This window comes from Erpetoichthys calabaricus, chromosome 8, assembly GCF_900747795.2.
Source record: "Erpetoichthys calabaricus chromosome 8, fErpCal1.3, whole genome shotgun sequence".
NCBI classification, from domain to species: Eukaryota; Metazoa; Chordata; class Cladistia; order Polypteriformes; family Polypteridae; genus Erpetoichthys; species Erpetoichthys calabaricus.
In genome coordinates this window covers 73,638,371-74,181,828 of record NC_041401.2, presented here as the reverse complement: position 1 = coordinate 74,181,828, position 543,458 = coordinate 73,638,371, and the positions used below count along the sequence as shown (strand labels likewise).

The 543,458-nt window shown below is 38.9% G+C and overlaps 7 protein-coding genes and 1 long non-coding RNA gene across 12 annotated transcripts; all 8 read right to left on the bottom strand.

Moving 5' to 3' along the window:
• Positions 1–104,021: 104,021 nt before the first annotated feature.
• On the bottom strand, positions 104,022–351,979 carry LOC114656546 (dynein axonemal heavy chain 9-like). Of its 3 annotated transcripts, XM_051930717.1 has the most exons (47): positions 351,808–351,979; positions 347,825–347,953; positions 346,912–347,072; positions 346,083–346,209; positions 342,740–342,948; positions 342,336–342,405; positions 335,383–335,522; positions 332,192–332,363; positions 331,347–331,580; positions 330,352–330,585; positions 317,426–317,572; positions 316,294–316,478; positions 306,662–307,218; positions 305,803–305,975; positions 301,854–302,012; positions 264,151–264,366; positions 257,898–258,117; positions 255,109–255,222; positions 250,689–250,871; positions 249,187–249,346; positions 248,542–248,690; positions 245,821–246,038; positions 240,705–240,833; positions 236,706–236,903; positions 226,509–226,596; positions 203,710–203,908; positions 201,144–201,253; positions 195,940–196,082; positions 195,454–195,526; positions 179,483–179,671; positions 176,874–177,001; positions 175,445–175,625; positions 174,623–174,711; positions 173,280–173,376; positions 167,512–167,696; positions 161,227–161,404; positions 160,079–160,235; positions 150,486–150,642; positions 148,935–149,012; positions 131,853–132,054; positions 129,691–129,866; positions 118,255–118,394; positions 117,286–117,403; positions 113,214–113,356; positions 109,407–109,489; positions 105,939–106,105; positions 104,022–105,767 (listed from the first exon to the last, which is right to left on the bottom strand). In XM_051930717.1, exons 1-47 carry the CDS (start codon positions 351,937–351,939, stop codon positions 105,372–105,374), a joined length of 7,893 nt encoding a protein of 2,630 aa, XP_051786677.1. In that variant the 5' UTR covers positions 351,940–351,979; the 3' UTR covers positions 104,022–105,371. The 3 variants fall into 3 exon arrangements, with proteins under 3 accessions (XP_051786677.1, XP_051786675.1, XP_051786676.1); XM_051930715.1 differs by having other exon boundaries at positions 104,022–106,105; XM_051930716.1 differs by having other exon boundaries at positions 104,022–106,105; positions 179,483–179,668.
• Positions 351,980–352,100: 121 nt separating this feature from the next.
• On the bottom strand, positions 352,101–391,175 carry LOC127529008 (dynein axonemal heavy chain 9-like). The gene is made up of 8 exons (XM_051931239.1): positions 391,130–391,175; positions 390,799–390,995; positions 388,157–388,314; positions 386,903–387,011; positions 386,156–386,204; positions 385,372–385,436; positions 372,856–373,018; positions 352,101–352,297 (listed from the first exon to the last, which is right to left on the bottom strand). The coding sequence occupies exons 1-8, from the start codon at positions 391,173–391,175 to the stop codon at positions 352,101–352,103; spliced, it is 984 nt and encodes a 327-aa protein (XP_051787199.1).
• A 22,440-nt stretch (positions 391,176–413,615) lies between these two features.
• LOC127529007 (dynein axonemal heavy chain 3-like) lies at positions 413,616–425,615 on the bottom strand. The gene is made up of 8 exons (XM_051931238.1): positions 425,460–425,615; positions 425,029–425,169; positions 423,937–424,080; positions 420,544–420,673; positions 418,356–418,530; positions 416,649–416,800; positions 415,189–415,293; positions 413,616–413,656 (listed from the first exon to the last, which is right to left on the bottom strand). The coding sequence occupies exons 1-8, from the start codon at positions 425,613–425,615 to the stop codon at positions 413,616–413,618; spliced, it is 1,044 nt and encodes a 347-aa protein (XP_051787198.1).
• A 5,404-nt stretch (positions 425,616–431,019) lies between these two features.
• LOC127529006 (uncharacterized) lies at positions 431,020–440,646 on the bottom strand. Its single transcript, XM_051931237.1, has 6 exons — positions 440,623–440,646; positions 439,881–440,016; positions 436,988–437,131; positions 436,344–436,498; positions 431,092–431,284; positions 431,020–431,024 (listed from the first exon to the last, which is right to left on the bottom strand). The coding sequence occupies exons 1-6, from the start codon at positions 440,644–440,646 to the stop codon at positions 431,020–431,022; spliced, it is 657 nt and encodes a 218-aa protein (XP_051787197.1).
• Positions 440,647–440,990: 344 nt separating this feature from the next.
• LOC127529005 (dynein axonemal heavy chain 11-like) lies at positions 440,991–452,590 on the bottom strand. Its single transcript, XM_051931236.1, has 9 exons — positions 452,585–452,590; positions 452,129–452,269; positions 450,786–450,908; positions 448,682–448,747; positions 446,345–446,556; positions 444,708–444,927; positions 443,541–443,694; positions 441,394–441,536; positions 440,991–441,209 (listed from the first exon to the last, which is right to left on the bottom strand). The coding sequence occupies exons 1-9, from the start codon at positions 452,588–452,590 to the stop codon at positions 440,991–440,993; spliced, it is 1,284 nt and encodes a 427-aa protein (XP_051787196.1).
• Positions 452,591–458,280: 5,690 nt separating this feature from the next.
• LOC114656544 (uncharacterized) lies at positions 458,281–487,264 on the bottom strand. Its single transcript, XM_051931235.1, has 17 exons — positions 487,013–487,264; positions 484,818–484,966; positions 482,879–482,990; positions 481,923–482,044; positions 476,411–476,596; positions 475,849–476,080; positions 473,838–473,957; positions 469,965–470,132; positions 469,675–469,778; positions 469,505–469,583; positions 465,851–465,976; positions 465,327–465,491; positions 464,766–465,001; positions 463,547–463,760; positions 459,590–459,757; positions 459,040–459,135; positions 458,281–458,319 (listed from the first exon to the last, which is right to left on the bottom strand). Exons 1-17 carry the CDS (start codon positions 487,262–487,264, stop codon positions 458,281–458,283), a joined length of 2,568 nt encoding a protein of 855 aa, XP_051787195.1.
• Positions 487,265–493,313: 6,049 nt separating this feature from the next.
• Positions 493,314–504,906, bottom strand: LOC127528909 (uncharacterized). The gene is made up of 3 exons (XR_007935526.1): positions 504,832–504,906; positions 503,384–503,490; positions 493,314–493,484 (listed from the first exon to the last, which is right to left on the bottom strand). It is a non-coding gene; the product is annotated as an uncharacterized LOC127528909 (long non-coding RNA).
• A 4,108-nt stretch (positions 504,907–509,014) lies between these two features.
• c8h11orf54 (chromosome 8 C11orf54 homolog) lies at positions 509,015–533,505 on the bottom strand. 3 transcript variants are annotated; one of them, XM_028806814.2, is made up of 8 exons: positions 533,365–533,505; positions 523,646–523,744; positions 522,807–522,880; positions 522,520–522,621; positions 520,559–520,735; positions 519,618–519,764; positions 511,431–511,547; positions 509,015–510,187 (listed from the first exon to the last, which is right to left on the bottom strand). In XM_028806814.2, exons 1-8 carry the CDS (start codon positions 533,417–533,419, stop codon positions 510,014–510,016), a joined length of 945 nt encoding a protein of 314 aa, XP_028662647.2. In that variant the 5' UTR covers positions 533,420–533,505; the 3' UTR covers positions 509,015–510,013. The 3 variants fall into 3 exon arrangements, with proteins under 3 accessions (XP_028662647.2, XP_028662648.2, XP_051786294.1); XM_028806815.2 differs by lacking the exon at positions 522,520–522,621; XM_051930334.1 differs by lacking the exons at positions 523,646–523,744; positions 533,365–533,505 and having other exon boundaries at positions 522,520–522,624; positions 522,807–522,878.
• Between the last annotated feature and the right edge of the window lie 9,953 nt (positions 533,506–543,458).

Sequence of the window (543,458 nt, the reverse complement as noted above, 5' to 3'; positions counted from 1 at the left end):
CGTTAAAGTCAGTAATCTGTGACAATATACCATAACAACAGCCAAAACACGCTTAGTGACGGGTATCTATACTGCTAAAAAAAAAGGAACATTTTTTAATCAGAGTGTAGCATCAAGTCAATGAAACTTCTGGGCTATTGATCTGGTCAGTTAAGTGGCAGAGGGGGTTACTAATGAGTTTCAGCTGATTTGGTGTTAATGAAATTAACAACAGATGCACTAGAGGGGCAACAACGAGACGACCCCAAAACAGGAATGGTTTAACAGGTCGAGGCCACGGACATTTTTCCCTCCTCATCTTTTCTGACTAGTTTTGCATTTGGCTATGCTCCGTGTCACTACTGGTAGCATGAGGCGATACCTGGACCCTACAAAGGTTGCACAGGTAGTCCAACTTCTCCAGGATGGCACATCAATATGTACCATTGCCAGAAGGTTTGCTGTGTCCCCCAGCACAGTCTCAAGGGCATGGAGAAGATTCCAGGAGACAGGCAGTTACTATAGGAGAGCTGGACAGGGTTGTAGAAGGTCCTTAACCCATCAGCAGGACCGGTATCTGCTCCTTTGGGCAAGGAGGAACAGGATGAGCACTGCCAGGGCCCTACAAAATGACCTCCAGCAGGACACTGGTGTGAATGTCTCTGACCAAACAATCAGAAACAGACTTCATGAGTGTGGCCTGAAGGCCCAACGTCTGCTAGTGGGCCCTGTGCTCACTGCTAGCACCATGGACCTCAAATGGCATTTGCCATAGAACACCAGAATTGGCAGGTCCACCACTGGCGCCAGATGAGAGCAGGTTCATCCTGAGCACATGTGACAGACGTGAAGGGGTCTGGAGAAGTCGTTATGCTGCCTGTAATATCATTCAGAAGGACCGATTTGGTAGTGGGTCAGAGATGGTCTGGGGTGGCATATCCATGGAGGGACACACAGACCACTACAGGCTAGACAATGGCACCTTGAGTGCCATTAGGTATCTGGATAAAATCCTTGGACCCATTGTCACACCCTATGCTGGTGCTGTGGGTCCTGGGTTTCTCCTGGTGCACGACAATGCCTGGCCTCATGCGGAGAGAGTATACATGTAGTTCCCTGAGGATGAAGTAATTGACACCATTGACTGGCCCCCATGCTTGCCTGACCTAAATCCAGTAGAACACCTCTAGGACATTATGTTTCGGTCCATCCAACGCCACCAGGTTGCACCTCAGACTGTCCAGGAGCTCAGTGATGCCCTGGTCTAGATCTAGGAGGAGATCCCCCAGGACACCATCCATTGTCTCATTAGGAGCATGCCTTAATATTGTCGGGCATGCATACAAGCACGTGGGGGCCATTTAAACTATTAAGTACAATTTTGAGTTGCTGCATTGAAATTTCAGGAAAATGGACTAGCCTGCTGCATCATTTTTTCACTTTGATTTTCGGGGAGTCTTTGAATTCAGCCCCCTGTAGGTTGATCATTTTCATTTCCATCAAATGATGTGGCATCCTTTTGTTTCTAACACATTACCCAGTCCATATCAGTATAGATATCCAGCAGGATTTTTTCCCATTGAGATCTGATGTGTTTTCAAAGTGTTCCTTTAATTCTTTTGAGCAGTTTATATTTTTGAAATCTCTTCGTCTCAACATCTTAAGAGGCCGCAGTCTTAACATGTGAACAACATAACATGTCAACAACACATGCGGACACCAGGCTTTGGTTAGAGCTGTAACAATTGCAGCATTAAAGTACATCCTCTGCTTCACTTGTCTTCTCTTAGAATACTGCAAATGGCTTCTTCCACCAGGCTTCATTATCAATAAAAATATAGATAACACAAAATTGCACACCTACTTTATTAAGCCCCACAACAGAGGAGGTTGCCAAATTGCTAACTTAAATGTTGTTCTGCTTACAAAGCATTTAAAGTTCCTAGTATAAGTGCACTGTGTTTACAGCCTAACTGTATACAATTGTAATACATGCCCAGTGTAAACGGGGCATTCAAGGACATATTTAATAACTTAGTTCAAATCATCAGCTTAGGAACATCCATCAGTAATGAAAGTAATCAAGAATCCATTGCTGAGGATATTGCCTATCAGAACATGCATAGCACGCACATCTCCTGGGCCCTCATTTATTCAATTTGCTTAGGCTCAGAAATGTACATAAGCCATTTCTTATCCAAATGTCATGATTTGTAATACAAGAATTTGCCATGGAAGTTGGCTTATAGTTATGGAATGTTTTGACCACTCATAAGTCCTACACAGACTTTTAGATGTAGACATCTTAGTGACTCTAGGCAGAAGGGCAATGAAGTGAAGAGAAAATTTAATTTCATTGTACATTTTAATGATGACAGTCTCATTCTGATGCCCATCCATCCATTCATTTCTTAAACCTGCTTTATCCTGTGAAGAGTCATACTACGGTTAACTGATATTCTCTCAATAGAGTTGTTTTCAGTGCCAGTAATAACACCTAAAGCACTGATAAAGGACCACGGGAATCATAGGGTAGAAGTGCCCTTTCATCAGATTGACTGGCCCAGCACTGACTCAGCTGTGGAATGGCCAGCAGAGGGGAGGTGGCTTGTTGGCTGAGGTCTCTAGAACTGTGACTGTGTCTGGCTTCTTTGACTCCTTTTCTGTAATCTGGCCGTGGTTCTTCAACTAGCTGTTGGACAGATACAATATGGTTGTTTTTCATCTAAGTTAGTTTCTACTTTGTTTTTTTATGTATTTGAACAAATCTATATCCTCATATGTTCTGTATTTTGTGAGTGGTAAAATCTGTTCTTGAATTTTGCCTTGTAGTTTGTACTATTATGTTGTATTTCGCAGGTAGCAATGATAGATTGGCTGTCTAGCTCTGTGAAGAGGATTACTTGTTTTCTGTTTTGTGTATTTGCCCCATTTTTTTTTTACTTTAATTGCATCACATATCATCGTCTAAATATTCAATTTTATTTGTTTTATGCTTTAATGCTTTCCTTAATTTTTATTTTCTTTTATTATTGGACATTGCCATTCAGGGACCTTAGCATATCCCATCACTATAGTAATTCTTCCCAAAGGACTGTGGGAGTACATGATTACTGATGTTGTCTTGCATGGTGGTATAAAGGATGTCAAGTTAATTTCTAGCATATACGATATTGAATTCAAAAACAGCAATAACTTGTGACTTTTTTTTTGACTCCATGATTGACTTCTGCAAGTAATTGTTTTGATTACAGTTTTTGGTCAGCGTTAGTGACCCTGGCAAATGGTTTCTTGAGTCCTGCTTATAACATTTTCTTGTTTTCTGCCTATATGTTTTCTCCCGCTCCTTTTCATAAAAACTCTACTGATTATCCTACTAGCAAATACATGGATACACAACAGCAAGTAATATCTGTAATAACATAACACCCATGTATGGTAGTTACACTACATCTTGCAGTTTTCCTTATTTCCATTGTCTAAATAACAGGAAACACAGCTGGGCTCAGGCTACAGCATCTCTTTTACATTTCCATTGAGTTGAATTCTTAAAGTGGGATTTAAGGACCCCAAACTCGCATTATATTTAGCTGCCTGCTTCCCTTGCTGAGACTTTGAGTTAGAACATCACTAGCTCTAATTCACCACCTCTTTGATTTTTAGGGCTAACATCCCTTTGAGAACAGAATGGCTCATAAGGAGTTAATGGTGCTTAAAGGAGCAAGAATATCAAACAACTATGTTAAGGTTACATTCAGCTTGGTGATTCCCACAGCTGCTGGATGATGTGCCATTGTCAGTAAAAGGACTAAACGTCAAAAGCTATAGAAATACACTTTATTGAAGCAGGCAAAAATGTCCTCAGGAATACAGACCAAAGTCTAGAATCCATAAGAGGTCAAAATCAAAAATGTAGATTTAGACATGACTAATAATTGGGAAACATGGTTTTTCCTGCAGGGGGCGTACAGCTTCCCAAACCCGACACAGGCAGACGCAGGACACAAGTTCAGCTACACACATTTTTTATTTTTTCATGGTAAGCACTTTCCCTCATTTCCCACCTGCTCAACACAGCTACAGCACAATACACAGCAATCATTTTGCCTTTTCTTCTTTCTTTTTCCTTCTCTTTCTCTGTCTGACTCAGTCGGCCTCCACTACTCCCAGCAAGCTTCGTCTTCCCCTAATGACTCTGGCTCTCTAAATGGAGGGAAACAGCTCCTTTTATAGAGCATCTGGTGTGCCGTAGTCTCCTTCCAGCAGTAATAATAAAAATAATTCATTACATTTATATAGAGCTTTTCTCAGTACTCAAAGCGCTATCCACACAGGGAGGAACCGGGAAGCGAACCCACAATCTTCCACAGTCTCCTTACTGCAAAGCAACAGCACTACCACTGCACCACTTCAGGGTGTGGCGGTAGTGCTGCAATAAACTGCTCCACATTTCCTAAAGCATCCCCTGGCGGCACCCACGGGACCCAACAGGGATGTACCAAACTCCAATTTCCATGAAGTCCTGTGGAAATGTCCGTGGTGCCACAGTAACCCGGGGGTCTGCCCTCTAAAATTCCAGGGCAGATAATGCTCTCTCCCACGATCCTTTCATTATAACAACAACAACAACAATATTTATTTATATAGCACGTTTTCATACAAATGATGTAGCTCAAAGTGCTTTACATGATGAAGAAAGAAAAAATATAAAAATAGAATTAGGCAATACTGATTAACAAAGAATAAACTATGGTCTGATGGACAGGGAGGACAGAAAAAAAAAAACTCCAGAGGGCTAGAGAAAAAAAACAAAATCTGCAGGGGTTTCGAGGCCATGAGACCACTCAGCTTCCACTGGGCATTTTACCCAACATAAATGATTTAAATCAGTCCTCATGGTTTTCAGGCTTCACGTGGCAGAATTAGACGATTGACAGTCATGTGACCTTCAATCCATCAATGTAGGGACAGCACAAAAAACCAGAAAAAGAACAGCAGAGAAAGTAGGGGTTAGTATGGATTTCGGAGCCAATTATAGAGGTGTCCTGGCTGGGTAAGGACCCCAACCAACCACCACACTGCTCAAAACTAAGCTGAGCTGAAAAGCTAGAGAAAATGGCACTGAGACTTGGAGGAATCAATAACTGGACACTAATTGGAGCTCAGTAACATGTTTAATAACCCTACTGCATGAATTACATGAATGCTCAAAAGTTGCATTTGCCAAGCAGTTGAGAAAGGGAGGTAGGGCTAAGGGTAAATTTTACAGGAACCGAGTGGAAAAAGGTATAAAGTATGTTAGTGGTGGACAAAAGCATTCAGAAAGTGGGAGACCTGAAAATGGCTCTGCCCAAATACATGGTATGAGAACATAAATCACAGTGACAAAGGCTGAAGGAACATCAGGCTGCTCATGCATTCACTGTGCCAGTAGTATGTTTGCTAAAAGTGCTCTTAGACTGGTAAGAGAGTAACATAAAAAAATTCAAGGAACCCATAAAAATGAAAATGAAGCTCTGCCCTTAAATGAAATGTCTTTTTTATGACAGTTATTACTTTTTTTCTTTAAGAAAACCATTATCCTTCATGTTTCAAAAGCAGCTATTCAAATGCAATGTGAAAGATTTTTTTATTTTATTCCCATGTCTAAGAAATGATTGATAACAGTTATGAAAAAATAGGCAGCTTCTGAAACAAAGCCATTTGTGCTGTGGATTATGCATGCTCAGTTTATGATATGTGTAACTATTTCATTCAGAGAGCTATAAAACACGGGGAGAGAATTATTGTCAAATTTAAATTATACTAATATAGAGGTACCCGTATACTGTCTTTAATGTACTTTGTGCTGAATTGTTTTCTGACTTTCATGTTAGCACATTTATTCACAAATGTAAGCACTTGTCCAGTTCAGACCTGTCCACTTAAAACTATCCCAGCTTCAGCATTTTCAGTGATGGTATAAGTACTGGACCAGATGCCAGCCCATCAGACCTGGCTAGTGTATTGTGACACTCTGGTTAACACCACAGCATTTCTTTGAACTGTCAGATGAAGCTGCTGAAACCCTACAACTTCCATTTGTTCTGAATTCGCTACACTAGATTCTGATACAGCGCTAACCTCAATTAAAATCGTTTTAAGAAAAGTGTACTAACCAGCCATGAAAAGCAATGATCTCTGCCTTACCACCCTTCTCAAGTGGTCATGCCAACCATTACATAAAGTACGAGGAATTTACCAGTTGAGAATGGCAAAACAAGCAATACAGTTTAACTTTACAAGACACGTCTCAGCTGTACCATTGGAGGGAGACCACAAGTATTCCCACACACAGGCATCTTTAAGAAATAATTAATACTCTTTGTCATAAGGATTGTTCCCAGACAACATAATAAAAATAAAGACAGCCTTATGCCAATCCACAGGCAGATCTTTGTATCTAAACAGTTCTTTCTTCTGGTACTCATCTAACTTGCATGTTCTAACGACATCAGAAGGTTTTTCTTCAGTTTGGACTAGTTCACTATAATATATAATTGCTGTTTCTGCAAACCCCAACAAATTAGTAGCTTTCCTGCACACAAACTGAATATGCCTCAACCTATCTGTTAGAAATTCATCAGAGCTTTATTTGTGACATAATCACAAACCCATTTTGTTTAAATCATGCTTCCATTTTGTGCTTTGTTCTTTCATAGGCATGGTCATATTATTTATGACAATTGCAGCTGGTACTAGTGTCAAAGGTAAATTCAACAAGCCATTCTTCGGATGGAAGGAGAGCCTTTATTTCATGCATGGAGCCATACAGTACAAAGAAAGTATTCACTGACTTTACAGCTGCTGATTACACTTCTTAAATTTACAGTTAATTACTGAAGTTTGCTTACTGTTCTTGTGGGTTACCGCTAAACAATGCCCTGAAGCCAAAATGTTTCCTTTCCTGCTAGAACAAGAATTCATTAGGTTAGTCTTGTGCATGACAGCTGAGCAGAGCGCTGGGTAGAACTAGGTCAAAGATAAAAGTCCGAATGAAATGATAGATATATAGATAGGTACTTTATTGATCCCAAGGGAAATTCAAGTACCAGTAGCCAATGCTTGCTTATAGTAAAATCATACAGTTTACAACTCCCCCTTTTGTTCTTTAGGACAATAACAACTATTACCTCAAGCAATAAATTTAAGTATGTCTGAATTAGCTTAAGGATGCTATACTGATAGAGCAACATAACCTGAATAAGGAGGGAGAGTGAAGGTAGTCAATATTATATTAAGCCAATGTCACATGACATAACTTTCTGTTGTGGGGTATATCAGATTTGCTGATTGCTGATGCTAATCTCATGACTGCACCAAGTCAAATTACATAACTGAAAATTGCATGTCACATTTACCAACCGAGTTTTGTAGCATAGAAGAACTTGGCCCCTTTTTCTGACAGTCAATAGTGTGCTACTGGATGGATCAGGTACTGTACGAAGGATTAATAGCTGCACAGAATCCAACAGAAATCTCTCCCCTATTTCTTTTTCATTCTGTTTTTGAACATAAAACATGAGACATTAGTCATTCAAGTTTCTCTTTTATTTGTGAGATACAAAACATGTCTTTTCCTTATTCCTTGTCACTACATTGTACTTCTAGCTGAATGCTCAATGGTTATCAACTCTCGTACACAAAGAGCCCACCCCTCCGACCAAAAAGAAAATCAAACATGTTTGAGTATGTCCTAGCCAGTCGCAGACTAGTTGGTCTCAGTTATTAAGTATGTCAGATTACATGATCGGCTTCACTGAATACACTGCTGAGTACCTCTGACTGGCTAAAGAATGTGTGAATGAAGGCTAAGACTAAAAATTACTTGAAAAATCATCTAATGTGACAACCTTTAGATACAGAGGGCAAAAATGCTTACATAGCATTTTAAAAATAAAGTAACATAACAAGATAATAATAGCAATGGCTATTAAAACAACAAATACTGCTGTTAAACAGGTTGGACAAAAGAAAAGAGATTGGTAAACCAGACAGTATTTAGTCCTGATGTCCAGTCTGGGGAAATACTGGATCAACTGCATTAAGCATTTCATAGGCTAAGTTGGAGATGTTATAAGAAGGATTTGGAATGTCAGAGCAACATTAAATCATTTATGCATCCTATAGTGGGTCATGGTTCTTAAACACATATTTCATGTAAAACAAAATGGTCTGGTTATGTAAAAATGTCTGAATATATGCAAATTGTCATCCTTGTAGCTGACTTTGTAAGTAAGTAGTCAGGAAATAACATGTTTTTTTACAACATTGACTTTCTGCCTCTTTTTAGAAAATTCACTGACAAATTCATCCATGTCCAGTGCATGGATTACAGAATTTTCATGAGATAGAATTACAAAATTCTTTTGTAAAATCCATGGCTGGGTCGCCTGAGTGAGAGTTTGTGATGTCATATAAAGAGACCCGAAACACCCAGTGACCACAGGATACAAGATGAATCCCAGGGCATCTGCAGGATGTATTTCGACATAACCCCACATATCAATGATGCTCCATCATAATACTGGCTCAGTATATTATCTGCACCGAATTCTGTCTGAGTGAATGAGCCGCTTCAGCATGTCCTTGGCAATGCACTCTACATCCAAACGTTCTAACTCTAGTAAGCCATTACACATAACATGGTCGACAACAGACAGATTTTCAATGTTGCATTTGTCCCTTCTGATATTATTCTTCAGACAGAATGTAGCACAATCAGTAGTCTTACACTTTTGTTTTATATCTCTCAGAACAATGGAGGCTAAGGTTTTAATTATTTCATCCTGAATGATTTTGGAAGTGTATTTGCATTTTGAGGGAGAGCTGATAATAATGTCAGCAAGGTATTGATCTCTTTCAGTTATGCATTGAAACATCTTAACAAAAAAGCCCTCCCGCTAGCCATCCCTTCTCAGGCTCACTGTTAAGTGTTTCCTGATCCTAGTGAAGAGGAAGCTCAAAAATTTGCTTATTGATTATTTTGATTCTGTTGAGGATGAAGCAGAGATATCAAGGTGTCTCTTGACACCTGTTATTTGCAACACTCACTCCATGCAGTTGCAGCTTATAAATGATTTTGACTTCAAGCATCATTTTGGAGACACCTGCCTTGTTCTATAGCTATTTTCCAGTTTTTAAAACCAGTAAAACAAATGTGTACTTTTTGTAGAAAGAAACATTGAACGCCTTACAAGAAAAGCAAAAGCAAGTATCAAGCTCGACAAACTACTCATGGCATGGCCCTTCTATCAATAAGTGTCCTGGGATACGTTTAAATTTGAAATTGCCGCTTACCACAAATGAGAATGTTTGCTCTTTTTCTCTTGGGTGTGTGTGTGTGCTTTTTTAGGAACAGGAAATTAATAAATGGCTTTTATTTTTTAGTATTTCTCTTAATGCTACTAATTTAATAGCTTAGTAAAATGCAATACACCCTACTGTATTCCACTGTCTTATTTGATATAAGGAAAGCTTGATTTATGCACACAGCAACTTTACTATGCAAAAGCGGAAGAAAAACTAAGCTTGCTATCAACATTACTGCTCAGGTCTTGCTAGACCATACCTTAACAGAAAATGTGCTAAATTGAACTTTATCAAGAATAATTTTAGCATCCTATACTAACAGTGAAAAAGGGCAACATTTGTTAAATACCTTTGTACAAAAATGTAGCAACAAGATAGTTTAGTTGAACAGTCTAAGGCAGGAATCCAACTTAGTTTATCGAATGTGTATGTGAACAAGTGAATACGCAGTGCTTTAATGATCTTAATTTAAAGAAAATTAGAAAAATATTTTAGTACAACAAGTCCATTTTGGGAGATTATTTCTGTGAGTGGCTTTGTGATTTTTTAGCCGGACCTGGCTGTGCCCACAGAGAAGTGTGTGAACTTTGACACACCATCAAAGAAAACACCTAGTATAGCAGAGGATAAAAGGCACTTCTGAAAACCAAAGTTTTATAGTATAGTAATTTTGGTTTGGACTTACTTTTTTGTTTTGCTTTTGGGGTCTTGGTATTTCTGAGAGACTGCTCCTTGCTTGTTTGACAATTCTAAAAGTTTTTCCTAGCAACTTGTTAGTATCTCTGATATTCGACAAATAACAAAATCTGGAGAAATGTATAAGTACTAAGTTTACTACAGCCTTTACAGAATTACTAGAATAATTGAGGAAAAAGGACAGAAAAATATGGGTAAGTTAGAGAGTAAAATTAGGGTACATGCTGCTCAGCTTAAGGATGTTAAACAAACGTTTATGACTCTTATTGAAATAACTGAACAATTGACACCCTTAGCTGATGAAAAAGTAATGGCTGCAAAATCAGTATGCAAAATGCTCAGGGTCAAACTAGCTGTGTTGGAAGATCAATATAGCAGGAACAACATCAGAATTGAAGGTCTCCCTGAAAAACGTGAAAGTCCAATTAACTGGAGAGGACTTCAACTCACACATCGAGATCTCAGCAGTCTAACATATACATGGATCGAATGCTTCAAAACTGAGAAGCCCAATTGTCTGTCTGTTTCGACAAACTACAGTTTAATGAAAACTTGATGTCTCTAATCAGACTGAAAGAGGAAAATATATTTGAAAATAACTGCATTCGTATTTTCTCAGATTTCTCCCCTTCAACAGCTGGTAAACGTGCAGCATTCTACAGCATTAAACGGCACCTACACAGCTGAAAAATCAGATACAGCCTCTTGTATACTACCAACTTGAAAGTGGTTATTGAAGATCAGTTTTACATTTTGAGCTCCGTGGATGAAGCAGAAAAAAGTTAAGAAGACTTATCCTGACATCCTTTTTAAATGTGGTCATGTGTCATATTGTGTCCTTTTCGGCCACTTTTTTTTTTAAGCCTCAATTGTTATATAGAATTTTCTTCCATTCAATATATGTCCATTTTGGCAACCACAAAGTCACTTGAGTATTAACACAAACATCTCTTCCCAAGCTAAGAGCCTGGGCGTTATTCTTGACAGTACTCTCTCTTTTTCTTCCCATGTACTGTAAGTAACATTTCTCAGACTTCCTTCTTCCATCTCCGAAACATTTCTAGACTTCGTCCTGTTCTTACGTAACACAGTACTGAAGTATTGGTTAATGCCCTAGTCACCTCACGTATACTGTAGATTACTGTAACGTTATTCTATCTGGCATCCCACAAAAACTTATCCATCACTTACAACTTGTTCAAAATTCTGCTGCCAGAATAATAACCTGTTCTAAATCCACTGAACATATTACACCTATTCTCTCTCAACTTCACTGGCTCCCTGTTAACTACAGAATACAATACAAAATACCGCTCTTAACATTTAAAGCTCTCCACAACCTCGCTGATCTCACCCAGACTTACGCTCCTGCTCGCTCACTCACATCCTCATCAGCAGCTCTACTTTCTGTACCACACGTCAAACTCTGTTCTATGGGAGCTCCAGCGTCTCTCATAGTGTTTCTCTCTGAAAAAGAGGAATATGATGTGGAGATGCTGCTCTAACGCCACCTCCAGGCCTCCTCCGCAACCCGATGTGAACAGCTTCTCCACGTATAGTTAATCCTGTGGCATTTGTAACACCGACGTGCTCTTTTAACCCGCATCCTCGAGTCATAGAAACAATCAGGGTTTCTCTGCTCCACCTTGTCCGTGGTCCCCATACAATACAGGGTGGCTGCCCTCTTACATTCCAGGGAAGACACTGCCCTTCTCCTGGTCCTTCCCTTCTTGCGGCGTCCCGGTGGGGCCCTGGACATCTGTCACACAATGTACTACTGAGGATCAGTGAAGATCAGTGAATTTCTTTTCACCAACTGATGCCTCAAAGCTGCTGGACCCCACAACTCTGTCCAACACCTAGTCCATGCAAGCATTGAACAGAGTAGAAGCAAGAATACGCCCATGATAAACCCCAGATTGAACTAGGAAAAGCGCAGAGGTTTTGCTATATTCTGCATAGCATTCACAGTACCAGTGTACAGGCCGGCCATGATATCCAGCTACTTTTGAGGATCCCACAATGTCTAAGGATGTCCCACGGGGCAGCTCGATCACAAGCTGTATCATAAAATTTGACAAAGGCTGCAAAGAAACTCTGCTGATATTTGCATTTACACCCAATGAGAATCCTCAGTTCAAGGATGCAGTTGATGGTAGACGTCTTAGGCATAAAATTGGACTGTGCTCGTCTCTGGTAGGTGAGCAGGTGATCATGAATCCTATTGAAGATGACCCTACCAAGGACCTTACCAGGCACCAAGAGCAGTATTATCCCCTTGTAGTTGCTGCAATCCCCCTTCCATAACCAGATAGGGCAGACAAGTCCCATTTTCCAGTCAGTTGGGATGACGCCCATCTCCCTAATGGAAACAAAGACTGCTTGCAATGCCAGGAGGACAGCCTTACCACCAGAGTGGATATGTTTTACTCAGGATACTACAGATCCCTGAAGCCTTCCCTACCCTCAGCTAATTCATCATCTGTGCAATCTCAGTGGGATTGGGTGATTCACAGTTATTTGGAGGATCAGCCTCAAGAACCATGGACCAAGATATATCCAGTGTCCTAGACGGAGGATCAGGTTGACACATTTGCTCAAAGTAGTCATGCAAATGGTGAAGAACCATTCCATCACCCACCCCGACTGCATTTTTCCGAGGAACATAATGCGTAATGCTTCACTTTCTCTGTAAGCAGGACATGAGTCACTAGACCACTGATGCTGTGTCACTTTCTCACAGATTCCTCTAACAAACACCTCCTTATCTGACTTTCGAGACCTTGCAAACATCCTTCTCAGTTCCTGTGCAGACTCTATTTGCCATCAAGCCATGCGCTGCGACTCTTCTCAGTGATATCCAGTGTGCCCTATGAGATGAAATATCTCCTTTTAGGAACACTGGCAACACCAACACAACCCTCAGCAACCTTCAGGGTCTTGTCATGGAAGGTCTAACCCCTGTCATTAGCTGATGAGAATTGTACAGAATTCATATCCAAGCAAATTGATTATTTTCTTGAGACAAATGCATCCTCAGGGTTAACTTCAGGAATACTCTGGGAAACTCTGAAGGCATTTTTAAGAGGACAGATTATTTCATATCTTTCTCACAAAAATAAATTGGAAACCAAGAAGGTGTCTGAGTTAATTAGTGCTCTATTACCATAATAGATCTAGAATATGCCAGGTTTCCAAATGAGGCACTTTATAGAAAAAGACAGGTTTTGCAATCCGAATTTAACCTCTTGACAACTAAAGAAACAGAACATCTCATGTTTAAATTGCGACATCATTATTATGAACACTGAGAGAAGGCCAATAAGATCTTAGCCCAGCAAATTCATTATCAGGTAGCCCACAATGCAGTAACAATAATTACCAACACCGACAAAGATAAAATCATTGACCATAAAAATATAACCCACACATTTACAGAGTACTATAAGTCCTTATATTCTACCCAGTTTAAAGAAGATAAGACACAATCTAATGAGTTTTTCTATTCATTACAGATACCACAGTTAGATGCTCTTAATGTAATGGAAATGGATAAGCCTCTGACACTCTCAGAATTGTTAGATGCTTTAAACTCACTTCAAACTAATAATTAATAATCAAATTTGGGAAAGCAGCAGGCCCTTATGGCTACCCAGTGGAATTTTATAAAAAAACTTTCAAATAAGTTAGCTCCACTATTATTAGAAACATTTATAGATGCTAGAAACAACAAAATTCTACCTCATACTTTTCGCCAAACATTAATGATCATCTTTCCTAATGAAAATAAGGACTTACTACAATGTGCATCATATAGACCAATCTCACTCCTGAAAAATGGTGATAAGATACTCTCCAAAGTTCTAGCCAGAATGATTGAGAAAGTGCTTCCTTTTCTAATATCACAAGACCAACCCGGATTTATTAAAGTCAGACACTTAGCTTCTAGTCTTAAATTTTTTGTTTTTCATATAATATATTCACACTTTAAATCTAACATCCCAGAGATCTTATTATCTTTGGATGCATAAAAAGCATTTGACATGGTTGAATGGGACTACCTATTTACCACATTGCACAAATCCGGGTTCGGCCCAAACATATATGCATGGATCAAAATACTCTATACTAATCCAGAAGTCACAGTTTGCATTAACAGCATTATTTCAGACTACTTCAAACTGGAACATGGTACTCGACAAGGGTGCCCCCTAACAGCATTGCTCTTTGCCATCGCCATTGAGCTGTTTACTTTTGAAATGCATCAGGGATAAGGGGGATTTTCAGAGTAGAACCTGAGAACAGAAAATATCACTAGATGCAGATGATATGGTACTGCATATATTTGACCCACAAAATTTCATATCAGCAGTCCTAAAAGCACTAGCAGATTTTCAAAAGATATCTGGTCTCAAAATCAATTTGAATAAAAGTATGCTTTTTCCAGTGGACTCTCTAGCACATACAATACTAGTACTAGACTGGACACCTTCCTATTTATCTTACTAGATCATTTTAAATATATAAGGGTAAATATCATAAGTAAATATAAATCTCTTTTTCATCAAAATTTTGCTGTCTGTATAGAAAATATTAAACAAGATGTGCATAGATGGTGTACCCTCCATCTCACATTAGCAGGGAGAATCAACACTGTCAAGATGAACATCCTTCCCAAGCTTTTGTTTCTATTTCAAAGCTTCCCCATATACAGTACATTATCAAACATTTTTAAAGGAATTAGATTCAATCATAACCTTATTTATTTAGAATTCGAAATATCCACACATCCAAAGGGTGACTCTACAATGACCTAAAGCAGAAGGGGTCATGGCTCTACCTAACTTTTCAATTTTATTACTGGGAGGCAAATATACAGGTGAAAAAGACCTGGGCATCAACACAAATCAATGAATATACAAAAGCCTGGTCTGCAATAGAATTAAAACCTTGCAGAACTTCTTTATATTTCCTGCTTTGTGCCCCAGTAAATACAAATTATTGTCAATACACTAATAATCCAATTGCCCTTCATTCACTCAGAATATGGAACCAATGTAGGAAGCACTTTAAGCCAGTGAAGCTTTTATCTATTGCATGTCTTCATGACAACCACCTTTTTCCACCCTCTTAAACATACACAGTGTTTAATGTTTGGAAAATGTCCGGGATTAAAACACTTAAGAGATTTGTACAAAGATAATATCTTTGCATCCTAGGAACAATTAAGCTTCAAATTTAACTTCTCAGCTCACTACTTTCAAATTGGAAACTTTGCTGAACAGAACCTGCCCAATTTTCCTCACCTCCCACCTATTTCTATTTCAGAAGAAATATTTATCAGTCCTGAAGGCTCAGACAGCATCTATATATAGATATATAAACATTTTAAAGTCCCTTCCTTTCAAAGGTCCCAGACTACAAAGAGAAAAGGATCTTTCACTTTCACCATGCATAGAACACATTCTGCCTCCATATGCACAAAGCATTCAATCATTCAACTTAAAATATTTTATCAAGCACATTTATCTCATTTAAAATTGTCCAAAATGTATCCAAGGCAAGACATGTTCAACCTGTGAATGTTGCAATCGAGCTGCAGCCTCACTGGGCCACATGTTTTGGGCATGCAGCAAATTAACAATATTCTGCACAAAAATCTGTGAATACTTAACAGACAGCCTTGGTGTCACAATAATAATAATAATAATATATTTTTTATATAGTGCCCACAATCACCCTTTACAGCTGTGTTTGGTGTACTCCCAGGTGGGACTAAAGTGGAGTCGGGCAAACAAACTGTAATTGCCTTTGCCTCGCTACTAGCATGTAGACGTATCTTGCTCAACTGAAAGAATCCCACCCCACCACTTGTAAGACAGTGGGTAACAGAAGTTCTATACTATTTGAAATTGGAAACAATCAAATTCTCACTGAGAGGATCTTTTCAAAACTTTTTAAAAATGTGGCAGGATCTAATCAATATCATTTTAAAATAAGGTTCTGTATTGGGGAAAAGAATACTCGTTCTTCCTTGCTGCTTTTAAAGATTTGCTCTAGTTGTTGACTCTCCTCTCTTTCTCTTGGGTGGGGTTTGAATTTTGTTTTGTAAAGTTTGACTTGACTGTATGGAATGTTATTTATTTCTAAATAAAATCAATCAACAAAAAATCTTAACAATCCCATATTCAGACAACTGTACTGTAAAAGCAGCTTATTACTAAACAATGCACGGAACCATCACACTCTTCATGCCATTACAAATGACAGTTGTAAAGACCAATGCCACATCTTCCTTCTTCTCATCCAGCCTTTATTATTGCTTTTGACTGTGGTGCCTTTTATTCAGAGATTTCAGGCCCTCTGATTCTTCCTTCGTTTCCCTTTTGCATGTGTCTAAGTGACGTCTCGGCACAAACAGCTGTTTGTACCGTTCAAAGAGTGGCAATGATTGAGGGAGGCTTGTTTACTTGAGAAAAACTTGACAATGTGACATTCGGCTGAGTCGGCGGCCTGGTAGGAGGGATTGTTAACGTCTTCAGACAGTGACAAGGCAGGCTGACAATTTTTCCTTCTCTTTATTGTGTCATTTACGTGCCTGAAAGGCTTCTGTGTGCCTCACAGCTTGTTATTTCACAAGGGAAGGCAGGCAGGAGCTCAAGCGATGCTTTCAGTCCCCAGAACAACTGGTTTGAAGCATCCCTGTGGTTTTTTGAGGCAAAGATAAATGCACTAAATGCTGCAGTAAATAAACCTGTGTAAGATCTACAAGTAGTTTCTCTAATGCTAGCGGCTTTTATTAGACTTTCTTTGACACCAATAATATATCAATTTATCCAGAAAGCACTGATTTCATAGTAGGCTGGTGCCAATCCTACCAACAGTCAGTGCCCATGTGTCTTCAGGGCCTAATTGGCTGACTGGCAACTTGAAAACCTGGACAGAAAAACAACAGGGATAGCAGACACATAAACTCCAGACATGAGGCGTACATATACCATTCTTTAGGAGCATCTTATTTGTTCTTCTCTAGATTTGGTGTGTAAGAGTCTGCATGTGTTTCGATTATAGCACAGTCAGTCCATAAAATGTGCACTTTATTTGCAAATGGCAGAGACTAATTCTGAGAATACTTGCCAAAATCATTGAAAAAATGTAAACAAAAGTCTGACACCAAAGTTGCAATATGCTCCTCAGTTTGTATGGACAAAACTTACTCCAACTACAGTAGCTGGATGGTCCAAAATTTATTTAACATTGACCCTGAGTGTGACTCAGGCTCGGAATTCTATGTAACTACGGTTATTCCTGAGTCAAACTCGAGGTGATTTGTAATAATCTGCTTTACAGTGTTAAGCATGAATAACTCTTGGGACAGCATTCCATGACAAGTAGTGGATGAAATAACTTACAGCAAAAAAATTATGAATATTTCTATGCATTCTGCCACTTTATGGTAACTCAATGATATTTTGGGGCAAACTTTCAACCAAAACGTATTAACAAACAAAAAGCCATAAAGCCAGTTTTAGAACAAACTAAAACTGAACGAGCCTGAGTCACACTCAGGGTCAATGTTATGTAAATTTTGGACCATCCAACTACTGTAGTTGGAGTAAGTTTTGTCCCTACAAACTGAGGCGCATATTGCAACTTTGGTGTCAGACCTTTGTTTACATTTTTTCAATGATTTTGGCAAGCATTCTCAGAATTAGTCTCTGTCATTTGCAAATAAAGTGCACATTTTATGGACTGACTGTGCTATAATCGAAACACATGCAGACTCTTGCACACTAAATCTAGAGAAGAACAAATAAGATGCTCCTAAAGAATAATGAGAAGGCCTGGTATACAGGGAAGGATTCAAAAGTAATGAGCCTTTGTTCAAAAAGACAAATTTATTGAGCAAATCGGTACAACTAATTAATAGTCTTCAAAATAGGCACCTCCTGCATCAATACACTTTTGTAGGCGGCTTTTCCATGACTCGAAGGCGTCCACGTAGGCCTGTTCAGGGATGGCTGCAAGGGCTGCCTTGACATTTGCTTGGATGTCCTCGATCGAGTCGAAGCGTTTTCCTTTCAGCGCTGATTTTAAGCGCGGAAACAAGAAGAAGTCAGAAGGCGACACGTCCGGACTGTAGGGATGCTGGGGGACCACCGGAACGTTCACCCGGGCCAGGTAGGTGCTCACGATAAAGGCGGTGTGGCTGGGCGCGTTATCGTGGTGAAGCTTCCAACTGTCCTTGATGTCCCTTCGCTTGCGCGCGACGCTTCTTTTCAGCCTTTTCAGGACTTCCAAGTAGTAAGCAGCATTCACGGTCTGTCCTTGCAGGACAAACTCGTAGTGGATGATCCCCTTCACTCCGAAGAAGGCAATGAGCATGGTCTCAGTCTTCAACGCGTACTGTTGCTCTAACGAACTTTCCATTCCGCCGTGGAACGCACTACCGCACAGGGGTTCCCATCAAGGCCGATCCTACCGCTCCGAAAGCTCGGAGCAGAAGGAGCTCCGTTGCGTTGTGAAGCCAACACCCACCTTCGCCGTCGCTGGCAAGTGGGGCGTGCAGCGAGGTACGTTCGCATCAGAACAAAATGAGGCTCATTACTTTTGAATCCTACCCTGTATGTACACCTCATGTCTGGAGTTTATGTGTCTGGTATCCCTTTTGTTTTTCTCTCCAGGTATTGATGAGGATGTGAACAGGTCCTCAGATGTTTACATGGACAGTGAAACTGACGAGTAACCTGATAAGTTTAAGTGATGTTTGTGTTTGGTGTCAGCCTACTACTCCTGATAATACTGCACCTCCTCATTACTCATTTATGGGTAACCCAAGTCTGAAGATACCTGCTGATAATGATTATCTGGACCAGTGACGATTTTTTGATGATAGCCTGGTAGAGAAAATAGTTGTTGAAATAAACCATTATGCTGAGCAGTGTCAGAAAAGTCATAGCAAACCATTTGTTTGTTACAGTTTTAGGTCAGACTGTCTCTGCAGACAACATGTGGGTGTTTTTCAGATTCCTGATACTGCAGAGCATGGTGGTACACCAGTCCAGCAATGGTACATGTCCACAAACTGGTTATTCCAGACACCCATTTTCTGTGAAGTTAAGAATGAGTGTCATTTTTCACTCATTAAGAAATAACTGCATTTCACTAGTAACAATGATTCTAATGTAGTCAATTACCCAGCACCAAAACTGTCCAAACTGTGGGATGTGTATCAAGCAACTGTCAAAAATATGCAGAAGATCTAACTAGATTCCCAATCATGACAAAAGTATTCACTAATGTCTCATGTGTTATAAGGGAATGCTGTTGTGGTAACAGTACAGCACATCCAAACAAGCACAATTCAGTATCAAGTTCTACATGCTGTGTGAAGCAAGCTCTGGATACATCTGGATCTTGATACTTTACACTGGTGGGATGGCAAGTAAATGGGATAGCAAGTACAGTCAATACAGCGTCACTACATCATCTGTACTGCTTTACCAAGGTTATGGTAAAATGGACAGTTTCCCTACCTCACTGGAACTGTCTGTGATTTTACAGAAAGGAAAAGTGATGCAAAAGGCACTGTACAGCTAAACAGACATGATACGACTGATGACTCTAATCGAATAAACACATCAAGCAACCGTGCCATCGGCAAGGGCTGTGACAGAATAGAAATCTGTGAAGTCATAGACATGCAGCTCTCACAAAATGTGAATAACAGAACAAAAGCAGTTATTTTTACAGTATATACTGTAAGTAGGTAGCAACAAATAATGGAGAATAACATAAAAAAGAGTTTTACTGTGACCATAACTGAAAACATGTTTCTTGTCTAAATAATCAGCTAAAATAGATTCCTGTCTTTTCCTCACATATTGAATTAATTTCATGAGGGTTTCAGAGACTTGAATTCCCTTTAAACTTAATCAGAAGCTTCAGCAGTTTACCACACAGACAGCCAAAGTAATTTATTGGCGCTGATGTGGATGACTTGATAAGCACGTGCCAGAGGGCAATGTTGAAAAAACTGCAAATCATCTCAGCTAATGACAGACACCTATTACATGCAGCCTTGACCTTCAGTAAATCATAAACTATAGCTGCCTTGAAGACCACACTCAATGAATACCTTTGGTGGTAAGCCATCCCCCTGCGCCCCCCCCCCCCCCCCCCAGCTCCCATGCAGACCAGGGCGGCTGCCCTCTCGTGTCCCAGGGGAGTTATTGGCCCTCTCCCGGTTTATCCAAGCGTCCCGGCTGGGTAGGATCCCCAGCTGTCCACCACACTTTCTCCCCAGTGTCATAGAAAACATCAAAGGTAGCCAAGAACTTGGAAAATAGAGTGTCTTAATATGGTGCATATATCAAAATAAAACATTTTTAAATGCTAGAAGGAGGTATCAAAGGTTTGTGTTTAAATAATGTAAATGTTTCTGAAATTTGTGAATTCGTAATATATTCTGATCAAACATGTCATTCAATACAAATATGCATTTCTGATCTTATTTTTCAATTGGCAACTAAAAACTAAAACCAAAAGACAAGTAGGGAACAATCAACCGAGCAACCTTTTGTTAAGTGGTCTATAATGAGAAGTCAAGTGAAATGGCACCTTTTATGGATTAATTGGACAGATTACAATATGCAAGCTTTCGTAGGAGCTAAGGCCCCTTCTTCAGGCAAGTTGTAGAAATAGAACAACTTGCCTGAAGAAGGGGTCTGTGTTGCCTTGAAAGCTTGCATATTGTAATCTGTTCAGTTAACCAATAAAAGGTGCCATTTCACTTGACTTCTCATTTCACCCCTAATGGCTAAGATGGTACATCACCCTACTACTTAAGTGGGATACAAAAATAATTGCTACAGTCATGGCCAAAAAATTATCGGCACCCCTGGAATTTTCCCAGAAAATGCATCATTTCTCCCAGAAAATTATTGCAATTACAAATGTTTTGGTATACACATGTTTATTTCCTTTATGTGCATTGGAACAACACAAAAAAACAGAGAAAAAAAGCCAAATCTGACATCATGTCACACAGAACTCCAAAAATGGGCCGGTCAAAATTATTGGCACCCTTTCAAAATTGTGGGTAAATCGTTTTATTTCAAGCGTATAATGCTTGTTTGAACTCACCTGTGGCAAGAAACAGGTGCTGGCAATATAGCAATCACACCTGAAGCCAGTTAAAATGGAGAAAAGTTGACTCAACCTTTCTGTTGTGTGTCTGAGTGTGCCACGCTAAGCATGGAGAACAGAAAGAAGAGCAGAGAATTGTCTGAGGACTTGAGAACAAAAATTGTTGAATAATATCAACAATCTCAAGGCTACAAGTCCATCTCCATAGATCTTCATGTTCCTTTGTCCACTGTGCGCAACATAATCAAGAAGTTCACAACACATGGCACTGTAGCTAATCTCCCTGAACATGGACGGAAGAGAAAAATTGATAAAAGACTGCAACGAAGGATAGTCCGAATGGTGGATAAACAACCCCAATCAACTTCAAAACATATTCAAGCTGTTCTGCAGACTCAGGGTGCAACAGTGTCAGCTCGAACTATCGGTCGACATCTGAATGAAATGAAATGCTATGGCAGGAGAGCCAGGAGGACCCCACTGCTGACACAGAAACATAAAAAAGCCAGACTGGAGTTTGCCAAAATGTACTTGAGGAAGCCAAAATCCTTCTGGGCGAACGTCTTGTGGACAGATGAGACCAAAGTAAAGCTTTTTGGTAAAGCTCATCATTCTACTGTTTACAGAAAACAGAATGAGGCCTACGAAGAAAAGAACACAGTACCTACAGTCAAACATGGTGGAGGTTCTAAGATGTTTTGGGGATGTTTTGCTGCCTCTGGCACTGGATGCCTTGACTGTGTGCAAGGCATCATGAAATCTGAAGACTACCAAATGATATTGGGGCGCAATGTAGGGCCCAGTGTCAGAAAGCTGGGTCTGCATCAGAGGTCATGGGTGTTCCAGCAGGACAATGACCCCAAACAAACCTCTAAAAGCAATCAGAAATGGTTGAAGAGAGTTACATTGCTGGAGAGTTCTGAAGTGACCAGCAATGAGTCCGGATCTAAATCCGATTGAACACTTATGGAGAGATCTCAAAATTGCTGTTGGGAGAAGGCGGCCTTCAAATCTGAGAAACCTTGAGCAGTCTGCAAAAGAAGAGTGGTCGGAAATTCCAGTTGAGAGGTGTAACAAGCTTGTTGATGGTTATAGGAAGCGCTTGATTTCAGTTATTTTTTCCAAAGGGCGTGCAACCAAATATTAACTTGTGGGTGCCAATGATTTTGTCCAGCCGGTTTTTGAGTTTTGTGTGAAATGATGTCAGATTTGGCTTTTTTTCTCTGTTATTTTGTGTTGTTCCAATGCACATAAAGGAAATAAACGTGTATACCAAAACATTTGTAATTGCAACAATTTTCTGGGAGAAATGGTGCATTTTCAAGGAAAATTCCAGGGGTACAGATAATTTCGGCCATGACTGTATGTGATCAATAGTCAGGTTTCTAAAGGTCTAAAACTATTACTTTTAAGTCCTTTGTGAGAGGGAGAGTCTTTCCTTTAGTTTATTTAAATTTCTGGTAAGAAACACAATGTCTTTATATAAAATAGCATTCACTCTAAAATCTGACCAATATGCAAATTCACTTTGAACCTCATGTGACAACCCTGAAGAATTTTAAAAAAACAAATACACAAATATTTATTTTTTAGGGACAACAAAAGCAAAAATTACGGAAGCAAGAAAAGCACCAGAAAACCTGAGCATAACATGACAGTAAACTCTATGTGTTTTTTTGTTCATATCTCTGAAGATACAGCTGAAAAGACAAAGTTCATGTGTAAACAGAGAGATTCATAGTGAATGGTAAATTTAACCAGAGAGATAATACTATGTGAATAAATAGCAAATCTGAGGCTAAGTAATGTTTTACTGTAGATATATGTTTGTGTTAACAAGCATTATCAAATGTGTGTGCATGCCAAACACTAGTAAAGACAATTCAGACTTCTCCATGTGTCTTTAAAAAACTCAATTGGTTTTTTTTTTCTTTTCTTTTCCTGTGTTAAAAAGAAAAGCCCATTTGCAGCAATGCACTTCTCTGCCCATTTTTCCCTTGTTGTGCTGTAAAGTCCATAAGTATTTGGACAGTGGCACAATTTTCAATATTTTGGCCCTATATGCCACTACAATGAAATGAAGAAATAATTATATGATTGAAGTGTAGGTTTTCAGCATTAATCCAGTGGTTTAACAAAAATATCATATGAGCCATTTAGGAATGGCTTATATTTTATACATGGTCCCCCCATTTTCAGGGGCTCAAAAGTATTTGGACAATTGACTGACAACCTGTTCCATAGCCGGGTGTGAGCAGGTCCCTCATTATTTCATTAACTATTAAGCATGTAGAAGGTCTAGAGTTGGTTCCAAGTATGAAATTTGTATTTGGAAGCTGTCACTGTAAACTTTAAATATGAGGTCCAAAAAGCTGTCTATCCAAGTAAAAACAGGCCATCATTAAGCAGAGAAAACAAAACAAACCCATCTGAGAGATAGCAGAAACATCAGAAGTGGTCAAATCAACCAATTGGTATATTAGTAAAGAGAAGGAATGATGATCTGGTGAGCTCAGCAATACCAAAAGGCCTGGAGAACCATGGAAGACAACTGTGCTAGATGATCGCAGAATTCTTTCCTTGGTGAAGAAAAAAAATTCACGACATTTAGCCAAACCAAGAATACTCAGTGCAAGGTAGGCCTATCATTGCCAAAGTCTATAATCAAGAGAAGACTTCACAAAATTAATATAGAGGGTTTACTTCAAGGTACAAATCATTGGAAATTCTTACACATAGGAAGGACAGATTAGACTGTGCAAAAAAATATTTATAAAAGCCAGTCCAGTTTTGAAACAGTTTAAGAATATGGAGAAGAGCCGAAACAGCTCATGATCTGATGAATACCCCATCATCTGTGAACCATGGTGGAGGTAGTGTTATGGCATGGGTATGCATGACTGCCAATGGAAGTGGGTCACTAGTGTTTACTGATGATATGACTACTGGTAGAAGTAGCAGAATGAATTCTGAAGTGTAGAAGGCTACACTGTCTGCTCAGATTCAGACAAATTTTGCACAATTGATAGGATGACGCTTCACAGTACAGATGGACAATGAGGCAACATATACTGTGACAGTAAACCAAATGCTTTTCAAGGTAAAAAAATGGAATATTCTTCAATGACCAAGTTAATCAACTGGCCTCAACCCAATTAGACATGCAAATCACTTGCAGAAGACAAAACTGAAGGCAGAAAGTCCAACAAACACACAGCAGCAGTAAAGGCCTGATAAAGCATCAGTTGGGTGGAAACCCAGCAGTTGGAGATGGCCGTGGGTTCCAGACTTCATGCAGTCATTGACTATAAAGTATTTACAACCAAGTACTGAAAATGATAATTATATTCATGATTATGTTAGTGTGATCAGATACTTTTGAGCTCCTAAAAATGTGTAAATATTTGGCTGTCTTTTCTAAATAGCTCATACAATGTTTTTGTTAAATGCCTTAAATTTAAACTGTGAGTCTGCAATTCAATCACATCTTTATTTCTTCATTTCACTTCAATTGTGATTGCACACACAGACAGAATTATGAAAATTGTATCACTGTCCAGATACTTATGGACCTAACTGTTGTGGTATATGGCAAGCAGTTCATCCTGGCCAATACCCCCACGCTGCCAGGTGGAGCCCTTCTTGCAACATGGAGGTGCCCCAAGTTCCAGCAGGGCATCATGGACAGTGGAGTATTACATCACAGCCTTGCTGGATACCATGGGAGCCTCCAGGGGACACTGCAGGAAGGCACGAGGATTTTTATTGTAGCCCGGAAGTACTTTCTAATCACGGGAATGGAATTGACGAAGTACTTCCAGGATGAAGAAAAGGAGTTTTCACCTGACCCGGAAGTGTTATGAAATCACGTGGACTGAGAGAAAGAAGCACTTCCGGGTCAAGGACTATAAAGGACTCTGGGAAAACCCAGCAAGTTGAGCCGAGTTGGGAGGAAGGGTGACTGAGCTGCTAGGAGTGGAGGAATAGTGTATTATTGGATGATTATTGATTGCTTATTGTGGATTATTGTGGAGTGGGGGTGCTTTGTGCACTTATTTATAATAATAAATATCATATTGGACTTTTATCTGGTGTCTGACGCATTGTCTGAGGGTTCAAGGGGACGACTGTGTCCCAATTTGTCACACTGTATTACTCAAATAATCCTGGAGATTTCTGTAATTCTCTGCTAGAAGTGAACTGAGAACAGAAAAGAAAGGGTTCTCAAACTTTCTGGCAACAATACAGATTAGAATGGACTTTTTTGAAGTTGCCCACCATATACATTGCCTAAGAGGATATCAAATTAAAGAAGTGACTGGGAAATATTAATGAATGTATCTACCTGTAGTTGTTTGCCATCTTAAAGAAGTGAACATATTTTTTCTAAGTACAAGTTTCAGGGTCCACTCATGAGAACAGAACACATCTGATGAGACTGATACTATTTGAATAACAAGACTGCGTAACTTTAAATGTATAAAAAACCCTAAATGTTATGGTCACATGTTTAAAGTGTTTCCTTTTATCTTGTTAGTTCTTTTTTATTACTGTTTATGATGATATTGTTCTGTTCTTTTATTAATTGTCTAATTACATATTTTCTGTTAATTTTATTCTATTTAGTTATGATTTAGTTTTTATGTATGTTGTCCAATTCTATCATGTTCCTTATATTTTATGGCTGGAACCCCAAGAGGCGGGCCCACCAATCCATCATTCTTAAGGGACAGTCCTGAGCCCTACAGGTTATGTATGGATGTGTATTTTTGTGTTTTATTGTCCATCCGTCCATTATCCAACCCGCTGAATCCGAACACAGGGTCACGGGGATCCGCTGGAGCCAATCCCAGCCAACACAGGGCACAAGGCAGGAACCAATCCTGGGCAGGGTGCCAACCCACCGCAGGACACACACAAACACACCCACACACCAAGCACACACTAGGGCCAATTTAGAATCGCCAATCCACCTAACCTGCATGTCTTTGGACTGTGGGAGGAAACCGGAGCGCCCGGAGGAAACCCATGCAGACACGGGGAGAACATGCAAACTCCACACAGAGAGGACCCGGGAAGCGAACGCAGGTGCCCAGGTCTCCCAACTGCGAGGCAGCAGCGCTACGCACTGCGCCACCGTGCCACCCGTATTTTATTGTTATTTCTGAATTATTATTTTTGCATTTTAATATATCTTATATTATATTTGTATTTATGCACTGTGTTTTTAAATATGAGGCCATTCCAAGGACAAGGTGAGTGGAGCCATAAGAGGCGGAGCCACTCTTACATCTCTGCTGCTAGCTCCTCCCTCAGCCTTTATCTGAAGGTCTGATCAAGAGATCCAGCCAGTAGATCATTGTGAGCTGTTGTGTGAAGAATTTGTAATTTGTATTGTTTTCTCTTAATATTTTCTGGTTCTGAATTTTCCTTGTGGATTTCAAATTGGCACTTCTTTACCTTGGATTGCATTTGTTGGCAAATCCTTTTTGTCTCTTTCTGCTCTGTTGAGCATTTTCTTATATTTTGTTCTATGTTTGGCAGTAAATAACTTCCTTTATAAAGATTCTTTGTGGGACTTGTCTCTTCTCTGCGGTGGGCTGGTGCCCTGCCTGGGATTTGTTCCTGCCTTGCGCCCTGTGCTAGCTGAGATTGGCTCCTTGCAGACCCCTGTGACCCTGTGTTAGGATATAGCGAGTTGGAAAATGGATGGATGGACGGACTTGTCTCTTCTAGTCAGAATTTTGACAGCTTCTCATTCTAGTGAGGCATTTTTTGATTTTCTGGGACTTTTATATTCTTTTCGAACTTTCTAAGCCAGCTGTCCATTTTGGGCCCTACTAAGCCTAAAGCTAGCAGGTAGTTTTCTGGGTCAAGCTGGTCTGAAGTAAGTCTCTTCTGGGCTGGCCTGGAAAGGTTCCTTGTCTGCTTTATGGTAATAAAGGCCTCAACCCGATTTTCTCATGTGTGTGTCTCCATTTCACAACACTACAAAGGCACAATTTGGAATTTTTGAGAATTCTGATTATTGGCTTTCAAAGTTTCTCCTCTGGATTTTGGATTCTTTTACAGATTCTAAAAATCTTTTTGATGCTTGATTCTGTGATCACTTATTCTCTCAGATTAGTTTCTTTTGGGTTTCGACTATTGACTGTGATTTTTAAATTTTTTTTCTTTCATTTTTGCTTCTTATTTTGGCTTTGATAAGTTGTGGTAGATCTTTCAATTATGAGACTGACAATGCCTCCTCTTCTGGTTTTCTTATAAAATACCTTAAACTTCTTCTTGTTATCAGTACACTAAATCTTTGTGTGACTGTGAGAAAAGCTGTACACACCTCGGGAAAACAACTTGTTGATCTTTCTTGTTACTTCCCTGGATATCTGTTTTTTATTGAGGCTCTCAAGCTTGTGAGTGTCTGTTCTCCTCACCTCTAGGAGAGTCTGTTGGGACACTGAGCATGCAACCATGGCAGACTGAACCCCTTCAGGTTAGTGATGTATGCTATGATCTTAAATAATGATCTCTGATATCTAGTCACACAGCTAGCAACCAGATGTTGCTGCTGTCCACAGTGCTCAATACTGGTGCCTGTAAAACAAAATGGGTTTGGGTAATTTCACAAACGCTTGAACTAAAATTAATAAAAATACTAAAATGGACATAACATATTCCATGTAATGTGAATGGATTGTCACCAACATTATTAATTGCAATCACTAAATGAAAAAAACATGAACCGTAAACCTTTATTAGTCATCTTTCATTCTAATTTTTGCATTTAGGAATGCAGAAATATCTCAGAGTGAATTGTACTGTTTTAATCCCCCAGAAAAGAATTCTTCTTTTTCTTTAAAGGCATTCAGTTTCAAATGTGTCAAGACTCTCTGTCATATCCTTACACCAGAATTGCATATACTCAGTTGTGATTTATTTCTTTTCATAGGCTAAGTTGTATCCTGATTCCTTTTGACTGGCTAGTATTTTGTCATTTGTATTATGAAGACATTGATTTTTTTTTCTTGAACTATGGGGTAAAATATTTGTTCAGATTCGATGAGAGATATTGGTCAATTAACTTTCCCAACTAGCTTGGGGTGACAGAAGGTATCAGTGGTTGTTAAAGGCTTTACAATTTCTTGCATTTCGGTCATGTCAATATTTCATAGCCTTGCTTCTGGTGTACTTCAAGTCTTTGATGGTTTACACTTCAGCTATACTTATAATGCCGCCTGGAAAAAAAAAGTGACAGGTCACAAGGAACAAGCACCTTTCTCATCTTCCAATACAGACTATTTCAGTTTCTTTCAGCAGTTTCATGAAATTATGCTGCAGGTTCTCATACTGTAAAGTTAAGTAAAAAATTATTATGTACACTTCACTTGGCAGACTTTAGAAATCTCAGGAAAATGTGACAATCTATTCAAGAAACATTTCATCTTCCATATACTGTAAATGAAGCTACCTTTAAATTGCACATAAAGACTACCAAATGCACAGGCCCAACTAAATACCTTGTGGCGGACGCGCCTTTGTCACTAGATCTGGGAGAGCAGCCTTGGGAGCCACGCTATGTCCCTCAGAACCTTTGTTGGCAGCCCCCCTGGGTTGCGTTGGGGCCACTTTCATGGAACACCGAAGCTCATCTTGGATGGGCTCGGTGGGCTCCGCCAGGGGGAGCTGCATAGAGCACCATGGCTTAACAAGCCGTCTGGGTGGGACCGTAGCCACACCCAGAAGTGCAGCCAGAAGTAGGTCAACGAGCACCTGCAGCACTTCCGGGTGGGCTATAAGAGGAGCCTGCAGCCACTACTCAGAGCGCCAGAGTCGAGAGGAGGAGGAGGAGGAGGAGGAAGAGGAAGAGGAAGAGGAAAAGGAAAAGGAAAGAAGAGTGTGATTTGGGGAGATTTTTCTTTGTATTTTGGGATTGTGTTGTGCCTGTGGGGTTCACTGGGAAGACGTGCCCCACAGGTAAAGAAAAAATAAATCTTTTTGTTTTACACGTGCCTCCATTGTCAGTCTGTGTCGGGTCCGCGCCAACCAAGCGCCAATATCACCCCCTATTATACACTGAAGAGATCAATGGAAAACACTTTTATAAAAGCCTTAATGAATCAGTACCCAGATGCTTTCCAGCATTACTGCTATAAATCTTGCACTTTGCTGCCGCTTGCTACTGTAATTGGTATTAGTTATGTTAGAGTGTATCCTTACCGTGAAGATCTTAAAAAATTTTTACCTATTTTTCTAGTTTATTTGAATGTGGACAAATGAAGTTGCAACAAAAGTAACTAAGATAAAATATAACCAAATATGTAAATGCACACATTATTCAAAAGAAAAACAGACAAAAAACAGCTATTCATTTACTTCACGGGCTATATATTCTCTTGCCAGACAGTGGATGAAATAATTCCTAAATATGTCCTGTCTATTCCTATTACAACTCCAATGCAATGTCCTCATTGTAAGAATAAAACTCACATAGAGTGAGAATGCCATGCTGAGAAATACTCCCCTGTTCATTTAAAGACAACGTGGACGAAAAAGATTAGAGATTCCTTTTTTTTAAAAGCAGACTAGAGTTGGTGAGTCTTTTGTTTGTTTGTTTGTTTGTTTGTTTTTGATGTCTGTAGTCTTGATAAGTCTTCATGTAGTTTATACTCCTTCATCCACAATGTTTGCCTTTTCTTTTAGTGACTAGGGGGCTCCGCCCCCTGCTCGCTTCGCTCGCCAACCCCTGGTGTTGGGAATGACAAAGAGCGTGATGTATGAATGAGATATAGAATAGTGTGACGGTGTAGATGATGCAAATAGAAAGCAAACAATAAAGTGTGTGGCACAGTGTAAAGGTTTATTTTAAAATTTCTTTGTACACGTCGTTTAAGTGTAAAAGGTAATTCCAGCTCAGAACTTGTAAGGTCAATGAAGATGGTTATTGTTGTGATCAGAGTCAAGTTTGTCAGAGCTTAGAAAGAGTTGTGTCTCTCCAGGAAGTAATGGAATGACTTGGGTATTTATGTTTTGCACATTAATATTTTTTGTTGACCTAATATAGTGCGTTGTGTTAAAAGGGGCATTTGGTCTAATGAGATTGCTGTTCTAAATCTCTCTGTAACTAAGTTGTCGCAGATAAAGGCTTGAGGAATTGTAATAATATGTGGCTGAAGTCCATCTGTATTGGTGAGTGTACCATCTCTCAGTTGTAATAAGTAATTGTTATGATTTGGTTCTGGACATCGTATCTTTTTTACTAACTGTATCTTTTGAAAGCAATGCCAATTGTCTGCGTATTTTAAGGTGCACTGAACAATAGCTGAGTGCATGGCATCTGGAAGAATAGCTAAGCACTGTCTAAAATCTCCTCCTCATAAAAGTACCTTTCATCCAAATCGAATATTATTATTCATAAACGTTTGTAGAAGTTTATGAATGGTGTTGAGTAAGTGACTTAATGCCATTGTACATTCATCAATAATTTACATTTTTTCAAGACGGATGTCACGTGCAGTGCCACCGTTAATGTTCATAGTGGATACCGATTTGTAGGATCTAATGCAGTTGATAAAGATTTCACTTTCAGGTACATCGTTAGTTAGAAGCTTTTGTAGATATTCAGTATATGAATGTAAAGAAGGCAGTCTAATTTGACCCTTTTGACAACAACGTGTAAATGTATTACTTGTATTGCCAGTTGTTTCTTCAGGGAAGTGAACTGAATGACAATAATTGCAAATGACATTCATTAATCCGAATGAATTTTCCTGGTGTATGTTTTGCTTGTGCCGTTTGAGAGGCGCGTTGTTGCATGTGTAGTATTTGGGACGTGTTGTTTTGGAGCTGTAATCGATTTGCCTGTGCTGTGTGAGAAGCCTGTTGTAGCTGTCCTTGCCGTTAACGTATGTCTGAGACGGGAGGTGTTTCGTTTTGAATCCGTGACTGTTGCGATGCAGCACTTTGATTGCTAGCTTGCGTCATGTGGATCTAGGATGTAGATTTGTGCATATTTGCGTTGTTGATTTGTTTCAGGTTGTAATTTTCCAATGCGATGCAGTGCAAATGAACTATTTTAGGATCTAATGCAGTTCATAAAGTTTTTACTTTTAGGTACATCGTTAGTTAGAAGCTTTAGTTGAGCTTTGCGTTTTTGGAGTCGAGACATTTTTTCTTTTCGAAATATGGATAAGTAATAAGGAGTATTGCACTCACTGTTAATATGGAGCCTTTTCTGCGGTTGAACGGTTAATAGTGCCTTATTGTAATGAGATCCACCTATGCTGCATAGCCGTCTATTTTGTTGTTTCTTTCGTGTTCGTGTGTTTGTTCCTGTTATCCTTTCCTTTTCGTTTTGTACCCGTGACCGTGTATTCATGACTTGTTTCTTTCTCAGCATGCGAAATATGGATAAGTAATAAGGAGGATCGCAGTCACTGTTAATATGTTTCCTTTTCTGCAGTTGAACGGTTAATAGTGCTTTATTGTAAGGAGATCCACCTATGCTGACACCTATGCTGTCTAGTGTGAAGGTGTTGACGTTCACTTTAGAATATGTGGCTTTGGGTGTCACTTCTTATGGATGTGTGTGTGTTTGTGGGGGGGGGGGGGGGGTGAGGATTGTTGTTGCGCGAGCGTCTTCTTTCTTTTTGTGTTCCTGAGTCTTGTTGAATCCCCCTCTTTGTGTGTGTCCCGTCCCTTGCTTGTAGGGTCTGTGGGGTGGTTTTGTGTTCTTTTTTTTTTGTTCCATGGGCTTGTTGAATCCCCCTCTTGGTGTGTGTCCCGTCCGGTGCCTGTAGGGGGGGGGGTTGCCTTGCTGTTGTGCGCGAGCCTCTTTTTTTTTTTTTTTTGGGTCTAGTTTCGTGTGCAATGTGTTTCGTGCTTTGCCTGCATTTGACTACTTTTTTATGTGCCTTTTCCTTTTTTCGGTGCTCGTTGCGCGTCATTTCTCCTTTTTTGTCTTTTTTCTGTGGTCTTGTCCGTCTCTCGCGGCCCCTCATCCGCCTCTCGCGGCCTCTTTTGTCCCCCTCTCGCGGCTCCTCATCCGCCTCTCGCGGACTCTTTTTGCGTCTGCACAGTACGTCTTTTTGCAGCTACGGCCCATGGCCGGATGTGCCTGCGTCCATCATCCGGTTTAGCATTCTCGGTTAGTAATATGGATTATGGTTTTAAAGTTTCAGATGTTCCCTAGCACATAGTTTATTTTGACCTTTAAATTCTTTCTTTTATCCCTTTTGTCTTTGTTCACATTTGGACCTGGCTGGTCCTCCCTGACTCCGTCTTTTAAGATGACAGCCTACCAGTTTAGTCTTCCACCCTTTGTCTCTGGCTTTCTTGCTTATGTCTTTCTTCTCTTCCTACTCAGTTCACAGTCAATAATTACATGTATTGTTGTCCATTAAGTCAAGCTAAAATAAATATATACAATATGAAGTTGTGATCATAAGAATAACTTATGAATGCTTTAAAATCACTTCAGATGTTTCTGTTTGATGCCTTTTGAGAAATCCCCCATATATGATATACCAATAGATTCGTTTTGATGTCTAGTTATACAAGATGCCAAGCTTTTTGTAGTTCTTCACTCTTTTGATCCCCTAGACCCAAAAAATGTACATTTTACATTATATTTGAACCATATTTTATTCATGATATTACACACTAACGCTTAAGAATAAACCAATAGGTGTCCTCAGCAAAAATCATCAGAACGAATTGAAGTTGTGCATGCAACATCAACTGACCCCAGGGGTTTCACCTCCTAATGTGATATAAGATTTCAAAATTAGTCAAAAAATGAGGATCTGTAATATAGGCTTGTGGAGTGTTGTTTTATGCTATTTCAAGATTGCTGATCACAAATAACATAATATTTTTGATAATTGATTCTTTACCAGTGGTTGTAGTCCTCTAAGAACCACTCCCAGAAGGTTAAAAATGACATTCAAACATAAGCTTGTTGGATATCATTTTAGACTATTTCAAAGTTAGTGATTATGATATTTTTGATCCTTTGCTAGGAATGTAGTCATCTGTGCACCTCTATCAAAGGAGGAAATGATAAATGTCTATTATAATTGATAATATTTAGACTTTAAACGTTTAAACCAGGGGTGGGCAATGTCGGTCCTGGAGAGCCGCAGTGACTGCAGGTTTTTGTTCCAACCCATTTTCTTAATGAGAAGTCAATTATTGCTGATGAAGCACTTATTGCTTAAGTGATAGTTTGATGCTTCATTTTAGTGGTCTCGCTTGTTAAGGTTCCCCACCCTAAATTGCTTATTTCAATTTTAAATATCTGCATTCACTGTTTTAATGGCTCATTATTAGCAATAAGATGCAAATGACAGAGCAGCCAGCAGTTCTCCATCTAGCTTGTTTTCATTTACATCTGTGTGTGTTCATCATGCACAATCTGATACAATAAAACGGTTAAGAGAAAATGTAACAATGAAAATGATCCATTTTAGGCTTCATATCATTTGGATGATATTCTTGGAAAGGAAAAAATATACAAAATAAGAACCTAACATTGTAGACTAACAAGCCATTAAATTAAATAAGGCCTGAGACTGGCAAGGATTGGTTTCTAATGAAGCAATTGGGTTGGAATGAAAACCTGCAGCCACTGCAGCCTTCCAGGACCAACATTGCCTACCCCTGGTTTAAACTAAAGCACACATTTTAATAATTTAAATATTTGACACATCTATTCTTGAGTATTACTGTATATAGTCTTACCTCATGAAGTAAATCATTACATTTCTTCTGAACACCCCAAACTACGGTGGCTTACGCTAATTCAGACTTTTTCATGTAAATATTTGTGATTAAGTACAACCTTATTTATTACAGTCTGGGCATGAAGGTGCTGTTAAGTTTAACACATCTCATTGGTTTCCACCTTACAGATCATTTGAACGCAGCGATACTTGATCTCCTTTTCTTCTCCTATTGTGATCACGGAGAATGTGATCATTCAGTTGACTTTGCAGGACCAACACTTAGGACAAGCCAGTGTGGTGTGATTTTTTTTTTTTTTGGGTGTATCAGAGCAGTTGTTCTCAAGTTCATTCCAGAAGGCTCCATGTGGCTGCAGGTTTTAATCCCAACCAACGTCTTATTGGATCGCTACATTAATTAAGCAAGCTGTCACTTGTGGTGTGTGTTTTTTTTTTTGTGTGTCAATCCAGAATTTACAAATTGATTATTTCTAACATTTTCGTGAATGAAGAAGGAATTCACATGTGTGTTAGTATTCTTTTTTGCTTTGTAGGGCAACATTAAAATAGCTTCCCTTTATCATTCAGCGTTGTGTGACCTGATGTCTGCTATGTTTGACAGTTTTCAAAATTAATTAAGAGATTAAACTCCACAGAAAAATGCAAATGAAAAAGTTAAGCATCTGCTAATATAGTAAAAAATTGTAAAAGATTTCTGAATATCTTACAAATGTAAGTCTTACCTAAAGGCACCTTTCTGAATGTAAAACAAGAGAAGAAAGAAAAACTGCAGCTAATTAGACATTAAGGTCACTTAAAGGAAAAAAGGAAACTGGTTGGGTCAAATATCCACAGCCACAGGGATCCCCAGGGAGAACATGAGAACCACTGGATTACAAATGATCTGCTTGTTCCCTTGGCAGTTGAGAAGTTGCTGATGCAGAAGAAGAGCTCTGATCCCAGCCTGACTCTACCTACCAGCTCACCTGACCACATAAAGAGCATCTGTAGATGCCATCGCCAGCTTTGTGCTAACATACTACCAACCCCTCCCACTCTTTTAACAAAGAGTCCAAACAAACAGGGACTCCTAGCCCTATTTATGTTTCTCTTCTGCTCTTCTTATATGATCTTCAACTCTCCTTCCTACAATTCTTCCTCATTAAGAAGTTGGTTTAACTTATTTCTATAATGTATCCAAGCACAGATATTATCCAGATTTTCAGCAATTTTGTCATTCATTAGGACTCACTCAGCAGAGTCACATCTTTGCTTGTTGCTATGATGTGTGTATCATTAACACCTCTAACTCAGCACTTCTCTGGAAACCATCTGTTTGAATCTTTACAATCTGGGCTTGGGCCACACCCTGCCGATAAGACACTATGTATGTTATTCTTCTTACTGCTGATGCTGGGTCTGCCTTTGTGATGCTTTTTTTGACCTCACTACTGCCTTTGAAGCTGTCGAGACAACACCATCCTAAAGTACTTGATGCCCTATGCTAAACTGAGAGCTATGTGCTATGTGCTTGTGCCCCTATGGCCACTTGACTTCAACTGTCTCTAGAGGAGAACTGAGGTCCCTACAGCCCCTTTATATGGTGACCTTGAAGGGTTGGTGACAACTGATTCACCAGCATGACCTCGTGCTGTACATGTAGATGGCTCCCAGCTCTAGATGAAGGTAACTCCTACATGGGTATAAGCTCTGTCCAGTAATATATCACAGCTGAACACTGACAGAACTGAATTGCTTTTTGTAGGATCTCCAGCTCAACTCAAGAAGCATGACTACTTGTAGCTTTCAATTTCAGGTGTTCCCATTGTCTACTGTCTCCAACATTAGTACTGAAAATCTGCAACAGTTATAACATCCTGCTTTGCTAATTTACTGTCATTATTCCGCTTTACTGCATGTCTTTGGACTTATGGAGGACAGTGGAAATCCTGAAATAAACATCTATAAATATAGTAGCATGAGAAGAATCAAAAGTCTTTACCTACAGTACATGACGGTATAGAGGGGATGATGGAAAAGAGAGATCTAATAACAAAGCCTGATATTGTATTTCTGAGGTAAAGAATGCACTGTCTAGCTTTGTCTAGCTCAAGGACAAATCATGGCTGTTAGGACTGGGAGTTAGAAAAAATGGATTTCAACCATGTAGAGGAATGTGGAGAAAGATATGAAAAGATAGTCATAGCTAAACACTACATGCAATCCTGACCTGGTAGCTTCAGGGCACCAAGGTAGACACACCCTTATAAAAATCTCACATACCTTGAATTACCCATTTTCCTAACAGACATGTATTTAGGATGTGAGTGGAAAACCAAAGTAGCAGAGGAAACTCTGTGAGGCATCAGAATTAACCAACGCAGTATTTTTTTGCCCAGGATGCTAGATTTAAAATATCCTTTTTATGTACCTTATTTAAAGCAATTGTAACAATGCAAGGAAAAAGACTCTATTCCCAGTCCTAAGGCATTGGGTGCAAAGCAGGAACAAAACCTGGATTTCATGCAGTTTATCACAAGACGTGCTCATACAGACACACTCATTCTCATAGGGTTAACTTAGCATGTAAGTCTCTCAGAATTGTAAGGAACTCCGAAAAACCCATCCAATCAGAGGTAGGACAATGGCCCAGAATTGGGACCCAGTCTAGTAAAGTTGTGAATCAAACACACTAATCATAGCAGTATAATACTAGCAATATATTTTTTATATTTTTGTTGGTTTAGAAACAGTTCATTTCTCCAGTAGACTTTGACATGATTTAGCTGAACCATTTATATCAGATATACACACATTTTTTGATGAATCACATGTTCAGCCATGACAGCCTCAAGTCTCACATTTACAACACTGGCAGCTGCACCACATTGAGCTCAGAATAGGATCACGTCCAGAAATGCTCTTGGTTATTGTTCCACATTCACAACTAAAACTTTTACTCTCAATTATATATTTAATATTTTATCTTCTGTTCCTATCATATAATTCAGATTTTGTGATGCTGATCCAATATATCTCATGGATGCTGCCAAAAGAGTATGGTGTGCTGCGCCACTCCTACTTGTCATCTTACCTATACTTGAGGAGCAAAAGCCATGGTCACATGCTTACCATTAAGTCAATCCCATTCAAAGTGGATGTGGAGCTCCTTGTCTACTTTCCATTTGGTGACTATCAAGGATGAGTTAACAAGGGGCAACTGAGGCCTAGCAAGTATCCAGCTGAGATACCCGAGTATCACATCTTGGCTGTTTAATGAGGCCAATAGAAAAATTTCATCCACAGTCTAAGCTCTCTAGCACACTCTAGGCCACTTTGATATCTGAGCTACAGGAAGAGTGGCTTGCTCTCTGTAGATTATGGAGCTAAAGTTAAAGTACCTTGGGGTTTGATTGCAGAGGTGATAGTAAAAATGACCAACACATTGGAGCAGGAGTAGTGAAGTGGAAGCAAATCCTCGTATGAAGTTTTTAATTTACAAGACAATCTACATTCCCATTCCTAAACTATGATCATAAGCACTGGATAGAGGTCATGAGTACAGGTGACTAAAATGGCGTTCCTTTATTATGTTGCCAGGCTGATGTGAGGAATTTAATGATATGTAAGAACTGCAGATTTGAACCACTATTTCCCACACTGATTGGAGCCATTTGAAGTGCTTTAAGATTCCAGCTAGGACACCCCCTGTCTGTTATTTAAAGCCCACTATTATAAACTAAGGTCATGATGGAGAGATTATAGGCTCACCTCCTCTTTTACCATCCTGATTCTATCCATAACAGGCAGATGTGGAGGGAAGTAGCAAGGAGCCTTTTTTCAACTTTATCATTATATTATAACTAGCTTCTTTGCCCTAAGGCACTCTGTGAGATCTTTGTGTTGTCTGATTTGCTCTAGGACACATCAGCTCATCTTCTTTTCTAGAGGACTTATAAAACACTTGCCAGTCTCTTAATAACTCTTTCTTTACCCCAGGTGAGCCTTTTCATTCACTAACTTTCCTTACTTCACTGCCTTCCCTTTAGTATGTACCGCCTGCTGTATATCTGATGTGCTTCAGTTGTTTCTATGGATACCCAATGGGCTGTTTACTTCAGTTCACTCTGGTATTCATTTGCTATAACCATATTATCGCAAATGGGGTCAGAGAAGGGGCAGCAAAGGGTGTAATGCATGAATCCTTCAGGATGTTATAATCACACATACACACAATACAATGGCTATCATGAAAAAGAAAGAAAATGTGAGCTGCATGGAGCAGTCTAGATATTTGAGGTTTTTTTTCCTTTAGTAGAGATAAAAAATGTAGCGACTATGAAAGGCATTTACTCCATCCCCCAGCAAAAGATGCAAAGGTTCCTCCAGACCAACAGATGGCAGAAAAGGTTCTCATGGGGAATGGATAGAAACAGCAGGATGGCCAGAGGATACCAAACATCCTAGGCACTTTAAAAGAGAGAGCAAAAGTTCTAGAACTCCTACTTTCACCAAAGAAAGCAGTAAGATGGCACCAGGGCTTCTTCAGCACAAGTCGAGCTCACCTACTAGGGAACCAGAGTGTTTTTCGAGCCATCCTTGCCGGCAGAAGTGATTCTGGGATAATCTAGAACTTTAATCCTGAGTGATATTTAAGGGGACCTTAACATAGCAGAAGCTAAATTTGAAAGGAAAGGAGGCTGGAAGGTCACAGAAAGTGATGTGAAAAAGAGTGTTTTGTGCTTTTCTGTAAATGACCAAGCCACCACCTAAGTCATCTGGGACACAGGTGGTGTGGCAAGGCCCCATGCTACTGAAACTTAATCATTCCACTATGACAAAAGGAAATATTGTATGTCTGGTGGCTTCTGCATGCACACAAAGTCACCCTGGAGAGATTCCACTTTAATATAGAGTGATCCCGCCTGATTGCTCTGTTCTGTACAGCTGCTCTGCCTAGGTCTAGCTTTTCTCCAAATGCTTCATTACCACCACTTGTGAAGCAAGGTCATCTCTTTTCAAGAAAAATGAAAAGCAAAAAGCAAGATGGCACGTAGGTTATAATCACTGAACCTGTTCTGCATACTCATCTTAACTCATTAAAGCAGCGGCGATAAGTTAAGGGCTTCTGCTCTTTAAATCATTACACAGACAGATTATTTCTTTAGAAGCTTCACAGCTGGATTCTTTATTCCGGGCAAGCCCTATGTAATTTTGCTTGAGAATAAAATACTCCTGACTTCATTGTGCGTAATTGCAGCTCTAATTATTTTCCGGATGTTTAGTGCTTGACAATTTGGAATCAAATCACAATCCATTTCTGTCGCTCATTTAAGTTATTCTTGTGTATGGGGAACTGGCTTGAATAATCAAGATAAGCAAAACCAGGGCCTTTAGACCAGATTATATTTAAAATTAGTGATTAGCAATAAAATAGGCTGTCTGACGGAGGAGCTACTGAGGCACCCATCCTGCTGAGGAATGTAATCAATCTATACCACTTGAAAGTGCATTCTTTACACAGCATACTCGTAGTGGGCTCCGACACCCCGAATGAAGTGCAGAAAGCAACTGCCATGCAAGCCAAAGGGGAACTCCATTGGCTCAAGTGACTAACTGCCTAATACTGGGAAGATCTGTCTTTCGTTGCAGTAGCTTCATTCTGTACAGACTATTCATCTATTTTCTAACTCACTTAGGGCCTATCCCATTGGCCATTGGCACCAGGCAGGAAGCAATTCTGCACAAGATTCCATTGTATCACAAACTCTCACATAACAAGCTAATTTTATGTCTTCATAGCTTAACCCAATGTGACATTTTCAAATCAACTTAATAAAATTCAGGGTCAGGTAGGACTGACACTATCCTGGCAAGAACCTAAATTGGATGGGAATTCCCTTTAGTGGATAAGCTCAAACTGAGTTATTTTGAGTCATTGATCAACATGAAATGCATATATGTCTGCGATGCTGATGAAAACCAGAGCACACAGACACTCACAGACTGTATCCAAGCTGGCAATTGGAGCTATGAAGCTACAACCTTAATAATTCCACCACCAAGCTGACTGTTGTCAGTTCCATCACTGTGCAACTACTGTAAATACAGTACATTCCAGGTCATCAATATGACTGATATTTTATCTACATCTGACAATTCATCTAGTAATAGTTCTCCTTCATTGAACAGTGAATATCCCCTTCTTACTGCCCTGCTCATCTAAACATGAATCAAAGACCACCTTCCACCCAAAGTGTCAGCTTTGAACTCACTTTATGGTGGATACAGTGATCCAAACTAAAGTCATGATGGTAGCATGAGAAATCTAGCTGAGAAGGAAAAATTTTAAAAAGACAGAAGAAGATGAAATACGTGTTAGCCAATTAACAGAAACCAATGGCAAAATGGAAAAACAATAAATTCCCTTTAGCAGTGAGCATTTTATACCTTAGCATTCAGAGCAGAACAAAATAAATCAGTGCTGGCATAGCAGACAGAAGACAACTAGGGAAAAGAGAGAACAAGTGGCCTCTAAAATAGAAGTAGGAGCATCGGATCTTCATGGACATAATCTTACTAGCATTAATTGTCGAAATCTGCAACAAAGATGCTGTGTTTCATGGGCGACCTTATTTGATGAATATTCTCCCTGGAAATTCACTGCGTGGCTCTCTTCAACAAACTATTTTTTTCCCAGCTCCCCATGATACTTTGTGAGGATTGCATTAAATCACATAGCTGTAGCAGCCAATTTTGGATGGTACCACCTCCTGAGTATACAATGCTGATCCTACCAGTGAACTAAAAATTAGCGAAAAACTTGCTAATATATTTAAACACAAAACACACACATAGAAGGAAACTGGAAATTAGTGTATTCATGTCTTAAAGGTAATGTCTTATTGTGTGAACTTGTATGTGACCTGTGTGTAATATGTCAGCTTCTGCATTTAATAGTATTACCCAGTGCTGTACAGTTGGTGCAAACAAAAATTAATAAAGAATCTATGTGCTTCAGTGTTGTGCTTGCATTGCAGCAGCAGCAGCAGTAGTAAATGAGCAAAAGCAGCAGGGAAAAAATAACAAGGTGTTATTTTTTTGGCTCTAGATATGTGTGTACCTGCTGTGGGGGGCAAGCCCTAGTGAATTCATGCTTCCTGTCTTCAAGAAATGTTACTGTTTTGATATTTAACTCTATTCATTTTATCTCAGGGATACACTGTGGCATAGGGTTAGCCCTGCTTCCTCACAGCTCAGGTAATTTTTGGCCACAATAATCAGTTCAGCATAGTTGGCAGATGTTTCCCCAGCCATCAGGGGCATTTAAAAGGCCATTACACCATTATAATGCACTCAAAACTAGATCAGTTTATCCTACTCCATTGATTTCAATCCATTTTGCTGAGATCGGCGAAGTTCCTGAACATTTCTGCAGTTTCAACGATTCTGAGTTGAAGCGACTTCAGAGGGGGTTCACGTATCATTAAAACTCACCTTTACATTGTTGCATGAATTATTTAATCTGACGCTTTCATTTTACCCCCATGTCCCAGCCTTGAAAATGCAGCAATGGATTGTCACTTTACAGTCAAAAGTCAAGCAAAATGACACCTTTTATTGGCTAACTAAAAAGATTACAATATGTAAGCTTTCGAGGCAACTCAGGCCCCAGCTTCAGGCATAAATTTAAACTATGGTGTTTTCCATATTTGCACAATAGGTTTTCCCTTAACAGGGTCTCTGTAGGTAGGTAGGTGAACACGGACAAAATATCCTCTTCAGGTTTGTTGGCCTTTATTTTTCTTCAGTGTCTGAGCACAAGATGAATGGCTTTGTATGCTCAAATGACACATTCTGTTTTCACGAGACCATGTTGTCTTTTTTTGCAGGTATAATTTATATTTTAAATTTCCTGGCAGTCACTCAGTTTGTTTGCTTTTTTATGCTTACTGTTTTAATTTATGTATTCTGGAACACCTGGACATTGTTATGATGGAACAGATGGCTAATCATAAAAATGCAATGAATGCAAATGATGAGAGGAAGACTTAAGCACTTGATGTGTCAACTCTTTTGCTTTTACAACACCAACCTACGGATGTATTAGAAAAAAGTCATTAGGCGAGGCGATAATAAAAATAAAGGAAGCATGTAGCTTCGTTAGCTGCCATTGGAAACAAGAAACAACAAGGTAAAAAAAGCAACACAGCAAAACTGAAAAATCCTCAAACAAAGCAGCACATACAAGCCTGAGAAAAGCGTGAGGTGTTCACTACAGCCACTAATTTGGAGTGGGGATTTCTTTTCATTTTCAAACCTGCTTTGTCCTGAGCAGGGGCGCAGGGGGTGCTGAAGCCTAACCCAGCCGGCATGGGGAGTAAGGTAGGAACAAATCCTGCACAGGATGCCAGTCCATCGCAGGGCAAACACATACATTCCAAGCACATGCTAGGGCCAATATAATATTGCCAATCCGCCTAACCTTCAGGTCTTTGAACTGTGGGAGGAAACCAAAGCACTCTGAAGAAAGCCCACGCAGACATGGAAAGAACATGCAGACTCCACGCAGGGAGGACCCGCGACACAAACCCTGGTCTCCTTATTGCAAGTCAGCAGCGCTACCACTGGGGCACCGTACCACCCTGGAGTGGAGATGCCATGATTAAATATGTTAGCAGGTAGTGCTGGGTTTGGGTGTCTTTACTAAAGATGTTATCTTATATGCATGGGTGCCATACTTCCCCTCTAACTCAGGTTCTTATTGTCCCTCAGAGAGGGATAAGCAAGTTTTCCAGCCACTCATGTGAAAGCAGCATCCCTCTTATTCAAGTGACTTCTGGGGCTTTTGACTGTGTTTTCTGTATTACTTGGAGATCGTTGACACACATACTCTTATTATTACACTCTTATTGGACCTTCGTATTCAGTCATGGAAGGTCTGGCATCTCCCAGCAACCTACTGTAGCTGGTGTCTTTTAGCCAATCAATGAGGAGCTGGCATAATCACATGTATCTTATTTGTGGGATTTACTCTCTTGTGGTTTTTGCCATGGAAGTGTGTGAATGATAAGGTTGGCACTTAAGAATGGTGGGATTATATGACACCTAATTTAAATGTACCCTATAGAACATGCCTGACTGCTACGTGGGAGACACAAAATCTTAAAAGGATTTGCAAGTTGCTGTGCGGTAGCTAAGCCTTCTGATCTAAGAAACCATGCCAGTGTCATGGTAGCAGCACTGGGTAAAAGGCAGGGATCAACACTTAATGGTGCATCAATCCATTGCTATGCATTATAACATTAGGACTGTTTAGTGTAACCAAGTAATTTAAACTTTGTTTGGGAGGACAACCCGCACAGACACTTGGAAGAGTCCAAAAAATCCAGGATTCGAATTCAGTAACACTAACCAGGCAGCAACACTAACCACTGTGTCATTGTTTTGGTCAAATCTTAATGTTAGAAACAGAAATGTGAAAGGGAGCAACAGAAGTAGTAGAACCCAACAGGGACAAGCAAAGCGGATTTACTTGTGTGTCAGAGCACTAGTCATTCAGTCATGTGATGAAGGGTCTGTTTGAGACGAGAGATTACCAAACACAAAACAAGAGTCAGACCACTGGGAATTTCTAGCAGTTGGGCCTTGGCAGTTGTAAGATACAGTAAGTTCTATAAGCTTGCCGGTATTTACTAACAGGGGTTTCTGTGCCTCCCAGTGGCAGATGGTGAAAAAAATTTGGACAAGGCATAGTTTTTGGGGGGACAAACTGAAGTAGCACTTATCTATTATGTAGTGCTTTTCACATCTGTCTATCTATCTATCTACTTATCTGTCTATTATATACTGACTTTCACATTTATTTATTATATAGTGCCTTTCATATCTATTTATCTATCTGATCATTCCAAATGCTTTCATAGTCCACACCATAGTGTCAATGCACCACTTGGCCTATCCAGTACCAGACCCATAGGACAAATCCAGTCTAAATGTATTACATCCTTTCCAAAATGCTGCCCAATCTGATGCCAGCTTTCCCATTTTATCATTTACCCCACCCTAATTTTATTCAACATTTATTGCCAGTTTGTTCAGTCCTATGTAGGTTTGCCAGGCTTACCTCATCTGGGCACAAATTCACATTGTAAAATCCAAAGACCCCCACGTCTTTAAACATAACTTACCCCACAACCTGTCTTGTACTACATCCACTGGACAAGTCCAACCTAAATCTTATTCTTCCTTTATGATCAGTATACTGTACCTATATTTCCTTGAACATATATTTTTGCACTCCTTTCCTTCAGGCCTGGAAATTTCTGAATTACTTTACAATAAATTGAGTCATTTCATTGCTAAAAATTTAGCCACATACTATTGTCTAGATCAGTGCTTCCCAACCTTTTTGTCTGTAGTTGCACACTTTTTGTAACCAAAATCGTCCCAAGGCACACCACTATTTTACTAATAGCGAACACAGATATATTATATCTCATACATATGCTCAACTGCCCAAAGGGCCAGGACCACTGGAGGAGCCAGTAAAAAAGGAACTCCGAGACCAGCATTCACAAATATGTCACTTAGTGAGCACTTTGGTGGCATCTACAAGGTGCTTCGTCCCTTTGCCTACCCCTCTCTGCCTCAGAGGCAACTCATATGTCCACTATCCACCAGCCCACTGGTGACCGCACACACAGAGCAGATGGACTCTAGCATCCAGGAGACATGTCTGAAGTGCTCTAACATTGTGATCATGGAGCTGCTTTTATGCCAGCTTCTCCAGGTAGACCTATCCTCCTCAGACAAGTCTCGACCACCTGCGGAGCTTGTGTGGGAAAAAGTCTGTGTGTAAGCTTGTCCTCGCTCACTTGACTGCTGTTGAATTCTTAAGTCAGGTTGATCCATTTCAAGCTTCTTTATCTTCTTCGATTTATGAAGGGGTGTTTCATTAAAGAAATAATCTAATTTTCTTTGATTTCTGAAGTTCTACTTGAAGTTGCTATCTCCCTGAAGTCATGTTCTCTCTCATCTGTAGTTACGTTAATGGCAGATGTGAACTGTGAACCTTTGACGTGAACATGACATAGTAAAACAATACGAATTTGTGGGAGTGTCCAGGGTGCAGAAATTCTACCAAACACATGTTGCGAATGGCTGTGTACAAGTATTGCATGCTATGTATACTATCTTCATGAGTTGTAACAAGAAATTATTATTGTTATTATTAATAGTAATAATAATAATTATTTACATTTGTATGGTGCTTTTCTCACTTCAAGCAATAATTTCATTGTAGATATGACAATTAACTTAAACTTGAAGCACCTATTGCAGGCAGCAGGTTATGTATTTTCACCTATTTATTGACATTTTTCAGGTAATTCATGATTCCATCCATCCATCCATTATCCAACCCGCTATATCCTAACTACAGGGTCACGGGTGTCAGCTTGAGTCAATTAATTCATGATTCCTTTTATTGTAATTTGTTTTTGGGGCAGTTCAAGATCACTTCCTAGTGTTCAGACTGTTGATTAACTCCTTGGTTCACTGCCTTTATTTTCAACACTTCTGATTTCAAAATGACTTGACCATGCCATTTAATATTTTAAAGGTGTTTTACAGCAACTCTGTACAGGTTTCTGTTGTGTTACTCCATCATAATGTGTTGAGTCTTGTCATTTAGTTTTCTCTGCAAAGTAGACAGACACAAGTGTGAATGTCACAGTTTCGCCTACAGTGCTTCAGCACATAACAATAAATATACTGTAAATAATATCCTCAAACCCACATAATCCAGTTCAGGGTTAAAAAGGGTTAGAATCTGCCCTAGCAGCAGTGGACATGGTGCCAGAGCATCACAGGGCTGACTCGTGCACACATACAAACTAATAATAATAATAATAATAATAATAATAATAATACATTTTATTTATATAGCTCCTTTCCCATGCTCAAGGCACTTCACAGAGTTTAAGAAAGAATGGCAGGGTATACAGTATATATTGTATTGTACTAAACCAGATAAATAAATAAAGAAGATTAAGACAGTAAATTCAGAGAAAAAGCCTAATAGACAACATATGATGGTCTAGCACACACACATACAGGTTACATGAGCGTCTTGACATAGAGGTAAACTGAAAGAAGGGTAATAAAGTCAAGTAGAGCTAAAAGCCTTCCTGAACAGATGAGTTTGAGTTGTTTTTTAAAAGAATCCATGGAGTCAGCTGACCTGATTAATTTCGGTAGGTCATTCCAGAGTCTGGGCGCTATACAGCTGAAGGCCCTGTCACCCATGGAGTGTAGATTAGTGTGGGGTACAACAAGATTATCAGAATCAGAGGACCTTAGTGGGTGGACAGGCACATAGTGATGGAGAAGGTCATTAATGTAGTTTGACACGAGGTTATTTATAGCTTTGTAGGTTATTAGTAGAATTTTATATTCCATTCTGTAAGACACAGGGAGCCAGTGAAGGCGAAGCAGGATGGGTGTGATGTGTTTGCTGCTCGTTCTCTTACAGCTGAGTTTTTAATATGCTGGAGCTCTGATATAAGATTAGAAGGGGCACCTGCCAGTAGGGAATTACAATAATCGATGTGGGATGTGATAAAAGCATGGAGAAGTTTCTCAGCGTTAGAAAAGGAGAGGAAGGAGTGAACATGTGATACGTTATGGAGGTGAAAGTAAGAATGTTTCTTAATGTGATTTATGTGGGCCGAATAAGAAAGGGATGAATCAAAAATGACACCAAGATTCTGTGCAGTAGGTCTGATGAGATCATCGCCAAGATTGACTGGGAAGGAGCTCATTTTATTAAGTTGCACTTTAGTCCCAGTTTACAGGAGTTCAGTTTTGTTGCAATTTAATTTTAAAGAGTTCTGCTCCATCCAGGTTTTAATTTCACTGAGCTGTGAGCTGAGAAAGCTCTGATGAAGTTCCACTTTTAACATTGAAATATAGTTGAGTATCGTCTGCATAAAAATGATACAAAGGTTATTTGGAACCACTGGTTAACCTAATCTCTAAAGCATGTGAGAGGAACATCGGAGCACCTGTAGGAAAACCAATGCTGACATGGAGTGAATGAGCAAACTCCACACAGACAGTGAATGGATGAAGGATTTAAACCCAGAACACTGGAACTTACAGTATAATGGACAGGCAACTTTACCTGCTGCCCACTATAACAAATGTCATTAGTTCAATTTAAAAATCTGCAAATGCCCTTTTACATTGCCAATCATGCACGTAAGCAAGGAGATCAGCCAAATCAGTAAGGAGACCACTGACCTGCAGGAGCCAACAACCATTTGGACTCATAACTAAGATGAGCGGGGGGCTCCTTTTGGTTTGGCCTTTCAGAGAAAAATGATGTTGTCAGGTGGAATGTCTCCTCAGTGGTGTGAAGTTTTAGATGGCGCCAGGATGACATTAGCAGCTAAGAAAGGAGGGGTGAGGGGGAGAGAAGCGGCATCATTGCTGATGAGCGTTAATAAACACTCTATAAATCGTTCTGCTCAGTGCTCGCTTATTTATGTGGCTGTGACAATTTTAGGATGATAAATTGACAGCACCTACTTGGCTGAGGCTGTAAATCTGTCTCAGATTAAAAATGGGATGCAGACACTGGGCTCTTTGTGCTGCTGCTGCAGCCTCAGCTTAATGTTCCCTTTTTCCACTGGGCAGCAGACGAGCTACGGGCAGTATTAGAGCTGTCTGGAGTCTATGCCTGGGTGAAACGAGACAACAGTGCCCCAGGATGCATCCCTTAAGCAGACCCTACATGTACCATGTGCAGAGGTCTACAGAGCCTTGATAATCTCATCTCATAGTCTCAAGCCTGACCAGTCAGCAGGGGACAGGTGTTCAGCGGGCAACCCTCCTGTCTCATCCACTGACAGACAGCTGTAGGACCTTCCAAAGCTTGGCAAAGCCAGCAAGACTGTTTGTGCTGTCAGGCGATGTTACCAGCAGCCACGATGAAATCCTGTCACAGAATCCCAGGCGACCGTACCGGCTCCTCATTAGCATCTGTTATGGCTATCCAATCGATTTGCACAGTGAATTTACAAACAGAATGTCACTCCTAATCATTTTGGCTTCCCTGTTCAGCAGTTAAACTCGACTACCTGCTTGCTGCAGTTTGGTCTTTAAAGATGTGCTCATTAAAATGTGGGGTCAGGAGTTATGTCAGCAGTGCTTTACAAATATTAAGTGTTCACTGAAAGGGTGGTCTGAGCACAGAGTTACCAAGCAGTAAACCAGGACAGGCAGATAGATGCAATGTGAACAGTGATGGTGTTTTACAAGCTTGTTTTGGGGGGTGTCACGATGCTCTTCTTCACACAAAATAAGCATTGAGGGTCTGACTGAATGACACAGAGTCGGACATTTGGCTGACACTCATGGGGAGCTCTGTGTGTGTGTGTGTGTTGGAACTAATGTGTTGTGCAAAAGGTCTGCCATCATTCACATATCAATCATTGGTCTCATCTAAAAGAAAATTACTTCTGCATTCCCTCTGTTTTTACAATCTTAAAGACAAAATTCATTTTTTGCTCTTATATCCAAAAATAAATAAATAAATAAACAAATAAGTGATAAAAAGTTAGTGACTTATGACCACTTAGCTACATATTCACAGAGCACCATAGTGACAGCAGGAAGGACAATGTTATCAAAGGATAATTTTCTCTCTTTAGCGTTGATGTGTTATGCTTTCATCCCAAAGGGAAGGCCAAAACCTCTCAAAAACTCTTGATATATAATTGAATGCATTTAATTAAATAAGTGAAATTCAAAAACAACAAATGTTTAAAAAAATGTAAGAAGATACAAATCTCCAAAAATGTCAAATAAAACGAGGAACCCAAAAAAGGTTTGGGGAAGCTACCCCAAAAATACAGTGGTGCCTTGGTTTGCTAGCATAATTCATTCCAGAAATGTGCTTGTAATCCAAAGCACTTGTATATCAAAGTGAATTTCCCCATAAGAAATAATGCAAACAGATGACTCATTCTACAAACCAAAAATATTCATATAAAAATGATTAATACAAAATATAAAGTAAAAATACATAAAACAAATTAACCTGCACTTTACCCTTGAAAAGAATTATGGCTGGTGTGAGGGAGAGGAGAGAGAGGAGAGGAGGAGGAGGGTTATTGTGTATGACGACTTTTACTATAACTAATGGAATCACTGCTCTCTGTTGGCTCACTGGAATCTTTTTCTTTTTTTGCTAGTTTAACAAGGAACCAATCCAATGACAGTTGCTTTTGCTTGAAGAATCACTACACTTGGATACAAAATAAAAAAATTGATTTACGCACTGTAATTTTTCTAAACTGTTTTGGGATTCCCCCCAATGGGACGACATGAGGAAGAGCGTCCTGAAGCAACCACGGGCTCCCAATGCTGTAGCAGTTCACCATAAAACTGTATGTGAAAAGATCTTGGTCATGCTATAGGCAGCTGTTGTCGATAGATGATGCAAGGAACATTATAAATGCAAGGGCACAGTATTACTTGGCCATTAACCTGGCCCCGACCCGGCCTGATTGCCTTGTCTGTGTATAGGAGAATGGCAGATCCTGCTACAATAAATAACCATGCTGTTCCTGTTTCAAGCTGAATAAAAGCTGGTTTTGCTAAAGGACTGAGACTCAGCTTCGTGTTTTGGGGTGCAAGACAGGGGCTCACACGTTACAGCACATACACATGTGGTCACAATGCTATAGTAAGCAGTATACGCTCATACGGATGTTGACTATATGAGTGAGGCACGCTAACTGAGACTGAGCATGGGAGATGATTACCCACAATCCCGCAGAGAGAAAAGAACCATCAGCTCAGTTGTGATCACGTGACGCTCAGCAGACAAAGCGTATACGTACTATTCCTATTGCAAGACCTCGTTCATTTATCAAGTTGAAATTTATTTAAAATTTCAGCTTGTCTTGCAAAACAAAACTGTTACTGGCAATCCAAGGTTTTTCTGTACTTGAACATCCATCCATCCATTTTCCAACCCGCTGAATCCGAACACAGGGTCACGGGGGTCTGCTGGAGCCAATCCCAGCCAACACAGGGCACAAGGCAGGGAACCAAACCCGGGCAGGGTGCCAACCCACCGCAGGACACACACAAACACACCCACACACCAAGCACACACTAGGGCCAATTTAGTATCACCAATCCACCTAACCTGCATGTCTTTGGACTGTGGGAGGAAACCGGAGCGCCCGGAGGAAACCCACGCAGACACGGGGAGAACATGCAAACTCCACGCAGGGTGGACCCGGGAAGCGAACCCGGGTCTCCTAACTGCGAGGCAGCAGCGCTACCACTGCGCAACCGTGCCGCCCGTACTTGAACATTGGGTCAAAAAAAAAAAATCAACAATATCTCTTTACAGTATTGATTCCAAAACAGAACTGATGTTGGGCTAACAAAATGAGGTTTTTAAAGCTGGGTGAAGGAAGTAATCTCATTGGGCCTGGAACTGGAAGTGATGTCATCTGCCCTGAACTGGCAGTGATGTCATTTGGCCTACGCAGAATTTCTCTTGGTTGGTTTGCAGAAGAAAGAGAGAAAGGGTTAGTACACACTGCTACCCCCTGGTCCAGCATGGAATTACCCTCTTTCAAGCCCTTTAGCTGCCTCCCAAGCGCATATGTGTGAGAATATATGTAACTAAATACAAAGTACATATCTAAATGCTAAAATATTCAAAAGAAGGTAAAATGCAAGTAAAAGACAAAAAAGAAAAGAAAATCAAACAAAACATGAGATTGCTAAACAAAATGAAAAAGTAGAGAACAGAAGCTAAATCAAAAACCAGAAGAACAGACAACAATGGCCAAAAAGACCAATAAACCGGTCCCTTAAAGGAATTTTCCACCCAAAACTATTATTTTTAAATGTCATTTACCCCATTTTTGTGTAGTGATGGCCAAGTAAATTTTTAATCTTATGTTTCATGTAGAATGAAAGTCACAAAGTTTCTGCTTGTATAGGCATCAATGGCGACCAACACAGATACACAACAAACAATATCAAAAACACCCATGAAAAAATTTGTTGTCATGCCAGATAATTGTCTTGCCAAATCACCCAGTCATATGCTCACAACATTCAAAACACGTGTACTTTTACTAAAATGTTAAATTAACAACTTTCCAGAAAGATGATCCCGTGAATGAAAAAGGAATACACTCAATTGTGGAGAAACATGCAAATTGAAGACCCACTACCCCACATTCAATGGTCAGGAGTCCAGCTTAGTAACAGCTTATTGATTGGCTAATATTGGGCTTCATATCATATCAACATAGAAAGGCATGTACTGAGAGGTCAGAAAGACGAAAGATTAACATTAAAGAAAAGCAAATGAAAACATTATCATGAAGACAACACACTTCATTTTTTTGTATATCCAAGATGCTTCAACAAAGAGAAGGTCACTCTACCTGGGCACTTTCACAGCATTCTGTTATACAATTGTGAGGCACAGTGAACATTTATCGACGAGAATCAACACAATTGAAATTTATAGTTGTATCTGTCATTTTTCTGCGATGCAACATCAGTGCAAGTGAAAGGCTGGCTAACTGACTGTTTTGCACTAAGTTAGTGTCTTTGCATCTAGACAGTTAGTAACATTAGATCAGCATACAGCCATATATGCTGTCAGTACATAGAAGGGCCCTATACAGTCATATGAAAAAGTTTGGGAACCCCTCTTAATTCTGTAGATTTTTGTTTATCATTGGCTGAGCTTTCAAAGTAGCAACTTCCTTTTAATATATGACATGCCTTATGGAAACAGTAGTATTTCAGCAGTGACATTAAGTTTATTGGATTAACAGAAAATATGCAATATGCATCATAATAAAATTAGACAGGTGCATAAATGTGGGCACCCCAAAAGAGATATTACATCAATACTTAGTTGAGCCTCCTCTTGCAAATATAACAGCCTCTAGACACCTCCTATAGCCTTTGATGAGTGTCTGGATTGTGGATGGAGGTATTTGTGACCATTCTTCCATACAAAATAATAATAATAATAATTCTCTCCAGTTCAGTTAAATTTGATGGCTGCAGAGCATGGACAGCCTGCTTCAAATCATCCCATAGATTTTCAGGTGACTGCGACGGCCATTCCAGAACATTGTACTTCTCCCTCTGCATGAATGCCATTGTAGATTTCAAACTGTGTTTTGGGTCATTGTCTTGTTGGAATATCCAACCCCTGCGTAACTTCAACTTTGTGACTGATACTTGAACATTGTCCTGAAGAATTTGTTGATATTGGGTTGAATTCATACGACCCTCGACTTTAACAAGGGCCCCAGTCCCTGAACTAGCCACACAGCCCCACAGCATGATGGAACCTCCACTAAATTTGACAGTAGGTAGCAGGTGTTTTTCTTGGAATGCGGTGTTCTTCTTCCACCATGCAAAGCGCTTTTTGTTATAACCAAATAACTCAATTTTTGTCTCATCAGCACAAAGCACTGCGTTCCAAAATGAATCTGGCTTGTCTAAATGAGCATTTGCATACAACAAGCGACTCTGTTTGTGGCGTGAGTGCAGAAAGGGCTTCTTTCTCATCACCCTGCCATACAGATGTTCTTTGTGCAAATTGTGCTGAATTGTAGAACGATGTACAGATACACCATCTGCAGCATAATGTTTTTGCAGGTCTTTGGAGGTGATCTGTGGGTTGTCTGTAACCATTCTCACAATCCTGCGCATATGCCGCTCCTGTGTTTTTCTTGGCCTGCCAGACCTGGGTTTAACAGCAACTGTGCCTGTGGCCTTCCATTTCCTGATTACATTGCTTACAGTTGAAACTGACAGTTTAAACCTCTGAGATAACATTTTGTAGCCTTCCCCTAAACCATGTTACTGAACAATCTTTGTTTTCAGATCTTTTTGAGAGTTGCTTTTCGGATCCCATGCTGTTACTCTTCAGAGGAGAGTCAAAGGGAAGCACAACTTGCAATTGACCACTTAAATACCTTTTCTCATGATTGGACACACCTGTCTATGAAGTTCAAGGCTTAACGAGCTAATCCAACCAATTTGTAATCAGTATTGAGCAGTTCCATGCATTCAAATCAGCAAAATTACAAGGGGACCCACATTTTTGCACAGCCATTTTTTCACATTTAATTTAATTTCATACAACTAAATACTGCTTCATTAAAAATCTTTGTTCGGAAAACACCCCAGTACTCCGATGTTCCTAGGAAATGAAAGACATACCACTGTTATCTTTTTTGTTGAAAGTAAATTATTATGCAGGCTTAGAGGGGTTCCCAAACTTTTTCATATGACTGTATGATAATCCTCTTATGTAAAATGTGCACCGCACCTGTGAATTACCCCATGGTTTAGACTTTTGGTCACATTTATATTCATACCAGTAAGTCACAACTGGAGAATTATTTAACTGTAGTCTGTGAAACTGCACGGGTGAGTTGATCTTCTGCTTCTTGAAGCATCTTGGATATTCACAAGTACAAGGCATATTCTCTTTCTAATAACTTCTTCACCTTCTTTAACTTGTAATCTTTAGTTGCACTCGTTTCTCAGCGAACTTTTCACTGTTAATACCAAATGAAGCACAATTTTAGCCTATGAATAAGCTATTACTGGGATGACCAATGAAGAAGGGGGAAGTGGGTCTTTAGCTTGAATGCGGATTCATATCTCAACGCATTGCTTTTTTATTGACAAAAGTGTCTTTCTGGAAAGCAGTTTATTTAATAATATTTTAGCAAAAATACTTGCGTTTGGGATGTTTTGGGTGTACAACTGGATGGCTTGGCATGTGGATTATGTGACATGAATGTTTTTGGTATTGTTTGGTGACGTCCTACATTGGTTGCTTAAATTTGTGACCTCATTTCCCTATGTAAACATAAGATGAAATCTTCTCTGCCATTTCTACAAATCACTTGGGTTAAGTAATGTTTTTAAAAAAAACATTTTTGAATGGAGTTTTCCTATAAATAAACAGGTGTAAGTGCCCACGAGGAAGGACAAACATCATGGCTGGGATGGAGGATAATTTCTTGCTTGGGCAGGAGGCCAGAATGGAAGGACAGATGAACTTGCTGGCTAGTTGAGGAAACAACTTCCTGCCCGGTTTGAGTAAGATAATTGATGGACCAGTGGAGCCAGAGAGTAGTTTCATCTGCCATACTACAAGTGGCAGTGGACTTCTTGTGGTGTCCCAGATTGGACGCTCGCAGAGGTGCTTGGGTGTTGGAGTTTGGGAGTGCAACCTGTCAGTGTTACTAGGTGGCACTGTTGTTGAAGGACCTCTCTGCATTCCATGTGAAACAGAAGTGCTTCCAAGAGCACTGGAAGCATTCCTGGGTCCGGCATGAAATGTAACCTGCCACCTCACATCAGGAAGTCAGAGTCAGGAGGCAGTAGGTGACACTTTCTGGAGGTGAAAGGTGGAAGAAATGTATTTGTCTTGGAAGTGTATTGCTGAATTTTTGTGTCCAGTAGAGTTGGTGAAAATAAAAATCATTTTGTTTGAACCCAGAATTGTGTTGGGTAGCATTGTGTCTGAGATTTGGGGCTCAGTGGTGCCCCCCTGTGTGGTTACATAGGTAATTATAGAGATATACCCTGGGAAATTACACTTAACACAAAAAATACTAGAGCCAGGATAAATGATGAAAATCACAAAAACCAGAGACCACAGAACAGGAAATTCCTGAGATTTAAAAGCCCAGCATAGGTATTGTGTTCAAATAATCTGGCCAACTTGGCACACACCCATGTCTCAGCACAATGGCTGACAAGCCTGATTTTAAAGAGCTGAATCACTTTGAGCCACTTTGTGTCTGACACACATTCACTTCGAATTCACCATTTTCATTGATCAGAGAATATTATTCCATTTAGTTTGGAGTAAATCTACTAGGCCCACCATTGAAGAGATTGGTTAATTCTGAGATAACCTTACTTGAAAGTAAAGGGAAAAAAAACTTCCATGCTTTCTTTTCTGCTTGCTAGTTGGAGAGTCCTGTTGGATGGTATAATGCAAGACCCTTTTTACTATAATGCTGTCACAGTTTTGATTTTATGTTTAACCCTTAAACTAACATGTCCGCCTGTCCACTTATTGAAATAGTGGGTCATCAAGTGTATCCCTTCAACAGAAAGCTGAACACTTGACCAAATGTCTGCTTTAAGTAAACTTTTGACAGTTCAACTTTAATTATACTCTTTTTTAATTGTTTTTAATCTGAAAAATGAAATTCTGAGAGGTTTGAAGGTATGCAGCAGATCTCAAACATTTCCAAAACTGAAGGAAAGAAAGCACTTAAACAGCATGACTAAGTAGGGATGAGATTTTAGCTTGTCAGATCTGACACTAAAAAAACTCTAAATGAAGGTCTAACTAAAAAAAAAGTCCAAGTTAAAATGTCAATTTATAGTACAAAAATAACCAACTACTGCAAGAGGGATTCTTTATAGATAAAAAAAATCTTAGACAAGAGCTCTCCCATTGCAGGTGGTATCTATAGATATTGCAAATGGCTGGGTAAAATAGAACACAATGAAAATATTCAAACTAAGGAGAAAATCATCCATGGTGCACTGTGAGGTTGAAGTGTAAGGTGGATTCTACATACCCATGGGATAGGTAAGAAGGCAAATTAACAAATTATCATACAGATGACCACAGGAAGCGGGCATCCAATTCAGGGTGGACATCCTAAAGGAGCTAAGGATGCTTAAACTGATCAAGCCAGAAGAGAATTGAAGAAGCCAGTCTATCTCAAGCCGGTGAGCTGCATTAGTTTCTTGTAATATTTCAAGTCAGCTTAATTGACTTTTCATCATTCCCATTGTAATTGTGTAAATGAAGTGTTATGTATTTAATCTATAACGTGATGTTGATTAACAAATTGACATTAAAGAACTCAAACATTTGAATTTTTGTAAACAGCATTTACAGTGAGGGGTCATTCCTAGTTGGTTAAGTCTGAAACTGTATGTAGTCAACAGTTGTTTTGATAGTTTCATTTTTACTTTGACACATCTCTGCCTCATATGCTATGCCAACCTGATAATTAATAAATTGGCCTAGTTTTCTTATTGCCTTCTTTTCAACGTACCCTTTAGGAAGGCATTCATATTCAGGTTGTACTTGCTCAAGTAGTATTTTGTTAAAAGTTCAGGTTTTAAGGTTATTGTTTAAGTTTAAACTATGCCATTATATTTTTTAATTCCTTTGAGTTCATTCTACATAAAATTTATGACTCAGTGTGTTTTTATTTCATGATTTATGTATTAATTTTATAATTACATGTTTTAGTGTTAGATGTGATTAATCTTAATTAATTTCATACATTCATTCAATTACTTAGTTAATTTTTTAACCAATTCCCAGTCCTAATAATAACATTACTGGGCAGCAAGGTGGCACAGTGGTGGCGTTGCTTTCATTCAGTGAAGAAGACTAGGGTTCACATGTGCTTGGAATTTGCACGTTCCCTATGGATGATCTGGTTGCCTCCCACAGTCCAAGCACATGCAGGTTAGTTGGATTGGCGTTGCTAAAATGGCCCATGTGTGTCTGTGTGTTAAACCTGTGATGGACTTGTGCCCCGTAAGGATTGTTCCTACCTTGCATCTGATGCTTACTAAGCTGCTCCGCCACCCTGCCCTGAACAAGCAGGTTAAGAAGATGGATGGATGAATGGATGCCTACCTCTTCAGTTCTTGACACCTGATTACATACTACATGCCTGCTCTGTATTCTTGCTTACTGAAGCACACATGTGCATTACTAATCTGGCAGCAGTAGGCAATCTTTGAGACAATAGTGAAAGAATAAAAGCAACTGTGTTTCTTTTTCAGTTATTACTGTCTAGTTTACTAAAGAACAGAGCAAGCAATTCACTTGTGCATATCATCATTCAATAATGTCAATAGCGGGTGTTTGGCAATGACTTTCTGAGGTGAATCCGTATGGAGGAAAAAGAAAGGGGTAGCTGGCAAAGTGACATGCACAGCCGGCCTCCTTTCAGAATGGCTGAATCACAATAAAATGTTTTGCTTTTTGCTTTTTTACCTTCATAAAAACATAAAAATGAACAGGAGGCAAGCATTCTGTCTCGAAATCACAGAATCTGAGAAGCAGGCTTTACAGGAGCGTGCTCGATGGAGGGGGTGCCGGTCAAGAGAGGTTCAGACACACAAGCATACTGAGGAAAGAGACTGAAGGTACACGGAGGACAAGAGATATCAAACATCATTGAATTCATTCTATTACCTCTCTTTAACATGGCCAGTCATATATAAAATATGGCCACAGGGATAACAGAAACACATCCCTGCTCCTTGCAAGTTAGCTCAAGCTATACTATGTTGGAAATTTTATACTTTAGTGACTTTATTGGAAAAGAAGAATTTGATAAAAAGGTCTGTACTCCATATTACTCCTTATTACTGTAAAAAACTAAAATCTTTAGCTCTTTTTTGGAGAAATACAGCTCCTTTTCAGAAGGGAAGTTGGGAGCATGTGCTGACACTGCATTGCCGCACCCACCACACAATGAACCACCAGGACTGGGACCGGAGTGCAGCAGGTGACGCCTCAGCACCTCTCTGGAACAGTGTGAGGTTTTTTATGGTGGTTGGAGGACCTCCTTGCTGGGCTGACTACAGATTAACGGCATACACAGGACAAAGCAATTGCAGGTTAACACTAGAATTAACAGAGCCTACGAAAAAACTCATAGATCCGGCCCACCTTAAATCCGTTCGCACCTCTCCATCAGCGTCTTTTGTCCTGTAAATGTGCCGATAAAGACAAGCAGCAGGCAGCCTACTATTCCATCCCCCAACCGCCGCAGAACATGCACAAAGTTCTCCCAGCTCATGCCTTGATTGATTATCTGGGAGTGAAGTGCTGGAGTTTTAGAGTGGAAATAATAGATCGTTATTTGGAACACATGCATTTCATGTGTGTTCTGTTTCTACAGTAATCTGTGTAAACACATTGTTAAAACAGAAACTTTTTCATATTTTAGTAGTAAATGACAAAATGTTGGCATAAACTACTGTATATAATGTGTGAAGCCTGAAGTCCAAAGATCAAATAAACACTTTTATAAAAGGTTCAAGGACAATACAACAGCTTCTGTGGCGTGGCGGTAAGATTAGCTGACTTGTAATAAAGAGTTCCCGGTTTGATCCCAACTGCCTCCTGTATTTGCCATTTTCAGTAGTGAGCTCCTCTTATTGTTAATATTATACAGTACACACATACATTTAGTTTGCGTCTGTAACAGACGGTGGACATTTATAGTACTTGTAAAAGTTACCATTTTTTTTTCACTTTTATCTCTCAGTCACGATCACAATACATACTAAACCCACGCTGATAGTTTTTATTTGAAATTGGGAATAACTGTAGATGTGAGTGGTGTTTTGAGGCAATAGAACTGGACATTCTCTGATCTGGATGGATAAAAGCTGACACATAGACACTGGTGAATCTGCCTTCTTTGTATCTCACCGTCACTTGATTTTTTTTTATTCAGTTTTATTGAGTGTTCCTGCTCATGCTGAATTTGTATGCACCTTATGGTCTATGGAAAACAGAGACATAGATATATATGATATTTGGAATTATTCATTTTATGACCTGTATAGTACATTTCAGAAAACACTGTGGCACGGATGCAACATTATTCATATTATTCATATTCATTCACATAACATCTTGTGCTTGTAATCTGTGACCGTGTGTCATGAAATGTATGTGTTCCAAAAAACTCTAAAACTCCAGCACTTCACTCCCAGATAATCAAGGCATGTGCACGTTCTGCGGTGGTGGGGGGATGGAAAAGTAGGCTGCTTGCTGCTTGTCTTTATTGGCACATTTACAGGACAAAAGACACTGATGGAGAGTTGCGATGGGATTTAAGGTGGGCCGGATCTATGACTTTTTTCGTAGGCTCTGGTAATTCTAGTGTTAAGGGTCCAATGGTGTGTAGTCACTTCTGGCGTTTATGGGATTCAAGCCGGGAACCTTCTGATTACTGGCGCAGATCGCTAGCCTCAGAGCCACCTTTGAAGAAATGATTTTTCAAATAACCATAATGTGAAGTAAGCTTTCTTAATTTCAAATTTTTTTTTTAATATAGTCTCTCTACGAAGAAAATGCCGACCTTGTTGAGAGGTTTACTTATCTCGGCAGTGACATTCATATCTCTGGTGACTCTTCCTATAAAGTTAGTAGACAGATTAGGAGAGCATGAGGGATCATGAGGTTGCTGGAAGAGTGTGTGGCTCTCCCGATATCTATGCAAAAGGACGAAGGTCCAAGTCTTCAGAGTCCTGGTGCCTCCTGTCTTGCTATATGGTTATGAGACATGGATGCTATCCAGCAACCTGAGACGCAGACTGGACTTGTTCAGTACTGTGTCTCTTCAGAGAATCCCAGGGTACCGCTGGTTTGACTTTGTGTCGAATGAGCGGTTGCTCACGTAATCCCGAATGAAGCACATTACCTGCTTTATGAGGGAGCATTAGTTATGGCACTACGGCCACATGGCGCAATTCCACAAGGGTGATCCGGCTCTCAGGGTCCCCATTGTTAAAGATCCAAGTGGCTGGACCAGGCCAAAGAGACACCCATGTAACACGTGGCTGCAACAGATAGATGGTCATTTCCGGAGTGTGGGACTGGACTATGTATCTACCTGGGGGGTTGCCAACCGGGATCCACAGCATCGTGTGGTGGATGTGGCAACACACGGTACCAGTGCATGCTCCCCAACCTGACCTGACCGGAGCTGATCTGTATAAAAACAGCTTCAGATCTCACGACACCACAGTGTGAAATGACAGACACTGTACAATAACCTTTTTTCCAGACATTGGGTAGATAAAAGTATGTGCATAAATGCAGTATTACTTACTCATTACTAATGAAAATGACTTACGTTTGAATCATTTCATGTGGAGGAATACTTCTAACTGGTCTGATAATCTTCTCCAGTTATGACTCCGTTGATCATAGGGTCTTGGCGTACCCTCAGATTGCTGACTTTTTTTTAATGTTTTTCACTCCTTTCTAGACAGATAGGCCGACAATGCAAGTGTAAACTATTCTTCAGAAGGGTGAGGATTTCCCATTCTAGAAAAAAAGTTGATTTTTGCATGAATATTTGTTTCCCCCTGCCACCCAAAGTTAAGGGAGTAAATTTTATATCCATAAATGAAAGATACCCCTGATGCAACTCTAACTTGGGTAGGTAGCAATTTAGTTGTTTTATCTCAAGGAAAATTAAAAACTTGATCATCATTTATTTGTTGGTATTACATTAGATCAGATTTAAACTGTGGCTTATTCTAACATAAAATTTCCCACATTTTTATATAACTGTTTTAAATTTGGACTGACTGGTGCTGATATAAATGCTGAATTTCTATGTGATAATCTAATTATTTTAGATTAATATTTTATTTGAAAATAATTCTTCATCATTTACTACTTCTGAGATGAAGTTATCTTTATTTAAATTTACATTTATTTGCTTGGCAGACACTTTTATACAAAGCGACTTTCAAAAGAGACAAACATAATTGAGTAATACTAGGCTAGGACCTTTGTTAACTTCTTAAAGCTGATAAATTATAAACACAACCTCCTGCTGTATAAATAGATAATACATTTGGATTATAACACAACCTTTATGTAGTTGGCATTTCTTTTCTCTCTTACATCACCAATTATTTCAATGTGATCAACTGCTTTGTCTGCTTGTTGTTTGTAATTTATTTAGATGGGATTATTATGATACATCCATTAATTTGTAATTTTTTGTGAAGTGTTAAAATTGAGCTGCAGTAGATCCAGTATTATATACGACATTGCCTCAACTTGTATGATTACTGCAGTTCATCAGTCTCAGCAAGGCTTATGAAAGGCCGTCGTGACATTCTTTCTGATTAACCACTCATAAGTATAGCCAAGAGATTTCCAAAATTACTTCTATTTTAACTCTGACTTTGAACCCACTGGTCCTAAGACAGAGTCTTTTAGAAAGTGTTGTATAAAACAGGGATGAACTATAAATTATTGTAAATTATTTAGAAAATACAAGTTCTCTAATGGCTGATACAAAATCAAAAGCGTAAAAACCTGCTAATATAATCTGCATTACATTATTGTAATAAACATAATACATATTTCCTTGACATTTGATTGCTGCAAGAATTACAGTATATTTACAGCACCTTATACAATAACTGAAGTGTTCACACAAACCACAGCAGCACGCCATACATTTCTCTGCAGTCACAGCAGTTGACAAATGTGGTCACTTACTCATGGAGTGGAAAATCAATCAGGCCTGTACTGAAGGCCTAAGTAAAAATTATATTCAGGAAATTTAGAAAGTCACAGCAAATTTTATTTAAACTCATACCTGGGGAGTGATCATGTGTTAAAACTTTATAATTACTTTCATAAATAAATCTTTTCCAACTTTTACAATGCAAAAATAGCTTTAACTATAGATTAGGTACTGCAGAATTTCACCCTATGAAAATGTAAATATTAATGAATGACATTTACTACAGTTTGAATGTACTGTACATGATCTAATAATCTGTTAAACATTACATAAAGTTTGATAATGATTTATTAATGAAACGTATTAGAAAATGTTACCAATAGTGTTTTAAATCTCAAGACTAATTTTGAAAAATGAGGGCTGATTAATTAAGAAGGATTAGAGATTCAAACATTTTCTTTTTCCATATCTGGTCATAAAGATCAATATACTGCAATGCTGATTCTACTTACTTGGGCCTTCATTAGATGAATGGGCGGCTTCAGGTGGCTGAGTACTTGTTGTGTTATGTGTGTTGTCATTTCCGGGCCTCACATTCAGGTAGGGATTTCAAGATGGCAGCAGAAAGCTTGTGCTGTGAATCACAACTTGGAACTAACTTTACTTTTTATAAGCACTGATATTTTAAGGATGTTTGATGTTATTTTACTGGAAGCAAAAAAAAGTCAATATATCAAAAAAAAGAAAAAACTTCAAACAAAATATTGTAGCAATATACCATAATGGATGCTGCAGCAACAGAAATGCTGATGCCATATCTATATGCCTTCTGGTGTGTTGCACTTCTATCACGAAAAAGGACATCAAAAACTGCAATTCCTGTCGTCTAGGCTGAGGAATGTAACTAAAATGATAAAATAATGGGCTGTCTTCCCATTCTCTTGTCATACTTCTACTTGTTGCTCCTATATTCTACTATTTTTTTTGGCTAGTCTCAATAATGCCGTCAGTGCTCCTCTCACAATCACCTTGAAGTTCAAATTTATTGTCATGTGCATTCAGTACAATGAAATTCTTGCTTGTACATTTCTTTGGAACAAAGACATACATACAGAAACATAAGAATATGTAGCATGCAACATGTTTACAGTATATGTACAGTGTCTGTACAATAGATTGCAATCTGCTGGGGGTGTCACTGAGCCCCCAAACCCTCAAATACACCAATGAGTTCAAGCAAATGAATTTTATTTTCACAATACCATGTCAACCTCTTTCTATTAGAAAGAATAAAAGCAACTGTGTTTCTTTTTCAGTTATTACTGTCTAGTTTACTAAAGAACAGAGCAAGCAATTCACTTGTGCATATCATCATTCAATAATGTCAATAGCGGGTGTTTGGCAATGACTTTCTGAGGTGAATCCGTATGGAGGAAAAAGAAAGGGGTAGCTGGCAAAGTGACATGCACAGCCGGCCTCCTTTCAGAATGGCTGAATCACAATAAAATGTTTTGCTTTTTGTACACCCACCACACAATGAACCACCAGGACTGGGACCGGAGTGCAGCAGGTGACGCCTCAGCACCTCTCTGGAACAGTGTGAGGTTTTTTATGGTGGTTGGAGGACCTCCTTGCTGGGCTGACTACAGATTAACGGCATACACAGGACAAAGCAATTGCAGGTTAACACTAGAATTAACAGAGCCTACGAAAAAACTCATAGATCCGGCCCACCTTAAATCCGTTCGCACCTCTCCATCAGCGTCTTTTGTCCTGTAAATGTGCCGATAAAGACAAGCAGCAGGCAGCCTACTATTCCATCCCCCAACCGCCGCAGAACATGCACAAAGTTCTCCCAGCTCATGCCTTGATTGATTATCTGGGAGTGAAGTGCTGGAGTTTTAGAGTGGAAATAATAGATCGTTATTTGGAACACATGCATTTCATGTGTGTTCTGTTTCTACAGTAATCTGTGTAAACACATTGTTAAAACAGAAACTTTTTCATATTTTAGTAGTAAATGACAAAATGTTGGCATAAACTACTGTATATAATGTGTGAAGCCTGAAGTCCAAAGATCAAATAAACACTTTTATAAAAGGTTCAAGGACAATACAACAGCTTCTGTGGCGTGGCGGTAAGATTAGCTGACTTGTAATAAAGAGTTCCCGGTTTGATCCCAACTGCCTCCTGTATTTGCCATTTTCAGTAGTGAGCTCCTCTTATTGTTAATATTATACAGTACACACATACATTTAGTTTGCGTCTGTAACAGACGGTGGACATTTATAGTACTTGTAAAAGTTACCATTTTTTTTTCACTTTTATCTCTCAGTCACGATCACAATACATACTAAACCCACGCTGATAGTTTTTATTTGAAATTGGGAATAACTGTAGATGTGAGTGGTGTTTTGAGGCAATAGAACTGGACATTCTCTGATCTGGATGGATAAAAGCTGACACATAGACACTGGTGACTCTGCCTTCTTTGTATCTCACCGTCACTTGATTTTTTTTTATTCAGTTTTATTGCGTGTTCCTGCTCATGCTGAATTTGTATGCACCTTATGGTCTATGGAAAACAGAGACATAGATATATATGATATTTGGAATTATTCATTTTATGACCTGTATAGTACATTTCAGAAAACACTGTGGCACGGATGCAACATTATTCATATTATTCATATTCATTCACATAACATCTTGTGCTTGTAATCTGTGACCGTGTGTCATGAAATGTATGTGTTCCAAAAAACTCTAAAACTCCAGCACTTCACTCCCAGATAATCAAGGCATGTGCACGTTCTGCGGTGGTGGGGGGATGGAAAAGTAGGCTGCTTGCTGCTTGTCTTTATTGGCACATTTACAGGACAAAAGACACTGATGGAGAGTTGCGATGGGATTTAAGGTGGGCCGGATCTATGACTTTTTTCGTAGGCTCTGGTAATTCTAGTGTTAAGGGTCCAATGGTGTGTAGTCACTTCTGGCGTTTATGGGATTCAAGCCGGGAACCTTCTGATTACTGGCGCAGATCGCTAGCCTCAGAGCCACCTTTGAAGAAATGATTTTTCAAATAACCATAATGTGAAGTAAGCTTTCTTAATTTCAAATTTTTTTTTTAATATAGTCTCTCTACGAAGAAAATGCCGACCTTGTTGAGAGGTTTACTTATCTCGGCAGTGACATTCATATCTCTGGTGACTCTTCCTATAAAGTTAGTAGACAGATTAGGAGAGCATGAGGGATCATGAGGTTGCTGGAAGAGTGTGTGGCTCTCCCGATATCTATGCAAAAGGACGAAGGTCCAAGTCTTCAGAGTCCTGGTGCCTCCTGTCTTGCTATATGGTTATGAGACATGGATGCTATCCAGCAACCTGAGACGCAGACTGGACTTGTTCAGTACTGTGTCTCTTCAGAGAATCCCAGGGTACCGCTGGTTTGACTTTGTGTCGAATGAGCGGTTGCTCACGTAATCCCGAATGAAGCACATTACCTGCTTTATGAGGGAGCATTAGTTATGGCACTACGGCCACATGGCGCAATTCCACAAGGGTGATCCGGCTCTCAGGGTCCCCATTGTTAAAGATCCAAGTGGCTGGACCAGGCCAAAGAGACACCCATGTAACACGTGGCTGCAACAGATAGATGGTCATTTCCGGAGTGTGGGACTGGACTATGTATCTACCTGGGGGGTTGCCAACCGGGATCCACAGCATCGTGTGGTGGATGTGGCAACACACGGTACCAGTGCATGCTCCCCAACCTGACCTGACCGGAGCTGATCTGTATAAAAACAGCTTCAGATCTCACGACACCACAGTGTGAAATGACAGACACTGTACAATAACCTTTTTTCCAGACATTGGGTAGATAAAAGTATGTGCATAAATGCAGTATTACTTACTCATTACTAATGAAAATGACTTACGTTTGAATCATTTCATGTGGAGGAATACTTCTAACTGGTCTGATAATCTTCTCCAGTTATGACTCCGTTGATCATAGGGTCTTGGCGTACCCTCAGATTGCTGACTTTTTTTTAATGTTTTTCACTCCTTTCTAGACAGATAGGCCGACAATGCAAGTGTAAACTATTCTTCAGAAGGGTGAGGATTTCCCATTCTAGAAAAAAAGTTGATTTTTGCATGAATATTTGTTTCCCCCTGCCACCCAAAGTTAAGGGAGTAAATTTTATATCCATAAATGAAAGATACCCCTGATGCAACTCTAACTTGGGTAGGTAGCAATTTAGTTGTTTTATCTCAAGGAAAATTAAAAACTTGATCATCATTTATTTGTTGGTATTACATTAGATCAGATTTAAACTGTGGCTTATTCTAACATAAAATTTCCCACATTTTTATATAACTGTTTTAAATTTGGACTGACTGGTGCTGATATAAATGCTGAATTTCTATGTGATAATCTAATTATTTTAGATTAATATTTTATTTGAAAATAATTCTTCATCATTTACTACTTCTGAGATGAAGTTATCTTTATTTAAATTTACATTTATTTGCTTGGCAGACACTTTTATACAAAGCGACTTTCAAAAGAGACAAACATAATTGAGTAATACTAGGCTAGGACCTTTGTTAACTTCTTAAAGCTGATAAATTATAAACACAACCTCCTGCTGTATAAATAGATAATACATTTGGATTATAACACAACCTTTATGTAGTTGGCATTTCTTTTCTCTCTTACATCACCAATTATTTCAATGTGATCAACTGCTTTGTCTGCTTGTTGTTTGTAATTTATTTAGATGGGATTATTATGATACATCCATTAATTTGTAATTTTTTGTGAAGTGTTAAAATTGAGCTGCAGTAGATCCAGTATTATATACGACATTGCCTCAACTTGTATGATTACTGCAGTTCATCAGTCTCAGCAAGGCTTATGAAAGGCCGTCGTGACATTCTTTCTGATTAACCACTCATAAGTATAGCCAAGAGATTTCCAAAATTACTTCTATTTTAACTCTGACTTTGAACCCACTGGTCCTAAGACAGAGTCTTTTAGAAAGTGTTGTATAAAACAGGGATGAACTATAAATTATTGTAAATTATTTAGAAAATACAAGTTCTCTAATGGCTGATACAAAATCAAAAGCGTAAAAACCTGCTAATATAATCTGCATTACATTATTGTAATAAACATAATACATATTTCCTTGACATTTGATTGCTGCAAGAATTACAGTATATTTACAGCACCTTATACAATAACTGAAGTGTTCACACAAACCACAGCAGCACGCCATACATTTCTCTGCAGTCACAGCAGTTGACAAATGTGGTCACTTACTCATGGAGTGGAAAATCAATCAGGCCTGTACTGAAGGCCTAAGTAAAAATTATATTCAGGAAATTTAGAAAGTCACAGCAAATTTTATTTAAACTCATACCTGGGGAGTGATCATGTGTTAAAACTTTATAATTACTTTCATAAATAAATCTTTTCCAACTTTTACAATGCAAAAATAGCTTTAACTATAGATTAGGTACTGCAGAATTTCACCCTATGAAAATGTAAATATTAATGAATGACATTTACTACAGTTTGAATGTACTGTACATGATCTAATAATCTGTTAAACATTACATAAAGTTTGATAATGATTTATTAATGAAACGTATTAGAAAATGTTACCAATAGTGTTTTAAATCTCAAGACTAATTTTGAAAAATGAGGGCTGATTAATTAAGAAGGATTAGAGATTCAAACATTTTCTTTTTCCATATCTGGTCATAAAGATCAATATACTGCAATGCTGATTCTACTTACTTGGGCCTTCATTAGATGAATGGGCGGCTTCAGGTGGCTGAGTACTTGTTGTGTTATGTGTGTTGTCATTTCCGGGCCTCACATTCAGGTAGGGATTTCAAGATGGCAGCAGAAAGCTTGTGCTGTGAATCACAACTTGGAACTAACTTTACTTTTTATAAGCACTGATATTTTAAGGATGTTTGATGTTATTTTACTGGAAGCAAAAAAAAGTCAATATATCAAAAAAAAGAAAAAACTTCAAACAAAATATTGTAGCAATATACCATAATGGATGCTGCAGCAACAGAAATGCTGATGCCATATCTATATGCCTTCTGGTGTGTTGCACTTCTATCACGAAAAAGGACATCAAAAACTGCAATTCCTGTCGTCTAGGCTGAGGAATGTAACTAAAATGATAAAATAATGGGCTGTCTTCCCATTCTCTTGTCATACTTCTACTTGTTGCTCCTATATTCTACTATTTTTTTTGGCTAGTCTCAATAATGCCGTCAGTGCTCCTCTCACAATCACCTTGAAGTTCAAATTTATTGTCATGTGCATTCAGTACAATGAAATTCTTGCTTGTACATTTCTTTGGAACAAAGACATACATACAGAAACATAAGAATATGTAGCATGCAACATGTTTACAGTATATGTACAGTGTCTGTACAATAGATTGCAATCTGCTGGGGGTGTCACTGAGCCCCCAAACCCTCAAATACACCAATGAGTTCAAGCAAATGAATTTTATTTTCACAATACCATGTCAACCTCTTTCTATTAGAAAGAATAAAAGCAACTGTGTTTCTTTTTCAGTTATTACTGTCTAGTTTACTAAAGAACAGAGCAAGCAATTCACTTGTGCATATCATCATTCAATAATGTCAATAGCGGGTGTTTGGCAATGACTTTCTGAGGTGAATCCGTATGGAGGAAAAAGAAAGGGGTAGCTGGCAAAGTGACATGCACAGCCGGCCTCCTTTCAGAATGGCTGAATCACAATAAAATGTTTTGCTTTTTGTACACCCACCACACAATGAACCACCAGGACTGGGACCGGAGTGCAGCAGGTGACGCCTCAGCACCTCTCTGGAACAGTGTGAGGTTTTTTATGGTGGTTGGAGGACCTCCTTGCTGGGCTGACTACAGATTAACGGCATACACAGGACAAAGCAATTGCAGGTTAACACTAGAATTAACAGAGCCTACGAAAAAACTCATAGATCCGGCCCACCTTAAATCCGTTCGCACCTCTCCATCAGCGTCTTTTGTCCTGTAAATGTGCCGATAAAGACAAGCAGCAGGCAGCCTACTATTCCATCCCCCAACCGCCGCAGAACATGCACAAAGTTCTCCCAGCTCATGCCTTGATTGATTATCTGGGAGTGAAGTGCTGGAGTTTTAGAGTGGAAATAATAGATCGTTATTTGGAACACATGCATTTCATGTGTGTTCTGTTTCTACAGTAATCTGTGTAAACACATTGTTAAAACAGAAACTTTTTCATATTTTAGTAGTAAATGACAAAATGTTGGCATAAACTACTGTATATAATGTGTGAAGCCTGAAGTCCAAAGATCAAATAAACACTTTTATAAAAGGTTCAAGGACAATACAACAGCTTCTGTGGCGTGGCGGTAAGATTAGCTGACTTGTAATAAAGAGTTCCCGGTTTGATCCCAACTGCCTCCTGTATTTGCCATTTTCAGTAGTGAGCTCCTCTTATTGTTAATATTATACAGTACACACATACATTTAGTTTGCGTCTGTAACAGACGGTGGACATTTATAGTACTTGTAAAAGTTACCATTTTTTTTTCACTTTTATCTCTCAGTCACGATCACAATACATACTAAACCCACGCTGATAGTTTTTATTTGAAATTGGGAATAACTGTAGATGTGAGTGGTGTTTTGAGGCAATAGAACTGGACATTCTCTGATCTGGATGGATAAAAGCTGACACATAGACACTGGTGAATCTGCCTTCTTTGTATCTCACCGTCACTTGATTTTTTTTTATTCAGTTTTATTGAGTGTTCCTGCTCATGCTGAATTTGTATGCACCTTATGGTCTATGGAAAACAGAGACATAGATATATATGATATTTGGAATTATTCATTTTATGACCTGTATAGTACATTTCAGAAAACACTGTGGCACGGATGCAACATTATTCATATTATTCATATTCATTCACATAACATCTTGTGCTTGTAATCTGTGACCGTGTGTCATGAAATGTATGTGTTCCAAAAAACTCTAAAACTCCAGCACTTCACTCCCAGATAATCAAGGCATGTGCACGTTCTGCGGTGGTGGGGGGATGGAAAAGTAGGCTGCTTGCTGCTTGTCTTTATTGGCACATTTACAGGACAAAAGACACTGATGGAGAGTTGCGATGGGATTTAAGGTGGGCCGGATCTATGACTTTTTTCGTAGGCTCTGGTAATTCTAGTGTTAAGGGTCCAATGGTGTGTAGTCACTTCTGGCGTTTATGGGATTCAAGCCGGGAACCTTCTGATTACTGGCGCAGATCGCTAGCCTCAGAGCCACCTTTGAAGAAATGATTTTTCAAATAACCATAATGTGAAGTAAGCTTTCTTAATTTCAAATTTTTTTTTTAATATAGTCTCTCTACGAAGAAAATGCCGACCTTGTTGAGAGGTTTACTTATCTCGGCAGTGACATTCATATCTCTGGTGACTCTTCCTATAAAGTTAGTAGACAGATTAGGAGAGCATGAGGGATCATGAGGTTGCTGGAAGAGTGTGTGGCTCTCCCGATATCTATGCAAAAGGACGAAGGTCCAAGTCTTCAGAGTCCTGGTGCCTCCTGTCTTGCTATATGGTTATGAGACATGGATGCTATCCAGCAACCTGAGACGCAGACTGGACTTGTTCAGTACTGTGTCTCTTCAGAGAATCCCAGGGTACCGCTGGTTTGACTTTGTGTCGAATGAGCGGTTGCTCACGTAATCCCGAATGAAGCACATTACCTGCTTTATGAGGGAGCATTAGTTATGGCACTACGGCCACATGGCGCAATTCCACAAGGGTGATCCGGCTCTCAGGGTCCCCATTGTTAAAGATCCAAGTGGCTGGACCAGGCCAAAGAGACACCCATGTAACACGTGGCTGCAACAGATAGATGGTCATTTCCGGAGTGTGGGACTGGACTATGTATCTACCTGGGGGGTTGCCAACCGGGATCCACAGCATCGTGTGGTGGATGTGGCAACACACGGTACCAGTGCATGCTCCCCAACCTGACCTGACCGGAGCTGATCTGTATAAAAACAGCTTCAGATCTCACGACACCACAGTGTGAAATGACAGACACTGTACAATAACCTTTTTTCCAGACATTGGGTAGATAAAAGTATGTGCATAAATGCAGTATTACTTACTCATTACTAATGAAAATGACTTACGTTTGAATCATTTCATGTGGAGGAATACTTCTAACTGGTCTGATAATCTTCTCCAGTTATGACTCCGTTGATCATAGGGTCTTGGCGTACCCTCAGATTGCTGACTTTTTTTTAATGTTTTTCACTCCTTTCTAGACAGATAGGCCGACAATGCAAGTGTAAACTATTCTTCAGAAGGGTGAGGATTTCCCATTCTAGAAAAAAAGTTGATTTTTGCATGAATATTTGTTTCCCCCTGCCACCCAAAGTTAAGGGAGTAAATTTTATATCCATAAATGAAAGATACCCCTGATGCAACTCTAACTTGGGTAGGTAGCAATTTAGTTGTTTTATCTCAAGGAAAATTAAAAACTTGATCATCATTTATTTGTTGGTATTACATTAGATCAGATTTAAACTGTGGCTTATTCTAACATAAAATTTCCCACATTTTTATATAACTGTTTTAAATTTGGACTGACTGGTGCTGATATAAATGCTGAATTTCTATGTGATAATCTAATTATTTTAGATTAATATTTTATTTGAAAATAATTCTTCATCATTTACTACTTCTGAGATGAAGTTATCTTTATTTAAATTTACATTTATTTGCTTGGCAGACACTTTTATACAAAGCGACTTTCAAAAGAGACAAACATAATTGAGTAATACTAGGCTAGGACCTTTGTTAACTTCTTAAAGCTGATAAATTATAAACACAACCTCCTGCTGTATAAATAGATAATACATTTGGATTATAACACAACCTTTATGTAGTTGGCATTTCTTTTCTCTCTTACATCACCAATTATTTCAATGTGATCAACTGCTTTGTCTGCTTGTTGTTTGTAATTTATTTAGATGGGATTATTATGATACATCCATTAATTTGTAATTTTTTGTGAAGTGTTAAAATTGAGCTGCAGTAGATCCAGTATTATATACGACATTGCCTCAACTTGTATGATTACTGCAGTTCATCAGTCTCAGCAAGGCTTATGAAAGGCCGTCGTGACATTCTTTCTGATTAACCACTCATAAGTATAGCCAAGAGATTTCCAAAATTACTTCTATTTTAACTCTGACTTTGAACCCACTGGTCCTAAGACAGAGTCTTTTAGAAAGTGTTGTATAAAACAGGGATGAACTATAAATTATTGTAAATTATTTAGAAAATACAAGTTCTCTAATGGCTGATACAAAATCAAAAGCGTAAAAACCTGCTAATATAATCTGCATTACATTATTGTAATAAACATAATACATATTTCCTTGACATTTGATTGCTGCAAGAATTACAGTATATTTACAGCACCTTATACAATAACTGAAGTGTTCACACAAACCACAGCAGCACGCCATACATTTCTCTGCAGTCACAGCAGTTGACAAATGTGGTCACTTACTCATGGAGTGGAAAATCAATCAGGCCTGTACTGAAGGCCTAAGTAAAAATTATATTCAGGAAATTTAGAAAGTCACAGCAAATTTTATTTAAACTCATACCTGGGGAGTGATCATGTGTTAAAACTTTATAATTACTTTCATAAATAAATCTTTTCCAACTTTTACAATGCAAAAATAGCTTTAACTATAGATTAGGTACTGCAGAATTTCACCCTATGAAAATGTAAATATTAATGAATGACATTTACTACAGTTTGAATGTACTGTACATGATCTAATAATCTGTTAAACATTACATAAAGTTTGATAATGATTTATTAATGAAACGTATTAGAAAATGTTACCAATAGTGTTTTAAATCTCAAGACTAATTTTGAAAAATGAGGGCTGATTAATTAAGAAGGATTAGAGATTCAAACATTTTCTTTTTCCATATCTGGTCATAAAGATCAATATACTGCAATGCTGATTCTACTTACTTGGGCCTTCATTAGATGAATGGGCGGCTTCAGGTGGCTGAGTACTTGTTGTGTTATGTGTGTTGTCATTTCCGGGCCTCACATTCAGGTAGGGATTTCAAGATGGCAGCAGAAAGCTTGTGCTGTGAATCACAACTTGGAACTAACTTTACTTTTTATAAGCACTGATATTTTAAGGATGTTTGATGTTATTTTACTGGAAGCAAAAAAAAGTCAATATATCAAAAAAAAGAAAAAACTTCAAACAAAATATTGTAGCAATATACCATAATGGATGCTGCAGCAACAGAAATGCTGATGCCATATCTATATGCCTTCTGGTGTGTTGCACTTCTATCACGAAAAAGGACATCAAAAACTGCAATTCCTGTCGTCTAGGCTGAGGAATGTAACTAAAATGATAAAATAATGGGCTGTCTTCCCATTCTCTTGTCATACTTCTACTTGTTGCTCCTATATTCTACTATTTTTTTTGGCTAGTCTCAATAATGCCGTCAGTGCTCCTCTCACAATCACCTTGAAGTTCAAATTTATTGTCATGTGCATTCAGTACAATGAAATTCTTGCTTGTACATTTCTTTGGAACAAAGACATACATACAGAAACATAAGAATATGTAGCATGCAACATGTTTACAGTATATGTACAGTGTCTGTACAATAGATTGCAATCTGCTGGGGGTGTCACTGAGCCCCCAAACCCTCAAATACACCAATGAGTTCAAGCAAATGAATTTTATTTTCACAATACCATGTCAACCTCTTTCTATTAGAAAGAATAAAAGCAACTGTGTTTCTTTTTCAGTTATTACTGTCTAGTTTACTAAAGAACAGAGCAAGCAATTCACTTGTGCATATCATCATTCAATAATGTCAATAGCGGGTGTTTGGCAATGACTTTCTGAGGTGAATCCGTATGGAGGAAAAAGAAAGGGGTAGCTGGCAAAGTGACATGCACAGCCGGCCTCCTTTCAGAATGGCTGAATCACAATAAAATGTTTTGCTTTTTGTACACCCACCACACAATGAACCACCAGGACTGGGACCGGAGTGCAGCAGGTGACGCCTCAGCACCTCTCTGGAACAGTGTGAGGTTTTTTATGGTGGTTGGAGGACCTCCTTGCTGGGCTGACTACAGATTAACGGCATACACAGGACAAAGCAATTGCAGGTTAACACTAGAATTAACAGAGCCTACGAAAAAACTCATAGATCCGGCCCACCTTAAATCCGTTCGCACCTCTCCATCAGCGTCTTTTGTCCTGTAAATGTGCCGATAAAGACAAGCAGCAGGCAGCCTACTATTCCATCCCCCAACCGCCGCAGAACATGCACAAAGTTCTCCCAGCTCATGCCTTGATTGATTATCTGGGAGTGAAGTGCTGGAGTTTTAGAGTGGAAATAATAGATCGTTATTTGGAACACATGCATTTCATGTGTGTTCTGTTTCTACAGTAATCTGTGTAAACACATTGTTAAAACAGAAACTTTTTCATATTTTAGTAGTAAATGACAAAATGTTGGCATAAACTACTGTATATAATGTGTGAAGCCTGAAGTCCAAAGATCAAATAAACACTTTTATAAAAGGTTCAAGGACAATACAACAGCTTCTGTGGCGTGGCGGTAAGATTAGCTGACTTGTAATAAAGAGTTCCCGGTTTGATCCCAACTGCCTCCTGTATTTGCCATTTTCAGTAGTGAGCTCCTCTTATTGTTAATATTATACAGTACACACATACATTTAGTTTGCGTCTGTAACAGACGGTGGACATTTATAGTACTTGTAAAAGTTACCATTTTTTTTTCACTTTTATCTCTCAGTCACGATCACAATACATACTAAACCCACGCTGATAGTTTTTATTTGAAATTGGGAATAACTGTAGATGTGAGTGGTGTTTTGAGGCAATAGAACTGGACATTCTCTGATCTGGATGGATAAAAGCTGACACATAGACACTGGTGAATCTGCCTTCTTTGTATCTCACCGTCACTTGATTTTTTTTTATTCAGTTTTATTGAGTGTTCCTGCTCATGCTGAATTTGTATGCACCTTATGGTCTATGGAAAACAGAGACATAGATATATATGATATTTGGAATTATTCATTTTATGACCTGTATAGTACATTTCAGAAAACACTGTGGCACGGATGCAACATTATTCATATTATTCATATTCATTCACATAACATCTTGTGCTTGTAATCTGTGACCGTGTGTCATGAAATGTATGTGTTCCAAAAAACTCTAAAACTCCAGCACTTCACTCCCAGATAATCAAGGCATGTGCACGTTCTGCGGTGGTGGGGGGATGGAAAAGTAGGCTGCTTGCTGCTTGTCTTTATTGGCACATTTACAGGACAAAAGACACTGATGGAGAGTTGCGATGGGATTTAAGGTGGGCCGGATCTATGACTTTTTTCGTAGGCTCTGGTAATTCTAGTGTTAAGGGTCCAATGGTGTGTAGTCACTTCTGGCGTTTATGGGATTCAAGCCGGGAACCTTCTGATTACTGGCGCAGATCGCTAGCCTCAGAGCCACCTTTGAAGAAATGATTTTTCAAATAACCATAATGTGAAGTAAGCTTTCTTAATTTCAAATTTTTTTTTTAATATAGTCTCTCTACGAAGAAAATGCCGACCTTGTTGAGAGGTTTACTTATCTCGGCAGTGACATTCATATCTCTGGTGACTCTTCCTATAAAGTTAGTAGACAGATTAGGAGAGCATGAGGGATCATGAGGTTGCTGGAAGAGTGTGTGGCTCTCCCGATATCTATGCAAAAGGACGAAGGTCCAAGTCTTCAGAGTCCTGGTGCCTCCTGTCTTGCTATATGGTTATGAGACATGGATGCTATCCAGCAACCTGAGACGCAGACTGGACTTGTTCAGTACTGTGTCTCTTCAGAGAATCCCAGGGTACCGCTGGTTTGACTTTGTGTCGAATGAGCGGTTGCTCACGTAATCCCGAATGAAGCACATTACCTGCTTTATGAGGGAGCATTAGTTATGGCACTACGGCCACATGGCGCAATTCCACAAGGGTGATCCGGCTCTCAGGGTCCCCATTGTTAAAGATCCAAGTGGCTGGACCAGGCCAAAGAGACACCCATGTAACACGTGGCTGCAACAGATAGATGGTCATTTCCGGAGTGTGGGACTGGACTATGTATCTACCTGGGGGGTTGCCAACCGGGATCCACAGCATCGTGTGGTGGATGTGGCAACACACGGTACCAGTGCATGCTCCCCAACCTGACCTGACCGGAGCTGATCTGTATAAAAACAGCTTCAGATCTCACGACACCACAGTGTGAAATGACAGACACTGTACAATGACCTTTTTTCCAGACATTGGGTAGATAAAAGTATGTGCATAAATGCAGTATTACTTACTCATTACTAATGAAAATGACTTACGTTTGAATCATTTCATGTGGAGGAATACTTCTAACTGGTCTGATAATCTTCTCCAGTTATGACTCCGTTGATCATAGGGTCTTGGCGTACCCTCAGATTGCTGACTTTTTTTTAATGTTTTTCACTCCTTTCTAGACAGATAGGCCGACAATGCAAGTGTAAACTATTCTTCAGAAGGGTGAGGATTTCCCATTCTAGAAAAAAAGTTGATTTTTGCATGAATATTTGTTTCCCCCTGCCACCCAAAGTTAAGGGAGTAAATTTTATATCCATAAATGAAAGATACCCCTGATGCAACGCTAACTTGGGTAGGTAGCAATTTAGTTGTTTTATCTCAAGGAAAATTAAAAACTTGATCATCATTTATTTGTTGGTATTACATTAGATCAGATTTAAACTGTGGCTTATTCTAAAATAAAATTTCCCACATTTTTATATAACTGTTTTAAATTTGGACTGACTGGTGCTGATATAAATGCTGAATTTCTATGTGATAATCTAATTATTTTAGATTAATATTTTATTTGAAAATAATTCTTCATCATTTACTACTTCTGAGATGAAGTTATCTTTATTTAAATTTACATTTATTTGCTTGGCAGACACTTTTATACAAAGCGACTTTCAAAAGAGACAAACATAATTGAGTAATACTAGGCTAGGACCTTTGTTAACTTCTTAAAGCTGATAAATTATAAACACAACCTCCTGCTGTATAAATAGATAATACATTTGGATTATAACACAACCTTTATGTAGTTGGCATTTCTTTTCTCTCTTACATCACCAATTATTTCAATGTGATCAACTGCTTTGTCTGCTTGTTGTTTGTAATTTATTTAGATGGGATTATTATGATACATCCATTAATTTGTAATTTTTTGTGAAGTGTTAAAATTGAGCTGCAGTAGATCCAGTATTATATACGACATTGCCTCAACTTGTATGATTACTGCAGTTCATCAGTCTCAGCAAGGCTTATGAAAGGCCGTCGTGACATTCTTTCTGATTAACCACTCATAAGTATAGCCAAGAGATTTCCAAAATTACTTCTATTTTAACTCTGACTTTGAACCCACTGGTCCTAAGACAGAGTCTTTTAGAAAGTGTTGTATAAAACAGGGATGAACTATAAATTATTGTAAATTATTTAGAAAATACAAGTTCTCTAATGGCTGATACAAAATCAAAAGCGTAAAAACCTGCTAATATAATCTGCATTACATTATTGTAATAAACATAATACATATTTCCTTGACATTTGATTGCTGCAAGAATTACAGTATATTTACAGCACCTCATACAATAACTGAAGTGTTCACACAAACCACAGCAGCACGCCATACATTTCTCTGCAGTCACAGCAGTTGACAAATGTGGTCACTTACTCATGGAGTGGAAAATCAATCAGGCCTGTACTGAAGGCCTAAGTAAAAATTATATTCAGGAAATTTAGAAAGTCACAGCAAATTTTATTTAAACTCATACCTGGGGAGTGATCATGTGTTAAAACTTTATAATTACTTTCATAAATAAATCTTTTCCAACTTTTACAATGAAAAAATAGCTTTAACTATAGATTAGGTACTGCAGAATTTCACCCTATGAAAATGTAAATATTAATGAATGACATTTACTACAGTTTGAATGTACTGTACATGATCTAATAATCTGTTAAACATTACATAAAGTTTGATAATGATTTATTAATGAAACGTATTAGAAAATGTTACCAATAGTGTTTTAAATCTCAAGACTAATTTTGAAAAATGAGGGCTGATTAATTAAGAAGGATTAGAGATTCAAACATTTTCTTTTTCCATATCTGGTCATAAAGATCAATATACTGCAATGCTGATTCTACTTACTTGGGCCTTCATTAGATGAATGGGCGGCTTCAGGTGGCTGAGTACTTGTTGTGTTATGTGTGTTGTCATTTCCGGGCCTCACATTCAGGTAGGGATTTCAAGATGGCAGCAGAAAGCTTGTGCTGTGAATCACAACTTGGAACTAACTTTACTTTTTATAAGCACTGATATTTTAAGGATGTTTGATGTTATTTTACTGGAAGCAAAAAAAAGTCAATACATCAAAAAAAAGAAAAAACTTCAAACAAAATATTGTAGCAATATACCATAATGGATGCTGCAGCAACAGAAATGCTGATGCCATATCTATATGCCTTCTGGTGTGTTGCACTTCTATCACGAAAAAGGACATCAAAAACTGCAATTCCTGTCGTCTAGGCTGAGGAATGTAACTAAAATGATAAAATAATGGGCTGTCTTCCCATTCTCTTGTCATACTTCTACTTGTTGCTCCTATATTCTACTATTTTTTTTGGCTAGTCTCAATAATGCCGTCAGTGCTCCTCTCACAATCACCTTGAAGTTCAAATTTATTGTCATGTGCATTCAGTACAATGAAATTCTTGCTTGTACATTTCTTTGGAACAAAGACATACATACAGAAACATAAGAATATGTAGCATGCAACATGTTTACAGTATATGTACAGTGTCTGTACAATAGATTGCAATCTGCTGGGGGTGTCACTGAGCCCCCAAACCCTCAAATACACCAATGAGTTCAAGCAAATGAATTTTATTTTCACAATACCATGTCAACCTCTTTCTATTAGTCTTAGAATCACACAAATAAAATTCTCTTCTCTTCTTTTTTTGTGCTGACCATTCCACTCCTCCAGATGAGCTTTGTCCTCTGTCTCCTGACTCTGACTCCCTGAAGCAAGGTGAAAGAGCCCTTTTATGCGGGACCAAGGAATATAGCACCACACATCGGAAGTACTTCCAAGTCAGACGGAAGTTCCTTAAAAGAGATAGACAGTCTGTCTCTGAAGCGCCCCCTGGTGGCATGAAACCCAACAGAGGTGTTTAATGGGATTGCAGGTATCCAGTGCAGGCACTGTAGCCCAGGGAGGCATCTACCTACTGCATCAGGGGTCAAATAGTCCATATGAATGGTCTCCCCTTGTCTTTCTGTTAATCTAGCCTCCCAGTTAGGTAAGGACCCTTGAAGCACCCCGGCCAGATTGCCAGCCCATGCTTGGTGCCCATGACAAGATATTTGGTAGTATTTGTTTATATATACAGTATATACACATACTATTTATACAGGGTGAGTCAAAATTATGTTAACATTTGAATGGTGGAAACAATTTATTCATTAAACATACTTCATATGTGCAAGATGATTTACAGGAATGTCTCAACCTGTTCGCAATCATGTTGAACACATGTACCATATGTGGCACATAAATTGTCCATAAAAATTGTATATACATAGCAGTACCATTAGTGTTAACATAATTTTGACTCACAATGTGTATGTATGTGTGTGTATATATATATATATATATATATATATATATATATATATATATATATATATATATATATATCTTGTCACTAACATGTGCATGGGAGGCAGCTAAAGGGTCTAAATGAGAGTAATTCCACGGCAGACCGGAGGGTGGCAGAGTGCACTAACCTTTTTTCTCAAGTTTCCTACAGACCGTTCACGGGAAATTCCACCTGGCCCTAATGATGTCACTTCCAGTTCCGGACTCATGAATGATGTCACTTCCGGTGAACAACCCATGACCGAAGAGACTTCCTGTTCCAGCCCTTTTGTTGACGTCACGTCCTGGTCCAAACCTATGGAAGAGAACCCTTCTGCTTCTGCCCTTGATGACTTCACTTCCTTTTCTGGCCTTTAAAGCTGCCATATTTGACAAACCTAATCAGTTCTGTTTTGGTCTCCACTCTGAGCACATCAGTGCTAGCAATTTATCCATTTGCAGCCAGGGAATATTATACGAGTGGCAGTCCCAAACCTTTTTATGACTCTTGTGTCTGCTTTTTGTGACAATATATATACAGTATGTATATATATATCTCCAGCTGCATATATATATATATATATATATATATATATATATATATATATATATATATATATATGCAGCTGGAGATCCACAAAGGGAGAAAAAATTAATCACGCATCATAAAATAGCTTTTATTCCTGAGCTTTCAACCCCTGCCAGGGGTCTTCATCAGAGGATAATGCTTAGACTTACAAGAATCAAAGGCAATATATAGCAAAACATTATATGGAGGGGGTGGGGGGGGGTGGCTAAGTCAGTGTAATGGAGGGGGGTTATTGGGTGTACAGTTTATTTATTATGAACATGTTCTTCTTAAGTGTGCATATGCTGGATTTATGTCCAAGTGTCTGTTGATGCCGTTCTCATTTGATAGCCAAGATTCGGCAAGCTCTCTGGCACTTTTAGTACTGGCCTTAAATTTTACTTGTACATTGACCCAGTTAAATGTATGTCCTGTTGATTTAGTATGCGTGTAGATCAATGAAAGTGAGTCCTTTCTTCTGACGGCATTGCGATGTTCCTGTATACATGTTGCGATTCTTTTTGAAGTTTGTCCTATGTATATCGCTGAGCAAGAACTGCATGGAATGCTATAAACTGCGTTTCGTATTTCTGCTGTCGATTTCTTGTTTTTAGCATTAAACAGGACCGTGCGCAGATTGTTCGTGGTTTTGTGTGCTATTCTGACGCCTGATTTGGCCAGGATGCGCGCTGTACCTTCAGACACCTTGTGGTGATAAGGGAGTGAGTGCCAGGTGGGGTGGGGGTTCTGATTCAATTCAATTGTTTGCTGAGTTTTTGGCGTCTTCTGTGTAAGCTCCGATTAATAAATGTTTTTGAGTATCTGTTTGAAGTGAAAAGATGGAAGAGATAGCGTCTCTCATTCATTTTTGTTTCCTTTCTATTACAATGGGTGTGGACTCTTCTGAATAGAGTTTTTAACACAGCTCCGTTTATGAGATACCGGGTGGTAATGCAGCGATTTGAAAACATGGCTCTATCCCAGTTCACACCCAAAATTTGGATATGCTATGTAGACGACACATTCGTCATACTAAAAAATAACCAGCTGAATGGATTCTACAACCACATCAACACAATATTCCCTGCAATCCAATTCACAATGGAAAAAGAAATTAACCGACACATCAGCTTCCTGGACATCTACATCAAAAGAAATAATGACGCCACCCTGACCACAAGTGTTTAACGGAAAGAATGCTACGCAGAAAAGATATTACACTTCACCAGCAACCACCCGGTATCTCATAAACGGAGCTGTGTTAAAATTCTATTCAGAAGAGTCCACACCCATTGTAATACGATCTGGACCAGGGCATCACTGAGTTCCTGGATAGTTTGAGATACAACCTGGCGGTGTCGGATGGACCGAAACGTAATGTCCTAGAGGTGTTCTATTGGATTTAAGTCAGGTGAGCATGGAGGCCAGTCAATGGTATCAATTCCTTTATCCTCCAGGAACTGCCTGCATACTTTCGCCACATGAGGCCGGGTATTGTTGTGCACCAGGAGGAACCCAGGACCCACTGCACCAGCATAGGGTCTGACAATGGGTCCAAGGATTTCATCCCAATACCTAATGGCAGTGAAGTTGCCGTTTTCTATCTTGTAGAGGTCTATGCGTCCCTCCATGATATGCGTCCCCAGACCATCACTGACCCACCACGTTCTCCAGACCCTTTCACGTCTGTCACATGTGCTCAGGGTGAACCTATGTATATATATAAAATACCACTATGAGGTGTTGTTCAGGTAAACAAAGACAGGTTTGTAAATTTGTTTCAGATAATATACAGTACATCTCTTCAGAGATATACATTTCTTCAGATACATACATCAATTTATATAGGTCTGTTCTGATAGATATAAACTGATTTTGATACACTGGTTTGAGGTACTTTATATACTAGTTTGAACACATCTTTTCAGTTATATACATTGGTTGAGATATATACTGTATATGCACTGTACATGCAGTGGATTCAATAAGTATTTAGACCCTTTCATTTTCTGCAAACTATATTGTGTTGTAGATTTAATTTCAAATGGATACATTTGCACCCTCAATAATACACAGTAATAATAATAATACATTTTATTTATATAGCACCTTTCCCATGCTCAAGGCACTTACAGAATATAATAAAGAACGGCAGAAAATACAGTATATAGCATTGTACAAACCAGATAAATAAATAAAGAAGATTAAGACAGTAAATTCTGAAAAAAAACAGACAACATAATTGATGGTCTAGCACACACACATACAGGTTACATTGGCATCTTGACAGAGAAGTAAACTGAGAGAAGGGTAATAAAGTCAAGTAGAGCTAAAAGCCTTCCTGAACAGATGAGTTTTGAGTTGTTTTTTAAAAGAATTCATGGAGTCAGCTGACCTGATTAATTTTGGTAGGTCATTCCAGAGTCTGGGCGCTATACAGCTGAAGGCCCTGTCACCCATAGAGTGTAGATTAGTGAGGGGCACAACAAGATTACCAGAATCAGAGGACCTTAGTGGGCGGGCAGGCACATAGTGATGGAGGAGGTCACTGATGTAGTTTGGTGCGAGGTTATTTAAAGCTTTGTAGGTTATTAGTAGGATTTTATATTCGATTCTGTAGGACACAGGGAGCCAGTGAAGACGGCGCAGGATGGGTGTGATGTGCTCGCTGCTGCTGGTTCGAGTAAGGACTCTTGCAGCTGAGTTTTGAATAAGCTGGAGCTGTGATATAAGATTAGAAGGGGCACCTGCCAGTAGGGAATTACAATAATCGATGCGGGATGTGATAAAAGCATGGACAAGTTTCTCAGCATTAGAGAAGGAGAGGAAGGAGCGAACACGGGATATGTTACGGAGGTGAAAGTAAGAAAGTTTCTTAATGTGATTTATGTGGGCGGAATAAGAGAGGGAGGAATCAAAAATGACACCAAGATTTTTTACAGTAGAGGCAGGTCTGATGAGATCACTGCCAAGATGGACTGGGAAGGAGCTCATTTTATTAAGTTGCATTTTAGTCCCAATTTGCAGGAGTTCAGTTTTATTGCAATTTAATTTTAAAGAGTTCTGCTCCATCCAGGTTTTAATTTCACTAAGGCAGGTTGTGAGCTGAGAAAGCTCTGATGAAGTTCCACTTTTAACATTGAAGTAGAGTTGAGTATCATCTGCATAAAAATGATAACTCAGTCCATAACTACGGATAATATGGCCAAGGGGAAGCATATAAATACAGAAAAGCAGAGGACCAAGGACAGAGCCCTGAGGGACTCCTTGTGTGACTGGCACGGAGTTGGATCTGCTGTTGCCAAGACTAACAAACTCTTGCCTATCAGTCAGATAGGACTTGAACCACTGGAGGGCAGTGCCAGAGATACCCAGCATGTTCTCCATTCTGGACAGTAGGATGTCATGTCTGACAGTGTCAAATGCTGCACTGAGGTCTAACAGAATTAATATGCTAGTTTGTCCAGAGTCTGCTGCCATAAGCAAATCATTGGTTACCCGTAGCAGAGCAGTTTCACAGCTGTGCCGCGCCCTGAAACCAGACTGAAAGGGTTCCATCAAATTATTAGAGGTTAGGTAATTGGTGAGTTGGGAAGCTACAACACGCTCAAGAACTTTTGACAGGAAAGGTAAGTGGGAAATAGGCCGGAAATTGTTAAGATTGTCAGCATCAAGGCCAGACTTTTTTAATATTGGGGTTACAGAAGCAATTTTAAAAGTGAGCGGCACAGAGCCAGTGTCAAGGGATGAGTTTATTATTGTTGTAACAGTCTGGATTATGGCATGAAGGCAGGATTTAAGTAGTGTGGTGGGGATGGGGTCCAGTACACAAGTAGTCGGCCTCATCTTACAAAGCAGGTTATTAACAAATGCAGAAGTGACTGGTGAGAACTTAGAGAAGGAGCTGGATGGAGTGGGAAAACAGGGAGAGATATAAACAGATGATATATTTATGTTAGTTGAATTATTTAGATCTTTAATTTTGTTACAGAAAAAGTGGAGGAATTCCTCACAGACGTCAGTAGAAGAGGTAGTTGGACCAGATGCGGGTTCGAGTAGTTTATTAACTACAGAGAACAAAACCCTTGGGTTATCATGGCCACTTTCTATTATTCTGCCATAATGGGTGTTCTTGGCAGAAGTTAGTGCTTCTCTGTAAGCTCTTTGGTGACAATGACAAAGCGCAAACATTTAGAAAGGTTTGCACATTTATTAAAAATCAAAAACTGATTTCTCGCTCTTATAGAAATGTTCAGAAGCTTTGCTGTGGCAAAGTATGCGCAAAATGTGGAGGTGTGAATACTTTCTGAGTATATTGGTTTAAATATATTGGTTTACATATAATACATCTGTTCAGAAATGTATTGGTTGGCCATGTATATTTTTAATTCTTGGTATATAAACATATATGAATATGTATTTACATTGTTTTTGTTTATGTTACAATAATCGTTTCTTAATGACTGTGGAAAGGTCCCTGAATCTGCTGGTGTGAGTGCCAATGGGTCCAAAAGGGACTGTGTAGGATGGCTGGAGGCTTCATTAGGCCAGATTTCCTTTCAAAGTGTGTGTTGTGCATATCCTGAACAGAAGGCAGTTAGGTGCCAGCATTATTTTATTAAATCTTTCTGTTTTATTCATGTTCCTATTGCACTGCTTATACAGGTTTCTCCCAGCTCAAAATAGCATCTTCACACTCAGATTATCTCTTACAAGTTTTCTGCCAACGTCACCCAAAAGGGCAAGCCCTGCAGCAGTAAAGAAGGGGAGAGTCCACCTAGGTGGGAGTTCTTCTTTCCTCTTTCCCATCCATGCCACCTACCATCTGGCCGTCATCACAATATGATGAGGTATTCTGTTTGCAGGAGTGATGTCCAGTGTCCACCATCTGTGCTGACAGGAGCTTTCTGTCAAGTGGCCCTATAATAATAATTCATTACATTTATATAGCGCTTTTCTCAGTACTCAAAGCGCTATCCACACAGGGAGGAACCGAACCCACAATCTTCCACAGTCTCCTTACTGCAAAGCAGCAGCACTACCACTGCGCCACCTGTGAGGACATATATATGGCCAAAGCATAGCAAGGCAGACTTTAAAGTGACTGACATGTCTTTTGATTTGTCAGTTTCTCTTTATTTCCTCATTCCTGCCAGTTTCAGGGGCTTGTAGAGTTTTTTTTTTTAATATCAATACACTGGATTACTGAGTTTCAGAGCTTTGCTTTATTTCTGTTTGAATGATGTCTACAGTAGTTGTCAGCCTCATAGTAATGAGACAAAAGGCTGAATATTCATCTGACGAGTTTAATTTTGTTTTAATATTGCTACAAGCTGTTGACTGTTAACTACATCTTTGAGAATTTTAATTTCTGTCAGCAATGTTTTGTGTTCAGCATAATTAATGACATTGATTTTTTTATGTAATGGTAACAAATCTGTGATGGTTTATATATTGAAATTGCACATTGGTGCATCTACAGGAGAAAGACCATATTTAAAAATAATGGAGCAAGACTGGCACAAAGGTTTCTTACCCCCAAAGCTCCATCCCTTTGTACAACCCCCAAGTTAAGAACCAGTAATCAGCAAATTGTTCCGAAATGGTTGATAGTGTGTGTGACATTCTTTGATTGTGTGCATTCTGTGAGCATGAAAGCTGACGACATGAGAAATAAGGAACATGGGTGTTTTGGACCTTACAAACAGAGGAGAGGCTCGTCTGTCTGATGTCTCTTGTTTTATGTACCACAGTAGAATGGAACAAAGAAGAAAACATGACAGAGATTGTGGATTAACTCGCCATACCTGTAAATCCTTCAAATAGCACCGGCTCCATCAGGAAGTACAGTATTGGCTGTTAGAAAAACAAGTGAGCACATGATTCTTTAGAAGAGTGAAACTGTGCTGGAAAGTCGTCACGGTAATTTGACATCGACAGTGATTTCTAGTCGTATACAATGACATACTGGGATGACAAGACTAGCAACTGCAGTGGTTAAGTCTGACACCCCTCTGACTAAAAGTTGTGTAATGTGACATCTGCTTTATTCATTTCAGTACAGAACTATGCCAAATAGGAGGATGCTGTTGGGGTAATAACTTGGGTAAGAGTTGTAGGAAAGAGCACAAGGGCAGGGTTGATAGATTCATGTCAGAATTAGCCCTGTCTGATAAGTAGACATTGAGTGGCTCTTGCTAGGACATTTTTAGGACATTTTTGAAAATGTTATTTATGAAATAAGTCTAAGAGTGGTGCCATTTTGCTTTTATGATCATGTTTTTGCTGCTTGTGATAGTTGTAAGGCTGTTGCTGGCAGGATGACTCGGAGTGTGCAGCCCATGATGGCCATTATGGCATTACTGTGATGACATAAAGGTTATACACTTCTTGGTTGTCCAAGTTTGTCAAAATAATTCAGACTTGGGGTTCACTAGTAGTTCTGTTAAATTCCCAATTTCAAATTGCTTTCTGTTTCCTGACTATGATTCAAGTATTTTGATTTGCCCCATTTCTTGATAATTATTGCTTTTGACTCTTGCTACATTCTCTGATTATTGACTTTGATTTCACATTTCTAAACTTCCAATCTCTGACTAGTTCCCAATTATGCTTTACTTATTTAAAAATTCATCCCCCGATTCCACCAACTTTATCCCTGCAATTTCCTATTGTGGTGTTGGGAGGCACCATGGTGAAGCTTTAGACAGAAGTAACAGACAGACGTCCAAATTATAAAAGTCATTTTAGAATTTACTCCGAAAGTTGTTCTAGTGGTGAACATTTAACTTGCAGGTGGAGACAAATGTAGGAAAGAGCAGGACACTTGGGTCAAGGTACTAAATAGGTAGGTACGTAGGTAACATGTACCCAATAAACAGAAACGGAACCAACATTGGGAGCTGTTAGGTTCTTGTGAATTTGTCTTACTTTGTGTTTTGTATGCTTTTGTCCCAAATAACCCGTGCCCCCCACCAACATTCATCATTATTGTTAGAATAAATTTCATTTTACATATTTGTGGCCTCCATGACATTATTTACACTCGAGGACAGCTAAGAGCTCCCCATTAGTGTAATTTTTTTTTATAATGAAGGATTAATATACTATCATTATAAATAATATTCAGCTATTAGAACAAGGTTCATGGTAGTGGAACTCGAAATAGTACCCCTGTACTGCAGTATGAGAGGCGCATTGGCACAGTGGTCTCTGTCTGTGTCGGATTGTTGGATTTTCCCAGTGCCCTCGAGTTGCCTCCCACATCCCAAAGGCACACATGATAGGTTAATTATGGACTCTCGACTGGCCCGGCATGAGTGGCTGTGCTGAGCGATGAACTGTAATTGAAAGGCAGGGAGAGAAAATGAAGGGGTGAGTGAGAGGATTTATTTCAGTATGGAAGGGCATATAATTATTAGAATTAGTATGCCAGTATTAAATTGAGTATAATGAGGATCGACTAATAGAATTGGGATTCACTTTAGAAGCAGCATTCACTGTTCACCAATAAAATTATCAAGTAGTTATGACAATTAGCACTCCACTAATGCAATTAGAAAGTAAATTAATTAATTAATCAATTAATTATAAATGATCTGTAATTATTAGAATAATAATAAAAATGCATTTTACTCCTTTACCAGGATTAGCAGTTAAGGGATTTGGCATTTAGTGTGGGAACTATGTCTTGTCATTAGAATTAGTGTTAAGTTATTAGAAGTATACTTATAGAATTAAAATCCATTTTGAACAGCTGGAATGCATTCATTAAAATGTACGTGCAAGTAGAGTGTTAGAACAAAGCTTAGTGCCCAAATATTAGATTTACTTCAGGACTCTCCTTTAAGAATGGGAATCAGCATTCCATCATTAGAAATTAAATTTGAACTGAGCTTTCAGATTAACGTGAGATTTTCAAAATCCATGTCAGACTGCAGTATTAGAAGTAGATGCTGCGGACGACTGCCATATGTGAATTCTAAAACAAGCATTGTGCAGAACTCCTAATGCAACGCTTGAGACGTCATTTGCAATCCATTATCAAATATTGAACATGTCCTGTGACTTAGTTTCATCCCTTCCAAGATATCCATCCATTCATCCTGTACTTGGAACTTCAAACTATCCATTCATTACTAAAGTCACTTATTCCATTAATCAAAGACATGCACATGTTTGGATGGATTGGCTTGACACAAACACATGCAGAACATGTAAACTTCACACTGTTAAGCTCCAGGCTGTAATCTGAACCTTGGACCCTGAACCTGTGAGGCAGCAAAACTAATCGCTAGGCCACTGTTGCATTGTCTACTTATGCCATTCATACATTCATTCATTTTCTGAACCCACTTACTTAAATTTCACTTTAGTATATGGGTTGAAGCTGGAAGATCTCTGGATTCTGGCACTATAGGACAGCAGCCTTAACCCCTATGCCACTAGTGAAACTTTATTTAGAATTTAACACATGCAGTATAGAATGTACCCAACCTACTGTAACTGGGTGTAGCCTACATTTGCAGATCGGTGGCTCTTGCCAGTCTAACACCCCATTCACAGCAGCATACAGAGAGCTCCTACAGGTGGGTTTGGGAAGCAGCCACTCCACATCTCGAGGGCTAAAATTCTCAGGCAGACAGCCGAGGGAGCTGCTGCAGCATAAAGAATCTACAGAATCGCCTGGCTCTCCAGACTAAATGCTGATGGGGAAGATTTACAGTAATTCCCTTCATTTCCCTCCTAATTAAACATCTCCTGAAGAATCTGCGCTTGTCAGGGTGATCTAAGGCCTAAAGCCCGGAGTGTAAAACGAGGCAAATTGCACAACTTACTTTCAATGATGGAGTCATTCTGAAGCGAGATTGGAAATCAATACCTGTCATCCCTTAATCAGAGATGCTGTCTGTAAAAGTAGTCGGTGTCAACATGAGGGGATTGCTGGCCATTCTGAATCCTGCGGGATCATCTCAGTTTGTACAGGATGGCCTCACATAACTACTTTTTATGGTTGGCATGCTAAAATATCCCAATATTATTAACATAAACAATCCATTCGTCTTGCCATCCAACCATTCCTAACAACAGCATCAAAGCCCTGGCCAAGCTCCCCAACCATCTGACACAAAGGCTTGGATACAAGTACTAAGCACAATGAGTTTTTATTTTGTGTGAAATGCTTCCCAGTAAGCATTTCCCACAGCACCAATCACAGTAACAGCTCCTAAGCACAGTAACACACAATTGCTCTCTGTTGTCTTCTTTCTCTTTCAGCCTCTTCTGCTCCCCTCAGCAAACTTCTTCCTCCTTCTGTTGACTCTGGCTCCCGGAGTTGAGGCAGGCGGCTTCTTTTATTTAAAATCTGGGAGAACTTTTGGTATCCCATAATCATGGCCCAGGTGCACTTCCTGGTTAGGTTGGACCTTGACAAAACAGAGCTCACAAGTTCTCTCTACAACCCCAGGCGGGTTCACAAGTTCTCTCTACAACCCCAGGCAGAACCCACAGCCAACAGGGCTGAGCCAAAGAATTCCAATTCCCATGATGCCCAGTAGGAATCCGGAGTGCTGACACAATCTTCTAGTGATCTAATGGAGACAATGCCCTATGCATGCTATCTCATCCGGTCTTTCCAAGATGTGGGCACCCCATCCGGGTAAGGCTCCTGGACGGTGTCCCACACAAAGCATAACCATATTTATAAGGCTAATTGCAATTTAGTGGCATTGCATTCATGGTTGGTTCCCACCTTGTAAGCTATTGAAACTTCACATCAATTCCCTTCTGAGTTATTGGAAGTCTGGCCACTAGGAACATCATATAATTATTCCTACATACAGCATATGCTGTATGTAACAAGACAGAGTCTCCAGGGATTATTGTGAAAAAAATGAAGTAAAATTAAAAAATGAATTCAAAAATGTCAAATGAACCTACAGTATATAAGAAGAACCTAACTATCACTAAAGAATTTTGTTTATTTTTGTTTTCTAACCAAAGAATGTTTACAACTGGAATCAAAATCATATTTATACTAGAAGAAATGTGACAACCACAATCAGGTGACATGCCAATCCCATCACATAAATAAATAGCCTTCAAACATAAAAATAAAATTTCAAACAGTTGAAAAACTTAAGAAACACATAAAGAAATTAACAATAACCCCAACATAGCCACCAAAAGTGTGTATTTATAACACATGCAGTCTGGCTTGGCCTCCTTCTGCCATTTCTCTGACTCTGCCTTGTCCAGTATGAGTCTGTGGCAGACCAGAGCATCAACTGTGGCCTGCAATGGGGTGCCAGTTATCCTCAGTTACTGGGGCTCCTTTGTACCCAAAGACAATACACCTTTATAATGCCACACTGGAACTGTGACAGCCAAGCCAGAACTTCTTTCCTTTTAATTTTCTTCCATTTTAGTCTTAATAGTGTGAGTTCAGACCATTGTGTGTGTGTGTGTGTGTGTGTGCATGTGTGAGCATCTGTTTATTTATTTAAAGCATTTCTGTAAAAAACAAATATCCTTCTTCGGACAGGTAAACTTTGTTTATTCTATCTATCTATCTATCTATCTATCTATCTATCTATCTATCTATCTATCTATCTATCTATCTATCTATCTATCTATCTATCTATCTATCTATCTATCTATCTATCTGTCTATCTATCTATCTATCTATCTATCTATCTATCTATCTATCTATCTATCTATCCTTCCCAGTATCATCTATGATACTCTTTTCCAGTCACCCAGTGCCCAATGCCTGTGTTTTCTAGTCCATTTTCATCCTTTGCTTTGTATTTGCCACTTTCAGATATGACTTTGTCTTTGAAGTTCTGTCTCTAAGGCCATCATCTCAGAGTCATCTTTTCCGTGTTGCAGATGACACTGTTACTGGGCATTTATTTAAAGGTGGAGCCAACTGATGATCTGGAAGGCATTTGTTTTTCACACTACAGACTCTAATGTCCTTATCCTCTTACACAGTTGAGTATCTTGGCCTTATACGTATTCTTCTGTCCTGGTTAGGTCCACATTGTCCTCTTCTCTCAAGACTCTCTAAATGTAACCATGTGTGTTTAATTATTTCTGTGTGAATCTGTGAATGTTCTGGGTGTGTCTTTGCTGTGAATTCAAGATATTCTGGGTCCATCGTGTCTTGATTATGTAACCACGGTAACAATGAGATTGTTAAATAATAAATTAAGAATTTATAAATAATGTTCCTCTTTAGAGATAAATATGTGTGTCCAAGACTTTTAAAATGTTAACTATTTTGGGACCCCGAGATTGTGTACTAGTGCCATTAGGATATACAACTTATCTGTGTGCTGATTGGTTTACATTTAAATAATTACGATGATATGCAAAGGAATGTATTTCAGATTCTGTTTCTGTCATTATAGTCAGTTGGTTGAATTGAACTGGCAATGTACACTGAAACCAATCCGTTCAAGCTTGGAGTAATAAAGATGTCCATTTTGAATTACATTTGAGAAGGTGACTCAAAACATTTCTTTAAATACCAACTGTTTTTCACAACAACATCTTTGTATGAAGTCTTCAGTTTCTTGGCTTTCTGACACATAGAATAACTTTAATTCTGTAAAACAGAAATTTGTCTTCCTGGCTCAACGCTGAACAGATAACTAATTTGTTTAGGTGAACCAGGAGATGTGGGCAAAAGGCAAAACAAAAAAAATGAAATATAAATGAAGTGACCAAAACTCACATGAGAAGGAAGGATCAGATTCAAAAATCAGGGAGGACATGAATATCATTAACAAAGTGAGGGTTTCTTTTTGTATTTAAAGGATTTATTCACAGACCGGATAAAGCTTGGTAAAAAACACGACCTTTGATCCCGTCATTCCATTGAATTCGATGTCACAACCCCAGAAGCCATGCCCTTAATGACGGCTATGCAAAATGGCATCTAATATAGAAAGGCCATAAGACCCTAAAAGTAGTGATAGTTGTTTCATTTTGGCCATTTCTGAATACAGAATTGTACTTTAAGAATGCCAGAACTTTGCAACGCAAGGAAAAGATTTATTAATTTATTGAAAAGAGTAACAGGTTTCAGCTGTGCTAACAGAATTAAAAAGTTTCTCTAACAACCACTCTGCATTTATTCATGATTAAATAAGGATAAGCTAAGAGAGTTTATCAGTAGGATACAAGAGCAATGGCTGCTGAAAACTAGGAGTTTGCAGTCAGTTATGTGCATAATAAATTCTAAATCAGTCATTTCAAGCACTAGTAGCCATTTGCAATGCTAATAATGTCTTGACTGTATTTTTAAATCAATTGTGCAGTACTTTGATGAAAATGTATATATTTCTATCACAAACATGAACATTTCTGGATGATTCCAAACTTTTCAATGCTAGTATAACATTCTGAAACCCAGTTCAAGGTTGGAATGGCCAGAGAATATCCTGGACAGATTGCCAGTCCACCACAGACCTCACATATCCACACAGGCCCAGTTAAGAATTACCACTTAACCTAGTACATATATCTTTGGGAATGTGGGAGTAAATGGTGGTACCCATGGGAAAAACAACAGAGACTCGACAACCCAAATAAAGACATGTAAACTTGTTCATAAAAAGCATCTGTCCATGTGCATTTGATCTGTCTGAGGACTATTCACACTATTCAAGTTTACATCAGGAATTTATTTTGATGACGACCACTTCATTATTATGCACTTGTTTTCAGGGGACCTCAAGCAATTCAGAAAGTGATTAGTTACCTCATAGATCTCTGCAAATAATAGGGTAACTAAGCCATGGAATATTGGAATCTGTAGCTGTCTATTCAGACTTTGTGACCGGCGTTTAGTTCTAAAAAAAACCCTTTAGCCCTGAATGATTCCTCCAGTTAAGAGCACACAATTTATTCTTGTCTGGATAACCTCTGGCTGCTCTTACGCAGGGAAGAGAAGTGCTAGCCTGAAATAAGCTCAATTACTACCGTAAGAAAAATGGTTTGACATGTCAGGATCTGGTTAGCAGTTCAAATGGCTGCCATGAAAATAATTACCGCTTTTATGTTCCAGCACATCCCGCTGCCCTGGAGCTGTGTTTAACGTGTCTTCTTGACTGTGATAAGATGTAATCATGATATTTAAATATGAAAGGAAAAAGTGGCGGAAGGCTCTGTAGCGAGGTGTGAAAGCACAAAAGTCCTGACCGTTGGGCTGCAATGAGTCCGTGACAGGAGATCTTAGCAACTCTGCTAAGAAGTGTGTGTTTCTTATGGAAAAGGGGGATTTTGTACAAATGCACTCATGCAAGCTATTGACAGGTTGGTATTCATACAGCACAGCAGTGTGACATATCAGCCGATAACAAGGACACTGATTCAAACACATTTCATGGCTTATATCTCCCATTTGAGAGCAAACTTTTGCAGAATTGCCATGCCACTCCCTAAGAGATGCCACCCAATGCTCAGTCGCTTGATAACTTGGCAGCCCCACAAAGTCACTCTGTGTGTGCTCTGTTGTTTATGTCTCTCTTCTTCTTCTTTGTTTTACTGTGTTGTATTCCTGCATTTCAGCCTGTGTAGCATTCTTCGTCTGCTCTTTGCCTCATGATTTTGCTGTGCTTAAATTGAACTTTTTTGGATGTTGACCATGATGCTTGTGCAGTCCTTCTGGTTTCTTCTGTTCCTCTTTATTCTTCAGTTATTGTCCATTTTAAATTTTGACTTGCTCTTATTGGCCTCTGGTTGTCAGTCTGACTAATCTGACAGTTGCTCTCTCCTTCTCAAGCACAGCCAAGTTCTTTAAGCTCATAAATTGAGTTTAAACGGGAGTCCCGAACAGAGCTGATGTGAAGAGATGTGACAAATTGAATGAGCTATAACATTCACAAATCTGGTTGACTCCTTTAGGAACCTCAGAGTTTATTACTCTCTTTCAGAATCTTCACACACTAGTCTTGTTAATTGTATCCAGTCAGCTATTCCAGCTGTGTTTGCTTTTATTCTCCAGTATATGATACACCAGCCTCCTGTTCCAACCCCAAGAAAGTATTTCCACAGATATTTTTCATATGGGTCAGGTTTTATGATGGGTCTATGTAAAGAATAAAGTAAAAATACATAAGAAGTATTGGGGTACCAAGGGGTATCCCTGTTAATAAATAATCATTTGGCTACTGGAAGGTTTGGAAAATTGCAGATGTTAACACCACCAACATGCTTCTGTCCATTGCTGGGGTATAACTGACACCATTCTTGCCTACTCAGGAGCTTTTCAAGCATGAGACTGGAAGAGGCAGGTGTAGGTTTAGGGTCAGTGTTCACTTCTGTGACATGGTCAATGCTAGGGTTGCCAGACATCCCTTATATATGGGACATGTCCCATATTTGATAATTTTGTCCCCTGCCCTGTACTGACCTTTCAGGGACACCCAAATGTCCCATGTTTAGTTCATTTTCAAATTTCGTAATAAAAATATATTTTTACTACCTTCTTACGGTACTTAGTTGTAACTTCATAAGTAATTATACTTTCTTTTCTCAGATTCTCTTGATGAAAATAACCCAAATATAACAGGGAAACTAGTGTTTGCTGCCTGTTTGCAACTTGTTCAGTTGCTAATGTTGGCTGAGGACAGTGACACTGTTACTGGTTTGCTCTCTAGCCACGTTGCTGTGCAGTTCTGCATCAGCATTGCAACATACAGTGTCTACAAAGTGCATTGTTACTACTTGCCACGGCCCACTTTTTTTCTAACTGACTGTATTAAATAATAATAATATTTCTCTGTTGTCTGTATTAAATAAATATCTTCAAATGATTTCACTTTTACAGAATTTTTTTAGCTTGTATTAAATCATTTTCAAATGATTTTACTTTTGTTTTCCTCATAACCCATTAAAATCCTTGGTTTATGTTTTTAACTTATGTTTCTGCTTTTATATAATATATTGGTCTGGGTGTGTATGTGGCATGTATTCATTTCTATATATAGTAATATAGAGAGAGATTTTAAGAGTGTCCCATATTTCTAATTTTCTAATCTGGCAACCCTAGTCGAGGAAAATGTGTAAGTGACCGTGTCATAGTCCCCACAAAAGGCACACTGCAACCACAAGTGTGATATCTAGTTAACTCTGCTTAAAACATTAAATACAACATCATTTTAAAGCTCCTTCCATGATTGGTTCCTGCCTTATATCCTCTACTGCCAGGACAGGCCTTGGTCTTTTGATCCTATACTGGATTAAGGAATGGATGGATGGATAATTTGAAAATTCTTAGCAAGACAGGAAAGAAACAGAAAAGCAGAAAATAACAAATGAACTCAATAAATATCCTTGCCAAGGTTTCATTAAAGAAGAAATAAAGCTAATATTCCAGATACAATTAAAAACAAACTGTGTTTAAGGGTTTCAAAACAGAATAATCAAAAATAATGCAGGCATTATAACGACTGGCAAGTGGTCCTTAGGGGATTCTGAATAAATACGTTCCATCATTTGGAAAGGGAACACAGGAAACACCACTGGAATGAAAGACCACACAAAGAGAAAGAAAATGAACGGCAATACCAATAGACCTGCCTCTGGTGCAGATATCATGAAAAAAGTTTATTCACAAAGTTTATCTAAAAAAGAAAAACTAAAATGGTAAACATTGTAGCTCTAGACAGGAAGAATGCGCCAGACAAACTTCTTCTGCTGTGTTGTAGAGGTAACTAGAGTTATACATGCAAGTAAAGAATACAACTCAGTGGATGAATATCTTGAATAAGCCTTTGTCATGGTTTTGCATCAATAATTAATCCTGAATTTATAACCTATTGGCATTGGTGGTTTAACTTACAAAAATGTGATTTATGAGTGGGAAATAAAAGCTAAAATAAGAGCAGAATACTCTACATGATCATCAAAGTGCCCCTCAGAGATCTGCTCTAAAACAATATGCCTTCTAACTGACAGTGATGACATTGATTCAGATATAGTTGACAAACTTGTGATGTTTACAGAAAACAACAAAATTGCCACAACAGTGAAAGCCAAGAAGGCAGCAAGCAGACTTACAAAGATTATTTTTTGAACTGGGCAAAGTACTTTGTAATGGGGGAAAGTATGGACTGCAGCTCAAGCTTCCATTATAAATGCAAAATAGGAAAAACCAACTTACAAACAGCCAATACTTAAACCGATTTGGGAGTTTATCAAAAAAGTAAATAAAAGGGTAGGATGCATTATAAAAAGTTGAATACAAATTAAACCCTGTAATGGGCTATTTAGGTTGTAGCTGGTATATTATGTATAATTCTGGTCACAGCACATTCAAACCGCCCAAGACTAGAAGTTGAACAGACAAGTGCAATCCTTAAGTACCACTCTAACAATAAAATCTATGTAAGGGCCTCATCTAAGCTTTCAGAGTCCTCTGAGGCATCAAAAAGTTGATCTAGTAGTTAGGAAGTAAACCACATGTATAGGGACACCAGTGCAACACCATTGCCTGTCTGACTCCTTGCTTTTGATGACAAATGATGACAAAATATTGTTGTGATCAGCGTCATTCCCTCCAACAATTAACATCTCTGTTTTATCTGTATTTAAAGACAAGTAGTTCTCATTCATCCACTCCTTTAATTTGCTGACACAACTAATTAAAGACAACATCGGAGAAACTTCATCTGATTTAAATGAAAGGTATAACTGGGTGTCATCTGCATACGAGTGAAAATTAACATTATGTTTCCTAATGAGAGATCCCAGTGGAAGCATGTAAAGTGAAAACAGTAAAGGTCCCAGTACAGAGCCCTGCGGGACACCATATTGAACTTCTGTGTATAACAATGGAGTACTGTCAGCACATTTCTGTACATATTGGAATCGATTTGATAAATAAGAACTAAACCAAGCAAGCACGGTGCCTGTAAGCCCAACATCATTTTCTAGCCTGTGCAGTAAAATAGAATGGTCGATGGTGTCAAATGCTGCACTTAAGTACAACTACATAATTACAGTGGAGTTTCCTTCATCAGAGGATATCAGAATATCATTAACAACCCACGTTAGTGCCGTTTCTGTACTATAACCAGTGCAGAAACCAGACTGGAATTTCTCAAATAAATTGTAATGCGTAAGGTGTGACTGAAGCTGACTGGCGACTACTTTTTCTAGTATTTTAGAGAGAAATGGTAAATTTGAAATAGGCCTATAATTATTTAGTATGTGTGGGTCTAGGTCTGACTTTTTAAGTAATGGTTTAATGACTGACACTTTTAGTGTATCAGGTACTGTACCATGCAATAATGAACTATTGATAATGTTTAGAATATTTGCTGCAAGAACATCCATTGCACGTTTTACTAGTTTTGTTGGCACTGGATCTAGGAAACAAGTACTGGGCTTCATTTTAGAAATTAAAGTTAAGACTTCCTGCTCAGTTACAGGATTAAAATTACTAAAGTGCTGAATGCAATGTGAGACAGGGTCTGCTAAGCTAGTATTTGGTTTGTACTGTGATGCAGAGATCTGGGTTCTTATATTTTTAATTTTCTCATTGAAGAAGTTCATAAAGTCTGTACTGCTAATATCTGTTGGTATTTTGCACTGTTGATCTGAATTTCCATTTGTTAATTTAGCCACTGTTCAGTACCCGAGGATTTTTATTATTGCTATCTATTATTGTAGAATAGTATTCTGAGCGAGCTTTAAAGAGGGCTTTTTTATATTTATTAACACTCTCTGAGAATGAGAAAACAAGTCAGCAATGTAGCAAGAGGTGAGCAAGGCAGAAAAATGAGAAGAGAGCCCGCTGCTGCTCAATGTAACATTTACATTCACTCATCAAGCAGATGATTTATTCTAAGGGAGTGAGGCTGTGTCTCACACATGACAAAAAGAGGCTGAGGCCTCCAAAATGAAAAGCAGGCTAGGACCCTCACTTCAGAGTTCACTTCAGAGTAGCTTGCCCCAAAATGGGAAATTGGCTTGGAAAATTCAGAAAGAAATGTACAAAAATCCCTTAAAATGCAGATAAAACCATGAATACTCTGGCTTGAAAGACTATCTCAAACTGCAATCTTTTTAAACTTAGAGATTTAGTGACAAAAATGCAAAATAAGGCAAAAATGCACAACAGAGCAAAAAATGCAAAAGGATTTGCCTGTAAGGCCAATCCACAATAAAACAAGTCCCAGTAAACAATCTGTAGATAAAATACAATAAAACAAAGCAAGATCACCAAAAACAGTAAATTCAAAGATATAAAAATACTCGCAACTATGCTCTGCTGCTGAGTCTTTTCTTTTTGCCTGAATATAAAGCCAGGAGGAGGACCAGGCAGCAGTGATGTCAGAAAGGCCCTGCCTCTTGGGGTTCCACCCACAAAGTACATGGAATGGCCACACATTTAAAGTTACAGGATACAATTAGTAAATAATAGACAGAAATTACATAAAAACTTGAAAAAAATAATTTAAAATGACAATGAAACAACAAATAAATACAAGCCGGGAAGAAAAAAAAAAACCCTGGCTGTGATATAACAATCAACAAAGATGTCAATGTATTCAAATAATAGTCAGTCTGGAGTGTTCCAGAACAAGGTGACAAAACTGAACAACACGAGTGAAGATCCAATCAGACACATTAAGACTAGTTACTCTTTGCTTAGCTATAAAGAACCACATATGAAAACCTTTATCAAACAGACATGTATTCACACGACTCTTGGAAATGGTTCTCAGCTAGAGAGGTTTGAATGGGATGGACAGCTCATTCCACCAGGAAAGAGTTTCACAACACTGGACTGACATTTGATGCCATGCAGAGGTGTTATCACCAGATTCCAATCATTAGCAGACCAGAGTGGGTGGGAAAGAGCACAGGACCTTATTAGTGTCCCTATATACAAAGGTGCTGAGGATTTGAACTTAATGCTTGCAGCTAAGGGAGCCAGTGTAGCAACCTGTGAAAAGGGAGTAACGTGTCTATCGCATATGAACACAAGATGTGCTCACTCTTACAGTTGTGATACAGAAGTCAGAAGCCTGCTTGCTCAGATGTATGGAGGGAGCAGCCTGTGGTGATATATACTTTATCTATAATTTAGATTCTTTGTGTTATGCATTAATTGTGTTGTTACGTCCATCTAGGCCTTCCTCTCACACCCTAAAGACTTACAGGCCAGGACAGAAAGAGGCACAAAATTGGACATTGAGCATAATTGTGCCCTGGAATGGTCTGAAACTCTGCCCTTCCTGTCTTGATCCTTGAACATGATGCAAGGATAGACAATGCAGCCCTGTGACTCTGAACTGAAATAAGCAGATCTGGAATGTGACTGAATGAATGAAGGTAAAAAAACAAACATCTGACATAGAAGCCACTGGCATTATTGGATGGATTATTTATTGGTAACTTTGTTTCAAGTAGCCCCAGGAAGCCCGGAATCAACATACTATACTGTACATACACACCGGATGCCTGCACAAAATAAACAAGCAGTCAGCACTGAATGGTAAGAGAAACCTGCAACATCTAGGGATCATGTGCAGGAATGGCTTAATAGTATTCACTAATGGATATAAGGGAGGTGAGTAGATGTGAGTTTGGGAAGATATGCAAACTGGGTCCCTTAATCTGCAGCCTGTAAGACACTGATTGCACACTATGGTTATTTACCAATGCCACCCTTACAATGATAGGCTATCATTCGGATATTTCATAATGTTGTTCTTAAGGTAATGAACATCATTCTTCCAGATCATGCATCATTCTCATTTATGCTAGTTACAGTTTTTACTTTCTCATATACAAAGTATAGGGAAAGTATTGTAATTGTCCAGATTCGATGTCGAGATTTTGATGAATCTTGACATTTTAGACCTCCCTGACTTTCTCGTATACAGAGTATAGTGAAAATATTAGAATCCTCCAAAAAATCCATTTTGCCGAATCTCGATATTTCAGACCTCCAAGTCCAAAAATACCATATTTGGAATTATGTCTGTGTGTCTGTCTGTGTGTGTGCATGTAAACACAATAACATGAGTAAGCTTTCACTTAGGTCAACCAAATTTTGCATACAAGTATTAGGTTGTTTTATTATTGCAGCTGCAGAGTCCGATTTATTCTTTAACTTTACACTTATAATAATTGTTCAATATATTATTCATTTGATTTGATTTGTTGTTGATGGTTCTTTAATGTACATAATATAAAAATACAATCACTGTTTTGTGGTTTATTCCTCAAATATCCATCCCCAGATCTGGTCTAGGGCAGACCACTCCCGATTTTTTATACACAAAACCTGACCAGCCTTTCAGCGAGGACCCATTGCCTTTCTAGATGTTATATTTCTTTATCCTTCAAACCCCATTGCATAGCAATACAAGAACATGAAAAAGCTGGAGTAGTTCTGTTTTAAAAATGAGTTTTAAATTAAGCAGCAAGATCAATGCCAAGACTACACTAAGTGTCTACACTCTGTTCCTTCTTTCACTATTACGCTCTGTCTTGATGAAGTTTGTTGAACTTTTTCTGCTTTTTTTTACAGCAGTAATCATTTAGGTTTTGCTTGTCCTTCAAGCTGCTAAGCTTGCAGTTCAATTTGTCCTAATTCAGAATTTAATTGTGCTGGGCTACCAGCTAATTAAATGTTCAGAGAAGTGATAAATTAGTCGGGTCGATCGTTACAACTGGAGTAATTAATCAGCTGTGCTAAATCCAGACCCTACACCCAACGCATATAAATTCTTGATAGCAGGGGCAGTATGCTGAATATATAACTGTTCCTGTCTACCTCCAGGTCAAGCAGCCAGCCTGCACCCCTCATTCCTTTCATCAGTGAAGTACACAGCCTGCCATGCCTTCACCATTTAATCTGTCCCATGCAGAATTTAAGTAAGATGGAGAGCATCAAGGCAGGGCAAGGCAAGGGATGGGAGACACAAACATTAATCTGGTCAAAACAAGTCTTTGGTGTGCTGCTTCATGCTATGAAGTAAATAAAAGGTAAGAAATATGATAGACAAGCAAGACATAAGGCAGTGTTTGGCATGGGGAGTAACTTCAGTGGGTGGAAGGGGACTTTCATAGGCTGGGCCAACACAAATCATTTTATAAAGCAATAAGCTACAAAATAGAAGAAAAGTCATGCTTTAATTTAGCTCATTTTCTGTTCTACTAGGTCCTGGTGAGGTGGCACTGGCAACAAAGTGGGATGATCTGACTTCCTTATCTCAAGTGCCAGACTCCAAATCTTTGTGAGGAATATGGACATATATGCCAGCTGAAAGAGATAATCCAAAGAGAAGGTTAGAGATTTTATTTTATATAGCACATTTCATAATAAGCACAATCCCAGAATGACTTAGAAAATGTTACAAATACAAATGCTCTTCATTTTAGAAGGTGTCCTTCATTTTCAACTTCATCCCAAGATGCTTAAGATTGTATAAGCTGTCATACACATGTATGGAATATGGTTTACAGGCTCAAATATATGTTTTTCTCAGCCGTGCCACAAGTTGGTGTTGTCCTGTGATATTTTTCCTGTTTACCCTCTGCGACCATCAGAAGAACCCACTTCCTAATGATATCACTTCTACTTTTCAAGACATTCCAGCCTGATGAAGTCACTTCCAGTTCTGGTCCCACAAGATCCCTTCTCTTCCTGTTTCTTACCTATAAATTTGCCACCTTTAGATAGATACTTTATTAATCCCAAGGGAAAATTCACATACTCCAGCAGCACCTTACTGATACAAAAAACAATATTAAATAAAAGATTGATAATAATGCAGGTAAAAACAGACAATAACTTTGTATAATGTTAATGTTTACACCCCCAGGTGGAATTGAAGAGTCGCATAGTTTGGGGGGGAATGATCTCCTCAGTCTGTCAGTGGACCAGGACAGTGACAGCAGTCTGTCGCTGAAGCTGCTCCTCTGTCTGGAGATGACACTGTTTAGTGGATGCAGTCGATTCTCCATAATTGATAGGAGCCTGCTGAGCGCCCGTCGCTCTGCCACAGATGTCAAACTATCCAGCTCCATGCCTACAATAGAGCCTGCCTTCCTCACCAGTTTGTCCAAGCGTGAGGCGTCTTTCTTCTTAATGCTGCCTCCCCAGCCCACCACCGTGTAGAAGAGGGCACTCGCCACAATCGTCTGATAGAACATCTGCAGCATCTTATTGCAGATGTTGAAGGACGCCAGCCTTCTAAGGAAGTATAACTGGCTCTGTCCTTTCTTACACAGAGCATCAGTATTGGCAGTCCAGTCTAATTTATCATCCAGCTGCACTCCCAGGTATTTATAGGTCTGCACCATCTGCACACAGTCACCTCTGATGATCACGGGGTCCATGAGGGGTCTGGGCCTCCTAAAATCCACCACCAGCTCCTTGGTTTTGCTGGTGTTCAGGTGTAGGTGGTTTGAGTCGCACCATTTAACAAAGTCCTTGATTAGGACCCTATACTCCTCCTCCTGCCCACTCCTGATGCAGCCCACGATAGCAGTGTCGTCAGCGAACTTTTGCACGTGGCAGGACTCCAAGTTGTATTGGAAGTCTAATGTATATAGGCTGAATAGGACCGGAGAAAGTACAGTCCCTTGTGGCGCTCCTGTGTTGCTGACCACAATGTCAGACATGCAGTTCCCAAGATGCACATACTGAGGTCTGTCTTTAAGATAGTCCACGATCCATAGTCCCATATTGAACGCAAGTCAAGTCAAGTCAAGTCAATTGTAAAGACCTTTAGCATTTTGAACCAGAAAGCCCCAAACCACAGACACAGTAAAATACCACACGTTGATAGGGTAAAATAAAGGATTTATATTCTTTTCTCAGGCACCTCTCCTCCCACAATCCTCCCAATAACAAGCCACAAATATACAATAAATGAATACAAATCACACAATTCTTCCTCCTTCAGTCCTCCACTGAGTGTTGCCTGCTGCTTCCCAACTCTGCCTCGTCCATGTGTTAGCAGCAGGCTTCCTTCTATGCAAGACCTGGGAATTCTTCCAGGGCCATGCCACATTCTCCTGGGAAGCACTGCCAGGCCATAATGAAAGTGGGGAGGTCTTCCCCTGATAGCACCCTCTATCGATTGCAAGGGACCACTACAAGGCTGCACTTCCAGACTCCATCTCCCAAGCACCCCTGCAGGTGGCCCAACTTGGTTTTCATATGAGGACCATTGCTACTTACTGTAGCTATTTGGAACCATTCCCAAGTTCCAGCTTCCGCTGGTCCATCCATTATTTTATACCAGCTGGGCACAGAGTTCTCTTTCTGCCCAGCCAGTCAATCTGTCCATTGTTCCTCACGGGCCTCCCTGGCTGGGATGCCTGTTCTTATCCCACAAAGTATACAGGGTAAAACTCCCCAAACATTTATGAGTGTTTGAAATCATTTAACAAAGCATACATCAACTTTTTATATTCAGAATCACAAAGTCGGTCTCGGATTTGAACAAGGCAATCCTTGGTCAGATGCTGCAATCACAATTTAAAAAGTAAAAGCCAAAACTGTCTATCACATTAGCTTCATGCTACACAACAGAAAAAAGATTTGGTCTTCAGTCACAGTTATGGACTACATAAGCTTTACAGATCACTTACTGAGAAAGCTTATAAGAGAGAAGGGAGGAAATATCTACACAATGTCTGCGTAATCCTAGACACTAGTACAGTCCAGATGAACGAAGATGCTGCTGCAGCAGATTCCAGAAGGCTCCAGTGTCATCAGGATGAGGAATTAGTGCATTCTAATGGGTAAATAAACCCTACTGCCCTGCAGTTGACTGCAGGCTGCTCTGTAACGCACATCATGAGTTGAGAGACTCAAACTGCCCATTGTGATCCTACAGTGGAAAACGGTTCCATTTCCATAAATGTCACACTTTTCGCAAGAGTGAAAAGACAAAGAATAAAGCTACATAAATTAAAGAGGAAGTCCCTTTTTCCCAATGTCTAAGGCAGAGCTTTAATAGTTTGATGAATGTAAGAGAACATATCATCATCTGCATGCAATATCAGCACGACCTGTCTAACATTTAGGTGTCTTCAGAGATTGACTTGGCATTGTGAACTACTTCTTTCTTCTGAGCTTTTTTATCCAGAAATTTGAAATGAAAATTTGACAGCAAGGGAACAGTGCTTTCTGGGGATAAAGAAATTTTATTAGACTTGCTATGAAAGATATATACTGTAAATGGCAATGAAGATCACATTTTTATAAAATGTGGACATTAATGCTGGTGACCACATTTGTTGTTAAAACCAGAACACCTGTACACATTAATTTCATTTTCTTTTTGCTTGTTGTGCTGAAAATCCATGAAGTAGTCTACAGGGTCAACAAAAACATACAAAGAAAATTACAAGCCATAAGTTAATTATCAAGTACAAAATTGGCTGACATTGTGTGTAAGTGAATGTGCACTGCAGTGCATTTGCACTCCAATCATCACTATAGCATATCAGAAAGCACGTAACAAAGAGCGGAAAGGTCATTGTCTTTGGTCTTCATGGGAAGGTTTTGAGTGCAGGCCACTGAAGATCAACAACACAAAGGTCCTGAAGCAGCTAACGATATTTACAGATTGATACCAATCTGTGTGACTCTCAGGAATCCACATAATCCCACTACTTCCACCAGTGATGATCGAGATGTACAAAGCAATCCAAACACTTGGGCACAACTGAAGCGGGAAGAGTGTCTGCCTTCTTGTCGGGATTGTTACAGCTTGTGAGCAAATAAGACCTGAACAGAATTCAATGGCAGAGCGCCATTCCTTTTTTTTATCTTTGCAGTGGACAGCAGCAAAGTCCAATGCTCACAAGCAGACACTCTTCTGAAATGCCCTTCCCAGGACAGGATGTCTATTTATTGCACCTTTTTCATAATCAAGTGTAAATCTCAATAATGAGATGTAAAGACCCTAGCAGCTGGTAAGCAACACAAATATAATAAGTTATAAATAAGTAAAGGAATTGGGAACCAGCTTATTATAAAAACAATACATACATAAGTGGTGGAATAAGCTATCTTTTCTACTAAAGCAAAGCAATAAAGTCCAGGGGAGAGAAGAAGGAAAAAAACATCATGACCGGAGATGACACACAAGGTAAAAATAACAGCTATATTGGGCACTGGTCTTTACCTGTCAAGTATTCATACAAGTTTCTAGTCTAAAGTTCTGACTTTCTTTCAATTTCAGTTGTATTTACTGACAATATGAACACCCTGATGCGAATGACAAAGCAAGGGTGACAATGAGTCTACGCTTATCATACACACTTTTAAGAGGTTTCTCTACAATATGAACTCCTTATTCTATCCTTGAGGCTAATGGCAGCTGCTCAAGTCCTATACTGCAGCTGAAATCAGAGGATAGTCTTAAAATTAGGAACTTTAAACCACTGTGATCTTTCCATTAGAGGGGTTCACCCTTCATTTTTAATACTCGACACTAAGAGTGGAAATCCTGATTAAGCAGCAGGACCATCTCATTGCTGCTTACCTCAATTCTGTGAACATTTTTCACTGCATCAGTCCATAAACCTCTGCCTGACACATCAAGCTTCATTTCACCCAATGTTTACTAAATGCACATTCAAATTAGCAAAGAGTTGTTTGTTTAGAGCCAATGTTGTGAAAGCCTAGAAGTCAGAGTCATCATCACTGTAATTAGCTCTGTCTAACTGCTCGTGGATCTCCTCGGGATCTTGAATGTTACTTTCCTGAGCATCGGGTAGCATGATGGACTCTTGTGCTGCATCCCACTCATTTCCAGTATCTTCATCTGTTTCTTGTTTGTCACCTTGGTAATGACCTTCCTCTTCATACATGCGATTCTCTGCCAGTTCCTCAGAGCCAAAAGTGAAATCTTCATTCTCTCCAGCCACGCTGCCATGCTTGGCCATGTTTGTCTCTCCCTCCTCCACCTCCTCCTCCAGCCTCACCTTATTCTCAGTGCTGACAACTTCACTTGTATTACGGTCTGGCCTTCTGGTTGTTAGATCTTCATTTACCTTGTAGTTTTCAGTTGCATTAAGGTCTGGCATTGTGGCTGTCAGATCCTCATTCACCTTGTAGTTTTCAGTTGCATTAAGGTCTGGCATTGTGGCTGTCAGATCCTCATTCACCTTGTAGTTTTCAGTTGCATTAAGGTCTGGCATTGTGGCTGTCAGATCCTCATTCACCTTGTAGTTTTCAGTTGCATTAAGGTCTGGCATTGTGGTTGTCAGATCTTCATTCACCTTGCAGTCTTCCTGAATAGACTGAGGTAACTCAGTATTGTTTTGGTCAGCCACCTTTGGAGACCACATGTCAGAAGAAAGGTGGTCTGGACTTGTCCACTGGCTTGCAGGATGGTCAGATATTACTCCGGATCCTGGCATGGGGGAAAAGCAAAGATACATCAGTAAGGCAAAGTTTGAAAAGCCACAATATTGTCTGTCGTTCTTTACAATTGTTACCTTACAAATTCTTGCAATATTAATGGAAACATGGTTGGATATTCCAAAGCTTTTGTTCCTCACCTTGACAATGAGGTACATACAGTAGCTGGGATTTCTAGAAAGAACATTTTCAAGAGGAAAAGCATAATATAACATGGTAGAGAGTACTGTTACGAGTCACAGCTAGCGAGAGTTAGGCAAAACCAGGTAATAAGTGGACAGTGGGAAAGAACAGAATCTTTAATATACTGTACCTGTTCCAAATTAGAGCAGACCTTCAAGTGCAGGATCTAGTAACAAAAGCTTTAAGATTAATTAAGAATGTCTCTCCTCTTGACAAAGGAACACAACACGATCACCTGTGCTCCTGTTAGAATGTGATGTTTCAGCCTTTTTTTTCACCAGTGTAGACTTGAGCACATGTTACTCATTCATTAGGCTTCATACCTTTCGAAAGAACTGCATTTGAATTGCTAAAAAGCTTGCACCTGCATCACTTTCTGGACCTCTCGTGAGTAGAGACCCACAAATGAGCTTTCACACATTTAATTAGATTCTAGTTTTAAATGGAAAGTGTTCACATTTCAAAACTCAGAACATGGTGCTGCACATTTTCCTTTTCTAAGCAACATCATAGCATGATGTTTAGGCCCACAGCCTCGTAGATCTATAGTCTCAGGTTCAAATCCTGATGCTTCAGTGTTGCACAGGTTAATGCCTACTGGCAACTCTAAATTAACCTTTCCAAAAACAGATGAGTATTCCTTCAAGGGTGGGTTCCAGTCTTCCTGCTCCCTGCATTGTTTTATTGATATAACTGAGGGTGGAAAAATAAATCATGAATGAAAATGCTGGCTTGTCTGGGAAAGTAGCAGTTGGTCATAACTGAATATTCTATATAAGAATCAAACCTCAAGCAGTAAGATCTGATCGAGTCCCAAGCACTTCTTAAAGCTTCTCCATATCAAAAAGTGAATCTTCATTTGCCCTTCATTTGTCCAAGGTTTTAAAAGCATTCACAATGTATAGGACAGGATGGCCACCAAAAGGTGTGCTCTTCTAGCCCTGATGCATATAAGATGCAGATAATCACAGGCAGATATCCATCTTGGTCAATGTCTTTCACACATTGTCATAAACGCCAAAACAAAGACTGTCCCAAATATTAATCGGGCACAAAAGTATTGTCATCTATGCCTGTGTCATTCTGGAATCAGCCTGAAGTTGGACAATGCAGTGTATAACACTTAAGCAGATGTCACATTACGCGACTTCTAGGTGTAGAATATGTCAGATGTACCAACTGTGTTGCTGATCTTGTCACAAGACCAAGTTAATTTACATGACTCAAAATCATGCCTGCCCATTTTTCTGACAGCCAATAGCATGTTGCCTGGCAGAGCCAGTGCTGTACGAAGGGTTAACAGGTACAGCGAGTTTAGTCATAGTCTCTACCCTTGGTTTTTTTTTCTCTCTATTTTGTCATAGTATATAAAAAAGCAAGGCATTAGATAGACACATTTTTCTTCTGTTTGTGAGGTCTAGAACACCTGCGTCACTTATTCCTTGTTGATACATTAAATACATTATACTTTCAGAAGAGCACTCATTCGTTGTCAGCTCTCACGCACACACAGCCTGCCACTACTTCTAAAGACAAAATTAAGGCTGTTTTTGATTTTGTTGGTGTGAGTGTAGTTGGAATGAGCCACTTTGCATGCCTTACTACGTCTCATGGGAGCGTGCCACTGACTGTCCTGGTAAGATTATGTTAATGAAGGGTACAACTAAAAATTACTAATAAAAGTCATCTAATTTGACATGGCCCTAACTAAGACTGTCGGCCTAGTGTGTATAAAGAACAATGAATCCATGGATCACAGGAATTAGACCTTGTGTCAGCTGTATATGGTCAGTCGAAACAGTGGGAGTCAGTCTACCACTCTCTGCTGCCATTTCACACACTACAGAAGGCATAATATACGAAAGGAACATTTATTAATAAGTTTGCTACCGGGATCAATGTCTTGTAGTAGAATGTGAGGATTGCTACAAGTGTTTAGCGCTCTGCAGGCAAGCAGACGGCACTGTGCCACCCGCTCCTATTTATGTCCCGCTGAAGCCAGCTGCTGGCAGTCGTTAGTATGCAAAAGCGAGCGTGTTTCTGTGGTAGGTTATAAAAAATGAAGTACAACAAAGCCTTGCCATCCACAGAGAAAAGCTTTACTCATTCTTAATTGAGTTAATCACTTTATTAACGTACACAGGCAAAAGATGAATAAGCTCTTATCTGTTAAGAGCCAAATAATGAATGTTCTGCCAAATGCAGCAAAGACCGTTTGTTCACGAAAAAAGAAATCTGCACTGATAAAGGTCTTCTGGGATATTTTCTTCAAATGCACTCAGTATCAAAGTTAATCTAACAGAAAATATGTCATAATGGCCAATAAGGCTTTTCATATATTACTGCTGCTGACAAGTGTCGTCTTTTATCAAAGACAAGGCCTTAAAACAGGCTGTTTGTGATCTGTAAGAAACTCTAATTATATTAAGAAAGTAAGAACTGTGAAGAGCGTACATTATGTGGAAGGAGCCTAGGTACGATGCAGCATTGTGCCTTTGTTGCAAATTCCAAAAAAGCTGGCAGCTGGGTATTTTAATCATGCCCTTTAACTCCAACTATTTGATGCTGCTGGTGTTCATGCCCTCATATTCCTATACCTTGCTTAATCAGAACCTGATGACCACTTATCAAACTAGGCAGTGGTCTGCATCCTGCTACACATATGATGAAATCCCCAACAGTAAAATTGACAATAGCTGTAATGCTACATGATAGTGCTTGCCTTCATAAAACAATTGAACTAAGGGCTAACTTGACATTACAGTATCTACAGACATATATCTGTATACTGAACAAAAGGAATGTCCAATCCTGGGCCTATTTACTCATCATTGACCACCCAAAGATTTGCCCGAAGGTTTGTTTTTCATTCCTTTATGGAAAGATTTTGCACATCTATCCATCTTCCTTTAATTTTATTCCTCTGCCATTCTTGGGCCCAGTGCCCACTAAATGAAGAGGTTTGCATGCCTGAGATGTTTGAGTGAGGGATGTAGCACCTAACCCTATCCCTTGTGTTCACAATCAGAAACAGTATAAAACTGAAGCCTGTTTATTCGGTAAGTGGGTATTTGACGAACAGTGTCACACCTTTATTTGCAGACACTTACCTTTGACTGCTGGCTCTGCCAGGATTAATCTTGAAAATGTATTTTCCTTGTGAGGCTCAGTGAGATGTGATGCTGGTAATGACCTGAAAAGAAGAAGATATTTTCCAAGATCAACAACTGCAGCAGATGGTGGTCTTTACCATTTTCAGAAAGATGCACCAACCATTTAGCAAAATGTCAAGCATGTGCCTCGTTATGCTTAGTGGCAGGGTCCCATAAGAAGCATAAAATCTGAGCACAGTGGGATTCGCAAGTCTGTTTCTTAAATATGCAGTGCCTAACAAATACATGTGAGGGTGGGTAGAATATGACGGATACAAGAGATGAGCACAAATTGGTCAGGTAAAGTGAGCGGACCTCTTCTATCAACATGACTTTCAGCTCCACATCCTTCAGCCAGTTCTCTTCTCTTCTCATTCAATGTCATGATGAATCAAATAACATAGAAAAAGCAAATATTAAAAATCAAACAAGGGCAACATATTGATGCAGTGCATGTAGCTCTGCTGTCTCTCTATTATCTTACAATTGCAGAGACATGGGTTTGAATCCCAACTTGGTCACAGTCTGCAGTCTCTTTTATACCAGGAATTAAAATGCATTTTATATTGACATATAATTTGGCCAGATTATATTTCAATCTAGCAGGCCTGTGTCCTTTTCTCTTTACTCTGCACACTTCCGCTTACAAATATAACAGCAGGTCATGTCACTTGCAGAAATTCTTAGATGATTCTGCACTTATGAGGTGTACTGATAAAGAAGATGGGACAAGAGTATAAGAGTCACGTGGAGAAGTGTGTTTCTTGGTGCAAAGAGAATTGTCTGCATCTTAACATCAGCAAAAATAAGGAACTGGTTATTGACTTTCGCCGCACCAAAGAGCCTCTATGTCTGGTTGCTATTCAGTGACTGAATGTAGAGGTGGTCCACTTCTACAAGTACTTGGCGGTCCACATTAATTACAGGTTAGACTTGTCTCGGAACATAGAAGAACTATATAAAAATGTGCAGTGCAGGCTGTTTATCCTAGAAGGCTGTGTTCCTTTAACGTAGTGACAATGTTAACATCTTCGATAACTCTGTGATGACCAGTGTGATTTTCTATGCTTTAATGTGCTCTGCTGGTAACATCACTTCAAGAGACACCCACCGAATCAACAGGCTAATTAAAAGAGCAAGCTCAGTTAAGAAACACACTCTGGATCCCCTGGAGGTAGTAGCAAAGGAGAGTATTAAAACAAAACTGAGTGCCACTATGAACAATGCTGCACATCCTGTATCTGACACACTAACACTGAGTGCTTTCAGCCAACAAATTATTCAGCAGAAGTGTGTCAAGAAACGCTACTGGGGCTCCTTTATACAAAGGAACAAAAAGGAAATATCTAACTGTGACAGTGACAGCCAAGTCTGAACTTTTGTTTCTTTTTAATTTTCATCTATCTATCTATCTATCTATCTATCTATCTATCTATCTATCTATCTATCTATCTATCTATCTATCTATCTATCTATCTATCTATCTATCTATCTATCTATCTATCCTGTATTTTTACATTTATACTGCTATTATATTTGGTAGTTATGCATTGCTGACCACCTCCAAATGTGGTCTAACTGATCCAACAACAACTGCATCTGTTCCTGGTTTTATGAGCCTAAGTACTATCCAATTATGACTGAATTACTGAAAACACATAGATTTTGAACAGGGGGCCTACATAGCATTGGCAAGTGTGTGTGTGTTTCTCTCATTATTCTGCTTTTTTCCTCCTACATCCAAATGATGGTGTATACATACATTCATCGGTGGATTAGTGAACTGTCACGTTAGTAGGAAAAATCCAGCTCTCCAACCCTGAGTTGAATAAAGAGGATACTATAATTGGATGGAGACCAAATAAGCAATGACAATTGTAGAGGGTGTTGCAGGGAAATGGGAAATTTTGGAACTAGGTGTTGGTGACCCTGGGGCTTCGACAGTTGTTTGGAACCAATGCAACCTCGTTTAGAACCCCTTGCCATTAGTTATAATGGAGTAGAGGAGTGGTGCGCAACGAGCATTCACTGTGAAATCCTTTTAATAATAAATAATAATAATAATTCATTACATTTACTGTATATAGCGCTTTTCTCAGTACTCAAAGCACTATCCACACAGGGAGGAACCAGGAAGCGAACCCACAATCTTCCACAGTCTCCTTACTGCAAAGCAGCAGCACTACCACTGCGAAGAATGGTGATAGTGTGATTGCTGTGCAAAAGGAATTTTGGCGTCATTACCAATAAGGTTGTCATGATCGTGTCCCATCTGCTCATGCGATTACAGTATGGGTGTGTAATTTCGAAGAAACAGGTTCAGCCTTACAAAAAGTCCCCAGGTGGAGCCACTTTGCATACTGCCTGACAATTGATGGCAGCTATTTGACGATTGTTTGGAAGGTGTGTCACTTCACGCAATGGTGACATTTAATGGTCTCCGAGATCCCCAGATCTTACTGTTTGTGATTTTTTTTTCTGTGGGGCCATCTTAAAAGCCAAGTGTACCGCACACGTCCTGCAAGCACTGCTGAACAAAAAGAAGGACTAAAGAGGAAATCGCTGACATTCCTCTTGTCATGTTATGTCGAGCAATGCAGAATTTCCACAACAGGTTGTCAGAAAGTGTATGGAGAAATAGACAACACCTTCCTGATGTTTTCTTCAAAACATGAAATGAATACTTAGTGAATATTGATTACCATCATTAATTACATATCCTGTACCATACATTTCATTTTTAAATGTATTCTGTAATGTGTTTATTCGTGCATTGAACATCAGTTGAAAATTTCCTGTTTCCCTGCACCACCCCGTATTAAAATATAGATTCAAATAATACCAACAAGAATAAAAATTCACAATTAACTGGTTCCATGTGTCTCTCACTCATTTCATTGCTCATCTTTTCATATCTTCTTCATTTCACTATTCCTTCACCTTTATGAACTCCAGCATCTCCTGTACAATTAACTGCAGTACATGGATGGGGGGATTTTTTGGTCCGTCATAACGTTGATATCTCTGGCTTTGAATCACACCTCTATGCCATTCATATCTTGACAGTTGACGTGTTTATCTTAAATAGATAATGCCTATTCCAAACAGCACTGTAGTATGTAACAAAACACAACTCTTGTGTCACTAGCAGCATTGATAGAAATTGAATCAAAAGGCTAAAATATGCAGTCCTCTATCTAGCCATCTGGCTCTGTCCATTCAGAGTCACAGGGGTGACATGATTCCAGCAGTAAGACATGAGTACACACAATTGCTGGATGGAGGTCTAATTAGTTAAAGCAGAGAAGCTTGTTTACTGATGAGCTTGACCTTACATTGCTGGGCAATGGGGTAGAAAGGTACATATTTGGGCAAGACAAATTACCCACAGCAGAAATGTATCCCATGAGATCTGTGGCTCAGCACCTAGTTGAGCTGTAACATGCACAGATGGCTGTGGACAGATTCAGGCGTGAAGACATGCTTTTCTCTTTAGTTTATTCTTCACACATAATATATAACAATCCACTGGGAATGTCTTAGCTTTTAAAATCATATAAAGAAAATATAAAAATAAGATATAGACCAAACCTAGAAATGTAATGTACTGCCTGCATTCTGTCACTGCATTGTGTCCAGTGCTCTTAAATTCAATTATTCACCTACATTTAGGAGGAAAGGCAAGTTAAAATAATTTCCATTGTAACTTGTGTTGCAATTCATCTGACTCATCTCAAGTTATATCCGGTCTTTGTTACAACTTACCCACTGGGCGAAGTTCTCTTCCCAGTCCTTGATCTTTGAGTCAAGCAAGAGTCAGATCTAGAGGATAGCAAAATTGCAGTTCTCCTTAACTGCCAGTGTTGTGCTGACTTCAGACTTGGAAGGGGAAGCTTTAGGACACAGCACTGTAAACCAGACAAAGAAGTAAAGTGAAAAGCCTTTAGTAATATGGTAATATAGGGAAGAAGAAAACCAGACTGCTGCAAAAACTGTATACAAACGACAAAGCCATGATCTGGATACTGTGGCTTCCAAAAACAAGGTGCCAACAGAATCCAGGTCTGGATTGAAGTAGCCAGCATGGAATGGCCTGTTATGTTCAGACATCTGCACTTTTACTCACATCAGGCTTCATGTATCCAAAGGTGTTTATACTACCAGGTCTTGAAGAAGGTGCCCTTACTTGTTACAACATAAATGAGATTTATTTTAAAATGTTTTTTAGGGTATTCAGATATGCAGGAGGCCTTCCAGCTGTCACATTTTTAATGTTAAAAAATAATTTTAATTTGATGGCATGCTTGGAACAGATAAGTGTCACCTGAATCTCTTGTATGATTTCTAATAGTGATGCTATAACCAACTGAAATCAAAAGTATACTTGCCACACACCATAACTGTACACAGCTATGCAGCCTGTGTTCTAATATAAAATGAAAATGGGATCAGGGAAGAGCTGACATCAAAAGGAAAGCCATCTGAAACCCCCCCCAAAAGTTTTATAAGTCTTAAGCAAGGGATCTTAGGGACCTCTTTGCCAAGTCTTTGATGCCATGGCACCTATGGCTCTGCAATGTTCGTGTTACTGAGGCTAGGCCTGCTAGTTCAATAAGCTACCATTGACAGATCTTCTTCACTGCAAGGAACAGTGGAGCTTGGTCATACCAACTCTGATCTTCAACCCAAGTGAAAAAGCTTGGGCACACTAAGCTTATCACAAATGTTCACCCCAAGGAATAGAGGAGTCATATCAGCGGTACACATCTTCTTCCCAAGAAGTGGAGAATCATGATCACACCATCTAAATATCTACACCTCTAGCTTTAATGAATGAGAACATTAAACCTCTCCATTGGAGGTCAGTGCTCACAGGTTTAACACGTTCTTAACTGTGCAGAATTCAAGAGTATTATAAGCAGTTACATAGCATTAGGACAAGAATTGGTGGCTTTTGAGTGTAGTCTAATCAGAAAGTCAACAAGGCTTAGTGGCTAAGGAACTGAATTACATGCTCTTTCCCTTACCCACTTGCTGTGTACTACTGAGCAGGTCATTTAAGCTGCTTGTGCTCCAATTTCAAAAAACATATAGAAGCTATAGGACAACAGTGCAATACTTTCAAAGCACCTTAGGAGGGTGATCACTACAGGATGCCCTTAAACTACATAAATAATGTGTTTTATTTTGGTGGTCACCAGACTAACCTTGCCCAAAGTGTAAACTCACGTCTCAGCATGTGGATGGGATGTATTGATCTAAGTATCTAGAATGGTTAAGTGAATAAATGGTTAATTCTAGCGCTCTTTTTGGCATTGAGACAGATGTATTTCGGCTGCCTAAAGGCAGTTGTTGGCTCAGTAAATTTGATCCCCGAGAACAGAAAGCAAACTCTCTCCGGGGTATCAAGGCTGCTTTCAGACATGCCAGACCATAAACCCATTTACTGTCTCGGTAAAGCTTTAGATCTTTTTCCTGAATGACCTACTTTGCCCTGGATTTTGATGTCACATTCATTTCCTCAGGGCATCTTTCTCAGCGACATGAAAAACACACAGGTACTGAATACAAAGCATAAAGTCTCGCCTGCAGCTGACAGCGTGAGCGAGGTGCAGGGGGACTGATATTGACACATCGTACTTAATACAGCCGGAATACAATTATTTTCATTTTTGGTGCCCCAGAGGTGCCATAATTACTTATTTTCCCCAGCTACTTTATTTCTAATGGAAGCGGAAGTGTGGGAGAAGATTGTCTAGCTGCTTCACAGCATCAGGCAGTTTGCCTCTTCAGGCCCTCAGTAACGTGCCCAGGCTGCCAATCCAGTTTTTATGAGTGCATCCAGATTTACTGTTGCCATGCAATCAGCTGCCACTAGATTTATGTTAGGATGATTGTACTGAGTGAGGATGTTATATATAATGTAGCAGTGTCTAAACAGCATTGGTATTACCCATCTGAAGAAGAACGAGACAGAATACCATGATATTCAAAAATCCACTTGATGGTCACAGAAAATGTTTAGAAAGAGGAATCAGAATTATGATAATTCCTAAAGAATTCAGCAGATCTAGTCATAACTGATCACAGGGTGCCATATCTGTTAATGAGATGATCCACTAATCATTTGATACTACCAGCACAACAGCAAAAGCTCATGTCACTCCAGTTTCACAAACAGGTAGAAGGAGCTTTCACATGACGTGAATAACAAACAATCATTTCTTATCTAAACCAACATTTTCAAACTCAGGGTTGCAGGAGGCAAAACGTTGTACCAAAGATGCTTGCAAGTAGCAACTTAGTTTGACTGAGCAGCTGTCCATGTTGAAACAATAGTCCATGTTTTGGAGCTCCCCACATGCAAATGAGTATTTTAACTCTGTGTCACTCACCCAGCTGTTCACCAGCACTCTGCTGGTGTCTGCAGATGCTGGGAACAGTTACTGAATGATAAATCATTAAGATGTGTAAGATGGTTCAAATACAGGATTATAGAAAAGGTCAGACCTATGATTGTCCAAACAATATACAAGCCCCTTCTGACATGAAAATGCAATCATGATACTTTCACACTTCTAAACTTTTCTTATGTAACTAGTGACGTTTTACAAGGCTCCTTTTTCTTACAGAATAGACATTTGTCATAAGAAAGGTCTACTGGTAGACATCATGTCAGATTTGCACCTTCATGAATACCAAGTTGAAGTAACCTGTGAAAGAATTTCCTTCCTTGGAAAACTAGTTGAACACTAAGGACTAAACCATGATTGTTGGACCATTCACCAGGGTATCCACTAGATTATTGAACTAAGCAGTTACATCTCCAGAACCACCACTGAGCATGCTGCCTGCAAGCTTTTGGAACACAGCTGGAGCTCTGCTCAAATCAAATGGGAGAACATTATAGTAACATACACCAGTTGGTATGAAGGCATGAAGGCAATGTATTCCTGATAGGTTAGATGGAATGACATTCGCCAATATCCCTTAGACAATTCAATTCAGGTTAAGTACTAGATCTCCCTCAACTTCTCCAACAGGTCATCAATCCTTAACATGACACAGCATTTAACTTCCTGAAGTCTGTGCAAAAGCAAATGCTTTCATAACCTTATTAAAACAGGACAATAAGACTAGATCATTAAATTTTAGAATGTTCCATAATTTCCATACTGAACAAGGCCTTAACATAGTTTTCTTTAGCTTGGACCACATTCATTGGAATCCAGCAAGACTAGAGGCCTAAGAGGGATGATTCCTTAAAGATGACATTATATAAGTACTGCAAGTTGCTAATTTGTACAACCACAACTAAATCTCAAATCAGTTTTCTTTGTTTTCTTTCAGTTATTAACTAAAACCTTTAAACTTTCTAGTAACATCACTGGTGAGATGAAACAGTGTGGTATAAACCTGGAAACTATAAGCTATGGAAGAGTAGATAGATGGTAGTGTCTTTCCTTCACATGTTCTATATCAAAATGCAATATTACTCAAAGAGGAGTGAGCACCACCTGGCCTATTGTGAACTTTTGTCATCACTGCTATAAAGAAAACATCTTACTGGTACAACATCTTTGAAAATGGTATGTGACTACTAAACCGCCAGATGTGGGCATTCTTGTAAAATGTTATTGACAAGTGTAGGAGTGATACAATTTTCTACGTACCCTATGTACAAATATAAAGCTTGTATAAAGCTGTACCACAATACAGTAAACTGAAATATTCCTTGTGAAAGGCACTAGATATGAGTGGAGGCCGTCTTAACATGGTGTATAATGCCAGATGCATGTGAACTGCAGCTGGTAAAACAGCAGTCACTTCAACTTACCTGCCAAGTCTTGTTCATATAGACGGGACATTCAAAGAACTGGTCTCTCCCTTCAAGCGTCCCCGTTGTTTTCAAAAATGGCTTTACAGTGACATATGGTAGAGGTGTATTTTCATTCCTAACGTGAAAATAATAGAAGTGGATCATATAAATACTGTAATTACCTGAGCAAATCACCGATATATATATACTATATATTTTCAAATCACATGCTCACATTTCCTAACTCCCAAGATGCCATTTACCTGTGCTTAATAGAAACTTGATTTGAGCTGTCTTAAGATCAGACACACGTTCAACATAGGCTAATACCCCAAGAGTATGAATTGATTACATTGCCCTGTAATGGACTGGTGTCACATCTCGGGCTTGGTTATGCTTTAAGCTTGATGCTTCTGGGTAATGTTTCAGTTCCCCACTACCCTGAATGCATCATTTACGTTCCTGATCTGAACATCCTATTTATAAGTTTTAGGCTTTTTCCACAAAATTGAACAAAATTGCCAAAAAGAAAAAATATTCAAAAAAATTACTCGCATTTTCCAAAATCCTTATTCCCCTCCAAAAAATTAGCTGCCTTTTGCAGCACTTGCAGCCATGTGCATAAATAACCTCTAAACTTAGCCCAACAGTTTGAAAAGAACTGTGGCCTGCATTCAACATCTGCACAGTCTAGAATGGGAATACGGCATGTCTGCTCAGCACTGGTTACCATGGTAGAAGTGGATGACTATTTTTAGCATTTTGCAACTATTAAATGTGCTAGCATAATATTTTTGCATGCCTTCCAGTCTTCTAATGCTTGGCAACCCCATAAATGATAAAATAGCATTGCTGGTTTAAAGACAGAAGTCTATTGCTGGTTATGAAATGTTATTAGTTTGAAACACTTTTGCTTGACTCACACCTGTGAACATCTACTATGTAATACACAGAGTTTAATATAAATGATGCAATGTGTTACTGTACCTTGCCTCTCCAAGACAGCTGGTTTCAAAATCCCATGAAGCTCCATGCAGGACCAGGTCTGTCAGGGTCACTTGATGTTGAGCAGATGGACTCTGCATTTCATGCTTGAAGTGTTCAGAAATCACACACTTTAGAGATACCTTTGAAGATAGGAAGTTTAACCATGGGTCACAAGGCCCTTTAAAATTAAACCGTAAGATCATCAGTTCAATTCTCCCCTCCGGCTCATTTAATCTGCCTGAGTTCCAATTGTACAAAAGGTATAGAAGCAAATTTGATTTCTTCCGGTTCTTGTATGTTACATTGGATGAAGGTGTCAGCCAGGTATATTATAATAATAAAAGCATATGCTTCCTCTAATTTTAATTCCAAGAAGACACAGTCCTAGATAGAGTAATGAAAATTGCTGTATATATACAATGATCTTTTCAGTAATAATAATAATAATAATAATATGATTTTAGAGGCAAAAATGTCACTTTTGATTTTCATATAATTTCCTAGGGCTAAGAAAGAAGGTGTGAAAGTTAATTCCATACCAAATGGAAACAAAAAGTGTATACTGTTAAGGTGTACTTTTGTACATAAATAACATATAAAGAAGTTACGGGATATTTTTCCTTGATTTCATTATTTGTATATTATTCTTTTCTATTATCTTTACTATCATGCTTACTTTACTGTACCATCTCATATTGTCAAAATTCAATTGACTTTAAAATACCGCATATATTTAAGATGGCTGATAGGTATGTGCCTATGAATTGGGGAAAAAATAAGAAATGTGCTTCCACGTTTAAAAACAAACAAATAAATCAATACATGTTTTTGCTACCCTTCCATGAATCCATATTCCAAGAGTGCTTCTCCTACTTCATAATCACAAAGAGCCACAGTCACCCTCCACAGAAATCTGCCCTCAATGGGTGCCCACACATGTTCACTCATATAAGACCAGTTTGGGGTCATCAACAAAACTACCTTACATGTCTGTAGGATGTTAGGCAGTATTCAGTATTAAACAGAATCAGACTGTTTTGGTATGTTATCTCCTCATATAACAAAAGGAACAGATTTTCTTAATTGTGTTTACTCCTCCAATGTTTTGTTCCTTATTTCTTAACAGAAAAAAGCAAATATACAAAGCTGAAACTTATCTGTCTATTGGTTCCTTGTGACGCATTTTTACAAATGCTTTCCTACAGTAATTAATTTTAACCTCAAAAGATTCCGATGAACAGTTCTGTATAGTAGAGAGAGAGAGAGGGTTTAGGAGCACACGAAGATACAGCGCATTCCTCACAGGTGGCGCAGTGGTAGTGCTGCTGCTTTGCAGTAAGGAGACTGTGGAAGATTGTGGGTTCGCTTCCCAGTTCCTCCCTGTGTGGATAGCGCTTTGAGTACTAAGAAAAGCGCTATATAAATGTAATGAATTATTATTATTATTATTATTATTGTCACACCCACCACACGACAAACCAACTTAGGATCCAGATTAGGAGCCGAGTGCAGCTATGTGGCGGGTGACACCTTAGCACCACACTAGTTCAGATGGAGTGGAACAATGTGAGTTTTTTTATGGTGGCTGGAGTGTATAGTAGGACAGCTTTTAAATTAGCCAAAGCAAGACGCACCTTTATGCAAGCCTCAATAGGCTTAAGATGCACATCTCTCATGAACTGTGCAACACAGAGATGACACAAATCCAGAATTGTATGCCAAGGCACAGAATAACACGTTTTTGCCATCTTTGTCGGTAGATGAACAGAAATGCTTTGAATTAGTTTATCATGATGATGAATCTCTGCCTGGGGACCTGGGTTCGCTTCCCGGGTCCTCCCTGCGTGGAGTTTGCATGTTCTCCCCGTGTCTGCGTGGGTTTCCTCCGGGCGCTCCGGTTTCCTCCCACAGTCCAAAGACATGCAGGTTAGGTGGACTGGCGATTCTAAATTGGCCCTAGTGTGTGCTTGGTGTGTGGGTGTGTTTGTGTGTGTCCTGCGGTGGGCTGGCACCCTGCCCAGGATTGGTTCCCTGCCTTGTGCCCTGTGTTGGCTGGGATTGGCTCCAGCAGACCCCCGTGACCCTGTGTTCGGATTCAGCGGGTTGGAAAATGGATGGATGAATCTCTGCATAACATACCAGTTTTGTAACATGTTTGGTATTAGTGTTGCACTTCTACTACATAACCATTGGCACATAAAACAATTTTTAGAATTTAGAAGCTCAGTTTGAAAACAAAATCTGATTTGGCTGTAAAAGGCAAGATTTAATTGTAAACACTTGTTTGTGCATGAATCTGCCATGCTGTGGCGGTGGTTGTATTTCTTTTTGTGAGGAGATTGTTGACATGATCTACCAATTGTCATTAATTAGTTAAGTCAGAGAGATGGGGCTAAAAAATAACTACTAAAGACTTATAGGACTGCTAAAAGCACATGGTACAGAAACTCCAGTCAACCTTACATACATTGTTTTGGTAGAAAAAAAAATGATAAATTCTACACTGGATGTTTATCAGATTGAAATTTGAAAGTAGGACAGCAACATCCCTTTATTAAGGGTATGCACAAACACTTGAAGATTCTTGTGAGCCATAAAGAAAGAGTGGGAAATATTTACCAATACAAAATTAAAGGGTAGCCATGAGGAAGCAGGGTAGTTAACAGGATAAAACACAAAAATCAGATCATCAATGATTTTAAGGGCAAAACCAAGAGGAATAGCCTTCTAATAAAGCCAAAGTCTGTAATTCAAAACACCACCTTTAGTAAGTTTTTTGAAGGCTAACCTAAACTAAAGTTTTATTTGCACAGAGATTTATCCACCGAGACAGAATTGTCCCATTGTCGCCATGTTTATACTGGAGGACCTGATGATATCACAAGTAGTGGTGATCACTGTTTCATGACATTGAACAAAAGACAGTAAAATAAACCAGTGTAATTAAAATGACACCAAAAAGTAATTATTTATTTGAATTACAGATATTAAAATGTTATAGAGAAAAAATAAATAACACAACACTCTTGTTGAGGCTGCCATCAATAAATTCTTAGCTTTACTGAATTGTGATGTCCCCTTGTATGTCATTAGTCAAATTATTCTGCATTAGAAATAACCAATATATTACTTGTGCAGAGGAATAATAAATCTAAACTTATCTTTTGGCTACTAGCCTTATTCTGTAGTGAGAACGAAGTAGAGCATTTGTGCCATCGCCCTGACTGTCAATCAGCCCAGGCTGACTCAACAAAATTGTTTGTGTGTTCTGTTTATGCCTGCTGTCAATTTGAATGCAATCATAAAGCATTATACGGTACGTTGCTCCCTTTATCTACTATTCATATTGTCATGATTTGGCACATCTTAGCTGTGGGTAATTAGACAAATATTTATGTCTGGAAGCCTTTATTAAATGACAGTCAAAAGTCAGCGGAACTCATCATCTAAAAGAACAGAAGTGGAGCTGATGCTGTCATAAATGATGATGCTCTAGCAGAATGTGCAGCACACTACGCTAACATGTCCATGATGTAAGCTTAAAAACAATCAAGGAACTCTTCCAGAAACTGCTATGGCAACCAAGATGACTGTATCATAAGAGTAGAGCAGAGAAACCAGATGAGAATGGCCTTCACTGCATTACCATATAACCTTTCCTCTAACATGGTGTTTAAATTTAGATTTAAGGCAATGGTGTAAACTGTTCTTGACTAATGAAGTTGCCATTAGAGAAGCTGGTCTAACTCCCTAATCACTTGGACTAGCTATATTACGTATATTAACAATGCGTACATCATCATTTGCTCTATCTAATATAAGGAAGGTCCAAAGACAGGAAGCTTTAAAGAAAAAAGGCATGCAAATGTGTTAAAAGTGTGTTTAAGAAAAGTGAGAATAACTGTAAATAATGCTGGAAAACAGGAATGCTATAAAAAGAATTGACTTTATAAAGAGCATAAGAACAGGCCTTTGCCAAAACCCTAAAAACTTAATTTCTGCAAAATATAATCACAACAACTATGTCGTATGTCAAAGGTAAATATCTTTGAACATTCATTTTCAGTTGAAGGATTGTACACAACTTGTTTAAATCCCTCACTTTCCATTAACTTTTGTATAAAGGCTAATTGACAGATAGTCTTTCTTAATTACCACTTCTGCCTGGATGTTCCCTTTCTTCTTTTATTAAATATAGTAATTTAGGTTGAAATGAGTTTTAATCCAGTTGAGACAGCTCTTGCGTTTTAAATGATAAGTATACATAAACATATTCTCTCAGTGCAGCATCATAAATTTTGTTCACGGAAAGGTTTTTATTAATAGTTCACCCAGTCAGATGTAGTTCAAATAATAAGCAGTTCTAGTTAAGTCTATGCCGGTGTAGAAGTGGCACTCAGTAAATCATAGAGGCTGAGACAGGTTGACTTGATAGAACAAATAAACAGTAGCCACAGTTTCTTGGGAAAAATGTCTTTCAGCTTCAGGGAGAATCGCATGCTGATGGACATCACTGGATATGAAGGGGAAGTGCAATTAAAACTGAGGCTAGAAAGCACTTCTTTACACAAAGACTTGTGGGACTCTAGAACAAACTGCAGGGACATGTAGTTGCAGCAGAAACCTTGACAAACATTAAGACAAATCTGAACGAGATATTGAGACAGCTTAGCTTTTAGCTAAACAAACAGGCTTGATGGACGGAATGGTCTCCTCTCGTTTGTCAAATTTCTTGTGTTCTTATGTTCTAACCCTTTTTTCAAATTATCCATACATGTCCAGAGAATAAAATTTGGACTTTGAAGGATCGCACAAGAAAAGTCTCTCCACATGATCCAAATGTAGTAACACTATAAATGCCTTTTATATTTCAATTCTACATCCTATAGCATTGGGCTCAAGGCAGGAAATGACCATGAAAAGGGTGTCAATCCATCATTGGGCTCCTTTGCACACAACCACACTCACACAAGGCCTGTTCAGAACTACAGTTTAACATTACCATTCACGGCTTCAGGATGTGAAAAGAAAAATTGGTAGGGGGAATGGCTCTTGGTTAAACTGCAATCTCTTTGGGGAACATTTTGGTCAAGAGATGCACAATTTTCAAACAGATAATATGTAGCAGGCAACAGATCATGTCACACCACTCCATCATGATAAGTTACCCAAAAGGCCACAGAAAATACTGACAGTAAATCATTCCTTTGGCTAGCGTGGTTACTTGTACCAAGAACAGAAAGCAAACATGAAGTTTAGCAGTAGAAATTACTAGACCTTAGCCTATCAAATAGTGTATATGAACTCCATGATTTAATTTTGATAGTTGTTGACAAATTCCATTGTAACATCACCTCTCTGACTTAGTAGGATGCATTCAGCTGGAGCAGGGTGTCCTGCTTAAGGACTCAGTTGGACTAACCTATTTGTCCATGGCATTCATTCTTTAGGCTGAGAAACACTAAAAACTGACCCACTTATTTTTCATTAATAAGGTGATATGTATTTAGTGACAAACCCAGAAAGAAATGTTACAAGCATTCTCATAATTGATCCTCAGATGCTCTTGTAGGCTACTGTTTTTCATTCCACACAGTTGCCATTCAGAGGGAATGACTGTTCTAGTACTTGGTCTACTTGAAAATGTTTATTAATTGAGTGATTTTTGTGTGTGTTTTACCTTCTTAGAAATTGCTTAATTTCATTGTTTAAATGAATTTACACTCCTGGCATTATTTCTGCAGCTGTACTCTTCAAAGCTGTCATTAAATGATAAGATGATGTTCTTTTGTGAAATGCATTATTTCCACTTGTGCCTGCACATTGTCATCTGTTAAGATGAATAGACAGGCATCTGGCCAAATAAAGTAAACACATCAGTAAATGAAGGCCCCAAAGTTCATTGAAAGCTTCTGTACTGGTTTGCTTCCAGAAATAACTAAAAAATTAAAGGAACACTCCACCCAAAAATTATATTTTTAAATGTTACTTACGTGCTGTTTGTAGTGTTGGCCAGGGAAGATTTTTAATCTTATGTTTTCATGCGAAATGAACATAGAAACATTTATGCTATACTGTAATACAAGTCAACAGTGAAAAATTCTGTACAATGGCAAACAATATGAAAAATGCCTATGGAGAAAAGCAAAAACAAATCTCACATCACGTGGCAAATAATGCAATACACATGCATTTTTTTTTTGCTAATACTAGGGAGCTTTGCCCCCTGCTCGCTTTGCTCACCAACCAACAAACATTGAAAAAAGCAAAAACTTATGATGGCCACAAATTCATTCCAGATAGAAAACACAACATTTGACCATCTGACAGCAATGGAATTAGAAAGTTTCTTCATATGAACACACTTTGATACTTGTATGGAGCTGCAATGCATTTATCTTTAATATACCTTCAACTTAAATTTTGTGGGTAAAGAACATGGAGCAGAGAAGAAACTGCTCAAGTGGTGGAGGACAGGTGTGGTGTACACCAGTGGTTCTCAAATTCAGCCCTGGGGTCTCCCTGTGGCCGCCGACTGATTCTGCTTTTAATTGTAGTCCTGCCTTTATTAAACAATTATTTTCCGGTTTCTAAGCTTGAGTGTCAATTAAAAAAAACTGCAGAACTGGTTTACTAAATTTTTATAGGAATTTAAGATGCATTAATGTATGCTAGCAAGGGGCATCTGCAAAGAAAAACTAAAAGGTTAGTCAGACACTGAAAAGAAAAGATGGCAAGAGTAGTTAAGAAGGTAAGTTGACGGTAGCCTTCATCAAATATGTCTGTTAATTAATTAATGAATGTTAATGAATGCATGTTACAAGAGTATAATTTAGTGTTTTTATCTTGGGTTTTAAGATTTTCATAATTGTCATCATACTTTTTATTTTGCTTTTCCTGGTGTCCTCATTATTTGAAGGTTAATACTAATAAGCACACTAGCAGTTCTGACAAAAAAGTAACTTCAGGCTTTCATCATTCAGTGTTGTTTGACCTAATGTCTACTCCTCTTGTTGTTAATTGTCATTATCAGGATACAATAAAGGGAGCAGAAAAATATGAATTAATAGGAAAAGAACAAAAGAAAGTTAAGCATTTAAAGCAATAATAAAAATGCAAATATTTCTAAATACAATTCTAATACTAGTGCACTTTACTGTAGGCAAAACATACAGAAGAAAAACAAATATGAAATTAATTGATGTTAAAATGATTTACTGACTGTGGAAGTAGTTGAAACAAAAGCCTGGAGCCACAAGGGTCCCTCAGGACTGAACTCGAGAAGCACTGGTGTACACCACAGCATCTTAGCTGGCCTGAATGCTTGTTTCTCACAGGCCAGTGCTCTGATGGTTCTGTTGTGGTTTCCTGTCATGATTTACTCCACGGATTCCTTCTCAGGTCAAAATAAATGATATTAAATAAAATGGAATTTTGAGATCAATTTAGCTTTGTTTTTGTATAATGCTCTTTACTGAGTACAAGTTCAAAACTCTTGCAACTGTAATGTTTTAAATGTAAACTATTAAACCATTTATACAGTGTCATACATGTGTGCATGGGAAGCAGCTAAATGGCTCGAGTACTGACAATTCCATGTCTGACCAGGGCATGGCGAGGTGTGCTGACTTTTTCTATCAATGTTCTGAAGACCATTCATGGGAAATTCCACAGGGTTCCGGCACCAGTAATGATGTCACTTCTGGTTCCGGCACCCATGATAATCGCTTCCTGCCCAGATGACATCACTTCCTGCCCAGACCTTTAAAGGCGCCATCTTTGTCACATGTCATCAGTTCTGTTTTGGACATTGAACAAGACACAACTCCTCAATAATTAACCCTCAAGGATATTTATGACTTAATAGATCTGATAACAATTTCTGTTAAGTGCTCTGCTTTAGCTATCTGTGACAAGGAGAGAAGCAGAGTTGACCAGAAGGGGCCAAGTGTGCCACGACACCTTACTTTGTCTGAGCCAACCCCCAAGAAGTAAATGTATTACTCAGAGAGAGAAGCAGGTTTCAGAAGGCAGTTTATGACTTAATTACCTGTATAGCCTTTCTTTTTTGTTTATTTGAAACTGCACTTGTGGATCCTTTCAAACTGGAGAAAATACAGATGGCTAGGACATGAACAGGCCTCAGTAGGACTGGGCTAAAATAGAGGATGTGTTTCAAGACCGCCACATTAGAAGCCACAGGATTCCTTTAAATTATGGGCTGAGAGAAAGGCAAATAGTCTCTTTGTCATTTTCAATCCTTAAGACTGAAAATTTCTGCTGGCCTTATGGGGATGGCTTGTTGGATCAAGGGCCATGCCAGACCAAGTCAAACCAGAGACTAAAATAGACAGCCACCTTGTAATCTAAGCATATTGGATGCTTAACATCAACCAGGTCATTATTATTATATTACCAACATTTGTACTCTGCTTGCTTATATTTTGGGCATATTATATATAAAATATTGTGACGCGTGAGTCATTGTCTTGTACCCCAAAACACGAGGCTGAGTATCAGTACTTTAGTAAAACCAGCTTTATTCAACTTGAAACAGGAACAGCAGAGATATTATTGCAGTGGGATCTACCACTCTCCTATACTTAGACACAGCAAACGGGCATACTTGGGGCCAGATCAGTGGCCAAGTTATACTGTTCTCTGTATCTCTCATAGGCAACATGCACTTGTAGCGCAATCTCAATTGGCTCATAGATGTTTCTGTGGCACTATGGTTCTGCATTGCGAACCTACGGTTGCCTCTGCGACGGACAAGCAGTCCTCCACAAATGTGATAGTCGTGCTCCCATTGGGGGAGGATCCTAAAAGAGTTTTGAAACCTCACAACATGAATAAGTTTATAATATTTTCTCCTGCCTGTTCTGGTACTCTGTCTAATTCCCTGGGGTTATAGAATGTAAAGGAAAGGGGGAAGTATTAAACTAAATCAGCAGTTAATCCTGATATTTGGGGCATTCTGTTACAGCCTGTATAATAAAGAGAATAAAGGGGAACAGGATCACCTTAGTACCCTTCCACAACAAAACAAGGAGTGCAGAAGACTGTTCTGGTGACTCAATGTTCTACTAAAACAAATTACTTCAAAATATACCATACACAATTCTTTACAATGTTATGACTAGGAGCTCAAAAACATATAAATCCCAAAAAGTTGCAATGTACCTCCAATACTATCAAACCCTGGCTAGACAGACTGGCAAACAAAGAAATTTTATAAAAATAAGAGATTTTATACTTCACAAAAATACTCTGTAATATGGTGACGCTCTAAAGAGCCAAATGCCAAAATGGAGCTGCCTAAAAATGTAAAGCACCATGAGCAAACAAAGTCCAAAAACTGAATACCAAGGTGAAGTCAAAAAACAGAGCAGAAAGTTAAAAAATCCAATGAATCTCAGTAAGCACAAGGCACAGCAAAAACACAGAACTCACCCAAACTCCCTAGGGCATGAACCGCCAGGAACTATGGGAGACCCTCCAGATTTACAGGGCAGATGGTAATTCCTGGCAGTGATTAGCAGGTGGCCCTAACATCTTGTGGGGACCACCCATAAAAAACATAGAACCTAACCTAGGCAGCTTACATACATAGACAAAATCAAAAACAAAGAATAATGCAAGTAATCAACACAAGTAACATGAACGTAATTAAAAGATTTAAAAATGAACAAAACACCTAAAATATGAACTTGATCCCCAGTCAAGGTAGAACACTGGCTGAAACACAACATAAGAAGGTAAATATGTATCCCTCATATTCAGATTATCTAAGGAACTTACTTTATTCAGTGTCTACAAAGTACTTGGAATATAAAACTTCTCTAAAAACTGTTTCATGTGAGCAGTGTTTTCATGGGGTTGCTTATTTCCATCATCTAATAAATTCCATATACTGTCTACAGGAATTTCATTCACCAAATATGTTTTGGACAAGGTAGTGCAACTTCATGTGACAAACCAGAATGAGAATGCACATAAACCCTGGAATAGATCCTAATCAGTCACACTGTTGACTATCACATATCCAAACATACGTTGTCAATTTTGAGTTGCCAATTATGAGATCTGTGAGTGATCTGAATACCATGGGAAAATCCATTTAAACACTAAGAGAGTGTGCAAATGCACACAAACCCAGTGCCAGGAGCTGTGAAATGGATGGGCTAATCTCTGTGACATAACGTCATGCTGCTTTATTTAAAAAGCAATGGCATAAATTGAAGAATGTAAATGGAAGAAAGTAAATGAGCTTAATTACTGTATTTATATTACAATACTGGTACACCTCTACATAATTTTCTTAGAAAGCAAACCACATCTGTTGCACTTTTATTGCTTTATTGTTTATCCTGTTAGTCATTTCTTTCAGGGAGCAGTTAAGGAAACTCTCCTCAAACAGTTGCCCTCCACTAGGACCTCTAAAGTTATAGCCTGGGGTGGGTGAACACTGGGCACATTCCATTCTGGGAAACAGACAAGATCCCTTTCAGCATCTGCTCCAGAGCACTCAGCTAAATGATGCTATTCGCTCTCTCACTCTCTCTGTATTTCTTTGCAGACAATAAACCTCCTTTTTATTGTCTTGTAACCATCGACTAGTCTTCTCCTCCCCTCAGGCTTTGTGACTTGAACAGCTAAATTTAACACATTTTACTGCTGATCGTACCTAAATTTAACCACCTAGATTATTTTATTCTGACACTTAATTTCATTGTTCTTATCCTTAAATAAAAAAAGGAGCATATATTTTCCTCTGGAAAGAATATACTGAACCATAAAACTATGTTTCTGAATTACAAAACTATAATCACAGAAGTCTATGGTGGAGTTACATCTAAACATGTGTTGCTTTCTTAAGGATTATCAGTCTTCATTTTAGCACAGGTGTATTGTCGGGGCAGCACAGTGCTTTCATATGCTCAAATATGGGCTTGGATGTGGAGTCTGCTTATTCTCTTAACATCTACTGTACGTGGCCTTCTCACAGAATCTTCAGACAAGCTTCTGTGTTAACAACTGGAGATGCTAAAAATGACTTGTGTGCATGCATGAGCCTTTGTGTTTGAGGTATTCGGCATTAGATTGCACAAGTCATAAATAATTCAGATTATATTGTATACGGGATAAACCATAAATGTGATCAACCCTGTTGGTTAAAACTATTACACGATCAGCGTCTCAAATATGAGGCAAATGAAATGAAAGGACTGCACCCCATTCAGGCATTGTTAAATCAATGCCCTTGGAAATGGTGCTGGTCCCCTACTACCTTAATAATGGACTAGTGAGTTCAAAAAATGATTGGAGGGATGGATTACAACGTCTTTAAGACAAGGTCTGAATTCACTTGTATAGTTCATGAAGAAGAAATTTCTTAGATGAACAAGCATAAATAAATGCAATGGCAGTACGCACCTCATCAAGTAAATGGCCATTGGCTGCTGCAAAGTCCTGTCTCATGGACAAGATCAGAGCACTTGGATTGACCAGTCCACCCAGCCACAGTGGAGCTCTTGGACTTCTCCACTTTTTATCAGTCAGCACAATTTCATTTGTCCATTCTTCCAGCTGGTTTCGGCTCCTCTTCAAATCTGCATTTAGGTAACAAGAAAAAAAATGAGTCTCCACCGGTATCTGAACACAGGGATACTGAAGGGAAAAAAGCTCTTACACGTAATAAAATCAACTGTGGAAAGTGCAATATGAAAAATGCAAGGGGAGTTTCATATCAAAAGCCTACAGTGTATTTAATAAACCTGTGTCACATGAAGTTACAACTCCCAAGTGGGTTATGTTTAAAAATTAGGCCCAATCAACCAATAATTGACTTAAGGAGTGAATTTTACAAAGTGCATCTTTAAAAGCAAACACACAGAAAAAGACATTTGAAAAGAATGTCACATATGCAATGTGAGAAATGTCTCACAGGTCTGTGTCAAGAAAAACAAAGGGGGGAGATTATTAAAGTGACACCAGCACTAACCTCAGGATGAGCTCTGGCATCACTTCCAGGAAAATGAATGTAGCCCCACCCCTTGCAATGGAATTGCTATTTAACACTAGAATTACCAAAGCCTACGACAGTGGTTCTCAATCTGTGGGGCGGGCCCCCCTAGGGGGGCACGAAGTAACAAAAGGGGGGCGCGAAGATGTGAAAAAAAGAAAACAAGAATCGAAAATATGAAAAATAAATCTATTGAAACCAAAACAAATCAACTTAAACTACATTCTGATACTAGAAAAATATAGAGTTAGATAAATGTCGATAAAAGTTAAGTAGGTATAATAAAATATGCATCTATGATATATCATTAATTAAAAAAGAACAAATTGGTATTAGTGGGCTCCTTTCAAAAAAATGTTAGGGGGGCACGATTAAAACTGTTATGAAAACTCAGGTCGCAAATACTTAAAGGCTGAGAAACGCTGGCCTACGAAAAAACTTAAATCTGTTCGCACCTCTCTGTCAGCGTCTTTTGTTTTGTAAATGTGTCGATAAGCGCAAGTAGCCTACTATCCCATACTTGTACCTTTTGTGAAAGTGCTTATTTGATATTTGGACTTCAGTCTTCACACATTGTACACTTTATGTCAAAATTTTGTCGTTAGTACTAAAACATGAAAAAAGTTTGTCTTTTAGGTATGTGTTCAATATTTTTGTCATGCTACACTTACATAGATCTTTGTAGACACGGAACACACATGAAATGAATTTGTTACAAATAACGATATATTATTTACACTATACAGCTCTAGGTACTACCTCACTCCCTGATACACAAAGCTTGAGCTGGGAGAGCAATTTTTGCCGTTTCTGCGGTGGTGGGAGGATGGGATAGTAGTCTGATTGTGCTTATCAACACATTTACAAAACAAAAGACACTGACAGACAGATGTGAACGGATTTAAGGTGGGCCAGGTTTACAAGTTTTTCATAGGCTTTGGTAATTCTAGTGTTAAAGGACTCTGACTGGAAGTCAGCATTCAATTTGAGACCAGCTGCCAACAAGGTTGGACTTCAACATAGCAGCTAACTTTGTTCCTAAAAAATGTATCCAGCATTTTATTTTTCTTCCCTTTTTGGACATTAAAATGGGGCCTTCCAGAGGACCTCAGTCCTTTATGATTTGTCACACTCTATTTTACAAGAAACAACCATAGCCATGCTTAGAAAGCATGAGAATGCCAATGTCGATGTCTCAGGTGAACAGGGTTCACAGTCTGGTCTGAGGCACTCTCAATGTTGCTAAGCTCTGTGATCCTATTCAAGGGTTTATGTGGGTCAAGCATGACTAGAGGCAGAATCCGTCTCAGTGGTTTCTGAAAACAAAGCCAACTTAATGCAGGTAAAGTATGTCACACATGCACCACAATCTATAGACACAAGCACTGCTACTCATTAATACACGAACCTGCAAAAACAAACATTCTTTATAACAAACACATTGACACAACAACATTTACAAAGACATTTCTGCTTGCATTAAGATGACCTCATAAAACTCTTACTCTGGGACCAATCTCCCAATATCGTTTTCAGAAATTCAAGGAGATCCATTAAATGAAAGCCTATGTACCTTCAATCCAGGACTGAAGACTACTAGTGTCTGGTTGGCAGTTTGGATGGAGCCAAGATTCTGGAACTTGTCCTCTGAGGAGAGCCTCTGTGACCTCTGAGAGATGACCTGGAAGTGCTTGCAAGCCTCCACACAAAGCTGTGGAGAGCCGTGTAAGCTGCAGCCGAATATCCTGCAGGGAACGGTTCATCCACTTGCATTCCTTTAATCACAAGCACAGGAGGATGTCAGAGCCATCATTCTTTAATCTATCAGCTGTTCTCATTTATTATAACTATAATGAGACAGAACATTACAGACCAAAGTGGTCACCTTACATTCAGATTGTATTTGTGCTGAAGTCACAGCTAAGCCACACAATGTAGCATCCTCTACTGTACACCATAGTTTAATAAGAAGGCTATGTAGTATAATGAAGAAGCACCAGGCAAAATAAAATCATTATAAAGAGTTATTATCACTTTCCATTTTTACTGTTTTATAACTATAATGTGGCTATTTAATGTAACTGAGTGTCACATACACTTGACTTTGCCCTTGCTCTCATGAATTTCTATATCATACAATATTTTTTCTTTATTCTTTATCTTCCTTCTTCATTTCTATATTTCTTTTGCAATGGATTGTCTTGCTATAATGTATGCCTTGTTCTCTTTAACACACAATTTAAAAAAAACTCTTTCCCTTACAGAGAACGTTTTATCTCATTCCCAGCATCCATATGTGATCTTGGTTTATTATAAACCCAGTTATTTTTCTACATTTCCTTCCATTTAACCTAACTGTCTTTGGGAAAGAGGAGTACATGGAGAAAAATTATCACAGACACAAGGAGCCCTGAGTTAACTGATAATTCTAATATTGTCCTAGGGTAGTGACTCTGTGTGTGTGTTGTCACACATGCATGTCAGAGAATTTTCTTATGGGCTCCTGTGGGCGCTATTGTTAACATTCTCTTTTCCTTTTCTCCCCACAGTGCCAAGAAACTGCCCAGTGAGGGTACTTAACCCCATCCCTTCCAGTTCATCAGCTATAAGAAACCCAGATGACTGGAAGGAAGCGTCTTTTGCGACCAGAGCGACACAATGGATGACACTCCTATCTGATAAACCCTAAGATCTGTGGCTAGACCCAGATGTCTATTGTTTTGTGTTGAGCCTAATGGCAAGAAGCATAATGCCAGGAGGTGTTCTTTTTGTTGAACAGTTCAGTTAATTAGACATGATGACCCAGTTGGCATCTAAACTTTTACCTTTGTGTGACCTGTTATTTCTGCACCACAGTGAATGTGTATGAGTGTGTGACCAACTGCATGCCCAGTGACTTATTCATGCTTTACTCCCAATGCTGTAGGGAAAGCCCCCTGCTACCATGTATTGTGGTATTTGGAAATGAATGAATCAACATGCCTTCACTATATTTAAACATATACACCATGTATATATTATATTGCTAGAAATTGTACTTTCATGGTTTATTTTACTATTTTATTTATTTTTTTTAATAAAGTGCTTTCTCATTATTATCTTATTCAAGTTTATTGTAACATGTACAAAGTAGAACAAAGATTTATTTGCATGTCTGGCCAATATACAACACATCGATTCTTGTGATGTACTGTATGTAACTTCAGTCAGTCTGATAAGAAGAAAATAATATGAAATAAAACAGCTAATTTGAATTTGATGCAGTGTTGTGCAATGGGTTCAGATCTCAGGCTGGTGGGTTTTGCGTGCTCTTTCTATGTGTGTGTGGGTTTTGCTCCAGGCACTCCAGGTTTTTCCTCTTCTACAACCTAAAGATTTGTGTTACAGCAGGTTATACGGCAAGGTTTAAACTGTCCTGGTGTGCCCTGTGATGGACCGACTTCCTGAAGAGCATTTTTTTACGATGCTGCTAGGAAAGACCCAGCTTCCTGAGACCCTACAATTGGATTACACAAGTGGAATGGAAGAATATATGATATGAATCTGATAGATGCTTAAGTTACCATTATTTGTGATATCCCTTCCACAGCTTCTCATTTCTGTGGCTATTCACCCTGTACCCAAAATTATCTCTGTCGCTTTCACAAATGTTTGTTTTTCTATCAGTTCATGATCTCTTTATGTGGCTGGTTATCTCATAAAACAATTTACTGCTTCATTCCCTCGAATTTTTATTTCATTCTCAGAGTTCATTACCTTCTTCCCAGGGTCTAACTAAATCATTCCACAGCTAACTACCTCATTCCAACAACTCTGCATCCCATTCACACAATTTAATATCTTGTATAAATGTGGAGTTTATTGTCTTAGATAATCATCCTACTCCCTTGACTGTCTGTCCCCATTTCTTAACCTAACTGCTACATTCTCAACTTATTTTATGATGTCCCTACTCCCTTTAGTTTACTGTCTCCCTAGTATCATTCAGCGATCTATGCTGCCTCATGTGCACAAAAAGATTGTCCTTATTTCTTTATGGGATCCATAAAATGAAACCTATGAACGGGAAACATTTTAAAATTTGAGCATATTACATTTGGCTTTGTTTATGTTTGATATACACTTACTGGCCACGTATTAAGTACACCTTTCTAGTACTGGGTTGGACCCCTTTTGCACTCAGAACTGCCATAATTCTTCATGCCATTGATTCAACAAGGTGCTGGAAACATTCCTCAGGGATTTTGGTCCATATTGACATGATGGAATCACACAATTGCTACAGATTTATTGGCACATCCATGATGCAAATCTCTTATTCCAGCACATCCTAAATTGCTCTATTGGACTGAGATCTGGTGACTGTGGAGGCCATTTGAGTGCAGTAAACTCATTCTCATGTTCAAGAAATCAGTTTGATGAGATATGAGCTTTGTGACATGCTGGAAGTATCCATTAGATGATAGGTGTACTGTGGTCATAAAGGGATGGACGTGGTCAGAAACTATACTCAAGTAGGTTGTGCATTAAACAATGCTCATTTGGTACAAAAGGGCCCAAAGTGTGTCAAGAAAATATCCCCCACACCATTACTACACCACTACCAACACAGTCCTGAACTGTTGATATAAGGCAGGATGGATCAATGCTTTCATGTTGTTGATTCCAAATTCTGACCTTACCATCTGAATGTCGCAGCAGAAATCAAGACTCATCAGACCAGGCAATATTTTTCCAATCTTCTATTGTCCAATTTTGGTGAGCCTGTGCAAATTATAGCCTCAGTTGCCTGTTCTTAGCTGACAGGAGTGGCACCCCGTGTGGTCTTTAAGGTTTGAAGTGTTGTGCGTCAGATGTAATGAGTGATTATTTGAGTTACTGTTGCTTTTCAATCAGCTCAAAAAAATTCTGGCCATTCTCTTCTGACGTCAACAAGGCATTTTCACCCGGACAACTGTCACTCACTGGATAATTTCCCTTTTTCTGACCATTCTCTGTAAACCCTAGAGATGGTGCATGAAAATCCCAGTAAATCAGCACATTTCTGAATTACTCAAACCATCCCGTCTGGCACCATCAACCATGCCATGTTCAAAGTCACTTAAATCACCTTTCTTCAACATTCTAGTGTTCACTTTAAGCTTCAGCAGGTCATCTTGACGATGCCTGTATGTTGAAATAAATTGAGTTGCTGCCATGTCATTGGCTGTTTAGATATTTGCATTAACAAGCAGTTGCACAGGTGCACCTAATAAAGTGGAAGGTGAGTATATATCCTTGTTTATTTTGTTATTTCAGTTAGTTTTTATTTTGTTTTGTATGTAATAATTAAAAACAGAGTACTATAGAAGCACAATAAAACAGCCCTTGATGGCACTATTTTATGGTCTTTAAATGGTAATTATTTTTGAAGTTATCATGGTAGACATTGTAACTATTTCTAACAGCACGCCAACTATTATGCTAAAAGCCATACATTAACTGACCAACTTTTTACAGAATCAATACCTGTAATAAAGTCATTAGAGAGGAAATCCTTCTTTACTGTAAAGACCTGAAGCAAAGAAAATGTTTTACAATTATTTTCATGGAGTCTGCACCCAGCAGGGATCTTTCTAAATTTGCTCGCCTAGGGCAAAGAAGTACGTCCTTTCTTCATATTTTTTGATTCTACCTTTACAAGAAGCAGCAGTGGAGCTTGCAGTGGAGGGCAGAAGCTGCTTTTTCTCCGGTAATTAATAGAATGGCAGTTAATATTGTGGCATTATAGTGCAAAGTGACAAGTGATGTTTCAGTAAGGGCATAAATTAAAGTCTGCTCAAATTAATTCTCTGGCAAAGAGCTGGCATATTAAGGACAATAATTACAAAACATGCTTTAAAATTAATTAAAAGCCATAGAGAAAACACAAGCTGCTGAGTTGATGGAAGAGAGAGAATGCATCATCTTTGACAGTCACTCATGTTACTCTGAGACTCAGATACCCCAATCATACATTGGTGACTATATTTTGGGTCATTTCAGGTTTTTTGGGAAGGCAGAATATCTTCTGTGATATACTGTTTTAAAAAAAGACTGAAAGTGGACATTTTTAATTGCTGTCTTTCAAGTAGAAGTAGAAATCCTTTTATTAAGTACTGGTCAGCAATAGAATAGGAGATCAGTTACAGTACTTGGCTGTGACTCAAAAATGTGTTGGTGTTCTTTATTAATTGATAAAAGACACATTCTTTTGGGTGGTATGGTGGTGCAGTGGTTAGCACCATAGTTCATATCCCGGCCACATGTGCAGTTTGCATGTCCTCTGTCTGTGGATTTTTCTCCATATTGGGGAAAAATAAATTTCTGTCTATCAATCTATCTATCTATACTCCAGTTTTTCTGGTCTGGTATGTGTCAGTGTGTTCTTCAATTTAACTTTCACTCAATCCAAGCTTTCCTACTGCTGTGTACTTGATTTTGTGGGGTAGTTTGAAACCCTCACACACCCATAACGAAATTAGGGAGGCTTTAAAATGGACAAAGCAAGGTATATATTGTTAGTGGTTTTATTTGATAGCAGTGTCTCTTCCAAATCTACGTTTAAGCTTCTCAGAAGGTGTCTGTAGAATCTGTTTCAATAGCATCATCCACAAAGCAGGCACTTTGTTAGAGAGACAGAACTTTATTTGTCCCCAGGGGAAAATCTGACTTTTTGCAGAAGCTGTGTAAATAAATAAACAAATATACAGACACACACAATGGTCTGAACACACAGTAGAATGACTTAAAAGGAAGATAATTTAAAAACAAAGAATACTGACTTGGCTGTCACAGTGAGGCATTATACAGACTTATTGCTGTTGGCATTAAGGAACCCCAGTAGCATTTCTTGACACACTTTTGCTGAATAATTTGTTGCCTGAAAGCACTCAATGTTAGTGTGTCAGTGAGAGGATGTGCAGCATTGTTCATAATGGCACTCATTTTGTTTTAATTCTCTCCTTCACTATGACCTCCAGGGAGTCCAGTGTGCATCCAATAACTGAGCTTGCCCTTTCAATTAGTTTGTTGATTCACTCTCTTGAAGTGATATTACCAGCCCAGCACACCACAGCATAGAAAATTATACTCATATACCCATCACAGAGTTGTAGAAGATGTGAAGGATGTCTGCCCTTTCTTATATATACTGCTCAAAAAAATTAAAGGAACACTTTTTAATCAGAGTACAGCGTCAAGTAAATGAAACTTCTGGGATATTGATCTGGTCAGTTAAGTAGCAGAGGGAGTTGCAGTTTCAGCTGCTTTGGTGTTAATGAAATTGACAACAGGTGCACTAGAGGGGCAAAACAGGTTGACCCCCAAAACAGGAATGGTTAAACAAGTGGAGGCCACTGACATTTTTCCCTCCTCATCTGTTTTTTCACTAGTTTTGTATTTGGCCACGCTCAGTGTCACTACTGGTAGCATAAGGCGATACCTGGACCATACAGGGGTTGCACAGGTAGTCCAACTTCTCCAGGATGGCACATCAATACATGCCATTGCCAGAAAGTTTGCTGTGTCTCCCAGCACAGTCTCAAGGGCATGGAGGAGATTCAAGGAGACAGGCAGTTACTCTAGGAGAGCTGGACAGGGCCGCAAAAGGTCCTTAACCCATCAGCAGGACCGGTATCTGCTCCTTTGGGCAAGGAGGAACAGGATGAGCACTGCCAGAGCCCTACAAAATGACCTCCAGCAGAACACTGGTGTGAATGTCTCTGACCAAACAATCAGAAACAGACTTCATGAGGGTGGCCTGAGTGCCTAGCGTCTTCTAGTGGGCCCTGTGCTCGCTGCCAGGCACTTTGGAGCTCGATTGGCATTTGCCACAGAATACCAGAATTGGCATTTACACCACTGGTGCCCTGTGCTTTTCACAGACGAGAGCAAGTTCATCCTGAGCACATGTGACAGACATGAAAGGGTTTGGAGAAGACATGGAAAACGTTATGCTGCCTGTAACATTGTTCAGCATGACGAGTTTGGTGGTGGATCAGTGATGGTCTGGGGAGGCATATCCATGGAGGGATGCACAGACCTCTACAGCCTAGACGATGATACCTTGACTGCCATTAGGTATTGGGATGAAATCCTTGGACCCATTGTCAGACCCTGGTGCAGTGAGTCCTGAGTTCCTCCTGGTGCACGACAATGCCTGGCCTCACGTGGCAAGAGTATGCAGGCAGTTTCTAGAGGATGAAGGAATTGATACCATTGACTGGCCCCCACGCTCGCCTGACCTAAATCTAAATCCAATAGAACACCTCTGGGACATTATGTTTTGATCCATCCAACACCGCCAGGTTGCACCTCAGACACTCCAGGATCTCAGTGATGCCCTGATCCAGATCTGGGAGTAGATCCCCCAGGACACTATCCGTTGTCTCATTAGGAGCATGCCTCAATGTTGTCAAGTATGTATACAAGTACGTGGGGGCCATACAAACTACTGAGTACGATTTTGAGTTGCTGCAATGAAATTTCAGCAAAATGGACTAGCCTGCCGCATCATTTTTTCACTTTGATTTTTGGGGTGTCTTTGAATTCAGCCCATTGTAGATTGATAATTTTAATTTCCATCAAACAATGTGGCATCCTTTTGTTTCTAACACATTACCCAGTCCATATCAGTATAGATATCCAGCAGGTTTTTTCCCCATTGAGATCTGATGTGTTTTCAAAGTGTTCCTTTAATTTTTTGAGCAGTTTAGTTCTTCTGTCTTATGGAACCAGTCCAACCTGTCATTAATGTGGACCCCCAAGTACTTGTAGGAGAGCACTACCTCTACATCCACTTCCTGAATAGTGACCAGGTGTAGAGGGTCTATCAGTCAAGTCACTAATCACTTGTTTGGTTTTGCTGATATTAAGATGCTGAAACTTCTTTCTGCACAAATAAATAAAATTCTCCACCTGACTCCTATCCTCTGTCTCACTGATCAGTGCAGAATCATCTGACACATGCCCTGGTATTCTTGAAAATGCAATGATATTTTAGGCTGTATGCCATATCATGCAGTTTTTCAGATTGTTCCAACTTCATTTCAAAGAAAAATAAAATACATATTATTGTACAAAACAGCTGAGTTGCTGTTTCCTGGAGAAGGGTAATTTGATGAAAGGGGCAGTTCATTATTGTAGAAATTGATCATTTTTTGATATGTTTATTCATTATTTTTATTGTTGCCATGTTTTAAAAAGTCTTGTTTTGCACTAGAACTCATTTAACTAATCCAGGTTCCTTGGATGTGCCAAATTATTAAAAACATAAATAATTAAGGCCACGCATTATATTAGGTTTGCGTTATTTACTAACCCAAATTAACACTTCCTTCTTGATTAGATTTATGAAATGACAGAAATTACAATAAACTGATACAGTTTAGTTGAATACATTCAGCAATGCCATGTTTTAAATCAAATTCTTTTTCGACATCATTCCCATCCCTTCGGAGAGCTATGAAATTGCATAGCCTAATACATAGTTGTTACTTAAAGATACTGTCGCTTCTAAAAGGCTACCTAAGATTCAGCATAATTACTTAAGGAGAACTTTAATAATTTTGTATCCCATTCTAAAGAAGTCTTGGACAGTTCCTCAAATGGAAAATGTTTTTTTTGTTTTTTCTAATTTCAAACAGAATAGGACATCCTTTCTCTACTGCACCATTATCCCAATTAGGTAAGAATAAGGGATTGCATGGGCAATGTAGTATAATATACCACAACAGGCAATGTTATCCTGTCCAGACAATCTCAAATACTGTTGTTGGTGGATTAGGTCTAATGAAACTGATACTGTCAAAAAGGACAAACATTTTTTCCAGGATGATCCTAGTATGAGACAATCCCAAAACATATGAACTAGTGAGGTGGATGTTTGAATTAGGGTCTAGGCCTGAGTGCATCTTAGATAACCTAAGCTGAGATACCCAAGTGTGGTGTATAATTTTCTTTTGCATGAATTAAATCATGCTCTGGTCACATGTGTATCTTATTCATTTTAAACAAGACAAATCCAAACCCTAACTCCCAATTCAGGCCTTTATTAACACTGAAACAGATGAAGAGTTTAGAACATTTATTTCCACATAAATTTACTTCTTTTTAAAAAATATTTCTGCAGAGGCATTTGCTGGAACACTTTGGGAAACACTGAAAGCTTACTTAAGTGGACAAATAGTCTGCTATGATTCACTCAAAAATAAATTACATTCCAGAAAGTAATCAGAATTAATATATCTACTGATATGGCTAAAACCAATGAAGAATATGAAAAATTGCCCTCATCTGAGGTTGTTAAAAAGACTTTCACAGAAAACAGAATTCAACTTACTGACTAGAAAAGAAAAAGAGCAACTGATACTGAATGAACACAGGGAAAAGGCAAAGAAGATGCTGGCCCAGCAACTACACAAGTAGGAAGTCTGCAATGCCATTATAGAGATCAATAATGTGGATGGATTTAAAGTCACTGAACATAAAGAAATAAGTAATATAGGCATACTATAAGATTCTATATACAGTACCACTAAATATATTGAAAGTGAGGCTCTTATAAAAGACTTGCTTGAAAAAATACAAAATGCTGCAGTCTGAAGTATCACGTATAGAGGAGCTGGATAGACCTCTTAAACTCCCTGAGATCAAGAAGCAATTGTATTGTTACAGAGTGGAATGGCTATCCTGCAGAATTTTATAAAATAAAAAAAAACTACCTATTAAATAATGTCAATTATTGTTGGCAATATTTGAGAAAACTGAAAAAGAAATTAGTTTCATTTAAAAGTATGTCAGGTGTCAATAAGAATTTTTCATAGGAAGAAAAAAATTAGAATGTGTATATCTTACATACCACTTTCAGTACTAAACAATGATACTAAAGGTGTTTTCACACTCTTGGTTCATTTGCTTTGTTCCGAATCAGGGGTCATTCACTACTTTGTTTCAATTTCCAGTTCGTTTGGTTGTGTTTCACACTGCAAACTTACACGTAAACTATATATATCAATAAACACCCTGTAGACATGCCATGGAGTTTTGTCTTTGGCCAGCAACATTTTCTCCCAGGAAAAAATATTAAAGATCTCGGTCCAGTTGTCTTGGTGTGCTCACATCTATCTAAATGAAACCCACAAAATGAATTGCATGCGAAAATGCCACATGGTCTTGAATAAGGCAATAACAAAAGAATGCAAAATGTCTCTCCAACTATAATTTTGCAAGATACAACTAGATCTGGTAAAATAAGTCAAATATAAGCATACCTTTGAGGAATGTTTGAATATCTCTGCAGTCTTTAAGCCTCCTGAGGTCCTACTATCCTTGGTTGCAGATAAAGTCTTTGATGCAGTAGAACAGACATACTTATTAATTGTACTACTGTACTTAAATTTGGAATTGGGCCCAACTTTAACTTCCCGAGTTTATTTTATATTAAAACAATTTATGATGTATGCCTCATATTTAATTTTTGAAATGTATTTTTGACTCCATGTTAAAATTCCAATGCACCACCATTTTGTTGCTCTCTTGTTTATTGTTGCTAGGGCTGTTGCTAGACACATGACCTATCTTTTTGTGGTGTCTGATGCCATGTCGATGCCATTATAAAATATACCAGCACTGTTCAGTTGGCATTCAAGTATATGGATAATTTTATAAATGTCTCCCTCACAATAATTGTGAATTTAGCTGTTTTTGACTTCTGATGTCAATCTCATGCATTGCTTTTTTATTTTAACTTAGCCTTTTGATTTTTGTTTCACAATCACCAGATTAATGTTTTTTTGTTTTTCTTTTGTACTTTCCCTTAGGTCATTTCCTAGTCTGTTTTAATGGTCCTTTTCAGGACAAATCCACCTTTTTTTAAACCATTTTATGGAGTACAGGATTAAAATATTCCGGCCTATTCCAGAAGGATCTATTTCTTTGAATAACATAACTTGAACATTTTACTTTTCAACAAAGATCCACATAGGATTGACCTTTGTCTACAACGCTATTTTAAAATGGCTTTTGATCCCTTCACTATCCACAATCCTAAACAAGGAAATATTCTGGGATGGACTGACTAATGAAAGGAGTAGTCAGCATACATTTTAATGAGGAAGACTGGGAAAAAAAGACATGGTCAAAATTCAAAACTGTGTCAAAAACCAGGAGATCAAAGGAAACAAGATTGTCAAAAGCATTAATGCTAACCAAAAATCATAATCAAAGAAAAAAAAACAAGCAAACATAGAATCAAAAAGAAAGTTTCATGTCGTCACTATTTCAGTATCCAAGTCTCAGGCTGAACATTTATGTGGCAACCTTTATACTGTCACACATGGTGATGTCAGTAATCACACACTCCTATGGGATTATGGGAAGAATTACCATAGTAACAAAATTTGCTAGGCAGTGCCCAAAAATAAAACAAAATGGCATTTAAATTGACAGTAAACATGAACAACTTTTAAAGGAAGCACACTGACAAAAAAAACAAATCCCCAAAATAATATGAATATGAATTCTACCCAGCAGTAAAAATCCAGAAAAAGTTGAAGAATGTTACAACTCCAAACAGGAATTATAAGGGATGGACCTGAACAGAAAGTATATCTTTTTACAAATTACCTTTTTATATTACTAATCCATATTCCCCAATGCCAAGTGTATTAGGTATATTTTGAAGAATTACATAGAATGTATGGATTTAACAATGTAAATAACCTGAATATTTCAATTCAACGTTCTTGCGCTTCAGTCTTCTCTGTCTCACTACAGTTTCTATATCTACTAAGAGACAAAAAATGAATATCTAGTTCACTTTCATTTTTTCAGTATTTTTGGAAAGTTAGGGTTCAAAACTTGGTCATCTCTTCATTTTACAGTTAACAGAAGAATGAATATTGTCAACATGAACCTTCTCCTTAAGGTTTTTGTATCTTTTTTTAAGTATTCAAATATGTATTAACACATTCTTTATTAAAATGTTAGGTGGAATTGTAATATATGGATCCCACTTTTGGAAAGTAAAGGGCCCACAGATTTAAAAAAATATATATTACAACGATCTAAATCAGTAGGGATATGGCACTACCTAACTTCTAATACTAGTAATGGACCATGAACATACATATTCTTAAGACGGTGGAGAAAAGGAGAAAGAAATCAAACTATACCAACTTGGATAGCTATTGAAAAGAAATCCTGGTCAAACTCTTCTTGACATGTCTTGCTCTGTGAATCTTCTACTACTTAGCATCAATTAAGCAGGGATATGGTGGTTCAGCAGTTATTCAAAATATGGTACCAGTGTGGATGATATTTAAAGCCTGAGATGCTATAGTCATTTTATAAGGTGAATAAAAATCATCTCTACCTACCTTTATTAACTTACGTATTTAACAAATGGAAGATTCTTGCAATCAGAGATTTATAAACTGACTAGTGACATACGCTGACCTATGATCCTCAATGCTACAAAAGGCTAGGTATAAACAACAGTAAACTCTTTTCTCATTGTTTACAAATGTAAGAACTTACACTTGATTATGAATTCTGAACGTGTATGTAGCATCAGCCAAATAAGCAAATGTAAAATGTAAATGTTTAAGGTACTAGTACATAACAAGCAAACCCAACTGAAAGGGCTTTTCCAATGGTGTTTTGATTGTTTTCCTTCTTTCATTTTTTTGAATCTCCTTGGAGCATTTGTGGTCATTTAGGTATCTAATCTGGGTTTTTTAGACCCAAGGAATCCATTTCTGAAAATCTCCTGGAAGAGATCAAATTTTTTATGGTAATTTTTCTCATGAGCGCCACAATTTTCTGTCATTTGCATTAGTGGTAAGCATGACAAAGTTTCCCAGAATTCACAGGGGGTGGCAATGTATTACAAGTTCATTTTCGAGATGATTATCTAAGACTAGCTAGCTAACCTGCTTAAGACAGATAATAGAATACATTTTAAAATATTTGATATCTCTTGCATTAAGTGTTCCCCTCAATATTTATCCTATGCCTTTCTTTGATATCCTTGTTTGTCTCAATCTGTCCTAACCAACGTTTCCTTTCTCCACTGCATTCTCGTAAAGCCTGCTGCTCAGATGCTATCATTTCTTGCCTTGTTGCTCACCTCACCTCCTGTCTGCTTTTCCACTACCACCAATGGTAGCCGGGAGCCCATTGCCTGCTTTGAAAACATCATTTGTATTTCTTGCGTGTTTGAATATGACTTTCCATGTTCCTACTATAATTTTCCTCTGAATCCTTGTGCATGTCACCCTCTCCTGCCTCTCTTGGCCAGTGTCTTCTTTACTGAGCTACTAAAATGAAACTGGCCAATCAAACTAAAGCCAAATTGACCAATCAGATTGCTCAGAGGAACTGGATACACAGACAAACATTAGCATTTTATTATACAGTAACTTGGTTAAAAACTGTGCATTCTTTGGCAATCATTCCTCTAGTGCATTTCTGGTTTAAAAGAACTTTTTTTCTGACTTCTAAGCTACGATTCTTGTTTAGTTCCTTAGTTTTACTAAAGATAGTCTTGATTAATGGTTCATAAACTTTGAGTGACTCTAGATAAGTCTCCTCTCACAGTCCTTTTCTAAAAATGTTTTACTGTCTTCTGAACTAGAACAAGAACAGAACAGAACAAATGATGTTTTCAAAATGATATGTGAGTAGCTTTATTGCTGAACCAGCTTAGCTCATAAAACTGTGTCTTAATGAAAGTGGAGCCCATGAAATTAAACAGCAGAAATGTTGTGGAGGTAAATGCAGTGTCAGGCTTTAGCATATATTTTGTATCAGGCTCCAAAAAAAGAGGCTGTAACTACACCAACATCTTTAGGTGGCTAATGGTTAATTACTGCATAAAAATGAAAAGCTGTTCAGCACAGTCAGGCTCAGCACTCTACCATTAAAGAAAAAGCCTGAGAACAAGCAAGAGAGAGAAGGAAAAACAGAGGATCCACTGTGACTTGAGAGGTAAATTGCTGAACAAGAGGGTGATGAGTCACTGATTGGTTTACATGCTGGATACTCAAAGCTATCAACACACATTGGCAACTGGTACTGTGCTTGCTCTTTTTTTTAATTATTATTACCTGGTTGATGTGTGCCTGCTAAAGAGTAGTCTGACAATACCCTAATCTGGAAAAATGAAATACACAAATGTGAAGGTTTGCTACTTAATTGATGAATGAACAGACTTATAGGTGGACATTGTTCACCAGATAGTGAAACTTCTTCTCTATTTAAGGCAGAAAACTACCTGAAACTGTATTGTCATTGTGAGTTTTTTTTTTTTTTTTTTTTTTTAGATTTTATTATATTTCAGCCAGGTTTCCTTTTGTTCATCTTTGATTCTTTTCTTTGTATCCGTTTTATTTCTGTTTATTTGCATTATTCGTGGTATTTGACTTTGTCTATGTATGCATGCCTCAATTTAATTCCTTGTGTATTGTGGGTGGTTCCCAAAGAGGTGGAGGGGGGTGGCATCTACCCATCACCACAAGAGATTGCCTTCAGCCCTATAAAGGCGGGGTCAGCCCACAGTTCCTTGCGGTTCATTTGAATGTGCTTGGGAAAAGGTGAGTGTTATTGTCATTATTGTGCTTTGTGATTTATTTGGATATTTTGACCATTTTGCTCTCTTTTTGACCTTGCCTTGGATTTTGTCCTGGGACTTGGTTTGCTTTGGACTGCCTTTATTGTGTCAGGCAACACCTTTTGTCTTTTGGTGCTCCTCGGAGCTTACTTTTTGTTCAGGGGTATTTTTGATAAAAAAAAAATCTTTTTATTTATAAAGATTCTGTGTTGGCCCTTGTTACTAACCAGGTTTAATGGTTTTCCCCTCTACTGCATTTTTTTGCAAACTTTTTGGAACATTCTCCATGTGAACTTTCAAGAATCTTAACCATTTTGGGCTGTGGTTCATGTTTGCCATTGTCAGTATACAATACAGTTAGCATGCATTGGATTTTAAGCTACAAACCTCTGACTCATAGTGTAACTCTTAACAAGTCAGTCAACTTATCATTACTGAAATTAGAAGAAAAAAAAATGAATACAAGCAATTGTAAAGTACCCTTAGCTTGTGTAAGTGACTAAATTTCAATGAGCAACATCCGTATTTATAAAGCCAAGCTTGTTTTGCATTTTGCTGTACCCTCTCTGAGATGTCACCCAGACGTTCTACCAATTTGGAGGTTGCCAGTGGAGGATTTAGGTGTTACACATACTGAAGCTCTATAATACTCCAGTTGTTTAGCACATTTTTCTGCTTGTGTTAAAATCACTCTATCCATAGAAACAGGAGAATGTCCAAGAAGGAAGTAAGTCTTAAAATTTATGAAATCTACCAATTATATTGTGTGTAATATGTTGACCTTTTGAAAGATCTTAGCGTTGGCCTTTGGCAAATGTAGAACACCACCCACACCAGCCCTGACAGCTCCAAAACCTTATGGATCAGACGGTTAACCAAACAGCGCTGCATGCCGTTTAAAACCTCTTATCTAAATAGAGACATACATGCATGGCAGTTCCCTTTTATTTTATTTTATTTTTAACCACAGCAATCTACCGCTGATACTGATTCAATTTGTGCCATACAAAGAGTGTTGGCCTGTTTTGTCCTCTGTGTTCAATGATTAATGGTCTGAGGGCTCGCGAGAGTCCACAAAGAAAACTGCCAAAGGAAAGCAGAGGCGGCCAGTTTTACATTATCCCGTCTGCAGCAAACTAATTCCGCGGTGTCAGCGCAACCGCGACGCTCCTGATTATGAAATATGATGCGTGTTGAATTTAATGGCTTTCCCCCTGCCCTTCGAGCAAGTTCATTGCTTTCCAATGTCGTTGCCTCTTCTTGTCTGAGTGGTAATAAGAAGGAATCATTTGGTGTTCCATTGACTGTATTGGCTTTATAACCAGCGTATGTTTTACAATAAATTGCGTTACAAGACCTCCTTCCCCAAGAGAGTGCTAGGGGGTGCCAGGAAGGCACTCATATTTTTATTATCTAAATCCTTTTGGCGCAAAAAGAAAAAAGAAAAACAAGACAGCAAAATTATGCATGGCTCACACAAATAATCATTCGTCTTGCAAAGCAGTCTTTCTCATTTTCCTTGTGACAGATGAATTGCCTTGAAGGGACTCAGGGGAATGTTTGCGGGTGCATTTGTCGTGGGGCACAGGAGCCAGGATTAAAGATAACAGAGTGCACCTTTGGGGTTCTACACTTGAGACTCAACTTTTCATTTTGACTCACTGATTTGTTAATATTTAAAGATTTATAATCTTTAAATATTAACTCAATTCAACTTTTCATTTTGACGTACTGGTTTGTTAATATTTAAAATCTACAACTATTGAAAGGACATGAAAATCTGGGATTTTCTTTCATTTAGATTTCACTGGCACATCTCCCCAGGTCTGTTTTCACAGAGTCAGAAGTTTGAGGTCATTAAGAGTCTTTTGGCTCCTAATTACGTGAGTATGAAGCCTCATGTTCAAAGATTGCCACTGTCACGTCAAACCTATATACACCTTTAACTTCTGTTTTTCAGTTAAGACGTAGCCTTATGGGTACAGTGTTATAGCCAGGCCAATATGGTGCATGGATTTCTACACATAACTGCTTTCATTTTCAAAATAAAACTAGGGGCTTCAATGTGCAACTATAAAACTTCATTGTCTTTGAGAACTGATACTCTAGTGTTACATTTTTTTGACAAATCACTTCTGTGACAGGCACTTGCCTATAATTCTGCTCTACTGTCATCTTTAAGATAAAAATTGAACTTCACCAAAAGGTTGGCCTGATCTTTCTTGTATTCTGCCCCAGTGCTCTGCTTTATTTCTCCCATCTCTGTCTTTTCGGCTTCTCCCACCACATACCACTACAGTCACCAGCCATTATACAGTGGGATCAGATCAAATTGGAAAAATATTTCATTTTTACAGCGTTTTGACTAGAAGGCTGTATTGAAAGTGTCAATCTGCAGTTTGTTCCAACTCAGTGCCTTTAACATAAATGGGTTAAGTAAACCTTTGTGAATGTTGTGCCAAGGACAGGAGACAACTGGAAGAGAAGATGAGAAAAACTGGGCAAATAAAGGAAAATCTTAGTCATGGAACAGTTGAGACATCAAAATAATGGGAAGCAGTAAAAGAAATCAAATGATGAAATGATGCAAGAACAGGTAAGAAAAACAAACAAAGCAAAAACTTTCATGAGAGTGCCTTTCAATTCCTACTACACTAAGCAAAGGAAACAAAAATAAGGTTAAGGATCTGAAGAGAGAATGCTGAAGTTGTGCACTCAACTCCTACAGAGGCGAGAAACGATGACAAAAAGTGTCACATAACCAGCAACTGGCATAAACAATAAGGCAGTGGCCATAATATAAGCAAAAAATACCTGCTAAATAAAACCTTCTAACAAAACAGTTCTGTACTTATATCATGAAACATACAAAGTAAATAATAATTTCCATAAAACAAAATGAAATTCCAAAAGATTCACGTGACAAAGCAGAATATGACACAAGAATAAGAGAACAACTTAATGACTGGATTTAGATAGAGGAAAGTGACTGTTGTTGGTAATCTCTACTGTACACTCCCTTACCTGTAGCATTGCATGTGTGACAGCAGCCAGCCTTCCATTGTCTTCTGTTCCTTCGATGGTAGCTGTGAAATTTGGTAACTAGAAGCAAAGTAACAGCAGGTTAGAGAAAGCAGGCTGAAAAAGAAATGAGTGTCTTTCTGATCGGCCTCTGCCTGTGAGATACAATGAGGTAAGTGTCTGGCTATCCTTTTAAAATGCAAATACTGTAATCCAAATGTCTTCTGCACCATGAAAATTACTTCTATTGCTTACAATTTCAAAATGTCTTTCATTCATTGATATTAAACAAATGATAAAGATATATCTGCCATTGACATGTGTAACTGATATCATGTAGCTCATACATGGCCTCTTTTTGAAGTGCTGGACATATGTTTTGACAGGATAATTAAGATCTCACTAACAGTGATTTTGGCTGAAAGATTCATTGGCTACCAACTGAAAAGTGAGTAACGGCGCAGCAAGTGTTTAGCCGATAGTTCACAGCCTAAAATGTAACAGCTAACCCCATCAATTATTGGGTCATCAAAAAATAAATGCTGATCACACCATGCTCAACCATCTTGTTTGGGCATCTGCTTGGAAGATCATTACCTTGTTTATAAAGTTGGCAGCATTCTTTTAAGTTCTATGAATTTAATAAAGATTTGAAACTTCTGTTGCAGTTTATTTACCTTCCACATCCATCCATTTATCATGCCTATGTAGTCCAATTTTTGAGTGTCTATTTTGGCCATAACCAGTCCTAGACAGGACACCAGTTCATTGCAGGTCATGATAACAAACAGAACCAAAAGTCACTCATGCCATGACAATTTTAAATTGCCCATTACCTTAGTACAGTGGCTGGTAAATTTTAAACTTTTCCATCAATAGAAGAATCTTTGCAACTGCAACTGTTCATTTTTCCCTATTCTTTTCAGAAATCTAAATGTGACATAATAACTAGATATGATGACCCCTGTCCACCTAATCATCAAGAGACAGTCTGCCTGTGGTCATCTTGGATCCCCTAGATATAGGTATGGTTTTGTTGCAGTCTATGCATTTTTAACATGCTACTTTCTCACTTAAAGATTTCTTTAGAGAAGACTCAAAAGTATTTCCACATGACAAACAGGCAACAATGTCCTGATGAAACCAGAAACAGAAAAGCTAAAATTGTGTACTATATATGAAAACAAAAACAGAAGTCCAGCGTGGGCCGCCCTTCAGCTTCTTTGCCCTTTGACAGCCCTTCCCTGGAGCAGCATCATCATTTTTCTACCAGGGGAGTATAAAGCTGCCAGTTAATGTAGCTCTCCTGGCATCTTACACCAGGTCTATACTCTGTTGCTCAGTTAGAGGTGATCATCCATCCATCCATCCATTATCCAACCCGCTGAATCCGAACACAGGGTCACGGGGGTCTGCTGGAGCCAATCCCAGCCAACACAGGGCACAAGGCAGGAAACAATCCTGGGCAGGGTGCCAACCCACCACAGTAGAGGTGATCAGTTCACCTTATTTAAAATTTTCTTTCTGGCAGCAATTTATTATACTCTTACTTACCTCCAGGAGCGGTGGGAGGTGTTCTGAAAGCAGATCCAAAGAGCTGCGGAGCACAAACTCTCTGCTTGGATTCCCTTCAGCTCCTCGGTCTGTAGAAGGCAGGTCACACTGCAGGGCTTCATAAACAGCAGAGAGACTGTGGAGCAGGTTCTCTGTACTTCAAAGGAGAGAGAAAAGAGACTCAAAGTAAAAGGAAAATATAACATACGGATCAATCTATTTTATGAACCAGCCTTTTCCATTTCATCCAAGCAGCATCAGGCACAAGGCAAAGAACCAACACTGGACATTAGAGCAGGCCATTACATGTCACAAAGGCCACATTAGGCTAATTAATCTTGCATGTTCATCTTTGGAATGTGGGACAAAAACTCAGAATTACACCCACACAGAAGGTGTAAGAATACGTGGACAATGGCTGGGCCAAGAACTGAAGTCCATATAGGCCCATGTAATGGAACTACTCAAAAGAAATAAAAAAAGTAATGCACTGTTTGTAATGCATTGCATTTTATTATAAGTATCTATATAACATATTTACTTACTTTTTGTAAGTAAAGAGTAATATAAATAAGTTAATTTTAAAAATAATCTTCCCAACACTGCTTGGGAGACACAAGTTCCAATCTTGTTTTCTGAGTCGCAGAACCCAATGAGGATGTACAGCATCATGATGGTGCACCTTATAAAGGGTGTCATGACTGTGCGTCAGAGGATCTCCTTGCTGGTTCATTTGAAGTAGGTGATAATCTGCCAGGACGAGAGGGGGCGCTGTTGCTAACTGCGTTGTCTCCTTTTCTACCTGAAGCTCCAAGAAACCACCCAGTGAGGAAAATTAGCTCCACCCCTTCCTGTCCTCCTGTTATAAATAGCCTGACTACCTCCATTGAGCTATCCTTTTTTGGGACAGACTCCTGACAAGTCAGAGCTCTGCGGGAGACCTCTTATTTGTTGTGATGGCTAAACCTGAGCCCTTAATTTCTTTTGTGTTTTGCACTATGGGTTTATGTTAGTTGTTTTTTAAGTTTGAAGAAGAAAAGCAGGGAATTAAATGGGACGACCTTGCTGGTGTCCCAAATATTCTTCGTTTGTCCCATTTCTGTTTTGATCTGTGCTTGGCCACCTCACATGAGTTATGTATACAGTATAAAATGAAGACTGAGTGATTTATTGACAGCCTTTACCATCTCTTCATAGCCCTACTTCATTTAATAAAACTTTGGTAGTTTTGAAAGGAAAGGACTAATGGACAAAGATTGAAAGAGCAGGTAATTATGCACGCCTTGAATCCCCCTAACAATAAGGATAAAAATCTTTTTTTTTTCTATACTACAGTAGGCAGATCTGCTCCTGGATATTACTATGGAGAAATAAACATACAACTATAAATCCCTAGGGGAAAGGGGGTCACCAGGTGGGCCATGGCTGTTCCTTTAGAAATCCACTCCGTTTTCTGCAGTTCACAAAAGCATTAATAAGTCAGTTCCAGTAGAGGGAAAAATCAATTGAGTAAGCAGCACAACATGTTTGCATCTGTCACAGCTAAGGGGACAAGAGGTCGAAACCTGACTTTTACAAGAAAGAATAACGATAAGGAGGAAATTGTAAAACTGTCCCAGGAAGTAGATGGTAAGGGATGGTACTGTTGTTTGGTTTGTGTTGTCACTATTACTGTTTCTCCAGCGTCAAACTCTGATCCTGGGGAGCTGTGGTGGCTGCAGGTTTTCTCTCCTGATTCTCTTTTAATTAGCAATCAATTACTGTTGCTAACGGAACAGACTTATTCTGCCTTTATTTTAATTGACTTGCATTTTTAAGACTCAGACTGCTCCATTGTTTATTTTTCTTTAGCCTGAAGCTAAACAATAATTCAATTTTCTATTAAATTCAGTTTATTTTTGTATAGTGTTCTTTACTTTCTTTCTCTTGAATGTTAGGCTTTAACTAATTCACAGGTAAAATGCAATTACAACTTTATAAATTACTAATTATGTAGCACATACACATAAAAATACAGATTTGTTTAAACACATTGTAAAATAATGCAGTTCCAAACAGAGTAACACAAATTTTCCTACCGATAAATGTTCATTATGGTTGAGCTGTAATGAGATGCAAAGTGAGCCAAGTGATGACCATCTAACCTTAAGGGTCTCAACATTTGTTCCTGAAATTCCACCATTTCACTCTGACTAATTTCATAATTAGTAGCCAATTGAAATACATTGCTTAGTACAAGGCCTGTCTGTCTATGCTCTCATTCGGTCACACCAGACATTTGTGGACTAGAACTGATCATTATTTTTCAACACCTTCACGTTTTCTTTTCAAATGTTTTAGTGAAAGAGAAATTGTATGATGACACATGAGTGCAAATGGGATCAAATTAGTTGGTTACCTTTTGGGGGGCTTTGCATGATTTATTGTTTGGCTGCTGGTTAAGGTAAATAACAAACAATGAGGAATTCTGAGTTTTACAAAGTAAGCCAGTTAAAGCTGGGTTTATTAGACACCGTCAATAGTTACTAATGAAGAGAGTGGATGGAATGAAAACCTGCAACCACTGTGGCTCTTTGGGATCTGAGCTTGGAACCCCTGCTCAAAATGTTTATTGATGGCTTGGAATATGTTATGATTTTTTTAATCTGAATCAATCATTTAAATTAAGGTACAGAAAGTGAATTTCAGCTTCGTGCCCAATGCTTGCTAGAATGTACAAATCCCTGGATTGATGGATTTAATCATTAAACATCCTTTTCAGAGATATTGCAGTAAGGTGTCATCTGAATTTAATGGGTGTTCCAGGCAATTCACAACACAACGAAGCCAAACCTGTTCTCAACGTGATGATATCTCGCACTGCCACCTGGTGGATTCCTCCAGATTTCCATAAAGTACGTGTGCAAGTATAAACAGTAAAATGCTTGCGTAGCAGGAGCGTCCGCTGCAGCATGCATCGCTTGAAGTATAAACCCGGCCTAAGGAGTCACTCCCTATGTGGAGTTTCCGTATGGGTCAGTATGAGTTTGTTCCTGTTTCCTCCCAAAATCCATGTAATTGCAGGTAATATGAATTATCAATGCCAAGCTGTACTCTGAAATGTGTGGGTGGGTGTGATCACCCCACAATGGGCTGGCGCTCTGTCCAGGGGCTGTTCCTGCCTGCTCCTATTGCTTGCTGGGATAGACTCCTACTGCTCCCTGCCCTGGATAAGCAGGTGTAGAGAATGGATGGATCAATGAATACCATAATCTATCCTGCCCAATGCAATTCTCTCTTGCATGTCACATATCCTTAAAACTGATAAAGAAATACTCCGGACAATTTTAATTAAATATTTGTTTGTTGTTTCAGATTTGTCAACTTGTAAGTTTTGTCTACAGTATGTTTCTTTTTCACATGTCTGATAGGTGCTCCTGTCAGCAAACAGATCCTCAGTAATCCAAGTAACTGAAATCATAGTGCGTGCATGCCACGTGTTTATGCCTGACTGTGCAGACAATGATGTGGCACTCTGAGCAAATCTCTATCACACATTATACATACCACTGAGACAAAAATATTTAAAAAACAAAGATGTGATATCTGTCTCTTTGATGAAGCGAACAAATAACAGAGAGCATTCCAACTTTCAAATTGGCTAACTAAGTTGCACTGTATGTTACACTGTGTACATTTTCTAACTTGTTAAATTAAGAAAATGCTTATTTTTCCCCAATTAAAATATGCAGAAGAACAAACTTCTAAAAGCAACATTTTCTGGATTTAAAATATTAATAGGTGTGTACTTTTTCAAAATTTTGAAGTTTTAAGTATGTTCATGTAAGTGAGGCTTATTTCATAATGTAAATTTATATTACAAACAATTTACAATACTTGACCTAGGATGCGATGTAAAAATGTAGCAGTACAGCGAAGACTCTTAAAAAATGCAATTATTTTTATGGTTCGCCTGTTCCCCACAAGCCTAAATGTCAAACTTCGCCCATGGCGCCAGGTCATCATAGGGCATAGTCACACGTACAGTCAGATCCGGCCAGTTCTGTGTCATCAGTTAACCTAATCTGCTTGTTTTGTATTACTAGCAGAAACCAGAGCACAAAGAGAAGGATGGAGTGATGGTGCAAACACCATGGACAATGGCTGGGCCAGGACTCTGCAACTATGAAAAAGCAGAACTAATCACTGCACCTCTGTCTCTTACGGCCCTAAGCACATTCATTAAGTCATTTGATGATTTTTTTTAGCCCACTTAGTGCTGTCAATACTTTATATCACCAGCTTCAGAAAGCAAGGCCAGAAACAAATCTGGACAGAGCGGACACCCTCTGCACTAAATAACACCAAGACAATTCAAAGTCACCAATTTACCAAACATGTATGTCTTTTACAGGGATATGGGAGTAAACTGGTGCAAGTGAAGGTTACCCACTGAGTGAGAGCATGCCGTGTCTATGAAGACAGTGACCATGCCAGGAAATGAACCCAAGGCCCACAAACTGTGACAACACAGTACTAACCTCTGTGCCATAGCATCATAAGTCCATTAACAGAGCTTTATTCAGCAAATTGCATTATAGTTCATTATTACAGTTCCAAAAAGAAAGTGAATGATGCAGACAGAGATAAACAATCAAAAAGCTAAGACAGAGCAAAGAATAATAAATATAAAGAAAGAAATCCTTCTTATTATTCTCACCATCAATGTTATTATTTCCTTTCATGTCATAATATCAGAGTAACAATAAATGCAATATTGCCACCTCTTCATATTGTGATGTGACAGCCTTGGCAGTATGGCAGGTACTTGCCTTATTTTCCATATAATACATATATTTTTTGAATTTATAGTTTCATTTGTCATAATGAATTCTGATATAGATCAGTGCTACTGACAGTGAACACAGCTGCTGACAGCCAAGCCACAATAGCACATTTTTCAGGGAAGGGACAGCTCTACCATTCAGGCTAACTAGGTGGTAGCCTAGGGTGGCAAAATCTGGGAGGGTAGTTTTTTTTTATTTTTTAAATAATGCTAACCATGACTTTCGAACACTTTGGCTCAATAAGGTTGACCATTTACTGTTAACCATATTATATTGTATTTGTGTAATAGCTATGGCTGGCAGTTTTCATGCTTTACATTACTACAACAGTATATAATTCATATTTTTATTATTGTAGCAGCCAGTAGACTACACACTTATTAATTTTGTAGGGCCAAGTATCTGCAGTGTTATCACATGACTGACAGCTAGCGCTCTCTAGAAGCATCCTGTCTGTTCCACAGCTTCAGTGGCTCAGGTTATTTAAATGGGTTGAGGGGGTCTGGAGTTTCATGGGGCAGGATGTGATGGAGAGGAGCCCTGATGATTCACATAAGGGAAAAAAGGAATGCAAAGAAGCACCCACAAGTTGGCAAGGGTGCTACAGATAATGACAGGTAATCATCTCAAAAAAGTGTGCAGTAGGGACAATGCAAAATGAGAATCGACTTGTCCTAATGTACAGCAGCACATTTGATATTTTGGTGGAGTTCCTCATGGCCACTAACAGCTGTGAAGGTGAAGATGAAGTAGATATTTGACCCCACACGATTAAAAAGTGCATCATCTACTGGCTGCTACAATAATAATAATTATACAGAATTGTTTGCATAGTCATACTTGATTAGTATGAATGTGAATCCACATACTGTATCTACCTATCTATATACACACATTCACCCATCTTTAGGGCAGCTGGAGCCTCTCCCAGCAAGTTGCAGGTTGCCAGCCCATTGCAACGTGAACACACACACTCACTCTTTAAAATCTAGCTTCACCAATCCACCAAACTTGCCTTTCTTTGGACTATGGGGGGTGGGAAACCAGAGAAACCAAACACACACACACAGAGAAAAAATAAATACTCCACATTGGGAGCATCTTCTTACTTGAACGTGCAGTGCATCATCACTCTGCAGGGCCATGATTAGTGAGTATAGCAAATTTCCCTCAAAACTTCTGTCTTCCTTATTTGAAATAATTATCTTAAGAAAGTGTGCTTTTAGAAAGAGGGAAATGTCCTATTGTAGACACTAATAATAATAATAATAATAATAATAATAATAATAATAATAATAATAATGATGATGATGATGATGTGTGTGTAATACCTTATGATTTATAGAATTCTCAGCAAACTTATCCGTGGAAAGTGAGTTAGCAGAAATGGTAAATTTGAAAGAATGTTTTTCTAAGATTGCAAAGAAGACGTCAACAAAAAAGCAGTCTTGAATTTCAGGGATTTGTATTTTTATAATTGTAAAGGACCTTAAACATATTATTTACTTTTTAAAACTGGTATTCTCTTTGTATAAAAAAACAAACATCAAGCAATGAACCCATTTATTAGTATGTTAAAATGTGTTAAATTTATCTATAGTGCAAAGTCAACAATACGGATGGAGGTGGGCAGTATATTCCACCAACTAGCAGCTACACAGGAAAAGTGTCAAGATTGAGATTTGATGCCATGTAGAGGTGGCACCACCACCAGATGCTGTTCCCCAGCAGACCTGAGTGGATGAGAAGAAGTATAGCACCTCACCAGTGTCTCCATATACTCAGGTGCTGACCCACTGACTACTCCGTAGACAAGCATCAGGGATTTGAACTTAATGCATCCTGCTACAGGGAGCCAATGTAGCAACCTGAAGAGAGGAGTGGCATGTTCCAGTCTCGGCTAGTTAAATACAAGACGGGCAACTGCGTTCTGGACCATCTGCAGCAGCTTGATAGCCCATGCAGGTATTCCTGCTAGATGCAAGTTGCAGTAGTCCAGATACGACAAGACCAAAGCCTACACCAGAAGTTGTGCTGCATGCTCTGTCATTCTCCTGGGTGAGTGAAAGTGGCTGGCTGGTGTAACACCGGCCTCCAAATACTTCCAGTTCATTTTGTCAGGTGGGAAGCATCATGTCTAGCACATGAAACTCTTTTCTCTATGCTGACCTTTGTGCCTTCCTGTTCTTTCTAAAGCTTTACAACAGCCAGTGATTTGAAGAAAGGCTGCATTGTGTCACTCAGTGTCTCCCAGCTATCATTTGACTAATACAAATGACAGGTGTTATGCTCACAGGTTTAATGCTGTTCTAAGCCTCCTTAAATAGGTGAGACGCTGTAAGACATGCAGATGTAATGTAAATAAATCTGTCTGTCGTAAGACTTTGTAAACATTTTATCAACCGTTAAACTGGAGCCATTATCAGCTCACTGGAGGGGGTTACAATCGCATTAATTCATTGCAGCTTGCAGTCCCCAGGGTCAAGAGCTGCATAAGCGCTCAGCTCTTGAACATGAGTCTCCCAGCTTGCAGTTAATGGATTCCGTAACACGGTGAAGGGATTTACAGGTTGGCTTTCCAGATTGGGCTGTCTGCCAAGACTGATTCTACGGCAATAAAAAAACATACATATTAGGGGATCTCATGTGGAAAATTTATTCCACTGCTACAAAAGCCAAATGAATGGTAATTACTTTATGTGCAATGTAGTGGCAATCAAGCAAGATCAGATCACGCCTTTAAACATATTGTTGTATTTTAAGAGCTATTATTATTATGTTCTGCCAAAGCCGTATTGACATTACTTGTTTATAAAATCAGTCAGTCAATCAAATAATCAATCAATCAATCAATAAGTAAATAACTACAGCAGAATCAAGCTTTACATGATGACATTGAATAAGGACAAAAGATGTAGATTTAAGCATTTTTCTTTACAGTCCACAATTTCACATTATAGGGCTTGTAGGCCACAAAATGTGATTTTTCAAGCTTTATCGGGCTTATGCCTTGTTCAAAGAAAGCTACCAATACAACATTTAAAGACACTCTACATTAGGAAATATAAGAATGAGAAGCAGGTACTAAAGGGATAAAATGAAAGACAGGCAGACTCAGAGTGTTCCCCATTGTGTTTCAGCCAATCAGTTAAAGTGTACTAATTGTACTAAGAACCATCGCAAAGTACTTTAAACTTTACAGTACACAAGCAACTAGCAAAGGAGGCACCTGCAGTCAAAATGAGCCTCTTCAGAAAGAATAAAATAATATAAATAAATATAAAAAATATTAAACCTCCCCAAGGAAAGGCTGGTAAGGGAAAACTCATGGTCACGTAGGGATAAAACACCCATATAATGCCTTAGCCACTCAACAGTATGGCATAGTAGCTAAAGCCACTGGAATTAAACCACAAAGCTGTAGTACAGTACTAGGGTGTTGTACCGTGTTAGCCATTATGATTGTAGAGAAAAGCCAAGCAAAATGACACCTTTTATTGGCTAACTAAAAAGATTACAATATGCAAGCTTTCAAGGCAACTCAGGCCCCTTCTTCAGGCAATCTTGTCTGAAGAAGGGGCCTGAGTTGCCTCGAAAGCTTGCATATTGTAATCTTTTTAGTTAGCCAATAAAAGGTGTCATTTTGCTTGGTTTTTCTCTACCACAAAGCTGTTAATTCTGTCTTCAACACTGATTTTCTGAGTAACTTTAATCAAATAACCAAATCTTTTAATACTCTAAAAGAACACACAACCAATTACACCTGTACACTCTTAAAATACTGGTTCTTTAAATGGCATTTTATGGTTCTTTACTGGATTGTGTGGTTTCTCGTAGTACCATTGATTGACAAAGCACCATTAAATTCTGGGAAAGGTTCACTGTATATAAAGTTGGTTCTTTGTGCTTCGAAAAAACTTCATAATATGTTCCAACAAATGAAATCTTTATTGTATGGTAGGCTAAGACTTAGGACACTGACAAATTAAGAAAAACTGGACTTATCCTGTGTTATTGTAAGCAAAAGTCCTTTTAAATGCATGACTAACTGGTGTTTCACAAATGTGTTCACATCTATGTACGGTTATTTACTACATGAAGCCTGGAAACTTCATGAGGATGGGTCCTTTGGGAACCAAAAATGGTTCCCCTGTGTCATCACTCTGAAGAACCACTTTGGTCCCTTTATTTTTAAGAGTGTATACTTCAAGAGGAACCTGATGTTGTGTTTTCTATTGAAAGGTGCTATATAGAGGTTTTTGCTATCCCCTGGAAGAGGCTACCCCCAAGGGAGAAGCTAACAAAATGCCATGTTAAAGATGCCACGAATAAAGAAGAGAGACAGCTCTCTTGGCCAGACTCCAACCATACCCCGATAAGACAGCAATGTAAGGGGAAAAGTATGGTACATGCAACTCCTTTATAGCACAAATTAGATGTTCTCAACTGGAGGATTTATGTGTAAGAAGCAGCTCATACAATTGTAAATTATTAATGACATATAGTAGATATTCTAAAGTGCATAGTGCTTTCTCAGTTGTGATGTTGTCATATTCATATTAACCCTCCCACTTCCTCCCAGTTTCACAATATATTCCAGGAGGAAGACACCTTCCACTCCTAACATGACTGACACCACATGATCACTTTTGACAGTGCCAGGATATTGTCGTACTTAATAAAAACTGCTAGAAACCAAGTTTGAGAACCAGTACTCCAGTATCACTGAATACAGGAATAATTTTCATAAAAGTCTACAAAGGTTACCTCATGTGACTGCATGCTTGCTCATTGCCATGGTGCAGGGATGTGCCCAAGTTCATGGTCATCTGAGGTAGTTTTTCAATAAGCCAAAGGGGGTATTGAACAGGATCCATGTTGACTGGTGGCAGAGGAATTACAGTGTCACCAACTCTAATTTCACCTTGAAGGGAACAACAGGTAACAGTCAATGACAAGGAAATTAGGTGCCTTGCTACAAACAAGCCCCTGCTATCACCTACAGTTCTCTGTGCTCTCACACAACTGCACTGGCCCTCCGTTGGCTGTTTACAAGTAATTAAAACTGAGGAAGCTCACAAAATATAAATAAATGTGTCTATTTATTTCTTCCTGCATTGGTGTTACCTGAAAAAAAAATAGAACAAATGGTGTCCCCAGCTGTAATCTGATTGAGAAAAATCTCTCTTAAGGGGTGACCCAGATTTACTTATTAAAGACCTGCACGCAAATAGTAATTGCAGGAAATTGGCTCTTGTGACCTCAGAAGCACAGCACTGACTGCAGCACTTAAAAAGCAGCCCAGTGTGTAAGCTACACCTTCATTTTATCAGCTAATTAGTCCAATGCACAGAGGAGGATTTTTAATTATCCAAACAAAGCAGTCATGTATTCTGAGCTTTTCAGCCTTTTCAGCTTATCACTGACAACTAAAGATTAAATTTATGTCATTATTTTTCCAGTTTGGACTGTGCCCAATGCAGAACTGCATAGATAAATTAGGATCCAATAAGTCCACCATCAGCATGACAGACTGTCAATCAGATACAAGCTGATCACAGAGAACCAGAAACCCCAAAACATAACACACCCCCTTAACAGCACTGATAGGACGTTCATAGGTAATTTTCATTGCCCTGTACTGGAGTGTCTCTGCTGTCCTACGCAGTTAACAAGGGAAAGGCATCAACGCTGGCCATTTCAAATTGCTCACTGAATGTCTCCAGGCCAAAATGACCTATGGGACAAACAGAGCTGGGAGTTATCCAGCAGACTTTCTTTGAAAGGGAATCTATATTGCACATTATTTACCAGCTCAGGGAGAAGTTTAGATTAAAGGGAATGACAGCAGTGCCTAGAGAAGAAAGTAAATGTCTCCTGTTAAAACTCATAAGGTGACATCCTAATATCTGTACCTTGGGACTCCATGCACTGAAGAAATATTTCCTCAGCAAGTGCTCGAATATATTTAGTGTCCTCTGGTTCCATAATATGTTGAGCATAGACCAAAGAGATGTTTTCAATGACTGAGTGAACATAGGCTTCTTCAGCACCCTTTTGGAAATTTCCTCCTCCAAGAAGAATATCAAAAGCCTAAAAAGAGGGGGAAAACCTGATTATTAGACAAGCACCAAGTTGTGCACAATTAATTGGTATTTTGACCTTTCATTAAGAAATGTCATAAGGTTAGAATGAAGTAGAATACTTGTGTGGCCTGTGCTTAGTGTTCAAGGAAATTCTCACTTAATTTTTCAGAGGGTACAAGCGTTCATCTAGATGTTTGCACTAACCACAAAACCCTAAGTGGTTACAGTGGCCTATATCTGGCATAAAGATGTTAGCACATATAAACTAAATAGATATACTGGTGACTGGGGGATTCCCAGTTTACTAACCTTTTTTTTTAAATGGACCAGTGTCTCTCATAGGTTCTCTCACTTTCTCAATTATCTCTTCTCAATGATGAGCATACAGAAAACTGTACATCTGAAGGATTTATCTTCCCTACCCATGTTATTTCACTACAGTGTTCTACATTAAAGTCCACTTCCCCAAGTGGTGCATGCTCTGGAAATTGGTCATGAGGTACATGATTTGGAGGCATTGGCAGCAGATCCATCAAGTTAGAAAGTACAGTAGACTGGAAATACATTTTTAATACAAAATGCATTATTCGTTATGTCCCTACACACAGCTGTGAAAAAGTTTAGCCAGAAGAAGCCACTGAATTGGCTCAAGTATTAGACACTAAGCCTTTAAGAAATACTAGGAATGGTCCTAGTGGACTTTGCAGATAGGGTGGTCATCAGCTTACATGCAACAATCTGTAACTTAGCAAGACTTGCAGCCAATGGAATTTTTGTTTTATTGTCCTACTCTACAATGTGACATGGAGAACATGATGCACGTGACATGTTATTTGGGGACATGTACTGCTAGCTTAGTCATCTATTTCCTTATGTACCTTTTAACATTATCGTTTTCCTTTTTTCTTTGTCACCTACAGTTCAGTTAACTACACATCCAGGCTTGTTGAGTTATTCTATTCAGACGTGTTGGTTAAGCTATGCCATGTGTATTATGTAAATATTCTTGAGAGAAGTATGGCAAGTGATAAGCTTGGCTTACTGTACCCATTTAGTTATGGCATCCTAAAGCCTCATACCTTTTCTGAGTCGTGCCTTTTGAAATTGACGACTATGATAGGCTGTGTGTATTAAGAAAATGGTGATAAGGGAAATCTGTTATGGATAAAATGCGAGTCTTTCTTACACCACTTTGTACAATGAGCAACTTTACCGAAGTGATGGCAATCATTAGTGCAGATATCTGGGCTTTAAATGCCCTCTTCAATAAATAAAGGTACACTAAAAATAGTGAGGCAGAAACTAAATGCATGAGTGTATTCATTTGTATTTTAGGCTGAGGAACAGTCTCTGCTTTCCATGTTATTTGAAAGCAACTCTTCAGATTCAGTTTGAAGATAAAGGATTTATTTTCCTATACTTCTTGAGGTTGTTGGTATCTGTTATCTGTTTGAGCCTTCAGACCATCCTGAACATCTTCAAAGATTCACAGTCGTTGATAAGCAGCATTTGTACCTACTGTAGTATCAGGTCAGAAATCTAAAACCCCTTATACATGCACAATAAAACTCTTATTTGTCCTGACGTGCACAGTATGCAGTGTTGTGTTGATGGCCTTCCTATTCGCTGTCAGCCATTGCTCTTTGTAGCATTCAGTAATTGATTTATCCCTTTTCATTCTGATGGTGTTTTAAGAGTCACTCCAAACATGGATCTCTTTATTTTTCCACCTGATATAAACTGATTAGCATTCTTTTTTCCAAGTTACTGTGTTTGCCTCCTGGGCTGTTAAACAGGGTGGATTGTTAATTTCTGCACTGCCAACAAATATTTCTAGCTGAAATGAAACATTAATTAAACACAAAATTAACTTAGTCAAGCTCCTCACTTGTACTGTATTTCAAAATCAAATAAATACCTTTTGTTTCCTCCATGAGCTTTCATGCTCAGGAAAATGGTGCCATCAGTGAATAATCAGTCCTTCAGTTGTGTTGCTCTGCAGTTTTGCTTGCAAGTGCATTATGTTTTGCCATGTTAATGTACAGTGCATCTGGAAAGTATTCACAGCACATCACTTTCTCCACATTTTGTTATGTTACAGCCTTATTCGAAAATGGATTAAATTCATTTTTTTCCTCAGAATTCTACACAAAACACCCAATAATGACAATGCGAAAAAAGTTTACTTGAGGTTTTTGCAAATTTATCAAAAATAAAAAAACTGAGAAATCACATGTACATAAGTATTCACAGCCTTTGCTCAATATTTTGTCGATGCACCTTTGGTAGCAATTACAGCCTCAAGTTTTTTTGAATATGATGCCACAAGCTTGGCACACCTATCCTTGGCGAGTTTCGCCCATTCCTCTTTGCAGCACCTCTCAAGCTCCATCAGGTTGGATGGGAAGCGTTGGTGCACAACCATTTTAAGATCTCTCCAGAGATGTTCAATCGGATTCAAGTCTGGGCTCTGGTTGGGCCACTCAAGGACATTCACAGAGTTGTCCTGAAGCCACTCCTTTGATATCTTGGCTGTGTGCTTAGGGTTGTTGTCCTGCTGAAAGATGAACCGTCGCCCCAGTCTGAGGTCAAGAGCGCTTTGGAGCAGATTTTCATCCAGGATGTCTCTGTACATTGCTGCAGTCATCTTTCCCTTTATCCTGACTAGTCTCCCAGTCCCTGCCGCTGAAAAACATCCCCACAGCATGATGCTGCCACCACCATGCTTCACTGTAGGGATGGTATTGGCCTAGTGATGAGCGGTGCCTGGTTTCCTCCAAACGTGACGCCAGGCATTCACACCAAAGAGTTCAATCTTTGTCTCATCAGACCAGAGAATTTTCTTTCTCATGGTCTGAGAGTCCTTCAGGTGCCTTTTGGCAAACTCCAGGTGGGCTGCCATGTGCCTTTTACTAAGGAGTGGCTTCCGTCTGGCCACTCTACCATACAGGCCTGATTGGTGGATTGCTGCAGAGATGAACTGTCAACTGTGGGACATTATATAGACAGGTGTGTGCCTTTCCAAATCATGTCCAATCAACTGAATTTACCACAGGTGGACTCCAATTAAGCTGCAGAAACATCTCAAGGATGATCAGGGGAAACAGGATGCACCTGAGCTCAATTTTGAGCTTCATGGCAAAGGCTGTGAATACTTATGTACATGTGCTTTCTCAGTTTTTTTATTTTTGTTAAATTTGCAAAAACCTCAAGTAAACATTTTTCACGTTGTCATTATGGGGTGTTGTGTGTAGAATTCTGAGAAAAAAAATGAATTTAATCCATTTTGGAATAAGGCTGTAACATAACAAAATGTGGAAAAAGTGATGCGCTGTGAATACTTTCCGGATGCACTGTATATAAAATAAAATAATTTTGAGTCAAACGTAGGAGCTTAGTAAATGCATTCAGTGGGCATTTCAGTAGTTTACGTGATGTGGTAGCATGGTCTGGTGATTATTTCAATTTCGAATCACAGCAGCCTATTGTTCTGCCATAAGAATTAAAGCATGGAGAGGGCACTAGTCCACTGCAAAGTATATTCACACACACATTCGGGATCAATTTAGAGTGTCCAACTAAGCCAGCACACAATTCTGCAAAAGGACAAACACAAAACCCAGAGAAAAGCCTATGCAGACATGTTGAGAACTCCACAACAACAGGTCAGTCCAGGATTCAAATCCAGTCATCTGGAGATGTAAAGCAGCAGGACTAACTACGGCAGTGCCCACATTATACCCAAAGTGTTTTTGCTTTAGAGTGTTCTTCACCTCACCTTGTGTTCATATGAAGAGATGTGAAGTTACGATGTTGCCAGATTCAGCGTTTATGCTAACCATCACTATATCAAACAACAAAAACTAATGGTTAAGCAAGTACGAAAAAAGGTAGGGTGTTCAGGATGTTTGAATTATACATATAAAATACATAAACATTGTTATGTATGTATTCCAAAGATATGTATTGTCTTCAACATAAAGACAAACATGTTTATTGTCAAAGCTGATCGGTTATCTGTATGTAAGCATATATTTACATAGATGGCACATAAAATGAACTACTACAGGTGACAGGTCTGCTAAGATACGGATGGCAGGCAGAAACCTTAGTATGCAAAAATAAAAAAAAAGTGAGCAAGTTATATTTACAAATACAATACTAATAAACTCTATGTATAGAAAAAAAATGCATCATTTGTGTTAATAAAATGTGTCATTCTTTTGCTTGTTTCCTTTTTTTAAATGCTAACATTTTGTCAGTATGTTGACATCTCATATTACTCGTATTGATTGTTTCAGAAGATGTGTTGCTTATTCTGATATTTAATGTTTCATTCAAGGTTATGCTCCACTTTACATGATCTCCTACAACTGCTGGAATCTTTGTTAGGGCTGTTAGGATTTTGTGTCCTATTCCTTTTCTTTCAGTTATTTTTTCAGTGTTTTGCCATTCCTGCTTAGTAAGTGTTTTATAGAAAAATCTGTTGTAAGAATTTAATGTTGTATTTCCTTTCCTGTGATGCAGTAACAGCTCTGACACTGCTGAAATAGTGCAGTGCATGATACTGCTTCCTTTTAACTTGCCTTTGAAGGCATAATTACACCGATGCAATGTGAAATAATAAAGGACTGGTCAGTCAAAGACAAAATAAAATGTGTGTTGAGATGAATTTGACTTTGCTCCATGAGAGGGCCAATGAACTTCCATGCTGTGCATTGCCCTGTGTTTGGTAAAATGGATAACGAGATGACTGAAGGAAATGCTGTGTGTGAGTTTAGCTGTCTGTCTAACCTTGATTACACTACTATATGCACTCTAATATCATTTGTGAAGAATACTTAAGAGATGACAGACCAAGGGCAGAAGACAGCAACACAGATGCAGAACTGAAGATTCTCCTCAGTTCTTAGCCTGAAACCAAGAGGCACAAATTTGACAAAAGCTCATGGCCATCAGTCTAAGGAGAAATTAAAGGTAATAAAGAGATGGAGGGAAACACATCATAGAAAAATTGAAGGAAAATCAATAAGAGACAAATGTGATCTAGAAGTCATTTGGCAACATTTCTAAACCTGACTCAAAACTGTTTTTTTTGCCAACATGTTGATATTGTGGCCTGCAGGGGGTGCACCAGCTCCTCAAACCTGACACAGATAGACATGAGGCACAGGTCCAGCACAACAAATGGCTTTATGATTCCCAAATCGTTCCCCACAGCAACCGTCACAGGACAAAGCACAAGAATAAAACAACACACAACAAAGCTTCACCTGCTCCCTCCTAACTCTGGCTCCTGGAACAGTGGTGGCTGGATCTTTTTTATGTTACACCTTGGAGTACTTCCGATGGCCCATTAGAGTGTTCTGGAAGCACTTCCTGGTGAGGTGGGAGTCCAACGAGGAAGGGCTTTGCAGCCCCTACAACATCTCGTAGCGGTACCCATGGAACCCAACAGAGCTGTACTGAACTCCAGTTCCCATGGAGCCCTGTGGGAATCCACTGTGCTCTAGCAACCCAAGTAGGCTGCCATCTAGTGCTCCAGGGAAGGTAATGCCCTGTGCTTGTTCTCACCCCTGGTCCTTCCAATATAAGGGCGTCCCAGGTAAGTAAGGGACCTGGCCACAACATAAATTCAATTAGTTACCTTTCGGAAAAAATGTGCACAAAATTTCAAGGGTTTTTGTAGCTCTGTATGTAGGGCATTAGCTGCAGATTGGATGATGGCTGAATCACAAAGTTTCTATGTGATGCAAGGTTAATTTTTTTTAAGGTGCAAGCCTATGTGTCTTTTAAAATACCCCACAACTACTAATGTAAACCAACAATCAATGCAACACTAGTATAAAAACTAAGAATTTGTACAAGTTCTGATAGATTTGTACATGCCTTGAATTTATGGACTAAGCATTAAATTCCTTATAAACTGACATACACATATCTGTTGGTAATGTGGATGTTTGACAGATCATTCACATTTTTCACACCACGAGCACATTTTGCAACATTCTTGGTTGATGTTAATTTTGCAGTTCACTAATTCTTTACTATCAAAAATGATTTGAGTTTGACAAAAATGTCTACAAATAGGGAAAAACATGACAAGAGGCACACCTGCTGCAGAAGTAAGGGACTCATAGCATACACCAGGCTCAACCCAGGGACTGGCAGAAACGGAAGAGCACCTATGATGCCGTGATAAATGCACACAGCAAAGCACAGGGTGTGTGTTAATGCAGGGAGTTGGTGAACCTTCATCCATGTTTCATGTTCCACCTGACTTAAAGCAGACACAAGAGCTGGAGAGATAAAAAAAAAGATAACAGTTGAGATGAAACATTTAAAATGCAAAACACTGGACAAAGCATTAAGGAAGTAAAAAATAAACTGAAGTAAAAAGGAGGCCCACATTAGGTGCTTTAATTCTCATGTGTCATCAACAGAAGGGAATGAAATTAAATTAATTATTTTACTTGTGCAGAAAAAAACAACATTATAACAATGCTGAAGTTGTCATGAATATAATTACACATCAGTCATCACATTGGGAGCCTAAAGTGAATGAACTGAAGATTAAATTGGGTCAAGTGCACAATCTGAGCACCTGAGTTAACAGAGAAACCAACCAAGCAAGTTGACATAAAAGACAGATGGACAAGAAAGAACAATCAAGAATGCAGACAAAGCAAAGGTGACAGGAGCACACAACTGACCAAGTAAAGCAGGCAAGAAAGAAAGATTGGTCAATTCATGATGACAGGTGGAAAAGACCGATCGAGCCAAGGTAGCAAGAATAGAAGACAGATTAAACAAACACGAAAGGAGATGGAGGAGCAAGGTGGCAGCCTAAATGAAAACGACTCATTATGTCGTAAACAAAGAAACTGGATAGCTGGACATTACTATAAGTGAATGGAATGCAAGTAGAAGTGAAGGAAATTCAGAAAACCAGGGTATGTCCTGAAGCATAACTAGAATATGAAGGGAATTGAAAGGTATAATCACCTAATCAACCCTAGAAGAAAGAGTAAGACACATCTACATATTGTTCAACAATTTAGTTTAATTTCATTGTATATACTCTTGTATAGTGCTCTTCAGTACATTCAGGCACAGACAACTTACACAGCAGAATGAAAAGAGAGAAAATGACACTGCAAAAAGTCACAAGTTGGCTAAATACATCATATTAAGCAGTGAAAGTGAGATGTATCCTCTGTGGTATGATCACTGCTGAATAACCTCATCTTCTTAATCAGAGTGAAATTAAATGTCTACTGTCCTTTACATTCTGCCTTTTTTATTTTGCAGTATTGGACTATTTTATATATTTGCTTATATTTTCAGCATCAATTATTGAGCGCTGTGATGTTATCAGAGGTTTATCTCTGCATTTACCACCATTGATTTTGTGCATGTTACTGTTGTGCACACGTGCATCACACTATGCGACGTCAAGTCGACTTCAAAGTCAATTCAAGTTTTTTATGAATACATTGTACAATGAAATTCTTACTTACATGTCTTCTGAACAACAATTACAAAAATAAATACATCAATCAAATGAAACAAATAAACTATATACATATATATATATATATACTGTGCATACACACACATATACACCCCTGGAGTATAGCGGCGCCCCAGATTACCGCCGGGCATCCTGGGACTTGGAGTTTGGTACTTTCCTTATAGCCCGGAAGTTCTAATGGATCACGTGGACAGGAGCCCCGAAGTATTTCTGGGCAGACTAAAGAATTTGAGTTCTCCATCTGACCTGGAAATGCTGGCAAGTCACGTGGAAGGAAGAACAGAAGCACTTCTGGGTCGGGCACTATATAAAGGACTGCTGAAGACCCAGCAGGCGAGCCTGAGTCAGGAGGAGGTGGACAACTCTTGCTGGGAGGTGTGGAGGAGAAGAATATTTTGCTTTATTGCTGAACTTATTGTGGCTGTGGTGTTTTGGAGGCACTGTGTGGGAAGAAGAAATAATAAAAAACATCTTGGTGCTTTTAACCTGTGTCCAGAATGTCTGGCTGTTGGTTTTAAAAGGGACAATAGTGCCACCTAGCGTCCATCCATTTACAATATATACTGCATTTTTATACTTAATGTTACACACATAAGCATGGGACAGACAACTTCAGGGCATGTCGTATTGTAATTACACTCCGGGTCAGGTTTTGGCGCTGTCACTTGATGTCTCTTCTCTTCCACAATTTGAAGAGCGGATGACTGACAGACAGAACATCAATGACGTCACTTCCAACTTCCGGCTTCCTCAGTCTGCCTTTTCCACCTCTCAACCCAAAAAAACAACTCCACCATTATTTTGATTTCAGTCAATTCATTACTTGTGTCCGAAAAGATGTTTCCGCAATTTTTCCAAATCCTTCAGTTATACAGGGATCACCTTTGGGTGACAAGCATCATGCCACATTTATATTTTGTAGTTCACTGTATAATTTAAATACTCCAGATATAAAAGCATATTTCACAAGTGGAAAGAATAACTGCACTTCTACATTTATCTTAAATACCTAAAATATGAATCTGGTGCACCAGATCAGGTGCAAATAATTAATGGTGATCTTAAAGGAATCTTTTCTTTAAACCTCAGAAATTTAGTTTTCGTTTGCTCTTTGCTGTTGAAGGGTGTGCAATCACCACATCAAGATTGAAAGAACTCTTTGAGGCCTTCAGAGAGAAGGACATAGATGCCAATGAGCCTGAAAAGGGATTTAATAAAGATCACCAACAACTGGAAATCAACCATTCTACCATCTGGAAGGGGCTAGAAGAGATTTCAAGCAACTGACAACTTATCCTGGCCATGCCACCCCAGCAAGTTCACCCTAAGAGAAGAATTGCAGATGCTGAAAAGAAGTTTCTAAAAACCCCAGAATCTCATCACAGGACCTCCAATTATCTGTTGCCACTGTTGATGTCAAAGTGCATAAGTCTACCATTAGAAAGAGCCTGTACAACTTAAATTAATGCAGAAGATGTGCTAGGAGGAAATTTTTGTTGTGAAGATAGAACATCAGGGCATAAAGTTTACCCATTAACGCTTAGGTAAAGACTAGCATTTCTGGAACAATGTGTCCTGGACAGAAAAGACAAAGACAGTATTAGACCAGAACAACTTGATACCGGCTATAGAGTATGGTGGTGGAAATGATACGGTTTGGGACTGTTTTGGTGCATCAGGACCTGGACAGCTCACCGTCACAGAATTCACTATGAATTTTTTATTGTGCCGAAGGGTGTCTAAGGATAATGTGAAACCATCTGTCTGAAGATTGAAGCTCAGCTGAAAGTGGACTTTGCAACAAGAAAATGACTCTAAACACTCCAGTAAATCCACCCAGGAATGGCTGAAAAGAAAGAACTAGAGGTTCCTGGAATGGGCAATTCAAAGTTTGAAACTTGATGACTTGAATTCCATCGAGATGCTGTGTGAGGATCTGAAATGGGCTGTGCACACAAGACACCCCAGTAACATCATACAGCTGAAACAATTCTGAATGGAGGAATGGGAAAAACGTTCTCCCGGTGAATGTGAGAGACAGGTAGACAGTTGTGGCAAATGATTACTTAAGGTTGTTTCTTCCAAAGGGGGCAACAACAGCCATTCGTGCCAAGGGTCATTTTACTGTCTCCATAGACAGAAATGGCATATCTGTTTATTTTTGTTGAATAAATTATTGCTAAGAAAAGCTGTCATTTTTTTCCAATTACATGAAGATCAAATCTTGATTTGTCAACACATGTTAAAATAGAAACCAACAGCAATCTTAGAACTTGTGGGCAGACACTGTCCCTGAATCACCAAGGATCTGGTACTGTTTGCTAGAAGGGAGGAGTGCAGAAATTGGCCAAGGTTTTTAATAACGCTGTTTGCTTTTCTAAGGCACTGTATGTTGTACTGTATATGTACTATAACTGTGAGAGCAGCATGACCCTAATTTCATTAAACAAATTGAAGTGAATGAATAAGTTATTGGTGAGTGAGGACATTGGAAAAGGAGCATTTGGTATGGCAGAACTGGTGCTGGTTGATCATCCTACGTTTAGAAAAGATGCTGAAAGGCAATTCAAATATATTTGGAGCTAAAACTGTCTTTGAAGATTGGTTTTGCCATTTGAAGATTTTGTTACTTTAATATTTTTGTTAAAGATTCTGTGTGTTCTGGAAACACAATTTGCTTTTTGTATAATACATCAAGATGTTGTAATAAATTCATATTTACAGCTGCCTTTGCTAATTAGCCTTTAACATTCTGTAAAGTATGTGCTTGTAATTTAATTACTCTTAACTTCTCTTAATAAATGGAAATTGATTAGCAGTTTGTGTGCTACATAAATAAAATGCAGTGAAGGATATGCGGGAGTGAAGGATGTATTCACCTTTGAGTTGTGATCTCTCTGTGGATAACATTATCTATCTAAATGACATCAAAGTAATTGACAAGATCCTTTACTGCATCTGCCTAGATGAATCAGGAGCTGGGCAAAAAGATGGCCACTCCAACTAACAGGCGCAAGATGCCATAGCTGCTCCAAAACGAAGATGAGTCTGCAAGTGTTAGAAAAGAACAGAGAAAGGCAGAGAATGACAGAGGTCCTCTGATAGTGCCCTAGTCAAGGGGGTCCGATGGCAGTGCTTTGCATTACACTAGTGTGTGTCTGGAATAGAGTTTGTGAAAATGATAAGCCGTCTCTGTCACTGTGTGCTTGGTAATGTAACAGCCTAGGGATTCTGATGCAGAAGAGGTACAAGGTGACCATAAAGTTATTGGTTTAATCCAAAAAACTGACCTACTATGTTAACTTGAGAAAATGTTAGAACCTGTGAGTGTTTCAATGATAAAAGTATGAAACTCTTTTTTTCTAATTGTCGTTGTAATGTTGGACAAAAGTGTCCCCAAAATAATTTTCAGAATATAATGTTTGTTTTATTAAAAAATAAAAACTGTAATGTTTTTTGATGCAAAAGACACTATTTATAAGTACAGCATAGGGGAACAGGTTTTTGTGTACTTGGCTGGTTTATGTTGATATGAATATTTATATTTTTGCACCTCTGTTCAACACATTTCTGTTTTTCTTTTGTGTATTTATTCTGTTCCTCAAGGTGTTATCATTTTTAATCCTACTTTCATGATGTCCTTGTGCCATCATTTTGTTCTTCATTTTTCAAGCATGTGTGGCTATTTTGGATTTTGCAGTGTGGCCAAGGCTGTTTGAGTGTTAGTGATGCTGCACCATTGGATTACATGTTCACGGGGCATGTGACATATGATCACCATGTGCATGATACATAATGTTATCACCACATGCGATTTAAATTGATGCCATGCTAATCCTGGCATCCAAGATTTTAAGATTAAAAACAAAACAATTCATGTGTGTGTTACTAGTGTTCTGCTAGCTTTATAACTTAGACTTTTGCGTGATAAAGATGAAGAATTATGTTCAACACTTTGACCTGGACTATCCCATAGTATTTTGACAGTGCTTAGTTTTAGACACAATTTTGTTTTTCATATTTGGGCTTTGGATTGGCTCCAGCAAACCCCCGTGACCCTGTAGATAGGATATAGCGGGTTGGATAATGGATGGACGGATGGATGGGCTTTGGCATTTCTGGTATTTGATGGCCTCCTGGTTTGGGCCATTGCCAACATTTGGTTCCCTTCTCTGACACATTTCTAATGGTTTCCGTCCAAACATATACATCTTGCTTTCACACAACAGACATTATTCAATATGTCAACATTTGCATATATTTTCATAAGATAGCACATTTTGCACTGAACAAAGTATATAACACCACAGACAAAAAAAAATTAGTAAACTGCAAATGTTTCACTTACATAATGGTAGCAAAGCACCTGAACCACTTTCATCCACTAGGTTGCTTAATTCAGGTCTCCTTAGCAAATGGCCAAAGCTTAAGATGTGCCACGACACCTGAAAAATAAATCAATCAAAAGAAGATGGTAGAATGTGTTTTAAAATATTTCAGTCCATCATATCCTACACTTATTAGCATGTCTGTCATTAATCAACACACACCACACATCCTCTACTGCTGACTCTTTTGAGTACAAGTGAAAAAAGTGATCGCCTAACAGAACTGGTCTTCACTTACATTATTTAGTAATGTAATGAATTATTATTATTATTATTATTATTATTATTATTATTTAAATATACCACAAATACCAAAGTCACATATTAACTATAGAATATGGTTATGAAGCACTATGGTACTTTGTAAACCATTAGGTTGGATGGTTCTATGGCCATCACAGAGTATTTAAAGTTAGGCTTATTGTCTGAGATAGATAGAAATATCAGTTACAGTATAATGGTTAAAAAATCCTCTCTTATGTGTACTTCCAGTGAGGACTTCTTGACTGTTGGTTGGAATCGATTAGGTTGCTTTAGAAAAGTGGAGACCATTGTTAGAAAGAGCAGTACAAAACAGTTGTTTTAGTTCTAGAGAGCTAAAAGGTTAAATCTTTGGTAGGCTACTCGTATGCCTGCTATTTCCTGTGGAATCTTCTCAACCTGGTTCAAAGAACATAAAGGTAATGAAGATGCACTGCAAAGTAACTAATTATGTGGATTAAAATCAAATTAATGATCATGTTCAACAGAAAGCAGTAATCACACAAACTTTCCAATGTGGCTTCCTCCATCATAAAATCTAAGTGCCATCAAGAAGAAGGGGGCCTCTACCAACTAACTGGCATGTATCACAATAGAGTTTGCACAGGCCGGCATTCCTTCACCATAATTTAAACAGCTTATGGAGTCCGTGCCCCGGCAATTCAGGTTGTTCAGATGTTAGATTGGGGATCAAGCCACTTTTGGAAAGTGTGATTAATATTATCTACCAAGAATGATGTTTTTAGAATCGATCCTGGTGAAGCCTGCACTAAGGCATAGACAGCACCACTTTTAACAGAGAAAGATTTCCAACATTAATATATGTAACCCACGTGTAAAGTGTGCCAGGGGGTTAAGGCAGGTACCGAGTGACTTTTTAAGTTTCCATTATAGACACTCTGGCATATGAGTGTATTAAGAATTTCTTCAGATAAACATCTTAAATCTCATATGTTAAACTTGTTCCTGCTGAAGCCCACCGCAGAAAATGCATGCTAATGAATGCCTAAAACGAGAAGAAAGAGCAAAGAGCCAACTTTACTTTATGAAGACCAGCAATCAACTGTTCAGGTAAGGCAGCTCCAGGTTCTGATGTGAGCCACACACAAAATTGCCTTTGTCCTTCAGCACCTGAGGGGAAAAAAAACACACATGGCCACTTAAAGTAAATAAAAACCTATTTTGTTCTTGTGCACAATAGACAAGAGCTCATGTTTTATGATACCATTGATCTTATGTCATCACAATGTTATGTTTCAATAAACAGTTGCAATTGAAAAACATTAATGGCACCGACAAATGAGTTTCTTCTGCTTCCTTTTTGGTAAAATTGGTAAAAGGTAAATAGCAGGACAGACATCTTTCCAGGTGAAGGCACCAGGTCTACATTCTCATTTTCTAATGGCAACTGCATAAAACAAAGATATACCCATGTTCCACTAAGATATACATGGGCCTGAAAGCTGAAATGTCAAAACAATAGGCTGTAGACTGGAAATTACTCAACTTGGAAAGTGTTTAACCATTTTTTACTGGTTTAGATATACCAAGATAAATGCTGTACTGCTCATCAATGTATTCACCATGACACTTCATTCAAACCCCCATCCACAATTCCCTGTCCATACAGCACAGTTATTGACACCAGATAATGCTGGACCAATGGCTCACTTTCACACAACAAAAGTGAACAAGAAAAGTTACTTGAGCTGCACTCCCTGAGTTCAGGTCAACATAAAACACGTCAGACATAAAGTGACAACATTTTCAGTCTTCATCACCAGTTCTGTATCATCTCATACTTATTTGAGTAGCATGGAGGAGTGGTGACAATTTATAACAGGAGAAGTACGGCTAGTCACACCTGGTGTACTCTGCAGAGATATCAGTTTGTGATGAAGGATCTCTAGGAAGTTTTGGGAAGCTAAGTGAAGGTTCTCTATTACGAGCCAACCATCTTTCTTCAGCATCTCCTCCAGTGATGATTCAATGAATGATTCGCATCCTTCTCTGAGAGCAATGACTGAAACAGGAATTGCCTTGTCCTTTAAAAAAAATCAAAAGTGCTTGTATTAATCCACTGGAATTTTAAAAAATAAATCAACAAGCATTCTTTTCAAATACTGCTAAATGCAACTACATAGAGAAATTCATTCAAAGATATCCTTGGTTGCTCTTTCATGCCAAGATCACAGTGTCTAAATGGCTGGCAAAGTGCTTAGAGTGCTCAGCTGCCAAAACCAGAAGTGTTCCGGTACTCCGACTAAACAGCTGTGAAAAGGTCTTGAGCCATTGTTTTCTAATACCAGCATCAAATTAGTTGGAGGGCTTTGCTTTCAAAAGGGTCCTTATCTTCAGCTCTCACATGTTGTGCCTCTTTAAAATGAATATGAAGTTATTTATTCAAAATGTTTGATTTTACGATTGAGCAGCAACAGGACCATTTTTCCTGGGTAACAAAGCACACAAGGCCAATCTTTTAATTTGCCAGCTGCCCAAAGATGATCCCAAACAACTGATTTCTTTATTTTTTTAATTCATTTACAGCAGGGTCTTTATGATCAGGAATAATGAAGGACCAATTCATCCAAATCGACATTATTCACAGCTTATCGGGTTGGAACACATCTCTTCAGCCAACAACTCCATGTACCAAACATCCCATATTTTGTACTTTAATCCTTGAATGAAGGTCTTACAATGTGTGATGCACACTCTTTGAGTGCCAAGTGGCTTGAATGCACACAGTCACACAAAAGCCCTATTTACAGCAAATTTGAAGACTCAACATAAGAAAAATAATTTTAATAGCCATACCTAAGATCTTACTCAACAGATAAAGAATGCTAATGTTAGCACATCACTTTCCTGATTTTGAACTGAACTTGCCTGCCATGGCTGTGCAGTAGCTAAGCTGCTGCTTTACAGGTCCAGGTGACAGGATTTAAATTATGGCCCAGTCACTATTTGTAGTTTGCATGTTCTTTCCTTTATGTTGGAATTTATCCAAGGTCTTCCTCCCATGTCTCAAAGATAAACAAGTTTTTATTGACTTTGTAAATAAAAACTGGTCTGGTATGAGTACCTGTGTCCTACAAAGGACAGTGTCACATTCAGAGCTGGTTTATGATTTGCAACCAGTGTTGCCCCCATGACCCAGAACTTCATATTAACAGTGCTAGGACAGAGCTGATGGAAGAAAATTTTAAAATTTTCCATTTCATTCAAAAAGGAGACAAGCAAAAATATTCCATACAATTTCACAGGTTGATTCCCACAACAGTATTGTTTACCATTGCTGCTTTGCAGATGACACTTGTTGGCTGGAGGCTAACAGTAAGAGGAATATCAGAGCAACCATTTGCATGTGATACTCCAGCTGGGAGGAGGACCAAAATCCCAAGTGAGTTCTCTGCAAGACCTATGACAAAAGAAAAATAATAATAAATGTACAGACTAAGAAGTACCTGCAATGGTGCACATAGCCACTTTGAGTCAATGCAGTATTTATAATTTTGCCTATTTTCTTTTACCTGTAGATCCTACAGTTTCCTTTTCTGTATTGCTTATCCTCAATATTATTTTACATTGTGTTATATTAAAGCACTACATTATCTCAATTGTTTCAACATTCAGAGCTTTTTATCTTTTCTATGTGTTTTACAATTATAAATAATAATTTCCTCATGCTGGAATGGGTAATGTTTTCTGTCAGTCCAATGTTTACTTTACTGCATGGATTTTCCCAGATAACTCCTATTCTACTCCCACATCTCAAACACATGCATGTTAATAATAATAATTTTATTTATATAGCACCTTATCATACTTTTACATGCAACTCAAGGTGCTTTCCATGGATTAATCAACAAAAACAAAGATATATCACATTTACTTGGATTGTTATCATTAATTAATACTATGATCATTTCTAATAAATGTAAGTATACTTAATACAAAATCAAGCATGTATTGTTAAGCAAAATTTAACCACTAAAGTGCAAAACAAACCTTCACTCTTCACTCAAAGGTTTTCTAATTAAAATATGTATACATTAAGGTTGACAACCGGGTCTAATTAATATACTGTATATAAAAATAAATATATCTAGTATCTACATTTTACCTAGATAACTCATTTAACAGAAACAGTTTGATGTTATTGAAGTTAACGAAAACATACAAAAGCAAATAAAACAGTCCATAGCAGTTTCAGTTGACATAGGATGCTAAAGGAATATTTCTCCCAAAAACAACCTGTTTTTATATGTTACTTACCCCAGGTAGCTCATAGTGATGGCTACATGAAGCATCTTGGGTTACGCACAAGGCATATTCTCTTCCTGATGTTTTCACTCACTGTTCTTTAACTTATAATTTTATAAGTCTGTCAAGTGTGTGTTTTTGTTGATTTGACATGAAACACACTGTTAGCCAATGAATAAGCAGTTACTGAGGTGGACTCCTGACCAATGAATGGTCTTCATTTCAAATATTCAGAAGCATCTGAGCACGTTCCATTCTCCTTTCATAAAAAACTTCCAGGAGTGGTTTACATAACAATATTGTAGTAAATACTTGTGATTGGATTGTTGTGAACATACGACAGATGACTTTAAACACGGATTATGTGATACAAGCGACATCAGATATTTTCATAAACTTTTTGATATTGTTTGCCATTTTTCAGTGTTGATCACCATTGACCACTATTATATCAGAAACTTTGCTATCTCTGCTCTGCATGAAAACATGAGATTCAAAGTTTTAATTGGCCATCACTATAAACTACATGTGGTAACATCTATTTGGGTTACATATTTATTTAAGTTGATTGATGACCTTAAATTGGTCCCAAAGGTGTAAGTGAGGGTGAGGGTAGGAGGGGTAATTGGTAGGGATGGTTTTCACTGCCAACACAAGCTCTGGGACTGAATTAGATACAGCAGGTCGGATAGTAGATGGATATATCGCTGCTTTATTTATTATGTATTTATGTATTGATTTATTGTGTTCTTATCTTCATATCGTTGGAATCTTTAGCTTTGGTCTAGTTTTAGAATCTACTGTTGATGCTTCATGTGTAACATTTAATTTTTTCCTGCAATTCAGATATTTAAATATTTACAATTCTCAACTTACAGTATGTAAAGAATTACCATTTGTGTCTATTTAATCCTGTTTAGATATTGAAACTTACCATTTTTTACTTTTTCAGATATTCATTATTATCATTGCCTCAGTCTATTTATAAAATTGTCTGATTCATTAAGACTTTACCTAGGAAACAGCAGATTTTATTATTACTGTTATTTTATAGTTTGAACTCCAGAAATTGGTATCTGCAGCAGACAAGGAGCAATTAGCCCCAAGATGATGCCTTGTTAAGTAGCCGTACGAATACGAGACAGAGTGAAGACTCAACAGGGGCTTATCTAATAAAAGCACTACATCCAAACAGAAGCATTGTAAAGATCTTTTAAACATATAACAGCTATCATGACTCAATATAGTGCAGGTGGGAAGGACTGCAAAGAGCTGCAAAGCCCTGTACGATTTTTCATTTTATTGTGTATGGCTTACAGCTTAGGAAAATTGATGTTAGCTGTCTAATCCTGTCACTGGTGATTGTCTGCTGTCAAAGAATAGGTGATCTATCGCATTACTCATTTCATTATTTTGAGTTATTCAGCGCCTCTGGGTCTTCTCTCTCATTCTCATTTCCACGTGGTAACAGATTCTTTTCTCGTCTTGTTTTATTTATCTATGAATTAGCAGGTCAAACAGCATGAATGGCACCATTACTTCACCATGTCTATATTTCTTCTTGTGCTTTTCTCTTTTCATTGAGACATTTTGGAAATTATTTTTTAGAAACCTTTGTTTCAAAATGTTGACCTACGTTGAATGTCACCAATTTCCCAGTATGAGCCAGCCTGCAGGGTGCTGTAGCCATGTTTCCTGATGTAGAGTGACAGCGCGACTGCAAAGCGATCTGGCCTGAGAGCTCTCAGAATCAGCAGGTGATGAATCTCCGAAGCAAGGTCATCGCTCCCCTGGGGGTCATCCTTTACAGCCTTGTCTTTTTCTGCTTAAGAGAGGAGAACACCACATAAAACAGTTTTGTTTATTTATACATACAACAAATACATTGATAACCAACATGAGTGAATTATACCTGATGATTCTCCCACTAGGAGGCATTAATTAAATACAGCTTTATTTATTAAAAATTGAAAAACTCTCCCTCAGGCACATTGGATAGCAGGCAAGGGATGCTTCAACACCTGCCACTTTGCCTCTGAGCCAAAGAATTTGATATTATCTTTACATAAAAAATAAATCATTGCATTCACAGTTATCATTACAGCTTGACCAATGATCTGATTGCAATTCCCCAAGGCTATTGTTACGAATCTACTTGACAGCAGAATAATATCAAAAGCATGTTTGTTTTGTTTAAATAAAAACAGGAACAACATGCAGTGCCGCCACCTCACAAGCCCAACTCATATTGTTCAAAACCTGTACCAGGTTGTTTTCCGTATAAATTGTGCACATTCTCCCAGTGTCAACGTGGGCTTGTCTCTAGGACTTACTTACTATATACAGTAGCTAAAGATATTGAAACCACAAGGTCATCAATGAGCCCTAAACTACTGACAAAATGTCACCCAACACAACTCTGGGATCAAATACAGGGTTTTTATTTGTTACCAACACGTTCCATATAAGCACCAGCCAAAATCGACACAAGAATGTGAAAAACAATCAATTTCTTCTCTCCTTCCTTCCTACAAATTAGTGTTGCCTGCTGTCTCCTGACTCTGACTTTCCGAGGTGAGACTGAGGTCTTCTTTTAAACTGAACTGCTTCTGGTATCATGACATAGGTTATCCAAAGCATTTCCAGGTCATGTGGAAACCAGAGCAGTCCTTCTCTGGCAGCACCCAAGGACCCCGACAGGGCAACATTCCCTGAATCCAATTCCCATGCCACCCAGCGGCGGTCCTAACTTGGTTCAGCCCAGAGGAACAATGCCACCTGCTGTGTTGGGGAATGCTCTACTCCCGGAATCCACAATCTTTTGTCTGGCATTCCGGTCGGATTAAGTCTCCACTCCTGCTGTCCTTCCATTATGGCCTCATGGCTGGGCAAGAAATCATCCTTCATCCAGGCCAAGATGCCTGTCTTTCATCCACGGCGCTTACAATATGTAGAGTATGATCACTGGCAATTCTAAATTGACCCTGTGGGTGTGTTCAGAAGTAGAACTACCTATACTTTTAAAAAGGACAACATAGTCCCTCTTTACCCATTCACACTCCTAGCAGTCCTACAGAGGTTCTCGTCCATACCTTTGACCACACACAGCATTCTCAGCATCTATACATCCACACTGGTGTACGCAGAAGCCAATAAACATTCATTTATCTCTCCATGTACCTTGGAGGCCCCCTGCATGTTCTGTACCAACTTAATACAATTACTATTCTTGCCAACTCCTTGCCAGCCAGGAGACACTCCACTAAATATATGCCAATGTACTATAACCCTTTCCATTTCAAATCTACTGCTGTTAATATACATGCAGCTCCTCTGTATTTCTGTATTTGATATTACAGTATGTCAGGATGGCATCTAACTTTGAAGCTGACATATAATGGCATAACTAGTTTGTCACTGAGAAAGTGACAATAATATCCTAATAGGTATCTGCAATAAATGGCATTGTGACACTGGCTTCACTCCCATCTAAGTAACAAATGTTTTTTGTTTTACTTCAAAATGAAAATAAAGAAGATCAAATTTTCCAACATTATGCCAAGTTTTCAGTCCTTTTTATTTACCTGAAAATAAAAACTTTTTGTAGATGTATGCAGGGGGCAAAAATCAAAGACCTCCATGAAGGGATGCATAGACCTCAACATGCTAGGCAACAGTACCCTGACTGCTGTTAGGTACTGGGATGAAATCCTCAGAGCCATGGTCAGATCTTACGCTAGTGCAGTAGGCCCTGGGTTTCTCCTGGTGCAGGGCAATGCCTGGACTCATGTGGCCAGAGTCTGTTGGCTGTACATGAATGATAAAGGCATTGATGTCATTGACTGGCCTGCATATCCCCCAGCTCTCCTCATATAACAACCTATTTCCTACTATTTCCTCCATGCTCTTGAGGCTGTGCTGAGAGACACAGCAAACCTTCTTGTGACAGCAGATATGGATGTGCCATCCTGGAGAAGCTGGGCTACCTGTGCAACCTGAATCTGCTGCAGGTACCACCTGATGCTACCAGTAGTGACAAGGACTCAAGCATAACTCAAAAATAGAGAAGAATCAGTCAGGAAGGATAAGGAGAGAGCAATTGACTATGGCCATCACCTGAAAAACTATACCCTTTTTGAGGGTTGTCTTGCTGTTGCCTCTCCAGTGCACCTGTTTTCATTTCATTTGCACCAACACAGTTGAAGTTGATTCACAATCACTTATGCTTCCTAACTGGACAGACTGACATCCCTGAAGTTTAACTGACTTGGTGTTAGACTGTGATGATTAAGTGTTCCTTTAATTTTTTTGAACAGTGTATTTGCATATGCCAACTCTAAATAAACAAAGTTTATTTTATATAGAGCTGCTCTTCTATGGTGAACATCATACCAAGGGACTTTCCTCGTTCATTATAGCAGGAATGCTAGCAAGTGAAGTGTACTGCTCAGGGTCACATAATGAGTCTGGAATTCAATTGGTTACCTTGTGGCTTTACAGTCCAAAGTCTTAGTTAGTAAACTACATTTTCAGGCCACTACAGTTTTTGTATTTTTTAATTTATGATTTTCCAAAAAAAGAGTATATACTGTATACTTCATAGTTGATTATTACATATCTGTGTTATCCAGTAATCTCATTTTACTTCTCATAATAAATACAAGTAAATACAGTGTAACTGTTTAGAAGTAAATCAATCTGACACCTAGCCTTTCACACATTGGATATAATCTTTGCGTTAAAAACTGAGTTAAATTATCTAAAGGGCTCTAACTGCCAGGCTTTTCAAGCTCCATTGTAAGAGATGTAAATGTAATTGTCACACATCCTGTCTATTTATCAGGAACACGTACAAATTAATAGAAGTAAGAAGTTGTTTCAGGGAAAAAACGTCGCTCTTCTTGCTTTGATCTTTCAAGTCTGGTATTCATAGCTGATAATAGAGCCCTTGTTTTAATTGAATTATTTAAAGTGTGCAGTATAAAGGATTGTCCCAGAATGACTCATTTACAGGGTATAAAATATGCACATATAAAGCTCCACTTGAAAAATGGACCTATTACAGAGTTCCTTGCTGAGAGGGAATACGAAGTCTCTGTTCATAAAAGACACAATACATTTGCTCTTGCTCGAAATCACAAGCACTATGCAGCCACACTTACTGTGAGTGTATGATCCTGAGAAATCCTTTTCATTTATTTAAACATACTGTATGGTAAGCATGAGATTAACTCGACAATTTTCAAAAGAGCAACAGTGGGGTTGTTGTGACGTGTTTGGGGACAGACATTCATTCTCAAACAAAGCAGACACGTCTGTGTCACATCATGGCTCACCCTGGCCTACTCTGTTCCAGACTTTCATAAGAAAAGAATAAACCTGATTGGTTAATTGTTCATTAATAATAAATAAATGCTCTTTGACTGCAGGCTGGCAAAGATGGTAATTACCTTTATAACCATAACTACTGTACAGACACAAGGGCAGCTTGATGAATGTTCAGTTACCAGGCAGAGGCACACAGAGCAGGCACTTTCATTTTGTCACTTTCAGACTTATTTTAATTTCTCCTGTAAGAGCAATGCATAGGAATCATATCAGTGATCCAGCAGCCATAAGAGAGGTGTTGTTTTGCAAAAGGTGTATGCTCATAAGGGAAGTTTAGATTTAAGTTGTTGTGCTTCAGAAATAATACAGACACACAGACACAGAGGCAGGGTGCATATTTTGTGTCTGTGATGGAGTATAACCTTTTTCTAATAATCAACATTTCAGATTAGTCACTTTTACCCAGTCAACCTACGCCTGATGTGAGGCTGAGCTCTGTGCAAGGGAAGCAATAATTTTTACATCACACCTCCCGATGGCACACAGGTAAGTATGTATAGATTCTTCCCATGTTCTTGACAGTTTCTTCTGCAGACTTTGCTTTCGTACCAGTGCAAGAACAAGCAGTTACATTAACTGACAAATCTAAACTGGCCAAGTGTAATCGAAAGTGGTTGCATATTGCCTTCATGAAAACAGAAAAAATAAGACATAAATTTCTTTTTTGGGTAGGGATGGGTATCCTTCTATCCATTTTATGAATCAAAACAGTATCTGACACAAGGTAGGAATGATCCATGAATGTGTCGTCAGCCAGTCACAACTCACACACACACACATACTCACCAAGAAAATATAGAAGTGCCAATTAACTTAACACACATGCCTTTTGGATGTGGGGAGAAAGCCAACAGTACACTGAGAGAAACCCCCACAGTCACGAGGAGAATGTGCCATCAAAGGTAGGTTGTGCAATTTCACATACGTTGAACAAAGGAGAGGAGAGCCTTTTGTTAGTCTGTCAAATTAAATGGGTCAGCCACTTTCTAATTTGTTCCTTTTTCTCATACAGTCAGTTTTAAAAAATTATTAGAGGTTTTTATTATATCACTATGTAGTTTTTCCCAAATTCTAATGACCCTTTCTTTGAAGAACTCCATTTTAAATACACTTCCACTTATGTCATCATGTGCATGATTCACAATTTATCTATGAGAATTCTGCTTGTTAAAAATTGTTGATATCATTGTCAATATAGTGATAGACATCTGCTACTAAGTCCAAGCTCTAATCAAGTACGAGTGCATAGCGGACATCTTCAGGGCTCTCAGATAATAATCGATACCACCCTGAGTAAAGCGGAGGAGCTGTCAGTAACCACTTCTCCCTTTTCCTCCCACAGTTCAGAGGCTTGCAAGCTGGAGGACGTGTGACCCAGTTCAGCTTCTGCAAATAAACCCCACTCCTTCTGGGTCGACGATACATAAACCAAGAAGTCACCTGATGTAGGATTCATTCTGGAACCAATGCACAAAGGGGACATTTAACTTTCTGTTGTGACTTAATGTGTTGAGTGCTTCTTATTTTCTCTTTTTTCCATCACCTACCTGTTTGCCTAACCTTTCTTCCTTTTGAACCACTACACTACATTACACCGGAGGACTCATCGGCAGAAGATAAAAGCTGACCTTTCATAGGAAGCCAGAAACACCACATCAGAGAGGAGGTTCAGCCTGCACATGCTGACCAGGTATTACTGGCTATCGTGGAATGGAGTTTGGGCAGGGTTGTTTTCACAACACTGTATTGATCATTATCCTCAACAGACTCTTAGTCTGTTTTGATTTTATCTTCAAATTAGAATGTCTCCTTCTTACAATACATAGGAAGATATCTTATGTATTAATATAATCATAGAATAAGAACTAAACCACACTGCTATTAGACTATAACACCCAGGAGCTATTATCTACACACACAACAAACAGGGCTACGTAACCTGAGTGGCTATCCCGTGTACTCCCTGTCTTCTTGCCACAATAAAGTTATGGCTTCCTTCTCGTCAAGATGTAAACAGTCACCTTTATTTCAGCTCCAAACACAGATTTCATGTAATAGCCAGGAACCTTTATATCAGTAACACCAAAGTACAGACAAAGTCTCCTCAATTACATGTTTTAACCAGGACAACAGAAGAAGGAAAGGTTAGGAACAATTCCCTAAATTTCTCATCTTCCCTTCGCTTATTGTCCCATACACAAATTCCTCAACACCACATCTACAGTAGGCCCTCTCTAAGCAGCACACACCTTCTCTAGAATGCATGGACCATGAAGCTGAACAGTTCCATCTTAGCAGAGAACACACACATAATCCAGCAGCACAGAGAAGCACAAAACAATAAAATGTTCACTTGGCCAAGATAAGTTTGTTTATTGTCAGGAAGGCTGTGTTCCAGTACTTTACAGTTACATCAAGAACAAACAAAATGACAACACTTCTGTCCTGCTTTCCCCTAATATTGATAATGAAACAGATCATCCCCATTTCAATTTCAGGAGCCACCTGCCTTACATGAAACTGGAATAAACTGCCAGGGGGCTACAGAAAACCCTGAGGCCAGTTGGCCCCAATCCCACCTTAATGACTTAACACAGGGGACTTTTTGAAACACATAAAAGGCAAAATATAATAATAATAATAAAATTTTAAAAAACAGAGAAGACATTATAGGCAGGGGGCTTTCCAAAGGCTTCAGCTCAGCAGAACCCCATTCTCCACACAGCTGGTTTGTGCCTTTTAGTTTCAAAAAGTTAGATAAATGAGACATCCACATGGCGCCGCACCTCACAAATTTCTCATGTAAGGGTTATCAAAATGATTTATCACCTGCGGGGCTGTTAAACACTCTTCTATAAATACTGGGCATTGCAGTGTTAAATCTTTCTTCTTTTTTTGCAATTCCCCTTTTGCATTTGATTTATGGATTTATTCTAGTTGTTTTCAAAAAGAAAAATAGAGTTGTAAAATAAGAGGGATATTCCTAAAGGAGATTCAGCTTGGCACTTGTAGTGCAAGCTAAGAAAGCAACCTGAAAGACTTTCTTTTTGCAGATAGGGACAGAGGGTGAGGAAGATGCAGAATTTATAATACAGCAAATCTCAAGGCGATCAGCGGATCACAGACAGTCTCTCATGAGGTCAGCCCTTAAGGCCCTTCAAGAAAAGTCATGAACACACCATGGATCACCAGATCAGCTACCTACCAATCATGCTTTCATTTTTAGTTTTTCTGAGAAGTCTAAACAAAAGTTAAGTCTCTTTACTACTAAAGAACAGAGGAACTGGAAGAAATACATTTTACAAATACAACGGCTGAAGCCAATATTCTTGTGAAATAAAGAAACTTGCTTTACGTGATACCATATGGTGCTCACGCTTCAGCCCCAGAGTACAGATTATTCTGAGAAGTAAAGTAATTGTTTCCTTAATAATATGTGACAGGAGAGAAATGTACAACTGAGTCACTGATAAAAGTCAAAGCCTTGGCAGAATGGCATTACTTCATAAATTCAACACTTTTTAAAACAATATACAGTACACATAGCCTTAGGACATATAAAATGGACAGAAAGTAAGACTACAGACTCTGACCCTCATGAAAAGGAAGGATCAATGTTCACAATGAATGGATGGATGAGATGATAGACAGTCAGCTGGCACTATATATGCATTGGTACTGTCGGAGTTGTAAATAACTACTTTGTTATATTACTTTAGTAATGTCATGTCATTTACTAACCTGCTTAATCCAGACCAGGGTTGTGGGAGGAGATAGAGCCTGTCTCAACTAGCATAGGGCACATAGCAGGAACAAACCCTGGACATGGTGCAGTTCATCAGAGGGCGACCCCCACACTCAGACACACACTAGGGCCCATTTAGAATTGCCAGTTCACCTAACTTGCATGTCCTTGGACAACAGTAGGAAACCTAAACACCCAGAGAAAAGTCTAGACACGGAGAGAACATACAAACTCCACACAGGTAGGACCTGGGATTCAGCAGCCCTACCACTACACCACTGTACTGCCTTACTTCAGTATATTTTTCAGTAATTTGTACTTTACTTGAGTAAATTTCATTCAGGGCTACTTTTATTTTTAACTCTACTACACTTTTAGGTCAAATAGCATACTTTTTACTGCATTAAATTTTCCAGCATTCCTCGTTACTTGTTACACAACCCAAACTTTTATAAATTCACAAAAGAGACCTATTAGGTGTGTTGTCATCTTAGGTTATAGTTCAGAGCTGCTCAGATGCAGCCAACAGAATGCCGTGGATCATTAAAAAAATAAAAGCACAATAGCGTGCTTTGCACTGCTTGTTTGGTAAGTTGTTCCTGTGCTTCCCACTCACTGTCGAGACATGGAAGCTGAATGTGCACTTTCCCAGTGGTTACATTTGAAAACAGCATCTAAAAAATTGCTGGTTCAAGAGCTCACCTTCAAATTTAAATAAGAATTCTGAAGTAAGCATTTTTTTCCTTTTCTTAAGCTATCTTAAATGGAACCCCTGAAGTTCCAAAAAATGGTATCTTATTAATCTTGTGCAAAAAAAGATTTTATGGGCACAAATCATATCTTGAGACTATGAGTTATATATTGTCAGAACAAAATTTGTGTGTTGTACGCCCAAAATATCACAGTGGATTCTTATGAACCCAATTACTGAAACACGAGAGTGAGTCCAGCAGTAAAAGTCACTGGTTAACTGGACAAGACAGACTCAAGGGTCCAGCAAGATCTAATGGCCTGTAAAGGGTGAAGGGAGTGATGCCAGGGTCTTGGTGTACATTTTTACATGAAAGCTAATAAAAGGGGTGTCAGCTTTCTTCAAGAAGAGAGAAGTATTTTTGTTGCTACCTTATGGAATTTGAGCTCAGGGAATGCTGCCCTGCCGACAACAATGTAAAGCAACAACGACAAAGGAAAATATTGGTGGCTCATTAAGTGAATATTCTAGTTTTGTGAACAAGAGTAAACTTTGAGCACTGATATATTTTGTATTAGTAAATTAATGGATAATTACTGCACATCTGTTATTCTGTCTACCACTGAATTGCAAAGTGTTTGACTTTCATTTTCTCTATTTTTTATTAGTCCTTTACGTGATTCATAAGAATGTATTTAAATTTAACAGAATTGACCCTGTGTCCACAGAATTCTTCAGTAGAGCATTGACTTTCAGATTTGTAATTGCCATTTGATTATCTCTTATTGAAGCTGGATTATTGTAGTGTAATACTAATGCAAGTTGATTTAGAGCTTATATGTATGGGAAAATGTTATTTGGCAGAATTTAAATTTTCTATAGAAGTTCATTAAAAAATATAAATATACAGTATATCACAAGATAACCAACTGGTATACATCTGTTTATTCTAGAGAGCTAATAAAATGCCTTGAGTTTAATTAGGGTTAATTCCATAGTTTACATGAGTTCACAAGTGAGTAATTTAGTGCCAAATTTGAGCAAAGGAAACCTCAGCTTTTTAAGAAAATTTTTGTAAACAACAGTTCTGAAATTGTATTACTATTTACTGTGGTCTTCTAAAATCCACCTTTACTTTAGTGAATAAACTCAATCTGTGTTGATTTTCACTCAGTTTTTATGTTGTATATCTATTCAAGTGATACAGTTGTGAGATGCTCTCTTAATTTTTTATTCTTATTTTTATTTCATTCTTCTTCTCCTCTTAAAGTAGGGATGCCTATAGATGCCGGGTATCCCAATAGGGGAGGCACAGTGTAAGTCATATCCACACTGACTGGTACCACACTTTCGATAATCACAGTGACAATGACTGCAGTTATGTGCTGATCAAAGGCAGGATTGCATTTGCACAATTCTTTGTTGTGTATTCCATTTCTCTAGCCAAAAAATGTGTGAGTGTTGTTTGAAAATAAAATAAAATAAAAAAAATGTATTCTGTTCTCTAGACAAAGCCTTGCATCTTCTCGGTATTATAAGAAGCACTTTTACTTTTGGTACTTGAGTACCTTTGAAAGCAGATACATTTTTACATTTATTCAAGCATTTTTTTAACTGAACTACTTCTTATTTCAGGGAAAGTAAATATGTGATAAAGTATTTTGACTTTTATCATTTCCAAGTATTTTTTACAACTCTGGGTACCATGGATCGGTGGCATGCTGCAGTCAGTGGCCAACGGTGGATAACATCATTGGTGCTCATGTACAACTGCCAAGGAATGCAATGGGAATCTGGTTTAGCAGATTTCTAATAAAAATTAAAAAACAGGATCCTTAGGGAAGCCATGCATGTCCAATTCAGCAGCACTAGATTTAGAGTGTGAGGAACAATAGAAGCAAAGTTCAATGGGTAGAGAAGGACCCCCATGATTACAGGCTGTAGCTTAATATACAATGTGGAATTTGCCCAGCTGGAAACACTGACCTTTTCAGGTCCAAGCTGAAATTCATGTTTTGCTAAATTAGCAAAGGTATCATATTGAAACATAGAAATTGATTAGTATGACTGTTCTGTTCTCATTGCTTCAGTTTCACCAAGGAATCTGCTTTAATATGAAATACATATCAAGAAAGATTTCATTCATGCTCCCCTAATTGGGAAGATAAAACATAATGCCACAATCATACAACAATTCTGACAGTTAATGGATATTACCCGCTGAGCACTGGGAACTGTCAGAGCATTTAAACTTAATGTAAATCAGAAAAGCCAGTCTGGGTAAAAAGTAAGTGGAATCTTTTAGCATTAATACTCTATTGATTAACTAGGGATTTCTAGTAGTGATGAGGCAGTGTGAGGATCTTTATTTAACCACAGAAAGCAGAACAGCAGCACGTCTGTCTCAAAAGCACCCATTGTACACTGTAGAGGTAAAAAAAAAAATTAAATCCATCACAAATGAGATAAAAAGAAAACAGGGTTTAAAGTGGTCTGCCTCAGAATAAGAATGTTTTGTGCAATTTTTCTGTCATTATGGAATTTTTTCAGGTTTCTCTTTTGTACCCATATACCCACAGCTTTGATGACTGATTGATGACTCCGAATTGGTGGGTTCAGGATAAGGATGAGTAGACAGAAGGATGAAGAGATTTAGAATTGGGATAGAATTGACTTGTTTAGAACCTAGTTTTGTTAAACTCAACTTGCTTGTATGGAATGTTATTTGATTTTAATATAATCAATAAAATGTTAAAAAAAGAAGGAGAATTGTGCTAGAATTAGATTTTCAGCAGCTTCAATTCTGATTTGATTTAAATCTGAAATCCAGATTTCGACTGAAGTGGCATCTTTTTTTAACAAATCTTGTTATGTACCATTTTCTCTGCTACAGCTGCATAATTGAACAAACTGGTTAGTCTGCCTTATCGGTTGTCTCGAAGGGAAACTTGACATGATAATTAGATTCCACAATATCAATAAGCATACTTCGACCATCTTAAAGAGTCACCTTGATACTCCTATTCAAAGGAGTATCGTGAGGGACTATGAGACACTTTGCCCAGTGGATAAGTGGTGTGCAGGCTACATAAGATAGCACATTGCACGGTCAGATGCCCTAAGACAGAGGAGAAAAAAAATGCACTAGCACTGATAAAACATACCACCATGCCAGTGCCTAAGAGAGAGCACTTGGGGGAATCTATTTAAATGTACTAGGGAGCTCTCATAAAAAATAAGCAACTTTCTAGTGGGACACTAGGGGGCAGGCAACTCAGCAAACATAAGAAGAAGCTAACTCTTAAAATGAAGAAAGAGTGAAGCTATGGAGGACTTAGGAAAGTTTAAAAGACATTTTGGTCTGCAGATTGTGAACTTAGTTGCAATTTTTGTTAAAATTCAATTTCTGTCTTCTTGTAGTCTTTTTCATTTTTTGTCTTTTTCATAATTTACTTGCACTACCTTGACTGTCTGTGTTTTTGTGATATTTGTGTCTTTTGCCCCAGTCTTTTTCCCAGAACTTGTCACTTTTGACTCCCAACTGTTAAATAAGCAATTACCTGAAAGCTCCTTTTAAGGTATCTGCTGTCTTTGCCATCTCTGTGACATTACCATTCAGTAGCTGTGTACCTCAGCTCTCCTGGGGCTTCATGTATAAATGGTGCGTATGCACAGAAATGTTGCGTAAGAACGTTTCCACATTCAAATTGCGATGTATAAAACCTACACTTGGCGTAAAGCCACGCACTTTTCCACAGTACCTCATACCCTGTCGTACGCAAGTTCTCCGCTCGGTTTTGCAGACTGGCGGCACCCAGCGTCAAAGCAGTGCTACTGTTCCTGTGTGGTTACCCTTTCTTAGATCCACATCCACGACGGCGGCTTTATCAAATACACTGAAATTAACCGCATATCGTTCATAAATTTAATGCACCTGATTGTAATTAACCTGTAACAATATAATGGTCCACAGAATGGTCAAGCTATTCTAAATACCATAACTGCTTTAGCGTTGTTACTCTCACTGCACCTTCTTCTTCTGTCAGCTGCTCCCATTAGGGGTTGCCACAGGGGATCATCTTTTTCCATATTACTCGCACTGCACCACTTGGAGTATTTATATCACTGTATCTGAGTGTGAATCACAGATCTACAGCGATTGGAAAGAGAATTATCGGTATACAGTTTCAAGCTCTCGCTGTCTCAGCCATTCACTATTTGAACTGCTCTCATCCGACCAACGCTTCACAGCCTTTCCTGTTCAGACCTCGCGGTTCACAGTTTCATCCCAAGAACTATACACGCACTCAATCAGTCCATCAAGTGCTCCTTGTAGAACTGTCTGTACTTGCAAGTTACCGTGAGGTAATTGTACTTATGATACAGTTATAATATTGCACAACCTGAGCCACTTTATAAAGCGCGTATTTACATATGATGATGATATCATTTTTAAGATGAAATGCAGCAAAATATGTTGATTATATTATACAGATAAAACTTTAACTTTAACTACATGGTGCCGCAGCGCTAGCGAGCTTGAGCTTCGTTCACAGATTGTTCCTGCCTTGCGCTGTTTTCATGCTGTGGCTGGCGCAACACTGGGAGGATAGATGGATAGAATAATTAAACATTACGAAGATATTTTGATGTTCCTTAAAAGTTTTGAAGAATCGCCGTTCTAAGCTTACAGATGGCTTAACGTCTATTACAGAGCTGATTGTGTGGCGATTGGGTATTTGGAGAAAGAAAAGTAAGGACAGGAATTGGGGGTTAGTACGTTTGAAAAAGACAGTACTTCTGTAATAAAGCATTTCACTGAAGGTCGCGCACGGCGCAGCAAGCATCTTGCTGTAAGACATGAACAATCACTGCGCCACCGTGTTCCCATGTTTAATAACATGCTTTAACTCATATCATGCAAAATGATATCACGTATACTTCTCAGTATTTTAATTACTCAGAGAGCTGTAATATTACGAAAGTAATGGATTCTGTGTCCTGTTGGAGGAAGAGCACGTAGTGATCCGGGCACATAGAGCACATATAAGATTAAATACAAAACAAAGCATTTAATGTGCTACTTTAGTTACGATGGGATTTGAGAAACTAGTAAATTAGTTTTACTATTTTGCTATTAGATTTACAGAGAGGTAAGACAGGGCAAAGATTCATCTTTTGGGAGGACAGACACAAGAGAAGAGAATCCTTAGTGCTACTTTTTTCTACCTGGGTAAACCACACCAGGCAGACTGAGTTGAAAATTTGTATATGTAGGTTAAGACCAAGAGCGGCGTTTAGGGGGGGCAAATAGGGCAACTGCCCCAGGCCTCGCGCCTAAGGGGGCCCTGCTTATGAGGTCCGCATGTCTCGTTCGAGCAGAATCGTCAAGTTATATTCTCCAGTATACAGTATATATATATTTGAATATGCTTCTAAGAGGAATCCTTTTAAAATCCCTCTTCAAGGTCAAATTCCGTACATGTACGTCTAGTGGAACACTTTAAAAAACTGCTGAAAACAAATTATTTTAACATGGCTTTCTCATAACTTCACTTTAATTTAATCCTGATACTCTGTATATTCCATTCATTATAATAACTATTCACGGTGACTCTAAACTCCGTACTAACCCCTACTCTCTCTTCTGTTTCTTTTTCCGGTTTCTTTGTGGTGGCGGCCTGCGCCACCACCATCTACTCAAAGCACCGTGATGTTCCAACATTGATGGATTAAAAGCCAGAAGTCTGCATGACCATCATCATCAAGTCCTTCCATGAGAACCTTAAATACAAAGAGGACTATTTCATTTATGTTAGGTAGAATGCCCAGAGGGGGCTGGGCGGTCTCGTGGCCTGGAACCCCTACAGATTTTATTTTTTTCTCCAGTTGTCTGGAGTTTTTTTTTGTTTTTTCTGTCCTCCCTGGCCATCGGACCTTACTTTTATTCTATGTTAATTAATGTTGTCTTATTTTAATTTCTTACTTTGTCTTTTATTTTTCTTTTCTTCATTATGTAAAGCACTTTGAGCTACATTTTTGTATGAAAATGTGCTATATAAATAAATGTTGTTGTTGTTGTTGTCTTTGAAAACATTCCATTGTCCGAAAATTAATGGACAAAAACATGTATCACTAATGATAATAGGCTGACATGACATCATCGAGAGTTATGCGAGACTCAGTATACTTGCAATTTGGGTACGTCTTCTAAAAGAGGCCCTGTTAATTTCCGCATGACACCGCATCGCCTTTCGCAATGTCGTGGTATTGTCATGAATTATGAATTGCACTTTTTAAATAGATTTATATCGTTATATTTTGATAAAGTCCGCGTGTTATCTTGCAAAAATTTAGCTGAATACTGTAATGAGAAAATTTGGTGTATGTTAACATTATTTTTATTAAATTTGCACGCAAGTTTATACAGTCCACATATACAGGTAACAGCATTTGATGTAACCAGCCCCGCATGGGGTTGGTCAGCCCTAGGCCCCGCACACCCCTAAAGCCGCCTCTGGTTAAGACAATCTGTGGGTTTCTTGTTTTTACTTTTTTATGCATTTTTTTTTGGTTGGCATTGATTTTCTTAGTTATTCTGGGTATGGAAGAAGGTAGAAGAGGCCTTCTAAAACAAATTAAGAAGAAAAAAGAGGTACAATTTTAACATAATATGTGAGGGACATTAGATAGAAAAATATAGAGATGCAAACTGCTAGAGTAGAGTAGCATCTGACTTAAACGTAAAAACGATTAAAACAAATCAGTTGGTGCTTACAACAGGAGAAGGAGCTTTGCCTTATAAGCTCCTGGTCCCCAACAGTGATATCGGCTTGAGCATGTTTGCTTTAACTTGGGTACTCAATGCCCCGGTCCTGGCTAGTTAGGTCTAATTAGGTCTGTGTACTAATTAATGTCCTGGGAGAGCACAGTGTAGCCAACTGGCCTGTTTAGGTGTGCTACAGTTTTACTTTATGCCAAGGTGTCCTAAGGGATTTATTTTTCTTTAATATTAGTGTTAAGCTGGAGTGTTTTGTTAGTTCCTTTTCCTACCACCAAGAATGTGCTGCATGTTTCTTAACTTTTTTTCTGATTGAATTTTTATATTGAAATATGTTTTTTGAATTTGTCAATCTGTGTTGTGCTCTGAAGCAGTCCTCTGTAAAGAAGAACACTACACAAAAAAAAAATTGTGGTTGTATCAGACCATCACTTAATACAGATCGAAGTAGTTCTGAAGCTAACCTAAACCAAAAGAGACAAAGAAGAGAACGCAATACTTCAAAATAATCCATTGTAGATCATTAAGACAAGTGAGCACAAAGTGAAACCAACACAGACAGAAAAGTGAAATGAGCTGAGAAATATGATACTATTTCTGGAAGGAGGAATTAATTGTTGTGTATAACCATCATAATAAAGAAACCAACTTATGTTCATCTGACCTCTTCAGTTACAGTGAAAACTAAGCACTAACGGAAGATATCAGACTATTTGTGGCCATCAACTGAATACTGTTCTGTAACTTTGGCTGTCCTATATGGCATAACATCCTGCTTTGATCCTATTGATCAACTCTAGTTAACCTTGTGACACCATCTAATGTAACTAATTAAAAACAGGCGCTTACATGGATTTTTCCTTTAGAACATTGTGCTGCTAAAAAATCAGCTATCTGTGTCCTACACTGGTACAGCTGGCATCTGCAAATTTGAATTTGCCATTCTTCATTACACTTTAGCACAAACTATGCTGGATAACAACAGCAGCTTTATAGACTTACTGAGGTCCATCTTCGAGATTTCGGGACGCTCTGAAGCAAACCACATTTCCCATTCTGTTGAATGTTCAGCAACCTTTTAAGGAAAAATGAAAAGAGTGTTTACTGCTAATGAAAGTACAAACTGAAGAAAGTACAGATTTACTTTTATATTACTTTCATTTATCCAAACAAGATAGTTTCTCTTCCCTCACGTCTTCCGACTTCTCAATTTATTGGTAGGATTTTTCTCTTCATCCTCCACATTTTGTGCAGGTGTTGAATTCCTGATGTCTTATAAGCTCTTCCCCCTGCTATGTATTACACTGGGTGCCTTGTAATTTCATGCTGCGGTGATATTTTTGATAAACGCAGAGGTAATGAAAGCAATCTGCTTTCCAGGTCATGCTGGACATTGTTACATTCCTCATTTTGACAAGAAGAATTGAAGAAAATATGGACATGGAATTACGCAGGTGCCTTTATTATGGGGAGCATAGCAGAAATTACCTTCACACAAAGGCCCTCTAGACGGCCGGGCAGGAGAGATAAAGCTGCCAGTGACTGCCATTGTTCTACAGAAAGCCATGCTGGTAGCGCTGCATCACATCCAAAGTCCTTTAAAGTCAGGGAGACACCAGAGTGTGAAAAGCCTAGAAGGAAGATGAAACACAAAGTGAAGGTCACCATAAAAAAATCAGTTTTAAACAAATGCCCCTGAACTCAAAGCTGTCCATGTGGATTTTTGCTTGAAAGGCAAACACATTGAATTTCCTCACATAGTCCTACACCCTTCATTGTTCACTTTACTCAGAGGCCAGAAGCTTTTTTCTTAATGTAACTATCTCTCATTAAGCCTTACATGCTTTCTGTGCCAACAGAAATCTTTTGAGAGAAGTCAATATTTTTGTGATCCTACCAGGGTGAAAATAGTAGAAAACAAGTGACTCATTTTGCAATCACTTCTGACAAAGGTCATTAATGTCAAGAAACAACTAGATTTCACCCTAGAGGATTTTACTGTGAATCAGGCAGATGAAAACAAAAAGACAGCCAAATTAAAACCTGATAGTCCACACAAGTTGGACTTAGATGGCATATAACCACATAAGAAATTGGCTGCAGCTCTGAGAACAGAGGCTCCACCAACAAGATACGTTGTCTAAATGGGTGGGATGCTGTTTTCACCCTGTGTACTTTGTATAGCACATCAAATTCTTCCTCTAATGGAGGGTTAGAGATGGAGTAGGGACTCCCATGAGTCAGGACATGACACATCTCATTCTCTCTCCCCGATTTCTTATAAAAGGGTCTCCCTCATAAAAGCAAGGCAGACAGTGTGAGTCTAGAGTGGGATATCAATTTTATTGAATATACCAGCATGCACTTGGGAATATATGAGAATGACAGCTCTTTTTAATTGGCAGCAAAGTGGTGTAACACATTGGTACCAAGGCAGCATTGTTTGGGAAGACACTTTCATTCCTGAGTATTATACCTGCAGCTCAGAAGATTCACTGTCCTTCTGGGAATGACAGACAAAGAGGAGCTAAGTAAACATGCAGTGTGGATGTCTGCAACATTCTAACCATCCATTTATCTGTGTGTAAACCACCTTATGTCAGTCAAGGCTGTGGTGAGCTGTAAACTAACCCGACAGCAAGGGAGTAAGGCAAGAATTTACCATAGATGAGACACTGGTCAATTGCTTTTTAGTGGTCATTTCTTTATAATTCATACAGCAAACTTTTAAGACAATTAAAGAAGTTAATCATTTGGACAGCAAGCACACGAGAGCATGTGTCATATTAGGAGGATGTAATTGTGCACTGTGCCATTGGGGATCTGCATGATAAAGGCTGTGCATGGCTCCAAAAGACATTTATGTTCCTGTACAGAGAAAAATGAAAGAAAAGGCTTTGGTAGATGGCTCACAAGTGTTTGTGAGTATATACAGTATATGAACAGCTCCAATGTTCTCTCACTTTCCAAAAATGTGAATATTCTGCAAATTGGTGAGTTTAAATTGGTACTGCATGAACGAATGCATGCTGCAATGAACTTGTGTCTGGTCCAGGGATGGTTTCTCCCTTGCACTGATGCTGCCAGGATGAGAACTTGCTTTTATTTGATTCTGTAACAGAAAAAATAGAAAACAAATAGATGAATAAATGCTGAAGCTTTACTCCCAGTGAGAGGTTACCACAAGAAATGTCAAATCTAGTTGGCAATCTGTAGGGGGTAATCAATCACCTCAAATCAGGTTGAAGAGATGAGACAAGAACTGGAGTAAACATTGACTGGTGGGAGGAAAAAGACAAGAAAGAGTCAAGGGGAAGAAAGGGAGGGATAGAAAGATGTGAGTTGAGAATGTTAGCATGTTACCCGAGAGCTACCTAATTTGACAGAGAAGGACTACCTATACAGGAAAGCCCAGGGTGGCAGCAGAGCTTGGTCTGTTTAACCTTTGTACTTTCCTTTCCTCCTATCTATCACTCCATTGCATGTGTATAAAATAAAAACATTAGACCTTGAACTGGATAAAGTAAATACATACTTGTGACTGTCTTGGTATTATTCCAGGTGTGTAGAGGTACCACAAAGGGATCTTTTAAAGTTATTATATGTAGTATACATATATATATATATGTGTGTGTGTGTGTGTGTGTGTGTGTGTGTGTGTGTGTGTGTGCGTGTGTGTGTGTGTGTATATGTGCATGTGTCTGTCTGTGTGTATGTGATCATTGATTCATTCATCTTCTAGCCCACTTATCCAATCCAAGGTTGCAGGAAGCAAATAACAATTCTGACAGAACTGGGCCCAGGAGGAAATGTCCTCCAGAAAGTGTGCACGGCCACTGCAGATAAAAAATATGAGGCCTGTACAGCTCATCACTGCACGTTTTTGTGAAGCCGTTCTTAATATCTTCATAAAGTAGCTATGATGAGTGTGTCTGACAAGGTTTCAGCAAGCGCTTGCATCACCTTTAACCCTGAAAATTCAATCAAAGACACTTAGCATTTAATGGGCACTAAAAATGTGATGATCCAGAAACCTAGCCATTTAATGGAAGTGTTGTATGTTTAAAAAGATTTAACGTTTGCCATTGATTTCACAAAATGAAAATGATGGGTGAAGCAGCAGCTGCAAATAAATGCAATTGACTCATTTAACCTGACAATAGTGGTAACTGCCCATTTATTTCAGTCAAGCATAAAACTGGATCAATTGGGTTCAGTGAATGGATGGATGGCTAAAACAGGCCCAGCTTTCATGGTGGCAAAAGACTGCTTGATCCATCTGTTGTGCTAAAAATTAATGTGGGTTACTGGCGATTGAACCAAAAGTTGAACTAGTTACCTAGACTGTGAAAACAGCTTTAATCACGTTTGGGCTGCAGGGCTTATAAATGGTACATGTTGCTTCTTACAGAAAGAACAACACAAAGGCATTCAACATTTCTTGAACGCATTCTTTCAAAAAGACAGAATCAGGACTCAGAGGGTAGCTTTTCCATTTATACATTTGATATATGGTTGATAGATATCCTGTTCTGACTCAGTAGTCCCAAATTAATGTTTCATTGATGGATGACATTGTTTTTCTTTTCATAATTTACTTTCCCATTTTATTTTGCTTTAAAATTTCTGCAACAAAAATCAAACTGAAATGTGCCTATGCTGAGCACTGACTAAGTGGCATGTTCTGAACAAAGATACTGACATTTTTATTGTAAAAAAGAGCTTGTTATCCTTTATTTTACCAGAAGTTATAGTGAATACTAGCTCCTTCTTTGGCAGTAATGTGTATTAAAAATATGCACAAAATAACAAATTTTATTTCAGATATCAAAACAGAGACATTATAAACAGACATGGAAATAACCACTTAAAGTATTATTATCATCTTTCAGCATTGTAAAAATGACAAAACTGAATTTGTTGGATTGTATTCAGTCAGATTCACCATGACTCATGTCATGTCCAAAAATCACTTTGGTCAAAGGCAGCCAGTAAGGTTTCTGTCTTATAGTCCTTTGATTTACTGTGCCATCACATCACACCTTTACAGCATGGCATGACCAGAACACACACAGAAACATCACATATTAGTGCTAACTCTTGTGAAATACCCAGTCAGTGTCAGCATCAAACAGTCTAGCCAGACTGTATCAATAGATCCCGTATGAAGGAGTAATTCAAAGACTGAATGGGCAAGACTAAAGAGGCTTTGAATGTGCTATGGTAATGTGTGTCAACTGTGCTGCAACAGCATCCATTATGGGGGTTTCACACAGTAGTGTCATAGAAATATTCAGAATGTGACAGCACCCAAAAAGCATTCAGTCAGTGGCAGTTCTGTGGTTTAATACACACTGTTGATGAAAATTAACATGACCTGTATGGAGTAAAAGACAATTTGCAGTCACACAAGTAACAATAAAATACACAACTAATGCTGAATGAGGCATATCAGAATGCACCATGTTCTATGTCTTGCTGGGATACACCAACTGACAAGCCAGTTTGTCTCCTGTCACAGAAAAAACAAGAAGATATGGTCTTATGAATCCCAGTTCTGGCTTATCGACACTGAAAGGATTACTTGTATAAGACAATTCTCCCAAGAGTTCGTTACACCAACAAACCATGAGTCAACCATGCATGGACAAGCTTTGACTATGAGCCAAACATTGGAAATGCTGGTTCTATTATAACAACCTTTGACTAACAGAAGGCAATTGAAGATCATTATTGCACAGAATTACTGAACAGATGCATCTCTACATGGCAGCAATGCTTGCATCTACAAATGATAATACTCTTTATTATGAGCAGAAAAGTGGTGTGCATCTTGTTACAAAATGCTGTGTGTGTCTAGTTACAGAGTCCTGTGATAGGAGTGCTCCCACTTCTGTTTTCTCATAGAGGTTTTGGGTCACCCAGGGAGTGACAGTCATTACTACAACACTACTGAAGTCTTATTATGGTCACAGAAACATAAGAGTGAGTTTCAATAAATTCAGTGATCTTTCCAATCCGAAATGTTGGTCTAACTGAGCTTTTATGGGATGAGATGGAGCAAGCTATTTGTAGTTGACATGTACACGTACAGCCAGCTAAGTATGAGGTACATACAGGCAATATGGCCTTCCTGTGCTACACTATTCAAAAATATCTAAGGCCCTACCCTAATGGATTCATGCTCTTCAAAAGGTAATTATGTGACCATCTTGCTGCTGAGTGGACATGCCTCACAAAATGGACAGTCACTGTATAGATTCAAAAAAACTGTGTGCCAGTAGTAGTAAGACAGCAGCTTATAGTTTTATTCATCCAAATCCTTGTTTTGCTTATTTTGTCATTTTAATTGTACACCTCTTCTGTACAATGTGAATGTGCCTGAGTTACAATATGTTATGGGATTTATTCTCAGTCTACAATGAAGTAGATATTGGTAAATCCACAAAGTAGCATAAAAAAGTGTAGTAACTTTTAATATGGTTAAATATTGATGTAGATTCTTTTTCTGAGTAAGGGTCAGGGTATAAGAACTAAGCCTGTTGTTTTCTCTCATATGGAAAAAATTCTCTGAGTTAACCGGGTTTAATTTTGGGTGATGTTTCCTAGAAAGTGATATCTATGTAAATAATACAACAATGCCAGCTCCCTGCATTCAGATTCACTGATTTAAGTAAGCCATGCACTTTTACCTTGCAATAGACAAGACAGCTCTTCCTCAGTGAGGATGTCCCCTCTTTCCAGCTGCATATACAAAATCAGCATGCAGGAGAAGATAAAGCTGTGCTCTGGGCGGAGGCTTCTGTAACGAAAAGGCAAGTATTAGCTCTGGAAGTCCCTTCTGAGCTACTGCTTGAGAGCAAGAGGATTGTGCCCAGACAGTTGTATTGAGTGACTTGTAATGGTTTCAACAATAATGTGTCACTGAGCCACCAAGGATTGCTTGAAGAGTCTAAATTGTTGTATTCTGGCGCTGTGCCCTGCAGCCAGAAGCCAACGGGCCGTAATACCTCAGAAAAGTGAACAAATTCGAGTATTGAACGGACTGTGTCTGGAATGAATCTCTGCACTGATTCACAGCACACTGTTCAGTAAACATTCCTTATGGGCTTATTTAGCTTTAAGCTGTCAGCCACCTCTAAGTTTCACAGCAAGCGGCAAATTGAGTGAGACGCAAAATATGGTGGTAGCTTTTGCCAAGACAGTAGGCCCATCTCACCACTTGATAGGCATTTTTTGCATAATTTTGTGAAGCTTGGCTCATTTATATCACAATGAAGAAAACTTTCCAATTATTTTTTTTCTGTCACCAACTACTTAAAACATGAGTCCTCAGGTACTGTATATTTAAAACAACATGGCTTTTAAAAATTGCAGGGTTTGAATGATCTTAATGTGTCTCCTGCTATTCCGGCTTGGTGTGGACAGAGGCATCATACTCAAGGTGAGGGAAGGATGAAGAGTTTATATTGTTAGCTCCCAGAAGACAGCAAAAGTTGCAAAACATACAACATTCTGAACAGTGGGTGGTAGCCTGGGAAGGCTGCTTGACTAGAGAAAAGGTCAAAGAATAATATCTGGCCTGAGTTTAGGGAAAGAAATATAACTACCATAACCACCTCACTGGTACCCACACCTATTATAAAATGAATCCATTTGCCCACACTATTTCAGCTTTCTTACTCTAGGGTAGGATCAGGCAGATAGACTTACAGTTAAATAGATTAAAATGAAATATAAGATTAACAGCAAGTAGCACATAATTTCATCATCACCATTTTCACTCTGCTCATCCTGACGAGGGTTGCTGTAGCAACACGCTGAGCTTGGCTTACCAGGCCACCCTATGTTCATCAATTTCTTTTAATGATTCCTGTGGATTACCCAGATGCTCCCAGGCTATCTGAGAGATATAATCCCCCAGCATGTCTTGGGTCTGCTGCTCGCTCTTTTTCCAGTGATTAGTGTCTTGTACACCTCCCTTTGAAGGCACTAAGGGCGAATTTAACTATATTACAAAGCTACTTCAACTGGCTCATCCCGATCTGAAGAAGCAGCTGTTCTATCGAGCCAGGAGTACAGAATGAATAAAGTGATCACAGCAATCCTACACAGCAACCATTTTTTGGCTCCTTGCTCTTATAACCTCATTTTTAGGCTCACTACTCAGAGCTCAGCACCAAAGGACAGGATAGGACAGTAGACTGTCATGTAAATTAAAAGCTTCCTACAAGAACCTTTCCACTACAGTCCAGTCAGTACATTTGCAAAACTGCTACCACGGCACTGGTGTGCTGGTCATTCCCACATGCAACTATTTTCTCACACGCATTTGAACTCCTCCATTTGTGTCAGGTGCACATTCCTTACTTGCAAAATACAAGACATTCTTTTCTAGAAAAAGTCCATAACTTTAGATAAAGAGGTGCTGATTAACATATAGTAACAAACACATCACACCTCTCTTGAGGTAAAGAGGGAACTCTTCCAGACATGAGAGTTCAACCCCATCTATCCAAGTGAACCCGGTACACTTATGGGTATTCTTGGGTTTTAAAATACTGCTCATTATGGACACTCCATAGCTAGCACAGGAATCAAATAACACATTACAATTCCAGTTCAGTTCAAGATAGCCAATCATTTTAAACACATTCCTTCAAATGTTTCCATGATTCCAAACCTAAAAGTTGAAGTCTTCCAGTAGAACTGTGATGTCAGTAGATGGTACACTTTTTCAAGGTCAGAATTCAATGTTTCTACATAAGGAAAATATTCTGAATAATTGTTTGGTCTATACACACAAACAACAGTCAAAGTCCTCCTCTCTGCAACTTGAAGTCAAATTGAATCAATCCTCTCACTCACTGGATCAAACTCCAATTATAATGAAAAGCCAGGGCCTTATGGATATCTCCTCACGCACCCAGGATCTCTCCAGAGAAGGAGACAGACTAGCCTTAATAAAGCAGTTTAATTTCCAAACTAATGCTGCATGCCGAGGTGAGTTCTGCTGAATCTAGTTGGTAATTTTAAACCTTCTGCACAAGGCAGGGCTCTCTTCCTGCCATAAAAATTATGCTTCATTTCCCTAGAGCCAGTTTCCATTGCCAAGGTCTAGTACACCTGGATCCATCCTGCTATTGCCATTTGCCCATCTGGTATTGCAACCAAATGAGATCCACCCTGGAAAGTTCAGAACAGTTAGAAAGCTACCAACACACATTCTCTGTTTTTATGAATGTATTCAATACTTACTTGTTAATTCCATGATAAACAGTTTTGGTTAAATGATCCAACAACTGCATGCTCTGAATCAATGACAAATTTTCATCTTCTTTTTGAAGATCAGAGTGAGCTGCTTGCTGGGGTGCAACATTACCCCCTGCTGATGGTTCTAGTGGCCTTGGGGTTTCAGTTGTGGGTAAATCATCATTTTGTACTTGATCTGGTGACTCTGTTGTAAAAGAAATGGATTTAATATTTTAAAAGCTTCCCATCCAGCATGCATTTATTCAAAAAAATGAAAGGTGCCACTAGCAGCACCAAAAAGTCATGTTCCACAAGGAGACAATTCTTTAAAGGACCTGCAGCCGAGCATACATTGAGTTAATATTATCATTTGGAAAAGTTTATGAGTTTAATTTTTTATGATATAATTGCTAAAATTGAAATCTTATCAAATTACAGAAAAGCACCACCAGACTGAATGCAAATGAAACCTTTTGTTGCTAACATCATAGAACACAGTCAAGAACAGCCTGACTGTGCAGCATTAAGTCAGAAACAGATTAATTGCAAATGAGTAATCTCTCCTAATATTAATCTTGAGGTATAGCAGCAAGAAAAATGGCCCTCCTGTCAGAAATTATTCTGCTCTGTTGCCGTTTAACATATTACACATGGCTAGTAACTGCAAATCTCACACATTTCACTTTAAATGCATCTGTAATTCAAGGTTTTCATTCATCATTCACACGCTTCATCAGAACTTTGAATCATAACTAACTGACTGACGGCAGTTTAAAGGAGAGTGAAAAAAACAACAACACAATCAAATGTGACCACAAGCTGAAAAGCAGCATGAAACAGGAGCCTCCCTGCACAGGCACTGACTAATGGTGTCTTCCTACCTCACTTCATCTCACCAGTTAGACACAATGTGTGAAAAACAAGAATCCATCTATTGCAGACAATGGGTAATGGATAATGAAATCTGGAAGCTCCATGTTCTAATCCGAATATGTTACTGAATTACCTAAATTGTAATTGTTTTGGGACCTGATGAGCCAGAGCCAACTATTTTTTTTTATAAATAGTTAATTTCCCCCCTCTAAAAAAAAGCTTTTAGTTTGCTTGACTAGATGATTTCCATCTAATTCTTACTGTGTCCTTAGGCCAAAGATTTCCACCTTCTAGTGACCTTGAAAGAAGGTAATGTGGACCACTGGTCAAAGAAGATTCCAGATTTGGAATTCTCACTCAACTAAGGCATCTTTATTTCAAAAATGAAAGATGACATATACCAAAAGTGTGAAGCAGTCGAAATGATTAAGAAAAGCAGCTCTGTAGCATAACAAATACAAATGAAAATATAAGGTGAAGAAGAATATTACTGATCATGCAACCCTAAATTCACATGAAAAGGTTTTGCCAATATGTCAGTAGTAAGAGAATGTTCACGGAGGTGAAGGAGATGAGCCTTGAGACCATCCATCCATCAATCCTGAAACCTCCTTGTTTCATCACAGAGATGTGGTGATTGACCTGGAAGCCAAACAGTCATAAGGAGCAGTCAAGTGGTGATTAGAGGAGACATAACAGATGTGTACCAGATAGTGAAAGAAGTGAGGTTGGTTTCTAATGTAAATTTAATAAAGTTCCTTAATGAATGCAATAGAGCTGCTTCACAGTAAAATATGCTCAAATCTCTTGGTGCACTGGAGCAAGTTACCCAGCAGTGTAGTTGAAAGTAGCACCTTGGATCCATCCAAATCTCTATCTGGCAATAATCTACACACATTTCACAGACGGGAATTGGCAATTTATGTGGGGCTACATGGAATATTCTTGTCAAAAGCTCTTATAAAGTGCCTTACTCAGAGCCATCTTAAAAGCATCATAGGCCCCAGGGCAAAGTAGTGCACAGGAGCCCCTGTTTTGATAGCAAAACAGAAAAATACACAGGCATCCTGGGCCATACTATCTGCTTCCTTGCTTAAAACATACCTTTTTACATATGCTGGCCATCTTCGAAATGTATTGGAAAGTCCACAGGTCAGGGGCATGTATAAATTAAGATAAAAAATTTGGGAAACATGATCCAGCCCTTACACAGATCAAGATTTTAAACTGGTTAGCCCAAAGGCTAGTGCTGCCACCTCACAGATCCACCATTCAAGGTTTGAATCTCATGTCTTTGAGAAGTTTGCTTGTTCTCTGCATGAGTTGTCCTTCCACATTCCCAAAGTTATGATGTTTCTTAACTGGTGCCAGTGTGAGTATACATACGTGTGTGTGTGCCCTATGATGGACTGACATTCACTCCAGTGTTGCGTCCCATATAAACACCAGTAGCCTAGAACCCTGAATTGAATTAGGCAAGCTTGAGAATTTACATGAGCATGTATATAAGATCTAATATAATTCCAACTGATTTCCTAGGTCCACATATACATAACATTATCAGGATTTTTAACTTGTAAAATGTCATGGCAGTTACATGTACTGTAACACATGCTGATGTTAATATGAGTGAACCAACACAAAAATGAATGAAAGTCTGACTGATTACAAGTATGTTGCTCAGGATTGAAAAAAAACCTGTTGCACGTTGGTGTTTGAAAATTGTTCTTTTTGCTTTTGTGGCGCATCATTTTATGTTATGCTTTAACTGTGCTATATTTGTGTGTGTTGTACAGATCGCTGAGCTTATCAATGGCAGTGCACTTTGTAACAATAAACTGAATTTAATTTCTACATTTCAAGCCCTAGCAGAGTATAGGACTTACTCACGGTCAGAGTGAATTAGTGGTGAAGACTGACCAGCACTCCATTTTGCAGCTAGTTCCTTAGCCATGAGGTGTTTTCTCTAATAACAAAGTTTGAAGCAATGAGAAGTCAACCATCCTTGCATTGAATCAGAATTGCTTTTGGCATTGTATTAAATCCTAAATGTAAAGTCCTTAACCTAACTAGGATTATACTGCCTCAGAGTGGTCTTCAGACAGCACTGCTTTTGGAACTGTTTATTAACATCGCCTTAGAAGAACTCTTTTTTCCCCCTCAGCTATAATAATAATAATACTAGTTGACTCAACTCATAGTCTCCTTTAAGAGAAGAGAACAGAAAGAGATGACCTTTGTGCAACTCATTATTGCCCTCATGTGGTGCTTTAAAGAAAAGACCAACATAGATGCTGAAATTGAAGCTCAGTTATTTGTCTCTATTTTCATGAATAGAAAACGGTACAAATTAAAAAAAAAAGGGCTATTTTTACACATTCACACAAAAACACACACACTTATGAGTACTACACTTTCTTTTAACCCGTCACTTAATCAATGAAGGTCCGTCATCAACCAAATCAGATTTTATCAAATGAACTACACCATAAATCAAAAGCTTACATCATTATTTTTACAGAACCTACAAATCCTCCATGTGTTCAGTAAAGGTTTGAGCTACAAACTATATATGTATATATGTATGTATGTATGTATGTATGTATAAATATAGGCCATTAAAAAGACCAGTCTTACAGGAATAAAGTTCCCTTTATTATTCTGCAATGGAGACACTTCACTTGCCAGCTTGTCAAAGGCATCTTTTTCATACCTACCTGCCTGCTTGTTTACTGTAGGCTTCTTTTCTGTTTTAACAACCTCCAGTGGGATTTTACACAGCTCATTATGCAGAAACACCACTAATGCATTCACACCTGCACTTTCACTGCTAATATACATAATATGTATTTTTCAGCTAGCCGTAGTAACTCCTCCATATCTGTGCCTTCAGAATGTATAAGTGCTTAACATTAATGTCAATGACTAAAAGACAACAGATTCTGAAATCTAAAAGGCATTTTATCTGGTTTTGCTGAACACAAGTACTTAGTATGCAGCAACACGAGAGGTGGCCAACAGTTAAGCATTCGCTACAGTTGGGAAGGTGCTTCACAAAAGCAGACCAGACTGAAGCCCATGAGACAGGTGTCACCTGATCATGAGATTATAAGAGTAAAGATAACTGAACTGCATGGTAAGGATCACATTAAAAAAATAGAGTAAGAAATTCCAACTTGGCAAATGATCCGACTGAGCAAGGCAGCTGACCTCAAAGTCAGCCATATCTGGAAGGATCAAACGTCAATGTGATTGAGCGGAGGGACACAGGCATAGGAGCAGATTAAAAGGTGACATATCTGAAGGACAGTAAGATATGAAAGGAACAGAATACAAGGTGATCATTTTGACGGACAATGAGATTTTACCGGATCGGATTATAAGGCAGCAGAGCTGATGGAGGTTGAGTTGGATAGGAAAAGACTTCAGGCTGGTAGAGCTCAGTGTGCCCTGAAAGAATCAAGTAGACATTGTTTATTAAAAGGACGTCTGAACAAGGTCTGATGGACTGGGAGATTTCAAAGGAACAAAATTGCAACACACAAGAGCTGGTGGTTAATGACATCTGATAGGCTCAGACAACAATGTGGTTCGAGCAAAAGATACTGAGAAATGAGAGGTAAAGTTTGGATATGTCACATTTTTCTTTTAATTGTTAGGAGCTTTGGAAACATTGTGGTGTGAAATTATGCAGTCATTTTTGTAAATAATCAGGAGAAAGCAGCAGACCAATCACTAGTCTAGTACTAAGTTGGTGGAAGAATTCAAATCCCAAGAATCAATATGGCATCATGATGATGTGCCAACCACTTCAACCATTCATGCAAGTGGTGCCATTGATACTGTATACACATAGATGCAGTTATGTAACGCTGTTCTTGTTGCCAGTGGTACAGCCATGTGTCTGCCAAATTGGAATGGACCAGATGAACTTGTAACTATATACACAGTGTAAAAGATGGCTGAGGCATCTGCGTAGCCGGGATGCCTGGAAGGTGGAACCGAGAGGGCAACCGCCCTGGTTCGCAGGTGGGCCACACGTTTGGAGCTGGGAAGCGGCACCCAGTTGGGGCACGTGGCCACCACCAGGGTCCACCCAGACGTTCCCAGAGATGTGGATGGCAGCACTTCTGCCACAACAGAGAGTGCTGCTAGGCCAAGAGGCAAATACACCCGGTGTGGTTCCGGGTGCTCAGGCAGCACTTCTGCCACACCTGGAAGTGCTGCAGGAAGATCGTCAAGAAGCACCTGGAGCAAATCCGGGTACTGCATAAAAGGGGCCACCTCACTCCAGTCGGGGAGCTGAAGTTGGGAGGCAGCAAGATGAAGCTTACGAGAGAGGAGTGGAGGCAGCCAGAAAAGACTAAAAGAACGAAGGACTGTGAGTGATTGGTGCACTGTAATTGGAAAATAAAACCATGTGTGTTTAGGACATAAGCTGTCTTGGTGTCTGTCCCCGTCGAGGCTGGTTTTCTCAACAGTTATTGAGATATGCTGGGTTCTCATGTTGAAATCAACTGTAACTTTATTATTTCTCATCTGATTTTTCACAAGTTTTGGTTTGTTATAATCTTTAGCCTGCAAACCAGTTTCCAATAAGCATTATTTTTAAAATGTTTGGTAATTATAGCTGCAGGAAGGAGTGATGGTAATAGCCACAATAAGTAAATAATATAGAAGTACAGTATGTAATATGTACACTTTTATCTAAAAAAAATGTAAAGGGAAAAATGAGACACCTCATCGGCATAAATAATGGAGGAGAGCTAATACATCTCAAATTTCTAAGAACAGTGTCAAGTAAGTAGGACCCATTTATGCATGTTTTTTATCAATTAAATACATAATCATAAAAATTTGGTATATACCTAAACATTAAGACGCCAAAATATCAGAAACAATCTGTTTAGAGAGGCAAAATTAAATTTTCAGCAATAAAGGTATGGGCTATCGCTAGGGCTGAGAACTGTACCCCTAACATGGGTGCAATACTTACAATAGCATACAGCTTTATTAAGGGTACAAATATTGTACCAAATCCAGGGGTACACTCCCCCTCTACACCCCCTGACAGGGCACAGAGTAAGATAAGAGGAAAGCAGCCTGGTGAGGGTAACAAGTCTCACCAGAGGATGCATAGATGGGCACCTTTCCTGTTTAGCTTACACAGAAGAGGAAAGGATTCAGTAAGTAAATCTTCACATATCTTTGGAGGAACCCTTAGGTCAAATACTGCAGGCATCTTGGAATATCATACCTGTCTCCCTACAATCCAAGTCATAACTTTAGATCTTCTAATAGCATCCTGCTTACTATTACAAGAGCCAAGCATAAATGAAGTGGTGAGGTTATGCAAAAACAAATCTGGCATATGTTACCAACAGAGATACACCAGACTAACACTGTAGGTCATTAAAAATAAAAAAACTCGTAAAACCCCACTTTTTTCTTTGACTTTTTCATAGCCACATTGTAGTTCTACCTTTAAAAACTAGATATACATAGAATTATTATATTCTTCAATCAAACTGCAGTCATTATTAATCATATCTTTTCTTTCTTTTTTTTTTTTTCCCAGCTCTTCTGTGGTGACACTCTGCACCAGCACCACCTGGTCAAAGTTCTGTGCAGCTGCCTGTGATGTTTGAATGAAAGCAAATACCCCAATGTGCCATGAGACACACTGTGTCAATTCCTCTAAAAAGTAAACTACTTAAGAACATTTATGTTAGAAAGAAATCCCAGTGAAGACTAGGCAGTCTTTTGGCCTTGAAACCCCTGCAGATTTTGTTTTTTTTTCTCTAGCTTACCTGGAGTTTTTTCTATTTTTTTCTGTCCACCCTGGCCATCTGACCTTAACCTTTTTTAAGGACTCTACCTCTCTTAATTATATATCTATCTTGTGTAAACATACATTATTTATTTTTTGTATAATATGTATTCATTGTTTATAGTATTCACCATTGTAATCATAATTGCATTGTTTTTCTTTGCATGTAACTACTTCTTTGACATCTTGTAAAGCACTTTCAGTTATATCCTTTGTTTGAAAGTGTGCGACAGAAATAAATGTTCATCTTGTTGTAAAATGTTTGTATTTGCAAACAAGTGAGAAAAACATCATCAACTAACTTGACCCTTAAATACTTGAAACATCAAATGCCAAAAAGTGCTCAAGATGTTATATGTAATTTCCATCCATCCATCATCCAACCCGTTATATCCTAACTACAGGGTCATGGGGGTCTGCTGGAGCCAATCCCAGCCAACACAGGGCACAAGACAGGAAACAAACCCCGGACAGGGAGCCAGCCCACCGCAGGACACACACACACACACACATACACTAGGGACAATTTAGGATCGCCAATGCACCTAACTTGCATGTCATTTAATTTGTTTTATTTAAATGTACAGAACATTGCATTTGCTTTTATTGAATGAAATAACAATGATCAATATGATAATTGACTCCAAAAGCCAATAATTCGCAGATCGGTGAATTGCCTCCCTCTCATGGTTCCTTGGAGAAGATTTCACATCGGCTGATCTTTGAGAAGGAAAGCAGTAAGTCTGTATCAAGTTCACTCTTCATTTAGGATGGCAGCACTAAGATGAACTCTTTCTGGTATTTGCAGAGGATAAGTAAATGTTACATTTTAGCCATGTTTTTTTTCCCCAAGGATGTATTTATTTATTGTTTTATTGTAATTTTTGGGTTATTACTTTTCATATGTTATACTATTTCTATATTTGCTTATTGTTTGCTATTTGTATTTTGTCCCTTTAAATGTGAGTCTATTTCTTGAGTGTTGTGGGTGGCATGCCAGAAGGGGGCCAGCCTGATGTCCTCATTCCTGAGACTTCCATCTGACTAGGAAGAGGATCCCAGGAGTGATGCGTTCAAGTTTACTGGAGTCATTTGTAAGTATTGTTCTTTCATGTAAAGTCACTGCTTTTGTGTCTTTTTAGTTCTGCTTCTTGGATTTTGGCTTTGGATTGTGTATTGGGACTTGCCTTTTAGGTAACTCCATTTTGCACTTTTTGAACCCTTTTTTATATGTTTCTATTTTTTGGCATAAATATTCTCACTTAGAAAGTTTCCTTTTTTTTGAACTGTCTCTTCAAGCCAAAGTTTTTATTTCTACGGTTTCCTTTCTCTTGAGTGGCATTTTGAACTTTAAAAGCCAATTTCCCCATTTCTGTGCCTGGTTAGTAGCATGGGAGTTGGCCGGGCTGTGGTGAGGCTATTTTGGACAGGCCAGTGCATATCCTGGCATGCTTTGGTGGCCTCACACCCTTTTCACTATGGCCATAACTCCAAATCACGATAACAAAAAGACATTTACGCTTCAAATGATTGCATCTACATTTACTTATTTGTCTGACACCTTTGTCCAAGGCAACATTTATGATACAATTGGTTACATTTCCTTTGGTTTTCCAGTTTGAGCACAGGCAGGTCAAGTGACTTGCTTGTGGTCATACCGTATCAGTAACACGATTTGATACTCACAACCTCAGGGTTTGAAATCCATAGCCTTAATCACTACACCTCACTACCTGCTAAGAAACAATTCTCAGCTTCAGATGCCAGGCACTGGCACTGGGCAACTTTGGATGGGGTGCCAGCTGAGCAAAGAGCACACTGACAGGCACACCTGCACTCAGCCACACAAGGCCAATTTATAATCGTCTATTAAAGTAGCAAGCAAACTCCACACAGAATGCTACCTGGTTGGAAATGAGCCTCTGAAGCTGTTAAGCAGCATTGCTAAGCACTGCTCCATTAGCAGCATAATAATTAAAGGAAATGTTTCAGGAAAAAATGGAAAACAGCTTGAAATGGAAAATGGATGAAATTTATTTTTGCACACTCCATTATGTGGAATGATTTGACCTTTTCCCGTCATGTTACTGCCATTTCAAAAAGGGCAGGATGCTGTTGCAAAGATTTCTGTGAAAAGCTACAAGGCGTGAATGAAGAATTAATTAGATTTGTCCTTCTTAGTCTAAATGGGATTGAGGTTCTTTGTATAATGTGCACACCAGAAAACTTACTCTCTGTTAAGGTTTTTTTTTATTTTTTTAAACCTCATTTTTCTGGTAAATTACTTTGAAATGAGTCATGCTGTGTCAAATATAAATGCAAGCAAATAAAGATACTGTAGCCATCAAGAGCTGACGGGACTATTGTGCAGCGCCGCATAGGGGGTGATTTGCAGACTTGTTATCGACAAGAGCTCAATTTGCTGCTACAAGATTCATGGTATCCGCTCTGACATGTGTTTAATCCTTCATTGTATAAAATTGCTATGTTAAGGCTAACGACTTTGAGCTACAGTGCTATTTTTCAACAATGATGGAATAACCTTTTCTTTTTTGTTCACTTACCCTTCGATTTCAAACGTCGTACAATAATTCAGGATATCTGACAGACAGGAAGCAGACATCGTTTTAAGAGATACAGTGAACTAAGATGACCACATGGGAACTATTACATGGCAAACAAGTAGACAACAAACATACATTTTATTAAACTCTACTCAATATAAAATGCTTTTCAAGAGGGGAACACAGAGGATAACACTGCTACTGCAATATCCCAGTATTGCCAATGTCTGTGTGGAGCTAGGATTTGTTCTCTAGAGAATGCCAGTCTTGCCCCCACGTCCTAAAGGTGTTTTAGGTAAACTGGTGACTTTAAACTGGCCAAGTGTGAGTGAATGTGAGTCCAGTAATGAGCAGAGGCCTTGTCCAGGGCAGGTGCTGCTGAGAATGGCGTGACCACAAACCAGATTAATGGGCCAAGGACATAGAAAATGGATGTACTTTTAAATATAATCATCGCATTGCTTTGTTACTGATTCAGGGTTGGCCTGTGTTTGTCATGATAGGGGTAAGTTTCTAAATCATGTTGCAATGTCTGTACCTGAGACACAGAACCAGACTGTAAAATTGTCAAGTTATGGTTCAACATAGGGGTGGAGAGGTCATGCAGATGCTGTAATGTCCTGCAGCTCTAGTGATCTATAAAATCAAAGGTATTTTAATGGGAAAATATTGAAATTTCTCGAACCTGCTGCCACAGGGCTGCACATTGAGAGAATAATAGTCAAAATGGAGCTAGACCTGCACATATTTAATTATTTACTTATAAAGGGCCTTACAAGTGGATGAACATGGAATTCCACACTGCTTGATGAAAGAGTATGTGATACTCCAATGGTTCAGGTAAATAAATGCTTTCACAACTTACTCCATAAAAGAATCATTTATGATACAAAATGCTCAAGACAAACAACACCACTCAATAAAAATGGAAGTGAGCTAAAACCAACAACCTCATATGCACCAATATTCTGCATTGGGGTGCACTCTTTAAAGCTGCTGCTTTACAACCGAAGAGACTTGGATTTGATTTTTGGCCTGGCCACTGTCTGTGTGATCAAGGACAAGTCCCAGGTCTAGGGGTATAGCTGCACTCAGGTCATGGATTCCTCCTGCTTTCTTCCCCATGCTGTCAAGACAGAGACTAGCCCCTGCAAACCTGAACTGTGTTAAGTGAATAGATGAACTAAACTGAATAACTTACCTATAATGCCTGTCTTATATTATTGAGTTGCTTACTCAGTTAGGAATCACAAGGACTGGAATCAGGCACAAGGCAGAAATCACTTCTAGACAAAAAACCAGTCCATCACAAGACACATTCATACATAGTTCAACACTCATTCACTCCAGGCCACTTCTATAGCTGTCAGTTTACCTAAGCAGCCCATCTATAGGATGAGACAGAAAACCAGAATATCTGGAGTACTATCAGAGTAGCATACTGACAATGGCTGAGCAAGGTGCCTTTTACAATGCCCAGCAAGGTAATGGCCTTCAAGTAAAGCATCTGTCTAAGACAAGCATGTTCCAATTCCACCACTCTGTTCTAGAAAATGAAGCTGATGTTAATGACAATGAATATGAAAAGCAACCACCCAACTAATTCACTGATGTGTTTTTGGTGGGTGCACCCTACTTTTTATACAAAAGTTACCTGCTTCTCATAACTGAGCCTGCCCTTTTAATTAGATTGCTAAATCGGTCAGCCACTCTTAAAGTGACAGTACCAGGCCCAGCACATCACAGTGCAGAAAATCACACTGGCCATCAAAAAGTTATAGAAGATGTGAAGGATGTCACTTCCCACACTAAAGAAACAAAGCCTGCACTGCCATTTATTATATAGTTCCTCTGTGTTTTGACTAGTTCAGCCTGTCATTAATGTGGACCCCCAAGGACTTGTAGGAGTGCACCACCTCTACATCCACTCCAGTGACCAGGAGCTGTTTGGTGCATTAAAAGTCAATAACCTGTTCCTTAGTATTGCAGATGTTAAGATGCAGACAATTCTCTTTGCACCAAGAGACAAAGTTCTCCATCTGACTCCTCTATCTCATCTCCTTTATCAATACGCCTCTTAAGTGCAGAGTCACCTGATAATTTCTGTAAGTGTCATGACCTGGTGTGATATTTATAGTCTGATAAAGAGAAAAGGACACAGGCCTGTTCCTTGTGGTGCTCCAGTGTTGCTGACATCCACTTCAGAGACACAGTCCTTGAGTCTCACAAACTTCAGTCTGCCTGACAGAGAGTCCACTATCTGGGACACCACAGGCTCATCCACCTGTATATCTCTGAGTTTACTTCTTAACAGGGATGGCTGGATGGTATTGAATGCTCTGGATAAATCAAAGAACATAAATCCTTACAGTGCTGCCAGTTTTGTCCAGGTGAGAGTAAGCCTTATAAAGCAGATAGATACAGTAATTGCATTCTCCATTCCAGTCTTTGTCTGATAGGCAAACTCCAGTGGTTCCAGGTGGTCTACCATAAGAAGACTCATATAATCCAGAACCAGCCTCTCAAAGGTCTTCATGATGTGAGACGTAAGGGCCACTGGCCTGTAGTCATTAGGTGAAGAGGTGTCTGCCTTCTTTGGAACAGGAACAATGTAGAATGTTTTCCACAACAGCAGCACTTTCAAAAGCCTTAGGGGCATACTGAACAGGTGACAGAGGACACCACAAAGTTGGTCAGCACAGGCCTTAAGGACTCGAGAACTGACTCCATCTGGTCTCATTTGTGTGTAGCTTCCTCAGTTGTCTCCTCGCTTGGTCTTCAGTTATGGACAGCCCATAATGATGGTCAAAGGTGGACTCATCCTCACTAGATGTTCTAATACAGATATGTGACTAATCAACTTATATCCTCTACTTACATTTCCCAGTCATTTGGCACATCAGGTATCATCTAAACTTGTATCAAAGTAATTTTTAGTATGCATCTCTCAGGTGTCTTCTAACATATTATACTTTCTGTCATATTTCACTCAAACCTCTGTCACACAGTTCTCATTCCTTTTTGTATCATCTTTTACAGTTTTTCTCAATTGCTTTGATGAAGTTCTCACATCAGGAACGCCATTCTTCTTACTCTTAATGAGGTTCTCAAAGCAGTACAGCATTTCTCTACCCACTTTACCATGTCTCATTGTGTTTGTACACACGGCTATTGTTTCTACACATACTTGACTACTAAAGACCTTTCATTTGTGTTGATGCATTTCTCATCTGACTCTGACAACTCATTAAAACAGTTTGTACCTCTGTCAGTCAGAACTATAGATCCCTCACAAACCTTAATACTGCCCAGCATTGCATTAGTGTTTTCAATCAAATCACTTTAAACTTTTTTCAAATATGTATGAAACAGCAAGGCCAATTGCACACTGCTAGTGTTAGTAGTAAATTTCCCTTCAATTGAAAGCAAATAGAAACACATGTCCTCAGAAGATGTTTAATTGAAACAAACAGAAACACATGCTTTCAGTCTTGGCTCTGTAGTAATTACATGCAAGCATATATGATGTATATGTTTCACCTAGTGAGCAGTGCTGAAAATGGAGATGGAAGAAGGTGGCATGCAGGTACAAGAACCAGGCTTTGTGAGAGGACGTGGTGTCCAAATGCATGGTATGGCAAGGGGGAGAGGGGCATACAGAGGACAAGTGCGAGTCCAGGGCAGGGGTAGAGGGAGAGGAGTGAGTAGGTTCCATAGGGTGTCTAATGAAACAAGGGCAACAACTGTGGACCATTTTATCAACCATGGCCTATTTTTGGCTGAAGCTGGTCGGTGAGTGCAGCCTCAGTAGGCATGGCCTACAGTGGCTTCTGTAATATGGAAATTCAGGAATGAGAATGGATATCTGATCCCATATTTACTGTTTTTCTGTATCATATTCAAAATCACATTTCTGCAGTTTTCTGTAAACTGATGACCTTTGTAGAATCAGAACAGTACCACTGCCTCATTCTGGTTGGAGAAGGCCAATTTTGATAAGTGAGCAGCAAATGGCAATTGTGTATCTGGTGAGAGAAACAGTGTCATTAGGCTAAATAAGATCCAGTGAGCTGTTGTGGAAGACAATGGAATTTTTCAAAGCACTGCCTCTGTGTGTCTATCCACCTTAGACAGGGTCCTGAAAAGACATGCTGTTTCTACAAAATAACTGTACAAGGGTCCATTTGAGAGGAACAGTGAGAGAGTAAAAGAGCTTAGACACAGGTAAGGATATAGAGATGTTTTCTCTTTTTTCTAAGATATACTGCAACACAGACCGGCTTCCTCAGTTCTTAGATGGGCTCTACAACACTCTTATTTCAGAAAATGAAAGGGTGATTATGAGAGCCAACAAGCCACTTAATGTGGTCATTTGAAACGATGTATGTTTTCATCACTCCAACTGTGTGAGGGAATGGTTTGAAACCCTCCAAGAAATGATAATGGTGTTCCTGCCACCACAATCACCATTCCACAACCAACTGAGGAATTATTCTCTGCTTTGAGCTGGAAAGTTTACGATCAACAGCATCATCATCCAATTTCCCTACTGGAAGCAATGGATGCTGGTTGTGAGGGCATCACACCTGAGGCTTGTCGAAGCTGGGAATGGCATGCAAAAAAGTTTACCCTCTGTGTAAAGGGAAGGGAAGACATCAGGTGTGATTAGACAGAATGATGTGGCCCAATAGACATGAGAAACAGGATGCATCTTAAAACATTTAAAATTTTGCACTTTATAGCAATTTTACATTTATTTATGCATATATAAATATATGTAGTGTGACTTTACTGTGTTATGCAGTATTGGTGCTATGTTCTACTATAAGTTTGTATATCTATTCTTTGTCTGTTTTTTGATCCATATAGTTTCACATGTATCATTTTACTTTTCTCAGTCTCAGCAATTATATTGAGTAAAGTTTCAAATAACTCCTTCACATTTCATTTTTGTGTCCGAAACATTTTTTTTACTCTACATTAGCTCTACATTGTTTGCAGTTCTCTTTTCAAAGTCAGTAAGATTTTGATAAAAGCATAAAATCATTTTTTGTCTAAGTCTTAAAACAGTGCTTAAGGTTTTTAATCATTGGTCACAGTGTTGAAGTGATTGACTGAAATTGTATGTTTTGACACATGTGAAAAAGGATTTGATTGTTTTAGTGTCTTTTGCACAGGTGAGTCTGTGTTATGAGAAAAACTTGTGATACATGCTTTAAACAGAAAATGAAAAGACTATGTTAGAGCCATACCCAATTCAAACTGTCCGTGTGTTATTTTTTCAAAAGTAATTTAAAGTTAAGACTTCATGCTTTGTTCTAAGCATACTGAGTGTCCCTGGGGCAATGGGTGGACCAACCCACCAAGTACACCCATTAAAGTGGCCACTCAGGAAATATTAGTAGGGAATGAAGCCATCTAAACTTGAAGAGACTCAGGTCAAATCATTTACACATTTGGATGTCTAACAGTTCATTTTCAAGGTAAATAACAAGATTACAGCATAGTATACAGTGTGCTCGAAGGTTTTATTTCTCATATCAGCAAAATTCTGGACTTCGTTTGGAAAGTTTAATGTGACAGCAGGGAGCAGGTGTTTATGGCAGTAGTGGACTGAACTGATTGAACAACACTATGTGCACATTATTATTGTAAAGAACCAATGTTATCAACCTGCACTTAAATGGGATTTGAACTTAAGTACACATGAAAGGTGCAGCTGCCCTAAGTGATATAAACTTAGGACAGGTTTAAAAATGGACAGTGGCGTTGGGTGATGCAAAGCTTCAGTGGCTTAAGTCCTTGATCTCAGGTGCCCAGCCCCTGATCTTTCAGTCCCAGATATACACGAACAATTGCAGCAAGCCCCTGATCTTCTTGTCCATTATGTACCGCTCACATTCTTGTTATACAATAAATCAGTTCCTTCCCAAATTCTTACTTTATCTTTTTTAATAATTTTAATTAATTACTGTGTTTTAACTAATATTAATGGCTAGAACTTAATTCAGTTCCTATTCTCCTTTAATTCGGAAATATTGAAACTGACTTTATACTAGTATTGGTCATTTTTATTATTATAAATTTTTCAGTTGTTACTCTATTGGGCATACTTTCAAAAAGGTTGTTTAAGAAAACTGAACAACAATTGGACGGACGGACAAACAGACAGACAGACAGTGGAGTGGTGGCTCTGAGGCTAGGGATATGCACTGGCAATCGGAAGGTTGCCGGTTCGAATCCTGTAAATGCCAATAGGGACTCTGCTCTGTTGGGCCCTTGAGCAAGGTCCTTAACCTGCAATTGCTGAGCGCTTTGAGTAGTGACAAAAGCGCTATATAAATGCAAAGAATTATTATAGAGATAGATACATCTTTGCCAATTAGCATAAGAAAATTGCCTGAAATTAAATAAAATTATTGTGTTTGAAAAATCAATGACAAAATATATATATGTATATATATATGTCAATGTATGTGTGTGTGTATGTACAGTATGTATGTTCCAGCATCACTTCTGAACATGCCAGAGTGATTTTAATGAAACTTGGTACACATGTTTCTCATTTGTCGACTAAAAATACTGTAGGGTGAAATCAACCCTTACCCACCCCCTTCTGGGTAGGGTGGGGGGTGATCTTGCGGTTTTGTATGCATGTTATCATCCAGTTAACACTCAGAATGACCACCAGAGGGCGAACTGGAGGTGACTGCCAGCATTCTTTAAGTTTGAGCACCACCGCGCCCCTGTTGCTTTTCAAATTAAATAGAGTTGGCCGGTTCCGAGCGTCAACTTGATGATAACATACATACAAGACCACAAGACAAGCGCATTAGTGAGTCTTCATTGTTTGTTAAGTTATTTCATTTTTAAAGTTGTTTTTTTTTTTTTATTATATTTTTCTCAAACAATTAAAAATAAAACCACTTTATTTTCCTTCTGGGCAACGCTGGGTATTTCAGCCAATATATTCTAAAAATGTTCTAACATGGAGAGCCCCCATCCAGAATCTCTGCACTCCTGAAGTAACTCCTAAGAAAAGTTAAAACATCTCAAAGTAGTATGTTTATCTTTTATAAACACAAGTGATAGATAAATGTATGGAGAACAAAAATTGTCAAAACACAGACAAACTGAAGCAGACTCTGCTGCAGCACTTGGTCTTCCAGATATATCTTGACACTGTATATGCTTGAAATTATGCCTGTCTGTAAGACCACCCATTAGGTTCTATTAAAAGACACTAATTTGCACCTCAGAATCAGAAATGCAATTGAGAGGCAAAACATTTAAATCAATCACAGAACTTCAAGGGGTTACTCAAAGTCAAGGAGTACAGCTAAACCAAGACCGGGATTTACACCTACATTTTATTATTCCTTGATGACAAGTCTCTCGCAAGGTCTTCCCTTCATCTGCACATAGCAAGACTAAGATGTTATCACACATCATAAAGTGAGACACGCACAGTGTCCAAAAAAGCTTGAGATCCAAAATGGTAGCAAAAAAAACACAAAGATGTAAAATGGTGATAAAAAGACATTAGGGTTAGGCTTAGGGTTAAGATGTCACTGCAAAAATATTAATTGGTGAAGTGGCTGATAACAAAGTTTTTAAGAGTGAGTCCTTGCATATACTTTCCTGTCAGTAATTTGAATTGAATCAAAAGACTTGTTCTCACTCTTGAAAAAGTAAAATACAAAGGATATACAGTAAATGAAAATAATAAAATGTAAAGGATATATACAAAATGGCTGGCCTCTCCTCATTTGACAAACATATGACTTTTAATGTTCTTAAGTACTTTAACTTTTAATACTTTAGTTCTCTCACGACTTAAAGTTTTGCTCTTTCCAAAAAGTTTGTACTTTAGCTGGACCCTCACTTGTCCTATGGTTTATGATTCAGTCTAACATTTTCAACATCTGCCACTTGAAGTAAATAACAAATTAACAACCAGCATTTAAGTCATGTTGAGGTGTTTTTGTTGTTCACACTCTGCCGGTGTTTCTGTATTTCTCTAATAACCCCAGCCTCTCCTTGTTCTGCTACTGAACCCTCACTTCCGCTCTCTTCCTAGCTTTATGCTTATTAATCTCAAGCCAGTTGGTCTGGCTTTAACAGCCTCTTTAAGGTCACTTCTCAGGTTAGGCAAAGTCCTGCTTGTCTACTAGGTCATGGGTGGGCAATGTCGGTCCTGGAGAGCCACAGTGGCTACAGGTTTTCATTCTAACCCAATTGTTTAATTAGAAACCAATCCTTTCCAATCTCAGACCTTTTTTAATTTTATGGCTTGTTAGTCTGCAATGTAAGGTTCTTATATCGTAGATTTTTTACTCTCCAAGGATATTGTCTAAATGATTTGAAGCCTAAAACAGATCATTTTCAGTCTGTTACATTTTCTGTTACATGTTTTATTAAATCAAACAGTGCACGACGAACACACAGATGTAAATGAAAACAAACTGGATGGAGAACTGCTGGCTGCTTTCTCATTTACTTTTAATTGCTAATAAGGAGCCATTAAAACAATGAATGCAGCTGTTTAAGATTGAAATAATCAATCAAGGGTGGGGAACCATAACAAGCGAGACCACTAAAATGAAGCATTAAAATGTCACTTAAGCAATAAGTGTTTTATCAGCAATAATTGTTTTCTCAATAAGAAACTGGGTTGGAACAAAAACCTGCAGCCACTGCGGCTCTCCAGGACCACCATTGCCCACCCCTGTACTAGGTCATCAGGCTAGAGCACCCTATACTGTACATTCTTCAGTATCTCTAACCTGATGACCTGGCATCCTAGGGATCCTCCAAGTTGCATACATTAAATTAACAACTTGGTCTCCCTAATCTGAGTGAGGGTCTGAAAAGGATGATACTCAGTGAGGTAAACACCCAGCATGAACCCAGCTTCTCCTACACCCTCTTCTTGGCCTGGTCATCTGCAAACCCTCTATAGTCTCACTTTGTCTCTTGTTTAAAGAGGTTTTACTTCTGTTGGCAGCTCTCTTATGTTCAGGGTCTAGTACAGTACTACTTGGCAGCTCTTGCCAGTCTAACTGATGATGGGTTCAGTAGATGCTCTCCTAGAGAAAGTGTGGGGGACTCCTTTAGTGGAGCTCTTGCACTGGCATCTCCTCACACTGTAAATAAAATAACTATAAATACTATTACTAATAATATTCATAATCATAAGATGCTTATCTGTCATGGATAGCGCACAAACATTTTTTGACAATTGTCTTTTTATTCACATTTAATTGAAGCAATGGAAACGTATTATAAAAACCTCCCGACTGAGAACTCATCTGAGACTTGATGGAAAATTGAGTGAAGAATGAGAAATGAGACGTGACAACGATGTGAATGAAAGCTGACAGAAAAAAGTAACGATCCATGAAATGATCAAATGAAATGTGATCCAAGATAAAAGAACTAGTTTGAGACTTGAGAAGTGATTCAAGTGATGCCTGATCAAAAAATAAGCCTGATACCTAAGAAGCAATTTGAATGATGGGTGATAAAAGGAAAAAAAAGGAAAAAAGGAAAAAACATTTGTTACCTGAGATGGCGTCTGGGTTATGTCTCATAAAAAATGACTCTTATGCATGATAAGTGATTCTTGACAATGCTTTCAGGTGATACCCAGTTTCAGAATCAAAGGAGTGGTGATGAATAACCCAAAAATCAAATCAAAGATGAGAAAGAAGGAAGGTGAAAAGTGACAGCTGACAAGTAGAAATGCTAAGAATTATTCATAATGGCCAACACTCATCATACATATACCACACACTATGGGAGAACGTACTGCCATGTGTGAGAAAAAGGATCAGATAAAAATGCAAAAATCTGTTGTATGAGTATAATAGTATAGAAATGCTTGAAGTCTACAAAATGTTACTTGTTTTCTCCCCACAATGGGGGTGGGGGGGGGGGGGGGGGTGGGTAGTATATCTTCCTGTTTGGTCTTTGATGGTTAAACATTTCTAGACTTCATTCTGATTAAGCACCATGAGTAAAGAGATGAGATAAATGAAGGCCTGATACTCTTCATTACCCATTCATTGTTGACACAGCTGAGTGATAACACCGTATATGACTAGATACATGCTACTAATTAAATATTTGTGTTAATATTTGTGTAATAAATAATCATTTTTCTCTGCTGCTTTATATTGGACAGCCTATACAGGATTCTAAACCAACCTACTGTGAAAACTGCTATACATTAATAATCTGAATATAATCCTCTTTAGCTGTAAATAATTTCCTTTTTATAAATGTTTTATAAACTTGCTTCCTTCGCCAACACCTCCCCAGCCTGTGCTATGCACCAGCCACTTCACATCTCTGCCGCTTGTGTATGTGGATTTCACTTTCACCAAGCAACAAATCTTTCAATTCTCACGGATATGCCTCTTCATTGGGTAGAAACACTACTTCTCCCTGATGGCAACATGATTTAGACGATCTACAAGTTTCCGACTTAAAGTTTAAATCTGGAGAATATTTTCGATCTCTTTTTGCTGTTCCATTATTTCACAAAGAAATAATTTCCGTTTGTTTGCGCTAATGTGATCTTTACCATCATTTTTTTGAGACTTTTGAATTTTAGTACTTTCTTTATCTCTAACCTGCTCTGCATGTGTATCGTGCCAACATTTTTGCATTCTTTATGACGTTATACTTTGTCATCTAACTCTTTGTCTTTTATTTCCACCCCTGGGCGTGGTTAAATCTCTTGGCACAAAGTCTCGTCTCGCAGGACATGAAAGTATCTTTCAGAAAAAGTCACATTTCGTCCCAGGCTAAAAAGTCTCATCTTGTCTCAGGATTTTTTTTTATCATAATAGAGAGATTTCTAAACACTGATGATGATCATGTCACAAGATGAATTCTTCTTTTACAGACATTTTTCTGAGTTCATATTAGTTGTGCATATTCTCGTACAATATGTTCATCACCATTTTATAAAGTTCATCTAATAATGAAGATTGATAATGACAGGCTACTGTGACGATGTGGGTTGGCTCCACTCTCCTGTTGCACCTGGGAGCCTCTTGAACCTGCCACCGTCGATAGTCATGAAACCAAGATGAGCCAGGCAGATGAGGACACATACATACCAATGATAGGTGCATAAGTGTTCAGTGCCTTTATTATTTAAAAGTAAAATCAACAGTGATACAATTAAACAGTACAGTGCAAAATCTTCAATAAATAAATAACCCATAAAAGTTAGAGAACATGTGGAGGTTAAAAACAATCCCATTAATAACCCATTAAAATCGAGGCTAAAAGCCTAAGGCAAGGAACTGTCCTTTAACATCACATCCCCAGTGCATCACTTGAACCCTGGCGTCTCCTCCCATTCTCCTGATCGGACCTTGCAGAATGAAGTGACACTCACTGACAAGACACAGCCATCCTTCTCCATGTTCAGATCCCTACTGCTCCATGGCTCCAAGTAGGGCGCGCCATCCAAACTTCTTCTTACCAAGTTTCGGGACCCTGTGGTCATCTGTGGCACCGATAGGGCTCCCCATCCCAGCCTCCTTGACTCCCACTGCCTCCCTAGACTTACACGGTAGTGAGTCACATGTCACACCCCACTCTACCAAAATGCTCATTGGGAGTGACTCTCTACAGCCCCAAGCGTGAGCCTCGTGCTCTCCCAAGAGCTTTCATCTTGGCTGCCTGCCTTCTCTGGTCTCTGTCTCTGTCTCTGTGTTTCTCTCTCTCATTCGCCCTTGCACTGTCTCCCCTGCATTCTTGTCTTCTTCTCTCCTGTCTTTTAACCTCTGTTCATCCTTTCCTTTTGTTTTTTTCACCTCCCCTCTGCCATGAAGGCTCCTTCCTATATGCTTCCATGGGTGCAACTCCTGAATCATGAACCAACAAAAACCAATGGAGCAATCAAGACACACCACCAACCTCACACAGCCGCGTGAGCATGCACACCCACAGAGACTGAGCCAGCTATTTTATTTTATTTATTTAGAAATGAACCCCTTGCTACTTAGCCGTGGACCCATTATTCCGCAGCCACATAATATTACTAAGCATTCTCAAACCAGCCGAATCCAATTCAAGGTTGTGTTGGGAGAAGGAGGTTATCGTAACAGTGCTAGAACACAATGCAGGAAATAGCTGTAAAAGGACTCCAATCCTTTGCTGGGCCTAGTCTCTCCAATATTGTCACTTCAGAATTGTCAATTAACCTTTTCTATCCATCTCTGGGAATGATGGGAAAGACCCCATACAGACGCAGGTAGATAGAGCAAAATCCACACACTATGTATTGAATGTAGGATATGAACCCAGCATACTGGATACATGCGGCAGCAATGCTAACTGCTATGCAATCATACTAACCACAAACAATCAAAATAATAAAGCAAAACACTGCAATCTGAAATTGGCAAATAAGCTACTTTATGAATCCATTATTTCAAATAATAAGAAAGTAATGATTTCTTTCTACCACTATATGTTAAAGCATAATGTTCCCAGGACAAGTCACTAGAGCAGGACTAGACAGTCCAATCTATAAAGAGACACAACATCTTCAGATATTAATAGCAACCAATATCTTGAGGGGTTTGATCCTTGTAATATCAGAACTAATTCTTCAGATTTACTAATTACGAAGGTTAATTCACAATTAGCCTGTACTGTGAAACCTGGCAAAGCTGTGCTACATACTGTGAAATAAGAGTTCATTCACTGTCTTCTGGATGCATCACTGTTTTGTTACAATTTACTTTCTAAACTGCAGGGAGTTTGCACAGAACAGATCTAAATGTAAGTGTCATGAATGCGCAGCTTCCCTGCAGGGCTTGTTGTAACATCTACATATGTCGGTTTATTGAAACTGAAATCCCCCACTTTTAGAAAAGAGTGTCCATTATGGGTATATAAAAGAAACAGAATGCTGTGAACTGAATGTCTTATGTAGAACTCAGGATAATCAAAAATTGAAAAAAAAATCACATTCTGTGTAATCATTACAATTCCTCAAGCTGAGTTAATAAACTGGGAAACGGTCAAAATTAGATGAGTTCAATAAAAAACACAAATTAGCTTCTCATTAAAAGACTGGTTACAATGAAAGCTACTTGCTGCTCTGCATTAGAAGTGTACTGTTTAATCTTGTTTGGTTCTCACTTAGGGTTAATGGTCTTTATTTATCAACTAAGTAATGAGTGAAAAAACACACGGACTATGACAGGGAAATGATGCTCTCATATAGTATATGCAAATAGTGACGGGTCGACACCTACTGCAGCAGAAGGCTTCATGTGTAACGCTTTCTTCTTTGTTGAATTTAACACTAATTCTCACTTATTCCTTAGCCTTGTCTTTTTGATGTAATGTCTCAGCTCTCCCATTTATTCACTTCAATATTTAATTACTCTCTCACAGTAATACTCTTAGCTCTTTTATAATGTACATTCTGATGGTATTCACAAAGAAATACAGTATCCTACATGAATAACAATACATAATTACACGTTGTCAAGTTTTCTACTTACTTTTGTCAGAAGGTTCAGTTTCAAATGGCTCATCACTTTCATCACCAGAACTGGACAGGCTGAATGATTTTCCCTCTTCCACCTTTTCCTTAAAAAAAGCATACGAACAACTTGTAACTGTATTTGATCCAGAAGACAAAAGTAACAAGAACAGATCTATGAGAGGTAAATGGTGGGACTAGTTGGGAAACACTGAAGTGAGTTCGGACTGCAGGCAGGCCCTGCTCATCTTTCACTGTTTCAGTGTCAGCTGAATATCTGCTGACAACACCTAAGTAGCACAGCTTTGAAGAAAAAGGCTTTGAAAAAAAAAACACACTACAACTCTGACAAATCTTTACATTTGAAAAAGCTTTACATTGAGCTTCCAAGAATATTACATAAAACTACAAGATGGGAGGCACTGTGCGACAGGAAGGAAACTTTGTATAAATATTAACTGTGTGGGTTAACATAGTGTTCTAAGCTGTCAGGAAATGAACAGAAGCAAGATAATTAAATGTTAGGCTCTGTTATAAAAACTGTACAATTTATTAATCACGAGTTGCTCAGATCACACACTACAATACACTAGTGACAGCAACTTAGAAGCATATATCCTGAAATTCTGGTCACCACAGATAAACCTGCATTAGCATTTGCAAACTGATGAGCACCAAGGCACTTGTCCTACTTCAGTCAATTAAAGGAACTGCTTCAGGGATGACTTCATGGAAGCCTTTCCAGGTCTTCACAGGTAATGACGGGATCTTGCAGTTCATTTGAAAGAACACAAAGAATACTCATGTTCATAGTGAAAGGACCCCCATAATGGGTAAAAGTGTGAACATCTATGAAGGCCACAGTCATTTTATCAGCAATGTGGTGATGAGGAGTTGCCACTAGAGCAGTCAGGAACACAATCATTAGTGTACACCACCACAAAATATTGATACATATCTCAAGTATGCAGTCTTCTAACAGGTTAAATAAAATGCTGGGAAATTAGTTATCTGCTTCTTCTTATAATTATCATTAGGTTGATGCCATTAGTAATACATTAGAACCTTTTATATACATTTAACAATTGGAGTGTGAGCAGATTAAGGGACTTGCTGCAAGTTACACAGTGTGTTCTACAGGTAGATGGAGATTAAACTATCACCTTTATGATCTAAAGCCCAACACCTTGGCCAACAGACCACAGGGACCTTAATTATTCTGTTTAGAGTTGATAAATATGGCAGATGGTCCTGTAAAGGACAGTTAAAAAGTTGGAAGATGGGCCACGTGAGTAGCCAACTCAGAAGTCAACAAGGAATGACATAATTGGCATCGCCCATGAAAATTTAGAATGGCATTGCATAACATAAAAATAAAAAAATCACAAAATTAATACAGTTTTCTTGGAGAACATTAGCTTGCCAAATCAACGAGTTGTACTTTGAAGTTTACAACTAAAACCATATACAGAATAAGATGGTTACTCAAACTTGGAGAAAATGTTTTGGTGTTGCCACAGAACTAACTAATATTTCAGCTGATGCTGAAACAGGTTTGCCTCATATGCAGGTTTATAAACCCCAACACAGGTCTAGATTAAGAAAGCCTATTTCACCTTAAACATGATATTGCACTGAATCCTGACCTAGCAAATATTGGGAATGAGGTACAGCAGTAATCTGTAAGGCATAAAAACAAATCTAACAGAACAATCTGCAAAAAGAATTTGACAGCATGCAAGACTTTGGGAGAAAAAAATCGATAAGAAAACCCATTAAAATCCAAAAGCAACATGTCTAAGAAAATATAGTAGTGAAAGCTGTACACTAAATACACATGGACAGTACCTCGGGCCTACTTTGTGTTTGCCTCGACCTCTTTGAAGAAATCAAAATGCGTTGCCCTCATGTTCTCCTGTTTGATTTGATTAACTTTTTGTTTTATTTTTTTATTCAACACCAGGAAGAAGACTTTGCAATAGCTGTCTCAAGCTTAACTGGCAAAAGAGGAAATCTCCACTAAATTCTAATGAGTATCTTTACATAAAGGGAATTTTGTTTTAAGGAGAACATGCACTCAAGCAAGTTAAACCTGGCAATCATTTTAAATGAGGAGTAGAGTTAATACACTAATCTCAATTATAATAATGCAATTGCACAAAAACGTTCTAGAAGATCAAACAATGTTATGTTACCAACTGTATAAATAATTGCCAAAAGCCTACATGTATAAAGTAAGCATATGACCAGGCTGATCACACCTAAATAAATAGCTTATTTCTCCAAGACTTTCTCTAAGCTGCCCGAGACAATATGGCCATCGATTCTCAGCCTATTTAAAAGAGAGAGTGATCCAGTTTGCTCTGACAGTTCAGGGGACTAACAGCCATGGGGCTGCTTTATGTCCAATGTGGGCATCTCTCTATTGACTTTATGGGAAAGAAGTGGAAGAATGGTATAATACTAAAGCCCATTTCCCATAGACAGGTGTTGGGACCTTTTTAGCCCAACTGCACCTTTGCAGTGTACTTAAATCTGTGATGACTGAACTAACAAAGTTAGTCAACCAGCACATTCTCCATTTCTGAAACCTTAACAAAACCACACAGAAATTCAAAACACAGGGCCCGAAAACAAGAAAAAGCTAGGGGGCTCCATTCTAACACAAATGAAAGACAAGGAGATAGGAGGAGGCAGTACATCCTTAACATTTCAAAACCAAAAGAAATATGAGTAACAGAGTCACACTGCATAGACTCTGCATAGATCTTCTTCAACATTTTATGTCTGAATTGGATAGGTGCCAGAAATTTAATTCCCATTTAAATCAGAAGGAATGATCTAGATTAGGTTAGCAGCTATTCATTCTTGGGAGCCCAAAGGACCACAAGGCATCACACATGGTGAGTGAAAGTGGCACAGGATATTATTGCAATCCATAGTTCTCTTCCATCTAGTATATATATAATACATGCTGCTTTAGAAACTTTAACATTAGAATTGAAGACCACAGACATAATGTCACTTTAAACAGCACAAGACCATTAACACTCACACGACTAGACGCAGGGACAGTTTTTATAAGGCTATTCACTAACTAGGCATATAGCATTTATTGCAGTATACCATCTGGTGTTGCACTTAATGTATGATGTTGAATTCACTGCCTGTGTTGGATGCATGTTCTACTTATTGAATACTACTGATCTTATCGCCCATTAACCTGTGGGAGAAATGTGAGCAACAATTTAATTATACGATGTATGCTTGACAATAGATTTGAACTTGGCTTTGGTCCCACTACCATAATAGCTACACCTACCTGGACCTACCTGTGAATGTCACATTAAATGAAATCAGACCAGAATCAAGAATTACAATATACATTAAACACTGAGGCACTTTTGACAATCCAGCTGACTTAATGACAGAGTTCACAAACTTTGACAGACATCCCCTAGAGTTATGTGAATATATTATGTAAGGAAAGGGGTGGGTCATCATGTGTTACTGTATGGATGCACATTGTGATGGAAAGGTGTTCCTCACAATATGGTGGCAAATGACTATATATTGGCCTCTGCACTTATCCAAGAAATGTTCTTCTTAAATCTTCAAAATTTAACTAGGCAAACATCCTGTGGCAATGCAATTCCATAAAGGCAACTAATGAGGACTGGAGCTTGGTACAGTTACAGAGGAGTGAAGGAAAGTACATTTGAACATGGAAGCGTGTTACCAGTTCCTGCCTTCACCTTATACAATATGTACAGAGGTCTTCTCCATTCTGTCCTGTGTTGTTCTCCACAAGAATGACCTTACCTGCATTTCTCCTGGTGCACAAACGGCAGATCGACACTCTGTAAGTCAACTCCAGAGCTTAGCAGCCTCTGACTAGGCTGAGCTGTTATGGTGTGGGAGGTGTTAAATAATAGGAAATGTAATGGAGTCTCCACAAATAAGGAAGCAAAAACAGGGAAGAAAAAAAAAACGTTTAACATGCTAACCTCTGCCGGGTTTGATTTAAGATATTTTGAGTAGAACTAGTATGGACATTTCCCAGGCAGGTTTAAGCTAAAATCAGTCAGACAGATCTTTTCATCATTTTATACTGGGAGCAAAAGGCTTTATTACTGCAGACACTGCCATTGTCTTTCTTTGTTTCCTGTGAAGCACTCATCAGCTTTGTAGTGTTCAGAGATGGCGAGGCTCCTTGAAGCAAGCCTTCTGATCCGTAGCGAGATGCTGATGCACAGAGAGGTGCCTGACAGCAGTGCTGATTTGCTCTTGCTTTGTGGTTTTGGGAGACTATTAACGTTTTTCCCTCATGTTCCCTAGTACAATATCATTTGAGTGTTACTAAAATTCCCTCAGCGCATAAGAAGGCTGCATCAATTATTTCTCTCATTAGCACATTCCGCTTATATTGCAAGGTGTCCACTTTTTCATACAGCATCACAGAACTATCTCTCTTTCACTTTTAATTAAGGATGGAAACATGTAACACTTTATGCTTCTCGTACAAGGCCCTTACTCGCTTAGCCTCGGGCCCTTTTAAATAAATTGAACAAGTCCTCCCTTATCAACATGCACATCGACCATTCATACTGCATCTGAAGACCATACAGTAATGAATGATTCACCACATTCAGTAAAAGTGCCGGAGCTGCAGCCCTTAGCCTGTGACAAAGGCTGCAACACAAATATAACCATTCTTTCCTGAAAATCATTGAAAACATCGATTCTGGGTCAGCAGTGCATCCAATCAATCAAATTTATGCTTGTTGACCAGAAGATTATTACATAATTTTTCATTGACCTTGAAAATAATTTCTTTTAAATTATATTATATCTCTTCATCTTTTCTCACTTTTAAGTTAACAGTGGCTAAGACATTGTAAATTCATAGCTGATAAGCTCATAATTAATTGGCTGACTGCACTGTTAGCCCTGAATCAATATTTTCCTACATCATTCCATAAACAACACTAAATACAATTAAATCAGGTTGTGTGAAAGCTGACAGCCTAAATCTGTATACACACTGCCACAGGAAATGAAGCATGAGTTTTAGTTACCAAATACATTAGTGGCTCTTTTTGCGGACCACATGACCTTCAATCAAGCAGGCAAACCATGTTTTACGTAGTGTCTTTCACTGTTATTACCACAAGCGAGGTAATTCAAGACGCAGACACTGTTGTCATGTTTAAGGTATGTTTTTTCCCCAGTGCTAACAGTTGATGGAAGAGTACAGCATAAATGTTAGAAATTTCCAAAGTGTGTTTGATGAAACTGACATGTTAAGTACCTATTTAGGCAGGTTGTTACGTAAGTGCAATTCCGAGAGACAGCGAGTTATAGCTAAAAAGCATTTAGGCAGCTCCAACTCATTTTACATCATGTCTTTTACTGCCCAGTGAAATCAGTTTTCTTTATACTCCTGACAAGCCCATAGTTTCACTTGGGGCATGTCTCTAATATACAGTATGCAATCCGACTAGAGTTTCACGTTCTGAAATTATGAAAACTTCCCATTCAAGCCATTTCTTAAGTTGATGATGTAAAGCTGGTTGCTTTTCAGTGTATTGCCCACCCAGTAGGAAGTATGCCTTCAATACTGCTTTAGCCCCCTGTTATCAATCTGCACTATGAGGCAAAGTGGGATACTGCTTCCAGCCCTTACTTTATCTGTATTTTAATCCTTTGTGACATTTCTGTGTCATTGCTTCTGACAGCTGTCGTATGCTCTTTCTTGAATAATCTATTAAAGCACTTTATTATTATTTCCATGTAATGGACCCTGCAGAGGATGATGTAGTCTTTCCTCTTTATCAGCTTATTTGTTCCACTTGGTATAATCTCACTGGACACACAAACACATTTTATTTATCAATTATTGTGGCAAGTGCAATTTTCTATGTTGTGTGCTGGGCAGGTAGCATCATTTCATGACAGGCCCACCGAATCAACAAGCTAACTAAAAGGGCAAACCCAGTTATAGGACTCACTCTGGACCCCATGGAGGTCATAGCAAAGGAGAGAATGAAAACAAAACTGCATGTCATTATGAGCAAAGTTGTACATCCTCTCTCTGACACACTAACACTGAGGATTTCAGCCAATGAATTGTTTGGCAGAAGTGTGTCAGGAAACGCTACTGGGGCTACTTTACTGTGTACCAAAAGAAATATATCCATATAATGCCTCAGTGGAACTGTGACAGCCAAGTCAGATGTTTTCTTTCTTTTTAATTTTCTTCCTTTAAGTCATTCTGATGTGTGATCAGACTACAGTATATATAAACATGTATATAAACATGTATGTTTCTCCATGGGGACAAATAAAGTTTTGTCTATCTACCAATCCTTCCAGGACTGGTTCTATCTATGATTATTTTCCATGGGTGCTTCTTTAGCAATACACACTACCAATGCTGGACACATTCAGGCTGGACACTGGTGGCTTGCTCAGTAACTCTGCTATGATGCCTAGGGACAGCTGGGTAGAGGTGATATATTCAGGTCATTGTGAAGCTGCAGAATGGAATCTCTTTTAATCACAAAAGGTAAATTTTATTTTAATTTCTATCTGTCACATTAAAGGAGGTAAATCTCTTCAGTAGTGTCCCCACTCTGGGAGTAGGGTTAAAGAACACACAAATACATATAAAGCTCAGTTTCATTCACTTAGAAGTGACATGTCAGCAAGAAATTGTAATTTCTCACTTTTTGCATATGTGGGGCAAGTGGATTCATTATATTCAGTCCTTTTAATAAACACTTTCATTTAATTTCTTATTGAAAAAAATGGTTGCCATGACAAAAGCCTGTACAGTAATATGACTGGTCTCGCCAGATACGTTAGGATAGATAGATAGATAGATAGATAGATAGATAGATAGATAGATAGATAGATAGATAGATAGATAGATCCTGCATTACGTACTTTGTAATTATTCATACTGTACATATTATACTAGCATTTTAAATAATATCTGCTCCTAAGTCCTTGATGGTCATTAAGTTAAAAAGTTGTAGGTTTTTTCTGAGTGTCAATTAAGGTGTCCCATACCTTATATATTTGAAATTTGTATGGCACCATGGTACACATACTAGTTGTAATCAATGTACACCATATAAACTACAAACCTATACACCAATTCAAGTGCACTGGTGGTTCATATAATCTAGCTCTATTACTAAAAATATATAAATGCACATTCACTAGTAAGCAATGTGTACATAAAATTTGTAGTTTAAAGGTTGTTTTCACAGTAATCGTAATAACAGTTAATTCCAACATCAGCTACTTCTTGCTCTGTATATTACCATATGTTGAGACCCATGAAACTTTGACTGATAACATTAGTGGGACAGGTGCCCTTAAATGTTTCCAAAGGGGGCTACAAGAATGAGACGGTGAAAGCTAAAGTGAGATCCTGCACATGGTTGCTGTGCTCCCTCTTTCTCTGTGAAGGTAACCAGAACAGAAACATCTACTGCAGGATCCCCTGCCTCCCATCATCAAGAGGAACCAGTGAGTTTGCTTTAGGCATGTAATGCAGTTGGGATGTGACATTGGCAGAGTGTATTTCTCTCCTGGCCTGGCAGCATCTGGGAATTACCTGTAGGGGTTGTAAGTTGTAGCAAAGAAAAAAGGTTGTTTTTGTCTGTTTATTATAGCTGTTCCCTTGACACATTTTTAAAACAGAAACGTTTTTCATATTTTAGTAGTAAATGACAAAATGTAGGCATAAACTATACAATGTATGAAGCCTGAAGTCCAAAGATCAAGTAAACACTTTCACAAAAGGTTCAAGGATGATACAACAGCTTCCGTAGCGTAGCAGTAAGATTTGCTGACTTGTAATCAAGAGTCCCCGGTTCGATGCCCACTCACTCCTATATTTGCCGTTTTCAGTAGTGAGCTGCTCCTTTGTTAATATTATACAGTACACACATACATTTGGTTTGCGTCTATAACACACGGTGTGCATTTATAGGACTTGTAAAAGTTACCGTTATTTTTACTTCTCTCTAAATCACGATCACAATACATACTACCTCCCCCCCAACCCAGGGATCTGACGCTGTTATTTTTTATTTGAAAAGGAATAACTGGAGATGTGAGTGGTGTTTTGAGACAATGGAACTGGACATTCTTTCATCTGGAGGGATAAAAGCTGACACGCAAATGCTGGCGAATCTGCCTTCTTTGTATCTCACCGTCACTTGATTTTTTTTTTATTGAGTGTTCCTGCTTATTCTGAATTAGTGTGCACTTTATGGTGTATGATGTCAAAAAAAACACAGACGTAGGTATATATGATATTTGGAATTATTTGTTTAATGACCTTTATAGTACATTTAGGAAAACTTTGTGGCACGGGTGCAACATTATTCATATTCATTCACATAGCATCGTGCGGTTTGTAATCAGTGACTACGTGTTTTTTTTCCTGATCTTGCCAGTCCCCACATGTTGCTGTATGCTGTTTCTTTTGTACTCCAGGACATGCAGAGGATAGAATAGTACAGAGCAGTAAGTTCAGCGCTATATGCAATCATCAGATTCAAATGTTAACTGTTTATACACACGCAAGGATAGTCTTTCCTACATTTACAACGTGTGTACCTGTTACAATGTACACGCTTCTCTCTATGCTGTGGTTCCTATTACACACCTGAAAGAAAGAGACAATATATGTGAAAACATCATCACACTAATGCAATATTATTTGAAAACGAACAGCGTCAGATCGGGTGTGGATTTATGTTGGCGCTATTACTGAAAGAAAAAAAGATCAACATGTGCGTTGATCCTGCAGCACTGAATAAGCTCACGCGCTCTAACAACCCCCCCAAAAAGAGCAGCTTACTACTGAAAACGGCAAATATAGGAGTGAGTGGGGATCGAACCAGCGACTCTTCATTACAAGTCAGCAAATCTTACCGCTATGCCACGGAAGCTGTTGTATTATCCTTAAACCTTTTGTGAAAGTGTTTACTTGATCTTTGGACTTCAGGCTTCATACATTATATAGTTTATGCCTACATTTTGCCATTTACTACTAAAATACGAAAAACGTTTGTTTTAAATCTGTGTTTACACAGATTACTGTAGAAACGGAACACACATGAACTGCGTGTGTTCCAAATAGCGATCTATTATTTCCACTCTAAAACTCCAGCACTTCAGTCACTCCTAGATAATCAAACAAGGCATGAGCTGGGAAAACTTAGTGAATGTTCTGCGGTAGTGGGGGATGGAATAGCCGGCTGCTTGCTGCTCCTGTTAATCGGCACATTTAGAAGACAAAAGAGAGCTGAGAACGGTTTTAAGGTGGGCCGGATCTACAAGTTTTTTCATAGACTCTGGTAATTCTAGTGTTAATGTATGCAAAGTTAAAGTAAACTTATGCAATTATAGTTTCCTCACATTATGAGAGTAGAGGTCCTTTAGTTTTGAGCAGTGAAACTAGCTAAGCTTAGTGCCTCAGTAGTTAGTGTGGGGATGATAATTCTCAGTGTGGAGAAAATATTTTTTAACCCCCTGTGTTTTTGTGGGTTTTCTAGCTTATCATCTGACCTCATAAATATTTGCACGTTAGGATGTCTGGCACTTCTGAATTGCCTAAGTATGAGTGAGTATGCGTGGGTCTGCCCCATAATGTAGTGCCAAAATACTCAGGGTTGGCTCATACCCTGAATTTGATACTCAGGCATGTTGCCTGCAACTCTGCAGTGGAATAAGAAGGTTCAGAGAATGGCTAAATGCCTAAACTGAATTCAACATCCATTTGAATTCCCTGCTATTAATCTAGTTTTGTTTTCAGTGTGGGAAGCCAAGGCCCAAATGGTTGGGTGAGTTAAGTAGCGCATATTCCTTTAGACTATAATTAAGGAAACTTCTGTCTTGAAACAATCTACATATCTGCATGGAAACTCAAAATAAAATCTGGAAACCCATGAAATATACTGGGTTTTTTTTTTCTCTCTAGCAAACTGAAAAACATGTAGATGTCCACACTTGTTAAAGGTTGAAGTACTATATTAACTGGCAAAGCTCCATTGGAATTTTGATCATTATAAAAAATATGCTTGAGACTTTAGCTCAAACAAACTCTTAAGAAAAATGTGTAAGAAAAATCTAAAAACTGTGGCATTAAGTAATTCTGAGTTACAATATATGGGGAAAAATTAAAAATACCAACCTGTCGACATACAGCTCCTGCAGCATCAAACATCTGGAGGAAGTCCTTCAGGGTGAAGTAATATTCTCGTGCCAAGCTCCTCAGTGCCTGCAGGATAGAATAAAGCAGAGCTCCTCGCTGAGCCACCGGAAGTAGGCTGTTCCTTAGTTCTGCCAGTTTTTCCCGTTGAGAAGCCACTTTCTGAAGCCTGTCAGATAGCTGCACCAGATGGTAGGACACAGAAAGACAGCAGTGAGCATCCCTGTATTTTTTATTCTATAAATCAACTCGGTTGATTTTCTAATTTACTATCATTTTGATATGCTAATTAAGGGCACAGTATTAGTGAACTCTGCACCATTTGCCTAAAACAAAGACATACAAAAAGTACAATCAGCTACTAAGAATGAAGGATGGGTGACAGCACAGCAGTTATCTCATAGGAAGAACTCCACACTGTGCAGTAACCAGCACAACATGCTAGAAGGCCAGTGTCCTGCTTTCAGCTGTCATTGAACAGGTATGGCTCAGGAATTAAGTATTTAAATTTTTTGTTTTTTTAATTGGCAGAATCAAGAGATTTATTTCAAAAATCAAATTTGTAGTTAAAAGCAAGCTTGTAGAAACCCAATCTTTCCTAAAGCCAAATTAAAAACTGCACAACAATACCTTAATATGATGCATCTACAGAATCTAACATTTTTTGTCATGATTTCCTCTAAAGCTTTTAGTAGTTTTTTTTTTTACTATGATGAAACACTTCTTAATTACAACTACAAAATTAAATGGAATAGCCACAGTTTTCAAAATGGCTTTTGTCAGCCACTTCACTTATGGGATGTGCGGATGCACATAAACACGTGTCAATGTCAGTAACGCATTGGGGCATACCCAACTGGCAGCAAACAAACAAAACAAAACACAAATAAAACAATGTTGTAAAATTCATTCAGTAGGCACAGTGCTATTCTAATACGTCTCTTGATCCTGACATCTAGCAAAGGTTTGAGCAGGATGAATGAACACAAAAACATTTAGAAGGACAAATGATGTGGAGCTTTAGTGCATATACACACAATAAAACATGTGAAATATTAGCCCCCCAACACCATTCCCCATTCCCACCACTGCAACGCTGCAAAAAATGCATGTGCAAAAAGCTAGACAAGAAAACTTTAAATGGGAGCTGTTTTGCTTTTATTTAGCAAAAAAATCTCCCAATAGAGTAAATAAAATGTACTTTTATTTGACAAGATTTCTTAAATTAAGATACATAATTGTAAACACAATTTTTTTGATAAGTCATTAATTCTTACAATAAGGGAAACAAGATTTAATGTCATGATATAAAAACTTTTCACTTGCTTAGATTTCAATTTTTGCAGTGAAGTCAATCAGAAGACATTTTTAGAATTAAAGGAGCATACAGGACCACAGCATTGTTCACAGATGTCTTGTCTTTGTTACACAACCCTAAGGAAGCAGCAGGTCAGTGGGGTCACTGATTCTAGTGGCTCTTAATACATGCAAACATAAAATAGCATTCTCAAACCAAGTTCAGGGAACCCAACTCAACGGTAATGGACGCAAAGCAGGATGGAGTGCCAGCCTACCAATTGTCAATTCACCTAACATGCACACCCTTGGGATATGGAGAGGCTACTAGAATACCCAGAGAATCCTTCACAAAGACACAGGGAGAACACGCAAACTCCAAACAGACAACAAACAGGCATAGGATTTTAATGCATAACAATGGATCTGTTAGACAGCATTGCTAATAACTGCACCACTATGCAATCACACATAGAATACTCATATACACTAATATTAAAATTTAACTTTGGCTTTGTTCTGTACAAGTGCAAGTTAGATATTCAGTCAACTTACACCATGTGCTCCATAGCTGGTACCTCCTGCTCAGTTTAATGCTGTGTATTTAAAAGTGTGCATCCATTTTTTTTAACAAACATCATTTCACAAATTCATATGTAATCAAAATTCAAAGTGCTTCCCAACAGAGTGCAGTTAGCAGCTACTAATGTTTCTCAGATGGTTGCTTCTTTACAGTCTTCAGTTAATGTGGGTAACTGTGCCTGAGTACAAAGCATAAAAAGCACTGCACAAGAGGTAATCCACCTGAAGCTAAGAACATTTAGGTCTGGCCAGTACTTGGATGGGAGACCATCTAGGAAAAACCTTGGGTTGCTGCTGGAAGAGATGTTGGTAAGATAATCAGGGGGCACTTACCCTCTGGTCTGTGTGTGGATCCCATTGCCCCAGTGCAGTAACAAGGACACTGTGCTGTAAAAATTGGTGCCATCTTTCAGATGGGACAAAAGAAACAAGGTCCCGACTCCTGATGTGATCATGAAAGATCCCTGAGCAAGGAGTAGGTTGTTTCCTGATGTCCTGGCTAAACTGCCCACCACGGCCTGGTCATAATGGCCCCCTAATCATTCTCTGTCCCAAACTGGCTAACTATCTCTCTCACCCCTTCACCACCAAACAGCTAAAGGGTGCAGTGCAAGTGGCAAGAACGGCTGCCATCACATCCTCCAGGTAGATGCTACACATTGGTGGTAGTTGAAGTGGCTCCCCACTGTCTATGGAAAGTGCTTTGAGTAGGGTTAGAAAAGTGGTATATAAATGCAATTAATTAATTATTATTAATTATAGATGGGGGCGGCACAGTGGCACAGTGGTAGCGCTGCTGCCTCACAGTTAGGAGACCTGGGTTCACTTCCCGGGTCCTCCCTGCGTAGAGTTTGCATGTTCTCACCGTGTCTGCATGGGTTTCCTCCCACAGTCCAAAGACATGCAGGTTAGGTGGATTGGCGATTCTAAATTGGCCCTAGTGTGTGCTTGGTGTTTGTGTGTGTCCTGCGGTGGGTTGGCACCCTGCCCGGGATTGGTTCCTGCCCTGTGTTGGCTGGGATTGGCTCCAGCAGACCCCCACGACCCTGTGTTCAGATTCAGTGGGTTGGAAAATGGATGGATGGATGGAATTATAGATGGTTAATATTCTTTGCATAACCCAGATTTCTAAATTTTGGGGGGCGTACACATTGCATTGTTAGTTCATTGTTATTATGAATTACATTTTCCCCAAATGTATACATGAAATACACGTGCTCTACAAATAAAATGCACTTTTATTAAATGCTGTACCGTAGTATATTTTTGCTGGCCTTGCATCAGTCTAAATAACAGAATTAAGTGGATAAAAATTGCAAGCAGGCACTTATGGGCTCAGGCTATTACTGCAGACTTAAATGGGTTCTATTGGAGCTCCAGAATTGCTTATATCATTACATCATAGGTGGCCTAAAAGTCTTGTTTAGCTAAACCCAATGGAACTGTACACATGATCTGGGGGCAGTACAATGTCCAAGGTGAGACTTCATGTGTCACTTGTTACATTAAATGTGTGTTGCATTTCCTATTTTACTAACTTCATCATATAGTATGTGTATATGCATGCAGTAACCAGTTTTGACCATTTTGCCTTATTGTTATTTTGAGTAAAGTGTAAGCTGCAGGAACAGGCAAATGAATTAAAGTCAAAATTAATTAAAACAGCAAGCAAAACAATTAAATTACATTATTACAGACCTTTCCTTTGCTACATACAACAACAGAATACAATACAATACTCTAGATACTAGTGCTGCTTCTGTTGTTGTCTTTAGAAACCCTTGTAAATCAGCACTAGTCTTATCCAGGCTTATCCTCGGTACACTAATTTAGCTCGTTAGGAACTTTCAGGCTTTAATTGACATGCACTCAGGATCACTGGTAAATATAATTGTTCGGTTTCTACTTTAATTAGCAGCATTATCAAGGGACACAGTCACACCTGTCTTGTGTGACATCACATGCCAAGGTACAGAAAGATATGTAACGAGATTAATTAAGTAATTAGGGTCCACATGTAAAAATGTGTATTAATTAATAGCCCTTAGCGAGAGCTCAAAAGAATAAAAATAAACTCTCATTTGATAGGGCTGCACTACTTACCAGCCTCTGTTTTCGATAGATGCTGGCCAGCTTTTCTGTATTCAAAGGTGAAGATTCAAAGCACTCACTGAACTTGTGCTCCAACTCCTCCAGTGCATTCTGGTCACGAAGAATTGTTTTGGACACTTTCTGTATAACAAAAGGAAAAGACATGATATAGGATTGGGATGTCTTGTGGACAGCAGAAGAAAGACTATGCTAACACAGTCCTGACACTTATTTAATTGTCATTGATACAAGTAACTGAAAAGAATGTATCAGTATTGTTTGTTCATCATACAAAGTTTCAGATAAACTGTGTTATAATCACTACTCAAACAAATACATTGCAGATTAACAGTCATCCAATATATGTCCTGTTTTAGGGGGCTTACTTGACTTTTTCGGCAAAAAAACATATGCTGCAAATGTTTTAACACAATTTTAAGTGACAAAGTATATTTTTGTGAACGAAAATGACAATTTATACATACATTGTACCACACAAGCAATTGGGAGGCAGGTAGAGGGCCTGAATAATAATAGTACCACACCAGACCAGGGGGTGGCGAGCTGCACTAACTCTTTCTCTCAATCTTCTGCAGACCACCCATGGGAAATCCCACTAGGTACCAGCACCATTGATGACATCATTTCCGGTACTGGGCCCATTGATGACATCACTTCCATAACCGGCGCCATTAAAGATGTCACTTTCATGCCCGGCGCTATTGAAGACATCATTTCCGGTCCCGATGACATCACTTCCAGTTCCGGTCCCAAAGATGTCACTTCCTGTGCTGAACTTTAAAGCCACCATGTTCTCACTAACAAATCAGTTCTGTTTTGGACATTGAACCAATCACAACTCAACAAAATTACCCAATTTTGCAGCCAAGGCATAATATACAGGTGGCTGCCCCAAACCTTTGATGTTTCCTGAGTCTTTTTGTGACAAACATATATATCTATATTGTCACAGGTGGCTGGGGGTGGTACCCAGCCAGGACACCCCAGAGGACCAGGGGAGGGCTTACGCCTCCCCCAGACCACGTGGAGGCGACCGCCCTGGTGGCTTTGGGGACCATGGGTACAGTGCTTTGAAGCTCAGCCCTGGGGGGGCCCGTGGTCACCGTCAGGGGGCGCCCCGATGCATACGGAGCCCTGGACCTCAGCACTTCTGGGGGGAAGAGGACCGGGGACACCCGGAGTGCTTCCAGGTGCGCTGCCGGCACTTCCGCCACACTGGGGAGTGCCAGCAGAAGATTGTCTGGAGGTACCTGGGAGGCACATCCGGGTGGTCATAAAAGGGGCCGCCTCCCTCCATTCGGGGGCTGGAGTCGGGAGGTCGAGTGACGAGGTCTTGGAGGAGGAAAGGAGGCGAACCAAAGAGTGAAAGAGGCATTGTGTTGTTGGCCAGGACTTTTGGGGAAGTTTGGGGTTGTGTGTGCACCTGTAAATAATAGTTGTGTAAATAAACGTGTGTTGGGTTGTACAGAACAATGTCTGCCTGTCTGTGTCCGGGCCGAGCTCCACAATATATATATATAGTGACCACAAGGGGGCACCAGAGAGCACTAGAGGTACAGCAATGTGCCACATGTTACTAGAATAAAATATGACAATTTATACATACATAAATTATACATACATACACCAATATTTATTCCTTGGTGGACCTTCACAGACCTCCTCCTCGTAATGTGCCACAATGATATAATAAATTAATACAATAAATCACCAAGTCTTCCTCCTCTCCTCTGCTGAGTGTTGCCTACTGCTTCCCGATTCTAACTTGCCCATGTGTGGCAGCAGATTTCATTTTATGCCAGACCTGGGACTTCCATTCTGTCTCCTCTAGGAAGCACTTCTGGGCCATAGACAAAGTACGGTGGTCCTCCCCCAGCAGTGCCCTCTACCAATCCCCAGGGATGCACTTCTGGACTCCATTTAATAATAATAATAATAATAATACATTTTTTTCATATAGCGTCTTTCCCATGCTCAAGGCGCTTTCCTAGCAGCCCTGCAGGGGTCCTGACATTGTTCTCATTTGAGGACCACTACCACCTAGCACATAGGGAATGGACTCATTCCCAAGTTCTGACTTCCATTGTTCCATCCATTATATTACACCAGCTGGGCACAAAGTCATCCCTTCATATATAATTGTCACACACATGTCTATGGGAGACGGTTTACAGGCTCAAATACTGTAGTTTTTAAGTGAAACCCGGGGTATGCGCTGTCATCTGATCATTTCTCCTTTTGTCCCTCTGTAGCCCAGCTTAAGACCATGCCTCTCAGTGACATCACTACCATTTCACCCACTGATAATGACACTTCCGTCACCATGTGATGGCATCACTTCCAGCACATAGAATCCATCTACCTGTCTTATCAGTTCCTGTTCCGGCCTCCTTGACTCCACCACTTCTTGTATTCCACTGTATTTATAGTCCAGTTTCATCATGTTAGTCAGTCTTGTCTTGAACTTGTGTGTGTGAAAACGTATTTTTCATTTTTGCCTGCCTTTTTTTCAAGTATACAGGGTGGTCATCCTATGAACCTTTTTCTGTCTATTTTATTACTATATTTATATATATACTAGGGGGGTTGGGCTCCGAAGGCACAGTTGCAGCCAGTCTGCTGCTCATGCTGTGAAGAGGTGGGCTGAATGCACCCCAAGGAGATGCAGTCACTCCTCCAAAACCCCCTCTTAAATGGGGATACAATAGGAAACAAATACAGTTTTTTTTTTACCTCCTCTTTGCTCGATCAGCTGCTGCTGCTGCTGCTGTGCCACATGATATGCATCTCACGCAGCGCTTCGAACATTTAAAAGCCTGTACAGCAGCTTTCCTACTCTTTACCTTTTATTTGGAGCCCTGGGTTTGGTTAAATCTCTTGGCACTCTTGGTTAAGTCTCATCTCGCGGGATTTTTAGTTTATAATTTAAAAACGGAATAAGAATCTGAAAATCTAACAACATCACATTAAAGTTCGATACATTCTGAAAAGAATGATACCAAACATATATATGTAGGTTTTAAAATAAGCCCAATTTAAAGTGTGACAAAAAACTTGACATAAAAAGTCACATAAAATTGTTACACAAAATCATTTCACTTTTAGGCTTAGGATTTTATATATATATAGAGTAGATATATATATATATATATATATATATATATATATATATATATATATATATATAAATATATATATATATATATATATATATATATATATATATATATATATATATATATATAGTAATAGTACAGTATAGTATATGTATATAGTAATAGTACAGTATAGTATAGTATATATATATATATATATATATATATATATATATATATATATATATATATATACAGTATATATATATATATATATATATATATATATATATATATATATATATATATATAGTTATAGTATAGTATATGTATATATATTTAGTAACCTCCTGGAGGTACTGCAACTCCTCAAACCCAAGTCACAGTAATCTTCAGCATGTTCTTGTGATAAAATAAAGGATTTTTATTCACAAAAGCCCTTTCTTTACAACCAGGTCTCCAAAATAAGCCACAATAATACAAAACAAATTAATTCTTCATCCTATTCCACCTCCTGTTGAGTGTTGCCTACTGCCTCTTGACTCTGACTCCCCCATATTGGGGAGCGGGCTCTCTTTAATGCCAGACCTGGGAATGTTTCTGGTACCACATCATATCTACCGGGAAACAGTTCTGGGCCATTAGAAAAGTAGGGAGCTCCTCCTTGACAGCATCTCCTATTGGCATATAGGACCCCAACAGGGGTGGACTTCTGGAATCCATATCCCAACCACCCCTGTGGCCATCCTAACTGGGATGCCATGTGAGGACCACTGCCATCTGTCATATGGGGAATGAAACTTCTCCCAATTCCCAGCTATTGCTGGTCTATCCATTAATTTATACCTACCAGGTACAAAGTTTTTTTCTTGTCCAGTTGGCCAGTTCATATTTGTGAAACAAACGTCTACATATATTATTTTTTAACTTCCTGGTAAGATAGTTTGGAGGGGAGGGAGGTGTGACAGGGGACTGGGTTAGTGAGCATGGGACAGGAGTAACATAACAATTTTAAACCCACTTCAGGGTCTCAGGGGTCCAGGCATGTAGCAGCAGTCAGCCTTGACTCACATTGACTCACACATCCACAATAGACTTGCCAATTAAGCTAATCAACGATGTGAAGGACAGTCCAAAGCTTGTCTAAATAAAGTATTGGTGCTTCTACATTAAGGTTCAGTGGGGCACAATCCCACAAGATGCTCACCAGATGTTGCTGTTGTGTAAAATAAGGTGTAAGCTTTCCTTAGTAACTTAATTTATTATTTAAATGTTTATAATAGACCTCAATTGTATCTTTGTTTTTCAATTTTTTTACACTTTTTCATCATTAGCTCCATGTAATTTCCTTTCTAGAAAAATATTGCTTTTTTAGTATGTGAATTTACAAATCAAGTAATGGTGCTGCAAGGCGGTTCCAGCCCCTGAGGCCTGTGTTCCAGTGATATTCTAGGTTTACCCCCAGGTGTTTGCGCACAGGTGCAATGTAAACTCCCAGTTTGGCATCAGTAGCGTTGGGACTTACCCTTCATTCTCCTCTTTAAAATAATGGCTACTTTTTTTTGTTGTTGTTGTCTGTTCACAATTTCGAGTTGAACTTTTCCCACTCAGGGCTATACGGCTCAAGCCAGCAAAGAGCTATGAAAAATCCACTATTTGTCCCTTGAAGGAATAAACCCTCTAAAAATAATATTTTTGATATGTTACTTTGTAGTAGTGCCAGAGAGAAAAAAATTCATCTTGTGTTCTTGTGAAGAAATGACATATTGAAGATTCCACATATACATATTGAACTCCACAGATCCCTGCAGTGACCAGGGGCCTCATGTATAAAAGGTGTGTACACACAAAACTTTACTCTTACTTATTCAAGTTAAACACAGAGAGCTGGAGCTTCACCTAGGCCAAAAATGGCTATTCTCTGCAGTGCGCCACTGCAGCCTCAAGGACAGGCTGCCTGCCATATACCAGTGTAGCTGGACACATCTAAGATTTAGCGGGACCCACTTTACCTTAAACTCTTCGTACTGAGTGGGATGGAGAGCTGCAAATATCCTGTGCAGTAGAACATCTTTCAGAGTTTCTTCCACTTCTGTGTAGTTCAGGAGGATTGTCTGGCAACTTACGTCAGGACTGATTTGTTCTTGTGTTTGGGCAACACTAAGGTAGAGTTTAAAATGACTGGAACACATCACTCTGCGGCCTTCTAGAGTTACTACAGATGAGGAGCCTATAAGGAAAAGAAAACAGAAAGGTTTACACCATGTTCAGTTTTGGTCAAACACAATCACATTAAATGGTAACAAATCCATCAATTCCGAGAAAGCCCATTGGCTGCTCATGTGCACTGACGTTATGTTTACTGTAATATTTTGCTTTGTAGAAAAGCTTTGAAACAGAGCACTGGTTGGGTCAAAATAATTAAACTTAACTCTGTTTGACAAAATCTTATATACCTGACCCAGGACCGATGGAATTTGATAATGTGGTAGACAAATTTGACTTCAACTTTTTCATTAATTTAAATTAATGCTAATACTTAAACAAGTGTCTCTGATTAGGTGCTACACTGTGCACATGTAACAGGGTACATTTTCACTGACACTCCTGTCTCAAGTTGTTTCCCCACTTCTAAATGAACAGAAGCCCTGCTACCTCCTCAGAATGAAAATTAGATGTCGTCAACAGGCGCTAGAAAAAATATTTTTTCTCTGTGCTGTCTGTTCAGACTTCAACTACTTACTCTTAACAAGCACTCTAAAATCTGTGGACACTGGAGGGCACTTCAGTTCCTCAAACCCAACACAGACAGGCACAGGTCACAAGTTTAAAACACAAAATGTTTCTTATGGGAAACTCTTCCCAAAGCGTTTCCCACCACAGCTACAAGTATGTAAAAGCACAACAGCATGCCAATGGTGTAGCTAGGGGTGGGCAGAGGGGGCAGTCCACCCCGGGCGGCACATTTTTGGGGGTGGCATTATTGGCCAAAAGGCTCAGTACGATTCGTGAGTAAACAGCAGGGTTCAGAAAAATATCCCTCATGAATGAAAAAAGTTAAATTCTTTGATTTTTATCCACAAATGCTTCAAAAATAATTTTCAGACTGTCCTTCTGTGACAGCATTAGACACAGAAGTTGAAATTTATGAGGCAATAACAAAATAAACATAAACATTACACAATAATAATTTCTAGGAAGATAAACAACTAATTTACAATTTATAATTTTGTTTCGTTTTCAATCCAAATGCGTTCTTACTCTGCACAGAAAACATCCCCACCTATCACTTGTACACTACACTGGTTCTGGTTTTCGCAGTGTAATTATATTAAACTAACAATCAGAACACAGCTTATCAGTGTGTCTATACTATATTCTTGTCTAGTTGATGCTTATAAATAATTATATGTGAAAAATGATTGCTGTTTCTCTATATATGAATGGATCTATGCAAAATTTATCTTAATGTTTCTCTATACGTCATTTTAAGTTTTCTATTTAAATAGGTAACATATTCAGATATGTTGGAGGGCGGCAAATTGAAGCACCGCCCCGCCCCAAGCAGCACGAATTCTAGCTATGCCACTGCAGCACACAATTATTCTTCTTTCTCTCTCTTTGTCACTGCCTTCTCCGCTCCTCCCAGCAAGCTTTGTCCACCTTCCACCTGACTTCGGCTCTCAGAATGAAGTGAGCCGGCTCTTTTCATACTGCTCCTGGGAGTTCTCCAGGTGGATTATTAGCCAGATTTTGAATCACTCCCAGGTGAGGTGGAAGTCCAATGTAGGGCTCTGCAGAGTGCAGCTAAAGGAGAAGTCCATCTTCTCTAGTGGCCAATCAGATTTCTGACTGAGATGGCATCTTCTCTTTGCAGTGAGCTCACTCCATTTCAGTCTCACTACATTTGCTCCTCTCACTATACAAGCTAACATTTGTATTCATGTAACTGAATAAAAGTCATCAACTGCCCGAGACAGCACAATTTTGCACAAGGTTACCCTTAGCTGCACTAACACAGTTTTAATAAAAAAAAAAATCATAACATGTAATTTAAAATCTGTTTATGCACTTTTTTATATTCAGTAATTGTTGTTGCTAGCTGAACAAAATTTTCCAAAGCTTTCCTCTGAAAGATTAGAAGTAATGCTGCTCCTCATAAATTATTTCCACCCACCTGTATATCTTTCAGATGTTAAACACTATAAATTGATCAGCTTTGTTATTTTGGATGATATACCATAAATGTGTGCTGCCACAGAATGATCATTGCAGTTTGCACAGACAGTCAGTGCTGTCTCAGGATGAAATAGGTTCCAGTATCTGGGGGATATCAATGCAGTATTCTCAGAATGTCTGTTACTAATGTAAGGGCAAAGTACAATGACTACTGAAGGATGTACGTATACTGCATACTGTGCTCAGCACATTGCACTTCTATGCTTGATATTCTGAGCTTGATGTTCCAGTTGATCGTTTTCTCTTCCTTAAATAGGGAACATGACTCTTGCATCCACTAATCAAAGTATATTTTAGTTTAAAGTAATAATAAAGCTATCTCCGGCTGCATAAAAGGGCAAAGTATCCTAATCAAATATGAAGATGGCCAATTGATCTGAACCTCTGATTAAAACAAGTAGCTCATAAGCCAGGAAGTGTGGGTGTATTTTACCTACTGCTAATATGAAAAGATTCCTTATGCCTATTATGACATAAAGTGCTTTCCTACTAACCCTGCTGGCGTTCCTCCTCGGTGACTTGATTGCAGTGTTCAATGAGCGGCTGAATGACATCCTCCCAGGGCTTAGTGTAGCTACTCAGAAACAAACAGCATCCTGACTGCATTGCTTTCTCAATGGAGAGAATGGTATCTGCATCTGGCCTAATGGTAGGTAAAAAGAAAGCATAATGGTGAATTTTAATCAGAAGAAAATTCCAAATTAATAAAACAGAGTGGACCAGCTCCATCTATATTTACTTATATTTTAAGGTATTGTTAAATTAATGATATGCTGACTTGACAAAAACTATCTCTGAGATGGCTGCATCTATTCTGTGTGACAGCTGGATGACTCCATGATGCCAGATGGCTACAAAATAAAATTTGACTGCAAGAAGGTGTTAGCATCAAAGTGACACACTCCTTATCATTGGACCTATGATCACTTTAACAGGGGACTATTTCCCATAACTGATTGGGAATATATAAAACTCTGCCATTCAGACATTTCTCATATTAACCACAATTTATTATGAAACTCTCATCATGATCAACAGACAGCCTTATTCTGGCCTCCATAACTACAATTGAGAGACTTGTGACAGTGAAGATCTAGAGCACACATAAAATGCAAACACATCTTGAAGAACACCCTCACCCTCCACTGAGCCTGAGGCTGATGTCTGATGCATCTCCTAATGTCCTCTTGAGCTCCATAAACCATTTATCTGCTTCGTCGCTAGGATCTATAAGTAACGGAGGCATCTGCCAGGATGAGAAAAGAATAGCAGCGTTTTGCATCTGATGGAGTGTCCAATCTAAGGGGGGAGAAAAAAGGAAGAAATCCAATTATATATGATGGTAGTATATCTCAGCAGACTCCCCAGAGGTGCGCTTGCCAAATAGCGTTCAGGTTAACTAAAAGTAATACACTGTCAGATGAAGAGGTGGGATGAATCCCACACATCTCCCAAAATCTAATTATCAACGGCCAGTGTTCCTTCAAATTTAATATGAGCAGGCTGCAGGCCTGGTAAACAGCCATCACGGTGTCATGAAACTAGAAGCAATTTTGAAAATGCAGAGAAGAAAATGTTGTGCCTTTATTAATCCTGTCATTGGAAAACTGACCTCTGGGAGTGTGGAAAAACAATAGTATTGCCCTCTAGTAATTATCTTCAGCACATGGCATGTTTGGTGGCTTCTTTTATCGCCCAACTCCTCTTCTTCCTTATTTCATTGGTCTCCAGATTCCGCTTTTCCTTGTGTCTCCCTGCAATCCGTCTATCTTCATTTCACATACCGCCACCCTCAGCACAGACCTCTTTATGGTATTAAATAACCCCCATCCCAAATCATCCATATTCAGTACTGACTCATTTTGTCATATAATTGTTTTCTCCCACCATTCACTATACAGTATGTTATAAATATATTTTATTATTTTGCATTCATTTTAGCATGATTGTTTAGTTTATGGCCACTTTAAGAGAAAGAGCTGTCTGTGTGCTGTAAGTAATAAAACCCATCACTTCATGACACCTAAAAATATTTGTTTTAGGATGAGAAGGCAGTTATTTAGCCGAGAAATCAATACCCAGATAGGGAGAATATATATCCATCAATCCATTTTAAGAAACTCTTTAATGCCATTACAGGATAGGAGAGGACTCCAACTTGGCAACACTGGAAGTAGGACATGAACCTCCAACACTGGAAGTACTTGGAGAAGAACTATGTAGACACAAGAGACCAGGAAAACCACTCAGACAGTAACCAGAGTAGGGATTGAATCCAGGCCTCTTGAGATGTGAGGCATAAGCAGTAACTTCTAGATGGCATAGTATTAGCAGTGAAAATCTATTGCCAAAAATCTTTGAAAATCCTTTATATTTCAGTCAGTCAGTCATTGTCCAACCCGCTATATCCTAACACAGGCTCACGGGGCCTGCCAACACAGGGCGCAAGGCAGGAACAAATCCCAGGCAGGGCGCCAGCCCACCGCAGTCCTTTACATTTCAGGACATTCAATTTACCCCATCTTCTTAGTCTAAATATAAATAATAAAAAACAACATTTTATGCAACCATTTACCATGCATATACCAACCTCTGGCTTGTGCATGTATGCTAATGTGAAAAAGAAGTTTGCAGTGCTCACCTTTTGCCAGCCACTTCTGAACCTGTTGTCGACCCACAAGCACCTTAAGCAGATTGTTGCTATAGTCTTCATACTGCTCTTCAGTGATGAGAGGTATAGGTGGGTCCTGAGAAAGTGAGCTAAGTTCACTGCTCTCACCATCATCTGGATCTGGGTCTCCTGACTCTACTGCTTGATTAGATTCTTAAAAAAATGGAGAAGAGTAGGCTTTAGTCTCTGACAATGACCTCCAGCTGGCCACTTTCATATTGGAAAGTTTAGGTTCTTTACAGCTCAGGTGACACCGTTCATCTTAAACATTGAGATAAGTTTGACTTTATTTTGCATTCACAAAAGTATAAAAAATACATAGCACAATTAGATGTTCAAAATAACAAAAACTAAAGTATGATATCTCCTAAGCTTTGTAAGTGACCATGCTAAACCAAACTTTGTGCACTGGATAGCACAAGTGATAATGTTCAACTTTACCACTTACTATGTGTTGTAAATTAATAAACTGGGAGATGTAGTTTAAAATTGTAAACCATGGTCAAAATTTCATTTGGCATGAGTTATCATACCAATTTTATATAAATACAGTACCTCCTTAATTTACATGACAGCAGAATGGTATCCCTATCTTAGGTCCGGTTTGGACACCCCTGGCAGTGCTGGGTAGTTTCATTCAAGCTCTAGCTGCTATTGCTCTTTTACTATTTTCAGCCACCAGTGGAAGTGCCAGTCTTTCTTCATCTGTTTTAGTTCTTAACTCCTTTGTAATTTACAACTGTTTCAGACACTTAAAAGCCCACTCTCAAGCACAACAAAGGTTACTGTTTTTATAAAGCCAGTGGAGGACAAAGTGAAAAATTCAAAATGCTGGCAGCTACTGTGACTTAGTTACTTAAGGCATAGGACATTAATAACAAGGCAGCAAGTCCAGTCCCCAAAAAAAGAGTAAATCACTTAGCCTGTCCGTGCTACAATTGTAAAAGTATACAGTATGCATTGTAAACATCTGCAGCTTTGTACTTAAAAAGGACTTTAAATGGGAGTTTAATACAGAAATATGCCATGCAAAATTTACACTGTTTGTTAAAAAAGCCCCAAGTTTAATGTGGTTCTTAAAAGATGTCCAAACTGTTGGCACAGGTTTGAAAAACTGTGTCTATAACAATACTGTAGATTCCGGAATATAAGCCGAAAATTTTGTCCTAGATTTTTGGCTTGGAGTTTGGGGGTTGGCTTATGCAACAAGTATCGTTTCAGATTCAAGATTTCCAGCTCAATGCCGGTTTTGCCGATGAATACGGAAGTAATTAATGATAAAACCACAGCGCCATCTTTCAGATGAAGAAGTAACTTTGCATGCCTGTACTTTAAATTAAATAAAGAATTTATTCAAAAAAGTGTTTTAGTTGTTGATTTTATTAATAAAATTTATAATAAATTATCGGGAAGTTTAAAATAAAATACCGACTGTAAATGTCACTATAAAAAATCCTTGAATGAAGAAATCGCCAATCCTCTTACCGCTGCCGTACAGTAATTAAGATGAATGAGTATCGTAATTGAATTTAAAGATTAGGATTAGTAAGATTTGATGAATAATTAGTTACTGTTCAGCATAGTAAGGTTCGATCCATTATGAAACAAAAAAAAATAAGATTTTATATTTAATATGTAATTATAATTTTATTTACAATGATCCCGGGTAAATTATTATACAATAGCACAGAGCAATTTAATACTGTTCACAAATAACTTCATAACAATACATAATTAGTAAACTAATTGATATGAATTATTAATCATCAGTTGAATAACAATTATATTGTCTTTGAGACACAATTACCGCAGGTATATACACAATCGCTGACTAATTGTCATGGTTCAATCACTATGTAAACACTGAAACACTCGTATACACTAATATATATGAATTTAATACTTACTACGCACTAAAATCCATTGAATTCCTCATCATCACTATCCTCCCCACCGAATAACACATTCCAGTCCTCTGGACAAATCATATCATCATACAAGTTGTACTCCTCGGTATCGTCGATAAGTTGGGCGAGAGGCACATCATCATCATCCTCCCATAACACATCATCTTCCGTACCGTCCATGGCATTACTGATGGAACACTTTTTGAATGATTTTATCACAATCTCCGGTTTGATCTCAGCCCACACCTCGACAATCCACTCGCACACAGTTGCCAAAGGTGCAGCACGCATGTTACCAGCAGCGGTAAATGTCTGCAACCCAGACAGCATCCAATTGTTCCACTTTTTGCGCATTAAGTCCTTGAACGGTTTGTTCAGGCACACATCCAAAGGCTGAAGTACAGAAGTTAATCCACCAGGAATAACTGCTATGTCTGTGTTAACTTTATTTAACTCCGACTTAACATCGTCAGCTAAATGTGACTTAAACATATCCCACACAAGAAGAGCACGTTCACGTAACATCCCACCAGGATGACGACTCCACACTTCTTTAATCCACTTTTTACAGCCATCCTCATCCATCCACCCTTTCTCTTGAACATGAACAACCACTCCACGGGGAAATTTCTCCTTCTTTGGCAACATTTTTCTTTTGAAGATCACCATTGGTGGTAACTTTGTCCCATCAGCAAGGCAACATAACACAACAGTAAAATGCTGTTTTTCATGACCAGTTGTCTTGACGAACACAGTCTTCTCTCCTTTCTGGTTAACTGTCTTGTTACTAACAACATCAAAAAACATAGGCGTTTCATCCATATTTGCGATCTTTGTGAGCGGGTATTCATGTTTCTTTTGGTGCTTAATGACGAAGCTTTGGAAGGCAGTAATTTTATCATCTAAATCTCGAGGAAGCCGTTGAGCCATCTTCGTTTTTGTTCGTAGGACAAGACTGTGGCGATTCATGAAACGAGTGCACCAGGATCTCGACGCCTTGAAGTCTACAGCATCACCTTTATTCTTCTCAGCCCATTTTAAAGCATGCAGACGTATCAGGTCATGAGTGACGATGTAACCAGATGCACGATGTTCGTTAACCCAAGTGACCAGTTCTTCTTCCAGTTTCTGCCATTTACAGGATCGACCATGGTTGGCGCATTTAGTTCTCGGCATGGCTTTTAAAGATGTTTCAGCCTTCTTCCATTCTCGTACTTGTTTCTTGTTGATGCCAAAGTGGCGAGCTGCTGCACTGTTATTTGATTCATTAGCAAACTTTACAACTTTCAACTTAAATGTGCTGTCATATTTCATACGTTTTTTCATAGGTGTAGTCATCTTTTTTTTTAACAAAAAATTTTATGTATTACCATGTATATTTTTATTCACCAATAATGTTTTTAAAAATATAATACTGGTATACATAAACATTTATTGCGTATTTAAGTTAATCAAATTTATAACGAGTCTCCAGGAATCCACCCGCCGATGTACCGTATTTGCGTATATAGTTTCAACACAAAGTTTTCATTTTACCAAACTTCTCCGCAATCACTTCCTGGTTTACTTCAAAAATGCCGGCAGTCTCAAATTCTCGCCGATAAACATGATAAATATACCTGAAAAGACACTTTTAAGGAAATTTAGAAAATTTTGCTTGGAGAAGGGGGTCGGCTTATATACCAGTCATCGGCAAATACATGTAATTTAGTAGGTAGAAAAGGGGGTCGGCTTATATACCAAGTCGGCTTATATTCCGGGATCTACGGTATTTATGTTTTCTAAACCTACTTATACAAAGCAGGGTCTTAGGGCAGCTGGAGCCTATCCCAGCAAGCAATGGGCACAAGGCTGGAGCAACCCCTAAATAGTGTGCCAGCCCACTGCAGGATGAAAACACACACACACACACATACATACTGTATGTGTATACATACATGCAGCTAAAGGGCTCAAATGAAGGCAATTATACACCAGACCAAGGAATGGCAGAGTGCACTGATCTTTTCTCTTTTTCATCAGTAGACCAACCACGGGAAATTTTGCTTGGATTTGATGACGTCACTTCCAGTTTCACCCCGAGGATGTCACTTCCCCTGCCTGACTTTAAAACCGACATGTTTGCCTCTCTGTTTGTTCGTTTTTGGACTGAGATCTGTTAAGACCAGTTTAATGTGAACCAAACCTTCATCTTTGGCAACCATACTTCAAGTATATATATCAAGGATTAATTTAATATCACCAATTCACCTAACTTGCATGTCTTTGGACTGTGAGAGGAAACGCATGCAGACATGTAGCATGAGCCCTAGCTTCCTTGTTGTAAGGCAGCAATGCTACCAATGTGCCACCATGCTGCTCTCTCTCTCTCTTGCTTTATTCAATCTAACCCTAAACCAGCTATAAAAAGATCAAATGTTTGCCATGTTAAAGAAAAAAAAAAACAAATGTAAGTGCCACCCGCCCCCAGGAAATTTCAATACCTTGCTGAGATTGTTCTATCAGGCTTTTGCTGCTATCAGTTGTCACATCTGTTTCCTTTTCAGCTTTGCCATCATCTCCCTTGAAGAATTCTATCGAGAAATCAATTATTCTCCCTAGAACCAAGAAGAAGACAGAAGGAGGTGGAAAAAAAGGTTGTGTATGATTTAATCACCTCCATCAATACCTCTCTGAAAACATCAGCAATTGCAGCTTTGAATATTGATTGGGACATTAAATTAATATCTGCAATCCTGCCGCCTACACAAAAGTGACAGGCTTCCCCACTTTAATCTAGTATGAAATCTAGTTCTGTGGCATGGTTGTAAAGATTAATGATAACATGTCAGACTGATGTAAACAGAGATAAAAATCAATGCGGAGCTTCCCATCACGGCAATGCTTATTTATTTATTTTTTTTTTACCTACACTACTGTGAAAAATATCACTTTAATAGGCTTATTACCGATTACCCAGAGAAGACGTTTGCAAATTTGAATAAAACTCCCTTCACAGGCCATCACTCAGTCAGTCCACTGGCACCCTACCATGTCGTTGATGTAATTCCAACAAGAACAGCTGTCAGGTTTTAAATGCTATTGTGAAATTTGTAATTTACACCACTCCATATAGTAGATGAGTTTTACAGTCACCTCAGCTTCTCAGTTTGGCACACGTAATGTCTGATGGGTGGCTGTCTAGGTTTTCGTATCGCAGGAGTGTAGCTATCAAAGATAAATACAAAAGTGCTCTCATTAAACTGTTTGCTTGCCGGGATAATGAGAAATCATTAATTCAGATCTTGTGGAAGCAGAAAAGATATACTGTGGAATGGTGTGCCTTTACTTATCTTTCAATCTTAATGCAGGCTGATATTTTGTCAGTAAACAGTGTTAATCGAAGCAGGAATGCTCTTGAAGCCAGAAGACATGCCCTTATAGCCGTATCAGTAGTCAAACGGTGGAATGCATCTATCTATGAAGTGCAATGTTCTCCTTCAGCTCACTTTCATTATTTTTTTCCCCATCTACTACATATATATATATTTTTTTTTTTGCAGACACAGGCCTAGCAGAAGAAAATAGCACAGATAATTAACAGTGACTGGCTGATCACAATCTCACACACACCAAAAATATTACTAGGAAATGCTGCGAAATGATGCAACTTCTGCCAGGTGGGAAAAGCGACTTATGGGCAAATATGGAATTCAAATTTAAATTATTTTCTTTTATATAATGTCCATATGCAACAATCTTTTTGTCATATCCAACTTCACTTTACAGACCTGTGTGAGCACTAAATGAGCACATAACGCAGTGTTCTCTCTTTGGTTCCTGCAACAACAGGGCTGTCCAGATCCACATTCTGTGTCTCTCCCTTTTAGCTTCATGTGCACTTGCTCTGTCACTCATTCTCATTTCCTCTGTCACTTGCCCTCCTTATAAGAAGAATGTGTATGCACACTTGAGCTTACTAATTGCCGCTGAATACCAATGCTCTTTCTGTATATTATAGTCAGTCAGTCAGGCAATTGCTAACCTGCTTAGTCCAGAACAGGGTCACAGCAAGCATAGGGAGCAAGGCAGAAACAGACCCTGGGCAGGACACCAGTCCATCACAGGGCAAACACACACACACCAGGATTAATTTAAGATCACCAATTCACCTATCCTGCATATCTTTGGACTGTGAGAGGAAACTGGATCACCTAGAAGAAATCCATACAGACATGGGGAGAACATGCAAACTCCATGTAGGAAGGACCTGAATGTGAACCCTGGTGTCCTTAATGCGAGGCAGCAGGGCTAGCACTGCACTACCATGCCACAATGTGTGTGATAGCTTTCCAAAGTAAATAAATAAAACACTTGACAGACAGACAGACAGACAGACAGACAGACAGACAGACAGACAGACAGACAGACAGACAGACAGATAGATAGATAGATAGATAGATAGATAGATAGATAGATAGATAGATAGATAGATAGATAGATAGATAGATAGATAGATAGATAGATAGATGGGGGGAATAAATATTGTATATCAACATTTTTCTCATTCAACATATTTCCAATGCAGATGTGCAAAAAATTTAGACCAGACATTGGTATTAACTCAACAGAACAACACAGCCAAAGACACTGTAACATTTCAATCCATAAAAATGTTATTTGCAGTAAAGTGGAAAAAAGCAATGAACACAATGAGAAAAATCACTAAACCAGCTGATTCCACTAATTAGTTCTCCTACCCGTGCTAGCAGGAATTGGCTAGGTTAGTGCCTGTCACTCACCTCTAAATGCAAGTTAACAAATCTTTTATTACCAGGCTGTCACACAAGGAATATGATGGTTAGAGGCAAAAAGCTTTCCTAACACCTTCTCAACAAGACTGTTAAGCAACATAGCAATGTCACTGGCTACTGACAGATTTCTCAACTCCTAAATGTTCCTATAAGCAGCATTGGGACCATTATCTGCAAGTGGAAGGAACATCAATCCATCATCTATCAACCACGACATATATATATATATATATGCATAAGTGAGCATTGTATTGTGATATGACAAGCAGTATGATAAAATTGCAAATTAATCCAACCATAGAGGAAAAATGAAGAATCCAGAGTAAGAACACACACTGTAACTTGGAGAACATGTAAACTCCACACACGCAGTTTCTAATCCTATTTCTTAGAGCTCTGAGGCAGCAATGCTAACCACTGCACCACCACTCTGTGCCACAGAAATTATGAAAAGAGATGAAAAGCATCTGATGCAGTACCTTGAATGGGATCCACGGAGTCAAAGAGAAGCGGAAGCCCCCTCTCTTTCAAACACTGAGGCCATTCTACACTTAACATAAGGCGGCGGAATAAATAATCATATGGCCCCAGATAGATCAAGAGCCCTGCAGCCAAAGCAGCACTTCCCATTAAACCCAGGATGCGATCCATACAAGACACTGAAGTCTCTGCGTATTTGTTCTTCTCAAAATGCAATATCTGTAAGAGTAAGATGAAAGAAAAGTCAGTGAAATGGCACCATCGCCTAGATTATTAGTCTCCAGATACGGAATACTGATTTGTTACAGTTTTTATTCAGTTGAGAATGTTCCTCAATAGAGTAGAAGATTAGAACCTTCAGAAGGGAATAATTGCTTAACCTTGTCATCCAAAAAATTAATTTTTTCATGGCTACACATACTTTACAGTACATTTATTCACAATCCAATAGTCTAAGAGAGTACTGTGCATATACAGTATCCATCCATCTGACCCATTTTTGAAATCCCTTTGCCCATAACATGATCATGCAGAGCCAGATCTTATCCTGAGAATACTGGCCATAAGGCGGGACCAACCTTGAACTGGACATGTGGTATATGCTGTATATGATTTCCAAAAAACTAAGAGATATTACAGCGTCTAATAATTACAGTGAATTTTCTACAACTGGATATCAGCCAGTTTAAGTGAGCTCACAGTCACTCAGCATGTCAGAGACCAGGACTGAAGTAAAATCTTTGGGGCTTAGCCATGAGATTACATCACCTGCAAGAAACAAGGGTAGCTTCTAGGGAATAAAAGAATTAAAATGCTGATTTTTTTTGTTTTGTTTTGATGAAGTAAATAGTGACTGTACATCCAATGTTTCAAACTCATATTCAGGCGTTATATTATCTTCTGTACCATGCTTCCTGATGCAGATCAGTATATTAAGAAACCCTCCCCATAATCCCACAGTAATAGTCTGTGTTCAAAACATTTCACCCCCTACCAAACTGAACTCACAAAGAGCTTCCTGTTCCATAAATGATAGAAGTCCTACTTCAGCTACACATTGGTAGACACTGAACAGTACTAAAGATGAATGACTTTCAAAGATTATTTGTAATCTCCCCTCAAATTGGGAATGGCTACAGATGTGGTTTATGTTCGCAATCTCCCTCCTGGAACTCAAGTGCACCCTTTTAAGTAAATGAAAAGCACCATCATGCCTCATCACTGCCACTAAGCTAACAGATTTCTAGATGGACACCTGAGCATAACAAGTCTTAATTGACAGTAACCTGAAATCTGGCTCTGCCTGCATTATTACACAGCTTGGCTCAGCTTGCTGCAGAAGTACCACATGCCCCTCCGGCTTACTCCACAACTTTATCGTATTGCGGCAACATTCATTAAGTGTACAAAAGATTAAGCAAATCAGATTTTCCTGAAGTCAGATCCCACAATATCAGATTTGTGAGATAATGTACTGTCTCAATATATATTTCGTAGCATCCATTCCCGTGCATTACTGACGTTGATTCATTTAGCTGCTAATGCACATCTCAATGGACTTAATGCTCTCCTGTAGCGACACTACAGACAGAAGTGGAGAGAACTGCAGGGCTCAATCAAGGCTTTTTTGTTGTAGGTAGGCTAGAGCAGTTATGCTACTAATGTCACCTTCAGTGCACACCCTACTGAAGCTGGCACAGTAAATGTGAGTAAAGCACAGAAGATAAGCCTTTATTCAAAAGCTCTGTAGTTGATAGCATTGTCCCAACAAAGTTCATTCAGGGAGCAAATCGATCGAGGTAAATGTTAAACACTTGTAGAGCTAAGCACAGAATCAAAAGGACATGGATGCTGATGCATTCTACACACAGTCAAATGGCCACAGCAAAAAATAAATATATGTGATATCTGATAACCATTTTTCATGTGATTTTCAAGATTTATAACTAAAACATTAGAACATTAGAAAAACTGTGACAAAAACTGGCCATTCAGTCCAACAAGCTCATCCATCCTATTCACTTAGATTGTCTAAAATAATATCAGGTTGAAATCTGAAGGTTGAATCCCTAAAGTCCTACTCTCTACTGCACTACTTGGTAATTTACTCCTTACAGTATGTCTATGATTCTTTATGTGAAGAAAAATTCCTTAGCATTTGTAAAAATTCTGCACTTAACAAGTTTGCAACTGTGCCTCTATGTTCTGGTTGCAAAATTTATTTAAAAGTAAAAATTTGCATCTACTGTAAAAAATTCCTTTCACAAATTTAAACACTTTGATCATGTCACTTCTTAACCTCCTTTCAACTCATAGCTAATATCTCTCAGTCCTGAAATCATCCTAGTTGCTCTCCTCTGGAGTTTCTCTAGTGCTGCTATGTCTTTTTTGTTATATGGAGACCAAATCTAAACACAGTACTCCAGGTGAGGCCTCACTATTGTGTTATATAAACTAAGCATAACTGTCTGAATGTAGATAGCCTTGAGTCCATTCGATGCCTAAGTCCTTTTTATAAGGTATACTTTAACCGCCACCTTATCGTGGTGGAGGGGTTTGCGTGTCCCAATGATCCTAGGAGCTCTGTTGTCCGGGGCTTTATGCCCCTGGTAGGGCCACCCAAGGCAAACTGGTCCTAGGTGAGGGATGAGACAAAGAGCGGTTAAACAAACCTCCTATGAAGAAAAACAATTTTGGACGGCGTTTTCCCTTGCCCGGACGCGGGTCACCGGGGGCCCCACTCTGGAGCCAGGCCTGGAGGTGGGGCTCGATGGCGAGCGCCTGGTGGCCGGGCCTGCACCCATGGGGCTCGGCCGGGCACAGCCCGAAGAGGCAACGTGGGTCCCCCTTCCCATGGGCTCACCACCTATGGGAGGGGCCAAGGAGGTCGGGTGCAGTGTGAGTTGGGTGGTAGCCGAAGGCGGGGGACCTTGGCGGTCCGATCCTCGGCTACAGAAGCTGGCTCTTGGGACGTGGAATGTCACCTCTCTGAAGGGGAAGGAGCCTGAGCTAGTGCGCGAAGTTGAGAGGTTCCGGCTAGATATAGTCGGACTCACCTCGACGCACAGATTGGACTCTGGAACCAATCTCCTTGAGAGGGGCTGGACTCTGTACCACTCTGGAGTTGCCCCCGGTGAGAGGCGCCGAGCAGGTGTGGGTATACTTATTGCCCCCCCAACTTGGAGCCTGTACATTGGGGTTTACCCCAGTAGACGAGAGGGTAGCCTCCCTTCGCCTTCGGGTGGGGGGACGGGTCCTAACTGTTGTTTGTGTGTATGCGCCGAACAGCAGTTCGGAGTACCCACCCTTTTTGGAGTCCCTGAAGGGGGTGCTAGAGGGCATACCTTCTGGGGACTCCCTCATTCTGCTGGGAGACTTCAATGCTCATGTGGGCAATGACAGTGAGACCTGGAAGGGCGTGATTGGGAGGAATGGCCCCCCCGATCTGAACCCGAGCGGTGTTTTGTTATTGGACTTCTGTGCTCGTCACGGATTGTCCATAACGAACACCATGTTCAAGCATAGGGGTGTTCATATGTGCACTTGGCACCAGGACACCCTAGGCCTCAGTTCGATGATCGACTTTGTGGTCATGTCGTCGGACCTGCGGCCACATGTCTTGGACACTCGGGTGAAGAGAGGGGCGGAGCTGTCAACTGATCACCACCTGGTGGTGAGTTGGCTTCGATGGTGGGGGAGGATGCCGGTCAGGCGTGGTAGGCCCAAACGTGTTGTGAGGGTCTGCTGGGAACGTCTGGCAGAGCCCCCTGTCAGAAGTAGCTTCAACTCCCGCCTCCGGCAGAACTTCGACCACATCCCGAGGGAGGTGGGGAACATTGAGTCCGAATGGGCCATGTTCCGTGCCTCTATTGTTGAGGCAGCTGACCGGAGCTGTGGCCGTAAGGTGGTCGGTGCCTGTCGTAGCGGCAATCACTGAACCCGTTGGTGGACACCGGCGGTGAAGGATGCCGTCAAGCTGAAGAAGGAGTCCTACAGGACCCTTTTGTCCTGTGGGACCCTGGAGGCAGCTGATAGGTACCAGCAGGCCAAGCGGAATGCGGCTTTGGTGGTTGCTGAGGAGTTTGGGGAGGCCATGGAGAACAACTTTCGGACGGCTTCGAGGAGATTCTGGTCCACCATCTGGCGTCTCAGGAAGGGGAAGCAGTGCAGTGTCAACACTGTATATGGTGGGGATGGTGCGCTGCTAACCTCGACTCGGGACGTTGTGGGTCGGTGGGGGGAGTACTTTGAAGACCTCCTCAATCCCATTAGCATGCCTTCCAATGAGGAAGCAGAGCCTGGGGACTCAGAGGTGGGCTCCCCCATCTCTGGGACTGAGGTCACCGAGGTGGTCAAAAAACTCCTTGGTGGCAGGGCCCCGGGGGTGGATGAGATACACCCGGAGTTCCTCAAGGCTCTGGATGTTGTAGGACTGTCTTGGCTGACACGCCTCTGCAACATCGCATGGACATCAGGGACAGTGCCTCTGGATTGGCAGACCGGGTTGGTGGTCCCCCTCTTTAAGAAGGGGGATCGGAGGGTGTGTTCCAACTACAGAGGGATCACACTCCTCAGCCTCCCTGGAAAAGTCTATTCAGGGGTCCTGGAGAGGAGGGTCCGTCGGATAGTTGAGCCTCGGATTCAGGAGGAACAGTGTGGTTTTCGTCCTGGTCGCGGAACAGTGGACCAGCTCTATACCCTTAGCAGGGTCCTGGAGGGTGCATGGGAGTTTGCCCAACCAGTCTACATGTGTTTTGTGGACTTGGAAAAGGCATTCGACCGTGTCCCTCGGGGAATCCTGTGGGGGGTACTCCGAGAGTATGGGGTACCAGACCCCCTGATAAGGGCTGTTCAGTCCCTGTACGATCGGTGCCAGAGCTTGGTCCGCATTGCCGGCAGTAAGTCGAACCCGTTTCCAGTGAGAGTTGGACTCTGCCAGGGCTGCCCTTTGTCACCGATTCTGTTCATAACTTTTATGGACAGAATTTCTAGGCGCAGCCAGGGCGTTGAGGGGGTCCGGTTTGGTGGGCTCAGGACTGAGTCACTGCTTTTTGCAGATGATGTTGTACTGTTTGCTTCATCAGGCCGTGATCTTCAGCTCTCTCTGGATCGGTTCACAGCCGAGTGTGAAGCGGCTGGGATGAGAATCAGCACCTCCAAATCCGAGACCATGGTCCTCAGCCGGAAAAGGGTGGAGTGCCCTCTCAGGGTTGGTAGCGAGATCCTGCCCCAAGTGGAGGAGTTCAAGTATCTCGGGGTTTTGTTCACGAGTGAGGGAAGAATGGAGCGTGAGATCGACAGGCGGATCGGTGCGGCATCCGCAGTAATGCGGGCGCTGCATCGGTCTGTCGTGGTGAAAAAGGAGCTGAGCCGCAAGGCGAAGCTCTCAATTTACCAGTCGATCTATGTTCCTACCCTCACCTATGGTCATGAGCTATGGGTAGTGACCGAAAGAACGAGATCACGAATACAAGCGGCTGAAATGAGTTTCCTCCGCAGGGTGTCTGGGCTTTCCCTTAAAGATAGGGTGAGAAGCTCAGTCATCCGGGAGGGGCTCAGAGTAGAGCCGCTGCTCCTCCGCATCGAGAGGAGTCAGATGAGGTGGCTCGGGCATCTGATCAGGATGCCTCCTGGACGCCTCCCTGGTGAGGTGTTCCAGGCACGTCTAACCGGGAGGAGGCCCCGGGGAAGACCCAGGACACGTTGGAGGGACTATGTCACTCGACTGGCCTGGGAACGCCTTGGGATTCTCCCGGAAGAGCTAGAAGAAGTGGCCGGGGAGAGGGAAGTCTGGGCATCTCTGCTCAAGCTGCTGCCCCCACGACCCGACCTCGGATAAGCGGGAGACAATGGATGGATGGATGGATGGATGGATACTTTAGAGTTTCAGATCTCTCATTGTATATTCAAATCTATAATTTTTACTTCCGACATGTAATACCTTATATTAAATTTCATTTGCCATAAATCTAAAGGGACATCAAAATAAAGGGACATCACTTTTAGCATCACCTAATTCTGAATATCCCCTCATCATAACAGTGTTTTAGCTAATGTTGTACCCATCTACAGACTGTGCCCTGCTTCTTTGACCATTTACTGTATAATCATTTGAATGATTATACAGAATGACCATTTACTGTATAATCATTTGAAATTTCTCACTTCAAACACAGAGTAGCTTCATTCACATTGAGTAGTGGAAAATCACTCCGGGAAAAAAAAATAGCTAAGAAATTACATTTTGCTGACCTCAGTCACAGAGGAGACGCTCTCCAGCCTCTTCTCAATCTCAATCGTTGCTGTTTGCTGGTCATTTTTGTCGATGGATGCTCCTTCAAATCCTTTCTCGAGGTCTTCTAACCTGCTCAAAAGTGCTTTCTTTTTGCTCTGTAAAGTTTTCATCTTCTGAAGGGCCTGCTCCAAAGCCACTGTCATTTCTGATACTTTTTTAGCTAAAGGCCCAACCTAGTGAGAACAACAGGACATTCATTTTGAGAAAACATTTTGAAATAATTTTGAGGAACTGTGGTAAAAAATACAATGATACGCTTAGATGAAGAGGGGAACAGCATGTTTTGCTAGGTGCTGACACCATTCTGAAGCTGTGGCCATTTGTTTAGCAGTGTAGTGTATCAATAATGGTTCCTTTCATCTTTGGCATTTCCTCATAAAATTTGATCTTTTGATTTCAGCTATGAAGCCTGTTTAGAGTGGGTAAAAATGTATGCTTTTTACAGTTTATTACGTAAGGCTCAAAATGTTTAAATTGTGTGAATATTAGATTATTATAGGATTATATAGACAAAATGCAACTTTTAAGTGAATAAACTGGTAAAGCTATCATTTTTTTATAGTATGTAATTCAACAATAGTTTAACATGTAGGTGCCCTTTTAAACAGAAGGTATCTCATGACAATGATTCATAGGATGTTTTTCAACAGAGGGAAAATATTGGGACTCATGCAAATGCTATAAGAATACTGGGAGATATGCAAATGCAATTGTAAATACTAATATAGGTCAATAACAATTAGATTATATAAGATTTAGGCTCAGATAAACTAACCAGTGTGTGTATGCTTGTTGCATGGGACCATGTAGTCAATATGTTATCATATTTAGCTAAAAGTAACTTCATTGGCAAGTAACAAGACCATTGAAAATGATGATCAGTTGTCTGACATTAGTTGATGAAATTCTTGCTTAATCAGCCACCAAGGCAATCTGTAGAAGAAAGGATTTGAAAAGCATTGTTACAGATACAACAAGAGGAGAAGAGAGAACTAATATCACATCTGGCCTAAGAAGATAAAGACTATAGCAACTAAAGGTCTATCAACCATGAAGCTTGCTATGTGATTCTGATTTGAATCATTCAGGTTGTATATTTTCATCATTATTCTATAAAACATTTAATGTATGCCTGGTTTTTCTGCAACTAAACATAAGTTTACATTCAAATAAGATTCGGGTATTATGTCACTGAAACTGCCTTGTTGGTTACTGACACACTAGCAATTGTCAGAAAGTCTCTACAGGATGAAGGACTGAACTTGCCCAGGTTCTATCGAATCCTTACCTAGGATATAAGGTTCAGTAATATGATATGCTGTGTTAATTCAGGTTAAACCTTGTCAGAGGGAGCATATGGTGGTCTGTGATGGTCTGTGATCCTGGCTGTAGTGACCTCTTGGCCTTTGCTAGGGGTTTCAGCCATTTGTAAGGTATTTCAGAAGTCTAGTGTTGAATCCTAATAAGGCAGTCCATCCACAGGTAAGTATTTGAGGGGATACATGTAAAATCAGGCTGATATTTAGTCATTTCCATGATTAAATTGTTCACCAATACAAAAAGAACCATTGGAGACTAAATGGCCTTATATGGATACATTCATGATAAAGCTTGTTGAGCTTTTCACCACTCTTTCATTACAGGATATTACTTTTGCTGCCTTTGTTTCCTTGTGCACAGGAGCAAAACTTACAAACAAGTCATGAGTGTTGATTTGTCAGGTTATTGGATCAGTACATAACTGACAGGCTGTGAGAGATTTTTTGAGATTAATTCATTGTACAAACAAGAATGACATGGGTGACAGCAGGGTTAAAAGGTCAAAGAAAATGTAATTTGCTAGATAAAAGTACATAGCAAGATGTTCTAGGGCAAAGCCAGGGCCTCAAGTCACACAAGGATTTTACTCACACTGGAATAACCAACAAACAAGAGCTATTTTGAGCAGAAATGTAGTTGAATAACGGCTGAAAACACTAACAGGAGCAGAGGTTTCAGCCTTGTAACTGTTGAAAGCACCAGATTGATGAGCTCCTGGGATAAACTCAGAGGTGTGCAAAGTAAAAAAAAAAAGTAATCAGCAAAGCCAGAAGGATGATAAGAAAGATTCTTTGATTTTTACTTGAAGTTATAATAAAAAAGAAATAAACTTTATAATAAGGACTTTTACAATATCAGAGTTATTGGGTGCTTGTATTTGTAGAAGGATCATTCCAGGAAGTCATTCCAGTGAAGATGGTTAGAATAAAACAGTACTGTAATAACCTTTATAGTATATCAAAAATGACAGTTTAAATCGAGGTATCTGACTAATTACCCAAATTTCTACTGTGAATATCTGATAAATATTGGAACAAGGCCTTCTCATTTATTTTTAAACTCACCGTTCCACCTCTTTTGATATCAGGGCTGGAGGTGAGCCAAGAGCAGTCAGTTGAAATTAGCAAGTAGGAAGTATTAAAGGATGAATTTATATGAATCTGGTAGCCAGAAGACGATGTCATGCAGTACCACATTATGAAATACAGATATCAAAATCAAAATTTATGGGACTTAAGCAGAACCAACACAGTAATGCAAACCGTATGTGGGGAAAACTACATTTCAAAATACAAACTAATACTGAGACCATGCAAAATACTGACAAGCTACAAAAAATTAGAGATTCCATGACAAATGGAAGTTTAAAGTCTATTAGCCTCTTTAATTATACCAGATAACATGCAAAATAGATGACTGTTAGATAACAGCAGTTTCTATGCACCTAAAAGTGCGAGGCATTACTGGAGACAAACTGCATGTGGGAGTCATTGACATACATGTGACAAGCTAAATATTAAAGGGAATGTCATGGCACACAAAAACATTAATGTTTGTTTTTAACCCATATGTCTCAGTTACCAATCAAAAAGTAAGACTGTCCTCACATGATGCTCTGTAATAGACAGGACAGAATTCCAAACAAAGAGTTTTTAGAATATTAGGAGCTGGTGACCACTGTATAACACTGATGTCACACTATTCTAGTCATTGTGTCTGTCAAACTTGCTGACTATAGTTGTTTATCTTATCATTGGGTCATGTCAATATACACAGCATAAAAGCACTGAAGATGTAAATTTACCTACTGCTTGCTACTATTCCAGACCATATATATTTTTTACAGATAATAATATGCTGCATGGCAGTTAGTGCTGTATGAAGGGTTAACAAAAACAGTGAATTCAGGCATGATTTTGGCCTTTTTTCCATTCTGGCATGGTACATAAAATTCAAGACATCAGACAGATGAGTTTCTCCTTTGTTTGTGTGGTCCAAAACACTTGTGTTCCTTATTAATAATAATAATAATAATAATAATAATACATTTTATTTATATAGCACCTTTCCCATGCTCAAGGCACTTACAGAATATAAGAAAGAACGGCAGGGTATACAGTATATAGCATTGTACAAACCAGATAAATAAATAAAGAAGATTACGACAGTGAATTCAGAGAAAAAGCCTAACAGACAACATAATTGATGGTCTAGCACACACACATACAGGTTACATGAGCATCTTGACAGAGAGGTAAACTGAGAGAAGGGTAATAAAGTCAAGTAGAGCTAAAAGCCTTCCTGAACAGTTGAGTTTTGAGTTGTTTTTTAAAAGAATTCATGGAGTCAGCTGATCTAATTAATTTTGGTAGGTCATTCCAGAGTCTGGGCGCTATACAGCCATGGAGTGTAGATTAGTGTGGGGCACATCAAGATTGCCAGAATCAGAGGACCTTAGTGGGCGGGCAGGCACATAGTGATGGAGAAGGTCAGTGATGTAGTTTGGCGCGAGGTTATTTAAGGCTTTGTAGGTTATTAGTAGGATTTTATATTCGATTCTGTAGGACACAGGGAGCCAGTGAAGACGGAGCAGGATGGGTGTGATGTGCTCGCTGCTGCTGGTTCGAGTAAGGACTCTTGCAGCTGAGTTTTGAATAAGCTGGAGCTGTGATATAAGATTGGAAGGGGCACCTGCCAGTAGGGAATTACAATAATCGATGCGGGATGTGATAAAAGCATGGACAAGTTTCTCAGCATTAGAGAAGGAGAGGAAGGAGCGAACATGGGATATGTTATGGAGGTGAAAGTAAGAAAGTTTCTTAATGTCATTTATGTGGGCGGAATAAGAGAGGGAGGAATCAAAAATGACACCAAGATTCTTTGCAGTAGAGGCAGGTCTAATGAGATCACTGCCAAGATGGACTGGGAAGGAGCTCATTTTATTAAGTTGCATTTTAGTCCCAATTTGCAGGAGTTCAGTTTTGTTGCCATTTAATTTTAAAGAGTTCTGCTCCATCCAGGTTTTAATTTTACTAAGGCAGGTTGTAAGCTGAGAAAGCTCTGATGAAGTTCCAGTTTTAACATTGAAATAGAGTTGAGTATCGTCTGCATAAAAATGATAACCCAGTCCATAGCTACAGATAATATGACCAAGGGGAAGCATGTAAATACAGAAGAGAAGAGGGCAGAGGACAGAGCCCTATTATTAATCATTACTCCATTATATGCACTGTACCTCCGGATGAGCATTCATTGGTCATCATGCATTAAGACTGAATCATTTTGTGGAAGTGAGTTATGGACTAGTTGGTCTGAATCACTGAGTATTACACATTACATAACTAGTTTAACAGTAACGGGCTGCCGACTGCCTCCAACTCACTAAAATTATGGAATAGTGGTGTAATGAGACTTGGCCTTAAGGGGTTTCACAGATGTCTGGGGCACTGAAGTACCACTTCAAAAAAAGGAGAAGAAAAGCCTTAAAGAAACAAACTGGTATAAACTTTTACAATTATGAATGATTAAGGAACAATAGAGTTGATATAAAAGAATTCTTCACAAAAGTAACAAATATTTAAATCAAAACCAGAACAATTATTTGTCTTTAGTGATTAGATAAATTAGGAGAGAAGAAAAATACCAAAAGTAATGGCAACTTTGTAATATTTTTAAGAAAAAAGGTAAACAAGTTAACTACAGGCCTATTAGTGTCAGGAGAATTTCTTGACCCCAGCCTTTATCCTTCCTGTCCCATGTCCACTGTATACTTTCTATTTTTACTCCTTAAAACCTTTACAACAGCATTTTCCATGTTCTCAACTTATCTATGATCAAAGGAAGAGCACAGTACTGATAATGACGCTCTGTGCTAGCACCATGTCCTGTTAAATACTGGTGATGATCCTTTTGTCCCTGCTAATTTTGTTCTGTCTTTCAGTTTTCAGAATTGAATTGTGGACATTTTTGTTCGCTTGTTTTTTATTCCTAATGTTGCTGGAACTTCTTACTTGATTTCTTACCTGAACTTCAATGATGATTTTGTCTCTTGCATATAAACCTTGCACTGTTTTACTGATTTCCTGTCCTATGAGTATTGCTTTTGAGGAATGTCTGGTTTTTATTGCTTATAAAATTATACCTTTGAACAGGACCTTAGCATTGACATGTGTGTCATTTAACTTGTATTGCCTATGTGAAGATGTCAATAAATATAAGAGGGCAACAGGAAAAAAGGAAATAGAAATGGCAAAAGGTAACTAAGAAGAATGCTTACAATAATGCAAAGGTCAGCCTTAACAGGCTTTTTCATTAGTATCAGGAAAAAGAAAGACATAGTAAATGAATTTAATTGATGTGAACCATGGCCTCATCCCTGTACACACACCCTGCAGGTTTTTCTTGTGTCTGAAAGAGTTTTCTATGCACTCTGCTTTCCTTACACAATTTCAATCTTTTCTGCATACACCAATGGACTTTAAGCAGTGGCATGACAACAGAAGGTAAAAATTGCAAAAGTGATTGGTGAGTTCAGCAGCAGCTGGTATTTTAAAATTGAAAACAACAGATGGAGCATACAGAATTGATTGAAATGTTAGGAAGTGTTTTTCACAATGATAACTTCATACACATGAAACAAGATATAAAGTGTCAGAGGTAAAAGGTCAAGAAAATTGCTGCCTCACAGCTTCAGAATTCTGGGTCGGTCCTGAGGCAATTTCTGTATGGAATTGTCTTATTTATACTGTATGTCTATAAAGGATTTTTTTTTCTGGGGTTCTTTGTTTCCTTCCACATCTCTAAGCCGTGCCAGTTAGGCTGACTGGAAACTTTAAACTGGAGCAAGAGCTGGCAGTGGACTGGAAGGTAGGCTTTTGACTAACACTTGATGCGGCCAGAATAAGCATATCAAGCATATGTAAAAAAACAAGTAAATAAATACTCCCAGAACACCCTCAGTACAAAAGTGCACACACTCTTCAAGGCAGACCATGATCATCAGAAACAGCACATCCAGACACAAAATCAGCATGTATAAGCCAGCTGTGTACATTTTTTAAGGTTTCACCCTGGTGTCACTTAAAAGATATAAAAATCGAACTTGGTGAGTCTAAAATATCATCAAGGCTAATGTAAGAGCCAATCTTAGAAAGTTTTGAGTTAAACTCATATTATTGTTTGCTTAATTTGAATAGAATATAAATTTCTTCCATAGTCATAGACAATGGTATAGTCTTTTCCCCCTATAAGTTAGTAAGAGATAGAACTTTCTTGCTATAACTGAGAAATAGTGTGATAATTGAGGCAGTTGTGTTTAGAACAGGTCCCAATAAACAGGGACTTGAAAACCAATTTTCAACTCAGAAATGGGAGAGGCATACAGTTTTCTGACCGTCGTTGTTTAGAAATGGTTCAGAAATGTTAAGTGATTAGTAACAATTTGAAATGCAACAAGATTTAAGCTTTGAACAGAACTTTTCTTAACAAGAATTTTTCCCCTTTTTTTTTGCTATTTTAATTTTCTTTTTTGTGTGAACTGTTTTACCTTGAATTTTAACTAAAACTTTTAAAAACGAAGATATTTTGTCTGTGGAATCATCTTGGCGCGTCAGGCTTTTGCTGAATCCCATTTTCAAGTTAGAGCTGCTGAACTTTTATGAATTAATGGATTGCAAAGTTTCCAAGGATTCTGAAAAGCGAAATGTTTACCAATATCTTCTTATATAATACGCTACCGTGGCTGTTCGTTTGTCTGTCCAGGATTTTAAATCACCTGTAGCTCACAAACCGTTTGAACTATTGACCTGAAATTTGGTCCACATATACTATGTGACATCTACTATCTGCTTTCGGTGTGATAATTGACCTCCAAGGTTATTCCTCTTTAAATTTAATTTTATTTTATTGCAGAATCAACTCTCGGCAGCATGCAGCAGGGTGGCCGTGTGGCGCATTCGTATGAGCGCCGTTCCCATCCCTGCCACCTTCGGCATCACTTCCTCTACCTCTTCATATCTTAAATCATTCGTGAAGCAGATTGAAGACTTAACTGCCAGCTTAAGTGATAGATTAAAGAAAACGTACTAAGTAACTGCAACACAAACTCTGACTTAATCAGTTTTAATGCAAAAAGATGCTGACAAAAGAAAGAGAAGAAGCGGGTCACTAGGGTGGAGAAAAGAAGAGCTGCTCAGGAAGCAACAAGCTGATCAATCTCTGAGCAAATGAATGCTAAACATACAGAGAAAGAGGATGATATCTAGGAATGCTCAAGTCAAGTGGATTCACAGCACGTTATTGTGCAGTGCGCCGTTACTGGTATTGTATAAATGAAGTAGCCGGACCCTGCCACCATACATACCTTTTCACCTGGCTATTGTGGTTGCAGCATTCCACATAAAAAACACCACTGAATGCCTCCGCATATTCAGAAACATTACAAAAGACACATTTTTTTATGAATAAATGGTGGATATATCTTCTAGCAGCCATAAGATGGGGTGTGAAATAGTGGAGTGTGACTTACATTAGCCTGCCATTTCATTTATTGTCAATTATCACCTTGTGCCACCTATTGGCTTCAGCTTTCCTATTGTCTCAAATGGAAAAACATGCATGGGTGGAGATACAATAGAAAACACAGTGAAGAAGCACAAAATAATCAATTCCATGGTTGTTTACAGCATATTCAATAATTGTGAATGGTTTAAATCTATAATAAATGTAATAAACGCCCCAAGGCGAATATTATTAATGCAATTTAAATTCTGAGGTCATGGGTTAATAAACTAAAGGCTCAGTAGCATATTGGAAAAAACAGTGACAACCATCTGCAACCTGAAAGCTCAATAGTAATCACTGATAGTGGCATGCATGAAGACGAAGGTCAGCAAGAAAATGAATGTGCAGGGCAACTTATATGGTTTGTAGTTTGCAAGAAGAAACTCTAAAGCTGAAAGACATGGCGGAGCATGAAGAGGGCAGCTAAAAGTAAAATATACTGGATCACTATCAAGGTTGAGGATACAATTAACATTTCAGGATACAATTAACATTTCTGAACTTGGCGTCACCTCTGAACCAAAGCCCGGCAACGCTGTTCAATGAATTGGCTTTCAGGCAGCAGTTTAACACCACAGGCAGATACATGCAGACAGCAGTCTGGTCACTACACTCCATGTCTCACTTTACTAAAGTGAATTTTGTATTCGGATAAACTAAACTCCAAGCCTGACCTGTAGCTTTTCTCAAGCAATTTGGCACAACTACTGCTCTCAGTATGACTCTTGCTCACATGCTGTCCTCACCATACCACAACAAAATGAGCTGATTGCTGCCATTAATGTCCCATCGTCATTTCCTTTGCTGGCATCCTGCACAAAGGAATGCAAGAAACAGTCAAGAGATGAAACACATTCTGGAAGGGAAACAGAAAATCTAAAAATCAAAGTAACTCTACTGATTCTTTCAGAAAATCTGCTTTAACAAGTTAGACCAACCTGTTACATGTAGATAACATCTGAAAATTCAAAGCTTTTTATCTTTCAGTTAAGTGCCTCTTAGGATCAGCATAGCTAGGATCAAAAATCCCTGACATCGCACATCTTGACAAGTCGTCAGCTCTGTTACAAATATCTTCCTGTGAAGCCAGGCACCCTACAGAATCAAATCTGCTGCACAAATCCAACTTCTAAAATGAGCTGAATTTGTCTTAAATCAAACCAGAGCCTGTAGCTGCTATCTCCTAGATTACACTTTCAGAAATGAATCCCAAGAAAAGTAGCTGAGTAAAGTAAGAAAAGTGGCACAGCACAGCAGGCCTGCTGATTCAGAAAGGGAAGTAAATATGGTGGTGTAAAACACATGGCACAAACACATATTCAAGGAGTTCTGGAGAGCCAAAGGTAGAATTATGATGTGGAGGGGTAATGTCGAGAGGTGGAGAAGCACATATGTCCAGTGCCAGCTCTGGCATTTTTGCTACCCTAGGCATAGCTGTAAATGGTGCTTCCAAACACCATATACCTGCATATCTCAGGGAATTTTGAGGGGAACTGTTATATGTATATTATATTGTACATTGTAGAAAAGAGTGGGGGGGGGGGTCTCCTTTGGTGTTTCAAATGTGCTGAGAAATGTATACAGTATTACATCATGAAACAGGGTCCCCCATGCTGTTTCAAGCATGCTGATAAAAGAATATTATAGTGAAGAGTGGAGAGGGGGTCCCCCTTAGTGTATATAATAATAGCACAGAAATTGTCCCACTGCAACACCTACAATATGTCTGCTGTGTGGAAGTGTGTCAAAGCAGTGGATCTCAACTGCAGCATCCTTCCAGGGGAGCCACAAGATGACAGAAAATAATTAAACCACTCAAAATCAAGCTACAGCAGGGGTGTCAAACTAAAGCCTGTGGGAGATCCAATCCAGGAATCTTTTTAAAGCAGCCTGCTTCATTAGTATTCAAATGATGATGCTACATGTGGCCCGCAGTGGCTACTATTTTACTCAAAGAATCCCAAAAAGAATCTGTTTCATATACAGATTGATTTCCATATGTAGTTTAGCTCAACTACATTTACGCCTGGCATTAAAATGCATCTCCAGTGGTCGTCGTGTGCACATTAAAATGCATCTCCAGTGGTCGTCGTGTGCACTTCAGGCTTGAAAGTGCCTCATCTGTAGATAGGCTCTTTTAGATCAGGTGGTCTCCACACATACACAGAGCAGTTTGGGCTTTAGAAGTCGCTCCCATTTTTCTGTGCAGCACAGTGCATTGCAGCTACTAACCTGTAGTTACAATAGGAGTGGGCTGCTCATAATGACCTGACAAGAAAAAGTGAAAAGAAGGTGGTTTGCCTTACTGCCAAAAAGAATTTTGGTGTTTTAGCATGATGGTAAAGACAAACTTCATGAAGGAGATAGTAGGGCGGCACTACATGTGCCGCTGGTGCCATTCCGCTCACTTTTTAAAGCTGCATTGGTGTCAGGGCTAGCCGCCCTTCCTCTGCTTACCTGACTGTTGCCTCCACCCTACACAATAATATTGCTTTTTACGCAGACTTGATTGTTGTGTGTGAATAGAAAAATCATTTGCATTTCGACTCTTCCACTTATTTAACTGTGGCTATCGTTGACGGTTCACTGCTGAATCCAAAGAATAATAATACAGATTCTGTAATTATGTTCTGACAAAGTGTCTGTAGCAAGTAATTTTGAATTTTAAAAAATACTTTACATTTTTTAATTTTCAGAAATCCATTCTATGCTTAACTTAAAAAAAATAATACTTTATCACAGTTGCATACAAAATTATTCAACTCCCATTGCAAATTAGGGGGTTGACAAAATTTACAAACTTTCAGGTGTTTGCAATAAATAAATCAAACAAGAACAACTTAAATATCTCAACACATCTAATATTACAAAAAGGTTTCTCCACATTCAACACAAAATGCCACTTTTAATGACTACTGCAGTCTCAAAATTATTCAACTCCTTCATGACAAGCACCTTTAGTTCTTAGTAGAGCACCCTTTTGCTGTTTTGACCTGCTGAAAAGGAGATGCGTAGCCCAGACACCAACTTCTGGCAAAGCTCCTGAGGAGTCTTAGTGCCTCCAGCTCACTAATATTCTTGGGATTGTGTGCTGCAACCACCTTCTTCAAATCCTACCAGAGATTTTCTATGGGGTTCAAGTCAGATGACTGTGAAGGCTACTCTTTAATCTTCCAGGACATTTTCTGAAACCAAGCCACGGTGGATTTTGAAGTATGCTTCAGATCATTGTCCTGTTGGAAAGTCCAGTGACGCCCAAGCTTCAGCTTCCTCACAGATGGCATGATGTTTTCTACTAGGATTTCTTGATATTTGACTGAATCCATCTTGCCTTCAACAGCTGGAGGTTTCCAGTACCAGAGGAACCAAAGCAGCCCCAGAGCATCACAGAGCCACCACCATGCTTCACTGTAGGCAGAGTGTTCTTTTCAGCATATGCTTCATTGTTCCTCCTCCAGACATACTGCTGATCCATAGCCCCGAAAAGTTCCAGTTTTGTTTCATCAGTCCACAGAACAGAACTTCAAAACTTCTATGGCTTATTTATATTTGTCTTTGAGCATATCTGAGTGCCTTTCTTTTGCTTTTGAATCAGCTAGCGCTGCCATTAAGGTGACTTAGGTCATGTGGGGAGCCCAGCCACACAGCTTAGCTACTGAACAGTCAGTTGGTGCATTAATAGGCTTGGCCCAGGGGAGCAAAATAACCTAACACTGGCACTGCATCTTGGAGTTCGAACATGGAGACCGCCAGCATTTAGTATGTGCCTTACTGTGGAAACTGAAACCTCAGTGTCTGCTGCTACCAACTATTGCTGCATGTCATTTGCAGTCACTCGAGGGTTTTTGGCCACCTGCCACCTTAGAAATCTGGTGGCAGCTGTTGATAAGGTAGTGCAGCCAGTGTTCCGTTAACTTTGAACTTTCAAAATATGCTTGGAAATGTTATCTCTAGAAACATTCAGTGCCTTTGATATGTTTTTGTATGCTTTTCCTTGTTTGTGCAAGGCAATGATCTCTTCTCATAACTTTTTGGGCAATTCTCTTGACTTGCCCACATTTCTAACATGCAATCAAACGTCACTGTGAACACACCCCACCCCTAACTAGCCCAGGTATTTGATGTGTTCTACTTCAAGCATACCTGATGCAGCTAATGAGGTCCTTGATTAGTTGCATCAGGTTTGCTTGGGACAACACCTGAGGTGCAAATGTGTGCTCCTGTGGGGGATTCTATTCAGAAGGTTGAATAATTTTCAGATGGCAGTAGTCATTAAAAGTGGCATTTTGTACTGAATGTGGAGAAATCAATTGTAATATTAGTTATGTTGATCTGTTTTAATTGTTCTTACTTGAACTGTTTATTGCAAACAGCTAAAAGTTTGTAAATTTTGCCAATAAGCTTAATTTGCATTGGGGGTTGAATAGTTTGGGGTGTAACTGTAGGCTGTTTTTGAAATAGCTTATTAATTGTGCTTTACATTATAAAGACACAGACAGTATAAATGCACTGTAAATTATGTTCAGAAACAAGCACCTTTGTCAAAACTACAGCAACAGGACAGGAGGGTAAACATCACAGCCGGTGTTGGGGGACCCTCACACATTCTCGTAACACACTGGGTAACCTTGGAGGAATTAAGGCTGGGAACCACAGCATTAAAATGTATGAAGATTAAAGTTGCACCAGGAAAAAAAACTCAAACCTGGTGGAACTAAAGCAAAGACTATTGGTGCTATAATTCTGATAAGACATTTAAGATTAAATCACACAACAGAATATGCTGACTTTCAATGACTTTCATTACATACAAATAAGAACTTTTGACACATTTGTTCGCTTCTTTTGGATTGGTTCTTCAAAGTTCAGCAATATTGATACATTTCATTAAACACCAATATATTTGACTAAAAATGATTATCTTATTTTTTTTAATTAAATATACTAGGCTGGATATTTTAGAAGTGTAGTAAACAAGTAAGAGAAATATTCCTGAATATTTTAGAAAAAAATACATAAAACAGAAGGTAAGTGGGCAGAGATGACACACACAAGTGCTGTTGGAGTAAATGTCTCCAAGTCCTCTGTTTGTTTTTCATTCCAAAATACTAGAGGAGAGTTTAGAGGAGTTTCACACTCAGAACAGTTCTGTAGCATCACAATCTCAAACCAGTGACATGTGGTGAGGTTCATGGCTGGTGAGGCACTGACTCCTTCAGAGTCAGATTTACAAATATATGAACCCAAAAGAGTAGCTTATTCACTATTCAATTGGCAGCCGGCATGCGCATTGACTATTGGTTATGTTTCATATCTCATCAGCATTTTTTACACACATATTTGGCTAAGACAGAACATTACATTTATAGCGGCGAGAGGGAGCGCATTTGCTCTGCACCCTCCATGTGTTCTAAATTTGCCGTTGCAATTCCACAGTTCATACTCATACAATACAAATGAAAGTATTGAGTGGTGTACAATAAAAACGGATTTCAATTCTGACCTAATTGAAATACTTAGTTTTTAAAAGCTTTTAATTCTGATGCTTTAATCAATTTTAATACGGACTGATCAACAGAAGGATAACAAGAAAAAACAAAAGTATATTTTATTTAAGGTCAAAATTTAGTTTATAAATATTGGATTGTTTTTTTTTTTGTTAGTCTGATCCCATTTTTTATAAAATTGAAAACCGTTTATGGTCTTCCCTTTATTTGTAAATGAAGTCCATGCGTCTATCCTTCTCCACAAACATCTCTGTCAGTTTTGTTGTAAAAGTCCTCCTTATTTTCCTTTAGTTTTAAAAGTCTTAATCTTCCATTTTGAGAGTCAGTTGGAACAAAAAAAATAAAAATAAATGGACCGCTGCAGTGCACTTGACTTTCTGATATCGCTAACTTATTGGCACAGAGAGCCTCTGCATAGAAGAACAGCAGTAACATGCACCTGTTGGGTTTACATCCAGTGCTGCTCGGTACTGTCTGCCTCACCTTGTGCCTTTTCACTGCGGTTTTATGTCCGATCAGACATGTCACACACATTCATTAAAGATATTAGCCAGACTGTGGAAAGTCACGGTGTACAATAAACATGTTTGCAAACATTATATTGGCGACATACAGAGAGACAGCAACAGGCACGTGCAGTCCCAGGTGAGGTAAGCCTCGTCACTACCGCACCTCGCGTTTCTCCCCTGTATTTGAACAGGAAATGCACAAATTCAGCAATTTTGACTATTATAATGATCAAAATTATTGGAATCATACAGAAAACCAATTTATAGCACAGACCAGTGGGCTTATTTATTTTATGTTATCATTATTAGATTTTTTTACTTTTCATGATGAAAGGTGAGGCTCTGCCTCCCCTGACCGCATGTCCCTGCCTCAAACCTACCTATCAGAAGCATCGTTACCTAGAAATGATCAACCCCCATGAACTGATAGACCAATAAGATGTATTTCTTCACTTTTGTGGAAGCAGTACAAGCATATTTTTTTCCCCCAGTCAAGAGTGTAAAGAGCAAAAAAAACATTAGTGCAGCTTTTAATTTACTTGATGAAAAAAGAAAGAAAATAACAGGTGACAAATCTGAAATGCTTCTTTTTGAAGGATCTGTTCTAACAGCTCAGCCAAGTGGAAGCACATGCAAATTTGCAAAGCAGGGCCACCGAATACTAAAACAAACAGTTTTATTATATTTCAGCCAGTGTCTAGTTGGTGGTCCCTTAAAGCAGGGCCACCTGTCCATCACTATGAAGGGACTGCCTTCAGCCATATAAAGACTGAGAAAAACCAACAGTCCTTTACAGTTCATTGAATGTGGAGTTGAAGAGTTTCCATTGTGATTTTTCTGTGCAAGAACTGTTCGTCAGGAGCTTCATGAAATGAGTTTCCATGGCCGAGCAGCTGCACACAAGCTTAAGATTACAATGCCAAGAGTTGGCTGGAGTAGTGTAAAGAACGCCAGCAATTGTCTCTGCATCAGTGGAAATGAGTTCTGTGTATGGCAGTCTGACGGACAAGTCTGGGTTTGGCGGACGTCAGTAGAAAGCTACCTACTAGGCTTCATAGTGCCAACAGAACAGTTTGGTGGAGGAGGGGTAATGGTCTGGGGCTGTTTATTAGGGTTTGAGCCAGGCCTCTTGGTTCCAGTGAAGAGAATTGTTAATGCCACAACATGTAAAGACATTTTAAACAATTGTGCACTTCCACCTTTGTGGCAACAGTTTAGGGAAAAGCCCTTTTCTGTTCCACCATGGCTATACCCCTTTACATAAAGATAGGTCCATAAAGACATGTTTTGATGAGTGTGATGTGGAAAAACACAAGTGACCTGCACATAACCCTAATCTCAGGTATACTGAACACATTTAGTGAATAGGAAAGCCGACAGTGAGCCATGTCTCCTAGTCCAACATCGATAACTGACCTCACAAATGCTCCTTTGGCCGAATGGTCACAAGTTCCCCCAGTCACACTCCAAAATCTTGGTGAAAGACTATCTCAGTTGTTGTAACTGCAAAGCTGGTGATGCCAGAAAGCAACTCCCTATTAATGTGCATGATGTTGGAATGGGAGGTCCACAACTTTTGGCCATGTAGTGTATCCCTAGTGTCCAGGGATATCTGACATCATTAATGCAGATTTACAACTCATAGGCTACAGCAATCAGGTTACTTTGAAGCAACTCCAAGTTTTCAGTATATTCAATATTTAATTTTATTTTAAACCAGAGCAACAGGAGGTAATTAGAAAGATTCCTCAAGTCTGGGATGCTACAGCCATGAATGAAAAGAAAAGCAAAGGTCGATCTCAGCCAATTACTTTTCAACTGAAAATGCCAGCAAATTGAAGCAGGAAACTGAGAGCCGAGGGTCCTGGGAGAAGGCAGAATGGAGGAGGAGGTGATGGCTCAGTTCCCACCACAAGCTGTCCTCCTTGTAGATTCATAAGCACCTTGACTGCTGCTCACTTAATTTCCTTGCGCTTCCACAGCTGCACACTGAGAACCACTTGAATTCCCAATGAAAAGGGCGATTTCACCAATGTCTGAGACTAATCTCTGAGCGCTGATTAATCTGAGCACCGCTGATTCATATACAGAACCCTTTGCTTTTCAAGAACACTCCTTTGATCTGAGTCTCTGTTGTTACGCAAACACTGATATTTTATTCATCAGAAGCACAGTAAGATGCCTCAAAAACACACACCCACAAAAAGGTGCTCATCTGGCATTTTCTTAACTCCCAACTTCAGCATAAATTGTTCAATGACTTCAAGCATTCAAGTGGACAGGCAGGTCTTTATTTATATAAAAATGTATTTCTGAGTAGCACCTGACACTTGACAGCAGATACAAGTATCACAAAGGAATTAGCATGGTGGCACTGCAATGGCGCTCTAGAGGTAAAAAACAAATCTGAGTATATACAAAAATAAGGAGCAAAGATCAAGGTATACAAGCAAAGCTGATTGGTAGAAAGACTTGTCAGTCATTTCACAGTTGATGTTTGTTATGACTATCATACATTAGCAATGTGTATACAGTAGTAAGTAAAACACAGTCTGCTGAGTCCACCCACAAGAACATGCACAATCACATTCAACTCTAAACAGAAGGAAATGAAATATACAAGCAAGGCAGGGTGGCACCGAGTGGCGTAGCAACACTTAAGGAAAGAGAAGGACAGGAATGATGGATGTCATGGCAGTGCATATGTATGTCCACTAGATGCCCTTGCACCATCAGAGTGCAAGAGAGCAGGCAACTGAAGCTACCATAATAAGCACAGGTCCTCAGCTACTATGCCGTTTAACCAATGAACATTCTTATTTTTTGTCTTTCATTGTTACTTGCCCATCCTTTCTTAACTATGCTGACTGACAACCCAACCAGAATTGGATCCATTATGTCTATTAGGGCTAATATTGGCTTAGGGCAGAGGTCACCAACTCCGGTCCTGGAGAACTACCACAGCTGCAGGTTTTCATTCCAACCCTTTTCTTAATGAGTGACCTGTTTTTGCTGCTAAGTAACATCTTTTGAACTAATTTTAATTAACCTGCTCTTGAAGACTCAGACCCCTTAATTGTTTCTTTTTCCTTAATTAGCAGCCAAACAATAATGAGATACAATATGAGCCAAAACAACTGTGTCCATCATACAATATCTGAAAATAAAGAACAATCAAGGTCTCAGGAATGTTGGTCAGCTCAAGTCCCCAAAACATTTTAACAGTGCTCTTAGAAAAAGAAAATCAACAATTTTAGAAATGTCTGCTAATGCACCATGAAAGCAACAACAAGCCAAAGAATTAAAGAACTGGCTTAATTAACAACAAGAATTGGCACCTCATTAAGCAGCTAGTAGGCATGAAATTGGTTGGAGTTTGAGGCCCTGACATAGTTGGTCTTCTGTTGGATCCCTCATTTCTATTTGTGGGCTATTTAAGGAAATAAACTAAGCAATTCAGAGGAATGATGAAGAAATCCAGGGCAACAAATCTTAAAAAGGCAATTCAATTAAAATGAATTCACAAACAGGGCACTCATTAAAAAAAGGGTTAGAATGAAAACCTGCAGCCACAGTGGTCCTCCAGGACCGAAGTTGGTAACCCCTGACTTAGGGTATACACACACTAGGCACGTTTGTTCAGTATGGTGCCTGAACACAATTGTGCCCTCGCCACTCCACCGCTAGTCTGCACTCACACTGCGCTTTCACATTTTGGGCCGGGCACATTTTCATCATCACCATGCGTCTTTGTGTAAAGGCAAAACAAGATCCAAACACAGAGTGACAACATGCGTGGCAAAATGATTTTCCTTATTTTGTGTTTTTTTTGGAGTCATGTAGGGAAAGTTAATTCTCTTCCCTCTTACAGATTTATTGAGTGTGCAGTGCAGCATTCTCGTTGTTAATCGTGCTGCACATACAAGAAGATTTTAATGGAGACAAATGATGTTAAGGGATGAATTTGCAGCTTTTCTTGGCAACTACAATTCACGTTCATCTTTAGGGTGAGAATACAAAATTGTTTTTAACTCAAACGGTATCAAATGAAATGATGTTACATCACTGATGTCATGTCTGTGTTCCTTGATTGGGCAGTGATCACAATGTTCCTGAATCCTACTGAACCATGTGGACCAAGGCACAGTACAGTTGGCCCAGCACACAGCAATCACACGAGTCAAATGATCGAGACTTTGGGGGGTTACATGCAGACAGACGTGTTCAGGCAAGGAACAAATTGCAAGTGTGAGTACAACTTTAAAGGCTACAGTAGGTCCAGACCTAAGCATAAATCTGGAAATTGCCACTATGTGCCACTACTCTAGGGGCCACAATACAAAGAGTGGTGTTTCCTTAATTCAGAGGCAGTAAATCACCAGTCGTTCAATCTCAATTAGCTGCTGGGAAATTGATTTAGAAGAATGACAGGAATTATGCAGGGGGATTAATGATTGCTGATTTATGAACACTGAGTAGCATATCAATAAAGCCACGGAGATTAATCACTTGATGATGGAGCCAGCGCTCACGACCGTTACATTTCAAAGTAATCACTCAAAAGGTCATTAACTGATTCTGATTGATGACCTTCACCTAAGGGACCTGAAATATTTGCCAGCATGCAATGTACATGTGAGAAAACCCCCTCCGCGGGAGAATTTCCAATCAGCATTCTGTGCAGAGAGATTTTGCCTTTATTTAACCTATTAAAACTGCAGGCAGCATCTTGCAAAGAAAAAAAAAATTTCCCTTGTTTCCTTTCATACTGAACTCATAACTTGAAGAGGAGTTTAGATTCTATTAATGCTTCAATACGACTGCCTTATGAATTATTGATGAACGGCTTGAGCACCAGAAACAGTTGTCCATTTGGATTTATTGTTTACTTGTGAAGAAGCGAGAAGCAAGTGACCTTTGACAACTGTCAGCTGAGGCACAAATGCTAATAAACAACCCCTAGCCCATTCCTCTCCACAAATTTGTAAAAATTGATTATTTATTCTCAAAATACCACATATTGGCTATTATTAATAATATCACTAATGACTAAATCAAATCTTTTTCAAAATAACCTGCCAGACACTTATTTTGTTACAATCAATTATTATTGTCAATTATTCAATTCAGTTTCCTTCACTTCATGTATGTACAAATTGTTTGCATCAATAATCACTTTATGACAGCTAGAACTGGGCACATAGTTTAGCAAAAGTATTTTACGTGCAACACTGGGTAATTAATCACAGATTGTATAATTATTACTCTAACACTATATCAAGAAAGACAAATGTATTAAAATACTGGAATGAAAAGGAAATTAACAGGAAAGTAAAAAAACAATAAAGAATGTTAAAACAATCCCAGCTGTCAAAAAAGATTGCAAAAAGATTAACACTGTTTTCTAAATAACTCCAAACTCTCCACAGATGGCTTGGCATCTAGATAATCTATTCATTCCTTTTCTGGATTCAATACAGGAACCAAAATCTATCCCATGAAGTGCCCACAAAGTAGGAGCCAATCATGTATGGGCTTTATCCACTACAGGGGTCTTCTATGCATAGTAGCAACCATTCATACAGTCTTTTGACACCCTTAATCTAAATCAGGGGAGCACATATCTGGGGTATGCTGGCAGTACTTGGCACAATGAAGGAATTAACCCTTGAATGGGTGCCAATCCACTGAGGGCTCACTCGTGTACACAAAGTCAATTCAAACATCACCAATAAGCCAAACATGTACCATTTGTCTTTGAGATATGGAAGGAAAAGCAACTCATACATACAAAGGAAGAACATGCAAACTCCAGGCAGAGAGTGACTGGGAAGACATTGGAACTTAGAATGTAGGGTCCACGCAGCAGCAGCAATAATATCAAATACATACAGACAGTACAGTAAATGATACAAGAATATCAAGCAAAAAACACAGCTCATGAAACAAATCAAGTGCAATAAGCACCACAAACATAAAACAGCATAAGGTTATTAACATACAGATACAACGTGAAGATTTATAGCATTTACTAGATAGAAAAGGTAGCAACCAGAAAACATAATTATCTAAGTTACAGAATGGACAGTAATTCTGAATCAGATATTCAAACCTGAGTGCGGGGGGCTTAGAAAACAGTGACAAATTCTAATCTTGGCCAGGCAGACAAACATATTTAAATTAACAGTATTAAGTATCTTAAAAATAAATGCTTAAACTGACAGCATATACAAGAAATTAAAAGGGTGACTATGATGTTGGATTATGTAGCACATTCTGTTGAGTACAAGTCTGGAGAGTGCATCCATATCTTCTTATATATTTTGTTCTTTGCAAATTATTTAATTTTCACCCCACTCCAATGTTTATTTTCTGCTTACATTTTTGTATTGTCTCTAACTTGTCCCCAGTGCCTCCCATTTTGATCTTCAGGTGCGATCTAAAGAGCCATGTTGACCTCCAGCTGTTGTATCAGTTCCTTACTGAGACATTAGCCGACTCCTTGCTATTGTTGTTCATTGTGCTTTTGTGATCTCCCCGCTTTCTAAGTTATATTGACCTTTTGACCACTTTCATTCAGATTTCAGAGTTTTCGATTTCTGGCTTTACTTTTCCTGCATGGTTTTGTAGATTCGATATTCAGAGTTTTTGGCCTTTTTCAATTACTGTTGTCTTTGATATACAGTGATCCCTCGCTATATCGCGCTTCGCCTTTCGCGGCTTCACTCTATCGCGGATTTTATATGTAAGCATATTTAAATATATATCACGGATTTTTTGCTGGTTCGCGGATTTCTGAGGACAATGGGTCTTTTAATTTCTGGTACATGCTTCCTCAGTTGGTTTGCCCAGTTGATTTCATACAAGGGACGCTATTGGCAGATGGCTGAGAAGCTACCCACCTTACTTTCTTTCTCTCTCTCTTGCGCTGACTTTCTGTGATCCTGACGTAGGGGGTGTGAGCAGGGGGGCTGTTCGCACACCTAGACGATACGGACGCTCGTCTAAAAATGCTGAAAGATTATCTTCACGTTGCTACCTTCTGTGTGCAGCTTTTAAGTATGCTGCACGGTGCTTCGCATACTTAAAAGCTCAAAGGGCACGTATTGATTTTTGACTTTGTTTTTCTCTGCCTCTCTCTCTCTCTCTCTCTGCTCCTGACGGAGGGGGTGTGAGCTGCCACCTTCAACAGCTTTGTACCACGGTGCTTCGCATACTTAAGCCAAACAGCCTTATTGATTTGTTTGCTTTCCTCTCTGTTTCCTTTGAAGAGGAAGATATGTTTGCATTCTTTTAATTGTGAGACAGAACTGTCATCTCTGTCTTGTCATGGAGCACAGTTTAAACTTTTGAAAAAGAGACAAATGTTTGTTTGCAGTGTTTGAATAACGTTCCTGTCTCTCTACAACCTCCTGTGTTTCTGCGCAAATCTGTGACCCAAGCATGACAATATAAAAATAACCATATAAACATATGGTTTCTACTTCGCAGATTTTCTTATTTCGCAGGTGGCTCTGGAACGCAACCCCCGTGATGGAGGAGGGATTACTGTATTGTTTTTTTCTTGTTCATTAAGTATTTGGTTTACATATTTAGTGTTGTTTAAATTCATTCTTTGTTTTTGGAAATTTTGCTTTAAAAAAAAAGTTTTGAGCTAAGATTTTCACAGGTCCCCTCTCCTTTTCAAAGCTTTATGTTTTAGGGCCTTATTTGAGTGTTTTGTCATCTGGCCTCATTTGAGCCTCCAGGCCTATATCATAAGGCAAAGCTTAGGCTTCTGTGTCACATGCTGCCATTTCATCACAAGGTGAAAGGTACAACAAGACTGGAACTCTGTGAGTGCAGTGATACTTTTTTTTTAACTTATTGCTGGTTTGTTGCCATCTTTAGGGCGGAGTGGTGGCTCTGAGGCTAAGGATCTGTGCTGGTATCCCGAAGGTTGCGGTTCGAATCCCCGTCACTGCCAAAAGAGATCCTACTCTGCTGGGCCCTTGAGCAAGGCCCTTAACCTGAAATTGCTCCAGGGGTGCTGTACAATGGCTGACCCTGCGCTCTGACCCCAAGGGGTATGCAAAAACTATCAAATTCCTAATACAAGAAATTGTATAAGGCGAAATAAAGAACAAAAAAAAAAGAATCTTTTGTATTTTGGTAGTGGTTACAGTTCTGTCTTTGTCTTTTGTTGTTTGAGGTAGGGAAGCACAGTGGTCATATCCCAGATCACATTTTTGGTCACAATAATCAATTCAGCATTATTGATAGATGCTTCCCTAGCCCTCAGGGACACTTTAAACACCACTGCATCAATATAATTCACTCAAAAATAGTTTAGTTCCTCCTTCCCCATAGACTTCAATGCATTCCACAAGTACAACAAAGTTCCAGGGCATTTCCATGACTTTTCCAATTGCACAGTGAAGCAAACTCTCCAGGGTTCACTCATCACGAGTAAACAGTCATATGTTTTAATTTTCCCTTTACATCATTTCCTAGTCATAAATTTTATCGAGAACACATAGCTATCAGCACAACAATGTCACATTCTTTTTCTCCACATTTGTGTATCAAAAGAAAATGGAACCTACTCCTGAACTTTACATTTACAGTACAATCATGCCTACCAAATACATCTAATTAAATCTTGGCACATACTGAATTAGATTTCATTATCATATAACTCTCGGCTGGCTACATTGCAATGGCTGATTGTCGGTTTATAAAGGAATTAAACACCTTTCTCTTACCTCAAAACCTCAAAACTCTGATGACTTATTTGATAATGCTTAAAATCCTGCAATTCCAGAGGTATATCATGATTTTGTCCTTGTTCCAAATCTAAACTATAAAGGTATCAAACCATGATTTTAACAACAACTTCTGCTTGGAGGGAATACCATCAGCTTTTAAAGTTTTTTGCTCTTCATCTTTGTAACGGTTTTAGCAGTTTGTTGTTATTAAGGGTTCCGTCAGCTCCAAGTTCATTTTAAATAAAGAAAAGTGGGAATTTTATTTTACTGTGCCCGTTATTCCTCCAGAACAACTGCTGTGATTTACACAGAGACACATCTTCTTTTCTAGGTTACTTACTGCAGGGTTTAAGACAGGCTTTAAATAAACTTGACACAAATGCCACCATACACAACTTCTCCATTGCCCAGGTTCTATGTCAAAGTCAAACCCTACCGCATCTACAGCACTTATAAACATGCATGAAAATACGTACCCTCTGACATTTTTCTTAATATTTCTAGAATTTTTTTGCAAGTATTTGCTCTCAGGAATATATACATACCTGTATGTATATATTCAGCCAGAAGACCTATCTCTTTTCTGCTGAGTTAAATAAATAAATTAAAATAATACATGACATTGTCATAATTCTTGGATTATTTGTTTGTTTGTATGTTCACATTTCATACGAAGTGTAGATTCTCAGTTTCTGGTGAGTGGTCACTTTGTCGACAAATATTTTTATTAGGAACTGTTCCTGATGGTTTCATAAAATACTTTCTGACACAGCTTGATATGAAAACCACTTTGCAAAAGACTGATAGGTCAACAGAACATCATTTATATATAAGGACTGATTTGAACAAAAAATGGTCCTGTTAGTCACATCTGGAAGAAACACATCAAGTTCCTATGATTACCCAGCACAAGAGAGAGAATAGTGTCATTTGTCCTCCTTAACAGTATCTGGAGTCATGTCAAGAAGAACAAACAGGCTACTTGCACACAACAGATCACAACGGTCTCCTGACCTTTTGTACACTTATTTTTCAAGAAACCATGTGGGAAAAATACATTTTTTAAGATATCTCAAATGGAGATCACTGTACTCATTTTTTTTTAATCTGAGTTTTTTTAAACAGAGAAACATTCTTTGAGACATCAATTACTGACAGTGTTGTTCAAATCGGACATCTTATATATTTTACCTCTTTTACTCATCCAGTAGCAAAATAGACCCACAATCAAATCTGACATCAAAACAGTCCTCCAATAGAAGTTACTGAAATGCTAGCCGAGCCGCTTGTGCGGCATGGAACATCCTGCCTTGTCAGTGACTTGTGCGAATTTCTACCGAAACAACTCACTGCTTGTGCTGCTTCAGTTCATAGCAGGTAAGCTGAATGACCTTTGTAAACATAAAATTTAAGAAAGCAAGAAAGAAAAGAAAAAAGTCATTTAACTTATCCAAAAAATTAAGAGGAAAGGAGCTTCTGAAGCATGACTATATATAAGCCAAAATGCACACAGTTAATCAACATTTACTCTGCATTAAACTAAGAACAACCTCACAACTGCATTATCTGCAGATTACAACATTTCATTATTTCACTGACACTCTAGATCAGGGGTGGGCAATGTCGGTCCTGGAGAGCCACAGTGGCTGCAGGTTTTTCTTCCAACCCACCTTCTTAATGAGAAGTCAATTATTGCTCCCAACCTTAATTGTTTATTAAAATCTTAAATATCTGCATTCATTTTTTTAATGGCTCATTATTAGCAATAAGATGTAAATGGGGTGGCACAGTGGCGCAGTGGTAGCGCTACTGCCTTGCAGTTAGAAGACCCGGGTTCGCTTCCCGGGTCCTCCCTGCGTGGAGTTTGCATGTTAGTCCCGTGTCTGTGTGGGTTTCCTCTGGGTGCTCTGGTTTCCTCCCACAGTCCAAAGACATGCAGGTTAGGTGGATTGGTGATTTTAAATTGGCCCTAGTGTGTGCTTGGTGTGTGGGAGTGTTTGTGTGTGTCCTGCAGTGGGTTGGCACCCTGCCTGGGATTGGTTCCTGCCTTGTGCCCTGTGTTGGCTGGGATTGGCTCCAGCAGACCCCTGTGATCGGATTCAGTGGGTTGGAAAATGGATGGATGGATGGAAGATGTAAATGACAAAGGAGCCAGCAGTTCTCCATCTAGCTTGTTTCCATTTACATCTGTGTGTGTTCATCATTGACTGTTTGATTTAATAATAGAAAAATGTGACAGACTGAAAATTATTCATTTAAGGCTTTAAATCATTTGGATGATATCTTTTGAAAAGGAAAAAATCTACGGTATAAGAACCTTGCATTGCAGACTAACCAGCCATAAAATTAAATAAGGTCTGAGATTGTCAAGAATTGGTTTCTAATTAAGCAATTGGGTTGGAATGAAAACCTGTAGCCATTGTGGCTCTCCAGGATCGACATTGCCCACCCCTGCTCTAGATTATTGGCAAAGCACAACAATGACCTGCCACCCACGCGGTCCATTGCAACCAACAATTTTAGCTAGAGACTTCAACAGAGGTTTTAACTGCGCTTTGGGTACTTGTTTCAAAAATTTAATGTTTAAGAAATATGAACTACAAGGAACCATAGACCCTCCACAACCAACAACTAACAATAGGACATCAGTTGATGCAATTTTTACATCACATGAGTTGGAGTCTGGTATCAATAAAACTTTCAGCCACCGCAAGTCTATTTGGGCTTGCCTATAAAACCAAGTTTTTTATGTACTCTAATAATCAAGCTAAATCAAGTCAATTTTATTTATAGAGCACATTTAAAATAACATAAGTTGACCAAAGTGCTGGACAATTTCCATAAATACACCAATATCTATCTATCTATCTATCTATCTATCTATCTATCTATCTATCTATCTATCTATCTATATAGTAAAATGAAAACACCAACAATAAATACTCACACACAAACTCAATCCTGTAGCAAACAGGAAGCCAGTGAAGAGAAGCTAAGACTGATCACTGACTGTGATGTGATTCTGTTTTCGTGTGCCTGTTAGAAACCTGGCAGCAGTGTTCTGGACAAGCTGAAGATGAGCAAGGAATGACTGATTAACTCCAATGTATAATGAGTTGCAATAGTCAAGCCGAGAAGAGACAAACGCATGAATTAGAATTAGCGCCTTGAATATGGGAAAGGCACCATATAAATAAAATATATTACTATTATTATTATTATTTTCAAAATCACATAGAGAAAGAAAGGGCTTGACCTTAGCTAATACCCTGAGCTGACATAAACAGGGTCTAACAATGGAGTTAATATGTTTATCAAATTTGAGGGCATTTTCTCCTCAGTTGTGGACTAGCTGGTGAAAGCATACATTTCTCTCATCTGGATACTTCAACTCCTGCCCTAATTTCAAAAACATGCATGTTACAATCTTAACTGGACCACTGGGCATTTGCATGTGTGTGCCCTGCAATGGACTGCTTTGCCGGACAACGTTGATTAAAGCTCTGCAACCCTGTTCATGAAAACCAAGATTAAAAATATATCGCTGAATGTTTTGGCTAGTACATTGTCACACACGTGCGATTAAAGGGCCTGAATAACAGTAATTCCATGTCTGACCAGGGAGTGGCGAGGTGGACTAATTGTCTCTCTCAATCCCTTACAGACCATTCTCGGGAAATCCTGCCCGGTTCTGGCACCACTGATAATGTCACATTTTAAGTTCCGGTGCTGGCGATGGTGTCACTTATGGTTCCGGCGCTGCCGATGACGTCACTTCCTCCACTTGTCTTTAAAAGCCACCATCTTAAGGCAGCAATTCAGTTCTGTTTTGTACTCGCATGCGTAAAAAACTCTTGACAATTTACCTCTTTGCAGCCAGGATATAATATATGGGTGGCTGCCCCAAACCTTTTCATGTCTCATCATGCTTTTTGTGACAACATTCAGATTTACTTCATGGGCAGTGGGGAGAACATAAAGGAACATTCTGGTAACGTATGCAGCCAGGAAAAGCAGTGTGCAGTGCTAAAATATGTGGACTGAAAGCTGATGAAGTGTTATAGACTATCTGGACAGCATGGTGAAAGTACAACCCCAAATCAGAAAAAGTTGGGACAGTGTGGAAAATGTGAATAAAAAAAGAAAAAAGCAAGTTATAAATTCTCCTCAAATTTTATTTCATTGCAGACAGTATGAACACAAAATAATTCATGTTTTTTTTTGTCAACATCATTTGATTTGTAAGTAAATATCCATTCTTGCCATTCCGGCTTGCAACACATTTCAAAAAAAGTTGGGATGGGGGCAATTAAGGGGTAGTAATGAGATATAATAACTAAATAATGATGTGATTTGAAACTGGTGATGTTAACAGGTGATTGCAATCATGATTCGGTACAAAAGCAGCATCGAGGAAAGGCCTACTCCTTTAGGAGCAAAGATGGGGTTGTATTATGCTTGAGTGAATCATATACAAATAGACTGGCAAGTTCAAATATGACCAAACACAAGTCACTGAGCAAAAATAAAGAGGGGATCTTTCAAGATGGAAGGTCATAAGAAATATGTGACTTACCAAATGCCAGAAAAAAGTAATTTTAAGCATTAGAAACATGTATTTTTTGGACCATGTATGATGAAATGTGCAGAGAAATTTGCATTTGTTAGTTTCAGTTGTGACTAATACTTTACAACTACAGTCATGCAGATTTGGTGGAATGATCTTAAAACACCAATATATGAACACTTCATGAGAAGGAAAAAAAAAGTAATCAGTGGAACCACATGTTTGCTAATGTGTAATACCCATCCATTTCCTCCACCTGCTTTATCCATAACAGAATAGCATAGAAATAGATCCTGTGCCCTCAGCATTAGGCACAAGGCAGGAAGCAGGATTCCTAGATGGAACAGTCATGTTTGCCATTATAGAAATATCCATTAAACTTACATGCATGTCTTTGGGATATGGGAGGAAATCGGATTAACTTGAGAAAATCTGTGCAATCACTCAGAAAATTGCAAGCTCCACACAGCTGAAAACGATCCCTGTGAGCAGCAGCAGTAAACACTTTTCCACCATGATGCCAGCAATGATCAAAAGCACATTTTTAGATTCTTTCAAGATGTGTTAATTGATTTAATCATAATTAATTTAAAAAGTATGTGCTGAGGACCGACATCTGGAGCTACTTCGGTCAACTATACAAACATTGGTTTTTACCAAGAATGGGCCACAGATTGCTACATACTGCCTGAGGGACAATTACTGCTTTTACTGCTCCCATGACACAACCCATGATTTGCTGTCTTGCAATTCCAAACAGCTGGTTAAAATAAATGTCCAGGAGCTCCGTGTATACTCCTGCATAATCTGTGAAGAGCAGAGCCCAAGGAATGGGTTGATTTGTCCTTTGTTGACAGAAGCCCTCAAATGGCATGCAAATGCCAGCTTAGTGATAAGAAAGGGGCGCAGTAACACATCTCTCCACTGCTTCTCTTTCAGCAACATGGATAGACAGAGAAAAAGAAAGAAATACTCATTCTAATCACTTCCTCTGCCTTCTCTGTACTACATTCAAACATCTAATTAAATTATAGCTCCACCATAATTTCTCAGATTGCTTCTCCGGAAAATGGAATGTGAGTTAATTGCCGTTGATTTCTTCTTCCACAGAAGTCTATTTCTTCAAGGTGTTAGCATTCATTTAATGAAGACAGGATGCCAGCGTGTCCCAATTTGTCATGGAACAGCCCTGAAAATCTCCACTGCAATGTTAGCACTCATTATTATTCAAAGCCTGACCTGTAGCTTCATGTTCAATAACTAATTAATCAGTGAAACTATTTTCTTACTTGTTTGCATGTGTACTGTTGCTTTGTTTGACTCATATAATCAAGTCAATTTTGTGTGTGAACATCAAAGGCTTGTTTCAGGTCTTGAGCTATTAGGCTTAGCTTATTAATTAGCCAGGCAGACTTAACAACACCTTCAAGGCAGTTACTGGTGTGAACTTTGAACCCATCTGTGTAATGAAGCATAAGGGGCAAGAAAGACACAGGCAACACAGCATAAGGTCAGTGTGACTGTGATCAGAACATAAAGATGAAGGAGCTCCTTAACACCAAATCAAACTGATTTCTGAAATGTAAACCTTTTTGGCATGCAATACAGATCACCTTCATATTTACGCTATACTTTACCACACCATTAAATGCAACGATAGCAAAAGAAAATATAGAAGATGGTGCCACAATAAGCAGGTAATATATAAACATATAGACACGGACTCTCAAACTCACTTAATGAAAATATCAGGTGCAAGGCAGAAACCAGCTCTGAACACTGCAAAAGGCCATTGCAAAGCCCACATAACCATACACCTAGAACTTACTGTACAACTGTCAGGGGAATACAGAAACACAGAGGATATGCAAACTTCACACAGACATAAAAAAGGCATCGGACATTGATTTGTAATGCTGTACTTCTAATAAGCTCTGTGTAACGGGATATAGACCCATCTAACAGCCAGTGAGAAAAGCACTATGTAAATCTAAAGAATTATTATTATTATTATTATAAGAGAATACCTTTATTGTCATTGTAACAAATACAACGAAATTAGGTGCAGTCCCTGCAGTGTCAAAATATAAATAAATATAATTACAAAAGGATAACAAAGGACAAGAAGAAATAAGGTAAAACTCAAACATTCAACATAAGACCTTAATTGCACATGAACACTATTGCACAAGATGTCATCTATTGCACTGCTGCATTGGAGGTGATTAGGTGGCATTCAGTGCCCTAATAGCAACAGGGTAGAAACTGTTATTCAGCCTATTAGTCTTTGTTTTGATGCTCTTATATCTTTTGCCTGATGGCAACAGTTAGAACATGTCATGAGCGGGGTGTGAGGAGTCTTTTAAGATAGTTTCTGCTTTCCTTATGCAGCGAGAGCTTATTATTAATTATTATTACAGCAACTGTCTTTTGATACAAATCTACATTTATTTTTAAATTCTCAATGCTTCTAAAAACATTGTTAGTTAATGACATGCAAGAGTACTAATGGGCCTCTAGCCTTTATCTCATTTTATAATAACACAACCATGTTTTGACCTGGATGGATGCAAGACTAAAGCTCATCTTGAGGTGCAGAACAACATTCCCCTTTTGTGTATAAGCCGGCGAAGCTTGTTCTGAGATGTACAACAGCATTTTCCACCATGTGTGGTAGGGCCAGTCAGAGATGGCATGGAGTTTTAAACTTGTACCTGAACACAGGTTCTGTGGTGGATCTACTTATTTAATTGTGTATTGGTGTTTGTAGAAAATTCAGTTCATTCTCATTGATTTCATGGGATCCATTTCTCCACCCATTAATAGTTTATTGCATTCTTAGTCCATTACAAGATTAGTGTCAACCAGTACCTAAATACTCAACACTAAAAAAATTACAATATATATCTTATTGGTACTCATCGGTATGTTAAATACCAAACATCTAGGATGTCAAAAACATTTTTTTTTATTTTAGCATGTAAGGAAAGTTAAGAAAATCAGTGTCAAAATGTATTTTGAACATTTCCATAACAAGGAAATAAGTAAGTAATGCCGGTGCAAGGTTACTTTGCGCCCTAGGCCAAGCTTATTAGTGCACCAACCGACTGTTTGGTAACTGACCCGTTATGATCTGGGCCCTAGGTGAATGCCTAATTCACCTTAAAGGTGGCGCCAGCCCTATAAGTAAATGAATTAAGTCCAGAAATATTCATGTTGACCATGGAAGTCAAGGACACCTGTTATTTTGTAGCATTCCTTTAATAAGGCACATTCTGCGTCAGAATCCACTGGCTACAGAAGCGTGGCTCAAGGTACAGTATATGATTAAATGAGTTGCCACCAGGAGGCAGTAGTCGTATTGCACAATATAGCCAGGAAAACAAATAATGGAGTACATGGTCATTTACAGCTACCTACACTCTACATGTGTGTGTTTCAAGACACATAAGTAGAAAGAGATCAGTAGCCACCAGAAGATGTTGTGAACCTGAGATTTTTATAGCATAGTTGCTTACCTATAATGTGACTCTGTTCTAAAACCTCACGGAGGATTAAATATTTCTGGGAAGGAAGGAAGAGAGTAAAAGCAGGGAGGAAAGGTGATCATATACTGAAAATAAGGCAACATCTGAAAATGAAAGTTACAAACAATTGGCAGTTTAAGGAAATACAAGACAGTCAGGATCTTCCTTATTATGGTTTCCTAACATCTTCTGGTCCATGCAGGACTGCTATGTACTTTACTATATTATAAATGTTGTAATTTGTTACTTCTCAAGTGCTTTTTTTTGCAGTTCTGTCAGCAATTAATAATTTGTTACAAAACAATGACATATGCTTTCTTTAATGTTCATATGCTTAAGCACAGTCAAGTCTCCTCTGCTACACAAGTCACTAAGCAGTGATTCTGGATTTATAAAGGGGAGAAGCTATATATTTTGTAAAAATAACAGATATAATAAAGAACAATTTGAACCCACTCAGAAAAAAATGCATAATCATAAATTATTCAATCTGAAGTTGTCCTGAAACTATTAAAGCTGTTTAACCTTGGAAGCAAATTTTTAAAAGAAAACTGGACAAAGTCTTTTAAACATTTATTTATTATCAACATTTAGGGAAAGAGGCAGCAACTGGAGAAGTTTGAACCACGATAAGCTGTTCATGCCATATATGACTACTTCTTAAAGTCTTGCTTCATTTACCCTTATACAACAATAAACATGCTAGATTATGAAAATCAAAGTGAAAGAAAGAGATAAATTCAAGTTGCATTTGCTTACTGTAAGCTGGCCTCAGTGCGTCTAATCTGTTTCTGTGGGCTGCTTTGATATTTAGCAGCTAATGTTAGAATTGTACTTTGAAGAACATTTATTTCTTTCATTGTAAAACAAATGACTCAGTGACATTTAGACCTGCAGCCAAGCCTAGTCAATATGATCAATGGCTAACATTGAAGCTATGGGCACTTTGCTCTTTTCCCACACATTTTATTACATTGAGTTAAGTGGTGCACTAGACTAACATAAAGTACAATGTGTCACAGATATGCTGCGTACAAGCTCACCTTCAAGCCTACCTTGTAACACTGACCAAAGATGCAAAATCAGACCCCTCCAAACACATGCTGACTTGTCAAATTGTCAGGACTAGGACATGCAGGTGGGGTGGCGGTTGTGGTGGGCATATGGTAGTGTTGGGGGTTCCCTGGATATAGTTATAAATTACAAAGAAAATATCCAAAAAAATGCCAGAGTGTTTTGTAAAGCTGTGGCCTCAAAACACAATGTTGCATTTACAAATGTCTCAGATTGTGAAAGTGAAGACTATGGTATTAAACCTTTTGTGTCATTTTTAACATACTTGATGACATATATAAAATTATTTGTTCATTAAATCCCAATTGTCATTGTCTAAAATGCTGGAATACAATGTAAAAGACAAAAATTACACAAAACAAAAAAATATATTAGCACTCTATTCAGCCAGACTAAATCTGGCTACTAAACTTTGACAATGGAAACTATCATCCATCCATCCATTTTCCAACCCGCTGAATCCGAACACAGGGTCACGGGGGTCTGCTGGAGCCAATCCCAGCCAACACAGGGCACAAGGCAGGAACCAATCCTGGGCAGGGTGCCAACCCACCACAGGACACACACAAACACACCCACACACCAAGCACACACTAGGGCCAATTTAGAATCGCCAATCCACCTAACTCGCATGTCTTTGGACTGTGGGAGGAAACCGGAGCTCCTGGAGGAAACAAACCCAGGTCCCCAGGTGTCCCAACTGCGAGGCAGCAGCGCTACCCACTGCACCACCATGCCGCCCGAAACTATCATAGTTTTGTTAAAAAATGTCAAGGCCTCTATTGTAGGCACAGAGCTGGACAGTTTGACATCCGTGGCAGAGCGACGGGCGCTGAGCAGGCTCCTGTCAATCATGGAGAATCCACTGCATCTACTAAAGTCAGTATCATCTCCAGACAGAGGAGCAGCTTCAGCAACAGACTGCTGTCACTGTCCTGCTCCACTGACAGACTGAGGAGATCGTTCCTCCCCCACACTATGCGATTCTTAAATTCCATCCGAGGGGGTAAATGTTAACATTATACAAAATTATTGTCTGTTATACCTGCATTTTTATCACTCTTTAATTTATATTGTTTTTTTTATCAGTATGCTGCTGCTGGAGTATGTGAATTTCCCCTTGGTATTAATAAAGTATCTATCTATCTATCTATCTATCTATCTATCTATCTATCTATCTATCTATCTATCTATCTATCTATCTATCTATCTATCTATCTATCTATCTATTTATCTTTGTATTTTAGGTTAACGATTTGTGTGTTCAAATGTGACTGGGATTGTTCAGTGTGTCAAGACTGCCAATGCATTAGGCTCAGTTAATAGGTCACACGTCTGGCTTTAGTATATTTGGTCTGAAATGAGATTGTGGTTTAACTGGGAGTTTTATACACCTGGTTCAGAGGTGTATGGTTTTGTTGACATTTTTACAATTGGGCTTGTAGGACAAAGCAGGCATTTCCTGTTTTTGTAGGATAATATTGCACACAAATCCTTCTCTGTTAAATGGGGTCATTTGAAATAGATGCAGAAAGCCAGCCACAATCCTCCATCTGCAGACCAGAAGGACATTAAACTGAGCTGTTGACCTATTCTGCAGCTGTACCACTGCCCAAAAATTTCTCGGCTTGCTTTTTGAATTTCATCTGATAACCAGAGCTGGTAAACAAGGATAAGACAACATGTCTGAAGACCAAATGTATATCTGAAAGGAAATTCATCATAATTTTTAAATGCAACCTGAACTCTTGCTTCCTGACATGACACCTACTGTAAAAGCAGGCCTATAAATTGAACTGGACATCTTCCATTAAAAATCAGAAGCATGCACCTCTTCACACTCATTGGAGCCAGCAAGTTCACCCATACACTCCATGGAGCCAGCAAACTCAGTCATGCATCTTTCTTTAGGACTGAAAACAATCTGCTTAGGTCTGGAAGATACGATTATTAGAGTTCTGGGAGCTGGACACAGTGAAATGCCAGTGGACATGGTGGGGGTATCACAAGCTCTCAGATGCACTCTTTCATGTTTCAGTTCTGTGCTAGAAACGGAGTCCAGTTTGGGAACAGAAACTGAACTTCAACAAGGTAATCTCAGCCCCTAAGCTCTTAGTTCAGAAGGATTCACGTGTTTTCCTTTAAAGCTGCAGAAGACACAGCAAAGAGCCTAATACCTATGGCAAGGTGAGTGAGACAACACCCTAACACAGACGAAAGACCAGAAAGCAAAGAGAACAATTGAATTACACAACTAGTTCTTTGCTTAAACCCAGAACCCACACAGTATCAGACATTATCCTTAAAAGCCTGATATCATAAAACTGCTTTATCTGCAACAAGATAAATTAGAGCTCTAAGTAGCTACAGTAGTAAACAAACAGCTAAAGAGCTGATTTCTCACATCTAATTGTTACTGTGTATCAAGCTCAGCATTAACTGTTTCAGGTAAACTTTTACAAGCGTTTACCATTTGGAGACAAGAGAACCTTGAGTCTCACCCTAACAGTTTAGCTTTAACTCACCTACAACTGGTCATTAAAGAGAGCTGACGACCAGAGAAATGCTACACAAAAAAGCATGGAAAAATCAAGAAATGTCAGGAACCCTCTAAACAAAGTAAGAACTGCCTCCTGTGTTTGTTTTTCTTGCATCTTTTCTTTAATGTCATATGAGCAGTTTCTATAATCCAAGTGATTATCAGTCAATTATAGTGCTCTGTGTGTTAAACTGAGTGTGTAAGGTATGTAAGGTAAGGAAAATAAACTGTCAGCCTTACTAAAATATCTCATTAACTATTAGCATTGCCAAATGCAAACCAAAATTAAGTTCATTCTATTTCTCTTCAACACAGGGCACAGGCAAATTACTGAGTTTTTCAGGGCAGGTTTGAATTGGCAGTTTAATGTTTAATACATAGTCACTAGGCCACAAACATATACACTATATTTAAATTGACTCATGAACTATTTTATTTTTCAAGTGATGTTTCTTGAATGACTTCATTTCTTACACATATTTCAGTAACACAAACTTATATTTTTCACTCTTTCTACTCAGAATGACACTGCAATGATTGGTGAATTTTATTAATCTTCTATGCATCTAACCTGGGCTTTTGCCCTCAAGAACTGCACACTTATCTCTTACTATCTTGATTTCTGAAAGACTTGGAATTTTTTGCTGCCTTCCTGTGACATCATGTTGCATTCTTGCGAGTGTCTGTGTTTTGTGAGTCTCACATCAGCTGATGCTTAGGGGATTTCCCTCGTGATCCCATTGGTGCGAATGGTTAAAGGGTCATCAGAACTCTTTCTCATCCACGTTTGGATCAAATCAATGTTTGATGAGCGAGTCTACATGTTTTTCTTGCTTTTTTTTGACTCAACTTCTGTCTGTTTGGATCAAATCAACATTTGATATGAAAATTTCTACATGTTTTCCTTTGCATTTTTTGACTCAATATCTGTCTAATGACTTATAATTTTTGTTTAGCATTTTCTGGTATGTTTGAAAGATTATTTTTATTTCCTCTAGTATTGACCCTTGCACATATTTTTTGACCTCGCTTCATCTTCTGACCCCCTTAATAAAAATTTTCCTCTGACTTCTGCTGAGTCAGATCAGGCAACAAGAAAGCCAAATATAAGCACATGATTTATGTCTTAAATTAGAACACACAAGGCACTGATGAACAGAACAAGAAAAAAGTACCAAATAAACATACAACACAAAAATCCTGCACCCACTCTGGACTTGACCATACTCGTGTTGATCCTGTCTTTTAGATGGCGTGACTTGCCTATTTTCCCACCTCAAAAGTACAAACATACAATATTTATAAATGGACAATCTTCCACCTACCAGTTAAGCTTTTCCCTTTACTGTAAATTATCCCTGGAGTCTCTGGAGTTTTTTTGTTCGAAGCGGCCTAAATCCTATCCTAGGTCACATCCAGGAAACCATCAGAATGATGTCTAGGGTCACAGGAGCCCATACTTTGGCTAAATACACTCCAGGATAGAGATCTCTCTGTGTCTGGTGCCTCTGCAAAACTAAGCTTTCAGTTACCTAGTACTGTAATGGCCATATCTCATAGGTAACCCTAACCACTGTTATGTATTAACATGTGTTTTAAAGTTATTTTTTTAATTATTATTTTTCATATTCTTATGTATTTGCTGTGTTGATTGTATAGCTTTGTACTGTTCCTTTAAATGTTCTGAAATTCCTTGTGCCTTGAGGCAGGCCAGTAGAGTTGGGATTAAGCCCACTGGGGTGAGGCCTTTCCCAGACAGGTAAGTGACCCTTGGCCTGGCCACTGAAGCCTTTGTGGAGTATTTGGAGGCCTCATATCCATTTTTTAACTATATAATGACCACTACTTGACCACATATCTAGGTCTCCTTCTTGGTCCTTGCTAGGTTCTAAACCTGTACCGCATCACCCCTTCCTAACTGTAAACTCCTTGTCCAACCATTTATTATTTTTAAGATATATATAAATATTAATACGTTTAGGTGTGTGAAAACTTTAAAAGAAAATTCACCTAATTGCGATAAATTTAACCAATCACCAATTTCTAAACTTATTTTATAGATCCATATTACATGAGAATCCTACTTCTGTCAGAATTCCACAACACAAAGTATAAAGAACCTTTTTCTGAATGCAAATGCAGAATATCTCCCTGAACTTATTCTGCTGGATCTTGTAGCTGCTTTGTACATTACTGACCATAGAAACATCAAAATAATGAACTGTACATTGGTCTTGGCATGCATCCATTTCTGACATCATTGCCAATTATACAAAGTGCTACTTCACGTGTTACCAATGCTCCACGAATGGCTTTAATTCAATTTCACCAGCACATATCGTAGTAGTCCATTTTAGTTATTTAGACAGCAATTTAAATGTTTAACTTTATCTTGTTTGTCTTAGCCATTGATAAAAATTTGATTTCTTGACTGTTCCTTTCCTTTAATTTTGTTTGACTCCGTGCACTTTCTTAATGTTGTGCACCATTCTTAGAAGTCTGGTGGGGTGACACAAATTAAGGTCAGAATTTTGTGCATTCCCTAAAATACAAGCGTTGAAGCTTTCCAAGAAGATTACATAAATTTTTCTATTCCTGGACACATCTCTAACTGTCCATCTGTATTTGTTCTCCTTCTTTATTAGTCTTAGCAGTGTTTCCAAGGTTTTATACTTAGAGCAGTTCTCATCAGAAGCCACATAAGTTTCACCATTATCTAATGTCATACACATATGCTGGTAACACTCATTTCTACGAGAAGATGCTTGCACTGCCTACTCTAGTGTGACTAGCTGTTTCTCCAACAGGAGTGTACAGTTACTTCTAAGGAGATTGTATTACAATTCAAGATGCCGACTTCCTTCATCCTGAACATCACATTCTCTTCTCTACTGTATGCCCAGCTCTGTAGACACCCTTTGAGAAAGGCTTACAATTGGACTGAAATCTACTGTATCTGCTACCATTAAAATCTACTTCAGCTAAATAGCAAATTTGTACTTTTCTCTTAGTTACAGTGTCTTTGTTTCCTTCTCTCTGGATAAATACAGTTATCTTAGATCCATATTCTTCTACCAAAAAGCATTGACCAATGAACATACAGACAAGCACCACTACTACGTCACATGTGTACACTGCACATTCATACCTGAATGTTATCATAGATTTCTAAGATGAACATGCATGGCTAAATGCCAAATCTCAGGGACAGCCATTACCACATCAACCATCTTAAGCTCCTTGTCTGCATTCATTCTTCCTGGGAGCCAATTATTCTTGTACAAAACTCAGTCTAGGAGCACTACCTACCCTGGACATGGTTAATCGATGGTAGGATACTGCATTCTGCAACCACCTCAAAAGGCTACCGGCAGCGGAGTTTCCTCCAGCTTTGTGCTCCATGTTCTCTGCGGTATAACACTCCTTCTGCAACTGGGTTTCCAGGGCCGTCAGGGTAGTTTCTGGGAGCTGAAAACATAATGAATGCATTGTCTTGTCATAAACATGTTTGTAATATAATAAAAATATACGTGGGCAAGACTTTACAAATATTAAAAATATTAAGTCTGGGTTTCACTTAACCCCATACTCCATAGCCTACGCTATGGGCATGCAGTTTAAAGTAGGCAAGAAGAAACCTGGAAGTAAAGAATTAATTTGTTCAAGAAAGTACAGAGCTATTCATTCATTTCTCCATTTTCTGAACCTGCTTACATTCAGATGGGGAGATGGCATCATTGGACAGAAGTCACAAAATAACCTTAGACAGAGCACCAAGTACATTCATGTATATAACCTCCATTGACTTGTGCCAGGCTAATAGAGCATCTTAAAAGCAGATCTTTGGAGATTTTGAAACAATCCAAAAACAAAAAAAAAACACCTTCATGGGAAGAATATGAAAAATTCACACAGAAAAACATTTGTAGTCAATCATAGTGCCTGGAAAGTGAGGTAGGAGGCTTAACAAAGGTTCAGTATAGTATCAGCTAACTAAGTGATAAATGTACTTGCAGCAAAAACCAAAGATGCCAAGGCTTTTAGTTTGTGACCCTTGAAGTTCACATACATGTTCTCCATTCCACAGTGACATAAAGAGTTTCTGTGTGCCATCCTAAAATAGACCACAACCTGCCAAAAACCAAAGCCTTATCAAAAACAAAGCTTGTATTACACAATAGACACAATGGAGGACTGATTAAAGGGAGAAGGCAAAAGTATCAAATAAACAGAAATCACACCCCATCTGTTCACTGCTCCTAATATATATTTCAGATTTGTACAATATCTGATGGTTTCCTCTGGTCCAATTAGTTTGTGTATTGGGATAGCAGCAGACACAGTTGCCTTGAATGATTTGAGCCATTGAGATTAATCCTGTGGCCTGTCTTTTCAATCTTGAACAGAAATGGAGCCTGGAGGTATTTTTTTACATGAGTTATTTGAACTAACGACTTATAATTTTTGTTTAGCATTTTCTGGTTTGTTTGAAAGATTATTTTTATTCCCTCTAGTATTGACCCTCGCTCATATTTTTTGACCTCACTTCATCTCCTGACCCCCTTAATAAAAATTTTCCTCTGACTTCTGCTGAGTCAGAACAGGCAGCAAGAAAGCCAAATATAAGCACATGATTTATGTGTTAAATTAGAACACACTGATGAACAAAATGAGAAAAAAGTACCAAATAAACATACAACACAAAAATCCCTGCACCCACTCTGGACTTGACTATACTCGTGTTGATTCTGTCTGTTAGATGGGGTGACTTACCTATTTGCCCATCTCAAAAGTACAAACATACAATATTTATAAATGAACACTCTTCAACCTACCAGTTAAGCCTTTCCCTTTACTGTAAATTATCTCTGGTGTCTCTGGAGGTTTTGGGTTCAAAGCGGCCTAAACCCTATCCTAGGTCACATCCAGGAAATCCTCAGAATGACATCTGGAGTCACTCCAGGATGACTCCACAACAAAAAGTATAAATAACCTTTTTCTGAATGCAAATGCAAAATATCTCCCTAAACGTATTCTGCTGGATCTTGCAGCTGCTTTGTACATTACTGACCATAGAAACATCAAAATAATAAACTGTACATTGGTCTTGACATGCACCCATTTCTGACATCATTGCCAATTATACAAAGTGCTACTACACTTGCTACCAATGCGCGTCCAATGGCTTTGATTCAATTTCACCAGCACGTATCATTATAACATATTGAGTTAGTTGAACTTGAATGTTATACTAGAAACCTTTACAAAGAACCCAGCTCAAAGTGCATGAGCAAACTAGACAATACTACCATTTGCTATTTACAAATAACTCCATGGTCATCGAAATTGATTTTTAAATCACAAATAAGTGTCCTCGCAAATGTTTGGATTTTTCATATATAACTGGCTACCCAAGGGACAGCTGCTGGAATCTTTGGACTTTATATCCATTTTGGTCACAGTTAACAATTTCCTCCAGGATACAATCTCATAAATTATCTATGGATTGAGTTGACATTTTTTCACTGTGGAATTGTCATGTAACTGCATTTTTTATGACTATTGTAACATTTTCACATAGTTGTTCATATTTTGATAACATTCTTTATTTTCATTTATTTATGATAATGTGTCTGTTTTCATTTCTACTCTCTTAGTGATGATTTGCATTTAACCTAGTGCAAAAAAGTTACTCCTTTATATATACTGTCTTAAATGTATTTTTGTATAGGTGACTGATTTATAATACTGTATATATACATTTTCTTTTGGGTTAATTACTAGTAGGTGCAGTATTAGAGTCTAAAAGGTCCGTCTATATATTAATACTAAAATGACTGCCATGCACTGGAGGATTAAATAAACCCTGAGTGTTGTGGTTTAACTGTTCTTTACAGTTGGGTTCAGAAAAATTGAAAATTGCAGCTGAGTGGAACGAAGCAAGGAGAATTCTGTTAAGGGGCACAACTCCAGCTAAGTCTTATGGACATACTAAAGTATGGGACTCTATAACTCAACAACCTACCCTAGACAATTACTCTCATCAGCTTTTGAAGAAGAACACAAGCTCCACTTATAAAATATATTAATAGATACAGGCGGCACGGTGGCGCAGTGGTAGCGCTGCTGCCTCGCAGTTAGGAGACCCGGGTTCGCTTCCCGGGTCCTCCCTGCATGGAGTTTGCATGTTCTCCCCGTGTCTGCGTGGGTTTCCTCCGGACGCTCCGGTTTCCTCCCACAGTCCAAAGACATGCAGGTTAGGTGGATTGGTGATTCTAAATTGGCCCTAGTGTGTGCTTGGTGTGTGGGTGTGTTTGTGTGTGTCCTGCGGTGGGTTGGCACCCTGCCCGGGATTGGTTCCTGCCTTGTGCCCTGTGTTGGCTGGGATTGGCTCCAGCAGACCTCCGTGACCCTGTGTTCGGATTCAGCGGGTTGGAAAATGGATGGATGGATGGATTAATAGATACAATAGGAAACATTCTAAGCCTTAAAACAAAGTGTATGCCAGATCCAGTATCCAGGACAGAAGCAGGTCCAAACTCAGTGGCCACAGCTGGGTACTGACCCAGGATAACCCAGCTGCCCAGAGTACAGAGGTGATGCTATCAGTGTGAAACAGAGAAGCAGGTATATGCATGAACATCCACGCATTCTGCCTAACATATAAAGGTGTAAAAAAATGACACTTTCCCCAATGTCCTCTGTGTAGTTTGTCATCTATGCAGCTTGGATTAAAAGACTGGGTACATGAGCATACCGTCCAATACACTGGTGGGGCAGGATTTCTGTACTGCTCCAAATGATGCCAAGATATGCTGACTTTCCTCACAACCCTGTAATAATACTGCAGTAAAAAATAACTTAAGAAAATGAATGAATGAATGGGATTGTTCTGGGATGAGTGAATGTGATTGTTCATGACAAGCTTGCATCTCACAGTTTTGTGCCTTGGTCCAAATGCCACTAACATTATCTTTGTCTTACTAAGAAGGAAGCACTGTGCCAGAGCTTGTTAAATATATACGTAGAACAGGCATTTCATAGAGAGTGAAAAATGAATGCCAGCAAAAAGGAGAAAAGTACAATAAATGAGCTTCACATTCACTGAATTCCGCACTCCTGTTCAGTCTAAAAAAATAAGACAACAGGAAGAAAACTGACACAAGCTGATACAGATTCAGATGGCATAAAAGAGCTTTGCTAGGCACCTGGCAATCTACACTATTTTGTACACATTAAATAAGCTTGAAAAATGTACCTGAATTTTATCAAAGGAGCTAAGTTCCTCCAGGAACCTGTCCAAGTTGGCCATCTGTCTTTTGGCACCTTTGGACCAAGAGAGGTCAGCAGTGGGAGACTTCAGGACTGTAATAATTGAGGCCATCAGATCTTCAATGTCAGCATCTGGCTTCTGCATAGCACGCAGCTCCCCTACAGAATGAAAAGGCAAAGAATTCCATGTAAATGGAAACAACCTGTTTTATTCTCTTTCTTCAGGTACAAATGTAGTACTAGGGTGTTGTACCGTGTTAGCCATTATGAATGTAAAGAAAAGCCAAGCAAAATGACACCTTTTATTGGCTAACCTAATATTGCATATTGTAATCTTTCTAGTTAGCCAATAAAAGGTGTCATTTTGCTTGGCTTTTCTCTACATTCAGGTACAAACAAACCCTCAAAGGTGAAGACGGTTTCTGCAAACACTAAAAACAAGATGTTCCATCATAGCATGAAACAATGGAATTGAACTCCCACTCATCATAGTGCAGCACAGAAACAAAGTGTCTCAATTTTCCTTTACTGTTTCTTTAAGGTGACACTTTGTGACAATCTATACAGGGGTCTCATAAGAGACAGAAGGTTTGAAAATACTGCAGATATAATATACAGAGATGACGTGAAGTGGCACGCATCACTGACTCTCTAATGCCAGCCTCAGATCAGTTGAAAATAGCAGCTTACCACCTCTAAAAAAGTGATGATCAGATGTAGAGGACTGCATGCATCACTGATAATTGAAATATATTAATGACATTTAAGATCATTCAAGGTAAACAGAATTTTCATCACAGTATTCCCCATTTTTAAAGTTCTGCTGATATATGTCTTTCACCTACCCAAAGATTCAATGTCAATCTCTCCAACATTCTTCTTGATGTTGGAAACAATGGCTGAACACTTGTAGACAGACCTTTCATGAGCCAGGTGGAGTTCAGGCAACAGAGATTGGAGCTTCTTGATTTTTTTTCTCTGACGGGTAATCATGCGGATCTGTTGTTCAACCATGGCCTTGTCCTGACCCATCTGGGACAGGATTTGCTGTGTTCCCAGCTTACGTTCTTCAAGGACCACCTTTTCATGGTCCAGATCTTTTTGGAGTTTTTCTGAGGTCTCCAGAATGTTGTTAATATGCTCTAGTGTGCAGTCTATTCGACCATGCTGCAACATTAGGTCCACATATTTTTGTCGAAGCAGTGCAATAAACGCCAACACAAATTTCTCAAATGTGCAGTTTGTGAGGTGGCCAAAACTTCCTGCTCCTTTGTGGCCACCATCATTTTTGTTAATGGAGAGGTGCATGGAGGCCAGCAGATAAGACACATTTTCTTTTTGCTTGTTGCTCAGCATGTCGAGACTGTGGACTTGATGGAAGGCGTGACTCACTAGCGTGGACCTGCACAAAAAGAGTTAGGAGCAAACATAAAAAAGTTAATGATTCAGTTTTAATGCTTCACTACAAAAAATATTTTATCCATTGTTCCACTGATATTCTTCTATTCTAAAACATACAGAAAAGTAGTGTGGAGAGAGAAAGATTTAAAACGAAACAATTTATTCCTTAAACCATTATGATTATTTAGCAGCATCCAGCTAGGTCAATGCAGATAATTTAACCACTTATCCATTAAATTGCAAAAGTGATTTTGCTGCATGTCACAGAGGGCAGTGATCACCTTTGGGGCAAGAATCTTCTGGAAGATTCTCTGTAGGACATCCCAATTTGGGCAGTCAAATGACAGAAGTGAACGTAAAAGAAGTAAGGCCACAACCACATCAATTATAGTTTTGATGTGTCTGCAAAAAAAATAAAGCACCAGACTGAAGAGAAACAGATTGCAATTTTAAATGAGGCAGAGAAAACTGAAGTCAAAAAAACAGACTTTTGGAAAAACCAAAGCTTAGCAAAAAGTTCTGGAATTAAATTAAAAACACGAAGTGAAATAGAACACACATGATTTGCTTTGACCTTACTGATCCGTCTGTAAAAAAATATTTTGGATTGTCTGTATGGTACAGATTATTTACAAATGTCAGACAAGGTTCTCGTGGAATAAATAGATAAGCCCAATATAAGTAATTAAATATTTGTCAAAATAATAGCTTAAAATACTCTTAAAAAGTGACTAAATGATACGAGGGATGTTAAAAAAGTTTCCGCACTTTTATATTTTCATTGGAAACGGTGAAGGTGCGAGGAGTAGTAATTGGGCATTAAAAAGTTGTTACGGCGCTGGGAAAATTGCATCCCAAACGAAGGTGACTATGTGGAAAAGCGATGTAATTTGTTTTGAAATTCTTAATAGAGTTAAAAAAAAGTGCAGAAACTTTTTGAACATCCCTCGTATGATAAAACCTTACTTATTTAAGATTAATTTCTATCATTTAACTTTCTCTTTTAAGCAATGCTCTCACAAATATTACATGTGAAAATGGCATTTATATCAGACAGCTGGAATAACACCATGCACTAACATACGCACCCTCACACTACCATAACATCACTGTCTTAGCAGTGATCGCAACTGGGTTCAAGTTCCTAATGGCATCGGCAGCTCAAAAAGCCCAATCACAAAATGTAAAGATAAACCCAAAATAATTAATTCTGGTAAGACAAAATAGTGCAAAATATGATGATCAAACATCGACAAAGCTTTACACAATGGTGGAATGCAAAACAAAGAGTTAGGAGTCCTTTCAAATACATGATAAGAGAGTTAGCTCAAACAAGATTTAGGTAAATGCTGAACTATTCGTGTTGCTAAGCAACAGCAAATAGTGGATGTGGTTGTTCACGATGCCCAGCAGTGGTGCAGACTGACCCTCATTTACAGCTTTAAAATTCACATGAGCGTGTATACTGAACAAGCGCTCATCATAAAATGTCTCGGTGTTCATTAGTATGAATGTTACCATCTGATAAGATCAAACTCCATTACAACATGTGAATTGGAGTGCACAAATCTGCCGGGGTGTCATCTTATGCTTGATATTTTGATACCCAAAATTGGATTTAACTCCCACATTAAAATGTCAAAATACAAAAAACTAAACAAAATCAAAGTATAGTAACTGGTTTATTACGCAACAAGGATCACATAAATGAAAAGAGAGTATCAATACCACTATTACTACTTTAAGAAATACTATATCTTAAAGTTTGAGCATGGAGTAATGTAGGAGTGGTTTGATTGATACCTAGACATTTTACCATACAAAAATGAAAATCATTTCTATTTTATGCTTGATATTCTTCCTTAGTATCTAATAAATGGCAATAGTGCTTGTCACTGAGAATCATCTGCCATTCTTTCTCCCTTGCCTCCACAATGTGACTAAGAAACATTTAAAGCTCCTGCTTATAACTGATGACAGTTTTCCTTTCATGCTGGAGAATTAAATTGGTCCTTCAAAACTGAATAGTATTGCCTTTGCAGCAATGGTCAGCAGAGTGCAAAGATCTCAGTTTCAGCAAACATTTTGGTATACAGTGATCCCTCGCTATATCGCGCTTCGCCTTTCGCGGCTTCACTCCATCGCGGATTTTATATGTAAGCATATTTAAATATATATCGCGGATTTTTCGCTGCTTCGCGGGTTTCTGCGGACAATAGGTCTTTTAATTTCTGGTACATGCTTCCTCAGTTGGTTTGCCCAGTTGATTTCATACAAGGGACGCTATTGGCAGATGGCTGAAAAGCTATCCAGCTAACTTTCTCTCTCTCTCTCTCTTGCGCTGACGTAGGGGGGTGTGAGCAGGGGGGCTGTGTGCAGCTGCTTCCTGAAGGACAGGCTGCACGGAGCTTCGCATACTTAAAAGCTCAAAGGGCACGTATTGATTTTTTTTATCTGTCTCTCGCTATCTCTCTCTCTCTCTCTCTCTCTCTTCCTGCTCCTGACAGAGGGGGTGTGAGCTGCCGCCTTCAACAGCTTTGTACCGGCGGTGCTTCGCATACTTAAAAGCCGTATTGATTTTTTTTTTGACTGCTTGCTTTGCACTCCTTTGAAAAGGAAGATATGTTTGCATTCTTTTAATTGTGAGACAGAACTGTCATCTCTGTCTTGTCATGGAGCACAGTTTAAACTTTTGAAAAAGAGACAAATGTTTGTTTGCAGTGTTTGAATAACGTTCCTGTCTCTCTACAACCTCCTGTGTTTCTGTGCAAATCTGTGACCCAAGCATGACAATATAAAAATAACCATATAAACGTATGGTTTCTACTTCGCGGATTTTCCTACTTCGCGGGTGGCTCTGGAACGCAACCCCCGCGATGGAGGAGGGATTACTGTAGTCCTTATTTATAACACACAGTACAAGATGGATCAAATGAAGGATCTGTTACTGTTTAAATTAAAACTACACTCTGTTTTGTTATGTTGTCTAAACCTTTCTTCAAAATTTAGACTGAGTACCATTTTAAAATATATTAATGCTCTTGTTTCCATATTACAAGCAGTATTGACAGAGCAGGTCAAACTGGAGCCCTAGGCAGGGTTGATGGACATCACCCCTCGTTGTACATAATGGGTAGTGTGGCGAGCGGCTGGGGGTGGTACCCAGCCGGGTTGCCCGGAAGGACCAGAGAAGGGATTATGCCTCCTCCAGACCACAAGGGGGCGACCGCCCTGGTGGCTTTGGGGACCATGGGAAAGAAGCTTGGAAGCTCAACCCTACAGGGGCCTGTGGTCACTGCCAGGGGGCGCCCCGATGCCTGAGAAGCCCTGGCCCTCAGCACTTCCGCCACACCCAGAAGTGCTGGGGGAAAGAAGACCAGGGACACCCAGAGTGCTTCTAGGCGCACGCCGGCACTTCCGCCATACCAGGGAGTGCTAGCAGGTGCTCATTGGGACGCACCTGGAGCACATCCAGGTGGGTTTAAAAGGGGCCGCCTCCCTCCATTTGATGGCTGGAGTCAGGAGGAAGAACGCAAGAGCTCGGGAGGAGAGGAGTGGAGGTGGACCTAGAGAGAAAAGACATTGTGAGAGGCCTGGACTTTGGGGGTGAATGTGGGTTGTGTGCTGTGTTTCACTGTAAATAATATTGTGTAAATAAATGTGTGTGGTGTTTTTAACCATGTCTACCTGTCTATGTTCTGGCCAGGCTCCACAATGGCATCCCAGATGGGACTCTCCGCCTGGTTCAAGGCGGGGACCCGTCTATACAAATAATTTTGTGGACGGCCCGGCGCAGCAGGTGAGCACACACACGCACCGCAGGAGCAATGAGCACACAACCCCACAGGAGCGACTCACCCCACGGACCACCACCGGTCCACAGAAGGGCCATTTCCCCCTGGTGCGGAGTGATGACAACATGCGTAGCCGGAGTGCAGCAGGCTCCCACGAGCATGCCGTCGCTGAGGACACCTGGGATGGCTTCACATCTATGAAGGCCATGCTGAGGCAGGCACCTCGGACAGATGGGATCAGGAGGTAAGTGCCCTGCCCAACGGCAGTCGGCCCTGGGGGGGCCGGACTTGCGTTTTGTGTTGCAGGACCTGGCCCTGGAGCTGCATGAGTAGGACCCGCTTCATGGGAGACCTGCCCTCGTGGGATGGGCCGCTGGCCCCTAGGCGTCTCAGCTGGCGATGGGGCAATGTGGTGAGCAGCTGGAGGTGGTACCCAGCTGGGACGCTCGGAAGGACCGGAGGAGGGATTACGCCTCCTCCAGACCACTAGGGGGCGACAGTCCTGGTGGCTTTGGGGACTACAGGAAAGGAGCTTGGAAGCTCAACCCTATAGGGGCCCGTGGTCACCGCCAGGGGGGCGCTCCGATGCCTGAGGAGCCCTGGACCTCAGCACTTCTGCCACAACCAGAAGTGCTGGGGGAAAGAAGACCAGGGACACCCAGAGTGCTTCTGGGTGCACACCCAGCACTTCCACCACACCAGGGAGTGCCGGCAGGCGCTCATTGGGAGGCACCTGGAGCACAACCAGATGGGTTTAAAAGGGGCCACCTCCTTCCATTCGATGGCTGGAGTTGGGAGGAACAAAGCAAGAGCTCAGGAGGAGAGGAGTGGAGGCGGACCTAGAGAGAAAAGGCATTGTGAGAGGCCTGGACTTTGGGGGTGAAAGTGGGTTGTGTGCTGTGTTTCACTGTAAATAATATTGTGTAAATAAACGTATGTGGTGCTTTTAACGATGTCTACCTGTCTGTGTCCGGGCCAGTCTCCACAGTAATCAATATTATTACTCTTCAATGACCAGGGGTAGGCATCCTCCTCGGTGTCCAGAGCAGATGCCCCTTCACAGATGGCACCCCTTATATGTACATATACTGCAGATGGTGCCAGGAGCACAGGCCCTTTGACTTTCATAAATGGCATCCCTCAGATGACGGCAGCCTGTGTAGCCACCTATTTTAGCTAATGAAATGGCTGGCTCATAGTGATGAAAACACAGATGAATCTGTGAATAAATACATACCACACAGAGCAACCAAAAGTGTGTAGCTAAAAAAATTCTAAGAAATAACAGCACACAATATTGTATTTAGATGACGGAACCTGGCTTCATGCTCTGTATTCAGTGGGGCAGGAGGCATCACATGGAGCAACTTACTGCTAATTCTAAAAATACATAAGTAAAAAAGAAAGGGTCAACCTAATTATGCATCACTCTTCAGACATCTCAAAGCTTAGTCTTGCTCATTTATTCAACCTCAGTTCATCACAAATTAATGAAAGCTGTATTACAAATGTTAAAAGCTGAAAAGAGAAACTGTTGAAAGATTGGAAAGCTCCAGGAATTTCTGTTGTATCCTCATTTTGATTTTCATGTATTGAGTCAAGGAGAGGATAACCTGAACTTCAGACCTCACGTAGAATTGCATATATCAGCTGCACTAATAAAAACATTAGGCTTAGCAGCACACAGAGTTTCACCGTTTACAGAAATTACCTGTGCACCCTGTCTAAATTGTGAAAACGTTAAAGTTAAACTAAAAAAATTTATATTTGGAAATTTGATGAAAAGAATTATAAAACATTTAAAAAGGGTTTGACTCAGTCAGTGTTTTTCTGTTTTCTGTCATGACGCCTGGCTAAAGAACATTAAAAAAGAAGTGTTTATCAAGTATTGTGTTTTGATAGGTCATGCTAATGAAAGAACCCTACTGCTCAGGTATCAGAAATAACATTCTACTTCAAAATTAAGCAATAAACATCTTTAGCAATACATTGAAAGTATCAGCATATTTAAAACAAGCTAACATTAAACCTTTTGTTAAAATTTTGCAAATACCATCCTCTGTTGTTCACCTCCATTAATGACCCGATTATAATACTCTTCACTTCCGTTCTTGGCACCCTGAAAAGTTCTCCATAGTTTGTATCTTGCTGGATGTTGTGCATTAATTGGATAATGTTATTTCATTCTTTGCATACATTAGTGAGGATATGGTAAACAAGAATCATCAGTAAATGTTTAGATTAAAGATAGCGATCAAACTACTGTTTTTTTAAATTTTGTGATTATATTAGAAACTTTTTCATGTTATAGTAATTATGACAAAATGTTGACGTGAAGTGTATAATGTGTGAAAATTAAAGTCCACATATCAAATAAACACTTTCACAAAAGGTATAACAAAGCAAGAATATAACTGAAGAAAAAGAAATTGTTCAATTTATATATTACAGGCAATGCTTAAAAAATTGTTACTATTACATAATAAAAACCTACATTTGATTTGAATCTGTAACAGCTGGTGTAAATTTATGGTACTTGTAAAAGTTAGTGCTGAAGGGATAAAAGCAGACACACAAACACAGCTCAATCACTTCTTCTTGGTGTCTTGTTGAGCAAACAGACACCACAGTGCCTATGGTGGATGCTACTTTTCCTCCCACACGGACATTCACATCAACATGCCATTTGAACAATTTTTTTTATTGAAGAATCCAAGAATAAAACTGCATAAAATATATTCAAATAAATTTTAATTCAAGAATAAAACTGAATTTTAAAAAATTGTTCAAATTCAGTTTTATTCAAGAATCCAAGATGGAGCAGCATTACCACTGTGACAAATGGTTGAAAATAAAACGTTCAACTTTGTACTTTGTACCTTCAGCAACATGTCAACTGAGCAATTTCTTTTTCTTCAGTTTTACAGTAATCCCTCGCTATATCGCGCTTCGCCCTTCGCGGCTTCACTCCATCGCGGATTTTATATGTAAGCATATTTAAATATATATCGCGGATTTTTCGCTGCTTCGCGGGTTTCTGCGGACAATGGGTCTTTTAATTTCTGGTACATGCTTCCTCAGTTGGTTTGCCCAGTTGATTTCATACAAGGGACACTATTGGCAGATGGCTGAGAAGCTACCCAGCTTACTTTTCTCTTTCTCTTGCGCTGACTTTCTCTGATCCTGACGTAGGGGGATTGAGCAGGGGGCTGTTCGCACACCTAGACGATACGGACGCTCGTCTAAAAATGCTATCTTTTGTGCAGCTGCTTCCTGAAGCGACATGCTGCACAGTGCTTCGCATACTTAAAAGCTCGAAGGGCACGTATTGATTTGTGCTTGAAAAACAAACTCTGTCTCTCTCTATCTCTCTCTCTCTCTCTCTCTTTGTCTGCTCCTGACGGAGGGGGTGTGAGCTGCCGCCTTCAACAGCTTTGTGCCGCGGTGCTTCGCATACTTAAGCCAAACAGCCCTATTGATTTGTTTGCTTTTCTCTCTATCTCTGTGACAGTCACTTCTCCTGACACGCACTCCTTTGAAGAGGAAGATATGTTTGCATTCTTTTAATTGTGAGACGGAACTGTCATCTCTGTCTTGTCATGGAGCACAGTTTAAACTTTTGAAAAAGAGACAAATGTTTGTTTGCAGCGTTTGAATAACATTCCTGTCTCTCTACAACCTCCTGTGTTTCTGCGCAAATCTGTGACCCAAGCATGACAATATAAAAATAACCATATAAACATATGGGGGCGGCACGGTGGCGCAGTGGTAGCGCTGCTGCCTCGCAGTTAGGAGACCCGGGTTCACTTCCCGGGTCCACCCTGCGTGGAGTTTGCATGTTCTCCCCGTGTCTGCGTGGGTTTCCTCCGGGCGCTCCGGTTTCCTCCCACAGTCCAAAGACATGCAGGTTAGGTGGATTGGCGATTCTAAATTGGCCCTAGTGTGTGCTTGGTGTGTGGGTGTGTTTCTGTGTGTCCTGCGGTGGGTAGGCACCCTGCCCGGGATTGGTTCCCTGCCTTGTGCCCTGTGTTGGCTGGGATTGGCTCCAGCAGACCCCCGTGACCCTGTGTTCGGATTCAGCGGGTTGGAAAATGGATGGATGGATGGATAAACATATGGTTTCTACTTCGCGGATTTTCTTATTTCGCGGGTGGCTCTGGAACGCAACCCCCGCGATGGAGGAAGGATTACTGTATTCTTGAATAAAAGCAAACTTGTTTTATTACACCTTTTGTGAAAGTGTTTCTTGGGTATTTGGTCCTCAGTCTTCACACATCCTACACTTCACGTCAAAATTATGTCATTATTACTATAATATGTGAAAACATTTGCCGTTTTAGAGTTATGTTCAGCATTTCTTGCCTCGCATTTCCTCTGTCATTCTATATTTACACAGATTGTTATAGACACCAAACACATATGAAATGTACGTATTTCAAATCATAATATTGCATTGCCTATATAATTCCTTACAAACGCACCACCAGATAAACACTTCAACATAGACTTCAGCTATGAGGACTGCAGCAGGGTGATGCCTTCATCTGACTGAATGGGGGTGGGGGTTTAGCAGGCTGCTTTCTGTTAATCTAATTTGCAAAACAAATGACAATGATAAGGAGATACAAGTTTGTGTATGTCAGGAAAACTTAAGGAGGTCAGGGACAACAAAAAAATCGTAAGCTTCAGGGATTCTAGTGTTAAATTTTAGCTGCAGTCTGAATGTAGCCTCAGTATACTAACATTGATTTTTCCATTCATTTTTATCATCACTTTTCTCTAGTATTGCTCTAATTTTCATTCAAGGGTCTTTTGTATTTGTATTTCTGTATTCTCCACTTCATTATGAAGACCAAACCCTCATTTCTCCAGTATCTCTTGCATAGACATTCCATGTAATTCTTAAATGTTCAAATACATCAACCTATTTTCAGATCAAAACAGGATCAAACCAGTCTATCACAGGGGAAACTCACAAATGCTTTCACACCAAGTATGCCATTAGGATCTCGGAGGAGACCAAAGTACTGAATGTGAGAAAAACCATTGTGGATACAAGGACCAGACAATGGCCCGTTCAGGAATCAAACTCAAATCACTACACTGATGACTGAACAACATCTGCTCTGTAGATATTCAAATATAAAAGCAAACCTGAGTCACCTCTCTGTTAAAGTTCAGAGCTCTTAATGCATAGGATACTCATTGTGATCAAGACTGGAAGGAAAATCATTTTTTTGCTCACACAATGTGGAATCAGTAGTTGGTCTTCAGTATCTTACCTGGACCAGTGTGGAACATAGTAGATGTTGATAGTGTTAGTGAAAGCTGGAAGTTCACGGCACCAGTGGTGGAACAATCCCCCAGCAGAGAAAGCAATTATCACGCAGCGCAAATTTTGAGTGACTTTTTGTGAGAAATACTCCCAGGCATCTTCTTTGGTGAAATGCATACCTTCCTTGGTTATCTTTTAACAAGTTAAAAAAGAGGAAAAAAAATAAGGGTTACGGCAATAAATTAAAAGTATTAAATGATTTTCATTTTTATTACCATTTCTAAAAGAAAACATTTAAAAAGTAAATGAATGCCAAAAACCTGATTTCAGTTGCAATGTTGACAAGTTCTTTATAATTCTTCACTTTGCTCAACACAATAGATACCAGAAAGTTTGTTTTTCTAAATATTAAGACTTACTAACAAGGTAAAATGTCAATCATCATCCAACCCGCTATATCCTAACACAGGGTCTCTGGGGTCTGCTGGAGCCAATCCCAGCCAACACAGGGCGCAAGGCAGGAACAAATCCCGAGCAGTGCGCCAGCCCACCGCAGGGCACACACACCCACACACCAAGCACACACTAGGGACAATTTTAGGATCGCCAATGCACCTAACCTGCATGTCTTTGGACTGTGGCAGGAAACGGGAGCACCCGGAGGAAACCCACGCAGACACGGGGAGAACATGCAAACTCTACGTAGGGAGGACCCGGGAAGCGAACCCAGGCCTCCTTACTGTGAGGCAGCATTGCTACCACTGCACCGCCCCATGGTAAAATGTTTTATTTTAAAAGGCACTGAGCCTCAAGATACACAATTTTAACAACTTAAAGCTAGTTTATCTTATCTTAGTCCCTTCTTGAATTAACCAAATGACAAAAGAAGAGATGTGACTTTGTAAAAAAAAAACTCTTTTCTTCCTTTCTGTGATTTGTTCAGCAACCTTCACAATCTCTGTAATGCAGTCCTATTAAATGCAGGCCATGATGGAACCCTCTCCAAAAGCAATTTGCACACTGACCTGGAAAAATTTAAAAGCCAATCTAACTGAATTTTACAAAAAGACTTGGTGAACCAAAATAAATGGAGACACCACACTTAGAGCAGAAAGAGAGCGGTCAAGCGTATCCTTTACCTCACTGCGCACTTTATTCATGATGGAAGCTTGCTGCTCCTGCGTAAACAAATGAGCCATGGACCCGGAGATAGTAAGCTGGGCGACATAGTCCATCACACTGTTCAATAAATGGTCCTCCATCAAAACCAGGACCACTCTCTGTCCCTAGAGGCCAAAACAGTTGTGTCATTGTCCAAGTGATTAAAGAAAACAGTAGGATTAGTTCAGAAGGCTTATCATAAAATGTAAAAGTTAAAGAATATAAAACCTAAAAACTGGAATTCAAAACTTGATGAATCTATAACTAAGCATGTTAAAGCTGTTTCAGTGGCTCAAGTGGTCCAAACCTCTATTACGACATTTCAAGTTCCAAGTTTATTGATAGATGCATGCTTGACGAACATGCAACACATCATCACTTTCCAGAGCAAGGATCAGCAACAACTTAACAAAATAATAACTGTGTTTTAAACATTTGCATTTAGGGTACAGTGAAAAATAAAAAACATCCCAAATTTATATTGTTGGGTGATAATTAATAAACAATACAGATTGACTACATAAATAAGAAAGTAATATAGGACAAAGAAAAATATTCACAATAACCTATAATTACACATAACAATGAAAATTTACAATTTGCTCCTTTCTATTACTGGGGTTGACAAAGTACAAGTCATATCCCGTTATATTGAATACCAAAGTAACAAATTTTTCAGAATAAGGAATACTTTTTGTTGGCCCAGACAAACATTCATACAACATCATGTTTAATAGAAAAAATTTTAACGAAACATAAATTTCAGGATAACAAATTTTTTTTGACCAAAAATGGCCACCAAAGATGATAATATGAAGCACAAAATACTTAGTACCATGCCTACACTTTCGCAGAGTCTCTGGAACCCTGCAACAGACTGTCTCTTTCTTGTTAGACCAAAGGAAAGTAACAGTTTGTTGAGAAATGTCTGGTCTTGGGCAGTCTCTGCGAGGCTTGGCAAAAATGTAGAAGCAACATCATACGTTTAGCCAAATTCTCAGTCAGTGTTCCACTGAGCGTCCATGTGGGTAGTTGGGTTGTGTGTAGATACTGTACCTGGTCAAGTTTCATAGCAGTTCTCAAAGTTTTCTTTGTGATGAACAAAGTGAGAAACTGCATCAGTTTATGCTAAAAAACCACCTAACATCACATTTTCTTTCTGTATTCAGACATGTTGTTGTATCTTCTGGTGAGATAGTGATGACACACACCTGCCAACTATATTATTAATGAATTATTTTATTAAATCCAATAACAATGAACAAGGTCCTAATCTCTTACAGTGCAGGCCTTCATTAGAACTTCTTGTCTCTCATATCAATAAATTACCACCCACTCCCTGGACAACCCTGTATCAGAGTAGCATACCAACACCCCCTACTAATAGCAACTGGAACTGCAGATGGCTAACATGGCTTACTTAAGTCTGTCCAGGATACAACACCCACCTCTTCTTAAGCTAATGTAATTTCATTGTAAGGAATCTAAAGAAGGTCATAGCCTAAGCTAACAATACACACAAAAATGTATCCCTTGTATAAAACACAAACTTCACATTCTATGTGAACAACTAAACTTCCAGCACATTTTTCCTTTTTTTATTTAAGTCATTTTTCCTGCAATCCACTTTTAACTAACAAAATCTTTGAGTTGAACAGAAGGATGTCTCTTCTGTTCTTAACGTCTTAATGGCTTTAAATTTATATGTGAGTTTCCTTCCATAGCAATTTTCTAAAGGACTGGTTGGTTCAATGCCCCCTGCAACAGCTGGGAATTTAGAACTATTTCTTTCTTTCTCAGAATTTATGTCAGTGTCCATGCTTGAAACATGCTCTACAAAACTTGGTTTGATTTGATCACCATGTCTTCTCAGAGGCTGACCATGACCTAAAACTATTGAATAGGAAATGGGGCCAGTAGAGTTTTCAGTAACAGAATCCATTTAGGTCCATAACTGTAGTTTCTAACCCATACCTCATCTCCTTGTTCAAAACATCTCATTTTCTGGCCCTGATTTACAGTTATGCTCTGTATTCATTGTTTCTTTTTTCATTTTTCCCTTTTAAATTAGGCACCAGAAGATCAAATGCAGTCCTTAACCTTCATGACATTAAAATTTCAGCAGGAGATGACCCTGTAGTCATGTGAGGTATGATCCTGTACTTGAACAAAAATCGTGGCAATCTTGTCTCTATTGTACCTCCTTTCATTTTTTTCATCCCCTCTTTCAAAGTCTATACTGATCTCTCAGCAAGACCATTAGATGAAGGGTGAAAAAGTGCAGAAGTGACATGGTCTATTCCTTTGGCTTTTATAAATTTAGCAAATTCTGCACTAGCAAAGCATATTCCATTATCTGAAACCAGGAATTCCATGTAAATTAAAACTTTGACTTAGCTATTCAATGGTTGCTTGAGTTGTCACTGAATTCATTGCAAGTGCATCTATCCATTTTGAATGCGCATTAACAATTACTAAAAACATTTTTCCCATGAAAGGGCCTGCATAATCTATGTGAATTCTAACCTAGGGTTTCTCTGGCCATTCCCAAGGATGTATTCTCCCTGTCTCTGACACTCTTAACACTTTTTCAGTTCTTTTTCAAGATTCTGATCCATCCCTGGCCACCAGACACAGGATCTCACCAGTCCTTTCATTTTTGACATACCATTATGTGTCCTATGCAGTTGTTTCAACAATAAATTACAACCTGGAGGTGAGACAACCACTCTTGCTCTCTCCAATCTCGCACGCTTAACGCTGCTCTCCTAGAGTAGTATGGCTTTAAATTTGGTTCTGTGATTTTTTGGCCAACCTTTATAAATGTATTCCCACACTTGTGATAAAATCACAACTTTTGTAGTCCACTGTTTTACCTGTTCTGTCTGCAGTGGAGGATTCTCTAAAAAACTTCCATCATTAACACTTTCTCTGCATTTTCACTGTCCCCATCTGTCTCTGGCAAAGGCAATCTGCTCAATGCATTCGCATTAGCGTGACTTTTTCCAGGTCTATACAAGATTTTATATTCATATGCTCTTAGCAAAGTAGACCTTTTCTGGATTCTGGGTGAAACCATCTGTGGTACAGGTTTCTTTTCATTAAACAACATTGCCAGAGGTTTATGATCAGTGTAGTTTGGGAAAACACATCCATGCAAATATTTATGGAATCTTTGGATTCTAAAAATCACAGCCAACCCTTCCTTGTCGAATTGGAAATATCTTCTTAAACATGCCCTAACTATTGCACTTTGGAAGTCAGGAATACATATTTATTACGTTTGAGACATAACCCAGCCTCTTCTAACCCTGCAAATTTTATAAGTGTTCCTCATCAGTGTCACCTTTCACCAAGATGACATCCAGGTATACAGCTACTGTACATGTGGCACACCTTGCAATAAGTTGTCCATAAGCCTTTGAAATATGGCAGGAGCGGAGGAAACTCCAAACAATTATAGGTAAACTTTCCTTTATGTGTGTTTATGATCTGAAATTTCTTGGACTGTTCATCCACTGTAATTTGCTGATAAGCATGACTCAAGTCCAGTTTGGTAAATTTCTCACCCCTGGACAATACTGCAAACAAGTCATCAACTCTGGAAATTGCATATTGTTCTAATAGGGCAACTTGGTTCACAGTCAATTTGTAGTCCCTGCATAATCGAACTGTGCGATCTGATTTTAATAGGGAATGATGGGAGCAGCCCACGCAGAATATTTCACCGATGTAATAATTTCCTCTTTTAATTTCCTCCTCTATTTTAGAACACCTGGACCTCAGTCTAATAATTCTAGATGTACTGTAGCTGCCACCTGAATAATTGTACCCTTCAGTGTACCCACCTTCTCCTTAAAGAAGTTAGCATGCCTTGAAAGCACTTGCTGCAAAGTCAATGTCCCAATTTGAATATCTTTAACTTCTCCCAAATTCAGCTTAATCTCCTAAAGCCAACCTCTGCCTAATAAATTAGACCCTGCTCCTTCCACGATCACCAGAGGTAAGTCTCTCTGCTGCTGCTTGATATCTGACATTTGCATCAGTCACCTCCATTATGTTTATTGGCTCTCCAGTATAAGTTTTCAGCACAATGTCAGTCTTTTGCAATGGAGGGCTCACTGTGTCTTGTTTACATGACTCTTTAAACTTTAACTCACTCATATAGTGACAATACTACCAGTGTTAATCTCAAAGTGAACAGGTTTGCCAGTGATGTTCATTTCCTCTTCAAACGGTTTAACTCGTTTTATGTTATTACTCATAACACTGTACAGGGGAAATCTTGCTCCACTTGCTCCTCGTGTTTTCTTTGTTTAACGTTTGTGCACGGTGCTCTCTACCCAGCTCGTTTTTTCTTACTTCTACATGCTTTCGCTATATGCCCTACTTTGCCACATGCATGGCACTTCTCATATTTAAACTTGCATTTCGATGGCATATGCTTCCTCCCATTACATCTATAATATTCTTCAGTTTGGTGGTGTCTCTCTTTTTTGGGCTTCACATGCATTTTTATATTCCAACTCCTAGTTTGTGCATGATGGTACGCCATCGCCGGCACCTTTGCTTGCAAATGCTGTGCATTCTTATTTGCAGTTTCTACTACAATTGCGACATATTCATCTTGCTTTAGCTCCCATCTTCAGATTAGAAGAGCACCAGTGGCTTGGAATCACCCCTGTGGCAGACCAGGAGAGGTCAAGGAAGAGCAGGTCAAAGCCCAGTGTTAAATGTTCTAAACATCATGCAACAAGCATGTTACGCAGTAAGCTTGATCCAGCAGAGGACAACCAATTATTTTGTCCTTGGTTTACTGTTTACTAGACACAGCACAGCAGCTAAAGGGCCGTCTTGTGCCACTACCATTAGAGATGGCAAATCACCAGCGAACCCAGTTATAATAGTATATGTATTTTCCCCATAATCGTTACAGAAAAATTTCCATAATAACGAAAGGTATTTCTTAAATATGAATGCAAATTCAGAGGATAGATAGATAGATAGATAGATAGATAGATAGATAGATAGATAGATAGATAGATAGATAGATAGATAGATAGATAGATAGATAGTGTGACGGACGGCCAGGACCCATACCCGGCTGGGTGCAGCCATGGGATGCACACTTTGAGTACTGAGAAAAGCGCTATATAAATGTAATGAATTATTATTATTATTACTACATCCCCTGAAACACTTCGTGGCAGTCCCCCTGGGTTGCATCAGGGCCACTATTGTGGAACACCGGAGCTCATCCCTGTTGGGTTCCATGGCCATCGCCAGGGGGAGCTGCACGGCTTTCCGCAGCCACACCCGGAAGTGCAGCCTAATTAGACCAATTACCACCTGGAGCACTTCTGGGTGAGCTGTAAAAGGAGCTTGCGGCCACCACTCAGGGCACCAGAGTCGGGAGGAGGAGGGCAAAGCTGCCTGGGACACAGGGAAGACGTGTCCCACAGCTGAAGACAATAAAATCTTTTTGTTTATTTTACCCGTGTCTCCACTGTCAGTCTGTGTTGGGTCGGCTTCAACCGAGCTCTTATTCAACGATAGATAGATAGATAGATAGATAGATAGATAGATAGATAGATAGATAGATAGATAGATAGATAGATAGATAGATAGATAGATAGATAGATAGAAAACATTATTAATTCCAAAGGAAACTGCAGAGTTACAGCAGAAGACAAAAAAGGCACAATTATGCATACAAATACACATAGCACAAGAATGATATATAAGTAAATTAGCAAAGTGTACGTATTTACTAAGTGCAAAGTGATTAGAATGACACAGAATTATAAGTTACAGTTTTACGATACAGGATGTCAGTCACTGTCACAGTATATTACACATAGCACCATTGTCTGTTAAAATGTCTGCTTGACCAGCTCAATACCATTCCACACACAGAAAACAAGACCACCTTGGCTGAGGAGTGACTCATTATAGAGCCTGATGGCTGAGGGTAGGAACGACCTTATATAGAAATCCTTGAAGAAACACAGTTGTTTCAAATGTGCTCCTCTGTTTGCCCAAACCTTCATACAGGGGGTGAGCGTCATTATCCAGGATAGTAAGCAGTTTGCTGAGTGACCTCTGTTTTACCACTTTGTGTAGTGAGACCACCCTGACTCCTAAGATTGAACTAACATTTTTAATCAGTTTATGTACTATGTTGGCATCACCTGCACTAATGTCATTTCCCCAGCACACTACAGCTTTGAAAAACACTCTTGACATTACAGACTGGCAGAAAACATATACAATAAGAGTGGCCTGCATACACCAAGTTACCTCAACCTCTTCAGGAAATAGAAGTGACTCTGACCCTTCCTGCATCCAGCCTCTGTGATGGTACTTCACTTAAGTCTGTTTTTCACAGGCACCCAAAGTATTTATACTATTTGTCCTCACCAATTCCATATCTTCACCATCAATGAGAACCGAGGGCAGAGTAGCCTAAGCTTGACACTTCTGAAGTCTTTGATTATCCTCTTTGTCTTATTGATGTTGAGATGCAGGTGGTTCAATTTGTACCTTTTACCGAACATGCCTTTTCTGTATTTTGTCAATCAGCCGTATTTGGTTCTCAAAATGTATCGACATTGACTCCAAGATATTGAAAAACATATTTAAAAGTAAGGAAAAAAAAACTGCTACTGCTTCCTTTGTGTCCCTTCAAAACTTGGAAGTCCACCCATTTATTGACATACACTGCCATCTGCTGGCTGCAAAAACTGCTGCTTTTTAGACTACCCTAAATGATACAAAGTGCTGTTGCTGTTATCTGAAAGAGTGAATCAAATATTAATGTTAAAGCTTTGTCTAAAACCCCAAAGCTCATTTTTAATTTAAACCTGCCTGCTAGTTTTACTTTACACAGATGTTTTCACTTACTGACAAATCTCCACTCTTGCCAGCTCCAGGATGAGGCACTGCAATGAAGACATCAAGCTGACCAGTGCAGGGGTGCAGAATTAAAGTGTGAGAATGGTGAATTACTGGAGTGCTTTACCTATATGTCCCTAAAAGCAGGAGACACAGCCTCCAGAGTACTGATGCATTGAACAATATAGCCTGAACCCTCAGATGGAGCTAAAAAAACATTCTTATCAAAAGTATGTCCGGGACACCTGCAAATTGATTGGGTGTTCTTTAGGAAGAGTGTTGTGGAGTTAGGTTAAGCAAACCTTCTTCCATGTATTAATGTGCGCATAAAGCAAGCTGCTCTTTCGCTACAAGGTAACTTGTTTGTAATGAAAGATGCTGCAGCCATTAGAATCTTATGTGCCAGACTCTCTGGTCTTTGGTGCAGCTTGCTATTTAGAGGATACATAACTACTAAATGACTTTTTACAATGAAGACTATCAAGATCTAGGGAACTATAGCACAATTCTTTACATTCATTTCTATAACTGGAGAGAGGAAGGCTAAGTGACTTGATTTGGGTCACACTTTTAAGCAGTGGTGGGGACTGATCTGTAAAGTGAGATTTTCAGTCAGGCACCATTGTGACTAGGCTACTAGGTCAGATGATTTAAGAGAGTACGGAACGTGTATCTGCAAGTGGCCACTAGGGGGCAATGCCTTCATCATCCCACAATTGCAGAAGGTCTGGTGGCCTTAGGTGAAGGAAAAGATGATGGGCTCAAGGTCTGACACTTTGGAGGGACATTATATTTATCAGCTGTAAATGCATGAATCTCACAATCCCAGGATTTACCGGTACTTTGTACTTGTGGTGGAGACCTCAATATGAAAGTTGCCTTCAGTCGTTTTATGACAGATTACTGGAGTTAGGATATATCAGATAATAGATGAAGACATCAGGAGTAGAGGAAACTGTGGTTACACTAACTGGTAAAAAGGACTGCACTAGAACAGCAGTCATAGCAAACAATGTTGTATGTGTTCTAAACTACAAACTAAGGATACCATATGGCAAAAGACTAAGCATTTACTGTTTCTAAAATTCATTTTTGACCAGATGGAATGGAAAAGACAGCCAGAGCATTAAATATTCAACACATTCAGTTTGAATTTGTTCACCGCCTGCGTCTCACCCACAAAGGCTTTTTGCCATGTGATTTGCTTTTGACCCTTTGTGTCATCAATGTTCCCTAAAAAGTCCCCAGTACTTTTATCCATTTGCTTTATGATTGCCCCCAATGCCTCCTATGTTTCCTGTGTTTCCAACTCTCAGTCTATAAAAGGTAATTCCTTTCCTACCACTTATTGTTTTCTTGGATCTTTGTGCTCTGTCTCATAGTCCTTTTCAATGTACTCTTTTCATTGAGCACTATTACTGCAACACTCACTTTAGTTTTGAAAAGGAAGGACCCCATTTCTATTCTCCCCAAACTCTAAAAATCATTCTTTTAATATTCTAGTTCCTTTAAGAACTTTCTGCATCTTAAATTAACAAGTTATTCATTTCCATTATCAAGAAGTCTGCTAGGGGACTGGATCTCTGTGGTATATATATTAGCTCTCTCTCTCTCTGTCTCTGCTTTCTTTTCTTTTGGCTCAGCTGGATGGTTTGTGTGGATACTCCCTCTTGGCATATTCTCTGTCTTTACTTTCTTTGCACTATTCACAGGACTATATATGGTCTGGAACAGGTGGTCAATGTATGGGATAGGGTCCCTTTAATGATTTTTCTTCTTTAAGTAATGATATGAGCACTATGTTATTTCATACATTCCAATACAAACCTGAACACAAAATAAGACACGTAATCCTAAAGCTACTCTCCAGCAATGGTGTCAAAACTTTACATTAACATTCACTTTGATATCTCAAAGGAAGGCACTACATTATGTCAGTTCAAGGTTTTCTGAAAATATTACAAATGAGCCCCCTGATAAGATACGGGTAATAAATTGTTACATACAGCTCTGAGATTAATTAGCCCTGCCCACAGCCTTGAAGCAGCCACTCTGGGGATTACAAGTGTGACATTTGTGATTTTATTGGCTAATGGCTGAAATTGGTAAAGCTGCAGATGACAGATTTGAACTGACATTTAAGCAAAAAAAGTACCAGTTCCCTTTTTTCACGCTGATGTAATAAAGTTTCATCGCAGAAATATCACATACTGTGGTAAGAAAAATGAGGATTGACACTTCGAAGGTTAATGAAGTGGAATCCTGGCAGCCTTTATTGATATGCGATAGTATCAAATGATTAACTATCTCATTAAAATTAAGGAACCTCGGAGGCCAGTTAATTGCCAGATGAACAGATCTTCACTAGACAAATCTGTTATGTCGCTCTCATTTGCTTCGCAGACTGAGGGTGGACGGCTTAGCGAAGTGGAACTATCGGAAAATCTGGACCGTGTGGGGCAACAGACTGCATTTCATGCACTTGACCCTCTCTGAAGGCAAAAATGGAGGAAAGTCAGCACATCAAAACTGCCTTCACTCTTTTCACCACAGACAATGTAGGTCATTTGTTTTTCTTCCCCTGTCGTATTGTTAAAGAGTATGTAAAATAAAACTATGCACATACTGTATATTTCTTATGTACATTGTAGCATTGTGTTATTTCCAAAACTTTGGAACTCTTGCTTTACTTCCTTACTACATTCACTTAGCATACTGGGTTTTTAGGGTTTCCCCTTCTAAGCCACATTTTGTAAGTGGAACCCATTCTCAGTTTTCCTTTAAAACCTAATGTTACTCAAGTCAGGGTAGGGAGTGTGCAGTGGTACAGTGTGTTGCCACAACCACCACACGACGAAACAGCTTGGAATCCCAGTTGGCAACCCCCCAGGAGACACGTGGCCCAGTCCCACCCTCCAGAAATTACTGTCTATCTGCTGCAGCCAGGTGTTACATGGGTGTTCCCTTGGCCTGGTCCAGCCGCTCGGTTCCTCAACAACGAGGATCCTGCCAGCTGAATCACCCTCAGGGAATCATGCCACATGGCCATAGTGCCATAACTGATGTTCCCTCACAATATGCCTTATTTGGAACTCTGTCTGCAAACACTCGTTCAACACAAAGTCAAACCAGCAGTACCCAAGGATTCTCCGAAGGTCTTCATCTCAGGTCATTGGATAGTGTCCATGTCTCACATACATATAGCTAAACAGGAAGCACCAAGACTTTAAAGATGTGAACCTTCATCCTTCTGCAGAGATATAGGGAGTGCCACACACCCCTTTCTAACATCCTTCTGTACCCCATGTTGAAAATCCTACACCACTACCAGCCTGAGGCTGAGTTCTACATCACTGTTATATGATGTCCTTGTAAAGCATGTAAATGGTGTGCTTTTTGTTCACCTGGATCCTATTCAAAGTCCTCCGTCCATGGCACATACCCCACTAAACCCAACTGTAGAAAATAGTGTTTTAAGAAGTATGCCCACATAATTTCCATATTCCACCCAAAATATACCATTCAAACCTATCAACGAACCCTAATGTAACCACTTACACAAGCACAATGCTTATGATACATATAAATTTAAACAATAATCCAATTAATCTCGGATTTCAAAAAGACTGCATTGCTTAAGTGCTTACTAATTGAAAGTGCTTTTCAATGACATATTCTCAAAACCAAACATGTTAATCTGATTTGAATGCAACTCTCCATTTTACTGACAATGAAATCTATCCCAGTGTTGACTCCATTTTATGGTATGACAACAGGGAACCTCAGCATTTAATACGGAATACACAATACACAGTATAGGCATGATCAGCCATGAAAAAACATTTTATTAGCCTACTGAGATGGGCAGAAGCCCTTTTACCATACTAATGTGAACTGGACATGAGAACTCCATTCAGCAGTCTAACCATCCCTTAGATCATAGAGACATGAGGCTATCCTGCCAGCATTGAAATAAAGAAGAAACCATCTTTAGAAATGGAACCAGTTCATTGCAGTGCACATTCAGGCAAACATCCACAACCAGTCATTCAATTTAGAAGTGCCTGGTTTGGGATCAGATGCAGGGCTCTGAAGATGCGACGTAGTAGTACTTGCTACTATGTCTTAAGGGCACCCCATAAGAAAAGTTTTAGATAAATCTAGGGGACTTCGTCCCCGGCTCGCTTTGCTCGCCAACTTTCACCAAACAAATCTTTGAATTCTCACAGATACGCCTCTTCATTGGGAAGAAACTCTACTTTTCACTGATGGCAACACGAATTAGACAATCTACAAGTATCAGACTTAAAATTTAAATCGAACAATATATTCGATTTCTTTTTGCTGTTCCATTATTTCACCGAGTAATAATTTCTGTTTGTTTGCGCTTTTTTTTTTGACTTTCATTTTGACTTTTTTTTGACTATCATTTTTTTGAGACTTTCAAATTTTGGTACTTTCATTATCTCTAACCTGTTCTGCATGTGTATCGTGCCAACGTTTAGGATTTTTTTATTATAATAGAGAGACAATTATGTGAGAGAGGCAGTGGCGGGCCGTCAGGGCCTGCAAGGCCTTCTCTGCTGGCCTAAAAAAATATCTGAATCACAAACTGATGTTAATTATATTTTGTCCATGAATACTTATTAAATAATTCCAAATAGTCTGTCCACTTCCTTTCATAGCTTTTCCGATGGTTGTGCTGCGCCTGCTTCCAGACATGTACATGTATTTTCGTATTAAAGCATTTAACCAATCACATTTCAGCCATCATTTGTTGCCAGACAGGGTCAAAGTGAAAGAAGTCTGCCAGGAGGTCTTCACAATCCGTTCTGCAGGCCCTCTAACACAAAATAAATGTTGATTAACACTAGAATTACCAGAGTCTACGAAAAAACTCGTAGATCCGGCCCACCTTAAAACCGTTCTCACCTCTCTTTTGTCTTCTAAATGTGCCGATTATGAGGAGCAGCGAGCAGCCGGCTATTCCATCCCCCACCATCGCAGAACGTTCACTAAGTTTTCCCAGCTCATGGCTTGTTTGATTACCTGGGAGTGACTGAACTGCTGGAGTTTTAGAATAGAAATAATAGATCGCTATTTGGAATACTTGCATTTCATGCGTGTTCCGTTTCTACAGTAATCTGTGTAAACACATTGCTAAAACAGAAACTTTTTCATATTTTAGTAATAAATGTTACAAAATGTTGCTTCAACCAATCAGATTTTGAGTTGGTTTCACTATGGCCCTCTAGCAGGCGTACAGCAACGTCACCGTATTCAGACCCGTTGATTGGATAGAATGGCGTAATATAAAAATCTGAATGAGAGCATCATGGGGCAGCTGTACACATTGGTATGTTTGGCGGTGACCATTCCCGTGTCCACTGCTTCTGTCGAGCGGACATTTTCAGCCCTAAAGCGAATTAAAACTTATGCCAGAAATACGACAGGGTAGGTTCGACTTTCAGCATTAGCTTCGATGGCAATAGAAAGGGACTTCCTGATGGAACTGAAGCACACGTATAATCTGTACGACAGAGTAATTGAACGGTTTTTAAGGAAAGAGAGGAGGATGGATTTTGTTTACAAATAATCTGAATTTTTGGTGAGTAAAATGTTGCGATTTTCCTAAATAATATTGCAAGTTTATGAGTTATTATTGATGTTTTTATGTGTGTCGCGGGCTGTAGCTGCAGTAGAAAGGAACTTGTTCACCCCTGGTTTGTCTATTCAATAAAGGCATTTATTGTGGCTACAGGAGTTATCTATCTGCGATGCAACGGCTCTTTATACTGTATTTCTGCATATTAAGATGGTTTTTATAACCATAAATTAGTTTTTGAGGGGCGGGTTGATTCAGATGGAGCACTACTGAAGGCCTAGGTGTGAAATGCACGGTCCGCCACTGGAGAGAGGTATTTACAGTTTAAGGGGAAAAATGTCATTCTGGACCTAGGTGCCTTTTATTACAATCAAGGAGTAGTAAGTCAGAGATAAGTTTCCTTACCTGGACCCCAGCTGTGACACAGGCATCTGCCAGCTGGGATTTTATGAAAGCCTGTGGCTGAGCCGCCCTGGCATGAGAGTTTACTTGAATGACTCTAGAACTGCTTAAGTGGGCTGCCAGTCTCACCAGTGGCATGCATATCCCAGCACAACCTTCTCCACACAACAAGGTATGGCCAACGTAGTGAGGACCAGAGAGGATGCGGGTTAGCCGACACACCAGCTCAATAGTACTCTGCCAATAAAAAAGAATACCCAGTAATTAAAATAGTGTGTAAGGAATGCAGTGTTCACCCATTACTTTCCTGGCAATAGTATCATATAAATCATTTTATGTATATTAATTCCTTGCATACACAGCCATTCATATAAACAGGGGAATTGCTAATGCAAAACAGTTTCTCGTACAGGGATAGTTTAAACTCACTAATCAATCAACACAACTTTAGTCAGTGCAGGACACCCGTGGGAACATGCAGAGAGCAACAGAGGTGTTGGGGTTTTGGATTAAACCCGCAGTGAGCCTCTTGGTTTATCCTATAATAACTAGGAAAAATTACACCACCTTAATCAGTGTATGCTCCCAACCTCCTCCTCCTTAGCTAAGAGTGAAATAGACAGCATGAAGCCCAGAATGCCTCCAGTTTCTCTCGGGCCTAATTTCTCCAATGTGGCCTCCGTGGTAAAGCAATGCATGAAATCGATACGGCACTTTGTTTTATAAACCCTTAATTGCATTTTGAAAACAAGCAACGTAAATGCTCATAATGAAACGAGGTAAATTGCCCTTAACTGCTGAAGTTTTTTAATAAGCAGGACGTAAATGTTTGCAATTTGCTGGTTGAGAGAGCTCCCTAATGTGTTTGATTGCAAACATGCGGCGCCTGATTGCAAACACAGACGCCACCCGGCTAATGACCATGTGCCCTGCCCTGTTGTGATTCGAGAGAAGCCCCTGATGATACTGGAAAGTGAAAAAGTGCTTTTAGGACGCACCCTGTAAAACGAGATGGTCATCCGTGGATTGGTCTTGTTGTACTCTCTCAGGGCCTCCTGCAGCTGCGCCCTCAGTTGACCTTCCTCAGAACTAGGCTGGTATCCATCAGGAGGAGCTTTTCCATCAGGCAGTTTGTGTTGGTGCCACTGCATGGGGGCTGCTATCATGAGTCCCCCTTCGCATTCAATGACATTGCTGAACAATAACTGATCGGAGCTGGTAATGACTGAGATCTAGTAGGGAAAATGATAAAAAAAAAAAAAATCATAAAAGTAATGACTGTACACATTTGTGTGTCTCAAAGTGCTTTTCAAAACATGCCATCCATTAGCCGCTTGCTATAGAGCAAATCAGGTCACACACCCTAATTCAGCAGAAGAGGAGCATCGCCATGGCAACTTCTAATGGCAATACAACTGAGAATAGTTTCTGCTGTCTACTTGTCAGAATCTGAGAGGCCAAAAGAATTCCGACAAGGCATAAAATTTTTATACTCATTAAGGGACTGTCACCTTGCTCAAGATTGCTTCCTACCTTGTGACAGATGCTGCTGAAATAGGATTCTGTACCCACACACTTCAAATGACTGATGAGATTGTAGATGATTGATGGATAAGTGCAGGTAAATATTCAGTAAAGTTAATGAATTATGAATAACAGAATTGCACATAATGACCTCTCACCTCTATGCAGGGTGTGAACATTCGGAGTGATACACTGCTAACTGACACTTGGTGCCCAGTAACTACAAACAATTGTCCGATCTCTGGTGAGCTTTACAAATCTGGAACTGTATACAAGCATAACATAAACATGAGAAGTAGGGTTCCACCCTTATACTAACCTGCTCCTCATCCTGGAAGACTTTCTTCACTGCTGCCGTGTACTCTTGCTTGTACCTGCTATAGTCCACTTGGTTGACCATACGATGGCCGTAAACCCACTCACACTCATGTTTCCATAAGCACAGGAGTTGTTCAGAGGAGGTCTCAGGACCCAGAGACAAGCAAAGGTATCTGTGGTGTGGGAGAGAATTTTTTATTTGGGAAACTCCTGCAGGAATCCAACAGAACCATGACAGACATGTTGTTGAGGTGGCATCAGCCAGTAAAGATTAAAAAATTCAGAATAACCACAACACACAAATGCTGTCAAATTTTTCTTGTCTTTTTTTACACACAGATGCAGGATATTCTTTTATCCTAGACCTCTGCATCTTCAGAGTTAGACATACACTTGTTCTACTACTTCATGCTGCCCTTTGTATCCACATCCCACACTGTTCTGTCATACTTTCTTGATAGAAATTCAGCTATAAATTTGGTTCATTGCAGCCATATTCTGGACAGAGATTTGTTTCATGCAGAGAGATTATCACACTTAACAATTCTCCAGGGAAAAAAAATGAAATCTTAGCACACAGATGCCAGCAGAGAAATTGCCTAATGCAGCATTTTTGCCTTAACTGGCATGTCAGGATCACTATACAATCACCAAGCATTCAAAATATGCACAGTGCACACTCAAAGAGATCAGTCAGATTCACAGCAGGCTAGAGTATTGATTTCTGAAGTGAAGAGAGTAAAGTCACCATGCATGCAACAGTGAGGTATGGGAGGCCACAGGTAAATCATTTGGATACAATTAGGCACAAGACTACATGGGTCCCTTCAACGATATCCACCACGAGCTCTGGGCTCACTCAAAATTAATTGCTGACAGTACAGATGCAACCACTTGGAAGGTGCACTGTGTTATGTTTCAGCCAGGGATTCCCCCCCGGCTGGGGTTCAAATATTTCTTTGATGTCTGCTTTGTTCATTTTTCATGTTAACATTGTTGTTCATTTAGTTTTTTTATGTCTTTTTCTATGTGCCGTGTGTTTTGTGGGTGGTTCCCCAAGAGGTGGGGCCACCCCTCACCTGGCCTCAAACCCACTGTCCCTTGTGGTACATTGTATGCGCTCTTCATGTTGGTGAGTTCTCTAGTGTTTAGTTCTTTGCTTTTGGATTTATTGCTGGATTTCAACCTTTTGTTCTGTCTTTTTGACTCTTCTTTTGATTTTTGTATTTGTACAACAGGATCGCCTATTTTAGGTAACTCCTGCTTAGACTTTTGTGCTCTTCAGAGCATAACCTTTACAGACCATTTTTGTTGATAATAAATCTTTTTATTTATAAACATTCTGCATTTGCCCTTTTCGTTACTAGCTGGAGTTTGATGATTTTTCCCCCTCGAGTGCACTTTTTTGAGACTCTGCTTAGGAACCCCAACTTCATGACACACTGGTCCTATGTCATCTTATTCATGGATTTTACTAGTAATCCTAGCAGTGCAAGAGAATTACTGTTTCTTTTTTGAGTATGAGAAAGAAGATTAAAGTCATAAACTTCATCCAGTTTCAACATGAATGGTCTGTCAATATACCAGTAGCTAATAATATGGGGTGACGTACACACAGAGGAGTAAAAAAAAAACTTTGTTCTATCGTTGGTTAATTTGTTGTTACATTAAGTTTAATTGCTTTATCAGTTGTTAATCGATGATTGTAAATTTATTAGTTTTTACATCTTTTCACTTGTGACATTCAACTTTTGTTACCTGTCCTATTACACTTGCTGAACAAACAGGCCTTAGCCTAATGTTACTCGATTACGTTTACCTCTTCTGTAAGTCACTTTGGATAAAAGCGTCTGCTATGCAAATAAATGTAAATGTAAAAATATCTGTCACAAAGCTTTTGACTAAAACTTTAAAGTAATGTCTTTTTGACTAAACAAGTAAATCACAACCTACACTGGATCCTGAGTTCTATTCTCCTAAAATTGACTCTCTGCTACTGAACTGATGTTTACTTCCCTGTGCTGTGCTGTCAGCTCTTAGGTGCATTCACTTCATCATCTTTCATTTTAATTTGATGCCAAGTCACCTGCAGTCTATACCTTATATTTCAAAATGTACCTATAACTGACCTTGTTTTTAAACTGTAGTGGAACTTATGTTGCTTTCTACTGTATTTTTCTTTACATTGACTTGAGCCTTGGAATGGTGCAGACTGTGAAAGGAAATATATAAAATAAACATTAACTGATCTTTCTGCATCTACTTTCCAAATGCCAGAGAGCTCTGCCATTAGGTTCTTACTGAGGGCCCCAATAAAAGAGAACCTTCTAAATCACAAGACTCTCAGACAGTAGCTAAACAAACAACCTTGATGGACTGAATGGTCTCCTCTAGTTTGTCAAATTTATTATTTTTCTTATTTCAGTTCAATCACCAACTCTGCCTCACTTTGTAATTCTGAGCGAAACACTTCACCTGCTTGTAGCATGTGAAAAGAATTTATATTTTGTAAACAGTTAACTAGCACATTGAATATAGGAAAGGCTCTCTGGGAAAATGGGAATGCAAATGTATCAAAGTGGGTGGTTTTTGTGGTCCAGCTAAGGGGAAAAATGCTAGTCCAAAATTACTGATGGGTGTGTCATTTTAATAACAGCACTTGCTGTCCAAGGAAGAATTACTAATTACTAAGATGGCTACAGACCTTTTAGGGAATACCAACCTCAGGTCCCCTAGGGAATGGGTTGATTGTTGGGGCACATAAAGCCACCACTAACAAAGGCTTACGAGGCCCAGTCTAGAGAAGGAGAATTAGATGGCACATAGTGTAACAAATAATACAAGCAATTTGTCCATATGCTATATGGATATTTTGATTATTTTTAAGTTTTATTTAAAAACAAATAGGCAGTTGCCATTACTGTCAGATACTGAGATGCTGACACAGCTCTAGGAGGGAGGGCAAGATAAAGGTTTTGATGGGAAACACTGACAAAAAAAAATTCAGCACTTGTAAGTAGAGAGACCTGGAGAGGCTTTAAGGTTTTGCTAGAATCACAAGCGATTTTGCTTTTCTCAGATGTGTGTTAGCTGATGGTTTCACTTTTTTTTATTTTGGTGACTCTATCATCATGGTTAATATAGGTGGTACAGTGGATGCATCAGATATGAACCCACTCCAAGAACACTTACCTGAAGACTTTCACTAAATCCCTGAGTGTGAAAATGTAATGACACCTTTCTGAAGTTTCCAAAAACATTGTCCTTAGACGTTCTTGTGTTTCGATTGTTGCCAGTGTGATGGCTGAAAGTAGGCTTGGCAGACTGCTGTCCTAGAATAAAACAGATAAAATCTTCTTTCAGAATCTGGAAATCTTACTTGTGACCCTGCACTCACCCTCTGGAGTCAAAAAACTCACTGGTGAAGCTGCTTAGTTTCAGCTCATGTTCAAATATGCAAGTGATTTACATGTCATGAAGATTCAGCTCGGACTCAAACAGGCACTGAGACAAACGTCCCAAAAACACACACTTATTTTCTTTTATCGCACAGCACAATGCACCAATCAGCCACAATTATTCAGTCCTTTACTTTCCTTTCTCTTTTGTTTCTTCTGCCGACTCCTCTCCTCTCTCGCAAGCTCTATCCTCTACCACCAGACTCCGGCTCCTTGAATGGAGTGAGGCGGCCCCTTTTATGTTGCACCCAGACGTGCTCCAGGAGCACCCTGATGAACTTCCTGCAGCACTTCCTAATGTGGCGGAAGTGCTGCATGGGCACCCAGAAGCACTCCAGGTACATTCAGTTCCTCTTTCGGCAGCACTTCCTAGCGTGGCGGAAGTGTTGCTGTCCATGGCTCCAGAATGATCTGGACACCCCCTGGTGGTGGCCACGAGCCCCAACAGAGTTGAGCTTCCAAGATCCAATCCTGTGGCCCCGATGCAATCCAGGGGGCTTCCCTCTTGCATCCCGGGGAGGATAACGCCTGTCTCCCGGTCCTTCTGTTCTCCAGGCGTCTGGGCTGAACAAGGGTCCCAACCGTCAGCCGCAATGTTAACTTTAGTTAACTTTAGTATCTAATATACTGTTCAGTGGTGTTAATATTTTGCAAAAAACAAAAAAACTTAATGTTCCCACATTGAGACCTGCATATTTTGATGATATCTTACTTTGCTGATAATTACTGCCCCAAAACAGCAGTATAAAGTGCAAATATCACAATGAAATTCACAGTGGACACATACATTTCCAAAAACGATAATTTAGCTCCGCTTAATGAGTACCATATGTATAATATTTTAGAAAATGAGCACATTCTCACTTTTTGAAAACAATATTTATAACAATAAAATCTGAATAAGAAGGATGACAGCCAGCTCCAGTGCGATTTTGTATTTAAACTTAATGAATATACAATAAAAATAGAAAACCAAAACTTGTTAGTTTGCCCAAGGCTGTGTAGTTTAAGACTGCATAAAATACTAATGTTAATAAATTTAATAGACAAAGAGAAAGATAGAAAGTCACAGGGCAACACATTAAAAGGCACTGTGGTGCACCAAATATCACTAATAAAAATTTATTAATAATAATAAAACAATATCCACATTTCCATCAGTGAATGTGTCAATGGTAGCCAGGCCTTCTTATTTATTTCTAAAATACTGCAGAAAATATTTACATTTGGTCAGGGTATTTTACTAGGCAATATTTGTTACAATGATCAGGGAGAAAATGCATAAGAAAAAAACACAAGAAAAATCGGATAGCATTCATAGAGTTACTCTTTGCTCATTTGTACAAGCCACAAGTTGACATCGCCATTATGGCTGCAATTTTATTGCGCTACCCATAAAGGAGTCCATGTGGCACTCTGGGTTTGAATCCCATGCCTGGTTACTGCCTGTCTGGAGCTTGTAATTCCACTCAGTGTTTATGTGGGTTTTCCCACAAGTATCATAGCTGTCTTCCAACATTCCCCAAAATTCTCAGGTGATATTGATTAGCAATTCCAGACTGGCACTGTGTGAGTGTGGCTATGTGCATCAGTCGTCCTGCCCTCTAGCTCCATGTTGCCAGATAGTCTCTGGCCTCCCATTAGTCTGAATTGGATTAAGTGGGTTGGAGACTGTTAGGCTACAGGAGCCTGGCTGGAGCAGTGGTTAACATGGTTTTCTTTTACCTCCAGGAGCTTTGTTGTGAATTAATTTCCTTTTTGATGTATGTGTCTTCTCCATCACAGATTTTCATTGGTACCCAGGACCCCTTGATATACTAAAGACATGCATGTTGGGTTAAATGGTGACTGAGCAGGAAATTGTTGGTGGATCATATGAATGTGGCCTGTATAAGCATCTCTAGGATTGGTGCCGATTTTGCTTTTGGCCTCCTACAAAGTCTGAACTGGAATAAATGAGTTTGCAAATGGCTGGAGAGACAAATAAAATGTGCTAACAGCTACTGCATTCTTCTGAAGTATACTTCAGACGTGCATAAACAGTAGTTCATTTAATCAGTTTATGATTACTGCAAATGGAAGATGCTGTTTTTTCACTAGCATCTATAACATAATGGTTTTTAGACTCATTACAAATGGACACAAAATGTTTAAACAAGTTCCCCTGACATGCTATTCCCTCACTTGACAATGTAGCCATATTCTACCATTCTCCTTGCTTCATTTTTAGAAACAAGTTAGAAATAAACTGTAGAGGCCTCTTTAGCATGCTACAGATTTGCATTCTGTGTTTCACATCAGCAAGCACAGCTGTGGCAATATCCCATAAATCCTTCAGTTATCCACCCTTCTGGAATCAAAACTCAATTGTATCAAATGCTGGAGCGCAGCTCGTATTACTAGAGCTTTTATGTGCATCAGGGAACTAAGCAGACTTCCCTGCCTTGCCTTCCCTTGTTTCTGATCCCAGAGGTAAAGTGACTCAATACATGTCTCCAAAGGTGATCAATTTGCTACCTTTACATTTCTGGGCACAGTTTTACAAAGCAATGAAAGGAAATCAAAAGCAGCAAAGTTTCAGTAAATTTCAGTGCACATTCATGAACCAGTTGGTCAACAGCTCTCTAAATGTGAGCGACAGAAACTCAAGTATCTCATCTAACTCTAAAAATACTTGAGTGACTGCAAACCTCTACAAGATACCAGGAAATCAGCTTTTGAATTTCATAAACAAGTATACCCTAACATACGGTATTGAATAACATGTCGAAGAGTGTTCAGTTGTGGCCGCAGAACTTCGGTAAATTTAAACTAAATGTAAAGAAAAGATATACAGTATGTAATGCTCAGCTTAAAAGAGAAACCACCTCTGTTCTGAGTTAACAGGTCACTTTATAGTCTGCCTTAATACTGTTCTCATTCTCTACTTTTTACTTTTCTTCTGTCTAGATTAGAAGGACATTATTTTATTATTTACATTTCCTTTGCATTAAGTTCATTATATCTACCAAATATGCTCATAAGCTTCGATGTGAAAGTTGTTAGACTATACGGACAGCAGTACAACAATACTACACAACAGGAAAAAAACTGCTCCATAGTACAATACAAGCATTCAAATTTCTTGACCACATAATTCCAAAAGTGGCTGAGGAAATAACTTCTAAAACAATCATAGCTGAACATCATTTGTAATAGCAAATATACCAACATAGGATAACTCACCAAACTGTAATATGACTTTGACACAATAACAATAGTGTGACCATAATATTCATTAATTATTAACAATCTGTCCAACATCAGAAAAGGATTAACCACACAGATAATCTGCCAGCTATTATATTTAGTGTATGGTCCCATATCAGTTTGTTAGCTGTTGTGATGTGAGATTTTACATATAACTTGATGAATATTTTGTGTGTCTTTATTTGTAATTTAGGCATAGCAATGTAATTTAGTGTTTACCCCCCCCCCCCCCCCCTTAGGAATGGGTCTGTTTGAATTTTACTACAGGATTTGGGGGATGTGTCTTAAACCAGTTTGGCGAGTGTTTCTTTGCTAAAGTAATTTCTACCCCTGCAAATAGGCTAAAGTGTACTTTAACATATGGTTTGGGGGCAGGTGTTAAGATGTTCTATTCCTCCATTGGTCTGAGGTATGGCTGTTTGGAATTGGCTTGTCTCAGAGGCCTTTAAGTATCATGATGTCCTATTGGCTCTAGGGGTTGGACAGAACATCTATAAATGTATGTGTTTAACCTCACAATCTCTCTCTTTCTAACCAACATCTGAAAGAAGCATCTCTTGCTAACCTGTGATGATGAAGACAACACAATGAAGAGCACAGCTCAGCAGCCATATTGAACAGACATGTGGCAGAAAGCTGAGCACCAATGATGCCTTAACTAGAGACATTTAAGTAACTACAAGTCTGTGTGCCGCCTGAACTACATATCACCATTTAATCAGGTTGTATGGTTGCCAATATTTAAATATACTTTGCATTTTGTTATTATTTATGAATATTATCAATAATACATTATTTTATGTGTAACTTAACGTCTGCTTGTCTTTTTACTACATTTAATTGCCTGAGGTTATAGATATAGAAGGGAAGGTGGGGATAAGTTATATACAATAATACCTTATAAACAGTGGTAAGTCTGTGAGATTAGACATTCTAAGGCTACATATTAATAATACAATAGGGGAAAGTAGAGCAATATATATTACTCTACCAAGACAAAACATTAGCCATAGTATGGTTCAAAAGGGCATATAAAAATAAGACTACATTTTCAATTGTTCACAATGTACATCTCTGCAAATGGCTAGCCAGTAATTAAGTGTTGTGTACCAATTAAGTCATTGTTTTGTATGAAAAGGTTACTACTATACTTGAATGTGTTAAAAGCAGTGACCAGGTTCGTCTTTAAGCTAACAGACACGTTCTGTCCAAAATTGGCAACATAAGAATTCTTTCTTGAGAATTCATAGGTCACGGCTTCAGAAATACCAATAATCTTAGCACAGTGAATACAGAAAATTCTACAAAAAATACCCTGAAGTTTATCCACAAACAACACAATGTATTTGAATTAATTAATGATGGACTACATTTTCATGCATCAGATCTTCATCTATAGGACTAGCAGCCTTCCACCTATAATATTAATCAACCACAGAAATGATTATCCATATTTAGATCTCGATCCATATTACTTTTCACCTGGGGACTCTGAAATTTATGCCACCTCTCTTTGTATAAAATTAGTAAGCTTCACAATTGATTTGTGTCCTTAATATCAGTGAGCAATGGCAATGACACTAAAATGTTAAAAATAGCCATGATATTCAACAAATCAAACCTTGTACATAATACCAATTAACAATAGCAATGCAAAGTAAATTCTTATAACAGCACTCAAATATTACAACTCAAAGTGAACTCTCTGTCTACAGGCATTGCCAACTGTGACAGTCTTTCCATATTAACACTCAATAAAAGAAATAAAAAGACAAACTCAACTCTGTCAATAATACGTGTCAACTATGATTCTGTCAAACCACAAAACTGTATCTTCATCATCCATGTTTTAACTCAACAATGCAAAATCAGCTCTCTGTCCATAAGAGTTCTGAATTATACCCATGATAGGCCACACTCAGACAACAGTTGCAAGTCAGTTCTTCAAGGTAAGATTGCCACAGTCTTTGTTACTAAACCCCCATTGTTTACCTGTCTACTCAATGGTATTTCTCCAGATAAAACAGGAGATATTAATACAGTTAACAGATAACTAATACTACTTTTCCACCTAGATGTTCAGAAGATCAAGAGCTTAGTTCCTTTGATGGCCATCCATTAATATGTTAATAGTGAATATCATGACATATTTATAAAAAAGGCAATAAAAGCGGCAAAAAAATTAAACTTTTTGACAATAAAAGTCAAGTGAATTTCTTACACATCCAAGCCAAGGGGCAGCACGGTGGTGCAGTGGGTAGTGCTGCTGCCTCGCAGTTAGGAGACCCAGGTTTGCTTCCCAGGTTCTCCCTGCGTGGCGTGTGCATGTTCTCCCTGTGTCTGCATGGGTTTCCTCTGGGTACTCCAGTTTCCTCCCACAGTCCAAAGACATGCAGGTTAGGTGTATTGGCGATTCTAAATTATCCCTAGTGTGTGCGTGCGTGCGTGTGTGTGTGCGTGCGTGCGTGTGTGTGTGTGTGTGTGTGTGTGTGTGTGTGTGTGTGTGTGTGTACATGCGTGTGTGTGTGTGTGTGTGCCCTGTGGTGGGCTGGCGCCCTGCCCAGGGTTTGTTTCCTGCCTTGTGCCCTGTGTTGGCTGGGATTGGCTCTGGCAGACCCCCGTGACCCTGTAGTTTGGATATAGTGGGTTGGATAATGGATGGATGGATGGATCCAAGCCAAGTGGTTCGGCATGTGGTGGGTGCAGCAACATGCTATCGGCACATGCTCCCAACCAAGTATTTGACTGATATGAAGAATCTTTAATTATTTCTGCAGTAGCCAGTGCCATGAATTTATATTTGTACTTAAATCAGGGATAAGATTTTGTGTTTAAATTAAAAACATAAAAATGTAAATATCATGGTTTATAATAAGGGTATGACAAAACATACCTGACAGCTAAATTAAATTAAATCCTCTAAACAAACTCTCAATTTTCTTGCCAAACTATGTACCCATCCTGACATACTGTCACAAGATTTGGACCACTGGTGAAAAAACTAAAATTACTTTACTGCACAAAGCATCTTAACTACCTCTCCATGACAAAGTGAGGAACTCAACCTTTTGGAAGAAACACAAAGCAGGGTTTCTTTTTAACCAGAGCACTAACAATTTAGTTCTTATGTTGGCATCTAATGATGGTATCATCCACCCTTGTCCAGATATACATGGGATATAACCAAGCAGGTTGAAATCCAGGGACAGATCCAGAACACATTTGGAGGGTCTATACTTTGCCTAAATATTGCCAGGGCATTCCCAGGATTACACAGAGAATTGCTCAATATAAGGAAGTTCATTCTGTTACCACTACGAGCCTATTCCGAAAAGATGCACTGAAAAGAAGTCAGTGAGTGAGTTGATGTGTAAAACTACCTGAAATATCTGGTTTAAGTTCATGTAATACCTATAAGTAGTGCTTTTTCGTCTTTACCTTAAGAGTAGAAGAAGACAGGAAGTGTCCATTCAAGAGTGAGGTGAAGATTGAGTGCTGGTTGTCCAAACTGCAATAAAGAAATATATTATTATTTATTAAGTTATGAGGAACAAGAATTATTTGTACCACATCTAAAAAGAACCATTATAAAATCTAGTTATTCATATGGGATTACATTTGACATATTGATTTTGAGGTGAGCTTTATAAAGTTTGATTTAAGGTCACCCCTTCAGAGGATGAAAGAAATTAAAAGTTGAGGATTCATCTGATAGAAATCCATAACTTCTCAGGCTGTTCTCCAAAGTTTAAGCGTACTTTTTTCTTCTTCAAGATGAAAAGCTGCACATTTGCATAACAGGTTTTCATAACTGCAAACATGGGGGATTAATTCATTATTACCTGGGATAAGGGCAGTGAAAGAGGCTAAAATGCCTCAAAAGACGACGTGTAAGCCCTGGAACTGCAGTTGTGCAATCAGCATTTGTACTAGCCAAGAAGCTCACATTTCGAATCGACTTCCATTCTAAGGATGTCAGATCAAAACCACCCCTACAGTCGAGCAGCTGCCTCATCATCTCGCAGGATGGCTGGCTACCATGGACATCAACCTAAAACACAAACATATATGAACAAGTGGATCATTTGCTATGTCATTCGAAAAATGGCTACTCCAGCCTAGTCTGTGGCATCATATTCACATGTGCCCTATTCAGCAAGGGGGAAAAAGGAGGAATGACAGATCATGAAAAAAAGGCATAAAGAGCTTAATAATGAGTAGTCTACACAATGAAGGATAAGTTCAGCATTTTTTAATTCAAAGGTATTTTTTCACAATTGTCACATACATTTATTTGCCCTGTAGTAGTAGGGTGATGTAGTGTGTTAGCCATTATGGATGCAATGAGAAGTGAAGCAAAATGACACCCTTTATTGGCTTACTGGAGCAGATTACAATATGTAAGCTTACAAGGCAGCAAGTTGAAATACAGAAACTAGAGTTCCCTGTGTTTATATGAACACTAGGAAAGAAATAGCATTCAAAAACCTTCAAGTGGGTCATCTTTATTGTTTCGTTAGCCAATAAAAGGTGTCATTTTGCTTCACTTCTCATTGCATTTACTTGCCCTGAAAATCTATGTCCTTAAGTGAAGCCTTATCTAAAACTGAAAAAATGCATCTCCTGTAAGAGTTTACAATGACATGCAGGTGGCATCACAGTCAACGTGAAGCAAAACCTTCTAAATGGCTACAGTATATAGATACCTTATCTGTATGTGGACATTTTAGGAGACTGTACTCTTATTATCACTTGTTCATTAAAAATGAAACATTGTAGAAGAATAAGGAACAAAATCCTTGTTGACTAATCCAAAGGCATAGCAGAAAAATGAGCCATGCATAGAAACTGAGAGGGTGCTTTCAGGACAACGTCAAATCTAGGATACAATCACAGTTAACTTCTACGAAAGTAGTTGAATTCATTAAACACTATTAAGGGTTAAACAATTAGACAAGAGATTTCATTACATTTTAAAAAAAAAGAATGCACACAAACCATGGTGTCTTCATATAAGCTCTCTCTCACTGACCTTTATGTGTTTTTTATGTTTCTAATTAGCATTTCCCTATGGATGCGTTATATTTGAATTCTCCACCTAATAAACGGGAGACTCTGCACATTTTTCTTTTTCTATTGATATTAAAGTAATGAAAAAGAAACCTTTATTGCTATTGGGTCTACTGGCATCTTTTCAAATTAGAAAATGAATCAAGCAATACAGAGCTAATTAAAACAACTAAGGGGATGTATTTAACCTTTAACTTTATTAAATGGAAATGTTAGCATATATCCCAGCTTGCTGATGAAATCCAAAAAAGAAACACTTCAATAAAGAGGTTGGGCGAGTGTGGAGAATGCTAAGGGGGTCATAACAATCAAATAATTCCTCCAATGCCTCTTATAATTTGCCTTTTAAAGACTAAATAGATGACTTGACATTTTGCCAATTTCTAACTACTAAATTAAACAAGCTGTTATAAATAGATATCTTTGTTCTTTTCTTTTATTTCAAGCTCTTTCCCATTTTGCTTCCCTTTTTTTTTACATTTCTTGCATATACTGTAAAATAGACAATACACCATCTCCGAGCATGCCCTTCAGTTCACACCACTGCTTGTGATGCTCTGGTAAAATTCAATACAGGTATTTCTTGAGTGTTTATTACTTGGTTACAAGTCTGAAAAGTCTGGAGCTTGTCACCAGTTTGCCATATTCAGCACAACAGAATATATTTTTGGATCATTATACAGTATCTAAAGGTCACACCTTGTTGGATCCTCAAATGAGAGAAAGCTGCAGTAACTTCTTACAGCTCATAAAACTGAGTTCAGTTCTAGGTTGGAGCCTATTTCCATGTCTCACTCCAAAACCACCATAATAACTTCAAGGTGAATCTTCAACTACTAATAAAGTGTCACTTGTGAATCTCTGTCCATGGTCTGTAATGCACTCACGTTCAATTCAGAATGGGGATGTCCATCCATCCATTATCCAACCCACTGAATCCGAACACAGGGTCACGGGGGTCTGCTGGAGCCAATCCCAGCCAACACAGGGCACAAGTCAGGAACCAATCCTGGGCAGGGTGCCAACCCACCACAGAGAATGGGGATGTGAGCTTCTTATATTCAATAGCTGCCCCGGGTGGGGTTGTAATCTTATCATCCATTGCTTCTTCTTTTTTTTTTTCTTTCTGTACCTATTCTTCTTTGTTTTTTTAGTTGTTTCTAAGTAATTGGTGGCATATTTTATGTTATTACATGCTTGATTGAGTAGCATGCAATTGTAATGTTCTGTTTTTTGAAAATAACATATGTAAAAAATAAGTAGATTTATTACAAAACTCACATCACAGCATTAGAGAATCTAGAGAAGAATGGTTAGAATGATTCCAGGACTGTGGGGTTTGATCAAGCAGGAAAGGTTGAGTCTTTTCATTTAAAGCAAATGGACATTAAGATGTGACTTGAAGGAAGTGTGCAAAATTATGAAACAAATTAGTATGGCATTAGTATGGAAAGGCAGTAGCTTGTACTTCTGCCTCACGGATCCACAGTTCTAGGTTCTGATCCCCTGACCTGATTACTACCTGTGTGAAGACTGTACCTTCTTCTTGTGTCTATGTTTTCCTCTGGGTAATCCAATTGTCCTCCCACATCCCAAAAATGCAGGTTAGCTTAACTGACTCTAACTCTAAATTAGGCCTGTGATCATACATGGGTTCAGCCCCTGCAAGCCAGATATGACTGAAGAATGTTATGTTTTAATATTAATACGATGGATGCCACCTATTATTTTAAATTTTTGAATAGAGTTCTAGGGCACAAATGGAAGCTGGTTAAAAGTACATATCAAGCAAATGGAAGAAATGATTTCTTCATACAGAGAACCATATATACAGTACATAGAATAAGTTATCAAGCAGTGCAGCAGAAAGAAGTTTAGGAAGAGGTCAATCTTGACTCCATGATATCTTCACACAGGTAAATGGGGATTTCTGACAGAATGTTTTGCTGAATTAACTGTTCAAGCAAGCTTCTTTCTTGTGTTCTTACTATTGTATATTTTATATCATACAATTGTTAGGCCTTATCTACAGTACATTAACTTTTCTTTTCCAGGGCCCAGAAACTATTAATGATGAATGGAGCAGTTCTGGCATGAAATGTTTAAGTAACTTACCTCGGCCAAATGAAGGTCATCTACTAAACAGAGCAGCCGCTTATTTTTTGCTGGAGAATAGACTGTCCCATGATGCCATTCTAGTTTGTTTAGCAGGCTCTCCCAGAGCATTTTAGGATTGGTTATCCTGCACAGAAATTTTCTAATATTAGATGAATGATGCTAGACGGCACCAACAACATGACAAGTATCTGCTTTGTAGCAACACTTCAGCAAGGAGGACAGATTCCCATTTCTGACCTTTTCAGCCATTCCAATTACAAAGACTGACAACATGTCAAATAATCCAAAGGCCTCACATTCTGTGAAAAACTGTCAAAGTTTCACTGTATCACCAAGCTACTTAAAAATTTCAACAAGCCTTACCAGAGTTGAAAACAGCAAATCTCTTATACATTTTAAAATGCCAGTTATTTCTGCTATATGTGTTTAAAACACCCAATTACTAAATGGATCCAATTACAGTGTTGCAGGGAACCATAGCCAGCCCTGGCGGTGTGATGCACAAAACAGAACCCAGCTCTAAACAGAATGCCAAATCATCACAGGGCATACATGTGAACACATCTACCATCACTAATGCCTGGTCAGTTTAGTGTGACTAATCATCTTAATAAAGGCCTTCAAGACTTAGTAGGAAACCAAATTACTTAGATAAATAGGCACACAGACACAGGGAGCCTAGACAGCCTAGACAGTAACCAGGGCTTGAAGATTAAACCACCCAAATTTAGAATGTGGAAAATGTAATCAAAACTGATGACAATATAAAGATAAAGACACTAAACATTTGGGTAAATATTTTATAGTTCCACTGAAGAGAGGTCACCTGCTCATGGGGATCTGTAGCTGCTGCACATCAGTCATGTCTGCTGAGGTTAGAGCCTGGAGTTGTTCTCGGAGGATGGCAGTTTTTCCACAACCTGCTTCTCCAATCAACATTACATGATGGCCAGCAGTTGAAAGAAGACTTGTTACATAGAGAAGTTGCTGCAGAAAATATTAAAATAATTAAACTGTTAATGTACCCATTTGACACAAGTCTCTTCCCATAGTAAATGTGGAACTCATGTTTAAGTCTTTAAAACAGAATCAAACCATTTGCTTATAAAGATGGTCAAAGATGACCACCCACTATGTCATATCAGGCTGTCTGTACAGAATATACAGTCCATCCACCAGCTTTAAAAGTGGACTTGAACCATCTGTTGGTATTTCCAGGTTTACCCCATGTTGTACTGAGGACTTCATTAGCTGCAGAGAGCTAGAACGGATTATAAGAGCTTTTTGCTGCTGCAGGAATTAATGGACATAACTTTTGGAGACTGTTCACATGACCTAAAAGAAAGATATCCTCTCAGGGAGATGGTAAGTCTATTAAACTCTCCATATAATTCCATGAGGTAACTAAATGGTGATGAAGGGAAATCCTACTAAAACAGTAGAGGGTTCACTTGGTTAAATACAGATTCTGAAATTGGGGTCCAATCATAAAAAGATAAAGAAAGAATTTATACAGAATTACAGCAGCAGTGTAAGTGATGGACAGAAATTTAGGGGTAGTTTGAGGCTAAATGGAAACTGAGATAAAACACAAACATTGCTTTATTTCATTTCAGTACATATCTTAGAATGACCTCAGATTCTATCAACATTCACCTTGTTGACACTTTGATATATCATTAGATGACAGTATTCATAAAACTAAATAAATGTGAAAATAATAAATGGATGACAACCACCTCTTGGTCAACAGTATGGACAAAGGCTTGGGGAGATATTCCAAAGCCTGCTGGAGCAGAATAAATGGGAACAGCATCACTCCATTTGACAAAATGACGAGTCTCACTGTCAAAATAATAGTCCCATATCTGTAAGAGAAAGACACATTTGAACAATACAGGTTTCGGGTCACATAGATCAAAGACATTTTACAACTTAACAGTAGACCCCTTAAGCCCACTACAATTACAATAAATAAATAAATGTTCGCTCTTTTAATTAATTTTAAAATACAGGTCATCTCACAAATTCTATCTCTTTGCTGCTATATCGTATTTTTATGTATTGAAAGCAATTTAACATGTTGGCAATTGTGATAAATAAATGATTTCATTCCAGTTCCAGTCACCTGCTGTTCTCCAACTTAAATTTAAAGAATAGTGCAATAATAGACACACCAACACTAAACAATATGTTATACGTGCTGGCAGTAATAGAATTTTCTTTAATAAGCGCAGCACCCAGCTGTGCTCTTTGAAGCTTACCAAATAGAAGGAGCATCAAGAGGGTGGACTGTGTAAAATATATCTCTACTAACCTTTAAATCCTGATCACCAGCTATTAAATACTGTTGGCATTTCAATCTTTTACACTTTTATTTACCTAAGTATAATCTCTCATTTACATAGTTTCTATATTTCACTATTCATCCACCCATTTTTAAACCCACGTAATCCCGTGCAGTCCCTCATGAGGGCCACAGGCTCGCCTATCTTGCTAGGATATAAGGCAGACCCCAATCTGGTACCAGTTGTCATTCCATCCTAATGTATGTTCACAAACACACCTCTACATCTATTGATGGTAGGCCAATATACAGAATCAGAAAATTCAGAAATAAGTAGTATACGACATGTTTTACTGGAACTGTACAAAAGATAAATCGATGATTGCGTTGGTGCTGCCTTTTGGTCCAGATGCCACGTATAGGAATTCTTTGATGATTTTATTTGTTTCATCCATCTCTCTGGTTTACAGACAACATTTCCATTATAGCTCTACCATATTTTGGCATCAGTCTTTCTATGAGCTTTCCAAAACTTAAAATCTCTGTCTATTACAAGCCAACTTACTCACCTAGTTACCTTCACTACAGCTCCTTATATGTCAGGCATACTCTAAAACTCTCTACGTCTTTCACAGTTCCTTATACTGCACAGCCTCTGCAATGACGAGGTTGACTTCTGAAATGAAGCACTCAGAATAAGGAGTGTCTTTATTGATAGAGGATACTCAATTCATATTGTAGAAAGAGCTCTCAGTCAAACCAGGAGCAGACCTCATAACATTCGCTCTAAGAGGAACCTCAATAATGAAACCCACATCCTGCTGATCCTCCCATTCCACATAGTTCTCCAGTTTTTAACAACCAACTAACTTTTTAATCTCTCCCTTCATCATCTCTAATTTCAGATTTTCCAAAGCTCCTCTCACATTTTCTCTTTTTGTCTGTTCTGGCTTTGCTTCCACAGTCCCCTCCTATATACAGTCATATGAAAAAGTTTGGGAACCCCTCTTAATTCTTTGGATTTTTGTTTATCATTGGCTGAGCTTTCAAAGTAGAAACTTCCTTTTAATATATGACATGTCTTATGGAAACAGTAGTATTTCAGCAGTGACATTAAATTTATTGGATTAACAGAAAATATGCAATATGCATCATAAAATTAGGTGCACAAATGTGGGCACCCCAAAAGAGACATCACATCAATGCTTAGTTGAGCCTCCTTTTGCAAATATCACAACCTCTAGACATCTCCTATAGCCTTTGATGAGTGTCTGGATTCTGGATGGAGGTATTTTTGACCATTCTTCCATACAAAATCTCTCCAGTTCAGTTAACTTTGATGGCTGCCGAGCATGAACAGCTTGCTTCAAATCAGCCCATAGATTTTCGATGATATTCAAGTCAGAGGACTGTGACGGCCATTCCATTCCAGAACATTATACTTCTCCCTTTGCATGAATGCCTTTGTAGATTTCAAACTGTGTTTTGGGTCATTGTCTTGTTGGAATATCCAACCCCTGCGTAACTTCAACTTTGTGACTGATGCTTGAACATTATCCTAAATAATTTGTTGATATTGGGTTGAATTCATCCGACCCTCGAATTTAACATTTCCCCAGTCCCTGAACTTGCCACCAAATTTGACAGTAGGTAGCAGGTGTTTTTCTTGGAATGCGTTGTTCTTCTTTCGCCATATAAAGTGCTTTTTGTTATGACCAAATAACCCAATTTTTGTCTCATCAGTCCAAAGCAATTTGTTCCAAAATGACTCTGGCTTGTCTAAATGAGCATTTGCATACAACAAGCGACTCTGTTTGTGGTGTGAGTGCAGAAAGGGCTTCTTTCTCATCACCCTGCCATACAGATGTTCTTTGTGCAAATTGCACTGAATTGTAGAAAGATGTACAGATACACCATCTGCAGCAAGATGTTCTTGCAGGTCTTTGGAGGTGATCTGTGGGTTTGTCTGTAACCATTCTCACAATCCAGAGCATATGCCACTCCTATATTTTTCTTGGCCTGCCAGACCTGGGTTTAACTGCAACTGTGCCTGTGGCCTTCCATTTCCTGATTACATCCCTTAAAGTTGAAACTGACAGTTTAAACCTCTAAGATAGCTTTTTGTAGCCTTCCCCTAAACCATGATACTGAACAATCTTTGTTTTCAGATCTTTTGAGAGTTGCTTTGAGGATCCCATGCTGTCACTCTTCAGAGGAGAGTCAAAGGGAAGCACTTGCAATTGACCACATTAAATACCTTTTCTCATGATTGGACACACCTGTCTATGAAGTTCAAGGCTTAACGAGCTAATCCAACCAATTTGGTGCTGTAAGTAATCAGTACTGCGCAGTTACATGCATTCAAATCAGCAAAATTACAAGGGGACCCAAATTTTTGCACAGCCAGTTTTTCAGATTTGATTTAATTACATACAACTAAATACTGTTTCACTAAAAATCTTTGTTCGTAAAACACCCCAGTACTCAGGTGTTTCTAGGAAATGAAAGACATAACACTGTTATGTTTTTTGTTGAAAGTAGAGTAAATTATTATGCAAGCTGAGAGGGGTTCCCAAACTTTTTCATATGACTGTATGTTACCTGCTTTTTCCTTTTCAGTCGTACAACTGTTGAAGGCTACACAGCCAAAATGTTGTGTCTTTAACCTTCTTTCCTTTTTAGTTATGAAATAACCTTTAACCTTTTCTTCCTTTGCAGTTGGACAGTGACACAGCCTTACACTAACTCCATAAGATATGTTGTGACCTACGGGTAAGCATAGTGATGCGCATCTTTACATACTCCAGTTTCTTCCACAGCCCAAACACATGCAGGTTAGGTTGTTAGACATCTTTATATCTTCACAGCGTCCCCAAATGCAAAGGTGTGCATACATGTGCCCTGTGATGGATTTATCCCTGTACAGGTTTGGTTACCAGATGTGAGTACAATAATCTACACTTTCTGTGCAGTTGGAGAGATAAAATATCCTTTAGCATATGAAGTTGCACTCAACAACTGGATTTCATTAGAATTTCAATGAGTAAGTAAGCTTTATCACCTCTGTTGTACCTTTTTATTTTTCAATAAAACAGTCATGACAGAACCTGATTAAAAAAGATGAAAATGAAAATTAAGCAAATAAAAAAAATGTTGCTTTAATGATCAGTAACGAGAAAGCACAGAGAAGATAAAGAGTGAGGAGAAAGTGGAAAATCGGAGAAGAAAAGAAAGGCAGGCCATTCCTCTGGCTTCCTCTATTAATCTATAAAATTAAATCCTTTCTCACTGTAGATTCTAGCCCCCTTAACATTCAAATGGACTCTTTTTGGCCTGCACATGGCCACTGTGCTTCACCACAACTACTAAATCAATCCCATTCCTTCTACTGACAAGGTAATAAAATGCTAATATAATACAGAATAAGCTGCTCACCTCTCCTTCAGGAGGAAAGCAGCAAATCTCATGGAAATGCTGTCTCCACAAGAGATTAAACACACTTTGTGACTGCTTATTTAAAGTGCCTCCAACAGCCCAGATGCATGAGAACAGGAAGCATTTCTTCATTTCTTCATACTGTAGTTCCAAACTTGGAGGACAGAGGGCCTGCAAATATGGAGACCACAAGCAATGTTATATGAGCACTGCAACTTCAGTAGGGAGAGGAGCGGTTAGACGGTATGTACCATCCATGTGTCTTTTCAATCTCTTTAGCAAAATATGTTTCATCATAAAATTATTAAGACTATAAAATACACAACTGGATTATCGAAATAAAATAATGAACTAGCCTCGAATATTCTGCAGAAGGTCTGAACCATGTTTTCTGAAGTGTTGTTGACCACTTTCTTCATCCTGAGATCTGTCTTCTTGTGCTCTGGGCTTCTGAGTGGAGAACTCTCACACACCCACTGCAAGGCAGGTCCTAAAACAAAAAACAAATAATACCATAAACTTGAGTCAATCAGTCAGTGCTCTAAGTTGTTACTTTGAGCAGCTCATCAAAAAGCATTGTTGGAAAAATGACAATTAAGGAGGTCGGTCCTGTGCTGTTGCAATGTGGTGCCACAACCATCCAGAGTCATGGATCTCACATTTGATTTTAATCAGAAACCCATGACTTCAGGCACAAAAGATCATCTCTTAATAAAAATAAAATAACATGTATTTGAACAGAAAATAATACTAAAGAACACATGCAGGAGAAATGAAATCAAGCCAACCAACCATATTTTAATGAGGATATTTGGACTCAACTAGAAAGCACCTGAGTTAGAGGCCTGACATTGGGAGTATGTCCTAGACCCCCCATTGCAGACAGTTCTATTAATATACATGTTCTTAATAATATTAAAAGTGCACAGGGGCAAATTATTATAGTTAAAGGAGGATTTCAATTACCCGGACATTAAGTGGGATAACTTTATGAAGAGTGGGGAACAGGATTTCACTGACATGATGTTTTTCTAATATAATATGTTAAAAAAACAACATGAGGGGAAGCCTGACTAGCTTTAGTATGTTGTAATAATCAGGACATAATTCAGAATCGAAAGTCTACCTAATGAAAAGGACCACAGAATCACAGTGTACTCTTCATTATCTCCATCTAGACCGTGTACGTAAGTGATTACAGGGGCTAATGAGACGTTAGGTTATATAGCCTGATGTGCGGAGTCAAGTTAGGTTATTCTTAAACTGTATAACACACTAGTGACTTCTCATCAGGAGTACTGTGTGAATTTTTAATCTCCATATTACAAAAAAGACATAGAAAAAATACAGAGAAGAGTGACTAGACTGATTACAGGAAAATAAGGCATGGACTATAGGCAATGTTGGAAAGAGTTTAATAATTTTAGGGTGAGCAAACAGAGATTAATAGCTGACATGATCAAACTGTTAAAAATTATAAAGGGAATTAGTAAAGTGAATCTCAGCTGTTACATGAAAATAAATTACTCAACAAGAACACAGAACCAGGAATGGAAACTTAAGGGTAGATTATGTACCAAAATTAGACAGTCTTTCTTCACATAGAGAATCACAGACACATGGAATAAGTGACCGAGTTGTGTGGTAAACAGTAGCATCTTAGGGACCTAAAAAACCTGACTTGACGTCATTTTGGAGAAATTAAGTGAGCAGTAATGATGAGTGTGTTGGGCTGATTGGCCTTTTCTTGTTCTTAATGTTCTAACGTTCTAATTAGAGACAAATCACAACACCTTTATCCATACCGTGTTATCAGACAAGGGGAGGCAACAAGCTTTCCTTTACTTTGTTTGAACATTGTATAACCCTTATGGTACAAGTCCTTTACTTTTCCTTATTGGCACATCTAATAGTAATGAGCAGAAAAACATGTCTACAGTATACTGAAGGAGACTTTCATAAAAGAAAGAGCCTAAACAAAAGAAAAGAAGCAGCACCATGGGACACCTCGGCCATAAGAGTCAATTAAATCAAAAAGACAAGCAAGTTAAGCCACAAAAGGGAAATAAAAAAAATGCATCGTGCAAAGCCTAAAATATTTCAGAGGTTCTTGCTTACTTCAGGCTACCTCACATATGCAGATTATCACAGGAATGTACCAGTTAGTTGTCTGATCAAAGGCATATAATCCGTGCATGAAAGTTATAATACCAGAAATTCACACTTTAAAAAAGGTTTCCTGATTCTTTCCAATCTACTAAACCTAAAAGTAATTCAGTGAAACATGCCTAGTCATTCTTTATTAATATACTGCATAAGTTGTACTGATCTGTTAAAAAAATACTGAAAGGTTTCAGGGTCAATCATGTAAAACATCACATGACATGCTGACACTAATATAAGTGAGACTCAGAGAGATTCAGGCAATGCAGGATTTATATCTGAAAGATAAAATATCACAAAACCCTTATGTAAGATATGCTCATGAGAAACTGAGTGAAAGAATCATAAGAGACTTAGTCAATGATGCATGTAAGTTTGCAGAGAGTTTGAATGTTAGTGCCTTTGCCTCATAAAGTCAGCTATTAGAAAATAAAATGGAAAAAAAAAATGGAACAACTATCCATAAGAAAAGAGAAGGCAAGTAGTATAGTAGAAATTGCAAAGTCCATAATAAGCATAATAAAGTAACACACAATACCTCACCTAATAGAGAATCTGAGAATTCTTAGGCCATTGGTGGCCTCTGATTTTGTTTTTTTTTTGGCAGCTTGTGCAAACTCCTCTCTCTCAACTCTGTCCTAATCTGACAGCGTTATATGTCAATGCTATTGACCCAGGAAATTAATAGTATGTACCTCCATACCGACAACACTGGTAACAAATGCCTCAAACTGGCTTTTTTTTATTTTTACATTTTTGCATGAAAAGTACACAAATTGACAGTTGGTTGAGCTTTGCTATCCTTCTCTATATGTTTTTTGTGATGAGATGTCTGTAATCAAAACCCAGCCCTTGACATCAAATTAGTCAGAGGTGACCTTCTTTAAATGTCATAGCACAATTCACATCCCGATTGCTAAATTCTAAAAATGGCTGATGAAACTGATAGAGTGATAAGTTGAAGGGCAGTGGCAAGGAAAACATGCTGTGCAAAAGAAATTTTTTACAGTTGTGTTTGTGGGTGTTTCTTTATATAGGCCCCACTTCAGCAAGTCAAAGAGATAGCAAGATAAATATAAAATCATAACTGCAAAGAAAGTTCAAATTTAGTTCAAAGGTAGCTTTTAATGGAGCTTCTTCACGTCTTTCAGATACACAAATGAACAGATGCCTCATAATAGCAGTAACATAAAAGCCTCACAAGCAGCATTTTTGTAGCTAATATGCTGTGGACATCCACTTCAGATGTCTAGCAGTGTCTAGATCCTGTTGCAACATAGGTATTTCTGCGAAAGCTAAGCGCTGTTGTTGAATTTCCTACAGGGAAAAGAGAGAGAGAGAGAGGCTCATGGAAAACGTCTCTTTCAAATTTCCTGTCAAAGTGAACGCCCACCGTGGGAAGGAGCCTGTCATCTTGATGTACAGCCCCACGCCGGCACAGTAATCTACGCTAAATTGCCAGAGTCGCTAGCAATGATGGAGTCATTGTGGAGGAAATTGGAAATCAATCCTTGTCATCACTGAACATAACTCTTTTATCAGAGCTGCGGTTCATGTGTGCACCGTGACTGGCAGGCTCTCAGAGATGGCAAGCACGCAACTCCCCGGCGCTGGAGACAGGAGGAAAGAGAGGGAGGGAGAGATAGAGAAAGAGAGAGTGGAGAAAATACATTATGAAATTGAGAAATTCATTCATTTACTAACAGTGCTGCTTATATTATAAACTCAACGCCGGTTCAATTTTATGATTACCAGTCAAGCAGAAGAAAGAAAAGACACAGTAGAATTTCTAAAAGGTAAAGCACCCGGATTCCATTAACTTTTATTCTATTAACACACATTCTGAATAAACTGATAGCTGCAGGGGATCTCTGCATTCCCTAGAGAATCCCCAGCAATAAAGTGCATAGAATAAGAGGCTAGAATAAGAGAAAAGCTCAGCCTATGCTTCTCAAAGATGTCCACACCAATATCCAAAGTTCCCAGGGCCCTAAGGCATGATTTTGCAAAAGTGCCACATATGTATATATCTCCGGAACCATGCTGGCCTGCAGCAATGCTGCAAGAAATTGGGCCACTGACAATTTATTCCTCACCTTGGCAATATGGTGTATGTAGTTTCCTTCCAAGGAATGACATGGAGATAACCAGTGTCACACACATGCGCATGGGAGACAGTTTACGGCTCAAAAATAAATACATTTGGCGCTGTACAGTAACACTTTCTGCTTTTCTCCCTCTGCAGACCCTCATCAGAACCCACCTCCTAAAGACATCACTTCCACCTCCCAAGATCCCGCCTAATGATGACATCACTTCCGGTTCCTGTTCAATCAAGAGCTCACCTCTTCCTGTTCCCATTATATAAATCCTCCACCATTTCATCTCACCTCAGTCCCTCTTTGAACTTATGTCTGTGAAGACGTTTTTCTTATTTTTGCATTTCTTCAAGTGTACTGGATTTATATTCCCCAAACCTTTATGCTTGTGACTGAGTCTTATTATACCAGTCAACCATATATATACAAACTCTTAATCATCCATCCATTACATTCACTCATTTATTATTCTTACTGACTGTTTAGCAAATGTCATTGTCCGATCCAAAAGTAAAACAATAAAAGTTGTGAATGAAAAACAGCTTTACTGTTAGCTCCAAGGCAAGATGAAAATTTTCAATCCAAAAAAATAAAAAGACAACACAGTTGGTTGATGATTGAAAAGTACAGGGCATCCATAGATATTCATTAGCACAGAAGGATGGAAAGCCTAAGCAGTCACAAGCCTCTTTGCTAACAGATGCATCTTCAACAGAAGGCTGAACATCATTTAACAGAAGAATATGGCTTGGGAGCATCTAATAGAAGACTTTTGGAGTCAGGAAAAGCTGCCCAGAATTAATGCACAATAAGCAAGACCAAAAAGTTAACTGTCAGTGGATAGTTAAAAAAAAAAGAATAAAAGAAATCTCAAAACATAATGGACACCAGTGGGTCACACCACCCTTCATAAAGGACTTGAAAGGAGTTACTTTAACAGTCCAGAAGGTGTAGTATGTATCCTTATGTGGGCCTGTTAAACAGAACCAAAGCAAAAGGAGATACCCTGTGAATTAATGTCAGATGTGAAAATATGACTAAAATAATAATGAATGCTGTAGTGTGCGGCTGAGGCCCTTGCCTGAACAGGACGCCTCCACGCTGAGAGAGCAAGCATGGCCAGAGCGTTATCTCCCCCAGGACACTAGATGGCAGCCCCACTGGGTTCCAGCAGTGCCTCAGACTCCCACAGGGCTTCATGGGAGTTGGAGTTTGGTGCAACCCTGTTGGGATCCATGGGCACCACCAGGGGGAGCTTCGGCAGGATCTCCGGAGACCTTTTGGGCAGTTCTTCCACCACACCCAAAAGTGCAGCCGGAAGCTAGGTCATCAAGTACTTGGAGCACTTTTGGTGCAGTATAAAAGGAGCTAGCACCCACTACTCGAGGAGCCGGAATTGGGAGGAGGAAGACAAAGCTCAACCAGAGGAGTGGAGGAGAAAGAAACAGAGCAAGAGAAGGAAGAGTATTGTGTTGGTGCATTGTGCTTGTGAGACTGTGCTGTACTTGTGGGAAATGGGGGAAGGTGTTTCCCATGAGGTAAAAAAGAAGATAAAAAACACGTGTGTGCCTTGAACTTGTGTTCCACGATTGTCTGTGTTGGGTTGAGGCGGCGGTGCTGGCCTGGTGGTCCACAATGGTAAATGATGGCGATGAAATGAAGAATGGTGACTTCAAAACGACATGAAATGCTTTAATCACTGAATACTACTAAATTAGATTAGTGCAAACAAAAGTTGTGGACAAATAAAGTACGCTTGTAGGTAAAGGAATCAAAAGGGCTATATGACAATAAACTTGAAATATAAAATTGCAGATGGTTGTTAACACTATACTATATGTGACAAGTGAAAACACACAGGTTTAAAGACTGTCTAATACTTTTGTGAATATAGTTAAAACAGACAAGAATTAAGTGGGACTTAAGAACAGAAAATGGTGATAAAAACCAGGGTTGTGGACTTATAAAAAAAAAAAGTTTCCATCTCCAACACAATCTCCAGCTTTATTATTTGCTTAGTTTCTAACTATAGCTTTTATAGAAGACAGTAATATTCTAGAATAATGTAGTTAATAACTATAGCATTTCAAAGTATGCAGAGAATGATGGTACTAGCGAATTAAGATGTGCATTAGAGGTGTGAGGTAAAGCTGGACTCAACATACAAGTTGTGATTATGGGGCATTTCACTATCAGGCTGCTATGAATTTGAACATAAGAACATAACAAATTTGACATACAGGAGGAGACCTTTCAGTCCATCAAGCTCGTTTATTTAGCTAATGGCTAACCTGTTCCGATATCTCATCCAGATACTTCTTAAAAGTTGTCAAGGCTCCTGTTTCTATTACATGGCTTGGTTGTTTGTTCCAGATTCTTACAATTCTTTCCATAAAGAAGTGCTTTAGTCCTTAATGCACTTGCCCTTAATTTCCACTGGTGTCCTCAAGCACATGATCCACTATTTAGTTGAAAGAGTCCTGCAAGACCTACTCCATCAATGCCTTTAAGAATTCTGAAGACCTGGATTAGGCCTCCATACAATCTCCTCTACTCAAGACTAAAGAGGTTCAATTCTCTGAGTCTGCCAGAGTAGGACATGTCCTTAAGTCCAGGGATATATGTACTGCTATGTCTTTCTGGTAGTGGGGTGACTAGAACTGCACACAGAGCCCCAGGTGCAGTCACACTAGTGCTTTATGTAGTTTGAGCATAATAATAATAATAAAAAAAAATATAAAAAAAGCTCTCTTTAAAGCTGGCTCAGAATACTATTCTACAATAATCGATTGCAGTAATAAAAATCCACGGATACTGTTCAGAACAGTTGCTAAACTAACAAATGGGAATTCAGATCTACAGTGCAAAATACCAACAGATATCAGCAGTACAGACTTTATGAACTTCTTCAATGAGAAAATTAAAAACATAAGATCCCAGATCTCAGCATCACAGTACAAACCATATGACCGAATTACAGCAAGTTAAAATTCAATTAGGAGACACGAGGACCCGGTTGGCTGAATCGGAAGCTCGAGCAGCAGCAGCAACTAGAGCGGAGACATCGCGGTCTGTACCACCTTTATTAACATATTTAACAGAAGATGATGATATCGAAACGTACTTTCTGGTATTCGAACGCAACGCTAAACGCAATGAATGGCCGCAGATGGAATGGGCCTACATTCTGGCACCCTATCTGAAGGGGGCTTATTATGAGCTTTCTGAGGGGCAGGCTGCCGATTACGAGCTCCTAAAGAAGGAAATATTCTAACGCTATGGTGTATCAGCGGCACAGCAGGCGAGAGAGTGGCGAGCATGGAGGTTTGACCCCGAGCGAACCATACGTACACAAGTGTACGAGGTGTGGGGCAAAGTGGGCTGCTGGCTAAGGCCAGATGTTAATAGTGCCCAGCGTATGGTCGCGTTATTAACGATCGAGACCTTTATAAATGCTCTGCCTGAAAAACTCGCCCAGCAGGTCCGAAAACAGGAGGTTACCTCCATGGATAACCTTGTTGAGGTGGTGGAGCGTCATTGGGTGGCCTGTAAATCGAAGGGCTCAGAAAAGTTCTCGCGTTCAACCCGACAGGTTCGTGTACCTTATACAGAGACCCCCGATCTAATCCCGAAGTCTCCACAAGGAAGAAAGAAAGACCAAGCAATCCTCCACGCTGTTTCAAGTGTGGAGGGTTGGGTCATTTATTTACTGCATGCCCATCTCCGGAGCCGGTGGATTGTTCATTAGGAAAGGGAGAGAGGTATTGTGCTATTGTCACCCCTTTGTCTTTTCCGTATACAGGAGCAGTAATTCTTAATGGTTATAAAGTCACAGCGATGTTTGATTCCGGGAGTAACATATCCATTGTTGCTCGCCATTATGTTTTACCGCGACAGTGGGTAAATCATAAGATCAGTTTAAAATGTATACATGGAGACACCCGATATTATAGAGCAGCCTCTTGTATAATTACGGTGGATAATGTCATGAAAACTACTGTAGTGGCAGTAATGGCGGACCCACCATTTCCGGTTATACTTGGGCGAGATTGGTCTCATAATAAAAGCGGTATAAACTCTTCTGCTCCTACTATAAAAGAGGGCTTGGTAATGGATGGTAATGAAGCTAATCCGACTGCCTTCATACTGTGTATTCGCTCCCACAATTCCCAGATAGATAGCATAGCAGACGGAGATGAAGGTCCTTCAGGCACTACAAGAGGCAACCCACCTCCCGTATGACCTGATTCGACTGAAACTCCTCCCCTTGAGATAGCTCATGATCCCATTAGTGGTTTAGTTTCACAATTTAAAATTACACCTTCATCATTTAAACGGGAGCAATGGAATGATGATTCCTTAAAGTTTGCCAGAAATGCAGTAGTTTCAGTAAATGGACAGTTGTCTGTAAATCCCTTACCATGAATTCCCTACTTTGTTATAAAAAAATGATCTGTTATATTGCGTGGCTGAACATGATGGGGAGATTAGTACATTATTGTTAATTCCCCACTCGTATCGTTGTTACGTATGTGAATGAGCTCATGCTCATTTACTCGGAGCCCATTTGGGGACCGATAAAATATTAGAACGTATTAAGTTCAGAGTCTATTGGCCGGGAATAAATGAGGAGGTCAGACGTTTCTGTACTTCGTGTCCAGAATGTCAGATTCGTCAGATTCCCAGGAGGGACCGAGCTCCTCTTATTCCTCTTCCCTTAATTGATATTCCTTTTGAAAGAGTCGGAATTGACTTCGTAGGACCCATTGAGCCTTCACTACGAGGTCATAAATATATATTAGTTATGGTAGATTATGCCAAGCGATTTCCAGAAGCTGTTCCTTTGTGCTTGGCAACTTCTAAAATAATCGCACGGGAACTAGTAGGGATATTCGCGCGTGTTGGGATTCCCAAAGAGGTATTAACAGACCAAGGAATTCCTTTCACGTCGGAGACTTTCAGGGAAGTTGCTAGGTTAATGCGCATTTCACATCTGAAAACATCGGTCTATCACCCCCAGATGGATGGCTTGGTAGAGAGATTTAATCAAACTCTTAAACAGATGTTACGTAAGGTAGTTAGCGAGGATGGACGGAACTGGGACCAGCTGCTTCCCCTCGTACTCTTTGCATATTTGGAAGTCCCACAGACCTCAACAGGGTTTTCTCCATTTGAACTACTTTATGGAAGACAACCTCAGTATATGGTAAAAGAGGTCCTACCAACCTCTAATATTTTGAAATACATCGCGCAATTACACGACAGATTAAATAAGATCCGGCCCGTACTTAAAGAACATATGGAAAAAGCTCAAGCAGCTCAGTCACGATATTATAATCGAAACACCACCCTTTGGGAATTTCACCCGGGGGATCGTGTTATGGTGCTCGTACCTACTTCCCATTCAAAATTATTGGCACATTGGCAAGGGCCATATGAAATTAAGGAACGAAAAGGGCTTGTCGATTATTTAGTTAAACAACCTAATTGTCGACCAAGCGAGCGCATGTACCATGTTAATTTGCTGAAACCGTGGAAGGATAGAGAGGCGGAGCCTCCCTCCGGTCAGCCATGCTCACTTTTTGTTGCATATCAACCCCTTAACTTCTGTTCGAATTTGTATTGGCAACAACGACAAGATCTGGAATCTGCTATCTTGTCCATACCGGAAGTAGTCAGCGAGCAACCTGGTCGCACTGCGCTGATTGAACATGACATTGTTACTGATCCAGAGGTGGTTGTCTGAGAACGCCTGTATAGACTTCCTGAACCAAAGAAAAATGAAGTTGAATTGGAAATTAGGCAAATGCCTAAAAGAGATGGACATTATTGAGGAAAGCTATAGCCCATGGTCTAGTCCAATCGTCTTAATTCCCAAACCTGATGGATCCTGGAGGTTCTGTAATGACTTCCGACGACTCAATCAGGTTTCTAAGTTTGATGCATATCCTATGCCTAGAGTGGATGATCTTATCGAGAAGCTGGGAAACGCTCAGTTTTTGACTACACTTGACATGACGAAAGGGTACTAGCAAATTCCCTTAACATCTTTCGCAAAAGAAAAAAACGCCTTTAGTACACCTAGTGGACACTGGCATTACAAGGTCCTTCCATTTGGTTTGCACGGGGCACCTGCAACTTTTCAGCGTCTGGTGGACACACTGTTATGTCCCCACAATTCCTACAGTGCCGCCTACTTGGATGACATCGTCATTTATTCCGGCACTTGGAAGGATCATGTAAAGCATGTGTTGGCTGTGCTTACCATGCTGGCTCAAGCTGAGCTTCGGATCAACCCAAAGAAATGTTTCTTTGGCTTGAACGAAGCCAAATATTTAGGCTATCTAGTTGGTGGTGGGGCCGTGCAACCACAGTGTTCCAAAATTGATGCCATTGTTAAATGGCCCTGTCCGATTACAAAGAGGCAAATGCAAGCTTTCTTGGGGTTGGCGAGTTACTACCGTCGTTTTGTACCTCGGTTTTCTGAGAGGGCTACGCCTCTTACGAATTTAACAAAGAAAAAGGCTCCTCTTAAAGTGGTATGGGATGAGACTACTGAAGCTGCTTTTTGTGACCTGAGTTGGCCCTTACGTCAGCACCTGTTTTGAAATCACCTAACTTTTCTTGTCCTTTTATCCTTCAGACCGATGCATCAGACACAGGACTGGGTGCCGTGTTGAGCCAATGCATTGACGGTGCTTAACACCCCGTGTTGTTCCTCAGCCGGAAACTGTTGGATCGGGAGACTCAGTATGTGGCGGTGGAACATGCGGCTTTGGCGATTAAGTGGGCTGTGACACAACTGCTGTAAACTCCCATCCCAACAGGTAGTAGTCAGAGGAAGAGAAAGCCCGTTTAAGAAGCACATAGTGATTCACACACATAGAGCACATAGAAGAACAAATTCAAAACAAAGCATTTAACGTGTTACTTTAGTTACGATGGGATTTGAGAAACTAGTATATTAAATGATTTTAAGATGAAGTTTATGATGTCCTACTTTAATGACAAAATAAACGACGTGATTAAAGTGGAAATTTCGAGATTAAAGTTGACATTTTGAGCTTTTTTCCCACTGTGTCCCTATTTTTTTTCTTTTTTCTATACCCTAATAAGCTTTCATATGACACTCAGATGGTGGGCTACAACTCGCCTTTTCATAGCGACTTTGATATCTGACAACTTCTTTTTTATTTCGGGCACTGTGTGACTTTGTGAACTTGAGCACTCTATGTCACTCAATCAGCTTCCTTTTGTTGTTTATACCACTGTTTAAACCAACAAATTGTGCATTTTTCCTTGCCTCCACTTGGTATTCGCTGAAATTCTTCTGTTTCCCACCGTGCTTTTGCCATTGCTTTTTCACAGAGCGCTGAGCTTAAGGGCTATTTATATTGATTCGCATATTCAAAGAGGCATAATTCTGGGAGGAGTTTGGGAGTAGCAGCAGGCGCGTGCACGTGCATTACTTTTCATGTTGACCGGGATTTATGGAGCAAAAGAACATGGAAGATGGCGAATGCACAGATATATGCATCTGGATTTCTTTGTGCGTACGAACATTTCTGCTTTTGTCCATACGCCATGTTTTAGTGTGAATTCTATGCATGCTGTTATGTATGAGGCCCCAGGCTACAAGAAAGACATAGCAGCACTTGAAGCCATTCAAAGTTTATCCCAGGACTTAAGGACATGTCCTACTCTGCCAGACTCACAGAATTAGACCTGTTTAGTCTCAAACAGAAGGAAACTACATGTAGACTTAATGCAGGGATTCAAAATCCTCAAAGGCATTGATAAAACCAGATCCAGCAGAATTCTTTCAACATTACCGCAGGACACCAGAGGAAATTAAGGGAAATGAATTTAGGACTGTAGCCAGGAAGCACTTCCTTATGCAAAGAATGGTGGTAATCTGGGGTTGGAATAATTATTATTATTATTACTATTTGTATAGTGCATTTCTCACTAGTCAAAGTAGTGAGAACAGGGTGTATGAAGCCACTTCAGCCACCACTAATGTACTGTATGGCACCCACATGGAAGATGTGATGGCAGACATTTTGTGCCAATACACTCACCACACAGTAGCTGTAGGGTGGTGAAGGGGTGAGAGATTGTTAGCCAATCAGAGGGTGGGGAAGATTAGGAGGCCAGAATAATTAGGCTGTAGTGGACAGTTTTTCCAGGACATCTCAATACACCGTATTCTTTATGAAGGATGCCCAGGAATCTTTTATGACCACAGAGAGTCAGGGTCTCATTTGTACATCTCATCTGAGGGATGTTTCTAATATAATGTATAGTTATTTTCTTTTACTATATCCACAGTAAAATTACACACAGTCTTTAGACCTGTCTGTTTTCACATGTCACATGTAGCATAGTGTTAATAACCGCTTACAATTTTACATTTCAAATTTATTGTCATATAACCCTCATGTTTCCTTTACCTACAAGCATATTTTATTTATATACAGCTTTTCTTTTCACTGATCTAATTTAGTAGTATTCAGTGATTAAAGCATTGTATGTCCTTTTGAAGTCACCATTCTTCATTTCATAGCCATCATTTACCATTCATTATTATTTTAGCCATATTCTAAGATCTGGTATTAATTTACAGGGTACCTCCTCTTACTTTGTTTCTGTTTAACAGGCCCACATAAGTATACATAGGACACATTATGGACTGTTATAGTAAGTTATTTCAAGTCCTTTCTGAAGGATAATATGCCCCCACTGGTGTCAAATGTCCATGTTTTGAGATGTCTTTAATTCTTTTTTTTTAACTGTCCACTGACAATCAATGCATAGGCCTTGCTCACTGTGCATTAATTCTGGGCTCTTTGGCTGACCTTAAAACTCTTCATTTAGATGCCCATAAACTGTGTTCTTCTGTCAGACTGTGCTAAATGATGTTAAGCCTTCTGTTGAAGACACATCTGTTCATAAAGAAACTTGTGACTGCTCAAGCTTTCCATCCTTCTGTGCTCTTCCTGAATGTCTACAGCTGCCCTGTTCTTTCCAAATATTATTTGGATTTAAATTAAATGCAAATAAATAAATTGAAAAATTGCAGCTAATTTATGTAGCTAAACTATCTAAATGTAGAGTACAGTTATTAGTCAGTAGACATTCTCCAAGGCCACTCAAACAAATAAATAGAATGAGCAGCATTGCCCAGTACATGTACATGCCCCTGATCAGTTCCTTTTTACCCATTTGAATGGAAATTTTTAGTGTTCAAGAGTCTTATAAGAGTAAAATAATTAAGTTATGTCCTGAGCCTACATGATAGTTTAGGGAGTTTAACATCACCAGTTTAATGTGTGATTAACAATATTCAAGTACATTATTAGCATCAAGATCTTCAACTGCCTTTAGATATGCTTGCTAAGATGCTGTTAATTTAAAGTAAACATTTAATGACCATCACATACTCAAGCAAATAAAATCCTTCTTTCTCCATTTTGAAAAAGTCTACCATGTAAGAAAAAAACCAATAACGTTAAGGTTAGGGTTGGTTTGGGGTAGTTCATAAAATTAATGTTTTGTTAGGTATTGAACTCTTTCCATTAATATTCTTCCCCCACTTAATCCAGTTTTAGGGTTGTGGGAAAACTGAGACTTACCAAGGTAGATTGATTATATTTGTTTAAAAACTGCATTTTATATTTCGCTCATCTACCTAAGTATCTTCCCATCACTTGACAAATACCACTCCACAATACTGTTGTTCAGACGAATTTTACAGTTGGACTACAAGCAGGCAAAGTGCCTTTCTCAGTTTCAAAATGGAGAGTTAAGGGCAGAGTCTGAATCGGCAGTCTTATGATTCAAAGGCCAGTGTCAAAGCCACTAAATGCCTTCCACAAACATCAAATTCACAGATTTTTGTTTTCAAAAGCATACTATAATTTTTAATTACATTCTACATCCTAAGAGCAAAGTTACGGGGTTGTTTTTAACACATCAGTAACATGTATACGCTCTTAATTTTAAGTATTGTAGTTAGTCATTAATAACACTGCACAACAAAGTTTTTTAACTTCTTGAACACTGTTGGGTGTTTCTTATAGATTTTTGGGTGCTGATCATGAATATCACATCAACATTTACCTATCACGTACCGTTTCAATTTTGTCATGATCTTTCCTTATATTTGTATCCAAACATTTTCATTCCTGTAAGTGACTTATCAACAATGGTTTGTGCAGCCTGGGCATGTCCAGGCATGGAATCAGGCCAGGTTGGAAGCTGTTCTGTGGAAGTTGACATCCTGGGCATGTCTGGGCAGATTTGAACGAGCTTGACGCTGTCTCAGCATGCTATATATGTGGCTTGCATACACCGATCATGCTCATATGGTTAATATAGATAGTCAGTGTGTATGTATAGTATCAGTATAGTAAAGTATGGTATCTGTAGCAATATAACAGTAAGTAAGCTTGATGCTATAGATGTTTTGGTGTTGGCCAATATGTCTCGTCAATGTTGTAACAGCCGCAATACATTCTGCTATATTTGTGGCGAATATACACTTGCGCGTCGGAGACGTTGGATGACTGCTCTTGTGAAGAAAGCTTATCATCTGTATTTCGGCTGCAAAACTGGTGATCAAGACAAGGAATGGGCACCTCACATTTGTTGTGCGATATGTGCTGTCAGTCATAGAGCCTGGCTCAGAGGCACTCGAAAGACAATGCTGTTTGCTGTTCCAATGATATGGCGAGAACAGAAAGGCCATGTGACGGACTGTTACTTCTGTTTGACTAACGTGTCTGATTTCTCTGCCAAAAACAAGAAGTCTACTGAATATCCTAATCTCCCTTCAGCAATGTGACCCATGCCACATACAATACAATACAATTTATTTTTGTATAGCCCAAAATCACACAAGAAGTGCCGCAATGGGCTTTAACAGGCCCTGCCTCTTGACAGCCCCCCAGCCTTGACTCTCTAAGAAGACAAGGAAAAACTCCCAAAAAAACCCTTGTAGGGGAAAAAATGGAAGAAACCTTGGGAAAGGCAGTTCAAAAAGAGACCCCTTTCCAGGTAGGTTGGACGTGCAGTGGGTGTCAAAAAGAAGGGGGTCAATATAATACAATACACAGGACAGAACAAATCCTCAATACAGTATAAAAATAAAAATTTTACAAGTACGGTCCAGAATTTAACAGTAGATGATATCACATAATATGATTTGGATTTGTTTAGAGTCCTGGAGACCTCATCCATCAAGCTGCCTCACCCATTTGGCCATTCCACAGTTGAAACATTGCTTGGCCAGCCAACCCGATGAAAGAACCCCTCTACCCCACAATTCCTGCGATCCTCCATCAGGGATGACTTTACGTTAGGCAGGCAAAACAAATTGGCAGGTGGGCCGTGGCACCAAGTGCCACGTTTGAGTACCAAGAATAGAAACAGAATAGGTGAGGGTTAGTAACAAATTATAGCTATCATGTTACTTATGTTTTAGTGCTAATGACTAACAACAGAGATGCAGTCTGTACAGTTAATCAGCAGCTCTAGTCAGGATATGCTAAACTGAAGTAGTGAGTCTTCAGCCGGGATTTAAAAGCTGAGACCGATGGGGCATCTCTTATAGTAGCAGGCAGACCATTCCACAGTTTAGGGGCTGTTGTGATGTGAGATTTTACATATACCTTGATGAATATTTTGTACTGTATATCTTTATTTGTAATTTAGACAAAGCAATGTAATTTAGTGTTTACCTCCCCGCCCCCCAGGAATGGGTCTGTTTGAATTTTACGGCAGGATTTGGGGGATGTGTGTTTTAAGCCAGTTTGGCAAGTGTTTCCTTGCTAAAGTCATTTCTACCCCCGCAAATGGGCTAAGGTGTACTTTAACATATGGTTTGGGGGCAGGTGTTAAGATGTTCTATTTCCCCCATTGGTCTGAGGTATGGCTGTTTGGAATTGGCTTGTCTCAGAGGCCTTTAAGTACCATGATGTCCTATTGGCTCTCGGGGTTGGACAGAACATCTATAAATGTATGTGTTTAACCTCAGTATCTCTCTCTTACTAACCAACATCTGAAAGAAGCATCTCTCTTGCTAACCTGATGATGAAGACCACACAATGAAGAGAACAGCTCAGCAGCCATTTTGAACAGACATGTGGCTGAAAGCTGAGCAACAATGATGCCTTAACTAGAGACATTTAAGTAACTACAAGTCTGTGCCGCCTGAACTACATATCACCATTTAATCAGGTTGTATGGTTGCCAATATTCAAATGTACTTTGCATTTTGTTATTATTTATGAATATTACCAAAAATACTAATACATTGTTTAAACTGTAACTTAGCTTCTGCTTGTCTTTTTACTACATCTAATTACCTAATGTTATAGATATAGAAGGGAAGGTGAGGATAAATTATATACAATAGTATCTTATAAACAGTAGTAAGTCTGTGAGATTAGGCATTCTAAGGCTACATATTAATAATACAATAGGGGAAAGTAGAGCAATATATATTACTCTACCAAGACAAAACAGGAGCCCTGTAACTAAAAGTTTAACCTCCCACTGTTATTTTATTAATCCTTGGAATCATAAGCAGACCGGTATCTTGAGATCTCAATGTGCGCTCTGGTTTGTAAGTCATGATAAGTTCAGACAAGTAAGCCGGACCTTGGCCATTTAATGCTTTATATGTTAAAAGGAGGACTTTGAAATCTGCCCTAAACTTAACCGGGAGCCAGTGTAAGGATTTAAGAACTGGAGTTATGTGTTCGTACTTACTTGTTCTTGTAATAATTCTTGCAGTAGCATTTTGGATTAACTGGAGGCTATATAAAGAATAGTATTAATGTCCAGTGAACACCGCATTACAGTAGTCAATCCTACTAGAAATAAATGCATAAATTAATTTCTCAGAATCGTGTTTATTTAGAAAGTGCCTTAATTTCCCAACATTTTTAAGAAACATGATTTGGACAACTTTGTAATATGCACTTTAAATGACATGCTAGAGTCAGAGATAACTCCTAGATTGCGGGCTGATTCAGTAAAATTAATGGTGATTCAAACTGAGTTAAATGATGACAAAATATTGTTGTGATTAGTGCCATTCCCTCCAACAATTAACATCTCTGTTTTATCTGTGTTTAAAGACAAGTAGTTCTCATCCATTCACTCCTTTAATTCACTAACACAACTAATTAAAGACAACATCGGAAAAACTTCATTTGATCTAAATGACAGGTATAACTGGGTGTCATCTGTATACGAGTGAAAATTAACATTATGTTTCCTAATGAGAGATCCCAGTGGAAGCATGTAAAGCGAAAACAGTAAAGGTCCCAGTACTGAGCCCTGCGGGACACAATATCTCACTTCTGTGTATAATGATGGAGTACTGTCAGCACATTTCTGTACATATTGGAATCGATTTGATAAATAAGAACTAAACCAACCAAGCACGGTGCCTGTAAACCCAACATCATTTTCTAGCCTGTGCAGTAAAATAGAATGGTCAATGGTGTCAAATGCTGCACTTAAGTCTAACAACATAATTACAATGAAGTTTCCTTCATCAGAGGATATCAGAATGTCATTAACAACCCGCTTTAGTGCCGTTTCTGTACTATGACCAGTGTGGAAACCAGACTGGAATTTCTCAAATAAATTGTAATGCGTAAGGTGTTACTGAAGCTGATTGGCGACTACTTTTTCTAATATTTTAGAGAGAAAAGGTAAATTTGAAATAGGCCTATAATTATTTAGTATGTGTGGGTTTAGGTCTGACTTTTTAAGTAATAGTTTAATGACTGACACTTTTAGTGCATCAGGTACTGTGCCCTGCAATAATGAACTACTGATAATGTTTAGAATACAACAACAACAACATTTATTTATATAGCACATTTTCATACAAAAAATGTAGCTCAAAGTGTTGCAAGGCTTTAAGCAGACCGGATATAACTTATCCTCACCTTCCCAAGTGTTGCAAGAACATCCATTGCATTTTACTAGTTTTGTTGGCACTGGATCTAGGGAACAAGTAGTGGGTTTCATTTTAGAAATTAAAGTTAAGACTTCCTGCTCTGTTACAGGATTAAAATTACTAAAGTCCTGAATGCAATGTGAGGCAGGGTCTGCTAAGCTAGTATGCGGTTTGTACTGTGATGCTGACAACATGACAACAGTCTTCCAATTCTGAAACCACCAGAGGACTGGACCTTAGACAAACCAGATGAAGAAACGGCAATGCAGGGTACTGACAGTGACATTGACCCGGATTTTGAACCATGCTCATCAGGCGATCCACATCTGATAACACAAGTCTTAATTGAACGATTTGGTCAGAGATTTGGGTCTGTCAAAAGCAAAAGCTGAGCTCCTGGGTTTGAGACTGCAGGAATGGTGTTTGCTATCACCAGGTATGAAAATTTCTGTGTTCCGAGGCCGATATCATGATATAACCAAATTTTTTGCACAAGTCGACAGTCTCTGTTTCTGTTGTGACATTGAAGGATTATTCTCAGCCTTGGGTTGTGATCACCACCCGGAAGAGTGGCGTCTCTTCGTTGATTCGTCAATGTTAAGCCTGAAAGCTGTTCTGCTACACAATGGCAACATTTATCCTTCAGTACCTGTTGGCTTTGCAGCACACATGAAAGAAACGTATGAGAATATGGAACTGTTGCTGAAGCACGTCCAGTATAGCAGGTACAACTGGAATATCTGTGGAGATCTTAAAGTCGTTGCTCTGTTACTAGGACTGCAGCTCGGCTATACAAAGTACTGTTGTTTCATCAGTGAATGGGACAGCCATGCCAAAGAGTTGCACTATTCTTGACAGAACTGGCCACTCCGTAAAAAGTTAGTTCCAGGAGAGAAAAATGTGGCACATGAATCACTTGTCGACCCGGCAAAGACATTTTTGCCTCCTCTTCACATAAAACTGGGACTCATGAAGAATTTCGTGAAAGCACTGAACAGGGAAGGCGAAAGTTTTCGTTATTTAAGACAGATGTTCCCAAGAATAACTGACGCCAAGATCAAAGAGGGCATTTTTGTTGGCCCCCAGATCAGACATGTTATGAGTGACAAGCGCTTTGAAGATCTGTTAATTGGGCCAGAAAAAATTGCCTGGAAAGCCTTCAAAGATGTTGTTGACAAATTTCTGGGCAATTACAGAGCGACAAACTACATTCAGCTGCTAGACAAACTTCGCAAAGCATACAAGACAATGAAGTGCAACATGTCACTCAAGATTCATTTCCTCCACTCACACTTGGACTTCTTCCCCACAAATCTCGGTGCTGTCAGTGATGAACACAGTGAAAGGATTCACCAGGACTACGATGGAGAAACGATACCAGGGCAACTGGAATCTGTCAATGCTTGCTGACTATTGTTGGACACTGTAACGTGATGTACCAGACATTGAATACAAAAGAAAATCAGTAGCAAAACACTTTTAATTCTGTTGAATTTAATAGCTTATGTGAAACATAAACGTAACTAAATACGTTATTGTCAGTAAACATATAAATGTCTGTTTCTCAGAGTTCCTACGTGATGTAGTAAAACCAAAACTATATTTGTGCATACCCAGTAGGAAGCAAGACTTTTCAAAAAAAGTGTTGTGCAGTGTAAACAGCTTAGCTCCTTAGCAACATCCTTTGACCTTTATGGAACTGACAACATCAATGCAACACAGTGATATCAAGGAAGTAAACCTAAGGAAGAGAGGTACAAAGGCAAATTCCAACCTAAGACAGGTTTGTGGTCTGTTTGGATTAAGATGTGGTAAACTTCAGTGACATATAACCTCCTCATTGTGAGATTTCTTTTAATTAATACAATATATTAATAAAGATAAAAGACAGAAAAAAAATCAAAGATTGTAGTCAGTAACAACTTGGTATCACAAATCTTGATATTGGTACTGCTGTAATGCATAATTAACAAACGCTAGGAAAGACTACAGAAATTCACATTTAAGAAGAGAAAGTGATAATTGAGAATGAGGTGTAAAGAGTAAATATGGTGAAGGAAAATAATGAAAAACTACAAAAATAACATATTTTAGAGATAATGCACACAGGTGTTTTAAGTTTATCTGTCAGACCTTCTTGGATACAGCTGATTAATTTCTAGCAGAGAAGTAACTGACCTTTTCTTTTACTATTTGATTTCTACATTTTTTCCTCTTTTCCTTTAATTAGGTAATCACTGGGGGAGAATACTGTATGATTAATATTAAAATATACTATCTAACTGTTCTACAGAAAAAGTAGATTAAAAAGCACAACAAAAGTACAAAATCCCTAAGAGAATGAAGATTTAATAGGCTTTTACTTTGCTGAATGACAGCAGTTAACTTTTTGTTAAGTTATGGAGTAGTAATTGAAGTAAGAACCCTGGAAAAGCAGGGAAAATACATATGACTGAATTCAAAATGGATCAGTGCTGAAAAGGAATAAAGGGAGAGAGATTTACTCAGAAAAATCAAGTTGGAACAAAGCTGATGCACTCCAAGTTAGGTCAGTTTTAGTTTTGTTTGGAGTATAATGTTACCTTCAGTTAAAGAACCAAGGGACATATTTTATCGTTCATTAATTAATCAACACTTACTACATACACCATGTACTGATTCAAATCCTAACAGTTAACAGAATAGTAGGATAATAAAACAACTTATAGATATCAAAAACCAGAATGATCACCATTCTTTTAAGACTACAATCATTTTTCTTTTCTTTCGTTCCTAGCCGCTGCATAGGGCTAACACTAAAATGCCTACCTAAAAACTCTTCTGTGAGCTGACGTAGGACCTGTTGGCTTGTTTGGGGCCAGGCGTTGTACCACTTGTTCAGAATCAGCCTCCACATCTCCTGGGCGTCTGTCACCACCAAGAGCCCCAAGCAGCAGGCAAGTGCTGGGCTGATGTTTTCCAGAGATTCAAGCTTAAAGAGAAAGAAGCACATTAAATAAAATTTAATTTCATATCTTGCAAACTTCCAAAAATCCGCTATTAATTGGAAAGGTAGAACTGCCACCACAGAGTAATTGGACTTTACATAAAATTCTGTATGTCTCTTTCATTACAGCTTGTTTACTTTCTACAGCAAGCTTTCTTTTCATACTAAAACAGTTCAGAATTTATTATCACTGCAGTCTCCCAGCCTCTGGATCTTTGTGGGTTTTCTCCAGGGACCACAGAGTTCTGTCTCTATAGTCTACCTTGAATCTAAGCTTCAAATTGTCACATTCATGTCGATGTGTGGGTTCACTTGGGTGTAATACACACCGTGTAGTAGTGGAATGGGAGGATGTTGTTTAAAGGTGAGAAGTGAAATATAAAATAATGACTAAAAGGTGCGAGATGAAAAACAAAGACAGTCTAGTGAGAACAAAATTGAAGTAACACAAAGAAATGAATACTGGATGTCTGGTATATTTACATAACGAAGGCATCTAAGAAGTGTACACACAAAAAGGGTTTTTGAATATGGAGAGCAGCGTCGATGATCTCGCACAGTGCCAGCCTTAGGCCTCTTTATCCTTTGGGTTCAATTAGAAAAATGCATTGTTGTGTGCAGTATATTGTTATTGTCCAAGTGGAAAGAGGTAAGTCAAGTGGATTTACTTTATTAATATCAACTAGGAAATTAAGGTCTTGTTTTAGAGAAATCCAGAAGGAATAGTCAATAAACAAGCAACTGTCAAGTACCAAAGAAATTGAGTGCAAAAGTTCTAAATAAAAACAATAGTTTTGTGAGCACAGAAGGGGAAAGGATGACAGATTACATGTTATGATTTTTTGGCTATTCTTTTTGAGAACAAAAAATTGATTTTTATTTAGCAAATCCAAAACTTAAATGCTGTTCTGATCACATCACCATATTTTCTAACAGTGGTGTGATTGCATCAATACCAACAAATCACATGACCAGCAACAGACATAATTGTTAACAACAACATGGCCAATCCCATAAAAAATAACGTAGCAATGGCAGCACCCAGAAAGGAAAATGGAATACAAAATGGTAGCATGGCGATGTCACAAAATAAAATAACAACATCAGTACCATAAAAAACTGAACACAATTATTTGTAAGATTGCCTAACACGCTTTTGACAATTCCACTAGTGTGGATGCCATTAACGTACTATTTTTGATACATACTGAACATTATTCAATGTCTAAAATGGAGAACACTTGATATGGAGAAAACATCCATATTAATTAACTATCAAAAAACATTCTGTGATCCACTGCATCCCCTCACCTTATACAAATATATAAATGCTTAGGGCTTACCCACTATTATGTAAAAAATGCATGTGAAAACCATAGCTTTCAGACAAATGTGACAAGGTTCACTTGAAAACAAAGTCAAATCATTCACAAAGGCGAATCTCAGTGTCTTCACATGTACAAAACAATTACGTAAATCAAAGAAAACTCAATGCACACTTTGCATTACCTCTTTCTACTTGAACGCACATAAACATCCCAGCCAAGATCACTGATGATTGCTCAGACATGTTACACTCAGTCGTTACCCAATTCTGTTTATTCGCTCCTCTATGTACCCCTAGGCCAAAAGACATCAGGTCTCTGGCCTTCTCTCTTTGAGTTGAGGTGGGCCCTTTGAATCTCACTGTGTTCCACAAATGAAACAACTGAATGAACTAAAAGCCAAAAGGTAAAGATCTGTGAGTACTGTCCCATTATTAGCCTTTGTAACAGGTTCCTTTATCCAAAGCAACTTATAAAAACAACATACAAATAAACACATTTAAGGAATTATCTAGAAAGTACAAAGTTCACAAAAGAAATAAAAGTAAAATGTTAAAGCAGAACAAATGATGATTGGTACTCCAGTTAGTTCCAAATAAACAAAAACTATCGGTCTGAAAATATTTGCATCAGAGGCAGCTAGTTTGGAAGGTCAAGGAATATTATACACGATTAAACTAAGTTTTGTTGTTTTTAGTATTTTCTTTTCGCCTACATACAATGTGTGAGGGATGGCCGGCCTGTCATCCCGGCCAACACCCCCAGGCCGCCAGATAGAGCTCTCCCTGCGGCATAGAGGTTCCCCGAATTCCAGCAGGGCCTCATGGACCTTGTAGTTTTTACAACCAGCCCTGCTGAATACCCTGGGGACCTCCAGGAGATGCTGTAGGGAGGCTCAGGGAATTCTATATGCCCTATAACCTGGAAGTACATCATAGGCAAGGCGACAAGGGAAATGACGTGCTTCCGGGATGAAGAAGAGGATATTTATCTGACCCGGAAGTGATAGGAGATCACATGGACTGAGGGATTGGAAACACTTCCGGGTCAGGGACAATAAAAGGACCATGGGAAATCCCAGACGGCGAGCTGAGTTGGGAGGCAGGGTGGCTAAGCATCTGGGAGTGGAGGATTGAGTATTGGTTATTGTTATTTAATTATTGATTTGTTATTGAGTATAGCGGAGTGGTGGTGCTTTGTGCACTTTATTATTATAATAAATATTCATCTTTGGACTTTTACCTGGTGTCTGACGTCAGGTCTGAGGGTTCAAGGGGTCGACAGTGCCTCTATCTTTCACAAATGCTATATCTGAATGATGTGAAGTGTGAAGATATTTTTACAATACTAATTTTTTGAGCCATTAGAAAGATAAAAGTGAATGCAGACATCTATCAGTTATTTTTGACTGTTGTTGAAGAAAAAGAAAACTCACTACTAGTTGCATGCAGAGATGGAGTTTAAAAAGTCCCAGCATATACCAGTAATAAGGTAGACAACATAAGTTGTCAAGGGAGAATCACATGAAAACTACCATGCCTAGTTCTACAAAATGCTGCATTTATTTCCAGTACAGTCTAACTCAGAACAAAAGCTAATAAAATTGAGTAAGATCTAAGTATAAACTAATAATGAATGAATTAAAAATAAATAAATAGCTCTACATATCCACTAGAATGCAGCAATAGGTCAATTGATGGCCTTATTGGAATTGCTCAGAAGGAATAGCACTTTATTTAGAATCCATTTATCTTATCTTACTTTTATTCTTATTGATATTGCTTATATACTTTATATATAAAATTGAATTTCTATCTTTCTGTATGTTTGAGCATCATGTGAAAACCGCTGCACCTATTTCTATGAAAATTTACACTTATTTATTGGATAGTCAAACTAAGAGTATAGGCTAATAAAATTTTAGATTTTATACATATAAATATCTAGAAAAAAAACAAAAACATAAAAACTTTTGCTGAAGCTTTGTGCCTTTTAACCTCTATACCTTCAGAAAATGACATGATATCAACATGGCTTTTACTTCAAAAAAAATAGTAAAGATTGTGTAACAAAATAATACCAGTTTCAGGAGCTTTCAGGTGTTTATGTTGACTACAATAATTATTGAGAATTTTTCAAATATTTAAGCATGTTGAAAAAGAAAGAGATTTTCATGTTTATCGCCAAATAATTCTTTAACGGGTGATTGTATCAAAAATCCATTCTCTTTTTTCTGAACTCTCACTTTATGACTAACAAAAAAGGTCCTATTCAGTTTTCATCTAGGGCAAATAATAAATGAGCAAATGTGATGAGATCCATGCTTGAGCTGAAATAACAAAAGTTGGCAGAAATGAGAGGGGCGGGCACTTTGTGGGGATATTACATGTTCTATATACCATTTCAATATTATTACTGAACTATTGAGATAACTATTACTGTTCTACGTATTGTTCTTTTCTGCAAAATTACTTCGGCTTCCTTTACACTTAATTTCACAATAACATTTCACAAGATTAAGCTCATGAGGTCTAAAAGCTAAATTATACTAAAATATAAATATCCCTCTGTTGTGGTGAGGAGGTCATAAGTGTCAGATCTGCTTTTTATTTATTTTATGCATGCACCTACATTTTATCACTCTCCTGGGCAAAGCGAGGTAGAACAAATAGTTTAAAGTATATAATTTGAATATGTGGTATATTAATATGCATTTTAAATTATTTTCACTATGTGGAGCACATCATTATCAGACCACTAAAGTGCTGTTTTCAACTTTTTGCTTTCATCTACAGCTAAACATTTTGAAACTTGTTCAATTATTTTATACTCATAAATGTTCATACTGATTAAATACTAGAAGTGCAGAAACATTCTGTGTTGCTCCCCATCCTATTTTTTATTAAAGACTAACACTTATTTTCTTTTTGTTCATTATAGCTCATGCCAAATTTTTACTTCATACAATAGTAAACTTCTGTCAATCAAGACAGTATTAGTAAATGTTCATTTTTAGCTGAGGTTTCCTGTAAACAAAATTCTCATAATCCTCTGTGCACAACAGCATGAAAGAGACCCGAAGAGAAAGACGACACACGAGTATAGGGTTCTCAAACTCGGTCCTGGGGACCCACTGTGACTGCAGGTTTTTGTTTCAACCAGATTCATAATCAGTGACAACAACTGATAACACTAAGTTAATAGTCTTGTCAGAGTATTTGATTTTCAAATGACAGTTCTCATAATCTGCAAGTCTGTTATTTTTAACTGTAATATTTTGACAACTAAAGTACCCCACACTCTCACCTTAAACACCAACGGAGCCATTTGTAGAGGAATCTCAGTAACTGTACTAACATTAGTGGTGGGCCATCCATGAGAATGTAGAAGCGAAACAATTTCTTATGTTAGGTTTCAGTCAATTATGTTGAAAACTATTGCAATATTTTACTGAATCTCTATAGTAGTTCCTCCACTTCTAGAACAATTTGGGAAGACTTCTTCCAGTCCTATCCCAGTACCTTTATGTGAACTAAAACTAGAGTGACCTTTCAAAAGCAGCACCTGTCTCTAATCTAAAGATTCTTCAGATTAATTGAGTTTCCTACTAAACAGAGAAGGATGGCAATAATAATGAATAACAGTGAATAACAGTGGTATATGGTGCTGTTCTTTACTCCAGTGAGGTAAGTCAAACAGGATATCACAGTAAATAAGACTGTTACGCGAGCACTTCTGCATAAGTGATGTGCGAAAACTGTTGAGATGGAACAGTTGGATGACAATGATGATGAGAGCATGTGTAACAAACAGGGACTGTAGGAATGGGCTTCTACTAATACTTTCGTAGGCTAAAGCAATTAATTCACCAAGACTAGGACAAAGACAGGCTATACAGAACCTAATCCAGATCTTCAAAATTCCCAAAGGCATAGATAAATATGAACGATCTGGATTCTTTCAGTGAAATAGTGACTCACATATTTAAGGTTACCAATGGAAATTAAGTGCAGGTGCACTCAGGACAGAATCAAGAAAGCATTTCTTCTTGCAATGGGTCACGTGAGCCTGGACCAAACACTGCGTTATGTCATTAAAACAAACACCTTGACGATTTTTTAACAGTGTGTCAGGGAGAAATATTGGAACAGGTTAGCTCTTTGCTGACCAAATGAGATTAATGGACTCACTGGTCTCCTCTTGTTTGAGTAGCTTCTTGTAGTCTTATATTCTATTGGATCAGTTATTGTTGATGATGACGTAAAATACTGTATAAAAGAACTCCGTAGGCAGCTTCTACACTTTTCTGATTATGTGTGTGTCATTGTGACATTTTAAAAACTGAGCAAGTAAAGTAAAAAAAAATATTACCTTGCATCTGATTTTTTAGATAAATGATTTGACTAGGCCAGTCAGAGAAAGCATCCCACATCATTTTGTTTGGTACTTGTCTGTTTGATTTAATACGTCTAAGCTGCAGAGTCGCAGTCATCCCCCAGAGAATGAGAGTCGAGCGCTCAAGTCAGTTAAAAATCCCCAAGGCAGCTGTGTTCAATAAGAAGCAATCAGCAGCGGATGAATGTCTTGGGCAGATTTCTGTCATCTTGTGAGATGCACATTTCACTTGGCATCCATTATGCATCAAAATCCAGGCACAAATCTTCCAAAACAGAACAAAGTGTCAGGGATGATAAAGGAGTCGGCTGCAGGAGAAGCAAGAAATGTTTTCGGCGATCTGTTTTCTGTTCTTCTTCTTCCGTTATTCAGAATTGAGGCCGGTGGCAATGTTATCCGTCATTCTGATTTGTCAGTATAAAAAGAAGGCCTCAACTGTGCCATTCTAAATAAATGCACACGATTGCGGTGAAACAGTAGCACCTAAACACAGAGATGGCATCAAAGAAAGAACTGTCATGCAGGAGTGGTGCTTGCTCTTCTGACCTTGCTGTGCAGAGGAAACCAGAACCAATTAATGTGTGATTTGCTTTTGTATTGATTTATCTTGGTGACACAAAGTCAAAATAAGCAGTTTAAATTTTGAAAATAGTGTCACAGTAGTTAGCAGTGCTGCCTTACGGCCTCAGTGGATTCATTTGTCCTCTGTATGTGTGGATTTTCTTCCAGTTTCTCTGATTTCCTCTCCCACCCCAAGTACATGCAGTTAGCATACCTTGAGCCTCTAGCCTGGCCCAGTGTAAGTTGGGTTTTTGTATGTATGCGCTATGGCGGACTGCCATGAGTTTCACAACTACTCTCCCACAGAACCTCAGCTGGACAAGCAAATGAAAAGCTTTAGCAGAAGCGGGTAGGCAAATTCCACCCTGGAATATCGGGCAGAAGGTTTTTCAGACTAACTCGTCTGATGAATATTTTCAGGACCCTCTAAATTTATATTTGCCATAATATAAATCTTCTGGCCAAATTAAAGCAGATTAAATTATTTTGTGATCTACTCAACAAAAACATACACTATTGATTTGAAAAAGCTAAAATTCATCCTGCTTGATTCTTAAAAAGACAGCAAAAAGTATACAGGGGTGCAGAGAATAAACTCCACCACAGACTCAAAGCAGCTGCCTGTTAGGGGAACAACCTCATGAATATTAATGATTTAATGAGAACATATATACCTGCCTGCCCTTTCAGTTACAGAACATTTCTCACATGAGTTCTGAGCCTACAACTTAAAAGTCATTATCTAAATAATCCTCTTTAATAAAATCCCTTTGTGCGTCCAGGTGTCCGTGTGTGTGTGTGTCTTCTGGTGAAGTGCATATGCGCGGGGCTTTTGGTGAAGTGCGCATGCGCGGGGCACGGTGCGATGCGCGATATTACTGTCAGAGAAAGTTAGAGGCGTTTTACGGAAATACAAACCTGTATTACTGCAAGAGGAAATTAAAGGTACACAATACAGTGACGCATATTACAGCCACATACAAGCCAGTATTACTGTCAGAGAAGATTAAAGGCATATTACCGACGCGCACGCCTGTATTACCGCCAGAGAAAATTAAAGGTATATTACGGACGTACAAGCCAGTGGACGTACAAGACAGTATTACTGTCACAGAAAATTAAAGACACACAATACACGGCGGCAGCACACAAAGAACAGTCAGCTCAGCAAGTAAACATCAACAAAAAAAAAAATGGGAGAAAGAAAAATACGACCAACAAAAAGAATGAGGTCAAAGTCCCTTGTCATTTAATATAGACTGTACCTACTAATGTTTATGCACTACTGTTCTAGTGCCCATTATTGTAACGGGCTAAATGACTAGTTCTAAAATAAAAGCAGACTGAAATATGAAATATTACGAGTCGTATTTAACGTACCATAAAAGCTCAATTTCCCAATAGCGTTACACTGACAGATACCAAACTGGCAGAAAAAAAAATGGTAGCCAATGAAATCCTACATAAAAGGTCAGGAAAAAATGGCAACTTCCTTTATTTTAAAAATGAGACCCTTTTGACTGAGGCAAAAGGATAAAGATAATGGACACTTCCTTCTATGACCTGATGGCAGCAGCAAAGGCAATGTCAGAAGATACCGGTAATAACACAGATATGCCAAATAAGAGCCCCTAAAGGATGTCTATATAAGATCAAAAATGGGCAGCCCTTTCTCCCTTTTATGAAAAATACATTACAAAGATCTGTTTAAATGTGAGCTCCAGGTAGGAAAGCTCAGTTCTGGAGGGTTACAAAAAGCACTGCCTTGTTAACCCTTTTTCGTTTTTCCTTCCAAATTCCTGTCTTAAGCTAAAGATGAAAGGCAGGAAGTTTGACAACAAGAGGAGATCATTCGGTCTCTAAAGCTTCTTATCACAATAATCTACTCAGTTATCTTTTTAAAAGATGTCAAGATCTCTACTTCAAGTACATGACTCAGCAGTGCTTTACAAATTCCCACCAAATATCACATTTCCTAAGCACCAGGACCAAAACCGTTAATTAGATCTTAGCCAAACTAGATCTACTTTTATTAGTTTCTTCCTTTTTTGTGATATACTTTGAAAATCATTGAAGGGAGAATTGTCTTTTCACAAGACCTTTGGGGGTCTCTTAATAAGAAAAATGCGTACATTCCCTTTGTTCATACTAAGTTTGTTTTATTTCATTTACTTTTACTTCTTCTGATTTTAAATTTCCCGCCTGTCCCCGACTATGAATTTGTCTATTGTTTAAAAGTGTCTTGCATTCCACAGTTTTCTCTACACTCATGAGATATTTCTGAACACCTTTACCTTTTCGGTTGTTCACTACACTTACCGAGTTAAAGATTCATGACGGCCTTTCACTCAACTACCTCTCAGTATAATTGCTCATCGTGCCATGTCTGACATTTACATAATTCAAGTGAGAGAAAGGCTGCTTGGCACTGTGGAGGGCACAGCGGAGACAGCAGTTCCTCCCAAGTCTGTGTGTGTTGTACTTCTATCCCAATGATGTGTATGTTAGTTTAACCGGTGATTCCAAGCTGACTCTTTGTGTGCAAGTGGATCCTATAATGGACTGGCTTGCTTCTAGCATGGCACCCAATGCTGCCAGCAGAAGTCATTGCAGCCAGCATCTCTGAACTACATTATGTCTTCATTGGCATGCATCTATAAAAGGGAAAAGTAGGTTAATGATTACTTCCATTGCTGAAAAAATAAAAAGAAGGTTACAGATGCATCTTTTCAGCTGACCCTTCATTATAAGGGTTGATGATAAGTAACAGGAAATTTGTATCTCAAACCTTGTTTTTTATTTATCACCACGTAAATAATCTTCACAGGCTTTTTTCACTTATATGTTTTGGCACACCAGAAAGACACTTAAGTAATTTCTTTTTATAGCCCAGGTTTCATAGCACAGAAAAAATTAATTATTATACACAGCAGTGAAAAATATTCAGCCTAAATTAACATTTTTTGCATACTGTATTGTTTAAATTATTTTGACATTGATTAATAAAAAAAAATTCAGCAACGCTCCTAGCAAAAACTTGGGTATGAAGCGTGTTGCAAAAACTTCAAAAAAGCATTTAAATTAAATGAAAATAAGACTTATAAAAATCAATGCGAAGAATGTTATAAAAAAACTGAGAATACACTGAAAACCCACCCATGCTCAATACAGACCACTTTAAATGCACGGAGAATGCAAACGAGAACCTGAGTTAGTTCTTTACTTGGAGCCTATCATGCAGATTACTTTGACTGTAAATAAATTTCACTCTTCCGCAGCCAAAGACAAAAAAAACTATGTCTATGACAAAAACATCCTGGCTGCTTATTCACACTGTGCTTCAGTGTATATTAAAACCAATGTGAATATTCAAGGCAAGAGGGAGACTCTTAAGACCAACCAGAAGGGGATTCTGTGCTTTGATGGCACCAAATTGTTGCTGAGCACAGCATTCTAACTGCAAACAAGGTAATGGTGCTATCTGATGTTATCATCCTGTAACAAGGCATTTTCATGACAGTTTAGAATGGATGTAGCAATTGTCACAAGAATGATGAAAAGAAATTATAAAGGTTTGGGGCAGCCACCTGTTTAATATATCCTGGCTGCAAAAAGGTATTTTTCAAGTGATGTTTACAAGACAGAGTCCAAAACGGAACTCATTTTATGAAGTCAAGATGGCGGCTTTAAAGGCCAGGGTAGGAAATGACATCATCGGGGCCAGAAGGGGAAGTGACGTCGTCAGAGTAAGGGGACCGGAAGTGACGTCATCAGAGGCACCAGAACAGGAAGTGGCATCATCGGAGGCGCCAGAACCCTGTGGGATTTCCCGAGAATGGTCTGCAAGGGATTGAGAGGGACAGTTAGTGCACCCTGCCACCCCCTGGTCGATTGTGGAATTGCCACTATTCAGGCCCTCTAGTTGACTCCTACTTGCAAGTGTGTAACACAATTTAGAAAGAAACCCGGTGGACAACTTTCAACAGTTTGGTAGAGGTTTTGTTTTTCTGCTGGACAAAGACCTAAAATATACACCTAGGGTTAGACCAGAGTGGCTATGCAGCAGAAGGAGAAACGGCTGATCCTTATTGCCAGGTAGCACAGATCATCTATAAAATTAGATTCTTTTCCAAGGGATGCCAATGAGACTTGAGCTACCATCCTCAGAGCATCTGGCACTGCACAAGGATGTGGCCCTAATGAGATGGCCATTATATGACAGTAGCATTTCCTATCAAAACATCAATTTGAGCAAACAGAGATATCCTGAAAAATGTAAAGTTGGTGTTCAAATAAGTAAAAGTACAAAAACAAAAGGGCAAGGCAAAAATCACAAGTAATATGGTAAGAATATATTCGAGGACTAGAAAACAAAGAAACACAGAGAGGCGAATTTTGAGCTTACATAATACCAATGAATGACTAAAAAGAAAGTGTAGCAACACTTATACCCTTGGCCTAAAGAGTCACGGCAAATAGCATAATTGTTGTTAGGGAACTGGTTTATTTCTATTTATTTATACTTAATGGGATCTGTTAAGATTTCATTTCACTCTGATAAGTGATGTTCTTTTTTGCAACGTTTCTCAAAGGGAAGCAGGATGTATTTCACAGGTGCTATATGTGTTGTGAGAGATGGCAGGCTTGTGGGCTGAGCAATAACAGATTCTGTCCTTTCTTAGATGGGATGCTTGCCTGTAGAAAATGTCCCGGAAGAAAGAAAAGTGTACTGGAAGATCTTTGAATATTATATCCCAGTTCCCCAAGACAGTAAATGGAAGGAGCATAATGCAGCTGGGTATATTGGTCACATTTCTGCAAGTTTTTACAACATTTAGATTTATCAGGGCTATGGCACCTGAAGTTCTCCTTGGTCTACTTTTAGAAGAGGCCTCTCATCCTTAATTGGGGATTCTCTGTGAAGAAAAGTAGGAATGTGAGCATCTTCAAAGACTTGTAGCTGGAGTCATTTATTTATTAGCAGACAGGGATGTGTGCCTGGACCAAGGAGGATATGAGGGGCTCATCATTGAAGCCAGCATGAGTATCAGAAGGGGAGAAGTGGACTTTTAACTTTAAGATAATTAAGCCACAGGTAAAGCATTTTTATATCACTTTCAGTCCAAAGGGGCATAAGCTTCCTCAGCTTTGTTCTAATGTTTAATGATGCCCCTCTCATAATGGACACACAGAGAGTATTTGACTTATTTTGATAATTAACCAACTTTTTAATGGAAATTGGTGTGTGATGGAATGGATGTAGCAATTGTCACAAGAATGATGAAAAGAAATTATAAAGGTTTGGGGCAGCCACCTGTTTAATATATCCTGGCTGCAAAAAGGTATTTTTCAAGTGACGTTTACAAGACAGAGGCCAAAACAGAACTCATTATATGAAGTCATGATGGTGGCTTTAAAGGCCAAGGTAGGAAATGACGTCATCGGGACCGGAAGGGGAAGTGACGTCGTCAGAGTTGGGGACCGGAACAGGAAGTGGCATCATCGGAGGAGCCAGAACCCTGTGGGATTTCCCGAGAATGGTCTGCAAGGGATTGAGAGGGACAGTTAGTGCACCCTGCCACCCCCTGGTCGGATGAGGGGCTCATCATTGAAGCCAGCATGAGTATCAGAAGGGGAGAAGTGGACTTTTAACTTTAAGATAATTAAGCCACAGGTAAAGCATTTTTATATCACTTTCAGTCCAAAGGGGCATAAGCTTCCTCATCTTTGTTCTAATGTTTAATGATGCCCCTCTCATAATGGACACACAGAGAGTATTTGACTTATTTTGATAATTAACCAACTTTTTAATGGAAATTGGTGTGTGATGGTAGTTGCTTAGGGTAATATGCTTGGCTCAGGTGAAGCCCCATAATGTTACATTGTGTACAAGTTAAAATACATTAAACATAATCATTCCGAAGAAAATTAAAGACAGAAATCAAATGTTTTGACAGTTGAGATGCATCCTCGCCTATAAGTGAGATTTGTGACTCTTGTTGGAAGTGCATGTGTAAAAAAAAAAGTAAAAACAGATAATAAAGCAAAACCTCATACCTCCCAAAACAATTTAATCGAGTCTGGTAGCTTAATGCGCTCATTGCTGGAAAGGATGAACAAGTCTGTCAAGAGAGGAGAGACACCATATTTAGACATCTTCCCTAGTATATGTTTGTCACTTACTGCTAAGATGGATTTAAGACAGATACAACAACAACATTTATTTATATAGCACATTTTCATACAAATAATGTAGCTCAAAGTGCTTTACGTGGTAAAGAAAGAGAAAAAAGACAAAATAAATAAGAATTAAAATAAGGGAACACTAATTAACATAGAATAAAAGTAAGGTCCGATGGCCAGGGAGAACAGAAAAAAACAAAAAAAAACTCCAGATAGAACTCAATTAAATAAGGAAACAAAAAAAATTTTCCTTGAACTCTAGGAGCCCTGACACAAAGAAGAAGTTCTATATTTCTGCTACAGTTTGCTTAAAGAGATGCAAGTCACACTGCTTTTCCAGCTGGTTTCTAGTCAGGCCCATAAGCAGTAAGGCTAAAACTAGCTAATGACTGGAGATTGGGAAAATTAACTAAATTACACTTAATAACTTTTTAATATAATATGAATATCAATTATAATTTCACCTGGTGAGCATTCACTCTGGTTATTCCAAAATGAACATACTAACACTTTCATCCTCTTTAATTAAAAGGTATGGATTTCCAAAAGCAGAACAGCTGGCTGGAAATCCACACGTCTTGGCAGCTTTCACAAATATCATAATCATGCAGGTGGTTCTTATATTTTGAGCTGCTCAAGAGTTGACAGCTCCACTCACCACTGCCGCAGAGGAGTGCTTGAATATTCTCCATATGTTGCATATCAATCTAGAGAAAGAGAGAGAAAATGCAGACACAGCATATATTATCCAAATAAATGACAGAAGGGACAATTTAATTACATGTTAATACAGAAAAAATGTAATGAAAATTCATGAAAACTGAAAGTGTATAATGGGGAATGTATGAGATCTGTCATGAAACTAATGAGAATTTTATACTAAAAATTTTTATTACATGTCGGTACTTCCACATTGGAAACATTTTGGGAACTTTCTGTAAACTTCTGTGACAGGCATCACATAACCACGAGCTGAATCCAAATGACACTTTGTCTGAAGATAGCCTGTAGTATGTGCCATCACTAACTGGCTGATTTTGAAGTGCCCGGTCCTCCCAAGTTTTTATAATAAGCTAACTTCTAATTATCATCATGCCTACATTCATCTTCTTATTGCTGTTTATGTCGCATAACTTTAGGTGTGAAATGGCCCCACTCAAAACATTTAATCATTTGCAATACATGCCTTCCCATTAAAGGTCAGCATGTCAGGCCTTTATGATCTCTCAAAAGAATAACATAGAATAAGCCAAATAGCTCCAAACCTATCCCAGTTGCATCATACACAAGCCAACCAAAGTGTACAATACTCCTTATATGTTAATTATGGCATTTTGCTGCATCTAAACTCCTTCTGAAGGCCTCAAAGCAAAATTGTCTCTAGCTCATATTTTATTTGTCTCACTTCTCCATCAAAGTGTAGAGCTGTCATCAGCTCACTTGGTCCTTCAGATGTGGTAAGCGACTCTAGGGAATGATGCCTGAGTAGCCTGGGCAATAGACCATCTGTCCACCTGGAAGAGAAACACATATTCACCATCCAATAGGACTCTTCTCCTTATAATGCCAAAGTACTTTAGATTATTATTCTAAATTTTGAAAAAAGTATTCTTGCGTGCTGTTAAAATTCTGATGTTTAAGGAATAACTTAAATTTTGAATTAAACTTACAGCTTGAGAGTAGAGAAATTATTTGGCTGTAACAGGACAACAACACATACAAAAAACATCAGGGAGGAGGAGAACAGTGAAAATGTTAGCCACATGATGACTTTTCCCACCTTGACTGGTGGAGTGGCCTCAGAAGAAAGAATTACCTCATACCTCCCATCTCATTTTGTCTTCCTCTGCTTTATTTCACATTCCAGTGAGCCTTGGCTAAGCATATCCAATGAATATAGAATCATGGGCTCCACTGGCAGTGTTGTAGTCTTTAAACAGCATCCAAGTGTGATTTGAGTTAGGGGTATCCTTTATACAGTATCTCACTTACTAGTAGCTGATAGAGTCAAACTAGAAAAACAGTTTCTGGGAGCCTGTTCTCTGCTTTCGCCAGGAGGATCTCTCCACTTCTGGTTGTACTCCCAAATAAACTTTTTCTTCCTTCCTGACAGTTTTCCAGGGCTTCTCATTTTCCCTCTCACTCCTTATCAAGATATACACCACACCACACATGGGTTACGGCCCTCTGATGGCCCCTGTCTTTTCTGTGTTCTGACTAACAACCAGTGTGTAATTTTCTTTCATTGGAAGGACCTTGGAGAGCTTATCAAACTGTGCCACACTAATGGCACCATCACCCAGCCACATCTTCAACTAATAAACTTTCCATATATTTATTAAAACTTTTGAGAAGAAGACTGCAGTTTCCACTGGTCATTGGAAGCTTCCAGTTCCTAGATCAAGACGCTTCATACTTTCTCTTTGTTCTAGCAGGAAGCTATATAGCTCACTAGATGCTACATTTGACACAAGTAGATTCTGACTTCAGATGTTAACCTAGTTACTTTACTTCATCATGGGTTGTTACAGACTACTCGTTTCACCTTCTCTGTCCTTCAGTCAGGAGTTATTGAGCTAGAAGTTACTAACATTTAAACCAGAATGCTGCTTCTCCACATACTAATATAGAAAATAATAAGACAAATTTGCATAGGTACCCAGTCTGGGGGTTGCTGAATCCAAGCAAATGCTGCGATTCCAGTGCTCTTGTAAACACTCTCTGGACTTTCACTTGGATTCCTAGCTCCTTGAGAGCTTGCAGATAGATATTAATTCGCTCAGACTTTCCACAACCAGCTGGCCCCACTACCACCACCTGAAACAGAAACAAAGAGGTAGAGAAACTGAAATGCCTGCCCTAGAAACATATGTAGCACTAGATCCTAAACTGTCAACAGGCTGTCAGCCATGGTTGATCAATGTTGTGTTTTAGCCAGGATTCCCCCTGACCGGGGGTCAAATTCATGTTTTAGGTCTGTTTTGTTCATTTTGATGGTTTTACTCATGTTAATGTTACTTTGTTGATCATTTGCATTATTCTTTGTTTTCAATTGTGTCTATGTATGCAAACTGCTTGGGTTGTGTTCCGTGTGTTTTGTAGGTGGTCCTCCAAGACGTGGGACCATCTGTCAGTCACTGCCAGGATCAGGAGAGTTTCCCATGGTTCCTTCCCAATTGATTTTGAATGTGCTAGGAAGTTTTGTTGAGTTCTGTGTTTTTGCTGTGCCTTGTGCATATCGTGATATATTAGATTTTTTGACCTTGTTCTCTGTTTTTTCACTTGGGATTTTGTTTTTGGACTTTGTTTGTAATGGATTTCCTTAAGGGTTTAGGCAACTCATTTACGCCCTTTTGTGCTCCTTGGGAACTTCACATGGAGCATTCTTGTGGAAATAAAATCTTTTTACTTTTATAATGTTTCTGTGTTTGCCAGTTTATATAGCCTGGGTTAAGTGGTATTGCCCCCTCTAGTGGGGATTTTTGAAACTTTTTGGACTTAAGTGCCTTGGAAATCCAAGTCATAGCAATCAACATATACAGCAAATCCTAATAAATCGATCCTTCTAAACAGTTTGATCACCAGTTTAGTTTTGGGTTAAGCATAAAAGAGAGGAAGGTAGTGTTATTCTTCAGCCTGGGTCTTTTCCCTCGGATGTTATATGTTTGATTTTTTGTTATTTTTTATTGTTTCTCAGATATTCTTTTTCAAATTATGTTATCAATTTTGTTTTTTGTTGTATGTATGCACAATTATGATTTGTATTGATATGGTGTTATTAATGTTGCTGTTATGTTTTGTATTAAGAATATATTTCATGATTTTGTTATCTTCCCTGCCTCCTGTATGTGGAGCTAAAAAGGCAGAGCCAAATAACTAGTCAGCAAGGAGTACTGGTCCCAGCAGACCTTAAGCTGAAACTGGAGGTGGATTAACTGCTTTGGCATTGTGTCTTTGTTTTTGATTCCTGTTTTATGGCCCTTCTTTAGTTATTTGGACATACACAGCTTTTATAAGGGTCACGTTGGCAAAACAAGATCTGAGTACCTGTTCTCTGCTTTGGCCAGCAGGATCTCACTTACTCTAAGAAGGATTACTCCATTCCTGGTTTTATTATTATTATTTTTTATCTTACACCTTTATTTAAGGCAATTTACAACTTCTGAGATACAAGTGGTTACATTTCGTTTGTTTTTCCAATTGGAGCACAGACAGGTGAAGTGATTTGCTCATAGTCATACAGTGTCAGCAGTAGGATTTGAACTCACAATCACAGGAATTGAAGTCCAAATACTGAACTACTATGCCATACAGCCTAGTGCCAAATAGTCCTTGTCACTATAGCCCCAAATAAACACGCTCTTGACTCCTGACTGTCTTTCAGTCACTTTGAGGTTTGTGGCAGGGTGTCGGTTTTAGTAAAAACAGTGCGCTTAGGCTGAGGGGATGGGCATAAGGGCACACAGTAGCATAGTCAAGTGACCACTGGCTGTTGATGAAGTAATTGGTAGAGCCTGCATTCATGTGCAGATGCATATGGTTCAGCCAATTTCTTTAATAGTGCTCTGGAATTTGTAATTAAGGTACCTGTACCCACTGAAGTATAAAAGGAGCTTGAAAGGGGCAGAGGAGAGACAGAAAAGAATGATAAGTCTTGAGATTAAATGAAAAGAAAAGAGAAAAAGAAGAGACAGGATCATAATAGTGCCAGGGCAATGGTGTGGAGGCAAGCAGTTGGGAAGTGGCCCAGAGTAGAGCAAGCAGGCAGCGCTCATGGGGCAGAGTTGCCTTGACTTTTTGTGATCCTTTTTTGGAGATCCTTAATAAAAATGTAATTATAAGAAACTTTGCTTTTGTTGTCCTTTGAGACCAGAGATTTTATGAAGCCTGGCGTTTGAGCTGCCTGGGGTGAGGCTGAACCAATGGTCTGAGCCCTGAAATAGGAGTATTTCTGGCTTATTTGTGTATTATTTTTGAGACCTGTTACACTTTTTTGTTGTTTTTGTGAATAGGGGCAGCACCATGGAGGCTTGTGGGGCTTAAGCCACTCATAGAAATCCTAAACCCACTGCATAGCCCCAATCTCCAAAAAAATAAAACCTAGCTTTAATTTCATCAGACTATCACAGGCACTATTAAATGTAAGTGAATCTTCACAATTTTCAAAATCAGACATTGCTTTATTTAGTTTACATATAAAATTATTTTTTTTCTCTCAGCTCATCTAAACTACTTCTGCAGGCCCCTCTGTCAAAATCTACTGACACTACTCCTGAATATGTTTGACTAGCATTGACTTACCATTCTGTAGTTTGGCACAATCTGGGCTACTTCTAGGACAGAAGCAGTGAATGCCACATCAGGAAATAGCTTCTGTTTTTCAATTACTCTTGTAACTGCCTCAGTGATATCAACGGAGGGCCCGTCTGCATGGCTCAGCTCAGATTTAGATGGAGGTGTCTCCTGACTGTTCACTTGTATGGTTTCTTCAGACTGGCCTGAACATAAATGAATAATTAGAACAAAACAAACTGATTAATGCCTTCATATGTATTTTCTATACTGCAGCACTGCTCACAGAGGGTCTACAAGGATGTTAGCAAAAGGTCAAGCTAGATTGACTATAGGACACAAGTAGTAGGAGGTTCAAAATGCAATCTAAAAATCACCACCTTCATTCAGTAGCATCCACTGCTTAGGAAGTTCAACATTTGGCCACAGGGTCTCAATAAGCTCTCTCATGCACTTCTGCAGAGGAACAGACATCTGAGGAAAAATGCACTGATGGAATGCAGTCGTCAGTGCCTTGTCTTCCACTCCATCCTGCACTGCTGCAACATCATCTTCTTTCCTTTCACTTTCTCCTGGCAAAAAAGAAGAGTAGGAGAAGATGAACTACTTTAATGGTAGTACTGTAGTGCTACAGAAGTGCATGAGGCGGACTTAAGCAGACTATCTGAAAACCAGACAAACACTGGGATAATCTCAAATGTTATAGCTCTTGGGTTAAATATTCTATTGTTATCACATCTTTCTGCCCTTCTTTTAATACGGCATCTCAATTCATGCCAGAAGCTCTGATGATCAACTGGTACATTGTAAGCTCTAATAAGAACATTTATTGGATTCATGGCTGTATTAGAGAGAAAAAGTTGGTAATATCTAGCATACTGTATATTGTAAACATTATTTATAGACTGTCATTATCCAATATGTCTGAACTATAATTTTTTATTTTATTTTTAAAAACAATAATGGCAGTAAGGAAGCTGGATAAACCTGTTCTTGCTTGGGGTTAAATTAGAACTCACCAAATCAGACAGGTAAACTGAACCAGTAAAAGCAGATCTCCAATATCAGCTAGGGGCTAAAAGCCTGAATGCAAACTGCAATCAAGCAGGAACAAAGCTGCTGGCCAGAGACTGGTCAAATGACATAAGATCTAAAAACAGTAGGAAGTCTGCTTCACCGCCACTGGTCCAAGAGTTGTGACACAATTGACATAAATTGGGGCTGATAGAAAGGCCATGCTGTCTCTTCTATTTCATCCATAAAGAGGCCATGCCATGTCGCTGCTCTTCCATCCATAGAGTGCATGCTTTGTTTCCGCTCTTCCATCCAGAGGCTACACTGGAGAAGAAACCATGGTAGACCAGTGACCAATCAACATACTAAAAGAGACAGCCACCTGGTACACTAAGTACTGTATATTAAATGTTTAAGGCCCTAACATGATGAACTGCTTTTTATCCAGGTTGTAATATTAATTTGTTACACTGTTTTTACTTTGCTTATATTTTGAGCTCAATTAAAAACCTTTAGCTAATCTATGTGTGAATAAAAGTATAAAGCTTCCCTTTTGCATCTTTTGGTACTCTATTATGTTGTCCGAAGTTACAGATGTAAAAGGGAGTGTAAACATATGAGAGCTATAGTTGAGATTTGCGCCATTCTGTTCCTGGATATGTAATAAGGAATCTGAAAGGAAGAATAGGGTCATCCTAGAACCCTACCGCAATCAGACGGAGGGGTAGTATGGTGAGGGAGTGAAGAATGTGATAGGTTTAACCATATTTAAACTTGGCTAACAAAAACAAGGATATCTGGCTTGGCTTCATTGGCACAGAAATAGCACACAACAGGGTTCAGACAGTCTCTAGGAACTGATCAACCACAACTTTGTCACCTGCAGTAGAGCACATTGCAAACTACTCAGAAGCCTTGGTGCTATAACATGTATGAGTACAAAATGTTCCAGAGGTGGAATTCCCCCACTGCAAACTACCTTGACTGATCTGGCAACAGTAGTGAACAAAAAATATACAGGCCTGACCATCACTTGAGTCACCAGAAGCTTCAGCGAGGATTAAATTTCAGCAAATCCCAGAGAACAGGGAAGAACATCTGCATGCTCTACCCCCACAAATGGTTATTAAAAGAATATTGAGGAGGCAGCATGGAGGGTTTTAATTCAAGACACAGTTTGTGTGGAATTTCCACGTCTCTTCTGTGTTTGCGTCTTTTTTTTTCTACTCTCATCCTGAGGTAGACTAAGCTTAAATTGCCCGGTGTAGGAGAGTGTGCCCTGCAATGAGCTGAATTCCCTTCAAAATTGGTTCTTTCCTCAAACATAGTGTTGCAAGCACAAAGCATTACAGTTTATGCTTCAAAACACTGAACATTTTAAATATTTAACTTGCTGTACTAATGAATTGCCTTTTAAGAATTTAAGTGACATAATTTGCTGAATATTTTTATTGAATGATGGAATCACACTTTGGACCATGTGGCAAATTTAATCAACAAAAAGAGAATTTCTCTGAAGAGCCCAGTGCATCACTGTCTCTCACTGACTTAACAAGCTAAACACAGAAAGAAATTGCCTAGCATTGGGTCTCTGGTTTAAAACAATTTCTGGTGTTTTACTAGATTAGGTAGAAAAGTTAGATGAGCCACAAAATACAACTTGCTGCAAAACATAGGCAAGATTACACCTAAGCCTTTACTGAGCAATGACAGATAACAAATGTAATCCTCTTTTTTGATTACATCAAAATTAAAGTAAACCTTTTTCAGTTCTGTTAAAAGGTTGTAGGCAGTCAATTGAAATCCTTTTCTGTCCTGAAAAAAGGGCTAATTTGGAAATGTCAAGTCTAGTTAGCAAGTCTAATGACCTCATAGCTAATTATGTCCTTATCGTATTTCTGGCATGTTATGCGACATCAAACATGACAGCAGTACCGTTGTGTTTTGATATCAGACAGCAAAAAATACATGTTTCAAACAATGTGGAAATGCAGCAGTAAGAGATTAATATTCATTCTCCAGAAAGGAGTGACAGCTTCTTTTTAGGCACTCTATAATTTATAAAAATGCTTGTGTGATTGCGGTGCGCCTTGAAGGAGATGGGAATTACATTACCACTTGCAAGAAAAGCCCATAATCAATGTTGTCAGAACAGGCAGGTAATGCAAGGAACGAGCAGGAAATAAGATTGTCAACAAGCTCTTTGGAATAATACATACTCTTCCTCATCTCTTGTTGTCTGATCAGTACTACTGTCTGGCCTTCAAATTTAGAAAACTGAACTAAAATTATAAATATTGTAAACCCATCTTAGGAGACAAAGAATGACCTTTTCATTCTGGAGCATCTTTAGGAAAAGAAAGCTTGTTTGTGGGGTGACAGGGATACCAATAGTCTGGAGCTATTTATATTTATTTAATATAAAGTACAATCTGAACCTCTTATACAATGTCATTTTTAGGAAATAACTGTTATTCAGTGTGTAATAAATAGGACAAAAATCCATCCACCTATATAGCACTTAAAATGTCTCCTCAGTAATTATGGGAATGGATGTTGGACAAGGTGGCTCTTGCTCACAACAAGCTGTGTTACACGGCTTTGCGCAGGAAATTTCATAAAACAATAGCCGTCATTTAACATGCCATTAGTTAATTCGGTGTATCAGAAGTACAATGTAATTAACTAAGTACTTTTCTGCATATCATGTTTGTAGGTAGTTTTTACAAGGGGCTCATATTATTGGCAGGAATTGTGGTGTAGTGTTTAAGGCTTTGGACTGAAGACTTCAAACCCAGAGGTCGTGGGTTCAAATCCTGCTATTGACACTGTGTGACTATGATCAAGTCACTTCAGTGGCCTGTATTCCAATTGAAAAACAAAGGAAATGTAACAAATTGAATGTCAAAAGCTGTAAGTCACCTTGCAAAAAGGCATCAGTCAGATAATAAGCAATAATACCAATATTATTAGGTCACTGGTGCTGCTTACTTTACTTTTGTTGATGGTCATTGCAAAATACAATTTTACAGGAAAGGATACTCTTTTGAACTGAAACAGTTCATCGGTAGGAATAATGAGAAATTTGACTAAATAGTATTATCTTTATTAGATTATCCATCCATCCATTTTCCAACCCGCTGAATCCGAACAAAGGGTCACAGGGGTCTGCCGGAGCCAATCCCAGCCAACACAGGGCACAAGGCAGGAAGCAATCCTGGGCAGGGTGCCAACCCACCGCAGGACACTATTAGATTATTATTATCTTTATTAGATGTTTATAATTTTCATTTGTTTATATCATTCACTCAGGTTCAGTATTTTTTTTCGTGTTTTTCATCAGTTGTATGTAGTCTCCATTATAGTTTGCAGATGCAAATGTATATGGCAGGCAGAGCTTGAAGTAAATCAACGCATGTGCTGATAGCCTATTTGTTACATTTTTGTATTAACATGAAAAGCGAGAGGCACAGAGCAGTAGCTTTAAGTGTTGCAACACAACTTCCATGGCTTCCCCATTAGATCCCCACAATCTAAGACTGATGCTGGGGTATTGCAAGATTTAAGCACCATAAATAAATATCTTTGGGATCAGACTCCTTTTGTAATTTTTATGGAATTTTCAGTTAATATATAATCAATTATAAATTATTTCGGTATATACTAAAATGAAGTTGTAACAATGAATTATTAAAACATAAGGAAAAGGACTGAAGGTAACTAAAGGGTTGACCAAACATGGCTTAAAGCTTGAGCATGTGACATCTGGTTCATCTCAAAGAAACCACAAGCTTGATTTTCCAAGGTCAGAATGAGGGAAATGAGTAACAAACACCCCTCTAGAAAGCGAGGATAAACTAACAGAAAAGCCCAAACACTATGAAGCGGTGCCAAGATTAACAAAAGAATCCGCAGATCACCTTTTTTACCTGGCAGCATTCAGGGAAATGGGAGAGTCGAAAGGAGTGAGAATATACTGGTGGCACTAGATGATTGGATAAAATAATAAAGCTATGCATATTAAGAGTCAGATGACGTAATGTATTCGATGAGGTAATAGTAGAAAAGCATAAAATCAAGTGAATTGTATTATTGATTGCTCACTCCATTGCCTGAGCCATTTGTGCATATCTGTGTACAAATAAAGAATTATTCTGCACTCTCATCTGTTCTCGGTGAATGACTTCTTTGAAAATAGAGGATTTTTTTTTCATAAAATTTTCAGTACCATGACCTGAAGATGGAGGTCAACAGGGCGGAATGGATAACCAAGATGAGAGCCAGTAGTCAACATCAAAAAACAGCACTTGTTAACCATTGAGCTTTGCATCTTCCTTGAGCCTATTGGTTAAGGGTACTATTCATGTGGCCAATCAATCGCTTCTGCTCCAACCTTCATTAGTATAAAGCTCCCTGTCAGTGCAGTTCAGAGCATGTATGTGAGCATCACATTAATGAATATCAATAAATAATAATAATCAATAAATAAAAACATGTTTAGGCTCATTTTCTTTTTTCGACAACATCACCAAAATTCAGTATTCAGTGTTTTTTTTAAGTGTTTTTGTGAATTTGGGGTATTTCATTTTTCTGCTGCTGTTTTACCACTAAATATTGATATATGAAAATGATTTTTCTTAGCAGATAGCTACTGCCTAGGAAGTAGTGTCAGATACACGTTGGCACATTGTTTCTGTCCCAGGTCCCCTCTGCTTGGAGTTTGCAAGTTCTGCCCATGTCTGTGTAGGTTTCCTCCTGGTGCTTCAGTTTCCTCCCACTGTCCAAAGACATGCAAGTTGGGTGAATTGGTGATGCTAAACTAGCCTTATTGTGTGTTTGGTGTGTAACTGTGTGAGTGTGTTCACTCTGTGATGGACTGATGCCCTTTCCAGGGTTTGTTCCTGCCTTGCCCCCTATGCTCGCTGGGACAGGCTCCTGTGCCCCCACCCTCATGACCTTGGTCTAGATTAATGGGGTTAGAGAATGACATGACATGACATACATGCATGGATGGCTCAGAATCTTTATTTAAATAAACCACTGTGTCTTTAAAGCAGCAACATACTACCTTCCAAGAAATCCTTAAGGCAAAACTCCACCAAAGTGCATCTGCATGTCACTATGGAGTACTTCCCAAAGAGTGCAACTTTATCTTACCAAGCTCCTTTCTACAGTTAAGTTCACCCTAACTATTTATAAAGTGATTCTTAGGGAATAAACAATGAAACTCAGGTAAACTATATGGTACATCCACTATTCCTATGATGCAGCCCACCACTTGGACAAAGCACAAGAACCCCATTACTTGCATTAAACTTAAAACTAAACTATCATCTCTGTACCCCAAAAGAGACACTGTATTTAAGGCATACTACATACAAAATATGGGTGGCACACTGATTAGCACTGCTGACTCAAAGGGCTACATAGTCACCCTGTGTCTTTGTTAGGTTCTCTCCATTTACTCTAATTTTACTCCAATATTCAAAAGATATGCAGTTAAATTGATAAGTGGACCTCAACTAGACCACTGTATGAATGTGCTGTGTGATGGTCTGTTGTTCTGTCCAAGGTTGCCTCTTGCCTTGCATCCAGTGACACCAAGACATGCTCCTGATTCCACAAATCTTGTATTGTAATAAGGGAGTGAAGAAAAATGAATGATTGAATCAATATGAAATACACTTAACACAAAACTCATTTCAGGAAATACCAAACCTGTTCTGACCTCTAGCCAGACACATCTGATAAAGATTAAGAGTGGTTAGATGCACGTTTGATTTATTTTGTATAAACTGAGCCATTACTTAAATCAAATTGCCTTTTGTTTGTAAAGGTTTCCATCACATTGAAAATGAGATCTTCACATTCAGCTCATTTGTTTTACCCTGTATATAAGTATGCTTATAAATTGCCTCATGTATGGCTTGCAATAACACTGCATTGAATTATACTGAATAAAATATTTGTAAGGCACTAGACAAGTTACATCAGCCAGGGTTGAATCACCATAAGAATGAGCTAGCATTACATCATCTGTAGCAGGAGTGCCTATAAAACCAGCAACTCCACAGTGTCGCACATGCTTTTTCCACTAGTGTGGCAAAAGGCCAGCAGTCCTTTAAAGGATAGTGAGCCACCTCAAAGAGCCATGTAAAAAGCAGAGAATCCACCCATTGGGGCGCTCGATGCTGACACTACATTGGTGTAACAAGTGGGATATGGGGAAATCTTACAGTCTGACTTAACAGAATACCTAGTGTTTCTAAAATGAACCTGCTTGGTTCCTCAGAGGAGGTTCTGGAGAGTCTCAAGGCTCAGATCTGTAATCTGGAGTGCCATTTGCAGCAGCAGTACAGAGATGGAGACAGCTGAGAGACTGACACCTCTGCAGCTCCACTACCAGTTTTTGATCTGCTAAGGTCCATTAGCCCAGATGCACAGCCACTGGCAGAGCTTCGGGTTTATGGATCTGGGGAAAAGTGTGTCAGATCAAGATGCCACTGACCTCAAGTGAGCTGTGAGAAGCAGGGCTGGTGGGAAAAATGTGCACGCAAAGAACAAGGCAGATTGTACAGGTGTTGTGAATGTCATAGGAGGGAGAGCCTCAAAACTGAGATCCATACGTGGAATGCGGTTTGCAGCGCCAGTTCAGTAAAGGAAAACAGCAAAGAGACCAGAAAATCTACATCTCCTCACAAGGAGGTTTGCCTGCTTGCCCACAGCTGACCAGTGCAGAATGCCTCTACTGCACTGCATGACAACACAGCATTTAACATTCCAGTTGTGCCAGCTGCCAGTGCAGCATGCAACATCCCTGCTGTTCCATCTGACAACACAGCGCTCCTGATCCCTACTGATGTTTCCTCAACACTGGCTGATAACTGAAGCGGAAGAAAAGACAACCCCGTCGTTTTGCTTAAAAGAAGTTGGAAGTGGTCACTGGGAACCGTGACTTTGAAGGAAGAGCTATGCAATGGGATTTGACAAGTTACATCAACCAGGGATGTAGGAGGAGCACCTATAAAAACGGCAAATCCATTCAGTTGCACATGATATTTACAACTAGTGCGGGAAAAAGCAAGCAGTCTTTTTAAGGGTAGCGAGCCACCTCAAAGAGTCATGGAAAGTGCAGAGAATCTATCTATGCGGCACTTGGCGTCAATGCTACAGTATACCTGAAGAAGGAAAATTTGCAAATGTCCTCTGGTCATCCTTAAGATGAATACATGACACCAAAACTGTCTTTGTTTGTTTGTTCTTTTATTGGGCATGACAACTGCAACATACCTTCCTCAAAGGTGTTCGCTACAGATAATGAATGATAGTGTATCCATGTGCAAAGAGAAGGACTTGTTCCTTTTAATACACGTGAAGGTCTTTACTTACCTACAAGTAAGTCTTGCTTGAGTTTCATGGTGCATAATAGGCTGCCTGCATAAGAAATAATATTTCTTATACTTGAGAGTTGCCACGGAAAACTGCCAGCAGCTGGAAAAGAGAAAATAAAAGATTTATTGGCTGGCATTCAGCAAAGGGGGTCAGCAGCAGCCTGGGGAGCAGATTAAATACAAAAAGGTTCCTGAACTTTTCTTTAGACTTTCAGGTTGTAAAAGGTACCTGCTGTATGTCCAACTGGAAAGTTATGGAATGACAACTTGTATCAGCCAAAGGATATTGATAATGTTACCCTCTGTTTATATGGGCTAGCATATAAGTTCACTAAATATTCCAGCAGATCTTCTAAAAGAAAAGAATGCAACCTTAAGGAAGAGTATCCCAGCTCCACACAAATTCAGTGCTTGCTGTACAGTGACAGCAGCTGCCTTATCCCACTGCCATTATAAAAAAACAGATTCTTACTTTAAGAAGTTCTGCTAACACTTCAGAAGCTCACCTGTTCCCTTGAATGCTGGAGGAACAGTAGTAGTAATAAGCAGTAAGTGGAAGAGTAAGGAGGGAGAGAAAAAGGGGAACAGAGTTCACCATGTACAGTAGAATCTGTGTCATCTACGTAAATAAAATCATAATCAATCTGTTTGATAATCATGTAAAAGCAGCTACATTGATTTCCACAGTTTTACATGTATGCTGCCGCTGGTCCAACCTAAAATGTGACCTATATGGTATAATATGAAGGTAGGCTGTAATGGTGTGGGACCAACCCATAAACCAGTGCAGACATGGAGACTACAGTTACTAACAGGCAGCAGAAGTACACTGGAGCTGATGGGAGGACGTCTTTTATAGCACACAAAGTTTTGACCCAATAAAAACAACATCTCGCCTAAGACCACAGGTACAGTGTTTTCTTCTTTCTTAGTTATTTGAATTACAATTGCATTGCCTCGCTGGACTACAGCTTTTGTCTAAGAGTAGGTCTTTTTGTTTCATCGTGGGTTATGTTTAGCCATGTTGAATTTCCAAAAGACAGTATTTGCCTGTTTATTTTCATTTAGACCCTTTTCTGTCCAAAACAGGTAAACTGTGTTACCAAACCCTAAAGGTGCAATGTTCCTTTCTTTCTACTGTTGATGAAATGTGTAAAAGTCTAAAAAAACATATTTAGTGAGTTTCATGATTGTAAACTAGCATGCAAAACAAAGATAAATGTGGGCTGGACGGCTTGGACCCTTACATGGCCAGGATGCCTTAGTAATAGAAGGACCGGGAGAGAAATTAGGCACAGGGCATTATCTCCCCTAGAGTGGTAGATGGCAGCCCCCCTGGGTTGCAGTGGTGCCTTGGATTCCCACAGGGTCTTGTGGGAACTGGAATTCAGCACAGCCTTGTTGGGTTCCGTTGGTGCCACCAGGGACTGCTGCTGGGACTACAGAGATCTATTTTGTCTGTCTTCCATCTCACCCAGAAGTGCTTCCAGACCACGCTAACAGGCCACCAGAAGTACTCCCAAGTGCAGGATAAAAGAAGCCCGCTGCCACTGCTCCAGGATCCAGTGTCAGAAGCGAGATGACAATGCTTGCTGGAGGAGGAGTGGAGGTAGATAAGGTGAGAAGGAGAGAAGGAAGACAAGGGAACAGAGTGCTTTGTGCTTACTTTATTTGCGCTTTGTACTGTGGTTGAATCATGAGAAACGCTTAAGGAAGTGTTTCCCATAGCTATATAAAAGTCAGTGTGTTGTGCTGAACTTGTGTCTGCATCTGTCTGTGCTGAGTTTAGGGGAACTGATGCGCCAAAGGAGGCCACAAGTGACCCTTTTTCTTTTGACTGCTTTAACTGTCTTTTCTCCCAATCTCCCTTAAAAAAATGTGCGTGCAGTCGATTGTTCCATATATATGTGGAAAACTGGACATTGCTGCGAATTGCATATTGATGTTTGCCTGTTCAACCACAGTGTAAGGAAATCTTTTTCATTTGGATGACAAGTTCAGCACACAGCCCCAAGTGGATAGATCTGGGAAACCTAAATCAACTTAGAAGCCAGTCATCATCATGGGACAAAATAATCAGTATGATCTCTAAACATGTGCTCCCTTCTAATTCTTTCATTTGCAATGTCTTCTAACAATGCTACAGCAGCCATGGTAGTTGAAATAGTTTGGCCATTATGTGCACCATTATATTGTAACAGATTGATTATAATGAAGTGCTATAAATTTGTAAATGATAAGCAATTAATTTCAGTGTATTTGATAAAGCCTGTGTCATGGATATGAATCTAAAAAAGAAAGCGAAACCACACAGAAACAGTAGCACTGTTTTGACGTTTGGTGCAGCCCATTTGCAAAACCGAGCAGAATCGTGCTTACGCATGGTCTGAGGCTGGCGCTGAAAATGCGCGTAAGCTTTAAGCCAAGAGTAGTTTTTATGCATCCTGACTTGAGCATGGAAACGGGCGTATGGAACATTTTTGTATGTATGTACCGTTTACATATGAGGCCCTTGATCCTTAATGCGAAAATTCACTGCCTTGCATAGCTTCAGGCAGAACACCCATAAAGGTAGATTGGAAACTAAAACTTTATCTTCACCTAGAATAAAAAGCTCTGTGTAATAATAATAATAAAAAAAAAATCAAACCAGTGCCTGTACTTATCGAATGCCTCAGAGTAGGAAAATTGTCCTAACCAACTCAAAAATCTGAGGTTGAACCTTATTTGATCATACTCTTAGGATTAGCATAATAGCATTTAATCAATTTTCCTAATTTGGGAAATCACTCCTAACTTCACTAGTTTTTAGGAGAGCTTGTGAGTTATTCTAACTTGTTAGCAGCTTCCAGAAAATGGCATTCAAACAGAGATCAACAAGCACATTCCAGGAAAGACTAGACTTTTTAGAAATTCTAGACAACAAAGAACTCATAAAAAGATATTAATTTGACAGAGATAGTATAATATTCAAAACAAACCTTATACGTCATGTGATCACTCCCTTTACGAAGAAGCCATGCACTGTCAGCTGAAATAAAAATGCTGGCCATGTTGTTTTTTTGGCCACGGGTAAAATGCATTTTTGTAATTAGGATGATTTGGGTATGTCACAGCTAACCTTTTCTCAAATTTTCTACCAAAATTTGAACACACTCACAATACATGACGTAATATGCTGTTTTATACATTTCTCCACCAATCCATATGAGGTAGTGTTAAAGCAAGCTGCGTTCGTGTAAATCACTGGTTTCTCTGGAGTTGTTGGTGTGATTGACAGCACACACAAAGTCAGACCAAGGACATACTGGAGGGCTTATATATCTGTGGCCTCCCTAAAAACATTACCCAAAATAACCTGTAGACTTTAACTGGAGATAAGGTGTTCTGGTCTGTTCAATTCACTGCATTGCCACCACAAACCTTACCATCTCATTCAGATAACGGGTCATGTAAAAATTAACCAAACCTATCTGTGTGGGAAGGGGCAAAAACCTGGAGTATCCGTAGTAAACTCACCATTCTTTAAGAGAGGTAAGAGGCTGGAACTTAAACAATTTGACTCCCTGGAGCTATATGGCTCTCATGTGTAAAGATGGTGAACGCAATCTCTTCACAAGCAGATCCACTAGAAAACCAAGGTTCTAGGAACTGCAAGGTGGCAGCAGAAGCAGTCATTTCAGGACTGTAATGGTGGTGCTTAGGTCTGTTCATTAAAATAATCATCAGAAAAAAAGATCCCATGGATCAACCATTATGCAAAGTGTTAACCAAACATCACCTAATTTGAAATTACATGGAACTATTTTACTTCAGTATGGCATACACACCCATAACATAAACAACATAAAATAGTGAGACTATATGAGGTGCTTCACAGAAGAGACTGATGGACATGTTCTGCACAGCCTTTAACCAATTAGAAAGAAAAAATAAGATGGATCCAGTGTAGCACAATAGGTACCAGATTAGGAGAATGAGGGGCATGGCAAACATGAACGCAAGCAAATGTGGCTTAATTAAAAATGTGTCAGCCACACATAGGCAGCAGCATCCCAGGATTGATGTCACCCATCAGGAGGTAGAGAGAGAGAGAGAGAGACAGCGCACAACATTGTAGCTACTCTGCTAAAGGGGGCAAAGAATCCTGTTTAATTGGATTCAGCGACAAGGCAAAGAAGATAAATTCCTGTTAAACTAAACAGATGTTAACCAGCTTTCTTTTTTTAGCCAAGCTGTTAAATTGAAAGCACATGACAAAAAACACACACGTACACGCACACACGTGCACACATTGCAGATGGTCTGCTATCTGTTTGCTGACAGAAAAATGTGCCTGATTAATTAGTCATTGTGGAACTCCACTTCAAACTTGCAGCCCAGCCCCTGCTAGTTTCAGGATTTACTTTAGGACAACTTGTGAGGTTTTCACTGGCATCCCTGATATAACTAAATGGCTATTCATTTGACTGTTTGAAGTAGCAGATTAACGATACTGTTCTTAGACATTAATGTGCATTCTGAGTCATAATGGACATGCTATATAGTCACTGGAAGTCCAGAGAAAAGGCATCACACTCTATATAATACTGGTGGGCCTCAAACATTTTCAAGGAGAAGATGGTGCATACTGTACCATATGCTTGTGGATCCTAAAGAGAACTGATTGTATATGCCATTCTGAGCCCACTGAGACACCAGTGGTTAGTGTTTTATCAGACGTCACAGAAAATGTAGCTGATGTGATGATATTCTTGATAGCTCATTGTACACTTTCACGCCTGTAACTATAGAAAAATGTATTCTTAAAATTGGTAATCTCTACGTATTAGAAAAGTATTATAAACACATGAGAAAGGTAGACTCTATATTTTACTAAGCATTAAGATGTAAGAGGATTAAAAAGACTTATGCCAACATATATTTTTATTATTGTGTATGAGCTACAAACCAACAATAGTTCATTAAGCCAAAGGTTAGACGTGCAGGAGAGCTGGAGAAAGATGGGCCCCTCGCATAGAGAGGGAATGTGAACTCTTTGGCTTTTAGCAAGCAAGAGTAGTCCTTATCAAACAGATGAGATAGACAGAGCGGGGTTTGACACCCCCTCAACTAAGAATTATTAGTGGAATTAATTAGAGGCAGGATTAGAGCAATGGAATGTTAGGAGTCAGATGAGGAAGAATAATGGCTTAATTGATAAGAATTGTAATAAATGTAAAAGGTGCTCATGGCTGGACCCTCATTGTTCCATCTGAGATGAGTCTGTATGTGCGCCATACAGTAAAGCCTGATTCTGCTGCCTGTCCTGAGACTCAGGGTGCTTTCTTTGGGGCGGAGGGTGTCCCTGCCATATCTGACTGCTTCCACAGATTTTTGTAACTACATGATCAATTTATTCTCTATTCTTTCCTACTTGGTGAACAATTAGCCAGCATTATTAGAAAGTTGGAGGGCCACTTAGAAAAATTAAAAGTTTATATTCACTAAATGTATAATATATATTGGCACTTTAATGAACAATGTTAAGCTTATGATAGAATGAGGCACACATCCCAGTTTTAGCTGTCCAAGAGCAATTTCTATTGCCTCGCTTCTGCTATATCCATCCGTTAATTATCAGAACCTACATCTGTTACAGGATCTAAAAGTCATTGAAGAGTATCACAACAGCATCACTAGCAAGGCAGGATCAATCCTTGAAGCAACTACAGTTTACTGTCAAATATATGAGTTTTATTAATTAGACAGTCTCTAAGCACAGTCAGTCCAAAAAAAAAATTTAAATGCCCATCAAAACCCAACTAGCCTTACAAAGGGCAATGAAGAATCTTCATAAATAAACAGGTTTATTAATCACAAAAATTGACTGTAACATAATAAGCTCCAAGGAGCACAGAGGCAAAATAGGCAATCCCAACTGCAAACACAATCCCAGTATAAAATCTAAAAATGGTCAATAAACAGAGCACAGAGGACAAAAATGCAGTAATTAACAAAAAGCACACAATTCTGGGAAGAAAAACTCACTAACATCATGAGCACATTCACAATGAACCATAAGGAACTGTGGGTTTTCTTCAGCTTTTATAGGGCAGGCAGCCCCGCCTATTGGGGGACCACCCACAAAACATATGGCACATAGTAAAAGATGCTTAGACATAAAGACACACACATAAAGACACACACACACATATGAGAGGAGCCCCTGCTGAAATATAGCATTGAGAACTGAGCCAATACCATTCAGTAATATAAGTGTGATTGTGTTAGGTTTGCAGCAGTGCCTTGTCTCCTTTAAGCTTTTCTTTGTTTTAGAAAGCCTTTATTGTCATTGTACCAGTACAATAAAATTGTAAAAGATACACCTGTAAACAGCACACGTATAATAAACAATAAACAAATAATATAAAAACACACATCCTATAACAAATAAATAACATATATAAATAAATAAGGGGAGGAAATTATTATCTGCTACAGTAATCATTGTACATACTGGGAAAAAAAAGTAACTGTTATAAGTTATAATTTGCTGTAATATTACTTTACTTAGACAACTGTGTTCTCCAGCTTCCTTTTTTGTGTATGTTCAGCATCTCAATGTCTGGTCTCTATGGTTTTCTTACTGTTAGTTTAATGACAAAACACTTAGGTTTTCAGTTTCTGTACTTTTGTATTTTGTACTCTTTGTCTCTTTTGAGTTCTCTTCATTTAGCTGGTTACTTAATCCTTTTCCTTAGTTTTTGATTTTTTTCTGGTTCTATTTATTGTTTAATCCTTTACTGAATCATTCTCCATTTCTTATTCTTTCAATTATTATCTATGGATATTATGGGGGGGGCGGCACGGTGGCGCAGTGGGTAGCGCTGCTGCCTTGCAGTTGGGAGACCTGGGGACCTGGGTTCGCCTCCCGGGTCCTCCCTAAGTGGAGCTTGTATGTTCTCCCCGTGTCTGCATGGGTTTCCTCCGGGCGCTCCGGTTTCCTCCCACAGTCCAAACACATGCAGGTTAGGTGGATTGGCGATTCTAAATTGGCCCTAGTGTGTGTTTGGTGTGTGGGTGTGTTTGTGTGTGTCCTGCGGTGGGTTGGCACCCTGCCCAGGATTGGTTCCTGCCTTGTGCCCTGTATTGGCTGGGATTGGCTCCAGCAGACACCCGTGACCCTGTGTTCGGATTCAGCGGGTTGGAAAATGGATGGATGGATGGATGGTATTATGGGTTTTTATGTTGTATTGACTTTTTTTCACCATTTCAATGTCAAGTCCCCGAATAATAATTTTTGTTCAAAGCTAAACAGATTAGTTGCCTTAGCTAGGCAGAGTTGGCCATGCCCTTCAGTCAAAGGGTGTTCTTTGGTTGCTTTTCCCGTGCAGCTTCAAGTGTTGCTGTAGCTTTTTGGTGAAGCCGTGACCTAAAGTGCACACAGTACTGCAAATGCAATCTCAGAAAAGCACTATAGAGTCTGAGTATAACATCCCTTGATTTATAGTCAAGAGGTTTTAATATGTAAACTTTTTATTCACTTTTTTTAAGCTTCTTCCTTAACCTACTTGGAAGTATGTCCCTCATTCACAATAATATATTAAAGAGTTACTAATCAGCCTATCATGAGATATGGGAGAAAAGCGGGGAGAAAACACGTAAGCCCAGCACAGCACAGCCAGGAATCAGACTAGTAATTGAAACTACTGTTTGTCCCTGGATCTGCGACTCACAAATCACTGTATCACTAGGATATCTCTACATGTTAAAGTAATATCAAACAAACAAATGCTTTCAGTCCTAGGAGACCCCTGACACAGCAGATTATTGTTCTAACCAGTTTGACAACTAGACGTTTTACCTTTAATTGATCTCATTTTTTAATTACTTGGTCTTTTATTTTGTTTGTTTCTCTTCTTCTACATTTACAAAAGATCAGTAGTGTGAGATTTACTACATTCATAACAAATTAAGAAATAATGGTATTTTTGCCATAGTTTAACAATCTTAACTCTCTTTTGTCAATTTCCTATTCATTCCTGTGGCGTTTGCTTCCTTAATTGTTTGCTAAAAATAACAATTAATGTTGACGGGAGTAAACAACAAATGACACTGAATGCAGAACAGTTGCAGCTACATCAATATCGGATCCTCTAACACAGTCATTAGTATAATGACTTAAATAACCATATCATATGGAAAAGTAGAATTAAATCAGAATGGTGATGATAAAAATTGGAAAAATCTGCTGCATATACTCGAGTTTAAGTTCTCCCGCAGATAAGTCGGGGCTTTATTTTACCATATAATTTCCAGTATTTTATAATGTTAGTCATATAAGTCGAATGCGGAAAACTCACACTATTGGTCCAAGAGATTATGATATGCTAACGCCCATCCGAGAGAGTAACCACCGAGCACACTGCCTTTTTGTTTTCTATGTATTGTGCCTACATGACCACACAGTAATACCCAAACTATTCCGAAGTGACATTGCACGGTTTTGTGTTTTTTGTATCTCACACCCTCGTACACCTTTATCGTAAGAACATCCCTTATCTACGATGGAGTGTTCCATCAGAAGAAAATATGAAGTTGGTTTTAAATTAAAAGTCATTGAAGTGGTGCGAGATTGGAGGAAGCAAGAAGATGTAAAAAAAAAATATTTAAATGTCGTATTTTTGAACAGGTGTATAAGTCAGGGTCTGATTTTATCATCAATTTTTGGGGTTTCAAGGCCTGACTTATACGCGAGTATATGTGGTAAATCCATCCATCCATTATCCAACCCGCTGAATCCGAACACAGGGTCACGGGGGTCTGCTGGAGCCAATCCCAGCCAACACAGGGCACAAGGCAGGAACCAATCCCGTGCAGGGTGCCAACCCACCGCAGGACACACACAAACACACCCACACACAAAGCACACACTAGGGCCAATTTAGAATCGCCAGTCCACCTAACCTGCATGTCTTTGGACTGTGGGAGGAAACCGGAGCACCCGGAGGAAACCCACGCAGACACGGGGAGAACATGCAAACTCCACACAGGGAGGACCCGGGAAGCGAACCCAGGTCCCCAGATCTCCCAACTGCGAGGCAGCAGCGCTACCCACTGCGCCACCGTGCCATATATGGTAAAAAAACAAAAAAAAAAAAAAACATTAAATTATAGCGATGTAACATGCATAAATTCTTAATACATTCCAATAAAGCTTAGCTAACTCAGTTTTCAGTTTTCTTGTGTCATCTTTATATCCTTCTATGTTGTTTGCCATTGTGGTTATTTTGTTCATTGTTAATTGTCATCAATTAAATATTACTAAGAAAGCAAATGCCAGAGAAAAGAGTAAATTAATAGGAGAAAGACAAAACAGATTTAAGAACTTAAAGTTATAGGAAAATATAAAAAATTCAAAATTTCTCAATATATGTAAATCTCACACCAGCTAATTAACACTAGAATTACCAGAGCCTACGAAAAAACTCATATATCCGGCCCAACTTAAATCCGTTCGCACCCCTCTGTCGGCGTCTTTTGTCCTGTAAATGTGCCGATAAAGACAAGCAGCAAGCAGCCTGCTATTCCATCCCCCACCGCCGCAGAACAGCCACAAAGTTCTCCCAGCTCATGCCTTGATTATCTGGGAGTGAAGTGCTGGAGTTTTAGAGTGGAAATAATAGATCATTATTTGGAACACATGCATTTTATGTGTGTTCCGTTTCTACAATAATCTGTGTAAACACATTGTTAAAACAGAAACGTTTTTCATATTTTAGTAATAAATGACAAAGTGTAGGCATAAACTATATAATTTGTGAAGCCTGAAGTCCAAAGATCAAATAAACACTTTCACAAAAGGTTCAAGGACGATACAACAGCTTCCGTGGCGTGGCGGTAAGATTTGCAGACTTGTAATCAAGAGTCCCTGGTTCAATTCAATTCTTCAATGACTGCATCCTATATTTATCGTTTTCAGTAGTGATCTGCTCTTATTGTTAATATTATACAGTAAACACGTACATTTGGTTTGCGTCTGTAACAGGACTTGTGAAAGTTACCGTTTTTTTTTTCACTTTTGTTCGCTCAGTCACGATCACGATACATACTACCGTCCCTCCACCCAGGGATCTGACGCTGTTACTTTTTATCTGAAACTGGGAATAACTGTAGATGTGAGTGGTGTTTTGAGGCAATGGAACTGGAAATTCTCTGATCTGGAGGGATAAAAGCTGACACACGAACGCTGGTGAATCTCAAAGCACCCACTGGAGACCGCGGTCTTTGATGTTATGTGCATCCATGTGACGTCTACCATTGTCATGGCATGAGATTTTAGCCACAGCAAAGGCTGCTTGTGATTACCATTTTTTATTTTTTCATTAAGTTGTTATTAAAACAGCATACATAATTTATCTAAACAAATCTGATATACACAGCTATACCAGCATCCAGGGACTTATGGCTCACTACAGGAATGTAGTTGTGTCAGTGAGGCGCAGAATTGTTTTCAGACTTGGGAATAAATTGAAGTTGTCAGGCAGTGCGCTGAATTCAAGGCAGCTTTAATTAGCTGGTAATTACCAAACATTGACTCCATTGTAGTAATAAGGGTTAATTAGCATCAGTGTAAGGACAGGTGAGCAAGTTAGCTTTTTAAATAGTGCCAATAGTAATTTAAAAAGTAGTTTAGGATACCTCTTCATCACTGTTGGGTGTCAGCAAGAATACCACAGATACTTTTATATATTTTAAAAGTTATAGTAAAAACATGCCGCACAGAAAGTTGTTGGTGTGTGCTCAATTTTATTTTATTTCCTACTGGCAGAGAATAAAAACAATTTTATGGCTCATCTTCAGACTTTTTACCTAATTTGGTGAGAGAAATATTTCTATGCCACTCTGAAGTCAGTCGTAAAACTCTACAGTACTGTTTGCATATTCTTAGCCCAGAGGAATCATTCACACCTAAACTGTGTTCTCCAGGCTTGAATGGTCCCCTGCTGGATTAATGGACTTCTCAACACTAAACGAGTCTGTGATGAAACTGAGGCACTTTTGAAAAATTGGGACAATTAAAATTTGGTACTAAAACTGCTTTATAGGCCTATGCAAAATGACAGTCAAAGGCTTTGAAACAGAAGCCAGGTATTTCTAACAACAATCAAGAAAAAAATGCCATAAAATCAGTTTGTTATGAACAGGACTCAATTCAAAGCAATATCCTTTATCTGCACTCTTTTTTTGTACTGAGAGCTGATAGAAACCAGAACAACTGAGGGTAAGAAGGAAGCCAGAGACTGACAATGGTGAAGAATGAAATGGTATGAAGGTATGTTCAGTTGCAGGCAGAGATGGTAAGGACAAAAAAACATTAAAGACAAAGGGAATGGCGCATAAGCAGAATCACCCCACCTCAGTGATGCAGCTTATGTGGAAAAAGAGGTTGTAATCAGTCAAAAAGAGTGTATTTCTGGTGTCCATCTACCTGGAGCCGCCTCTTCCTGCCGGGAGGACTGAAAGCCGGAAGGTCTGCCATCTTTGGCAATTGTGTTTGATCTCGTGTTTGCAGAGATGACTCAGCAATAATTTCACATCCAGTTATACCGGGTGGCCATCTTGGGGCCCCAACTCTTTATCGTTTTTCTCTCTTTCTTTTACAGCTGATATCCTAATTTACTTTTTCCATCCTAAAATTATGCAGTTCAGTGCTAAAATGGTGTTTTGTACAATAAGCTTTCCGAAAGGTTTCTGCCAAAGCCCAACAGAGTAAAAAGCTACCTTTTATTAATGTAGTTAATGACCATTTAAGAGAATCTGACGTCTGCTTTCACTATCATCTCATTTCTTTTTGATCTCAGCACAGGTTCTGATGTGGCCAAACTTTATGATTGACTGAAAAATTAAACAGTATAGGTATTGTTTCACTCAATTTAAGATACAAGTTTAAAAAGTCACTATGAAGTCTGTTTAGATTTACTCCATTTATAAATAAATATAGTGTATATAATGTACAAACATTAAATACTTTCTCAAACTAGTAAGTGCAGCTGTGCCACAGAAGTCAGCACTATTGCTTTTAACAAGCTTTAAATTTTGGAATAAAAAAGTTGCATGTACATTATGTAGACAGTCAATTTGGGATTTGTCTGACTGTTTACAAGAGCTTCTGAAAAGTTGCACTGCTGTAAACGTCTACTCAATATTCAAGCACGTTTGGGATTTACTCTCATTATAATAACAAATTATGATACGTTAAAAGATAGGGAGAGGTCTGAGAAATTGAACATTATTCTTTGTTTTTCATTATGTACACAGAATAAAAACAAATTTGGGATTTACGATTGCTCCTTTTTTATTTCAATTTTATTTACAACTAATCCTTAAGGACCTTACAAATGTAATACAATTTCATTACTGTACACTATAGCTGACAGCCAAATTACACAAATCTTGAGTCGTCTTTTGATCTCTGTGCTCATAAAGGACTGTATGACAGCTTAATCTTTTTTACCACTTAACTTTGGGGAATTGAAGGTCTATAAAAATTGAGTTCAGGTCACCCATTTTCTGAGCGTATTTATTCCAGTGTAGCATTGTGGGGTGCTGGTGTCTTTTCATGCAACATCAGGAGTAAGACTAGAAAACATCAGAATGGGACGCCAGTCTATTACACTCACCCGTTTATACTGGACCATATTAAATACTCCCATAAAAGTGCATCTACTGAGTGGTTTTATGGTTTGTTTGTTTTTTGTAACAGCACAAGGATTTGGTAAAAGAGACAGAACAACACTATTAATGAAACATCTATTCACTTTTTCCATATGAATCAACAAGCAACTATGTCCAGTTGAGCATCTAGCATCTCCAACACTAATGGACATCACTTAAACACTCCACAATAATGTATGCCACCTCCAACTGCAAGTGACTAACCAACAAACCATGATCAGTAAAGCTGAAGCTTAATGGTCTACAAATACAATATCCTTAAGCAACAGAACACTGTGCCTACACATGTACTCACATTGTTAAAATGTAAAGAAAACATGGAGGCTTACCTTCTCCTCTTTGAACAAACCATTACTACCTGCCAATTCTGGCCACACCATAAGGGGGTGAACACTTCAGCACATTTTCAAACCCCTTAAGTGTTATGTTTACCCATAAAAACAAGTCAAAGAATTTTTTTCAACAACAAAAAATATTATGTGTGACAGAAACATGTAAATACCAAAATGTCAACATAAGCATAGTAGAAAAGGTCTAGTGTCTACTGCTGTACTGATGCTGATTTGGTACATATGGTTTGTGCGATATGTTTTGAGACTGTTACCAACTTTGCAATCAGAACAGTAGAACAGTGTTTCTTTGTACAGTTTTCTTATAACATTTTTCTGCTGCTTGCACAGGAGAGTGTAGAATGTCAGTGCCTGATATACATAATCAACACAGCCATTGTGTTATTGTTGGCTACCATATTGAAAGCCTTAGTGATTTACATGTCTCCCCTGACATGAATGTTGATAGTCGTAAACAGTGTTTAGGGCGCTAACATCTTTCTTGTCCTTGATTACAATCATTTAGCATTTTTGCCACACAGCTACTGTCACACCACGTTGAACCTTAACGCGACCAAAGTCAGAAGGCACATCACAGCAGTTTGGTCATACTGCATGCATCAGTTTCACAATCCGTGTCATCATCTGATAACCAATTCACATTGTCACCACTACCACAGTTTCAGTTTATTCTAAAAATGTTTTTACATCTTCTCAGTTGCAATTGCGTTTTTGATTTTAGGCCCTGTCCCCCTCACGAATATTGATGAATTACTATAGCGTTACCATAAAGTGGAAGAGCACATAGAGATAGTCATGATTTTTTTGCACCAGGATGTTATTTCATCTACTAAATGGCAGGAGAATACTGTCCCAATAGTTATTCGGCTTAACACTTGTAAGTTCCAAGCTGGATAGACAGGCATCCCAACCAGGAAAGGGAAAGTTTCCTTACTTGGATGGAAGCCCCAAGGGGATGGACAGGTGTCCCGGCTGAATGTGTTTTCAGTACCTTTCCTGGCCAAGATAAAATGGAAAGATAGGCAAGGAATGTCTCTAGGGGCTGTTTATTCTACCAGTATACTAGGTGGCAGCTTCCCTCAGGCAGAGCTCCCATTCATACTCCCACAGGACCCCTTGGAACATATAGCCTCAGAAAACAACCCTGTCAGGGTGTGTGGGTGCCGGGAACTATAAGAAAGGTGCACACCTCAAAGGAGGTTCTGTCTGACCCAGAAGGGCTGCCAGACTGTAGTTGTTTGACACCGGAAGTACTCCTGGGTCCTGAGATAAAAGGATCCACCCGACCTCATCCAGGTGAGCTGAGTTGGGAGGAGGTGGACGAAACTTGCCTGGAGGAGAGACAGAGGCTTTATTGTGGAGGAAAGTCTGTTGACGGATCAGTATCAATACCTGTAAAAGTTATTGGATTTAATAAAATCACTTTTATTGAAGCCTTTTGACTTTGTGACTGCATTTGTGTTTTTGGTTTGAGGAGCTGCAGTGCCCTCTAGAGTCCACACACTGTAAAGTGGATCATTACACTCACCCCAAGTTTGACTCGGGCTTAACTATACTAACACAGAATTCCAAGCCTGAGTCACACTTGGAGTTAACACCAAGGAGGTCAATTGGATGAAACTCTAAGGGCATGCTGCTGACTACTCAATAGTGAAGACAGAATTCTTGGTACAAATCAGTGCTACACCCAGCATGCAAGCCAATAGAAACCTGGAGTGGTAGTCAGATCTTACTCAATGGGTAAAGATGCAAGGTTTTGACTTGTGGGACCAAATTGCAAAATGGTTGAAGGTGAATAAGAACTGCCCATGCAGTTTAGTTGATGACACAAGACCATGGAGTTCATGCTTTGCTACAGTTTCTTGGCAAATTGGTTCATGGGCAACCTTAGCCAATGGGTAAAGAGTTGATCGAGATTATCAGACTATACTGGATCATTCTCAATTTTGAAAGACCACAGCTGGAGAAATGAAGTCCATGATTTCCAAAACATCTCTGAAAATAGTCCGACCCAAAGAGAAAAGATTACCATTGCTCCTCCACTGTTATACATGCAGTAAACTCAGCCACACTATTTTAGGTGTCAGTGATTGTGAATACTTTCTCAAAACTTCTTGCACTTGTGCTTTGATTGAGAGCTCTGACTTATGAATATTGTGATCTGTTTTTTGACTTTGACATTTGTTTACATATTTGCACTGATGCACAGAAGTACTGACTTTTTGTTTATGATCCATGCTTCATTTTTAACTACATTATTCATCTTCTGAGTCTCTCATCTTTCTTTCTGTCTGTCAAATTACAGCCGGGATATAGTCCATAGCTTATTTTCATTTTCTGTTTGTCTGTTGTTTTTATTAACTGAAAAAAAATGTTTTTTTCATAAACGCAATTTACTTACATTCCAGTTACTTGCCACTGCAACATAATTTTCTTAGTGGCTTCAGTTTTTTCCATGGCATGAAATTAGTAAACGTACAGCTTTATTCGCTCTGCTCTTTATCTGTTCAATAGGCAGACTCTTTATTTAACTGGTTATTCAAACAGGGCTGATCCCTGTCTTGCACCTAACACTGTCAGGATATCTTCTATGCTGCATGGCTCTAAAATAAATTAAACAGTTGAATGGATGAATGAACCTTTTTGTTGCATCTGTGTTAGAGCTTATATCTTTGTAAGATATCATTTTAAAATGTTTCAAAAGGTAAGTAGCAGAACATCTGATTTTAACACTGTATTGTGTAAAATAAGGAACTGCTTTGTAATTTGTGTACCAGTTGAAGTACATAAGGTGCCAATTTTAAATGTGCAATCTGTTTACAGAATTAGGCTTCTCTCATGGACGGGACCTGTTATACCATTACAATGATAACAAGTTTATCTACCATTAATAAGTAGACCTACAAAACGAAATAATCACTTACCATTTCCAAGATGCACAGAAGAGGCAGTAAATGTTGCAGATGTCTTCAGAAAAAAGTCAAATAGTGCCAATAACTTTCTCGCCTGCAGTCCAACTCCAGAAAACCCTGCAGATTCCCCCAAAACAAAATATTAAGGCAATTAGAAATGCTCTTGAATGGGGTCACATATTTTCTGTATTAATATTAAACTGATTTTTGTTCAGTGAGTTCAGTAGTAAAAAAGTGGAACATTTGTGGGTAGTACAGCTAAGCCATATTTCATAGCTGACCAGCACAATATACATGTATTTAATTATTGATTGATTGATGGATTGATTGATTGATTGGCTGTATTATCTGTCCTGTGAGTCTGTATCCTTGTGTTTTATGTTTCTGCTGCTGCATTCATCTGAATTCTCCCATGAAATTAACAAAGTTTATCTAATCTAATCTAAAAGAGCAAAGACACATATGCATGCAGATAAGAAAGGAGCAAATACTTAAGAATGACATCAGAGAGATGCCTTTCCTTTAAATTTCAATGTTCAAACTAAACATCTTCCCTGAAGAAGGGTCCTTAGTTGCCTGGAAAGCTTGCATATTGTAATCTGTTCAGTTAGCAAATAGAAGGTGTCATTTTGCTTGATTTCTCATTGCATCCATAATGGCTAGCCATGGTACAACACCCTAGTGCTAATGTTCAAACTAAAGGAACACAGGAGGATGGTCCCAGAGATAAGGACTAAATTATTCTCACCATGAGCTACATCCTGAGGATTTCACTTAGTGAGAAGATTGGCAGCATACAGAGCACTCACAGGGAGTTTGTGGCATTGGTTTTGGGGCTTTAAAGGAAAGTTGAAGATTTTCCATAACCAGGGACATAATTTGCATGTTCCAAAGTCAGTGGAGGCTACTGTCTCAATAGATGACTTGAAGGTCTTGCACAGAAAATGGCTATTTTAATTTGCATTACATCAAAACCTATGGTGTGGGACAAGATGATTGAATAGCTAATGCTTCTGCAATACAATTACAAGGTTCAATTACCAGCCTGGTCACTGTCTCTTTAGTATTTTACTGTTTGCTCTGTGATGCTGGCAATGATGTTGGCATAGGATTCAGATTCTACCACTCCTGTACTGGAATTCAGCATTCAGAAAATTCAGGTGAGGATGGTTGAATTGAATTGGACTTCAGAAAACTGTCCTATTTTCATAGCTGTTAAGGCAATTCAGTTACACATATGTGCAAGTTAAAGTTAAGGATTCATTTAAGGTTGGATGCAGAGGAAAAGAAAACCACAGAAACCTATAGAATCTAAAATTCAGTTCTGCCAGAGACCTGTTATGAGCTGGGATATATGGGCTCCCAGTCCTACACTGCCATAAAACTATCATCCTGTAATCTTTATCCTTTCCAATTACATGTAAGCATTTGTGTTTTCAGATTCAACAGTCTTTCTATGAAAATTCACTTACCTGCCACAAAAAGTAGAGTTTCCACAATGAAACTGTGACTGACATCTGTGCTGCTAACAACACGAAAACACTGTAAGAGGCAGTCAGGAATAGTGGCTACAGGAGATGCAAATCTTGGCAGCTGTCCGTTTCTTATCTGCTTTACAGGATAGCTAAAAAAGGTAAAAACAGACACCTAAATAAAATGAAAGCTGCTGCACACCTTCATCACTGGGGCTATGGTGATAAAGGCATGGCGTGAAGGAGGCAGAGGGATCAGTGTCTCATTACACCTTACTACACTGCAACACCACACTTCCAGAATAGAAAATATGCCTACTGACTGAAGCATAGTTGCATCACACAGTTCCAGATGTGAAGAATTAATAGAGTGCTACGTGAGATGTGCGATTTGTAATCCGTAATAGCTTTAATTTTGATAGTAACATTGTTATGTACACAAATATAATAGAAGATAGAAGTCATGGTCACTTGGACTACTGCAAACTTACAAGCACTCAGTTTTCAAACAAATACACTTTAACTTGGGCAGCCCTTATAGTATAAAAAAGTTGCCTGATGCTACTAGGGTAGTCTCCAGATCTATAATGGGTAAAATGAATGAATTCTGTTATATAATTATATTGCTGGTAACCAATTTCCTGCCATAAACATACCTCTTTAATATTGTTTAGAAAACATTCGAAGAAGCATTAGGGCTATTTAGACTGTGAATAAATCTTATAGACAGTTGCTCTAGCACTCTCATGTAAAATATAATAGGAGAGAAGTGCATCTTATATATAAACATCTACGTGTGGAAGTGTGTGTATCTGTCCGGCCTGGAAGTGAGAGGTGGAGTTGGGGAAAGTGCTCCACCTCAGAGGATACGCAAGCGAGACGAGCATGTCGGCAAAACGAAACCTTTTAAGAAATTCACTTGCTTAGCCACTAATACACAAGCAACGCAAGCACGTCGTCAAAATTAAACCTCCTATGAGAGAGACGCCCAGAGTACAGTAGTTCCTTTCAATTACCTAACATTTCTACATTTCATTTTTTTTTTCTGATGATTTCAATAGTTTCCAGGCCCCCTGGCTTTTTACAGCACAGGCTTACACAGCTAGTTATTTTATAATAACAAAGATGTTCAAAACAAGTCATCTGGAGTTAAGCGATATTCAACTCACTGGTCATGGTCACTTTGCTGATTCTCCTTCTCTTCACTTGGATTTTCTCTCTGTACTCTAGTTTTTACCCAGATTTCATAGTTGTGAATATTAGTTTAATTAACTAAGCCTGGTATGGGATTTGTGCTCAGTTGTTAACTGTCTGCTACCCAATAATGAAAAATAGTTTTGCAAACCAGATAGAAGGATTCTTCCTCACTCCATCTGAGACATCCATGGTTCCATTTTCGAAAGTCAATAAGTAAATGGGGCCCCACCCAGATCTACTGGGGGTAAGACAGGAAGCATATCTGGACATTTTACCAAAGATGGACCTACATACACATTCCACAGTCCATTAGCACTCCCAGTTTTTAGAATGTAGATGGGTCTATCAACTTGATAAAACCAACATGGCCAGAGAGAGAGAATGTGCAAACGCCACACTTGGTTAAAAATAATATAGCAATCTCTGGAGCCATGAAGCAGCAGTGGTCAACCAGGCTCCCCTGAGATATGAAACATTCAAAAGGAATATAAAATATTTAAAGACTATGACCTTGTAATAGTTGCAACACATCCTCCATTCAGCTTAAGTGGAACATCTTGTGACTCCATGAGGACAGAGGCCTTCCCAGCATGTACCGCTTCTTGAATTTGCCCCATCCAATATGCCACATCATAAAGGGCCAAGGGCTTCATTCGATCGATGTCAAGAAAACACACCAAATCACCTAATATTTAAAATAAAATTGTATCATGAAAACCACTGAATGCTCCTGATTTGAAAGCAAAATAGCAAATGCTCAAGATGCCTTTGACGAGCAGCAACACTTTAAGAGCTCTGTTGCAACAAAAGCCTAATTCTTTGAATGAGCTCTCGCTCAAGTCTGTTGTATAAATACTAGCAATTAATTTTGTCTTTTGACACTAACACCATAGGACATAAGCAGCTTTATGATGATCCTATTACAGGGAACTGCCAGATTCCAGACTGCATTCTGATTTGGTTAACAAAGAGAAAGTTGAATCAATGGTCAAGTATTTGATAAGCATATGCAGTGGATTTAGAACGTTTTCAGACTCTTTCAGTTTCTGCACAGTTCATTGTGTTGTAGATTTAATTTTAAATTGATAATTTTTCCATTTTCATCTATCAGTCTGCACTCAATAACCCATAATGACAAAGTTAAAACATGTTTTCAAAAATGTTTGCAAATGTATTAAAATCATAAACTGAAATCTCTTCTTCATGTAAACATTTAGATCCTTTGCTGTGGCACACCATATTGTGGTCAGGTACATCCTGTTTGCATTAATTATTTTTGAGATGCACCTAGAACTCTCTGTAGCTCTCCATGAACAATTTGTGGTGAGGCATAGAACAGGGCAATGATATAAAACCATCTCTAAAGCTTTGAGTATTCCCAGGAGCATAATGTCCTTAATTACTGTAAAATGGATGAAGTTTGAAACCACCAGGATTTTTCCTAGAGTCATCCATCTTGCCAAACTGAGTAACCAGGCAAGAAGGTTACTCTAACATAGCTTCAGACATCTTCTGCTAAGATGCAAGAAACTACTAGAAGAATGTCTATCACAGCAGCACTCCATCAATTAGGTGTTAATGGTAGAGTGGCCAGACAGAAGCCATCATTGTGTTAAAGACAAATGACAGCTTGTTTGGAGTTTTCCAAACAGCATTCAAAGTATTCTGAGAGCATGAAGAAAAAGATTCTCTGGACTGATGAGACAAAAATTGGATTCTCTGGACAGAAGTCAATTAATATGTCTAGTGAATCCCAGACACCGCTCCTCTTCTGCCTAATAGTATCCCTGCAGTGATGCATGGTGGTGGCAGAACTGTGCTATAAGGGTACTTCTCAGTGACAGGAACAGGGTGACTGGTCAGAATTAAGAGAAGGATAAATGCAGTCAAATACAACAAGGTCCTCAAGGAAAACTGCTCCAGAATGCATGCAACCTTAGAGTGGGGTTGTGCTTCACCTTTAAGCATGACAATAACCTGAAGCATACAGCCAAGACAATACCTGAGTGACTTCAGGACTATGTCATTGACTTTCCTTGAATGGCCCAGACTTAAACCCCATAGAACGTTACTGGAGAGACCTGAAGATGGCAATTTACAGACACTTCCCATTCGATCAAATGGAAGTGATGAGGATCTGCCAGGAAGAATGAGACAAACTGCCTAAATCCAGGTGGTCAAAGATAATAGAAACTTCTGCCAGAAGACTCAAGGCTGTAATTGCTGCCAAAGGGGCTTCTACAAAGTACTAAATTGACTGTAAATTACTAAATTAACTACAAATTACTAAATTTAAGTACTAACTTAGGGGTCTGAATACTTATTGTATATAAATGAGATTTCAGTTTTTGATTTTTTAATTAATTAGCAATCTTTCCTGAAAACATGTTTTCACCTTGTCATTATGGGTTATTGAGTGTAGACTGATAGGCAAAAATGGCAAATATCAATTTTAAATTACATCTATACACTGTAACATGAAAAAGTGTGCAGAAAGTGAAGGAATCTGAATACTTGCTGAATCCACTGTATTTAATTAACAAGCATATCTGGTAAATTTCCACACTACAATGTTATTCAATTTTCTTAGTTTGCTGTTAATTAATATCATGAATGATTAAGAACACTTTCAGGAGAAACTATTTCCAATTTTAAAGTTCCATATTCAAATTGTTCTGGAATAGAGCAGTACACCCACCGGCTGCAGCCAAACCATGGCAGACATCAATAAGGGTTTTGTGATCCACTGCTTTTGAGCAGCTAATGAAGAACAGCGCTTTCCCCAAAAGTAAGCTTATCTCCTTCAGAGTGGTTTGCTTTCCAGTCCTCTGTAAGAAAAATGTACATTTAAGTTAGTTTTTTCCTCAGTCAGTTCTTAACTTATTTAAAGACCCCCAATGTTATTTTTGCCACATTATTTCATTTGGCAAAGTAAGCAATCATGGATCCCATGCAAGAGTCTTAACAATACAGTAAAGAAGTGTAAAGGGATATTTGCTCCTAGACTCACTTGAAGAACTTTTTTGAATAACCAATAAGTATTCTGGTGACAAGTAAAAAACAGTCTGGTCAAAATGTTTGGTAGGATAGTTTAAAATTCATTTGAGTTAGTGGATGTTTTCTAATTCAACTTAAGAGACATGTCAATCTTTAGTTGAGTTGAGAGTTCTGCTAAAGGAGAAGCCCTCTCGAACCGTTCATTGATCAGTTTTAGGTACTTGATTTTCCAGATGCACCCCTAACCCCTAGATGATAAGCCAGTCCATTATGTGACAGACTGACAGGCATGCACCATGGACAGTGTACAGCCTCTGTCTCTTTACAGGTATTCACAGTGTAAGATGTGGACTCCAAAATGACCAAATTAATGGGATTTCTAATTTAAACAGAATATTTTGGATAATAAACAACTTGCTTCATTTTAGTTTACATTAAAAGTCCTCATTTGAGTTCTTACATCGTTAGGTCTAGGATATTAAAGTAACTGATATTCAAATATTTACCTACTAAGGTAACAAAGAGTATTATTTACAACAGAAAACAATAACGCTGGCCAGGCAGCGAGCCTGGTAAGTCAACAAAACTTAATAAAACAGCTGACTGTTCAAAAGTACTGTAATTGTTAAACAATGTAGTTCTGAAAATGATATGTGCTGCTGCAATTTGGTACATTTTGTATGCTTGTTTAGGCCCTGTTATTTTTTTTTGAGGTGCTGAATGTGATTTTGCATTTATTTTTATCATGGAAATTGATATGAGTTATTAGAAATTATTCTGCTGTGTTTTTTATTGCCATGTTGTTTTTTTTACATCATTTTCTCTCACCATCGTCATGACACAATAACTATTGCTATGATATGCAGTAGCAGAGGTTATGTGATTGATGTCATCAACACCCTGCTACAAGAACCAGAACATCACAACAACTCCCTATCTGAGTGTGTGGATATCAAAGAAAAAAAGGATCTTTGTGTGTCTGTTACTTGGGTTATGAAGCGTTCTCTGTTTCTTGACTTTTGCTTTGATTTTTCTTACTGCATTTCTTGAGTTTAGTTTTGGGTATTGGTGTTTGATAGGACTGATCTTTGGTTTCGAGATTCTGCTCATTTACATTTCCTCTATTGGAAACTTGGTAGCCTTTCCTACCCAAGGCTAATATAAGTCAAAACATTGCCAGTTTTTGTCAGATTTGGTACTTCTTAAAATAGACAATATATTGTCACTAGTATATTTGGACTTCTGTGCTAACAGGTCTCATGACAACCAATTTTCCAAAAAACTACCGATTAGTCCACAGTCTGATTTCCTTTGCATTATCTACAAGTCGAAACTTCTGGGTTCATGATCTTTTCACATTTTTAAAGGACAGTATATTCATTTTATTTGGATCATTTAGTTTAAGTTTTTTTTTTCAGTTGTTTGCATTTTAAAGTGTAGATGTCAAATTGTGGTGATGTCATTTCATGCATGACTGTTTTTAATATCAGTCTGTGTTTTCTGTGTAATCTCACTGTTTTTGGCCCAAAGTCATAAGAATTTTGGATTAAGATTGGAATTATGAATGTGTACATATTTAAAGAAAAAATCTAGAGTACAAATTTTTTGATCTTTACAGTAGTGGCAATAAATTCCTTTGGAATATAAGATTATGTCTGCTTTATTTTTGACTTATGAGATAAATCAATCTTTTGTTTATAAGGGCTAAAATCTGACTGCAAGTTTATCTTAGATTTTGACAACAAATCTCTGCCAGTAGACTATGATAAATATTAGTGCATGAAAGAAGGAAAAAGCTATTTCACATTTAAAGTCTATCTGTATTATCCTTACTGTTTGACTTTCAAAGCAAGGCATGAGAGAGAATGGAACCTTCAGCTTCTATTTTTATTTTATATCTTCATGTGGGTGAAGGTGCATGCACCAAGTCTGCCTAGACTTATGGTATCTTGTAATTAAAAAAATGGACTTGCTCTTTGATAGCTTTCAAAATAAAATCCGTAAGAGGACTCGTCAGATCCATAAATAAAAATATTCATGTCAGAAAGGAGTGCTTAGAAATCACCTTCAAGGCTCTGAAAAGTATGCAATTCCCTTTGTGCTATGAGGGGGCGCCAATGCTCACACTCGCTTCTTCTTTATCCACAGTTCATATCCTCAACAACCAGAGGACCCCTAAAGACCCTCCTACTTCCTCCTCCAAGTCCCACCTCTTCCAGAATCTCACTTTAAAAGAACCTGAACAACTGGAAGTTGGCGTTCATGTGGAACCTGGAGACCAGACAGCACACCAGCACACGAGTCTCTACTTTTTCAGTTTATTTGCATCCATGTGCACTTGTTATTTTTGATTCTACCTTCTTTTCATTTTCAGTTATACAGAGTTGTCATCCAGCCCCCCAACAGGTTGCTCTTGAACCCTTGTCTTTCAGCACAACAGTTACTGTAATCTAAAACTGTAGGAATACATAGTACAGCACGGATTTCATTAACAAATAATGTGTTAAGGTTTTCTTTCATTATAGCTTAATGTTAATATCAGTATGCTTCTTCAAAAGGAAATATACTTGTAAAAGCTAATGCCACCTGCTGAAGGCTGACCAGTGAAATTCTTTTATTTTCTGCTTAAAATGTAAGTTTTCTACTTTTTCCTAATACACTTTCTATGGGTGAATTACTTGACTTTATTAACATTAAACATATATGCTTTGTGCGAAAGATGTTTTAACAGCAGTCTTCCTTGGTGTAAAGTGTTAAAAATGCCAATAACAGATTTTACTACAGGAGCTATTGAGATATAAATAGGTTACTTTAAATAAATTATTTCATTTTGCCTCTAGTCCACATCTGAGATGTACCTTTGTACTCCGATCACCTTTCCTTTAAAGGCAGGTGGAAAAATAATAGACATCTATTTCCATTCTAAGAAGAACAGCCAGTCTATCAGCCTATTGAATACAAATGATGATTTTCATGCATGTGACCATCTGTCTGATCATTTTTCCAGATCAGTCTGGATTGTACCAAGTCCCCATTTCAGAATTCCTAATAAAATACCACCATTGTGCTCTCTGATCAAATTCTATTTGCCCACCTCTGGTCCTGTGAGGAGTATTCCCGTCCCTCTGGAGAAAACAGACAGCAGGTTGTAAAGTGTCCTTTCTGTCAGTGGGGTAATGAGACCTCGTTCTGCGGATCCTTGATACTCAAAACCATATTTGTGCAAAAAGCCATCTGCCTACAAAATGATTAAGAAAATCATAATGTATAATAATAAGAAAGTCAAATTCCAGGTCAGAGGTATGTTGCATGTACACTCCGTTCTACTTACTGTAAAAAGTGCTACCTCCCCATCTGCATAACCAGCAAAATGTATAACTGAATTACCATTTAAACTTACCTTAAGGTTTTTGGCTGGGAAAAGTGGGGGGACCTTGAGAAATGCTGGCACAATAAGACCTTATCAAAGTGACTGCACATCATTTTCAGTATTAATATTAGTTGCACTTTGGTGTGTATTCTGCTTTGCATACACTGGTTGAGACTTGTGTCCTTTCATAATGATTTGTTTTTACAATGCTTTCTGTTTTGGTGAAATATTTTATAATATTTTTGGCAGTAAATTGTATATAAGTAAATCAGATGTACTTTTAACCCTTTCACCCCTGGTTTTTATGGGGAAATTATTTTGTGAGATATTCTACCTTTGGGGTGTCTAGGAAGCTCAAAAATGAAAATACAAAAACATGATCACTATAATTATGCAATAGCTGCCAAATACTTCAGTCTTCATGGGGAATTAAAATTGAAAGTGGAGCGACTTACTATGTGGTGCGCACAGTCCAGAAGCATCCATTTTCACTTCTGTGTTTCACAGACTGTACGTCAGTCTCTCCAGTCTGTGCTAATAACAGCACACCCGGTTGCAGCGGCTGCAAACGTACCTGTGCTTTACAAAAACGGCTGCATATTTATGTACTAGTAATAGGATGTCAGGGCCGAAAGGGTTAAGTTTGAAATGTACACTTCTGAAGCCTACACTTCTAAACCTGTTCTTGTCAAGCATAGATTAAAACTTCGACATAAACCCCAGTAAGTTGTTGTTCTGATGTTAGGACTTAAAATTACTTCCTTACTATCTCTCATTACTGATGTTGGCCACAGCTTACAACTGGTGCATAGTTACCTCAGTGTAGGTTCTCACATGAATGCTGATGTCCCTGGTATTTTCATCATAGGTATAAGAAAGAGGTATGTTCAGAAATCCTGGACTCTCAGGGCTGCTGGACAATCTGGTTTCTTCTAACATGTGTTTAAGCACCTCATTCTGTGAACACAGGAAACATTTAGCAGTAAAGTCCAAGAGAGGAAACCCTTGTGTGATAGTACTTGCTCTGCATAGCTCAAAATGAATAATAATGCAATCTGCAGGTCAGAATTAATCATGTGAGTCTGAAAGGCGCTGTATGAGAACAAAAGACTTAGCGCAAAACCATTGATCTCACCATCTAGCAAAAGACATATACTATATTGCCATTTCCAGCTTGTCAGGAACAGCATTATTGATACTGTAATTTCAGTTACACATTGAAGACCAAGGTCTGTCCAAATAAATACCTGGTAAGTTAAAAGCAAAATGTGGTTGCTGAGCTTCACAATGCTTCCTTTACTAAAAGCTCTGTTGCCTGCTGGCGTAGGAATATTGAGGTGAGTTGAAGCTTCACTGCTGCTACCAGCACCGACAGAGGAAGTCTTGAGACTGCTGGACCTCATATCTACCAAATATAGACAAAATAGTCTTTAATAATACTAATTTCTGCTTGCTTTTGTCCTTGGGCACTTAAGTACCCAAATTAGGGCCCATTACCTAAGCAATGAAGATGGCCCTTTATTGTCATCATTGTAGGCATCATTAAAAAAATCTTAAACCTCAACATAAGATGTTGAATATTTCTTTCAGTCACCTTGTGTGTTTCTGCCTTCTATGCAGTTGTCACTTCTATTGGCAATAGACAACTCTTGCCGTTTACTTTGTAAAATCCTTGCAGTACTCTTAATATCGTCTTGCAGCCTGTCATAATGGCACTGTAAAAAAATAAAGAAATACAGATAACAGAGTTGCTCATATAAAGAAATACAGATGTCTCAAATGTGGCATCCAAGGATAAAGTTCAGGCACCAATCCACTGGTTTTGTCTCTTATACTAAAAAAACACATTAGATGAGACGTGTTCGACAATAAGGGCTGTCTGTACAAAATTATGTACAGAAAAAATATGTACAGAAAGGAAGGGTCGGTTCAGTTTGAGACAACTAGCCCCTTTACAGAAGAAAAATTAAGTTATCCTGTAGTCTCAGCAAAGAGACACAAACTTAATTCATCAGTCAGAAATCACGAGTGTTTCCCCTGTGGTTCTGTCAAGAAGATAAGGCAGTTCCTATAAATACAATGGGCTTGTTTCCTCCATTAATGCTTTAGGCTTTTGTTAAATAAATTGTGTGGCATTTTCCCATGTTTCATTGTTGATTTGTTCTGCTTTCCAGACCAATAAGACCAATCTATGTGAAACAATGGTGCCTAAGAAACATTACATTTCACACAAGATAGTTTATTTCTCATTGAGTATCTGGTGAAAGCCGCTACAAAGCTAATAAAGGAGTAACTGCACGCAATAACAAAAAATGAGTGACGAGGTCTGTGAGTTCTTTCTTTACAAGCTGGCATTGTGTGTTGGAACTGCTAAAATTATTCAAAGGGATCTTGCTATTATTCTTTCTAAAACTGACAACAAAATAAACAATTAGTTAGAAGAAGCTGCTCTAGTCCTATTTAAGACATAATATGACTGGAGGTCAAGTTTAAAAAGTACAAGTATAACAGGAGGAGCCATTTCAGTTAAAAAAAAATCATTCTACTGATCTTCCTTTCCACAGGTTTTGTTTCCTAAATGCTGACATAAAGTTGGATGAAGCAGTTGTGAGCCCATTTCTTCTAAAATATTTACAATAAACATTTTTTAGTTGAGGGCGGCGCAGTGGGTAGCGCTGCTGCCTCACAGTTGGGAGACCTGGGGACCTGGGTTCACTTCCCTCGTCCTCCCTGCATGCAGTTTTCATGTTCTCCCCATGTCTGCATGGGTTTCTTCCATTTCTTCTGCGTCTGGTTTCCTCCCACAGTCCAAAGACATTCAGGTTAGGTGGATTGGCGATTCTAAATTGGCCCTAGTGTGTGCTTGGTGTGTGGGTGTGTTTGTGTGTGTCCTGCGGTGGGTTGGCACCCTGCCCGGGATTGGTTCCTGCCTTGTGCCCTCTGTTGGCTGGGATTGGCTCCAGTAGACCCCCGTGACCCTGTGTTCGGATTCAGCGGGTTGGATAATGGATGGATGGATTTTTTAGTTGAATGGCACCCTATACAGTTTTCATTCTTATCTTGTACTTGATGCTGCCAGGGTTGGACCTATATAGCCATGACTCTTAACTGGATAAGTAGATTGGGGAATGGAAGGATGGATTTCTTTTAGCCACAGAATTGACATGATTCAAGAATTTGTGTCTCCTTCTTTTGCACAACAGATCTAGCTGATCAAAGCAGCTTGAACATTACAGTGTGCATGTTTTACAGCTACACATGCTCTCTCACTGACCTGTCCACTCCATTGTCTATTTGTTGTGAAGGATTTTTTTTATAAATGTTAAAAAATGAAATGTATATTACTTGCATTTGAAGCAACTATCGTAGTCTTTCCTTCTACATATACTTTAAGAAAGAAAGAAAGAAAGAAAGAAAGAAAGAAAGAAAGAAAGAAAGAAAGAAAGAAAGAAAGAAAGAAAGAAAGAAAGAAAGAAAGAAAGAAAGAAAGAAAGAAAGAAAGAAAGAAAGAAAGAAAGAAAGAAAGAAAGAATTTTATTTGCCCACAAGGGGACATTTGGCTTTTTACAGAAGCTCATTAAATAAATAAATAAACATGTAAATAGCTTTTCACACACACATTATAGTCTGAACATACACCAGAATGATGAAAAAGAAAGAAAACATCTGACTTGGCAGATACAGTCATGGTGAAGCATTATAAAGTCATATTGCCATTGGTATAAAGGGGCCCCTGTAGCGATTCCCAATACACTTTGGTTGAATAATTTGATGGCCGAAAGAACTTAGTGTTAGTATGTTAAAGAGAGAATGTGCAGCATTGTTCATAATGACACTTAGTCTTGTTTTCATTTTCTCCTTTGCTGCAACCTCCAGGAGCTCTGAGTCAGGGCCGGCCCTAACAATTGCGGGGCCCTATGCGAAACGGATTGCGCGGGGCCCAGTCGGGGTAGGGATAAGGATAATAAGTGAAAATTAAGATTTTGTATTAGAAAATAAATTCGTCTTTGCATTTTATTCATTCTTTAGTAAGTACAAAATCACGATCAAATTAACTTTACTTTACGAGCCTTGCGTGTAGCGAAGTCATACAGTATATCATCAAAATTTTGTTTCCTACATAGATCATGCTCAATAGCAAGAATTGCCAAATTGTTCAATCTATCTTCGTGAATTGTTGACCTCAAGTAATTCTTGATTAGTTTGAGGCGCGAGAAGCTTCTTTCACCAGATGCCACAGTTAAAAAAATGAAAAATGAACAAAATAAAGTATTTACTGATTTATTACGTCGTTATTGCATTTGATTACGTGATTTAACGTTTGAACGACAATTTGCATTTGATTATGTCACGTTTGCATTTGATTACGAGTAAATAAAATTTAAAAAAATACCTTAAGTCTACCAATTTAGGGGAACTTGAGGTAAGATGAACCACTTTTTAAAATTCCTTGTCAAATCCACATTTTTTGCTTTTTACCAGTAATTTTCAGTCAAATTATTGTTAATGATCTGCATATGCATGCGCTTGTCGCTTAGGGAAGAATCGGTACGTTTTGAGCAAGTGTTTGTGAAAAAAAATTTTTTTTATCTTACCCCTACTTCGGGTAAGATGAAACAATCGTTTGGGTAGACGAATCACATTATTTTGTTTTGTAAAACTATCTTAAACATTTGAAATGAGAGACTATTCATAAAACAAATTGTATAAAGATACAAGTTGACGTGCCGATGATTCTATGGCTGACTGTTAACATAGGGTGGGTTATCAATGTACAGGATCTTCGAATTTTATACAACGCTTGTTTCTGAGGAACAAGCTTTACTCACCGGTGAAAAAATCTTCGTCTGGCAGAAAAGAGAAAATTTAAACCACTGCCGGTAAATTTCAAACTATTCATCCAAAAAATCGATAACATCATCTCCATAAATAGCTCCTCCTATTTGATTGGTTTCACTGAGCTGAGCCATCATAAGGTTAAGAACGGTGTCTGTTTCATCTTACCCCAAGTTCCCCTAAATGACGAGTTTAGAGATAAAGCACCCGAGCAGCTACAATTTTTTTTCAATTTTATTTACTTGTCGTAATCACTTGAAACAACGACATAATAGATAAAAACCACTGTAAAAACATAAAAACAGAATAAACACGCTGACCTATACATGATTATAAGTTATAATGGTTTAATTTAATAATTTACACCTAGAATTAGCGCGGGGCCTATGAAAGTGCGGGGCCCACTGCGGCCGCATAGGTTGCAGTGGCTTAAGACCGGCCCTGCTCTGAGTGTGCCCCATCACTGAGTCTGCCCTTTAGATGAATGTGTATATGTGACTCAGAACAGGTTAGTGTTACTCCATAATGGAACAAAACACACAAAGTATAATTACAGTTAGAAACACAATGTATCCAATAAACAAAGGCTAAAGTAAATTCTGCTACCCACTGTCTAATATACTATAGGACGGTATTAGGCCCTGACTGACTTATGAGGTGGCACACTCAGTTACCCAACTCCGAACACTACCGCAGTAAAGTCTTGCTCACCTCCAGTCTCTCTCATCCTTTCTATCTTTCTCTCTGTAGTACCTCTGGGCTTTCTACCACCCACCTATGGCTGCTCTAGCTGTAAAAAGTTATCTATCTTTAGGTCACTTTGCTAGAAATTAGACTTTTAAACTCCTGAATAATTCTGGATATGGGACTTCTTCCAAAACACCTCCCCGGCCAATGTTTTATTTAAAAAAGCAAGTTAGTCTTCAATAATCTGTGGCCACCTTCTTTCTGTAATACAATAAGCTACAAAGAGCCACATGGCCCACACAGACCCTACAGGGTTCTTATCAGTAGCAAATGATCTTTAATGTCAGTACTCAGCATTTAAAACACCCATGGTGACCCACATCTGCCCAGTGGAAGGGCACTGAATCCATAAGTATTGGTTCATTAGATGATTCAATAGAAAAAGGCAACATGAAACTGGAGTAATCAGACAATCAAGAAGAACATGCCAATGGATTAGGTTACTCAGCCATTAATCAAAGTAAATTAAATAAATTGTGTGGTTGTAATGTCACCACCTAAACACAGAGAGGGGGGTTGGGAGCATGCACTGATACAGCATGTTGCTGTACCCACCACACAACAACCACCTCATAATCCCAAATTAAGTCCCGAGCACACCCGTGTAACAGGTGACACATGAGCACCACACTACTTCAAATGGAATGAAATAGTGTAAGGTTATTTTTTTTTACAATTGCTGGAGTGCCAATCCTGCCACCAACTCCTGAGTTTTCCCTGTACTGTAAGTTGGAGGACATGCTTGCAGGGCTGGATGCAAGTTAACATCATACCCTGCATGGAGCAATTGCAGGTTAAGGGCCTTGCTCAAGGGCCCAACAGAGTAGAATCATTATCTGGAATTTACGGGATTTGAACTGGCAACCTCCCAATTGTCGGCACAGATCCCTAGCCTCACACCCACCACTGTGCCTTCAGAATAATAAAGTGAAAATTTTATTCCCGCATATAGAAATACCCATGAACAAACAAGTTAACCTGTAAGGCATCTTTTTCTCCATTGATCCAAGCTGTGGAGCTCTGTTGCAGTGAACTGGTAAAATTGATCTGAGAAGCAAGGAAAGCCACTTGTCCAAAAGTTGCCAGTATCCAAGGTTCTTGGGGAGATCTTGTCTGGTTTTTCAAATTGTTTGAACTGTTGCTATTTGATATCCCACTTCGTCTGGAACCTCTGCTCTTTCCTGGAAGACATAGATGTGGTTTTTATACTGAAACCTTGTGGCTTTACTCTTGGGATAGCAAATTTATAATACAATGGCTTTACAATTGCATGGTGTGGTAGCTTAACATGCATACCTCTCTCCACCTCCTGATCTTTGCTTGAAGCTGACCGACTAACGAGAACACGTCTTGCACCAGCACTGTGAATCTCTCGCCGTGAACATGATTCATGTCCAAGGGCAGCATGAAGGCTTTGTTGCAAGGAAATTCTCATTCTGTCCATGAGAAGATGAAACCACTGCTCAACAGGGCCTTCACATGCCAAAGGCTAAAAAAACAGAAATAGACAACTATTAAAACAGAGTATATATCAAAATTCATCAAGACTCTTAGATGAGCGAATATAATTGAGCTATAGAGATGTAATTTCAGATTAGACGAGTAACTGTGATGATTCCTGGCAGGCATTCTCCACTTGTCCTCAGAAGAGGACTTCTTTAACTACATCTTTTTTCTGTCTGGCTTTGGACTAAATAGACTCCCACATTTAATGCTAACTGCTTACATACAAGCATCTTACTAATGTCATTCTTCTAAAACCAATTACAGCACACCCCAGAGAATGGCCAACTTTTACATTACCGCTTCTAAATCCTACTAGGGGGCTCCGCCCCCTGCTCGCTTCGCTCGCCAACCCCTGGTGTTGGGAATGACAAAGAGCGTGATGTATGAATGAGATATAGAATAGTGTGAAGGTGTAGATGATGCAAATAGAAAGCAAACAATAAAGTGTGTGGCACAGTGTAAAGGTTTATTGGAAAATTTCTTTGTACACGCCGTTTAAGTGTAAAAGGTAATTCCAGCTCAGAACTTGTAAGGTCATTTAAGATGGTTATTGTTGTGATCAGAGTCAAGTTTGTCAGAGCTTAGAAAGAGTTGTGTCTCTCCAGGAAGTAATGGAATGACTTGGGTATTTATGTTTTCCACATTAATATTTTTTGGACATAATATAGTGCGTTTTGTTAAAAGGGGCATTTGGTCTAATGAGATTGCTGTTCCAAATCTCTCTGTAACTAAGTCGTCACAGATAAAGGCTTGAGGAATTGTAATAATATGTGGGTGAAGTCCATCTGTATTGGTGAGTGTACCATCTCCCAGTTGTAATAAGCAATTGTTATGATCTGGTTCTGGACATCGTATCTTTTTTACTAACTGTATCTTTTGAAAGCAATGCCAATTGTCTGCGTATTTTAAGGTGCACTGAACAATAGCTGAGCGCATGGCATGTGGAAGAATAGCTAAGCACTGTCTAAAATATCCCCCTAATAAAAGTACCTTTCCTCCAAAGCGAATATTATTATTCATAAACGTTTGTAGAAGTTTATGAATGGTGTTGAGTAAGTGACTGGATGCCATTGTACATTCATCAATAATTAACATTTTTGCAAGACGGATGTCACGTGCAGTGCCACCGTTAATGTTCATAGTGGATATCGATTTGTAGGATCTAATGCAGTTGATAAAGATTTCACTTTCAGGTACATCGATAGTTAGAAGCTTCTGTAGATATTCAGTATATGAATGTAAAGAAGGCAGTCTAATTTTACCCTTTTGACAACAACGTGTAAATGTATTACTTGTATTGCCAGTTGTTTCTTCAGGGAAGTGAACTGAATGACAATGATTGCAAATGACATTCATTAATCCGAATGAATTTTCCTGGTGTATGTTTTGCTTGTGCCGTTTGAGAGGCGCGTTGTTGCATGTGTAGTATTTGGGACGTGTTGTTTTGGAGCTGTATTCGATTTGCCTGTGCTGTGTGAGAAGCCCGTTGTAGCCTTCCTTGCCGTTAACGTATGTCTGAGACGGGAGGTGTTTCGTTTTGAATCCGTGCCTGTTGCAATGCAGCACTTTGATTGATAGATTGCGTCATGTGGATCTAGGATGTAGATTTGTGCATATTTGTGTTGTTGATTTGTTTCAGGGTGCACTGTTCCAATGCGATGCAGTATTTGTGCACATATGCGAAAGCAGTATGGGCCATTGCCTTTTGGTGGCCTGATATTTACTCCGGTAGATGCAAAAGCAAATGAACTCTTGTAGGATCTAATGCAGTTCATAAAGTTTTTTCTTTTAGGTACATCGTTAGTTAGAAGCTTTAGTTGAGCTTTGCGTTTTTGGAGCCGAGACATTTTTTCTTCTAGAATTATGGATAAGTAATAAGGAGTATTGCACTCACTGTTATTATGGAGCCTTTTCTGCGGTTGAACGGTTAATAGTGCCTTATTGTAATGAGATCCACCTATGCTGCATAGTGTGAATTGTGTTTGGTCCCGTTATCCGAGCGGTATCGTTTTGTACCTGTGATCGTGAATTCATGACTTGTTTGTTCTTGAGCGTGAGAAATATGGATAAGTAATAAGGAGGATCGCACTCACTGTTAATATGGAGCTTTTTCTGCGGTTGAACGGTTAATAGTGCCTCATTGTAATGAGATCCACCTATGCTGCATATTGTGAACGTGTTGAGATGACGTATGTTTAATACGGACGGTTCATTTAGAAATGGGGCTTTGTGTGTCATTTGTTATTTATGTTACTGTGGTCGTGGGTCTGAATCGTCGTTTTTGTGTACGTTTCGTTTGCTATGTCCGTAGTCTGTCCCGTTTCGTGTCCAATGGGCTTTGTGTGGTGTTCGCGGCTTCTTTTTTTTTGTGTGCTTGTGGCTTGTTGAATCTTCCTCTTTGTGTGCGTCCCGTTTCGTGTGCAATGGGATTAAATCCTCCTCTTTGTGTGTGCCCCGTCCGTTGCTTGTGTGTGTGTGTGTTGGGGGGTTTGCGGGCTCTTTTTTTTTGTGTGCCAGGGGCTTGTTGAATCGTCCTCTTTGTGTGTGTCCCGTCCGTTGCTTGTGTGTGTGTGTGGGGGGGGGGTGTGTTTTGCTCGTGCGGCACTGTGTGCGTCGCCTGCGTTTGACTCCTTTTTTCTGTGCTCACTCCTTTTTTCTGTGGTCTTGTCCGCCTCTCGCGGCGCCTCATTTCTTGGTGCGCCTGCGCAGCACGTCTTTTTGCGGCTACGGCCCATGGCCGGATGTCCCTGCATCCATCCGGTTTAGCATTCTCGGTTAGTAATATGGATGTCACATTACATGACTTCTAGCCAAGGGGTATGTTTGATTTGATGACTGTGGTTGCTGAATGTGTTCCAAACAATGTCAGTTTTAAAGACTGAAAACTACTGGCCTTGTCTAGCACTGTCATACTCACTCTTTTTAGTACAAGCCAATAGCCTGCTGCCTGAAGGAGTCTGTGATGCATGAAAGATTAACAGTTATGGCTAGTTCAGCCACATTTTTACCCCCTTTTTCTTTTTTTCCATTTTGTTGTGGTAAGAAAAATGCAAGACAAAGACAAAGAAGTTTCTCTCCTGTTTACAAAGCCCAAAACACCCCCTCTCCTTATTTTATGTCACTGCATTATATGCATTGTACTTGCAGATGAGCATTCATTGCTTATTATCTACCATGGCCACAGGCCCACCCCTATGACTAAAGACAAAAATCTAACAAGTCTGATATTGTTGGAATGAATCATGGACTATTTGAACTGAGTCACTGGGAATGTCACATTAGTGTGCCGCCAACTGCCTCCTACTGGTTAAGATTATGTAAACGAAGGAAACAACTGACTGGAAAAGTCAGGTAATGTTACTTGGCCATACACTGTACCTCTTATGTCCTTTTAATAAAGTTCTCATTGAATGAAATATTGACAATTGGCCTTATGTAAATCTGACACTTGGACCATGATCTTCATTCTCACTCTTCTATCTCTCTGACTTGCTGGCATTTTTACCAAAAAATTAGCTGCTATGAAATGCCCTGCTATTTGCTGCACTCTGACTGTACATTCTTATACACCATGACACAATGCTTTGTTTATCTGTGAGTGGTATGAATTTCTTTCCTTATATCAAAAGACACTCTTGCTCATTTTTATGTTTTTTCAAGTCATTCACTCTACATTTTTACCTCCTCAGTCACACACGATTAGCCTTTTTTGTAGTGTTCCTTTAAGTAGCTATATCTTTTTTTTTTCACATACTTAGCAAAAAGGTACACAGCTAACTGCTGTCCAAAATGTCAAACTTGGTGACCTTATACATTATGTTTCTGTGGAGCAGTGTCATCTTAGCATCACACCCTGAAGTATAATGAAGATTTACTAGTTTCAAAGAGATTCTACAGGATTTTTTGCCACAAGTCCAGAATTTGGTTCTTGTTAGAAGCAATCCCAGCATCTTGCTTTATACATTTGACCACAATGTAAACCTGACAACAGCACAAGCTAATCATGTACAGATATGTTTTTAAATTACTGTAAGCAGAATTCTAATATTCTTTCTTCAGGCTATACATTCACTGATCTGTCAAATCGTACTCGACTGAATGCCAGCCTTACCTGCTTCTGGCTCACTTTAGAATTATTATCTACTTTCTTGAGCAACCAACTGTCCCCTCTTATCCTGTCTTCTTATAGAAATACTGCTCCGTTCATTACAAACACTGACAATCTTTCACTTCAGTCTGAATTTGCTCTTCCTGCCCTCAAGCTTGCTAAAATTGTCTCAGTGCTTAAAAAAAGCTTTCCCTAACTGCTCTGTTCTACAGTAACCACTGTTCCATTTCAGATCTACTGTACCTTTTCAGTCAAATGCTCTTGGCATTACTCGACATAGAGACATGTTGAATGAAGCTAAGCACTGATTGACAGCTTCCATTCTTACTGCTTTTCTATCTTGAGCTTGCAAGTGATCTCTCAGCTTCTAATATTAATTATCAGAAGAGATGTATTCATAATAAAATACAATCATAATAATTTCCCTTGCAATTAAAGCCACATTTTATATAAAAAAAATAAAATTTTCAATTTAAGTGTTTATTTGCACTTTCATCCCACTTGAACTGTTTAATACATTAAAAAAATGTTTAAAAGTTTTGTCTCACTAAGACAAAAGTTCAGTTTGCAGCCTGGTCATAGTTTCTGAGACATCCACAACATTTCCCTATTTCTACATGTTTTTTTCTGTAGATACTGTGTTTTTCTCCCAACTTCCAAACTTCATATTTTAGGTTGATTGACAACTCAGAATTTGCTCGCTGTGAGCATGTGACAGTGTATGTGAATGTGTATGTTGGCGAAACTGATCCCCATCCAGAGATGCTTTCTTATTGACTGCATGTCAAACATTAAACACTTCAAGGACAATATTCACTACATAATTAATAAATATTGAATGATATATTGAAGATCTGCATTTTTTAACGTCAACCTCAAGCATGTTACCGACATTTCATTACAAATAACGCTCTGTCGTGAGGACTGTACATACCTCCACAAGGTACAGCATCTCTCCATGGAGGCTCCTCACTGCCACTATCTGCTGACTCTGCATGGCACGTGCTTCACCGCTGGCCTCAAAAACTAAGCTCTCCATGTGTTCAAAGACCTTATACAGATAACGACTCAGAGCCTCAGGATGGAAAGCTAGAAAATTTCAAAACAGACTTTTAAGCATAAACTCTTAAAAAAGGGAAAAACAACATATTCCACCTTAGTAATACTGTTTATGGGGCCAACATACCATCAGAAATGGCTAGAACTGGGGGAAAATTAATGTAACATTTTTAGGAAGGCATACAGCCCTCTAGTGCCTATGACATGCTCATGCTATGTACCAGGCATTTTGTTTCTACTTGCTTACAGCTTTAAATTATCCCAATGTATTAAATCTTCCATAGGAAGATTTTTTGTTCACACACAAATCTTTAATACTAGTCTGTGGTTGACACTATAGGCCCAGCATACATGCATTGTATTCCAAAACCTGAAAAAATGCCAATTCTTCACCTTGTATAGTATTACCATAAAATAAATAATAACAAATGGCTATAAAAATCATTTTGGACAAAAAAAATAAATCACTGGATGCCATTTTGCCATAGATCATAGTGTTAAAAATTGCTGCCATCTTACCATAGCACACAATTTTGAGAACATCTTGATCAGAAAGGAAGTAAAAGCGTGGAAAAGCACAACGTTTTTGTTCCAGAATTGCAGACACTATGCCAAGGAATTTATCTAGTTTGTCATTCATTTCGTTGAGTTTTTCTTGCAGACCTGAAAAAATAATTAGTATATTTTCATTGAATACAATTTCAACCTATTTTATTTTGAAGAATCACAGACAGCAAGACAATACACAAAAATAGACAATATGGAGATTGATTACTACATAGGACATTTTGAGTCCAAGCAATGCACATTTGCAAGTACCCATGGCATATTTTAAGCATTACTATCACATATTGAGTGCCAGCGATACATTTTGAATGTTTTGTAGTCATGTGACTCTTGGCAGTGTTATTGTGCAGCATTACTGTCAACTGTCGATGAGCATGCATGATGTTTTCTAAGTACACTTCACATTTTGAGTGCAAGTGTTTTGTTTTGTATGTGTACACGGCACATTTTGAGCACACACAATACAGTTTTTAAGCACACATAGCAAATTTTGAGTATGCATGATACAGTTTACAAAGTAATCTGCTCCCATGACTTTTAGCAGTGTCCTTACACAGTAATACTGCCAAAAAAAACCTAAGCATTAAAGCAGCGAGTAATATAAGGGCACTTTTAAACAATTGTTTGCTGTGATTTGTTTTCATATTGTATATATTATTTTAGGATTTGTATCTTTGCAGTGATAAAGCATGTTACAAAAATATTCACTAGTCAGAGGAAAAAAAAATCTTGTAAGTCCATTCCACTCAGAGAATACCTGGACAAGACCAGTATAAATCAAGAACTAGGCTGCAAGTCTACAAGGACAAAAACAAATTTGCCCTAACCCTGTGAAACAGTAAGTTGGTAAAAGATTCAAGGATATACAGTAAGTTATGCCTACCCAGGATTGGTCAAAGAACACAAGGCCTGAACACGAGAGGAGAGTTAATCTCTGTACTACAACATCTCATTGGTCCAAGAGACGCATACAAAAGCTCAATGTCTCTCCTTCTATCAATCCATCCAGAGACCATGCCAGTCAAGGAGGCACATCAGCTTACAATTAAAAACATTGGATGCCTAGACTCCTAAAAGCTAATACTCATTCAGGTTGTATTGATGTGATTTGTCACACTTATTTGCTTTGTTTCTGCTTTTGCACATTAGGCATCTTAAATTAGAGATTAACCTAGTTTTGTTAAACTTGACTTGTATGGAATGTTATTTGATTTTAATAAACTCAATGAAATGTTAAAAAAAATAAATTAAATTAGAGATGATCAATCTATAATGCACAAATCATCTCTTCTCTCCTGCTTGTTTTGGTACTGTATATTTTGCCTTGTGTTACAGATATAAGAGAAAGAGGAAATTTTTAGCCACAGTAGCTGTTAACCCTGATGGTGACCATAAGAGGAGCTTCAGATTGCAGCTGCATTTTTGAAACAGGCTGTTGAGCGTAAACATATGAGGGCTACAGCTGGAATTTAGGACACTCTGTTCAGGTCTATGGGATAAAGTGTCTGAAAGAGTGAACGGGATCACCATAGGACCCTCCCACAATAAAAAAAAAGAGACAAGGGTAGGAGACTTTATTCTTCTAAGCAGATGGATCAGTCATTGATAACCAGCCAATTGTGAGACACGCTTCCTTCTCTGCCTCCAGTCAGGAATGTGCTTAATTCAATGGCTCAAGAGCTACACAAAATAATTCATTTTTTTGCCAAGATAATTGCTACGTGTTTCCTGTATCATCCAGAAATAGTTTCCATCATCTACCTTGTGCTGCCAAGAGAGGGCCTCATCAAACAATCCTACACTGGAAATGGTAAAGCAAGGAACAGGGAGACTGAATTTTTTTAAAAGGTAAAGAAATCCATTCATCCATTTTTTGACTACACTTATAGCAAATATGGGTCTTGACCAGAAGCAACACTGGATGAAGTGATTTTTTGGCATTTAAAACTGTACTATGATTAGCATGTTTTATTGTTGTGTATAGTAAAGGGTGCACCTAAACTGTAAAATGGAAAAAAAAACAAATATTCTCTCTTTACAACAGGTCAGTCAGTTTTGATTCAACTTACAAACGGCTCTATGCTAAGCATATTGGTATAGCTTTGGATTTTGGATAGGATGTTTTACTGTAAGTCAGTATGCTGGTTATTCTGATTCACAACTCTTTCTTCTCTATGATTGCAGTGAACATGGGTGTCTGCATTAATATGTATGCCCTGACATGGACTGGTGCCCTGTCCAAGGTGTGTTCCTGCTCTGTACCAATGCTGCTGTGACATGTCTGCCAGCCTGCAATCTTTAAGTCCAGTAAGTGGATTGAAGAAAATAACTAACAGCATTTCATTTATTATATTTACAATGCATTAAAAGATTGCCACTAAACAGAGAACTACTGCGCTAAACTCATGTTACTCCTTCTTATTGTAACTGTTCTAGAAGAAAGGGCCAAAAGTACACCACCTAGTAGCTTAGTTGATTTATTGTTAATAATCCATAGTGCTTACTAAGCACACCAACAACCTGTACACAAATACACAGCTGCTGTATATATGATTTTTATTCTATGTATTATTAACTGCAGAAGATTACCAGTATGCAATTACCATATGCAATAAATTATGTTTATTCTTACAAGTGCTGTGGCATGAATTACATCTAACTTTCCCAAAGGATAAAGTAAGCAGGGAGCTACTAATTAACCCTGCGGTTCTGGGCACATTGGGAATCATCCCTGGACACATCACAAAAAGGTAAGCCATATCTAGTGATGGGGTTTCCTAACGGAAAAGTGCAGTCTTCCAAATGAAACGCTCTTGCATCAAAAGTAAGCCTGCAGTCATCTCACCTTGCTTTGTACAGCTCTGCAGAACATTTGGATTTTGTTCAACTGCTTTCATCAGCGCACAGAAGTCCTGATGAACTGAAGTGAAGGCAGTAGCATCTTTTGGAAATCCGGTAAGGTCATTTTTTGTGGAAAAAACCTGGTCAAAAATTAAAAATGAAAACAAACAAGATATGCATTTCTCCCATTGAAATAATCTGGAATGTGCAGCAATGTGGAAAAGTAACCAGATTCCAAAATATGGCTTCAGTGGCATGCTTAATGCTCCCAACCTCTATCTCTCAAGCCATCCACCCTAGGACAGCAGACATGGGACACAAACTTACTGTATAATGTTGGGCTTACAAGCTCTCAATTCTATCTCCACAACTAAAGGAAATCTTCAGACAGTGGCACACAGTAGATGCCCACTTAGTCTGTTCTGTGGCTTTGTCCTGCACAGTGGCTCTCTCTCTCTCTCTCTCTCTCTCTATGGCGCCTGTGTGTGCCAGCGAACACATTTAATTCCTTACCAAATGATCTCTGGAAGAGCCTCCAATTGTCTCACACTTTCACTCAAGTCAGCCACCATGAGACAGGAGAAGTGTAATACAAACTGGCAATGTCAGGAGAACAAGCCACCAATACTACCACTGCACTAACCCCCCGTAGGTAGAAGCAGATATAACCTTAACCTGTGATGCTGCTCTGTCCTGTGCAGCAGCTCTCTCTGTTTTTCTCTGCAGCTCCTAAATTCGCCACTTACCACATATGGTTTGGGTGAGGACATAGCATGTAATAGTCATGCATTGTGTGTCAAAGTGCATAAGCTGTTAATAAAAACCTTCTGCACAAACCACTCATAGGCCGAATGGGAGAAAACTGAATGACAGCTGAGCCTTTTTGTATTCCTAATGCTCATCTTTAACATGGCATTGAATGCACATTTTAACAACATTCTACAAGCTAGAAAGAAGTATACATATTCATTTAAAAAAAATCCCCTACAAATCAGAAAGTACACAGAAATATTGGTTACATGTTTCACCAAGTGGGGCAGTGGCTGGGGAGACGACTTGATCAAAGTCACACAGCAAGTCATTAGGGTAGGGGTGAAGACTAATAGAAATAGTTTCAAAAACTGACCCCTTCCAGCTGAAACCATTTCTCCTGGACTTCTAACCATCTGTGTAGGGTGGCTTCAATGACTTGTAGCCTCCTCTGCCATTTTCCTACTTCATCTGCAAATGGGCCAGCTTCACTGTTCCTTTTCATCGCTTCCAGTGCCAACTGATGATGTTCAAGGTCTTCAAAGATGGCATTGGAGTTAGTCAAAAGCAGGATCTGGGTACTCTGTAGAGTGAAGGAATGAAAATCTTATTTTCTTTTTCATTGCAAAGCCTACTAAATCAACATAAAATGGCAGTGGATCATGCACAATAGCAAATCAAAACTATAATGCTGTACTGTATTATAAAAAAACAACTTACCAAAGGTACAATATAAGAAACCAAGATAAAGAAGTAATAATGCTCACTTCGTTTTCCCATGTAACTGTAGAATGAGTGCATAGTTCAAATATCCTGCTCATCCAGACCTCCTCACAGTTCTTCAGTCCACCTTCAACAGTTGCATCTTTTACAGCACGCTCAACAATACTCTTCACATGTTCAGTATGTTCTGTTGAAGCAGAAAAGACAGTGATACTACACAGCTTGGTGGTCACATCTCAAAATGTTTTGGGAGTTTTTTCACCCCAATACAGAAGAGCCAAGAGTACCTATGGCCTAACAGAAATTGGTGCCTTTAAAGGGAAAGAGAAAACCATAAACCAGCTATCTATCTGTTAATCATGCAAACCCTTAGCTTCATTTCACTTCTGATGTGACAAGGTGGACTCAGCAACCTCAAGGTTGACCCTGGCTCAGCAACACGGAAATAGTTATACTTATTAATTTTGTCCTTTCATATGTCAAGCATGCATGTGTGTATTTGAGTGCTGGTCCATGAGATATGGCATGTCCTATCTTGCATCTCCATATGTGTTTATTTTGATTTTGTGTAGAGCAGTAAAACTGTATGGGTACTGTGGTAGAGTCCAGTGTACTCAGGTATTACAAACCATTGACTTCCAAACCAAAAACACCCCACAGTCATCTATGAGGAACGTCTACCTTTAGAAGTTAAGTATAGCTAGCCATCACTATAGACTGGCTATCTAGAATGGGAAACCTGAAAAAAGAAAAGGGAAGTTGTGATCTTACGGTTTAATTTAATTCGCTCAACCAGTTCCTGACAAGTAGTGACGCTGTATTTGCTTCACCCCGAGAAAATGCTAAAATGTAGAAATGTTCAAGAATTTCAACAAACTCAGAACTGAAGTCAATGGGGAAGAAGAAACTGAACAAGTTTTGAGTGGTTTATAATAGTGCAGTGGTCTTCTAAGTATGCCTGAGGGCTACGGAAGTGTGTGCCAGCTATGTTGGGCCATTAATTGTGGTCAAAAAAGTGACCTGGGCAGTAAGGCAGCAGTACTAACCACTGTGCCACTGTGCCTCCAAGTTCTGCTCTGAGCCTTTTACCTCTCTCTAAGTGTTCTGAGCTGTAATGACTGTGACTAGAAACACCCACAGAGCCTGTGATGCTGCTGTTAAGTGTTATAAACTTGCAGGCTGCCCCTGTAACTACTTGATATGCAGTACATAGCAAGGAGCATAACATATGTATCCAGCACTGAAGACACAACATACAATGAATCTGTAGAGAGCAATGCAGTATCTTCCTAATATTCCCATTATGGTCAGGTAATGCTGCATTTTGTTTTGTTTAGTTTGTTTTTTTTTTGTTTTTTTTAAACAGATACAGTGTGCAAATCTGTTTATATTACCAATCAGGTAGTGAAATCACACATGCATGTATAGGTCATGAATTAATTATGCATCCGTGAAGTGTGAAGTGAAGTACATTTACAGTACACATGCATGAAATTTCTGGGCATATGCAATGCAAATCAGGCAGGCAGTGCAGATCGGGTATCGACAACACCATGAAACATTGCTGCTACTGCTTTGTAAAAATCACACTGGCCTCACAAAGCATAATAGGGTGCTGGGGAAAAAAAAGTTCACCTAAGTTGGTTGCACACTGAATTTTCAGGGAAAAATGTACAGAAAAAGGTTATTGACAAACCCAGCAAATTTGTTGTGTAAACACTTTGGTGAATTTTGCCGATCAACAATAATGACAAGTCATCTGAAATCTGTTAAAACGAGAAGTGTACTCTGATCATTATTATTGAAAAAAAGAGTAATTTATATTCCAAACAGACATGACCAGGTCATTGCAGAAGAACTCAGTCTGCTTTGTACAGCCGAGCCTAATCATTAATGGAGATACAGGACCTGCTTTCTGTGTGTTCCTTGGATCACAGATTACTAGTATCTAGCATTGTAACTCTGAGCTAGTCCAATAGAACAAATATTGTAACAACCCAGCATGTCTAAACCAATACAATTATGCTTGCAAGATTAGCAAGAGAGCAATTCTCTTTATCTGGCAATGAATCAACCTCATTTCCAGAAAAGACTATAAACGCCGACTATTACATTTTTAATTGTATCCCCTAGGCATATAAACAGTAATCTTAGGTGGAGTTTTCAGCCTGCTTCCATAGTGTTCACTTACTTTGTAGGCCAAGTGTCAGCAAGTCCCCCAGGGTCATTTGTCGCAGAGTTCCTGGAGTTACACGGAGTTGTCCCCCAGTATCACGGACAAGCTGCTTCCAATGCCTTGTTCTCATAGCAGGGTTCAAGAGGTCCTTAATCAGAGGCAAGGTCAGCTAAAAGAAAAAAAAACAGGAAACACAAATGGCAGAATATCATTAATAAAGCAGGGACGTAAAAACTTCCATATGTATGAGGTGAAAAGTCAGCAACTTCATACCCTGAAAACTGCATGTTTGCCTGTACTCGTAAAAGAAAATCTTTACCATATGAGAACATAAGTGATGTTTTAAATTCTGTCAGTTTCATCTCGCAGTAACTTGATAATAGTTCAATGAAATTTCAACAGGCTACAAAATAAGAAAATGAATACTTTTTAAATGTTTTTAAGGAAAAGAAAAAAGCTGAGGATAGATAAATAGATAGACAAAACTTTATTTATGCCCTTTTAAATAAATGGCAGACAGGCAGGCAGGCAGGCAGGCAGGCAGATAGATAGATAGATAGATAGATAGATAGATAGATAGATAGATAGATAGATAGATAGATAGATAGATAGATAGATAGATAGATAGATAGATAGATAGATAGATAGATAGATAGATAGATAGATAGTTGGCTAATCTCACAGAAAGTCTGCACTATTTTGAATTGAACATCAGCTGTGCACTGAGATCACATTTCAGCCTAACTTAACAATGGATGGTGGTTATGTGGGATTGGTGTGCTAAGAGATACGTTTTTCCTATTTTATGTATTTACTACCAAAAATGCTCCTCATTTAACCAAAGACTCTTTCCCTATTTACCTGCAGGTTTATTGAAATTCTCCTGGGTTACAGATGAGCCAAACTTAGTACACAAAATTAATTTTTCAAGGGAAGCAAACAAACACAAGGAAAAAAGAAATTGATTTACATTTGCATTCTGCTTCCATTTCCTGGTACAAGCCAGCATGTCTAAACCATGTCTAAACTATGTGCACTAGCTTCTCCTCTATTACAGGCACAAGGTTTTTCTCAAATCTGTAAAGTTTGAACAGGCTTCAAACTTTGGTCTGATTTTTGGAAATGTTTTACTTGTGCAGTTTATTTCTGTCATCAGCTTGTAAACAGGTTCATCAGACCTACCTGTATAACATTAACCGATTCCATGGTCCCGGTGTATACATCCCAGCCTTGCACCTTTCGTGAGAGAGACTTGATCAGGCTGAGCTGCTCCTCTGTGCTTTGGACAAGCTGGGCTGTGTCAATAACTTGCCAGGGTTGCATCTTCCAGCCATTTTGCTGTTTTCTAATCACTTCAACAGCCTGCCACATCAAGGTGAGATTCCTTACAGTGCTCTGACACCTAAGAGAGAAAACAGTTCAGTAAATGACGGCATATAAGAAAGTTAGCAGAAGTTTATGAAGTTCAGAGTAAGGACAGCAAGGTTTAAACATTATACGCTCTTATGAAACTTAAGTGTCATTAAAGAAGGTCCACAGAAAGCACACTAGCCACTGTAGTATCAGACCTCATGTACTATTTAGAATTATGTTGAGGCCTTATAGTCCACTGAGACACAAAGATTTAAAACCTAAAAAGGTTTTGAGCACTCTGATTTGAGAATACATTCAAATTTAGGCCTGAAGTTTGAGGCCTTAAACAGCCACTCAGGATTGTAGATTTTAGTCATCAATGATTATAGAAAATCTAGCTTCAGAACCCACTGGACTGACAGTGTCAAATTTAAGAAATGACTGAAAACAAGGAGTTTTTAACCAACTTAGGAATTTCAACAAAAATAAGTTGTTCCAGGACTGGGCCTCAGGTGTGGAAAAGGATGAGTGATGTGGGAAAAAATTACAGAATTGAAGAGCTCATTGAGAATGACCAAACTAAATATTCAATGACTTGGCTGCAAATAAGGCAAAACACCAGCACACAGTAATCACAGCACTATAGACGTCCAATTCACAACTACCAGTTGGCTTTGAGATGATTTACTTGATATTATGGAAGGAAACCAGAATGTTTGGGGGGAAAGGAAATACAAACACAAAGAACACAGTTCAGTTTACATTGTGTGAATCTGTAAAGTGCATCCCACACCCAAAAGACAAGTTCAAAAGACTTATTTTTTTCAGTTACTTTCATACAGCCTTTTTATCTACTTCCAATTTATTGCTACCTAATATAATTCTTTTCTTACTTTCTTTTCCACCTCCACTCCTCTCCAGATGAGCTTTGTCCTCCACCTCTCCCAACTTCAACTTACCTGGTAGAGGCAGAGTGTCTCCTTTTCAGGCCAGACCCAAGAGTATTCCTGTGTCAAAATATTTCCTCCAGGAAGAACTTTTTGGACAAGTGGAACCTCAGTGAGATAGGAGAGCCTCCTCCTGGCAGCTTCCTCCAGCATCATCCAAGGACCCCAGCAGTGCTGCCTATCTGGGACTACAGCTCCTACGTGTCCAAATGAGAGGGATGCTACCACCCAGCATTCTGAGGGAACATGCAATCCCAGGAGGCAGCTTCCCTCTGTCCTTCCATCACGTTAGCCACCCAACCTAGAAAGAAAACACTAACTACTCCAGCCTGGATATCAATCCATTCATTCCATGCTGTCAGTTCATTATAAGGGCTTTCCGGCCCATCCCTTCCTTCTATTGCAACAGTAACCGAACAAACCCAGTTTCCTAGAAGTGTGATGCAGTAACATTAACCACTGCCCTGTAAAAAGATACGCACATAAAATCAAAGGACATATAATTGGTGCTTAACTTACTCATTTAATGTGGCAAAGTCCACGATTGTGGCCTCAAGAAGCTCCTGCAGCTCCTTGAGATCTTTCGCTTCTTGCTGTAGACTTTTTACTTGCTTAGTGAACTTCTTAATCCTTACGTAGGCATTTTGAAGCAGGCAGTCTCTCATATAAACATCAGATACATCTATTTCATCTTTAAGTTGGTTAAGTCTTTCAGCAAAACTTAAGAGATCCTGTAGACAAAAAAACATTACCATAAACATGGTGAGTGGCATTTGTGCATCAATGATCCTTAGAGCTCTGTTATCTGCTGATAGGTGTCAAAGGCCAATCTCTTTCACTCCTACTATGGGTTTGCCTCATGAAAAATGCTTTGCAAGACCATGGGAATACTCACAAGCATCTGGCTAGGTGACGGACACTTGTGGTTTGTCCCAGTAGATGAAAGAAGTAACTCAATGCTCCACTGCATTGAAAGAGGAAAACTCTGATTGCTGTTGCCAAATTTACATCAAATCATTATTCAAGGTGGTCTGCCTTTTTAGACACAATGGACTTAATGCTTGAAAGGATACCATCTATTGACTCTGTATTCCTGGGAGACATTAACGCTTGCAAAGAAAATGATGGCGAAACCTGGAGGGGCATAGATGAGATTACCTGCCTGCGTGGTCTGAATCCAAGTAGTAAATTGTCATTGGATTTATGTTCTAGTCAGGAATTGTCCATAATGAACACTAGAGTAAAACAAAAGGGTGCTTATAAATGTACCCAATACCAGATTACCTTTAGACAAAGGTCAATAATTGCATTGTAATTATGTCATCTGATTGGAGGCTGTATGTTCTGAACTCTCTGATAAGTTGTCAACTGATCACTGTTCGATGGTGAACTGACTCAGATGGATGGTGCACTTGCTGAATGGACCCAAACAAGTAGTAAGGGTATACTAGGAATGATTAGTAAATACCTTTGTTCAGAATGAGTGCAAATCCTAAAGTGCTTCTCCTGTATCACAGGAGAGGTCAGAGATGTAAAGTTCCAATTGACTTCAAGACTTCAGACGTAAGTAGCTGTGACATTGGTGTCTGCCATGGTGGCTACCCTATGACTTGTTAGCAGACATCAATAGTAAGAAAAGTGGTCATATATAAGAAAATTTTTACATAATATTAGTAGGACCGGACCATCCAAAGATTTGACCGAAAGTAATGGACAGGCTAAAAAGGCACCAGTAACAGCAGTGGTGAAAGTGAGTTTGATGAGGCCATGGAGAATAACATTTGGAAAGCCTTGAAGAGGTTCTGGCTACCCATTCAAAGATTCAGGAAGATAAAGTTGAATATTGCCTGGGTTTTCATCATGCTCAAAGGGGGCACTTTGAGCAACCCCTTAACCAGAAGTCTTGGTGGTGATGGAGTCCACGTTTGTGGCTAAAGTTGCTGCAGCAATTAAAAAGATAGGATTAGACAGAAAATGCCAAAAACACAGGAAATTGTGGGGGTGTTTTGACTACCATGCCTCTTTAATGCTGCATGGAAGGCAGGAACAATACCTTGGGACTAGCAGACTGAAGATGTGATCTAAATTTTTAGAAAGGGATACAAGAGAGTGTATTCCAGTAACTAAGGAATCACACTCCTTGGCAACCTTGGTAATCCCATTTTGGATTAATGAAACAGAGAATACATCCAATGGTGAAAACTCTGATCCAGGGGAAATAATGCAGATTATGTCCTTGCTGCTTAATAGTTGACAGACACTTCATCCTTGCAAAAATATGTGAGGGATCATGGGCATTTGTCAATCCTGCCTAAATGTGTGTTGTTGATTTGGAAGAAGCTTAGACTGTTCTCCCCCATGGAGTTCTGGGGTCATTGCTGTATTTGCAGAGCAGGAGTTGTGTTTAGTGTGAGCATTGGATTCATCCAAGGGTATGTCTAATATTCCCACTGCGGTTAATGATTTTCATGAACAAGATATCCAGGCACAACTGAAGTGTGGAGGCTATCTAATTTAAAAAACCTAAAGGCTGCTGTCAACAAATAATGTTGTTCTTTTGGCCACATCTCACTGTGAAGTCTAGTGTGCAGTGGAATGGTTCACAGCTAAGTGTAAGATTATGTGGCTGGGAAGAAAATGAGTGCCTTCAGATCTGAGGTCATGGTCTGCTCCCTGACAAGAATGGTTTGTTCCCTGTAGGTAACTTGTGAGCGGGAGTCTTGTTCACAACTAAACTGTATAGGAGATTATGTGATGAACAAATAAATCAGAGCCACGGCAGTGGTTTTATGAATGGTGTACCAGAGAGTGGTGATGAAACGGGAGCTAAGTTCATGAACAAAGCTGTCAATTTACCAGCCAGTCATCATCCACATTCTCACTTACAGTTACAAGCTCTGGGTAGTGATTGAGAGACAATGACTGCAAGTACAAGATGACAAATTGTGGTTTGAGTATCTGGTTAGGATGCCCCCCGGACCATTCCATTGGGGGTTGTACAGGGCACAGTCCAGAAGGAGAAAGCAGAAGGGAAGACCCAGGACACACAGATTGAAGAAGTGGCTGGGATTGGATTGGCCTGGCCTGGTCAGCTCAACACAGCTTAGTGTGTTGCCACTACAACCCTCTCAATGAAAACTGGGACAAAAAATATGATGATAACTGCATGTTTCCCATGTCATAAAAACTCAGTAGAAATCTGCAAACATTGACATAACAGAAAAGTCAAAAGGCAAAGGGGAAAGGGCATCTGGAAAAACCAATAAAGGCTGTGTGTAAACTCACAAAGTGAGAGGATGAAGGCAGTGGTGGTTGTTTATTTTTAGTGGAAGCCTTACAATTCTGTGGTGCAACCTAAAGCCCAGTTCTGAGACAGCAAAGTAAAATATACAAAAGATTTATAAACCTAATTTAGATGGAATAGTCACATTTAAATTATAATAAAAAGGTATTCTGCTGACATTTGAGCAATACTCTATCCATCCATCCATTATCCAACCTGCTATATCCTAACTACAGGGTCACGGGGGTCTGCTGGAGCCAATCCCAGCCAACACAGGGTGCAAGGCAGGAAACAAACCCCGGACAGGGCACCAGCCCACCGCAGGGCACACACACACACACACACCCACACACCAAGCACACACTAGGGACAATTTAGGATCGCCAATCCACCTAAACTGCATGTCATTGGACTGTGGAAAGAATCAATACTCTAGTGACAAATTTTACAGTGAAAGGCCCACCTTATTGATTCTCTCGGATTCTTGGTGAATCTTTGGACTAAGGCGCTGTTTTGCCAGTGAGATCTTGGTTTTCAGATTGTTCCAACGGCTAGGGATTGCCTTGAACAGAGCCTGGATTTCCACCGGGAGTTTAACATCATATTTTTCAAGCAATTTTAATGTTTTTTGCATAACAAAAAACTGCCCTTCCATTTCTGTTTGTTTTGCAGACACCTTGAGAGGGAAAAAAAAAAAACAGTCATAAGCACATTTGATTGCATGTATATTTATCACTTGTATGTCACCAACATCAGAAATGAGGCTCAGAGCATAAGTGTAAGTTAAATCCACCACCAGAGAGGGTTACAGCACCTTTCAAGATAGGCTGGTCTTGTTTTGTGGAGATGGCAAAGTCAGAAAGGAACACAAATCCTTCTGTATTCCTCTTTCCTTCCATAGACACTTACACAACTCCATACACAGCCACAATTCAATATAAAGGCATATTCTAATGTTGGGCTGGCTGAAGTGTCTTTACATTACCTTACAAACCAATCTTAAAGGGGAAAGCACGGTGGCATAGTGATAGCACTGCTGCCTCACAGTAAGGAGACCATGCTTGGCATCCTGGGTCCACCCTGCATGAAGTTTGCATGTTCTCCCTGTGTTGGCATGGGTTTCCTCCCTCGGCCCAAAACCATGCAGGTTAGTTGGATTGGTGAGGCTAAATCTGGACTAAGGAGCTGTTTTGCCAGTGAGATCTTGGTTTTCAGATTGTTCCAACGGCTAGGGATTGCCTTGAACAGAGCCTGGATTTCCACCGGGAGTTTAACATACACTATGGCTAAATTGGCCATAGTGTATGATTTGGGTGTGTATGTGTGTGTGTGTGTGTGTGTGTGTTTGCTCTGCAATGGACTGGAACCCTGGTTTTTTCCTGCCTTGTGCTCTGTGCTAGCTGGGATATGTGCAATCACCCCCTGTAACCCTGTTCAGGACTAAGCGTGTATAAAATGACTGACCAATCTAAAGGAACTCTCCTAGCCAATACAAGTGTTTACTCAAAGAAACCAATCAGGGGTGCCTAAATATATTGTTATGGAATAGAAGAAATGACCTAGCCCCTCATCTAATGAAGTTAGATGGAAATTGATAATCTTAATGATTAGTCAAAAAGGTTACATTTCCACTCGCTTTTGACAAGAATACAAAGCATCTAATAAGATACAACTGACCTCATTGAAAAGTCGCATCATGCTCATAAAAAACCCTGTGTCCCTCTCTTCCCCTGTGATACCCTCAATGTGAGGCTCTGTCCTTTTCAGAAAAGCATCCAGACTCTTCAGGGTATCTGTCACCTAGAACAAAGGGAACAAGCTGCAGCTATTCATTATGTACTTAGAGACGAAGTGAAAAAAAAATGGTTTCTGCGGACTGAGGCTACATTTTTAAAAGGTAACTATCTTTCCCCATACTAACATTTTTACATCATTATTGAAAGCATCTCTATACACATTAAAACAACTGGAAAAAGCATATGATGTGGTCATCTGCTGACACTGGGCATGGAATTTTTACCCATAAACAGCTTTTTTTGGAAGTGATGGTAACATTGCCAGCTACGGGATTTATAGCAAAATTGTAGCAATCAGTAAATTATTTGCTTTTTGCACAAGTATGCAGCATTCAAACTATACAAAGTGCAATTTTGATGAATACAGGTAAGCAAAACAACACACGCCATGGAAAGCAACTCTTCCATGCCTGTTTTTTATCCAGGAATAAGACATTGTAATGAGCGTGATCCAATCGGGGAAGGGCTATTTAAGCAAAAACAGATCAGAGCATGAATGGAATCTGCGTTTTGAAAAACCTAGATTTTCGTCCATTCACACCATAACACGGAGGCTGCATTTTCAGAGGTATATTGCTCTGGAGAGCATTTTTAGAAGTCTCCATTTTAGGAGGATGAAAACACTGGGGTAGTGTGAACAAATGATTAAAACAGAGAGTAAGGTACCTGTTTTTAAACAAAAATGCAGCCGTGTGGATGGGGCCCGAGTATATCTCTATATTACAGCAGCACTGACAGCCCCTTATACCATCTGTATATGTGTAGGGTGCATTCAGTATGGCATTGACTTTTTGGTTCTTTATATTATTAGCCCATCAATGCTATCATTAATTTTTGCCATCACTCTGCCATATTGTCGGCATATTTTCCTATCATATGGCATGCCAACAAACTGCACTTCTAATTGACCCTACAAGTCATTATTTTGCAACATGCATAGATTCAAATTTGACTTTCTTCTGCGACAACTAATGTCACCAAATAATTAAAACCCCTAAACTTAACTTTTAAGCTACTAAATTGCTGGTTCACATCACTTCACCATACTCTAATTACTAAAAATATAAATAGACACTATATAAACTCTTTAGCCCCGTACTTATGAAATACGTCAGGATGGACAGCAGTACTAGTCTAAGGCAATATGCTGCAGTAAAATAAAGTTTGTGCTTTTGTTTTTATTGGTCTTACTCAATACTGGATCTCTTGGGTTTCAAATTTTACCTTGTCCGTTAAATATCTGGCAAATGTCCACATCCACTTAAATGAATATGACAGCAATATTTGCTTGATGGGCCGAAAGTCAACTTGAATCCAGCCGATGTCTATCCAGTCCTGAAGTTTAGATATCTTGTCTTGGTCAATCTGAAAGAAAAAGATTCATCAATCTAGCTTACTGGGGAGATCTCAAAGGTTCAGGTATGACCATTTCTTATTCCATATTGAATAAATGAAGGAACACACAATTTTTTGTGAACATTCAAGTCCTTGAAAATATCCGTGCCCTCAAGTATATGAATGCAGTGTCTCTCATGGCTATAAAACTAAACTCGTATCAGTGACTCATGTGACTCTGAGAAAGCCACATAAACTCACTGGGTTTTAAGTTTTGGAATAGGTGCATTAAACTCCAGTGGTAAAGATCAGATTTTATGGTCATTTTTAGGCCAGTGCTGCTACTGCCATGGTAAATCTTTCAAATTAACACACAAGAATCCCCAGGAGTACAGTGAGCATATTATGGAGTGTAGAAAAAGACCAGAGTGTCAACAATTTGAACAAAGGGGCCAGACCTGATTCTCAGCAGAACAAGGGCAGTAGTAAAACCTTATCTTAAAAGTACAGTAATATACAACTAATTGAAAGTCATTAGCATACCCGGTGGGCAGAGAGTTCAGCATCAAAATCCTCCAAAAGGGAAACTTCTGCATTTGGTTTGGCATCTGACGGCATTAGGAAGGCTCTTTCAGCTTCAATCAACAATGTGCTCTGGGACCTCAGGCTGCTGCTCTGTCTACTAAATGATCTAAACCAAAAATGATCAAGAGGCCATTAGATTCATCAAAAATTCAAGAGCAATATGTTCCAAGTCCATTTAGATGGTAATGTGCTGAAGAGTTATCATACTTGTGTTACATAAAGCTTTGCCTTTTATTTCCATTCCTTTTTCCTTTTGGTAAATACATCAAATTTCTCTGAGCATCAATCACATATGCCAAATCAAGCCTCCTCATAACTGAGAATTGATTTTGAATTGTCAACAAGTAATGGCCTAATATTTTGATTTGTCTCATATTTACCCTTCTGTTTTTGACATCTGGTGGCACCATTCCCTGTCAATTATGTACAAGACACAGCATGTATGACAGCTCAGTGGCAATGCCGCAATTTATGGGTGGCTTCACCATGCCTGCAGCAGCATATTGGGCTGCAGCTGCCAAATGATTTCAGGGCTGTTGCTGTGGAAACTGTGGGCAGTAAAATAACTGAGTAGCTGGCAACGAGTGTGTGGCAGAATGATGACACTTTGAATAAGTCAGTTAAAAGTGCCCTCAAATTTTAACTTTGCTGTCTACTTTAAAGTATGTTCAGTTTTCCATTCACTGTACCACTCTCTTTCAAAAAGCTCACCACTAAATGAGATAAGGCAACATTGGGGGGAAAAAAAGTTTCAATGAGATGTTCAAATGAAAACTGAGATCCAGCTATTAATAAGACAGTCTTGCATCTGAACAAAGAATGGTGTAAGACAACAAAACATTACACAACCCCACACACTTAGCTACAACTCAGGTTATATAGGCCAGCAGTCAAGTTGCAGGTGATTTCATTTTAAACTTCCCTTGCGCAGTTGGGTGTTTGGGAATTGTTCCACACTCAGACCATAGTACGTAAAAAATCTTTGTCTACCTGTCATCTCAGTATTGAAAGCATTACCACTAATAAACATACAGCCAAATTCAGGGATACACCAGATGGAATAATATCAGCAGTAAAAAATTGAATTGGAAAAGTCATAATCCAGCCATTAATTGGCCGATGTCCTATTCTTTTCAAAATTAGAAAAAAACATTTTTCATCTAAAGAACTGCCCAATGTGTTATGAACTAGAGAATTCCTAAGAATGAAAGTCTAAAACACTAGAGAGGGAGACAACCATCAAACTTCAGCTAGTCAACGACAGAAAACTATTTTTTTTATAAATAAAGTAATTTATGTTGCACTCTTTGTGACTAGCCAGGGTTTGATGGTCCTCATCAACCTAGTCAGAATTTTTAAGATTTTGTTTTAGCTTTAGTGCTTAGAAACTCTCTAGTTCATAACAAAAGGAACCAAGGCATCTCATATACTTTGGAGTTCCACTTCCCATCGGTCCTTCATACCTGGGCAGTAATAGCTGCATGAGCAGATTTTTCGAGGTGAAAGTGAGAAAACCACATCCCTGGGGGTGAACTGTTGACACAGTGAGGAGAAACTCACAGTTGGTCTTCTTTCAAAATGAATAAATGTTACAAAATGTTTTTGGGTTTTTATTTTCCCTGAAAATTACCTGAAATACAATGTTCTGCAATTGTACAATGTTCATTCATCTTGTACTTGAAACCTGTTGCTAATTGACGCAAGAATTTAAACAAGCCATTACCACATACACGTGCTTAAACTAAGTGTCATTTTTTTCAGTAACTTGTATTCTCTAGCGTAACTTGTTCCTTTGGTGTATTTAAACTGTTTTTCAAATTTATGCCGGAATTGTTCCCATATCAAGTTCATTTAAACTTTTTGCTAGTTGCCTGTATGTGTTATCTAGACACAGATAATGAAGTATGAAAGCATGCTGCCATCAGGTTCAGTCTTAGGCAGCACCTGTTGCTCAACTAATGCTTGCTACTCAATGAGACAGTCAGGGATTCTATTTTCTTCACTAAATTGCTGATTCTAATGGTCTTTGTGGATATACTGTATGAGGTGCACTCAGCTCATGAATTCCATCATGCAAAAGGTCCACACACATTTACTCTTTGCATGTATAGATTTTAGCATAAGAACACATCTATTTTCCAAACATGCCTATTTCACTATAGGCTCAGATGGGCTTGATTCTGTTCCAGTAGCATGACAAGACAAAAGACTACATTTACACTCACTCACTCACACTGCATCAATTTTGAATCACTAACCAACTCAATCTGCAGGTCTTTGAGATGTAAGTGAAAAACCCATGAGTAGGACTTGCAAATTTGGTATAGACAGTGATTTGTAGGCAGGTCTCTAGAGCACCACCTACTATACCACCATGCTGCCCCACAAATATTGAAGTGACTAAATTTCTTATTACCAAATTTACATATGCAAGCTCACACTAGCTGTTTACATCAAATAGTGTTTTACGATCAGTTTTATGATCGCAGTCTAAGTATGAATCTGAAGTGATTTTATGAATGGACATTTGCCTGTGACCTTTCATAAGACTTTAAAAAGTGTTGCATTGTCAAAATGAGGTTTCCCAAGTGAATGAGACATCCACAGGCTAGAAAAGAGACTAAATGTTCCACAAGCCTTCTGTGTTATTTCAGCCTGTCCCAAAATGACATTCGCCCGTTTGACTCTGTACTGCTTATGTTTAATTCAGGATGTCCAGTACTCTAGATAGAAGAAAGGAAATTAAACATTAAATTCAGTATGACACAGTGGTTATTGCTGGTGCCTTATGGATTCAACATGCTAGGTTTGAATCCCACACCAAGTCTCCATCTGTGTGAAGTTGGCACATTCTCCCCATATTAGCATGAGTTTTTCTCAGGCTACTCTGATTCTTCAACCACTTTCCTAAAAAGATACAATATGAAAACATTTTAACATACCGATCACTCAGTGTGTCTGCAAAGTCCATCAAAAAGCTGGAGTCAGCAAACCGAGCAGGATTAGTAGATTTCACCCTTCCAAAACCATTCAGAAAGTCCCTGAAGGAAGAGTTCACATCTTTCTTCCACAAGTATGAAAATTCACTTAAAACATCCAGAGTTGCCTTAAAAATATCAAAGAAAAATAAAAGGACAATTTAATGAAAATACTGTACAGTGAATACCAGAATGTTGAGAGAATTCTGCCATTTTCAATAAAGGAAAGTTCTTTACACCATTTTTCACACAAATGTGGTAGGAAGTGCTTACTAATGAAAAAACTCCTAAAATTTAGGTCTCTGTATTCAAGGGGATTTCATGTTAAAACCTCCTGTGAAAACTTAAATTTGTGAATATTATGCTTTCCACTTAAATATGCAGTTTTAAATGTTGTCATGTAAGCAAAACCAAGTAGGTGCAGTATTTAAAAGAAGTAAACATGATTTTTAATGTTAGGTAAAACAGATTTAGATCCATACTTAATAGATACATTTCTATATATATATAAAATCCAACATGTATGTCTGTCTGTATGTCAGGTTTTTCTCTATAATTTGCTTGAACATTCCAGTTGATTTTGCGACTTCTCTCATTGAGCTAAGTATCATAGTTTCCTTGTGGTAAAGATTTATTCGCGTGAATCCAAGCGAGACGCAGTGGTCCAACGGGAAGGAGGTGCAGCCCTATACTCTCATTCGCCAGCCTCAGGGCGTGTACCTTACCTCCACTTAGCTAGCGAACAAGAGAACTACTTAACAGGTTTAGATTGGGTTTTTTATAATTTTCTTGAACATTCCGGTTGATTTTGCGAGTACTCTCATCGTGCTAACAATCATAGTTCGCTAGCAGGAGCTATATATTCACGCTAATCCAAGACAGAGGCTGCAGGCCGAGGGGAGTGTGACATCAGGAGTGGAGAGCCAGGCAGGGCCCGCCTCACTGAACTTTTTCACTAATACACAGGCGGAGCCGCAGAGCATGGCTAGTTTACAATAAATTTTTAAAAGGTTCATAAGTTTACATGCTTGTTACATAATACAAAACAAAAAAAATATAGACGTGAGTGTCAGTAGGCTTTGCGCTGTAGGAACCAAGTTTCTCAAACTATTCTATAACATTTCAGTAATTATTTACCGCTCTGATGCTGATCTTTCTTATCATAAAATAGGTCATTACAATAGCAATTGATGAGAAGAATTCATAAATAATTCCAGAATTACTGTATTTGAGGGTTCCACTAGTGTGCCTCTTTCTCTTGCACAATTTGGGTCAAAAACTAATCAGCACATCGTCAACTCATAACAGGCTTAAGTTTCAAGTTTGGTATTTTTCTGTCCAGCCATTTTAGCGCTAGACTGTCCTCAAGAAACTATGACACACAGATGCACACAGACACACACCTACCACCGAGATACCGAAGTTTTCGGTATCAGGAGACCATAAAACATCAAGATCTGTCAAAAACCGGAGATCAAAATTTTTGACAAAGTTAAAGCTTTCGCTCCTCCCTCATAGATGATAGGTTATGGTGAGTTAGGGCGCAAAGTAAAAATAATTAAAAACTTCATTTAACACTCTCAACAATTACACATTTACAATTTAAATGAGGGCGGCACGGTGGCGCAGTGGGTAGCGCTGCTGCCTCGCAGTTGAGAGACCTAGGGACCTGGGTTCGCTTCCCGGGTCCTCCCTGCGTGGAGTTTGCATGTTCTCCCCGTGTCTGTGTGGATTTGCTCCGGGCGCTCCGGTTTCCTCCCACAGTCCAAAGACATGCAGGTTAGGTGGATTGGCAATTCTAAATTGGCCCTAGTGTGTGCTTGGTGTGTGGGTGTGTTTGTGTGTGTCCTGCAGTGGGTTGGCACCCTGCCCGGGATTGGTTCCTGCCTTGTGCCCTGTGTTGGCTGGGATTGGCTCCAGCAGACCCCCGTGACCTTGTGTTCGGATTCAGCGGGTTGGAAAATGGATGGATGGATGGAATTTAAATGAGCAGAGAAATAAAATATGTATCACATTTGGTTAATTTCTTGCTTTAGGAGTTTCTGTTCCTGTAGATGAAGAAGGATCAGTTGAAGCTGAGATTTCTGGTTGTGGATTTGGCGTGTTTTTATGTAGCAGAAACATTGTGATAGGAAGATGACTTTTCTTTTTTTAATTAATACAACAAAGCTGTATAAAGTGTTAAAATGTCTTTAAGATTCTCCTTGAATTTCATAAATTTTTCTTCATATTCAAGGAAGAAGTCCGCAAGGCATAATGCCATGGCTAGCTTTTCTAGCCTGCACATCTTCACTGCCTCCTCTTGTTTAAAAGGTACGGGGGGGCTGAGAAAGAGATTTCATCTCATCAACGGCCTTCCACAAATCCACAAATATAGATCTCATGAATACGGAGACCCAACTGTATATGAAACTACTTCATAAGAATTTGTGTTTTATCCTATGCCATAAAACTACAGACAATGCTAGGTGTCATTTTCTAGGATACAGTTTTGACCCTCTCTCTGTCTATGAAGTCCTAAAAAGTAGCAAAAGAGGCTGGATTTAAAATTTTCAAAGTACTGTATGCATATTCATCAAGTTGCCACCTATTATGTATACTGTAATTACAGCTGGTTCTAAAATTCACATGTATTTTTGCTAAAACTGGGAAGCCTGAATAATATTTTTATTGGATAAATCTTCTCAGGTCAAGTACAGAATATTCAAGCTTATGGTTTTTCCATTGGGTTGGTTGACCAATAAAGGGTTGCAGCTAATTGCAATTGTCCATTGAAAGAAATGAACTTTGACTTAAAAAGGAAACTTGCTACCCAAGTTCACTGGTGGTCAAACACCCAAGGCAGGATCAAGCAATTGACATTAAGTGTAAAGCAAAAAATTGAATCCATATCAATGAGGGAGAGAAGAGTAAAAATAATTTTGGGGTAAGTTTAAGAAAGATAAAGATAAAAGCTTAAGCAAGGTGATCATCCAAGGAGGTTGTTGTACTAGAAGGAAGTTATTGAACTGGAGAATTTCTTTGCCTGACCACAATCGGTTTGACTCAGTTACCTACAGTAGATGCTGCCAGCCCTATTTAGTGGTAATAAAAGCACACAAAAATATTAAATTTCCTCAGGTGACCCCATCCTCCTACACTCATGTTTGACGTTTCCCTTGCATATTGGCACATCTTTTCTCAGAAGGGGCTTGTGTCAGCCAAGTGAAAGATTTATGATATGAATTATACGCATACCTGGCAGCTGGAACACCCATCTTGAACCTTGTCCATAATATGGCCAACTAACTGAATGATCTCTTTATCGGCTGCCACATATTCATGGTAGCCTCCCTAGAATAAAAGGGACACAACTGATCAGTCAATCTTTATTTTATATGGAAAAGATTAGTGAATTAATCTTTATTTAATATGACACTCTTCGCAATAGATGCTTTGCAAAGCAAATAACATTATACCTCAAAGCAGAAGGATAAAATACATGATTATTCAATATATTTATGCATTACAAGGAAACAGTCCTTGAATAGCCTTCGCAGATAAACTAAAATGGACAGACCAGCTTAAAAGTGTGAGTTGAAAGTACAGTATAATCAAGATCAGTACAGCTGGTGCAAAAGAATCACTTGCATAAAAAAGTTACAGCATAGCCAAAAAAAAATGCAAGAATTTAAAACTCTAGGAAACAGAAACAGAAAGACAAAAGGCCTTCACCAAGAGAAGATTGCTTGGTGGATGTGGATGGCTACATATAAAGCACAATTGGTCCCAACTTGTTTTATTGTACCTGAGTAGTTGAAGAGATCATGGTCACCAGAGCACCTCGGAGTAGAAAAGCCTTTAGCCATGCACGTGCATGTTCTAATACACTCTGCTCAGCTGTAATTTCATCCAGAGGAGGAGAAAACGCCACATTGCCATCAATCAAGTCAACATGGATCTGCAGAATGGGTACCTGCTAGAAAGAATGAGAGACACTCAAACAAGTTGGTATACAGCAATGTTTCTTTTCACTTAAACAGATTTTACAAATCTGGCTAGGTGCCTCTGATCAAACATGAGCACCCTGGGACTACATTCTCTTTCCTTGTATGGATCTTCGTTTTCCGTTTCAGATTTCCAGCTAACTTATCTAAACTTTTAAGGAAGAATCACAAAGGTAGTGGCATGAAATAAGCCAGATCAACCTTTCCAAAATGTTTTATAACAAGCTAGGCACCTCTAGGCCAGTGTCAGCATTTTAGAAATGGAACCCTGTGCCCGAGCTAGAAAGCCTGATATGCTGTCATTACTATTATGACCTTTACTGTATCTTGATCATTCAACTTCAGTATCATCCTAGCATGTCAGGACTGGACCATTATTTAAACTAAATAAACTGTCATTTACTATTGCAAGTGCTAAAACGAACTGTGTGCCTTTTTACTTTTTCATGTGCAAAACAGTCCACTTAGCATAAACTGCAAGAAAAGTCCCACAAAGGAATAATAACGTCTACTTGCTGCATGCAAAGGTCACTGTTAATTTTACTTCAAAATGATTTCCACAAAATTGGCTGTACTGTAAAGCACTTAGGGTACGCAGTATGTCCCTGGTCTTGCATGATTTCACACATTAACTGAACAATGCTCTTAAATCAGTTGTTTAATTATTATTGGACTAAATAGCTCCTGTTCTATTTGTCACCAGAGCTTTCACAATCTTCAGATTTTTTCATGTGGCACAAGTGCCCTCTCCTGTTACTTGGATGGAATTGCACACACTCTAACTACAGTATTCCCTTTAGGATTCTCCAAAAGCAATACAACAAGTCACTACCTGCTAACATTGCTGTTTAAAAAGCTATTGGAGTACAAATGTTATCACAAGTGTTTTAGAAATAGCTAATGATTGACAGGCGTTAAGGTCAAGGATCACAAGATCAGCACACTTCCAACATTAGGCCACCTGCCCCATTACTCTTACTTTATATGCTGCCTGTCATGATGAATGAACACATATCCCAAAGCACTTTATAGAACTCAGCTTCCAGAGGTAGATATTGAATAATTTGATGATTTGCTCAGAGATACACTGGGAGTTTAAATTATAATGTGACCTTATAATCATGTAGTGTCAAGTCACAATACATAAGCCTCAAGGCTCCATTAAATTGTATTCAGTTCTTTAGTTCAGTTGTTCTCGTGCTGTGAAAGGCAGTTTTCATTCTGAACAATTTCCTTATTGCAAGCTTATCTTTACCAATAACTGAAAATGACATTTATTTTAGGTATTTTATTTGTTCTCAGCAATAATATTTAAAGAAAAGGAAACCATTTATTACTGTAACTCTTTCATTTATTTGCTTCATTATACTTAACTTTTTGGTTTCAGTGTTTCAAACCAGCTATCTGTAAGAGAAGCAGTGAGGTAATGAAGACCTTTCCTAACAACAAGATTAAAATGTGGCTAGAGATCAACTGATACTAGACAGCCTATCTTTCCTGTCTCAAAGACTCGGGTAAGAATCTAGAGATTTGTGATCTGTGCATTGTTTGCAGCAAATTTGCTCATGAAATTTTTACTTGAAAATTTGCTCTACAGCAGCCATCTTAACTAAGCATTTTTTTTCCTAGTGATCCATGATGCTTTGCAAGGCCAGCATGACATCACATATCTCAAGAGTCTGTCAGTGAAAGCCAGACCACACCTGCAGAACAGAGAGCAGAGGCTCACACCCAGAAACAACCAGTTGTCAGTTCTTCCTCTTCTATGCCTTTCCCTACTCCTCCTGTTAGCGTACATTGCAAGTCTACCATCACTCAGATGCTAAAGTGTAAGCGGCCCCATCCATCCCAGCTACTCCCAAATTCAGCATCTAAATGGGCACTTGGCTAAGTTGTTGGCACTGCAGCTCCTGCTCTATTGGCTGGTGGACATGGTCCCATTCTGCCAGCTGATGCTGCAGCAACCTGTACTTTGTAATTCTGCCTGACATTCATAAAAAATAATGATTCATGGATCAGTGGAGATTTGCAGCACCCTACTGCTGATTCCAGGAACTAGATGGGTCCTTTATTTGTCCCTTATTATTGCTATTCTTCTGGTTTTCTGTAACTTTTATGAGCACTGGATGTGTGGAAGCCAAGCCTAGGTGAATTCATGCTTCCTGCTACTGTTACCACTGCAAGAAATTTTACTGTTGTACTATTTAATTCCATTAATTGTTGCATATCGAGTCAAGAATTGCACAAATAAAATTGAAATAGTTCTTTAAAGAAAATTCTCTTTACTTTTGAACTATAAAGTCTTTCGAGACCAAAGCCAACTTGATTAATTTTCAACAGAGTTCAGGTACACTTCTGTCTTCCTGAAATAAAAAGAATTCAAATGCATCCTGTGCAGTGCTAACCCCCTGCAGAGGGATGGGGCTGCACGACGCACACAAATCAATCACTTATAAAGGTTTTTATTACAGTGAGATATGAGATGTGTGCATGACCTCTGGTGATCCAGTATCTCTCCGACTTTTGTGAAAGTGTCTTTTCCCTGTAACTGAGCCAGGTCTAGAAAGCAACAACTCAGCCTGATATGTGACATAATTTTATCCCAGGGAGGCACAGTAGTGCACTGCTGCCTTAAAGCTCAGGTCACATTTTTCGCCACAATAATCAGTCCAACATAGTTGGCAGATGTTTCCCCAGCCCTCAGGGACATTTAAAAGGCCATTGTACCATTATAACTGACTGAAAACTAGTTCAGTTTCTCTTTTACTATTGACTTTCATGCATTTCACAGAGTTTGATGAAATTCACAAACCTTTCTGTGACTTCACAGACCTTGCAGCAAAGCAAATTCATCAGAGGTGGCTCATCACTAAGATGAAGCAAAATAACAACAGATGTTCCTCAGTTGCTCTGTGTTTCCGTTCTTAACAAGTCAGCTAATATGTTAGTGTCCTGTGAGTTTTTCTGTCCTGGTTTACATAGTGTTTCATGCTAACCTGACATCTCCAAGCGTGACAGTTCACGAAACAGTTGGAGACCCATGAATGGGCTTCAAAGTTGGTCTTATTTTCTCACATGGAATAATAAGTGTTACAGCTAAGGACCGGTGAATGATCAAAAGCTGCTGTTGTTTCCAAAGGAAATAGTAAGGTAAGTAGCTAGATATTCTATATATGAGCATTTCTAAACTGGCCTAATGAAAGGAGCCAGTAAATCAGCCAAGAACCTCTGAAAACATCCACCTCGTTCATAGTTTTAAGTTGATCTCCACTTCTCATCTGAAAGAGTCAGGTAAGCAGTGAGAGAACTATGGATAGTTCCAAATTGGAAACAGACCGATTTTAAAAAGAATAGGCAGGAACTACCCCATCTTGGCCTGTTATTGACATGTGGCAGAAAGGAGCTAAGGAAAGTTCTTAACATTAATACAGTATATAAGTCACAAAAACAGTTGCTAAATGTCCTCTCTGTAATGGCATAATGGCTTATATTCATACAGAGGAGGTACAGAGATGACTGAGAAAACAGATGAGATAAAGTCACAAAGTGGTCACCTTCGACTCTGAGAAACTACTGATGAAAATTAAAAGTTGATAATCAGGGATTACACAAGTGAAACAACAATTCATTTCATAAATATCAAATTTTAAAAATAAAGTTTGAGTAATGGAATATAGCAGTCCAATATTATATTTTTTGGATGTTATAAATCAATACCAAGAGATTTAAAAATGTTCTGGTGCTCAAGTAACCATTACCTGTTCTTCTAACAGCAAGTTCAGCATGGATGCAAGGCTACTCAGTGTAACCCGCTTTAGCCCTTGCAGAACGAGGATGTCCATGTGTTCTGTGAAGCCCTGCCAAGCAGGTGATGCCTCACTGATGCTTACTGCTTTAAAAGATTGTCCAATCAGTTGATGAATCCTCTGACCATCTGAGATGATTTGTCTTTCCAAGGCACTCTCCACGGTCCTGCAAGAGTTTTGAAAAAAGGAAAAGTAACATGGGGCACAAAACTGAGAAAACTCCTATTGTGGCATGGATCAATGGTGTGAGCACAATGCCATAAAAAACCATAATTGCTTTGTTTTACTGTATGTTTAAACTAATCTATACATTTATGCATATGCTCTTTGTACTGTAATTAGTAACTTGTAACATTTGTAATTGCATTTTTTTTACCTGTGAACTCAGTGAAGAACACTATACAAAAATAAAGTGAATCGAATAACTGGGGGGAAACAATAAGTTTAAATAAAAAGCAATTGCAAAACTTGTGTCTACGTCTTCCATATTTTAAAATTACAGCTAAACTTTTTATAAAACTATGCAAAAAACACAAGCATAAGTGCGGGTTCGACAAATCAATTAAAAGATTATTGAGTTCACCTGGCATACAATTTAAGTATGTCACATAAAAGGGTCTCACTAGACAAACTGCTTAACCAGTTCAAACTTTATTATTGTTGCACAAATAGCAAGGATAAAGTTGGAGTGGATGTCCTGTTTTAGAAACTACAGAACCTCTAGCCACTAGGGGGGCAAACCAGCCTAACCTGATGCTGGTCACAAGCCTGAACAAACAGAGAAGGTTAGCATCAGGAAGGGCATCTAGCTGTAAAACTAAGCCAAAACCTTACATTCCTGTGCGCAATAATAAATATAATTATTTTCATCAGCCTTCTAACATCTGGAACATTTCGCCAAGACCACATTTAAAGCTGAGGGAGCTACAGGAATTTTGTATGCTCTGAGTGACTGCTCCTATTGAATGAAAGGAGACGGGGATCCATCAACAACAACATTATTAATTTAATCTAAGTGAAGCTAATTTCTTCTACTTTAAAAAGTACATTGAGACACCAACCATGAACATCAATTAAGTATGGGGATTCAATAAGAAGAAAATAAATAAAATCTGGCTAGTTTAAGAATTCTAGATTGCAGGGATTTGCACCAAACATGTAAGATGCTCACCCTTGCTCTTGCAGTAATTCTTCCATCGAAGCTGGTTCCCTTGTGCTCCTGTTGCAAAATATGTCCAGTCGCCCTTGAGACCAGGAGTTGGAAAGAGTCGAGATCTCCAAGCAGTTGTTCCTCACTGTGCTGAATGTGGAGTAGAGGTCAGTACATATAAGAGACGATGCCTGCTCGATGAAATCAGCACTGCTCTCTGTATTCCATGTGTAGATGCTCAGTCCACTCTGCAGCAGCTATAAAAACAGCAAAATGCAATGGGTCATCTAAGAGTTTCCATGATTGAACCAAAAGCTTTTTTTAATGAAAAGACAAAATATTCTGGTCAACTCTATACATGTATACTCCTATAAATAATTTGACAAATTAGTAAAGGCTAAAGGGTGTTTAACGAAAGCTAAGTTTTATCAGTGCATTATTTATGTCTGCTCTTTCCTTTAAAATCTTATGAAAGCTAAAAAAGTGAAATAAGAGCTGATATCCTTCAAAGTCAGTATTATCAATGTAGAGATGATGATTTTCCTCCACTGATAGGTCAATATTCAGGGCAGTCCTTCTTACCGTCTGGGCCGTAGAAAGCATGTTTTCCAGAAGCCCCTTTTCATAGTCATGGATGTTTCTCGTTATTTCATTGTACTTGCAAAGGACAGTTTCCAGCCTGGCAGCTTGTTCCCACAGCCGATTCACATGTTCATTTTTCAAAAATGTTTCTACAGATTCATGTAACTGTAAAGATCATTTCAGATGCATAAGAACACACATAAACATAATAGAATTTTTTACAGCAAATCTGAAGATACAGAGAAGAGCTGAAATGAAGTCAGGCATTTTCAAGTGGGTGCATAAAATATTTAATTGGCAAAATTTGATATATTATCCCCTGTAGTCTAGTCTTCCCTCACTTCTGGTCTGGCTGTTTCTCTAAAACTCATCTTTTCTACTGCCTATCTGAAAACACATCATTGCTCCAGGGAGCTCGGGTCATCAGAGTACTAATGCAATCTCGCAGATTTGAATCAAGGCTTACAGAGAGCCCACAGCTTCATGTTTCATTAGCTGCTTGTCTTAAACAAACTAGCACTTACATGTATATGAAATGGAGCCTGGCGGAAGTAATTGGCCTCTCGTAGCATCAGAACAAAATCTGGATCCAGATTCAGTTCTACAGAGAATGGAGAATCTTCTAGTTCATCTTTCTTATCAGAAATAACCTGTAAAATAACATGATGGAGCACAACCATAAAATTTCATTCATTTTGGACACACTATACTCTGGCATATCCGTACTCATTAGTTTCAGGCTATGGGAAGAGAAGGAGATTAACTTTGTTTGAGCTGTTTGGCCTCTGCCATGATTTTTTTTTCAGCTTAATATGGGCCACGTTGAGAGAGCTAAACACAGGATTTGAGGATTATGGATAAATCCATTAGGAAACGTATTCAATTTTTATTTATTTATGTACTAGCTATATAAGCCCGTGTTGTAAAAAGCACGGGGTTCTAGACACTATTGAAATCGTCAGAAAAAAAAATTGAAATGTAGAGATGTCAGTTAATCGAAAGGAACTACTCTGGGTATCTCTCTCCTAGGAGGTTTAGTTTTACCAACATGCTCGCATCATTTGTGCATTAGAGGCTAAGTGACTTTCTTCAGAGATTTCTTTTTGCTGACGTGCTTGCCTCGCTTGTGCATTAGTGGCAGAAGGAAAAGTAAAAGGTAAACCGTTTTTTCCAATGTTAGCAGCTAAGCGACTTTGTCTTTTTTCTGAGGTTTCGTTTTGCTGACGTGCTGGCCTTGCTTGTGTTATTAGCAGCTAAGCAAGTTTTCTGTTTCCTCGCAGGTGGAGCCCTTAGCCCGACTCTACCTTTCACTTCTGGGTCCGGACAGATACACACACTTCCACGAGTAGACATTTATATATAAGATGTGTTTTCAGCCACTCCCTGTTACCTCTTGTCAGTAACCATCTATGGCATCTTCTTCTTCTTCTTTCGGCTGCTCCCGTTAGGGGTTGCCACAGCGGATCATCTTCTTCCATATCTTTCTGTCCTCTGCATCTTGCTCTGTTACACCCATCACCTGCATGTCCTCTCTCACCACATCCATAAACCTTCACTTAGGCCTTCCTCTTTTCCTCTTCCCTGGCAGCTCTATCCTTAGCATCCTTCTCCCAATATACCCAGCATCTCTCCTCTGCACATGTCCAAACCAACACAATCTCGCCTCTGACTTTGTCTCCCAACCATCCAACTTGAGCTGACCCTCTAATGTACTCATTTCTGATCCTATCCATCCTCATCACACCCAGTGCAAATCTTAGCATCTTTAACTCTGCTACCTCCAGCTCTGTCTCCTGCTTTCTGGTCAGTGCCACCGTCTCCAACCTATATAACATAGCTGATCTCACTACCATCCTGTAGACCTTCCCTTTCACTCTTGCTAATACCCGTCTGTCACAAATTACTCCTGACACTCTTCTCCACCCATTCCACCCTGCCTGTACTCTCTTTTTCATTCTCTTCCACAATCCTCATTACATTGTACTGTTGATCCCAAGTATTTAAACTCATCCACCTTCGACAACTCTACTCCCTGCATCCTCACCATTCCACTGACCTCCCTCTCATTTACACACATGTATTCTGTCTTGTTCCTACTGACCTTCATTCCTCTCCTCTCTAGAGCATATCTCCACCTCTCCAGGGTCTCCTCAACCTGCTCCCTACTATCGCTACAGATCACAATGTCATCAGCAAACATCATAGTCCACGGGGACTCCTGTTTAATCTCGTCTGTCAACCTGTCCATCACCATTGCAAATAAGAAAGGGCTCAGAGCCAATCCCTGATGTAATCTTGCCTCCACGTTGAATGCATCCATCGCTCCTACCGCAGACCTCACCACTGTCACACTTCCCTCATACATATCCTGTACAACTCTTACGTCCTTCTCTGCCACTCCCGACTTCCTCATACAATACCGCAGCTCCTCCCGAGACACCCTGTCATATGTTTTCTCCAGGTCCACAAAGATGCAATGCAAGTCCTTCTGGCCTTCTCTAAACTTCTCCATCAACATCCTCAGAGCAAACATTGCATCTGTGGTGCTCTTTCTTGGCATGAAACCATACAGCTGCTCATTAATCATCACCTCACTTCATAACCTAGCTTTCACTACTCTTTCCCATAACTTTATGCTGTGGCTCATCAATTTTATTCCCTTGTAGTTACTGCAGTCCTGCACATCCCCCTTATTCTTAAATATCGGCACCAGTACACTTCTTCTCCACTCCTCAGGCATCCTCTCACGTTCCAAGATTCCATTAAACAATCTGGTTAAAAACTCCACTGCCATCTCTCCTAAACACCTCCATGCTTCCATAGGTATGTCATCTGGACCAACAGCCTTTCCATTTTTCATCCTTTCATAGCTGTCCTTACTTCCTCCTTGCTAATCCATTGCACTTCCTGATTCACTATTCACTACCTGTACCGATTGGCTAGACAGAGGGACCGAGCTGGGAAAGATGTGCAGCAGGTTAGGGTGATAAAGGATAAAGATGGAAACGTACTCACAAGCGAGGAGAGTGTGTTGAGCAGAAGGAAAGAGTACTTTGAGAGGCTGATGAATGAAGAGAATGAGAGAGAAGAGTTGATCTGAAAGAGATTAAAGGCTGCAAAGTGGTAGCAGGGGAAAGTTAGGTTGCAAAAATTTGGAATGGAACAGGGATTATGTGATTTCTTCCTGATGGTCTCTATAATGTACGCTTCAATTCAGCACACAACTTGAAGTGGATGGTTGTAAGAAGTCTAAATCAGCATAAACACGTATTATCATCATGAGGCAAAAAACTATTGTGAGATCTGAAAACTCGCTTTATCCTGTCATTGGTGATATCCCCCAAAAGAGCTAATGCTGCCATTTCCATTTACTGTATGTGGTGGTGCAACACACAGCACACCCATTTTAAAGGCAAAACAGAAAATGCAGTTAGCATATGCATTAAGTGTGATGACCAACACTGAAGGCAGCTGTACAGACAGGTCATGTCAGTTAACTAAGATATAATTAGTTCAACAACATCAGAAAGTGATTTATGCACCACTGAAATGCACAATGAAATAAGATTTGCTGTTCACTTCATTGTACTGCTGCCTGGAGTCGCTAAAATGCCAGCACCATAAAGTATACATAGGATTTATGGATGGTCAAAACTTGCTGTAACTTTAAGCCAATTTCCACTGCAAGTTAGAGTTTTATAAATCCCGACGTTTGTGTAAGAAATGGTTTACTCATTTCTAAGCATAAGCATGTTTTATACAAAGGTCCCTGGTGCTTATAATTTGTATTGAGAAGACGATGTGTTAAATGTTACAGAAAGGAAAAGTGAAATCGAAGGTAAATATAATGAGATTGTGAGATATTCAGTACTGAAAACTAGTAGTGTCATAAAAAGGGAAAAAGCTTTTCTGAGTAGACCAGCGGAACATCTTAAGTTGTGTTTTGTCCCTTCCTGCATGTGTGTGTATGCCACTGCTTTACTTGTTTTTGAAAATATGCTTCAAACTTGTCACTACAGACATTGCCGTATTAGAATTAGGATATCAAGTGAGCTTATTAAAAATTCATAATAACACACAGGTATGTGGGTCAGTGGCAGGTATCTATGTACCGCCAGTTTCTCTTGATAATTATAATGAACATGCAGTCTGTTATATGACTCAAAGTTGATTCTCACCAATAAAGGCTTCTTAACTGCTTGGCTTAGGTCCATCTCAGCAGTCTGTAACCAGGAGTCCATTGTTTCTTTCTCATAACTGTTTGGTAAAGATAAGAAAGAGAGAATTAGGCGTAGAATAAGATTAAAGGGTATTTCACCCAATACCTACTTAGTATTGGCCGCCCTACCTTTGCAGCTCTTCCATAGTGTCGGAGTACAAATGTCTGAGTTTCCAACCAAAATCGCCTTTCAAAGAATGTGGCAGAACATCTTTCAGTTTCTGCATTGGCTCCTAAAAATGAGAGGCAGTTTCTTTTCAGGTTGCCTTTTTTTGTCTTAAGCTAAAACTTCAAAACTTGCATCACTCTTTTCCAGATTCCAGCAGATCTTGGCCAAGCCAGTTACCTGCATTACTGTAAAGTGGAAAACGAAGCCACTTTTGAGTTTTGATTTCAGAAATATTTCAACCAATACATACCGAGATCCTGTCCTGCAAGCCCTTCAAGCAGCGCAGCTTATTGACAGTGGGTGGCGCAAGAGAGCGCCCACAAGCATTCCGACACATTTCCTGGTAGGAGGACTTCACCTGTGTCACTTCATCAATGAGCATTGATAAAAGCTGCTGTTCTTTGACTTTTAAATGTTTCTAGTAATGAAACAAGAAAGAATGCTAGTCAAGACAGAAAGAAGCTGTATCATCATCAGCACTGGTATGTGATTGGACATGACTGCTAAGTATACTTGTACTGTAATATGATATTCAAGTCGATTTATTGTCATTGTAAATGCATGAGAGCAGATGCAACCAAATGGGTATTGTGAGCTTTCAGCTACAATAATACTGCAAAATGCTTGGACTACCTCAAAAAAGCCTACAATTGCATAACATATACAATATATTACACTCTACATGCATTGCAGTATGACGTACAGTATATATAAGTATATTACTTACATTATACTGATGTAATATAATACTGAATTTGATGAAGTGCAACAGCTGTGTAAAGTAGGTAGATACACAATAAATGCTTAAAATTGTGGGTGGATACAAATTAAAGACAGGACTCTTGATCCATGAATGAGAGAAAGAGGGGAGTTCTAGTCAAAAGTCAGTATCATGAGTGTTTGGGTTGGCTGTTTATGTAAGCGCTGATAATTCTGAAAGTAACTGCCTGACAATATTTTATCCAAAAAAAGCATTCGTCTTCAGCAAGTGGCTGGATAACTGATATGTGAATTGTGCAACATGAGTAACGTGAGATTTGTTTTTTCTTTTCTCCATGGACATTTTTGCCATTTTGTTTGCCATTGTACATCACCGTACAGGGGCAGCTGGGCGACAACCAACTCGGCGAAAAGACAACTCAGCGACAGACAACTCAGCGAAAAGACAACTCAGCGACATTCTTTACCAGTTAGGTAGTAGTTAGGTTCAAAGAGATTTTTTTAATATTTAAATGACAACGTGATTTAAAATGTTGAAAACAAATTTATATAATTGACGAACGAAATTTATTCTGCAGATGGAACAAACTCTATCCTACATTATTCTAAATATCGTTATTATACAATTACAATCAATACAATTTATACTGTATAAAGGATTAGCAATTTTGGTTGCAGAAGATAATGTAAGATAAAGTTTCGCCAGGTTGTCTTTCGCCGAGTTGTCTTTATGCCGAGTTGACTGTCGCCCAGTTGCCACCAAACCATATATCACTGCCAGCAATTGAGATCTGTTATATAATAAACTTCTTTCTCTCCATTCTGCATGAAAACCTCAGATGAAAATTTTTTCTCATTGTGGTTTCTCGGTAACCACAAAAAAGTCCATTAAGTAAGTAACATATAAAAAAGGTTAGGAGCACGTGCTGATACAGCACATTGCCACACCCACCACATGACAAACCAACTCAGGATCCCAGATTAGGACCCGAGTGCAGCCATGCAACAGGTGACACCTCAGCACCACACTAGTTCAGATGGGGTGGAACCAGTGTGAGGTTTTTATACAGTTTTTCCCTGCAGGTTTGAGAGCAGGGTTGGATGCATATTAACATCATACCCAGGTCACATCATTTGTGGACGCCATTTTTATATCGTCTTTACGAATTGTTATTATTTGTGTGAGAGTTATTTTACTGATATTGAAAAGAAGTAAACACAAACACGCCCATCCCATAGAAGTGTGCCCCGCATCGCCCTCTCCCAGCCCTCCTGTCTGGACTACAGCGCTGAGCCGTCCGCCACCAGGGGCGCTCTGACAGAGAAGTTTTATTTATTCGTCCACGTGACTGTCGCGGAAACTGCCACATTGTAACTTTTTTTTTAGTTGGCAGTACTTGATAGTAGAAGAGATGAGGAAAACACTTTTGCGTCTTTCTACTTTTTAACTGCGCCGAGCTGTAAACAATGTGAAGACGAGACCACCTTCAGCGGCGAGGGGTCGTGAGAACAAAGTGGGAGGCGTGGATCTACTACCGAGAGATGATCCAAATACATTTTTGCTGCTGTTAGTACTACTTACCTGTTGTGTTATACTGCCTTTAAAATGTAGTTTACCCGAAACCACTCCAGTAGTGATCAATGTATATTTACTTCTTAAATGTTAATGTTTTACTGTTTAATAACTTTTAGACTACATTTTATTTTTTTCCCTTGCACTCAGTGAGCAAAGCCACTGGGGAATCAACTAGTATATATATATATATATATATATATATATATATATATATATATATATATATATATATATATATATATATATATATATATATATATAAATAATTTTGGGGTGAAGTATTCCTCTAATTAATCAAAAAGGAGTTGATCATGCAACTGCTGATTGGCCATTTATGCAGTGATTTTTTCCTTAAGTGGGCTGTCATGAAATCCAGAAGATCTCATCTCTTTGTAACCCATCACTGAAGCTTACAATCCTGAAGTGAATTGAATTAGTTTGTTAGATTAGTATGAGTTTTCAAAGGAGACAAACTGCCACCATTAACTTAAAATGTGTTGTAAGTAGTTAGCTCTGGGTTATATAAGAATTAACCAAATTTAAAAGCTTGTGTCTGTATTTTAATTTTCTCTAAACAGCAAGAAAGCTGCTTGTGCTTATCAGCTCAAGACCACTTGTTTTCACTTGCAACAGCCCGGCCTCTGCCTGCCTGCTCTGACAATAGCATGAGGTGATGACAAGCCACGGATACTGTGAACTATAAGAAAACTTAACACTATTGACTTTGAGATGTGGATGCCTAAACTTTTAGCCTTGAGGGATACATGTGCAACAAGAAACTAATCATTTGAGCAGCCCAGTATCATATGTGTGGGTCCTCCTGATTCTAACTTATTGGTGGGAATCGAGCGATACACAGGAGTAATGTTGGCTAGTTTCAGTCAGATGAGGGACACAAGGCCAGGTGATGGGCAATAGGTAAATGGTGGGAAGAACCAGAAGGAGTGTATTTTGCATAAACTCCCCCCCAAACTGCTGACACGCACTTCATTGAACTGAGTCAGCTTTGTGCTTCTTGCAATAAAGTCTTACTGTGAGTTCTCATCCAGAGGCTCTGTGTGTCTTTTTTTCTGAAGAAGGAATTCTCCATGACACTTTCACATGGATTTCTGTTTGTATTTCTGTATTCTTTATATCGATTGGCTTCCAAAATGACCCTCACCTTGCACTACATGTGTCCCACAGTAAGTGATTTGTAATCAGTGTGGAATCTCTGTAATAATCTTGTAATTAATTGCACTTCAATTTACTTGCAGTGACTAAGCAATAGTGAGATTGTAGCAACTGCAATCCTTAAATGTGTCATGCCTTCTATCTTAGAACTCCTTGTGAATTCATTCAAAATGTAATCTAACACTGTCTTTAGGAAATACTGTAACATAAAAAAGTAAATACATTTTTGCAAGTCTCACCCTTTTTCTACGATTTATAACAAGGTAGAAAATGTGATTAAATAAAAAATTTGTATGTGTGCCTTTTTGGTGAGTAAGCTTTAATTGGAATTCATTGAAAGGTTTGTGCATATTCTTTTCTGTCTCCAGAAGATGTTTTCGTATTATTTATTAATTGCTTCCATTATTTAATCATTCATCAATTACCAAATAGTCAGCAGCCAATGCCACCACTAATAAAAAAAATTTAGGGTGATACAAAGTCATGAATTCAACTATCCATTTATATCGCTGGTTCAATCTGTTTACTATTACCACACCATTGTTTTCAAACCAGACACATACAAACCAACATCTGAATTTCCTCAGACTGAATGGGCACTATGAAGCACTAACTAAAGGAAGTTCAACATTCCTTTTTGACTTCCATCATTACCTGGACAAGATCCCTGCCACTAATTCCTTCAAAAACCTGCAGTAATCTCAGCTGTGCTCCAATAGTAGGTGTTTGTTGAAAATCACTCTGGAGGACCTCTGCTATCTGGAATTCCAACTCCTGCAAAACATGAACAAATAATACTATTACATCACAAGAAACATTCATAATAGGGTGTCTTCTAAATATTCTTCAGAGAAATTGTGCAAATCTAAATTGTAGGTTGTGAAAGTAACTTCCTTTTCACAATCCTTGACATGCTAAAAGGATCCTCACACACAAAAGAAATATTAGTGGCAGTTATTATTCTGCAAACCACATGCATCATAAGTCTGTTGTGATGGTGTGCACCATTCTGACATGGAAATCTAATCTTTGCCCTCACCAGTGTGGTCACTGATTGGCCAGCTAGTTGCTCAAAAGGTGTAGTTTAAAGTTACGGTGAATAAAGAATAGCTCCCTGTGTTTACTTTACAGTCTGAAGCAGAGCAGACTTAACATGGATTTAAATATAGAACAATGTTGAGTGCAGCAAATATAATCAATAATTGGTAGTGTCAATGCAGACATATATGCAATTTACTGCTTTAATTCTATATTTTATACACTCATACTGGTATTACATATAAGATGTACTGAAAATATGAAAAATTATATGAAATGAGAAACAAGGTCTTTTGAAACTGAAACATCAAGAAAGAAATTAGGACAATGATTAATGCTGAAGACCAGGCATAAAGTGTCAGACTGTTCAGAGTACCAAGAGAAAGAGCAAAAATGAAGTGCAATTTCTGGATCTCTATTGTTTATTAGGCAAATGTTGCAAATGCTTTTTAAATAAGATGATAAAAAGAGGAGAGTTATAACACCTCTGCTGCTGCTGCTATCTGTTGCATCTTCATGGTTTAACATGAGAGTGACGTCTTGTTGGAGGTCAGCAGACCATCCAGCCTTTGGATGGTTTCCTAGAACAAGCCACCTGACCACAACTGGAGAGACAAACCTGAGCCTCAGACCAGAATATCCCTTCCCTGTTACTGAGACCCTGGTTTGATGTTGAGGTGTGTGCCTTCACAGGTGTTTTTGTTCCAACTAAACCACAGTTTAAAGGCAAATTTAGTGTTATTTATTCATAATCTTCAAGTGTTTTCTCCTTAGCCACCAGTTTCAAGGTGTGTGTGTGGATGTTTTTTTGGGATAGCATTAGTGTTGAGATAAAAGACCATAGTTTTCAGGAAGCATGTGCCTTTTTCAGGTATAAGCAAAGAGGGACACTTAAAAAGTGATTAAAGGCTGGGGATATCAGACTTGGCTAGCAGATGTGGTTGCTTGACTTGCTTAGTAATATTCAAAGAATAAGTTAAGCTGGTGTCAAACAAAACTGCAAAGCTCTGTTTTGCCAAAAGTAGAATGGAAAGACTTTTGCAGAAAAGGCTGTTAATTGGCACAGATAGTGTGTCCCCATTTGGAAGGGGGTGAGCTATAGGGCCCAAGTAATAAAAGAAGAGTGAAATACTAAGCATACTAGCGGGTAGATAGCAACTATAAAATCTAAAGGGCTCAGTCCTAAATAAAAGTCCAAATCTTCTGAAATTTTTGACATTGGCACAAATAAAGAACTTTGTCTGGCAAAGCTGGAGTAACAAAACCTGACTGTTTCAAGAGTACGCAACACTTCCCTAGACCCAGAATACATTTGTGTGTTTCAGGAGAAGATTAGTGACAAAAGGAACAAAGTCCCAGATTTGAGATTACAAAGAATGAACAGGGGATGAAGAACAAAAAGGTACACAACACTGCGTATCACTCTCTATATTCTAGCTAGAATGCAAGTAACACTACCACTCTAATGGCTCCCATTTCTGCATTTAACAGTGGTCCTGCAGTTTTCATCTATTTATTTTATCTGCACCCATTTGAAACCCAAGTGCAAACAAAACAACAAGGAAATAAAATGGCTTCTCATGGGACATAGTAGACATATCCTGTAGATTCTTTGCAAACATCTTACCTTAATAGTTATTCTGAAGTCAAAGAAGGCTTTTTCAAAGGACTGGTTGCTCTCAGTGAATAGGATGTCCCCGTTCTTTCTGGTAAACACATCCATAGCCCTACAATAGGTTTCATGGATCTCTTGCACCATTGCATCCTGACTGTCACTTCCAGTCCCACCAATTCTTGCTACTGTCTCCAGTAACTGGAAATGCTTAATGGTTTCCACTAGCTCCAGAACATCATTGCACCTAGACATAATAACATAAATTTTTCATTAATCTCATAAAATGTCAATCCTAACTGTGGATAAACTCAATGCTTACATTAGCTGCAGAGTAAATGTTTACATTTGCTACAGTAGTTTAGGAATAGATGGCACAGGGCTTACAGGAAGACATTTCCTCTCCTTTATTTAAGCATCTACCTATTGTTCTGTTATAGGGAGCAGAAACCTTTAGTTGGGATGCTGTCCATTGCAGCTCACAGCTACACACACATCATTACATACAAGTAGAACATTTTAAACCAGCTAGTGTTACTGCAGCTGGGAGTTGCTAAGGTGAAAATGGAAGGCATACCTTTCCATGAAAAAGTTAATTCTGTTGAAGCAATCTGCACCGTGAGAAGGCCATGGGCTATTCACCCATTTGTCATTTTTGCCATCTTTCTCTTGACCTGGAAACTGCCATCCCCGAAGGCTGTACTTTGCTGATAGAGGACCATAGAGTTTAGCGCTCCACAACGCATCTGTGGGAATTGAAGACCTGTTTATGAAAGAACAATTCACAATTTACACCTCAAAGTAAAATATATTGGGACTACAAATGATTTATTTAATGTTAGATATAATCTTTTAAAATAGCCATTATGTAATTTTACCAAGAGCTAGTACTTTTTCTAAAGGATATTTGGTGGGCATTATCTGTTTAAGGGAGTTAATTTATTAAAGACAAAATTACAAATTTATATCACGCTAAACTTAACAGTCAGAGAAGTTTAATCCCTTCCTCAATTCATTCATTTTGAATCTTAATCCAATTCATTGTCACAGAGATCCAGACCCCCTCGTGGCATTACTATGATTGAACACTGTATAAATTCCGAGATAATAATGATTTTTCTTCCAAATGCATGTGTCAAACCTTGACACAAATAATTCCAGAAGGGGACTATAGCTTCAGAAGGTTTCTCTAGCACTATCATAATGACAGGTCTAAGATCTCTAGCGCTATCATAGTGACAGCAAGAGGTTCAGTTAACCTGCTGTCATGCCTTGTCTCGATTCATTTTATAGAGCCACAACTTCCCACTACAAGGTCATGAGAGCCTGAAGCCTGTCCCAGCAATGAGGTATAAGGAATATGGTGGACAGCCAGGGCCCTTACCCGGCTGGGACGTCTCTGCAATGGAACGACTGGGGAGAGAGTGTGCTCAAGGTATTATCTCTCCTGGAAGGCTAGAGCGCAGTCCCATGGGCTATCACGGGCTTTATGGGAGTTGGAGTTTGGTATAGCCTGTTAGGTCCTGTAAGTGCCACTAGGGGTTACTGTAGGAACTGCAGAGCCCATTGTTGCAGCACTTACACCACACCAAGAACTGCTGCTGGAAGGAGACTACAGGACACCTGGAGTACTCCCTGGTGCTCTATAAAAGGAGCCGCCTCACTCCATTTGGGGAGCCAGAGTCGGGAGAAAGAGGGATGATACTTGCCAGGAGGAATGGAATGCTGAAGACCGAGAGACAAAGACAGCAAAGAGAAAGTGCTGTAATATTGTGCTTTATTGTGCACAAGGGGGCTCCGCCCCCTGCTCGCTTCGCTCGCCTACCCCCGGTGTTTTGAACCCGTGCCCACTGGGCAGCCACGTGTGAGGATGACGCACGTTTAATACAGAGCGTTCGCCCATGTACCTGTTTATAACGTTTTACTTTGCTTTCTACTCTGTCTTTTATTTCTGATCTCGCTTTATTCTGCTTTTGTTTTAATGACACGTGGTCCGTGGTGAATATATTTTGCCTTTTTCGAGTAATAATGTTCATTTGTTTGCGATACTGTGATGTTTATCATACTGTTAATAATGCATCACTGTAATGTGATTCACTTAGGGGGGGTAAACGTTAACATTTAACATTCTACAAAGTTATTGTCTTTTTTTCACCTGCATTATCATCATTCTTTAATTTAATATTATTTATTGTATTAGTATGCTGCTGCTGGAAAATGTGAATTTCCCATTGGGATTAATAAAGTATCTATCTATCTATCTATAGTTTGGACGTGTGAGGATGACGTATGTTTAATATGGAGCGTTCGCCCGTGTCACTGTAGCTCTTTCCAAACTATTATGCGGTGCATTGTGGAGCACTGCGGACTCTGTAGTGTTTCCCGTTTCACTTCGTATCCCACGTTCATTAGATCTGTCCACGCGGGCTCGGTGTCGAGGCTGTGTTAGTTGTTGAGCTGTTTGGTTTTGGAGCCGAGACAGTTTTGCTTCCGCAGTTTCAGACGCGTGTCCGTACCATCTCCGGTTTGATGTATGAACCTTTGTGGACTCCGTACGCATTAGTGCCACTCACAATATGGCGGCGACGCCTGCGCCTTCCGTATTATGTCGTTTCTTAACATGCTGTGTAGGCGCATTTGCCTTTTGTACTTCACTGGGCGTTCTGACGCCCGATGTAGGCGCCTGAACTTTCAGGGTCCGCATCCGCTGTGTGGTGTGGACGTTTAGCTGTCGTTGTTTCTGCTTTTATATTCTGTATCTCGGTGTGCATGTGTTTAATTCCATAGGTTTTTTTGTAGCTGTTGCATTCCAGTTTTCATCATCTATAACCCGCTCTCCATGTGTTTGTCCCCATTCTTTAATCCCTTTATGAAGTTTTAGTTTGTTTCCTACTCTGTGTTTTATTTCTGACCTCGTTGTATCCTGCTTGCGGCATGTCAGATGGTCCGTAGTCTTTCTCGTTTTACTGTGGGGAGGGTGGCTTTGTTTTGTAACCTGCTCTCTATGTGTTTGTCCCTGTTCGTTAACCTGTTTATGACGTTTTACTTTTTTCCTACTCTGACGGTTTGTAGTCTCTCCCGTTTTGCCCTGGTGCGGGTGGGGGGTGTGCTTTGTGTGGTGTCTGTGCACACGCGAAGTCTCTCCCGTTTTTCCCACTTAAAAACTTAGTCCAGATGAACAGAATCAAATTTCTAGGGTTTCCTACTCTGACAGTTCGTAGTTTCTCCTGTTTTGCACTGTTGCGGGGGGGTTTGTTGGGGGTTGTGTGGCGCCTGCGCACGTGTGTAGTCTCTCCCGTTTCACTATGGGGGGGCGTCCACGGGCATGTCCCTGCTTCTGTGTTTTATTTTGTTTCCAACTCTGTGTTTTATTTCTGACCTCGCTTTATCCCGCTTGCGGCATCTCTTTATGACGTTTTACTTTGTTTCCTACTCTGACAGTTCGTAGTTTCTCCCGTTTTGCACTGTTGCTTGGTTGTGTGGCGCTTGCGCACGTGCGTAGTCTCTCCCGTTTCACTATGGGGGCGGGCTTTGTGTGGCGCTTGCGCACTATGTCTTTTGCGTCCACGGGCATGTCCCTGCTTCCATATCCAGTTTACCATTCTCGTTTAGTAATATATGACGTTTTACTTTGTTTCCTACTCTGACGGTTTGTAGTCTCTCCCGTTTTGCTCTGGTGCGGGGTTGATGCTTTGTGTGGTGTTTGTGCACGCGTGTAGTCTCTCCCGTTTAACTCGCGGGGGGGGGGGGGGGGAGGTGTGCTTTGTTTCTTTAATCCTTTTATGAAGTTTTACTTTGTTTCCAATTCTGTCTCGATGCATGCTCAATAATCCAGGTAAGGAAATCCTAGAAATTTGATTCTGTTCATCTGGACAAAGTTTTTAAGTGGGAGAAATATTTCGAGACTTATCCAAGTCTCTTCCTCAGTCTCAATTGACTGCAGGTTTCCCCAACCTTATAAACAGTACCTTCGCTTAATCACAGAGACTAGCACCATTGACAAAGGGCCAGTTGATCAGTTATATGCAAATTATCCACTGATTAGTAGACGTGTGAACCATTCATAGAGGGTTGAGGAATGGCTGCAATCACAGCATTGTAAGATGGCAACAGATGTACCCTTAGGCCCCCTCCTCTGTTCAGAGATGGTCATTCCTTTTTCACGTAAATGGCCTCCTTGATTCCTCTCTCAAACCAGCACTCCTCCCTGTCTAGGATGTGCACCTCTTCATCTTTAAAGGAGTGACCACTATCCTGTAGATGTAAATAGACTGCGGAGTCCTGGCCTAACGAGGAAGCTCTTCTGTGTTGTGACATGCGCTTAGCCAGTGGCTGCTTGGTTTCCCCGATGTACAATTCACGGCACTCCTGATCAGTGGACAATTTGCATATCACTGATCAACTGGCCCTTTGTCAATGGTGCTAGTCTCTGTGATTAAGCAAAGGTACTGTTTATAAGGTTGGGGAATCCTGCAGTCAATTGAGACTGAGGAAGAGACTTGGATAAGTCTCGAAATATTTCTCCCACTTAAAAACTTTGTCCAGATGAACAGAATCAAATTTCTAGGGTTTCCTACTCTGACAGTTCGTAGTTTCTCCCATTTTGCACTGTTTCGGGGGGGGAGGGAGGGAGGGGCGGGGGAGTTGTGTGGTGCCTGCGCACGTGTGTAGTCTCTCCCGTTTCACTATGGGGGGGGGGCTTTGTGTGACACTTGCGCACTATGTCTTTTGCATCCACGGGCATGTCCCTGCTTCCATATCCGGTTTACCATTCTCGTTTAGTAATATGGATATGGATTGGTGCTTTGCTGTACTGTGGTGAGCAGGTTGGAAATGAGTGAAAGCATTTCCCACACAAAAAATAAAAAAACATTTGTTGCTGAACTTATGTCCTATGTCTGTCATATACTTGCTTACCCACCACAGTCAGTGATATGTAGCCAATTTAGATTTTCAGCTTAACATTAGATGAATATCTTGGAGATAATCTGGAGTACCATAATGACTAACACTGATCCCTAGGCATTAACCATGGCAATTATCCACAACCTTATACTTTTTGATTGTCTTTATTAAATGTAATCTAGTTCAAATTGCATATTACATGCATAATATAACAATTAATATACTGTATACTTTTTATGCAGAGCTTACTTAATCAACACGGTCTGTTTCTTTTGCTTTTTTACTGGGGAAGACTTTCTGCTACACATGCAGTGCATGAAGACAGGGGTGTGACAAGCTTAAGGCAGACATCCTTCTAATTATGCATTCATTTTTAGAGCATTATTTTCATAGTCATAGGAAAATTAAGCTTTCTGTCCAACATAAAAAACCTTTCAGTGAGGGCCAGTGGTCCAGAACAGAATAACTGGTATCACAACATACAGGTGATATTAGACCAAGAATGAGATGTCATTAGCATGACAGGCGTCATAGATAAGAGGGCAGGTTCCAGGGGTCTGGTAGGCACAATCCTGAACTAAAGTCCAGCTCACAACAGACAGGTGCAGCTGTAGTATTTGCAGATCTCATAAGACTCTTCTAATCAGACCAAAAGTGTTCAACTCCTACTCCAGCCATTTATGAGTGCCTGATCTCGCACTAGAATATTGCCGAGTTGCCAACATGAATGAGACGCATAGTGAAAGCAAACCAAAGCCATTGAAATACAGGCTAGTCGTGATAAATGAAGGGCCACAAATGATGAAGTACTGTTTCAAAATGTAAAGTTTATACCCCTAAAGAATCTGCTGAACAATATGGTATTATTAAAGTATACAGAATTTGCACTAGAGGAAGGAAAACGAGCCATTTAAAGAGAGTAAAGACAGTTTAAGGAAACATAGGTCTCCAGCTACCTCCCAGCCTTGCCCTGGATAAGTGGGTTTGGTAGATGGATGGACAGATGGATTATCAACTGACACAGTCACAGTCAAATTTGCAACTTTCATGTGGCTGACTCATACATTTTAAGATTTTCTCTTTGTTTTATTGAATTGTTTAAACAAATGGTAAGCACTGCCTCCGCAATTTCTGAAAAGATAGTACTTTGTCTCAAAAAGAAATAGAAAAATAGCATTGCCTACATGTGATGAATGTGCTCTTCTACTTTCTTGGTGTTCATCTCGTCTGCCTTGGCCTTAACATCAAGGTAGGTTCCTCTGAACGTCGCACACACTTTCAGAGCACTTTTCAATTGCTTGTATGACTAAGGACAACAAAAGACACATTTTACTGGGGTTTTCAATATAAAATTCTTTCATATGACTAATCCAGGTTTGTAAAGTTTTTAATTTAATTTTTTGTATTTTAATTTGATACATTACACCTTCCCTTTATTTTTATATGGACAGAGCTACATATTACTGCATATAAAAAAAGATTTAAATAATAAGGCATATTAAGGAACAAGAATATTGGCTCAATAATTCTATCACAATTTCACAACTTAAACATGAAAAACATAATGAGGAACCACAATTTTACTTATACAATTATTGTGCATATTGAAGAAATTCCAAAATAATGAATATTTCAGTGGTTTACCCTGCTGTATGGACATTGCTTTTAAAATAGGCAGCCACATTTCTCACAATGTCACTTGTACAGTTGAAGGAAACCAAAACTTACCCAGAAAATCCAAGAGAACACCAAAACTTACACACAAAGCACCAGCCATTTTTCTTTCTGAACCCACTTTTTGTGGGCCTGAATCCCAGCAACATCAAAAATAAGACAAGAACCAATCATGGATAGTATGCCAGCAATGCACACAGACACACCCCTCACACTGGGAATAAATGTATTGTGCATATCTTTGAGATGTTGGAGGAAAGAAAATTCTATTGGGATCCAGAGACAATGGAATAATTCCTAAAGCCAATAATTAAACTGCAGAGCCAATTATTAAACTCAGGTCAATATGGTTACCCATTGTGCCATACATAGTGTGACAATATTCTTCATTATGGCTCATCATGTGTTTTTCAGTCCATATTTTTTCATGTACATTAACCCTATGAACTCAACTCTCTGATCTTACCTGTGAAGGCTCCCTAAGCAGATCTCCCCCAACAATCCCAGCAGCAATGCTTATGACTTCTGTGGACAATAGTTTCACAAGATGGATGAAAACTTTTGGCTGGTGGTAGTAGCTAAAAGGCAATCACAAGTATCTGATAAGTTTTTGTCCTTCGCAATCAAGTTATCTCATAACCATGGCCAACTGAAAGACATTTAAGATTAGCCCAATACAAATTAAAGAGAACTTATTTTATTGACACCTGCATAAGCAGGTATTGTTGCCTACTGGCTTAACACAACCAGAGCATTGCTCTTTCAATCACTACTTCAACCTTATGACCCTCAGCAAAACACTTAACCTGCTTCTTTATAGTCCTGAAACTGTAAAAAGAAATGTGAATAAATGTATTATGGACACATACTTGTGAAGAATTTAAAAGAACTACAGGAAGAGACCGTATAAAATAAAGTTTGTTTGTTGTTCAGGTAAAATATTAACATGATTGTTTTTTGCCAAAATGAATGAGTAATTTAGTCAACTTTTCCATCATTACATAAACAGAACAATGAAGACATCGCCTCAGTGTTCCAATTCATTTTGCTTTGCTGCTTCATGCTACAGGATGGCTCTGCTAGTTGAACTCCTGCCCTGTAGAGAGTCAAAACTACTTCTAGTCAAGGACTGGAGAAAAAAGAGAAATTAGTGACAGAACCAGGAAGGAACAGTTTGCATCCTATAGACCTGGGTGTTAACAGCTGTTATGCTGTCTTACTGAGGGAAAAAGTATGTTAGGAATTTGACTTAGCGCCAGAAAGTAGGGAGTCAATGTAGAAATTTGAGTTTTCTAGTTACGGGTAAAGTAAAAAAAAGTACATCTCTTGCTTAGGCTGCTGGAGTTAAGTTTAAGATGCCATCTTCACATCTCTATCCTAATAAAAATAGCAACATAGACATGGATATTATTTATAATGTATCAGTCGTGTGACTGAGATCAAATGTCTCTTAAATGGTCTGTTAACATTTACAAATAAAAACAAGAGAGAGGGGTTAGGAGCACGTGCTGATACAGAGCATTGCCGCACCCACCACATGACAAACCACTTCAGGATCCCAGATTAGGACCCGAGTGCAGCCATGCAGTGGGTGGCACCTCAACACCACATTAGTTCAGATGGAATGGAACAGTGTGAGTTTTTTTATGGTGACTGGAGTGCCAATTCTGCCACCAACCCCCATGTTTTTTCCAGCAAGTTGGAGGGCCTACATGCAGGGCTGGATGCAGATTAACATCATACCCAGGACAGAGCAATTACAGGTTAAGGGTCTTGCTCAAGAGCCCAATGAAATTAGAGTCACTTTTGGTGTTTACAGGATTTGAACCGGCAACTTTCCGATTACCAGTGCAAATCCATAGCCTCAGAGCCACTATTCCGCCTGACATGTGACTGGCATGTTTTTCATTTTTACTGGGTGGAACAATGGCATGTCCAAATAGAGGTCAATAAAGGGAAAACAGCAAAATCAAACATTGCGTGTTGGGTTCCAGTGAATTCCATTGTTAGGCTATCAATACCAGATGACAGCAAGCTACATTACAGACGATTTTCACTTTCACACTCAATGGTGTTCAAAATTGTGCTTGCCAGTGAAAATACTGGATCTATAAATCTCTCGTCTAATTGTTTTGCCTCAGTTACTAACTAATCACAAAGAATGTAACTAAACTGTGTAAAAAAAGGAAATTAAATCACATGCAGACCTATGCAGAATCTTAGTGGTCTTTATCATGCCTCCTGAATAGTGACAGCCCCTCCTTTTACATATTCATGGAGTTTTACTTCCCCCAGTAAGATTTTGACTTGCTATCCCTACTTTACATCTTCTATGTAGCCAGAACTATGAATTGCTTGAAGATATTAGTCACAGTCTCTGTGAAATTAAATCTTTACACGTCTACCTGGAGTGCATCCAAATCAGGAACAAAGTGTGCAGCAGTGGAGGAAAATACTTGAGAATCTCAGACACACTGTCAGCAAGTTTTAGAGGTTCACACCAGCGGAGCAAAGTGCTGAGATACTGCAGGTTCTCTTCTGCCTGGAAAAGAGCCTGTTAAAGAACAACGGAAACTAAACTGAGACATGCTGTTCCTTTAACTTTATACTGTTAGTATCAAGACAGCTAATCAATGCCTGTAAAAGTCTTCTACTTTCATTGCACATCATGTTACAAGCTCTATGTCTTAACAGTAGCTGCTTTACTTTACTGAAGTTAGCTAGTTACTCCAGGGTGCTCTTCACCTGGTAATTTCCTTCATTGTATGTTCTCTATAAACACCTGGTAAATTTAAATATGTACTTTATCATCTAAATATTGGCATTTTCAGCAACTAACTTGAATATAGTAAATAACAATTATAACTAAGGTGTGTTGAAAGTACTGTGTGCATCCCCTCTTAGCAATTTTCCAGTAAAAATGTCCAAATTCCTATTAAGTAATTCACATAATAATTACAACTTGAGTGTTTGTTCAGCCATGAGATCTGACTGTCCCTTTAGATATTCATCAGTACAAATGGGTGCAACCGAATCACATTTAGGAATGCAGACATCCCCAGAAATGAGACTAACCTCCACTATACCACATTCACAATCTTAATCAGTCTCAGCTCTGTCATTTGTCACTATTTGCAAATGAGAGATTTGCATAAACTTAAAAAAAAAAATCTTCCAAAGGTTTTACCAGTGACATGCGGTCAGGGGAGGCAGGAGAGTGTCATCATGTAAAGTAAAAAAAAATAATAATGATAATATAAAATAAATTTGTCCAACAGTCTGTGCTATAAGCTTGTTTTCTGTATGATTCCAATAACACTGATCTTTTTTACAGTCAAAATTCGCTGAATTGGAACATTTCCTGTTCAAATACAGGGGAAAAACGAGAGGTGCGGCAGCAACAAGCCGAGCCAAACCTCGGACTGCGCTCTCCCTCACACCCGGGGTTGATGCGTGCTTGTTGCTATCTCTCTGTATGCCGCCAATATAATGTTTGTAGACATGTTTATTATACAACTTGACTTTCCACATTCTGGCTAATATCTTTAATGAATTTGTGTTACATAACCTTTCTTGCTGATCGGACATAAAACCGCAGTGAAAACGCACAAGGTGTGGCAGACAGTACCGTGCCGCACTGAAGGGGGTGCATGTGAGTCAACAGGTGCTTGATGCTGCTGTTCTTCTACGCAGAGCGTAGCGATATCATAAAGTCAAGTGCACTGCAGCACTCCATTTTAATTTTTTGTTCCAACTGACTGTGAAAATGGAAGATTAAGATTTTTAAAACTAAAGGAAAATAAGTAGGACTTTTACAAGAAATTGACGGAGATTTTCGTGGAGAAGGATAGGTGCATGGACTTCATTTATAAATAAAGGTAAAACAATAAACGGTTTTCAATTTTATAAAAAATGGGATCAGACTTAGAAAAAACAATCCAATATTTAAAAACTAAATTCTGACCTTAAATAAAATATTCTTTTGATTTTCTTGTTATTCTTTTGTTGAACCGTCTGTATTAAAATTGATTAAAGCATCAGAATTAAAAGTTTTTAAAAACAACTAAATATTTCAATTAAGGTCAAAATTGAAATCCATTTTTTTGGGACACTACTTAATATTTTCATTTGTGCTGAATGATATGAATTGTGGAATTGCAATGGCAAATTTCGAACACATACATGGAGGGTGCAGAGCAAATGCGCTCTCTCCCACCGCTATAAATGTAATGTTCTTTCTTAGCCAAATGTACCTTACCTATGTGTGTGTAAAGAATGCTGATGAGATATGAAACATAGCCAGTAGTCAATGTGCCAATTGAATGGTGAATAAGCTACTCTTTTGGGTTCATATATTTGTAAGTCTCACTCTGAAGGAGTCAGTGCCTCACCAGCCATGAACCTCACCGCACGTCACTGGGTTTTACCCCTCAAAGCTATACTTAATATATGAATGTTTATGGCGTCATAACCCCATACCAAAGTTAACACTTCATGTTTAATGTAAAAATAAACAGTTCAGATCCGCTGTACCCATTTTGATTATAATCTTCAAAGTACTTCCATTAATATAACACTGCTAGCCGTTCTTGTCACTAACCTTTTCAATATCCTTCCTCACATTCTTAAAAGAGCGTCCATACATGCTGTCAGCCAGCTCCAGACTGGAAAGAATTTCCCTAGCCACTTCTGAATCTAACTGGGCATTCAACGAGTGCAGGTCCTGGATGTGTTTCTCCCACACAGCCTCTTCCTGATAAATTCCAGCTCCTGTGCCATGTTTCTCAATCTCTGCCAAGGCATCATGGTTCAGAACCACCTGGGTACAAAGCATATACACATCAATATACATGACTTGTTCGTATTTCTTAGAATAGTGCCTCAGAAAACCTGCAGACTTTCCTTTCTCTGTAGACAAAGTAGATTTCTAAAATGCATAAACATGCTCCATGTTTCACTATAGCTGGTCTCCTGAGCTTTCTTCTTAATTACTAGAATGATTTCTCCTCAAGAAAACAGACACCAGTAAATTGAAGTGGAGTGTTTTGGATTAAAACTGGCAATGTTACATTCATAAAAAAAAAAAAAGTTTAAATCCTTGTGCAGAATAAAGAGTAGACATCTGCAGAAATCTCTCTATCTCTCTGTTAGCTGTGCTTAAACACTAAAGGAAAGGGAAAATTATATTTGAGACAGCAAAAACTGCAGTATTAAGCAATATCAAAATAAAACATAATTACATTAATAATACAAAAATAAGTAATAAAAGTGATCAACAGGTGACTGTCTGCTGCACTATCCTACATAAACCTCCTTCACCTCCAATCAGGTATTCTAGAAGACCTCTACCATTTCCAGTGTGCACAGACAGTTTTTCATGAAAATGGAAAAACCCTAGAAAAATACAATTCAATTTATTAATTGTAGTAATACTATTCATACTGTATCACTCTCCTAATTCTGCTTAGGAGGCCGAAGAATATCATGGCAGCACTGGTTTCAGGGCAGGAAATAGACCTGGACCATCACAGGGTCTTCCTCCATACACCTACACTCATACTCGCAAACTCATAATGCTGTGTAGGACATTTCTCTCCATAATCACCAACATGTTGCTGGTGCTATGGATAATTTATGCTTCAGCCTAGCATGTAACAAGTAATACCAACTAGCTAGATAGTATTTACACATTTGTTCTCGTTTTCAAGGGATAAACTAGAGACCTGGGTTTAATCTGTCTTGAGCATCTCTAAAATCACCTTGACTTGCTTGATCCATCCAATGACGGCCGATTCCAGCACATGAATGACCGTGGTCTGGTTTGCATTAGGAGCTGTCCTCTGCAGCACTTTGACGGGTGGAATAGGAAGCACAATGTGACCCTGTAGATCAATAGAGAAAGAAGCTTAGAATGTCCAAACTGACAGATACAGAAAACCTGTGACAAAGTGGAATTCCAGGAATTTTGGGAAGTTGTTCTAACAAGTTGCATTCATTGTAGGCTTCATTTTGATATTGTGTTCATATATTCTTTCATTTTTCCTTCAGCAATAATAAACTACAAGTTTAAAAAAAAAAATATTCTATGTCATGATAAACTATTCAGCTCTTATCATCATTATTACTTGTACTCATGATCTGCAACTTGGCTTTGAATCCTGGATAAGCAACTCTACGTGTGAATTCTGCACCTTCTTCAAAAGATTGAATGAGTTTTCTCCAGATATTTTTTCCCATAAATCCCAAAAACATTCAACACTAGGATAACCGATGACTTTGAATTCATCCGCAATGGCCAAATCAGTGTGTGTGTATGTGTGCATGAGTGCCTGACTTGCACACATCCACAGACAGAGACAAATTTGTACTTCCTCTCTTCATTTCTTCTGACACAGAATTTATTGGAAAAGCACTAAAACAAACCAAAAAGATTAAATATAAATAATTTTCATAAACATTAAGAATTTATTATCTTGAAGAATGGTAAAAAACGAATTACTCAACTGTCACTTAACAGTCAAATGTATTACTGACATGAAAGCTCTACATAAGTTACATTATTATTTTGTGTATTGCTAAAAGTAATTATTCTTTTTTGTATTGATCTTGAATGTGCGTTTATGGCTGTCAAATGTTGTGTCTTTGTTTATCTATTAGGTCTCTGTAACAATGTCTTCTGTTTTTGTACTTATCTGCAGCAAACAAATTTCCCTCTGAGATAATAATAAAGTCTACCCAACCTATACAGATAATTACAGGCCGGCTGCTGTAGTGAAATAATCACCCTAAAATAATGGAAAACATCAAAAAGGAAAATGCTGCCATAATATTAGGAACCTTGGTAAAGAGCTCAGTTAAGAACCAAACATTTACTGTGCAAAGAGGGTGCATAGCAGGATTACCATAATTCACCACAGCCTTATAAATGTAAATACAGTAACCACAAACACATGTCCATAAACTGATATTTATATAATTAAGACAACAAAACAAAGACAACAGCCTGATGAAAAACCAGACAAATGAATTCCATCAAACACATAAAATAAACACTGTTTTTTCCCTGATTTCTGGGTTGGTCATTTACCAAAAGTAGTTTGATAATCTTTTGTTTCACTACTCCTGATTTAATACTTATATGTCTACACTTGATTTTATTTTCTGTCATGTTATTACTCTGTGGTGGGCTGGCGCCCTGCCCAGGGTTTGTTTCCTGCCTTGCGCCCTGTGTTGGCTGGGATTGGCTCCAGCAGACCCCCGTGACCCTGTAGTTAGGATATAGCGGGTTGGATAATGGATGGATGGATGGATGGATGTTATTACTGAATAAACTTGACATTTTTATCTTATTTTCATCATATTTATGTGTAGAAATTGTACCACTGTATTGTAATTTATTACTAGCTGTTCTACCCTTCTAAGACAGGTTTAATTCAAACTAATCAGTGAAGACCTTATGTTTTTTAACTGATATATGGGTTGTCCATTTAGTCTGGCTTAATAATATGTACCCAATCCGTTTGCATCGTAGCGCCATTTTCCTCTTCGGATAGAGCTGCTCATTTTCACTGCTTCCTCTTGACATCCCTCATCAAACTGACCACTCTCATAGTTAAAGTGTTTTGCTGAGAAAATGTGGTAGTTGTTGCTACGACATTGGCCTGGTGTAGTGGCTCTAGCCTTGTTGTGTCAGGGATTTGGTTTCCTGACATACATGTAGATTTATCGTTGTTTTCCCTTTTCCGTTACTCACTACACAAAGTAATTAGACATTGGCATTACAGCTACTTATAAACTCATTCACGTGGCCCAAGAGGGTGCAAGAAAGTTGTTACTACACTGCTGTTGTAACCATTTAATGTCATACAACAGAACAGACCAATAAGCCCAATTTTCTTGTTTTTAGACCCTTACTTGAGATTTTGATTTTTGATTTTTTTACCCTTCTTCTACATATTTTGCCAATTTTTATTTTTTCTTATTAACCATAGCAACCAGACGGACACACACATACTGACACTTGTGCTAAGTGATCCTAAGTGTCCCATTACATTGACAAGGACAAAGTCTTTATTTTCATCTAGCATTTTTACAGAACTACCAAGAGTTATCAGTTATGAACACAAAAATAGACTTACTAAATAACTTCCATATCATTTGTACTACATTATATTATTAGTATGGCACAATCTGCAAGTATCAACTTGACAGAATTTAATATTAAACTTTGATAAAAATGTAAGAAAATTTTCACCTTAACATGGCCTCTTATCATTTCCAGTTGGCCCACAAATTTATGAGTGGCATCAAGCAATCTATCAGCATTAACAACTAGGGGTCGCCATACAGGGAGACCTGCACAAAGAAGTGGTAAGAAAACCTGTTGCAGAAGTACATCCAGGTGCTTCAGAGGCGACTTGCTAGACTCAAATAGCATCACATGCTGGCCTGTGAAAAGAAACACAACCTTTCATTAGTGCATTAAAATAAAAGATGGAAGTTACATGAAGATTGATACCTCAACACCCTTATAACCTAAGGACAATTCAGATCCAAAAGGAGAAGTCTGATTCATCTAGCAAAGTTACCCCAAATTACTCTACTAAAGTATCAAAAATGATGACTTTATAATTTTATCTGTTTTCAAAGTGCCCAATCTACATTATACTATATCACTGCTTTGCTATTCATGTGTTAACAGTAAAGAGTACAATTCCCCGTTTCCTAACTAGTTATTCTGTCACATATTAACATACAGTAAGTTTCAAAAATGTGATTAATTAAAATAAAACTTACACCCTGAGGGCATTGTTCAGCAATCTCAACCTGATGGGGGGGGGGGGGGGGTAGCCCAAAATAAAGCATCATGATTTAAAAAAATAAGGGCAGGACAGTCAATTTTTCATGAAACCTTACAGATAACTTCTCAAGTGTGATAGAATCTAGTTTGTTTCCTGCCATGCGCCCTGTGTTGGCTGGGATTGGCTGCAGCAGACCCCTGTGGCCCTGTAGTTAGGATATAGAAGGTTGGATAATGGATGGATGGATGTTCTAGAACAGGGGTGGGCAATGACAGTCCTGAAGAGCCACAGTGCCTACAGGCTTTCATTCCAACCCAACTGCTTAATTAGAAACCAATCCTTGTCAATCTCAGAATTTATGTAATTTTATGGCTTGTTGCTCTGCAATGTAAGGTCTTATATCATAGGATATCTTCCAAATGATCTGAAGCCTAAAACAGATCTTTTTCAGTCTGTCACATTTTCTATTAAGTGTTTTATTAAATCAAACAGTGCATGATGAACACACACAGATGTAAATGGAAACAAGCTAGATGGAGAACTGCTGGCTGCTTTGTCATTTACATCTTATTGTTCATAAGGAGCCATTAAAACAGTGAATTCAGCAGTTTAAGATTGAAATAAGCAATTAAGGTTGGGGGCGCTTAACAAGCGAGACCACTAAAATGAAGCATCAAAATGTTACTTAAGCAATATGTGCTTCATCAGCAATAATTGACTTCTCAGTAAGAAACTGGGTTGGAACAAAAACCTGCAGTCACTGCGGCTCTCCAGGACCAACATTGCCCACCCATGCTCTAGCAGATAATCCTCCCCACTATAACTGGAGGGCCACAATGGTTGCAGGTTTTCATTCGATCAACAATCTTTGTTGTCAATGTAATTCTATGTCTGGATTTTCCTATTCCGAGATGTTATTCAAAATGTTGGGTGGACCACAGAAGATCAGCATTTCTTAGTACTTCATGTATTTTTTCCCTTACTAAGTATTTTATTTAAACAAATCCTTAATGATGAAGGGTGCACAGTTATTTAATTGGCTGATGGGTCTTCTTGTTATTTGTAGACTGTTGTAAATTGGCGGATACTTACAAAAAGGCAATTAAAGAACCTGAAAATGTTGTTTAACAAGAAAAAAATCAAAAAAGCACAATAAACCTTAATAAAGGACAGGTGCAAATGTAAGTAGCATTAATTAGCTTTTATTTAAGAACGGAGAGTTATGGATTACAAACTAGCAGATTAATTGCCTCGCCATCTTGACCTGTTCGTTGTTATTTCTCATTGAAAGCTTTGGGCTGAGACAATCTATTGACAAATTGTTCATAAACATGCAGTGTATGGCATTCTGAGCCTGAGCTACTCTTTTTATAACTAATCACATTAATAAATGTATCATTAAGTGAACTTGGTTTCCTCAGAGAACATCATGGTGAAAAACATATTTCACCTTCCAATCAACTTTTCAGTGGTAAAGGCACCTTAAAGTACTCTCAGAGCACAATAAACAGTTTCTAGAATTCATGGCATTTTATCCACATTATTAAAGAACCTGGTGAGATGAGACAAATTAAAGTTCAAATTTCTCCAAGCATAGTGTGCTGTCAAATTTTGTATATTTTCATCACAGCTTCTATTTCTATGCTTATTCTCATTCGTAGCAAGTTTTGTAATTAGCCATTGATGCAATTCTGACAAATTCATATTGCACATACAGTTAGGATGTCTTACTAGGTTTTTGATAATAAAATGCTTTGGAATGCTATTCAATTCACCTTAGTAGTGTGAGAGTACATCACTGGGCAAGAAAAGATTAATATTTTATTATCTAATACAAGAGGAAACATCCCAGTGTTTTTGTTTTATCAAACATGCTAGTCTACCTACAAGACAAAATAAATTTCCAAGCATCACCAGAATGTCAATTTTATACTTCACTGGCTGCCTCTCATTTTCTCTCTTAAGGCAGTTGGCTAAGACTATTGATTGTCACATTTCTTATTAGAATTACAACAAACACTTCAGGCTTGGCCCTGATCTAAGCCTCTTGCAACTTTCTGATGTACTTTGCACTAGGCATCAAAAATCTCACCTATGTTTTCAGCTGTCAGCTTGAGTGCAGATCTGGATTTTATCAGACACATGCATTTGCTCTCAAGTGCTTTGGGTGGAATCAAAGAAGCTTGAATAGGACCTTTGGCAAACTTCAAGTAAACAAAGAGTTTTCGGATGTCTTCATTTCTGATGAACTCTGCAAGGCAACTCCGACCACTATTAGAAAAAAAAAAACAATGTAGAAAACAAAGTGAAGAGTAATGAATCAATTAAGAGCCAATCGACTGACAAATTCAGGGTGAGGACAGTAAGACCTTATTAAATTATAATTCAAGAAAGAGATGTTATAAATGTTAATGATGAGGATGTTTCTCTTTTCTCTTTAGGCATTTCACAAATGAATCTTTTACAGTTTATGTGAATACTATCTTAAATAAACTAATAGATGAGATTTGTGAGTAATGTCCCCAAGAAAACCTACTTAAAGCAAAACAATGATGCTATGATGGTAACCAGAGAACGTCACTGATATCCTTCATAATGAACCAGTAAACTAATAAGCTAACATCAATAGAATGCATAAAAAAACTATGCAATTTCAGTAAAAGCTAAATCAACAAGTTACACAGCTAGTACTTAATTTTTCTCAAGAAGGAAATGTAACTTTTTACAGAAGCTTAATAAACAAATACATTATTTAACTATTATAACAAAAAACAAGAACCTTTCTCAAATATGCACCAAAACAAAGAAAACTTGGTTAAGATAAAAAGAGCAGTCAGAGTATAAAAGTGTACAAAAGGCGCGTTGGTATAAAGCAGTGACTGCGGGTTTTTGTTCCAACCAGTTTCTCAATCACCCACTCATTAGAACACTCTAGATGAGAACAGGCCATTCAGCTTGCCAGTCCTGTCCAATTAATTTTTCTAAAAAACATCAAGTCGAGTTTTGAAAGTCCCGAAAGTCTTACTGTCTACCACACTACTTGGTAGCTTATTCCAATTGTCTGTAGTTCTCTGTGTAAAGACAAACTTCCTAATGTCTGTGCAAAATTTACCCTTAACAAGTTTCCAACTGTATCCCTGTGTTCTTGATGAGCTCATTTTAAAATAACAATCTCAATCCACTGTACTAATTCCCTTCATAATTTTAAACAATTCAAACATGTCACCTCATAATCTTCTTTTGCTTAAACTGTATAGGCTCAGCTCTTTTAATCTTTCTTCATAATTCAACCCCATGTAGCCCTGGAATCAGCCTAGTCGCTCTTCTCTGTAACTTTTCCCAGTTACAGAGTTGGAGACCAAACCTGCACACAGTACTCCAGATGAGGCCTCACCAGTGTGTTCTAAAGCTTGAGCATAACCTCCTTGGACTTGTACTCCACACACTGTTTTTTTTTTTTTTTTTTTGCTCTTTATTTTGCCTTATACAATTTCTTGTATTAGGAATAAGTTAGTTTTCACATATCCCCTGGGGTCAGAGTGCAGGGTCAGCCATTGTACAGCACCCCTGGAGCAATTAAAGGTTAAGGGTCTTGCTCAATCTCTTTTGGCAGGGATGGGGATTTGAACCAGCAACCTTCGGGATACCAGCACAGATCCTTAGCCTCAGAGCCACCACTCTGCCCAATTGTGCTACAGTATATAATCTAACATTCTGTTTGCCCACTTAACACTGTGTGGCAGTTGATAGAGTAGAGTCCACTACGACTCCTAAATGCTTCTCATAAGGTGTACTCTTGATTCTCATACATATGAGTATTCAAATCTAACATTTTAACTTTCTCTAAGTAATACTTTACATTTACTAACATTCAACTTTATCTGCCATAGATCTTCCCAAGCTTTTATGCTGTCCAAGTCCCTGTGAAATCCTGTGTAGTGGGAAAGTGACCCCAATCTATACCTTGGACATCCGATCTGATCTGAGCAGGGAGAAGAGACACAGACCAAAACTGACGGGTGAAGGTGAGAGTTTATTTACACAAAGTGCTGTACAACAAATACACAAGCTTTGTTGCAGTCTTTAAGCACTGACACTGCATAAAAAGAAAAACAAAAAGGAAAGAAAGAAAAAAATGTGTATTTATAATATGACCACTGCACGTCCACAGTACAAAAACTATACACACCCACTCCAAAAATCAATGCATTTTTCCTTCTTTATCCCTCACGCAGGAAGCTCCTCAAAATGGGAGAAAAATAAAGTAAAAAAATGCACAAGAAAAAAAATCTAATGTGTGTATATACAGAAAGAAAAACTTTCCCAACATCAAATATGTATATATATTTCCATCAAAATTATCACTCATTTATTTATTTATAAATATAACCACATATAAATAAATGAAGCCGTCAAGTAGCCCAACTGCTCCTTCAATAGCTTAGCAGTACTTAACCCTACCTCGCCTTTAAATACACTGACGACCCCTGTTGGCCGGCAACTCCTTAAATATAACTCCTTAAATATGTACCCCACGGACCACGGCCCGGGCACCTTTCTATTTAATATCGGACCCATGCCGGGCGCCTCTGCATAAGCTCCCCCAGAACGGCCAATGGCTATGCTGAGCTCTAGCACACTAGTTGCTGACTCGTCAGTAAGTAAACCTCATTTATTTAGCATACACAATCCCCATCTCTGACTCGGTTTTAAAGGCAAATGCCGGCTTTTTCTTCCAGGCGACCCGCACCTTTAACCACCTGCGATGACACCGGCGTGTGAAACTGAACACCTGCGGAGGAGCCCGTACTGGACATTATACTGTGTACAGAGATGTGTTGCTGAGATGTTTCCGCGGCTGCGTCTTTAACACACAAACGGTAAGCGACCCTCCTTTATGGGGGCGTACTTTTACACTTGTAAACAATAATATTTGGTTTTACCGTTACTTTTAATTTAAATTGGTAAAGCACGCAGTCGCATATTACAACAGTCCTTCTGTAATGATTTAACGGATTCCAAATCATCTGCCAATCCACCTATCTTGGTATTATCCGCAAACTTAACCAGCTTGTTACTTATATTCCTATCTAAATCATTTATATATATATATATATATATATATATATATATATATATATATATATATATATATATATATATATACAGTATATATACAGTCATATGGAAAAGTTTGGGAACCCCTCTTAATTCTTTGGATTTTTGTTTATCATTGGCTGAGCTTTCAAAGTAGCAACTTCTTTTTAATATATGACGTGCCTTATGGAAAAAGTAGTATTTCAGCAGTGACATTAAGTTTATTGGATTAACAGAAAATATACAATATGCATCATAACAAAATTAGAGAGGTGCATAAATTTGGGCACTCCAACAGAGACATTACATCAATACTTAGTTGAGCCTCCTTTTGCAAATATCACAGCCTCTAGACACCTCCTATAGCCTTTGATGAGTGTCTGGATTCTGGATGAAGGTATTTTTGACCATTCTTCCATACAAAAGAAGTAAATAAATCCCGGGCTCCATGAAGCCCCAACCAGACCAGAGTGACCAGAGGCCCCAATGGTCTTGAGCCTCCCTGCTCCCCTTTCGTGGGCCTCTTCTACTCCAGGGCGGTTGCCCCCTCGTGGCCCGGAGGACAAATATGCCACAAACCAGTCCTTCCAGGCGTCCCGGCCGGGTCTGACCCCCAGCCACGTACGACAATATATATATATAAAGCAGAAGCCCTAGCACCAACCCCTGTGGAACACCACACTTAACGTCAGCTAGTTCTGATAAGGTTCCTTGCACCATCACCCTCTGCTTCCTGTGTCTGAGCCAATTCTGCACCCATCTAAAAACATCACCCTGAACTCCAACATTCATTGTTACCTTTAATTGATCTCATAGTTTAATTAGCTGATCCATGCAGTGCAGTAACGGCACATTTACACTTCTAGGAAATTAAGACATATTTTTATTTTTTCTGCATCTTTAAATACTGATTGTTTTAAATGATCATTTTCTGAGGAGTTTGTTTTCTTAATTGTATCTGAATACAGACGATTAATGTTGAGCTGAGCAGACACCATTAAACAACTCTGAGGAAGCGGCTACTTCAGTGTTACCCTACTCATATATAAATTTATTTGTTCAAAAAAAACAACATTAAAAAATGAAAAGGAAAAAGAATTCTTACCCACCTAACACATATAAATTCCTGCTTCATTCAATAAAAATATAGCTTAATCAGTTTGTAATTTCTAAAAGATTGTAAAAAAAACATTGAAACTGGGAAATAACTGCTCACTTAATTAAGGTAGGGGTTCAATTAAGAGAAGAAATAGGTTGGTGAAAAAACCTGCAGCCACCAGGGTCCCCCAGGACTGTAAGTTGTGAACCACCGGTATAAAGGAGCCTCAGTGGCCTTTCTTAACACCCTTCTGCTGAATAATTCACTAGCTGAAGGTACTTGGTGTTAGTGTGTAAGAGAGACGATGTGGAGCATTGTTCATAATGGCACTCAGTTCTGTCTTCATTCTCTCATTCCCTAGCAGGTTGACAGTATGTTCCATAACTGAGGCTGCTTTTTTTCAATCAGCTTGTTGATTTCATGGGCCTCTCTTGAATGGGATGATGCGGGCCCAGCACAGATAATCGCACTGGCCATCTTAGAGTTGTAGAAGATGTGAAGGATTTCAGTTCTCACATTAAAGGAACACAGTCTCCTAAGAAAAAGACTCTACTCCGACCTGTCTTATAAAGTTTCTCTGTGTTACAACACCAATCCAGCATTGCACCATTCCTGTTGTGTGGCAAATGTCAGTAATCAGTGGTTTTGCTGATGTTAAGTTGCATACAGTTCTCTTTGCACAAAGAAAAAGTTCACCTAAATCCTATACTCTCCCCTTGACAATATATTCCATTAGTACAAAGTCATCAGAAAAATCAGCCAGTGTTATATTTATAGTGCAAATTTGTACAAGGTGAAGAGAAAAGGAGACAGGACTGTTCATTGTGGTACTGCAGCATTTCTCACTTCTATATCAAACAGACAGTACTTGAACCTAACAAACTGTGGTCTGCCTGACAGATAGTCCATTATCCAGGATACTACAGCAGGGGGTATCCAACTCCAGTCCTGGAAAGCTACTGTGGCTTCAGGTTTTCATTCTAACCCTTTTCTTAATTAGTGACCAGATTTTTCTGATAATTAACTCTTTGCCTTAATTTTAATTGATGCACAACTTAAGACTCATGCCCCTTTTTTTCTTTTTTCCTTAATTAGCAAACAAATATATTATAAGAAACAAAATGTACCAATACATAAAGAACAACCTGTGTTCATCACACAATAACTCAAAATAAAGAAAGGTGAAGGCCTCAGTACTGTTGATCTGCTCAGGTCCACAAAGCATTTTGACAGTGCTCTTTAAAAAAGAAAATCAACAGTTTTGGAAATGTCTTAAATAACGGGTTTAATTAGCAACAAGAATTGGCTTCAAATTAAGAAACTGAATGAAGTGAAGTTGATTGGAGTTTGAGGCCCCAACTTAGTTGGTCATCTGTTGGCTCACTTCACATCAAATTTATGTTTAGGTGCCTTTTAAGGAAAAAAGAATCAATTCAGGGGTCAGAGTCTCAAGAAGAGTAAATTAAAATAAAGGGAAATAGTTAATTAGCAGCAAAAACTGGTTATTAATTAAGAAAAGAGTTAGGAAGAAAACTTGCAGCCACACTAGCTCTCCAGGACTGGAGTTGGAGACCCCTGCACTACAGGCTTTTCCACCTGCATATCTCTGAGCTTACCTATTAAGAAGGATTGTAGAATGGTATTGAAGACACCAAAGAAATTAAAAAACATAATCCTCATAGTAATGCATCATACACTCAGATCTTTGTCCAACAGGCAAAAGCTGCAGTGGGTTCAAGTGGTCTTTCCACAAGAGGACTCCTACAGTCCAGGACCAGACTTTCAAAAGTCTTTATTACGTGAGATGTAAGCCTTAGGGAAAGACTGAACAGGTGAAAGGACACCACAAAGCTGGTCAGCACAGGCCTTAAGAACTGGAGGGCTGATTCCATCATTCCATCCTCCCCCAAACTATGCGACTCTTCAATTCCACCCGGGGGGGGTAAACATTAACATTATAAAAAGTTATTGTCTGTATTTTACCTGCATTATTATCAATCTTTAATTTAAGATTGTTTTTTTGTATCAGTAAGGTGCTGCTGGAGTATGTGAATTTCCCCTTGGGATTAATAAAGTATCTATCTATCTATCTATCTATCTATCTGGTCCCACAGCTTTCCCTGTGTGTAGCCTCCTCAATTGTCTTGTTATTTAGTCATCAGTTATGAACAGACCACACTGGTGGTTAGGGGTGGGCTCATCACTGCCCATGTGAGTGATTGTTGATGCAGTAAGGAAGGCGTGGTGTGGAGGGGGACTGGCCCCTGGATGAAGGTTGTGGTGGAGGAAGGTGGGAAAATCTATTACAAAAATTGGTTCAGTAATTATCCCCAGTCCATTCCAAATATTTTTCATGTTATTATGAGCAAATTTTTTTTAATAGTTTATCTCTACAAGTCTCATTCCCTTTAATCAACTTCATGATAATACAAAGTTTCCAAAGCATTCAAACATGTGTAAAGCATCACAATTAAAAATGTGTGCAATCCCTTTTGATGACTCTGTTTAAAATTTCTGAACAATTACACAAAAAATGCATTTTGGAGACACCTTACCATCTATTTGACTGTCTGTGAAACTGAAATGTGTTTACCTATAAAGCACATCACCATTAATAAATGAGACAAATATTTTATAAATATATAATTTACTAAGGGTTATGTTAACCACTAAAGTAGCCCATAACATTTGTATAAGTCAGGAGTCCTCAATCACAGTCCTGGAGGGCCGCAGTGGCTGTAGGTTTTTATTCCAACAAGTTTCCTAATTAGAAAGCAGTCCATGCTGATAATGAAACTTGGTATTGAACTATTTAGCTTGTTAATGCTTGCATTCATTCAAGGGCAATTTAAACTGCACTGTAGAGTTTCCTTCTGTAAGAACATTATCCAAGTGTTTTGTAGACCAGAATAGAGTTAAACTTAATGGTCCTTCCAATTCCTCTCTCATTCATTGCTAAAACTTTTTATCACAGATACTTCATGGTAAGCACGTGAGCTGGAGAGCTGCTGGTTTATTGGTCATCTGCATCTCATTATTAACTGATGTCTGATTAAGAAAACAGGCAACAATTAAAACTTAAATGCAGCTGCTAAAATCTAAAATAGGCAATTAAGGGTTCTGAATGGTAACAGGCAAGAGAAATAAAATTAAGTCCAAAAAACGTATTGCTTTAGTAGTAAATAAAAGGGTTCTAATTAAGAAATTGGTTAAAGTGAAAACCTGCAACCATAGCAGACCTCCAGAACTGTAATTGAGGACCTCTGATCTACAATTTAACTAACATTTTTCTGAATGAAAGTGCTAACAAATCATATAGTTAAATCCCAAGTTTCATTATCAGCAAGGACTGAGTTCTAATTAGACTGGCTGGAATGAAAACCTGGCGTAGCCACTGCGGCCCTCCAGGACCATGATTGAGGACCACTGGTATAGATGAATGCTTGGAACTGCTCAGGTTTGGTTTGGTTTGAATCACAAGTCTGATAATCACTAACAGACACAAGAAATTCATTTTATTTAATAAAGTCACAGGTATGCTGTTTACAGTATCAGGACATTCTGCATATTTGTGATGTGCACATCTGTACCAGATTGAAGTAAATGTTCCCTGTGCCTGGACTGAACCCTATGAAGAAAGGATGTCACAAAGTATGGGAAACATCTTTATTCAAATTGGTCAAGCAGGGGAGACTGTTTGAGAGCAGGAGGCAATGTCTATGTGGCAAGGAGTGCTTTAAGGTAGCAATTGCATATGGTGATACATGGCCTTGACACCTGCAGCAGCTAAAAAAAAGAAAACTAAATAGATGACTGCTCTTTGAACCTTGGAGCTGACTACCTTGATTATTCACTCTGCTTCTGGCCACAATACACTAACACTACACAATTGAGACTACAATATGAAATGCAGAAAATAAACCATACATGTCAACTTAGTGGACGCCCAAAGTACATAATTTCATAATTATAAGCCAGATTTACAATTAATAGGACCATCCCAAATCAAAAACAATTGCAACAGCTTTTTGTCAGCAATCTTTGGAATTCTCAGCAGCACAGGTTTTTACACCTTATGCAGCATTAATAATAAATGTTTAATCATTTATTTGCTTAATTTATGTCTCACTAGTGTGCTCAAATCTTGAGTGTGTACCTGCTTTGTTTCTGCTTAACCAGCTACCAATTACCTAAAGCACAAATAACAAGGTTGTCAAAACAGCACAGCAGCAGATTCTATACCATCTGTACTTGTATGTGCTCATCATGATGAAGCAATTTGAATACAGTATCAAAAAGATATGAGAGAAGAAAAGCCTAGAAAGCTAATACATTGCTGTTCACAATAATGTGCTTTTAATTGTCTCAGAAAAGTAAATCTTGCTTTGGTCGAATTATCTGGAAAGGAAGAATAAGGAGAGGGGACCAGCCGCCAAATTCAATGATATGAGCCATTAAAGGCAGGAATTGGCTTCTGAGTAAGTTATTGATCCTTTAAAAACTGAGTATGAAAGTTTAAATACTCTGGTGTCGTGTCAGCCACGCTACCAGTCCACCTAAGATTGTGGGTTTCACTGAACACAGCACAGATCTTAGTTTCTCCTGTTATTTATTTTTCTTGTGTTAAGAAGCCTGCAACCCTTATTTTGTCTGTATCTCATGAAACTGAAAGATCAGAGGGAGGTTGTGACGGTGCAGGTCAGCTCCATGCTACCGGTTGCATCCCGGGGGCCTCTTGAACCCATTACCACCAATAACATACCCAAAGGATGATCCAGCAGACAAGGATACAACACAAAGCCAAGTGGTAGGTGCATAAAGGTGCCAAATGCTATTATTAAAACCATCAAAAACTAAAACAGTGTTCAAATGTTCAATAAATAAATAAAAAGTAAAGGTGGAAGTTAAAATCAATCAAAAAATAATTCTTTAAAAGCGTGGTTAAAACATGGCAGAAGACTGTCCTTAAAAACATGAGCCCTGGTGCAACCATTTAAAAACTGACATCTCTTTAGCTTAACCCTATATAGGCTCTTGCAGACAAAGAGGCGCTTAATCGGCAGTTCAGCCAACCTTCTGTATCTGCCCCTAGGCCCAGACCCCTGCTGCCAGCAGGCCACTACACCAAGACTCTGATTCCTTCTGCCAGGCTCACATCCCTACGGTCCATGGCTCCCCCACAGGATTCCTCACTGAGCCTTCCAACTCCCCTGTAGCCATGCTGTCTCATTCCAGCCTTTTGCAGCGAGTCACTCCAACTGGGCAGTGCCTCGGTCACTCCAGCTCCTAGGTCACTCAGCTGACATGACCTCCTTCTGTCCTTGGGCATCAGCCTCATGCTCTCTCAAGGGACTTCCACCCGGCTGCCTGCCCCTCTCTCTCTCTCTCTCCTGCACCAGCTCTCTCCGCCTCCTGGTTTCTTTCTCCATCCTTTAACTGCCTTTTCTCTTTCTAAATTATCTTTCATTCCATCTGATTCTCTCTTTTTCCCCATTCTTTTTCTTGTGCCAGCTCTTTCTTATATACCTTCGTGGCCATAGCATCTCAATTGTGCACCACAGGAAGCAGATGAAGCAATTGAAACAGACCACACCCTTACGTGCAGGTGTGTCTCACCCCAGTTACTCCATCAAGCCCCTGCAGCTATGTGAGCACACACACCCATGGAGATCGAGATGGCTAATTAATTATTTGTTTATTATAATGGCCACCATTTTCTGTGCTGCAGACCAGCTATACCACAGAGGTATGCAAGTCATTTCCATCTAATATTTTGCAAAGCATGCTTCAACTTGTGGAATCTGAGCAGCACTACTGTAGCAAAAGATGTGACAATGTTAACTAGCATAAGCAGACAAGCTTTCAGACAGCATGGAGCTAACAATTCAAACTCCTCTGAGCTCCATATTAAATTTTCAGCATTAATAATCAAAGTTAAAAAGAGATTCACAACACAGGCAGTGAGCACCGTTACCTGTAATTAGTGCTGCTTAAGAAAGCCTTCATCTCATCAGCCTTGGGACGCAGGGAAGAAGTGATTCTTAACTGGAACCAGGGAGCTACTTCGTCCATTTTTACTTTCTTAAAAAGAAATGTTGCATTGCACAGTCAAGAATTGTATGTAAGCATTTTCAAAACCATAAAATTTGTATTAAAATTTCATGTTGTAGAAAAAGGAGACAGTAGCCAAAGAAAATTAGAAATGCCATCAATCATACCCCCATTTAATTCTCCACCCGTACTCTTCTCTGGGCTATATGTCTTGAATGAGCCGTAAACCCCACTTTCCTCACCATGGCCTCAGAACCCAAGGCTCCACTACTGACACCCTGAATTACCCTGAGCAAGTCACTTAATCTGTGCATTTCTACTGTTAAAAAAGTCATGTAAATGATTGTATGAAGCAAATGTACACAAAAATTAATTCTGGGTAGATTTTTCAATATTGAAAGTTGCTATATAAATAAAGGTTGCTTGTCAGTCTCTACCTCTTTGACCTCATTATTTTCTGTCTTTGTCCTTGATTGCTTTATTAGTGCTCATTTTTCACACCTACTTTGCCATGTTTACCTTATGTGGTGTAGAAACTAATAGTGATGCTTCTAAGCTATGAAGGCCTGGGTTTGACATATTGCTTGGGCACAACCTGGTTTAAATATTTACACCAGTGTCTGCAGGGATTTTTCTCTAGGCATTGTGGTTTTCATTCCATTTAGTAAAGACGTGTGTTTGGCAGACTGACAACTCTTTAATGTGAGTGAGTGCAGGCGTACTGTAAGCTTGAGGGTGTCCTGTAATGGACTGCTACCTCGTCTAAGGTTGTCTCCTGGCTTTCAATCAGTGCTCCCAGAATATATACCAGCTTACACTAACTCTTAAAAACAGAAGAGGGTTAAAGAAGTGGATGGATGTTTATATTATGCCACCTTAACCTCCTTGTCCACAGACCTTCACTATGCACTTTCACTCTTTTTTCATGAGAATTCCTTACATTAACTTGCTTGGCTTGCTAACCATACACAGCAGTTCTCACTCATTCTGCTGCTCCGGTTCTCATCATGCATTGCTCTTCCAGTCCATTAGTACTTCTATTCTGTTGTTGATTTCGAATGGTGGCTGCCTCATTCCCCACTCATCGTAGATGTTGAACCACGTACCACTGCATACCAGCTGATCTACTGTCTGTTATGTTCCAAGTATCTTATATTAACTGCCTCGATAAACTTGGCAATTGAAACTTGCAACAATTTACTACTCTCCATACTTCTCGCACTTTTGCATTGTTCTAAGTTTCTCATAGGACCTTGTTAACTTTCATCTTTCACAGTCGGTCATTTGTCATTCCCCTGCATTTCTTTTCTTTCGCGTCTCTCCTGCTCACAATCAGAATCTGCCACTTCCCACCTACACCAGCACGCGTACCTGAAAGACTCCAACGTTTCGTCCCTCTTTGCTTTACGGTGAATGTGCGCACAAGTATTTTCCGTCCGAAATCTGTACACAAACACTCTGGCGGAACTTGTGTTTGTGGAGCCCTCGCAAGTGTTGCTTAGCAACCGACCGCTCTGACAGTTTGGGGAAGTTGCGGTGCTAAACCTTCGGGCACTGGCGGCCACGAGTCAGGCGACCAACCGCGTATTCGCACCTCCGGGCGCGTCCTTGTCCTAATACAGTACATCTATTTAATCATTGCGTCCGCTGCGGTGAAGCCAACTTACAGCGCAGCGACACTAGCAATGGACCGAAATGTGTTTTCTAGTACAGTATAATGACCTGGTGAGAACAGTTATATCATGAAAGTTTTTATATCAATTGTTTATTTGAATCATATAAATAGCATAACCTCCTCAAATCGCTTTATCCAATTTGGGGTGGCGGGGGACCTGAGCGTATCCAGGTGACAAAGAAGGAACGACACGGAACAGGAGGCCGGTTCATTGGACGGTCGACTCAGCAAAGGGCCAGTTTGCAATCGCCTACCACCATAACTAATACGTCTTTAGGGATGCGGGAAGATAACTTGAAGACCGGAAGACTTGAAGTCTCTAAGATCTGCATGCAATTACTTTGAATTCATGGCTTGGTTTTTGCTCGGATACGCAATGCCAACTGTGGCAGCTTCTACAGACTGGCATGTGTCTTTTCTAATCATGTCTAAACAATTGAATTGACCACGGGTTCAGCTTGCAGGAGTTGAAATTTGCCAAGCTGGGAACAAGCACTAGAATCAACAACTCGGCAAAAGTAAATATTTGGTCATGTAATTTAGTTGTATTTACATTAATTTTAACGAGTTTGAAAAAATACGGTCAACCTGCAGAACCCATTATCAGAAATATGAAAATACTTCTCAAAAGGAAAATAATTTGCTTTAAGCAGCAACAATCCTTTTTATATTATTTTTTTATAGCAAACATTGTCCCAATACACTTTACCAACACAGATACAAACTAGAACTTTTTTTTTTTAAATGAACACAAGCAGGTTGGATGAATTAGTCAGGACCACGCAATAGACCAGAGGTAAGAATTGAACTGGTCACCTTGGATTAGAGTTGTGCTGTTTTTATTTTAATACCAAACTTGAATATTTGTAGTTTACCAAAAAATAACATGTAATTAGCAGACCTGTATGTGGGGTTTTTTGTAAAACAATTCGACAAACTACAACGTTTGTTTTAAAGTACTTTTTGAAATCATTATATTTTGATTTTATTCAAAAACTCTGAATATTTCAACTTTTGAAAAATGTACCATTTCTTAATACATTGGTAAACAAGCAAAATTCAGCCAAATATAACACAATCATAAAAATGTCAAATTTTTATATACTTAAAAGAATTTAGCTTACAAAAATATTGTTTTTTTCAATTATTAAAGATTTGTGTTAATTTCTGTCACTTTCAGCTGGTTGCTGACAAATGAATTAATATAAAAGTTGCTATGGCACATTCTTTTACTTTGTTTGCTAGCTATACTACTCATCAATGAGGGGATGAAATCTAAGAAATTAAAGCAGACCTTAGTGTTAATATTTGCAGTGCACCACACAATGCATATGTCTCTGTTATAAGCCATTTGGTATGGGATTCATAAAAAGCAGTGTTAATGTTTGTGATGCACCATCTACTGAAATAATAATAATAATAATAATGCATTTTATTTATATGGCACTTTACATTAGCAGTAAATCTCAAAGTGCAACATAAAAAGTTTAAACAAAGGCAAAGCAAGATAAAAACAGAGATAAAACAACAATAATTATAGCATTCTTGTTAATATGCTTTCCTAAATAGAAAAGTCTTTAGCTGTTTTTTAAAACAGCTCACAATCTGCTACGTTCTTAGGATCTCTGGTAGGGCATTCCAGAGCCGTGGAACAGCGGCTGCAAAGGCTCATTCACCCATTGTATGAAGTTTGGTCAAATGGGAGCGAAGGCGGTAGGTATTTGCAAAACTGAGGTTTCTTGTAGTGGATTGTAGTATAAGGAGTTCCTTAAGAGATTGTGGAGCATTTCCATGGATACACTGGTGAGTAAACAGAGTTCGTTTTCGATACAGAGATGGATAGGGAGCCAATGAAGTGAATAAAGGATTTGTGAAATGTGTTCATATTTCCACACCCTCATCAGGATTCTTGCAGCACTATTTTGAATTTGTTGTATCTTTTAAAGGCTCTTGTTGGGTATCCCGATGAGGAGTGCATTACAATAGTCCAGTCTGGATGAGACAAAGGCATGAACCAGCTGTTCAGCATCACAGAGGGAGAGGTAAGGACAGAGTTTGGCTGTGTTTCGGAGATGAAGGAATGCAATTTTACAAAGGTGATGGACATGTGTATCAAATGACAGATGGGAGTCTAACTTGACACCCAGACTTGTAACAGAAGGGAGAGGGTAATGGTACAGTCAGAAAAGGAAATACAATTTACAGAGGAACAAAGTTGATGGGGGGTGCCAATTAAAAGAGCTTCAGTTTTGGTGCTGTTCAGCTTGCGGAATTTCTTGGACACCCAGGCCTTAATCTCATCCAAGCAAGAGGAAAAAGTTGATGATGGTGTAAGAGAAGTCGAATCCAGTCTCACATAGAGCTGCATATCATCGGCATAGCAATGGAATGAAACTCCATGCTTGCGGATGATGTGACCCAGGGGTAGCATATAGATAGTAAAGAGGCTCGGCCCAAGGACTGATCCTTGTGGGACCCCACAGGTGACAGTGTGGGTGTGATATTTAGCATCCCCCAAGGCCACATACTCATACTTGAACCACTCCAAAGCAATGCCAGAAAGTATTGTATAGTGAAGATGATGAAGGAGAATATTATGATCTACCGTATCAAATGCAGCTGTGAGGTCCAGGAGGTCATTGGTGACTCTGACCAGGGCTGTCTCCGTACTGTGAGAAGTTCAGAAACAAGATTGAAATATTTCAAACAGATTGAATTTTTTGAGGTGATCCCAAAGCTGATTCCTGAAGGGAATGACAAATGCAATGCATTTTATTACTAAAAATGTTCGTGGAGCGCTATATTTTGGAATGACAGAGAAACAGCAAACCAGACAGACACACATACACTTATCCTTTTATTAAGGTGGATTAATTTTGATACCAAACTTTTTGAATGTTGCTAATCAGTATTAGTATACAGAGCCTGATCAAATTATACCAGCAGTATTTGGTTTAGATAAAACTGGTAATATACATACTTGTAATCCTGAACAAAACTTATCTTCTGGAGAGGGAGTAGAAATTTGGATGTGTCTGAATCAGGAGTCTCTTAATGTGTCATTGATGGCTATTATGACCATCCAAGCATGCCACTTAAATTAACAGAACTTATTCATTTTTCCTTTTTAAGATACAAATTACATTGAATGATCCATAATTATAATAAAAGTATCCAGTTTTAATTTTAGTTTGTGTTCACAGTGAACTTGTTAGTACTGTGCAGGTGGAGAGAAAAGTCTGAAAAGATGCTAAATAAGGCAACAGAAAAGCTTATTCTTTACTCTCTAGGAAGAAAGCAGGATCTGCAATCAGATACTGGAGGGGAAGTGGTTTGAATCAGGGCTTTAGTGTGTTAAAAATAGACTCCATTAAACACATGCACAAGCTGGTTAGTTTTTCTAAGCACAGTTTGAAGTCATCAAACTTTCACTGAGTCAGTTATCTGTGTTAGGGGTTTCGATAATACTGTAGGTGGATGAAGGAAATTTACTTATTTTACGATCAATGGTCTTGTTTTACAGAATAGCAAAATACTACAGTAATTTTGTAATAAAATGTACATGAAAACCCCACTGGACTTGCTTAGGATGGAAGGGGTTCACATTATAATTATGCGTGCAGTTTGTATAATTCAGTAGTATTTGATATGGGTCAGAAAACATTTAAGCACAGCTATTGTTCTACTGTATATACTTCTGCTCTTTTTATTTATACTATATACAAATGTCTACATTACACAAATTAAATGTGTTCTTTGTAATGCTGCTCATTCACATGGCATGGTACAGCCATGTCTAAGTAAGACCAACTAATACAATTGTTGAGCACTATAAAAAATGCCAGAATCATATGTCATGGCATCTTGTCAAACACGCACTGTATGTAAATCAGCAGCTATAATTAAGGAAATTGCAAATTAAACAAATATTTTCATGACTTGACCAATGAGCGTCTCTTGCATTTAGTAATTCAATTTATTCCTAAAATCAACCTTCCACTTCTGAACGGAATGTGCTCTAAACTATTACAAATACAGTACAGCTAAATTAAAAATGCAAAATTACATGCAGCAAAACACCAATATAATGGACATAAACAGCTGATCGTGTGTGCAAAGAAATATACAATCATAAATGTTTCAAATGTTTACATATCTAAAGAACTTATTTTAAAAAAATAATGGGTTTTTAAAAATGATTAATGATTTGTGTTAAAATTAAACCACTTTCAAGTAGTTGCTGACACATGAATTAAGATAAGAGTTGTTTGCATATATAGATTTTAATTATGATAATAACTTTTTATAAAAACATCAAATGACACTGGCTAAAAGAAAAATAAAAGCTTTGGTCCCAGATTCCAGATGTTCTAGACAGGCAGACCTCCCTTCCCTGTTGTTGTCCAATCCAATATTTTCATTGATTGTTTCATGAGTCCCAAAGTAAACCACATATAAAAATAACTGAAAAAGGGATAGGCTGTGTTCAAATTAATGATTAACTTTAAATGTGTAAAATACTCATAAAAAAGCCACAAGTGATAATCACATTTCAAACCTTTTAATTTTTAAGCAATCAATACTTCATTTTGTTCCTTCACCTTCCTTTTTCTTTTCAGTTTTTCTGAACACTGCAAGCACTTTTACATTCAAGGCTCACAGTATGTTCTGTAAACTCAAAGTATTGCCAAATGATAAAACTGGCTTATTATTTATAAGAGCTGACTGTTCAATGGCAGTTAATACTGATGATTTACATTTTGTGGAGACATGTCATCAGAGAAATACCCGTACCTTTTGAGTAATTGTGCTGTCTGTTGCTAGACATTTGGCTTGGTTTTACCATCAGCACATAGTCTAGTGTAGATTCTTTCTGAATTATTCTCTACCTATTTGGTGAGTTTCTTTTGGTCTGTCTATTCGATACAGAAATTCAGCTGGAAGGAAATAACCCAAGTACTCCACACTCTCTGGAGTTGTATCTATATAATAATGTCCACCTTCTCCATGATGACTGAAACAGTGTGTATGTTCAACACGGAGGTCCAGACCCTGTTGGAAATGGCAAAGTAAAGAGACGATATTGAATAGAGTGAAGCAAAATTATTCTCTCACCAAATTACAGATAATCAAATTCAGACCTTTAAAATATTTTACATGAAACTCATCTACCAGCATGGTACAAAAGAGGAGAATGAAATAAACTGCAAATTACATTGTACACATGGCAGGAGTCTTTGGCTTCAAAAGCTAAACAGATGATAATACTATTCAGTATGTATAGTATATAGTTTAGGATAAGCTGATATTATGAATGGCTGGCTATTTTCCCTAAACATAAGAGAGACTTCCATCATTAACTACATATAAAGGTGATGTTGCCACTTGACTATATAATCAGTGGGTGTACATGTAAGGTGTAGTTAACTTTTATCAGTTTTTTTTTCATGAAACATTAAAATTTCATATTTAACAGACTTCTCATTCCCTTGTATCTCTATCTCATATATTTTTTGAATTAGAATGCAAGTCTCTCAGTTATCTCTTCACAATACACCAATATAAATCTGTATTCACCATTTGTCATGTGAATATTCGCTCTTACAGGCCGTTCCTTGCAGTCCTCTTCTGCATGTGTACTCTTAGGTCCAAATCAGGACCTTAGAGTTAAGGTTGGGTTTTCACATGCATATTTGACAGCCTTTGCTTGATGGGTTGGATGTTCAAGTGCTATAATATTGTGTTAAGACTAAGGTGCTCACTTTTGTATGTGAGATCGGGTGGGGACAGTCACCAGCGTGTTACACGATATAACATACTCCCCTGCATTATGGTACAGTAGGGGAACATATTTGCCATTTATAATTACTAATAAATAAATAATATTATTACTAGTGAATTAAATACATACAATACACATTTAATATCATACCTTTTTTATATGGTAATACTCAGGCATCCAACCATGCCTATATCTGATGCCGCACCATCCATGTGGATAGTGATTGAGAAGTCAAATTGGTACATGGAAGGGCAAGACTTCCTAATAACATGTTCACTTACTCTATAGCTGTAATATTTACAAAGAACTGTTACCTATTAAGAATCTGTGCATTTACCAAATACAGTAATGTTCATTTTACCCTGCAGATCCTGACATGATATAAAAATTAAAATTATCAAACGAGATAAGCTAAAATTATTAATATTTTAAATAATTACTCTTACATTGATTTCTGTTTGTTTCAAAAATGTTATAAACAGGTTCGGTCTAACAAAAAAAAAAAACACTTACTGGATCTTTGGACACCAGCACGGATTGGCAGATAAGTGGCGCACTCACTTCAAAATACTTTAGCCAGTTATTTACATCATCATCAGTGTTCAGAGGACAAACGGAGAACTCAGGAGGCTAATTTGAAGTCCCAAAAAAGAGAAAAGGGAGAAGGAAGAAAGGGAAAACAATATTATGTTTAATGAAAATAAGTATCTACTACACTATTAAAGCTTCCATAAAGTAATATACAATTAAAGTACAACTCATGGAAATATACCATGGAATATTCTGTAAGATTTTCTAATGAAGTATGAAATTTAATATAATCTTTTATAACCAAAAAAAAGTTTTGTTAAGTTTTACTTATATACACAGGCTTTGGCTTTATTTGATTTGCATGAAGTCTATAAAAAATTACATACTGTAAAAAATACAATAATTAAGAAATTTCTTTAAAATGGTATGAATCAAATATTAAACAGAAAAGGTGTACAAATGAAATTGAGTCTCCTAGGGTTATGAGAAGATGAAGATAAGAAAGAGGAGATGGCTGTGTTGTGCATGTATTTTCAATTCTTAAACCAAACCTAAGCTGAAATAATAAGAAGAAACTATGACCATGAATCAACTGCAGAAACCAACTGCTACTAGCTATCTTTCTGTTTTATGCTGAAATAACTGTGTTTTTTTCTTTTTTGGGTTTCTGAAATGATTGGGGTTTTTTTTCTCCTCTCAAGCTGTTCACTGGGGGCATAACAGCCAAACAGGACAGAACTTGGAAGGTGGGACTATGATCTGAGAGCGTTGCTATTTCCTTATGCACCATTCAATTCCACTTCCAGAATTATACACTTACAGCTTTATTTTGCCATATGAGAACTAGCAGTATTTCAATTTTTTTCTCTTACAGCAATAATAAATGCAAAGTCTGTTGCACTTCTGCCTGTTATCATAATCCACATTTTGTTCTCCCTTCTCATCATCTAGTACCCCTACCAATAAAAAAAAAACAAAAAAACAAATGTAAAAGTAGGAGACTTAATAGTAAGGAAACAATATGATGAAAATTTGAAAACAAATAATATCGCCGTTAATAAAATCACACTAATTATTTATTTATGAAAGGGGTAAAATAATATTCAAAAGTTGAGAAACAGGTACATAATAAATAATGGTAACATACAGTACCTCACACTATTATAAATGTAGTTCCCCAATTGAAGTGATTCATCCAGATTCATCACAAATTAATTATATTTAATAGGGAGCTGTCAAGGATCCCATGTCAAAAAAAAAATTATTTGTATGTTTCTTTACTTGAAATGTTGTGGTGCTATTCTAAAACATTGTCACATTTTATGTCTTAACACTTGGTTTATAGAACCTCAACTTTTTACTTTTTCATCAATCCCCATCAATAATGACTATATAACTTATCATCTTTATACTTCTTTAAATTTCCCTAATTCCACAAAGTCCTCACTGAACCCAGGACATTGCATTTGTTTAAAAAGGTGAAATACATTAAATACTGTTTACACACATCCCGAAAAGAAACACAAAAACATTAACAATGAAACACAGAGCAACCTGAAGTACCAGTGCCTTTTTCATTTGATGTTCCTTGTTTGATGGCTGGTCCACTCTACACCTTCTGCTATTTTTATCCTAAGCTATTATTAGAGTGCATACCCCCTTATTGTATCTTTTTGTTTTACATTTCTTATGTTACTCAATTTTTGTTACTATATGCAGCATCAAACATGACAATGTCATATCATCTTAAAGGGGGCTTGGAACATATCCTGTTAGCACTGGGTAAAAAAAGCAAAAGCCAACCCTGAACAGGACATCAGTCCATAATGAATCTTATTCATACTGGGCTAATTTGGATTCACATTTGAAGATGTTGGAGTAGCTGGAAAAAATTAAAACACCCAAGGTAATACAGGAAGGATGTACACTCTTCATACAAACAACTACTGTTTGTGGAATTCCAACTAAGGATGCTGGATCCATAAGGGAGTAGTGCCAGGAGTAGTGCCATCCGCTGTGCCAGCTAGCTGTGTCTTATCTCTATATATATAAAATCCAAAGTCTGTCTGTCTGTATGTCTGTCTGTTTTTCACGAGAGAACTACTTGACGGATTTAGATCCGTTTTTTTTTTTTTTCTATAATTTGCTTGTACATTCCGGTTGATTTTGCAACCTCTCTCATCACGCTAAGTATCTAAGTTCGCTTGCGGTACCAATTTTTTTGTGCATATCCGAGAGAGACGCAGTGGGCCAAGGGGAGGGGGGTAAGGCCCTCCTCACTCACGTGCCAACTTCGGGGCGTATCTTACATCAGCTTAGCTTGCAGATGAGAGAAATACTTAACAGATTTAGATCAGGCTTTTTTCTAGAACTTGCTTGAACATTCTGGTTGATTTTGAGATTTCTCTCATTGTGCATTGCCTCCATGTATCTTATAGGATTGAATATAAAGCTCTATTACTAACCTATAAAGGTTTAAATGGCTTTGCACAGGACTACATCAGTAACCTCCTGTATCACTATTTTCCTGTTCATGCCACTAAGGTGCATAGATTCTGGTAATCTTGTGCCCCAAACTAACCTGTTCTCTTTGTCTCTGTGTCATAGCCTTCAGCTCTGTAGTGTCCAGACTTTGGAACAACCTCCCTGAATTAATGAGGTCAGCCATCTCCTTTCATTCTTTTAAAAAACAACTTAAAACTCATCTGGTCAGGAAGGCATTTAACTTACCCTTACATTCTGACCCTTCTTTGAGTTTACCCTCTCTGTCCAGATGCTCAGGATGATCTGAGTTTATATTACAAATTTTGATATTTCTTCGGGGGATTCTCGTAGTATTTTGAATATATTTTATTTTTATTCTGGTTTATTGTCTCTTATTCTAATTCAAGGCTTAGTGTTTCCTGTATTTATAACATAAAAAAAAGAGTTCAGAGAATTGTCAAAGCCTGCAAAGTAATGTTTTTTCTACTTTTGTTTTTTATTTATTTATTTATTTTAATTCCAACAGACATTATACCAATTTTAGAACTATAAATTCACTACATACCTGAACTATGATATATAACTGAGAACAAAATTCTTCCATGTCCTCCATGTCCAAGGATCTCAAAACAATACACATTCAGATAGTTTTAGTACACTGAAAGATTGTTTCTTCTTTTTAGAGAAAAAAATTCTGATAATGAGAATATGAACACCTTGAGCAAGACTTATATTCCACAATATTTAAACTTTTACATTTTTATTTCTGTTATCTATTCAATCTTATTTGTATGATAATTTTGTATAAACCACTTATTACACCTCATCAGACACTAAAGCAGGTACATTTGCTTCTCTATAGTACCTTCTTTAATGTAAGATAGTTATTTTAGGTGGTTTTTCTGCATTATGGTTCAGTGGGGCATAGTCATACCAGATGTTGTGCAAAAAGGGAATAATCTTCCCTCAGTTATTTAACTTATTAATAAAATATTTATTGCAACCCTCAGCTTCGTCATATTTTTTTCAAATTTTCTACCATATGCTCAAAGTCATGACTTATCTAGAAAAATATTGTTTAATGGAATATGTGAAATTTTCTTTGTGCTGGACCAACTGGCCATGCAGTGTCCCCAATATCCTGGGTTATGTGTGTGTGTGTGTGTGTGTGTGCATGTCCAACCTGAATTTCCCACTTTAGCAATGGGGCATAACAAAACATTACCTGCCTTCTCCTAGTATGTGGATTATAACACCAGGGGAATTAGGACTATTGACCTACTGTATGCAAACGTTAAAGATGCATACAGCGCCACCCCACTGGGAAAGCAGATCATAACCTGGTTCTGCTTCAGCCTCACTACAAACCAAGAGTGAGGGAGCTACCTACAACCACACGTTCATTCAGGAAGTGGTCTCCTGAGGCAGAGCAGGCTCTGAGAGACTGTTTTGGAACTACAGACTGGGATATCCTGCAGGGGTCACATAGTGAGAACATTGAGGAGGTTGTTGACTGCACTACTGACTACATCAACTTCTGTATGGACATTGTAGTTCCAGTAAAAATAGTACTCTGCTATGCTAACAACAAGCCATGGATTACAAGTGACATCAAGGGCCTTTTGAACCAGAAAAAAGGGCTTTTAAAGGCGGTGATCAGCATGAGCTTAAGCACGTGCAGAAGGAACTTCGAGTCCAGCTGGAGCAGAAGTTGCAGAATAACAGCATGAAGGAAGCGTGGGATGGGATGAAGATCATCACTGGCTGCAGCTCGAAGCGGGGTGCCACCATCGAGAGAGACGTGGAAAGCGCAAACCTGATGAACAACTTCTTTAACAGGTTTGACCACCCTAACCCACTCTCACCTCAGAGTACTGCACCCTCCACCCATCCTTCTGCTGATACCAGCATAGGAAAGAGTTATGCACCCACAATTACAGCCGCCCAGGTAAGCAGAGAGCTGAGGAGACTTTATGCCAGCAAAGCAGTGGGTCTAGATGGAGTATCGCCACGACTGCTGAAGGCCTGTGCGTTGGAGCTGGGGAGTTCTCTACAGCATATCTTCAACCTGAGCCTGGAACAGGGGAGAGTCCCGAGGCTTTGGAAAACATCTTGCATCACCCCAGTCCCAAAGGTATCATGTCCTGGTGAGCTGAATGACTTCAGGCCTGTCGCCCTGACGTCACATGTGATGAAGACCATGGAGCGGCTGCTGCTTCACCACCTGAGACCACAGGTCCGCCACACCCTTGACCCTCTGCAGTTCGCATACCAGGAGAAAGTGGAAGCGGAGGATGCCATCATCTATATGCTACACCGATCCCTCTCCCACTTGGACAGAGGCAGTGGTGCAGTAAGAATTATGTTTCTGGACTTCTCTAGTGCCTTCAACACCATCCAACCTCTGCTCCTCAGGGACAAGCTGACAGAGATGGGAGTAGATTCATATGTGGTGGCATGGATCGTGGATTATGTTACAGACAGACCTCAGTATGTGTGTCTCGGGAACTGCAGGTCTGACATTGTGGTCAGCAGCACAGGAGTGCCGCAGGGGACTGTACTTTCTCCAGTCCTGTTCAGCCTATATACATCGGACTTCCAATACAACTCAGAGTCTGGCCACGTGCAAAAGTTCGCTGACAACACCGCTATCATGGGATGCATCAGGAGTAGGCAGGAGAAGGAGTAGAGGAACCTAATCAAGGACTTTGTTAAATGGTGCGACTCAAACCACCTACAACTGAACACCAGCAAAACCAAGGAGCTGGTGGTGGATTTTAGGAGGCCCAGGCCCCTCATGGACCCCGTGATCATCAGAGGTGACTGTCTGCAGAGGGTGCAGATCCATAAATATCTGGGAGTGCAGCTGGATGATAAATTGGACTGGACTGCCAATACTGATGCTCTGTGCAAGAAAGGACAGTGCCAACTATACTTTCTTAGAAGGCTGGCATCCTTCAACATCTGCAATAATATGCTGCAGATGTTCTATCAGACGGTTGTGGCGAGCGCCCTCTTCTACGCGGTGGTGAGCTGAGTAGGCGGCATAATGAAGAGGGACACCTCACGCCTGGACAAACTGGTGAGGAAGGCAGGCTCTATTGAAGGCACGAAGCTGGACAGTTTGACGTCTGTGCCAGAGCGACGGGTGCTGAGCAGGCTCCTGTCAATCATGGGGAATCCACTGCATCCACTGAACAGTATCATCTCCAGACTGACAGCAGTGTGTTGCTGAAGCTACTCCTCTTTGTCCTGCTCCACTGACCGACTGAGGCGATCGTTCCTCCCCCACACTATGCGACTCTTCAACTCCACCCGGGGAAGTAAACGTTAAAATTATACAAAGTTACTGTTTCTTATACCTGCATTTTTATTACTCTTTAATTTAATATTGTTTTTTATCAGTATGCTGCTGCTGAAGTATATGAATTTCCCCTTGGGGATTAATAAAGTATCTATCTATCTATCTAAAGGTCACCATATGTATTAAAATGAGGACCACCTGATTTTCTTTCAATTAGTTTTAATAAATTACTCATTAAAAAAAACACAAAGACATCCTCAAAGTGTTCTTTTCACATTGTGGAAAATAAGCCAGCAGTATGATGCTCCTGTTTCAAAGAACTGCAGAATCTAGGTATGGAAGGAACTGGCATGGATTTAGAAAATATATATGGTTGTTTGCTGGTTGGGTGCATTCAACATGGAGGTGGGATTACATCAGGGGTTGGCTCTGAGCCTTTTCTTATTTGCAATGGTAATAGACAGGTTGACAGATGAGATTAGACAGGAGTCCCTGTGGACTATGATGTTTGCTGATGACACTGTGATCTGCAGCAAGAGTAGGGAGCACGGTGAGGAGACCCTGGAGAGGTGAAAATATGCTCTAGATAGGAGTGGAATGAAGATCAGTAGGAATAAGAATGAATATGTGTGTGTAAATGAAAGGGATGTCAATGGAATGGTGAAGATGTAGGGAGTACAGTTGGCGAAGGTAAATGAGGTTAAATACTTGGGATCAACTGTACATAGTAACAGGGCTTGTGGAAGATAGGTGAAAAAAAGAGTGCAGGAAGGGTGGAATGGGTGGAGAAGAGAGTCAGGGGTGATTTGTGATAGACAGGTATCAGGGCAAGAGTGAAAGGGAAAGTCTACAGGATAGTAGTGAGACCAGCTACAGTATGTTATTTGGATTGGAGATGGTGCTGGAGGTAGCAGAATTAAAGATGTTAAGATTTGCATTAGGTATGACGAGGATAGACAAGATTAGAAATGAGTACATTAGAGGGTCAACTCAGGTTGGATGGTTTGGAGACAAAGTCAGTCACTTTGTTGAAGCCATAGAAGGAAAGGAAACCAGATCCTTACTCTAGACAGCCATGCTGTTTCTTTATCCATAGAGAGGACCTAATTTGACCTCCCAGCAACAATAGCAAAGCAGCCATCCAGTATGTCCCAAGGGTAGTGGATGAGAAACCAGGCCAGACATGATTGCCCATGACATCATTACAGACCCAGGAGTGGTTGTCAGGGAATGCCTTATGGCCTCCTGGAGGCAAAAAGAGTGGAAGTGTAGCTTAAGATCAGACAAATGCTACAGCAGATAACAGTGTTACTGAGGAAAGTTTTCATCTCTGGTCTAGCCCTATTGTTCTAGTCCTACAACCCAACACAAGCTGGCGTTTTTGCAATGATTTCCATCGTTTCAAACAAGTCTCCCGATTTGATGCTTACCTGATGCTGCGAGTGGATGAGATCCTTGAGTGACTTGGATAAGCGCATTTCTAGACTGCACTTGACGTGACAAAAGGGGAACTGCCAGATTCCTTTAACAGAGTTCACAACGGAAAACACAGCTTTTAGCACCTCTAATGGGCACTGACAGTATTGTATCCTACTGTTTGGCTTACATGGGGCACCAGCCACCTTCCAACATCTGATGGATGATATGGTCATCTATTCCAGCACGTGAGAAGAACACATACAGTATGTTCAGGTAGGGCTTCTCACACTTTGCAAAGCCATGATCCAGATAATCGGAAAAAATGTTATTTTGGACTATTGGAGGCCAAATATTTGGGGAGAAGGGACTGTTTGACCACAGTGCTCTAAAGACACTGCTATATTGCATTGGCCCTGACTACAAACCAAGCAGCAGGTTCAAGTTTTCTTAGTGTCAGAGGTATACTACCAATGCTTTGTGCCCCATTTCCCTGAAAGACCAACACCTTTGATTATCTTAACAAAGAAGTGAACTCCCAATAAAGTGATATAAGGTAAAAATACAGAAGCTGCATTTCGTGACCTTAAAAAGGCTCTCACACTAGCACCTATATTAATGACTCCCGAGTTTTCTCTCCCTTTAACCCTCCAGATTTTGAACACAGGTCTTGGTGTCATGTTGAGCCAAAGCGTCAATGGTGCACTTGATAATGTACCTGAGCCAGAAACTGTTGGACCCGGAGACCAGTTATGCAGCAGTGGAGTGGATCTTTTCTTCTGTTGTACAAATACCATCTCATTAAGTCATTGCTTCAGACCTACATTTCTTGCCATTTAAAGCTATCCACAAGTGTTTCCACATGATTATTACCGACATACTTTGAACTACACCATAAAACGGAGCACTTGTTCATGTTTGTGGAGAATGCTAAACTATGTGGTGACAACAATTTAAGAGTTTACCATAATGTGAATCTTTGCTTTCCCTTTCTGTATGATGAAGGTTCCACCCATTGCAACAGGCTTCTCATACTGCTTCTCTAATGTTTTTCTCATAGCAGTGACTAAACTGTATTCTCCAGTCCGTTTAGTTGCCATTATCTGAACAACCTACAGAAAAATACAGAAGATAATGCTGGAGCTTTAAATCATGACTATTAAAGACAAAAAGTAATATTTGCAGACACCATAAATTTCCACCATAGTTACAGCTACTTTCATTAATGCTGTAAACATCCTTCACAAATACCTATCCTTTCACCCATCATTCAACTCATCTAATTCAGTTTGGGGTCATTTGGGCACATGGCAAAAACCACCTTGGAAAGGGAGTCAGTTCCTTCACAGTATACTTTCCCGCACACACTCCCATTCTCACAGTTACTGAGCCAGTTCATAGTCATTCAATTTAATATGCACTTCTTCAAGATGTATGAAGAAAACCAGAGTACTCAGAGGAAAAGCCATACACAAACAGAGAGCATGTGTAGCCACAGTACTGGGATTCAAACCCAGGACTATGGAGCTGTAATTTAGCTAACCACTGCTGTCTGGTAATGAGAACAGTGTCAATAATAAATATATACACTACCAACATGTTTAGACATAGAACATTAGGAACAATATTGAAATTTTACCTTTATAATAACTCCAATGCTCTCATTTATTGATATTTTGTAAAATGCAATCAGTGCAACACATGACTTCTTTGTGTGCTGTATTTGACTAATGCACCAATTGCATAAGAAAACAGCTTTAATGCGCCCACAATACTGGAGTTAGGCATAAGCTGTCTGTTGACACTGTAAATTGTAAGGTAATGCACATGGAGGCAAAACACACCACATACTGAAGTATTTAAATAATAAAGTAACCTATTTTCAAGGAGTTGAAAAATATCTTACCTTTCCAGGATTTCCTTGACAAGCATAAAGATTTCCAAGTAGTGCAATGTCACAATCACTAAATTTATCACTGTATTTCCCCAGCACACAAGTCTGATCCTTCATATTCACTGTAGAATAATAGCTGCTATTAACTGTACACCTGTCTTTGTTTTCAGTCCAAATGAGAGGTATTAGCTGAAGAAAGAGTAATGAATAAATGTATTAATCAAATAAAATACAAGAGAAACAACAATTAAGCAAAAAAACTAAGAAGAAATGATGTTGTATTCAGGGTAAAAAGAGGTACCTGAAATTAGAGTTTGCTCAGTAAAGTCTTTTTTTTTTTTTTTTTTTAAATAAAGGAACACAAAAACCCATCACTGATGGAATTAAAGAAATGTTAAACAATGGTAGGTTTCTAATTTCTCACTATATTTGAAGGAGACCGATTAAACCTATTTTAGCAGTAGGTCCCAATATATGAAAAGCTATTTTCCTAAAGCTGATGTCACAATATGTGCCGTATATATGATGGCGTATATCAGATTTGGCAACTGCAGTTGCTGTTCTCAACGCTGGACTATGTCAGTTTAAACAATTGAATACCACTGCCCATGTGACATGTACTGATTGTGTTCTATTTTTCCAGCACAGCTGCGCAGACTTCTTTTTGTGACAGCCAATAGCATGTTGCCCAACAAAGCCCATGCTGTACAAAAGGTTAACAGCTATAGCAAATTCAGCCTCAATCTCTGCCCTTTTTTTCAATGCTGTTGTGGTTTGTAAATATGAGACATCATACAGATAGGCTTCTCTTCTGTTTGTGAGGTCCAAAACACCCGTGCTTCTTAGTGTTTTGTTGCTGCATTCACTGGCTGTCAGCTCTCATACAAGCAACTGCCCCAACAACTAAAGACAAAATCAGATCTGTTTGATTTTATCAGAGCAAGCGGCCGACTAATTGGAGCGATTCATTGTGTATGTCAACAGGCCTGCAACTTGCTAAAATTGTGTAAATAAAGGCTTTAAATGAAAATTGCCGGAAAAGTCGAATAATGTGACATAGCCTTTAGTGTCACTAGACAAGTATCACTCAGGGCAAGCACAATCCACTGTTTCTAATTGTCCTTACATGGAGGTGAGATATTGGGATTACAAGCAACCCTTCTCAGCACAATGAGCTAATGGGAGCAATTGCTCTCAGCCAGCAGCTTTCAAAGTATATAGCTGACAAACTTATTACAAAATAGCAAGGGTCCCTCTCGGCTTCATTGCGCTCTCATCAGCAGTTATATTTATGTATGTATACAGTGCAGTAATTTCTCGTTTTTACAATACATTAAAATGTATTTCTGCCTACATTTACTTTATTTATCTTTACATGTTACAAAAATGCTAATCTCAGAGGCTTATTTGAAACGTTGGATAACAAGACTTTCTTGACTACATTTTCACTGTACCATTTAAAATAATATAATTGCAGCTTACTGTAGATCTTTCTGGATTAAGTATAACACAATATCAAAGTAGCAAAGGGAAAGAGAATTACCACCAAAAACCAGCCATCACCTCTAAAAATGGAGTTCAAAAAAGGTTTCACCATCTATTGACTTTATGATCATGGTTTAGTTTTCTTTTAATAATTGTCTTGCACAGATGGGACTATAGCTCCTGTATGAATCTTTAGGGAAGGATTTTTTCCCGCCATACTATAGATAATGCATGTTGGTCTATTCCACAACAAATTGTTGTAAGGTGAAAGAAACGTTTTACACTTTACCAAGTCACCAGCAAGTCATTTTGCGGGGCTAACCATTTTTGAAATATTAGTGCTTGATTAAATGTTGAATATTTATATTGTCTACTTTAAATGTGCATTGAAGAAACATATTATGAAAGTAACTACTGTACATAAAATAATTTTAACTGATTATGTATATCCTGCTTAAAACTTTCAACTAAACCTGAAAACTCAGTACCTCTGCATTAATACCCAAACTCTTAGAAGAAGCAGCTCCAGCTCCTAAAATAAAGGCTCCAGGCATCTCAATTTCTTTGGCAACTGTGTTCATATTGTAAACCTAAAGGGAAAAAAAAATCAAACAGCTTTCTGTAGGACACAAAATTAATAGACAAACTAATATATTTTACAACCACAAGGAGGCAACATTAGCCCAAATGCAGGTAACATACTACAAGTGTTTCAATCACACTCTAATGACTATCCCACCAAAACATACTGTACAATAGGTTTAGGAATTCTGACCTTATCAATCTGAGCCAGTGGTATCAAATATGGGACCCCTCCCACATCTGTTATTCGGGGATGTCCACAAATTCCTAAGTTAACAAAGGTAAGAATATAAATTGTGACAGAGTACAGAGTAAATGTTTACTTTCAGCAATAACAGAATGCTTGTTAAAATTGAAACATTTGCATTTTTTCCCAAAAAATATTTATGATCAACACTATGAAATTTTATCAAACCAAAATGAAACAGTATAAACAAATGAAAGCAAATTACCAGTAATAACATATTAGAGTGAAATAAGCTGAGATTATGTTTTGACAGGACACTAAATTTGATATATGCTGTGACATTCAAAATCTTATAAATTTACTGAAGCAGATAATAAGGTACACCCAGATCAATTGTTGGATCAGTTATTTGAGCTACCTGAAATAGACATCTAGTAATCGTCAAAGATTATGCACACGGCACCAAATATATTTGACTTTAAAGATGTGAAAACATGTACATTTCACAATCAAACAAAAGAAGAACTAAAGAAAGGAAAAATATTGCTTCACAATGAATGAAAATAGCACCGAACTGTGATCATCTACTTGTTATGATTATTACTGGTGAGCTGTTTAAAAAAAATACAATACAAAAATAAAGCTGGGTAAAATTATACTGTAACTGGAGGAATACACACTTCTGTGAACCTTCTAGGAATAATACAGGCTGACTACTTTATACTTCAGAGTTTGCCTGGATATGCTTTTGCACATTCTGCAGTTTTAGCCACCATTTCCCCTAAATTCCTTCCTACTGTATTCAATAAAAACAAAAAAGTTGCATGTACTGGTAAAAAAAATACCTTGGACAGGAAAGGAAAAAGGATGCTGAGTAAGATCAGGGCACTCCACGACAGAAACTTGCACTGAAGCAAAGCTCTCCTGTAGCCCATTCTGCAACACTAAGGAGAAAGGAAGAAAAAATCAACCCAGTAAGCAAGAATTCATACAAGTATTTCCTTTTCTAGGAAAACCACAGGAAACGAAAAGTGCATTATCAATAGTTTAGATACCAATAACTTATTCACATGAACAAGGGAAAGGTCAGATGAGCTGGACACTGTCCAGAGGCAGTATTACATTTTTTGGCTTATCCTTAAATTAGTTGAAATGCTATTAAATGCATTTTATTGTTAGAAAGTTTAGTATATGGCTTCAGTGTTACTTGCTGTAAACTAACTATGTCCCATCACTGGAAGGGGAAATGGATGTCTGGCCTCAAACTTTCTGCCAATTCAGGACATATTTTCTGCCAGAGAATGTATTAGAATTTTTTATAATGTTTATCGTTTCTTTTGGAAAACCTGAGTACTTCAGATTCCATCCATCCATCCATTATCCAACCTGCTATATCCTAACTACAGGGTCACGGGGGTCTGCTGGAGCCAATCCCAGCCAACACTGGGTGCAAGGCAGGAAACAGACCCTGGGCAAGGCACCAGCCCACTGCAGGGCACACACACACCCACACACCAAGCACACACTAGGGACAATTTAGGATCGCCAATCCACCTAACCTGCATGTCTTTGGACTGTGGGAGGAAACCGGAGCACCCGGAGGAAACCCACGCAGGCACAGGGAGAACATGCAGACTCCACGCAGGGAGGACCCAGAAAGCGAACCCAGGTCCCCTTACTGCGAGGCAGCAGCGCTACCACTGTGCCATCTTGCCACCGTGCCACCCTCCAATTGATTCAAGAGGTTTAATTCACCTTAGGTAAAAAGCTAATAGGGATCTCAGCTAAATGTTTATATCTTTTTAAAAAATACATTTAAAAAAAGACAAATCAACATAAACTAATTATAGCAGCTGCCAATCTGATCTTCAACAGCTCCTTCTATACAGCTCCAATGATCTTTTCTCAGACAGGTTCACGTCTTGTACATTCATTCCGACAGCTGTGCCTCTCATCATACACTTGGGGTTAGCAGTAACACCATCTGCACTCACTTTCCTAAACTCTGAAAGCCGATCCAAGCCAAGATTCCTCCCAAAACTCAATGGATTTAAGCAGAGGAGCAAATTTATTTAGTGCTGCATGTCAAGCTTCTCAGAACAGTGTCTATCTCCCAAGTCTGTGTGACCCACCAGAATTTTCATTCCAAAAGCACCACTGAGAAAGACATCATTTAAGTGAATCTGGTGAGCTACAGGGCCATAGTAAAATACAATGGATAGCAAAAAATAACCAGATAGATAAATAAATAGATCTATCTATTTATCTATGTCCCCAGGGGGAAATTTAGCTTTTTACAGAAGCTCTTTAAATAAATAGATAAATAGATAGAGAAATAAATATACTGACACCCACACTATGGACTGAACACTCACCAAAACAGCTAAAAAGTAAAAAAGAAAGAAAACTTCTATATTGTCTGTCACTGGCGAAGTGAGGCATTATGCAGAGGCACTGCTTTTGGTATAAAGAAACCCCAGTAACGTTTCTTGACACACTTCTGCTGAATAATTAATTGGCTGAAAGTGCACAGTGTTAGTGTGTCAGAGAGGGGGTATAAATAACAACAATAAATAACAGTATTGCAGAAAAACACAATAATATAAATCTGTGTGACAATGTGAAGAACTGACATTCACGCCCTATGCAGTTTAAGACTTTAAAAGTAAATATAAATTAAAGAGATGCAGCTCAAAGATTCTTGTAGATTTCAGGATTGAGAAATGAATCACAATTTGTGATTTAGTAGATAGAATGCAGTAGGACAGAAGTTATTCATTTGGCAAACAGTTCTTACACTTGAGTGACCAGTAACATTTCATTGATAACTGAAACAGAAAGTTAATCAAGTGTGTGTAGTTTTTAATTATATTGCCTACTTATTTCGTTATTAGAGCTTTATGAATGTCCTGATATAGACCAGTTCCTGGTCTACAATCCAATCTTCTGTCTATCTAGCATACTGCACTTTACAGTATGTTTTGAATGTTCAGACACATTGCCACACAAAGGCTGATCAGAAAAAGTATGATAGAATCCAACAGTCAAATAAAGATTCCAGGAGATCTCTCTAGCAGCTTCCAAATAAAGTGCAGTTTAAGACAATTAGATGTACTCTCAACAACCTTGTTCAAACTATGTTTTGGAAAGGTGTTCCGGGATGCCAGGGAACATAGAAAAAGACATATTTACAAGAAAAACCAAGTTAACTCTGCAAGTTACCAGAGGTGTGTTTAAAGGTGGTGAATGTTGCCTTAAAAAGGATTTAGACTTAAATTAATAAAGCTACAATCAAGTGCTGCAAATGGTACATCAACAGTGATGCAAATCAAGGACAAAATGGGGAACAACAGCTTAAACAGTACAAATTTCAAAAGGTGAATAGGTTTAAATCACTTTACATCATATTAATTTGTAAACTGCTCTCTCTCTCTCTCTCTCTCTCTATATATATATATATATATATATATATATATATAATATAACCCCTGTGTGCGTCCAGTGTCCGTGTGTGTGTGTCCTCTGGTGAAGACGCGCGCGGGGCATGGTGCGACGCTTCAAAGCAGATGCTTCAAAGGCCGCCTGACGCGTCACACAAGACAGAGAGGGCGGGACCTATAAAATATTGTGCAGCCGATCCAATCGGATTTCGGTAAATGAGGTTAGACCTAAAACATAAAACATGAAAAATCCAATCGGGTACTGAGACGCGGAGACCAGCTTCCCCATTGTTGTGCAAGAGTGTAAAACACGAAAAATCCAATCGGGTACTGAAACGCGGAGACCAGCTTCTCCATTGTTGTGCAAGTGTTCACTCTGAGGATGTCAGATTTGCGATTAAGAAGCTTGGCCCGGTAAAGTGTAAAGTGCCAGTCGTTGAAGGGGTTTTCCTAAATATACGAATTTTCATGATATTACAATACAATGACTTTTAAAAGTAGATTTATTTTCGTGCACATTAAATCAGTTGCTGGAGAGAATCTGCTGATTGCCCACTGTTGTGACAGAAAATTAAACGCATATTACGGATAGCAAAACCAGTATTACTGTCAGAGAAAATTACAGGCATTTTAAGGAAAAAATTTTATGAGGTAAAAGGTCTCTTGCCATTTAATAGAGACTGTTCCTACTGATGTTTATGGACTACTGTTCTAGCACCCGTTGTCGTAACGGGCTTAATGTCTAATATATATATAAGATCCTAAGCCTAAAAGTGCAACAACTTTGTGCAACGATTTTATGTGACTTTTTATGTCACTTTTTGTCACACTTTAAATCGGCCTTATTTTAAAACCTACATATATAAGTTTGGTATCATTCTTTTCAGGATTTATAGAACTGTAATGTGATGTTGTTTGATTCCGTTTTTAAATTCTAAACTAAAAAATATCAAGACTGCACGTCCCATGAGACAAGACTTTGTGCCAGGAGATTTAACCACGCCCGGGGCCGGAAATAAAAGACAAAGAGTAGGACAGCTGCTGTACAGGCTTTTAAATGTTTGAAGCGCCGCGTGAAATGCAGATCACGAGGCACGGCAGCAGCAGCAGCTGATTGAACAAAAAGGATGTAAAAAAAAAAATATTTGTTTCCCATTGTATCACCATTTAAGAGGGGGTTTCGGAGGAGCGACCGCATCTGCTTGGGGTGCGTTCAGCCTCCCTCTTCAGAACGCAAGTGACAGAGACGCGAAGTGGCTGGCGCATAGGGCAGGCCTGGGGAGTTGGCGAGCAAAGCGAGCAGGGGTGAACCCCCTAGTAATGGTATAAAAGAATAAGCTAAAGTCAGAATGATTGCAAGTAAACAATCCTAATTTGCTTTAAATGTCTTATCCATTCGGAAGAACTATTCCAAACTCCAAAATGAACATGTACAAAGATGTCTTTAAACCTGTTGGCAATGTACGCACTAGAGACTTAAACACTCACACAGGATGAGAAAGTAATGTTGATAGCCTGGGAGTAAAAAATATTAGCAAATACTTTTGTGCTAGTGATTGAGTGAAAAAAGATATGGAGACAGATGGTGCAACGAAGAATGTAACAAAGTGGTACAGGAGGGTCAGGCTCTGCAAGGGTTGTAATGCCAAAGAAAAACAGAGATAAAGCTCAGAACTGCAGCAAACTTGGGACACAATTATTCTGAATTGATTCTGAATTTTGGCTTGGAAAAAACCCTGGAAGTGAGCCTAAAAATTTCTTAAAGCCAGAATGAAGAAGAGTCTAGAGATGTGAGGGGAGCTGGATCCAATAAACAGTCCCTGGTGGGAGGAGGCGACCACAGCTATGAGAATTACAGGACAGTACCATGCTGAGCCACTTTTGAAGCAGGTCTAATAGAACAGCAATTTTTTTTTTTTTAATTCTGATCTTTGAATTATGTACGTGTTTGCACATGTGTGCCATATTACTTTGAACACAATAATATTTTACATTTTTTTCTGAACACCTTTGTTTTATTCTGACCAACCATCTTTCTTTTTTACAGAAAATATCTGCAGAATTAAATTTGTGTACTTTACATTCATTTTTTTTCTTTCAAAACTGAATTGCTTGGTCATACAGCAACATTTATACATGAGAATTTACTCCCAATATTCACTATATGAGCTGTACCATCACCACTAATTTCACCTTTTCTGATTCTAGATTCACTAGAAGTTCTGCTGCGTATGTTGTTTTTTAATCTGTGTTATTCTGACCATAAATGAAATTATAAAATATTAAGTCTATTTCAATTATACATTCACATTAGTGTACCACATAGATCTCCAGTCCGCAGATTAAAGGAAATTGAAAATGCTGAAGTCCACTAACATGATAATAAATTTGAATGTGAATTTTGAGCACATAGGTGCGATGTCTTGGGGGATTATCTATAGAAGAACCAATGGACGCAAAACATAAGTAACTGTTGATACTGCATATATGTTCATCCCATCCTCAAATAAAAGGGAATGGAAAACGTGTCAGAGGCGTTGCAATGTGAAAGTTGAAAAAAAAAAGAAATGTGTTATTGAAAAAAAGAAAAAAGAGCATACAAAACACAAAGACAAAACAATGGAAGAATGTGATGAAACATTAAACCAAAAGTTTGAAGTACTGTGTGTTACAACAGTGTTAGATTTGTGTAAAGGAGGAGAGGAATTACTTTTTAACTTGTGGAAGTTGTTTGACACTGTCTGTGCTTGTAGTTTGTAATCTTTTTTAACTTGCCTTCTATTTGTAAAAGCTTGAGGGCATGGAACAGCTAACACCTGCAGTAGTGGGGGCCGTGGGGTGTCTGGTGTGAAAGAGATTAGGGCAGGACAGCACCAATAACTGTATTTGGTGATGTTATAATGGCAATTTGAAGTTAATTGATTCAAAATTGTAAAAATCATGGCAAAGCATAATATTAGTATTTACTTATTATACAGTGGGTATGAATAAATGTATACTAACCAAAAAAAATTAATAATAATTACTTTTACTCACTGAAAACCAGAACATTCCATTGGTGTCTGTCTTTCACATTCTTAAAAAAAAAAAAAAGTGTCCATGCACTATAAAAAAAAATGCTGTTAATACTCTTCCATCATGCTCTCGTTTTATTTATTTATTTGTTTGTTTGTTTGTTTATTTCATTTTCTCTTTGTTTTCGTTACTTCAAAAAGTGGTTAACACTGGATGTTGATTCATATTGAGACTGCTGTTGACTGTGTTTCACAATAAGCATTTGTGCTTGTGGCCATCAGGATACAGAAGGTGTTTAATTGTCTGACTCACATGAGCGATGAAGAGAATCAGTCTGCCAGTGTAACACAGGTTACTGTTAGCACCTGTTGCTGCATTTTTTATGCCATCTAGAATGCAGTCTGAATGCACAACTCAGCAGGTGGTGCATGCACTCACACTCAATCTGCAAAGATTATTGTAAGGGTCTTCAGTTGGTGAAGTTGTTTTTGTGTCAAACCTGCAGCATGATCACTTAGCTGTACTTAACATTTCAGTGATGTAGAACAGTGCGCACTGGTGGTCATGTACTGCATTAGGGGCATGTATGTCGTGTTGAAGGCTTAAATCGCTCTGCTCTGGACCCAATGTAAAATTCAATGATCACATTGGTGTCAGACGAGTGGTGTGATTGGTCAGCCATATTTGTCATGTCACCTATGTGTCAAATAGCACAGTGGGTCTGTTGGCCATGCATATCCTGTGAGGTCAAGCACGCTGACACATCTGTGTCAGCTGTGAAGGGGACTTGAGACCCAATTTCTATCCCACCCTCCCCGGATTTGTATATCTTAAATATACATCATTCATATATGCAGTCTCTCCTCTGTCAAAACTACAATATTCAATCATCCAGAAAGTTCTATTAACTAGCGTTTTGCATGATAGCACATTACATAACAATACTGGGATACATGGCACTGTCACAATGACATTACAGCTGATTCCATAGAACTCTTCTTGTCCATGAAAGCCACTGTCTTCTTAGTGGGAATGTGGTTGCCACATTCCTCTTCACCATAAATTTCAATCAATACAATGTTAGTCAAATGAAATAAAGTCTATTACCTTCTTTTTAAAGCTCTTTTAATTTTTGATGTAATGAGCCCAGTAAAGTAACACATTAAGCATACTACTATATATTAGGAACCAGCTAATGTCCATATTTAGTATTTATGCTATACTATAAATAAACAACTCTAACGCACATCTAGGAGAAAGAAAGAGAGCTGAAAAATAACTACACCAAATGAAAAAATATAATTGAGCAGAAAAGTAAGAATTAGGGACTAATGTGTAGAAAGGCACATTTTAATATTTTAGCAGGCTGCTTCATTTTCCCAGTGACCCACCAAGTAGAATTTCCTTGTTCTAATGAAAGGTAAAAAAATTAGCCTGAAATAAAATGAGACTGAGACTATATTATGTATTTTTAATCAGTTGCCAAAAATACTACTAAATCAATATTTTCATAGCACCCCCTCCTTCATATGAGGATGACATTCATGGATTTACCTCACATTTCAACATAAATTTGATATATTGTTTAAAAAAAAGCCAATCATGTATTAAGAACCGTGTCCAGTGTTATCAAGGACCAAGTGATACATGCATTTCTACTTCATAGGAATTTACTTTGCTTTCAATTGTCTTACTGGGGGGATATTATTAACTACCTATTCCTGAAGGTATCAGACATTGCGGGTTTTGCCATCCATTAAGCTATCCTGTGGCCAAATCCTTTGTCCATCTTTGACAAACCAAGCAAGTAGTGAGTTTACATATAAACCAGCTTTTTGGACCTTGACCAACGATTTGTTAAACATTAAGGAATACTATGAAGCATGAGTTAAGAAACACTGATGTGGACGTCTTGTGATTTATTAACTTTAGCTGTATTTTATCAATTAACTAAACTGTATTGATTAATACATTTTGCAAACTGAACAAGTTGATTTTTAACTTTAGAATGTATGATTTTTGCAGTAATCCACACATTCCAATACACTGTGCATTTTAGCTTAACTGTCAAAATTAAATAAGCCTCGAGTGTTAGCCTGTGAGTGGGCCTGACAATGGATGTACACCAAGTCCAGGGTTGGCTCCTGCCTTTAACTTCATGCTTCAGAGATTTTCTTTGGTCTCCCAGGACCCTGAAGTGGATTAAGTATGTTTGAAAATGCCACATTAAATTAAGAGGTTGAAGTTAAAATAATGTTCATAAAATATGTACAATATAATATTAGACAATATTAAAAATAAACTATCCATCCATCCTCTAACCCGCTGAATCCGAACACAGGGTCACGGGGGTCTGCTGGAGCCAATCCCAGCCAACACAGGGCACAAGGCAGGAAACAAGCCCGGGCAGGGTGCCAACCCACCGTAGGACACACACAAACACACCAAGCACACACTAGGGCCAATTTAGAATCACCAATCCACCTAACCTGCATATCTTTGGACTGTGGGAGGAAACCGGAGCGCCCGGAGGAAACCCACGCAGACACGGGGAGAACATGCAAGCTCCACGCAGGGTGGACCCGGGAAGCGAACCCGGGTCTCCTAACTGCAAGGCAGCAGCGCTACCACTGCGCCACCCTAAAAATAAGCTACATAAATAAAACTTCAACAGATTTTTATATACAATTGGAAGCAAATGAAAAACTTTTTGTTATTTCAACCTCACTGCACCAAGAAATGCACAAAAGTTATACCATAGGGTGAAGTACACAGGCTACACAGACAAGCAAGATCCTAACTGTTATGAGAACTAAGACTTGCAATATTTCCACCCCATCACTGTGTCACTGATTCATGGTACAGAAAGAAAATACTGTGTATTTCTGTTTTGTTTGACTTTTGTCAAATTGTTCATATTGTCTTTTATAACTGCAAGTGACAGTGGGAAAAGGTTATCCGTCGCTGGCAGAAATGCTTGTGTTATGTCATTTATATTTTAGAATTGCATTGACACATCTTCATCTACTATATCCATCTTCCTTACTTTCTGTCTTCCCTTTCAACTCTTACCTTAGCAGTCAGCGATAGTTCAAAATCATTTATTTTCATTTCTGTGGCTTCCTTGACCGTCCAGCTTTTAGAGTTGCATATTAGTATTACACGTGGGAAAACATGACTGCTCAAACAAATGTAATCAATGCAGCATCCCAATTTTAAACCATTTTCAGGTTTTTATTGTACCTTCACAGAGTTAGCATTTTGTCATTTAACGATGTATTTCCCAAGTTCATGTTACGTTAACACCAATCATCTCACCATGCAATACATTATGTTTGGCGTGGCATGGCATGGTAGGTGCAGTTACTAGTAATGCCCCTTCATTACGTCACTATGTGAAGTTCAAGAAAGTGTCTACATAGCTATTCTCCAAGTGCTCCAAAGCTCTGAATGTTAGGTTAGTTGTCAACTCGAAATAACCGAGTAAACAGTGGCTTTCCGCATGTGTTTGTCTGATCTAGTCATGGGTCTTGCCCTTTGCCTCATATTTAAGATTTAGGCTTCCCATCCTTGATATCCTAATTGTACAAACCAAGTTCATAAAGTGAACACCTTACTGTCACATTCCTAGTCATAGCATCGGTCACCCCATATACCAAGATGCGCGTGTCACTTCCCACAACATACGTATCCCACAACATACGTAGTATATCAATGTTAAACTTTAACTGTGCTTTCTTCGTTCAGCTAATAGTTCATACGTCTCTGATCTGCCCCCTTAAATCTCTTCCAAAAGTTTGACAATCCATGTACAAAGCTGCCGAAAACTCATAAATTGCAATAAGCATAAATAAACCCTACTAAAATGACACCCCTGTGTCTTGCTATATTGTGTAAAAGTGGCGTGTGTCCCTTTAGTTTTAATTTTTGCAAAACGTTCCAGCGCATTTAAACCTTCTCCCTGAGAGACAGCTACGCGCAGCAAGAACAGAGTCTACACACCGCATGAAAGGCAGGAGGGAAAATAAATTCATATTTACTTTCTTTAAAAGCAATTTAAAGCTCTACGTTTCACGATTGTTCCTCACTTGTGACGAAGGCAAACTAACCTGTGCACAGCTCTTCCAAACTTGGAACGTGCAAAGCCAGCTTCTCTGTCGCCATCCTAGTTCCTCATGAAGCGTGAGCGCGCACGACACTTTACCGTGTCGTCTTAATGCTAGTACACTACGCACTTGCACACTACACACTTACGCGTTTACGGTGACGTACTTCCGAGGGTGTATCAAAATGCGCAAGTCCTCAAGTGTGCATTGCTATAAATGACAACATGAGCACTTGATACCATCAAGCTCGTGATTTTTTTTTAGAATTGGAACATCGATCAAAATGATAGATGCACTGTAGGAATCAATATTACTCTATAAAGTATGTGTTCTAAAATCTTTGTCAAGACTATTCTGATTAAACTATCTCAAATATTCACTGAAAATTTCTTAATTATTTGAACATCACTAATTTAAATCAAGTTCAGGGTCATGTTAAGAAATCAACCAATGAATGTGTATGTTCCTTCTGCCTTGGCATCAAGTCTGATGGTAGTTACTGCATTGCTCCTGAATCTGTATGTGTTTAGACATTGGCTCTCCTGAATACCTGTAATGGGAAATGGATGGATGAGAAACACAAAGAAACAACTGAAAGCAGTATGATAATATGTCAGCAATTATCTGAGGTGGTGTATGTGTCTAAAAAGAATGACTGAGAAGAAGAATCTCTCTCTCTCTCAAATCACACACAATGTTTTGGAGAAGTTCTAGAAGGGTTGCATTCACCTCAGAATGTTGATTCCCGCCAGGTTGCTGAAGTAGTTTTGAATTAATGGCATTGAATAGTGGGTGGATGAAGGAATGTTAGTTGAACATTTTCATTCATTCATTTTTCTAACCCACTTATCCAAGGCACGGTCAACAGGCAGCTGGAGCCTTTCCCAGGACCAGCAGGTCATTGGGCACAAGGTAAGAGCAACACCTTGACAAGGCATTAGTAGAACCGTGTATATGTTAGTAAATGTTAGCGTGTCTGATTAGATAGAATGTGATGCAACCAAATGCCATACCCTGGCATAATTAGCACAATGTGATGTGACCAGCCGCACCAGCAGCTAAATCTTCAGGAAAGGATGAAAATAAACTAGTCATTGGCTGAAGGACAGCCTCCATTACACAATTTTCCATTTTTCAACAGTGGCAAAACTGTAGAGAAATCATTGTTACTCTGCATTTTTGTCTAGGATCAGAATAAAGACAAGAAAATATACCTTGGAGTCTAGTTAAATCGACCATTAAGGTATAAAAACAGAATGGCACAGCTGTAAATCTGCCTAGACCAGCCAATCCACAAAAATTGAGTAATCATGCAAGAAAAAAGACTTTTGAGGGAGGCCACCAAGAGACCTGTGATAATTGTGAAAGAGTTACAAGTTATATTGGATGTGAATAGATAGATGTTTCATACAGCTGTTACCTGAGTGCATCACCAGTCACAGCTTTATGGGAGAGGGGCAAAGAGAAAACCATTGTTAAAAAATATCTCATTTAGAATTTCCCAGAAGGCCCATGGAAGAGGCTGAAGTCAGCAGGAATTTTTATGTTCTGATTTAACCAAAATTGAGATTTTGGCCACCAGACTAAATGCCATGTTTGAAGTAAGCCAAACATTGCACATTAAAATATAAAAATACACCATCCCCATCAGGAAGTATTGTGGTGGCAGCGTCACACTGTGGGGATCCTTCTCAACAATAGACCTTGGAAGCCTTTTAAGGGTAGAGAGTAAAATGAATGCAGCAAAATACATTGAAATCCTGGAGGAAAATGTGATGTAGACTTCAAGAAGCCTATGCCTTGAAAGGAAATTTGTTTATCAGCAAGATAATGACCCCAGGTATAAAGCCAAATGGCTGTATGGTTGGAAATGGATTAAAAACAAAATGTTAACATCCTGGAGCAGCTAAGCCAGAGTCTAGACCTCGGTCCAATCGAGAATGTGCAGCTGGCCTTGAAAGAGGCTCTTTTCGCTCATGATCACCATGCAACTTGACAGAGTATGAGCAGTAGGACAAAAAGAATGGAAAAACTTTGCAGTGTCCAGATATGCAAAGCTGACAGAGACTTGTGCACAGACTCAAGACTGTTATGTTTGCCAAAGGTGCATCTACTAAATACTGACTTGAAATGGGTAAATACTTATGTAATCAATTTTTTTTGTTTCATTTTTGTAATTAATTTAGATCACTTTGCAAAGTTCCATTTTCACTTTTACATTAAAAAGCCTTTCTCTGTTGATCAATGTCAAAAAAGACACATTAAATCCAGTATGATTTAATGCAGTATGAAAATAAATGTGAAAACTTACAAGGGCTTAATTTTGTAGGCACAGAGTGTTAGACTGGCATTCAGTCTTTAGCTGATTCCTGCCTTAAGCCTGTTCATATGTAATGAGACTCTAGCATTTTGAAATTCTGTTAGTGAAAGGCAATTCAAAAACTGAATAGATGCTATACTGTATCTAATTTATAAGAAGAAATGAGAAAAAATACATTGTGTCAATACAGTAAACTAATGGAAAATATTCAGGACTTACAATTGAGAATTTTACTCTAAGAGCAACAATCAAAAATATAGAAATTGATGGTGAGGTCCTGATTGATACATAAATTAAGGCCATTTTCCATTAATTTTCCAAACTAATTTTTCCAGGAAGGGCAGTGTGACGATGTAGGTTCTGCTCCATGTTCCCATCACAATTTCAGCGAGCCTCTTTAACCTGACACCGTTGCTAATGAAACCGGACTATCTAGACAATGAGGACACCAAAACGAAGCAAGGGGAAAGGTGCAAAGTGCAAACAGTGCTTTTATTTAAAACCAACAAAACAAATCCAAAGTGTTCTAAAGAAAGTGCAGTGCTCCAAACATCATTAAATAAATAATCCATTAAAAACAGTGAAAATGTGGAGGTTAATATTCAGTAAATAGATCCATTTAAATGAGGTTAAAACAATGACTGGAAGCAGTCCTTTTAAAACTTCTTCAGCTGGCAGCTCCCCTGCTTCTCCCATCTGGGCCATGCACCAGGGGAATTCACCCTACCCGCAGCTGACCTTCTCCTCCTAGTCTGGTCGTCTTTCTGTCCCTGGCTCCACAGGGCTTACATCAGACCAAGACTTGGGTTCCCCAGTGACCAGGGCGCTCATGCTGGGGCTTCCACCTCCCAAGCCCCCGAATCCCGCTGCCTTGTGCGGCCTAATGCGGCGAGCCAACCACCTTCCAGTCACTCCTGCTCCTCTAAAGAGCTCAGCAGGAGCAACAACTTCTTGCTGCCCCCAAGTGTCGGCCTAACACTCCTGAGGGGCTCTCCTCACAGCTACCTGCTCTTATCAATGAGCCTGCCCTTGTCACGCACTGGCTTTCAGCTTTCTCTTCTTCCTCCTCTAACCTCTGTTTACTTTTCCAATCTTTCTTCTTCTTCTCCGCACTCATGCTTCTCCTGTTTATAATGGAGACATGGCACAGGTGCAGCGATTATTTATTTAAAAACTTGGCCTTTTCTTCTAAGCTGTGGACCCGCTATACCACAGGCAGACAGAAACAACTTTCACAACAATAGTAACAAGTCAATGATAATCAACTTTAGGAAGGCATGTCACTCAATCTTGCTACACACACTCACCCACACAAGCTGAAGATAGATTGAAAATGTTACACTGGTGGCCACTCTGATTGATACCTTATTGAAGTATGTTTGTATTTATAACATATAATATTTACCATGGGCAGTGCATTAATTGTCCATGGGGGTATTCCACTAAGCTTGTGAAATCTAAACAGCTGAATAAGTCTTGCTTGAATAAATATTTTTTCAATCAAGGCCCAGTCAGATTCACAAATGCAGAGTTTTTCTTGTTAACTCAAAATAGGCCTGCAATAATCTAAAAAGAAAGAAAAGAACAGTGCAGCATCTGCAGATTGAAGCTGATGGGATTCATGGATTATTACAAGGCAGCTTCAGAAAGTTTATAGTTTTAATTACTGTAAAACAGGACAGCATATAAGATAGACAGTGGTGGTCTTTTCAGTAGCTGAACAAGTAGTAATACATGATTAACAGTAACACAAAAATTAAATGTGTCGAGAGACCGATTGCATGGCAATCTATATAGCTGATTGATTAAATGCCTATGTACTTGCAGTTTTGAATTTGTGCATTGCATAATTTAAGGTCAATGGTATTACTGAAACTTATAAAGCTTCCTTTTAATTTCTCAATTTAATTGTACTGGACAGCTTGTGAAAGTTATATACAAGAATACACTTCACAATTACTTGAATATACATTTAGCAAGTAAAAGGAAAGCTGCAGATTCAGCCATTGGTGGGGTCTAGTTTGAAAGTCACTCCTGGTTAGAGGTTTGCCCTGATCAGAGTGGTTGATAGTACAGTTTTTCTCAATTGCTTACACACTATTACCAAACACATTAACTTTAAATCCTACGCCATACTGCCATCTAACCAAATCAAAGTCATTTCTCTAAACTATAAACACTATTCCCCTTTTTTGACACATGGTTCAGATTTGTTTCACTTTTTTGTGCAAAACTCTACAGACAAATCCCTACATGTATTATTGGCTTCATTATGTGTTAATTTACAAAGCACTAACTTCAGTATCATTAACTCAAGTCAACAAAGCTGGAACACATTTAGCACACAATTCCTCAGATACAAACACTGCCAGTCAAAATTGTTCACACACCGGTCATGGCCTTAGAATAGATAGCTAAAGGGGCCATGGGTCAGTTTACTTGTGTTCGAGCAATGGATCAACCACCACAGGAAGAAAGAGGAAGAGGATACTGGAGGGGAGGTGGAAGAGGGGAAGGAAGAATAAGAGGAAGAACAAGGAGACAAATTGTTTCATGTAAGATTTGTGCCACTCTTGTTGACCATGTCAAAGAGTGAAACCAAACCTGAGCTTTTTCACAGTAATGTCTATAATACAAACATTCACAGTGGAAAATAGGTAGGTCATTTATTTACAGTACTGTTCTCTACTGTAACTTTGGAATACTGTACAACGCCCACATGTAATGTAGCTGTTTCCTCAGTTGGACTGTATGCTGTCTGAAATGCATCGAATTACTGCATCAATTCACATAGTTACTGTATGTTCCTTTTGTAAAATGTATGGTTTTACAGTTAGTACTTGCAGAATCTTGTTCTCCAGAACTGAGAGTTGACCACCTAATGGAGGCAGAAAAACCCTGTTTTTTGAAGAGCAAGAGAGGGTGATGATCTGGATGGTTATAGCCAACAACACAATTCATTTGGGGGAGATACAACAGAGGGTTATTTAGGACCAAGAAATCTTCCACAGGATTGATGCAATCACCATTTCCATAATTGACCGCATTCCTTGAAAAAACTCGTTAACAATGTAACAGACCTATCTTTTCTCTTTTGATAAACCAATGCCTGAAATATGTGTTGGCATGATTTTTTCATACTGTGTGAAGTATCTGACCGTAGTTACAATATGTATTAAAGTATTGTATATAGTGTAGAACCAAGTGAATTTTTTGCCTCCTTTTTTGTGTACTCTAGCAATGTGTTCAAAGTAGTCATTTACTGTAGTGTGTGTCATCTTTTGCAGATAATCTTTGAAAAAGAAGCAAGACACACTCTTCATGAGCTCATCTTTATTGTTGAGACAGACTTTAACCTCACTAGGAGGAGGGGGAGGAATATAATTGGCCAATGGGCCATTATGAATGTCCCTGGCCAGCAAGGGGGTGATGTGACAATGTGTGCTGCTATCAATCACCGAGGGGTACTCCACAAACATGCCATCCTTGGTCCGTATGATACCATGTTTCTACTACAGCTTTCCTCAATGTTCTCTGAGATAATGTGTACCAACTCAACCAGAGGGAGCCAGCACAACCAGAGCAGCCATGCTGCACAGTAATTTGGGACAATGTCAGTTTCCACCGAGCTGCTCTGGTTTGTGACTGGTTCACCAACAACCCCAGATTCAGCAAAATCCTTGTGCCTGCATATTCTCCTTTCCCAAACCCTATAGAGTATTTTTTTTCCTCAGCATGATAGTGGAAGGTTTACAACCAAGACCCCTACATTTGTGCTCACCTCCTCCACGCCATGGGGAAAACTTGTTTGGACATCACAGTTGAGGCTTGCCAGGGATAGATAAGGCATGCAAGGGTTTTTTTTTTCTCCGCTGCCTGGAAAAGGCTTATATTGCATGCAGCATCTATGAGATTCTTTAGCCTGACACTGACCAGAGAAGGCATGCTGCGGTTGAATAGAATTTTCTTTTTCTTTTCAATTCTTCATTTATTGTGTTGTACATTAAAGGATAAAATTTTGTGTGACATCTGAAGGCAAAGTTTGGTTTTGAAATAATATTACATGGTTTTGAGTAAAGAGTTTGGTTTTGATTTGGAAGTTTGAAGTTTGGGGAGTTGAGTGTGCGATTATGAAATTGTGCCTAGAGTTTTGAAACATGGAGCTTATTTTCAAGAAATGTATCTAAGCCAGGGGATCCCAAACTCGGTCCTGGTGACCCCTTGTGGCTGCAGGTTTTTGTTCCAACCGGGTTCATAATAAGTGATACTAATTAAGAATAATTGATCTTATTTAATTAGCTGGTCTTTTTTTTCTCTTCTGTTATTCTAAATTCAGAAAAACATAGCAGTATGACTTTTACATTGTAAGACATTTACAGATATTTATATTTTTTGCTATAGCTTTAAATGTTTAACTCTTTTTTATTGATTTTCTATTATTTTTCCTTATTCTGTGTAGTCTGCTCCCTTCATTGTATCCTAATAGTGACAGCCAAACAGACACCAAGGGGAACAACACTAAATGATGAAAGCCTGCAACTGCTTCAGTGTCATACCCACTAATTAGTCAATAATGGAAAGGCAGAATGATAATCAGGATGAGCATAAATAAAAAGCAAAAAATAATCTACATATAACTGCTTAATTCTTATTAAAATGGATTAACACTTTTGTCCTTTCTTCTTTGACCCCATAACACAGAAACTGTGAAATAACAGCTCACTTTAGGGAAGGGGTCCAATGAAAAACAGAAGTTGGTTGGAACAAAAAAACATGAAGCCCCAGGGTTGTCTCCAGGACCGAGTTTGGGAACCACTGGTCTAAGGCAGCAATCGGCACGAATTCTAATACAAATGAAAAGCGATTCTTCAATTTGAAACACACAGTTTGACCCTAACGGGTTTCCATACGGAGGAGCTTACAAATGACGTTTACATAGGCGCCTTGAGATGAAGTGCGCTAGGGTGGGTGTTGTAGTCCGCACTTTTTTAAAGGAGGCTTCACACGTTTATGTTAGCTGAATATTCTGTCCTAGTTATAAGGCTATTGTCGCAATGTTAAAGACAATTGCAGTCCTTGTAGCATTGTACACTTGGAGTCACTTTAATCAAGTTCAGGAAAGAGCTAGGAGGCGACAAAAACGAAAAATGTTCAGAGCTCACGAAGTATTCAAGACTATCGCGCTGTTGAATCGAAGAGAGGCAAGTTAAATGAAAATGAATATAAATATTTCAGTGAACAAAAATTTTTCATCAGCAAAAAACAAACAAATAACAACCACAATCTAAGAAGTGAAGTGTTTCAAATTTTACTTTGAAATGTTTCTGCCACTTTAAGAAGTACGGTGTAAAGGAGAATAGATACCAATGTTGACAGCTTACATACTTTCTAATCATGACTTTGCACTGCGTTACTTCACATTAAATGTATATTAATACTATCGTACTGTACCGTTATTTCGTTGTTGTTTTCAGAGCACACTATTTCATTTATGTTATTTTAACTTGATTGAGCTCTGTCCTGTTAAAATATTTTGTTATCAAGTAAAAGGGATTAAATAATAAAAATAAATGAAACTTGAAGTTAATATTCCAATTTCAGAGTAGTGATCTGCTACAATACAATTCCCAATTTCAATGTCACTCCTTTTGAGGAGTTTGCCCCGAGCAGAATGGCAGATTGAACATTACAAGTGGACATACACGTCATATCTGCAATTGCATTTTACTTACATAATAGGAACTATTATTAGGTATAGCAATGAAATCGCCAAATGCTATTGTAAAATATTTGTTCATTAAAACTCATTGGATTTTTGCTAAATCGACATACTGTACTGATCGTCTGTTTAAAAACCTTATGTTGTTTGTGTGCATTTTAGCTGTTTTATGCTAAAATTTGAACACTGAGAAGTATATGTTTTTTACAGGTATATCCTCTTCTACAATATGCCAGATTTAACCATACCCTTCCTCTGTTTCAAGTATACTTTAATCCTGAGCGAGACCTTCGGCGTGATTTCTGCATGACCAGAAAATCAGTGGATAGTTTATTTCTATTAATGCAACAGGACAAAAGTTATGGATGGGGACATTGCTTTGAAATCCTTATTTTTGCGCATTGGCTGGCTCATAGACTATCATATCGAGTAACCGCAAAGGAATCTGGTGTACCCAAGTCATCAGTCTGCAGAATTGTACATAAAATTGCAGGAGAAATCAAAGCAAAACTGTCAAAAGTAATTCATGTTCCACAGGGAGACAAACTTGTTGACACTGGACGAGGTTTCGGACACTTGTCTCAACATTCAGCCTTTGATTTAGCTTTTGGTGCTATAGCTGGGTGGCATATTCAAATCAAACCTCCAAAACATTGCCGTGCTAATTATTTCAATTACAAAGAGTTTTATTCTATACAAATGCAAGCGATTTGTGACTCCGCTGGTCAGTTTCTGGATATTTTTGTGGGATATCCTGGCTCTGTTCATAATACCAGTATATTGCAAAACAGTCCAATATTTTCCAAATCTCTGTATCCACCTTCCGGCTACTTCATTTTGGGAGATGGAGGATACCCTTGTCTTGAAAAACCAATTTGTTTAATCACTCCTTACAAGAACTCATTGAGTGAGAGAATCCAGGAGAACTTTAATGCATACCACATCAGGGCTCACTCAGTTGCTGAGGAGACATTTAGAATGCTGAAGGCACGGTGGAGAGCAACATTTTGTAAGGCTCTGGAGGTGAAAACTTCCTTTTGCTCAGATGTCATTGTTGCCTGTGCCCTTTTGTATAATATCTGTCTTTCAAATGGAGATGTTTGGGAACCCACGTTGGAGTCTAATGATGGTTGTCCTCCTCCTCCGCTTCCTCCTTCTGATTCACCTGAGCCTCATGAGACAAGCGGTGCTCAGATAAGAGACAGAATATCAGCACAGCTCTCTGCTACTGTAAATATTCCTGTACCACTTATGGAGCATGATTATTTGTGAACATCTGACTAAATAGGTGATACTGTAATTTATTATCCTTAAACAAAAAAAAACTGATCAGTGTTTATGACAAATATGAATCTAAATATTACAACTAAGACAAACTTGTGCATATGTTTTTGTGTGTGAATAGCTTAAAATGTGTTTGTTATACAAATGCAGTATTCATAATTCTTTTATATTAAAAGTTACATTTTGGTCCGTCCTTAGATTTATTGGGCCACAAAAAATGTTGATTCGTAAATATTGATAGTGTTATATGTAATTCTATTTCCAACTTTATAAATCATGATTTTATTTTTACAGATTTTTTTAAGCTCAACAAGAACCTTATTTTAGTGTGCAACAGAGATGACAGTAGAACTGACTAACAAATTTGTGAAACTTTGTGAACGATGTACTGGACTTACTGCTTCCCTAGCTAAACAGGTATTCTGTATGCACCTGGTGGGATGAGCAACTTAGTAGTTCACAAAGTATTCCCAATATCACTGACAATTCTTTCTCTTCAAATTCTAGCCTCACTGCATCTCACGCCTCAAAACACTACTGTGGCTCATCTCCTGATTCCAAGATCACGGAATGTCTGAGTAGAAGGGAGCCTTTAAGCCACAAGCAGAGACCACTTCCTGTGTGAGGCTGACCCTCTGGAACTCCTGGGACCATCCTACTGGTACTCCCAACTACTGGTCCCGCAACTCCTTCCAGTCCCGAATCTCAGCACACTCGTACAGGGTTAGGCAAGCCCCTGGTAGCATGGCTGCCATAACACATTGCAGGAGGCCA

Coding starts and splice junctions, on each gene's coding strand:
- LOC127529008 (XM_051931239.1), bottom strand. CDS start 391,175: ATGAAGGTGGTGATTTTTAGATTGCATTTTGAACCTCCTACTACTT. Junction 373,019..385,371: donor CGATTAAATTGTTTTGGGAG/GTATGAGGTTTT, acceptor TTTCTCTTTAAG/CTTGAATCTCTGGAAAACAT. Junction 352,298..372,855: donor GCTCACAGAAGAGTTTTTAG/GTAGGCATTTTA, acceptor TTTTTGTTTTAG/GACCTGCCTTGCAGTGGGTG.
- LOC127529006 (XM_051931237.1), bottom strand. CDS start 440,646: ATGTCCTCACCCAAACCATATGTG. Junction 440,017..440,622: donor CCTCACCCAAACCATATGTG/GTAAGTGGCGAA, acceptor ATTTTTGACCAG/GTTTTTTCCACAAAAAATGA. Junction 437,132..439,880: donor GCAGAGCTGTACAAAGCAAG/GTGAGATGACTG, acceptor TTATTTTTTCAG/GTCTGCAAGAAAAACTCAAC.
- LOC114656544 (XM_051931235.1), bottom strand. CDS start 487,264: ATGTATATTGATGTGTATATGCTTTGTACCCAGGTGGTTCTGAACCAT. Junction 476,597..481,922: donor GAAGAGCACATTCATCACAT/GTAGGCAATGCT, acceptor TTTCATAAACAG/GTCTTCAATTCCCACAGATG. Junction 469,584..469,674: donor ACTATGGAAGAGCTGCAAAG/GTAGGGCGGCCA, acceptor TTTACCAAACAG/TTATGAGAAAGAAACAATGG.
- LOC127529007 (XM_051931238.1), bottom strand. CDS start 425,615: ATGAGGTCCAGCAGTCTCAAGACTTCCTCTGTCGGTGCTGGTAGCAGC. Junction 420,674..423,936: donor TACTCCTCACAGGACCAGAG/GTGGGCAAATAG, acceptor TTTTTCTTACAG/AGGACTGGAAAGCAAACCAC. Junction 416,801..418,355: donor TGTGTTGCAACTATTACAAG/GTCATAGTCTTT, acceptor TACCTTTTTTAG/CTATCCTGTAAAGCAGATAA.
- LOC114656546 (XM_051930715.1), bottom strand. CDS start 351,939: ATGAAGAAATGCTTCCTGTTCTCATGCATCTGGGCTGTTGGAGGCACT. Junction 317,573..330,351: donor GTGTCACAGCTGGGGTCCAG/GTAAGGAAACTT, acceptor TTTGGCCTCTAG/GGACAGAGAGTGGTCCTGGT. Junction 149,013..150,485: donor ACCTCCCACCGCTCCTGGAG/GTAAGTAAGAGT, acceptor CTTTGCTTCTAG/TTACCAAATTTCACAGCTAC.
- c8h11orf54 (XM_028806814.2), bottom strand. CDS start 533,419: ATGGCGACAGAGAAGCTGGCTTTGCACGTTCCAAGTTTGGAAGAGCTG. Junction 520,736..522,519: donor GTTTGGGTATTAATGCAGAG/GTACTGAGTTTT, acceptor CTCTTTCTTCAG/CTAATACCTCTCATTTGGAC. Junction 510,188..511,430: donor TGCTGGTGTCCAAAGATCCA/GTAAGTGTTTTT, acceptor CATTTCCAACAG/GGTCTGGACCTCCGTGTTGA.
- LOC127529005 (XM_051931236.1), bottom strand. Junction 446,557..448,681: donor ATGTGGATGATGACTGGCTG/GTAAATTGACAG, acceptor TTTTGTCTACAG/GATCTCTTAAGTTTTGCTGA. Junction 444,928..446,344: donor GACTTTGCCACATTAAATGA/GTAAGTTAAGCA, acceptor TTTCTCTCTTAG/GTGTCAGAGCACTGTAAGGA.